The sequence below is a fragment of the Doryrhamphus excisus genome, linkage group LG6 (genome assembly GCF_037039965.1).
Source record: "Doryrhamphus excisus strain RoL-2023G ecotype Guam linkage group LG6, RoL_Dexc_Guam_v1.1, whole genome shotgun sequence".
Lineage (NCBI taxonomy): Eukaryota > Metazoa > Chordata > Actinopteri > Syngnathiformes > Syngnathidae > Doryrhamphus > Doryrhamphus excisus.
Window position 1 is genome coordinate 14,542,403 of NC_136362.1, and position 444,876 is coordinate 14,987,278.

General features: G+C 40.6%; 19 protein-coding genes and 1 long non-coding RNA gene across 42 annotated transcripts; 10 read left to right on the forward strand and 10 right to left on the reverse strand.

Moving 5' to 3' along the window:
- Window positions 1–19,553: 19,553 nt before the first annotated feature.
- efcab14 (EF-hand calcium binding domain 14) lies at window positions 19,554–24,673 on the forward strand. Its single transcript, XM_058066487.2, has 9 exons — window positions 19,554–20,266; window positions 21,410–21,558; window positions 21,649–21,794; window positions 21,870–21,968; window positions 22,612–22,722; window positions 23,089–23,241; window positions 23,920–24,010; window positions 24,094–24,225; window positions 24,302–24,673. The coding sequence occupies exons 1-9, from the start codon at window positions 20,091–20,093 to the stop codon at window positions 24,472–24,474; spliced, it is 1,230 nt and encodes a 409-aa protein (XP_057922470.2). The 5' UTR covers window positions 19,554–20,090; the 3' UTR covers window positions 24,475–24,673.
- A 319-nt stretch (window positions 24,674–24,992) lies between these two features.
- On the reverse strand, window positions 24,993–26,697 carry znf830 (zinc finger protein 830). The gene has a single exon (XM_058066488.2). It carries the CDS (start codon window positions 26,581–26,583, stop codon window positions 25,576–25,578), a length of 1,008 nt encoding a protein of 335 aa, XP_057922471.2. The 5' UTR covers window positions 26,584–26,697; the 3' UTR covers window positions 24,993–25,575.
- LOC131125192 (ankyrin repeat domain-containing protein 13C-like) lies at window positions 26,376–35,544 on the forward strand. 2 transcript variants are annotated; one of them, XM_058066485.2, is made up of 13 exons: window positions 26,376–27,473; window positions 27,550–27,591; window positions 28,319–28,423; window positions 30,479–30,564; window positions 30,647–30,692; window positions 30,767–30,833; window positions 30,904–31,048; window positions 31,115–31,246; window positions 31,975–32,136; window positions 32,213–32,292; window positions 32,375–32,473; window positions 34,499–34,599; window positions 34,697–35,544. In XM_058066485.2, exons 1-13 carry the CDS (start codon window positions 27,137–27,139, stop codon window positions 34,825–34,827), a joined length of 1,533 nt encoding a protein of 510 aa, XP_057922468.2. In that variant the 5' UTR covers window positions 26,376–27,136; the 3' UTR covers window positions 34,828–35,544. The 2 variants fall into 2 exon arrangements, with proteins under 2 accessions (XP_057922468.2, XP_057922467.2); XM_058066484.2 differs by having other exon boundaries at window positions 26,378–27,473; window positions 32,210–32,292.
- Window positions 35,545–36,437: 893 nt separating this feature from the next.
- LOC131125193 (uncharacterized) lies at window positions 36,438–43,210 on the reverse strand. The gene is made up of 12 exons (XM_058066486.2): window positions 42,913–43,210; window positions 42,131–42,264; window positions 39,524–39,639; window positions 39,367–39,447; window positions 38,608–38,645; window positions 38,384–38,517; window positions 38,243–38,312; window positions 38,053–38,172; window positions 37,740–37,829; window positions 37,568–37,651; window positions 37,335–37,500; window positions 36,438–36,995 (listed from the first exon to the last, which is right to left on the reverse strand). The coding sequence occupies exons 1-12, from the start codon at window positions 43,032–43,034 to the stop codon at window positions 36,819–36,821; spliced, it is 1,332 nt and encodes a 443-aa protein (XP_057922469.2). The 5' UTR covers window positions 43,035–43,210; the 3' UTR covers window positions 36,438–36,818.
- A 2,028-nt stretch (window positions 43,211–45,238) lies between these two features.
- rpe65a (retinoid isomerohydrolase RPE65 a) lies at window positions 45,239–48,959 on the forward strand. The gene is made up of 14 exons (XM_058066483.2): window positions 45,239–45,518; window positions 45,700–45,782; window positions 45,873–46,023; window positions 46,136–46,243; window positions 46,310–46,451; window positions 46,523–46,670; window positions 46,849–46,930; window positions 47,010–47,142; window positions 47,544–47,683; window positions 47,763–47,892; window positions 47,964–48,078; window positions 48,155–48,249; window positions 48,333–48,444; window positions 48,708–48,959. Exons 1-14 carry the CDS (start codon window positions 45,508–45,510, stop codon window positions 48,854–48,856), a joined length of 1,599 nt encoding a protein of 532 aa, XP_057922466.1. The 5' UTR covers window positions 45,239–45,507; the 3' UTR covers window positions 48,857–48,959.
- Window positions 48,960–49,835: 876 nt separating this feature from the next.
- On the reverse strand, window positions 49,836–52,645 carry LOC131125196 (RING finger protein 11-like). The gene is made up of 3 exons (XM_058066489.2): window positions 52,020–52,645; window positions 50,470–50,639; window positions 49,836–50,357 (listed from the first exon to the last, which is right to left on the reverse strand). Exons 1-3 carry the CDS (start codon window positions 52,140–52,142, stop codon window positions 50,186–50,188), a joined length of 465 nt encoding a protein of 154 aa, XP_057922472.1. The 5' UTR covers window positions 52,143–52,645; the 3' UTR covers window positions 49,836–50,185.
- Window positions 52,646–53,631: 986 nt separating this feature from the next.
- On the reverse strand, window positions 53,632–108,630 carry LOC131125181 (voltage-dependent R-type calcium channel subunit alpha-1E-like). Of its 4 annotated transcripts, XM_078791512.1 has the most exons (49): window positions 108,516–108,630; window positions 106,006–106,438; window positions 98,624–98,908; window positions 92,383–92,488; window positions 92,096–92,235; window positions 84,927–85,030; window positions 84,518–84,676; window positions 82,283–82,473; window positions 81,023–81,126; window positions 80,824–80,939; window positions 80,324–80,377; window positions 79,075–79,155; window positions 78,788–78,997; window positions 78,574–78,686; window positions 78,098–78,210; window positions 77,849–77,980; window positions 77,660–77,729; window positions 76,182–76,299; window positions 75,913–75,980; window positions 75,726–75,793; window positions 72,939–73,694; window positions 72,583–72,770; window positions 72,375–72,507; window positions 72,174–72,303; window positions 71,540–71,599; window positions 71,360–71,466; window positions 70,977–70,988; window positions 69,390–69,486; window positions 69,145–69,305; window positions 67,685–67,822; window positions 67,409–67,610; window positions 67,169–67,333; window positions 65,695–65,805; window positions 65,535–65,615; window positions 65,294–65,413; window positions 65,144–65,209; window positions 63,909–64,000; window positions 63,633–63,807; window positions 63,424–63,551; window positions 60,964–61,060; window positions 60,785–60,890; window positions 60,582–60,689; window positions 60,418–60,518; window positions 60,245–60,351; window positions 60,063–60,162; window positions 57,553–57,657; window positions 55,919–56,051; window positions 55,660–55,823; window positions 53,632–55,405 (listed from the first exon to the last, which is right to left on the reverse strand). In XM_078791512.1, the coding sequence occupies exons 2-49, from the start codon at window positions 106,404–106,406 to the stop codon at window positions 54,908–54,910; spliced, it is 7,074 nt and encodes a 2,357-aa protein (XP_078647638.1). In that variant the 5' UTR covers window positions 106,407–106,438; window positions 108,516–108,630; the 3' UTR covers window positions 53,632–54,907. The 4 variants fall into 4 exon arrangements, with proteins under 4 accessions (XP_078647638.1, XP_078647639.1, XP_057922443.2 ...); XM_078791513.1 differs by lacking the exon at window positions 70,977–70,988; XM_058066460.2 differs by lacking the exon at window positions 57,553–57,657 and having other exon boundaries at window positions 53,633–55,405.
- Window positions 108,631–111,530: 2,900 nt separating this feature from the next.
- On the reverse strand, window positions 111,531–126,628 carry klhl14 (kelch-like family member 14). 2 transcript variants are annotated; one of them, XM_058067159.2, is made up of 9 exons: window positions 126,157–126,628; window positions 124,650–125,550; window positions 123,465–123,586; window positions 117,776–117,865; window positions 115,990–116,068; window positions 115,721–115,911; window positions 115,391–115,549; window positions 113,342–113,499; window positions 111,531–113,252 (listed from the first exon to the last, which is right to left on the reverse strand). In XM_058067159.2, the coding sequence occupies exons 2-9, from the start codon at window positions 125,525–125,527 to the stop codon at window positions 113,112–113,114; spliced, it is 1,818 nt and encodes a 605-aa protein (XP_057923142.1). In that variant the 5' UTR covers window positions 125,528–125,550; window positions 126,157–126,628; the 3' UTR covers window positions 111,531–113,111. The 2 variants fall into 2 exon arrangements, with proteins under 2 accessions (XP_057923142.1, XP_057923141.1); XM_058067158.2 differs by lacking the exon at window positions 126,157–126,628 and adding an exon at window positions 125,678–126,067.
- A 29,901-nt stretch (window positions 126,629–156,529) lies between these two features.
- dtna (dystrobrevin, alpha) lies at window positions 156,530–181,800 on the forward strand. Of its 9 annotated transcripts, XM_078791514.1 has the most exons (22): window positions 158,852–159,018; window positions 161,908–161,975; window positions 163,535–163,615; window positions 163,683–163,896; window positions 164,084–164,169; window positions 165,063–165,217; window positions 165,300–165,405; window positions 166,825–166,991; window positions 167,107–167,231; window positions 169,337–169,345; window positions 169,601–169,684; window positions 170,482–170,577; window positions 172,395–172,476; window positions 172,712–172,803; window positions 174,401–174,514; window positions 175,774–175,870; window positions 176,654–176,677; window positions 177,634–177,793; window positions 178,079–178,168; window positions 179,542–179,768; window positions 179,842–179,879; window positions 181,219–181,800. In XM_078791514.1, the coding sequence occupies exons 1-22, from the start codon at window positions 159,002–159,004 to the stop codon at window positions 181,220–181,222; spliced, it is 2,136 nt and encodes a 711-aa protein (XP_078647640.1). In that variant the 5' UTR covers window positions 158,852–159,001; the 3' UTR covers window positions 181,223–181,800. The 9 variants fall into 9 exon arrangements, with proteins under 9 accessions (XP_078647642.1, XP_078647640.1, XP_078647645.1 ...); XM_078791516.1 differs by lacking the exons at window positions 158,852–159,018; window positions 169,337–169,345 and adding an exon at window positions 156,530–156,902; XM_078791519.1 differs by lacking the exon at window positions 176,654–176,677 and having other exon boundaries at window positions 158,853–159,018.
- Window positions 181,801–182,703: 903 nt separating this feature from the next.
- mapre2 (microtubule-associated protein, RP/EB family, member 2) lies at window positions 182,704–191,694 on the forward strand. 2 transcript variants are annotated; one of them, XM_058067372.2, is made up of 8 exons: window positions 182,704–182,824; window positions 184,121–184,175; window positions 188,043–188,170; window positions 189,226–189,371; window positions 189,446–189,662; window positions 189,744–189,886; window positions 190,167–190,325; window positions 190,402–191,694. In XM_058067372.2, exons 2-8 carry the CDS (start codon window positions 184,156–184,158, stop codon window positions 190,507–190,509), a joined length of 921 nt encoding a protein of 306 aa, XP_057923355.2. In that variant the 5' UTR covers window positions 182,704–182,824; window positions 184,121–184,155; the 3' UTR covers window positions 190,510–191,694. The 2 variants fall into 2 exon arrangements, with proteins under 2 accessions (XP_057923355.2, XP_057923356.2); XM_058067373.2 differs by lacking the exons at window positions 182,704–182,824; window positions 184,121–184,175 and adding an exon at window positions 186,026–186,332.
- Window positions 191,695–191,870: 176 nt separating this feature from the next.
- Window positions 191,871–236,729, forward strand: spidr (scaffold protein involved in DNA repair). The gene is made up of 20 exons (XM_058067371.2): window positions 191,871–192,082; window positions 192,240–192,398; window positions 192,477–192,540; window positions 193,231–193,398; window positions 193,956–194,092; window positions 199,203–199,429; window positions 199,878–199,972; window positions 202,202–202,424; window positions 217,165–217,351; window positions 217,527–217,732; window positions 226,435–226,593; window positions 229,071–229,158; window positions 230,317–230,454; window positions 230,558–230,617; window positions 231,055–231,253; window positions 232,536–232,682; window positions 233,493–233,583; window positions 233,669–233,783; window positions 235,198–235,254; window positions 236,354–236,729. The coding sequence occupies exons 1-20, from the start codon at window positions 192,068–192,070 to the stop codon at window positions 236,471–236,473; spliced, it is 2,655 nt and encodes an 884-aa protein (XP_057923354.2). The 5' UTR covers window positions 191,871–192,067; the 3' UTR covers window positions 236,474–236,729.
- Window positions 207,819–211,134, reverse strand: LOC144898626 (uncharacterized). Its single transcript, XM_078791520.1, has 4 exons — window positions 209,733–211,134; window positions 209,353–209,511; window positions 209,095–209,187; window positions 207,819–208,586 (listed from the first exon to the last, which is right to left on the reverse strand). The coding sequence occupies exons 1-4, from the start codon at window positions 210,720–210,722 to the stop codon at window positions 208,260–208,262; spliced, it is 1,569 nt and encodes a 522-aa protein (XP_078647646.1). The 5' UTR covers window positions 210,723–211,134; the 3' UTR covers window positions 207,819–208,259.
- A 43-nt stretch (window positions 236,730–236,772) lies between the features above and the next one.
- Window positions 236,773–238,104, reverse strand: cebpd (CCAAT enhancer binding protein delta). Its single transcript, XM_058067374.2, has one exon. It carries the CDS (start codon window positions 238,005–238,007, stop codon window positions 237,108–237,110), a length of 900 nt encoding a protein of 299 aa, XP_057923357.2. The 5' UTR covers window positions 238,008–238,104; the 3' UTR covers window positions 236,773–237,107.
- A 1,293-nt stretch (window positions 238,105–239,397) lies between these two features.
- mcm4 (minichromosome maintenance complex component 4) lies at window positions 239,398–246,335 on the forward strand. The gene is made up of 17 exons (XM_058067745.2): window positions 239,398–239,495; window positions 240,159–240,236; window positions 240,303–240,464; window positions 240,530–240,693; window positions 240,765–240,866; window positions 240,946–241,041; window positions 241,123–241,218; window positions 242,115–242,253; window positions 242,387–242,607; window positions 242,742–242,862; window positions 243,171–243,430; window positions 244,128–244,493; window positions 244,588–244,715; window positions 244,790–244,997; window positions 245,475–245,703; window positions 245,769–245,902; window positions 245,985–246,335. The coding sequence occupies exons 2-17, from the start codon at window positions 240,173–240,175 to the stop codon at window positions 246,078–246,080; spliced, it is 2,586 nt and encodes an 861-aa protein (XP_057923728.2). The 5' UTR covers window positions 239,398–239,495; window positions 240,159–240,172; the 3' UTR covers window positions 246,081–246,335.
- A 697-nt stretch (window positions 246,336–247,032) lies between these two features.
- On the forward strand, window positions 247,033–252,341 carry ube2v2 (ubiquitin-conjugating enzyme E2 variant 2). The gene is made up of 4 exons (XM_058067747.2): window positions 247,033–247,141; window positions 249,552–249,700; window positions 249,782–249,907; window positions 251,620–252,341. Exons 1-4 carry the CDS (start codon window positions 247,126–247,128, stop codon window positions 251,764–251,766), a joined length of 438 nt encoding a protein of 145 aa, XP_057923730.1. The 5' UTR covers window positions 247,033–247,125; the 3' UTR covers window positions 251,767–252,341.
- Window positions 252,342–254,130: 1,789 nt separating this feature from the next.
- Window positions 254,131–323,184, forward strand: LOC144898568 (uncharacterized). Of its 2 annotated transcripts, none has more exons than XR_013627458.1 (3): window positions 254,131–254,488; window positions 301,793–301,994; window positions 323,090–323,184. It is a non-coding gene; the product is annotated as an uncharacterized LOC144898568 (long non-coding RNA). The 2 variants fall into 2 exon arrangements; XR_013627459.1 differs by lacking the exon at window positions 254,131–254,488 and adding an exon at window positions 297,617–297,781.
- A 253-nt stretch (window positions 323,185–323,437) lies between these two features.
- On the reverse strand, window positions 323,438–325,100 carry snai2 (snail family zinc finger 2). The gene is made up of 3 exons (XM_058067603.2): window positions 324,862–325,100; window positions 324,250–324,780; window positions 323,438–324,136 (listed from the first exon to the last, which is right to left on the reverse strand). The coding sequence occupies exons 1-3, from the start codon at window positions 324,938–324,940 to the stop codon at window positions 323,955–323,957; spliced, it is 792 nt and encodes a 263-aa protein (XP_057923586.2). The 5' UTR covers window positions 324,941–325,100; the 3' UTR covers window positions 323,438–323,954.
- A 4,612-nt stretch (window positions 325,101–329,712) lies between these two features.
- On the forward strand, window positions 329,713–366,208 carry sntg1 (syntrophin, gamma 1). 2 transcript variants are annotated; one of them, XM_058066866.2, is made up of 19 exons: window positions 329,713–330,225; window positions 338,868–339,106; window positions 340,005–340,058; window positions 340,992–341,126; window positions 344,048–344,104; window positions 344,228–344,285; window positions 344,366–344,409; window positions 346,384–346,425; window positions 346,569–346,671; window positions 350,372–350,454; window positions 350,888–351,018; window positions 352,587–352,716; window positions 355,153–355,191; window positions 356,764–356,880; window positions 357,264–357,335; window positions 358,357–358,509; window positions 358,643–358,735; window positions 363,662–363,772; window positions 363,843–366,208. In XM_058066866.2, the coding sequence occupies exons 3-19, from the start codon at window positions 340,032–340,034 to the stop codon at window positions 364,023–364,025; spliced, it is 1,578 nt and encodes a 525-aa protein (XP_057922849.1). In that variant the 5' UTR covers window positions 329,713–330,225; window positions 338,868–339,106; window positions 340,005–340,031; the 3' UTR covers window positions 364,026–366,208. The 2 variants fall into 2 exon arrangements, with proteins under 2 accessions (XP_057922849.1, XP_078647648.1); XM_078791522.1 differs by lacking the exon at window positions 340,992–341,126.
- Window positions 366,209–367,663: 1,455 nt separating this feature from the next.
- Window positions 367,664–380,169, reverse strand: pcmtd1 (protein-L-isoaspartate (D-aspartate) O-methyltransferase domain containing 1). 2 transcript variants are annotated; one of them, XM_078791523.1, is made up of 7 exons: window positions 379,955–380,169; window positions 376,447–376,540; window positions 373,368–373,820; window positions 372,659–372,761; window positions 372,130–372,301; window positions 370,241–370,364; window positions 367,664–370,038 (listed from the first exon to the last, which is right to left on the reverse strand). In XM_078791523.1, exons 3-7 carry the CDS (start codon window positions 373,672–373,674, stop codon window positions 369,656–369,658), a joined length of 1,089 nt encoding a protein of 362 aa, XP_078647649.1. In that variant the 5' UTR covers window positions 373,675–373,820; window positions 376,447–376,540; window positions 379,955–380,169; the 3' UTR covers window positions 367,664–369,655. The 2 variants fall into 2 exon arrangements, with proteins under 2 accessions (XP_078647649.1, XP_057922852.2); XM_058066869.2 differs by lacking the exon at window positions 376,447–376,540.
- Window positions 380,170–382,750: 2,581 nt separating this feature from the next.
- Window positions 382,751–435,819, reverse strand: st18 (ST18 C2H2C-type zinc finger transcription factor). Of its 6 annotated transcripts, none has more exons than XM_058068396.2 (23): window positions 435,641–435,819; window positions 434,521–434,701; window positions 412,106–412,218; window positions 409,193–409,238; window positions 408,480–408,516; window positions 406,978–407,165; window positions 402,286–402,984; window positions 400,891–401,025; window positions 397,014–397,104; window positions 396,800–396,892; window positions 396,120–396,328; window positions 394,559–394,761; window positions 392,800–393,045; window positions 391,586–391,689; window positions 390,179–390,241; window positions 389,914–389,982; window positions 389,646–389,708; window positions 387,730–387,810; window positions 386,043–386,264; window positions 385,886–385,974; window positions 384,908–385,011; window positions 384,664–384,807; window positions 382,751–384,584 (listed from the first exon to the last, which is right to left on the reverse strand). In XM_058068396.2, the coding sequence occupies exons 1-23, from the start codon at window positions 435,815–435,817 to the stop codon at window positions 384,444–384,446; spliced, it is 3,498 nt and encodes a 1,165-aa protein (XP_057924379.2). In that variant the 5' UTR covers window positions 435,818–435,819; the 3' UTR covers window positions 382,751–384,443. The 6 variants fall into 6 exon arrangements, with proteins under 6 accessions (XP_057924379.2, XP_057924377.2, XP_057924376.2 ...); XM_058068394.2 differs by having other exon boundaries at window positions 391,586–391,692; window positions 435,641–435,818; XM_058068393.2 differs by having other exon boundaries at window positions 384,664–384,810; window positions 435,641–435,817.
- Window positions 435,820–444,876: the final 9,057 nt, after the last annotated feature.

Here is a 444,876-nt window from a genome sequence, read left to right on the forward strand (position 1 = left end):
TCCTTCCTGATCCTATCCATCCTGGTCACTCCCAATGACAACCTCAGCATCCTCATCTCTGCTACCTCCAGTTCTGCTTCCTGTCTTTTCCTCAGTGGCACTGTCTCTAGACCAAACAACGTGGCTGGTCTCACCACAGTTTTGTATACCTTTCCTTTCATTTTAGCTGAAACTCTTCTATCACACATCACACCTGACGTTTTTCTCCACCAGTTCCATCCTGCCTGCACACGCTTAATTTTGGAAAAAATATAGACATATAAAGTTGCACAAAATGTTGCCGCTCATGAGGTTTTGCATAAAAATAACTGAATTAGTAATGGAATTTATTCTTCATAAATGTGAGCACCTTGGAAAATGGGAAAGTATTGCGTCTTTGAAAATATCTTAAAATATGTCAAAGAATTCCAATTCCAACATCTTGAAATTAACTAACCGTAATCTATCAAGTTCAATTCAATCCAATTCTATGACATTTATTTACAATATACTGTATACATGAATGTCATATTGATAAATGTAAACAGAGAACCAACCGAAACCGTGATCATGCAGGTATCAGGCGAGGAAAAATCCTTCCCCTCAGGGGAAGAAACCTTGAAGAATTTTAATTTTTAAATTGGAATTTTATTGTATTCAATTTTTTGCCCGGGTTAACTTTTTTTTTACACTTGCATGTTGCAAGTAATATTGTTAAAAATGTATAAGTTAGTGTCTTACTGTTTGTACAGTTTGCTACTAACATTGCTAAACTTATTTTTACATTTTCATGACATAGGAAGGTTAAAATGTTGCCCTAATTGCCAACAGTTGAACCGTGGGATGAATTATTTCTCTTTCCATCATTTCCTATGGATTGCATTTCATTTAAAGAGATTAGCTTCTTGTATTTAATACTGTCTCTGTGGGTTACGTTGCTACATATACAAAGGACCTGCTCATTGCTTCTTTCTGATCCAGCTTTGCAGAGTCCCCATCAAAATCCATTATTTCTAACTCCAAATTACATGGTTATCAGCGGCTGTGACACACGCAACCGTCAAATCCGGGAGCCAATTATCTGATTAGACTTTTTTTCCCGTGCCCTTCTCCATTGAAAGTGCTGTAGACTAGGACATGCTGATATTATATGTAGTTTTTTCCCATGGGCATCAGCCCTGTATTGCATTTGTTTGGATTTTTAGTCTGAAGTTTGCACAGGTTTAACACCACCACCAGGTAACATGGGAGCTTCAATGTATAGCAAGAAGTGAGCTATTATAGGAATTATGGTCCAACATGTAGCGGAAAGTGACACTAATATCAGTTAGTTGCTATGCCGCTTGATAGAAGTTTTGTCAGTGCTGACATAGCGACATGCTGACAGTTGCATGTATAAGATCCCTCTTGTTTTTTTTCTCTCTTTTTATGATCCACATCCAGAATGATGTGAAGAAAGTGACAAATAGCTTGTGTCGTTACCAGCATGTCAAGTGACACGCACAGCACTGAGATTTATACAGCAGCAAGGCATCCAATAATACAAGCGGAGAAGTTGGTCCAGGGCTGACAAAATATATTTCAGTCACAATTACTGTGTTTTGTTTAGTTTTTTTTTTGTCAAACATCACCGTAAACTCTCCTGCTCGAGACTATGACGGTCCTTGGAGATAAATGGTTGCTTTCCAACTTGAAATATGTCACATTTAATTTGCATAGGAGGGTGATGCGGCAACTTGTAAAGCAGGTAAAAAGAATTCACATTGGAAAATCTGACTTGTCCATCAAAGCACCTGAGCAAGCTAAATCCAATAGGTTTTGACTGACACTACCAGAGAGGTAGTGTCATTTAACCTTAGTGTTTTTATTATTGTGGTTGGAGTGGGCAGTGGCGTGGACTTGCACTGCATCATACTGAAAGGTGTTTGGAATATTTTGGTGATTACAGGAATCGATCGCATTACCATAAATAAATACTACATAGTATGTCCACCTAATATCCCAAATGTATGCATTTTAGTTCATTTATTTATTTTTAGTTAAATCGTTTCTCCGGTAATCCGGTTTCAAAAACATTCCAAAAACATGTTAGGTTAATTTATGACTCCAAATTGTCCATAAGTATGAATGTGAGTGTGAATGGTTGTTTGTCTGTACACTACCGCTCAAAAGTTTGGGATCACTGAAATTTTTTTTGGCCATTTTTTTCGGCAATCCTGCCATGTAGTCCAGCATCCTTCATTGTTGATACTGACGCTGGTGTTTGACGGTTACTATATAGTGCGGCTGCCAGGTGATGACCTGTGAGGCGTCATTGTCTTAAACTACACACTCTCAGATATTTGTTTTCTGGCACTGTTGTGCATCGGGGCCTCCCACTCCTTTTTCTATCCTTGTTAGACCCAGTTTGTGCTGCTCTCTGAAGGGAGTAGTTAACAGCATGGTAAGATATTTTAATTTTAGTTTAGATTTTTAGATTGGTTTTCTAATAATCTATTAGTCTTATAAAAAGATTAACTTGGATTAGCAGCCATACCAGGAGATTGATGCAGAGGACTAACAGTTGTTGATAGTAGGCCTCTATGCAAAAATGTAGATCGTTCTTTGAAAATCATCTGATTAATTTTAATTGTTTGTGAAATGGATAAAAATGTTTGTGAAATTGAATTTTTTTTGTGCAATGCATGAAAATGTGTTTTTCTTTGAAAACAAAAGACATTTGCAAGTAATCCCAAACTTTTGAGCGGTAGTGTAAATTGTATGCATGTTCAAATAAATTACAGTATTTACTCAGTTTACTCATTTTTACTCTGTATCAGATCAAAAGAAATCAGAGGTATCACACATCATCACCATTATCTGCTTCTACACACGAAACCATTCAATGGCAACAATCAGCACCATTGAGTACCGTATTGGTTCAAATGTCCCGAGTCCTAGTCCTAGTCCTAGTCCTGAGTGCATGAGCTCTCAGTAACTGATGATCTAGCAGAGAGGCCATTGCATTCATGTCAACGATGGAAAGCCCTGCAGTTAAAAAAATTCTGCAGAGGGGATAAAACCTGTCTTTAAACTTCCTTGTCAGTTTGGATTAAGTGTGTTGTCAGCTGAGGGAGCCAAAGTAGAGCGCCAGATTGTTTGTAAGGGATGAGGGGCCAGGAGGAAAGTCCCAAATCATCTAGCTGGTGTGTCAACATTGACCATGTTTATGTCTGGTTGTTCTTGCTGGAGTCAGTCAGATGTGGTCAAGCACATCCTGACCTCTTGGAGCAACACCTGAATGCTAAACACTTTCCTATCTGACTGTGACTTAACAGCAGCATTTGAATCAAACCCTCCAATCACACTTCGGTATTGTCAGTTGGCATTAGCATAATTGCATATTTCTGACCACACAGAGAGTTAATTATAGCTAAGTGACTGCTAAGGAGAAAATGGCATTCCTTTATGCAGAGTCTTGTGAATTGTAAAGCCCAATGAGAACAATTATAATCTTCAATTTGATTCCTGGCCATTAAGACAATTACATGTGTATAATGTGCAGTACATGCTTTGTCGACGTGTGTCCTCACATGCATACGTTCGGTATAGAATTCAATTATTTTAATCAAATTTATTAAAATAATATTATTGTTTTATAGGTTTTAGCTCCAAAATATAATATTCATCAGAATCATTATCATTTATATTCTATATATTATATACAATATATACTATCAACACAACATAGACTGCAACCTTTTGCTGTTAAATTCTGTGTCCACATTTAGGAGTCAACCAAGGATGTCGCATGACTTAATGTATTTATGACAACACAACATAGTTGTAAATATATTTATATACTATATATTATATACAATATATACTAAATATATTAAATACTAAATATCGAATTAGGCTGCACCGCGGACTAGTGGTTAGCATGCAGGCCTCACAGCTAGGAGACCTGAGTTCAATTCCACCCTCAGGCCATCTCTGTGTGGAGTTTGCATGTTCTCCCTGTGCATGCGTGGATTATCTCCGGGGACTTCCTCCCACATTCCAAAAACATGCTAGGTTAATTGGTGACTCCAAATTGTCCATAGGTATGAATGTGAGTGTGAATGGTTGTTTGTCTATATGTGCCCTGTGATTGGCTGGCGACCAGTCCATGGTGTACCCTGCCTCTCGCCCATGACAGCTGGGATAGGCTCCAGCACCGCCACGACCCTTGTGAGGATAAGCGGTAGAAAATTAATGAATGAATATCGAATTATTTGTGTATTACAAGAATTAAGGGATGATTTGAAGAGGAAAGGCTATAATTTTATAACAATTGGTGGGTATTTTATTAGAAAAATGTCAGAGTATTCTTAGGATAAACTATCCATCACTGATCCTCACTAGGGTCGAGGGCATGCAGGAGCCTATCCCAGCTGTCTTTGGAGTCACCAATTAACCTAGCATGTTTTTGGAATGTGGGAGGAAACCGGAGTACTCAGAGAAAACCCACACATGCACGGGGAGAACATGCAAACTCCACAAGCGGAGACTCAAAGCCAGGTCTGCCTGATCTCCTGACTGTGCGGCCAATATGGAAGCCACTCGGTCATCGCGCGGGCCTTAGAATAAACCAGTGATTTTTAATAATAGCAGTAATAATAGTAGTTTGCATTCCATCACAGTTTTTTTACTTTATTTTTCAAGAAACCACAATACATGAGCATTGTATTAATTATTGTGTATTATTTTATGTGCGAATACTAATATCACTAATGAGACTACATTTTCATTATTCCATTTTTCATTTTATATACACCATGATTTTAGGTATTATTAAAGCAGTTTGACTTAGGTTGTGCAATTTATAATAAATCACGCTACAAAAAAAATATTAGACTTATTTGATTTTATTTTCAAATTCATAACAAGAGACTCCACATTTCTGAAATAGCGTCTGATCGAAGCGAAGGGCAGGGGGCTTTTTTAATGGTTTGGGTTGGCCTGGGTCACACCGTGTACTTTTTGTATGAAAGTACTCATGAGAACATCCTTCATTGACATGAAGAAAAAATGAACATTTAATAGCTGGCATCAGAGCAAATGTTTTGTAGCACTTTAATTGAATTTAGCAGCAGATGAAGGGAGCGCTGTGGGTGATTTGAAGGCCCAGCAAGGCTGAAACATCTGATATGACTTAAGGAGCTGATAACGCCTTGGCTCATGGCGCTCATACAAGATGTCATGCAACCTTTTCAATATTTCACACCGTGAAGAGCCTCTGCAGGCAGGGAAGTTGTTTTATGGCTATTTGGTAATCCATCTTCATCAGTACAAACATGTAGACTTGCATTTCATCATAACTTGTCCTGATTTCTTTTTTTTCATCGCCATGAGTTATGTGTTTCCAAGTTATAGTTCAAACATTAAACCAATTAAAATAGAATTAAAAATAAATTGTTCATTCATTAAATTCTAATTTACTACAGATAGTAATATTCATTTAGATCATTATTTTTAAGATTATATTACACAATTTAATGAATTAATGGAAATCATCATTATTAATATTTTCTTAATCTATTTAATTTCCATCCATCCATCCATTTTCTATACCTCTTATCCTCACAAGAATCGCGGGGGTAAGCTGGAGCCTATCCCAGCTGTCTTTCAGGCGGGGTACACCCTGGACTGGTGGTCAGCCAATTACAGGGCACATATAGACAAACAACCATTCACACTCACATTCATACCTATGGACAATTTGGAGTCGCCAATTAACCTAGGATGTTTTTGGAATGTGGGAGAAAACCGGAATACCTGGAGAAAACATACAAACTCCACACTGAGACGCCCGAACAGGAAATCGAACCCAGGATCCATTTAATTAGTTACATTTATTTTAAGTTAAGTTATATTAAGTTATTTAAAATTATATGTACAGTGTGTATCATTGAAATTATGTTCAATGTTATTGAAGATTAGATTCCACAATGTCAAATAAATTATTCATTATTTTAAATGCTTGTGTTTAAATGATCAATTCATGTATTTCATATTTCCTGTCTATTTTTTTTAATATACGTATAATTCCAAACAGACAAACTTGCTGTTGAGTCAGTTAAGTCACTGTGTCAGTCCACACTTGAAAATGACCAAAGAAAAAGAAAAAGAAGAAAGAAAGCTGGTCTGATGTTGTGTTGAATCATACAGCAGTAATTCATTAAGGCTTTACCACGGATGTAGCTACTTTGTTACACATGCACCTTTGCCTTTGTGTGTCTATGCAAACATGACCTTCAACATCTTCTGATGAATTCAATTAAGACAGCTTGACATCTAATGAAGGCTTTCCAGCCTCCATCCGGCATATAGAAGTCCTTTCAGCAACTACAGGTATTCATCAGGCTTTTATTCATGGCAGGTTACACATGCATTATCAGTCTTTTAATCCTCTTAGTTCCTTTTAATAAAAACACGTATTTTCCTTTGCAGCTGACTGGAGGAGCTACAGTGCATGCTGTATTTTTGCGGTGAGGCTTCTTTGCATGTGTTGGAGTATATACAGCTCACACACAAAAGGAAGTGGGCTGACCGAGAAGGCTTTGAAGGGTTTTAGTTCTTCCCAAAATGTGCTTCTTCGTCTGGGTTTCTCCCTGATGTGTGTCTGCTCGGCACTAAAAAGAGAATTGCAGATCAGCTTGGCAGACAAAAACAGAACAACTCCAGTTCTACGCTGCATTACAATCGAGGTAGGGTTGTTTGGATTGTATGCATTTCATATTTAATACAGAGTACAGTAATAATGAAAATAGCTCAGGGTCAAGCGAGTCTTTTTTACACAGAAATAAGAGGCGGGATGGCACCTGCGAGAAAAGAATAGCTAACAGCCGAGGCAGGGGTGTGAAGTTGTTTTTTTAAGCAATTGTCTATATGTGCCCTGTGATTGGCTAGCGACCAGTCCAGGGTGTACCCCGCCTCTCGGTTAGCTGGGATAGGCTCCAGCATGCCCGCGACCCTCCTGAGGATAAGCGGTAGAAAATGGATAGATGGGTGTCTGTAAAATCTTCCACACAGAGACCCCATAAAGAACCATAACAGTAGAGCCTACATTTATCTGTCTGTGCATTTCACACAGAAGCTTGCAAAGCAGGTGAAACATAACCCAGCTATCAGGTATTCAAACCGTGCTTGTCCAACAGTAAGTAGCGGACCTTAAAAGCTGGCTAAATACCCTCCTTTTTTCCACATAGTTATGTGTGAGCACCACAGACACAGAACAGGGGAGCAAAGTGAAATGTAAATCTTATGGATTCTGACGTACTAACAGAGCCATAGCAATTGCATAATTGTGGTAATAAAATAATAATAATACATTTTATGTGTATGTGTCTGTCTTTTCTTCTATGTACTGCAGTTGTAGTTGTGTTTTGGGGCTGTGATCATATTAGCAGATTTTGAGGTGCTATATCAGAGCTGTGACAGAGGCGGGACTGTCTTTCAACTTATAAAACTTGCATATCGGAATATTTATCAGTGCATTTGTCACAGAACCCACGAAAGTAGCACATTGATGAAACTCTGTGTGCTCTCACAAAGTGACACATAATCCTGTCAGATAAATGGAAGAATAATAACGTCAGAGCGACATGAGTGGGGGTGGCCTGTAACAGAGGCATGAGTTTCACTGTGTGAAAGCGCATTCGCAATGCCAAGAATGAAGCGTGAAGAATGCCCAAGACTCACTCCTGGACTGTTGTGTTGAAAGCAATTGTCACAAGGTTGACAATTGCGAGGTAGTTCTGTATATGTTGTGCTATCCCCCAAAATAAGCAACGGCAAAACGTGATAATACTTTGCTGTTCTCCAGTTAGGGAGCCAATAAGTGTTCGCCATGATGAGATCATTATCACATGAGCTATGATTGTGGCTCAGTTGGACAGGCCGTGTAAATGAGATGCATATGGCCTCGCTTTAAAGAAGCCACACAAGGCTGTGCGCTCATTTTAAGGCAGCCATGGTTGGCCAATATGCCAGCCTTGATAAACACACACACCTCCAGCTGAGATTTGGACAAACCGTAGACCTCCTCCAGGAAAGACTACTCGGGGCCAAATGGTGTATTAATGAAGAAAAGGAGAGGGCAAATCAAGCAAATAAACACAAAAGGCCAATCAGCACATCTTTGGTACAAATATTTCATAGAATACACTCCAATATTGAGGTTTTTGGGATTTTACTTTGGCTGCACATTGAGCTAGTGGTTAGCGTGCAGGCCACACAGCTAGGTGAGGCAGATTTGCTCGGGCATCTCTGTGTGGAGTTTGCATGTTCTCCCCATGCATGCGTGGGTTTTTTCCGGGTACTCCGGTTTCCTCCCACATTCCAAAAACATGCTAGGTTAATTGGCGACTCCAAATTGTCCATAGGTATGAATGTGAGTGTGAATGGTTGTTTGTCTATATGTGCCCTGTGATTGGCTGGCCACCACTCCAGGGTGTACCCCCCCTCTCGCCCGAAGACAGCTGGGATTGGCTCCAGCATGCCCGCGACCCTCGTGAGCATAAGCAATATAGAAAATGGATGAATATTAAATATCTGCAATATTTAGAAACAGTTGCAAATTATTCATTTTGAATGATTTTTTAAAATAATTTAATATATTATTATGACTGGTTAGCGTGTAGACCTCACAGTTCAATTCCACCCTTGGCCATCTCTGTGTGGAGTTTGTATGTTCTCCCCGTGCATGTGTGGGTTTTCTCTGGGTACTCCGGTTTCTTCCCACATTCCAAAACCATGCTAGGTTAATTGGCAACTCCATATGAATGTAGTATGAATGTGAGTGTGAATGGTATTTGAATGGTAATGAATTTGTTTATATGTGCCCTGTGATTGGCTGGCGACCAGTCCAGGGTGTACCCCGCCTCTCGCTCAAAGACAGCTGGGATAGGCTCCAGCAACCCTTGTGAGGAAAAAGAGGTAGAAAATGAATGAATTAATTAATTAATTTAATACAGGGGTCGGGAACCTTTTTGGCGAAGAGAGCCATGAAGGCCAGATATTTTAAAATGTGTATCTGTGAGAGCCATATAAATGTTTTTAAACATTGAATGCAATAAAATGTGTGCATTTTATTATAGATACGTATAATGGACTCTAATTACGTAGACCAGGCACACTACCCCACGCCAATGGGGTGTGGCCAGCACACTTTCGTGAGCAGCGCAGTGTCTAAATCAAATACTTGTTGCCATTAATACAACTTCTGCTGCTGCATAGTTTTGCACCGTACTCCGTAGACGTATTTCATTCTTTTGGCCATCTTCGTCAGAAGGCTTGGTTCTGCAACTTTAGCTAGGTGACTATTTGACTAAAGGAGGAAAGTTTACATTTACATGTTTTTTTGACATCTCAATGACCGAGGTAGACTACAGCATTACCCAGTAATAATCAAGTTTTGGTGTTTGACCTGGAAAATATCATCAGGAAAGATAGATATGGTTGGCCGTATTGCAGCAGAATATAGATGGACGAATTAAAATGCATAAGAAAGTTGTTGATTTTGAATATTATTTTTAACAGTCATTTCTGTGATGGTTTACTTTAAAAAGCAAAAATACATTTTTATTGTGGTAAGAAATGCTTGAGAGCCAGATACAGTCATCAAAAGAGCCCTACCTGGCTCCCGAGCCATAGGTTCCCTACCTCTGATTTAATATATTATTGGGATTTTTTTGGGGGGGTCACAAAAGTTGGTTTACTTATTTGCGTCCTAAAATGACATCTACAGTATGTGTATGAACACCATTATAGTGTATTATGGTGCAACACTTGCACTCTCTTCAGGCGGCAACAAGCCAGTTTAACACTGAACAGATGTTGCAGCAGCTCATTCAAAGCCCACACGTGCAACATATTTGTGAATGAAACGTGCAATTTGAAAGCTGGAATGCAGATATTCAACATTGTGGACGGCCCCGTTGCTGCAAATGATTAACGTATGACAAGACTTTGAAGGTGGCAGAAGGAGGTTATTAGGTGAGATTTATAAACATCGCTAACCATGTCCAATCCAGTGAGAAAATGATGTGGAGCATTGCACTATATCTTGTTTTGCACGGAATTAACACTTTCACGCACAGATACTTGCCATTAGAAATGACACAGTGTGTGTGGCAGGATGTCAATCAAAAAAAATCTCTCCTGTTTTTGCCTTGGAAATAGTTTTTTCAAGATAATCCATTTGTAGACAAATGTAGTGAGCTGAAAATTAGCAGCAAAATTAACAGAAAAAAGCCCGACAGTACAGTGGAGGTCTTAATTGGGGGGCAAGACTTCAGTTCAGTGAGCATCAGCACATGTGTTGTTCGAATCCCCAGCTCGCTCCTACCCCACCAAAACCTCTTGCTAGCTTAATGTGGATGTTCTCCTCCAATTTCAGATCAACATTTGCAGTAACAGTGACCGTTGTAATTATTGAATTAGATTCAGCCCCAGAATATTGCCTTTTTCTCCCCAATTGCTATTGTTCACTAGTGATGGAAGCTAACAAGATAAATTGTATATGCACAATCCAGTAGGGGAGACACATGTGACGAGATTTCTTGTTAAAAAACCTGTCATGTGATGATAATTAAATTAATCTCATCATTAAAATTAATGATAAATTAAAATTAATTAATTCATTCAGTTTGTACCACTTATCCTCACGAGGACAGCATTTGTTAATGGTTCCACGGACTTCCTTTAAAACTCGACGAGATAGGTCATTCAAAGCAACAGCACCCCGGCTTTGGAATGAACTTCCTCTCAACCTGCACTCTTTGGACTCAGCGGAGGCCTTTAAAAAGGATCTAAAGACTTATTTGTTTAGACAAACATTTTAACTTATACTGACTCATATTTGATTGTATTTTATATGTGCATGATGATTTTTATGTTGTGAAGCGCTTTGTGACTTTGTCTGTGAAAAGTGCTATAGAAATAAAGCTTACTTCCTTACTTACTTACGAGGGTCGCGTGCTAGAGCCTATCCCAGCTGTCCTTGGGACTGGTTGCCAGCCAATCACATGGCATATATGGACAAACAACCACTCACATTCATACCTATGGACAATTTGGGGTCATCAATTAACCTAGCATGTTTTTGGAATGAGGGAGGAAAACGGAATACCCGGAGAAAAGCCATGCATGCACGGGGAGAACATGCAAACTCCACACAGAAATGGCTGAAGGTGGAATCGAAATCGAATTGTGTGCATTGGTTATGCACCGACATGCTTCATAGAACAATGGCGTTCCCAAAGCTTGAATGGAGTGAGACGTTATGTCTGTCATACAGTGTTTTTTTTCGCCCAAAGACAGCTGGGATAGGCTCCAGCATACCTGCGACCCTAGTGAGGATAAGCGGCATAGAAAGTGGATGGATGGACGCTGTTGTGCAGCAATATCCCAAAAGGCACAGACATTATAAATGCCATATCTTGTTATGGTTTTGTTGAAGGATTCCTGTGTGAAAGAGCTGATTGTTTCCAAAGTGGCCCAGAATCCTTGAATGTGCTGTAATTTCTGAAAGGATTCTGGTCTCTTTCACACTGATTTTTTAAAATGTGTGTATATATATATACATCATATATATATACACTACATATCGTGAGCACATCAAGGACGAGCTTTCCTGTAGGCCACATTTTCTCAAGAAGGAAAGCAAGGGCAGCATCTACAAAATGTGTTTGTTGAAAATACAAATTGTTCCTCTTCATCTCCGGATGGGCCGCATCGTCGTGCTTTCTTGGATGGCCTCTCATAAACTGTTTTTAATTTCATCCTGCTAAAAACTTCAATGACTTCCACCCCCCGTTGCCCCAATTTTCTTTGTGCTAAATAAGCGTCATATATCAACTGTCTCTCTGTTCTCTTTCCAGTTGTTCATCCTCTTCTGATCTCTTCTTCATCTTTTGGATCACGGTAACAAGGGATTAACTATGGCTTCAAATCAGAAATGTGATTTGAATTAGCGCTTCCTGCAAAGTGACCCCTACTAGTGTACTGTATAAAGTTAGCATGCTGTGTGTTTCCAGATTTTTTATTCCTGTCGGCTCATTTGCCTGTTGCCTTTTCCGAGCCTTAAACTTTTGAAATTATTTTTAATTTCGTTCCAAAATATGCCAAAATAAATGTTGTTAGTCCGTCTATACTGGTGCCACATGCTTGTCTTATTTGTGGAATCATCTTCCACTCCTCCATTATGACATCAATGGTGGAGCAAGTAGATGTTAGACACTTTGCTCTCCTCCACCTTCCTTCCTTCTGCTGGAGGCCCCACAGGTCTGGAGGAGCCACTCCATTACCTACAGCTTACTTAGCAAGGTACTTGACATTTTAGAGGTTTGTTTGTACTTCTTATCATGTTGTGGCCCAGTTTCCCAATGGAGGGGACCATGCACTGCTTCACAATGTCACAGTACATGTTGGAATTCATGTTTCAACTTAATGAACTGTAGCTCCCCAGTGCTGATAGCACTCGTGCAGCCCCAGACCGTGACTCTTATCTTGCAACTCACGTGTTGCCAATTATTTAGACAATAAGGGCTGTGTGTTGACTTGTTTTCAATGGATAATGAATCTAGACTGCTATAAAAGCTCCACACTTTAAAGCATATCCAAGTTTATTTTCTATAGCATTGCCCATTGTCAATGTTTGTCACACTTAAATGTTTCAGATCATCAAAGAATTTTACACACAACTGAACACAAAATACAGTTTTTAAACAAAACCTTTTTTTATTAGGGGAAATAAATACCTAAACTTTACAAAGTCGTGACCTGAATTCTATTGAGATGCTGTGCCATGATCTTAAAAAGTCTGTTCATGTTAGAAAACCCTCCAATGTTGTTGAACTACAATTCTGCAAAGATGAGTGAGCCAAAATTCCTCCACAGTGCTTTAACAGACTCCTTGCAAGTTTTTGAAAATGCTTGTTTGCAGTTGCTGCTGCTAAGGGGGGCCCAACTAGTTATTAGGTTTAGGGGGAAAAACAAATTTTCTCCCTAAACTCATTCAATCCCAGACATTTTTCAAATGACAACCCCTTCAGTCCCGGCCAATTCAAATGGTTTTGACTGATCTTTCAAGGCACACAGAATACTGTGTTCTATGGCTATACTGTATAAACACGGAAGCTACCAATAGAAACATTAGACTCACGTCTTTGGTGGGAGAGTGAGGTTGATAGGTGACTCGGCTGCACTAATGCGATCGCTGTGTGGTGAAAAGAGACTTTTCCGACCCAGATAAGCGGAGGAGAATGGAATTGGATGGACTCTCATCAATAAAAGTTTGTTTCTACCCTTTTCTGTTATTTAGTGATCAGCAGTAGAACACAGTTATGTTTCAGGAAAATATCAGTTCCAGCTTTTTGTGAAAAGATACATTTGAAGCAAAACTTTCACTTTGACGCAAATATTATTTGCTTTTGTGGCAGCTCAACATAATGCCAACATAATCAACACAAAAAGGGTTGTTTTACATCAAAATGACATCAAAATTTATTTACAAGTATAACACCATGACCTATTTACAATTTTCACATTTGCAACTGAACTGTGTGTTTGCACGTGTTATATTTCCGTCCACATGATCTCTGCCGAGCTGTTGTCAAAGGCACTTCTGCCACAATGGGCCGTTTTCATAGCTTAAAATTGCACAAGACAGCTGGGATAGGACCCAGGAACCCCTGCGACCCTTGTAAGGATAAGCGGTAGAAAATGAATGAACGAATGAAATCAATTAGTGGAGAGTTGTGTCATCACCTCTTTTTGCATCTTGCAGAAAAAAAACATAGAACACAAAATAGGTTATTTGAATAGGAATAAAAACGTTATAAGGGGACCTATTATGCAAATTTTTTGGCCCTTTGTATTGAGTTGCGGACTCCTATAGAGCAGCTACACACAATAACCCACAAAGAAAACCTTCAAAATCGTCCAGAATCTGCACCGTTTCCAACTGTATTTCTTTGGATTTGTGCTTCCCACCAAAATGGTCTGTTTTAATTTATTCTAGCCACGGCCCGCCTCTGGGCATGCCCATGCCACTGTGATTTGTCACACACCCAAAGTGCTTCCTTATTTCCTAACAACTTTCTAATATAGTGGGTATAGGAGTTGATAATAAATGAATAAAGTCTTTGGAGAGATAATTGAAAACTGCTTAGGAGTGACTGGCAGCTCACGGGCTACTGGCTAGAGACCCCTGACTTACAGTGTATGAACTCAGAGTGGTACCGCTGCTGTAGTGGAGCTCAGGAGAAGCGGGACGCATGGTAACCCAGCCTTCCCAAGTAAGAGCGGTATTTGTCCCACACACTTTGTCAGAGGCACCGTTGGTGCGGTGGAGCTCAGAAGCGGGACCTAAGGGCGGCACATAGATGCACAGGATGTCCAAAATTAATGCATCTTTCCCAGCAAGAGTGCACTGCTTCTGGCTCTAGCAACAGTTTGGCAGATATTTCACATTCATGTTCACAAAATCAATCCCGTGTGAAATGCTGTTGACAGGTGAACATATTTTTCACTTGCTGGGAATCACCAAATACAATAATTTCTGCCTGAGCTTGTTTCGTAAACATAGTAGCAGAGCTTGGGGGAGGGCAGAGAGTTTATCTGGTTTACAATTATGCCTATATAAGGATGTCCGCCTCTCTGTGACATCACAAAGGAGCAGTTTTACCACGCCTTTAGAAACAGAGCGTTTTGAGTTATCCCAAACTTCTTTCAGGGCTCACTTCCAAATGCACAAATCTCATTTTTTTACATGTGACAAACATGCATAAAATAATCAGCAAACTTTTATACACTACTGTATGTGTCGTACTTAAATCTACTTCAAAAGAGAACATATTTGATATTTCAGCTGTGTTACACAATGTGAAAAATCCACTGTACCAACATATAGATATGAATGTATTTGCACAAAAATCAACAAATGTTTCCACTGAAAACTCTTGCATTTGCCTTGTGGGTTTGACAAAAAAAAATGCAATCAAAGCCTCAAGCTTCATGTCAGACCCCCCCCCCCCCCCCCCCACCTCTTCTCATTTGCTAATATACTCCTCACAAGAAGGTAGGGATATACAGGTGAACTTAATTTGCGCTTCTCTAATTTTGAATGCACATGTCCAACATGTTAAATATTTAACGCACACAGTTGTGCATATGCCTAACTTTTTGTGAGGAGTGTATATTATCCGATTCCTTTTATCTGCTGTGTTTGATATGAAATGGCAGGTGGCCCACAGTCACAGCCTGAATGCTGAATTGAATTCCAAACATTATTACTAAATACTAAATATTGATTCTCAAGGGACAGACATTTTTGCACCCCACCGATTTGAAATACTACATAAACTGATCATATTTATTCATTTATCTGTACTGTACAGACTGAATTAAAAAATGAAACCAGGAAAATGCAACAGAATGGAGCGCATACAAGCATATTCAAGAGTCAAATTGCATGTTGAGTACCATAAATTTGTATATGTTTGTAGGTTGGCATTGAAATGAAAGCCGACAGTCCCTTGCCCCGCTATTTGAGAAGCACCGCATTAGTGCATGGGAACATGGCAGTATTTTCTACTGCAATTGTGTTACATGCTGCCTTTTAATATTGATGAATACATGATCTCAAAGTATTCGTTGAGAATGTATGCATGTACATAGCTGCTGCTGTCATTGCTCACTGTGAAATATTCACATGTAAAAGAGCTTTGATGTGAGCTAGAGTGGCACACATATATCATGTGAATATGGGGACTAGCTTGGCATTTTTTTCTATTAAACTCAGCCTAGTCTGTGATTTGTCCTTGACTGCCTTCAATGAGAGAACATTGCCCCCTGCTGATTCAACGTTTGTACACCATAATCACAGGCCTGACAAAAAGCAAGGTGACATGCACAGGGGCTCCGGGGAAGGGGCTCAGTCATAAGATGTGAAGGAATCAGGATCGACTTTGATTCCCCCCTCCTTTTATATAGTCCTGCTATCCCTCATGTCGAAACTGTGCAGTCATGCAATGTAACATGTTATTCGATGATTCGGTGAGGTGGCCTGAGTCTGACTGAGACAGCCCTACCCAAAGTGGCACCCTAGGAAAGATTTTCCATGGCTGCCTGCATTGTTTTTACCATTGTCTTTAATTTGTAATTTACACAGTTAACAAAAAATAAATAAACTATAATGATAACAGGCGGCTGCACGATGAGCGAGTGGTTAGCGCGCAGGCATCACAGCTAGGAGACCCGAGTTCAATTCCACCCTCAGCCATCTCTGTGTGGAGTTTGCATGTTCCCCCCGTGCATGCCTGGGTTTTCTCCGGGTACTCCGGTTTCCTCCCACATTCCAAAAACATGCTAGGTTAATTGGCGACTCCAAATTGTCCATAGGTATGAATGAGTGTGAATGGTTGTTTGTCTATATGTGCCCTGTGATTAGCTGGCCACCAGTCCAGGGTGTACCCCGTCTCTCGCCCGAAGACAGCTGGGATAGGCTCCAGCACCCCCTGCGACCTTCATGAGGATAAGATGTAGAAAATAAATGAATGAATTTTTGGCGCCCCTTAGAGGCCACGGCACCCTTAGCAGCCTCTTCTGTTGCCTAATGAGCCAGCAGGCTCTGGCTGTGAAAAACTGCAATAATTCATTATACTAATTTACTTTTTGACTAGTTGCACAAGAGCTGCACCAGACATAACATCTTTGCAAAATTAATGATGCTCCGTTTTGACTCGCAAAATATAAAAATATGATTACACCATTTATGCTATTGACTTGGTGTGTGACGAACCCTGACGGGAAAAAAAAATTAATTGTTAAAGGCACATTTTTTTCTGACTTTAAGCTTCATTTCTGCTGGTTTGTGCTAATAAATTCTTGTGTATGTAAATAAAACAAATATGTCTTACTAAAGTAAATCAAACCTCATAATTGAATAGATTATGCTCTGGTTCATTAAAATTCCATACTTTTTTTTATAGCTGTCACAGGTCAAGTCAAGTAACTGTCACTGAAAAAGCATACATTTCTTCATAAGCAGAATTTGCACTTGGCACAACAAAATGCCTCTGATGTTGTGACTGAAAGGTAAATTGCCTGGTGATGGAGGGGGAAATTAGTATTCCGACAGCAGCTTCTACTTCCAATTGACCATAATCTGCATTCACACAGTCCTCTGTGTCAGACGAAAGCCTTCAATTAGGAGTCAATTCTATTCCAATTCAAGGCATGACTATTTACTTTCTCCGTCAGCCCTCAAGACAGCTTCCCTACCCAGCAGTTTGCACAGCTCGCTGCTGTGAACTAACTGCAAAAACAAGTGTTTGAGCATAATCACATTCACAGTATTGTAAAGGCCTCACCTTGGTGGGTTTAGACGTGATGTAACATAAGTGGGGTTTTAAAAAATGGCAGCAACGAGATGAAACAGCGGCGAGGCTTTTGATACGAGGCCTCACGCTGGCGAGGATGTGGCTTAACCTCAGCGGGATGCATGTCCCCTCACCAGGTGTTCCTATGAGAGACCACCAGCTAATTGAATTTTGTTCTGCTAACCTTCGTGACACTGTTGGAGTCATTGACAACAATGGCATCACACCCACTTTGCTGCTCACAGCAGAACTGACATATTAGTCTGGCTAAGCTATGATAATATTAGCTTTGTGTTTATTGTGGGTGGCGCCATGCGGTTATTGTGAGCAGACAAGCCTGGAGGAATTCTTTCTCTGGGCGTAATAAAGCATCAGCAGTAGGCCGCATCTCACACTGAGATGCTAAGGAGCAGTCAGGCTCTATTGTGTGTTGAATTTCATACGAGGCAACTATTATTAGTAATTCACTGCAGTGGTATTGGTGCTGGGGGCGGGAGGGGGTCGCATGCACATAAAGGAATATATTTTCCACAGCAAAATGCAGGCCAGTGGGAGTCCATTTTTCATGAAGAAGAGCAAAAGGCCTTGCCCTACTCAGCCTAAAAGTCTTGCTGGGTTACACTAGCGGCACTTTCTGGTTGGTGGGATTATTGTCAAAATCCTGCTGCTGACTGCCACACAGCAAAAAAGTCAATATTTGCACAATGTCCTGTCCCGTATGGGATATAAATAAAGAAACACTACAAATCCATACATACATTTTCAAAATGAGTTGTCCTCATTCGGGTCATGGGCGAGCTAGATGGTCACCAGCCAATCACAAAGAGCATATTTATAAATAAGCATTCACTTAGTTTTATATACATGTTATAATATGTAGTAACAGGTACATTCTTGGTAACATATAATACTTACAGCAGTGGTGGCACCTCCAATATGTACCTTTGTGGTAGTGGTCTGAGGCATTGAGCGTGTGGGTCTGATGCGCTACGGAGTGTGTGGTGAAGCTAGTTGCTAGCCAGCTAGTAGCTAGCTGTCAATATGTGTCAATATGACAGTAATGTAGTTTGATCGGTTTAACAATGTTAATATTAATAATGTAATTGAAGCTTTGTTAATATGCACGTCACATTATATATACATGGAGCGTTGTTGGCGCTTTTTGGGTTTTTTTTTTTACCAGAAGGCTTTATAGGTGAGTGTTTACCATCACATGCATTGTTAGCTATTTTAGCTAAGGATTGTGAATGATTGGCAAAATTCCTAAAAAAATGCAATTTTCTTTTAAGCATCCAGCTGCCGAGCAGGTCGCTAACTGCTGAGCCAAGTTAACCTTGTTAGCATTGCCACTAATTCCAGACATGTCTGTCAGTTTTGTTTTGTACCAAATATGCAACACTATATTGTTAAATGGATCGTTTACATGTTTTGACATGAAGTTGTACGATATCCCCATCGGCAGTGTAGTGCATCAAGTCCAAGTCTTTTTTATCTCTTTTTCTATCTATAGAACGCGCATAAAAGAGAAAATATACTTACTGTATGTGTTCATATCTCACATAAGGATTGTGGATGCTGGGCAAAAATCCAGTTTTCCCTGACAAATGAAAACACGTATATAAGTCCCAAAGCAGTAACAAGCCATCAGTGCACAGTCAGCTTCCACGGCACACTGAGAGCATAGTGGAGCTCTATGTCCCGTTTCACAAAGTGGGACCTAAATCGCAAATGTTTCTTGATCTTCATTAAATTGCTACTCATTAAACTCAAGCCTCAGTCACTTACCTGTCAGTGTGCTGGAACCTGTGATTGAAGAATGTTGTGTGATAAACACGTAGAATAAAGGTGGTAGACATTGACCAAGATGCCTACCACCATAATGGAGATTCAATAGAGTGAGGCCAACATGCCAACCACTGTTTCACCATTCTGCCCAAAGTTATTACATTTCCTCTTGTAAGAGTATTATCACATTTTTTACATGAAATAACAGTTGAAAACACAATACATTATTACAGTTTTATGTTTTAGTTTGGCATGACAATGTCAGAAATAAAAAAAATGTTTATTGTGACGCTTGTAGTTCACGTCACCTATAAACACTGTATGAATGGGCGGGACTACAGCAAAAACACAGGAAGTGTGTCGTTCACCCCACCAATCAGCTGCGCTAATACTGGGACGTCGTACCTAAACAATAAAGTACATGCTGCAAGGCCAACATAGCTCGAAACACGTTGCCTCGTAGTGTATTCTAAGCTATATATATCATTAATGTTGTTGTTACTTATTCGATGTTGACCCAAGGTCAGCTTTTACGAGTGCAAGTTGCTTTGAACTACGTTGAGACGACGTTAGCTCGGCAATGCTAGTCAGTCTCTGGTATGTTTTTCAGCAGCGTTAGCAAGGTGTATGTATATGAGTTAGCAAATATTGTATATTTTAATGCGACAGGTAACAGTCAAATTTTCCGTAGGAAGACATTTTTAGTAAAGAGTGTTATGTTGCTCGAATAATTATAATTGCCTCGCAAAAGGCTGCAAAGATTAACCGGTGTTCATTTCCGTTAGCCTCTTGTCGCGATTGTAAATCTGACATTAGCTTAGCTTTAACGCAAAGTCACGCAGCAGCAAACTGGACAAAACATTGGATCTAGTCGGCTTTAAGTCGGGCACAGCGGGTTCGCTGACCCCTCAGAAGAAAATGAAAAAGAGGAAGGAGTTAAACGCTCTCATAGGACTCGGAGACAGCAAGCGAAAAAAGCCGAAAAAGGGCTCCGGTCACCGGCTTCTACCAACCGAGCCCCCGGACTCTGAGTCAGACTCGACTTCGGATGACGACGGCTTCAACAACATGGACAGCGGAGCTGGCTTTGGGAAGTGAGTGATCGCTTCCTAAGATAAGACCGCCAATAATATACAACATGTGTATAGAACATTACATGATAAATGCAGAAATCATGGGTTATTTGGTTTATTTACGTAGCAGCACTTGGGCCATGCAAACATACAAATATACGAAAATAGACGTAATTTCACGTGGGCGAATAATAATTAACCAAGAATAGAACATCGCATATTGGGGGCACTTTAATAGAATAAATTGGGAATATTCGTATTAGGTTACAAGAGAAATCCTGAATTTTACAAGATAAAGTTAACGTTTTCCAAGACAACTTCACATTATAAGGAAAAAAATGTAATTTTAGTGGGATAATTACAAGAGTAAATGTTATAAATACTACATGAGAAGTTGTAAATTCTATTTTGAAAATGTAGTTATTTAAACATGAAAAAAATCAGGAATGAAAAAAATATTTTATAAGAATTCTTTTTAAGAATAAAGCCATAATTTTAAATTGAGACTATTACAAGAATAAACTCGTCATTTTACAATTTAAAAAATGTGTGAGCTAAGGTAATGTTATAACGAAAAAAGTTGTAGTTTTGGAACAATAAATTGATAATAATCCTGTAGTTCTGAGATAAATTAGATAAGAAATAATAAAAATTATTATTATGAGGAAAAACTTCATTTTAGAAGAATAAAGTGAACTGTTTCAAGTCTGTATTGTCCAGATAAATAGATAGAGGTATTTCAAATTTAGCAGGGTGCGAAAACATTTCTGTCCCTTAGTGGGGGCATGATGGAAATATAATTGAGAATCCCTGCATTATGATGATGACTGTCCGGGAGCTTTTAAAGTTACACTGTTGAAGTGTTTTCAACAAATATTTAATGATATTACCTGAATAATATATAACATGGCTCCAGAGAGATACAAGGACTGCTGGTCTTTTGACTATTAGTTTTAGGGTTATTTTAAAATTAGGACTTTTATTCACAATATTACTTTTCTTTTCCTTCCTCCAGTGCGGCCCTAGTAGTCCGCCATGGTTTATGGGCCACTTTATGAAAATGTATAATCCCCACGGTGCAGCATGCAAACCGCTGGAAATATCTCTTTGTCATGAATAATTAAAGCAGTGTGTCTAATGTTTCCAATGTTTCTCTATTTGCAGAAGAAGCTACAGCCAGTGCTGCACTGTATGCTACCCCTTGTTTCTCTTCATTATACTTGTTGCATGCGTAACGGCCTGCGCTGGGCTCATATGGATGCAGATTGCCTTGAAAGAAGATTTTGACTCGATGAAAGAAAGATTGCACAGCAGTAAGTTGCCTTGTGATGACCATAATTGAGCTCACTAAACTTTGCACCCTTGTAACTCTGCTGCCAATGTTTGTGTTTTTCCTGTAACAGTGGAATCAAGCCAGAAGGAGTCTTCCAGTGAACTACCAAAATTAAGTGACGACTTGAAATCTGAGGACAGAAAACTTGATGACATTGAGAGTGGGGATAAGGGGCTGGGCAAACTCTGGTCTAACCTCACAGAAATGAACAGAAAGGTCAGTCAAAAGAGTGCATTGGCGGTGTTAAGTCATATATTCTTAGAGGTTATTTGTGTCATTGTCCTCATGCAGATAACTTTACTGGACACTGCAGTAAACCATTTAAAGGCCAACTTGAAGTCAGCCTCCGATTTAATCAGCCTACCCACGACAGTTGAGGAACTGCAAAAGGTAAAGTGACGTCATAGTACAGGAGGTCAATGGTCTATGTACGGGTTTTGTTCCAACAACAGCGATGTAAGTCGAGTTAAATTGCCGTTGTAGGAGTAACTCGTACAGTCATGTACAGTCAATCCTCACTTCATCACGGTCAAACATCGCTCCCTCAAACTGTTGGGGTTTGTAAAAAAAATAAATAAATGACGGCTGTTTTTTGCTTGACTATGGCCTATTATTAGCCCAAGAACTTCATATTTAAGCAAAATTTGCATATTCTTGGCCTAAATTAAGCATTTTAAGCTTAAACGTGTTCTAAATGAACTAAAATACAAATACAGTTAAGGCAATACAAGGCGTTTGTGAACTTCTACACTGGCCACAAGATGTCACTAGTACGACTGGCTTTTTGTTATTATGGACTGGCCCAGTAGCCAGCCCATAGACTGCTACTTGCAGTAGCAGTCTATGGGCTGGCTACTGAGCCAGCCCATATTGTTATTCTTGTTTTATAATTATTTTTCTCAGAACAAGCACTAAAATAATAATAGTCATCATCACAATCATAATAACGGTGTGTGCACTGTGTATATCATTATAAGTGAACGTGTGTAAATACACGGGTAGTTTACTGATCATCTTTTTTCCAAATTTTCAGAGCGTGGCTACAATTGGGAGCACATTAACCAGTGTACAACACGACGTGAAGACTATGCAAACTGCGATTGAAAGCCAGAAGAAGTCAAACGATGGGCTGCAGGCAACAATGGTAAATTCAAGGGTTCAAAACATTCAAACATAACTTCACAGTCTATTATATGTTTATTATATGTTTTCTCCAATCACTAACGGCTTATACCATAGAAAGGATATGGTATAAGCCGTTTGGCCTCCAATGCCAAAAAATAATTTTTAAAATAATTTTGCACTCTAGTCCTGTAGGTGCACATCAATAACTGGTCGACAACTCCCAACCAACTGAAGTACAAGAGACACTGTCAGTGTTTAAGTAGATTGTGATGTTTTAACAAACACACACAATTGGAACTTCAGTCCAATTTTTCAGTGATGGACTACATATCCAGACCACATTAGCTCTGGTTTACATTTTCAGTAAGGACTATGTGTTTGACAGGACATAAAAGACCTGAGGAAATCAATGACAGAGGCCAACCAGTCGGAGGTGCAGCATCACACGTGGACCAACGAGCAGATCCACATCCTCCTGTCAACCGTCGCAGAGCTGCAGCAGAGACTGGCCTCGTTGGAGAACAGCTCCAAGCAAACAGTCAGTCATGTTACCACAGAAGCTTAACATTTAAGCTTAGCAATTTAGAAGGAAATACTCTTCATCATTGTACAAAACAGTGCAAGACTTAGTGCTGTTTAGTTTAATGGTGGTTAAGAATGATAAGAATGTTAAAAAAAAGAGATGTATGAGTAAGGAGTTGCATTGCAGATGGTTGGTGGTAGATTAAGATATTTTTGCACTTGCGTAACTTAAAGACGACCTATTATGCTTTTTCTACTTTTCTGACCTATGAATGTTGTTAGAATGTTGTATTCTCGTGTTAAACAATGCCAAAATTTTAAATTAGGGTTCAGCAGGAAGTCTTCTGGAACGCTTAGGACTGTGACCAGCAGAGTGAGCATGCCCGGAGGGGGACCGTGGGTGGAATAAATTCCAACAGACAGTTTTGGAAATCCAAGGAAATACACCTGGAATAGGTGCAGATTCTGAAAGATCTAGAAAGCTTTCTGTGTATAGCTGCTAAATAGGAGTCCACAACTCAATACGAAGTGACAAAAAATGAACTGAATTGGTCCCCTTTAATAAAGGTTTTATTGTGATGATACTTGTAGTTAGACGCAGGAACAGATATCTCCAATGTCCTCTTTAACTTTAACAGTGTTTAAATGAATAAATTACCTTGACTGCTACATTTCCCCCCCTGACTTTTTCCAGTTGAAAGATGCTGAATCTCATCCACATGTCAGCAGCAGGCCTCAACTCTCCGAGAAGATGAATGAGGCTAAAACAACCAAAGCGTCACCAGGTACTGCTTTGTCATTAAAACATCAAATATAGTACTTCCCTTTGGCCTTGTCTGAAGTTATTGTTACGCTCTTATTTCTACAGACAATTCCACGCTAACTCCAGGTCTGCAAACGAGCAGGCACCCACGCTTCGTCACACCAAGCCGCTCCAAGAGAAACACTGATGTCAAATGCCAAAATAGGCGATTACTTTCTGAAATTGCATCACTTGAAGGTGCTCATATCTACAGTATGTTCTTTCAAAAGTTAAATGTTGCAGCTTACTGAACTGAGTACATTTTTGTCCACAGGTCTGGAAGAAATTTATGCCGACATCAGTCCCGATTCAGCGGGGTTAACCTACAATGAGCTGTTGGGAAAACTCGGGCCGTCCACTCCGAAAGCTCGCACCTTGAGGTGCTTTGATGCAGACGGAGATGAGAGGTACTCCCTGATAGAGCTGAGAGATGCTTTAGGTGTGTGAGCATAAAAAAACCCACCCTTTACCCCCCCACAGCAGTGAACAGTATTGAAATGAAGCCCTGCAGGGTCTGGCGTAAGGGGCGATGGCTCTGACTCCACACCCTTTATGTACTTGCTGCACTTTTGTGTGAATTGAACATTGATCATGTTGATTGTCAAAGGCTACTCTCCAGTCCAGCACAACCAGAGCCCCCCCCCCCCCCCAAAAAAACTTGACCTACTAACTTTTCCACACCATAATTTACTGAGATTTGGAGCACACATTTAGTTTTTCCATCCAATCAGACTTTTTTTGTTTTCAATGCTGCACACAACTCCCTCCTGGTACAAGAGTGAAATGTATTTTGGACTTTTATGAATGTTTACAAATGACTACTATTAGAAGCAGATTTGTCTTGTTTTCATATGTTTAGCTTCAGTTTTTAGCCCGTTTGCTATCTTTGCTGAAACATTTGAGTGATCCTATCAGTGGGCCATTTTGTATGCTTTTCCATTGTTAAATTTTATGTAGTTTCCCCCCCCCCCGTGCTTTCACTTTGTTTTTGACATTAAACAAGATTTGAAGGGCTATGTAAACTTTGAAACACTTTAGATGCATATGTAGCAATAAGAGACATAGCATGACTATTGCAGTAACAGGTAGTACAAGAAGCACTGAAATCACTCTTTTAATCATTTAACGGAATGTGTAATGGTGTAGTTACACAAGTTATACAAGTTTCTCAATTTATCTTATTCAGGGTGTAGGATGAATTCAATTTGCTTTACAACTCAGCACTGTATGTTTTTAACTAAGTTGTGCATTGCACGTTGCTTATGATAATGTACAAATTATTTATGAAGAAGCTAAAATTGCCGACTACAAAGTAGTAGTGTGGGAAAATTAGCTCTGAATGCAACATTGGGCCTTTGTGAAAGCTGTTGGTCTATATGCTGCTACAATGAGATTTTGTCTTTGTGTGTGACCTCCGAATAAAGAGTTAAATATTTCATTTGTTGTCGATACGTATTTGAGACGTTGCATGATGTTTAATTCAGAGGTAAACCAAAAAGAGAATAGACTTCAATACATTATGGGTTTATCTTGCAGTCTGAACATTATTTAAACCAGTGCCCCTTTGGCTCTCCAGTCCTGGGACAAGAGTCCAAGCAGTTCTTCCTCATTCTCTTCTTCTGCCTCCTCCATACTAGCTTCAGTCTCCATGGGTTCCTCCTTGTTCCTCATCTGAAACCTCCTCTTCACCACATCCCTCTTGTCCCTCAGGAGCTCCACTCTTTTGTAACACTCAATTTGTTCGTCAATCTCGTCGATTTGACGCTCAAGACGGCCCTCCTCATCATCTTCTGCCACGATGGCCTCCGACTTTGTGTTCACCTGACGTATCTCCTTCTGGAACTCTTCCCACTCCTTGTCCATTTGGTCTTTGGGTGCGTCCACGTTGCGCACTTTGGCGTCTCTCACTGGGTCGTCAAAGAAACCCTCTGGCAGTGCTTCGGCTGTGCTGTCTTTCTTCTCTGTGCTTTTCTCAGGCACCTCCGCTTTGAGGATGGAGCCCGAGTGAGAGACGGCGGGGGTTGTGGGAATGGAGCTGTCAAAGAAATCTGCAGGCAGTCCGGCTGCTTCTGCTTTCTGAGGAGCTGCGTCGGTATTCCCGGCTTCCTCTGTCGCCTCCTTGTCATCATCATCATCATCATAGACTCCAGCTAACAAACTAATGCTGTCTGACTTTGCAGAATCAGACGTCTGGAAGAAATCTGCAGGTACACCCGAGACGGACTGACCTGCCTCTGGCGTTGGTTTCGCCTTCTTCACGCTGACGTCCTCGTCGTCCGGTGCTTTCCGCTTCACCGGTTGACTCTGCAGTGTTTGTTTGGCTTCTTTAAGCTCAGAAACTTTCTCCTTGTGTTGTTTTCCGAGGACGTGAGCGGGCCACAGCAGTTCAGACTTCACCTGCGTGTTGCACAGCACACAACTCAAATGTCCCAAACTGTTATATTTGGCATACGGAGATTCAACGCGTTTTTTCTCAGATGTTTGTCTTTGTTTTTCTCTCATCAGTCGCCGGAGTTCTTCTTGATTTACAACTTTTTTCCCTTTCTTTGGAGCCATTCTGGTCGGAAAAAACAACGCGGCTAATGGAGTTAGCTCGTCTAGCTTTTGCGACTATCTGAACGAGTGTCGCAGACTGATGATGTCATCCAAAATGTTGTCGGTGGTGTCGCGAGAGTGGCTTCCAAGGAGCGAGCGAACATATTAGCATCCAGTCTGTTTGATATTTGCCGCAAACGAAGCTGTACCGTTTTGATGTAAATATGCATTTTGGAGCTTATGGTGGATCCAACTGTGTAACTGTTTTAGGTTCGTGTTCCTTCTCAGATACATTTTGTGACGTTGTGTGTGCGGTATATTATAAAACACTTCAGGGATTTTAACACCGCGCCCAGGGTTGAGTATATATTTTATAATTGAGGGCTGGCTAGTAGCTAGCATCGCTTCCCGGGGGCTTCTTATTTTGAGTCATTTATAAAACAGATATATTAGATAAAATTAGTTGTTCTCCGTTGCGAATGTTGACATTTCCACTAAAATTGTCAGATTGTTGCTAATGCCATCTATTGGCGTTGTAGTTTAGTTGATAGTTAGCTCGGTGGCTTTAGCCGTAATGACAGGTGAGACGATACGCGCCGTGCGAAAAGACCACTTCAAAGCCAACAAAAATGTCCAAGCCGTGGACTCATTCGACGACACTGGCAACCATTTGAAGTCCAACAAGGCTTTCCTCAAATCCGTCAAACCGTCTACACTGCACCAGCAGCAGCTTAATGCAAACAACCTGAACGGCAATGCATCCAATGGCAACATTGTCAGTGATGACAATAAGAACCCCATCATTCTCACCAACGAGGACTTCCCAGTGCACGAGTGTGTGTTCAAAGGAGACGTGAGGCGGCTGTCCTCTCTCATCAGGACTCATAGCATCTCTCAAAAAGATGTGCATGGTAAGAACAATGCTGTTCGCAGCTTCCTGTTTCAATCTCAGCATCATGTAATATTGCTTTGTGTGTCTGCTTTTAGGTAATACACCTTTGCACCTCGCTGTGATGCTTGGCCACAAAGGTAGGCTACACTCTTTATTATTTTGACAGGAAGGAAACTCAAGCCATCTCGAGTTTAACATTATTTAATTCCACAACTGACGTATCACATTGTCTGGACTCATTCAATAACCAACTATATTACCGTCAACTATTAATTTTTTTATCAATTATTATTTTACTATTATTTATTTGAATGCCATACACTATCTATATTGTTTTAACCTTAACTCCTATTGAATGCAAGTGAACAAATGTATTGGCAGTTGATAAGAAATGGAAAGAGGTGGGATTTGCTAAGCTTTGCAAATTTCCCCACTGAGGGATGAATAAAGGCATATCTTATCTTCTTGCTACTCCTTTTTGGGCTCCTTTTTAGAATTGTAATATGTGATGTAGTCCAGTGTAACATGTATGAATGTTCAAAATAAATTAAAGCAAACAATATCAACAAAATAAATAAAGCCCGTCTTCACTTTGTAACACACAGTTGGGCAAAGTATATATAAATGTATGCTATTTGAATAACACAATATCGTTATTGGAATAAATCTACCCACCTCTACGTTTGAAGACATATGGACTTAGGAAGTGGCGGAGAAGACAATGCTACTTCACATGGAACCTTTTTTTAGCACTCTTAACTGTCGGATAAGTGTAAAAAAAAAACCAACCATGAATACATACCTGTCTGAACCTTCAAAAAGCAGTGTTCATCTTTTATATATTATTTTTGTTTTTCCCTGTAGAATGTGCTCTTCTTCTTCTGGCCCACAATGCACCTGTCAAGATAAAGAACACACAGGGATGGAGCCCTCTAGCAGAAGCTATCAGCTACGGTGACAGGCAAATGAGTATGTTGCCGCACAAATGGGTTATTTCGCTTGCTGTGATATATTCTTACATGTGTTTGTATTCATCCCACACTGCACTTGAACATTCCAATTGAGTTAGTCTGTCAGTATTTCTTGAGTTTAGGATTCATATATAACCTTTTGTTGCAATTATAGCCACCTTTAGATTGCAACTTATGAAAGCGATGGAAATGAGGTGCACAACATAACATAATGTGCGTTGCACTGCAGTGCATGAGTATAATCTGCACAATTTTGCATGTTCATAAGAGAGATTTTTTGTCAGTCTATCAAATAGAATCTTATATTTGAGTGCGGCTTAACATCTGCTAAGTAGAGTATGTTGGGAGGTCAAGGTGACAGCCACTTGTCTGAAAATGCAATGGACAAGGCTAAAAATCCCAGCATTGGTCATCCTGGCAGCTTGGAAAGCAGCCTGAATGATGGCTTAGTGTTGGGAAGCTTAACCCAAAGCTTCTGGGTGCTGCATATGAAACACAAAACAGCATGACTGATGCCTTCTCTGCTGTTCTTTTCTGTAGCTGCTGTTAATCTTGTATAGGCCATTAAAGATAAACGACTCGGGAGTGAATAATTGAATAGTACATCGCATGATGCTAATGCTGCTGCTCTGCTCATGCAAATGGAGGCTAGCGCTAACGGGACGAGACCTGCCTCTATAGCGACGTGACCCACCTCCTTCAGTTCCTCTAGTTAGTATGCGGTACCGCTTGCCGACGGACTAGGAGGCTTGCGCACACATCTCTGCTATAAAGAATATTTAAAGGTCAAATGAATAGTGTATTATTTTGTGTGTCCCATGTGAAATGCTGCTGCAGGTTTGTCCTCCATCATCACCTTTACGAGCTGTTCGAGGGCAGCAAAGTGCCTTGTCAGCATGTTTCCCGTCCACTGCGCTGTGTCTCCCACTGTGCATCTGAGATGCATTAGCTTAATATATAGCCGCTCTTGTGCAGCCAACCGTGCGCTGTGTTAAAGTAGCCCCCCATGAATTGGCCTTCCTAATAAAGTGCTCGACTGCTGGACTTAAGATTGGACTTAATATCAAGGTTTTATGTATGTACCTGTGTCTTTATTTGCTTATTTATTAATTTTTAATGTGCTAATATTTTAACCAAATGTCTTCTTATATGTGAATAATGCAAAAAGGCTTAAACAGTTCTGACTTTATAGAGATAATAATGATACCAAATTACTGCATTTCCTCAAATAGTGACCTCTGTTTCAACAGAGACCCTGCCCCAATTTATCAACGGGTGTGTCCTCCACTTTAATAATTAAACAAAGCAGACATGGCATCTGTATACTCCATTAATATCAATGGAAATCAAGCTTTGTTATCTTCATGAGATAAGGCAGTTGTACTGCAATGATGCAGTTTTTAAGATCGTTATGTAACCCAGGGACCAACATGTACTTGTCCACTTGTTCATGCAAACAAAGAAAAAAGAAGCGTTTTACAGTGGTGTGAAATATTTTCCCCCACTTCCCAATTTCTTACTTATTTGCGTGTTTGTCACACTTAAATGTTTTAGATCTTAAAACAAATTTCAGTATTTGTCACACCTGAGTTCCAATTTCTACAGCCACACCCACGACTGATTACTGCCACACAGGTCCTCATCTAAGAAATCACTTGAACAGTACCTGCCTAATAAAGTAGACCAAAAGATCCTCAAAAGCCAGACATCATGCCAAGAGCTAAAGAAATTGAGGAAGAAATGAGAAGTTAATTGAGATCTATCATTCTGAAACATTTTGGAAAGCGAACCACAGTGAGATCCATTATCAACAAATGGCGAAAACATGGAAATGTCCGTTTTCACGACTCCACCATAAGAAAGACACTGGACTGAAATGCTTGATTGCACTTGTTGTTGCTAAGTGTGTCCCAACCAGTTATTAGGTGAAAATTGTGTGACAAACGTGCAAAAAAAACAATAACTTTTTCCCACCACTTGTATATGTGGGTTAATAGGGTGTCTTGTGGGCATCTTTTCCTGGCTTCATTGACTCTACTTTCCTATGCTGCAGTCACAGCAATCCTGCGCAAACTGAAGCAACAATCCAGGGAGAGCGTGGAGGATAAAAGGCCCAAATTACTGAAAGCCCTCAGGGAGGTGAGTGCGCCACATTTGACTTGGTTTCATCCTAAAAAAAACAATCTTCTCATCTACAAATCTTATCTTCTTTTTTGTGTAGCTGGGTGACTTTTATCTGGAGCTGCATTGGGATTTTCAAAGCTGGGGTGAGTTGTGTGTATTTTTAGACACGTTGGAGGATGGGATCACACAATGAGAGCTTTTTTATGATCCGTTTTAGTGCCTTTGTTGTCCCGGATGCTGCCCTCCGACACTTGTAAGATCTACAAGCAGGGCATCAACATTAGGTAGGACACACTGCAAGGTCGTACAAGGTTGGAGTCTTTCAAACCGCCACGTGCTGTCTTGTTCATTCAGGCTGGACACCACCCTCATCGATTTCATCGACATGAAGTGTCAGCGCGGAGACCTCAGCTTCATCTTCAACGGCGAAGCCCCACCCTCACAGTCCTTCGTGGTGCTGGACAACGAAGCCAAAGTGTACCAAAGAATACATCGCGATGTGAGCATCTTTGCTTGGTCAGCAGCAGAAGAAGCAGTACTTGATTGTCTTTCTTTGTACTTGAAGGAATCTGAGATGGAGACAGAAGAAGAAGTGGACATTCTCATGAGCAGCGACATCTACTCAGCCACTTTGTCCACAAAGTCCATCAGCTTCTCACGCAGCCAGATCGGATGGCTCTTCAGAGAGGACAAAACGGTAAAACTTACTTGAGGGACAGTATGTTTTCATATTGTGTTCAGGAGCAATAATTTACTCAACTGCAGAGAGTAACAGGTATTTGCCGAGTATACTACAGTGAAGTCAAATGACAAAATATTTGGGAAATCTACCCGTATCTCTATAAATTAGTACAAAATAGTATTGTTTAGCCTGTATATCTGTATTTAAACATTTATTATTATAACGTTTATCAATTATATTTTGTGGTCCATATGCACCACTTGTGTTGTTGTTGGTTGCACCGTACATAACAGAGGGGTTTGGTTTGGTAACCTCCAGTCTGTTGTGCGAGTACAGACATAAATGTCAGGCTAATTAATTGCAAATAGACAGCACTTCCTCAAGTTCAATCTCCTCATTGTTCAGTATGGTAGCACTGTTGACATAGCTTTATAGGGCCGTTTTCCAAATTACACTTTTTTCGTTCACATTTTTTTTAGAACTCTGTCTTTTTTACATTGTACACTTATTTTTTACAGGCGAAAATACAGAAATACACATTTTATCAGTCATATATAATTATTATAGTTTAGTATATATAGTTTAGTATATAATAGGCCATAGTCCACTACGAAACACCGATACTTCATCAATGAATTTCTTGAGTGAGTAAACTTGTAAAAATGAAACCGCCAAGTAGCAAGGGATGACTCTATGGATTAGTTGAAGTTATCTGCCTCGCTAAGGTGCTACGTTTTGTGCAGGAGAGGGTGGGCAACTTCCTGGCTGACTTCTACGCCGTCAATGGCCTGGTGCTGGAGTCCAGGAAGCGTCGTGAGCACCTGAGTGAGGAGGACATCCTGAGGAACAAAGCCATCATGGAGAGCTTGAGCAAAGGGGGCAGCATCAGTGAGCACAACTTTGAGGTCAGCTCATCACACTCTGATTCTTCTTCTTAGTGGCTTATTCTTCAAATCATGTTTTTTTTCCCTTTTAAAGCAGTCCGTGAGGAGGCAATCTCTCTCAGCCCCGCCCTCTAACACCATTTCCTGGGAGGAGTACATCACTGCAGAGCATGGAAAGTGAGTCCCCTTTTAGTCATTGTTGACATTTCATGCAGACAAGAACATCTTCATCTACCACCTCCTCCTCCGCCTCCTCAAGGCCGCCTCACCTGGGGAGGGAGCTGATGTGCAAGGAGAGCAAGAAACACTTCAAGGCCACTGTAGCCATGAGCCAGGACTTTCCTCTGGGCATTGAATCGTGAGTACACGCCTTCTTTCCTCCTCGTACCTCATGGGTATCATGAATCACCTGTAGCTTTACCTACATACCTCCTCATGCGCTTTAAATTCAGCTACTGAGTTACTACTGTAGGAGTGAAAGTCATGCATGTCAAACTTGGGCTGCTGTTGTTTATAATCAACACAGCGTTTGATTACCGCTATTACCGCTATTATAATGTTAGATAATTCCTACTCCCTTTTTGACATGTGGAAGTATGAATTGTATTGTGATGTATTTGTCAGGTTCAAACTCCTGTGACACTTGTAAAACACTTGAATATAGAAGAGACAGACAACAAAATGCAAAGTTTCTCACAGCGAGGAGAGTGAAATAACATACCCAGTGACATGCAGCTCCACTCTGACTGTGTAGTTCACGCTCCTCTCTTTTTATTCTCTTTAGGAGGTCCCTACTACATGGTCATGCAACTCTAAAGGGAGGGGGGGGCAGTTGCACGAGCTGTGTTTGTTTGTCTAAGTGTTTGTGTGTGAGTAATTACTTTTATTGTTTTATGTGTTCTTATCTTGCACATTCTTGCAGGATTAACAAGAACATCTGCAGGGTTGCTGCTTTCGCTCTCCGGCACCTCCAAGACCTGGGGGGCTGGGGGTCGCTGGTCAGGGTCACGGAACATTCCTGCTTCAGAACACTAAAACACTTGTTCTATTGTCTAAGCAAACAGAGGGTGAGGGCGAAGGGTGACAGTGAACACTATAATAATTGCATCTACCGTATCCTCTGGACCAGAGGTAGGGAACCTATGGCTCAGGAGCCAGGTAGGGCTCTTTTGATGACTGTATCTGGCTCTCAAGCATTTCTTACCACAATAAAAATGTATTTTTGCTAACATTTTAAAGTAAACATCACAGAAATGACTGTTAAAAATAATATTAAAAATCAACAACTTTTTTATGCATTTTAATTTGTCCATCTATTTTCTACTGCAATACGGCCGACCATATCTATCTTTCCTGATATTTTCCAGGTCAAACACCAAAACTCGATTATTACTGGGTAATGCGGTAGTCTACCTCGGTCATTGAGATGTCAACATGTAAATATAAACTTTTCTCCTTTAGTCAAATAGTCACCTAGCTAAAGCTGCAGAACCAAGCCTTCTGGCAAAGATGGCCAAAAGAATGAAATATACTGAGTATGGTGCAAAATTATGCAGCAGCAGAAGTTGTATTAATGGCAACAAGTATTTGATTTATTATTAGACACTGCGCTGCTCACGAAAGTGTGCTGGCCACACCCCATTGGCGTGCGGTAGTGTGCCTGGTCTACACAATTAGAGCCCATTATATCTAAAACTGTTGGTCTTACATAAAAATGCACACATTTTATTGCATTCAATGTTTAAAAAATGTATATGGCTCTCACAGATACACATTTTAAAATATCTGGCCTTCATGGCTCTCTTAGCCAAAAAGGTTCCCGACCCCTGCTCTGGACTATAAGTCGCACAAGGCCAAAAATGCATAATTAGGTAGAAAAAAAAACATACATAAGTCCCCCTGTTGTCTTTAAGACGTGCTCCACCCCTACAACCCTTCCTGTACCCTCTGCTCCTCGGATGCAAACTTCCTGACTGTCCCAAGGACAAAGCACTGAACCTGGTGGGACACGGCCTTGGTCTTCCGCCACTTTTAAGATTAACTTTTTTTCCGCATTGCTTTGATAGATAAGATAACTTTTAAAACATGCATATTTAGTATATATGTACATCACATTGCAATCTCTTAATCTATTATCCATTTGTTCTGCTTCTTGTTTTTCACTTTCTAATGCTATTTTACATACTTGCATTTGTTTGCTTTTACCATGTAGAGCGTCAGTTATTATGATTATTATCATTATTGAAGTGACGGCACCCTCTCTGTTCCTGACTGACCCAAATATATACATAGTGTATAGGTACCTAATGGGCAAGACTTTGGTCATCTACACTCATGCATTTCAAGTTTCAAGTTCAAGTTTTTGGTAATTTGTCATTTTCAGGTTACTTAACGTGTTAGAGGTGGTGGCGCCCTTTAAGCACTTCAACAAACTGCGAGAGTTCGTCCAGATGAAACTTCCTCCTGGTTTCCCCGTCAAACTGGGTATGCTTTCTTCATGCAGGGGTCATGGGGCCCAGTCAAGTGTAGCGGTCAAGTGTAGCGGTGCTCCTCTGCTTCATTTACGTCCTCCCTTTTGCAGACATCCCAGTCTTCCCAACCATCACGGCCACTGTCACCTTCCAGGAGTTTCACTACGACCAATTTGAGGGGTCACTCTTCATCATCCCGCCTGAGTACAAGGAAGACCCCAGCCGCTTCCCTGACCTCTGACCTGGAAACAAGAAGTGTTTGGCTGCTCCATGCATCTCCGTTTCATACAGATGTGTAATATTAAGTGGAAAAGTGAGGTCAGTCATTGAGCTGATGCAAAGGATAAAGAAATGTCCTGCTGCTATTCTCTCATGAAAGGACTTATATTCTCCTCGTGTTCTTGAAAGCGTGCTGACACTGGCCTCTGTAAATAGTTTGTCTCCTCCAACAACAAAAACACTACTATTATATCCTCAAATATGCATTTATACATGATGTATCTAACTACTCATGGCCGTACTGTGTAGCAATACATTTAAGAATGTTTTTAAATGAGCCCATTTTAACTTAGTCATCACCTTCAAGACTTTTTGTTGTGCAAGATGAGCATTCAGGTTAGCTCATGTTTACCTCTTAGCTGTCTCCATGTTTCTTTCTATTGTCATGTGTGTGCGTGTGAGAAACCCAGCCAGGTGGTCAGGTAAGTTGTTTCACACTGCACTGATCAAAGTATGTGAGGGTTTGTGTCATTCATGCACCCTGCAGCTTCTAGCATATCTGCAAACATGGTACCCAATTAAAAGAAATGTGTCACCTGAAAGCACCTTTTAGTGGATACTGTTTTTTTTTTTTTTTACTATGCTGTGAATTTGACATTTCTGGAAATCTTCGGATTGTTGTTGTTTTTTTTTAAGCACTCTTATTTATCCCTTTAAATAAAGCACCAGCATCACATTGCACTGGGCTTTTTAAAGTCATTTTTGAAAAATGTTATGTTTTTTTCAAAAAAGTCCCAAAAAGCTACAAACTGTATTAACCCTTAGCCAGAGGAAAAAAAACACCATTAACCACACATATTTATACAATGTACTTAACTAGAAATTTGTGTAATGGAAAAAGTAAAACTTAACTGGAATTTTTAGTACAGCTTAAACATATTTCAATGTTCATGTATTATATGTATCATATTGATTTCTGCATTTGAGGATTAGGTTTAGAGGCCTATATAAAGGCTCAAAAAAGGCCAAACATTGTTAGTCCAGTGAAAGGCATCATGCCATGTCTATCATATGAACATGTCCGGGCACTGGCTTCAGGGTAGGTCGGTTTGCGTTAACAGTGAGATACCCAACCCCCCAATCAGAAACCTGCATGAATGCCACAACAGGACTCTGTTTACAACAGGATCGCTACATACTGTTGCAACACCTGTAGGACCGGTTTTGCTGTGCCAGTTGTACAGCATGGGACACACGGCCAGGAACATCACCCAGATCAGCAGTCCCACTGCATCAACCTGTTATTGACTGTTTTGACTTTGTTTAGCAGGTGTCATTACCTTTTAAGTTTTTGGTGTTATTCTTGAAACAGTTTTTTGTTTCTGTATGCCAGTATCCTAAACAAACGCAGCAGAAAAAAAGTATGAGCTAGGTTTTCCAAACTTCTAAAATGTTTATTTAAATCGATGGGACTTTGTGTTACAATAAAAACATTTCCATGTATTACGTTCCAAACGTGTATGGTGGATGACAGATGAAATGCATTAAAGTACAGTATGTGGTGCTGTACATTGTGTAGATTGCCCAGAAAGGGGCAACGTCACAGAAAAATGACCAACATGAATCACCAAATTGTTTTTTTTTATTATATAAAAGAAAACCTTGATAAAACATTTTCAAATAACGAGAAGCTAACTTACAACTGTTCCAAAACGCAACAATCACAAGACCCTACAACAAGGAAACAATAACGTGAGGAGGCGACAATTTAATAAGGAAAGCAACAAATGTGTCTTCCAGTTTCACACTTTAGTATGAGTGGCAAAGCCTCCATGTTGGAAGGGACAGGGGCAACCGGGCTAAATGCGGTGCAATTGAAGTAGCAAATCACAAGAGGAGAATATGCCGAGGAAACTTTAAATCACATGAATTCACATTTTTGATGAAATGTTCATCGTGTTTGGATGGAAAGACAGAGCCTGGCGGGTGATTGGGGAGGGACGGTCAAGTCGCTCAGTCGCTGACGTCCATGTCGTCCTCATGGGTGTCGTCGTCACCGTTGGCCTGCCGCGAGTCACCATTGCCATCTGTGTAATGAGGCGACATGGCCGAGTAGTCGGAATCCTTCCTTTCCTGGCGCTCCTTCTCGCTGTCGTAGCCTTGCTCTTCTTCATCGTAATCCCTAGTAATCTGGGACAAGATGACATCGCTCATTATCTGGGCCGCATGCATGTTCAGGTTCAGATTCTGAAAGATCTAGAAAGCTTTGTGTGTGGGTTATTGACAACTCAATACATCCATCCATTTTCTATGCCGCTTATCCTCACTAGGGTCACGAGGCTATGCTAGAGCCTATCCAGCCAGAAGGCGGGGTACACCCTGGACCGGCAACTCAATACAAAAAGCTGACAAAAATAGCACAATATGTCCCCTTTAATGTAATTTAATAATTCAGTTAAATGACTTAATGACTTCCTAAGAAGAAACAATAAGAAAAGAACAGATTTGTTTTTAATTTTTTTCTCTTACTTTTATATCTTTCTCTCCTCCGTCTGACTTCCTCTCTCGCTCTCTTTCTCGCTCTTTGTCTCTGCTCCTCTTTTTCTTACTGGTGGAACGTTCTCGCTCGTCCCGGCTTCGTTCTTTGTCACTGCGGCGTTCCCGCTCTTTATCCCTCTTCTTGTCCTTCTTATGCCTGCATGGAGAACAAATAACTTAACAAAAGTGGAATTGTGGGAGAAGAAATATTGTTCCCCACTCACCTGCGAGGCGAAGGAGACCTGGAGCCCCTCCTCTTAGGGGACTTTTTAGGAGACCGGCTGCCGCTGCGACTTCTCCTGCGTCTCCTGCAGAGGCGCACGGCACAACAAAGAAGAAAGATGTTTAGCGTGACAGCAGGAACAGCTTGGAACAAAGGAGGATAAGTCAACTCACCGACTCACGCTGCGAGACCTTCGGGTGGTGCTGTAACTCTTCGGCGGCGTTTTGGACCTCCTCCTCCCAACATCCTCCTTCTTACGATCTCTGCAGAATCATTTTTTTCGTTTTTTTTTTTTTTACATCAGCCAACTCTATCTGAAGCCCCTTTCACACAGCCCACCATTGTTAGTACTTGTCACTGTTCTTTAGAAAGGACTGAGGGGGGCAGAGTCTACCCGCCAATTTTCTAGCTTTGAAGGTATCAGAACAGAGAAGCAGGAGGCTGCCTGTGTGAAAACTTTTTGACAATGTAAAGACCTGTACCCACCTGGATCTGCTTCTGGAGCGCCTTCCCCGGTCTCTGGAGCGGCTCCGCCTCCTACGGGGGCTTTTGGAGCGCCGCCTGTTTCTCGAAACGGAGCGCCGTCTTGACCTGCTGCCACTTCGCCTGCAACATCACCACTTCATTTCTGCACTTCAACTGACTAGGCGGTCGCCTCTAATCTTCTAATAATTACCTGCGTCTGGACCTGGATCTGGACCGCCTCCTCCTTGACCTGGAGCGAGAGCGCTTCTTCCTGCTCTCATCTAGCAGATACGCAAGTGGTAAGTCCAACATGTTACAATACGGAATACAAAAACAAAAGTAGCACACTTACTTCCTGGTTCTATTGCGGCAGAAATGAGCGACTGCGCCTCTCTCACTCTCTTCATGGCTTCCTCCATTTCCTTGTTGGCGGCATCCGCTTTGAGGCCAGCGCTGAGGTTCAGGCCTGCTGCCAGAGGGTTGAGTCTGCACACAAACACACAGAGATGTTTGAATCACTGCTTGTCATTCTGACACCTCAGGAGAGCCTGAAGGTCCAGCTTAAGGTCCACTTACTGGGGATCCGTCATGAGCTTCAGCAACTGATCAGCGGCCTGGAAGACACAAGAAAGTATTTAGATTCACTGAGGTAAGTTTCCCCACAAAAAGAATGCCACAAGAGTAATGGTAATAGAGGACTATGACACAGATAACCTGCTAGTGGCTGTGAGCATCATAAGGAATGACATCGCAGCCATTTCAGTAGCCACTTCTTCTGGCAAAGCATAACATAATCCACTTTGATCTTATTGCAAAAAAATGTCAAATATTTATAGTAATTGTTCTAATTAATGTGCGGAATTGATAGTTCATTAACCCTCTGGGGGCCCTCTATAAATACAAATCATGTAAATATTTGTATTATTTTAATCCTCTCAAAGCCTATTTGATTCAATCATATTGTTTTTACTTATTGTAGAGCTATTCTGTGGTTGCACTGGGCATGCTCTGCTCTTGTGCAGGCAGGCTGCTCTCTGTGGGTGAGTGGGGGGTGAGGCCAGTGAATCAGACAGGATGCCCGGCGACCTTATCACATTTACCGCTTGCTCACTAGTTACAGGCCATGCACCCTTGATTGACAAGCTCAAATCACATACTGATCCATTGAGGAAGGAGTACACAACCTTGCATGGCATAGTATTTAGCTTAGCACTTCCTAGTTTTCATCACTACCTGCTGTATATGCATGCATTGTGCAGCATGAGTTATGTGGGAATTGCAATGTTACATTAATTTAGTGAAATTATGGGATTATCTTTAAAAAATTGCTTTCACCTGAGGGTTCATGTTGGGTCCAGGGAATCCAAATGCAGCCATAGCATCCATGTTTAGACCAGCAAATGGGTTTCCTCCAATCTACAAGAAAAAAATGTTTACTTTAATTGTCCTAGTCGTCTTCTGATTATTTGATTCCCAACAAAGAGCATCATACAGCTGGATTGGGAAGGGGGTTGGGCGTGGGCAGAAGTCCTCCTCCGGGCAGGATCCCTGCAACGGCGTTTGCCGGGGCCAGCAGCGACAAAGCTTTGGCCTCATCCGGGATGGAGCCTGTACGGGAACAAACACCAGCATTAGTACGGGAGCGACCACTTCTTCTGCGTGTCAACATATCCAAGCAAAGTCTTCAAAAGGTGCCTTCAAAGTGAGGTGTTTTACCTTCTAGGTGTGCAGACTTTGCCTGAATTCAACACATCATTTTTGCAGTGACACAACTAATGCTGGCATACATCACACTAGTCCAATGAACACTGCCAAGAATGTATCACCTGAAATTGTTTGCTAAGTCATGAACCAAACGTGAGCAAGCCCAGCTCTTCTCCAATTGGCTGTGAGTTTCATTTAGACGTTTACTGAAACAAGCGACTCACTCACGGCGGCTTCGCTACTAAAAAGCACACACAGAGAAAAATCGGAGATACACACAACAGAGAGAATTTTAGGGTGTTTGCCAAAAAGTCTACACAATGTCTATTTACTAAAATGAAACAAAAAAAAACATCACAGTTAAATATACCACATGACAGTAGTAGCTTCACCCTGCTGTAACATCTCCTTACCTGTCATTCATACAGCAGTCACATTACAGGCTGCATTTTTGCAACCTTGCTCACATAATGTCACATTACCGTAGCTCAATCAAATAAATAGCAAGTTTTTCCAGATGTAAAAAATTCACAATTGATTTTTTCTGAAAATAATGCCACCTAAAATTAGAACAAACCTGTTAGTGGAAAACAATAAGTGGGTTGCCAAAATGTACACACCATAAAACTAAGAGTTGCTGCTTTACGACAGCCTTCAGTGGTTATAGATGGGAGTCTTGACAATATTGTCTTTATAAAATGTGTCAAATGGTGGAGGTGGGGTGGGGGTCTCATGTGCATAGTCGCCCTTCAGGTCAGCCTGATTATATGTAGGTCTGGGTTCTGGCTGGCCTATTCCAAAACAAAAATATTGATTTAGATGTATGCTATGGGGCAAAAATGTAAACTTTCTCTTCAGTTGTGGGACAAAAATGACCGTTGAAAAGTTCCTCCACCTTGACTAAAGCATTCCAAAGCATGATGCTGCTTACCCACAGTGAACAGTGGTGTCACAGTTAATACACTCCCCCGTTTCAATTCCCCTTACTCTAACAGACAGACATTGTGGACACACACACATGACAACATGAAAACAAAAAGAGCACACTGGAGAGAGAGAGAGAGAGAGAGAGAAAATGGCTGCAGGAGACAAATAAAGTTGGGTGGTATTTTCTGCAGGACCTTTTCAGTCTACGGGACTGGCTGAGCCAGGAAAAACAACTGTAAAACACAACAACAAAAGAAGACCACTGTTAAATGTTAGGAATTGTACCAACATCGACAACATGTCGGGAAGGCATCTCAAGACAACTTCAGTGCAGTCTTACTACAACGCAAGTATGGCAGTAGCTCACCTTGTTAACCCCATTTGTGTATATCAAGAGTGTAATCTAGACATGATATTTTTAAGAGTGTATTTTTACTACACACAATTGTACACAGTTTAAGATAAAAGGAGTGATTTAATTGATCATGTCTTTGGACACTATGATTATATCAAAGACAAACGCACTCTGAGCCAATTATCTTGTACCATGCTGATGCAGTTACCAAAAAATGGAAAATAAAAAATTTAAACCATGTAGAAAAAAAGAATAAAACCATAATTTTATGAAGGAAAAATATTTTACTTAGAATTGTAAAATTCTCATATAAGTGTAAATGTAGCCATTTGCATTGTACTAATTTAGGAACCAAAAAAATAATCATAATTGAAAAATCTAATTAAAACCTGACTGTACTAATTCTGCCACTTTATTCTTAGTAATTTCCCACTTGTTTTGCGGTCAAAAATATTGTTTTTTTTATGTGCAAACATGCATTTCAAATGACATTTTGGAAGCGGGCAATTTACCAATAAATTATGCAACCTCATGTCTTATCTATGAGGGTGCTTCCTATGAGAGCACCTAGGAGAGATGGGAGGTCAATTTAAAAAGAGAAAGCAGAGACAAAGACATAAGAAAAGGGTGGGGCTTGAATGCTTCCTGGCCTTTGCCATTGTTTACAGTCCCCTGTTGGCGGGCAGAGGACCACTTTCAGCCATCAACCCGGGGGCTGCTTTTGCCTTCTTCACTACAAAACCACACACACACGCACGCGCAAAAACACACACACGCATACACAAATGACAGAGAGAAGTTTAACAGAGGGTAGTCCGGTATGGAGGAGAACTTCAATAACATAAGATTCCTGTTAGTTAGTTCAGCACCCTCAGTTTTAAATTATTCAACTCAACTTCATGCAGATTTTGGTATATTGTTTTTTTAATTAACTTACAGTTCTAGACATAGTTTGAATGAGACAGATTGCATCACAGTATACCAAAAATCCAGAGTTTAGTTAAGTGTATGCCTTCCACTATAAATCCCATCTAAATACACGACCATGGCTAGCAAATGAGTGTGTTCTATTTTCTTTGTTGAATCACACACAGGTTTCATGAGGAGACAAACCTTCAGCAAACGGGACCACGATCAGTGCTCGGTCCACAAAAACAGTGTTGGTCAGATGTTGGGACACACCAACAGATTCTGGTTCCTGGAACTTCACAAAACACACCCGTGACGTCACGGGCATGGGGGAATCACTAGTGGAAAAGAAAAAAATAGTATTCTATTAAAGCATGGGAAACAATGTAAAAAAACGTTTTTCCAAATCAGAACAAACTAAGCAAAAAGTACAACAAACTAAGCAAAAAGTACAACTGTAATGGTGAAATAACTGTGGCTTATTAAATCATGACTATTGAAAAATTGCTAGGTTGCATTTTGTTTACATTTTGTTCACAAACACCGTCCAAATAGAAAAATCAGAATGTGTTCATTGCGTCATTATCTTGATGAAAGAGCTGCGGACATATATCGGTTGATATCGCTAAAACAGCCAATATCGAAGCTCTAATATCCACTCGTTACTGAATACTAAAACGTTGGGCATTCTATTGTGTAGCATATTCATAAAACGGCGTACTTATTTTAAACCCACAAATCCCTCTCATTCCGTGTTAATGGCTAGTGCACACACAGAACATGTAAAATTAAATAAAATCACAATAACCACGTCGCCATTTCGAACGCAACGTTTCGCGAGGTTAGCTACTTCAGTTGAGCTTCAACTAGCGTTAGCATGCTAGGCCTTGTCTTACATTTTAAACTTGCTGAGGTCTCTAATAACAGAACGTTATTAACGAGTCGCCACTTTCTTTAATCAAATAATGATCCGTAGGTTTACTCACTCTGGTGGAAATAACTTGAGTTCTTCGATGGTTCCAAGGAAACCAAAAAGTGTCCTCATCTGCTCCGATGTTGTGCTCGGCGACACGTTAGTCACCTGGACTACCTTCGTCGTGTAGCTCATGTTTCCCACCGAACTAAGATCACTAACGTCGATTTCTCGGGTTTAGTCACACTTACAATGACGCGTTGGTAATTAAAACGAGTTGTTTGGTATTTAGCTGGCTAGCTCGCTAACTGGTACAACAACGGACTACCAGCGTTGCGCGGCCATGTTGAGGGATTAAATGATGCGTTCCGGTTATAGTTGGGAAGTCGGAATTTCCAGGTTCCTGGTGGGCAGACACTATTTAGAACGCCCACTGCGTTGCTGTACTCTACTTACTGTATTGTTGTGACCGTCCTATTAAAGAATATTTTAAAACAGTAAAATTAAAAATTTCTGAGTGACGTATAACGTCAGTTCGCGTGTGCACATATGTTCTTTATAGAACTCTTTAATACCCGTGTTGTTACGAATGTCCTTCGACTACGTGTACTTGAACAAGACACGTGGCTCATCATAAGAACACAATGCCACATAGTCATGTGTTTATTATATTTGGTCACGTTATATTTTTGGAAACCATTTTAGTTAATAAATGTAGTACTGCTCTGAGTATATGTGCATATTCCGAGGTGACACAAACGCTCCATCACTGCGAGAGGATGCGATTCAAAAATGGAGGATGGCTTTAGCATGGAACTGTCGGATGTGGACCAAAAGCTACTTTATCTTCGCTGGTTTCATAACTATTAGTGTGAATATTTTTTGCCAGCTTTATCACCTCATCAAATATTGTAATGTACTTCAATGCTAACCAATTGAAACGCGCTCTATAGTTTGGCGACAACCAAAATGCATGTATGGCACAAGTGAATGTGAATTCAAACCCAGTTTGTCAGAAATACTTTAATTCGTGTTATTTATTGTTTTATTATAAAATGCTGATTGATGAACACATACATTTTAGTAGTGGGTTAAAATATTAACGTACATATGACTGGTTTAGTACTATTTCACACGCTTAAAACTATATAAAAATACATAATCTTTCTTTAGCGTTTCAACCGCTGTGCTCGCTCCCTTCCCATACAATGGACTATATCGTACATGTTACTGCACATGTGCAGAATGATTCCGGAAGACCTGAGTGATTTAAAATAAACAGGATTAAAGAAATAAATTAGGGAAAACTAATAATATAAATAACAGTAAAAATAAATATTTATAAAAAAATGATAGATAATAAATATTAAGTAAAAGTCAGACCAAAGAGGTTGGTCTGACCGGTTGGCCGGAATTGGTTTTCAAACTTGATGAAGTAAATTGGCACCCATACTTCACATGCACCAGAGGTCGCCATTTCCACAATCCACTTGCTCCTGTAGAGAACACACTGGTCATGTTATTTGCATGGAGATTATCCTCCATGGTTTTATCCTCTCATGGGTCAAAGTTGGGTCAAACAATCTATAGACCGCAATATTCTTAAAAATAAAATGCTGTTGTTGAGTCATGGTCAAGTTCAGCATACTTTATTGGATGCCAATGGTCCAGGTCGTGTCAATAATGCACAAAAAAACAGGGTTGGCATCGGCCCAGTTGCCATGGAGATGAGTCAGCTGGCTGAGATGGATTAGTTTGTCCCATCATCTCCATGGAAACCGTACAAACGCCATCCTGTGATTAAGTGCATGTGACGTATACTGTATAAGGAAAAAAAAACAACAAAACACACCAGGTCATCCTAGATTTTAGATGGCATGGTTTGAACAAAATACTTTAATCCCAACTGTTTTCAAAGAAACGGTCTCCATGACAGCCACACTTGTATTACACAACTAGCATATGTTAGCTTGTTCCTTATAAAGCCCCCCCAAAAAGTCTTGTGGCATGATGACTAAGCGCCGACTTCATTATAGTCAGCGTCACCAGTGATCTCCTAGAGGAACAATACAGCGTTTGTTCAACATAATCCCTACACCTGGATTAGAACTGGTCTGAGACAAGCAAGTTGAGGCATTTTATATCCCAATTTAATGATCCAATTTCTGCTTTTTAGCAAGGCATTTCTTAATGTATATACAATTCATATGTATATTTTTAATTAACATTTCCTTGTGATCATTTGGGAATATTTTGGTCAGTTTTATATTTACATTTATTACAGCCGGTGCAAACTCCAATCATAATAATCAACTTATAATTTAATTAAAACAGCAACACAGTATTATTCTTTTAAAGACATTTCTTGGATTTCAGTGTATCTCATTAAATTGTATAAAAAAAAGCACAAACCTATTGCAACACATTCTAATTCAATGAATAATCCGGCTTCTGCCATTGAGACATTCAGCACAGGATATCAACACAATAGGATTCTTGTTCACGGTCTACTATTTAACCTCATTGGCCCAAAAGAGAGGGGAAAAAAAAAGCTTTACAGTGTAGACGGTGAGAGGGGACTGGACGGATAAATACCTCAAATCTATCGTGTGAGAGCGCAGGCTTGTACTTTTCTACTTCAAGAGTTTGCTTTGTGCACACAGGCATCATGGTCAGCAGGTAAGTTATCTTTTTTAAATATTGTATATATTTTGTTGTAACACTATGTCATCAATGACAAAGTGGCTTTAGTATTTACAGCAAATGTTCAGAATGTGAGCCCTGAGGTGACCCAATCAGAAATGTTACAAATTAACTGTTCATGTAAAGTCATTTAATGTATTTCTATGACTTCAAACAGATTTGAACACCCAGCCGGCGGCTACAAGAAAATATTTGAGACATGTGAGGAGCTTGCTGAGCCCCTTCCAGCAACAGTCATAGGTTGATTCCAAATTCTTAACAATCTGCCTGCATTTACTCCCACAAATAGAGATTACCTTCACCCAAGATGCTTATTGTTCTGTTCCTCAGGGAGGATTCCTTCCTTTCTGAAGGGAAGCCTTCTGCGTTTGGGTCCAGGTCTTTTCGAGGTGGGAGATGAGCCCTTCTACCATCTCTTTGACGGACAGGCGCTCATGCACAAATTTGACTTCAAGAATGGCCAGGTCACCTACTTTCGCAAGTAAGCAAGCTCGTAGTTTGAATCAATATTCTCGGTTTTAAAGTTATAGCCATGTTTCCTCTGTCATTACTGAACTCTTGTCTCTCATTTATCATGTTATGCTCCATCTAAGATTTGTCAAAACCGACGCCTACGTCCGAGCCATCACAGAGAAGCGTGTCGTGATCACAGAGTTTGGAACGTTTGCTTATCCTGACCCCTGCAAGAACATCTTCTCCAGGTATGAATCCATGTTATACCTCAAAGCATCTTCTTGTTTATTCCAAGATTCTGCGATGTGTTGCAGGTTTTTCTCCTACTTTAAAGGTGTAGAGGTCACAGATAACTGCCTGGTCAATGTCTATCCGGTGGGTGAGGATTTTTATGCTGTGACAGAAACCAACTACATCACCAAAGTGGACACTGACACCCTGGACACGCTGAAGAAGGTGTGAAAACATCACACTGTGAGGAAACAAAGGCCTCTGGTTAAACACTTTACCCACCTCTGATACTACAGGTCGACATGTGCAACTATGTCAACGTCAACGGTGTAACAGCGCACCCCCACATCGAGAGAGACGGCACGGTGTACAACATCGGAAACTGCATGGGGAAAGGAGCCACGCTGGCTTATAACATTGTCAAGATTCCACCCACACAGAAAGGTTCATGTCACATTATAGAAAGTTTTCCAGGCTTTGTATTAAGATGTGTAGCGAAGCCTTTTTTTCATTTTAACAAAGCTGTCCTCTTTCCTTCATGATCTAGTTTTCTTCTATTTCACTTCCTGTTCGTCCCAATACTTTTGTCCACATAGTGTGCATAAACATCCATGTCATACAGACAAGTCGGACCCTATCGAGAAGTCCAAGGTGGTGGTTCAGTTCCCCAGTGCTGAGAGGTTCAAGCCCGCCTATGTGCACAGGTGAGTGAACCGCCATTGGTTCTCGGTTTCCGTACCAACTAAGCACGGCAGAAAAGCTCTTCTTGGTCTCTCATTCCAGCTTTGGCATGTCCGAAAACTACTTTGTCTTCGTGGAGACCCCCGTGAAAATCAATCTTCTAAAGTTCTTGAGTGCCTGGAGCATCCGAGGTTCCAACTACATGGACTGCTTCGAGTCCAATGAGAGCCAAGGAGTGAGTCAGCATGGCCTCTCAAGTCCAACCAAAAAACATCTCAAAGGATCATCACACATCACATCAGCAAATCAGCAAAATGTCATGTTATCATACAATTAATACCTAAATAAAAACAAGTTATAGCTATGCAAACACCTGTTGCCTCTGCAACAGGCACCTTCAAAGTTATTTTTCTTTAGTTTTATTATAAAACCTCTTTATACTTACATGCAGACAATAACTATAACCCCCCCAAGGTGACAGCATCACTCACCATTGTTTTTAGTTTTATTATACAGTGGTTATTACCATTTTTTTAAAACTACAATTAGGTGACAGTATTGGTTAGGTGACTTCTATATATGACACATCACACACCTGTTAACTTGGTAAAATTGCTCATTTTGTGGTTATTGTAGACATTGTTCCACATCGCCAAGAAGGACCCAGGGGAGTACATTGACCACAAGTTCAAAGGAGCGCCCATCGGCATGTTCCACCACATCAACACTTACGAGGACAATGGCTTTGTTGTGTTTGACCTGTGTGCATGGAAGGGGTGAGAGTGCTGTTACATTTGAATAAGCACACATTTTTTTACAGTGTTTTATAGTGCTGCATTTGTGGTATGTGTGCAGCTTTGAGTTTGTGTATAATTACCTTTGGCTGGCCAACCTGAGGGCCAACTGGGAGGAGGTGAAAAAGGCCGCCATGATAGCTCCCCAGCCCGAGGTCCGCAGATACGTCATTCCCTTGGATGTCCACAAGGTGAACCATATTAGTTTCATCCTCCAAAGAGAACCCACAGCGACTCTTGTGTTTTACCTCTGACTGGCTAGGAAGAGCAAGGGAAGAACCTGGTCAGCTTGCCCTACACCACAGCTACAGCAGTGATGCACGCTGATGGGACCATCTGGCTGGAGCCTGAGGTGCTGTTTGCTGGACCTCGCCAGGGTACACACTGTCATTACAAACACCGGCTCAAAGTACACATATGGTATATTTAACTTTCCATTTCATATGCTTGTAGCTTTTGAGTTCCCGCAGATCAACTATGAAAAGTACGCAGGGAAAAATTACACTTACGCCTACGGCCTGGGACTCAACCACTTCATACCTGACAGGGTATGTAACATGCTTTATATGGGAAATACACAGAAACATACAGTAGATCTTTGGTTTCACTTTTGGTCCATTTATGTCTGCAGATCTGCAAGTTGAACGTCAAGACCAAGGAGACCTGGGTTTGGCAAGAACCAGACTCCTACCCTTCAGAACCCCTCTTTGTCCAGACCCCTGATGGTGTAGATGAGGATGATGGTACATACGTATACATATATATATATTTTGATTTTTTCATTGGACTTTTCTTAGTTAAGATCTGGTTGATGTTGGCTAGTGTTGCAAAAACAACTTAACTGAAGTCTCTTGGTTGAAGTCTTGCATGACTACCATATTTTTTTGGGGCAATATCGAGGCAACGTTTCTACCAAAATGTTGTCTAATTATGACTGCAAGTTTTTTTAAGACTGCGCTTTTATGTTACAAGAGTGGAGGCCTCACTTCCATCATGTCCTCCTCAGGTGTGTTGCTGACCATTGTGGTGGCTCCCGGGTCCCAGAGACCAGGATATCTCCTCATCCTCAACGCCAAGGATCTGTCTGAGATCGCCAGAGCAGAAGTGGAGTGCACCATCCCTGTCACCTTCCACGGCATGTACAAGCCACAGTAGGGACTTCAGTAAAAGAGATCCCATCTCAGGCTCATTTCATGTTTATGTCTATGTATAAAAATATGAATAAAGCTCTCTCGATAAATGGTGCTACTTTGTTTGCTTTTGATCCAAGAGTGTAATTACTTGAAATAAGCAGTCCAAATTCTTGAGATATTTGCAGAGATTTGATGTGTTGCCATAGAAAATCCTATTATTATCCGAGTATTCAAACATGTTTCTACAGTCTGCTTTTTTTTACGCAATTCTTTTTCCAAAGTAAAAGCAAATCTGATTACCAGCATGTCACCTCTCAATCTGAAGAATGTTGCAATCAAGGCGGATGTGAGGTCTCTGAATGCAACACAGACTTAACGTTCTTCACATTCTAAGTAACCGGAATAAACTCACTTTAGATTAGCACTGTCAGAGGTGTGAATGTAGCAATATGGTTATTACAAATGTACACACACTTGTGTATTCATTTAAAGGTGTACCTATGAATTATGAAGTGTTCAGGCACAAATATAATACAACAAAGTATTTTTACATATTTATTGTATTTTTTTCCCTTCAAACACGCACACACACAAGGGCTGGTTTGTTTCCAACAAAGATTACATGATCGTTCAGAACGAGTTTAAAAAAAACTGTAAAAACAAATTTGCTCAATGGAAAACTAATTTGGAACTTGTTTGCACAGTAACTAAGCCTAAATGCAACAACAGTACCTAAATAATAGCAACCCAAATAAAGATAAAATAATATAACAACTGCCAACTGCAAAGTCAAATGAAAGTGATGAGCAAACCTCTGTCCGCACGCACTGAACAAAAACAGAAAGACATGGTGGTAGTTTAGGTTATACATATATTAATCATGTATGTATGTATGTATGTATATTCCTAGAAATAAAGTGCAAATCTGTGGATCGGGTGAAAGTGACAGTTGTGATCCACCCGCTCATGCAATCAGAGCCCTTTTTACACTGGCTGCTTTATTTACACACCCAACCAAGTAACATTCACAACCTATTTATGCTTATATAGTATTTTCTGTGTACTTTTGCCTTTACGTATTTCCTATGGATTATATCCCTGTGTAAGGGAATTATATATGACAGCCAATCAGTATTCATAAATAGAATTTCAGCTAATAATTGTATGCTTTTTTGTTATGTTGCACCTCCAATGAGGGTCAATAATTTACAGTTAAGTGACCACCGAGGCCGGCTCAAGTGGTGCAAACCAATCTAGTATTGTGGAACTTTCTTACGGCTTTATTTGTTTGAAAGTGCATGGCAAGACAACACCCAACCTTTTTTCGTGTTGTTTTTAAACTCTGAGAGCATTAGTTGGTCTCATAGGTGGACAGGAGGGCGGCGTCGACGGGCTCCATGCAGGAGGGGCAGGTGAAGGACCTCATAAGCCAGTCATCTATACAGTCCATGTGGTAGATGTGCATGCATGGCAGGAACCGCACCGGGTCGCCGTAGACGAAGTCCAGCATGCAGATCACACACCTGCAAAACACAGGTTCATTAGTGGGTCTACTGGGAAAGTGGAATGTGGATTAGCATGCAGGGGAATTCAACCCGGAGAAAATATTCAAATATTTAAGAAACCACTCCTTACTCTCTGATCTTTTTCTCCGAGCCGTCTTGCCCTCCGTCATACACGCCTTTGGGCAGGTGCTGGATCAGTCCGATGCGCTGGGCGATGCGGATCTGCTCCTCCTCGGTCAGCTGGGTGGCTAGACGGGTCTGGCTGGGCGTGGGATGGTACATGGGCATGTGAGACTGCTCCTGTTGACAAACCAACCATGAATGAATGAATGAATGAATAAAAGACAACATCATAGCCCCCAGCATGCTGTTATGTGGATGGTGGCTCTGTATTCATTTTGTAGTTTTAATTTGATTTGGCCCTGTTATAGTTTTGCACAATACTTAATAAGTAAGATAAATCAGATCGCTATAATGTACGTATGTTAGGTATGTGCTGAACATCTTCCCCCAGTGCTCATGCTAGCAAGAGCTCATGGCATTTAGATCCATTCTCATTGACAAGTACTTTGAAAACTTGACAGTTTTCAGTACCACAAATAACAAATAATGATTATTCCAGTAATTCGATTTTAAAATATCCTGATTATTTATATATATATATATTGCTGTGAGGAATCCCTTACAAAGAAGGAAGTAGGAAGAAGGAAGCGGGCTTTTGAAGACACAGGTAGATTGAAGAGGCTAGAAAAAATGACAAGGCAATGAAGGAGAAGGAAAACTAAATGTAAAAAAAACTGACACTCTCACAAGGAGCTCCTGCTGGATGACATGTAAAATGTGGAAGAAGTTTATAGTGGCTGTATTTTAATGATGATAAACTGGTACAAGGCGTATCGATAATAGGATGAAATATCCCAATATTTCAAATTATCGATATAGTGTTGGGCATCTAATCCGGTTCAGAACGACCATCGAGAGAAAGTTTGCATGGTTTAAATGAGGATACTAACCATAATCCTATTATTAACTATTACCCTATTATCAACTAGTATATAAATACTAAACTATTAAAGTTGAATATAATGTTTTTTCTAAAGAAGTACACTTTCACAATAGCAGCAGGATGTTTGAAGTGCACTGTTTATTTTGACCACACATACATGCAAAACAAAGATGTATAATAAAAATGATGTTGTGATGTTCGGTGTTCACAGGTACATGTTGACATGTTTGAGGTACACACATTATAAGCTTATGGTGTTGGAATTGCACTGATGTTTATGTGTTCAGGTCAGAATCAAGTTATATAAACGTGTCATACTCGTATTACAAGTTATGACTACTCCTTTTTGGGAATGTAATGTGTGATCTGTGCATGAGGCAGTGACAAGATTGTGAACTTTTTATACAACTATATAAAAGATGAGCACATAAAAAACTACTATAGCATAGAAAGCATCCTATCAGATTGCTCTGATGTCATCCTCTATACTGCCCACTGCCACACGGGGGCAATTTGTGGGGTATCGACCATTCATGATTATGACATGCTGTAATGTACAGTACAGTACAGTTTATTTCAGTATTCAATTATTTAATATAATCGTATTTTTGACAATCTTACACAACGGATAAAGTTGTTACTAAATAACAAAACTTGCAAATGGCAATGCTCACCTGGTAAGGCGGAGGTGGCTCCAAGTCGGCATCTGTCACGTCCCCGAAACTCGCCCTGTCCGATTGGGTTTCATGAAGCAGAGAGATGTCGTCCGATGTCGGGGATTTCAGGCAGTTCCCCATTTTTTAATCTACTCCTGGTTCAGGGTTTCCACAAAAAAGACCCTCTGAAATACCAACGATGCCCGCGGTGGCTTGTTGTTTTTATTCTGATGTCACAAAACAGGGTTAATTCACTCCAAAGACATCCTATGCATGTTTATGCAACTCCCACGGATACTTCTCAGAGTTAGTGGTTAAGAGTTTCAGCTCATGTTTCCACAAAAAACATCCACCTCAACACCAAAACAAAAGAACTCCTGCTAACGGCGAGCTAGCTACTTTTGTCCACCAGCTGGGTGACTTCCTTGATTGGCGACGCTCATTTTTACACTTGGATCGAATTCTGTGATAAATATCTACGGCAAGATCCACTGTCACTGTTAAATTAAACTCTATAAAGCTCAAACAGCATCGACAAAACCGCGTTTTACCTCCACGACTAACACTTTCATCAAGACTTTAAAGCTGCCTTGTCTTGCTAGCTCCTTCTTTAACCCTAGATGCTAAAGTGTCGTTTGGATATGACGTCATGATATAAATCTTTCATGTGATTGGCTCGTTTCACCAGATCCAAAACAATGCCCAGGCCCGCCCCCTTTCTAATTACAACATAAAGAGAATGTGTTATTTACGCACATTTATGACGAAAAAAACATAAAAACGAAATTATTTAATGCTTTTCTGTTTTTTTAACGTAGTTAAGAATGTATTTTCTAATTTTATGTTGATTTGTATGTATAATGGGTGTAACTATATTCTTACATCTTTTAACATCTTCTTTTATATTCTTACATTTTCCTATACATACTTATGTCTGATGTACAGTATACAGCATGTAATTATAAATAAAAATAAAGTGTTAGATTGCTCATGTGTCCAAATGCAGTTCAGAAGTCGGAAGTTTTGCCTTAATCAAATGTCTGTAACGGTCTGCAATTCAGCAGGTAAGATGTTCCAAAGCCTGGAAGTAGCTAAGAACAAGACCAATCAACCCACTGTTTGTAATTGGACAGGAGGACCTTAGGAACTGTTGGTTGGCTTTGCTGGTTGCTGGTTAAAAGATAACATAAATAAGAACCAAGAATTGCCTTTAAAAAACACATTTTAAGTTTAAAATCAACTATTAAACGGACTGGACGCCAGTGCGCAGAGGCCAGAAATGGAATGATATGACTCTGTTTACAGGAGTTGGTCAACATCATTTTGTACCAGTAGTAAGCAGTTGAGTAATGACTGGTTGATACCATCATATACAGGACACCACAGTAATCAATGTGAAAACTAATGAAAGTATGCATAGCTATTTCAAGATCTCTGACCAGTGAGCAGATTTGATCCCAAACACAAAGCACACAATTAAAAGTGATGTAAAATTAACAATTCTGTTTAGATACCGCTAAATGTTTTATACATTTCCCCCTGTTTTTACTGGAACATTGAACATTTCACTAGGTATTTAAGTGCCATTATCAATGTCGCTTTATTAAACTATGACTCATATTTTTAGAATCATTAGTGTTTTGCAAGGCTCAATAAATACACACTGGTGGACTTAAAGACACATTTATTTGTATTTACAACTATTATACACTTAAAAACCAACAATTCCCCCCCAGGAACTCATGATGCAAATCTATCTTTTTTTGTAATCACAAATTTGGCCATGTCCCATGTGATTAAAACAAATACACAACAAACCTTTTTAGTCAACATTCAAAAATGCTCTACTCATACAGCTTGCCAGCCTTTAACCCGTTATTTATTCTCTCTAAATGTTACAAACAGCCTCTGTACATTATTATTAAGCGATAAGAGTAATGTTTACTTGCGTCAGAAATGTATATGCTGTGTCTGTCTACAGTCATTGTCTGCAGTGGTTATACAATATTCACAAGGCAATTGAAATAAATGGTGTTCCCGATAGATTCCATCTGTAAAGGGTGTCGACCGGCAAAAAAAAAAAAAATGTCAAAAAAAATGTCAAAAACAAACAGGAATGACAATGTAAAAAGTGTTTAAAGGTTCAAGAGTTGGCGGAGGCATCATTGAGCAACAATGCTGGTTTAAATAACAAAGCATCTCCTCTCTATTATTGTACGACTGCATTCTTATCTCACAAGTTATTGATAAAATTGATAAAACAGAAATAACGCTTCCCACCCCTCGCACTCCATGCACATTCATTCGTATTGTAGAAAAAAATCCAGCATTGTTGTTGTTAATTGTTTATACAGCATGTCTGGAAAAGTATGAGAGTGCGTTGTGTCAGCTTCTTGTATGCATTGACGATCATAATATATTTACAAAGACGTATAGGAAAGTGTTGTCAATAAATAATCCGGAAACAATCTTTGCTTATAAAAACATCTATTGGCATTGAATAATTTGTGTGCAAAGGTGTGCAAAAATCTTAAGCCACAATTAGATAGACAAAAACATTGTCTCTCTGTTTGTTAGTTAGCTTCTGGTTAAGGATCGTACCACTTTGATTCTGGTGGGTGACTCAAACACTGGAAATAAATTCCAAATCTTTTACACCCTATGTAAAGTATAATTTCTTTATTTTAGAGGTGGCCTAAGACCTTTGCACAATCCCTCCATCCTGTGGCTCTCTGCATTAAAGTACTGTGCCCTATCTTCAGTACAAGGCAGGAAGTTCACTTTTTTTAGTTGTGTTTTGTGAATCAGCAACTACAATTCCAGGAAGAAGTGTTCTGTGTTGTTTCGGATACTGTAACTAAGACAACGCTGTACATTGCAGCAAAGAGTCACCGTCTCCTCTTTTCCTAGCACCTGTCGTCCTCCTCTGTGTCACTCAGTTGGTCGCAGCCCGCCACTGAGGTCGTCTGCGCCAGACGCTTCCGGAAGTGTCCGTTGGGGACCTGCCAGCCAGTCCGCAAGCGAGGGCGCGCTGAGCTGACAGTGTTTGAGCGTCCCAGACTGCAGGCCACGGCCGCCTCAAAGGTCAACGTCTCCATGGGGCCGGTGGGATCCGGGCTGTGGTCCTCCTCTTGAGAGGCCAGGAATGGCTCAGATGGGTAGCGGCGAGGCGGGGAAGGGTGGTGACCCGGCTCGCTCCCTCTTTCGCCCATCACTTGGTCTTGCCTTGGAGTCTCCGGGCTGCCTTGCTCGTCATCTTCGTCGATAGAGGGGTCAGCCCGGCACACCAGGGGGGAGTAGGAGATGTGAGGGCGAGAGCGGGTTGGGGTTTGCGATGAGGGTCGACGGACACTGGGGGTGCTAGACTCGGATGTGGAGGGCACAGGGCTGTCTGAGCTGTTACCCTGAGGATGGTAGCAATAATAATCAGTATTTTATATTATATAGGGACAATTTGGAGACACCTTAATTAATCAACTTGTAGTTGTGTTCAACCGCTGGGTGTAAGAACATGACAACCCTGATCCCAAATGCTCCTTTTTGAGTGGATGAACATTCCCAAGAACACACCCAGAAGACATGAAGCTGAACTGTGCACTGTAGCTGCATATTTGCTTTAATTGTACAAAATTTTCTTTTTTTTACACATTTTGTATACCTGTTTGTCTCTGGGGTTTGTCCTCTCCGCACTTGAGGAGCGTGACGGCTGCAGACTGCGTTCCTCAGAGTTGCAACGAGATGTGTCCGGAGACAGAAGGTGGCAGCGCTCCTTGGATCGACCTCTCTCTTTGTCGCCCTGCTGCCAGTGCTCAGACCGAGACACTATAGTGATGACAAAACAGGTTGAAATTGTCTATTAAATACAGAATAGATGATAGAGGACTTGAAGTTGATGTCACGACAACAGCAGGACTGACCTGCAGCCTTGTAGCTTTTGTGGCGAGGTCGATAAAACCTCTCCGGACTTTTCTCCTCCTGCCAAAGACCATTGACCCGGTGGTCGGCCACAGTGGAGGCAGAACGCTTCATTGATCCGCCTGTAGCCTCCGTCTGCAAACACGCACAAACGCATACATTACAATGAGATCATTTGGGTTACAGAGCGTTTCATCTGCATGCTGTATCGTGGGTTCATGCACCTTTTCTCAGGTCAAACTCAAGCACTAGCAACCAGTCAGATAGCTATTTGTAAATAAACACAGCAATTCAACAAACAAACATTCCCAACCAACAATCGCTGCACTCAATTCCATGTTTACTTGAATATAGACTGTAACTGTTTTTGAAAAAGGAATAGTTTTATATGCTTAATACATATATTTTTATATATGTATTTGTAAGTATAGCCAAACTTTTGACTGGTACTGTACATCATTTAATTTTTTTGGTGAAAATAAATAATCAAAATTTTTTTTGATTTTTGTACAACAGTAAAGGGGATTTGGTATAACAACTAAAATGTTTATTGGAATAACAAAGATTGTGTTCATACCAATATTTTATGAGAATGTATTATTATTTTGTTTAGAAATTATTATAATTTACAAATTATGAATTAAGTATTAAAGTAATTTTCTGACAATATTTTATTATTATATACTGTATGTGTATGAATTTTATTTTACAGTTTTTATTATTAATTATTTTTAATAGGTCAATTTTATTTATTTCTTTATTAAAACACATTTACAGACTGTATTATGCTAAAAACCAGGGGTGTCCAAATATTTCTGCAGAGGTTTGTATACAGAAAACTCTAAGGATGTGGGTCCAGTAAGATATTATTAATATATATTTTTATTAAATTAAACATAAAATCATTCCAACAGAGGTCAAGATATGCTAATTTGATCATTATATGTTAACAATTATTGTTAGTGTAATATCATGTTCAACCATCAATCCATTTTCTGTTTCACTTGCCCTCATTAGGGTCAAGGGTGAGCTGAAACCTGGGGTACAACACATGGGGTACACCATGGACTGGTCGCCAGCCATTCACAGGTTATATTTTGTTCAAACATTAAATGTTTCAACTTTTTCTCTTTTCAAAGTGGCCCTAATCCTCCCTCTTAATGTTTGGTTGCAATTCTATGTATAGAACATTCCATGGGCACCAATACAAATTGAGCTAAGGACTGCAAATGGTTCCTTGTTGTAAACAAACAATAGTGTTTCATGATCGCAAAAGGGGTTGGAAACACACCATTTATGTCCAATTTGGTTCCCACATATTAAGGTACATTTTATTCACCTAACAAGCAAACTTGTAAGATGAATATCTATTTTTATTGTAATTTCAAGCATTCCAGTTAAAAATCAACCACTTTTCAGACCTTGAAGACATGAAAAACAAACTCCAATCATTCGTGGGCACCCTGCAGCCACCTCTGGGCAGCCACGGATCCAACTTTTAAGCCTTGACCAGATTCCCAAAACATCACAACCCAAAAAATGCCTTGGCTTTTGTCGTGGGGAGCGGAGGCCATGCAGCCACTGAAGAAGGTGAATCTCCAGCAAGAGAGGCAAGAGTCATGCAGGAAGTGTGTACCTGCCACTCTACAGCCAGTCGGGGCACGGATGAGGCCCGCACACACAGGCCCCTCCCTAGTGGAAGATCGAGTGTGGCCTCAATCCCCCAACGGCATTCGCCCACCTGGGTGAGCAAAGACAGACAGGCAAGGCAAGAGGAGGAGACAAATCAGGCTTGTCCTTGCCTTGATTTGTCGGGGTCAAGGTCTCATCTATCAAAGCCATCACTGACGGCAAATTCCAGGCCAGAAACAGACAAGAAGATTGACTTGCTTGGTGAGACAAGCCAGAAAAAGACAAGTCACAGGGAAAGATGGACTCCTTCTTGGAGGAACATGCATGCTCACATCGTGAGAGCCACATAAACAACAGACTGTCTACACGCTCCTCTGCAACACTTTGACTCATTTTTGGCAACAAGTGAGGATCCACTACAGTGTCGAGACAACACACACACGCTTGTCCGAAAAGACCACAGACAACCATGTTCTGTTAGGAAGCGAGAAAGTCGTTTGGGAAGGACAAGGAATTACAAGTGAGTAATACTTATGAACAAAAGTATTGGGACACAATGCACCTCCAGAAGTAGATGAGGTAGAAAATGAAACTATACAAAATATAGTACCGTAAATGAACAATAAAATACCGTACATGTACACAGTGTGGAAAAGAGGTACTGTGGTGTGAAAAAGTGTTTACTGCCTTCCTGATTTTTTATTTTTTGCATGTTTGTCACACTTCAAACTAATTTAAATATTACTCAATGACAACACAACTGAACACAAAACATTAAATAAACATTTTTATTAATGGAGAAAAAAAATTCAAACCTATATGGCCCTGTGTGAAAAAGTGATTGCCCCCTTTAAACTGTGGTTTATCACACCTGAGTTCAATTTCTTTAGCCACACTCAGGCCTGTTTACTGCCACACCTGTTCTCAATCAAGAAATCCCTTAAATAGGATCTGCCTGACAAAGTGAAGTACATCAAAAGATCCTGAAAAGCGAGACATCATGCCGAGAGTGAAAGGCACTAATGGCATTTAGGAGGGCAAATGTATTTGTACATACGTATATCAGCTGCACATGTCCATGTCATAAAATGGTATATTGTGGGCAAGCACGAGGCTGTGAGGACCATGCAGCTCGTTATTTGCCAAGAGGCAATGATAAGCGATGAAAATCTTCAGGGCTGCAGCTATCGAATAGTTTAGTAATCGAGTATTCTACTGAATTTTCTGTCGATTAATCGAGTAATCGGGTAAAACATATTTTTGGCTGTATAAAGAGTAATAATAAATTCACAAGAAAAAAGAAAAAATTTGACTAAGTAATGAACCAATTGGTTGAATGATTGACATAATGGAGTGTTTTATTTCTTAAATACACATAGTACATAGTGTAAGTGGTGCTTATGTTTAGGGCTATAGATACTATATCCAATCTGACTGCACACAGACAAAAGAGTTATTGAGGGAGTCTAACTGGTGTGAGTCAAACAGGCAAACAAAGATGAAGTTGAAATAAAATGCTATATTGGAAATGTTTTGGAAAAGGTGTAAAAATATAACAATTAAACATGAAACAGTGGTGAAACTTCCCAGGAATGGCTGGTCAACCAAAATAACCCCAAGTGCGCAGCGACGACTCATCCAAGAGATCACAAAAGACCCCATAACAACATCCAAAGAATTGTAGGTCTGACTTGACTCAGTAAAGGTCGGTGTTCATGACTCCACCATAAGAAAGACACTAGACACAGTTCCAAGACAAAAAACACTGCAGAACAAAAAGAACATTAAGGCTTGTCTCAATTTTGCCAGAAAACATCTTGATGAGCCCCAAGACCTTTGGGAAAATACTCTGTGATCTGACAAGACAAAGGTTTAACTTTTTGGAAGAACAAACACTTGATTGCAGTTGTTACTGCCAAATGTGCCCCCACCAGTTATTAGGTTTAGGGGGCAATCACTTTTTCATACAGGGCCATGTTGTGTATATATAGTAGTATCACCATCATAAGACTGGACACACTGTGTGTATGTTCATTAAACATCCATCCATCCATCCATCCATCCATCCATGTTTGCGAATAAACAACCACACACACACAAATAACATTTTGCGGACAAGACATAATTAGCATAAAGACAACAAGAGAGTAAAGTTGTTGTCCCCCATGACCGTGATATCAACTTGTGGCTTCCCTGTGGAACAAAAACAAGCTCCAAACTAACTGCATTGCTTGTTTGTTTTAAAAACAAAATGTATCACTGTGACAAAAAGTCACATTTGGAGTCCGAAGACCAGAGGATAAGTGGATAACGCTAGTTAAATGCTAGTTTGATGGCACCAATGCAAAGTAGAGTAATAGTCAGTAACAGAGACAGCGAAAACAATAGTATTGGCAAATTTGAGAACTAGACTATACTATCGTTGAATAACTATGAAAAATGCATCACAATACTTTTGTTTAGTGTAAATAATGCATCATACATCATATCAAGACATGCCTACTCTTTGCTTACCAGGTTCTGCTGCTGACTCCCATCAGCGTCAGAGCTCATAGACTGTAGAAATAGCTCCTGAGGTGAAATGGGACTCAAGGCCACAAAACCCCCTCTTGTCCTATGTAGGGCGGATGTAGAAGGGTGTAAATAAACACATGAAAGGATGCATAAATGTACAGAAAGTACAAATACAAACACACAGGGCAGAGCCAGCACTGTGAGCCATCAGGGGCAAAGGCTGTGTGTTGGATAGAATGTCCTCAGGGAGCGTGGAAGCATCCAGACGCTTGAACATCAGGTTGCTCTTCTAATATAAGACACACTCCACTAATTAGTCTTTTTTGTCATAAAATGTCCTGTCATGATCACTTGCCTGAGCTTCCAGCTGTTGCCGCAGCTTCTTGGCCTTGTTCTGCTTGAAGTAGTCCATGATCATCATGGAGGCATAGATCTTCCCCACCGTCATGTCCGTGTCTGCCAACAGCAAGATCAGAGCTAACAGCCCTGAATGCTAACATGGCTGCTTTAGAGGCTGACCTTTGTTGATAGGCACCAGGAGGTCCAAAGTTTTCTGGGGCAGGTAGGGCCAGATAATGCTGATCTCTTTCTGCAGTTCAGCATCCAAGGCGATGCGGTCCTCACCACCTGGAGACACAAACAACACATTTTGATACAGCTACGGTGTACTGGTGTATCTAAAGTTGTGACCAGTGTGATATATGAAACACGCATCACTTCACCTCTGGCTATTTTGATGTCCAGCGCCGTGCGTATAAGCGACATGAGAGTGGAGGTGAAGTGGACCGTCATGTCCTCATCCACTGGCATGTTCATCAGCACCAACCTCTGAGTGACAAACAGGGAGCATTTCACGTTTTTACATTTCTTAATACCCTTCCCATTCACAAGCTATAATTACCTTATAGGCAATCTTGGCAGGACATTTTTTTCCCAGGCCCAGTGGAGGAGACATGTGTGTTAACATTTCATACATGGCCGTGTAATGGATGCGTCCGCTGCAGAGTGAGGTGAGGAAGAAGACACACAGAAGATGAGTTAGAATATTATAAAAATTATTTAAAAAACTACAATTACCTTTGAATGACCTTGCTGTGACTCTCTTATGAACTGGAAAGTATAAATATTCTACAAATGTGTCATCTCGTTGCATTTGCTTCCCTCTGCTGGATGAATGTTGACATTCATCATCATTCATCGATATTCGTCATTAGGTACACCACCCCAATAAATTTCATTCATTCATTCATTATCTACCACTTATCCTCACGAGGGTAGCAGGTATGCTGGAGCCTATCCCAGCTTTCTTCGGGCTAGAGGCGGGGTACACCCTGGACTGGTCGCCAGCCAATCACAGGGCACATATAGACAAACAACCATTCACACTCACATTCATACCTATGGACAATTTGGAGTCGCCAATTAACCTATTATTGCGTGTAGCTGCTCTATAAGAGTCTACAACTCAATACAAAGGGCCAAAAATGAGCATAATAGGTACCCTTTAATAAAATATTACAAAATAAACAACCATTCGCACTCACATTCATACCTATGGACAATTTGTAGTTGCCAATTAACCTAGCATGTTTTTGGAATGTGGGAGGAAACCGGAGTACCCGGAGAAAACCCACGCATGCACGGGGAGAACATGCAAACTCCACACAGAGATGGTCGAGGGTGGACCCAATAAATTTGCTTTTACAAAAATTGAAATGCTTGGATTTGATTTACACTGTCATTTATATTTTTGTTGCTACTTCCTTACAATAGCACTATAAAACAATAAGCTTAGAATATATCAAATAATATGACTGGGTCGGGCAAAAAATAAACATGAAAATTTAAAAACTCTGGACCGTGTCACAGGGGCAGCTAAGGAACTTGCCAATGTCCATCCACTTCATTCAGTTCCACCGGGGGAATATCAATCCATCCCCAGACCAGCTGTGAGACATATGTAATCCCTCCAGCGTGTGTCCTCGGTTTGCCCTGGGGCCTCGTACTGTCTGACCATGCCTGTAACATCTAACGATCCTTGGGGCAAGACCTTGCACCATACCAAAAGGGTGTGATCTACACTTGTCCGGCTGAGAACCATGACCTCAGATCTGGAGGTGCTGAGGATCACCCCAGAAGCTTCACACCAACGATGTCTGATTATACACACAAACAACCTGAGCATCGCCCACTGCAATCGTCATCAGACATGCACACTGATATTATCACACCGGTCTAAAACCTGAGAATCTGTGGAATTCTTTATATGAGTGGGTTGAAAAGGTTAGCAAGGTGTATTTCACAACTTCTTTCTTATTTGTAGCTTCGTTTTTTTATCCACCTTAAACCAAACAAGCCAAGTAATATCCAATTAATGATCTGAATCTTGTAGGATTCCCCAGTTAACCATTTATTTTCTTGTTTACCATTTATTCTGTTACTTTCTGTTTTGCAACAACCTGCTCTGGCCCTATGTCTTTCTGAATATGTACTTGAAAGTGATACCACATTTACTTTGTCTAAATAAAAAATACAAATAAAAAATATGTCAACCCCCCAATAAACCAAGCCACCTTACGGTCCCTTTGGCATCACTCGGGCGAACTATGCATAACACTGCCTGTATTCGGTAAGTCAGGCCATCAAAATAAAAGAATGCCACAGTACCACATGCACAGTTAAGCCACACATTTAGTCCACAACTTTCACTCAGCCAGTCGGCTTGGTGAATGGATGTGGCACTGCCCGTTTGTTTCACCATAATACCGGGTTAGTAAGCAGCATTTAGTTCCCTTAACTCCCCTGCACGAATACCTCTATGCTAACCTGTAAAACTTGGACAATTTGGAAAAAATGCCTTTTCCAGGTCCACACAGCAGATGTAGACAAATTGGACTAACACTCATGCACTCTCCAGTACCCTGGAAAGGTTGTAGAGCTCGTTGAGTGTTTGACAACCAAGATGAAAACCACATTGCACCTCCTGTAGACGGGCATACCCTTCTCTCCAGAACTCTAGAATAGATGTTCTCAAGGAAGCTGAGTTCTAACTACCGTGCAGTTCTGACAATCCAGCTGTAATGTTTCTGACTTCCACGCAATGTTGAAGAGACGGTCAACAAAGACAGTCCCACAACATCCAGAGTCTTGAGGAATTCAGGGCAAAACTCATCCACCCTCTGAGCTTTGCCACTGCCAATTTTTATAATAAGGTCCAGAGAGGAATTTGGTTCCAGTACCCAAACTGTGGGTCAAGGTGAGTCCAACTACCAATACAAATAAATGAACAAACAATCAAGAAATAAATGGATAAATACACCAGATACAAAACTAAAATGGATGGGTCGTGATTTGATCTCACCATGCCAAACGATCGTACTCTCCCCAGATTCTGACAAATTCATCCAAGTGATGAGGTCCAAGGATTGAGGAGTCTCGCGTGAGGTACTCAAAGTTATCCATAATAACGGCTACAAACAGGTTTAACATCTAACAGTGACAAAAAAGCACAATGCAAGTCACAAAAATGACAAAATAGATGACAATTGACTGTACTGTTTGAGTTCTGACCAGGAAGGAGCTGAAGAAGATGAAGGAGACAAAGTAGCAGTAGGCAAAGTCAGTGCCGCAGCCTCCCTCATGGTCCGGGGACAATGTGAAAGGGGCGATGGAGGGGTCGGGCTCGCACTCTTGGCCCGACAGACAGGACAGCATAATCTCCTGCCAGGACTCTCCTGTTGCACTCCTGATAGATTTGAAAATGAGCAAGGACCTCATTTGCATGAAATTAAGACAACAGTCCCGCTGGTGAATGAACATCAACATGCATTAATGTCAAAAACCCACCTGAAGAGCAGCATGAGAGCGCTGAAGAACGTCTTGAAGTTGTTATGCTGATTGATGTGACTCTCATCATTCAGCTTGATGTTTCCAAACACCTGCAGACAGACAATATATTATTATCCATCCATAATAAATAACATCTGAGAGACTTAAAGGGGACCTATTATGCTCATTTTTTCATCCCTTTTGTATTGATTGTGGACTCCTATAGAGCAGCTACACATGATAACCAGCACGGAAAACTTTCTGGATCGTCCAGAATCTGCACCCATTAAATTCTAGCTATATTTTATTGGATTTCGTGCTTCCCGCAAAAATGGTCTGTTTTAATTTATTCCACCCATGGCACCCATGGCCCGTCTCCAGGCATGCCTACCTCACTGTGTGGGATCACAAGGACTTCCGGATAGCTGCGGAACCCAACTTTATAGGAGTTGATAATAAGAAACATACATAGAGCCATATGTGTTGGACTCTGATGAATCCGATGCCAAAGTAGAGACTATACAATCCCAAGAGCTTTAAGACATCTCTGAATGGTAAGTAGCTTTGGCATTTTTGGGTACTATGCGCATTTTTTGCAGGACTACCAGGATTTAAAAAACATGGGTAGACCCATTGATTGTGATGGGAAAGGGCTATTAGCAACTCCAGACTTTGTGAGCTTGTAATTTACACCCCTTGTCCAGTATGCACACTCTATAATGCTACACAGACACACTTTTGTTACATTAATTCATTCATTTTCTGCCGCTTTTCCTCACAAGGGCCGCGGGTATGCTGGAGCCTATCCCAGCTGTCTTCAGGCGAGAGGCGGGGTACACCCTGGACTGGTTGCCAGCCAATCACAGGACACATATAGACAAACAACCATTCACACTCACATTCACATTAGGAATTGTAAAGAAACTTTGCTTTCCCTTACACCCAAAGAGACATTGATAACACCGTAAACAGAGAAGCAGAGCCTGGGGGAGGGCACAGAATGTATCTGGCCTAAGGCACACGCCCATATAAGGAAACCCGGCATGCTGTGATGTTACAGAGAGCCAGCATTAAAAAAACCCTCTGAAACCGAGTATTCAAAGCCATACCAAACTTCTTTCAGGGTTCACTTTCAAATGCGCAAACCTCATTATCTGAAACATCATTTAACAAAACAATACACCATTTTAACTACTTTTATAGGTCAGAAAAGTTGAAAAAGCATAATAGGTCTCCTTTAAACAGACACATACCTGCATTCCGATGATGGCGTATATGAAGAAAAGCATTGCAATGAGCAGGCAAACATAAGGAAGCGCCTGTTGGAGAAGCGATGGAATTACTTGTAAATAAAATGCCAGAATTTACAAGATTGCCATTTAAATTAAAAAAAAAAAACTGACCTTGAAAGATTGTACAAAGGTCCAAAGCAGGATGCGAATGGTGTAACCTTGCCTCAGAAGTTTGATCAACCTGGCTGTTCGGAAGAGCTTGAGAAAACTCATGTTGATGGTGTTCACCGACTGGACCAGAAAGAGGAGGGAGGAATAAAAAGAATTCAAAAATATGGCCTTTATCCATCCACCCATTCGTTTTCTCTGTTGCTTATGCTGCCTTTGTAAAATTTTATTTGTAATGTTTTACCTGTAAATCCACAACAATCTCAGTGATGCTGCCAAGGACTGTTATGAAGTCAAAAATATTCCAAGTGTCTCGAAAATAGTTCTGAATGAAATAGAAAGTCATCATTATTCAAATTGCAAGAAATGTAAGAAATTGAACACATTTTTGTGTCTTTACTTACCACAAAACCAAAGGCCATAATCTTGAGTATACACTCCATGGAGAAGAGAACCGTAAATGCTGTGTTTAGATGTTTTAGGACTGTATCATAGGCCGTTGGGGCAGAGTGGTACTGAAAAAACACACAAAGATGACATTTGGTAAATTGGTAAAATAATCTCTAACCAAAACGTGCTTTAACCAAATACATTTTTGCCATAAAAAGTCATGTCAATCCAATTAATCCTTTCCAAAATGGCCAAAATGTTTTACATGCACAAAACTAATGCATATGCAGTTGTCCCTCATTTATTGCACAGTATATTAAGAAATTGCACATTCTTGTATAAGGGCATAGAAAACCTGTTAATGACTTTAATTATCAGATTCCTGTAGACATGAAATAACACCGCTGTCAACTTTACAATCCTGTGATTCTTTGTTTACACCACATTGCGCAAGCTACGGGATCATTGCACAAACATAAGGGATGGCCACCGCTGCATTGCAAGCTACAGAGCTAACTACTTAAGCTCTTCAATTTACTTAAACTTAAGAAAGTGTTTCAAACAGAGTGAGGAAGAAGGACAAAGAAAGAAGCCAAAAACTTCTCACTTCCATGTGGAATGGGAGGATATTTTATTACGCTATCATGTTGGAGTGCAGGCATTGTGTCTCATTTGTCTCATCTATGCAACATTACTTATGTCTAGTGGCCAGAATAGTACACACTTGTATTTCAATGTTTTTCTTTGAATAATAATAGGCAATACTCATACAAAACAGAGATAATTTATGTTATATTTATTAATATGGGGAAAAAAACTGCTATTGAACAAGGGAGCGAAGTTTGAACCGTGAAGTAGCAAGGAACGGCTGTAGTCTCTTTTGCTCACGGCTGCAAAATACCCCAAAATTAAGTCAATGAAAGTTGGAAATGCCAACATTTCATAAAGACTGTGAAAAACATTGAATGTTATTGAATAGTACTGAACTGAAACCACTAACTAATGGCAATCATCAGTGGTGATCTTGCTGCATCATTGTGTCTTTGGCAATAATCATGTTGTCAATGAAGGTAAATGTTATTCATTTTCATTAATTAATTCATTTCATTTAATTTATATGCAATCAGCATAGTTTTATGCATGCAAAATACATTTGTTTTGTGTTCTTGTGGCACAACTGTTACTCTGCAAAAAACTACAGAGTCAGCTGCTGATGACAACATAGACAGATGGCAGAACTGACTTCCGGTTAATGTTGCAAGTTGCAAGCTAATGGGCTGATAACAAGGACGTTTTGTAATAAAAACATAATGAGAAAACAGTTGACCAAAGAACAAGGTAACTGGTCCCAAGTGTATGCTGGAGCCTATCCCAGCTGTCTTTGGGCGAGATATCAGGATACACCCAAGACTGGTTGCTAGCCTGTAATATTTAATAAAAGACATAATATTTTGTAACATAATCTAGTTACAACTTCCTCTCTAATACCTTCATCATGAGGACCACCGTGTTGAGGGCAATCATGACCAGCACGGTGTACTCAAATGAGGGTGATGCCACAAAGTGCCACAGCCTGTACTGGAATGTTTGTCTGTTCTGGGGCATGTAGCGGGTCATGGGCTTGGCACTGATGGTAAAGTCAATGCAAGCCCGCTGAAAGAGACAGCAAGATAACAGTTTTAGTAAGATTTCCAAGCATGCACTCAGATATTTACAAGTGTACTGCACCTCATTCTTCTCCAGACTGCACTCCTGAATCATCTTGTCACCCTGCTCCTGGAAAGTGATGATGATCAGAGCCACAAAGATGTTTACGAAGAAGAAGGGAAAGACCACGAAGTAGACCACGTAAAAAACAGACATCTCCATGCGGTTGCCTCGACTTGGCCCCATGCTCTCTTCGGTCACATCAGTGGAGTGCTGCAGCACCCTGGGAAGAAGACACAGAAGACAATAAGATTCATGCAATAAACCAACATCATTTCAAAAAGAAAGAAGACTCACTGAGGCCATCCCTCGCCGGTTGAGACAGTGAAGAGAGTGAGGAGGGCCCAGCAGACATTGTCATAGTGGAACTCATGCCTCTTCCACTCTCTCCTCTTCACCTCCTTCTTGTCCCTGCTATAGTCAATGTAGTAGCCTCTGTGGTAGACACAAGTCATAATTTATTTCTTTTAAAGGGGACCTATGATGCTTTTTCCATTTTTCTGACCTGTAAATGTTGTTAGAATGTTGTATTATCATGTTAAACAATGTCAAAGTTTCAGATAATAAGGTTGGTGCAGATTCTGGAAGATCTAGAAAGCTTTCTGTACGAGTTATTGCGTGTAGCTGCTCTATAGGAGTCTACAAATCAATACAAAGGGACGAAAATGAGCATAATAGGTACCCTTTAATAAAATATTACAAAATAAACAACCATTCACACTCACATTCATACCTATGGACAATTTGGAGTCGCCAATTAACCTAGCATGTTTTTGGAATGTGGGAGGAAACCGGAGTACCCGGAGAAAACCCACGCATGCACGGGGAGAACATGCAAACTCCACACAGAGATGCCACAGAGATTCAAACCAACTATGTGGCCTATTTGCTATCCACTCAATCACCGTGCGGCCCTCTTATCATGATATAATCCATAATAATTACATTCAAAAAACACTTTCTGGTACTGAACAAGATACCATTGGGGGCAGTCAGTAAGTTGCCATATGTGGACTTCCTAAAAATGTGATGTGAGAAATGAACAAAAATGATTAAATAAATAATTTTGTCTTTCCTGACACTTTACAAGATTTAGGAGTGGCATGGAAGTTTAGTAAATTTAACCAAGGATTACTCAAAAATACATCAACCCCGTGATATGGTACTTCAACATCATGTAGAGTACAGCATTTTAAACGTTTATATGAGTCTGACAAGTTGGAAATGTGAGATAACGCCAACATGCACAAGTCTGAGGGCAAAGTTCCACCAATTGAACAGACCCTACATGAAAAACTATTGTGGCTTGAGTTTACTCTGCATTACAATGGGGGCTGTTTCTAACATGGTGCCAATCATAGCACAATATGACAGCAAAATATGGCAACCAAAATATCAGAAACAGCCGCCAGTGCACTGATTATTTGTGTTTCAGGCTGTCACTTGCTTGTTGCTTGGCTACTGTTTTTATTTGTCTAATATCTACTCCTTTAGAAAGTAGCTGTGTCAGTAAAAATGGGACCAAATAATATACAGCAGTTTATATGTCAAACTATAAATGTGTTAAGAGTTGCAGGGATGAAATGCCAGAGAAAGCAGCAATGGAGGATTATAATGCTGGTTAATACATCACAGCATACCATCATATCAATCCCACTCATATTGACTATTCTGGTCTGTTTGCAATCACTCAAGCTCTGCATTTCACATCTATATTCGGCTTTCTATCATCTTAAAAGGTTGTGCCGTTCACTTACTGGCACTCCTTCTCTGTGTTCATGGAGCTGTCGGTGCAATAGAAGAACTTCCCCTTGAAGAGCTGCACGGCGATGACGGCAAAGATGAACATGAAGAGTTGGTAGACAATGAGGATATTGAAGACGTTCTTCAGCGATGTCACCACGCAATCAAACACAGCCTAAAAAGAGATAGGAAGGAAAATAGAGATTTGTGAAGGAACTGTATCTTAATTAATCACACAAACGCGCATGTGGATGTTTACCTTGAGCTTAGGAAGCCTCTTGATGGTCTTAAGAGGTCTCAGGACTCTCAGGACACGAAGGGACTTTATGGTCTTGATGTCTCGGCCTTTATTGTTTCTGTTCAAAGTGTGGAAATGTGGCATTTAAGACCAGGCCTGTGCAGTTTTTAATCAGTGCACCAGGACACTCACCAATAATAACAAAACACATAAAAGTAAAAAAAACATCTTAAAGACAATGAAGTTTCATGTATAATGCCTTTTAACTATTAGCTTAGGCTGCATGGTGGACGAGTGGTAAGTGCGCATGCCACACAACTAGGAGACCCGGTTTCGATTCTCAGCTCGGGCATCTCTGTGTGGGGTTTCTCCCTGCGTGTGCGTGGGTTTCCTCCAGGTACTCAGGTTTCCTCCCACATTCCAAAAACATGCTAGGTTAATTGGTGACTCCAAAATTATCCATAGGTATGAATGTGAGTGTGAATGGTTGTTTGTCTATATGTGCTCTGTGATTGGCTGGCGACCAGTCCAGGGTGTACCCCGCCTCTCGCCCCAAGACAACTGATAGAGGCAAAGTTATACCAGAGCCCCATGCACAGCAGAAGAGATTTTGATCCTTGATTCAATTAAGACTTTCTGAGACTACCCCACTTGCAAAAATACAAACTGCTCCATTCTACCTTGTAGAGGTGAACAGTAAGTGCAAACAGCGCTTGTAAATGTTGTTAGAATGTTATATTATCGTGTTAAACGATGTTAAAGTTTCAGACAATGAGGTTTGTGCATTTGGAAATTAATCCTGAAAGAAGTTTGGGATGGCTCTGAAGTTTTGGTTTCAGACCGTTTTTTTTCAACACTGGCTCTTTGTGAAGTCACAGTGAAGTCATGTGCCAGATACGCTCTAGGATTGCCCCCCCCCCCCACAGCTCTGCTTCGCTCTGTATGCCGTTGTTAGCTATAGCTCCCAGAAAATCTTTCTCTGAGGCAGAAGTGGTTGGAGTTGGTGATTCCCAGCAAGAGAAAAATATTTACATCTGTCAACAGCATTTCACACAGGACTGGTTTTATGATTTGAACTTGAAATAGAAGCAGCCCAAATCTCACCAGGAAAGATGCATTAATGTCGGACACATTATGCCAACGTGTGTCTACAGAGGAGTGGAAAACCATAGTGTACAGTTGGAAGACTACGTCAGTGTTCAGTGGGTCTACCCGGGTTTTATAAACATCGGTAGTACCTAATGAAATAGCTGATGTGTGCATAGTTGTGTAAGACAACGATGACAACAACAAGAAAAACACACACAAAAAAACAATTGTCGGACACATTATACCACCGTGTGTCTACAGACACAGAGGAGTGTCTACAGAGGAGTGGAAAACCACAGTGTACAGTTGGAAGACTACGTCAGTGTTCAGTGGGTCTACCCGGGTTTTGTAAACATTGATAGTACCTAATGAAATAGCTGATGTGTGCAAATTTGTGTAAGACAACAATGACAACAACAAGAAAAACACACACAAAAAACAAAAAAGCAGTGCTTTAAAACAACAACAAAAACAAGCACATGACAGTAAATGCTTAATGTGACTTAAGTAAATGTTTACCCCATCACATTCCTGGATGCCCCCACAGAGACAAAATCCACAGGAACAACAGTGAAAAAAAGAGTTGCGAGGCATAGGGAGAGAGACACAGTTATAAAGTCACAACAGAGAAAAATCAACATGTGCTGTGCGGTACAACACAAAAGTTCCAAAAGTTATTTGCTAAGACTCAGAGACGACATAAATAATTACACAATCAAATTATATAGAAAGCCATCTTTGTGCTCCCACTGCTCAGTCCAAGGATGCTGGACTCGGGCACCTTTATCCCGAGGTCCACTGCTGTGAACGGTGATATATAACCACAGTGCATGGTCACTGATGATTAGTGCAGTGAGTCACTGTGTTAGTCACAGGGCGGGCAGCACTCTGTGGTGACTCACGTCAAAGCGAAGGCAATGAGGGCTCCCACCACCACAATGAAGTCCAGGATGTTCCACATGTCTCGGAAATAAGAGCCGTCATGCAGGATGAGGCCCTGGTCGATCATCTTGAAGGACGAATGATGCATAGTGAATCATAGTATGTAGGTATTTTTACAGTTTAAACATTCCTCATCCTACCTTGATGATCATTTCAAAGGTGAACACCCCAGTGAAGACGTAATCAAAATAACGGAGGACCTGGGATAAAAACCACGAGAAGACATTTAAGTTAAGACAACCAAAAATTAGTGATGCTCCGATATATCGGACACAATTAGTATCTGTGTATTTGTGTAAAAAAACACGTAATCAGCATACGCCGATAAATGCCTTTCAAATCCGATCACATAAAGGTATACAAAACTGTGGTGAGACCAGCCATATTGTTTGGTCTAGAGACAGTGCCACTGAGGAAAAGACAGGAAGCAGAACTGGAGGTTTTCAGAGATGAGGATGCTGAGGCTCTCATTGGGAGTGACCAGGATGGATAGGATCACATTACATATTAGAGGACTTGGAGATAAAGTCAGAGAGGCCAGACTGAGATGGTTGGGACATGTCCAGAGGAGAGATAGTGAATATAATGGTAGAAAGATGCTGCCAGGTAGGAGGCGTAGAGGAAGACCAAAGAGGAGGTTTATGGATGTAGTGAAGGAGGACATGAGGGTAGTTGGTGTGGGAGAGACAGATGCAGAAGACAGGGTTGGATGGAGGAGATTGATTTGCTGTGGCGAAACTTTGCCATTAATAATAATTATAATGTAATCGTTACCTTGTTTCTTTCTGAACTGGTACACACAGGGTCCTCAGCAGCCAGAGCAATGCTACTGGCCACAATCACGAGGAGGATGGTCATCTCAAAGTAGCGCAGATTAACAACGTAGTGGCAGATCCTTCTTATACTGTGAAGGTCAAAAATGAGATTTTTAATTTAGTTTCATGGCAAATATAGTAGGACTTTTAAGCATCTTACGGGTTGGAGGCTTTGAAGAGGAACATGCTGTCTGGAGCAACAGGTTTAGGGGGAATGGGAGGTTCTTCTTCCTCTGTGTCTTCGTCTCTGTCTCTCTGGTCAGACTGGTAGGCCTCCAGCTCTTTACTGTTCACTAGAACCCAGAAATTTCAAGTAAGACATCGGCAAGAGTCGCGCGTCCACTAGAGAACACCCAGTCAAATGCAACCTGTCATGGGCGTGAGCTCCAGAAGTGGTTGTGTGGACATCTCGATGGCCACACAACCCTCCGGGTTGGATTTGTCACGGTTGAGGGAGCCTGTGCGTTTTTCTGATTCGAGGGCACACACGGTGAACTCGGTGGCCTCCAGGGCCGTCTCCACGGGGACAGTTTGAGACTCAGGGATGTTGGTCGTCCTGAGGCAGGGGGAGAAATGACATGTATTTATTTACAGCACTTCATAAAATCCTAAATTCTTCTGTCAAAGTACATTCCACATCAGGGGTGTAGACTTCACAAGTCGTAAAAGTTAAGGATGCAATGTACAAAAGCAGGATTTGGGTGGTACAAGATAGCTACAGTACCTTCCATCATCTCCAACAACATCTGCATACGGGTTGACGATACACATCCCGGAATCCTGGAGTGCCTCACCCTCCACCTCCACTTTATCCTTCTCTTCATGCTCCTCCCTCTCATCCAGTATCCTCCTCTCCTGACTGAGTGAACGCTTGGTGAGCGGAACATCATGCGGCGTCTGCGTACAGTCCAGACTCTTTGCCTCAGGTCGAGCCTCGCGGTGACGGTGCCGTCGGTGCCTGGCCCCTTCCTCTGGTCCCTGACTCGGCCTGAACTTGCGAGCCATCCTGTGCCGGCCCCCACCTGTGGTTCGGTGGTTGGCACCACCTGTTTTTTCCTCTGAGAGGTTGACCAAAGGCTCGGCTGTCGGGGGTTCGGGTATGGGGATGGATATCGACATTGGGGGCTCAGGTAGGGGCATGCCTACGGACATCGGGGACTCGGGAAGGTGGCCGGGGCTGGCCTCTGGGGACAGTGCGGGTACATGGTGGGCACTCGGGGTTTCAACGGTGTCCTCCGTGGGGCTGTTGAATAGCTCCTCTCTGCTCGCCATTTGCCGCCGTTTGCGTAGCTGATTGGCTCGTTGCTCCCACACTGACATGTTGACCTTTCTCCTCCGCTCGCGGCGATTGGCGAAGGCGTTGGAGCTGTTGAGGGGTTGCTCATCCATGGCTCCTGAAGCACCCTCCCCTTCATCAGGGAAGGCTGGTCGGCCTCTGTGGATGGCACGTTTCCTGTATAGGTAGGGTCTTCTTCTGCCACTAAAGAGCAGAATGGACGTGTTAGCAAAGGCGGGCGTCAACTGAGGGAATTTTTAAGGATTTGTTTGACATTTTGGTTTGTCTATTGAAAAACTACAATGCTTAAACTACAAGCTTCTCTTAGCATAAGCGAGCAGCCGAACAGCCGCAGAGAAAAACAGCGATTTTCAGCCTCAATAGTAGATATTTTGGCTAGGCTGGACAACTTCTATTACTGGTTGCTTTGACAAATGTCTCCACATAAAATTTGACTGTAAATCAGCTAGCTGTTTCCCTCTGCTAAGCTAACTGGCTTGTTATCCACTATTAACTAATAAAAGCAAGCAAGTAAGCACAATTTCCAAAAGGTCAGACAGGCTTTACTGGTGGAAAACATTCAAAAGTACTGTATAGTATACCAGATATGCAAGAAAATAAAAACTTCCAACAACTGAAAGTTGACAGAAAAAGGTCAGACCTTTTCTGGGAATCAAAAATGTTACATAAGTGATGACAGAAAATCATTGCAATGCAAAAATATATGTGAAATATTCTAGGTTAAATGACTTAAAAGCATCCAAAAAGAAAAGGGGGGTTACCTGAGAGATACATAATAAGTGAAAAAAACCCACAAGACCACAAAAGGGAAAAAGTGCAGGATTAACGCAAAAATCTATCAGAACAAAATCTCAACAATCATTTGAGGGAGGAATTTTGGAGAAGAAGACAGATGCATACAGATTTTACTTACTGTTATTCTGATTCGGTTGTTGTCCATGTAATAAATGAGTGATTATTTGAAAACAAGACATTAGAGTTTTACAACATACACAGAACATTGGTGACATCGTCCAAAATATGGCCTTCAAGATGATGAAGTCATCTGCTTTGTACAATTTATCATCATAATGATAGCTCTGAAGGTAAATATATTGCCATTTTAGACAGTGTCACTTTACAACAGGCATAAAACGAGACAACGTGATGGAGCCAGCAAAACACAATAAAATGTAGCAGAAATTATCTTGTACATCCATATATGTAACAAACACAACAACACAACTGGTCATAGCAGTCTGTAGATATATATTTTGGATGGATTTAGATGGGGTTTAATTTTTGTAGACTTTAATACCATATATTATATTGTTAGGCTATTTTATTTAATTATTTAATTATTATTATTATTTAATTTAACTTAATTTAACTTAAGGTCCATTAAATGTGCTTAATTTTTTTTATTTAACTGTATATTGATTAAATTATAGGAAAAAGTAAATAAAACGATAATGTTACCAATTTGCATACCTTACTGTTTTATTTGTTATTCAATTCAGAAGTTGTCTTAATGAAAATCATTTTACAATTGAATCTGTTAATTGGACGTTCACTTAAAATTCTTATTGTTCTGCATGTGAGTTGCCATATTGTTGATAGTCAACTGATATAAGCGCTTGTGAGTTCCTACAGTATAGTAAAAGCATGCAAAACTAATGCAAACAGCCCTTCAGCAAGCCATGTCCATGCTCGGATGAGACACTGTTTACATTTCTGGAAAAAGGAGGCTAGTTTTTCTCAAGTGTCATCATGCATTCATTAGCAGGATATCTCAGCCAGAACCCAACAACGCATTGCAAAGTGTGTCTCCTCCCACTAGAGAGCGACAAGTGAGTCAAAATACCTCTGACCCGACTTACTGAATGATTAGACCTGTGGGAAAGCCACCAGGTCACTGCCAGGCCAGAAGTTCATAACCAATCAAAAGCGGAGGTACCAACAAAGGTAAATAGAAGTGAAACATTCTGCAGTAATTGTCCTACTTTTAACCCTAAACATTGACAGCAATACTTTAATACTGCTGTATTCCCCTACTTTTCATTTCTACTGGTTAATAGAGAAGCATCCAGGGACCAGTTTCAACAACTGCTTGCAAAGTGGTGAAAATATTTCATTTTAAATATTAGTCGATATCTCAAATTATGCAAGGCCATTGAGGTTTCATGGTTATCTCATCCCGGCATGGTCATTTGTTTACTTAAGCCATTAACTTACTCGGATATTAAGCCATCTCTGCCTCGGGCATACCGTTGGTTGAAGAACTCCTCTTCCTCCTCTTCATCCTAACAAAAATGAACAGGCACGTTGTCTGATTGATTAAAGTGGTGCTTTAAGAGTCATGCTGTTCAAAGGAGGAGAGAAAAAAAGAAAAAAGAACAGTAAAATGTTGAGGGGATTAAACCTTTGTCAGTTCTTGCGCATTGGCCAGATTATCCACAGCGATGGCCAAAAAGACGTTGAGGAGAGTGTCTGTCGGAGAGATGATTAAGAAGGAAAATCTTCACAACTTAGTGTTTGGGCACAGCTATCATGCCGTGTCCTTACTAATGGGACTAGTTCTGTGTTTGGGAGCCATAAAAGCTCCACAAAGTTGAGGCACATTGATACTTTGCTCTGCATCAATGAGAAATTTTAGCTACTTCAAGATGATGGACTTGTCAACAAGGATACAGTTTCCAAAGAGGGTGAGGACAATGAAGTAAATGGACGACCACATGCCATACTGCACGCCTCCTTGCGAGCGAATCCCGTTGTACATCACTTCGTTCCAGTCTTCCCCCGTCAGTATCTGCAAGGAGATATGTGGGACTTGTTGGGACAGGTTAGATTTTGATCCAAAATGTGCAAGGAAAAAGTATTACAAATATGGAAAGGTCGCAGAAATAAGTGTCATTGTGCATGATAAGCTGCCTTCTACTAGGCCTGATTGAAATTAGGAAAACCTAAAAAAGTACTGCAATGCTGTCCACCAGAGAGAGACAGAGGAGCCCAGAGCCCAGAAGGAGGCTGACATCATCGCAGCGCCTGGTAAGCACCAATGAATGCTTTTTTTGGACGCAATGCATAATAGGAAAATGTTAAAATTGTTTTTTTTATTATTTTGAGCTGATATTGGTACTTGTATATTTCCTAGGTATCTATTGAGTGTTAAGTCGCTGTGTGATGAGTTTAGTGTTTTTTTGTAAGATGACACTCTGTGTCAGACTGTTATATTGAGTAATGGCTTCCTGCAGTTTATATCAAGCTCTATAGCTTGTGATTGGCTCCAAAGAAAGAGCTAGCGTTTGCTCACTGACTCGCGAGCGACACAGTATTTAAATGATTAGTAGTAGTTCTGAAGTAAAGGAGATGATAAATAGATACTTTATAGATCTCCAGGAGAAAATTACATGTCACAAGATTAGAACCTAGCCTTAAATTAGCTACAGTCAATAAGCCACAGTGTTCAAAGTTTAAGAAAAAATCACAATGGACATTTCGGTAATTTATTCCCAACAGTCGATTATATTAATTTTGTTGTGTGTCTCTTGGCTGCTCAGCTTCCAGTCGTGTTGGATTTTTTTTGTCTTCAGCTTCAATGTGTTGCTATGACATCTGATCTGCCCAGGGTCTGAAGCCCCAGGTACCGAATGCCCCGCTTGCCACTGATTTGGATTTGAATATTTGAATTGAATAAACAAACAAAGGTACTGTAATGATTTCAGGTGATTGATTTTGCATTATGTTTGGGTTACGTGATCAACAGTGCTATGCTGGGTGTGTCGCCTTCCCTATTTTGTTGACTTTGTCCCAAAACTTCTGATAAAATAAGGGTACATTAAGTCTTGAAAACTGAGCATTATACAGTATTTGTAAAGTGAAAGCAAAAGCATGCATTTAGTACCGTGAAAACAGCAACAAGTTAACAATAGGCTTGGTTGCATTTCTGTGGCTGATCTGATGCTGAATTCTGCTCATGCTTCTGATGTTCATGCTGCATATGTGCGCATGAATGTGTGGGTGGGCAGCGGAGGCGGGGGGCGGAGAGCAAGCAAGCAGTGTTGTTTAATCTGCGCCCCGGGTGAGAAATATTCCAGGGCGCTATGTGTCATGGAGGAGCAGGCAGAATAGGGAGGGGAGGAGGGGGAGGGGGTGACGGTGGTTCAAACCTGAAACACTGTCATGATGGCAGCTGGAAACGTGTCAAAGTTGGTGGGTGTGTAATCTTCAAAGATGAACCTAGAGGGGAGCCATATAAAAGCATGTGGTCAGGTATGACCAAGGAGGAGTGGAGCTATTTCCATCCGTTGAGACGTTATGCTGTAAAGTGATGAAAGGAGTGACAATCCCTTCCCTACCGTCCTCCAAAGAGCTGCATCCCCAGCAGGGCAAAGACCACAATAAAGAGGAAGAGCAGAAAAAGCAGGCTTATGATGGACTTCATGGAGCTCATGAGTGACACAACCAGATTCCTGAGAGAGGCCCAGTATCTGGCAAGAGGGGCAAAAACAAACTTCTTGAACCTATTTAAATCACCAATTAAAAAAAAAGCTGCTAGTACTGCCCAAGCTTGTTGTAGAGAGAGATGATGTCGCTGTCCCACTTACTTGGTGATCTTGAAAATCCTCAGGAGTCTCAGCGCCCTCAGCACACTGATGCCAAATGACATTCCGGGTCGGAAGAAGCCCCACACCACTTCGAAGATGCTGCCAACAATAACCTGCAAAAAATGGTTTAATGGTTTTGTGTCATTTATTTTGATCATGCATACAAGTTACATTGGTATACATGATATAGAACTGTATATTGTACTACTATATGTCCAAAAAGGATGAATTTCAATACATTTGTTCACTTCCTGTATTCCAAATTTACTCTTTGCTTGTTTAAAATACATAGAAAATAATATGGTTTCGTAAAATTATTCTTGTACCCGTGAATAAATTATATAGCAGCAGTAAAAAAATATATCACTACAATAAAAGTAACCGATGAACATATTATTGTTTACAGAATCATAGTTGTGCAAAATTAACTTTTTAATGTTATAACAGTATTTTGTGTGATGACATATTGTACTCACGCCACAGTCGAAGCAGTTGAAGGATGAATGGAAGTAGAGGCGGAAGCCTAAACCATACATCTTCAGGAACATCTCAGCCAAAAACAGCCCCAGGAAAACAAACTCGGCATAGTCTGGAGAGGAGGAAAACAAACAAATCCATAAACTCAAAATAGAATGCCATCTGCCAGATTTGTGCTTTTTGAACATCAAGAAGTGGTAAAGTGTGACCCACAGAGGAAGACAGTGAGCCAGTCGGGCTGGTTGTGGTGGACAATGGCCACACAGATGGTGTTGAGAGCCACCAGGCTGAGCACCATCAGGTAGAACGTGTCCGTTTTTACCATGCGGCGGATGGAGATACGCAACATGCGCTCTTTGCGCCGTAGATAGGCGGCTGGACCACGGCGGCCGCTACGGAAGTTCATCCTGGAGCGGGACATACCTGCCACGGAAGTGGGGGTCAATCAATATATACAATATGATTAATGGAAGAGCATTAATGGAAGAAGCTGAACTCACTGGCAGTGGACATGTCTGTGTATTTGTCGTCACCCGGGGCTCCTCGTCGTGCGCCCGTCTTCTTACTCGCCCTTTTCAGCACTTTGGTAAAAAAAAGAAAAATCAGCTTTGACACAGCTTTTAATTGTTGGAGTTCAATTAAAATAATGCAAGGTTTAATTTATGTAAAAAAAAAACAAGCAAAAAGCTGATTTTTTAAATTTTTTTAAACCGTCTACACCAATATAAAATACTATCACTATCAAATTGGACTTTTGTCACCCAAGATATAGTATAAGAACACCACCACTGGCTAGCATATGATACCAACAGTGGTTTCAGAGTGCAGATTGTACAAAGAAATGTATATAATCTTCGCAATTAAGAGTTCAAATGACTGACATTTGTCATTCAGCCCAAAGGGGAAGTGGTGGTAATGCCTGTGAATGGCTGTCACTCACTCACAGCCTGTGGACAGGCACATGCACCTAGTGTGCATGCACATACCCATACACTCAGACATAATCAGAGAAAATAAGACATAAATAAAACTTGCACTTGTGTTTGTTGCAATAAATAAATATGATCCGGACTTAAGGAGAACAGGAAGATAAGTCGTGTGTTCCGAGATGAGTTTTATCTTAGAGTGGATTATGGTCCCAACAGCAGCCCATGTTATGATGATGATTATTAATATGATAATTATGAATGGTTTTCGGCCTCGGCCATCTCTGTGTGGAGTTTGCATGTTCTCCCCGTGCATGCGTGGGTTTTCTCCGGGTACTCCGGTTTCCTCCCAAATTCCAAAAACATGCTAGGTTAATTGGTGATTCCAAATTGTCCATAGGTATGAATGTGAGTGTGAATGGTTGTTTGTCTATATGTGCTCTGTGATTGGCTGGCGACCAGTCCAGGGTGTACCCCGCCTCTCGCCCCAAGACAGCTGGGATAGGCTCCAGCACCCCCACAACCCCCATGAATGAATGAATGAATGGTTTTGTTATTATGTCGACAACCGCTTACATCAACCTCTCTCTAAATACAGGTGTAGCTTTACACTGTATAGTACTACATAGTCAGCCATGTTGCTTGTTGTTCTTGTGGACAATGCTTATTTTACGTAGTTTTTGTAAGATTTTTGCAGTTAAAAAAGCAATTGTGACTGCCAACAATTTGAGGTCAAACTATTAAGTAGAACAACATTGAAAAGTGTAACAGAAATGTGAAGGCAGCGGCAATCATATCCAAAGATGTGGTGATATGATCTTACCATCTAATGGTGACCTCCCAGAATTTTTGTTCTCCTCTGCTAGCATTACCTCCTCTGTAATGCAAATAAAAGCAAGTGATTACATGTACATAGATATAAACATGCAAGTATCCATTGATCTGTCCTGACGTCTTTTTTCAGGAAGCAGGCATGCGCTGATGTAAACGTTCAGAGACCCGTGTGACCCTGTGTGTTTGAGAGGAAGCGCTCTTCTTCTCTCTTCAGTCCTCGCAATATCTCTCACTCTCGCTTCCCACTCTCACCCACACGGAGGTACACACACACATACCCACACAGCCGATAAACACATGGGCTAATGCAATTCACATGTATACGTGTGCACAAATTTAAGTCAGTGAGTCAGTATCACCTTTTCCTCACCCTCTATTTGCGTGGGAGACGCCCAATGCAGACGCCATTATAACAACCAATGCAGACTCACGCATTTTTGATTATCGCCACCACCGTCTCGGTAACAAAGCATCTGAGCATTGCAGTACCTGCCCTGTCAATCCAGGCCCGGTAGCCGTTCAATTCCCGCTCCACCTGCTGCTGGCGCCGCAGCTTCATGAAGGCCCGCCTGTTTTCCACCCGCTCTCTCTCCTTGGCAAACTCTCTGCAGAGACATGCATAAAAACTTCAATCTACAAAACAGACGAAAATTAACATTGTACATACGAAGAGGGAGGCCACACCCACCCAGACAGGACTCCCAACACCAGGTTGAGCACGAAGAAGGAGCCAATGATGATGAGGGGGATGAAGTACATCCAGTTCCATGTGGGGCCTAAGGCATCATTAGTCTGAAATGACATTAATAATATAAATCACAGAAACAACACAAATGCTTCATTATTCAGTACACAACTTCAGAACTGAAATAAAAATGGAAACAGTTAGCAGTCACAACAACACAGAAGTGATTCAGATTCTTGTTCCTGATACAGTGATGCCTTCATTCGGCCATTTGTGCCCCAAAGCCAATGTACAAACACAAGGTATATGCCACTCAGGCATTCTTGTTCCTGTTGTTTTGACACTTATATACACTTGTTGCTAGGCAGAAGTAAAAAAAAAAATGGCCTATGCCAGTCATGTCGGGGCTGAGGTTGATCCTGGACAAAATGGCAGCAGGCAGATATTAAGGAATAAGGAAACTAAAAAAAAAAGCATTAAATGAAAATAATAATAAATGGGTATTTATACACATTATTATCACAATGGAATCTGGGGCTCTGTATTCAATATGACATGTAAAAAAGATATTATGAAATAATTATATATATATATATATATTTAATTTTATTTTATTTTTTTATTTGCACAAAAAAATGAAATAATTATATAAGGAAGGAGGCGGCGGCGCGGCGGTTGAGTGGTTAGCGTGCAGACCTCACAACTAGGAGACCAGGGTTCAATTCCACCCTCAGCCATCTCTGTGTGGAGTTTGCATGTTTTCCCCGTGCATGCGTGGGTTTTCTCCGGGTACTCCGGTTTCCTCCCACATTCCAAAAACATGCTAGGTTAATTGGCGACTCCAAATTGTCCATAGGTATGAATGTGAGTGTGAATGGTTGTTTGTCTATATGTGCCCTGTGATTGGCTGGCAACCAGTCCAGGGTGTACCCCACCTCTTGCCCGAAGATATCTGAGATAGGCTCCAGCACCCCCACGGAGGGAGGATAAGCGGTAGAAAATGAATGAATGAATATAAGGAAGGATGGAGAAGAGTCCAAAAGCAGCACTATAATAATTCCGATTTATATACATTTTTCGTGCTCTGCATTGAATATATCATTGAAAAGTATATGATAAAATAATTATATTTATACACGTGCCCAGCGATTGGCTGGCGACCAGTTCAGCATGTACCCCACCTCTCGCTTGAAGTCAGCTGGGATAGGCTCCAGCATAATGAGGATAAGAGGTATAGAAAATAACCATACAGCGTGCACTTACGTTATAGAGAACGGCTGTCCATCCCTCCATGGTGATGCATTGGAAGACGGTGAGAACAGCAAACAGGATGTTGTCAAACTGTGTGATGCCATCGTTGGGGCCGATCCAGGTGTCATTGCAGTCGTACTTCTCAGGACACTTCCTCACGCCACATGCAAATGCCAACTCGGATGAGTCTACCGTCTCGTTGTCTGTGCGAAAACAGAAAAGAAAAAGAGCACCTTCATGTTACGAGGGGTGGAAACCAATCATGGAGCGTTGATGACCTCCATGGTGTTATGAACATAGACAGAACAACACACAAGGAGATCAAGAAGCTGCCATGATGCATGCATCCTCCATCTGGCTGGTGGCATCAGAGCATCCATTTGCGCCTTGAAGCTGCTGCATATTCTATTTTCCTGTGAATTGGACATCGGGACACTCTTTCACTATTGGGTGCACTGGAGATGGTGGTGCGCTACTCAACAGGTTTTCTCACTACAATGTGAGGTGTGAGGTTTTGGCTCTAACACTGGCTATTTGGGACTTCACATTGAGCCACACTTCCTTATATGGGTGTTCGCGGGTACAAGATCTAGGCTTGACCTTCACCTGCTCTGCTGCACTGTTTCATTGCTCTGATTTCACTAGGTTAGTGCAGAGCTCACTGATGTCTGGAGTTGCTTATAGCCTTTTCCACCACAATCAGTGGATCTATTATTTTTAAACACCGATAGTCCCGCAAAAAACATTTAATGACCAAATTTACAATACCGATGTTGTGTCAAGATTGTCTGCACTCAATAAATATGAACTTATGTTACCGCTCTTGGAGTTCATACACGGTAAGTCAGGGGTCTCCAGCCAGTAGCTCCTAACCACTTTTCAAGACGCTCTCCAAAGGGTTTATTCATTTGTTATCAACTTCAAATAAAATTTAGAAAGTGGGTTCCGGCAGTAGCGCTTGGGAGTGTGACCAATCACAGTGCAGTGGGCGTGCCCGGAGGTGTAAAAGTTAAAGTTAAAGTTACACTGCAAGTCAAAATGATCTACCTTTTTCTACATATATAATAAAAAAATAATGATGAGTATTCCACAGGGCCACACGGTGCTTCGAATGTTGGTCACACAGTCAAAAGATCGGGAAGACCTGGGTTTGATTCTCTGCTTGGGCATCTCTGTGTGGAGTTTGCATGTTCTCCATGTAGGTTTTCACTGGGTACTCCGGTTTCCTCCCACATTCAAAAACATGCATTTTAGGTTAATTGCCGACTCCAAATTGCCCATCTGTATGAATGATTGTTTGTCTATATGTGCCCTGCGATTGGCTGGTGACCCTACCACGCCTCTGGGATTAGGCTCTAACATACCCATACCCTAGGATAAGCGGCATCTAAAATGGATGGATTCATTAGACACACAGTTCATGTATTACATCCAATTAGCATTTGCTGTATAATTTCAGATATAGAAGAATATAGAAGCATATAGAAAACACACATTTGTCAGCTGAATGTGATCGTGATCAACCAAACTACCTTGGCGATCTACTGGGAGCTTGCGATCGACATGATGGGCACCTCGTGTTACATGGAGCGGAAACCCTGCTTTGAATACTTCTTTTGAATGCCTTATACACTATTTGTATTTTGGTTCATTTAGTTTGTTTGATTTGTTTATTTTTATGCTTGAAAATTCTTAACTTGGGCAAACTATATGTGACATTTGCTTAAATATGCAGGTTTTTACTAATAATAGGCTGTATTTAACAACAAAACAGCTATTCATAAGTTATTCATTCATATATGTTTGAAAACCATGGTATAGTGAATCAGCAAAATTTGTGGTGAAGGACGAGCGTATAACACTGGAAGATCTGAAATGAATTTGGTGTACCCCATAAATATATCAGCTTGGCAAGGAGTAGAACTTAAATGCTAAACGTTTCAAATACCACCTCAATGAAAAGCTTTCAAACACAAGCACAGAGGAGTTCCACAATGTTAATTAATCAGAACTGCAAAATGGACCGTGGGATGCAAGGACATAATCAAAACAGTTCTTCTGGTTATGCAAGGACACGTGCTGCTGGTAAAAAAAAAAAACATGTGCACGCCCACTACCATTGGACTACATCCAAAATATTCTGTGAACAGATGACATGATATGAGCAGTAGCCTAATGGACACAATATTAAGTACACCCGCAGAGCAAGAGCCCCAAAACAGAAAGCCACATTGGAAGTGAACCCACCCAGGATGTCAACAGACGGCAGGCAGGTGTGGTGAAGCTTCCCGCTGTAGAACTCCAAGCCAATGATGGCAAACATGAGGATGGCAAAGAAGAGGAGGAGACCAATCTGAAGCAGTGGGATCATTGCCTTCATGATGGACTTCAGCACTATCTGCAGGCCTGAGGGGGAGACACAGATTTATTTCTTGTGTGCACAACTAAATGAACTAAATTCTGTCAGTCAATCAGCAATGAATGTCTACATTCTGTTTCAGAGTGGGTAGGATAAGCTTTGCCTGTGTATGCTGCATTTAGAAGTCAAAACAACAACATAAAAATGAGAGTGCTGTCTATGGGGGAAATTAGGGAAAAGAAAGGTCTGATTCTTTTATGTGTATTAAAAGGAAAGTGAGTTTAAAAAAAGACTTACTGGGGATGCCAGAAACCAGCTTGAGGGGCCTCAAGACTCGCACAGCCCTCAGGGTGCGAAGGTCCACAGGGATGTTCATGTGGGCTCCTGCTGTCGCCAGGATCCTAATGGACACAGCAGGGTATCTGAACGTGACTTAATACTTAAAATACTTAAAACAGCTTGATGTCACCATTTCAATGAAACATAATTCAACATAAAGGAACAAGGTGAACGGCACGGTGGACGAGTGGTTAGCATGTTGTCCACACAGTAAGGGAGATATGTGTTTGAATCTCCGCTTGGCCATCTCTGTGTGGAGTTTGCATGTTCTCCCCGTGCATGCCTGGGTTTTCTCCGGGTACTCCGGTTTCCTCCCACATTCCAAAAACATGCTAGGTTAATTGGCGACTCCAAATTGTCCATAGGTATGAATGTGAGTGTGAATGGTTGTTTGTCTATATGTGCCCTGTGATTGGCTGGCCACCAGTCCACGTTGTACCTCACCCTCTCGCCCAAAGTCAGCTTACCCCTGCGACCCTAATGGATAAGCAGCATAAAAAATGGATGGGTGGAACAAGGTGCCTTTGGTTTCCTTGCTCCTTTTGTTGACATGAAGAGCATCTATCTGACATGTTTTATTGACATAAATAGCCTAACAATGAGGTGTTAGTCCAGAGCCACTTGATGATAATCGTAATCAAGCTCCCTCTAACAATACGAGCCTTGATGCATGAGGCAACCGTGGAGAAGACTGAATGGTGCTCAATTTGCATTTTGGAATTATATCCATTAGAGATGTTGTAATCGATTGGCCTAAATCCCTTTCAACACCGATCCCCTGTAGTTCGTACTACTGCAGCCTGCACGGATCCTTTTGTTCAGTGCAGTGTAGCCCAAACTAATACTACTTGGGCAAACCGATGACACCTGTTGCGAATATCATGATAATAAATGACCTGGATAAATGAGAATATTCAAAGGTATATTAGTAATTACCTATTTTTTGTCCCCCATGGAAATCAAGGGACCTTGGAATTTTCCCTTTTCCCCTTTATACAGGCCAATAGATTTCGTTATACATAAATTGAAATATTTATTACATGTGAACGGTATCGGAATTGGCAGCATAAATCCCTGATCGGAGCATCCCTATCCACAGTATGTACTGTATATACATACAGTATGTATGCATCGCTATACTCATATCTGCCCAAACGCAATGACGTCTTTCTGCCTACACACAAATAATGAAAAACATACACGCTCTCTGGCTGACTAACAAGCACAGCCAAAGGCAAATATTCTAAAACGATCTGCTTATGTGCAAAGTCATGTATGACCTACAAGTACAATTATTTGTTGTCAATGCACCTGCCTATTGCACACACAAGTTTATGCGTGTGTGTGGATGATTGGGGGGGGGGGGGGGGGTAGAAGGCACATGGCAGAGACTCAAGTGTGTGCCCACGCAGAATCTCTCCTGAAAGTAGTGGGAGGGAGCGCGAGTGAGTGTGTGCATGATTGTGTGTGTTGGCCGAAGCAATGACACAGCGAGAGACACGGGGGTAAGGAGCATGTGGAGTGGGAGTCTGTGGAAATATCCTTCACTCCAAGCATTGGCCACAAAAGGCAGGAAGGAAGAGGCTGTATACAGTATACTTCAATGACACATGCATTGATTCCAATTAAAACAAAAAGTGGTTGACTTTATTGCGTTTATTTAGTTTAATTTAGCTGTCAGGTTATAATTTAAGTGTAGTTTTGTTAGAGGCTGCACAGTGAGCATCTCTGTGTGGAGTTTGCATGTTCTCTTCATCTATATGGCTGGTGACAAGTGCAGGGTGTACCCCGCCTCTCGCCCAAAGACAGCTGGGATAGGCTCCAGCATGCCTGCGACCCTAGTGAGGATAAGAGGTATAGAAAATGGATGGATGTTTTGTTATGAACAGAAAATGTAGCTTTATACAATAATACACTACTAGAGTTCCACAGGGATCTGTTGTTAGTCCTATTTTGTTTCATTGCTAAAATACTACCACTGCTTACTACAAAATAATGTACTCTGCATCATTTTTGTGGGTGGTCATAAGCCCCCATCTTGCATAGTTTGCACCTGAACAATCCTTCTACCAAACCCAAGTTTAAAGTTGAGGAGCCTTCGTTCGTTCCTATTTATTCCCTCAATAGCATTTAGTCAATCTAAATAAAGTCAAATTTAATTCATAGTTAAATGAAAAACATTGACTTAAGTACTTTGGACAGTAAGTCAGGGTTAGTACAGATAGGCTGAGGTACTGAACACTGTACACGGAGCACTGTTGCACTGTTACTGTTGGAGAGGCTGAATTCATTACATGCAGCCTCTCCCACACACCTCCACCTACACTCCCTAACACCGCCAAAAACACTACAGCAGTCATCGGCGGCATCACGTTGCTCGCCATTTGAGTGCAGCTCTGCGTATGCTAATGCACAAAACAACATCAACACATTAATGGCTTTAATACCAGCTAAAGAACACTGACTAATTAATATGTGGCTGTTGGATTGGAATTATGTACAAAAGTACAAAGAATTGCACCTGAAACAGCACGCTTGTGTTAATAATGAAAGCTAAATAAGAAGAATCAAACAATGCATTTAACCTTGCTAAGAACCAATGTGAGAAATAAATAAATAAATATCTCAATTTAAGAATGTGCTATGTTCCTAAGCATGATCAGAAGTTGCTTTTCAATAGGATATCATGAATTATATTTACTATCCACTAAAGTACTTAAGGCTGCACGGTAGCTGAATGGTTAGCAGGCTACACAGCTAGGAGACTCGGGCTCGATTCCCTGCTCGGGCATCTCTGTGTGGAGTTTGCATGTTCTCCCCGTGCATGCGTGGGTTTTCTCCGGGTACTCCGGTTTCCTCCCACATTCCAAAAACATGCTAGGTTAATTGGCCACTCCAAATTGTCCATAGGTATGAATGTGAGTGTGAATGGTTGTTTGTCTATATGTGCCCTGTGATTGGCTGGTGACCAGTCCAGCATGTTCGCAACCCTAGTGAGGATAAGTAGTATAGAAAATGAATGGATGGATAAGGTACTTCAGGTACAAAATAGTTTGCTAGCTACAGCCATAAATGACATCCTAATCAAAAATATCTCATTTGACTTTCAACGGACTTCTAAATGTGAATGTAGCACATAATCTCACCCAGACACACGAGAGATTATTATTGCCACATGGCTAATGAATCCCAATTCCCTCACGTTTATGTCATTCCGTCTAACGATCGGGGCGATAACTTTGGTGAGCAATCACTAATGTGACAAGACAAGGCCAAAAAGCTCAACAACTTACAGCTGCAGCTCTCTAAATAAACCACTCCTAAAAACAGTGGTGTCACGCGACATTTCAGCACTAATCGAGCATCATGTCCACCTGTGGCGACGCTGCTCGAGGACTAGCACCTTACCGCCAAATTCAATTATCTGACAGGTTTCTGTAGCCCAGGTCCTCCTTTTTTGCCACATGCTCATCACTCAGATTAAGGTTTTTAATCGAGCTCAGTGTCCCAGCAGATTGGCTTGTAGCGATTCATTAATACGAAATGGAATGAATGCCGCCAGCACTGGCCCAGTAGCCTCGATTTGATTCCCATGAGGCCTCCATGACACATGTGCGCTTTCTTTTAAGTCTGACTTACTTGTACTGTGACACCACACTGATGGGGGTGGAGTGTCTATGTGTGACATAGAGACAGACGGAAAGAAAAGGCAGATGTGTTGGAGAAAATGTGCCAAAATGGTGGCAGAAAACCCGGCTGGACTTTGCTGCCGTAGTTGATGTAGCTGTATTACGAGCAAATCTTAAAGGTCCCACAATATGCTGTACTATTTTCAGCCGTTTTTAAGTCTCAGAGGTCCCACAATAATGTATCGGATGTATCAGGATCCAAGAAAAGCTATTGCTGGGTTTCACATCCCGCTGTTGTCCAACAACTATATTCATAACTCGAAGTTATGTAAAGTCAGAGCAAAATATCAGCATGTGGAAACCATACAAATATGTATTTCGGAAAACGCTATTGGTCAGGTAGTTCATCCTAATGGGGAAAAAAGAAGCCACCTTTCTTGGCTTTTGCTAACCCTATCTCTCCCGTCGAATGGAGCCGGGTATGGACACACTCCAGCACACTCAATGTGCAATTCCTGAGTTATTTAGCTTCCCGTGTTGGTGTAAAACAGGTATCATGTACCCAGAAGAAATGATTACATTTGATTAATGTTCATGTTAAAGGTTAAATAACTGTTAATAGTTATCCTCCCTATCCATGTGGAAGTGGTAAGTTTTTGGCAATTTAAGTTTAAAGGAAATAACTTGAAGGCTACCGTTTAGGTCGCTAGCTCTCTAGTTTGCGAGTTAGCATGTGTCTCAAGACCCTACAGTTGCGCAATATGTTGTAAATAAAAAAAAGTATAAATGTGACTGTAGTCGTGTTTTGTCATGTCTACAGGGCTCTAATAATGCTTTGTTCATTTTAATCAGAAAAAAATAATGTCTATCCACCAACTATATGTGGTTTCTTAAGTTTTTATTATTTGCCGTTTTATTATTATTATTATTATATTTATTTATTACTGATTGATTGATTTTCTTTATTCTTGATTTGTTTATTTATTTTTCATCTTATTTTGTGCAGAAAAATAAAAATTAAGATATTTGAGAACAGTGGAATGTTTTATCAGAGCTTTTATTGTAGAAAATCGGAACCAAAGCACTGAAAAAGTTTGTATATTTTTCTGTTTTTAATAAATGCGTTTTTTTTTTTTTGACAACCTGATGCAGCCCAGCCTTGCCCAGCCTTGCCCAGCCTTGCCCAGACCCATCCCTAGCTCCAGTGGCCCCCAGGTAAATTGAGTTTGAGACCCCTGGTGTAAACAATGGCGACTGAAGCGTATTCCATATCTGTTAATATTTGCAAACTTCTTTGCTCAAACAATCAATTGTTTCTTTTGTTATGACAGACTTTCTGGTACTTTCGGTGTACAAAATTAGAATAATTTAGACTACCTATACACCAGAGGGTGTTATCTGCCTCACTTATGCTGGTGTCATGGTGCTGGAGCATAATCCATGCTATTCAGTTCCCACGTCGCGTAGTGGGCAGAACTCCAGATGTTCTTTGAGGATGTCCTGCATCTCATTTCTTTTCTCCACAACTGTCCAGAAAGTCTGCTTTGTGTTTGTATCAACCTACCAAGCGACTAAAAAGTAAGAGCTCGTTTGCACACAGCAGAGCTGATTTGGGCTAATGACCCATTACTGAAGTGCTGCAAACGTGATTGTTGGATAATGAGACTAACTCGAAGCATAGCTCTGTAAAAAAAAATAACATTTATAAAAGATGGAGCGAGATCACGTACAAAGAAGGACAAATGAGAACATGTGGGTGTCAACAGCAGTGGTCCTTGAATGCAGCGTGTCTGAATGCATAATTAAATCACCAAACCAACCGGTCTTATGGGGAACAAATTAAGACTCTTTGTTTTTTACTCTTTGTTTCATGGGTGTATTTTCCCGATCAGTCGCAGCGCTGCATTCAGAGTGATTTGAGCGAGGCCCTGAAAACGAACACAAGCAGGTTTTAGATACAACTGCCAATCCACTTAACCACCCACCCATCACCCACTACAAAGACTGGCTGCTGCACTATGGAAACACAGATTTCTTGCTTTTATTTTATGCTCGCTCTGCATGGAGTTTGTCTCAACATCACAACCAACGTATGCAAAACTGACCCGCCAGTTGGGTCAACCCGACTGGAAGTGTGAAGTGTCTGCAGGCCTTCCATATATTGATACAAGCTGATGGGGGCGGTGTTAGGCGCATGAATGCACCAACATAATCCGACAAAGCGTGTCGGAAATTAATGTTGCGCTTCACCAACCACAGCCTAGTAAACGCAAAATGAATTCTGTCAAAACTAATTGCACACTCACGATTGAGGTTTAATTAAAAAACTTTTTTGAAATGAAGTTTGTAGTACATAATGGAAGTACAGTGCATATAATTAGGAAATAACACACACTCACATACAATAGGCATGTTGGCCTGTCTGGACTCTGGATCCAATGACTGCAAATATCCAATAGTGATACCACTTATGTTCAGTATCAATACTTTAAATGGCTAATGTGACACTGCTCAGTTGAGATATCAAAAGTGTCCAGGGCTGATACAGTAAAAGTTCAGTTTAATAGTGCAAATGTCCACTAGTGATAGTATGAATTTTCAGCACTGATAGTTCAAATTCTCGATCTGACATTGCAAAAGTTCAATGAATGTCCAGTATGATACCGCGAATGCTCAGATGATATTTTATGCTAATGTCTCATGTGATGCTGCAAATGTCCTATAGGGGTAAACGAATGGCCGATACCGATCAGGCTATTGTCAACAGGCCAGCTGAAATTGTGTTGGCAAACCTCACTTCCTGTTGTCTTAACCCCGGGCTACACTGAATCCATCACAGCTCCATTGCGGCCACCGGAAGCACTCTCTGGTTGCAGTTTGCCACTGCGTCTACCACAGACAGTGTGAGTGGCACTTTGCTGGACTGGATCAGGCCCGGAGCCGCAACGGATTTATTGTGAGCCCGGGGTAGGAGTCACTCTGGACATCAACTTGACAGCTCTGGCTTTTAGCTCGATGGCTAGCGATCACGACACTGTTGAACCTGGTTTGAGCCAAGGTGGACTAGGGGGCTGGTTACATTCCAACACTGCAAATGGTCAATATCACAAAAGTAAAATATCTCTAGAGTAGTATTCAAATAGCAAACATCAAAAAATCCTGTACAGATCTTACTACGCTGCACCAAGCCAAAGGATCCAATGCCAATCCTTGATTGATAGATTACAGACAAAAGTGAGAATGTTTAAATGTTATTGTAAAACTGCATGATCTGTCTATCTGTCTATGATTATTTGTTCTGCCTTGTATGAAGCAGATCAGAATTGAATATCATATAAAACATACTAGCCGTCAAAAAGAAAAGACTTGTTTCTGTGCAGCAACTGTGATTATTTCCCCTGCGCAAAAGGATCAAATCACAATGTTTGGTGACGAGCAATTTGTGCAAAACAAACATTTTTGACTTTGTTGCCAGGGAGACGAGCCAAAGCCACTCACCCGCTCAGCACAACGATGAAGTCCATGACGTTCCAGCCGTTACGCAAGTAGGAACCTTTGTGAAAGACAAAACCAAGCGCCACCAGCTTGATTCCCGCCTCAAAGCAGAATATCCCGATGAAGTATGGCTCTGTCTTCTCCTGCACGGATACATTAGACGGTTATAAAGACGTCATAAACATGTCAATGTGTTTGTGGTGTGTGTCAACACACTAAGCAGCTTGTAATTACTGTACACAGCTCTCAAAGCTGAGAGATAATTGTGGACTCCGACACTGGGTGCTCACCAGTCTCTTTGCCATGGGGGTTTTATCCTCTCCGGGAAGGTGCTGCTCCAAAGCCAGTACAACACAGTTGGCGGTGATGGTGGCCAGGATCATGTACTCGAACGGCGTAGAAAGGGCCACAAAGTCAAGGAAGGTGACATTATTGGAAAAGAAATACAAAATGTCAACAACCCCTTACACAGGAAGACTGTGCATTAAAAACCAATGTTTTTTATGGTTGTGCACCACTGAAAGAAAAAACTGATGGATGATGCCTTAAATGACAAATGAATTAAGACAGGATTCATGTTCTCTTCGATGGGAAGGCAATCTGTTAAGAGTGAGGCTGCCGTCGCCATGGCAACATGTCTTTTAAGCGCTTTCATGAAGAGAAATGGAGAGTAGGTAAGGGAGGGGAATAAGAGTGTCAAAGAGTCACCTTGGCCTGACTGGGAGAAAGACAACTTTGACACTTACGTTCTCACTCTATCTATCTATCTATCTATCTATCCATCTATCCATCTATCCATCTATCCATCTATCCATCTATCCATCTATCCATCTATCCATCCATCTATCTATCCATCTATCCATCAGTCTGTCTGTCTCCAACTCTAGTGAAATGAGGTCAGTCACTCACAGAAGAAGGGGACCAACACTAACTCGCATGTCCACTCTATTGCCAATTATGTGCGAAAATACATGCTACGAGTAGTAGAGCCTGTTTATTAGTCATGATTCATAGCTCGCTACTCCCCTTCCAAACCCAACTAGCTTGACATTGACTTTCTCCTCAAATTTTGCACTGACCTTTGTAATGATTAGAATAGATTCAGTTCCAGAACAATCCACCTCTCTCTTGCCTTTGTTCACTAGTGACGGACTTTAACAAGCTAGATTCACAATCCATGTTCAAAGGGGACCTATTATGCTCCTATACAGAAGCTACACACAATAACCTGCACAAAAAGCTTTCTAGATCTTCCAGAATCTGTACCTATTCCATCTATATTTGCTTGCATTTCCAAAACGGTCTCTTTTAATTTATTCCAACCACGGCCCACCTCTGGGCATGCCCACTCCGCAGTGATTGGTCAAGCCCTCCCAAGGAGTTCTGGACTACTGTGGAACCCCACTTTCTAATTTTATCGGTATAGGAGTTGATAATAAATGAATAAACCCTTTGGATAGCTACTTGAAAAGTGGTTAGGAACTACAGGTAGCTCATAAAGTACAAGCTGGAGAACCCTGACTTACTATGTATTAACTCAAAGGGTGGTAATGCAGGTCCGTGTTTAAAGGCTATTAGCAACTACAGGCATCGGTGAGCTTGTAATTTGGACTCCGCTCCCTGTATGCACACTCTATAATGCTACACAGACAATATCTTACTTACATAAAATAATCACATTTAGGACACTTATAAATTGTTATTTACAGCTAAGTAACGTTGGAAAGACATCGGCAGTGGATAGTCCAGCTTTGTATTTTCCTGCTTTGCCCACATTCACAAAACAGTCCCATATTTGTCTTTTGCTGGCTTGGAATCATCAACTCCAACCACTTCAACCTGATGCCTGAAGGCACCTTTAGGCACGTTAGCAGTCCTTCAAACCTGAACAAACATGTCCTGAAAGAAGCCAATGCTCCTTGCCAACAGGGTGAAATCGTCAACAAAGAAGTGCAGCGGGAGGCGGGACCTATAGCTTGCGTTCAGTGAATATTTTGTTGTTTTTCAATGAATGATGGTTCAGTAGACGTGCAAGCTATACGGCTGCTCATGCAGATGATGACTCGGACCAGGAGGACTCAGATGTATCAGATAATACTGAGGACCACACTACTACAGTGACCATTCAGGCTGCACCAGATCTTAACAATGCTATCGATGAGCCTCCTGCAGATCAAAATGAACCTGAATGCTCTTAGAGTGCTCACGTTTGTTTACAAGTCTAACCATGGACCATTAGCATCTCTTTGTTCAGAAAAAGACGGACGACATATCCATAACTTATACCATGTACCACAGATTTGACAACCGGGCTACACGTACAGAAAGGCCGACAACTGATAAACTATCCCCATTCTGGTAGAGGAAGTTCTGGTGGGGAGAGAAAGCGATGCCAACCTCTCCCTCACCAAGTTGACAAGAAAGTTTGTCTCAGCTGTAATTCATGTACATGTGTGTCATACTCATAGTGTTCAACAAACTGTGAGCGAGCATGTGGTATTTCTGTATTACATAATGGATACAAATGAACATTTCAGTTCACTTGCAGGATTCACCCTCTGGTTTGTTGATATCATGGTTGATATTTGACTTTTATTCCATGTTCCAAACAAAAAATGGTTGTGTAAATGATTAAACAGATGGAGTCGCACAAACTACGGTGCTTTCAAGGGGGTGTGAAATCTCAATGTTTGATGAAAAAATGTCATTATCAGTGAAGCATAAAGACATAAACATGTAAAAGGGCAGTGATTTACAGTATACCGTTTCCTTTCTGTTTGGTAAAGGCTGCAGCACATAAGTGTGCATAACCCTGTGCATTATAAATATGAGTACTGATGGATGACAGTAGTTAGTAATAATTAGTAGTTAGTATTGCTAATTCATTGTCTCTTTCACCCTGGTTAACTTGATGCTTTGTTCGGCTTGCAAAAGTTTCAACTTTTTGTCCCACAAATCCCATCCAGCACTGGCAAATTAGCTTGTCTCGCCAACCGGGAAGAAAGAGTGACAGCATTTCACCACAATCTTGTGCAAGTGAGTGCAATCACGTTGAATCGATCAGAATTGTTTTGCACTTTTGGACTGCAAAGATGTGGGTCTGAAAACGCAGATGATATGCCAGAGCCCTCCCACACGCCTCAGCCTTTTGGAGAAGCGTCAGTCCGATTCTGGCCTAAAGCCAGTCTTGACCACTAGCCCCCACTCCTACTCACCCACGGAGCTGGCGTTTAGGTAACAATAAGAGGACGACTGGCATGCTGCAAACGAGAGGGGGTGTTGAAGCGGTTACGCCATCACAACAGTTGACAACATACAGTAAGTCCTCTTCGGCTGACATAAGAGAACATACATGAGTTGATGGGAAAGTGGTGCTGAGAAGAAAGCATCCTGCCGCATGGGTGGATTTGAACTGACACCCACTCACAGCCACGCAGGTTCACATTCCAGTGAGCACTATGAGGCAAAGAGAGCCATGCATGTGCCCACACTGTGTGCCTCCTCCCACAGCTTCTTCTAATGATCACTGCACATTCTCACTAACTTGGTGTCCTCTGCCACAAGCACATGTAGAGCACATGTAGAGCACACCCAGAGGAAAGTAGAGCACATCGGAGTGAAATGCAGCTAATAGTAGTGTGGTGTTTGAGAGCTATGTTAAAGGAACAAAAGCATTGGGGCACAAATAGGAAGTGAAAGGGACTGGGTACCCACACTTTGCAGCTCCAACATAGTTCCAAACTCTCACAGTAAGACTCTTTACAAGATTTTTGGAGTGTGTCTAAGCTTGGAGGTGATGTTCTGGGACATGTGAGAACAGAAAAGGGCCTTCTCGAAACTTTCTCCCAAGTTAGAAGTTCAAAATACATTGGCAAGATGAAGAATTAAGATTCAGAGCAGAACAAAAGGGCGCCTTGATCAACCCCCTGATTGATTAACTACAGATGTGCGCAACAAAATTACATTTTCGTGTATATTTTCTGAATAGCATATAATATGGTGCGTGTCTTGTCATGTTAGTTAAGTTTTTCTCAGATGCTTTGGTGCTTTTCTCAGATGCTGGAGCCTATCCCAGCTGTCTTCGGGTCAGAGAGTCAGGGTACACCCTAGACTGGTCACTAGCCAATCACAGGGCACATATAGACAAACAACCATTCACACTCACATTCATACCTATGGACTATTTGGAGTCGCCAATTAACCTAGCATGTTTTTGGATGTGGGAGGAAGAAAACCCACGCACGCACAGGGAGAACATGCAAACTCCACACAGAGATGCCTGAGTGGGTAATCAAACTCAGCTGTGTGGCCTGCACACTAACCACTTTTTCACAGTGTGCCCCATCTTGATCCATTTACATACAAAATTGTTGAACTAGTAATCAAGTCCTGTTAAGCAAATGTTATACCTTTCTGATACATAAATGGAAGGTCAGTATTGTGGAAGTGGGGTGAGGATGCGATAAAACAATAGCTCAAAGACAAAGGCAGAGTTCAAATGAAATGAAAAAATGAAATCCACCGTGTTGTCAATATCACAATGGCTGAAGCTGATCAGAGGATGCAACCAAATTTGGTGGTCCTTCCAAAATTCAATTGGTATAAAGAACAGGGAACGCTGATAGCAAACAATGAAATAAGCCTTAGAAAAATTCAAAGTGCTGTCATAGATGACAATAATATAGTTGACAACATAAAGCATGTTTTCTACGTATATGAACAGTCAGCACTGTAAACTGTTGTACTTTGTGTAGTTTCATGCTGTATACTAGCAATTCTGTATATGTATTCTGTATATTTATTTACAGAAATACAGTAAACTGGAAAGCACTAGTCATATCACCTTTATCCCCCTTCTTGGTCCATACAATACAACATTGACTGACTCTTTACAAGGTCTTAGTCCGTGAGAATGAGGGGTGGTCAACAAGTATGCTGTTGTGTGGGATAATGTCTGTTTTCGCCACTCACCTCTGGTCACATGACAGAATGCTTGTGGAATACCTCCCTCCCCATCCCCATTCTTTCATTTTTCTCTGCCTGGAGGTGGATGGTATATATCACTGGCGTCCAAATGTGCAATTGGCCTTGCTAGCAGCCATGGATGCAGCATGTGATGATTAATAGGGTTGTGAAAAAAAGCACCAACGCCACTGAGAAAACTATAAATTTGATCACAAAACATTCCTGACTTAGCCTTTAGCATGGCAACAGGAACTCAAAGTCATTGCCCCAGAGCTCTGTCGCTCATCTCTGATATCATCAGCGCTTCACGCTCTACTTCTTGGCGAACTAACACTGTTAAGTCACAAGTCTCACGGCTGCAAAATAACCCAAAATGGAGCCAAAGGAAAGTTGCAAGTGCCAGCATTTCGATAAAGGAGAGAAACTGTATTGAATTCAAGAAATAACTCATCACAAAACACGGAGGTGGTGTATGTGTTGATCTCGCTACCACCTTAAAAGTTCATTTCTGACTTTCATTTGTCATTGTTTTATGCATCTAAAATTGTCATTAGAAAACTTTTGAAAGGTTTTGGATGTCCAATTTTTTGCACTTTCATTATTTCATATGGGAAAAATATATTTGGTTAGAGTACGTTTTGGTTTGAGTCTGACCTTCTGGAAAGGATTCATGATGCTAGCCGAGGTAACACTGTGTTCTATGTATTTATTTATCTCATAAGCACAGACAATATGAACACTTAATTAAAACACAAGATAGTTTGGGTTAGACTGAAGCCTAATCAATTCACTGAAGTAAACTATCCATCAAAATTATATACGTATTTTTCATATTTGTAGTTCGTAATAGTATAACAATTTATTGATATTTTAGAATAAATTATATTATTAATTATAAATTATTATTTTTTTTTAATTAAGGGGGATTTCAAATGACTACATGTAGACAACCACAACATAACCCACCAGGTATCATTTTGACGTTTTTTTTTTTTACATGTTTATGTTTCTGAACTATTCTGACTAGATCATATTGAATAAAAACATATTAAAAGTGTAATTGCTACAACTACTGTTCATGTCGATCACTTTGAAAAAATCATAAATTATTATATTTGTTTTAAACACAATTTTCATATTTAAACTATATATTTTATAACCGCTGTGATTGGCTGGCGACCAGTCCAGGGTGTAACCCACCTCTCGCACGAAGACAGCTGGGATAGGCTCCAGCTTCCCCTCTTGAGGACAAGCGGTAGAAAATGAATGAATGAATAAATGAATGAATTTTATAACAACAAGTTAATGTTAATGTTAAAGATTAAGGGGAATAGACAAAACCCTGATGAATATTTTATTATTATTATTATTATGTTTAATCAATGCATTTGTTAATACTATTTACGACTTCTACATGAGGCCATTTGAAAGACTATAAAAAGTATGTTAAGGTGTAAGGAAACGATGTTACATTTCCGAAGGGTCGTCGCACAGTAACTCTGTCCAAGGTGCTGAACACAGTCACCGCCACTTGATCAACTTTACACGGCGTCAAGAAAAGGATATGGCCACTCGATGATGCGACGTGCATATTTCCTGATGATGTTGTCCTCTGCAAAAATGAACAGCGACCTGTTGACGGTCAGGCAGTTTTGCCGGTGCGGCACAGGGTTGTACAGAGCCATGGTCCTGGCCCGCTGCGCCTTGGCTTGCTTCATGGACGCCGTCAGTGCGCCGGCACCAGCAGCGGCAGCTGTCACCGCCGGGTCCTGAGCGTCCATGCCTCGCTCCACGTCTCCATCCCCGGAGTCCACGGTGCTGGGGGCGGACTCGTCTCCGAAGCGAGCCATTCTACAAAGACAGATGAGCAAAGTGATCCGGCTTCAGTCCAACAAAAGTCACTCCATAGAAAACTCCTCGTCTAAAAACAACTTTTCAACTACAGCCTCAGTCCTCATTAGAAGCGTACAATCCGCCGGAAGTCCTTACAAACTTTACACATCCTCCCCTCCCCCACGAGTGTCTCCATGCATGCATGCAGCGATGTGATATCACCTGCAGCACTGGTGAGGGAGGAGGAAAAGTGGTCAGGCAACCAGGAGCGCGAACACATGAAGAAACCCTCCTCCAGCATCATCTCATGGTTAGCACCGCCATCTCTATGGGAGGAGGAGATACGGGGGGGACCTACTGTATGTAGTTACCATAGCAATTAGGGGTTTGCTCATTTTGACAGAGGAATGCCATATGCACAAACACTATGTGATATTTAAAAAAAAAAAAACAGGTTGATTAAAGAGGATTTGTGCTAACTTGACATAGACAATATCAGGATCCAGTGATTGGGTTTGGAATATTGAAATAAATAAAATGAAAATGAAATAAATGAATATTGAATAATTGAAAATTTGAAATTAAAATATCTAATAATATATATAGCAATATATTAAATATTTATAATATTTTCACGTTCATTATATATTTATTATTGATAAATGTGTATTTTATAATATGCTACAGGATAATAATATAAGATAATATACCTGTTACTCATAATAATGACACCTAATAATAATAATATGATGTCTACCATAAAACAATTACAAATACAAACAAATGATTATTTGTCAAATAATAAATACAAATAAACCGATGAGTCAAGCAAGTAAAGATTAAAATAATATTATGCATAAAACATTCCAAACACGACACCCAATAAGATACAAATAATATAAATCCTAATTATCATTGATGTTATATTTAATGTAAAATACCATGAATAAAAATACAACCAAAAAGGTATAATCGCTATCATATTCATCATTATCAACTTAATCATTATCATATGGGCATATTGTAGACTGTTTGACGTGTACTGTTGTTTTTCTTTTTTAGAGATTTTTGGGGGGCAATAAAATCATTCAAAAGAGACAACAGTCACAAATAATTCATCGTAGAATACAGTATAATAAAATGGATGAATAAAAATAGTAAGAAAGCTTAATGGGGACCGGGTTGCACTGTAAGAATATTTAAAAACTAGGCCATTGTGCTAATATTGGAGCAAAAGTCAGGCGTAAAAATAGAGCATGAAATAGATCTTAGGGCTGCTCCCTTTTTTTTGGGAGAGGAGAAGAAGAAAGACGGGTCTTTTTCGTCAAGCTGGGTGCCACAAGTGAGACCTCATTAGGCAACTGCTCACTCCATCTGCTGCTGCTGCACCCCCATCCTCCCAGAAGCTTTTTTTTTTATTCCTAAAAATGACCACACCACCATTCAATAAGAAGACATGTGCAACTAAAAAGTGCAAGTAAAGTCAAGCACAGCGTCATCGATATAGCTGACGCTGTGCTCGGGATACTATACGTAGTATTTTACAGAAAGTAAGCTAAATAAGGGCTGTGAGACGCAGGTAGGAAAAGGGTGCAGATGGGCAGCATTTGAGGGCTCTGACGGAAGGGGGGCGTGGCTTGTGATGGCTGCCAAGACAGAGTGACAAATGGATGGTTGGCAAGGGCAAATCTTTGAGGTAGAGGGAATAAATATGATCAAGTTCCCAAGTAAGCTGCAAAAAATAAAAATAAATAAAAAAGTCCAAATGTACTCTTACATTAGACCAACCAACGAAAAATAGTTGTCCATCCCTACCAACGGCATCTATCTCTCCATTTCTTTCTATCTACGGTATCCACTGTCTCAGTTGTTTCCATAGCGACATGGCTCTCTTGAATTCCATGCGCCCATTCTTTTTATTTCTGCCAACAAAGCCATGTTTCACAATAGTGCTTCCTACAGAAATTTGCACACACACACACACACACACACACACACACACACACACACACATGCACAAGCGGGACGTCTTCTGCAGTAACACGTCTGTACAGCAGTGGAAACAGCTCAATTCAGCTTGTAGACAAAAGAGTTAAGACACAATATAGCTGTGATTCCTTGGATAGATACACATGGCAAAAGTCATGTTTGCTAAAAAAAAAACAAAAAAAAAAAAAAAAAAAAAACAAATAGAGGATTTTTGACTTGTCCTTATGCGGCACATCCTTAAAAACAGCACCGCGATTAGACTAATGTTTTGCTGTAGGTCCTTAAAGTCCTTAAAAGGATTTTTAACACATTTATGACTGTATCAGCTGTTTGCTGGTAAAAGGGACAAAAGAGTTTTGCACTTACATTATATACAAAATAAGAATAATTGGCAGTGAAGAGAAAAGTCTGCCCCAACAACAAATGAGTTGAACAGCCCTGGTGTAAGCTAATGCTAAATCAGAGGTAGGGAACCTATGGCTCGGGAGCCGGGTAGGGCTCTTTTGATGACTGTATCTGGCTCTCAAGCATTTCTTACCACAATAAAAATGTATTTTTGCTAACATTTTAAAGTAAACATCACAGAAAAAAAAAATAAAAATAATATTAAAAATCAACAACTTTTTTATGCATTTTAATTCGTCCATCTATTTTCTACTGTAATACGGCCGACCATATCTATCTTTCCTGATATTTTCCAGGTCAAACACCAAAACTCGATTATTACTGGGTAATGCGGTAGTCTACCTTGGTCATTGAGATGTCAACATGTAAATATAAACTTTTCTCCTTTAGTCAAATAGTCACCTAGTTAAAGCTGCAGAACCAAGCCTTCTGGCAAAGATGGCCAAAAGAATGAAATATACTGAGTATGGTGCAAAATAATGCAGCAGCAGAAGTTGTATTAATGGCAACAAGTATTTGATTTATTATTAGACACTGCGCTGCTCACAAAAGTGTGCTGGCCACACCCCATTGGCGTGGGGTAGTGTGCCTGGTCTACGTAATTAGAGCCCATTATCTAAAACTGTTGGTCTTACATAAAAATGCACACATTTTATTGCATTCAATGTTTAAAAAAATGTATATGGCTCTCACAGATACACATTTTTAAATATCTGGCCTTCATGGCTCTCTTAGCCAAAAAGGTTCCCTGTGCTAAACTTTGTCAGAAACATGCAGCCTTACTGTATTGCCTGAATAACAAACATTTTCTACCGCTTATCCTCACGAGGGTCGCGGGCATTCTGGAGCCTATCCCAGCTGTCTTCGGGTGAGAGGCGGGGTACACCCTGGACTGGTCGCCAGCCAATCACAGAGCACATATAGACAAACAACCATTCACACTCACATGCATACCTATGGACAATTTGGAGTCACCAATTAGCCTAGCATGTTTTTGGAATGTGGGAGGAAGAAAACGCATGCACGGGGAGAACATGCAAACTCCACACAGAGATGTCCGAGGGTGGAATCGAACTTGGGTCTCATAGCTGTGTGGCTTGCACGCTAACCACTCCTGCTAACCACCCCCATAACATTGGCTTGAAATGCACTCCACAAAACACCAAGGTGTAAATTTGAGCAAGATTGGGCGAGCAAAACATCTTTGGCAACTATCCATCCATTTTCTATACCGCTTATATCACGGTATGCTGGAGCCTATCCCAGCTGACTTCAAGCGTGAGGCGGGGTACACCCTGGACTGGGTCTTTGGCAACTAATTGACCTCAAATCATTGAGCATTTGTCTCATGATTATACATCCACTAATTGTACACCATTTGTTCTTATTAGGGTTATATAATAATTGAGGAGGAGTCTATCTCAGATGGCTTTGGGTGAGTGTGCCAATCATAGGGCACATATAGACAAACAAATCTTCAATCACATTCACACCCAGATGATTTGAACCCATGCTAACCGCTAGGTCACTGTGATTATACAAGCTGGAGAAAATCTGTATTACATATATACAATGTCCATATTTTTACACATGACTCACTTCTCCACTGCAGAGGTTTTTTTTGTGTATTAGAACCAAATAAAAAAATTCTAGTGGCCTCTATTGTGGTGATCTATGAGCACATTTATGACATTTGGACGATTGTATACTCTGTAGGAATGGTCCTATTTTTTTTCTTCTTCCACAGTGCATTGAGGTCACATGCAGGTCCATAAAGGCCTTCTTGGGTTAGTTTGGTGTGGAAGAACACCATCCAACTAGAAGTCACAAAGCCCTGTCATTCCTAAAATCATCAGTGACCTCTAACCTCAAAAATGGACAAGAAATTCCCACAGAAAGACTGTAAACATCTTGTAGAAAGTCTTCCCACTTCCCACTGGCTTTCCATACATTTATCCACCCCTTGTCTCTTCTAATAATAAAAGAAACCAACAAAACCAATCAATAATGGATCCATTCAGAGATTAAGAGTCCCACTTAAGGCAAATATAACATGGGGAGATATATGATTCAACTTCCTGTATACACAGGAAGTTGCCTTTTTGACAGTGAAAGGAAGCAGGATGAGAGGCCATGACACCACACACACACACCACACACACTAGCTAAAGTGGGCCATACTTGTGCACAGCATTTATATAATTGCAGATAGGCTTTGAGCCAACATTGACTCAAGTGTTTGAGTGTTTTATTTTATCTTTTCCCCTCTCTGGCTCTCTGTTCCCTAGCAACGGATATCCGCTTGCACCAATGTTATGTCGGTTTATTTCCACCAACGACTGCCACTTGAAGCTTCCAACCATGGTGTGAAAATGTAGACGTATGAGAACAGTTCATATTTCAAATGTGAGGGAAATCATTCATAAAGTTCAAAGGAAGAAATATGTTTTCTGTCTAAATATACGGTATAGGTTTGTGGTTGATAAATATGATTATTTATAGGATTATTATTAATAAATATAACAACAATAATATTTTACCTGTCAGGCTGTGAGATGACTACAATTATGCTAAAAAATATTATTAATATACAATAATCATTATTTATATATTGCTCCTGTTACTTTAATTTTGTATATTATTATTCAAACATATATAGAACAAGCCAACAGGGACACCAAAATAAAATCTGATTTTTAAATACAAAAATAATGATATAATAACATTCAATATTTATACATGCAAATAATGTATGTGTGCCTATTAAACATTAAACTAAATGTTCCTTATTATGTTTGTGTATGTTGTTTATTATTTATTGTGATATAAAAAAAATCCAAAATTCACAGTTAATTGACAATAGTCAATTCTGAGGGAAGAAAAAAATCCCCAAAATTACCAGAAATTTTCTAAATTTATCAAGCCTAAGTGTAGTTTGAATGAATGTATTTTTATATTTTAAAAAACGAAGGCCCCGGCTCTAAATGCATCTTTTGCTGCTTCCCTGCTGTTGCCCTACTTTGATTCCCTAGCATCCCCTAATGGACAAATAACTGCAATACATGCAAGGCTGAAAAATAGTGTAGCTCTCTCCATCATTTTCACCTTCCCTGTGTGTTATGTTCTCTAATTGCTCGTGCACTAAATGCCTGAGCATTGCAAATAAGCAACGAGCAAGCAAGAGAGAATGACACTAACTGTACAATACACAGTGAAGTGGACGTGGAGTGGGCGTTGGAGGTCCAGAGAAGGGTGGAAGGAGGAGGTGGTGGGTTTAGGGTGTCATGTTGATGGAGTACCACCACTCCATGTTCAAGTGTTGGCTAATCACAGCACCCTCAGCTCGACCATTAATGGCACCGCAGTCCTAAGTAGCAATGTTACACATGCACGCTGTATAAATAAATCCAAAAGTCAAAGCTGAGTTTTGAAAGCTGGAAGCAGTGGGGGCTGATTTGGGTGATTCATGAGTGGAACAATGCTTTCAACAAAAGAAAAGCGGCAAATATTGCTTCTATGCAGAAAAATCAGCACTGTAAGGCGGCAACAAAACACATGTACATCTTATCATGGTGACTCACTCTCATTCATTCTATAGCTGCTGTTAAGGAATAGAGCTAATACAAGGGAATACTGTAAAAGACTATGATGAACACGTAAGCTGCTAAGCTAAGAAAATCAGAAACATTTGCATCACCTGACTCATTTGGGCTCCAAAAAAATGTTATGTGGCCATAGTCCAAGATAAGAAACTTAAAACTCAACCAGACATGATATAGCCAGACACTGTCTGTGGATTAAGAGAATCTCAATCGCCTCCCAATGGCTGTGAGTGGTACACTAGCCGGTGCCGGGGGTCCTATATTTTATGTTGTATTTGTAGACATACAGCAAATATTTTTGTGTTCTCACCGAAGGACAAAAAAGAAGTGCAATGATGACCACAGAATTGTAAATAGAATTGCAACGCAGGAAAAAGTAGCACCATATGACTAAAAGAACAACACAGTATATATTAAATACTATTAAGAGGGATTGACTTATTTTTACACTTTTTTACAAAATATTGAAATGTTGGTTTTTAAATTACCAGGGTGAATGTTTGACCCCAGAAGTGATTAATACAGTTTCATTATTTTCTATAACAAATGTGTTCATCATCAGAGATACCAATGTACTACAATTACTACTGGAAGAGAAATATAAAAAATACATATAAGCAGTAATTTTCACACTAGTTTAAATGCTAGCAATATTTTTTAAAGCTGTTTCAATCCCCAGGATAATTTAGTGGGCTAGTTAAAAAATGGAAATTATTAGCAATCTTGTTAATTATGTGGAATTGATTGTTGATTGCACTCTCGGGCATCTCTGTGTGGAGTTTGCAGGTGTGGGTTTTCTCCAGGTACTCCAGTTTCCTCCCACATTCCAAAAACATGCTAGGTTAAGAATGTGAGGTATGAATGTGAGTGTGAATGGTTGTTTGTCTATATGTGCCCTGTGATTGGCTGGCGACCAGTTCAGGGTGTACCCCGCCTCTCGCGCGAAGATAGCTGGGATAGGCTCCAGCACCCCCACGACCCACGTTAGGAAAAAGGGGTAGAAAATGAATGAATGAATGAATGTTGATTAATAAAGCAAAAGTGTGGACAAAAGTGAGTCCATCCATTTGACCATTCATTTAACCTTTAACCTTTGCCTTTGAGTGTCTTTCAACTTACTCCCACTCCTTCCTGCGAGCTTGCGGTGTGCTCTGGATTTTATGAGCCTGGTGAGCCATGATGATGTCCTTCTGTTCCACCAGTCCTCCACGCCGCCGAAGCGCCCCGTGTCCTGGGCTCGGAGACCCCGAACCTCGATCCGAATCCTCCCCGCATGGCACGTCAAAGCTGGCCGCTCGAGCGGGAAGGTCCAGGAATTCGCCGTGAGGGACCTGCAGGGAGCATGAGCGGACACCCTGTGCCAACCCGGGGCGGGCGGCTGAGATGGGCTTCCTCCATGCCTCGGGTTCGGGGAGGGATAGGGAGGACTGGACGCGCTGCTGTCCACCGCCTGGACCGCAGATGGACGGAGTGTGGAGGGAGAGGGAGAGGGACTGGTCTGAACTGGTAAACATTTCCATAGTTGCTAGGAGGCCACCATTTCGCCACAATGCTGCAATACAGACAGTAGAGAGACAGAAAAACATCAATAATAGTCAGCGTACACCTAAACCAGATGTAGAACCCAGGGGCCATTTTTGTTGGCCCTCAACATATTCTAAACATCAATTTAAATCAGTACTAATTACACAAATTTGCTTAATTACAAAGCTAAGAGTTCATATTTTTTTCACATAGCTTAGCATAAACTGACTTACACTGGATTGGTTTTAATATGTATCAAAGTGGTCCCTTTTTGTACGTGTGGCCCTCAGTAGAAAAGGTTAGAACACCCATGATTGAAAAAATACAATTTTACAGAGATGTTTTGCTTTTTCTTTAGCTTTTCCTGTGTGTGGTTCTAATCCTGGACTGGTCGCCAGCCAATCACAGGGCACATATAGACAAACAACCATTCACACTCACATTCATATTGATGGACACTTTGGAGTCGCCAATTAACCTAGCATATTTTTGGAATGTGGGAGAACAAACTCCACACAGAGATGCCGAAGCGGAGATTAGACCCCAGATATTCCCGATCTCTAACATGCTAACCACTCGACCATCATGCGGCCCTAAAAGGGTTCCAATGATATAGCAAAAAGGAAAAAAACATAAAACATTAAAGGTACATACGTAACAATGCATACTAAACTTCTTTCTGCACTCATAAGAGAGATGAAAATGTGAAAAACATTGAATGTATAACTAGTATAGGGAAATTATGGAGATAGTTTTACTCTGGAACAGACAAATTCACTTCCCATTGTTTTTTATGGGGAATGTTTTTAATGTTTTTTAATGTTTTTTTAGTGGCTCCCCTGTATTCCAAAGTGGTATTGCGAATATTGCAAACACTAACTTGGAACTAGTACATACTGTATGTAACATAACATAAGCCTGGAGTTTGGGTCCTTCTTCTGAAGGTTGTGTAATGTTTTGATTCTATGGGGGCCAGCAGTTCCATCCACACAAAGATCAAACATGACCCAGTGGTCGCCGCTTATGTGTAGCGTGTGAGACAGCCAAAGACGTGGGCGTGGAAAGGTGTCAGGGCTGAAAAAGCAGCAGGTTTTGGGTCGAGCAAATATAGTCATAGTCAGAGACACACCAAACAAGCTTGTGTTGCCACTGAAAGGAGATGGAGGATGAGGATGAGTGAGTGTGGGAGAGGCTAGGTGAAGGTATAGCAGTGACTCACTCATCAAGACCTGTTGGAGTTGTGCACAGAAACTGAGCCTAGAGGTCAGAGCACAGAATTAACAAGGGTGGCTCAGGCTGCCACTTAAAGGGGAGCTACTTTAAATTAATACTATAGGCGCTACTTTCAAAACAAATCAGATGTCTGCACAGGAATTGTGTTACTAATCAAATCAAATCAACTTTATTTGTATAGCACTTTTCCTGCAAAGACATGCAACACAAAGTGCTTTACAGAATTAATTAATTAATTAATCAAATAAAACACTGAACATATAAAATAATTTGGTGAATAAAATCGATTAAAATGGCTGCACATGGATTTCCATCAGTTTCTAATAATTTTTTTCAAAATAAAAATAAAAATAAAAATAAAAATAAAAATAAAAATAAAAATAAAAATAAAAATAAAAATAAAAATAAAAATAAAAATAAAAATAAAAATAAAAATAAAAATAAAAATAAAAAAAAAATAAAAATAAAAATAAAAATAATCTAAAAAGATGTTTGCATAACAATGCTATTTGGGTTAGTAATAAAATGTATGCACCTCTTGAGTTACTAATTAAATGACATTAAATGTTTACACATGGATGCCACATGTGTTAATAATAAAATAAATGCATTGATTTGTCGATAAATCAATTGACTCCAATAACCACTGCAAGAAAAATACATTATTGTTCTAAATCATGAACATTAGGGTGGGGATTGCCCTATAGGCTGTGATCCATTTCTTCAATGCTTCACAGTGGACATTCGCACACACTTTATGCACACTCGCTACATAATTGGAGCAGGTGAATTCTTACTAATACAAAAAAAAGCTATTCAACACGAACAACATTGAAGGCAGACAAACAAAGATCAAATTCATGCACTTTTACCTCCACAAGATGTTCTTATTCCTCCATGGAGTACGCCTCGGGTGGCATCCTCGATGCAGACCCTCCCTGCCCGCTCCACACAAGTTGGGAAGGATGCTGATGATTCCTTGAGTGATAATTCTTGCCGGGGGGGAGGAGGAGGGGGGGGGGGGTGCTATAAATACCACCCGGCGGATGGCAGCCAGAGCAGCGTTCCACGCAAGAGCGTAAACACGAGTGAAGCGTGGAGATAAAGCAAGCCCACCTCCCGTAAAACCTAGCACCCCCCCGCACCCCACACACCCACCCCACCGGCTGCCGTGGTATGAGTCACTTTGTGTGTTTCTCCTCTGCAAATGTCTGCAAAGATTTTCAATAATTTTTCATTGATTTCAATGATGATCAATGAAGGGGGAATCTGACCGGGGATCAGCTGAGTGCAACAGGTTCAATGAAGAGTGCGTGTTTGAGTCATTCAGTCACCACTAGATGGTGGACTGATGCCACACACCTTAGCCTCTTTTCCATTGTGCATAAGCAGGGCTCAAAGAAAACTTTTTGGAATGTCAAATTACAGTTTAAAGCCACCACAACGCCTTATATAATATTAATGACACACCTATCAATCAAAAAATAATGCACAGGAATGCAGAAAAGAATTGCTGTACAGAAATGATCACAGCAAATCATAGCAATCCTGAAATACCATGCAACTACATCCTGTAGTGGCTGTGAGCTGCACAGGCGATGAAGCAAACGAGCATAAGCAAAAGCGTTTTTGTCTTTGATTGTCTTGCAGAAACAAAGTCCAATATTTTGGTGAATTACAAGAATGACAAATAATAATTCAACTGCCATATTTTGTCTCTTGATGGAGTTGGAATCCGACGTTATTATGCACTTAAATGTTAGCACGGTGGTTGAGTGGTTAGCGCGCAGTCCTCACAGCTAGGAGACCAGGGTTCAATTCCCCCCTCGACCATCTCTGTGTGGAGTTTGCATGTTCTCCCCGTGGGTTTTCTCGGGGTACTCCGGTTTCCTCCCACATTCCAAAAACATGCTAGGTTAATTGGCAACTCCAAATTGTCCATAGGTATGAATGTGAGTGTGAATGGTTGTTTGTCTATAAGTGCCCTGTGATTGGCTGGCGACCAGTCCCGGGTGTACCCCGCCTCTCGCCCAAAGACAGTTGGGATAGGCTCCAGCACCCCCGCGACCCTCGTGAGGAAAAAGCAGTAGAAAATGAATGAATTCACCTGTCATATTTTGTCTCTTGATGGAGTTGGAATCTGACGTTATTATGCACTTAAATGTTAGGGCGGTATTAGCAATAATGTGAAAAAGTTCCCCTGTATTCATGTATGTTCTCTACACGAAGAAACCAAAACACGTGAGTGTTTATTATTATTTGAAGAAATTTGAAATTTGTGAAGAAGCATGTGCAGGCAGGATGGAACGGGTGGAGAAAAATGTCAGGTGTGATGTGTGATAGAAGAGTTTCAGCTAAAATGAAAGGAAAGGTATACAAAACTGTGGTGAGACCAGCCATGTTGTTTGGTCTAGAGACAGTGCCACTGAGGAAAAGACAGGAAGCAGAACTGGAGGTAGCAGAGATGATGATGCTGAGGTTCTCATTGGGAGTGACCAGGATGGATAGGATCAGGAAGGAATACATCAGTGGGACATTACATGTTAGAGGCCTTGGAGATAAAGTCAGAGAGGCCAGACTGAGATGGATGGGACATGTCCAGAGGAGAGATAGTGAATATATTGGTAGAAGGATGCTGCCAGGTAGGAGACATAGAGGAAGACCAAAGAGGAGGTTTATGGATGTAGTGAAGGAGGACATGAGGGTAGTTGATGTGAAAGATGTAGAAGACAGGGTTGGATGGAGGAAATTGATTTGCTGCGGCGACCCCTGAAGGGAAAAGCCCAAAAAGAAAAAATAAGTTCATTATTATTTGTCTTAGCAAACTGAACAATTTATTCAATGTAATGACTTTGAATGACCCTGACCACATGAGTTTCAAGTAGCTCACATCCACGTTCTCTGTGACTACAAGCAAGCTATAATTGACCACACAGTTAATTAAAAGGTCACCTGTGTTCGTCTTAACCACCACAGTTATTCCCCAAGCAGACGACGATGATGATGAACTCTCCGCTTGCGCACACGCTAAATAAAGACTTCAAATCCACTCACACATCCCCCGAAGTAAGTTGTGGGACGTCGCTGTGAATCTTTCTTAATCAGAATACTTGGATGAGGTTTTGTCTTCATTCGAGGAAAGAGAATATGCAAAATACACATCAGCTTGGTCCATTTTCTGTACCGCTTATCCTCACAGTCGTGGGCATGCTGGAGCCTATCCCAGCTGTCTGTTTGAGAGCACTGCTCATAGATTGATCAACTAACCTTTATACCTTACAAAAGGTGGGGTAAAGTTACTTCTCTTCTCGTTTTACTATTGGCCGCACTGATCAGACAAGTGTGACATCACAATGGGACTTGAGGAAAAAAGTTAAATCTGCCTTTAAATACGCAACATTGACACAAACCAACAGAGCCCATTCTTGTTGGGACATTCAAGAAACAGTCGCCTGGTTCTCTCTGCAGTTGAGTAAATTAACACCATTCATTCATTCATTTTCTACCGCTTTTCCTCACGAGGGTCGCGGGGGTGCTGGAGCCTATCCCAGCTGTCTTCAGGCGAGAGGTGGTGTACACCCTGGACTGGTTGCCAGGGCACATATAGACAAACAACCATTCACACTCACATTCATACCTATGGACAATTTGGAGTCGCCAATTAACCTAGCATGTTTTTGGAATGTGGCACGGGGAGAACATGCAAACTCCACACAGAGATGGCCGAGGGTGGAATTGAACCCTGGTCTCCTAGCTGTGAGGTCTGCGCGCTAACCACTCGACCGCCGTGCCGCCCTAAATTAACACCATAACTTGAGGAAACATGGTAACTTTTTTTGTTCATAAAAGGCCTGATAAGACAGTTTAATCATCAAGAATCAGTTTATTTCCATATTCTAAAATGCAAAGAACATAACAGGATTTGAGAATAAATCCAAACGGTTGAGTGCACAAAAATGTTTCACTGCAAGCGATTATGTACAAGAATGAAGTCAACAAACCTTTACAGGATTCAACATTTAGAGTAAACTTTTGCCTTTTTTTTTTTAAACTCAGTAGCGTAGACTGGACTGAACTCAGTTGTACTGAAAGAAAGCGATTTTTGTTTAGTTAAAATGATTCACAATGATTCATTTACAATAGTGTGAACTCTGAGGTTCACTTTAAGTGCATTAAGGTCTGCTTTATGCTCAGATTTGGAAGTTTAGTATCTCATAATACTCCTGGAGGTGGCGCTTTTTAAGTTGCACAAGAGAGAAAAAAAACAATATAGCCACTCTTCGCTTGACCTAAAAATACTTCCCATATATTGGTGAGCAATTTGATTGTACCATCAATGTGTCATTAGTTCCAACATTAATTAATGCAGTGGTACCTCGGTTTTTGTTATGAATTTGTTCCAAAAAGTCAGATGAAAACCGAAGCAGTTTTTCCAATAGGAAATAATGTAAATCCAATTAATCCACTCCAGACAGCCGGAAATATGAGACAAAATATTTTAGAGAATAATTACATCTTTACATGCAGAAAACAATGTGAAATCATTGTAAATGATGAATGAAATAGACAAAACTTTTACTTATACTGAAGACATCTTCATACATTGAGAAGAGTTCTTTCTTAAAGTCAGTCGTGTTTCTCACCCTGTTCATTAAATTGCTGGCACTTGCTGCCAACTTTTTTTTGTCCCCATGGCGGGTTATTCAACAGTTGCATACCAAAAAACGATTCAGAAACGTGTATGATGTACATTTCGGTGAACAAATCATAACAAATCATATGTATACCGGGGTGTTAGAAAACCAAAGTTTGACTGTATTAGGATTTGGTTTGTTGATTATGTTTTGTACAGTGTATTTTAAATCACAGTAAAACAGATTTCTGGATCACTTTGGATGCATGAATGTGGGATTTTTCCCAACCAAAAAAAAAATAAACATGCAAAAATATCATCAAACCAGGTGACCAGGTGTTTAGATTAAGTGCACAACACACCAAAACATAGTGTGAGCAATGATGACTATTTATATAGTATCACAATTAAAGTAACTCACCCAGTCCTGCTTTAGCTCCAAGATCCAGTGGGAATCAGTCTGTCATTGGGTTTATGTGGCTACAGGGTACGACAGAGATGAAAGCTAACATTGAGTTGGACACTATACGTGCTATAGAAGAGAAGCCAAAAACACCACTAACAGTGTAAATAAATCATACCTAATATAAACCATTTCTCAGAGCACAGAGACGTTTACATACATGACTTACACCGCTTTTTTCCCCCACTTCTCTTCTGACTTTCAGAGGCGGAACCAAAGTGCTCAGGTCGAACTTGTAAAAAAATAATTTATACACACACACTCCATGACCGAACGGGGGTTAGTTGTAAAATTGCCGCCTTCTTATTGGTGCTATTCTCCCCAATTCATGTGGTACTCAGTGCCTTCGTCGCCTCTCGGCTGGATTAGTTGTCATTTGTTAAAAGGAAGGCAGGCAGGCAGGATGACGGTGGAACAAGCCGGGCCCGCTAGAGGTTCTGCCACCTCTCCTTCCAACTCTGTCCATGTTGCTTTCTCTGGGCTGTAGCAGATTGTAGATGACTTATAAGCCCCCTGGGGGAAAAGAAAATACTGTCATTCCTTCCCTTCCTGTTGGTGCTGCTTGAGTTTCTTGCGGTCAGATTTAATATGTTAGACAATACCATGCTCCAGCTGTAGCCCCCCACCAGGAAGATGCTGTCATCCAGGACAGCGCAGCCTGGACCGCTGCGACCCTCCAGAATGGGCGTCTGGAGGATGTTCCATTGATCTGCTTTTGGGTCGTAACACTCCACTAACATTACATCTAAATGAGAGAAACCTGTGAGCGGGAAAGACAAGTATGCAGTCATCCATTTTCTTAGAGTATTACAAACAACTAATAAGATTTTTAACATGTTATTGTAAGACAGAGGTCTCAAACACGCGGGCCAAATGTGGCCCGCAGGACACTAGTTTGAGGCCCCTGCCTTGATATGAAAGTTTAATGTTAGTGCGGCCTGCGCAAGTTTGATATGGATGCTGTATGGTGTCACGTACCCAGAAAAAATTATTACATTTGATTAATGTTCATGTTAAAGGTTAAATAACTGTTAATAGTTATCCTCCCTATCTGTGTGGAAGTGGTAAGTTTTTGGCTATTTAAGTTTAAAGGAAATAACTTGAAGGCTACCGTTTAGGTTGCTAGCTCTCTATTTTGCGAGTTAGCATGTGTCTCAAGACCCTGCAATATTTTGTAAATAAAAAGAGCATAAATGTGACTATAGTAGTGTTGTCATGTTTTGTCATGTCTACAGGGCTCTAATAATGCTTTGTTCATTTTAATCTGAAAAAAAAATTATTTGTCTACCCACCAACTATATGTGGTTTCTTAAGTTTTTATTATTTGCCGTTTTATTATTAATATTATTATATTTATTTATTACTGATTGATTGATTTCCTTATTCTTGATTTGTTTATTTATTTTTCATCTTATTTTGTGCAGAAAAATAAAAATTAAGATATTTGAGTAGTGGAATGTTTTATCAGAGCTTTTATTGTAGAGAATCGGAACCAAAGCACTGAAAAAGTTTGTATATTTTTCTGTTTTTAATAAATGCGTTTTTTTTTGGGGGAAAACCTGATGTGGCCCAGCCTTGCCCAGACCCTAGCTCCAGTGGCCCCCAGGTAAATTGAGTTTGAGACCAGTGTTGTAAGGGATGCAGGCTGGTGCAGCTGTGCATAAGTATGTTGCTAAAGCTCTGGTCTTTTCACTTGATGCCTTGCACTCTTGACTCTCTACGATCACTGGTTCGAGCCCCCGTAATGATACCCAGTACATAGTACTAGTGGACTAAATTGGTCAGGTAACACTTTTGCAATTAAATTAACAGTTTTGCAATGTTTTTTGGTTCATGCTCTGTTGGTTGTTGAAAAACCTGAAATAAATATGTTATTAAATAATTAAGTCATTAAAAATGTTTATTTGTCATAATAAAAAGACTTTGCAGACGTAGTGGTGGCAGTCCCATGCAAACCATCACCACAGCTTCAAAAAATCCTAGGAAAACCCTGAGTCGTGTAAAAAGATTACAACATCCTTATGGTGCTCGCCATGGTTTGTGGTCAAAATACTTTGAAAGACATGCTAGCATACATGGAGTAAAGATTTCCTAGTAGTGTGCTCCTATACACATACTTTGCTTGATGGTGGAAATGTTTTTCAAACAATCTTCAAGTTTGACAGAATGTGCTTATCAGTCCCCAAAAGGTATGAACCAAATTTGGTGGTATTTCACACACCGAAAAGTTACACAGGCTGTTTTGTATAGCATATCGAACTGTGTCAGAAATTCAAACGTTGGGGTCTAATAACAGCACCACCATGTGCACTTGATGCACCCAATATCGGATGGTCAAAAAACTCTATAGATGCTAAGTTACACTATAATAAAAACATTTTTTTTTCTCTCTTTGATATTTGAAGTGTGAAAATGCAGAGCAAAAAGCAACTCAAGGATTTTGCCTTTCAGAATCTTCTAAATCCAATACCAAAGACAGGCAGGTATGCAGAGAACACAAACACAAAGAAACAGCAGCGGGGTATTCTACCACTGATGAAATGAGAAGTGAAAGTAAAGTGAACAAGGTCACGAGGACAAATAAAACAAACAAACAAGACTATCAATCTTGATTGTTTTCTGTTCGTTTCCAGACACGTTCCAATGCGTACCTTTCAAATGGTTTCCTCCAATCGCGTAGAGGCGGTCGTTCATTCCGGCCAGCGTGTGAATGGCACGCTTTGTGTTCATGTCCTGCTTGCGAGCCCACACGTCCATTACGGGGTCATAGCAGTAGAGCCAGGACACGTACTCGCCATTGTGGACCCCGCCTACAGTAGGTAAAAAGCTCTATCAGCCAAACATGCTGTATTATTACTGCATTTAGTCTGTATTTCACTCCAATTCATTCTACTTGGTCACAACATTAAGTCCAGTTTGTATGAGTGTGTATAGGATTAAGTTGAAGGCTAACTCCAACGTGGGGCGGGACTTCAACAAACCTGATATGTAGATCTTGCCGTTATGCACTGCTCCAGCATGGGCGGCCAGAGGCTGCGGTAGAGACGACACATAGTTCCACTCGTTGGTCTCCAGGTTGTACGACTCCACGCTGGAGAGGTAGCCCGTCTCGTTCCGACCACCGATCACATAGAGGTGCTTTTCCAGGCGGCAGGCGAAAAAGCTAGCTCTCCTGAGGAGGAGGAGGAAAGTGTCATGTGGAAGATTGTATAGTAAAGTTGATGCAGTTTCATTAAAAGAATGGCCTCACCTTTCCTGCATAGGGGGAAGTTGTATCCAACTGTTGAATCTGGGATCATAGCGACTTACAAAATTAGTGCTGTGTTTTCCTAAAAGTACAAGGAGAAAATGTCATATGTAAAAAATGTACATAGGGAAATGTAACCCAAGTGAAAATGGTAATATAATTTTTTTACATATACTTGTATACTATATATTTTTTATTTAATAATACCCTTTCATATAATTATAAATGCATATATATATATATATATATAAAGTATAAATAAAATGTTTCATTTACCATATACCAGGGGGCAGCAACCTGCGGCTCCAGAGCCGCATGTGGCTCTTCAGCCTCTTTGTTGTGGCTCCCTTTGCAATGTTTGAATATTTTTTAACACCCGAGTGGGGAAAATGCATGTGTTTGTAATGAGTTTAAAAAAATCCAACTTTGTGTGAGACCATGAATGCATCCTGACTGAGTTCTGACAGCAGACAGGATGCTATTCAGTTCTCTCTCACACAAGTAAACATGAAGGAAAATAAGTAATACTTTACCATGGGCTGCACGGCGTACGAGTGGTTAGCACGCAGGCCTCACAACTAGAAGACCCGAGTTCAATTCCACCCTGAGTTTGCATGTTCTCCCCGTGCATGTGTGGGTTTTTTTCCGGGTACTCCGGTTTCCTCCCATATTCCAAAAACATGCTAGGTTAATTAGCGACTCCAAATTGTCCATAGGTATGAATGTGAGTGTGAATGGTTGTTTGTCTATATGTGCCCTGTGATTGGCTGGGCACCACTGAATGGTTAAGTAATACTTTCCCAGAACTACTTGATAATTCCAAAAAATATATTAGAGATCATTTTAAAAAAAAACTGGTGCATGGGAACTTGTTTGCGCCAGAGTAAACAAATCAGGTAAGTTTACTGTACTTTACACATATATTTATGTAAGTTTATCTCCAATACTAGCAAGAGTACTCCAACTCGTCTTTTGTTATCTGAACTACTTTGATACTCCCTAATTGTTTTAAACATATGTTTTGCGGCTCCAGGTTAGTTTTCTTTAGTGTGCAAGGGGGTAAAATGGCTCTTTTCATAGTAAAGGTTGCCGACCCCTGCCATATACCAACACTCAGCATCAGGTGATTTGAATCATGTGATTCTGTGCACCCAATTAGGGGTTCACCCCTTGATCACATGACGCCCAATAACTAATAAATAGCTAACAGGAAGCCACTCACCAAACACATATGGGGAAACACTTGCTACACAGGTAGGCTGGCAAATTTATTTCAGAGCAATATTATGTTTTAACACTGCTGCATTTAAATACGTTGTAGGCACCCACTATCACTGCCGCAACTGGGAGCACTACCTAGGAGCATTTCATGGACTATATATTGAACAGAACTGGTAAGTGTTGATAAAATTGGCTTCACTTATAGCTTAGCCACCCAGCCTCATTATATGGGCTGGTTAGCATGAACAGCAAATGCCAGATTCTAATAGTGTAAATGGAATAAACATCCACTTTCATGTTGATGGTAGAATTGTTGCATTTCACATTATATTGCAAACACAGAATCAGCTTTATGCTGTCTTGGTTTCCTACTTGTTTGTACAAAAAGGCCCCTCAAACAACTTGACACATCAAAAGATTTCACTGTCACTTTTCAGCGCCAAATAATGACAAGTGTGACTGAGGGTGTTGCGTGTCCACTCAGTGCTCATCTGGCTTAACAAGACTAAAAGTGCAGCAGTACAAAATCAATTGGAGTATGAAATGCCAATGAGGTGCGTGGCTTTACCATTGGGGTTCCATTGATCCTCTCCTCCTAGGAGCAACAGAAAGTTTTCCACCTCCACAACGCAGTGATGGGCACTGTTGTAAGGCATTACTGAGTGAGACACAAAGAAAATACATTAGTCCATAATAGGAATTGTACAGTAAAGGTGGGAGCTGAACATCCATGAAGAACCCTTCAGAAACACAGAATATTCCTGGAATAGTAGAAGAGGAAAAAGTAGTCTGGGGTATCCTTGTTATCATTAAAAAACACACTTCTTGGTGGGGGTCACCTGCTTTTGCACCCCCCTTCCTGTCCTCCATCATTTTCGGTTGCAGTGACCCCCATTGAGATGTGGAGAAATGGTCTTGGGTGACAGTCGTAATGAACATGATCGTGTTCACTCAATAAATCTTGGGCGTGGGCGGCGGGGTGGGGGGGGGGGTCTTGTGGAGCACAAATCAGTGAAATGTTAAGGCCCACCTGTCTGTCTCCATCAGTCATTTCCACTGTCGCCTTCCCACTGCCTGATGGATCACAGTTTCTGCAGAATTAGACAGCCTTGAATCTCATTTCTTTCCAATTGGCCTCTCGCTGCAATCTCACTCCGCCCGTCTTGACATGTGCCGCTCCTTGTCGGAGTGGGGTGGAGTGGAGGGGGGGGGGCTCAGATAGGAGCTAATACCACATACACTAAACACAGCTTTATCTTGAACGAGGGGATTAGGTTGCCTGCCTCCAGTGCACCTCAAAGACAAGTGCCATATGACTGCCAAACTCCCTTACATGCTATTTACATTATCGTTCAGTCAGCAGTATATAGGCCACGGATGGGCGGCTTTTTATTTGATGTCTAGTGACTTGAAATCATCTTGTACTTGTAGGAGAAAAAAAAAAGAGCTTGTGGCTCTGCAGAGAGGCGAGGCTACAGTAAAGTTGGGGAAGCAATACGGGAGAAGGATGTGGGTTGTTTGTCCTGTCTCTACAGGTGTCTCGGACACGGGCGTGCAGCAGAGACGTCTTAGATCTGATTAGTGAACGACATAAAACATGCCATTTACTTTTACCTTTCCCTGTGTTGGTGCTTATTGGGAGAATTTAATCTAGCAACCGGTGCCCTTTTGCTTTTAGATCCTCAGTGATGGGCAGCGTCCTCTTTGACACGGACACCGTGGTTGCTGTTTACACTGAGCTCAAGGGCTCACTAGAGGGAGTCAGAAACCTCTGCATAGAGGCAAAAGGGACGCTTGAATGACGACATGGCTAATGCACCAAGGCTGCTCCAGCTCTGCCTCGTGTCTTTTTCCACCATCATAGCAGCTTCCACACTAGGGTGGAGTCTCTTTTTATTTTTCAAGCAGCCATATTGTACAGTGTGATTGTTAGATGTTATTGTCTTTGTCTGGCGTTCATGCACGTTGCTGTGGGTACACTCGGTGTCAAACTTCACACCGGGACTGTGGCTCCATGTGAAACAACAAGGGGGAAGATCAGAATCTTCCCAAATTATCTTGATGAATGTCTTAATCAAAGGCTGTCCCTCTAAGGTTTCGCCTCATTGCAAAGTTATGATTGAATGTTAATAATCTCCTCTTTCACATCCATTGTGTGGAGTCTACATCAGATGCTCACTGATGTGCTCAGGGGATGATTGTGCAATTTTGTCCTTCCACAAGGCCACGGACCATTTAAGTGTTAACTTTTTAAGTTGGTGATGGAAGTGATGGAAATCCCCACTGACCTTTTTGCTAGTTGCCGTTAATACCCATGAGGGCAAGGGTAATGAGCAAATGACAGTGCGGACACCAGCGTGCTTCAGCCTGATGTGTGTGTGTGTGTGTGTGTGTGTGCATGTCTGTAGAGAGCACCCTGATGAATTCTGGTAAAATACGCGCCTGTCGACTAACAAGACATCTTTGGGGGACAAACAATAAACTTGAAAAGACTACAACCGAAAAACCACTCACAAGATTTCACAAGAAAGCCGGCCTGGAAATGATAGCTAATGCTGAGAAATGTCTCCAACTACCACAAGTAAGAACTCAATAGAATTGAATAGAAAAATATGGTTTGCCATTATGTCAAGTATGACCTTTGGAATATGAGAACAATCTAGAGGTGAGTTTAAAAGGTCAAGGATGGCAAGTGAGGGGGAGGAAAGAAATGTGAACTAACAAAAGCATAGTTTTTTTCCTGGAAATACAAAGAATTATGAATATGAATGTCCTTAAAGCAACTGTACTGTATAATTGGTCGGTGGTCATTGGTAGATGGGCTTGGAATAAAGAAAATAGAGTCTCTGCTGTCATCATGGTGACCATGGAAAGATCTACTTTCTAATCCTTTATGTTACAATATTGGGGAACCAGCCTGGACATCTTTTGAACCGTGTTAGTGTCTATGAATGGGATTTCGATTACCTTTCCTTGATCTATTTACAGATTCAATAATTGATTGTCATTTTCAAACTGTATCTCACCCAACTGCAAGGCATACACATCACATTGAAAGAGCAGTAGAAGAAGATGATGCGCAATTAAAAAATAAAATCAGCTCTAAAAGTATGCAGCATGTTCCTCCCACATTCCAAAAACATGCTAGGTTAATTGGCGACTCCAAATTGTCCATAGGTATGAATGTGAGTGTGAATGGTTGTTTGTCTAGTATATGTGACCTGTGATTGGCTGGCCAACAGTCCAGGGTGTACCCCAGACAGCGGGATAGGTTCTAGCATACCTGTAACCCTTGTGAGGATAAGTGGCATAGAAAATGCATAGATGGATGGATGGATATATTAGGGCTATCAATCCATATATATGTTTTCAATCACATTTGTCCATAGTCAACTTGTCAATTAATCACATTTAAACGCAGCTAAAAATACATTTCTCTAATAAGTACAGGAAATCGATTTGATGTGCAACTACAACAATAACTACATGAAATGTCATGTAAAGTGATATAAAATTTGAAAATATGGGCTAATATTTAAAACCAATAATATATTTTCTTTGTTATCAGCATATTAGCTCTTAACCTCGCCCACAAAGGTTCAGCAAATACAAAATGTGAGCGAGTGAGACCTCTCACACTGACGCACAACTTTTTTTTATTACAGTGTCAGCTCAAAGTAACATTTGTTATTTATGACACTGGTTTTAAATTCTCAATATTTATGAGTAGTAAATCCAATTTAGGAACATTTAGAAAGGATTATTATTAAAGATTTGCCTCATTGCACAAATGCACATTTCCTTCATGAAATATACAAGTGAAAAATACCTAAAACACATATTTGCTTTCAGCAGGGCAATTTCTCTTCATTACATTTTTTTCAGTCATTTCACAGTGATTAAAATACATATATGTTAATAATTTTATTACTGTATTGATTACTATGCTGTAACAATGGACATTAGTTATGCATTAGTTAAAAATCCCCAAGTTGTTCAATGTTGAATGCAAGCGACAATTTGTCCTACTTTGTTTGATGGTCATTGAACGCACCATCTACTGTTCTCCCACAGATGTATTACCATGCTGTATTTCTCCCCTTTTTCTTTCACCTTATATTTTCTGATACTAAGCAGTAATGCATAAAAGTAATGTCAAAAAAACACTGGTTAGTTGGGCCACACTTATGCCAAGATAGCACTGTATATGACAATAAAAACAATACCTGCACTGCTCCAGTCTCTGGCAGGCCATGTAATCCCTGATAAGTCAAACACGACAGTAGATACAAATAACTTTGGTCTTGCTACAAGAGCCATCTGCCAGGGCTTTGAAGCTTATTTCACCAATCTAAATACTCTTTTCTTTCTCCATTTCAGCTCAATATTTGTTCCCACTTGTGGTTACAGAGTTACCGTGCTTCAATCAAACTATGGTGTGGGTCGAGAGTCAAACAGGAGGCCTGCATGTTAATCGTGCCTCAAAAAAACCCCCCACCATTACGGGAAACTTCTGTGCATTATTAACACACATGTACAAAAATATTTCATTAATTAAAAAAATAAAAATAATAAAATAATTCATTAATTAATCACACAAAAAATTTTAATGAACTGGATAATTTTGCTGGTTGTTGCCATGTGTGTCTCTTTTCCTTGTCTCACGCATCCAAACAGGCAGGAAGAAAGTTCACTCTGTGCATTGTCACAGCACATTTGTTTGTGTCAATGGCATGAACTAAGTGAGCCCTTTTGTCCGTCAAAAAGTCTCTTTGTCTCACTGGGTGGAGGCGGGGCTGCTAGCATACACACAGAGTGGAAAAAATATGAAGCAAATTTTATGTATTGTTTGCCGACATTAAGCATTTTGAAGGATAGAATTGGCTGAAAAATTCAAAGATGCTGTAATTGATATGTATTATTCTACACTAGTCACCAGGTGACACACAAACACCAGATTTGATCACAAAGAACAGAACTTTGACTGCAGTTTCGAATTATCTCACAGCAGGTACAGCAATCCCTAAGAAAAATTCCCAATAAAAACATGAGTTACTATTACGGCCATTACCTACGGCAAACTAAAGCTTAACTCTGAACCCCCTACGTCACTTGTTGTTCGCTTGCCACTCAGCTCCCCAGTGATCATATTTATAGCAACACACAAATGCAAGTCTTAAATGGCTTATTTACTCTTATTATGTCTACTATGTTGGGCAATGCAAGTGTAAAGGGTGTTTTTTCATGTCCAAATGGCTCTAATATTGTTTTCTATGCTTGAACAATGAAAATATTCTTGCAGAAATTCACTTATCACTGTCGGGTCTAGAACTGCGATCGGGATATACGAGGGATTACTGTATACACTTTTTTTTAATCTATACCATCTGATCCTCACAGAGCCCGCCCTGCTGTAGTGGTTAGCGTTTTGGACTTTGGGGTGGATGCCTCGAGTTTGAATCTCCACTAGTAAGCACTATCGGTATTCGTCAGGAAGGGCATCTGGAATAGAATTTTGCCCCAATTGCTTCAAGACACAATGATCATAATGATCTATTATCTCTTTATCAGTCAATACTATTTGTTATGACTTTATTTCAGGATGTGATTTTGTACCAAAGTCGTTTCAAAGTTAAGTAGACTTTATACCCTATTGTTTTTTTAAATATATATTCCTTATGTATCCTTTAAATGTAACACTATTATAATACAGTACAAATCTTTATTGAGATTGTATTTATTCACCAAAACCGCAAGTGACTTAGCTCTTTCGCATTTATTTTCTCTCCAAAGCCAATATTAGTTCACAGCCATAAGGCCACCAACCACATTTACTCTGTGTTTTAGTAAATAATTACAGCAATCTAGCTAGTATTGATCACTGCAAGTGAATAATCAGGACGAATTTAAAAGCTGCTCAGTAAAGATATCACACGTCCCTGCGTTCAATCTCTGCCACAGTAGATCATTAGATTCAAGTGAATCCCATCATGCATCTCGGCAGCATATTTCAGCAAAAACAAGGGGAACCGGGCGTGAAGTGCCGCAGTGCCGTGAAGTCACGCTCTGATTAGAAACTTATATTAAAAAGTGATAGTGATATATTATTACCTGAAGGATTTAGGGAACTCCTTCACTCAAATTAACCCGCGTTAAAGTCATCCACAGGAACGACCATTCCCCATCATAAAAAGCCACGAAACAGGAGATGCTGTGAGTTGAGGGGGGAAAAAAATCAAAAGGATTTTGAAACTCACTTGTGAGGATCTTCCATGTCTTTTTTTCGTCATCATAGTACTGGACCAAATTGCTGGGGAGGCGATCAGGTCCAGGAGGCAAACCACCCACCAGTAACAGCATTCTCTTATTGGAACGGATTCTGTAAGGACAACAGTGTGTATGAGGAAAAAAGTAAAGTAAATAAATAAAATACTTACTTCATAGACCGACACCAGGAACATCTTTATCACTGTATTTTCACTTGACTTGAATACATTTATTACAATTAACAAAAGGCACACTTATCACAGTGATCTGTTATCAAATGGTTATTACACTCTTAAAGGTATCGTTCTAATTAGCAGTGAAGCGAGGATGGTCCTGCAGGGTGCCATGCCGGAGGCTAAAAAGGCAATTGACTACATAACCCTGCCTATACAATGTCCCCATCTCATTGGCTGTCATGATTCATGTGACATGCACTAGTCGTTTGTGGGAGTTTGCATATGATATATAACCTGGTGGTGGAACACTCTATTCTCCATGTAGGAGCATTGTCTGCCTGCTAATGGATTTTAACACAAATCTACCAATTAATCACAATATACAGTAATTATCTTACATTACATCCAGTTACCATTCACCTTATTTCCTTTTTCTTAGCGGTCTTTTTTTAATGAATGGCTATGTCACTCACAAAGCATCTTTTCTCTCTGCTACTGGCCCACTTGGAAGCCTTTTTGGGGTTATTCATATGCAAATGACCCCCTGGACATAGATAATGGTGATTAATTGAGAGAAGAAGAACAGTGGCATGTGAAACTAATTATGAGGATTCACGAATTCTTGTTCATTTAGGCCCATGTGTGCAAATAGATATGTTACAGTCGTGATGTGGACATCGATTTTTGCTTTTAAAATTCAAAATGATGATGGAGTAACACTGATGCTTATAAGTGGGGGGAAATGATGACATCACTGCCAAGGAATGAACTTCCTGACAATAGTTCTAGCTAGTCCTGTAGCGTGGCATGCTAGGCATGCGGTTTAGCCTCGTTGTGTGAGTAAAACATGTGCAAGAAAGTACCACCAGCTCAAATGTCTAAACTCTTTTGAATGAAAAACATGTTAACCTACATGCTTAGCAGTCAAAACATGGTCACCATAACTTGACAATAATACGCATATTTTTAAAAAGTGATCCCTCATGTTAGTTGTCTCACCTGCTTGCTGTGGTCTGCCTGCAGTGCTGCCTGAAGGGCATCAGGTGGTAGTTCATGGCATCCAGCAGCAGCTTCTGGCACACAGGGTCACTCCTCATAAAGTCGACCGACTGCACCCTCTCCACCAGCTCCGGGGCTGGGATGAGGGCGAAGCGCAGCCTCTTCATGAGATCCGGAGCATAGTGCATGCGGGTCTCTCGGTCATGCTCCAGCCAGAGCACCGACATCTGGAAGAGAGCCAGCTCCGACTCCACCGGGGGCGGCAGAGCGTCCAGCATGGCGCACATCTCCTCAAAGTTGAGCAGCAGCACGTCCTCCACCAGGTACTTGTTGGCCAGCTTCTTGGTCTCATCAAGCCCGTGGAGTGCGGCGATCTTGCAAATCTGCTTGTAGTTCTGCACTGATATCTGATCATTGAGGAACTGCACGCTGAGCTTGGTGATCTGGGGGATGTTGAGAATCTTGCTGACCGACAGCACCTCTTCCACTGTGTCCAGGGAAAGAGTCACATTGGCAGTGTAGAGGTACTCCAGCACTAGTCTTAGTCCAATGGAGGAGCAGCCTTGCAGGACCAGGTTATTGATGGGCCTGGCGCTGGGGGTCACTAGTTTGTCATCAGGAGAGGACGAGGGGGTGCCGCTGCTGCCCTGGTCTCCTTTGCCGCCCTCGTTGTTGATGGCATTATGGGAGGAGAAGAGCGATCTGAAATACTGGGAGCAGGACGCCAGCACCGCTTTGTGGCAGTGGAAGTGCTGTCCTTGGGCGGTGAGCGTCACATCACAGAAAAGCTGCTTCCTCCACAGGAGGTTGAGCCCGTGCAGCAACGTGTCACTGTGTGTTGGGTCAAAGGTTGACGTTCTATCACCCGATCTGGACATGACTTCCTGACTGTGGACGCCACCTGGGCAACAGATAAACCATGCAAGCCATTTACCTCAGAGCATCGAAGTTGCACAACACATGCCGGCTCAGTCTATGTAAAAGCAGCCTTTGGATAAGTTATCAATCCAGAATGGCAGAGCATTTACATCCCATGTGGGATTAGGTCATCTTCATCTTCCAACAAAAACACAGTAGTCCCCGTCGTACAATACTCCCATCCGTTCCTAGTAGATTTAAACAGAAGCTGTGATTTAGGGGGCGCAGGTGAGCCAAAACAAAGACGACGGAGATGCTGTGGAGCTCTAACCGGCAACGATGCTCCACTCGGCGGATACAGAATGCGAAATCCCCGCTAAGGGAGAGCGTGGAGCAGACATCCTCTCTTCCCTCTCCGCTTCTGCTGCTGCACACGCTGGCTATACGAGACGAGCACACGGCGCCGGAGAGAAAAAAAAAGGCAATTATCTCGTAGAAAACAAAGTCAAATAAGAAAAGAGGTACAACTTCACCGCGATGTCAGAGTCTTTTGTTGCGGACACGTCACGACAAAACGCCATTTGTGCGTGCGTAAACTTACGCGCGCCGCCAGTGTGACAACTAAATGATGAGAGCAGCCACAACTTACCTGACACACACTCACACGCACACACTCTAAAAAGAAAGTAATCTTCTGGGGGGGGTTCCGGTATGTGAGATTCCCTCTGCTTTTGTTCTTCGTTTTTGTTTTTTAAAAAAAAGCGATTCCCCGCAAAAAAAGTCCAAATTAGGTTGTGGTTATTTGTTGATCATTTGAATCCTCGGAATTAACCAGAAGTGTGCGACTGTGTGAGAGGGGAGCCGTGCTTTCTGCAAGAGAAGAAGAAGAAGAAGAAATATACGTGTGACAAATTATGCTACCAAGAAACAACACATCATTATCCTTGGGCCTGGGGCTCAGTGAGTCGTAACGAGAGTAATAGGAAATCCACGGTTGGGGAGAGAAACGGTCGTGCATGGCCGGTGGAGAGAGACCATGCAGGGGTATGGATGCTGGAGAGACTCGCAAAATTATGGCTCAAGGCTATTGTAAAAACTGTCGAGCGTAAATGACTGCGATTTCAAACATCTATGGAAGAAAGGAAAGAGGGAAAAGGGGGAGAAAAAAGGCGAGTCTCATGGTTTTTTTTTTCACCCCTCGCTGTTATGGAGAGAAACCGTCAAGTTTTAGTGCGCATTGCTAATTAGTCAATTTCTCTCTGCCTTCACAGCCCGGCGACTTTGCTGCTGAGCTGAAACTGCTAATTTCTGGGACCAGCCTTTTTTTGGCTGTGAACTGGATGGATGAATGGCTTGTCTCGCACAAATGACAAAAAGCCCCTGCCTTAATCTCCATCGCCAAAATAACCCCTCATCTCCCAACCCCTGCAGATAGTCCTTCAAAAGCAAGGTGCTCTATACTCAAGTCGTGCATATGCATCATAAACTACATGTCCGGTCTTTGTTTATAAGGTGAGCCTTTTTCACTTCATGTTTTTCATTCCATGTGGAATGAAAAACATTAAAATCATGTTATGGAAGTACAAGTTGTTTTATTAGTGTTTCACATCTCATGGCCTCAAGTACAGGCCTGAAAACACCATAAAAGTAGTCAAACGAGGATAATAAAAATATGCACAAATTCATACCGAAACCAGCCCAGTGCCTGACCCGTGTCTGACGTTTATCGCTCAGACATTTCCTGTCCTTTCACCTGGGTACACCACAGATTACCTTACAACTAAACATCCTGCTTCTGACACCATTTGTCACCAAACTTAAAGGGATAGTTCAGTTTTTTTTTTACATGAAGTTGTAGAACATCCACATCAGTATTGTAGTGTGCTGAAAGGAATGTCACCATCATTTGTTCCGTAGTCAGACGGTTTGACATTGTGATGCAAAGTGATACACGTTTATTTTAACGTATATTGTTTTGAGAAGCAAAGCACTTCACTAAAGCGACCACACCAACTATCCAGAACTACTTTTCTCAAAACCAAAAAGTGACCAGAACCTGGCTCACAGGATGAAGTGGGGGGTCACTGTTGATACACTACACTGTTGAGAGGGATGTCATGCAACTTGAAGTAAAAAAAAATCAGAACTATGCCTTTAAAAGCAGTCAACCCGGACTGAATACTGATGCCAAAAATGAACACTAAAATGTTTTGGACTATGCTGTTCTACACCTTGACTTATCCCCGGGACACTATCAATTGGGGGTCACGTGTCCTTATCTTTTCCACTGTGCATGCATTAGTCAACCATTCAACTTCTGACACCAAAAATGATTCTGAAAATCTTTCTGTATGCAACCCTTGGTGGTTTAACCTGCTCTGTCCTAGTGGGTCTCCCATCTCTGTGGTGTATCTCTCAAGGGTCACCTTTCCCAAGCATCCTTTCAGCCTGGCATTTCATGGGCAATAATCCAACTTCTTACACCAAAAACGACTCAGAAAGGTTTTCTGTATGGTATCCTCGGTGGCTTGGATATCACTGTTCTTGCACTTAACTCATTTCTGGGGTCTACAACTCAGGGTTCACCTTTTCCAAGGTCCTTTAAACCGGGCATGCCACAGACAACAATCCCCAGTTCCTGTGCCTCACCAATCTCTGGGCTGACTTGTTCTAAGCATTCTTCCAATTGGGCATTCACAGTCTACCCATTTCTGACACCAACTGTCACATAAGTCAGGAGTTGTACTCTCAGCTTGGATTCAAACAGGGTATACTTGGTTGACAACCCATACGCTCACCATGACATCAACTACCACAGAAGAAAACCATCACAATGACTTTGTCTGTTGCATTTATGGCAACGGATGGTTAAAGGGGAACTGTTATGCCCATTTTCTGCCTTTTGTATTGCGATATGGACTCTTATAAAGCAGCTACACATGATAACCCACACAATAAGCTCTCTAGATCTTCCACAATCTGCACCTATTCCAGCTGTTTTTCCTTGGTTTTCCAAAATGGTCTGTTTTGATTTATTACACCCCCGGCCTACCTCTGGGCCTCTGTGATTGGTCACATGTCCAAGCACTCTGAAGTACTTCAAATTTTGTCGGAATAGGAGTTGATAATAAATGAATGAAACCTTTAGAGAGCTACTGGAAAAGTGGTTAGGAGCTACTGTGAGCTATTGTGTGGAAACCCCTGACTTACGGTGTATGAACTCAAGGAGTAGTAACATCGGCACCGCTAGTGTGGTGAAGCTCAGGAGAAGCCGGGTGTGAGGGTGCTATGTCCACCTCGCCTGCCTGAGGAGAAGCACTCATTGTCAGACACACTTTGTCAGAGGCACCGCTGGAGACGTGGAGCTCAGAAGCCGGACGTGAGGGTGCTGCATTTGTGCAGACAATATTGGTAGTAGAAAGGGGTTTTTTTTGTAATTAGCATGCATGCAGGTAAGATGCTCCCTATATTCACACTCTTTAATGGTTATAATATAATGACAACCACTTACACAAAATAAACACGGTTCTAACACACTTAAAAGAGTGCTGCAAAGCGGGGAGTGGGGCAAGTGTACCCTGGCACGCCCATTTTAGGAAGTCTGGCTCACTGTGACATCACAAGGAGCCAGTGTTGGAAAAAACTATGAAATGGAGCATTCAGAGTCATCCCAAACTTCTTTTAGGGCTCACTTCCAAATGCGCTAACCTAATTATCTGAAACTTAACTTAACAAAAATACAACATTCTAACAGCACTTATAGGTCAGAAAAGTGGAAAAAACATAATAGCTCCACTTTAACAACACTAAAAAGAATTGACTGAGAATGACTTATTAGGACATAATGAAGTGTCAATTAAATAAAAGAGCTCAATTAGAGCAAAACAAAAGAATATCCACATGGGAGTCCCATGAGACAGGCAGTGAAAGATACCTCACATGCCGTATGGAATGACAGATTGGCATAAATGTTCACATTCTATGAAATACACCATGCACCATGTCTTTTGGACATGCACTGACAATCCACATAGGTATCATTTATCCAGGTACAGTAACTATTACTGCTACTGAAATTAGCGTGTACTTTCAAACATGCCTGTTTGGTGTTTGCTACAGTTTTCAGTCGGACTGGTGAGGACGCGTGGCAGCGCTACAGTAGTTGGCCGTGTTGCACTTGGGAGTCACATACTGTTATCTTTACAAGCGCTCAGTTAGCACTAAATTACCCAAGTCTCCAGCGAGCCATTCTAACACAATAAAATGACCATTTCCAAACTCTTTCAGCTCTTTGTAGCAGCTCAGTCTCCTGAGGCCGCTGGTCTTCAGATTGCAGGGCGTTTATGGTTGCAAGTTGTTGCAGTGTGCGAGGTTGGGGGTGTGGGGGGTGGCTACTGGTGGTGGTGGTGGGGGGGGGGGGGGGGGCTGGTTGTTGAGGGGGGGGTCATCAGATAAGAGAAGAATTTCAAGACTAATTAAACCCGTTGAGACAAAGAATCACACTACAGTGATTTACAACTCTCTGTGCCAGTTAACCCGGCTCATATTTATGTGTCATATTACACAGATCAGATCAGGTCCATGCCTATAGGAAGCCATTAGAGATGGTGCCAACAGCAAGATGAGTCTTTTGTAGACTTATGGGCACGCATACTTTTTAAAGTGTTGACCGTTAAAATAAATGTAGCTCATGCTACATTTCTTGGCTATATTGCAATGCTATGATAAGCATTCAAATTATTTTATGCAGCGCATGTTGCACACAGCATAAGGTCACACATTTTTTACTCGATTAGCATAAAAGGTGAACATTTACTCTTAATCAGTGCACTGAAACAAAAACCAAAGTTGTGAATAGCTTAAGCTTTCATCCATAATTCCGTTTGCTAGCTTCTGCAGACAGGGAGGGGGGGGGGGGTTATGCTAAGATAGAAAGTATTATTTTCCTAAATGGAAGGTGTCAGATGGTCACGGAAATGTGATCCGCTGTTCAAGATCACTGCTCCCCATCTGCAATTTGTGACGTGTGAAAGATTCAGCCCGAATGTGCTCAGCAAGCGTAAATCCTCAGCACTTTCTCTTATCGGGGAAAAGCAAGATAACCAGCTGTTTACAGATCAGAGAACATATCATATTAATATCATGGAGAGGGCGATATCATCTTGTTTGTAAAAAAATATATATATTTTATTTTAACTAACTATGGTGGGCTATGGAAACCTATGAACTACAATTAGTAATGTTAACTGGTCATATTAAGGACACCTGCACAACTGATGAGATCATTTCATAACATGCTCTGTTTTGGGATTTTACTATCATATGTTTATTATTGTAGTTGTGCAGAAGTGCACTGCATTCACTGTTTTATTGCTGAACCTCTCAAATACCTGAAATTAAATAAGATAACCAAAAAATATCCCTCAAAGTCATCCTTACTAAACGCATTTTACATGATGTTTACATGAATGTTTAAATACTCACCATGAATGAATGATAATGTAAGATGATGGTTGAACAGATGGAGTTGGAGTCACGGTGAATAAGTTATATATTTAAGTTTCACTTTTGTGTCACACAGCAATTATGGTGCATTCAAAGACTGCCAAACAAAGTACAAAACTCAACACTTGATGAAAAGACATCGGTGAAGCATAAAGACAAACATTAAAAACTGGTGGCACGTATGCTGTACAATTCACTTGTATTATCATCATCTATCCATCCATTTTCTATGCCACTTACCTTTACTAGGGTTGCGGGGGTATGCGGGAGTCGATCCCAGCTGACTTTTGGACTGGTCGCCAGTCAATCACAGGGCACAATTAGACAAACGATCATTCATACTGAAAGTCTACAATCTAACATGCATGCCTTTTCACATGTCTTAACAAGAAAGAGCTGGCTATAGGTCGTCTCCAACAGGAGGTGCCCACATCACGCCCTCCACAGGCTCCCCTGTTGTGTACCGTGTTTGATATAAAATCTTGGTGCTTACTTTTCGAGCCCTGCATGTACAGGCCCCTGCATATATTTGTGATCATCTCGTACACCTCAGTCCGCCTTCTGAGGTCATCTAGGCAGCATTCGTTAATGGTTCCACGAACTTGAGGAGATCAATCGTTCAAAGCAGCTGCGCCTAGCTTTGGAATGAACTCTCTATAGACCTGCATTTTTTGGACTCAGTGGATGCCTTTAAAAAGTAAAAAGTACTTGTTTGTTTAGACAAGCGTTTTAACACTGACTCAGACCTGTTGATTGTATTTTGTATATGAACATGATGGGAGTAACCTGCGAAAACCAACTCGCCCACAGGGAGAACATGGAAACTCCACATTACGGGGTGATGTGTTTTCTGTGGACAAAAATGGCTTCTGTTTGGAGAAAAAAATATTTTTTGTGTTTTTACCAAAAACCTGCAGATTTGTGAGTCTATGAATGCTGAGTAGCAAATTTGCGGGGATGCCCTGTGTTCCGTCTTGGGGGAGTTACATCTATGTGAAAGGACTGACGGGTCTAGTCGAGGTCATGAAACAGTATTTTAAGGGATCAGGAGTTTTTGAATGAGCAGCAGCTACTTCACAAAGACTCCTCACTTCCCCATGAAGAGAACAAATGAGTTCACTTGGAGGAGAAAGCAAAGGAGTCAAAGGTTGCAGCTTTTCTTTCTTGTGCTCAATTTGGGAGGGAAAAAGGAGCTGATTAACTGTCTTCGATTTACTGTACCGACAGTGAAGTGCATGCTTGTCATCTTTGATGAGTTAGAAATGATTCTTATACCATCCGCAGGGCAATGCGATAAATAAGACAAGCACTTTTGTGTGTGTGTGTCATTCTTAAGGCCCTGCTGTTCTATAACCCCCACACATGGCGTAGCCACCACGGAGACGGCTCAGGGAGTCAGCCGGCAGCCGGGAGAAACAGGCGGTGTCCCCGATGTGTGTGAGTATGTGTGTGTTTTTCAAATGATAAAAAACAATACAAATTGTGTGTTTCAAGTGTAAAGGAGACACAAGGGAGGTAGACTGACGCTCACCTGAGTGAAGAGTCCAGGCTGTATGGAAACCCAGAGTCTGTGTGCCTGTGTAGGGGGCCACAAGAGGAAGCTTCAGAGTGGGGTAGGGGTGCTGCTGTGGCTGCACAGTCCCCCAGCGTGATGCATCTACCTTCAGGGTGGCAGCAGGCGTGGAGTGGGGTGCGATGGAGCGAGCGCGGGCTCAGTGGCGCGGTCACCTGGGGACGTTGAAGCTGTTGTAGCAGGACTGATAGTTCTTCCTTGGGAGGACTGCAAGATGAGCACCATTGTATTAGCAAAGTCCTTCTATAATAAAAAATAATCAGTGATATAGTTTGCAGTGCTGTAGAAATAATACTCATCATATTGAGAGCTGTTACTAATATTTTGCCCTTCGTGTAGCGGCATAAGTTCACCACAATATTAGAATCTCAGTATAATGTACCGGCAGTCCAATTCTACATTGCTGCAAGTTAAATCAATACAACTCACTTTTAACACACGGCATCTGCTCAGATCAGCAGTGTGCAAAGTGCAGCCCGGAGACCATTTGCTGCCCATCATTCATTTTTTATTGGCCCACGGCACATTGTAGAAATAAAATTAAACGTTAAAAAAAATGCAGCAAAATGGGAAAAATTTAGCAAAAAGGGTCAATGTATTGAAAGATACAGAAGGTGGAGAATTTTAAGTAACTGGGGTCAACAGTCCAGAACAATGGAGATTGTGAAAAGGAGGTGGAGAAGAGCGTGCAGGCAGGATGGAACGGGTGGAGAAAAGTGTCAGGTGTGATGTGTGATAGAAGAGTTTCAGCTAAAATGAAAGGAAAGGTATACAAAACTGTGGTGAGACCAGCCATGTTGTTTGGTCTAGAGACAGTGCCACTGAGGAAAAGACAGGAAGCAGAACTGGAGGTAGCAGAGATGATGATGCTGAGGTTCTCATTGGGAGTGACCAGGATGGATAGGATCAGGAACAAGTACATCAGAGGGACATTACATGTTAGAGGCCTTGGAGATAAAGTCAGAGAGCCCAGACTGAGATGGTTGGGACATGTCCAGAGGAGAGATAGTGAATATATTGGTAGTAGGAGGCTGCGTTTGGAGCTGCCAGGTAGGAGGCGTAGAGGAAGACCAAAGAGGAGGTTTATGATGTAGTTAAGGAGGACATGAGGGTAGTTGGTGTGAGAGAGACAATGTAAAGACGATGATTTGTCTTGAAATAGATAACATTCTTTTCAGCATCAATTGCAATTACAAAAATATTCATTCATTTTCTACCGCTTTTTCCTCACGAGGGTCGCGGGGGTGCTGGAGCCTATCCCAGCTGTCTTTGGGCGAGAGGCGGGGTACACCCTGGACTGGTTGCCAGTCAATCACAGGGCACATATAGACAAACAACCATTCACACTCACATTCATACCTATGGATACCAATTAACCTAGCATGTTTTTGGAATGTGGGAGGAAACCGGAGTACCCGGAGAAAACCCACGCATGCACGGGGAGAACATGCAAACTCCACACAGAGATGGCCGAGGGTGGAATTGAACCCTGGTCTCCTCGCTGTGAGGTCTGCGCACTAACCACTCGACCGCCGTGCCGCCTACAAAAATATTAATCATTAATATTAATATTGATCACTGGCGATCTAGACATTTCGGGTATCAACTTATTGGCACCCCCATGTGAGTAACAACATGAAAACTTTCTGCTTATCTTTTGCAGTGGTACTTACTTTTAGCCAGTGAGTATGCTAGTATATGATACAAACTGCATTACAAAAGTTCCATCATTTCAACATGAATATTCCTCGGCAAAGGAATATAAACTATGACATCAAAACACATTCTGCTATAGGTAACATTCAGTAATTTGCAGAAGCAAACACAGCGTTCACTTCAGTTGGTTCCACTTGCAATAGGAAGCAGGCAAATTAATAGGAAAGGATGTGAACATCTTGCACATTAAAAGCTGTTCAATTCCAAGCCGTACATTTGTGTGTTGCGACTGTTGGAGTCCCATCTTTTGGAAAACTCTGCGTCTAACATGGTCAGCTCTCCCAATTATTCAGTCCACTGACAAGTGAAACAAATGGGAGCAACCCGGTGCATCCTGTATTATCTCCACTCCTTGGATTCCCTGACAATAATTAATACAATGGCAAGCTTCTGCTTCCGGGCCCACCAGACAACATAAGCTCTCCCTTTCTGAGGGCTCTCAAGAGGAAATTACACCCAGGCGGAGGGTTTGGGTGCAGGTGGGGGGGTGCAATGTCATACATACACTGTACATGCTGGCCCCTTGCAGCCAGGTCTGATGATATATCTACAGCACAGTGATGAAATACAATGTAAAATATGTCAAGACAAATACTTTGCCCTTTGCAGCATCTATAGCCTTGAACAGCACATGTATCTAGGAAGGTCACGTGACACGAGCTTACCAAAGCAGCAGTGCGGACCACCTCACACACTATTGCATCGCAATATCATCTGCTCATAGAAAGCATATCGACATTACCTCTAATACATGTAATAAATTGCTTATATACACTCTGTAGACACTTCATTAGGTACTCTGCACAATATAATACGAGCCGTATCAGCTGTAGAGAGATATTAATGTAACAATGTGTATTATTGTGGCTGTAGTTTGTAGTGGTGTAGAATTTTGAAATGATTAGAGACAGCGCTCAGCATGTTGTGCAGTTAATGATGCAATGCAGTCTTATTCCATTACACCTAAAAGTACAACAGATACATATTGCTGTCAATCAAAACCAAGCATTATCTCTCAAGGAAATATGTTTTCATATATTGAATTGTACAGGTGTACCCAAGATTGCATTTATTGTAGTCCATAGTGTTTTAAATAAAAAAAAACAAACAAAAGTTTATTTTTTATTTTGATTAATCATGTATTTATATGATTTTTTTAAGTCTGTGCAAGAAGGGCCCAGCATGACCCGTTGGAGAATTGCCACCTCTCCTATTTTGGCCGGCGAGTGTATTACAGGTTTTTTAATTATAGAGGAGCACATTCCCCCAGCATCCATTAAAGGAATGCCATGCTAATTTTAAATCCTCACAGCAGGCACTGGCTTCGACGGCAAGAAAAGTGGATGAGTTTCTCTTTAACAGCTGTAATTTGTGTTTTCCAATCACCATGCTGATTTCTGCTCATTATACTCTGGTTTCACACCGGTAAGTGAGCAAAGTTTGGATTGATTGACTCTAATTAACTAAGAAATGTTCCGAGCCATGGATTTATTATCATGCTAGCTAGCCACAAATGTCAGAGACTTTCACAAATTATTATCCTGTTAAGATAAATATCGCGGAAATCAGATGAGTGTGAAGGCAGAGGGAACATGTATTGTTATTGTGATGAATTAGTTTGGCATGTTTTCTGCACATCAAGGGATCACCTGAGAGAATACACAGTTTCTCTCTGTTGTAAACCAATGACAGATAATTCAGCTAACTAAACCTCATGGTGGCATTGATGGCAATTATTACAATATTAGAATTTGTGTATATTTAAATGACAGGATATAAGGGTCACATTCAATGCAAATGTTACCACAGGAATTTAGAAAATGAAGCTTTTTTCATTCATTCATTTTCTACCGCTTATCCTCACGAGGGTCACGGGGGTGCTGGAGCCTATCCCAGCTGTGGGCGGGGCACACCCTGGACTGGTCGCCAGCCAATCACAGTGCACATATAGACAAACAACCATTCACACTCACATTCATACCTATGGACAATCTGGAGTCCCCAATTAACCTAGCATGTTTTTGGAATGTGGGAGGAACATGCAAGAACATGCAAATTCCACACAGAGATGGCAGAGGGTGGAATTGAACTCGGGTCGCCTATCTGTGAGGCCAGCGTGCTAATCACTCGTCCACCATGCAGCCAATATAAAGCCTTGCTATCTATAATTGATTTGGTATGTCGCATGGGGAAAATTAATGGTCAATTAATCTATCAATGGAGTCTTATTTCTCTGGGATGTATGGGGATGTAGCTCATCTGTACTGTACTGTATTTCAAACTAGTTGATACTGAAACAACAGTGCCTCTGTTGGTTGCAGCCAAACAGGGCGCACAATCTACATCCCACGGGCCGCTAGTTTGAGGCCCCCATCTTGATACCGATGTTTAATGTTGAAATGACAGCTTAAAGCTGTGTGCACACCGGACACAATTAACATGATTTTGCCCCGCCCATACTGTTACCCTACCCTGTTACCCCGCCCTGTTTTGCTTTGGATTAGCAATGAAGCTAAAGGCTTATGACGCTGGGTACAAATAAATGCAGGAAATTATTTGGAATAAAACGGAAAATACACGTCAAGATAAAGCATCTCATCAAACGTTTGTTAAAGTTATGACGCTGCTCCCAGATGGAACTGAGTACGATGCTAACTTGCTAATTGGGTCAAATTATTAAGTTTCATTAATGTTCATGTTAAAGGTTAAATAACTGTTAATACTGTACATTTGAATCTGAAAAAAATAATTTCTCTACCAACTGTATGTGGTTTCTTACGTTTTTCTTATTTGCTGTTTTATTATAATTTTACTTATTTATTACTGATTGATTGATTTATTGTCTTTATTCTTAATTTGTTTATTAATTTTTTTGTGTATAGAAAAACATTTTGGTGTGGAAAACCAGAACCAAAGTACTGAAAAAGTGTAGGGTATAGCAGAAGCAAAAGCATTGAAGATAGTTTTTTTTTAATTGAATTTTTTTCCAGTTTTTAATAAATGCGTTTTGGGTTTTTTTTGAAAACCTGATGCGGCCCGGCTTCACCCAGAACCTAGCTCCGGTGGCCCCCAGGTAAATTGAGTTTGAGACCCCTGATCTACACGATCGAATTGGAACGTTAACTAGGCTGATTCCTACAAATTACAGTGTGGTACTTTTCATACATGTCATACTAAATTCACATGAGACCCGCCTACCATGCAGCATAAAGTAAGGATAGCTTTGTGTCTGATAACAATGCTATTCCCACGTGTGCGCCCCAAAAGTTGGCAGCATCGCCCTCATTGATATTTTAGACACAGTAGCACCTCTCACGACTAACATTCTTTCTCGGTGCTCTGTCGGCTCCATGACTCAACTCTGTGGCTGGCTCAGGAACAAAGGCTGGGATGGTACTGGAGACTGAGAGGACACCTCCATTTCCCCTGTTTTCAAAGCAGAGAGTTTTCGTTAGCTTCAGAACCACGCTCTGATACACTCGGCTTCTCGCTGATGACTAAAAGCGATCGCTGGGGTGGATCGGCGTGAAACGGGGCCGTCGTCTGCATGGTGGCGCCACGCTGAAATGCTGCCTATAAATCAGATTTTCAGAAAAGATGGCACTGTACAAAATAGGAGAGAAAAAAGAACACACAGAGTTTTGCATCCTTTTCATACTGAACCAAGCGAACATACTGTATGTCTATCAAGAGTGCAGATTAATGTGACCACACATATATGTATTACTGTGAAGGCAGTGACCAGTTGGTATTTGGAGAGGTCAGTGTTACTTAATATGTTAATATGTTGGCTAAATTCAGCTTTATAAAGACAGCATCAGCAGGTTTGAGTCTCATTACAGGCTAAATAATTCCTAGTGACAACAACAAACCATCAGTGAGTTCAATGCTCTCATATACTAGTCATCACTAAGTCATTGTGTCCACACTGCCCCCTTCTGTTACCACAAGGCCAGGCTGCCTGACATCTAAAGTACAAAACAACAGCCCAGTAGTACTTCTATTAACTTGACTGTGGAGGCAACCCATATTGCTAAGCAATCTTGAAATATTTCCCATGCAGACTGAAAGTATTTATATTCATGCACAATTTGTATTATTTATCACTGCTGTTTTGATGGAAATGTAAATATTTAATAGGACATTTATTGTTTATTTCGGAAGGTTTGAACTTTTCCAATGGATCATGTATCATGAGGAAGAAGCTGGTGAAATACAGTATTATATAAAAAAAATCAATTTTTGAAAACAATACTAAATGTGATTGGTTTAATATTTCAATTTGAAAATAGTGTTTCCCCAGGGTGTTTCTTTCAAGCAACATCCTTTTGTGCACACTATTTACCCCTGGATTGCTTTGGGCTAATGTCTCAATAATTTTCACTCCTTTCTCAGGTCCTTCCCACAAAGGACTTAACTAATGATCCATGGACAAAATGAAGCATTTAAATTTATTCATTAATCATTCATCTCCAGCTCATTGAAAATGCTAAACTTCCACAAAATTAAGATTGAATATTGAAAAGTGATTGAGGGAGACAGCCCTCAGAGTGACGGAGAGTGCGGGGAGTGGGTTCTATCTGGAACCAAAAACAGAACCTCTGCTCGCACGCTGGTGGTCAAGGTGTGCTAAGTGCTAGTTAAGGTCACCAGCTTTCACTAGTTGTAATTAGATCTAAAGGAATCTGGAGAAGCGTAGAATTTCTGTCAACACTGCCTGTAATTATTCTCTTTTCCAATTAATGGTGACATAGATTAATTATCTGATGAGGCAAAGCCAATTGCAATCATTCACCCAGCTAAAATTAGATCAGTCCTGACAGCAGCATGAAAGTCACCTGTTTCATTGTTATGGATCTGCAGCGAATAAAAGAGTGGGGGGGGGTCGTGATAGTGAAGCGTGTGAGGGTAAGTAAGTTGTCTGGTACAGGTGAATGTCCTGCTGTTTGAACTGAAGACATCTACTTGTCTGTTGTGACCGTGTCCATGCTGGAATGTTAGATCACCTATAATAATAGTAGCATCCAATATAGAGATGAGCCCTGTTTGAATACATTAAAACAATAAATAAAAACAACAAACTAAAGGAACTCGTGTCTTTTTATGCGGAAAGAGAACAAGAGACTCTTGGTCAACCAATCCAGGTTCAGTCCTCTTCCGTTTAAAAAAAAAAGAAAAACTCAGCATGCAGTTTTTCTATTAAACTGCCTGGCACTGTCAACCAGCTTGGGAATCTGAGCAGACGCAGCCATGCAGAAATTCTCTGACTAACAATTATATCAGAAACAGGATCTTGGATTACTGTCCCCGGGGACTGGGCCGGTGGGCGTCTGCTCCAATCATTACTGGCCATTCAACAAGGCTCTGCACTGCTCTCCACTGTTAGCCATTGTCAATTATGCCATCCCTGGTGTAAACCCCATGGAACACAAAGCTGAACTGCCAGTTCCGGCTGTAGTGTAGCAAGCTGACAGCCCCCCTGCACACACACACACACACACACACACATACCGCCTTCTCCACTTACCACCACATCCTGAGGTTGGTGAGTATGTTTGTGAGCATCCTTCACTTTAAGCTGCTTTTTTAAGCAAAAGCTTGCCATAGCCTGACCTTGCCTGGCTTTTGTGAGGTCATGACATAATGGATCAGTAAAAGCCCCCACAGGATTCAGCTATCACTTCTATCGATTTCTTATTTATAAACTGTCAAATAACATGCCTAATAGATATGTCACTCAATTAAAGCACATTAGGATCTCAGTGTGAATATTGTAACAATCCTTCAGACTGTGAATTTATATATCTAATTTTGTGGCAGAGTGTACTTTTTGGAGGCTAGCCACTTGAAGCTGGACTGCTCACAAGGGGCCTGTTTTAAAGTGAGGGCTTCTTGCTTTGGTGGGCCCCGCGCTGAGCTGTGACCGGTGACGGTGCGGTGCGCTTGAATACACCGGCTCTTTTGTCCTTCACACTCTGCAGCCCACTGATAGCTCCTCCCCCTGCCATCACCCACCCTTCCCCGCCTGGAGCTGTGATCTGCTGGGGGGGTGGGGGGGAATTATCAGGCTGGGCCAATGAGACATGGCTGCTCCCTGTAATGTCCAGAGCAGACCCATCAAAAACCATGTCAGCAGTCAAGGGAGTGTGGGGGGGAGGGCACTTTATAATATTTTCACTAGGTAGGCCGCTGGAAAACTTCTAATCAAATTTTAGCATATTTTGCCTTCTGCATATCTGATAAGTCAGCTCAATGTTGATGCTGAATAGCAACAAAAGCATAGAAATTAAATTAACCTTGTGTAGTAGATTCTACTTGGGATGCTGCGGAAGCAGAAGTAGTACAAAAAGTGGTCTTTTCCTTTATGCTGTCATGCTACCTGGCCCTGCAGTAGCGCTGGACGAAAAAGATTCATCACTGTCCCCCTGTCCGCGGTGACCTCATCTCACATCACAGCACAGATTAGACGCTGATTATCCTCTAATTGAAGATCCTTATGTCTCAACCTTGCAGAATGTGAACAGACTCATCTGCAAGACAGGATAGAGGGTTATTCTGTCTCAGAAACATGGGTCAGTAGCATAGGCATCCTAGCCTTGGACTAAAATGGACCCATTCTTAACAGCTTTTGTAATTAAATATTTGCTTCAAGAAGAACGATGACATCATCAACGGTGGTGGTGCAGCAATGAAACCCTGGCATTGCCCAAAGGTTCCCAAAGTGGTGTACACAAATTGTCACAGAGGTACGTGAGTAAAAAATAAAAACATGACTACATTAATATCATTAATATCTACATTTACTTACTACTAAGGTACTTATAAAATTGCACTTCTGGTTGGATGCAAACTGCATTTTGTTGCCCTGTACAAGTGACATGAGCAATAACAATAAAGTTGAATCTAATCTAATCTAATCAAACTCTCAAGTGTTACACAGTGCGCTTGAACGCGTCATTATGTCAACAGCGCCTGCACAGCGCTCAAACTACAATGCACAAGAAAGGAGACATAAACTTGTTCATTGTTCTGTGTGCGGTATATGAACACATAAGTAAGTTTGATGGTTATGTTGTGCACCAAGAGCATTCAATCTTGAAAATTTCATTAAATTGTGCACTAAATGAGAGCTGGTCTTCTTATGTTGTGCAGTGGCTAATTAGAGCATTTTTTCTGAGCTATGAGCCTGTCATTTGCTTCTTGACTGGATGCACTGACTAGTATATATGCAGTTTAGTATATGTGCAGTTGAAAAATATGCCACGGGAACAATTAAAGCCGGAAAAACTAGGCAGACCATGTCTTCATCAAACAACACTGTTTCTAGGCCTCCTCAATGACATGGCGGAGGACGTTTGAAAAAAAGCTACTAGAGCACATATACAAGCTTTTACACACTATAGCTGGATGAGCCAACAGATAGAGCTGTCCTGGCTCATGTCCTGGTGTCGTATTCACGTACATTCATTAAGAAGCACATGCTCATCTGGAAAGATTCTCCTTTCCAATAAAATCAATTACGCAATTATAAAATACTTCATGAAATATGTCAAACTGGTACAGTAGGTGGCAGTATCCAATTAAACGTTGGTTGCGACCTGCCATAAACAAAAAGAGGAAGAACGCGTCAACATCCGCTCGCCTAATTTTTGGCCTTTGAGTCATCAAAGTGCGTCCATATGCAGGTATATTTTACATTCCATTTATGTCAAAATAATCGTTTGTGGCAGCCCCAGTTGGTATCCTGCTCATTTCTATCATTGCTATCCTGCTCATTAGGGATCGTCTGCCAATCCACTGAATTTAATAACGTCAAATCTGGAAGATCGGATAAAATTGACTCCCGCCACAAGATCAGGCCGATCTGGTTGCCGTATAACGTTCGCAACTCTGGGCCACACTACAATATGGTTGGTGCGGTAATGTACCTCAAAGCTGGTTGCCACTCGACTCGACAAGAAAAAGAAAACGTAACACAACCATGTAGGTATGTCCGCAGTGTACTGTGATGAAGTTAGTTCAAGGTACTTATTTATTTCCGAGATTTGAAATGCTACATAAACTGATCATGTCTATTAAGTACGTCTATTAAGTATTGTACAGACTGAACTCGAACCTGAAACCAGGAAAATGCAACAAAATGGAGTTTCACGTTGGATATTCGGCTCCGTAGCTACAGCGGTAGTTCCCCCTCACAAGTGCTGTAAGTGCTGGTTGTTTATACTAGGGACAGTTGTATAGTCAAATGATTACCCCTACCCTAAAACGATTTTGCACACCCATTTTTTTCAATTTTATTTTTCATTGGATGGACTTTTATTGGCTCTTTTATTAGATTAGGAACTTGACTCCCAGAGGTTTGATACAAAAAAGCCAAACAATATTCTTGGTCATGCCGTGCAACAAAAAAGTTATTTTTGGTTACACTTTGGTTGCATAGCTATTTTCATAACCATATTAAATTCCGCAAATTTGTGCTTATAACAAACAAAAAAAGAATTGCTCAAGGATCAGATTGGCAAGACTAAAAACCAAACCAAAAAATGTGGATGGGGACATCCCTACTTTTCATAGAACTTAGAGACATATTTCCCCACTTTGGGTTATCCGATGCAATATGTAGCTGTATGGTTTTATCGAAGAATCATCCTCAGGATGTCTAGTTACTAGGTACAACCCATAATGAATGGAAAATGGAATCTGTTTGGGATTGGATATTTTCTGGTTTGGAATCTTTCCCGCTGAAAAAAAATGTTTAGTAAGCCAAACTGAACCGAAGCTGGGTGACAAGCAGTTGCTTTGAGTGGTTCTGGGAGTTGCTATGATATGTTGCCATGTAGTAACTTGCCTCAGTGGCATCAGTTGCGTTATATAAGATGCAAAGCAGGTGTGGAATAAAAGTTGAATCCCCATCTACTGAATGGTGACAGTTGGCACCTCACGTTACATGCATATGTACAAATACCTGGCTGGTTTTATTTTCTGGTCGGCTTCTTAACAAAGAGCCTGGCACTGGTCCAGTTCAGCCTCGCCGTGGAGGCTGCGTTGTCTGAAGTGTTTCACCGAAGCTTTGTGCATCCTCTTCTGCAACAAAGAGAACTAGGGGGAGAGAAGGCAGAGAAAGGGAATTGGTAAGGCAGGAGAGGAAATTAATGGCAGTGTTCAAGAAGAATGATGGAGGGGAATAGAGAAAGCAGTCAATAGCCCATTCTGCAGTACACGGGCCTGACAGGAATTTCACAGTCTCTTGGTTTCTCTGCCCACTCGTGTGTACTCATCAGAATCCAGTCACATCTGGCTGCCAGGATGGGGGGTTAATTTTCTCTAAATGCTTCAGCAGTTTTGTTCTAGCTGAGGCAAACTCTGTGACTGCAAAGCTGATGAGTAAAATATTTCTACTTCACCCAGTTTAACTTTATACCAATCCCCTCAAGACATATTTTACACATACACACAGCGCCATGAACCCCCCCCCCCCCCCCCCACCGAAAGCAGAAATTATTCCACGGCTCATGGAAGGACATGCTGCTTGCTTTATTGTTTGAACACAATTTCAAGCAAAGAGAGGTTTAAATTCTGATTGATGACATTGCAGCCCTCCCTCACCTTTACCCTTCCTACAAAGCTTATTATCATTGCTTGGAATGTTTGCTCCAATGCAATGGGAAAGGGAAGTGAATTAGAAAAGTCGTCAGCTCTTTGAGGAGACTATAACAGGAATGCTGTTTAGGGTGTAGACTGTTAAAAGCCGAGAGCGGTGCACACCCGCGTGAACAAATAAATGCTTATATGGTCAGTGGGGGAAAAGAAGGTTTTTAATAAGATGACAACAAATGTGTTTTTAATTGCTGGGTTATCTCAGTCATAATAATGGCTCACAGATCACAGTCTTCTCTAACCACCTTGTTCCTCTTCTTGAGCTTCTGGAAGGCCTCACTGGTGGCATCATATACATGATAACACCTTTACCGCCCTTTTTTCACACACTTAGGCCTGCGTTCTTCTTCTTTTGGAGTTAATGTCAGCTGGCAAGCTAGTTCATATGCACATTACTGAAGTTTGTGTGCAACAAAACATATAATCAAGTGTTGAAAATAAATAAGAGACACCTTATTGGCCAGGCCAACCAAGCCGCCCATTTTGCATTGTATATTTTGCCTTTAATTGTCTGAGACAATTTCAGTTAAAAATGACACAAAAATGACAGGGGTAGACCTCCACCAGGCGACCATCGTCCCCCCTCACCATATTGTGATTGAAACCATTTTTTGGATCCACAGTGTTTACATTAAAGGATGAAATCCTCTGCAAGTCTTGTGTCTTCATCCGCTGTGGAACACAAACACAACAATGGACAGGCGACAGTGCGCAGTGACACGATGGTGATTGTGAGGTCAGATTTTTTTCGAGGAGGTATTTTTGTGATGCAGATGTATTACTCCTTTGAAGACATATTGTTTTGAGAAGCCAAGCTCTTTACTTAAATGCACTAAGTTACAATAGAATACATCACATACGGTAACTCAATTCACAAGAGTAGGAAGAAGCTAAATTTATTGCAACCCACCCTTTGTCCATGTTGCATCAATTGAAATACATTTATTCACTTCCTGTTTTCCAATGTAGTCTATACCAGTTAATACATGGGATCAGAATTCTTCTTTAGAGTAGAAAAGGTTTGTATGACATTTTTGGGTAGCAGGTTATTGTTTGCTTTATGTATACTTTTAGCTGTTTGAAAATGAAGAAGATCAGCAAGTTGTAATATCTGTGATTTTACAAATTGAGGATTTCTATGTTGACCATATGTGGCATTATGGATTGGACATTTTGTGAATTAGGATTACTTTTACAGTTATTACCCAATATCTCCAAATAATAAGTTAGATATGGTAAACCCAGACAACAGTAAAGAGTATGGAGTGATTTTTGATCATGTTTTCATCTTTTATGATCCCTAGAAATGTATTTTCTTTCACATTAACTTCATGTCAAAATATCTGAACTATCCCTTTAATGCTGTTACATGTTTGTTAAACAACTTGGACACACAACTAGTGTTTTGAAGACAAGACATAATTATTATTATGAGAAGAAGACAGCAAGGTTCTTAAGTGACACTTACTAAAAAGAATAGTACGCACATACCCCATAAATAAAACAATGTTGGTATATTCAAGTGTTTGTCGTATTGTGAATGTCTAATTTTACAACCAGCCACCATAATAGCAGCGCTGTTGAGATGATATTTTTAATGTCGCTGCATCATTCTACTGAATATCAAACAGATTAATGGATTTGCAAAGGCAAACAAGTGGTGTGAGGCACTGCACGCACACACAGACACTCACACACTGAATTCCTGATCCCTTAAATGCTCCAAACAATGGTACAGGCTGATACAAAAAAGGTGCCTCAGGTCAAAAACAAATCAATTAAAGGCAAGCGCAACATGGTGTCTTTACATACCTAACCGTAGCAGGAAATGCTGGCATTATAATGTTAGTATAAAATAGTTTGAGGTAAGAGAATGTGCAGTGTGCAAATTTGATTGAAAATGATAGGTTTGCATCTACATTTGGAAATCACTGTTGACATAAGCTTGTTATAAAAACTAAATTTAGGCACATGGTAGAAGCCGAGAGGCTGCTGCTGTTGTAGGAGTGTCGAGTGGAAACAAACAAAAATGGAGGAGGGCTGAAGCCGGAGTAAAAGAAAATCAGGCTTTGATCATGAGCGTGGAAAATCCTGTCCACAGGATTTTATTTTTGCATGCATTTTGCACTTGATAACATTCATGCAGTTAGATGAGGAATTGCTCAAGTAAGGTATTAGTCAGTTTTTGGAACAAATAATATGTATTTCTTGTCACAGGAGGAGCACGGCTCCTTCTTGCCATTAAAGCTGTCAAGTGTAATTCCATTCCAGTTAAATAGTGTCACAAACTATAAAGATTAAGCAAAGGAAAGCAGTCGTCTCCAACTCATGTTGTTTGAGTCTCCCAGCACACACACACTCTGCATAGTTGCTATCCAATTACGGATGTGCAAAGGTGAAAAACGGTACTAATCTGAACTTTTTCAAAAGTAGACTTTGGCTGTGTCTCAATGAATGCATAAATGTGCTCACAGTGAGAAGTACAACACAATGCAGTGTACCGTCTGTGGCTGGATGCTGCACTCAACCAGCACCAAATGGTGAGTGCAGCAATGGACACGAACCACCTTCAATCATCGCTGTCTTGGCTACATAGCAAAGGAAAAAGACAAAGGTTTTTATTCTTTAAAAAATAGATTTGGTCAAATATTTATGTTGGATACATGTTACATGTAGCCAGGGTGAAGATCTTGGAAAACTCTGGCCTTTTGCGTGTCAACAGATGACATAATTACTGTATGTGGGTTATTGCCACACTGGATTTAATATGTGCAATGGCAAATTTTGCTGCTTGTAAATTGAATTAATTGGTGACTCCAAATTGTCCATAGGTATGAATGTGAGTGTGAATGGTTGTTTATATGTGCCCTGTGATTGGCTGGCAACCAGTCCAGGGTGTACCCCGCCTCTCGCCCGAAGACAGCTGGGATAGGCTCCAGCATGCCTGCGACCCTCGTGAGGATAAACGGTACAGAAAATGGATGGATGGATGGATGGACATGGGCATGTTTGTATGGGAAGAACGTTGTGATTGCATTTGACTGCACTATTTCGCACAGTGTGAATGGTTTGTCTATATGTGCCCTGTGATTGGCTGGCGACCAGTCCAGGGTTTACCCTGTCTCTTGCCCGAAGACAGCTGGGATAAGCTCCAGCACCCCCGGCGACCCTTGTGAGGAAAAGCGGTAGAAAATGAATGAATGAATGAGTATACATTGGATTTGAACCGGTGACCTTTTGGGTTGGGAACCAACTGCCATTCCTACCAGATACCTCTTTTCCACTGTAACTGGTTCAGAGCTGGTTCATTGGTGCTTTGCTTTTCCATTGTCATGGTTTCACAATTGGTTCAAATTTCAGGGTCTTTTTTGGTTCAACTCAGGCTCCAAAATCTTGCTGGGCTGAGTGGGCGAACCGTGTGAATAATGAAGTGGGCGAGCTTACCTTAAAAAAAAGTCATCAAATTACCACCATTATTTTTACATTGCATTGCAACTGTAACAATGGAAAACACTATAAAAACATGGATACCAGAGAAAACCCACTGTCTCTTGTCCATTTGATGGAGTGCAGAAGAAATTTGTAATGGTGAAGGATGCTGCCGATAGTGTCTACATACACCAAAATAAAGACCTAGGCAGGAGTGGATGTGGTCGGAAAGTAATACCTCGACAAATGTCTTTGCTACAGATACCGCCATGTCAGCCAGGTTGTCTATAATACCTGTATTTCTCCGAACTCCACCGAAATCCAGAAGGCTATTACAAAAAAAGACACCCCTAAGTCAGTTTAGGTTCCACCCGTCCACAAGTTGAATCTGTCACCAACACCAAAGTTTGGTACAGTGGAAAAAGTTTACAAGTTATGTCTCTTCTGTAGAATCAGCAAAGTGATTCAGTAATGAAAAATCAAACATTTTTTTCACCAGCACAGTGCACCATTTAAATTCCCCATTCATTTCTAATGGGAAAATTTTCACAGAAAAGATGAAATTACATTAAATTTGGGAATATTTTATAACGTCTGAATTGGTAGCACACTTGTCCCAAGGGAGCTGAACATTTTGATGTTATATTTGTTTGAATTGTTTACGAAATGGAGGAGGAATTAGCCCAGCAAAAAACAAGGCATAATAAGAAGTAGAAAAAAGCTAAAGTGGCTAGAACAGGAAGTCATTACAAAATAAGGGCATTGAAACAGGAACTATGGCATAGAAAGGAAAATGTTGGCTAACTCCCGGAGTGTGACATTGTCATTGTAATCACATTATGTGATATTTTCCTTTTAGGTGTATGCTTCACTTACTGCTAAAACCATCATTGAAGTCCCTTGTAAAACAAAACGTCTACGTCTACTCTTTACTAACAGGAAACCACAAAACGTCCTTCCTTATTAGCATTCTCTGAGCTAGTTTCCAAAATGGCAATCACAACCGGAAGTCTAATCATTAGCGGTTTACTTGAAAAAATAATGATATAAAATATTTTTTTGTAGTTTTACATGCACAAAAAAATTGTAAATGATTGTTTTGGCGCATCCTACAAGCTTAAAATAAATTTAATAAATTATTATTATTATTATTATTATTATTTACACCATCTACAGGGGTCTCAACTTACCTGAGGGGCATTGGAGGTAGAATCAGTGCTTCCACAGAAAAAAGTAGAGTGTTTCCATCTAAAGTAGTAGTGCTAGTGTAGTATGTGTGATTATATGTATAACTGTTAATGTTTGTATTTTTGTGTTTTGTTTACTTAGTGTTTTGTTTAGTGACCCTGTTCCTTGTGCCTTCAATAATTTCTTGTGGGACTCAAGAGCGTCCCAAGGCCCACAAGTTTGATTTCATTTTCTGGCATACAAGTATTGTCATCACTATGGCACATCGAACAAGGGTCAAAGTACTAAAGGACGAGGTCGGATTATCTGTTGTTCTTGTATAAGAGAAGATCTACACTGCTTGAGATAACTTGAAACAAGATGAAAAATTGCTGAGGCGGCATGATGCACAGCCCAGATGATCAAACAAGACCATTCAGGATCACAAGGAAGGGAAGAGTAAAAATATGAAGAGTTGCTCAGACATACTGTACACTGCCATGCTGTGGGGGTGCATAATACAGTAACATGTGCTGCACGCTTATTAAATAGCAATGCTGGAAATTTCTGGAAAAATCAAGTGTCACGGCTTTCATGTTGTCGTTGAATATCTTAAAGACTTAATGAATTGTGTCCCGTACAGTAAAAAGAAAACAGCTCTAAAGTGATGAGTTTAACCCAGCAGAAAGAGGGGCTGTAAACATGACAAATGTCTGCTATTGATTTGAGGATTAATTACTCCATGCAGCACTGACAAAGCCCATCTGACGCCGTTGTGAAGTGTAAATGGAACAAATTACACTTGTTGGCGCCTAAGAAACTGACAGCGTCAGCAGTTTGCATTGTTTACTTTGCTAATCCCAAAATATGTATACCAAGAGGAAACCAAAATACTTTAATGTGTTTCGCTATTGAGTAACCGAATTCATAGAAAAAAACTAAATAATTTCTGTCATGTTAATGTAGATATCACACATGCTTTATTTTATTCTCTGTGATTACCGTATCTAATATACTAACAACGTCCGACTCTCATCTTTTTCTTTGCCATGAACTATTGTTGTTATATCATCAAATTTTGTCAAGAGAAAAGACTAAAGCCTTTTTTTTGCTTGGCTAACTCTTATCTGGCTAATGGGAGTTGTGTCTCTGCGACTTCTAATTCTTAAATTGTCTCACACCAACAACTTCTTTAAAGTTGCTGCACTTGGATGCATGCCGGCTTAAGCTCCATTGCCTTTTCTTGTTTTGAACTAATGCATTCTTGATCACCGTTTAATGAAACTATATACCACATGGCGATTTCACATTAGATAAGCCATGTGAAACCCCCATCAGCAGAGTGGCTCTGGATGGGGCTGATAATCCTGCAGACGAAAAAAAACCTTACAATAAACAGGGTTCATTCTTACACTTCCCAGCATCTTTAATTCTAAGATCCAGATTATGTGTTTCTCCTGCACCGTGAGCCCACTGAAGCTAATATTGACAATGTCGGCCCACAGGTAACAAGCAAGGCACACGCCATCTCCCTGCGACATGCATCATCAAATTCAAACAGACAAAAGCCTGTAACAACTGTGAGTTGTCATTTGTGGGAAAAGCACTTAAAAAAGATTGACCATGGCTTGTAGCTTTAATTGCCCACAGCTCTTTTGTCTGCATCTTTGGAGGTGGGGGTGGGTGGAGGGCATTGTAACAAGTGAGCTAAAGCTACAGTCCACAACAAATAATGTTTTTTTTGTTGTTGTCGTGTTCACGGTGATTGAAACAAAAAGTCATGTGTTTAGTGGTGTGTCCGTTGTGTCGTCGTGACATTGCATCACCTCGCCCTTTTGCCTTATGTTTTTCCTTGCCGTAATGTGACCAGCGTGTCTGTGTGGATCAGCACGTGTATTGTAGACAGTTATTAATAGCAGACTGTGAGGTGCTAATTATGAAAGCAGTTGATTCATTTTTTAACTCCTCCACAGGATAGAACACAGACATTCAAAAAATACAGCATAGTATTACATTAAATTACAGAATAATAATAATTTCTTACCAGGCTGCTGGGGTTTGTAATATTTGTTTTCCATTTTATCTGAAGCATCTTTGTATTCCTCCGACAGGTCACTAATTCTGTCACTTATGTTGGCGTATCTCCAGAATGGACCTCCTGTGCACAAAGAGAGTACATGATAATAGTTGTCAATTCCTTTATAATCTATAATCCTATTATAATTCATTCATTCATTCATTTTCTACCGCTTTTTCCTCACAAGGGTCGCGGGGGTGCTGGAGCCTATCCCAGCTGTCTTCGGGCGAGAGGCGGGGTACACCCTGGACTGGTCGCCAGCCAATCACAGGACACATATAGACAAACAACCATTCACACTCACATTCATACCTATGGACAATTTGGAGTCGCCAATTAACCTAGCATGTTTTTGGAATGTGGGAGGAAACCGGAGTACCCGGAGAAAACCCACGCATGCATGGGGAGAACATGCAAACTCCACACAGAGATGGCCGAGGGTGGGAATTGAATCCTGGTCTCCTAGCTGTGAGGTCTGCGCGCTAACCACTAGACCGCCGTGCCGCCCAATCCTATGATAATGATTAACAATTTAGCAATCATCTTTACTACTTTTTAAAGGTTAGGATTTTAGATTTTTTGTCTTTTTTTTACATAATTCACATAATCACATAATTTTTGGCGTGAACTGGCACCAACTGGCCGAGTGGACTCCTAGCATTACTTGTCAGTGTGTCATGTAGTGGGATAATGTTGTGTTATATCTTAAACAACTAGTCCTAACTGCAAGATAAAAGCTAGAGGCTAGATGCGAGTCTGGATGTAAGAATGACACTGTGTAGATTTTGAGAGGCGCTGGCCGAGATGAGATATTAAAATTACTTTATTTTGATGAAGTGATGGCCAATTTTAAAGGGGACCCATTATGCTCATTTTTCCTTTGTATTGAGTTGTAGACTCCTATAGAGCAGCTACACACAATGACCAGCATGGAAAGCTTTCTAGATCTTCCAAAGTCTGCACCTATTCCAGCTGTATTTCCTTGGATTTCCAAAACAGTGTGTTTGAACTTATTCCACGGTCCACCTCCGGGCATGCCCACGCTGCTGTTATTGGGCTGTTATTGGTCACAGTCTGTGCTAACACTGTTGTTGATGTTGTGTTGTTTGATTGTAAATAGTTACAAATTGGCAGGCAGAGATATGTTTTTATGTATTGAGACAAGTCTTTGTTTTTTTATATTATGAGTTACTGTTTTGGAGTTTTCCTTGAGGATTTATCCATTCATTTTCTACAGCTTACCCTCACGAGGGTAGCGGGCTAGAGCCTATCCCAGCTGTCATCGGGCAAGAGGCGGGGTACACCCTGGACTGGTGGGCACATATAGACAAACAACCATTCACACTCACATTCATACCTATGGACAATTTGGAGTCACCAATTAACCTAGCATGTTTTTGGAATGTGGGAGGAAACCGGAGTACCCGGAGGAAACTGACATCATATTGAATCCTATGGGTTAGGAATGGGATGGCACTGAAGTTCATATGTGAGTCACGGCAGTTGAGCAAATACTTTTGGTCATACAGTGTATGTAATTTACATGATTTGGTTAAAAGACATCCACCTCATTTGATCTAAAAATGTCCCAGACAGCAGTTAAAGAGGGATGCATTATTCAACAGGGCAGATTTGGGATCTGATGAGATTTGTATCCACCTCTTGATTGCTATTGTTTAACAGACCACATTAGAGGTTGGTGTCTTTCAGCCAAATCATGTGAACTACATACATGTAGAAGTCATCTTGGCTCAAAAAGGGAGTGGATGCAATGATTTCATCAGCACCCCAGCTTATGGTTCCAGTGGATTTGTTACTGAGGAGGCAGCCTTTTCAAATTCAACCTGATGTTTCTGCTTGATGAGTTCAGAGCTTGTTTGGTGTCGGTGTAGCTCATCACTGATATTTGTGCAGTGACCCTGAAGGAGACAATACAATACAAGTCTGACAACAACAAAAACAACAGGACATCTTACTTTATTGCAAGTACCTCAAGTAGGGCCAGTGCAGTCGCCTGACTTGTCAGCTTACTTTGCAAGATTTCCAATTCCTCAGTAAGAAATAAAGAAATGAATTCACAGCTGGGATAGGCTCCAGCCCGCGACCCTCGTGAGGAAAAGCGGCATTGAAAGTGGATTGATGGATGGATATGTTAAAGGGGACCTATTATGCTTGTTTTTCGGGCCTTTGTATCGAGTTGTGGACTCCTATAAAGCAGCTACACATGATAACCAGCACAGAAAGCTTTCTAGACATTCCAGAATCTGCACCTATTCCGCTGTTTTTCTTTGGATTTTGTGCTCCTGCGAAAATGGTCTGTTTTAATTTATTCCACCTACAGCCCGCTTCCAGGCACGCCTACTCCACTGTGTTTGGTCACACCCCCAAGTGCTCACGAAGACTCCCGGTTGACCTATTATGCCCTTTGTATTGAGTTGTGGACTCCTATAGAGCAGCTACACACAATAACCAGCACAGAAAGCTTTCTAGATCTTCAAGAATCTGCACCTACTCCAACTGTATTTCACTGGATTTTAATTTATGTCACCTATGGCCCACCTGCAGGCATGCCCACGCCGCTGTGATTGGTCATATTCCCTTGCATTCCCGAAGACTTTAAGATTTCAGCTTGTGACATCACAAAGAGACAGTGTTAGAAAAAACTTTCTGAAAGAAAATGTCATCCCAAACTTCTGACCCGGCTCACTTCCAAATGTGCTAACCGCATTATCAGAAACTTTGGCATCGTTTAACACGAGAATACAACATTCTAACAACATTTATAGGTCAGAAAAGTGGAAAAAGCAAAATAGGTCCCCTTTAACTGTGGAACATGATTATGTTTTCTTCCATTGGATCGCTTCATATTGTGCTAGTGGACATAAATTTGGTGTCCATTTCACTGTATGAAATGTTCACCTTTTAAAGTGAACGCATATCTTTCCACAATTAAGTGGGCATCTCCGGTGTGACATCTGTGGAAGATAACATAATAGTGAGAAACCATTTACCCCGAAGTGTCGCTGCATGAGTGCTTGGCCTGATGAGTGCGTGGCTAGTTATTTCTAGGCTGCCAGGAACTCAAAGGATGACTTCAGCTTCCACCTGTTTCCGTCACGTTTTGTTTACCTGGTGACGCCAGTCCTCCCACTTCCTGTGGAGTTCTTGGATGCAGTGGACAGCTTTGGCGACACTTGGAGAGGAACTGTTTCGCAGGGCACGCCGTCCTGAAGAGAAGGTCTGAAGGCCTGCTTCATCTTAACTCACATTTAAAAACAACTGAGCTCTGTGAACCAGACTTTCAATGTTGGTGTATCACAAACAAACACTTGTCTCTATGTAATGAAACAAAGCCCCTTGTAATATGTGGAGGAATAACACACGCATTAACCATCACCCCATGAACATCAGGAAGCAGCAGATGTAGTTGGAACAAACGCTCGCTCTATTTGATTAATTTCACTCTGCAAAGTAATTACAAAAAATTATTTGGCTGTGAAACGTCTTCTGTGACTCCTTACTCTCAGTGGGAGTGTGGTCGTATAGACTGACATGTTTGGAAAGTGTCAGTGGGAGAGAAAGAAGCAGAAACTCAAAGCAAAGCCAAGGGCGACAGTCAGGCTAGTAAAAGGACGCCATCTGGCGGAGATGAGAGTACAAAACAAGTAATGCAGAAAGACCTGGTAAACCATTTATGCAAAAAAAATATCTGACTAACTGCTATTGGGTGAGGGAGGCTAAAATGCAATGAAAGTAAATGGAGTGGAAGACATGCTAACACACATGTCCCACCCATGACCCTGTAAAGTGTTTATGGCTGACATTTTTTTCAACTGGTCGTATTCCAGTGAAACATGAAACCTTTATGTTAAAAGTGGTGCATTTGAGGGCCAAAATAAATAATGTGGCACGCCGAATCTGGACCCCCAGCCTTGAGTCTGACAACTATTTAATAAGAGATTGAATGGGAGCAGAGAATCCCTTGCATGTCTAAATCTTTCTGGGTTATCTATTACAAATATTTTTAATCTTCATGTAATTGCAGGCTGTGCTCTGATAGTAATTAATGTGTGCATTTTGGGGGCAAGCTGTATGGCAATTGCCGTTTTGAGCAACAAGGCCATGTTTTGGCAGTAGTTTGCAATGTTAAAATGCACTGTATCATACTGAGAGGTGAGGTGTATATAATAGAAAAAACACTAAGTATGACTGACGCAAAACACAGAAATGAATGTCTATCTGACAGCGTCAACCAGAACTGAGTGACCTGCTCTTCAGCATCCTTGTTGCAGCTCCTTTCGTCGACTTGTTTCGTTTTTTTACACCAAAGTGTAGGAAATGCCCATTTTTTAAAAGAGTTTAAAATATCCGACAAATCACAAGTCGGTGAATGCATCCAGATTGCGTTCTGGCTGCTGATTGGATGAACAATAGAAGGGGGAGGAGCGCTAATGTGTGCAGTGAGATACAAAGAAGACGATTGCGAATATCCCTACTATCTCTACTATCGTAACCATGAATACGTCCTTAAAAAAGAAATCTATCTGAAGAAAATAGAGGGTTAAATACTGAATGGATATTTTCCTTTACCTTGACTTGCTATGGCGCTGACTTACCTGTGCTCTTGATGTGTGGCGAGAAATGAGAAAACATTAAAAAATATAACGTTGAAAGACATTTTCAAAACAAGTACTCGGCTGTAAATGGGCGTAAGGGAACTTCAGGCCTTCAGAACTTGTTCAGATATTTGGATTTGTGTGCTTATAGCTAAAGACATATTAAAATGATATCTGTGATATCGCAAAATCACTTGCCAATAGTTGAGGTTAACGCCTAGCTAATGACCTGGAGGTCGTCATGGCAGAAAGTGAAAGGTAGGTACCCCCTTGACCTGCATATTTGCCCTCTGAGTGACACAATTTTGGACTTTTCAGTAGTTGTGATTTTTCCAGTGTCCCGTGAATCAACCAAAAGTCAATCTTCCTAGAGCGGTTGCTAAGCAACAACGAGCTGTTGCCACTTGCTTATGTGGCATTTAAGAACAACAGAGAAGGTTGGGAAAATCTATAGAGTCAGTCAAAGGAGTTTGACGTCACATGAAAGCATTTATCTCATCCATTAATGAAAAATGAATGAATGAATAAATAAAATGGAATTCATTTCCTAAAAAAAGAGGGTAATCTACTCAAAATTGTTGAGGTTGAGTTTTATAATATTATTGATTGGACTATACTTTAAAATTATTAGTTCAGTCAACATAATCAAAATATCTAGTTTCAGATCAAATTATTTCATGCAACCACTTACAGTAATACAATTATGTTCATTCAACAAACTATTATTTTCAGTGATGGACAGAGAGGGGTAAAGTTTTAAGACGATTTTGACTGCTCTTTCAAGCCACACAAACATTTGTGTTCTGTGGCTATTTAAACATGGCACATACTAAAAGACAGGCTAGAAGACTTCACCCATGCAAGGCACAGTTTGCATTTCCAGGATAGATTGCATAGTGACAACAAGCAAGGTGAGGGTAATAGTGGACCAAACCATTTCATAGGGGGGTGACCAGTTAATATGGAAGATTTGGTCATTGTAGATATTTAACTGTTACTGCCAAATACAAGACATTGTTTTAATCATCTGCAATTGGTTGGCCACCATATATGTAGTCCAGGGTGCCTCTAGCTGGAAGTCAGCTGGGAGAATCCTCCCTAAATAGGATAAGCCATACAGAAAATGGATGTTTTAATTGTTTTCTGACTATGTTTAAAAAAAACACAACCAGACAGCTAAATTATTTTACCTATTTACTGGGCCCCATTGGAATTGTACTAACACTCCCCACCCCCCTTAAGGCGCCCCTGCGTCATCCCTGCCTAAAACTTTAGCAGCGTGGGGGGAAAAAACTGTCTGTACAACTTTGCATAAGCAAACATATTTAACCCGATGCTTCTGGCAAGAATCTCTTAGCATTTTCATTGTAAACTTGCAACATCCAGCAGCCAAAGAAGATGCACAGCGGCGAGATTTCGCATTACGTCATCGCAGAGAGGCCACTCTAGTGGAGGCAAACGTACGCATTTTGCACGAACATTACCACAACACCAGCTCCGCGAGCGAGGAAGAGTGCTACGAGGGCACCACCGCTCGCAGTGATGCTGCTCCCGGCTACCGAGCGAGCCTGATCGCGGCTGCAGGACACGACAGGCTGTGGTGGTGATTCCTGGTGGTGGGAGATGTTACATGACATGCCTCGAAATCCATTCTGGTAAGCTTTTCAGCTGCTTTAATGAGGACTAGTCAAAACGCGACCTTAACGTACCCTGTGCTGTACGCTGTATAGTTTGACACTCTTGCCTTAATAACAGTTGCGGTCAAGTTTGTTCCCTGCAAACGAGCAGACGTATTATGATGTCAGTGTTGCTCGACGTGACACACAGGTGTCTCCTACAAGATGCATGCTTGGACGCCTGTTGCCTTCCTGCCCTTTACCTTTTAAACCATAATGGCTGCTGCATGGGCACAGGCCAGCGTTTGGTGCTGTTTATTTTGCAAGCATGGGCTGTATGTGTCCCATGCATGACTACATGTGGATTTCTACTCATGTTATTGACTAAAATGTAGGGGAGACATCCACCTCACTACAAGAGAGGATGCACGAGATTGGGTCCACAAGATTTTAACATTCATTTTAAGAAAAGTACAATTAAAAAGTGACTGGACAAACAAACTTTCTTATTTAATCTCGTCAAAAAACAATGCAGGTTTGTTGTGAAATGTTTTTTGTCCCACAAATTAATGCAACACAATAATATTGTCCACATTTTTTAATCCAAATTAAACCACTAATGTTATGATAATTCATTAATTTCATTCATTTTCTACTGCTTATCCTCATGAGGGTCACGGTAGGTGCTGGAGCCTATCCCAGCTGTCTTTGGGTGAGAGGCTGGGTACACCCTGGACTGGTTGCCAGCCAATCACAGGGCACAATTTAGGGAAGCCCCAATCCGATCTTCAGGATCGAGTTCGGCTGCCGATCCTCTGTATTTTGAAGATTGAATAAAATCGGCATTCCACCACGAAATCCGGCCAATCCAGTCCTCATATCATGTTTGTAACAAAAGGTCACACAGCAACAGCATCAATCTACAAGGTTAGAAACAGGAAATTATTAACTCATTCAGTCACAGTCATTTTTCATTACCTGTCCCTCTTGGTACCGGCCTTTTTTGATGATTTTGACAGATTTTTCAAAGCACACAGAATATTGTGTTCTTGGTCAATATGGACATGATATATACCAAAAGAAATATTAAACTCTCATCTTTCATCCTTTTTCCGGTCTTTAGTAATCAGCAGTAGAACATGGGTAAGTTTCAGCAAAATACCAGTATTAAAAAAAGGCTTTTTGTAAAAATATATATTTCAAGCATAACTTGTAGCCAAAATGTGTAAACAACAATGCTCCAACATGAGCAAAATAAAAACAAAATGGTGTTTTATATGAAAATAACCATAACTATTTACCTAAAGATCACTTTTTTGTTATATATTAATATTTTGCTTTTGGCTAACTTGGCCATTTAAAAAACAAAATTATTAGTAACGAGTACCCGAAAACAAGTATGCTGTGCAGCATTGCTGGGAATGTTTTCCTCTTGGCTCAAGAAGATGTGTAGCCGGTGTAGTTTATAGTATCATGATGCGAAAATAACTCCCGAACATTGGCTGTTAACAGCTGCGATGTGCAGCAAACACAGAATGGACTGCTCTGACCGGTAAGTGTTTGTGTGTGGAAATATAGTATAGGACGTCACGGAGGAGGACATAAATTGTTACAGAAGTAGCCTTGTGGTATAAATAACTTAGTTTGAAGTGCAGTTGCATATTATGTCCAGTTTAAATCTGCGCAGTATTAAAAGATACAATGACACAATCCTATCCTTGCTTGCCTCTTTTGTGGCAGTATTTAGCTTCAGGCCTCTCTGTGGTTTGTGGTATGTATGCCATGGTTTGCACTTTTAAGGGCAGTTATTTTCCAATGCTGCCAGTGTGACAGTAGCACAGAAAAGAGGGGGAGAGCAAGGGGGAGTAATGTTTGTTGGGAGCATGCCAGGAACGAGGTTCGGGGTCTGCAACTGGAGCGCCTGTAAAGCTGCGCAAGAATGTGGAGCCTTCTCATTTGATAGTTAAAGATAGAGGCAGTGCAGGCCGTGTCCTAGACGGCTTCTAATTTCATCTTCACTCAACTTCATCCTTTGGCATGCCTCTTTTGTTGTTATAATGTTTCTTAGTCGGAAGCAGATTTAGCCTTGTGCACAACTTTGTCATAAGTCAAGGCAGGCAAGTGGAAGGACTCAGACCATGGTTTTCTATGAGAGGTATGTTGATGGTCTCCATCCAGTGTTTTGTTTTGGCTGCTTTAATATCTACTCATGCATGACATGCTATCAATCTCCGTTATTTTCTCAGAATGAAAACAGTTTGCAGAAGGTCACATGGCCGCCACTCAGGGTGTGTTTGAAGCGTGAGCGCGATCGGAGGGGGAAGAAATATCATTGTTAATCTTTAAAATTATATACGTTCGCACGCATTTATATTCACTCACTGTAGAAATGATGAATGGGCTCTCATGCAGTTTAAAATTGGACTACTGGGCTGATGTGTGTGTGTGTATGTTACAGCATCGTCATCCCTGCTTCAGAATGAATGAAACACTTATATAATACATGTATCTTGTCCGTACTATTCATTCATTCATTCATTCATTTTCTACCGCTTATCCTCACGAAGGTCGTGGGGGGTGCTGGAGCCCATCCCAGCTGTCTTCGGGCGAGAGGCAGGGTACACCCTGGACTGGTCGCCAGCCAATCACAGGGCACATATAGACAAACAACCATTCACACTCACATTGATACCTATGGACAATTTGGAGTCACTAATTAACCTAGCATGTTTTTGGAATGTGGGAGGAAACCAGAGTACCCGGAGAAAACCAGGGATGGCAACTGCGGTAAGAGGGGGCATTCACCCCCCCCCCCCCCCCCACCCCCCCACCCCTCAAGTAACTGTCCAAAAGGTTTATTCATTTATTATATACTCCTTGACTGAAAAATTAGACACTGAGTTTCGGCAGTAGTCCGGAAGTCTTCGGGAACGCTTGGGAGTGTGACCAATCATAACGGGAATGGGCATGCCTTGATGGTGGCCGTGGGTGGAATAAATTAAAACAGTCTTTGTTCACAATGTTCCATTTTGGTTCTGTTGCTTTCATCGCTCGATGCTATCACCTCAGCAATGAATCACATAAAACACAATAAAGCCAAAGAAAAAGCCAACCATTTTGCTGAAGCTTTTGTGCAAAGTTAAAGGCACATTTCTCCCCATCATTTGGTTTTATTTCCATATTTTACAGTTAAATTGGACGTTCCATCCTGTAATATGCCACAAAGTAGCATCAGGCCTTGTTAAAGTGACCTTGAACATGACTCCTTCCCTCTAAAGGTTCCTGAAGAGCAGGGTGGCACCTTGCATGGCATCCTTCACCACAAGTTAATGAATGAACTTAAGAATGTGTCACACACTTCCTTGAATGGTTGGTAGAGATGAAAGAGATGTTGTTGATTTTTTTTTTATGTTGCATTTTCAAACTTGTGAAAAGTGCTTTTGCTGGTTATCAAAAATGTAGCCAGCTGACCGTTTTGGCATCTCTGTGTCCGTGTTTGTGTCTGCAATAAAATGGAATCCTCCCGACAAGTTGTTTGTCTATATGTGCCCTGCAATTGGCTGGTGGCCAGTCAGCTGGGATAGCCTCCAGCATACCCCAGTGACCCCGGTAAGGATAAGTGATTAACACCAATATTGGCTTTAAAAGATTTACAACTTCCCTCACTGACTGGCAACAGAAGAAAGTGCTTTTTGAGTTTTGAATTCATTTTTTTTCTAATTGCACCATGTGTGTCTGCAGAATAGGGCTAATTACTGTCAAAGTAATTCCAAATAGCATGCCTGAATGATTATCTCGCCAAGACGTTTTTCAAGCCATTCGTCCAAAGAAAACGACCATCCCCACTGAGCTTCATCTCATAAAACCAAGATATTTACGACTGAAATAACTTTCTTCTATGTACAGACTCAGTTTGCAGTGGGAGGTGTTGGTCTGTGTGTGGAGGAAGGGGTGTCGATGTGGGTTTTTTTTGTGGCCGGGATCTTTGCTGCCATGGCAACAGTGCACATGACTAGGTGTATTAGATTGCCTCGGACAGTGTGCAGCGAGGCATGGGGTGAGTCGTCTGTGGGCTGCTCCCTCTACTCCCTTGAAAGTCTTGTCCTTGTCTTACTTGTGTTTTTTCATATTCTGCATATGCACTGTATAGTTACTATGTACAGAAATTGGAGAAAAATTGATCTACCATGGCCGGACCTAACTGTTACAATGCACATGGGGCCATTTGAATATAATTGGCAACTCCAATTTTGTCCATAGGTATGAATGTGAGTGTGAATGGTTGTTTGTCTATATGTGCCCTGTGATTGGCTGGCGATCAGTCCAGGGTGTACCCCACCCCTTGCCTGAAGACAGCTGGGATAGGCTCCAGCATATCCGCGACCCTCGTGAGGATAAGCGGTATAGAAAATGGATGAATGGATGTTTTACCTTGTCGAAATTCCAACTAACCAGGTGTTTGTATGTTGAGGTGTTTAGTAAATGTTCGCTGTCGGTGCAGATCTGGTTAAAGGTGCAGATTGAGGAATGTATTTTTACTTTTCCGCTGGTAGTGTCAACTTGCATTGAGTCCAGTTCCAGGCTGCCAGTTTAAACATGAAAGAAACGCAGTAAATACAAATTCTAGTGTTCAGCTGGATCAAAACGTGTGATGTGGATTACTGCCACCTATAGGACTGGAGTGGAACGTCACCAAGAATGTCATGTTTTCCAGTCAAAAGCATTGCATTTCATTAGAGTTTGTCTGTGCAACCAATGTGGCCATACATATTCTTAAAAACAGTGATAAATGAAAGCAATATAAATGTGAGTTGTTGTCGTCACGTTGAATGGTTATCATCTCATTATGCCTGCTTGTATTAATGAGGCGGTTAGAGGCTAGCATGCACAATAGTTTTATCAGTTGCTTCCCGACGCTTCAGGGAATTAAGTCAGAAAACATTTCCGAGTGCGTGTGTTCAGTCATCAAGCCATGATTTTTATTAGGGCGATCCTAAAATCAGGCGTGCGTAGCTTGACTTCTACTTTCTCTCTTTCCGATCAGAATAATTGAAGACTGCGGGTGGAGCGGGGACAACATGGCGGATAGAAGGCAACTGCTTGTGGAGATGAGTAAGTACTCTGGTGTGCACGCTCAATCCATAGAAAATGAATTAATGTTAGAAATGATGATGCAGTGCATTTGGACACTACACAGTACGCCACTACAACCGCAGTACACCACACATTGTTACATTAATACCTCTCTGACTGAGCATTAACATTTTTACCAAAACAGACTTTTCAGTAGATTGTTGAAGGTGTACCTAATAAAGTGTACGGCCATCACAGAAAACAAGTGCATTTTCGGATGAAAAGCTTGATTGAGCTTGAGTTAATTGCTGCAGCTCTCGTCATCGTTCCATTAAAAAGTAACTTCACAGACTGAAAAGCAGGTGTTTGGCTTGTAACACTTTGCACGCCACCCAAGATCCTTGATGGACTTAGTGAAGAACATTAACATCTAACAGTAGTAGAGTTGCTTGTTGTTGTTTTTGTGTACTTCCTGCGGTGACTCATCAATTTAACCTAAGGGCGGCTGAATGACACTATGTCAGGATGGCCGTAAATTAGTCAGCTTTTTTATTTGAAATAATCACAGGTCACTATGTCTTACAGGCAGATGCTCAAAACAGCATGAACAGTTCAGCGCTTCCTAGTTCTCTTCTTCTATGGACATATTTCCTAAAAGCTAGCCCTAACCCAGCCAGCAAAACACACATTCACACAAGAGATGCTACCGAGCTAACTAAATTGTTTATTCTAAACTTCATTCATTCATTCATTTTTTACCGCTTATCCTCACGAGGGTCGCGGAGGTGCTGGAGCCTATCCCAGCTGTCTTCAGGCGAGAGGCGGGGTACACCCTGGACTGGTGGCCAGCCAATCACAGGGCACATATAGACAAACAACCATTCACACTCACACACACAATTTGGAGTCGCCAATTAACCTAGCATGTTTTTGGAATGTGGGAGGAAACCGGAGTACCCGGAGAAAACCCACGCATGCACGGGGAGAACATGCAAAATACACACAGAGATGGCCGAGGGTGGACTTGAACCCTGGTCTCCTAGCTGTGAGGTCTGCGCGCTAACCACTCGACCGCCGTGCCACCTATTTGAAACTTAAGAAAGGGTTTCAATGTGAGTGCTGAAGAAGGACAAAGAAGCCAAACTTACCACTTCCACACGCAATGTGAGGATAACAGTTATTTTTTCATGTTGGACGTGCCATCGTCATGTCTTGTCAATGTAACATTACTACATATAACTTGCCTTTCGATATTTTTTGACTAATACTAAGCCCTATTCAACTGCAAAACAGTGATCATTTATCATTTAATACATTTTTGAAAACTTCAATAGAGTGAGAGAGCATTGTTCCAACTATGATGACGCAAGAGACAACTGTATACAGTAAACCCGTTACTACAGTCACACTACTGACACCTGTAGAGTGGACATGCAGAACTGTGATTTGAATTGTGTGATGTATTCCATTGTAATGTATGTGCATGTTCAAATGAAATCAAACCATTAGCAAATAATAATCAAAATAAGGTATAACATAGTATAACATATCAAAATGTAATGGATTCTGAGGTGATTACAGACAATAATCTTCCTCAGGGGCTCAGGATTTGGATTCCATACGTCTGTCAACATACAGGACAGCTTGCAAGCTCAGATTTGTGCAGAAGAAATGCAACTGTGAGTATCAAGTATCAGCACTCTGCCTGAATGTGGTCTACAACTGTTTTTAATGCTGGCATTGCAGTGCATTTGATTGACATCTGGAACATCATCGAGGCCTTCCGAGAAAACGGCCTCAATATCATGGACCTCAACACCGAGCTTCCTGTGGTCCGCCTGGAAGTGGTGCTGTCCACCATACTGTGCCAGCTCAACAAGCGCATGCCCACCACACACCAGATCAACGTGGATCACTCCATCAGTGTGCTGCTCAACTTCCTGCTGGCAGCCTATGACCTGTGAGTCACACAGCCACTCGGTGGCTTGTCACCCGAGGTTTGGAAGTGAATGCAGTGTGAAATTTAGAGGGACATATTTACACAGTGTTGTGTCTTATCTTTTTGAACATTTAAATCAAAATAATGTGTACTTGAACAACTCAATGGATGACTACAATGTAATATTTATTTTATTCATTTATTTTAGGGATGGAGATGGCAAGATATCCGTGTTTGTTGTGAAGATGGCACTTGCGACCTTCTGTGGGGGGAAAATTCTGGATAAATTAAGATGTGAGCATCTAAATGATTTTTATTTTTACTTTTTATATCTCTGTGTGGAGTTTGCATGTTCTTCCCGTGCATGCGTGCTTTTCTCCGGGTACTCCGGTTTCTTCCCACATTCCAAAAATATGCTAGGTTAATTGGCGACTCCAAATTATCCATAGGTATGAATGTGAGTGTGAATGGTTGTTTGTCTATATGTGCCCTGTGATTGGCTGGCAACCAGTCCAGGGTGTACCCCGCCTCTCACCCGAAGACAGCTGGGATAGGCTCCAGCACGCTCGTGACCCTCATTAGGATAAGCGGTATAGAAAATGAATGAATGAATTTTTACTTTTTACCACATTTGACCACTTTAGTCTCCTACAAAATGATATGTATATAAATGTATGTATGTATGTATGTATATGTATATACAGGTGTATAAATACACACACACACGTAGACTTCCCATACATACTGGCAAGATAGAATTCAATAGTGAATTCACACAACTTTCTTTGGCTCCATGGCGGGTTATTTTGCAATTTTTTTGTAGAATTGGTTAAAAACTGTGTTGTGTTTTGGAATGCATGAGAAAATGCAAAGATGTCTGGTGGGATACATCGTGGTCATCTTTCGGCATGTATCTCTCGTTAACATAATCTAGAAAATGTGCACTAGTAGCAGTAGCTGGTGGAAAGAAGTACAAAGTGATGGATTCCTTGCTGTTTGTGTTGTACCAAAACCAGTGTGAACAGCTGTCTGACTTTAATTTGTTTTCACAAATAAGTGGGATAATTGCATTGTGTGATGTTGTAATTAGCCCGACGTGCGTTGGAAGCTGACAATTAGTTTGATTCATTCACTGACGTGTACCCCCACACCCCACACCCCCACCCCATACACGCACACCGTCTCAGATATTTTTTCACAGATATCAGATTCAGCTGGAATCATGACTTACTCACAGTTTGACCAGTTTCTGAGGGAGGTTCTCAAGCTGCCCATGGCTGTGTTTGAAGGGCCATCGTTTGGATACACGGAGCAAGCTGCCAAAAGCTGCTTTGCGCAGCAGGTAAGGGGGCCATTTGTCACATGTACGGTATGTATGTGCATTTTTTACGCATTGAGTCTCACTGCATGTCTAATTTGGACAGAAAAAGGTCTCCCTCAACATCTTCCTGGACACACTGATGTCAGACCCGCCTCCTCAGTGTCTGGTTTGGTTACCACTCATGCACCGGCTCGCCAACGTAGAGAACGGTAGGCAGCGCGCCAAGACAACATACAGTTGACGTCTAAGGTGGAATACAATCTGTTCAGCGACACTAGTCAACTCCTTTTTTTGCCCCCAAAGAATAATTAAACAATCTGTTCCAGTGTCAAACTGTGGCCACCATACAACCTGATTGATGTTCCTTATTATAACTATTATTAATTATCATTTTAACTGTCCAGCTATTGTTTAAAGTAAAATTGCACTTTTTGGGAATTTTGCCCATCAAATTGTTACATGAGACATGAACACATATATTTTTTTCTCTTTTCTGTGTGTTCCAGACATATAAAAACTGCTAAAAAGACTTATGTTAGAATGCATGTAATGGCACTTATTCTGCCCTGAAAGGCTTCTGAAAAAAACACTGTTACACAAATGAAACTGTACGTCAGTGCCACATTGATAGTGCCTCAGGCGATTACCAAACAGTAACGCTACATATTGGAGTTGATGCCGCCATGCAATGCTGCTGGGTTTTTATGTTTTGAGTTTGGAAATGTTAATGCTCGGTGTCGCTTTCATTTTGATGTTGCTATGTGAAAGGAAGAAAATACGATAAATACAAAAAAGTATTACATGTATTGATGAATCTACCTGTTACTACATGGTTACAAAAAGCAGTCTTCACAGGAGGCATAGGTGTGCAGTATTGAGTCTTTTTTTTTGCTTTTCTATCTTTAGAACGCACAGAAAAGAGGAAGGCGTGTGTTCACATCTCACATGAGATTGTGGATGAAGGGCAAAAGAAAAAAAGTGCAGTTTTCCTTTAACTTTTTTACCAGGAGTTCTCAATGTGTGACACAATGTGCCTCCTGTCATGGTGGGGCCTCCTCGACTCCCCAAAAATTGTTTTTGAGAAAGAAACAGTAGAATAGCTGGTTCACTGAAGGCATTATTCCCGGTACTCGTACAAGTGTAAAAAGAACCAAACCATAATAAAACATAACAATAAACTCTGCCATAACTTTATTTTTTCACGTTGTTCATCCCTTGTTGAGGCTGAGTGTCACCAAGTTACAAAGTTACAAAACAGCTACTCAAGTTTTCAGTGGCATCATTTAGAGGCGACTTTACGCGCATATTTTTCATTTAAATTTTGAAATGTACAACTTCAAGGTTCTTCCCACTGTAGTTGTCACTGCTTAGCATGCTGGGAGGATGTAAGATTCAGTTGTGCGTCATACAAGCAAACACACACGCCTCCAGTGGGCTGACCTATTGGGACCTCACACCATGTTTTGAGTGCATCACCAACCACGTCCAAGTGAACACAAAATTATGATAAAACGCTACATTTTCTGGACTTGGCTAATAATATATGACTCATCTTTATGCTGTAATATGCAAAATATTTGTGCCACATCTGTTTAAGTGTGTTTGCCCCCCACCCCCCACCTCTTCAGTCTTTCACCCGGTCGAATGCTCCTACTGCCATACTGAGAGTATGATGGGCTTCCGCTACCGCTGCCAGCAATGTCACAATTACCAGCTCTGTCAGGACTGCTTCTGGAGGGGGCATGCCAGCGGTTCCCATAGCAACCAACATCAAATGAAGGAGTATACATCATGGGTAAGAAGGGGCGGGGGAGAAGTGGAAGGGAGGGAGGTGTGTCCGCAGCTATTTTCGCAACGCTACGTAAGGATGCTGATGGTTGCATTCAAGCTCCTGTATGTTTTGTGTCCAGAAATCACCCGCCAAGAAGCTATCCCATGCCCTCAGCAAGTCGCTAAGCTGTGCATCCAGCAGAGAGCCTCTTCACCCAATGTTCCCTGAAATGCCGGAGAAACCTCTCAACCTTGCACATATTGTGTACGTTCTTCTTCTTCTACTCCCTTTATAAATGTCCTATTGTTCACAATGATTTAATAGCTCCCTCCTCTAAGTCTTAAATGATTCCAGTCAATCTTGTGGGGGTCAACTAATCAATGAGGCTTAATTACAACGCTGGGAGTGATTGCAAACTACCACAATGTAGCCACTGTTGCCATTACTTGAGCTTTTGTGTGTAAGGTAGCGGCCCCTCGTACATAAACAGCCTGATAAAGTGTTTCCCACGAGAATTTAGCCGGAAAACCTATAAGGAAAAGTTGAGCTTAAGGTGATTAAACACATTGTTGCAGGCTTTGGCACAGAATTTGACTTTGTAGTGTATTCACACACAGCATTAGTGGAGAGACTGGAGGATTGAGCCACTTCCATGCATACATTTGCTTTTACTTGGGGGCCCCGATGGCGGTCCAGGAAGTCAAATCTGGAGCCTTTCAGTCACGAGACACAATGTAGACCAGAGATTGGAATATTACTTTCCATGTATGCCATTGTTGTCGGAAAAGTAATTCAGAAAGATTCCATTCGGGAACAGGAAAAACTCCTCGTGGCTATTGACAGGTTAGATGCACTGATGGACGCACGATGGCCGTATCACTGATGGACACACGGTGGTCGTATCACAGGCCAAGGGAGGCAGCATCTACGAACACTTGCCTAAGGGGCTATGCACGTGGAAATATTTTCGGGGCAAAACGGAAAAATATTTTATTGTTTCAGCCTGGGTGACCTGAAACGGTACAGTTTTAAAATCTAAGAATCCCGGCTTTTTGTTGCCATGTAGAGATCTCTACACGAGAACAATGACGTCTCTAACCTACTGCTGCCTCATCGCCGTCACGTGACGTCAGCTTTGACGACAAGCCAACATATCTGAATATTCCGACGCAAATGACCAAATCAAATCAAATCAACTTTATTTGTAGAGCACTTTTCCTGCAAAGACATGCAACACAAAGTTCTTTACAGAATTAAAAACAATTACCACAATTAAAAGGAAAAACACTTACAAAGAAAGCCCCTCCCTCCCACACTGGGAGGAGCCGCAGGCTGTGCCATCGGGGGACCAGCAACCCTGGCCCCCCGACTCCGACAGACGGGCGGACCCCCACATCAAAGGAAGGAACCCTCGAAGGGACCCAAGGATGGCACCCCCTCAGTAGACCCGACACAACCCCCAGTGTGGAGGACCCCCCTGAGGAAATACTGGAGTTAAAAGCTAAAGACTAAGAGCATAAAATAGGACTCATTCATTCATTCATTCATTTTCTACCGCTTTTTCCTCACGAGGGTCGCGGGGGGTGCTGGAGCCTATCCCAGCTGTCTTCGGGCGAGAGGTGGGGTACACCCTGGACTGGTCGCCAGCCAATCACAGGGCACATATAGACAAACAACCATTCACACTCACATTCATACCTATGAACAATTTGGAGTCGCCAATTAACCTAGCATGTTTTTGGAATGTGGGAGGAAACCGGAGTACCCGGAGAAAACCCACGCATGCACGGGGAGAACATGCAAACTCCACACAGAGATGGCCGAGGGTGGAATTGAACCCTGGTCTCCTAGCTGTGAGGTCTGCGCGCTAACCACTAGATTGCCGTGCCGCCCTAAAATAGGACTAAAAAGATAAAAATGTAAGAAAAGTTAAAAAATATTAGTTAAAAGCCTGATTTAAAAGGTGTGTCTTTAATCTTTTTAAAAAAAATAACAACAGTCTCTGCAGTCCTGAGGCTCTCCGGCAGGCTGTTCCACAGGTGGGGGCCATAGTGGCTAAATGCTGCTTCACCTCAGTTGGCATTCTACTGATATTTTGTTTTCTTAGTACTCAATAATGATTCACAAGAAGTAATTCCACTTCTCATAAGTCTAGACGAGTCGTGGAAAGTGTAATTTTGAGCCAGTGTTTATTAAAGACCCTGTGGTTTTTATTCCCCTACTTGGTGAGTACTCTAAAATAAAACAACCAAACCATCAGTATACATTTCATACAATCTTAACAGTATTTATAATGTACGTAGTTATTTTGAAAAGCAATCAAAGTCATTTCTGTGCTCTCTCTTTTTCCTGAACTTTCCTTCCTCTAGGGACACGTGGTGAGTGTTCCTCTGATTCTTTAACACGTTTCAAAATGTGTCCCTTTGTATCACTTTTTGTACTTTTGTTCTAATGTCTTTTCATCGCCCACTACTCACCCACTCTCGTGTACTTGTAGCAGCTGTTGGTTGGTTTGCACCTCTATATTAATTCATTGCACATTTTCGGGGGTTTGTTTATTCTAGTAGTTGATATTTGTCAGATACATCTATGAGATATATACACTTATACGTATATATACGCTCTCCTTATAGGCCACCAAGACCCATGAACGCCCCTAGTGAATACTCCTTTTCCAACTCCATGCCTACATCAGGGAACCCGTACTCCACCAAAAAGTGAGTACACACAGTGGAAGTCCTGATTTTTTTTCTTTTCAGGTTGTCGCGCCACTCCCAGCAGTCCGTGTACAATTCTGTGTGTATTTCTGTGTCGGTTCCCTCCTGCTGGATGTACTTACTGCAGGAGTCAGGATATTGCCCAACATCTGTTGAAAGGTAGAGGGTAAGCGAGTGACACAGGTGTTCTTGTGTGAAGATGCTACAATGCATGCTAATGTGGATGATAACAGAAGTGGAGTGTGCATCCTCTGATGTTTGCATAACTTAAGGGGAAATAGTGATACATGAGTGTGCCTGTTAGCAAGAACCTGAAACCAAGGTGGCGTTATTATGTACGCAAATCCTTTCACGTTAAAAAACAGGGGACCCCATTGTTTGTTAGTTGAATGCTTACAGTATCAAATTAAACCTCGTGCTTCGGTAGTTTAGCTTTCCATCATAAATAGTGACAGCTTTTGTGCATTGTCTCGTCAGTCTTGTATCATGTAGAAGTATTATTAACAACAGAGCACCGGCTGGATATGAGTGTAAGCACTGCATGCAGCTTGTCATGTTTTTGCATGTCCTTAATTGTGCTCCAGGCCTTCATCAGTGGTGGCTCTCCCAAACATAATCTGGCCTTGTTCTTCTCCACTCACCCATGAATGGCTGCTTTGCAGGCGCCTCCTCAAATCTCTTTTGTTGTTTTTGTCATCCTTTTTTGCCTTTCCCCTTTTTTCTTGCCTTTTCCTGTGTAATGTCATCTTGTTTTCTTTATTGATTTGCTTTTGTTATAAACCCCTGCACGCATCCAGGTTACACTGCAACCTGGATGCGGTCGACAGACTCGCAGACGAACACATTCTCATTGGGCTGTATGTGAAGCTACTTCAAAACAACCCCAAAACACGGTTAGTGGGTGTGCCTCCAAAAAAACATCACCGTGTCCAATCTCCTGCATGCGTACCTTTATTGATATGGTATGATTTATTTCTTTCAGACATGCTTAAGAAGTTATATTAAATAATGTTGCATGGTTATATTTGCACAATTCAACATGAAACTGGACAGGAAGAAGCAGAGCTTAAAGAATCCTACCCCTGATAATTCATTCACACATTTTGTCATTCACACTGTATTCATGTGATGTGTGAAAAGAAATTAGGTTGTTAAAAAATACATCAGGGATATCCAAAGTGTGGGCCCAAGGCCTTTTTTTAATTCAAAAATACGACTTAACAAGCAAAAACTAAAAATAACAACAGTAAAAATGGAAAAATTAGCAATAATAATAAAGAATATAAGATGAAATATTAAGAGAGTATATCCATAATAGTATTAAGAAAGAAATACTATACATTTGAACAATTAGGAAAAAAGTTTTAATAGGAGAATCCAACAAAACAAAAAATGAAGTTGCAATTTTAGAAAATCAAGTTGGTTAAAATCATATTATGATAATAAAGTCAAAAATATAACAAGAAAAAGTGAAGATATAATCACTAGTGGGCATTGCTGCCTGTCACACTTTCAGTTTAGGCCAGTGGGCCACCTTTCGCTGATGTTAGTCTCAAGATGGTCGAGCAGCGTTAGGGATGTTGCCTGCCGCCCCTGCAGCTGGCCGGAGTATCCTTTTTCTGGGTCTTTGAGCCTTTATATTTAGCTTTGGTCTGATGGACACAAGAAAATAAGCCAAGATGCAGGCTGTGTTTTAAATTTTTTTGATTAAAAAAAAAAAATACAAGGGTTGGTTGCTATAAACTTTGTGGAGTGCTAAGGAAAAGGAATAAATAAAAATCTTATCGTGGCTCTATTGTGCTCATATTTCGTCGCCTTGTATTTAATTGTGGACTCCTATGGAGCAGCTACATGCCATAACGCACACAGAAAGCTTTCTAGATCTTCCAGAATCTGCACCTATTCCAGCTGTATTTCCTTGGCTTTCTGTTTTAATTAATTCCACCCACGGCACGGACATTCCGCTGTGATTGGTCACACTCCTTGCAAAATCTTCACAGTTCAGCATAGTGGAGAAGGGCAGGTCTACAGTGTTCGGGAAGGCCCATATAAGGAAGCCACTGTGATGTCACAGACAGCCAATGAAAAAACTCAGAGGTTCAAAACCATCCCAAACTTCTTTCAGGGTTACCTTCCAAATGCGCAAACCTCATTATCTAAAACTTTGCCATGGTTTAACACGATAATACAACACTATAACAATATTTATTCATCAGAAAAGTAGAAAAAATAAGTCCCCTTTAAAATAAAGACAGGATTAAAATTTTACGAGAGTGATAAAATACAAATAAGTTGTTAAATTAATCGGTAATTGTCATGGTTATGGTCCAGACCTGCATGAGTGCTGTCCGTGCTGGGGAGCTGCGGTTCATTGAGGGGAAAACATGAATTCCAACATGCACTGTCACGTTATGAAGCCCAGCATTATCCCCATTATTGGAAAAGTGGGCTGCAGCTGGTAACGTCCTGGTGGACTGAACCATTGATGCGGGGCGGTGAAAATACCACTGTGCACCTTTTGTCCAGATCTGCCTGTATGTTACTGTATTTGGGTTACCATCTACTGTAATGCACACTGTGCAATATGTCAGAAACAATTTTGAATTACAAAAGAAAAGTTTGCGTGTGTAGCGACAGTGGTGCAATGCTTTTCAGTGTATACGATGTGTCACGTTGTGATTGTCATCTCTATTTTCTGTTTTTTGATCAGTTTGCTGGAGAGCAGCAACCATCAAGACGAGGAGCACAGCCTCATCACCCGCTACGCTGCTCGCCTGGCTGCTGATGCCGTGGTGAGACACATCTATATAGACTACATTTCTGCACTGCTATGTAACGTACATTAGCGGTGATGGAAAATCAGGACGGATGCATGAGATTGATCATGACGGTTGTCTAGTCAGGTGCATTTTGTTCCCCACCACCCCACCCCATCCCTTGAGATATGACATAAGCCAGGCATAAGTATGACATCATGTAAATATATGTTGAGTTCCCACAGTGTCTTTGCTGTGTCTGTGCTTCAAGCAACAGCAGAGAGTCCCCACAGACCTGCCGTGCTCTCTGGATGCCAACAAACAGCAGAGGCAGCTCATCGCCGAGCTGGAGAGTAAAAACAGGTGAGGGATACTGAATACTTCTCTTCTTTGGTTCCTTTTGACCTCCCAAACTTGACATTAAAATCCCTTCACTAAAAAGTTGTCAAGTAGTATTCAAGGCCATTTTAGTGTGGAACAACTAAAACAAGAACAGACCTGCCAATACGTATGTACAAATGTATCATACTCAACATGCAATATGACTCTTGAATACACTTGTAGGCTTCACTGCTCTCAATTTTGTGGCATTTTCCTGGTTTCATTTTTGAATTCAGTTTGTACAGTACAGATATATAAATAGATATTATCAGTTTCTCAAGAGTATTTCAAATCGGGGTCATGGAACCTTTTGGGGGGGTGTCCCTTTTGGTCTGTCCCTTTTGGGGGTGGGGGGTGAGATAACTACATTTCATCATTCATTCATTCATTTCTATCCCGCTTATCCTCACAAGGGTCGCGGGCGTGCTAGAGTCTATCCCAGCTGTCTTTGGGACTGGTCGAAAGCCAATCACAGGGCACATATAGACAAACAACCATTCACACTCACATTCATACCTACGGACAATTTGGAGCCGCCAAATAACCTAGCATGTTTTTGGTATGTGGGAGGAGGAAATCTATGCGTGCACGGGGAGAACATGCAAACTCCACACAGAGGGTGGAATTGAACTCCTAGCTGTGTGGCGTGCACGCTAGCCACACGGCCCACATTTCATCATAATTTCTGTCAATATTTTTATATACCAATTATTTTGGAAAAACTAAGGAAAAACATTGCAAAACACTTTTCTGGCTGTGTGACCTTTTGATGTACTTTAAATATCACAAAGAAATAATGATATAGCATTATAATGCAATAATTATAATACCTTTGCTTGTATTTTTGTCTTATGTGATAATATTTAGTATTTATTGTGAGGAAGAATAGAATGCTTCCTTAAAATATGTGTAAATTCAAAATGGAAACTTTACATTAGTGGAGTACATTAAATAACTTTTTTAACATGTTTTTTGTTTACCATATTAAATTCTGATATCATTTTTAATATCTATCCATCCATTCATTTTCTCTACCGCATTTCCTCACAGCGGTCGCGGGCATGCTGGAGCCTATCCCAGCTGTCTTCTTGGGAGGGCAGGGGTACACCCTGGACTGGTCGCCAGCCAATCACAGGGCACATATAGACAAACAACCATTCACACTCACATTCATACCTATGGACAATTTGGAGTCGCCAATTAAGCTCATAATCATAATTTTCAATTATTTTTATTATACATTTCTCATTATTGTTGTTATTTGTGGCCCATAGTCTGAGAGACATTACATGATTCGGTCTCAAATATGTGACAAATAAAGGCTAATGCAGCATTTTTTCTTTTTTAGTGTGTTACACTGTAAAGTCATCCACTTATCTATAGTGACACGCACTGATATATGCTACCGCATCAGGGAACGGATTTATTTAAATGACATGTTTAAGATCACACCTTAGCTTCTCTTGACCCTTGTAACAGTCATTAGACTTAAATCACACTACTATCTCACTACTAGCTCTCTTTGGCAAAGCATACCATAAATATCACTTTTCCTAAAGTATGTGTGGTTGTGTCACAGAGAAATCCTGCAGGAAATCCAACGACTGCGCCTCCAGCATGAGGAGGCCTCACAGCCGCCTCCTGACCGGGGTCAGCAGAACCCCACTCTACTGGCTGAGTTACGACTTCTCAGGTAACTGGGGTCTCTCCATCCTCCCTTAAAGGGGGAGTTACATCCCACCGTACGGACGTCTATGTGTTGGCTCCATGCAAAAATGACAAAAATTGCTGCGAGCGACGTACTCCTTCAGCTGTACAGTCTGGTTTTCAGTTTGGTGCGTCCAGACCTCCATGGACGCACAGCGGCATAGTGTATCCAACATTAATGCGCCTTGCCCAGCCACAATAGATAGCTACTCTGGGTCAACAATCTGGTTAACTTCACACAGTACTTCCAATCCTAGTCTCATACGATGCCTATGCACATCCGTGAAAGCTACGACAGCCTTACATGAAGCACCCCAACAAGCACGCCACACTAAAAGGTGCCAATTTTCAACGGAGGAAGAATAGTAAGCACGTGGGTGTCATGAATCACTTGCCCCATAAGTATGACATGCTCTGACGACCCTATTTCCTCTACGCGGAACAAATTTCCCCCAAATTGCGGAGCCTGTGTATGTTCTAACACAGGTGTGGGCAAACTACGGCCCGGGGGCCACATCCGGCCTGCCAAGTGTTTGAATACGGCCCGCCCAATCTTTCCAAAATATTTCATTTAAACTCAACATACAACCTGGCATCATGGCCTGAGCAAACCTTTTGATGGTTTTATCAATTTCGTTTTTTGACATGGTCTGTTGTTTACAAAGTGCTCCTGAAAAAAGGGACACAAGCACATAATAATAATAATAATTATTATTATTATTATTATTATTATTATTATTATTATTATTATTATTAATAATAATAATTATTATTATTATTAGATTATTATAATTATTATTAGAACTATTATGATTATTATAATTATTATATTAATGCTAATTATTATATTAATTATATATAATATTATTGTTATATTTGCATATTTTACATAATAATAATATAATAATTATTATTTTAATTTTATTGTAATTATTATAATATTTTATTATTTTTAAAATATTTAAATATAAATATAAAATAATAAATAATAATAGCAGATTGCATGACAATTTTACAGATACAATAATACCAGGTGGACTGTTACGTGTAAAATATATAGTCTGCTCCCCCCCCCCCCCCCGTAAATTTTGTCATATCAATGCGGCCCGCGAGTCAAAAAGTTTGCCCACCCCTGTTCTAACACGTATTTTGTGATGTAAGTCCCACTTTAACTTGAACATTTTACTGTTGACACAACAGAATGCTATCATCAATCTACAGAATGTTTTTTTTTTTCCTCGTCAGGCAACGCAAAGATGAGCTTGAACAAAGAATGTCGAGTCTGCAGGAGAGTCGCAGGGAACTCATGGTGCAGCTGGAGCAACTAATGATGCTTCTCAAGGTACCAGAGACAGAGCCCACCATCTATTTTCACACATCATTCTTTATATTGTCACCATTATTCTTGTGCTTTTTGTAAAAAAAATCTTTGTGTCAAAGATCCTCTCTATGACAGGAGCAGTCTGCTGTTTCTTTTGGAATCTTCAAAAATATTAATCGCTCCCACGTTTTGAGCCCAAAGGCCCATCTGATGTCATTCATAATTGACCCCCGTCATTAACGATTGCTGCTCTGATCTGCTGTAACGCAGTGATTCATACCAACTGTGCTGTAGTTTGTGTGAGAGATCATCAAAAAATTATTTATATACAGTTGTCCCTTGCTCCAATGCCGTTCAAACGTTCCTCCCTCATTCTGTGTCAGTTTTTAAGAAATTGATTGATTTATAATCGCAGTTTTGTGGTTGAATACAGCCTATTTATTATGCAGTCTTGACCTAAATGAAGCATTTTCAAACATCAAAATGTTCTAAATGAATTAAAATACACGTGCAGTTCAAGGAAATATAAGATGTTTATGAATTGCAGTCTACACTCGCCACTAAGTGTCACTAGCAACACGTTGGCAATGAAGTCTGGTTTGTGGTCCAAAAAACGAAACCCTGTCCACACTTTACACACCCCAGCCCCACCCCATACTGCCAGATATCCTGAGGGAATCAATATCGATTAATTCAAAATGCCACATAATTATGGCACATACCTTTAAATCCACATGGGCTTTTTTTATAAAACAAAATACTCATCATGCTATGTTTGTTTGTTTTTTTTTTCTTTTTTTACAGCTAGCTGAGGAACAGAAACAAGCTGTAAGTTTGAAAACAGTCGGGGGAGTAGATATATATTGAAAGCATGTTTGAAATAAGCACATTAATTGTTGCTAGGTGAAATAAATAAATAAATACTAATAGATACTACTAATAATAGTAACAACAGCAAAGCGAGTATGTTGGAAAGCACCTCAACAGCTAAGCTCTTGGGGACAGGAAAATGTCAAATCTAATGTACTATATTTCCTCATATAGTAGGCAATTTATAGTCTACAGTTAACATGAAATGCATATTTTTGGAAGTCTGAGTACCCGGAGAAAACCCACACACGGGGAGAACATGCAAACTTCACACAGCGATGCCCAAATGGAGATACGAACCCAGAGCTTCCAAATCTCCTGTGTGGCCATCATGCTAACCACGACAAATTACTCCCCCCCCCCCATGGCTAGCACCTTTTGCTCCAGAATGCTTATCTGTAAACATCAGCTTTACAGATGCCATATGTGTTTTGCTTCTTATCTGAGTTGCCTGCTTGTACAGCTGCTGGATGCTAACCACTCATGAAAGGCTCAAATGCAGCTTAGTGATATCTTGTGGTGGTCATAAAAACTACATGTTGTGGTTTCCTACAGCCACAGCTTTTAATGCTTTAAGTAGGTTTTGTAGCTGTAGTTAATTGAATAGGAGACAGTAGGGGACATTTTCGGTATTAACTGTGCTGCTGTTATTTGTCCAAGTAACAGCATCTGTTCTGCTATGAAGAAATGCAGTATTACAGTATTTCATGTCTGACTTTTGTATGACACACGTTGCTCACCATAGGCAGCATGTAGATGACATGCTAATAACTAACAGACTTAACTGTTCCTCCGCATATTATCCGCATTTCTAACTTATGTGGAATGCTTGAAAGCAATAGTGATGTGCTCTGAGGTGCAACCAAGTTTTTTTTCCCCCGAGAAACATGTCCCAATGTGATAACATGTTGCAGACTCAGGGTCCCGGCTCCCCACGCTCCTCTCCAAGCCACACCATCAGCAGGACCATCCCCACACCCATCCACGCCGACTCGGCCAGCACCACCCCAACTCACACACCTCAGGACTCCCTCATGGGCGTAGGAGGCGACGTTCAGGAGGCCTTCGCTCAGGGTAACGTAACAGTTTCCTATATGTATATATTATGGGTGCAGCAATACATGTATTTGTATCGAATCATTCAATACAGGGGCTTGGCTCAGGACGTGTGTGTAGCACACAATATCTAACACAGCGGCACCCCTCTGGTTACCATCGAAAAAGTATCAAACTGTAATAGAAACATATTGAACCGAACGTGACTTTTGTGTACCATTGCACCCCCATAGATATATACTATATATACATGCACACAGCATTGCGGTGATCTGTTCTGAGCAATTATCTTCTCTTTTATAGGTCCCAGGAGAAATCTGAGAAACGACCTCCTTGTCGCAGCTGACTCCATCACCAATACAATGTCATCACTGGTTAAAGAGTTAAATTCAGGTAGGTTAAAATGACACTTTTCATTGTCACCTCGAGAATATGCCAGAATTTTCCCAATATTCACACATTCACATGTGCACTCCAACATTAACACAGGTTCCGCCACTGAAAGAAAAATTACCCCAATGATATGTCGTAATTATAAAAAAGTTTCAATTTTGAGAAAAAATGTCTAAATTATCAGATAAGAAAGACATAATTATGAACTAAAAAGTGTAAATTATGCAATAAAATGGTGTACCCCACCTCTTGCCCGAAGACAGCAGGAATAGGCTCCAGCACGCCTGCAAACCTTGTGAGGATAAGCGGTAGAAAATGAATGAATGACATCAAAAAGTGATAATTATGAGATAAAAAAAGACATCCAAAAGTGGCGAGTGCCATGTGATGAAGGCACCAATGTTGAAGGGGGCACATGTGCAGTTTTAGAATTTTTATGTCATAATTATGACTTTCTTTATACTCCAAATTTGGACTTTTTAATCTCATATTTTCAACTTTTTATTTCAAGAGTACGACTTACAATTGGGATATTTTTTTCTTTGAGTGGCAGAAACCAGCTTCCATAATTTTACCTAATTAAAAACAATGAGGCACACTGCAGCTCGGGGGGCCACATCCGGCCCGCCAAGTGTTTGAATCCGCCACTTGCTTCCAAAGTCTTTAATTTAAACCTTTAACATACAAGCTGGCAACATGACTTGTAGTAGTCAGAGTCAATCTGAGACAACCTTTTGATGGTTTAAGTAGCTTTTCACCAGCAGCGATCCAGAAATGACCTCACCCCTGGTGCCAAATAAACAACTTTACCTACCCACTGCACTGTCTGAGAAGTAAAAATAAGGGATGTTCACATACTCTTTAATGGCCAATTTTTCATTGTTTATAGTTCATATTGTATATTACTCTGTTATTATATGGGAGCCCGGCAACGACATTTCGTTGGCAATTTCACTACTGTGTTTTTGTGCAATGACAATAAAGGGAGTCTATCTACACGTCCTTTATTCATGTACATCCCAGGTGTCTTATTCAGTAAAAAAAAAACCAGTAAAATATGGTCTGATGTTTAAAGTACTCCTGTAAAAAGGGACACAAGCACATATAGCAGATTGTATGACACTTTTACAGATAAAATAAGACAAATAATTCAAAGTGGACTGTCTGGAATTAGAAGCTTAAACTGCCTCCTGCTGGCTAGTTTGAATAATACAAGTTCCAACCATCCTAAAGGTTCCACATTAGGCAAAAGTGACTTTTTAGTGGTGTTCTAACAATAATATGTGTCCCTTGAACACCAAAAGTGTTGTTTTATGTTTTACGTGTTGAATTATGACACAAACCCTCTATCCATGTGGCGTCTTTTTCCTCAGAGGGTGGAAGTGAGACAGAGAGCACTGTGGATTCAGATTTCAGCCGTGGCGACATCTTAGCAACAGCAACCTCAGATCCGTTCCTCAGCTATAAGCCCAAGACTGCGCCGGAAGCGGAGGAAGACGAGGAGGAACGCTTCGAGGACGACCTGGAGCAGCAGCTGGAGGATGAGCTCAAGTTGGAGGAGCTCATGAAGCACAGGCAGGAGGTGGACAAAGCCTGCATGGTGAGTTCTATTTTTACGCAGAGCAAAAGCTGATTGGAATAATGTTCGCATCTTCTGTGTGTGGTGTTCACAGGTGACATGCAGCAGTGACTGTGCTGCTCCAGGACACTGGTGAGTCTGCACTCCATAAGAAAATTTAAAGGGGACCTATTATGCTTTCTCCACTTTTCTGACCTATAACCCCGAGCTCACACTGAATCTGTGGTGATTCCGTTGCACAATCGGGTCTATTGTGTTGACACAGACATTGGAGCTGTGGGTTTTTGCAGCCGGCCCGTCAGTGTCACTTCGGGGCAAGCAGGACTTGATCAGGCCCGGAGCCACAACGGATTCAGTGTGAGCCCAGGGTAAATGTTATTAAAATGTTATATTCTCATGTTAAAATATGCCAAACTTTCAGATAATGAGGGTTGCGCATTTGGAAGTGAGCCCTGAATGAAATTTGGAATGGCTCTGAGCACTCAGTTTCAGAGAGTTTTTTCTAACACTGGCTCCCTGTGACGTCACAGTGACTTCCTTATATGAGGTTGCCTCCTCCTGCCTCTGCTGCACTCTTTTGTGACCGCGTTAGCACCGCGTTTATTTTGTGTAAGTAAGCGTTTGTCTGTGTAGCATTATAGCGTGCATACAAGGAGCATCTTACCTGTATGCATGCTAATTACAAGCTCACCAATGTCTTTTTGGGTGAGTCGAGTGTTTTTAAACACGGGTAGTCCTGCAAAAAACATGTAATGACCACATTTCCACTACCGATGTGTCAAGATTGTCTGTACTTAGTAAACATGGCTCCCTTGTGTCTGGCTTCTGAGCTCCACGGCACCAGCGGTGCCTCTGACAAAGTGTGTCCGACAATGAATGCTCCTTCTCAGGCAGGAGAGGTGGAGGCAGCGCCCTCAGGTCCAGCTTCTCCTGAGCTCCACCGCACTAGTGGTACGAGAATACTACTCTCAGTTCATACACGAAGTCGGGGGTTTCCAAACAAAAGCTCATGAGCTACCAGTAGTTCCTAACTACTCTTCAAGCAGCTCTTAACGGTTAATTCATTCATTATCAACTCCTAAACTGACAAAATAAGAAAGTGGGGAATGCAGTAGTCCGGAAGTACTCCGGAGCGCTTGGGAGTGTGACCAATCACAGCGGAGTAGGCATGCCCGGAGGCAAGCCGCGGGTGGAATAAATTAAAACAGATCGCTTTGGAAATCCAAGGAAACGCAGCTGCAATAGGTACAGATTCAGATCCAGAAAGATTTCTGTGCAGGTTATCATGTGTAGCTGCTCTATAGGAGTCCACATCTCAATACAACGGGCCGAAAATTAGCATAATAGGCCCCCCTTTAAATCTATGGACACAGGAAATTCATCAACTTGCTTTCTGCCTACAACTGTATTTTCCTGGCTAACATGACTACCTCAATTACAAATTTCTACCATTTTTTTGTGCTTTTCACAGGTGAGCAATATCAAAAGCAAACAATAAGTGAAGACACTGGACGCAACAACACTGGCTCTGGCCCAATTCTAGCCTAGAATATACATACAGATGTGTAAAAATGCTATATATTTTTAACCAACCTCATATTTAAGGTGAAACTGTGAGCTGATGAAAGTAAAGAGATTAATAATGACTCTATTACTCTATACCACAGGTGCCATATCAACCACATCCTTCTTTATGTATTTGGGTTGTCCAGCGACTGTAGAAATGTATTGTTGTATGTGTGTGTGTGTCATTTGATGACTAGCTTATGTTTTTTTAAATATATAATGCCATCAAGGTCACTTTCTTACTATTTTTGTTGCGTGATTTTTGTATTGTTTTATTACATTAGTCCTATTAAGAATAATGCACACTGCCTTAGCTGTTTGAATGACCTCTTTGTGGAGTTCACTCAAGCTGTCAGTGCAGCATTTAGCCAACAACAAAGCACTCCCATTCTTAAGCAATTTCAAATGAATCAATACTCTAAGGAAAAACACACTTTAAGGTGGTAATTATTGTTGAATAAATTATGTAAACAATAGTACAATAGTATATTAAAAATTGAAAAATCCACTTTGGTAAAGGTGTCGAACAAATTGTTTACAATCACAACTGTATAACAAAGTGTTGTACAAAATTAATGTTTTGGTTATTGTTTTATGAGTCAGGGTCAACACTTTCACACGGCATAAAAGCATCAGATGCATTCGAGTTTACGTAATACCATCAATGTGTGCAGTATATCTAGTTTTTTGACTTTTGAGCTAAGTTCATAGCAGTGATTTTTGCATGACGATGATGCATAATAAAAGAGGTAATGCCACAAATCTTGCTGTCTGTTTCATTTCCAAGGTTATTATACTTTTATTATACTGGATTTGCACATTTATAATGTGCAATTTCATTGTTTTGATATTTACAGAATCAACATGACCCATTCTTAACAAGTATGTAATTAAATCACAAGACTGTGTACTAAATTGATGAAAACAATAAATAGTTTTGTTTTTTTTCCTGTATGAAGCCTCACTTTTTGTACTGGATCACTACTACCCCTTGATCTTTCAAATGTGAGCAACACAGCTTTAACTGTAGCTGGATTTACTGTATGTCCAGGATGTTAAAAAAATAAGGACACGTGTTAATCCACTGATTCTCAAACGGAAGTATGAATACCACTAGTGGTACATATAGGAAGAATACTAGCTGGGACTAGCAGAATTTTTTTTTGCATTTTTTATAAAAGCAAAATCACATCACATCAACAATACATCATTGCTGTTAAAAAATCAGCGTTGATTAAAGATTTTTTGATTTAAAGAAGCTCTTGAGGACGTTGTGAAAAAGCTGCTGGCTGTTACAAATGATCAACGCACCCGGATACAATTGGTCGGTTTTGTGACAGATGTTATATAAGCAGCCAATCAGATGAAACCTCGATTACATCCTCGCCAATCAGTTGCCGTTTCTTCACTCAGCGAAAACACTGAATGGGCGTTTAGAGGGTGGGGTGACTCAGCCGGAAAAGAGGTTTTTCTTTTTTTTCTATCTACACGTCGTTACCTGGAGTTCACTGGTGAGTGCAAGCTCTTTCGCTTAGTATTTTTTTTCATCCAAAAGAGAAACGTGATGAGGACATGGACACATTGCGGCGTATTTCCGTGTGTGTTAGCTGCTTTAGCCTTGATAGTTATTAGCTTGTGTTAATTCGTGCATACGTCTGCTGTCATATTTCTATCAAAGTGTGTAGTGGAGCAAAAAAGAACCTGTTATCGTTAAGCTAGCTGTTGGTTACCTTAGCATTACGCATCTTTAGCACTGGGTGTGGTGTGTAGTCTGGAGAAACGCTCATGGATTTGCTTTGTTTGGTTGTAGTTCAGCAGCGAAGTAAGTTAGCTCTCGTGCTATTGCTACAGCTGCCTTAAAAACTACAGGAAGTGCAACTCACTATCGTGTTTCGGGGCAATCTATTTTTGAGCAGTATGGGGGGCAGGTGACTAATAACATTTTCCATTTACGTGTTTTGTGAATTAAAGTGAAAACATGTCAGCTATATATTAAATGCAATTTAATATATTAGCATTAATAATGGGCTAATTAACAATAATTAGTCAGTAAACGCCCTCTGATTGCTCTTATTTTCGTGACGCCTGAACACTGTGGACGTGCACTCTCACTGTCCATACCAGAAACGCAATAGGTTCCTGTTTTGTGGATTAAAGTGAAAGCATGATATCAATATATGTTAACATTAATCATAGACTAATTAATTAATATCAGTGAACTCCCTCTGACTGCTCTTATTTTGGCGAGGCCCTCTGTGATTGTGCACACCGACTGTCACTATGCTATTATTTATATACATATATATATAATTAATAAATTTACTAATAATAATGACATGTAAAAAATCCATCCACCGTGACCCGCGATATACATGAATACATACAAATACAATAAGCCATATAACACAAAACATAATCTACAGTGATATTTTAATGTAAACAACCATAGACCACCGAGTACAATAATGACATAATCTAGAGTATTCACCCAAACATATCTGCTAGCAAATTATTTTATCCATATTTTTAATTGGCAAAAAAACATACAATTATTTAGGGTACCAACAAAATAGACCTTATAAATTATTAACTCTCACCATGGATATGATGATTCATATAACCCTGCTATTCCACGGGTCACTCGCATATGTGGCACCATAGCTGGCTACTGTATCTAGCGCCACAAACCAAATACTGCAGCTGTTGTAGCAAGATTATGCCATTTTTTATATCCACTTCTTTTGCTTAATGAGTTAATGCTACTTATATAAACCTGTCTCTTATTCCACCTTGATTTTATTTGACAGGACACAGGAGGAGGACAAAGTGCAGCAAAGTGGAGATGGAACCGCAACTGACCAGGTACTATATATATATAAAATGGATACAAATGAAAAAATATGTTTTTGCATGAGAGCCGGAGCTCCTGCTGGTGCCCCTATTTGTAGTACAGTCATCCCTTGCCATGAATATTTAAGCAATTGTTTTTGCCTAAATTAAGCATTTTCAAGCATAAAAATGTCATAATTTACTAAAAGTGAGCAATTAAGATTGTGAATGGAGTACTCTACATTGGTCACAAGGTGTCAATTGTTAAGTGAGACAAGGACGACACTTGATCGCAGGAACAACAGCCTTTTCTTGCAGATTTAAATGATCTCACAGCTGGCACAATAATAAAAACGCTGATCCCCTCTGCTGATCAGCTCAAATGTGCCTCAAAAAAGCTCTGAAAAGCTTTAGATTGGTGCGGAATTTGGGGCCAAACACTTGGCACTTTTAATGCAGGAGGAATTTTTGTTCTCTGTGGGTCTGTGTTAGACTCAGGATGATGTGACGTGTGAGCGTTTGCGCTTCAGAAGGCACCCAGCAAAGGTGGATAAACCTTCTTTTCATTCAGGTTTTCGGTTAATAATGTGAGAAGACTAGAAATAAGTTCATTGTGAAGTACAAAAGGTGAGTTGTGGGTACCAGCGGTATTGGTATTGGCAGCATAAAATCCTGATCGGAAAATCCCTAATAATAATAATAATAATGATAATAATTGTAATAATAATGCGGGCTGCTGTTGTGGCTGTAATTCTTATACAACTCTGAATCCCTAACGTCACTTCCTGTCCACACATCCGGAACACGTTTACTGTGACATGCATGTCTAGAGAGCTCTAATAACAGCAAAAAAACACATTTAGAAGATTGTAAAGTAGTTTTCTATGGCATAACTATGTCATTATTCCATTCATAAAGAAGAAATCCAACTTTGCAGAAATTCGCTTATCACTGTCGGGTGTGGAACCAATTCACTGTGATGAACGAGGGATTACTGTACCTGCTTTCACCATTGAAAATGTGTCAACAGTGATTAGAGCAGTGGAGAATAGGTAATATACTTTGGAAAAAGGAAAATAATGCTGACTGAGCTAGAGTCTCCATGAATGGATGGCATGATGGTGATCGGAATTCTGTTTTTTGCAACTTTAGAGGTGTGCCCAGAAATGACATTTGTGGTACGCCCTATTGGTTGTGCTCCAAATGCTTTGGAAGGCATGTGAGCATGTACTGCAGACATTATCTAGGTTTTATAATTACTAGACAAATGCTCAATGATGTATGGACAATTAAACCAATATATGCAGCTTAGTGATTTTTCTTAATTTTATTTATTTTCTTGTATTGGCTTTTTTGTATTCCTGTATGTTGTCTGTTGTGAGAACAGAACTCATTCGTATCCCAAGGAAAAATAACTAAAATAACTAAACATAAGAACTGCTATCGGCTCTAATTGGACTTTTGACCCAAAAAACATTCCTATATCTAATAGCATACTTCCTGACAGCAATGTAACAGTATGAACAACGCAATAGATATTTTTCAAAATAAACGCACAAGAGAAGTGGAAAATATCAATCTTTTCGCGCTGGTATCGATACGATACCACCTTTGGTATCGATACTATGGATATTTCGATCGACCTTTTCCTTCATTCTATGCTGATTTCCTCAATCAAAACAGTGCTCCATTTTGTTTATTTGAATCCACGCCTATAATTGAATCATCAAAACCCAACACATGACACCAGTGAATGGATTGTACTTTGGCGAAGTCGCAAATTAGCATTGATCTTGCAAGCTAATGCTGCGTTTTAAGCACTCAGGAGCCTAGTAATAAACGCATTTTGGATGGAGTGCCTTCGTCACATGACCCGGTCTGCACGCTACGTCATCGGGGCAGATTTGTGTGGAGAATAAGCAGCAGCAGACAAGCTAGAAGGAAAAGAATCCTTCCGAGTGGTGCGGCTCTTTTTTCTTTGAGGCCCTCTCTTCCTCCTTTCTCGCCTTTGCGTGTCTTTTCCAAGAGTGAGGAACAGGGCGTCTGTTCGAACACATCCGAGACGCAAATGCCCGGTCCCACCCAAGCCCTTTCCCCAAATGGAGAGAATAACAACGACATCGTCCCGGACAATGGCACTAACATCATTCCTTTCAGGAAGAATACAGTGCGAGGCGAGCGAGCCTTCAGGTAGATATCATCGCTTTTAGGTGGCGGAATAGGGACCGCTTGCTCCTAGTCGTGTGCGCCTGTCATGTTCGGCCTCTGCGCGGCTAGCTAGCATCCACGACCACCAGGCTACCATTATGTGATTGCATGGACGTTATAGCGTCGTCATGGCTGCGGAATGACACCGTCACGTTTAAACCACGCAGCTTGTCAAATGACAATACAACGGTCCTTATGACGAGCTTCTCATCACAACTCCCACAAACACCCAGGCGTTTATTGTTGATTTGTTTGATATCGTTAGGGTAAGGTCTGATTTCGCTGTCCTCCGGACACACGTACACGTCCACACGTCCAACCGGGCCGCGGTGATCTCCGCCCGGCTAATAAAGGATGCTAGCACCGCTCTCCTTGATACATCCGCTTTGTTGATAGGAGAGACGCTGTCCCACTTTCATTATTGATGCTTCTGCAGTCTACATGTGATGGGCTTTTTAATAGTGAAATAAGTCGTTGAAAGGCGTATTATAATGAATGCATCTTAATGGAAACTGACATTAGGCTCAATTCTAAATCATGTATTCATTGTGGATAGACAGATAGATCCATGTCTTATTGTACTGTATAGATGTTTGTAAACATAATCATTAGAACCGAAAGAAATAATAAAAATATATGTTGTGGCCGGTCAGTGTTGTGTTTACAAGCTGAGCGTAAATACCTTATGATGTACACCTTGATTGATGCAAATGGTGAACAGTATTGTATTTTGCTGAATTTGATTGCTATGAATTGTCAGAAATTGTGCAAGCAGTGTCAGCACCATATTAGATACGTCCTGCAGAAGGCTGTCTTCCCTTGTTGGTCAATGCTGTCGATAGTTTTAGCATTAGTGAAATGGAGTAGTGTTGCTGTTTTGCAGTGCTAAAGATTGAACCTAGTTTGTGTGGCTTGCTAAAGATTGAACAATGTTTCCACCCTAGTTTGTGTGTCAACCTTAGTTTTGTCCCAATGACTAGACTATAGAGGGTCAGATTAAGAGGATGCATTTTGATTACCTAGTCTTTTTACACTGATGTAAAACATGTTTTGATCAAGGAAATTGTAGTGACTATGTAATTAATTTCTTATTGGTTATTGATTTCAGGCAAGTAATAAGGTATCCCTGAATCCCCTTTGGATTTTGTGAAACTGCGAATTGCATTATGTGATGTATTCCAATATAACTTGTATGTATGTTCGGATCAAATGAAACCATTACCATGACATCACGCCGTGGGCCACATGTGTTCTAGTGATGCTGGTGCTTCATGCGGCAAATAAGGTTTAATGTGTTGGTCAATGTTTTTTTCACCCTCATCGTGGAATGTTTGTTTATAAGTCAATTGAGGGGACGTTACAACAGGCTGTTTGCAGTACGGCACCAAAAAGGCATTTGAATTTGCTCAGCCTAACCCGCCTAAGCACAGAACGAGTAATCTTGTCTCATTGGAGCATTATTTTTATTGGTTATTTGAGCTATTCTTTGATGTTATTGGATTTATCAGCATTAGTAATATATAAATCAAGATTTGCTGACGTCTTGTGTAAGCTCACACATTATATTTAAAAAAAAAAATCTCCCAAATTTGCTTAGTTTTGCCAAATTGAACAGCAATTGGGATGTTACGTTGAAGTCTTGCAGGCTTTTATTGAAGTCTTGTAGGCTCAAATGTTGTTTTTGTGTTGCAGTTGGGGGATGGCGGTCAACGTGTACTCTACCTCAATAACCCAGGAGACTATGAGCAGGCATGACATCACTGCCTGGGTCAACGACATCCTCTGCCTGAACTACACGAAAGTGGAGCAGCTCTCCTCAGGTGAGAACCCCCACAATCAAAAACTTCATCTTGCATAAACACTCACCAAGCTCAGGGGATCCTGTGGGTGGTTAAAAACCAACCTGTGCTCACCTCTCCTTGGCCAGGCTATAAATACACCTGTGGCATGCCATGGCCTCCCGGTGAGACCAAAGTAATCCAATTTGAAGTCGCCCTGCCAACATGTTAAGATGTAGGCTAACTCCTACATCTTCATTACTTTGTTTGTGTTCTCTACTTGCTTGTTTGTGACTGTGCTTGGCTGCATTCCAGTTTCTCACAATCAAAGCTAGGTGGTGTTCTCTTGTGTTGTTTTCGTGAACAATGAGGGTGCCGTAATTATTTCGTTGTCAAACCTTTTTTTTCCATGACAAAAACGAGACAGTGACAAGCTAATCATAACACTGACTAAAACGTTACGAATCGTGTGTGAATTTTCATTGACAAGACTGGATGAAAATGTTATGTAATACTTCAGTCAAAAGCTAAAACAGAGTAATGCATCGTAGCTTAGTATGCAGCACACTTCCTGCTCAACATGCCGGTGGCGGTTGACTGTGGGCAACGGGAGCATTTTGAATGGGCCATTATGGCTCATCTCAATTTTGCCAGAAAACATATTGATAATTCCAATGAGCTTTGGGTAAATACTCAGTGGTCTGACAAGACACCTCTGAATGTGTGAAGAAAAACAAAATGAAGACTTTGAAGTGGCCTAGTCAAAGTCCTGACCTGAATCCTATTGAGATGCTGTGGCATGACCTTAAAAAAGTGGTTCATGCTTAAACCCTTGTGATAAATTTTAGATTACGTCAAATAAAACAGGGGTAAAACAGTCACATAGAAAACTGACTAAAACCTGACTAGAACAAGAATCGTCATCCGAAATGGCTGCCAAAAACAACACTGCATCAAAAGCACAATTAAAAGAACAAAGTTTTATTTTGTAGGAAACACAGTCTCCAATCTGGCCCTGGAGTACTTGGGATGGAGATTTAGCGTCACTCTTGCTGATGTAACATGTGCATTTTCTTTTCCTGCAATTATATTTTCAGGAGCAGCCTATTGCCAGTTCATGGATCTTCTCTTTCCTGGCTGCATCAGTCTTAAGAAGGTCAAGTTTCAAGCTAAACTGGAGCACGAGTACATTCATAATTTCAAAGTGTTGCAAGCGGCCTTCAAAAGAATCAAAGTGGACAAGGTGTGTTTGAAAATTCTTACTTTCAAACACTTCAGTATAATTGAAATAATTATAATTTGAATTGTCCTTCTCAGATCATCCCTGTGGAGAAACTGGTAAAAGGCCGATTTCAAGACAATCTGGATTTCATCCAGTGGTTCAAGAAATTTTTTGATGCCAATTACGACGGCAAAGAGTACGACCCGGTGGAAGCTAGACAGGGTCAAGATGCTATCCCCCCTCCTGACCCCGGCGAGCAGATCTTCAATTTGCCCAAAAAGTCCCACCATGCCGCCAGCTCCCCCACCGCAGGCAAGCTCCACTATAGTAAATGTGCTTCATATCGCAATACGTGAAACTTAAAAAAAACAAACAATCTTTTCCTACTTACAGGAGCATCAAGGTCGAGCTCGACAACCCCAAAGTGTGCGACACCAACTTCCAGACCATCCTCAGCCAAAAAACTCCTTGCGGCATCCACTCCTGCAAAAGGAGAGAAAGAATTGGAGGTGCAGGTCACGCAACTTACTGACCAGGTAAGCCTCACATCTTCATATCTCAACTACCATCATGTACATGTGTGTTACTCGGCTAGCTACGGCTCTACTTTCCATGGACATCTTTCCATTAGTTTAGTGGTTCTCAATTATTTGATATGAGATACTAATGACAACCTGTAATATTAATTTACCTGTACAAAGCACTGTATGATTTGCTGGCACCAACATTGTTTTGTTGATAATAAGTCAGGAAAACTTCAGCATGGTACTGCTTTTATCTGATTATGTTATCAATATATATTTATATTTTTGATAGGTGAACACATTAAAAGTGGCACTGGAAGGAGTGGAGAAGGAGCGGGACTACTACTTCAGCAAACTGCGAGAGGTGGAGCTTCTGTGTCAGGAGCAGGGTGAGGAAAATGCCCATTTTGTGGAACGGCTAATGGAAGTGCTCTACGCTTCAGACGATCAGGTCAGTCCAAGTGTTTCATTGTAAAATTCTTTCTTGTCAATGCCCGGAAGCATTCTACTAAAATTTCTTTTTGAAGGAGAGAGCTGAGGACCTGGCTGAAGGAGATGGACCAGATTTGGACCAGGAAGGCCAAGAGGAGGGGCCAGATGATCAGCAGCAGGAGGAGGAACAGGACGAATACTGATTTCCCTCGTCATCGGTTACACTTTTATTTAATAATATGTGAGAACTCTTCAAAGGATTTTTCTCCCATGGTTGAATTTTTCGTTCTCTCAGAGACTAAGCACATAGAAACGAGCTGCCGAAAAAGAATCACCTTTTCTTTTTGTACTCTTTTGTATCCCTCCACTCACCAGTCAATGTTTTTGTGACTTTTTTTCTGGTCACAACCTCCGACAGCATACAAACTCAGACCATCACAAAGACTGTCAGTGCAAACCTTCTGCTAGATGTGACGACATGCTGAAGTTCTAGAACGGTGCAAGTGTTAGCGTCCCCACTTCCGTCCCTTTTTCATATTATTTTTGTTGTTGTTTTTATACTGCATATCCCTCATGTTAATCACAAGACCGCAATAAGAAAAGGCCCTGAGTGGGCTCGCCGTAGCTCTCATCGAACCTCCTTTTCTACGTGTTGCACTGACATTTTGAGTGTATTGGACAATCTGTCCATAGACCCTCACCATATTTATTATCATTATTGAGCCTTGGGAATAGATTCTCCATTGCGTCCTTATGAAGACAATGCAGACATTTAATTGTGAATCAATTGTAGTACAATGACATTGTATCGCTTAATTGCTCACAACTAGTAAGTGTTTGAGGATACGTCACATCAACCACAACGGTTTCATTATGAATATGCCATGACCATTAAGAAGGATGATGCAATCTTTACTTTTCGGAAGTCTTAGCAATGCAACATTTTAAGTTCAGCAGGAGCTTGTGTTCTGTTTTGATTTTTAGTGGTTAGTTTCTGGTGTTAACGAGTCGGTTCACTGAGCATTTCGTCATGCTATATTCCACTAAGTACTTAGTATAGCCTTTCTTAATATTGCATTTTACTAATAAGACAACAGGGCAGTGCATCGTCATGCTTGTAGTCATATATTGTGCAAATGAAAAGGAATGTACAACATGTGCTGTCAATAATTAATGAATGGTAAATATTCTTTTTTATTGTTATTTTCAACTCGTTATCCATTCCCCATGTTGCATGTTTGCATTTTATTTGTGAATAACTTGACCTTTTTACATATTTAATAAGAAAAACAAGTATGTCACGTGAGCTTTTTGTATGTTTTAACCTGCTATTTGAAAGTTGTTGAGATTCGGATGGATTTGCTGTAATAAATGATGTTTGAGTCCAATGTTGTCATGTCACATATAAATTTAAAACACAGCACCACATAATGCAGACAATAGAAATAACAAAGGTGCATTTTTAACGTGAATACTAACACACTAACGCGGAGTATTTATTATTTTGTAAACATTCTTGTAGTGTTTCAACGTAGCTAGTACTGTACTGCACGGGCGGGTAGTCAGTCCAAGCGTGTGAATAAATCAAGCGCATGTCATTAGCAACTTCTGCGAAGTATTTCCACCATTTAGCATGGGTCCCAAACATCAGGCAATACTGTGAAACGTCGGCTTGATTCCATGCACTTCAGTTTATATTATGCCGTGTGAAAATGCAGCCACAGTAGGCTCCCGTCTTGGCCAAAACGTTACATCCCCAGCATGTCTTCCCGAAAGGTAAGAAAACTGCTCGCTAGTGTTTCTAGATAGCTAGCTTTTCCTCATAATGCTAACATGGCAAGTTAGCTTCTCTGCTTCTACATAGTTCAGTTAAAGTTTAGACTTTTAACAAAGACACATGCAATGTCCCTTCTTTGTGTATGTTTTTCTGCAGCGCAAAAAGTACTCCAAAGATTTAAAATGCGTCTTATTTCCGGATAATATTGAAAGTGGTGCCAGAGCAGTCAGAAAACCATCGGCACTTTCGTCATCATCCTCCGCCAGGAGCTGGGAAAGATGTGGAGACAGTTTTTTGGACTCTCCACTTACAAACGTGAAAAACACACCATAAAATGCTTATTACCGTTTTTAGTTATGCAAGTGTTCATTATTCTGCTTTTGATACCTGTAGGATGAGACGACATCTGGAAGAAAACTGTCTGCAGTGCGAAAGTTAGCACATCCGCCACTTTTAGGTAAATAGCACCTTTGACATAGACGCCTCATCGACCGCTGAGCCATACGCCAACGTCGCCGCCATATTGGATGTGTCAAGGCTGCCCTTAAATGAATTCGTGTAAATTTACTTACTTTCATAAAGCGCATTTCTACATGAAATTTAAGTTAATAGACACGTTTATGTATACGTTTATACATTCACATCAGTGCCAATACACTTGGGAAATAGTTAGGCACCAAAAACAATGTATTTGATCCTCTCAAATATTTAGTGCCTGTTTACCAAGTATATTAGTGCATGTGTGAACTATAAACGAGATGCATTGACTAAAATTTCTTTGTAGGAAGGCAATTTATGAAAGTGAGTACATTTACTTGTACACATTCAATGTGGCGGCGATGTTTAAGCTTGGCAGCAGTGGACAAACCCACTTGATGGGCGTCTATCTATGTCTATGTATGAATAACACCCCTTCCAAAATTCAAGCTCCAATTCAGCAGCACTATAAAAGAAGCATATGGTAATATTTATGTGGTTTACTATAGTGTAGGACTGGACTGCCATCATCAGGATGGCATATATACCAGTCGTTAAATGAGTAGCTCAATCATTATGATCTTTGTAAAACCAGATTTGTAGATACAGCTCTCTAATCCTTCCAACGTGCCTGTATCCCATTATTAAGTCTTTCTTTCGTCTACCGCAGAGCACTGTAATGAGGATCCGGTACACATTGCATGGAGCTCCAGCGAGAGTGAACAATCTGACAATGACGACCCCCGGCAGCAGCATGACAAGCCTCCGAGTGCAAGCAGACCCTCGACTCCTTTTCAGTCGTACACCCAAGCACTGCACATGCTCAGCACTGATGAAGGTAAACTGAGTTGGTGAAATATTTCTGTTCAGCCTCTTGGAGGGTATTACACAATGTACCACCTCAAAAATATTTGCCGGAACCACCGTTTTTTTTGTACTTGTACTCTGAGTTAATTGGCTTGAGACGTATGAGGTGAATTAAATATTGATTCAAATTAAAATTCAGTGAAATAAAATAAAATCTGAGCTTTTTGTTTAACAGTGGTAAATGTATGTTTTACATTTTACCTGTATTATCACATATTTGTAAATTATTACTGACTCTGGAAGAATTAGTGTTTTCTGTGGAGAAAAAATGCCCTATTTTTAAGCAGAATGCAGAATCATAAATTTACGGGGATCCGCTATGATGTTATACTTTTTTCAAACTAAACAAAACAACAATAAACTCTGACATGAGCAGCACCAAATGGAACCCACAGACCAACACCACTCACGCCACAGTTTTTTTTTTATCTAAACTTAAGCTCACAATCAAAAAGGGACCACTGAATATGTGTTTTTGTTTTCTTAAATTATTATTACCATTTCAAAAAACTACCATCTGCGCTGTAGATGACCCGCCTGTCATAGAGACAGAGAGCGACCAAGATGGGGAGGACTTTGAAAAAGACAGTGGGCAACAAATTTCTGACTGCGAGTCGACATCATTCGCAGAAGAAGCTGAAAGCCATCGGATGAAACCTACAGACGTACGTATACAGCATCCATTTGTACATGCGATAATGCATGTAATATGTCACTGCTATGCTGATCCAGTAGATGGGGCTATCTACCTTCTTAAGTGCTGACTTACTGCACTGTTATAGTGACACAATCATTCAGTACCATCATAAGGTAAGTCAATTTCTTACAAAAAAAACAAAAAAATTGAAGAGATGCACACTGCACTCTTTAGGTCTCTTTGTAAAAGTTTGGCCCTTTTAAATTTCAAATAAGGTAATTAAAATACAATTAAATAAGTATGATTCACAAAACCAGTAAAGTAAACCAGTCCATCCATCCATCCATTTTCCATACCGTTTATCCTCACTAGGGTCGCAGGTATGCTGGAGGCTATCTCAGCTGTCTTCGGGCAAGCGGCGGGGTACACCCTAGACTGGTGGCCAGCCAATCACAGAGCACATATAGACAAACAACCATTCACACTCACATTCATACCTATGGACAATTTGGAGTCGCCAATTAACCTAGCATGTTTTTGGAATGTGGGAGGAAACCGGAGTACCCGGAGAAAACCCACGCATGCACAGGGAGAACATGCAAACTCCACACAGAGATGGCCGAGGGTGGAATTGAACCCTGGTCTCCTAGCTGTGAGGTCTAGATGCCAAATGTGTAAATGTGCAAATATACCAGTGTACAGTGACAGTTATGATGTCGTCACATCCAACAGCACTAAATTCATCACATAGCAACTTAACACCCAAAAGGTGCACCTGATACAAACGTGTATCAGGCACACCCTGGACTGGTGGCCAGCCAATCACAGGGCACATATAGACAAACAACCATTCACACTCACATTCATACCTATGGACAATTTGGAGTCGTTAATTAACCTAGCATGTTTTTTTTTGGAATGTGGGAGGAAACCGGAGTACCCGGAGAAAACCCATGGGGAGAACATGCAATCTCCACACAAAGATGGCCGAGGGTAGAATTGAACCCTGGTCTCCTAGCTGTGAGGTCTGCACGCTAACCACTAGACGTTAGTTGCATGAGTGTGCACATAAAAATAAGATGGAGCCCATGCCTAAAGCCAATCTGAAAATCAGCGGGGAGCCCTAAAAGGAGATGTGCACAAGAGCTGCCCCTGTAATGTGACAGATCAGGACTGCTTTATCCAGAAATAGTATGCAAACACAGCAGTACATGAAAAGTCGAACACACACACAGTGGTACAACAAAACTTACTTCTCAAACTATTTCGAAGGGATTGATTAATTACACAGGTCTTTTCCTTTTTTCTGTGCCTTGGTTGTGCATTTTCTTCTCCTGCATGAAATGCTAATGAGGAAAAGTGTGATGATAACCATAGATCCAGAAAAGGAACTTTGTGGCTCCTAATGTTAGCATTTTAATTTTAAAAATATTTTTTATAGCTTATGGGCCATTTTGTCTGTTTTTACACCAAAACTGCTATTTTAACAGAGGTATTTTCACTCTGATAGATCTACTGTATATGTCAATGGAGTTGGGCCTCTAAGCCCTGGAGGCCTGGATTGTTTTCAGGTGCAGTGTTTGTAAAAGGATGGGCAAGCATGGGGAGAATGTCAAGGAGTGCCGTGGTGCACAAACTCATGGCCACAAACGGCATTTTGCAGCCGTGGGTAATTGATCAGACAAAATGGGACAAATCAGTGAGGTGGTGTGGGTGCTGTCAACCTTTTTGAGCCCACAAACCTCTGGCGCATTTCGTGAGGGGGGCACAGAGAGCAATGTGCTATTTATTTATTATGTATTGTTTAAAAAACAAAGAGAAGCACAAATCAATTTAGAAACAAAAAATAATACAGGGGGAATGATTTTAAAACAGGCGTCTTTGGAAGCACAAATAAAAGGAAATACAGCTGGAATAGGTGCAGAAATCTGCAAAATTGAAAAGGTTTTCAGTGCTGGTTATTGTGTGTAGCTGCTCAATCTGTGGAAAGAAACTCTAGTGTTAAAAACTGCATGCTTAGTTCATGCATGAAAAGGTATGAAACAGTTAAAGAATGCCTGTTTGTCCTGTATTATATTTTGTCGTAGTTTTCTTAAAAGTAACGTTAAAATATCAACCCATTATCTGTGTAACATTAAAAAGGACTACAGCATTATTAAAACTAATTGTCAATATCAAAGGCAACTGGACAATGTTAGGACCGAAGTAAAGTGTTTTGTGAGGAAGTTCTTGGAGGCTGTATGTCAAAAGGAAACGCGTCAACAGATTAGCATCCCTGCCGCAGACCCCCTGCTACTTCCTCTTGTCACACTTTATTTTGCTGCTATCAGCTCTCTGTGGGTCATATGAAATTAAAGATGGTCTATCTGAAGGCATGTGGTCCCAGATGTGCTAGAGAGAAGAATTTCTTAAAATAAATTACAAAGTCATGTTAAACTGGAGTATAGGAAGTGCAATGAAAAGCTATTTAGATTGTGGATTTGAATGTGGGGAGAGAGTCATGCTTAGATGATCTGGTATGGAATGGATTATTTGCAAATATTTACATTTCTTATACTGCATGCTTTTCATTGCAATTCTGACTTGGTTCCAATTCATGTGTTCCAAAAGGACAGAATAATGCAGCTGCTTAGTTCATATAGTTCCAGCTCTTACTGGAAAGCCTGCTTGGACACTGCCAATCGTAATTTAAACTGGATCTAACGGGATGCAGACGGACAGGTCCTGATCCAAAGTTTCTTATTCCAGATAAATGCGTGGCTGACTCACTAGATTAAAGCCTGCCAAAATGCTGTGTTATTGTACTTGCACTGAAAGTGGATAGGAGGAGCTGTGAGGGCGGTGTTGCATTTCAAGGACCGCTTCCCAGATGAGGCTTGCTGGCTCGGTCCAAGCTCCTAAAACGGGCCACTCTTAAGATTCACCAGCCCTTGCCCACACGAGGGCATAGCTGGACTTGGGCCACGACGTCAGAGCAAAGACTATAAACATCTTTTTACTACTGTTTGTTCAGGAAGAGCTCCACGGTGTACTCTGAATGCTTTCAGCGCTGGGTTAACAAACATTTTTGATCAAGGGCCAGGGACATAGTGTTCCTCTCTCTCTCTCTCTCTCTCTCTCTCTTACCCTCTCTCTCTTTGTGGTTGGCTTCAGTGTGACGTCACCTGGCACTGGGCCTAGCAGGGTCAAGTTGACTCAATAAGTGAGCATGTTGGCTGAGAGAGCTTGGTATGCTGGTCTTGTCTACACATGACAGGAACTCGGGTTTCATGTGGATTTTTCCATGAGATCTGATTGCATCAGTTGCAGTCAATCGTGACACAGCAAAACAAAAAAAAAAGAAAGAAAAAAAGGCTTGGGAATTATTCACCTCACCATGACCTGACCAATGCATATTTTGCATGATTCAATTAAAAATATAATGACTGGTCACTATTGTATTTATGACTGGGGGTTTTGAAAATGTTAAAACATTTGAAACAAGTCCATTATTAATAATTGGGGAAATGAATGCACAATTGCTAATAAAGGGAAATAGTGTTCAAAGTAATTGAGTGGCAGAAAAAAAAATGTTTACTAGATAAAAACTTTACCTTAAAACCAACATTAACGTTGTTTTTTTTATTATTATTATATTTTTGACACACAGTTAATGTGTGCACATCCTGTTTGACCAACACAGTAGTTTGAGGAAGCAGCAGTGACTGTGGAGCCACAAGTGGGAACAAATATTGAGCAGAAATGGAAAAGAAAAGAAAGAAAAAGGTATTTTGATTGGTAAATGTCGTTTTAAAGCCCTTGCAGATGGCTCTCACAACAAGGCTAAGGTTATTTATCGTATTTCATTTCGGTGTTACTCAAGTTATCTATTGAGTATTGAGTTACTATTCACAGTAGTGAGACATCTTTTGTCCAAACAAAAAATATAGTCACAATGTATTTTTAATTATTATGCTACAGGAGCACATGTACTATAGGTAGCTAACCAAATCTTTTCCATTCTTTTTACAGGAGCCCATTTATGCAACGCACTAGTTAAGTTTGAAGGCTTACTTTATGTTTCCATTCTTACAGCAGTCAAAATGTTTTTAGAATATTCTCGTGTTAAACGATGCCAAAGTTTCAGATAATGAGGTTTGAAAGTGAGCCCTGAAAGAAGTAATGGTGGCTCTGAAAACTCTGAAAAGTTTTTTTCTAACACCAACTCTTTGTGACATCACAGTGTGCGACAGTGAGCACAAGCTGTAAGCCCTGCATCCCAGCAAAACACCCACACAGAAACACGGCTTTGTTGGAGATTTCACGGTGTTAGCAAAGAGCATTGGCTTCTTCCAGGACATATTTGTTCAGGTTTAAGGGACAGCTAAATTGCCTAATGCGTCAGGTATCAGGCAGGAGTGGTAGTAGTTCATGATTCCGAGCCAGCAAGAGAAAAATAAGGCACAGTTTTGTGAACATCGGCAAAGCTTGACTATCTGCCAAACTGCTGCTGAAGTCTGTTGTCTTTCCAACATTACTTGGCTCATGTTGTGCAGTCAGAAGCGCAAGCTGTAAGCTGTAATTTATAATTGTCCTAACTGTGTTTATTATGTGTAGGTAAGCGTTTGTGTAGCATTATAGAGTGTGCATACAAGGAGCAGGGTGCAAATTACAAGCTCACCGATGTCTGGAGTTGCGAATAGCCTTTCCCCACCACCAGTCAGTGGTCTATTTGAGTTTTTTAAACATGAATAGTCCTGCAAAAAAAAGCTCATAACCACTTTACAAGTTGCTCTCCAAAGGGTTTATTATTTATTTCTCAACTTTTATAGTGACAAAATTAGAAACTTCGGCGGTTCGGCCTTTGTTCGTAAGTATTCGGGCATGCTTGGGAGTGTGACCAATCACAGCAAAGTGGGCATGCCTGGAGGCGAGCCATGGGTGGAATTAATTGAAACAGACAGTTTTTGAAATACAGCTGGAATAGGTGCAGATTCTGGAAGATCTAGAAAGCCTGCAACACATTTATGTGACTTACTATTTGTGTTGGAATAATATTTTTCTTTAGTTATTTAGTCACATTTTTTATTAATATGCATAAAGGATTGCCGTAACTAATTAATAGAATGTTCTCATTACTTTTCACATGAATGGCGCAGCTTGAAATCTCAGGCTACGCGTCTGACGGTGACAATGAGGGTGAAACCCTGACCACTAGCAGACTGGACACCAAAAGCCCACAAGGACAAACTGGGGAGGGCAGCAAAAGGTCTGTCAGCGACTGGGTCAGGTGTGTTCACGCGATGCTGCAGACTCCTCGGAAAGCATCTGACAGACAGTCCAAGACCCCTGATGACTCGGCCAAAAAGAGCAGGAAGTTTCAAAGGTTGGATTTAAGTGTTATTCTAAAATGATGTAAGTTTTTGTTTGACAGACACAAAGCTATTCCTGAATACTACTATTTCCTTGTTGATATTTGATGCTGCTTCTGCTGCTTCAGCAATTGTTGTGCACTCACGCAGTGTAATCAAATCCTAAGGGCAGTGAAGATTCCCACTTCCAGTGTGCCAATGGCTTTCTATTTCACTAAGCCTGAGTCAGCAGTATTCTCCATGTTCATTCAAGAACATTTCATGCTATTGCTTCATGAAAGGGCACAAGTGAGTGCTAGATATTGTGCAAATGCAAAGTTTCCACAGACGAGCTTCTTCATAAGCCTGCAAAAGATCACTTGCATAGTCCAACATGTCTTCAAATCTCCAGTAGATTGCTTTTTGAGAGAACTACAGTGTTGCGTATGTAATCACCTGTGTGTTTTTGTATGTGTTGCACAGTGGAGGTCTTGCAGAGAGGCTGAATCGACTACAGTGCAGGCAAAGGTCAGCTGTGAGCTTCTGGAGGCATCGCTCCAACTCACAACAAACACAAGGTGCAATACAAACCTAACAACTGGTTGCAACTGGTTAGGGATTTTTTATTTTTCTGTGATATAGGTTAACATATTAAGAGGCCATGTTGAGGAAGCATCAGTCAGTCAATCATTTCGGCTCTGAACTCTGAACTCGCTATATGTTACAGGAAACCATCTGCCCAGTTTTGTTTTCCTTTCCGCGGTGTACCAAACTACCTTTCTGCGTTAGATGTACAGGGTACAAACAGTAGCTTATAGTTGACAGTTGATTGTGGAAAAAAAATGATGTGTGATCTTAGGTGATGTTTGGTGGTAGGGGGGATTTGGCAGGAAGATTTGTGTAATACTATGATACATGTGCGTAATGTAATTAGATCTACAAGTGTTTACAATGTGTGACATTGTGGTTTTCAGGGGCGTAGGACAGTACACAGAGCTGTTTCCAGCATTGTTTCCAGCATTTTGCTAACTTTTTATTTAGCTACACATGAGTGGCAAAATATTTGAAACATCTCCTTGTATTACCTCAATAATAAAAATACTGTTAAGTGAGTACCTTAAAATTCAGCATTATTAACTTTGTAAAGAGAGATCTTTTTTTACAATGCTCCTAGGATCTCATTAGACTGTGCAGATATACCTGATGTTACGGTCAGTGAGTTTATGTACATTATGTCTAAGAAGAGAAACACTTCCGGTCTGCTGTTTACATAGACAGAATAATACTCTGAGTCTCAAATATAGGCTCAAATATATTTTGTATGTACAGTCACCCAACTCTAAAATAAATAAATTGTGTAAAGGGTTGTAGAATGGCCAAGCCCTATTAATTTCTCATTGCTGATCATGGTTGACTGTAGCTTCCTCTTTGGCAGCTTTAAAGGATTTGTTTGACAGCACTCATTGGATTGTCCAATACTGAGTGAACAATGGGAGAGTCTATGGAATTCAGTGCAGTGAGGATCTGAAGAAGGAAAATTGTCACTTTCGACGAGTGTGAAAGTGTTTTGAAGCCATTTCTAAACAATTAAATCATTAAGGGCCTGTAATTCATATGACATTCATTCCATAATGAGTGTATGTAAACATTTGACCGCAATTGTATATATTCAAATCATGTGTTTCAAGTGTGAAAAACTTTGTTCATATGCATGCTCTTATTGAACATGAGCATGCACACGTTAACATACACAAGTGTAACCTTAGTTTCCACCTGACATAATTCTTTTCTTACAACACGCCTGAGCAATACCTTTCTGATTCTTATTCTGACGTGTTTGTCACGTGAGACTGCATGCACATATCAGAAATATAGCCCATACTCATGTTTTGACAAATGCATGTTTAAAAAGGTAATAGCTCTCTTGTGCGCTCTTTGATATTGTTTAAACATATCACATTAAAATACCCCCTGTGGCCACAACAGAGCTGCTTTGTGTATGAGCTGACATGCTGCAATTTCACAATCCAGTGTAATCAACTAGTTAGGTTTTGTATTGGATTTGACAGCTTAAAGGGGACCTATTATTCTTTTTTCACTTGTCTGGCTTATAAATGTTCTTATAATGTTGTATTTTTGTGTTAAACAATGCTAAAGTTTCAGATAATCAGGTCTGCATATTTGGAAGTGAGCCCTGAAAGACATTTTGGATAGCTCTGAACGCTTAGTTTTTTTTCCCAACACCAGCTCCCTGGGACATCACAGTAAAACAGACTTCCTTCCTTGGGTGTGCTCGGGTACAAGTTATTTGCTGTGATTGGTCACTCAGGCAGGCCTGTAGGTGGGCCGGAGTGGCTAAAAATTAAAACAGACAATTGTGGAAATCCATGGAAATCCAGCTAGAATAGATACAGATTCTGCATGATCTAGAAAGCTTTTTATGTGGGTTATTGTGTGTAGCTGCTCTATAGGAATCCACAACTCAATACAAAGGGCAGAAAATGAGCATAATAGGTCCCCTTTAATACAGCAGGCCATTTAGCTCTTTTTTAAAGTCATTGTGATGATTGGCTCTTCTCAATTGTTATTGCTCCTGGTCTTTCATTATGGCAAAAGAACACAGTCAAGTCATAATAACTGTTACCAAGACAACTTCCCCATTATCCAGAGTGAATAAAAGAAGTTAAAAGTGAACGACCTCCTTAATATGAGTCTTTTAGAGAGTTTATTACAAGCACAAAACTAAAACTAAAAGCTGAAACTAACTCGCCACTCAACAGCTGTGTTGTTGTTCTTCTGCTGTCAAGTGGATAGGCATGGTATGCTGGTGCTGAAGGTGCTGGAGGTTCAGGAGGAGTGCAGCATGCAACTGGTGCGCTGCCAGCACCACCCGCTGAATGCAATGGAGGGCCACCAACACCAGTGCACTCTCTCCGAGGAAGGCACTCTTGTGCTAGTATTGTTCTGTCGGGAGACTGCAGCCCAGCTGAGTCCTGCGCCCACAGACATCATCCACATATACCCACCATGGTGAGCCAATGCATTTACATACAGTACAGTGCAGAAGTCATGGCCGTAGCTGCCAGTCTTGTTGTATTAATGACTGTTTCCTAACATTCACTTTGGCATATGTAGTAGGACAAGGCTTCCATTCCAGTTAGTGTTTAAAATGAGGACAGGTTCTATTTTTCACATGGGAGGGCACACCAGTGACCCCTTTTCACTTACCTAAAACATTTGAGGAAACATGTCAAGAAATAGTAGTCATACATGTTTCTCCACAGTCTCCATTTTGCTGTAACGCTCGGTTTTTGTTTTTTTTGTGGCCTGTCTCCTCTAAAACTTGTCTCCTAACTGTGACCAACACCAATCAGACCCTCAGATTATCCAGAAAAAACAACATATGTAGGGCCATTATAACATAGCTAAATCAACTAATGCCTCAAGTCTTTTGCGCTGCAAATGTAGCATCAGATTTAATTGCTGACTTCACACATTATCAGCACCGGTTGCAGAAATACAGTTGACTGTGAGAGATGAAATAAGAGGAACAAATTGCACCTTTGACGCAATCCCCAAAATGTCTCCAACAGGGACAGAAAAATGCATGTTCAGTAAAACACTTTCCTGCGATACCCGGATCTTTAACCAGTTCATTTCTGGGCAGCGGTTCAAGAAGGACACTTTAGAGGCAATTACACAATACGAGCAAAATGTTGGATAAAGGGGAACTGGAAACGCTAAGCAGGAAGTTTCTTTGACAACAGCCAGCAGGGATGTATGTATGGTCAAATATTCAAAAAACATTTGAGCACTTACAATTAGCAATGTATTTACAATGATTAAGAATGGCGGTAAAACCAATCACATAATCATAGTGTTTCATTAACATGCAAGATGTCCATGGATGTGCAAATGAATATAATCAATGTGCATTAATTAGTTCAAGTTTTAACAGCACTAATTCTACCACTACTGGATAGAACAGCAGTAGTGCTTCAGTGTAGAGCCATGCCCCCGCCCCCCCCTGCATTTCCCAGTATCATCACCAAAGGCCCAGATGTGCATTGCAGCCCCTCACATGGAGTCCAGGGAGGCGTGGGCTGTGTATGCTTTCAGGGGTTGTTTTGTAGTGGGAGTGAGGCAGCAGTTGCCTCCAGCTGTTGGGAGTTGGAGATTGAGTGTGCTCTGGAATATCCAGGCTGGCGGAAGCTCTGGGGCCTCCTCAATGTTCTGACGTCACACGCAGCTCCAGGGAATGCTTCACATTCCTCTTCCTGGCAGTAGTTAGGTCATTTCCAGCAAGCTGGGGGGAAAAACACTAGATTATTTTCTGAAGCATTTGGGAGCAAGAGTGTGGAAGGAGCCAAAGACGCCAGATTGGAAACACATGGCGACTTCAGCACCTTTCAGTTTCTTAAATCCCAAGTTAGAACCGAAGGCCCATGAACATATATCTATAAATTCACTTTATTTTGACAACCTTTGTAAGATTTTTCCTTGGAATAATAAAGCATATCTATCTACATCACTGGTGACCAAACCTGTCCCACTCAGGGCTACATACCGAAAAATGAAAGTGTGCCATTTTGATATTTTTCATTTTTAATAGGGCTAATCCAATATAAATATGCTATTAAGTTACATATAAACCAGCCTGCATCAAAGTGTATTCTGGTATATCGTAACCATAAACCCAGGACGGTTCTTTCACTTTTCACTGCAAAGCAAGCAGTTTTACTTTTGATTGTTTCATAATCGTCTAAAAAGGCTAATCCAAAGTCTCGTGATCAGGTGGCTGGTCAGTAATCATGACTGCTTTCGCCAAAGCTCAGACAGCAGTTAAAGCAGATACCTTAGCCCAAGCATCCATAATCCATTCACATTTGGTAGCATAACTCGCCCGCTGCTGCCTTCGTGTTCACTGTCTTTCATCCATCGCTTTCACGCCACTCGCAACTTCATTTTGAACACCCTATTTACACCAATGTCCAACACCAATTCATGATCACAGCAGGACGGAGTATCGAACTCACACGCGCTTCAGGTTGGGAGACGACCACTCTTACCAGCTGAACCACGCCGACCCTCGTCTTTTTCGGCTCACTTGCAAATGTGAAAACCTCATTATCTAAAACTTTAGCATCGTTTTTTAATATGCAAAAATAACATTCTACATTTACAGGTTATTCATTCAACAACATTTATAGGTTAGAAAAGTGGACAAAGCATAATAGTTCCCCGAAAATTCAACAGTGCAAAATGTAGATTTTTACAGTTTTTCGATTGGTGTTAATTTTGATCAGGTGTGTGTGTGTTAACATCTTAGGGTTGTGTTATATAAGTTTATATTATTATAAGTCTATTATTTAGGTCATTGCTTTCAACTTTTTCTTTTCTTACCTTTTTAGCTTTTTTCTTTTTTTTTGTTATTTTTAATTGTATTTTTAGAAAGTGAAGCAAACAATGCAAAAAAAAAAATATATGTATGTATATAAAACATGTCACATTTCCACACCCCTGATCTACTGTATGTTTGCAATATTTTATTTATTTCATGAAATGTATATAGTGTTGTAAGTGAGGGAAAAAAGTCCCACTTCTAGTGCTGCGGTATGTCTAGTAAAATTCCACCAGCTTCCTGCGTGACACCTTAGGGATTTATCTCCTCTATCATTCCTAAAGTGCGTAGGTTGACTTACTCCCCTCACCCCGATTTCCTCCCACTCCCTGCCCCGAGTGAACTGCGGTTTGAGCGGAAATACCTGCAAGGATTATTCACCTCTGAGCTATGACGACAGCAGCCGGGCCACTCCTTGAGACACCTACCTGTCAGCTGCCCACTCACCTGTTCACAATAGGAAGACACTTCCTGTTCCTGTTCCGCTGTACTGTACTTTCTGCTCCACGTACACTGTGTACTGTTGCATTGATGATAATCATGGCCGTATACAGTGACTTCCTCCTCGGAGGGTTTTCATAAGCAATGGAAGTTGTTTGGTGACTAGCTGCTAGGGATGTATTTATTCACCGTAAATATTTACTCCTAATGAAGATTTGTCCCTGTCAGTTGTTCATAATATTTTTAGGACTGCTGAGAGAAATTATTTTGACACTCTGAACTCTTTTAGATAGTGTTTAAAAATGTAGCACAAAGTAGTTGTTTTCTAATGATGGATAATAACATTTTAGGGAAAATAATTAAAAAAAATGATATATACATAAGATTATTATGATTATAATTAGTATTACTAGTATTATGATAATACAATTATTTACGGTCACCCCTGTAATGAACTCCAATTATTATATTCCATGCAGTGAGTGCTCTACAGAAGAAAATCAGTTTGTAATTAATGTAAAGTCCTTTCATACAGTATATAGAGTAATGAATATAGGAACAGAAATGTTAAATACATGTTTTAGTCCTAGCCTCAAATGGGTCAGGATTATGTCCACATTTATACAGCTAAAGCTTACAGTTTTCACTAAATACACATCTTTATTACAGCATACAGTACTGCACACTGCATAGACTCAGCATTCCTGCAATGCCAACTTGTCATTTGCTGCGCTTGATGGGATTCATCATGGTGGTGGATTATGTAGTCAAAGGACAATACACATTTTGTCTTGCAATTAAATTAAATACACTCTAGACTATTTTATAATTAACCAATATGTTTTGTTCACCTCTGATTTGAGTTTTTCTAAAGACACGCATGTTTAATTTGTGTACATGAAAATGAATTTTAACATCTAAATATCTCATTTTGAACTCTCATCATAATATACTTCTAAAGATACTGAACTGAACATTACACAAAAAAACCCAACCGAAGACGAGTTTAATTAAACTTTGATTTATGATGATTATCTTCCAGCGATACACATCTAAACAAACAGTTCTTTCCACTTGAACATGCTCTTTATTGATCAGCACGTCAGATACAAGCTGCAACACGCATGACAGAGCTACCCACAGAGTACACTTGGCGCTGACTCAGCAATCGGCCACCATTCTATTCCTCTGTGTCACATGTGGAAAGACTTAAACCGTAAATCAGTGTTACTATAAACAATGTGCTATGTAATTATGAGGCTGTTTTTCAAGTTCTTTTAATAATCAGGAAGGGTGCCACTCGGGCTCTTTCAGGTGTACAAATGTACAAATACTCGAGCACAAAGGTTTTGCTTGTTTTTTTTCCCTAAATACATGCATGTCCACTGTGGCACACACTGACAAGTGAAACTGAAGCCACTGAAAGTAATGTCAAATAATAGAAACTTGTGTTTTTCATGTCCTCAACCAACAATCACGGCGCCCGATTGTGGCGCGAATGTTTTGTTCCGTAGATGATGTCACATTTGGAAGGCGGCTGAAGGAAGCTGTGCTGAACTGCACGTTTTCATCTACACTGTAAAACATAATAAGTTGACTTCACTCAAAAAAAGTATGCAAACTCGTTGCCTCACAATTTTTAATAAATTTGACTTAAACATGACGAGTGAAGACAATTTAGTTATTTTGAGTGTGCAGTACTTAACTTACATATTTTGTTACGTTCATGCAACTTAACAAAATTAAGTTATCATTTTTGTGATTATTATTTTTATGTGTCTTATTTTTTTTGTGTTGTCTGCACTGATTTGAACTATTTTTTTCACACTATTTAAATCAATCACTGGCCACAACTTAATTCTCAGTTCTACTCACTCATTATTTTTTATGTTCACCTAATGGAAAAAAAAAACTAAATTTCCTTGAAGTAAGAGAAACAAAACAAAATGTATCTATAAATGCATTAAGTGAAGTGTAATTACCCCTCAAAATAATGCATTGAAAACAATCTTTAGTTTGCTCCAGTAGCATTAAAACATTTATTTTCAAATGCCACAAAAAGTAATACAACAAAAGTTGAATTTTGGACAGATATGGGCTGAACAATAAATGTGTATAATATTGCCATTTTATTAGGATTATTTCAACACTGTCCAATTTAAATTTTACTTTTGCTTGCTTTGCATTTTAAATCTCAATTCTTTTATTATGATCTTACAACTATCAATAGAAAACAGATTCTCCATCCTGTCATATGTACAATTTATTTTTTAACTACTTATAAATGTGTAATGTGTAATGTTAGTTCCACTTACCATAGCAATATGAATTTCACCTATTGTTCAGCCTCAAGAGTACAGTATCATGTCCCCAAATATTAATCTTGTTTATATTGTCTGTATGTGTATTGTATGTAACCATTACCTCAAACAACAGCAGAACATAACATTTGCATTACATTGGATTAGTCAGACAAAGTAAAACGCCTTTTATGCATTTTTCCTTAATAGAAGGACCTATACACAATCTGGTGTCATGGTAACTGTTCACCACATGACTGTGAAAATATTTAGTAAGTGCATTTCTGATGAAACTGACTACAACAAACATTTTTTTTCTCAAATTTAGCATCAGTCCTGGGTTAAAACAACACTTTCCTAGAAAAGATCAACACACTTGGGCATTTGGATCACATATCAGAAAAACTTGATTAAAACCTTTCAGAGTATACACCGATTCCTCGATGCATTTCCGGCCACTTTTTCTTACCCCCTTTGTCTTACTTTTGACTTTTCTCTCACGAGTAAAAATTCAAGTATTTAACTTTCCCTCATAACAGTAGAGAGGATATTTTCACATAGTATAAAACTTTGCACTTATAACAGTAGAGTTTAACATTTCACAAAAGCTTCTGACTCTTCTTTCACAACAGAGAGTAACATTTCAAAACGTATTCAACGCTTTTATCACAAAAATAATGTTTCAACAAAGTGCTATGTGTTAGGGTATGACTCTTCACTGGTCTAAGCAAGTAGACTGTTTTTCAGAGTAAGCAGTTTTGGTGGTAAGCTTTTCTTTCCCAGCCCAAGCATCACAGTCTGAATGAATTTGAGTGTATTTGCCATGCATTTTGGGTAATCCAAGTGTAAAGCATATGTCAGCCCAAATAACAGGCAAACTGCTTGAGGAAAATCTTTAATGTTGTCGATGACAATACCTCCCTCAAGTACGATGGCTGTGGAGATCGGCTGAAGGTGCTTTGAGCTTGGATCCTCTTGAAGACCGTTTTCGCTGAGAACAGTAAGCACACCAACTGTAACAGATGCTAGGACCTCATCTCTTGTTGAATCCTAAAAAAAAAAACAGAACATATATCAGCAAGTTATGCTTGTATCCCGATGAATTTATTTATAAATTGTTATATATTTATCTCATTAGAATATTTTGGGGTGTTTTATTATTTCCTGGAGAATAGAGCTCTGAATATACATGCACACTGCACTGTAGCCAATAAAATATATGTGGCACCAAAAACAAAAGCTATCGGCAAATGGCAATATATAGCATACCAGTAAGTACATTTTTGACCAGTGACACTCATTGTTCACTAAGGATTCCTGCTCCTGCAATTTTAAATGAATTGATGACTATACCATCTATTCCAATTAGTGTTTACATATCAGACAAATGGAGGAACTTGAGCCCAAAACATTTGTCACTGTACAGAAACCTACATACTTTCTTGGTTATTGTGTAGACATGGTTACATTGCTCTACTCTGAGTAATGAATATGATTTGTCAATTATTAATGTACTTTGTACTTGTCGTAATGTACTTTTTTGTGTAGAAGTACTTACCAAGCATGTCTTGTAGAATTCACTGGAGTCATCGCCGACTATAATGGGAATGCCTTTGAGGACAATGGAGCGCAGTGAAGTCACATCTGATGTCTAATGACAGAGGTACAAAAGATCAGCGAGGAGACAAATTTACAAAGCACAAGCTAAGTCAGACAAGGAACGAAATAGGTTAGTCTGTATTAAGGTTCCAATTTTGAAGTAGTGTTATAAATATACATGTAATTAACAATACCATAACGATATGAAATTACTTACCACCAAGTTGATTTGCTGCATTAACTCAGTCAGTTTCTGTCCAACGGTTCCCTTTTTGGACCTGAAGAGTTTCATGAAACGTGGCGTGTGCTGGTCAAGAGCCTCAAAGAATTCTCCCTCAAGATTCTTACTGGCAATTCTATTAAACTCAGCAAACACCTGAAAAATAAAAGGAGGGTTGTCTGCTTTCAACATAGAAAGTTGAAGTATGCTTCCAGCTTGCTAAAGGTGTAACACCGTATAACAAATGAGAATAGTCCATGCCACTTTCGCACCAACAGAAAATACTGATTTGTATTATCTTGTGTAAAACAAACAAAACAACAGTTTATGTTCCTACAAGTGATATTTCTGGCCTCACGGCTTTGATTATGGCCTACCTGTCTTTCAGTGAACAATGCTGGCCATCTTTCAACCATGTTCTTCACCTCAGGCTCATTTTTAACAATCTCTTGTCTGCGTAGTGGGAATGTCTGGTCCATTACTTTGGATATGAGGATGCCATTTGGTCTTCTTTTCTTCATTTCCTCAACAAGAGTCTGTCTGTCATTTTCAAGACTTGTTTCATCATGTCCTTCAGGTAAATTCGGCAAATAGTTTGCTTCGCCCCTTTTTGGCCGTTTAATGTTCTTGCTGGATGAGTCTCCCTCTGGGTTGCCTTTGCTCCTTTTACCCCCATTGATTGAGACATCCTCACATCCAGCTTTTCGAAGTTTAGTTCGGTAGTTAGCCATCTTAAATTTAAGACTGTTCTTCCAGCCATACCATCCAGGCTGAGGACCAGGCTCAGTTAGACCAGGGTGCTTGCTAATCAATGCTTTTGCAACATTGCTGAAGTTGTCGTCTTCAGGATAAGCCTTGTAAGAGTACATTGTCTCTGCAAGCTTTTCCAGTATGTCATGCTTCATATCTCTTGTCAGAGCTGTTCGTGTGCCATCTTTCATATAAGCAAGATCTCCTTGTCTGAGTCTGTATGCAACATCAACTGAGAAATTGGGTATGTCAAAGAAATCTGGCCACTGTTCCCTCAACAATGGTGATGTTCCAGCACTAGAGAGGATCTCAGTGTTTGCGGTGCTGCACTCTGTGTCTGAAGTTGTGGTTGGTGATGACAGGGCTGTTACATGCAGAGTCACGAGAGGGATGATTTTCAGTGTAGCTTTATCAGGCAAGTCTGTTATTTCAGTGAGATTGCAAAGAGCATTACTGAAGTCTTGATCTTCATACTGCAGTTTAAAGTCATACTGCAGCAATAGTTTATCCTTCAGTTGCACTTTTAAATCTTCAATGGAATCAGGTCTTTCATTTAAAGTTACTTTTCTAATATCTTCTTCATCAATGACAACTCTCAGCAATAACTTTTGGTCCATTTTGATAACTTAACCTGAGAAGATAGGATAAATCTGTGTTAGATTTTTACATTTCAGAGTTTGTCACATACAATGTACCGTTTCAGAGTAATAAACTGTTTCCCTCTAACTCTGTAAAGTGACAGGGGGAAAACATCATTCAATTCAGACATCTGGGTTACCAAGAGGGTGGACAAATGGCTGCTACAGAGCTCATATGCTCGAAGATGCTCATCAAACCATGAGGTCATGGGTCTGCAGACAAATATTATGTCGGTATTAATCACCACAATCTTTGCTATTTGTCTGAATTCTGGAAGCCCAGAGCATGATCCAACTGAAATGACCATATCAGCACAGTACTTGATACCATCAATGCAGACAGAAGATGCTACAAGGACTGAGTTCTGCTGGGCATTCCTCTCATGAAGAAAGTGCTGCACATTTTCTGGAAAGGTGGCAACCATGACAGACTTGACTTTGTTAATTTCAACAGATGGTCGGAAGAAGGACGTTGAAGCTAAATGGAAGGCTATCATTTTCTGGTGCCTTACAGCTAATGTAAGGGCTACATTCTTGAAATTGAGAGTGTGACGCACAACTTTTTTAAAAAACTTGTGTTTTCCCTCAAATCGCATTGTCCACACATTAGTTAACGGACCATATGTTTGAATTAACTGAGGGTAGTGCTCAATGTAGTGATGCTTTGGCCGTAATTTTTCGTTTGGGAACATTTTCTGAAATAGAGCTCTATGTTCTGTGATCTTACATTCAAGATAGTAAACCATCTCTTCTGTAAAGCTTGAGGACACAGACAATTCCACCACGTCTTTCAAGTTCATTAAAACCTCCCAAGTTTCATCCCCCTCAGGAATGTGATGACCAATCAGTAGTGGCAATAATCGGAGAAGTGCCCAATTTTCATGACCATTCCCTCCAATAGTTCGTTTGGAGGAAAAGTTTTTTGTAATGAGCTGGGGTTGGTTGGTTCTGTCTGAAAATGTATATGGAAACTGTTTGATGGCCACATTAAGGGAATCAAGTGAGAAGTATCCCTTCGATATCAGTGCCTTCAAGCACAAGGCCAGTTCAGCTGGAACCACACCCTCCAGAAGATCATGTAGAAGGTCTGGTGGGAAACCATCGACTACATGAAAATGTTCCAAGCTCTCACTCAGTGGGCAGCTTCCTGTTACACCATATTGTTGAGCCACAGTGGAATCCCGTAAGACATCTTGTACATGTTTGTCATGACCTTCTTTTGTTCTTGGCTGAAATGAGGCTGTCTGCACTTGCTTGTGTTGTATTTCCTCACGCTTGGCCATGCAGAATCTGCATATCTGACTCACTGTGAAGCTTTCAAAGAACCCTCCCAAAGAATGGGCAGCTAAATTGTCTGCTGCAACATACAATACAGTGCCTTTTATGCTGGCTCCCAGCTGCTCAACATATACACCATGTTTCTCAAGAAAAACAAGGTCCTGAATGAGAGGGTGAAGAATTTCACCATAACCACAGTCTCTGATGTTGCTAACTTTGCAAAGCAGCGCTAGCTGAATGGAATGAAGAGAGGATCGATATTTAGGGTGTAGATTGCCCAGTACCCAGTAGACACAACATAGCTTGTGCTTCTTTCTGGAGGTTCCCAAGGGATTTGCCAACTCAAAATCATCTATGTACAAGCAAAGAGCAATCCTGAACCCTTCTTCTGTTAAGAGAGTATTGCCTTTAAAGCGGGAACCATCCCTGTGAGATCTGTAGCCCTGGGATTTTGTTTCCTCAGGTGACATGGCCTTTTCCAAAATGTCTTTATTGTTTAGCAATGTCTGCAGCATTTTTAGAATGGGGATGTACACAACTGTCTGTTTGTCATTTTTCAGGAAAAACTCAACAGGCATTACCAGAGAGAATTCCCTTGAAATGTATGACATTCGCTTCCTTGCAGTGGACAATGATTCCCCGTTAGAAGTGAATTTCAGGAATACATTATTCTCAGTAACTACTTTGATTATTTCACCCACTAAAGAGTCAGCAAGATCTCCACAATGCTGATTTAGAATCCTCTGAATTGAGGAGTGCAACAACGGCAGTGACAGAAAATGAATTTGGTTGATCTGCTCTATAACCTCTTGCAGGGCATTTTCAGAGATGTGAAGAATTGATGACATTTTCAGAAAGAGAGCAGCTACATTATGTTCCAATCGTCTCCGCAAGTCGTCCACATCTTCACTCAACTCACTAACCTCAAACTCAATATCATCAACTTCAAGGACGCTGTCCTCAGGCTGTACATTCAGATTGGGTGGAAGATCTTCAAGTGCACTTCCTAAAACAATTTCTGGTTTGAATGATATCTTACTCTGCATCTGATGCTCCTTGCTTCGATGTGCATTGAAGGTGGAATAAACATTGCTTTGGAAGTTGCAGCCTTGATATGGACAAGTAACCTTTTGCTTTAGCTTTAAATGTCTTCGCAAATGTGTGAAAAAGTCTGCTTCTGTGCAAGGCTCCACAAAGTCACACAGCCGACAGTTAAATTGAGTTTCACTTACTCTTCCATTCTTTTGAGTGTGCCATGTTGATAAGTGTACCTTCAGAGCATTAAAAGATTTAAATGTGCATAGGCAATCCCTGTGAAGACATGGGAGTGGTGATATTCGAGTGTGGCATCCATGTTTTAAGCGGTAATGCTTCAGTAAGTAGCCTCTTTTTTCAGTGCAAAATGTGCAATACTTACAGGTCCACTGCATTGGAAGTTTTAGATCTGCTTGTTATGTCTGAAAAGAAAGGAAAAAATTGTTTAAATATCAATTACAATGAAACCACCAAACTTTCCTGACCATAAATTTGTGGTTTTGACTACCTTTGAACAGCACAATAGGTTTAAAAATAGGATGTAAAGTAAGACATCTGTTAATTTCAGAGAGAAGATGAATTAACTGAAATGTACAATGAATTATGTTTATGGAGTCACAAGATAGGAATAAACCCATTTTAACTTGCTGAATTTATTTTAATTTTGTTGTTATCCAACTTACTCAAACTCATAAAATAAATAGAAGGGCTTAAAGATAGTTTAATTTGCAGATATTAGGTTATATCACCTTTGAGTGTTGGATGGAATGCTCACCAAACCTTTGAGCAGCAAAGCTGTAAGTGAAACAGAGTGCAAGTGAAAAGCTATGTCAAAGACCTATAAACCACAAAGACATTTCTAATATTTACATTTATATATCCTTGACATGAGCAACATGAACAATAATCTAGCAAGCCGAGTATGACACCCAATATCTTAACTACTGTAACGGGTTATGTCACTTTGTTAAATACATACTCACGGACGAGGACAAATCGACATGTGAACAGTTGAATTCGCCGCTCGAAAAGAATCCGGGTCTCTCCGTATGCAGCAGCGGACTGAGCTGGGTGAAAGCAGACCCGCTGCCTCGGCAGCTCGTGCGGCCGAAATAAAAAGCAAAAAGTATCGCGACGCTTTTTTCTTGACAGATTTCAATAGTTATGCATTCTAAGATATTGTCAATAGCAAGTGACATATTCTTTACCGCTTTGTAATGTAGTTGTTTGTCCACATACAACTCCTCCTCCCCTCGTGTTGTATGGCTCAGTTAAGCTAACATTAGCCCGAATTAAAAACTCAATGAACTGCGCACTTATTAATAAAAAGACAATCGCTCATCTGTGAAAGAGTGACATATTTACTTACCAAAGCGTTCGAAGCACAGGAATCAAAGCAATCCGGACAAAAGTGTTCACTTCAGTAGCATGGACATCCGCTCGGCTGGACTTGTCAGGACACGGAAGTTAATTAAGCGCCAAGTAGATGAGGGCTCCTTTGCGCATGTGTGAATTGATCAACTAAACACATCTCACTAATAACTCATTTTTTCTACATTAATACAACTGAGACATACTGAGTTGTTCAACTTTTTCACCTTCTAATTACATGGTACTTGCTTAAATTGAGTGTTCGTAACAGATTGACGAAAAGTTAGTTAGGTTCACTTGGTATTTTTTATTAAGCTCCATGTTATGTTTTACAGTGTATGAGAATGTCACATGCAAGGGAATTATTAGAAAATAATACATCTTATGAAAATAAACAAAAAAAAAAACTTTTTTGATTTTTCTGTCATAACAATGCCTCTTGCCCATAAACGTTAACTATTGTAAAACCTGATTATTTCCCTTTTAGATGATGGTCCATTTGTAAGGAACATGCATTTGATGGAGTTGTATTTTTAAGCAGTAGGAATTATGTAATCCAATGAGGTTCATTTCATACATTTAAACTGTTTGTTTTTCCACACCAGAGTTGGCTAGTATTTCATACCTCATACATCACATGACCTCTCTGAAGAAGTTTGCAAGAGAGCAGTCAAAGCTGTCAGGTTTGAGAAGCTAGCCAACTGTAGGCTGTAAAAAATATTATAAAAGGTATGTGTGTAAGTATGTGTGTTATCAAATACCCTCCTGATCAAAATTGATTATAAAGATATAAAAACAGCTAAATAAGTGACCACTAGCTTCACCACACACTCGTTCAAAGCACGTCATCGCCACGCTCACAATGCCAAAGGCCACTACCGAAAGGTAAGGCTGCAGATGCCGCTGTGTTTTTGTTTTTGGGTTAACGTTCAGTGTAGTGTTGCTATATTTGTTGCTATGTGAAATCAATGCATCCTGGAAGGAAGTTCGGAGAATTCTTAATACGACTAAAGTCAGGCAAAATACTGTTTTACATGTTATCATGAATGTGCCTGTTGCTGTAAATGTTGTTGGAAAGTTTTAGTCGTGCTTTAATAGGGGGCTTTGTATGTGGAATAGGTGTGTCCTAGTAGGTGCATCAATGAGCTGCCTATTTTTATCTGTTTTCATATCTTTAGAATGCACACCAAAGAGAAAGTCATGTGTGTTCATGTCTCATGTGGCAAAATTCCAAAAAAGTAGAGTCCTACATAAAGTTACAAAATGAAAAAAAAGAAGAAATGGGTGTGAGACCATTTTTTTTCTTGAGTCGGCAGTTAATTAACAAGCTTTGAACTGAAATAGGCTGTTAATAACCTCACTCTTTTGGACTATTCTTCGTGTTTCTCTCATCTCCATCCAATTGAGAACATTTGTGGATGGATGGCAAGGGAAGTTTATAAAAATGAATGTCAGTTCCAATCAGTGGATAGTCTCAGTGAAGCCATCTTCACCACCCAGAGCAACATTCCCAGTTGCCTCCTGGAAATGCTGGCATCAAGTATGCCCATACCAATTTTTAAGGTGATTAACAAGAATGGTGCAGCTACTCATTATTTGAACAGAGAGATTAATGTTATGTTCTGTGATGTTTCTGCCTACAGAAGTCTGATTGTAGGTTCAGGAGAACACAAATAGAAAGTTGATTGCTGTTTCATAGAGGCTAGCTTGTCATCTGTGTGTGTGTGTGGTGATAATCCTCTATCTGCAACTAGTGTCAATCACATATTTCCAGTCTGGGAACGAACTCCATCCACCAAGGTGGAACACTACAGTGCAGTGCGCTGCACACAGCCTAGCGCTGGAATTTGGGAGTAGATAGAATAGAGCGCCCTGCCAAGAGTCCTGAACTCAACCCAAATCAACACTTGAAGAACAAGCTTGGGCGTGCTGTTTATGCAGAAGTAACAAACACAATCGTGTCTAAAAACTTAGGAGTGGAATGTCGTCTCATAGCAGTGTGTGACCGGGCTTCTTGTTGAAATAATACATGTGTGTTAAATGTTTGTTAAAAGAATGCATTGTAAAATGCCCAATATGTCTTGTTTCTTCATTGAAATTCATAAACCTTAATCATCCATCCCCCAAAGAACTCCCACAGTTTTGGCACATTTTACATGTAGCACGATGCTGCTCATCAAAGAAATGCAATTTTTTTGGCCTACAAATGGCTTTACCAACAGTATACTGAACCGTTTTTCTGGCAAGAAGCATTGTAACAACCAGAGTTGGAATAACCTTGTTAAAAATAACGGTTACTTTTATTGTTTCCCAGTAACAGGTAATCAAATCAGTAACTAGTTTGTTGCGTCATAAAGCCGTTACCGACGTTAATATACTGTAGCATTATTATTGTAGTGTCCCAAGAGAGTCACAAAGAGTCTGATGCTTTAAACAAAATACTTTTTGAAAGTAATGTAATTTGCCCAACACTGGTTACAACTCAGAAATCATTTTCTATATACGTATATTGTTCAATGTTTATTATGGTAACAGGGAAGATCACGTACATCTGTTCTGCATTCTAACTTTTCATATCAGAGTTTGACATGTCGCCCCAACATTCCTGTAATCTTATTTATTCTCATCTGGATTATTTTTTTTCTTCATAAAATCTGTTTCTCGTTTGAACTTGATGCAGGTGAATGGGGGGACCAAATGTTTGGAAACTGATGAGCCTCATTCATTTTCTTTGCAGGCAAACTCTTTCCCTGGAGAGTTTAGGCTGTGATATAATTCTCAATACGCACTTTAGCCGGAAAGTCAGCAACTCCACCTCAAAAGGCCTGCTTGCGGCTTGCAAGAGGGTCATGCCTTATCCTCTGTCCCGAACATTCGGAATGCTGGAAGTTTGCAGGGGTTCTGTGGAAAATGATACCAGACAGGTGTGCTTTCTCAAGTTTTATGTGTAAGAACATGAATAATGTCATACTTCAGGCATTGGTCAGTCATTCGGCAAACATTATAAACACATGTTTCAATTTATTGCTGCTTTCAAGGAATGCAATGTGTCAGTGGTTGGTTGCATCTGTACAATTTGTACATCTTTATCACCCTCAGGTAGTTGCCTCTGATGGGCATCCTGGTATCCTACCAAGATACCACTCTCTCCTGGAATCTATTGAGGGGATGGGCCAGGCTGGTTCTGTGAGCCAGGACGTGATGGTGGTGGTCCAGAGAGTGTATTCCATCCCTGTGCCAGTCTTCTCCAGGCTTCCCTCCAGGTCCTCCTCAGCTCCTCCTGTTGAACAGAAAGGCAAAAGCAGGTAATTTTGGACCGTTTTGTTTCCCACTGACTGAAGTTTGTCATGCCAGAAGAGTTTTGAAGGGATTAAATATATTTCATCTGATTCATATGCTTGTGCACCACAGTGCGGAGGGTTACTCCTTGGTGGCACATTGTGTCCCAGTGGTTAGGGCTATTGTTCTCAGGCCTCACAGAGTACGCACACTGTAGCCATATGCCGTTGTTTGACAAAAGACACAAACATGTCTAATTGAATCCAGCCCCACTGTGAGCGATGCACGCCAATTCTGGAGAAAAGACAGCGTGATGTTTTGAGAATCTCATGCACCAGCAAGCCACAGTTGAATTGTTGCCCACTCGCACTGCACTGGGTAGAACAGGTTTGTAGCAGTTTATTTATTTTTTTTGGAATATTCTCAAAACTGTGTCAAAGAGCCTTAGATGTATGAAAAGCTATGGTAACCTGCAGATTTCAAAGTCATATTATTTATTTGACTTGCTTTCATTTTTATCAGAATTGACACCATTCATTCATTTTCTACTGCTTATCCTCACAAGGGTCGGGGGGGTGGGACATATATAATCACAGGGCACATATAGACAAGCAACCATTTACACTCACATTCATACCTATGGACAATTGCGAGTCACCAATTAACCTTGCTTGCATGTTTTTTGGAATGTGGGAGGAAGCCGGAGTCCCCGGAGAAAACCCATGCATGCACAGGGAGAACATGCAAACTCCACACAGAGATGGCCGAGGGTGGAATCGAACTCGGGTCTCCTAGCTGTGTGGGCTAACCACTCGGCTCCCGGGGTGCATCCCAAATTGACACCATGTCATGTCCTAATTGTTTCACATTACTGTAAGACATGCAAGCATCCATGCAATACAGATATCCTCATAGTTGTATAATGATTAGACAAATGGTCAATGAGTTATGGACAAGTAGTTGCTAAGTCCAGAGACATTTAGTTTGATGGTGGCCATGTTTATCAGCCACTGTTGATCAAATTGTATACACATATGCTTGTCAGTGTACCAAATTTGTTGGTGATTTGGCTAAACACCCTAAAGTTACAGCGGGTGTTTTGTAGAGCACTTTGAGCTGTGGGAGAAATTTCAAATGAATCCAATTTGTTTGAAAAGTAATATAACACAGGTCACACAGGAGGGGTGGATGTTTTGACAATTTTTCACCCTTTTACTATGTTCAGCGGTTCAGTAGTAGAACATACTGTACATATATAATAAATATGTAATTGGCGGTTAAAATGCATGGTTGTCGATCCATTTTCAGTTAATAGTCTGTGTAAACGCCCCCTTAGCAAGGAAGCCTCAAGGGAAAAACTCCATAAATAATTCCAACACTGCTTTGTGGAGGGTTCGAAGAAGAGCCATAAAACTTCTGTTATCACTGTGAGAGAGGGAGAATGCTGAATGCAATGGTTATCAAATTGACTATGTATTAGTATTAGTATTGATTAATATTAGTATGATTAGTATTGATTGATTGATTGATTATAATTAATTAACCTCTCCAAAGGGTGAATTGTCATGCACCATAACCAAACACAGTCAGAAGGTGGAAAGGTACAAAGCTATGCTGTAGGGCCCCTGAGCAATTTAGAGCGTTCAATGCCTGATTTAAGGGTGCCTTGACTCGCTGATTCTGGAAGAGGACACCCAGTATGTTCTCAAGGCTGTTTTGACCCTTCTGTCCTCTGGTCCCCAACTAAGCCAAACAACCCAAGTCAGTGATTGATTAACTTAATTAGTACAAACTGTATTCCACTGGTAGTGTACTGGTTTACATAACAGTCTTTTCGGCATTCTCCGGTCAATTCAAATGTCCTCGGACTGCTGAGACCCTGAACAGGATAGGCGATACAGATATAGATGGATGGAGGTCCATCCTTCAGAGGTGAAACAGAAAGGCTTTCTAAAATCTCACATGACATTGAAATGTCACCCAGATTCAGTAGAGTGGTCTCGTTGTGGTTAATGAATCAGTGAATGTGCCATTTGAAGTCGGGCTATCCAATCTGACCTTTAGTTGCCTGGCCCCTCTCATGTTTGAACTGTGCTAGTAATAAAATAAAGACATTGGTTTTGTCATAGTGGGATGAGGTGAGAGGGGTGGGCAGTGAGGAGGAGGAGACCAGGTCAGCTGACAAGTGTATAGCAGTTGTAATTTGACACTTGCTCCTGCCATGCTGCCCCTGTGGCTGGTAAACAAACACCGCCCTCTGGCCGGAAACACTCCCTTTCCTTCCTCTTAACTCAACCAGAGTCAACAGGTTTAGTTAGTAGTTACGGGACGGAGGTGGGGCAGAGGTTCATCCAGATAACAAGGACTTGCCTGCTCATAGCTGCATATTTGCCAGGAGGCCACACACTCTACCTCCACCACTCATTTCTAACGTCATCTTTGCACAAAAGTTTTATTAGAAGAGGTTTTTACCATGCTGCTTCCATTGTACTTTTCCAGGATGCTCGTGTAAAAAAAGAAATAATAATAATAATTTGCACCTTGGTGGTCCTGTTCTATGTGACGACTCGGACACTTTGTCTCTCCTATCGAGTCCCCAGCCTCTATGAGTCACAATGTTTTTGATCCTTTTTTTGTTAACGCGCCCAGTGAAGGGGAGGGTGATATTTACGACTGAAGAAGATTCCTGTAAATTTGGAATAGAATAAACAAAAAGATTAAGTGTTTGCAGGAAGTGAGAAGAGTCTAGTTCTTTTTTTATAGTGGTGAAGGAACACAATGTGCTCCAAGGATCCTGTTTCAGCCATGTTTATCACCCCCCTCGCACTGATTGGTGGACAGCACATAAAAAGGAATCCCGCCTGTCCACCCCCAGCACCAATAAGGCCCCTCTGCTGTATTCTTATTGCATAGGTCACTTTCTTCGTGTGTTGCCAAGTAATGTCCATGTGCTTGGGGTGCGTACACAGTGTGACTGTGTGTGTGTGTGTGTGTGTGTGTGCAGCTTGCACAGAGTGAGGAGTTCCTGGAAGAAAACTGCTTAGAATTCTGTGAATGCTCACAATAACAGATCCCTCAAAACAGCCTACGACAGAAGCCCACCAATGGCAGGAGGTTTTTCAGGAGTGAGAGGTCTCACATTTTAGGAAGTTAGACTGAGGACAGCTAAAAGTCCTGCGCCTGTTTATGTCAAGTCCAACCACCCTATTTGTTATCGGCGTTAGAACAGGGCAGATACAGGGGTGTCAAAAAGTGTTTGCCACCTTTCTGATTTCTTATACTTTTGCATGTTTGTCACACTTAAATGTTTCAGATCCTCAAACAAATTTAAATATGAGATACACAAAATGCTGTTTTTAAAGGAAACTTTTTATTATTATGAGAAAAAAAGCCTGCTAATTAATAAATCCTACTATTGCTGATAATACTGTATAGTTTTCTGAATTGAGGTCGAGGTTTGTTTCTAAAGCACATTTTAAAACACATCATGCTTCCCCAAAGTGCTGTACAAGGATGCACATATTTGCATGTTTTGGCATTGTGTCCATACGCAAATGTATGTTTTTGTCCATAAAAATGTAACCTTTGGAAAATTGGGCCAGACTGAATATTTTGACAAAATTCCAGCTTCAGCATTTGTGTAAAACAGTAAAACAGATCTTTTTGTCTTGTGTCATAACAAATGTGTGACATTATCCCACCTGTTTTGTGGATAGGGGGACTTTGCCTTTAATTGTGTGAAACACATTTTGTACTATTTAACACAAACCTGAAATTTAATTAGATTTTTGTTTTTTGCTGGGTGGACGAGTGGTTAGCATGCAGGCCACACAGCTAGGAGACCCGAGTTCGATTACATCCTCGGTCATCTCTCTGTGCAGTTTGCATGTTCTCGCAGGCGTTTCTCCTGGTAATCTGGCTTCCTGCAAAAACATGCTAGGTTAATTGGCAGCTCCAAATTGTCCATAGGTATGAATGTGAGTGTGAATGGTTGTTTGTCTATATGTGTCCTGTGATTGGCTGGCAACCAGTCCAGGGTGTACCCCGCCTCTTGCTCGAAGACAGCTGGGATAGGCTCCAGCACCCTTGCAACCCTCGTGAGGATAAGCGGTAGAAAATGAATGAAGGAGTTATACTAATACATGGGAAATAAATGTTTCAATTTTGTTAAAAATAACAACAGATCTCCACAAGGCCACTCCAGTCAAACAGTGTGCTCATCGTCTTTATGCTATACAGGCATATACAGGCATATACAGGCATAATCTCTAAAATGAAGAGTTATAAAAAAATACCAAGTGTTATAGAAAATATTCTTTGATGAGCTACTCAAAATCAGCGCACAGAGAGCAAGAGCATAGAGCAAGGTTGTTAAGTGACACTTTAAAAAAGTAAGGTAGCACCAGAGAGAACAGAAGAAAGTGAGAGCCAGGAAAAATGTGTAAACAAAGTCGATTGAATGAATTGAAATGTGAGCGATCACACACTGTGGCAAGCTTTCAGTTGACTCCACATTTTACAGACTATTTTTTTTTATTCTCAGGGTAATCAGGGACAACCGGTGTAACTTTATCTGGTCGTTCGTGCGCACGTTGATGAAAAATTTGCTCACAGTGTCCCATATTTTAGTCACAAAATGCATGATTAGCCAAAATGCACATATCCACATCATAAATTATAGCTAAAGTAACCCACACAAAAAGGACTTAAGATACAGTACATGCAAGGTGCACTACATATGAGGCGCACTGTCGATATTTGAGAAAATTAAAGGCTTTATGGTGCGCCTTCATAGTGTGGAAAATACTGTAAATTGAACCCCAAAAAGCCAAAGCACGAGCATCCATTCCATCGCAATAACAAGACCACTACACTGCTCAATTATTACTGTTGCTTTCAGGGGATCAGCGACCTGGCAGTTAGTATGTGTACTGTAGAGTTAAAGTGTTTTTTTTATTTCTGACTGTGAACATTGCATGTGTCCTGACCGTGTGTCTGTGTGCGGCTGTCTGCAGAGTGGACAGTTGAGTTTGCTGATGTTGTTTTGACGTGTTTGTTTGTGCTATGAAGAGATTGTTGATCCTCCATATCATTCTTCCAATGCCTGGTAGACTTTATACATTGTGAGAATCAAGCGAAAGCAACAACTACAGCCAATATTGAGCATATCGTGTACTGTATTCTTCCACAATGCACCGCACCACACGTTCTCAAGCAAGTCTCATGTTTACAAACAAAAATTAGGTTTTTAATTCATTTCAATGCTGAGGCAATCGCGAAATACCGTAACACGGAATGCCATGAACCAAGGACCACCGGTAGTGTATTATTGAATGATGCAAAGTGAGTGCATTGCCTGCATATGCCGTCCCAAGAAGAATAAGACGTGCAATGGGAAGTTTGAAAATGTTTTATAGGGAAGGAAGTGCTGTGTTTACATTGCTTGACACCAACAAAACACACTAATGTAAAGAAGTTTAACTCGGCTTGTTTCAGCTGCAAAAATGTTTTCTTCTTTGGACCTTAGCCCCTTTCAGCTGGGGTATGTTGTGCTCAAAAGATTCTTATTTTTTCTTTTTTAGGAATTACTAGAAATGATCCTGATGTTTCTATGTTGTGGTGTGGTGTGGTGTGGCCATGCTGTTATTGACACATTGTGCTAATATAATTTTTTTTCAAGAAATCAGCCCGGGTGGGATCTGTTGAAACCTCAATCCATATGTTGTTTTTCTTAGCTGTGAACCAGATCTGTATTTAGGTCCTAACTTAATGCAAACAATCAGGAATAACTTTGGTTAGACCACGAGCTCACAGCACCTAAAGTCATGTGAAGAATGTTATTTTGACATCTATTTTCAGAACTCTCTAAACAAACACAGACAGACCTCATGTTTACAAACAGTTACATTTATAGTGCCAATCAGGTGGTTGAAAACAATCTTGAAACTTCCCACTGCCTGGAATTTTTTTGCAAGCATGCACATACATGATGGGTCTGCTGACAGTCCTCCCTCCTCCCTTTTTCCCAGTCATTTTTCTCCCTCCTACTCCCATTGCCTTGCTCGTTTAACCGGGGGATTTAACCTCCAGTGTTTACTCCTCCATACTGGTGCAGGGCTGTGTCTGGACTTGACTGCCAGAGATAGTGGGTCCTGTAACGCTTCCAGCTTTCTGCTCCCATGAATACACAACACTTAACTTAGTAATTTTATAAGCCAAAGGTTCCATTCTGTCAGCAGCAGCCAGTCAAACCAGCCACAAGCATAATCAGGTGTCAGTGACATCTTTGCTCTGTGTTATTGGTTTGTCACAGAGGTTATTATTATATTAGTAGTTATTTTGCACTCTGTGAGGATCACAATAATAATTTAGAAGTAGTAGAATTTAACACTGTTTTGGTTGAAAATTTGGCAATATTGAAACTGCAAGCCTTTTGTTACTGTGAAAAAGGCCTTGAGGGTTGAAAGCACAGCATTGTCACAATAGTTATCACAGGTAGGTACCATATTAGGAGCATGCTGAAAAGAAAAAAATATGACCACTACTACAACAATAAGCTCACAATATTATACAAATAAAGTCGTAATAATAGCAAAAGATTGTAAATTACATTTGTGTGGGGATTTTTACATTCACTCTGTAATATGACGTCTTTATTATTCTTGTACTTTTGTTCACAATAACCTACTGTATTTTTGATGTTCTGATATTCTTTGGAAAAAAATCTGGCTATTTCAGGCTTTTATCTTGTAAAAATCTGACTTTACTCCTGTATCATTTTGACTTGAAAGAAATGTGAGACAAACAAGCTATTGCAAACATTCATTAAAGTGAAATAATGTGTTCAAAACCTTAAGACCACAGCCTTTGAAAACCCAAATCTTTTTTTGTCTCACTCCCATTTTATTCCGAGCACACATATGTGCACACTGCTTCCATCCGCCATCATCATGCGCAATTTCAGGGGGCAAAATAACTTCATACATACAGTGAAGAAAATAAGTATTTGAACACCCTGCTATTTTGCTATTTCTCCCACTTAGAAATCATGGAGGGGTCTGAAATTTTCATCGTAGGTGCATGTCCACTGTGAGAGAGATAAACTAAAAAGAAAAATCCAGAAATCACAATGCATGATTTTTTAACAATTTATTTGTGTGATACAGCTGCAAATAAGTATTTGAACACCTGTGTATCATCTAGAATTCTGACCCTGAAAGACCTGTTAGTCTGCCCATTAGAAGTCCACCTGCACTCCATGTATCATCCTGAATCAGATGCACCTGTTTGTGGTCGTTAGCTGCATAAAGACACCTGTCCACCCCATACAATCAGTAAGACTTTAACTTGTAACATGGCGAAGACCAAAGAGCTGTCCAAAGACACCAGAGACAAAATTGTACACCTCCACAAGGCTGGAAAGGGCTACGGAGCAATTACCAAGCAGCTTGGTGAAAAAAGGTCCACTGTTGGAGCTATCATTAGAAAATGGAAGAAGCTAAACATGACGGTCAATCTCAATCGGAGTGGAGCCCCATGCAAGATATCACCTCGTGGGGTCTCAATGATTCTAAGAAAGGTGAGGAATCAGCCCAGAACTACACGACAGGACTTGGTCAATGACCTGAAAAGAGCTGGGACCACCGTTTCCAAGGTTACTGTAGGTAATACACTAAGACGTCATGATGTGAAATCATGCATGGCACGAAAGGTTCCCCTGCTTAAACCAGCACATGTCAAGGCCCGTCTTAAGTTTGCATATGACCATTTGGATGATACAGAGGAGTCATGGGAGAAAGTTTTATGGTCAGATGAGACCAAAATAGAACTTTTTGGTCATAATTCCAATAAGCGTGTTTGGAGGAAGAAGAATGAAGAGTACAATCCGAAGAACACCATCCCTACTGTGAAGCATGGGGGTGGTAGCATCATGCTTTGGGGGTGTTTTTCTGCACATGGGACAGGACGAGTGCACTGCATTAAAGAGAGGATGACTGGGGCCGTGTATTGTGAGATTTTGGGGAACAACCTCCTTCCCTCTGTCAGAGCATTGAAGATGGGTCGTGGCTGGGTCTTCCAACACGACAACGACCCGAAGCACACAGCCAGGAAAACCAAGGAGTGGCTCCGTAAGAAGCATATCAAGGTTCTAGCATGGCCCAGCCAGTCTCCAGACCTGAACCCAATCGAAAATCTTTGGAGGGAGCTCAAACTCCGTGTTTCTCAGCGACAGCCCAGAAACCTGACTGATCTAGAGAAGATCTGTGTGGAGGAGTGGGCCAAGATCCCTCCTGCAGTGTGTGCAAACCTGGTGAAAAACTACAGGAAACGTTTGACCTCTGTAATAGCAAACAAAGGCTACTGTACCAAATATTAACATTCATTTTCTCAGGTGTTCAAATACTTATTTGCAGCTGTATCACACAAATAAATTGTTAAAAAATCATGCATTGTGATTTCTGTATTTTTCTTTTTAGTTTATCTCTCTCACAGTGGACATGCACCTACGATGAAAATTTCAGACCCCTCCATGATTTCTAAGTGGGAGAAATAGCAAAATAGCAGGGTGTTCAAATACTTATTTTCTTCACTGTATATAATAATAATATAGTATAGTATTCTAACTTTATTTTAGTATAATGACAAATATTTATTTGAATAAATTTACTGTATTTTTTCTTGTCAGTGTAGCCCCAATGCAAATCCTTATGTTGACTGTGTTTCCCAGGCTTTGTGTTCTCGTCCAGGACAACTACGGGGTGTTCAGCGTGGTCCAGCTGCACATCCTGCCCTGCCAGGATGACCTGCGCCAGTACCACCAGGCGTGGCAGGGGAAGACATGCATGCTCAGAGGTTTGAAGGTGGTGCAGCGCATCACCCGAGACAGGTGAGACTCGCACACCTCACTGAGTCTTGTCTTTTTTTTTTTTTTTTTTAAAGCATTGTACATAGCTTTTCACTTCAGTTTCCTCAGAAGGTAACCATTAATGTAACATTCTCATAAAGTACTTTTAATAGGGGCTTCTGCTTAAAGTGTGGATAGCAAAAAGCGTCAGCAAGTGGGACCGCTTGAGCCACAAGCTCAGTCATCACATACATGAGTTTAACATCTTATGAATGAAAGCACCCCTCATTGCTCCTCTGTCTGCAGCTTACATGAACCTCATCATGTCGTCCTGTCTCGACGTGCTACTTTGTTTACATGTAAGGGGATACTGAGGTGGACTTGTGAGCGACAGCGGACAGGGTCCCAGATTAGAACCAGTTAGAAGAACCGACATGAGAACATCTCATGGGGGTGGATATGTTTACATCCTATAATATTCCTCGAGGTTGTGGACAGTTTGTGATGGATGGCCCGTCTTAGGTGCTTATACTTGGGCCATGTTGTTGGCTCCTGTGGAAAGACACAGGGTTTTCAGTGGCTTGGTTAAAGGAGGCTTTTATTTTCATAGAGGGCAGTTGCTATTCAGTTCTTTGCATAAGGAAGAGTTGCACATTTTTGGTAACTTGCTTTCTTGAATATTAAAGGAAATTCAGTGGAACCTCCAAAATGGGACAAAAGCGTGACAAGGACACCAGTCAAATTCACAAATTCACATTGAGAAAAAAAAAGAAAGAAAATAAATAAGCGAACCATTCCAGAGTCAAACTCTCCCCATCATATAACCCTTACAAACTATGTCTTAACTGTCATACAAGTATGAAAATACGTAATAACCTAATGTAATAGAGTAAAACACAAGCCTTACCTTTCCCAGGTATGAAAATAAGTTTTAAAGGAGACCTATTATGCTCATTTTTTGGCCCTTTTGTATTGAGTTGTTGACTCATATCGAGGAGCTACACACAATAACCCGCACAGAAAGCTTTCTAGGTCTTCCAGAATCTGCACCTATGTCAGCTGTATTTCATTGGCTTTCCAAAACGGTCTGTTTTAAGTTATTCCACCCCCAGCCCGCCGCCGTGAACACCCACTCCGCTATGATTGGTCATACTCCGTGCTAACACTGTGAAATCGTCACAGTTCAGCAGATCGTGGAGGGCAGGTCTACAGCTTGTTTTCGGGAACGCTCATACGTATATGGAAGTCCGGCTCACTGTGACGTCACAGGGATTTACATTTATAAAATCTATAATGTTTTAAGACACGTGTCAGTAGCATAGACTAAAGGTTAAGTGTTTAAAGGTTTAAGTGTACTAAAGGTTTGTATACTTAACACAGCTAATTGAGATTATTAAAGTGAAAAAGAAATGAAGTATCTGTAACCCTACACTATAGCTCATGAATAAAGTAATTATATTTTTACAATATGCTTGTGGGCTGAAAATGCACATCGATACCCTCGGACCTGTCTTCAGGCTAAGAGAACTAACTGGGAGCCTCTTGTATCTTTTCTACATGCAGCTGTCAGTCTTCCACATCAATCTCTCGCTTAAAAAAAGAGCAGGCATATTTTATTCAAATGTCAAACGTAAGGCCTTGTAAATGTCAGCCTTTTGCCTCTTTTGGCAGCGATGCTAGCAATGCACCTTACTCATGTTGCCCGTCACGGGGAGCAGCATTTTTTTCCTGTCAATGCTATTTGACATGTGTCACATAAATCAAAATACAAAACATTGGGCCTGTTTGGGCCGAGCCGGCTTGGTAGCACATGTAAATGACGTGGAAAAACACAGCTTTCTTTAAATCTGCAAGTAAAAATGACTAGAAACAGCAGAATAGCAAGTGTCGCTGAGTTTGTAGTTACTCATCCTCAAGCAGTCTCACTGGACTTGAATGGGCTGCAGAACCAGTTCCATACAAAGGAAGCCTATGATTACAAGGCTGACTAAGTTGCTGATAAGACGGCCAAGCGCACGGATGAATAAGTAGCATTGAGCAGGCTGCTGTCAGCTTGTGCTGGAGTTTCTTCTTTCCTTTTCCTTTGCTTTCTTCCTCAGAGTTTCGGTTTGATGGAACATCTGTAAAGTATTCATCAGGCATGAGTTGTCTGTCATTAGTGCAGGCTTAATCAAGCTGCACAATCACATGTAATTACTTGTCTGCTTTATTTTGTGTGTGTGTGTGCGCTACCAATCTTTCCACTCGCCTTGACAGTGTCAGATCCCACTTGTAAAAAGTGTTCTTGTTCGTATGAACCCTGCCAGCCTGAGCACGTTCTCGCTATGTGACGTTAACAAGCACGCCGCCTTAACAGCTCCGGCCTTCCAGCAGAAGTGAAACCGCTTGCCAAATTTTCACTAAAGTCCTTTATTCAGCAACAAATCCCAACCTCAACCCCACCCCCACACCATACCCCACCCAAAACTCACTCTTTCATTGCCTCACTCCTTAATCTAAATTCGCTCTCACTCTCTCAGGCGCTCCAGTCTTTTCAGCCTGATAGACAGTCTGTGGCCCCCACTGATGCCCCTTGAATGTCATGGAAACACCCCAAACCTGACCAGTGTAAGTTCCAACTTTTACCCGCTGGACACCTGCACAACATAGTACAATTATGTGTTTACAAAACAATAAACTTTTTTTTCCCTGTATTATATTGTATACTATTGTGGTTTGCTGTGGTATAGAACTACACTTGGGTTGCAACAATCACTTTATCAATTGATTAATATGAAGTATGTTGTTTCAATTAGGCGTCCGAGTGGTTAGCACGCAGGCTTCACAGCTAGGAGACCAGAGTTCAGTTCCACCCTTGGCCATATCTGTGTGGAGTTTGCATGTTCTCCCTGTGCATGCATGGGTTTTCTCCGGGTACTCCGGTTTCCTCCCACATTCCAAAAACATGCTAGGTTAATTGATGACTCCAAATTGTCCATAGGTATGAATGTGAGTGTGAATGGTTGTTTGTCTATATGTGCCCTGTGATTGGCTGGCGGCCAGTCCAGGGTGTACCCCGCCTCTCGCCTGAAGAAAGCTGGGATAGGCTCCAGCACCCCCACGACCCTTGTGAGGATAAGCAGTAGAAAATGAATGAATTAATCATTTTTCAATCCAGTTTGTAGTTGCAACATAAATGTGAGGGCACAAAGTCAAACCTTCATTTAAGAACACCAATTTTTCAAACTGAGAAACATTTGTTTTAAGCCTTAAGTCCAAAGTGAGCTTATTTTTACATGTTAAGTTTGCTTTTACATGTTTAAATGTTGCTTTATAAATTGTCTGTACAGTAAAATTTTTTTATGGTGGCATTTTGACCCTGGAGCAGATGATTATTAGTTGTCTAGTGGAGAGGTTCCACTGTAAAAACTGTCAAAGGTTGTATAAAAAATGATGACACCGTATATAAAGGTACAAGTAAAAGACATTCTTTGAATTATTTGAGTCACTATGGCATCATTGTCTGTCAACTGTCCACCCCCCCAGACCTCAGAGACACAAAGGCAACGCCTGTTTGTCATCGGGAAAACAGGAAGTAGTTTTCTATCAAATGCTAAAAACTTTTGTTAACATCTCAGCTCCTTGAGTGGCTTTCAAGCTATTTCTGATCATTACACAGTAGCATTGATGAAGCAATGAATCTATCCTAGATTGGGTACAGTGGTGCAACAAAAAAATCACTAGGAAATTTCGAAGTATGTTCATGTGTTCATATTTCTATTCAAGAGTCGTCTTCCGGGCCCAGCTCCCAGCTTCTGCTACCTGCTGTCGGGTCAGGAGAACTCAGTCGAGCCTCTTGAAGGTCAGAGCATGTCCCCACTCCACGTTCCGTCTACAGAACAAACTTTACGAGACATACTGCAGGTGAAGCATTTGTAATGCACACAAAAAATGTGAAATATGGTTCCAAGGTATCATAACAAATCCACAGTGAGCACCAATAACTTTTGTTTTTCCCTTCTTCCAGAGTGAACATGAAACGTACTGTTGCAGTTTTGTTGCCACTGTTGTTTACAAGAGAATACAGGTACATTTGTATTTCTTTTTTCTTGTTTGTATTTCTTTTTTTTTGTTTTTGGATGATAAAAACGGTGCCTCAAGCAGCGCAAAGCACCATATTGAGATTATTTGACCCAAGCTGATAAGATTGGCCTCTGACGTCGAGAAAAGTGCTCATATCTCTGTGTGTATGATAATGTGCCGTTCTCCACTATTGATTTGCCAAACCTTTAAACTTTGACCAAGACGAGATAGCAACCTGCAGTGGACTTTGCCTGGATAGACATGAGTATGCTGCTGCACTAGTAAAGAGACACTCTTGTCTAACTTGTTGAGTGAATCATCCAGTTAAAGCAATTACAGAGCGCAGCTAAAACCGGAAGAGCGCAGATTATCTAACATTTCCCTTCACACCCTTTGCTTTCTAGGTTATGCTGTGAATATTTCTGTCTCTTTCCGCTTCAGAGCAGCCATATAGGTCAAGGTGAGGTTTGGCTGGTGCTGACGGACCCGAGCCTGCAGGATGAGGCTTCCGTAAAGCCGTGCAGGCGAACGATGGCTGTGTATGTGAACACTTCCTGTGTGCTCACTTCCTCCGTCCTTAAAGTGTTCCAATCGACTGCCATGTGCCGATTGTCATTCAGAGATGCCATCAAAGAACATGGTAGTTATTACGTACCAGTCTTTCTCTCTTTAGAAGCTGCTGAATGAAAAAGTACAGTTATTATTATTATCAGTAGTAGCATAGGCCAAGGCTATTTTAGTTCCATAACTTATAGGGGGTTCAGTTTATATCAGTACATCATTTTCGATGAAGTACTTGCAGGTTACACCGTTACTACTGTACATGAGTAAAAACATAATGCATTGCTAAAAATGAATCTTTGTCCACAAAAGTGCATGCCTATTGAGATGCTTAAATAAGCAGTCCAACGCTTGAAAACCCTGAATTACAACAATTCTGCAAAGATGAGAGGGCCAGAATTCCTCCACAGCGTTTTCGCAAATGCTTGACACCAGTTGTGCTGCTAAGAGTGTCCCAAACAGTTATTAGGTTTGGGGGCAGTTACTTTTTCTCAGGGCCATGTGTACAGTAGGTTTGGATTTTTTGTGTGCACTGACCGCTGGTGACTGCTTCGGGACAGGACGGACCTCTCAGCAGCACTCACTGCTGTTGGTTGAGAACAGAAACTGCAGAACAATACATGCTTTCACTTTTAAGTCTCCAAATACCAGAAAAGTCTGCAACGACGCCAGGAAAAGTCGCTGGATTTGTTGCAAGTTGCTTTTGAGAAAATATGCCGTCAAGAAAGTTTGGAAAGTTGCCAGACTTAGTGACAAAGTTGCTGAGTTGGCAACAATGGTAGGAACTGGAAGTCAGTTATGATGTAATCAGGTTACTTTTACCTTCATTAAAGATGTGATTGTTCCGAAAGACACAATATGGCAACAAGATCAGCACCTTCCTCTTCAACACCATCTTCCTTTTTTGTCACGGGTTTTTTGTATTCAATATCATTTTTTATTTAAATGCTGGTGATGGCACTTGCAACTTTCTTAGACTCAGTTTTGGGTTACGGTATTGAAGTGAGAAACACCATTAAATTCCTGAACTAACTCATGGCACAACAGGAAGGTGGTGTCCGTGTTGATCTCTCTGCCACACGTTGTCTTTGGGAACAGTCGTGTCAAGACTCATGTCTTCAATGAAGGTCAAAGTAAATGTTCATTTATTCATTTCATTCATCATTTAAATGCATATACATTTAGAATTGTTTTCTGCATGTAAAGCTATACATGCTAAACTATAAAAACGTGCTTTGTGTTTTGGGGGTTCTATAATGGATTCATGTTCATTCATTGTTTTTTTATGGGAAAATGTCTGTGGAAATACACAGAAACCCACATTTCTATGCTAACATTCGCTATTATTTTACTATATTGAGGTGTCCTGCTGTGTGTGGAACATTCTGTCATCGATGTCACGTCACATGATGACAGTGTGGACTTGTCGTCCGACGCCTTGGCCCAACCTGTGAGACTGGATCCACTCGATGCGGAGGTCACGCCCAACTCGCTGTGCACTCTCACAGGTCACTCACTCCCACTCCCGCTATATCAAGATAGTCCCCTCTCAAGAAAAAAAAAAGAATCTGCAATGTTGATCAGTTCAAGGCCCTTGCAACTTGTTTCAATAAGAACACTTTCAGTGTTACTTGAGTCACTTAATGCATCTTCTTTTTTTTTTGGTGCACGATGGGAACACACGTTTTCAGTTGTGTCCATTTTCAGTGAACACATTTAAATGTTTGCTAAAAACAACCTCTTAAGTCTAATTTACCTCAGCAGCGTGACGGCCAACATCATCAGCTAAAATTGTTTGCTTTCTTTTATTCCTTCCAACTGTGCAAACGTGGCCGAAAAAAGAGAGAAGGAAAAAAGTTAAATCTGATAATAATCAGCATCTGTCGACTTGATGTGTCACACTTGAGGGCAAAGACCACACTGTGACCCCTTCTTGCTTCTTCTGGCCCACTCCGTGCGTACATGTTTGCTCAGGTGGCTGAGGAAATAAACATTCAACACTATCTTTTGCACTCAAGTGTGAATAGCATCTTTTGAAAATTATGAGTGAGGAGAGGGCCAGGGCCGGAATGTGCTAGAACTTGTTATCAGTGTTAAATTCGCTTTCTGATTTAGAGCAGTGTGTTTGTGGGGGGGAAGTCAAATGTGTCTGTTTTATGTCTCATCTCCATCTCAGATAAAATGTTTTTTACCTCCTCACCAATGCTGGCTGACATATCTACTACCATCTACTCTTGCATCTAAAAATGAAGTTCAGTGAAATGAGCTGGCAGTTTCTAATATGCGTGTGTCTTCATGTTTTTGTATGTATTTTGCAGGTGTGATAGTGGCCGTGGATGAGAGCACGACCTGTTCCTGGCCTGTTTGCAGCCACTGTGGAAGCAGATACGATACGATACCTTCTAGAGGGTACAGTTTACAAGACTTATCACAGGTTACAATAATCATCATCCAGGCTGTTGAAATGGATAATTATTTGTTCTCCTTGTCACAGTCAAAGCTTCCACTGTGTCTCATGCAAGTCACTTGTGGACAAGCCTGACACACACGTCAAAATGGAGGTCTTCCTCAGCTCTGCTTATTTACAAAACTGCACTATAAAGGTTAAGGTAGGTATGCCTTTCCGTATTTCCTCAAAGTGGCCTCCACTCTTATAGGACACTGTGCTTCAATTAATTCATAAACATGACTGTATCTTGGTTTTATTTTTCATTTGAACATGCATCAATTACATCAATTACAATTGAGTGCATTACATAATCAGTTCACAGTTCCACTGTTGGACCACAATTGGTCAAATATAGGAGATAATATACAAAAATAACAACCTGGGGGTGTTAAATCTTGATTTTCAAAAGAGTTTCTAATTTATTGATATGTACCTGTAGTTACAATAAAACAATATTTAAGTTACAATAATATATTATAATTTTAATATGTTATTTAAACATATGGGGGAAATTTGTTTTAATGTATCTAGTACTATTTAATATTTGTTTATACAGAATGTATTGACACAAATAAAGACCTCACTTTCTCTAATAAACACTGCAGCTGAGTAGAGACACTATTTGAGGGAACATGGTATTAAATTGTACTTTTTGTAACTCCCCTATTGGTTAACTCACAAAAGCAGTTACATAAACAGAAATGTTTGTCCATTCAGTAGAACATCCAAAGCTTGGACCATATGGAGTTCAACTAAAATTTAAAATTCCAACATACCATCAACTATAACGCTCTGAAAACACCTTCCTGTTCCCACTCCATTTTGTCTGACTTTAAAGTGAGTAGTTTTACTTGATTTTAGTTTAATTTAGCTGTGTTCTCCAGTAATCTCTTTACACTGTCTGTACAGTTAATAAAGTTTATATGATGGACTCACTTTGGCCCCCGGAACTTAAAAAAGATGACATTATGTTGCATTATTTCCCAAGGCAGAAATTATTTGGAAATGAACAATCTGAATGTCAGGGAAAGGACTGTGTGGGCCTTTTTGAAGTTTCACTGTATTTTGGGCTGTAGAAGAAGAGATAATGTCTTCGAACAGTGCCAATTTAAGGTAGATGAGGTCAACGGTCATATGTGTAGCTACTTGTCAATGGTCTGCCTGGGGCAAAGTTCAGTCTGTCTTCTTCAGTTTTCTCTATGACAGCAAGAATGGTGTCGCCTAACGTAGTTTACTGATTAAAGTAAATGGACTTCACTTAGTGTCTTGTCACCTAGAAGCTTGATAGATTGGTAGGTGGCTAGCTGGACAGATAGATGTAAAGTTACCTATTAAGTAAATATGGAAGTTTGAAGTTATGTGAAATACTGTAAGTGTAATCAACAGAATAAGTCACGCCAAGTGATTAAACCATCAGCGCAGTGATGCATATGTTATTTCTTTAAACTCAGGGTTAATCTGTCGCTCAGCATCTGGCACTGATTATTCGTCCGACAATTAGTTTTAATTTACAGCCTTAAGAGGATCATTAACAATAACATTCATGTCACCACACCTTTCTTTCTACTGCACAGCTGCAGCAAAAGACGATCATGTCCATTCTTGATACGACTGCGCTGGAGCGTACGGCGGTAGGTTTGCTTTAATATGTTTTTTTTAAACACACTTGCATAACACTGGGCTGTGCCTGCTGCTGTGATTGTGCCGCACTCCACTGTGATAGTCTGCATTGTAATAAAACTTAATTCTTTTGGACAGTAGAGATAGATGGGTAGATACATGCCCTAACATCTTAATGTAAATTGATACAATCTGTTAAGTTTTCCTTTTGCATTACTAGCCTTCCATTTTTATTTTTTGTCCACCAGATGGCTCTTACCCATTACCATTACCCCTTCAAAGCATTCAGCAAAATGTCCAATGTCCAACTGTCCAACAGTGGGGGTTTGTAAACATTGTGGCCCTTTAAGGGCTAAAATTTCCTAAATCAAATTAATATATGATATGCAGCTTTCAGGCTTTACACTGTTGAATGCATGAAAATGGATACAAATAGGATTAGACATTTGTGGGATGTTGCTGGTATCAAACAAGTCAACAAGTCTGTGATCTTGTATTAACTGTAAACATATAGTAGTAATGTAGGTATATAATGTGAATAGTGCACACACAACACATCTGTGTATACTTAAAAAGTGTCATAACACACAGACACGTATGGGTAAGAAATATGTCAACATATAATAAATAACACCATCAGGCTTTGTTTCCATAGCCGGAGCACTAGGATGCACAAGGGGTGTAATTTGGGTGCCCTTTGACCTATTGTGTATTAAGAATGCTAAAACCAATCCAATGTAGATCAGTATGCAATATATTGAACTATCTGAACAAAATGTCGACATCTTAGGTTGGTGTTGTAGGTGTTACAATATCTAATAATAAATGTGGTTAATAATGAATTGATTTTATTTTTAGGGCCGAAAACAGATTTGGACCCCCCCTGCTTTAGGAACACCCTGTATAATATTTTTACACCAGTTTTTGGGACATTCTTTGGCGTTTGAGTCAAACATGTGAATGAATCGCATCGGTCTCTTATGGCTTAATGATTATAAAAATGCATTGTGTCATTTTGAGAAACAAATGTACTCCAAGGGTTTTGGTATCCAACTGCTATTAACCAATGCAAACTGATTGAGGTTGTTTTGATTGGCTGTATGTTGTCAGGTCCCAGCGTACAATGTGGACAGCGTGCTGGGAAAAGAACTGGGCCCCCTCACTGTTTATGTCCGCATGGTCACCAGGAGACCTTCTCTGTGGCTCAGCCTGGAAGAAATCTCCCTCTGAGTGAAAGTAGAGAACTCTGTCAGACCCGCCCTCCCCAGCCACCCTTGGAAGGCCTCCTCATATCCTAGTCCCCGCTGCAGGAAGACGAGGTGGTGTTTGTGTTAGTGATGTGGTGGAGCAGCAGCAGCAGTTGACAGGCCAATGGCATGCGTCCTGTCAAAGCCGAACACGTGCTCCATCGACTTCCTTGTACATTGCATTTCTTTTGGCCCGGCAATATTTAAACCCTTGCAGGATTCTACATCAATAAAAGTGCTGTGACTTTTCAAACTACTCAACAGACCAGTCAGTCTTGCACATTTGCAGCTGTTTTATGTATTGGTTTTTTTATTATAATTATAGGACAAAAACTGTTTCATACAAACAATAGAAAAAGATCATGCTCTGGCTCTTATACAAAGTTTGGAATTATAAAACATGTACCATATAACATCATGTAAATGCAGTGGTAAAATAATTTAATACAAGAGGAAAAATCCCACAAAAAATATGGCAGCAACATCATATATTTTCCAGTGCCATTATGGTAAGCTTAAAATACATCTGGTACAGATGGTAAGACAATGTCTCTGAGGTATATATCCTAAAAATCCAAAATAAAAAGTTCAGTTTGTTAGAAGGTTGGGGAGGGGTGTCACCGACCCTCTATGCTGACGCTGCCCGCAAAGGCGGCGTTGGGCATCTGCTTGAAGAACTCTCGGAGGCCGCTGAGTTCTCTGGTTAGTTGCTCGATGTTTTTGTGGAGTCTGTCGTTCTCTGAGCTCAGCTCGATCAGCTTCTGTTGCATCTCCAAGTTACGCATTTTGGCTTTGTCCCTGCTCTTTCTGACGGCGATGTTATTCCTCTCTCGCCGCTGCCGGTACTCCATGCTGAACCTGTCCACCGCCTTCTTCGCCTTCTCTCGGCCCGACTTCCGCGGGGAGCTCTTGGCCGAGCTGGCGGCGGAGGTGGGCTCCGGTGTGGTCGGAGGGGTGGGCTGACCCATGGGGAGGCTTACGGAGGTCTGAGCGCATGTTTCTATTTGGCAGGGTAGTGACGACGACATGTCGCTGTCACTCCAGTCGGACTCCTGCTTGATCGGTGCCCCATAAGGACCCTTCTCCGCCCTCCTCTCGCCCGTGTAGCCCGCTGGCAACTGCTGCCCGCCGCAGAGGGGCAGCATGGCTCCCTGCATGGCGTAGAGGTCTGCCTTCTCTTGCTTGACCGTGTTGAAGAGGTCGAGGAAGAGCTCGTCGTTGCACAGCTCCAAGTTCGGGACGGATGTCATGGACTCGATGTACTGGCTGAAGTCGATGGCGCTCTCATCGTCGTAGATGGCAGGGGCGGTGAGCTCCGCCATGGTGCCCTCCTCGACGCGGCTGCCCGGCTTGCACGGCCCCGGCTGCGGGCCCCCCAGCTTGGCGCTGTCATAGAAGTTAGCAGGCTCCATCGCCCAACTCATGTTGCATGGTGGAGACACGCAGTGGGGGTCCAGGCTGTATATGTCACACATAAACTCTGCGGAGGGGGGAAGGTTGGAAAGAAAACTGGGCATAAAACTCTCCTGAAGTCCGTCTTCCTTTCTAGCACGCTGGATGTGCTTTTTGACAGGTTGTCAGTTGACGCTTCTGAGTCGAGTCTACTTTGGCGGACTGTTTTGTATCGTTCTCTCGTGACGTCACGCACACCTCCCTCTGGCCAGCCAGTCACGTAAGGAGAAGATCACGTGGTGTCCGGTAACTTCCCATTCGAAGTTACAAGGGGTGGTCGTTCATGCACTTCGTTTTTTTCCCTTTTACTACAACTACGTGAATGGCCCCTGAGTTGTTTACATACTGCTACAAAGGTTGTGGCCGTTTAGTCACTTGACAGACATGCACAATAAATATTTCTTCGTATTTTATTAATAGCAACCACAACTTTCTCCTAAGATGATCTGTACTTAATGTTAAAACTGCAGTAATTATATAGAGATCACGTTCAAATCTGTAAGATGACTAAATACGTATGGTAAAGCAACAAAAATGACACTTCGGTTCACCTTCACAGACGTCTCACTTTAAAGTGGTAATAAAGCTAAGATGGCGAGATAAAGGTCATCGTCCTTTGCTTTCGACAATGAATGCCAGTAACACACGCCCGCATAAAAAGTCATATAAAAGGTAAAAAAAAAAAAGTAAATATATAGTAAGAGCGGCAACTGTCCTATAAACGTAAATCAAAATAAATAAACTATACAAAAATAACAGTAGAGAAACATACACTATGTACAAATACAACTATGTGGTTTGCAATGTATTGTACTAACAGCTATTGGTAATATTTAGTTTTGAGGGTCTAAATGTTAGAAATAGCTTCCAGTGTGATGACCAGCAATTCAAACAATAAACTACTATCACAGTTCAGGTCAATTAAATGAGTACACTGATGACCTGTGTTTAACCTGATGGATTTTGTATTGAATGGGAATTACGCCTCACTGTGGTCAATAGGGGAACGTGAAAGGTTCACTATTGCACGGAGGGAGAAAACTGTGTAAATGAAACTGTATATATATATATATATATATATATATATATATATATATATATATATGCCCACCCATTATTCTATATCGACATTATATATATTTAAAATAAGACATCCAATGCTCGAGTAATTTGTCATAAAGAAAAAAACAACAGGAAGGTGGTAACCAAGTGAAGGCTTAGACGAAACCATACAAGATAGGGATATCAACATATTACAATAGCCTTTGAAAACCTTATAGTCCATTTAATAAATATCTAACTAGAGCTTTGTAAGTTTTTGTAGTCATCTTTAAACGAAATTTTGTAGATAAGACCACGGTTTGATCGTCAACTGGTGTTGCCGTGGGTAAAAGCCGTATGAAATCCCCCCCCCCTCTTCAGTAGTGGAAGATTCAACCGGAAAGAAGTGTCAAATTCTGGCTTGCGATTCGTCCAAAGTTTCCCGCGAATAGTACGTCACAACCAGTTTCGCGCCACTGCTGCAGCCAACACAGACGTCCAAGTAGAAAGAGGTAAGAAGAGTCTTTTACATGAGTTTATGTGTGATTAAACTATCGTTCCACCCCAAAATGATCTATCCTGGGCTTGTTGAATATATTAGCTATGTAATACGTAGATATTACATTGTTGGTTCACTTTTAGTGGGTAAAAATCGCGTTGGTGGTGTTATTGTTTGCTGTGCAGCCACATGCCCCATGATGGGAATGTTACAGCCGGTTTAGTGACTACAAAACTACAATACTCGGTGGCAAACGTTCATGTTTAAACTCCACTTGCATATGTTGTATTGTTCAAGAAGTTGCCTTTTTGGTGACACTAGTAGATATACTGTAATGTATTTTTTTTCCGAGATGTTAGGCAGATTAAGTGTTGCATACTATTGCTTAATGAGCATATTTGAATTTTCTTTCTTATTTACCCTTTTTACCTCCAAGTCTAATCACTTACCATAATACCGTCTTCATACTCCCTTTGGCTGAAAAAATCAGATGTATTTTTTGTTATCCTATTGTTTGTTTTAAATGTACCTTAAATTATTTATTTTCAGTTTTTTAATATGTATTTTTATGTATGAAATATTTTCCCATGTCTAGACCTGCGCTCCACAGTGTCCTAACTGCTCAGGTTTTGTTTTATTTATCATCTTTTTAAAGTAATTTTTTTTCCGTATCTAGAGCCACTCTCCACAATGTCATCTCCATTGTCAACTCCTGGTGGCCGCAAAAGAGGAAGGAGCACCAACCCATCTACACGTATGTTGCTGTGTTTTTGTCAGTGTGATTGTGGTTGGACTAATACCCGTGTGTTGTAATGTGCAGCCAGTAGTGATGCCCCCACCTCCTCGCCTGCGTCACAGCGTCGCAGGACACAGGACTCTTCCGCAGGTGACCTGATGCCCATGCCCACCTCACCTGCCACCGACCTGCTCAGTCCAGTGGCGCCGCAGGACACGTCTCTTTTTTCCAGCCCCCGACCTTCAGGTTGGTAGCATGGTAAAGTGTTGTGTAATTCCTGTGTTGAGACACTCAATTGAACTCCCTTACAGTCCTCCCTAATGATGTGGACATGAGCTCCCCTCTCATGTATGGGACCCCCAGCTCCAGGGTCGAGGGCACCCCGCGGAGTAGCATCCGGGGGACCCCGGCCCGCCAGCGTCCAGATCTGGGTTCAGTAAGGAAGGCTCCCCAAGTTGAGCTCCAATCAGAGCCGGTTAGTAGATTACAAGGTCATCCAATTACATATGTGGATGGGGTTTTAGTTTAATCTGATACAACCCACAGCCCAGTGGTGAGGCAGCGGTCACAAGCGAGCCCAATGCCGGCCAGAGGCTGGTCATTTGGGGCACGGATGTCAACGTGGGTGCATGCAAGGAGAAGTTTCAGGTGTGTATAAGAATAATAATAAAAAATAATAATCATTTTTTTTAAGTCTTCATGAGTGAACCACCCTATGTGTCCACAGAGGTTCTTGCAGAGGTTCATCGACCCGTCCTCCACTGAGGATGAGAACGCCGGCCTGGACCTCAATGAGCCTCTTTACATGCAGAAGCTGGAGGAGGTACCTTCTTTATTTTAGTAGAATAAAGTACTGACAGTGATGAGACGTGACGCTTCTAATCAAATGTTGGTCTGTTCTCAGATTAGTGTGGTTGGCGACCCCGTGCTCAATGTCAATTGCAGCCACGTGCAGAACTTCGATGCTGAACTTTACAGGCAACTCATCAGCTACCCGCAGGTTTGAGTCCTCCTTTTCCAAGAGTCTGGAAATTCCCCAAACTTTCCATATGAAGTTTGGGAAATTATGTAAAACTTGGCTGTTTTATTGTTGTAAAGGAAGCACAACTGGACATTTTGGGGGTGATTTATACAAAGCACGACACATTTCCTTAAAGTTTCCATGGGAAGTCTATCAGATATAAAGTCGAAAAAAATACAGTATCAAATATATAAGTAAAATAATTTCACTTATTAAAACATGAAATTATGGAGTAAAAAACAAAGTAACTGAAAATTCAGGGGGTAATTTTCTGGTAAAGGTTGTAAACTTGCAGTTGAACTGTGGAATGCAAGCTATATGTAAACTAGTTTTTAAAGTTTATTTTAATGTAAAGGAGTGGGGATTAACCAGGTCTAAAACAGTCCAAAATCCAATAATATGAATTTAAGGCATGAAAATGTCTTAAAGGGGAAATGCACTTGAAAAAAAAAACAATTATTTTGCCCATCATTCACAATCCTTATGTGAAACATGAACACATATTTCTTTCCCTTTTCTGTGCATTATAACACAAAAAACAAGTTAATTTCAGCTAGGTTACAATGCTGTGATTGGGATACACTTATTTCGACTATGAAGCCCTGGGAAAAAAAACAACGCTGATATACATGTTGTGGTCATGCATTAACACAGTATCTTGCTGTAGTTTGATGATTTAAAACACTACCAAAAATTCTTTTCAAGGGGCATTGATGCACTTACTAACTGTATGCTAGTTCTGTCAACAACAGCAGCGACAACACTTAAGATGGCCGCTCTCATTAAAGTAAAACAAATTGATTTGTTCATTTCTTTTGTTCAATGTCCTCCTTGTTGTCGGTTTTGTTTGACAAAGCCGTGGTCATCTCTCACAGGAAGTCATCCCGACCTTCGACATGGCGGTCAACGAGCTCTTCTTTGAGCGCTTTCCAGATTCCATCCTGGAGTACCAGATCCAAGTGCGCCCTTACAGCGCCATAAAGACCAGAAACATGAGGAGCCTCAACCCAGAAGGTGAGTGGGACCTCTCACGCTGCGACAAGCCAATACCTCCTAAAGTGAAATCACACTTGCACATATTTAGAGTGGGATTTTTGTGAAAAATCTGCTTTGGTGAAATGTGAGGCATGTGTTGTCGTCCTTGCAGACATCGATCAGCTGATCACCATCAGCGGCATGGTGATCCGCACCTCACAGCTCATCCCTGAGATGCAGGAGGCTTTCTTCCAGTGCCAGGTGTGCGCCTTCAGCACCCGGGTGGAGGTGGACCGTGGGCGCATCGCCGAGCCGGCCGTGTGTCGCAACTGCAACACCACCCACAGCCTGGCACTGGTCCACAACCGCTCGGCCTTCTCCGACAAGCAGATGGTGCGTTTGATAACGGGGCAGATTTATTTACGCTGCGGTCTCAATATGTGAATGAGCCACGTGCGCCATTGAGAGGGGCGGGGTCATGACATCTGCTGGGTTGCTTATTGATGCCCTGCTTTTCTGCGCAACAGATCAAAATTCAGGAATCGCCTGAAGACATGCCAGCCGGTCAGACACCTCACACGACCATCATTTATGCCCACAATGACCTGGTGGACAAAGTGCAGCCTGGAGACAGAGTCAACATCACTGGTGAGCTTCCATGCACTCAGCTTAACAGGAACCATATTTGCTACCTTAAAGCCAAGCTGCAGCTCAATTTTTATTGGCTCCTTGGCACACAAAGACTTCATTAATGGCATGTTATTAGCTATACATCACACTAATGGATAAGAGATAACAGATTTTCATGGGAATAGGATGTTTAGATGCAGCACAAATAGTCTATTTTGATTTTGTGCTTAAAGTAAATATCAATGTTTTAGAATTATCCATATATCGCCCAGCCCGAGAAGTAACCTGTTTATCATGTCAGCATTGTCTGCTCCGCTGTGTCACAGGTATCTACCGTGCCGTCCCCATGCGGGTCAACCCACGCCAGAGCAATGTCAAGTCGGTGTACAAGACCCACATTGATACCATCCACTTCCACAAGACCGATGAGAAGCGCCTGCACGGCTTGGATGAAGAGGCAGAGCAGAAGCTCTTCACAGAGGATCGCGTGCAGATCCTCAAAGAGCTGGCGGCCAAACCAGACGTGTATGAGCGCCTCTCCTCCGCCCTGGCACCCAGCATTTACGAACATGAGGACATCAAGAAGGTGTGTGTCGGATGTAGATTTAACATGTGATGTAACTTGCAGGAATGGCACTTACGAGACCTCAGGCAAGGCCAAATGTTAGTTTGGATCAGCACCACCTCCTTGTGTCTGAATGTTGATATTCATACAGCACATATTTATACATTCATATTCTATGCCACTTACCCTCACTAGGATTGTCCCAGCTGACTTTTGGGTGAGAGGCGGGGTACATGTTGTACTGGTCACCAGCCAATCACAGGACACACATTCATACCTATGGACAATTTAGAGTCGTCAGTTTAGCCAAACATTATTTTTGGAATTATTTTACTCCTTAATGTTTGAATTGTGAGAGGAAGGCAGTGTCACAGCAATTTAATCTGTTGACTAGGACTTTGAGTAGGAAACTCAAGTCATCAGTTTTTCCTCAGCCATTCAGGGGTGGACTTGCTGGTGTGTTCTGGATCATAGTCCTGCTGCAGAACCCAAGTTGGTTTCAGTTTGAGGTCAGGAATAGATGGCCGGTAGACTGCAGACTGCTTATATCAGATTTTTGATTCAATATCAGATATATTTGTATGAGTGAGCAAAAAATAATAAAAACATGGAGAAGTCAAAGGTGACGTTGGATGTGAGAGAAGGTCTATTTCATTGTATGATATCCATTGGAATGCTTCAGTTTGTTGGTACTGAACCACAGAATTTGGCATTTCAGGGAATTCTGCTGCAGCTGTTCGGAGGCACTCGCAAGGACTTCAGCCAGACGGGCCGCGGCAACTTCCGCGCCGAGGTCAACATCCTTCTTTGCGGCGACCCCGGCACCAGCAAGTCCCAGTTGCTGCAGTACGTGTACAACCTGGTGCCCCGCGGCCAGTACACGTCCGGGAAGGGCTCCAGCGCCGTGGGTCTCACCGCCTACGTGATGAAGGACCCGGAGACACGGCAGCTGGTCCTGCAGACCGGCGCACTGGTGCTGAGCGACAATGGCATCTGCTGCATCGATGAGTTCGACAAGATGAGCGACAGCACGCGCTCCGTGCTCCATGAAGTCATGGAGCAGCAGACGCTCTCCATTGCCAAGGTAGCGTATGTCTCTGCCAGCCTCATACTATTGAGTCACATGTGAGTTGGAAACCCGTTCTCCTCATCGCATGTTTCCTTATTTTGTTTCCCAGGCTGGAATCATTTGCCAACTGAATGCCCGCACCGCCGTGTTGGCTGCCGCCAATCCCGTGGAGTCCCAGTGGAACCCCAAGAAGACCACCATTGAGAACATCCAGCTGCCTCACACGCTGCTCTCCAGGTTGCAGCCACCAGACCGCCTCTGTCCTCAGTCCCACTATCTTGTCCCCTAAAGCCTTTTTTGTCTTCCGCCAGGTTCGACCTCATCTTCCTGATGCTGGACCCTCAAGACGAGGCGTACGATCGTAGGCTGGCTCACCACTTGGTGTCGCTCTACTATCAGAGCGAGGAGCAGATAGAGGAGGAGTTCCTGGACATGGCCGTGCTGAAGGACTACATCGCATACGCACGCACCTACATCAGCCCCCGATTAAGCGAGGAAGCCAGCCAAGCGCTTATTGAGGTTTGTTTTAGCCAAGATGTGTTTGAGAGTGCTGGGAAATTTGAAAAATCCCATTTTAAAGCTTAGAAGTTCTTTGCTCAATGTGAAACAAACAAAAAGATCATCGCTTACACCCACAAAAATAGTATTTTACTTGTCAAAACTTAATCTTCTCTTGACAACCCCTGGTTGCTCATAACGGATTCGTAGTGCGAGTTGAATGTTCTACTATTAAAGAGACTAGTGTTAGAAAAAATAGACTTGTGTGTGTAAACACAGTAAAAATGGGCACATTTCATTTTGTTGCTAATGGTAATCATGATTAATCTTACAATTTCATTTGACAGACCTAAAATTTACATAAATGGTAAATATAGACCACATATGTATGTAACAATAAGATGTTGATATGAATACATAGACTGTATATTGTGAAAATGAATCACACATACCTAAAAGTGATTAGTAATTGACCGTGTCCACGTTGCTGCTTCTCAGGCCTATGTGGACATGAGGAAGATAGGCAGCGGACGTGGAATGGTGTCCGCCTACCCGAGGCAGTTGGAGTCTCTGATCCGCTTGTCCGAGGCGCACGCCAAGGTGCGCTTCTCAGAGAAAGTAGAGACCATTGATGTGGAGGAGGCCAAGAGGCTTCACAGAGAGGCCCTCAAGCAGTCGGCCACCGACCCCAGGACAGGATTCGTGGACATTTCCATTCTCACCACAGGTAGACCACACAGAACTTTCAATAATCAAAATATTCCAATACTTAATACTTCCTGTTGGTGACAGGTATGAGTGCCACAGCCCGCAAGCGTAAGGAGGAAGTGGCACAAGCCTTGAAGAAGCTGATCCAGGCCAAAGGAAAGACGCCCGCCATGAAGTACCAGCAGCTGCTTGATGACCTCAGAGGACAGTCTGAAACGGTAAATAATCCTAAGAACCATTTTATTTATTTTTTACCACTCAACTCACAGTTTACAATAAAATGACCATCTTGTTTTCCAGGCCATCACCAAGGAGTTATTTGACGAAGCACTCAGAGCCCTCACTGACGAGGACTACTTGACAGTAACTGGGAAGACAGTCCGTCTCCTTGCTTAAGACACCTTGAGTTTATGTACAGTCTTATCAGTTTATTTTAATGTTATTCTCTTTGTATTGTTAAAAAAGCAAGTATCATGTCTTTGTTCAAATACAGTGGATGTCACTTTGTTTGTGCGGGGGGACTTGGCACTAATATTTGGAATGCTTTGTCACTTATTTCTTAAGGCATTGGGCACCTGAGAACCTAAATGATGAGCATCTTCTGTCTTTTGCTGCCATGTTGATAGGGGAGAATAAAAAGCTGCTTCTGAAGCTTTGTTTCCTTTCAGTTTTTGGTGGTACATGCAATGATTTTACTAGAAAGTCATTGTACCAATAAAACATGTTTAAAAAATGTAGAAAAATGCCTAAATTTACAGTACATATCGTGATGGAAGTATGTCGAAAAGTGGTTTGGAGACCGTAATGCTGTTAAACGATGCCAAAATTTCAAATAATCAGGTTTGGAAGTGAGGGAACTTTGGGATGGCTCAAAAGGCTTGTTAAAACTGTCCTTTCGTGATGTCACAAGAGGATGTCCTTATATGGTTCATAGTCAGAAAGCACATAGGGCGTGTGACCAGTCACAGCGGAGTGGGCACGTGCGGAGGCGGGCCGTGGGTGGAATAAATTAAAGCAGACCGTTTTAGCAGGAATAACAGGATTCTGCAAAGTCTAAAAGGTTTTCTGTGCGGGTTATAGTGTGTAGCTTCTCTATAAGAGACCATGACTCAATACAAAGGGTTGAAAATTAGCATAGTAGGTGCCCTTTAAGATAAAGACAATCTAGCTAACAAACGTGTAAGAATGAGACAATACACTCGATATCAAATAAAAAAAATAATTCACAGCATTGATTTAAATGGGATTAGAACGAGGGAAATAGCGTTTGTCTAATTCTGGCACATTGACAGAAACATTACTATTCGCCGTTCCTGTAAATAAATAAATAAAATAAATCATACTTTGTGATTCTATTTAAAGCGGAACCCCTCACTACTCGGGAGAACGCCCTCCGCCATGACGTCACTCTTCTCGGCTCTTCTGGACTCAGCTGAAGAAGATGGCGACTTCCTCAGGTCTGTTAGTCTTGTATCTAGCATATCGCCTGATAGAGAATATACGTGCCTAAGCTCCCATTCACCAAAGTTTGCTTTGTGGTGCTCGTTGGTTGACAATGAAGTACGTTAAAATGTATAAAAAGTGTCTCCTTTTGGATAAAAACGCCATTTAATGCGCGTGGCTGCTGTGTTGCTAGCTAGGTAGCCGAGGCGTTGTGGATGGCTTGTGTACCCTTATGAGTCATGAATGTGTGAAGGCAATTATAAAGCCATTAAAATGCTACTTGTATTTTATTATATATGATGTTTAATATAAAATGAACACCGTAAGATGGCGGAGATTGTGCTAGTTGCCTTATGCTAACCTGGCTACGAGAACATTGTGACACAGCACAGTATCTTAGCTGTCCATCCACTGTTGTCTCTGTAATTATCCCGGTTGATAACAAAAATGCACATTTATTTTTTACATAATGCAATGTGAGCGGTTTGTAGCAAGAAATCAAACATTTGCAGCACTCTCCGGTGACGTGAATAGCGACTGTTACCGTTATTATTGCGCCGTTATCTGCCGTTTCGTATGTATTTTTTTTTCATTTTTAATCATCATCATGCAAGGTCCCGTTTATTCGCCCATTGCTCTATCGTTATGAAGACTGCTGTAGATAAACATCACAGTAGCTATTAAGGTTGCAAAGTTATCCCCCACAGTAATTAGTCAGAACCCATGCCCCTTTGTATCTACCCTCAAAGTTGCTCTACAGTCACATTTATTGAATTGTTCCACCACAATAACGCCAACCTTACATGTATACCATGGTTTAAAGCTGGTTCCTCACCCACAGCCTTGTCAGGTGTTACGTTTCTGCTCCCTAATGAACATGGTTTGAAAATAGAAACGCCCAAAAATATCACTGAGCACGTTTGTTCATGATTTGTAACTATTTTGACCTTTACACACGATTGCAACTATAATATTCATAAACTAAGAATCTTTTAAGAATATTTTAACAACATAACATTCACTCCTTTCATAACATTAGGTACACCTGTTTATGGTGGTACAATACACTGACTAGAGTAAAAAAAACACTATACTAAGCAGAGCATTATGAGATGAAGGAAATGTATGGACAGTATAACAGCTAATTGAATTGAAAGGTCTAGACATTGCAATAAAGAGACTGGTGCGAGGAGATATTTCCATCTACATGCGTGTATGTTTTCCTTCTCTGTGCATTGGTTCAGCATCTACACTGTCCATGGAACGGCTTGAGACGTGAGTCCTGTTATCAGTCATAGAGCCTTTGTCTCTGTAGGAGGAGGTGGGGCTGCTGGCATACGCACAGCAAAAGAGTGGAGCCTTGTGAGGAACAATGCACTCCCTAGAAATAGGGAGGAAAAAAGATGATTTCAAAGACAAATGCCACAGTTCATAATTTTCAGCCAAGGCGTTGAGGGAGTCTAGTTTGGGGGATGGCTTCTTGGGGCTGTGTCCTTTAGCGTTTACTAGGATTGTTTGCATCTGAGTGTGAAGCTTCAGGGATGAGAATCAGCACCTCCAAATCCGAGGCCATAGTTCTCAGTTGGAAAAGGGTGGAGTTCTGCCTCCGGGTTGGGAATGAGGTGTTGGTCAAAAGAACAAGATCGCCGATACAAGGGGCTGAAACAATGAGTGACTTCGTAGGGTAGGGAACTAAACATCTGGGCTTCCCGACTAAGACTGTTGCCCCCAGTGTCCCAGTGACCCAGACCCGGATAAGCGGAGGGAAATGTAATGGATGGTATTAGCAGTAATCTTGAAGAAATGTGATGTGTTTTTTTTGTAGAACAAGTCGTAGTTTTCTCGGCTTCTTGCTCTAGTTTCATTTGTTTAAATATGGACATCAAAGTCTGCTCACTGGCGAGACTGGCCTACAACATAGCCACCTGATCCAGTTTTCCTATCTGGGGAAAAAACTACACTCAGTCAATACTCACTTAGATGTTTTATAGGCAAAGTAAATTCAAACAGAAGAGTGCAGAATGGTGTTGGTTTGCTGAGAATGTAGTTTAAAACATTGCCAAAGAAATACTGCTCTTGAAATGTATACATTATTATATATCATCATAGGAGTGGTTTATTTACATAATGTGGGCATGTACTGTAGTAGGACTGCAGCTATCAAATATTTTAGTAATCCAGTATTCTACTGAAATGTTTTCGATTAATCGAATAATTGGCAAAAACATGTTTTTGCTTGCTTAAAGAGCAATAATAAATTCACAAACAAAGCAGTCCTAAGTAATGACTGACCAGTTATCTAGATTTGACAGGTTTGCAGAAAGAGTTGACTGCACAGCTAGGCTAACAAGTAATCCGGTAGAAATCCTTATACCCGACTTTGAAAGTATGCTTTATTTTTACTAAGAGTGTTTGTTATTGCAGGAGTTAAAATTCCTCGCAATTTTCGCTTGTTGGAAGAGCTGGACGATGGTCAAAAGGGTGACGGTGATGGCACAGTGAGCTGGGGCCTGGAGAACGACGAGGACATGACCTTCACGCTGTGGACCGCCATGATCATCGGACCTGCGAGAGTAAGCGCTCACACTCGCAGCTCGCTACACATGTATGCTCCACTTTGACACTCAATGCAAATTCTCTTTTTACAAATTTAGACCAGTTACGAGAACAGGATATACAGCCTGAAAGTGGAATGTGGCCCCAGATACCCAGAGACACCCCCGACTGTTAGATTTGTAACAAAAATTAGCATGAACGGGATAAATAATTCCAACGGGATGGTAAGCAAAGTGTTTTCTATGCTGCTTAGCTTATTGTTAGAGCGTCTCACACAAGTGAGTCCACCTTTCACATTTCAGCAACTGTTTTTATTGGGGATTTCTGATCAGAATTTTATACTGCAGATACCCGTCCCGATTATCCATGAATGAAATCGACCGATACCAGTACCAATCACATACAGTTCATGCAGTGTTAATGTTTTAATGTACTACTGGCACCAATAGGGGTCACCAAAGGTTTTTATTTGTGTGGGAGCTACTTTTATCAAATGAAAATGGCCAAGAACTACTCATTTTTTTAACATTTATATTCATAGCTTATTTCAAGCCAAACAAAGCCAATATGCTTGTTTTACTAGAACATGAACAAAATGCGGATATCCACAACTCACGTTTTGTATTTCACAATGCATTTATTTATAGTCTTCTCCCATTATTAATTGAAAACCTGAATGAAAAGGAGGTATGTGCTGGCTACTGAAGCGCAGATGCAGCCGACTCCTTCTTCTGAGTCTGAGGAGGAGACGTGATATCAGTGTCCACAACGCCAGTTACAAGCGAAGTGCAAAGGCTCACTTGTGTCAAACATCATCCGTTCGATGCAGCCCTGCACACAATGAAAGTTCCTCCTGCACTAAAAGTGCTACATACTAATGTCTGCATGCTCCCACATCCTTACTAAAGGTGGTACTCATCCCCAAATTTTGCCCACACTTGCAAATACAGCAGGTTGTGTGACCGGGGCGTTGTAGCCACTCACTGCCTGAGGGAGGATCACATCACGAGCCTCAAACTCGCCACACCTTGAAAAGTGTACGGCCTTGATTGTTCTGACTGCTGCAGAGGGGGCAGAGTTTCGGTTTGGGGTATTGGCAGACGTGATGCAAAGCAAGTATTCGCCGATGTCGATAACGTCCCTTTTCCACTGATATCAGCCGATCTCAATTAGAGTACCCCTAGTTTTTATTTTAGTATATTTTCCAAAGCGTCAATACTAGACATGGATTTTGATTTGAATTTTGATGCGAGCAGCACTTTTGTTGTTCCAAACCAGGACGCTATCACCACACAATCATCTTGCTACTCACTTGTATTACAAGCTACAGAGCCATTTCCACAAAAGTGTAAATTTTCTTCCGTAATATCATTAAAAAAAAACTTACAGTATATCTTAGATACTGTATATTACACAACTGAATTTAGTCAAGCCATGTGTCAAAAAATAGAATAGTTAATTGAAACAATAACTAAGGGATTTATAATACAAAAATTTAATTATGTTTAATTACTGTATTCAATACTTGGTTGCGGCTTCTTTTGCATGAATCACTGCAGGACTACAGACACCTTACAGGAGCGATCAGTTCAGTGACTTTGTTGATATACTGTATTTAGAGAGTATTCAGACCCATCCAGATACTTTTTCTTTAAAAAAAAAAAAATGGAAGTAACGGACGCCAGCCAGTGTGACTGTGTGAATGTACGTTAGTAAACCTCAACCCCTGAGCCTTGTGAGTCGTACACTGATTTCTGTAAACTATATCAAAGTCTACTTTCTATAGTGTTGTCCCTTGACGAGATCTACTAATAATGCAAATGCTTGCTGAAATGTGAGTGGTTTACTCACTTTTGGAGAGGTTCCTGAATTTTTCTCCATCATGGCACGCATGGGATCATGTCAACTGAAGCTTGCATTTGTCTTTGTTTTGCAGGTGGACTCACGTAGCATACCAGTGTTAGCAAAATGGCAGAATTCTTATACCATAAAAATTGTTCTTCAAGAGTTAAGGCGTCTAATGATGTCCAAAGAAAATATGAAGCTTCCTCAACCTCCAGAAGGACAAACCTACAGCACTTAATCATAATGGATTGTTTTGATCCTGTGTTTTAAAAAACCTTACTTAGAAATATAATGTCCAAAAAAACAACCAAGAAAATCAAGAGGCTCACCTTGCACACAAAAAATGTTGTCTGCAAGAGCAGGATTGGACTTCATTACCTGGCTCTTTCAAAATAAAGCAACCTTGCTTTTCAGTAGGGAGTATCTACAACAAGAGCAATTATGCAGCGTTCATTTTAACAGCTATTATGTGTGAGCCAGCCTGAGTGGGCTTGATGGGGGTGGAGCATGACGCCACACACACTGGTAGCATTGTGTACACCAGAGGGGGCATGATGTGTAACTTCTTTAATTAAAGTCACAAAAGAAGAAGCCAACTTTTTTGTTTTTTAACATACAGGCCGCTCAGTAATAAAGAACTGTGGCTCTGTAGTCTAAAAGTGTCACAAGGGGAGATTTTTTTTTTAATCTATATATGTATTTGACACAATACCAATGTTTCTGTTCTCAAGCTCTTTGACATGTAACAGACATTGAAGCCTGTTCTGCTCTGGAAAAAAATAAAGAAGAAAAAACCCTTGCATTTAGCATCTAGTGAGAATGGCAGGTGTATGAACTTGTGATTTTCTGAAATTAAAAATCACTGCAAAAACCCAGCAACGTCCAGAACGCTTTTAATGTCAAGCACCATATACCAGGATTGTCCAAAGTGTAGCTTGGGTGCAATTTGTAAATTTTGGGGGAAAAAAAAGAATCAAGTCAAAATAGAGAAAAAATATGTAATCTGAGGAAAAAGTTACAAGAAAGGAAGAAAGTTACAAGAATAACATAAGAAGTCGTGATAAAGAAAAACAAAACAATGAATGTTGTATATTTTTTATTACGTTGCAAGAAATGTTAAGTTACGAGCACAAAGTAATGATTTACTAGAAGAAAATTTACAAGTTGAAATAGTTGAAAAATAAGCAGCTGTAATATGAAATTAAAGTCGTAATCTTACAAGCAATGCTATTTTACAAAAAACTTGTGATATGAGGAAAAAATTTATTTTAGTAGCATTGTGTTGACAATTTTATTTATTTTTTCCCCTCCCGACCTAAACTTGTTGAATTGGCGATAAACTTTTAAACTGAATTGGCTGAGTCTTCTTTTGGGAGTGTGAATGGGAGCTAGTGTTAGCTTGTGTGGTTGTGGGTCTGTGATTCTAGCTTGATGAGTATATTTTCACCATGTTGTATTTTACGGATTTAATGTAAGGAACGTTTTACAAAGCCCGGTCACGAAGTGGAAAAAAATGTGTGAAACGTTTATATTTGGACATAGCTCATCTTAGACGTAAATACACATTCACATACAAAACGCAAGTGTCATAAAAAAATAGCTTCCATATTGGAATTGCATGAGTGACTGCATCTTCCTTCATCACAAGCACAGGCATTACAGTTTGTTGAAGATTTAGTTGCAATTTGTTCAGAGGCTGACATCCCATTAGAAAAGTTAAATATAGTTAGAATGTTGTATTCTCGTGTTAAACGATGCCAAAGTTTCAGATAATGAGGTTTGTGCATTTGGATGTGAGCTCTAAAAGAAGTTTGGGATGGCTCAAAACGCTTGGTTTGAAACAGCTTGGTAAAACCCCCTCCTTTGTGATGTCACAGAGGGGCCAACTTCCTTTTATGGTTCATAGTTAGGAAGCACTTTGGGCATGTGACCAGTCACAGTGGCATGGGTATACCCCGAGGCGGGCCGTGGGGGGAATAAATTAAAACAGATCGTTTTGGCAGGAAGCACAAATCAAAGAAAATACCGCTGGATTGGTGCAGATTCAGCAAAATCTAAAAGGTTTACCATGCGGGTTATTGTGTGTAACTGCTCTATAGGAGACCACAGCTCAATACAAAGGGTGGAAAAATGCATAATGGGTGTCCTTTTTAAGGTTTGAATTTAAATCTTTATATCGTGATGCATCCTAAAAACATTGTGATGTATGCTAAGGTCCATATATCCCGGCACTCCTTCTTAGCAATTACATATGTTGATTTACAAAAAAAAATCAAAGTGCGCCTTATATCCTTTCATTTTTGTGTCATTTTCGTTTGTGGCCATTGGTGGAACAAACTTTGGACGTATGTGAAAAGATGGTTTTGTTTTTACGCCACAAGGGGGCGTAGGCATTCCCTGTTTAAATTACGCAGATTGACTCGATATTAATCATACATCGATGCGCATGTGCGAGTGCATCGGCTCCTTCCGGGTATGGATGCAATTGACAAGTGAAATCTACTCATCTCGATGCGTTTGTGGGTATCGGTAAAATCCGATGCAAGCGCCGTTTTATTAATGTTCAACGTCACCCCATATGCTGTTCCCCAGGTGCAATGAATGCACCATCATTATTTCGCGTATTGTATTGAATACGGACGGAAACCGTGAGGCACATACAACTACTAGTAAAACAGCATGGACGTTCGCACGCAAGCAGTAGCGAGGAAGTTTCTATATTTAACCCCCCCGCAACGTTTAAATTGTATGTTTGGAAACACTACGGATTCGCAAAAACGGCGGAAAGCTCGACAAAACGTCCGTCATTTGCAAAGAATGCCGCGTTAAGAAGCCCTATAACTGCAGCACTGCAAACATGCAGACCCCCTTTAAAAGAGTACATCACAACACGGACAAGTCTACCGCCACTTCCCCGCCTAGTTCCTCGTCGGACACCGGGGGAAAACCAAGCAAATCAGGTCAGTGGATCTTCAGCTGCTATCAAAACTGTCCAGGAACTATTAGTCCGTCCCTGCAACAAGTGCCCCCCCCCCCCAGCAGCACAGCTGGTGACATTAGAACAGCAGAGCAGTTGGCTTCTTCCGGAATTTTGAGACAATTTTAAAAGTGTATAAGTTGTTTTACACTGCTCCTCACTGTTTATATATTTTATATTATGTTTTGCAGACAGGAATATAAACAAACGTTGATTGCACTGTTGAAAGTGTCACTTTAACTTTGCTGTTGCTGCTACTGTATTTTTTACAGCAGTAATTGTTTAATTGTTTTGTTCCACCACTGAACCACTGGTATTGTAATTGCCAATGTGAAAATGTGAGGAAAGTTGTTGCTTTAAGATGGCAAAAAGAGTGGTGCATAGTAAAAAAAAAAAGACAAAAGACACTTTAGTTGAATTTACTGCCAAGTGCCTTTTAGGAATAAAGCCAAATCCTTTTTGTAGGACTATACTGAATTCCCTTTTTTCCCTTTGCTTATTTGCACCATGTTGAATTGCATCATATCGTAAGAAATTTCACCATATCATATCGGATCGCATTGATTTGAACTAAATGATTATCGCATCGTATCACCACAAAATTCTATGTATCGTATCGCAGGCAGTGCATCGAGATGTGTATCGAATCGTCCTCAGTGCTGAGATTAGTTAGGTTAGCGCGCAGACCTCACAGCTAGGAGACCAGGGTTCAATTCCACCCTCAGCCATCTCCGTGCATGTGTGGGTTTTCTCCGGGTACTCCGGTTTCTTTCCACATTCCAAAAATATGTTGGGTTAATTGGCGACTCCAAATTGTCCATAGGTATGAATGTGAGTGTGAATGGTTGTTTGTCTATATGTGCCCTGTGATTGGCTGGCGACCAGTCCAGGGTGTACCCCGCCTCTCGCCTGAAGACAGCTGGGATAGGTTCCACCCCCGCGACCCTCGTGAGGAAAAAGCGGTAGAAAATGAATGAATGAATGAATGAATAGCCATTGCAGGAAATACGCTGTCCATAAAAAACTGCTAATGTGTGAGCCTGTTGCCTTATTTATTTCTAATATGTCTTATTTTATTGGGTAATATAAATATAAAGGTGACTACAGACTACAGCATATGGGTGGAATTTGATGTCTGGGGGGCTCTGTCGTTAAAAACTGTATTTAGAAGATTGTAAATATGTTTTCTCTGTCATAACTCTGAATTTATTAATGCAGAAATACACTTATCCTGATTGGGCCTGGAATCAATTAACCGAGATAAACAAGGGACGATGGTACTGCTTTTTACAATGAGACCTTGGGCTGCCTCCTTTAACTAAAAGTGAATTAAATTTATTTTTGCTGCAAATGGCAAACATGGTCAATATTTTGTACAATTCAGTAGCTCTGTTTGTCCACAATTTAAGCATTTCTCAATGATGGTTGTGTGACCAGTGGCAAAGTTGAAGTCATTATTATTGATTTTCTTTAAATGTGAGAGTTGCAGGATTTCTACTGGTATACTGGGCCGACACTGCACTGATTTGGCACCACCAGTGACCCTCGGCTAATTTGTCTTGATGCCAAGATGAGGCCATATATCTCAGGGCAGTGATGACTTTCCCCCAAACAGTCTGCTTTGTTGTTTAGGCCGTTTCAAGGCATGACTACTATTATTATGCCTCGGTACATTTCATCTAACCATGAGTCACAGAGCTGATGCATAAAACTCAAGCCTTCATAACCTGTCATGTCTGCTGTGTCCCCTAGAGGGTGCTGCAACTCCATACACCAGGGTCCCCTACTAGACGCAAGGCAAGACGCTTTGAGGAAACTTGGAAAAAGGCGGCGCCTGAGCGATGTTTGCAGGCTGCTTTATGCCGTCACTGATAAAGTAAAGTGACATGGTTAGCACTTTGCTAGTGAAGGAAGGGGCATCCCTTGTCCCCGCTAGTGTTTTTGTTGTGTAGGCGTTGTGTTCTTATTTTGCTTATTGTGCGTGTATGTGGGTGTGAAATGAGTCAGTATTTGCTGCAGAGGATGACCTCGCTCCCCCTTTGTAGTCAAGGCCAGATTTGACTTTGGAGAGGCGACATTGCGGAGCGGCTACTCCATCCTCTTCATTTGTTTACCCCGCCACCACCACCACCACCTCCTTCACCCATGTAGGAAGTCATGAATATGAAATCACAAGTTGCTGCATCCAGTTCACTCGGCACCCTAAAAATATACGAAAGAGCTCATCTCAGGTTGCACATCTTTTTCCTTTTTGCACGTTTGCTCTGGATTTTATGTTTTTCAGCTGCTCGTTCGACTGGAAGTAGCAAATCCTTCCTTGACTATCTTCACCTCAAGGCCAATCACAATTTCTTACTCAGGCACCTGAGATTATTGCTCCTCTACCTTATTTCCTCAAACACTTGAACGCACCAATCGTGCAGCGTGCTACATTTCATGGTTCTCTCTTAGGGGGATCATTTTACAGCTTCTTCTTCAGGTGGCTGTTAGTACTGCTGTGGTATTTAACATTGCAGAGGTGGCATCTGTAAAGCTGACCTGCTGTTTTTGAAGATTTGTTCAACAAGCCAAATGACAGCATTTGCACGCTGTGTGAAACGTGCTATAGAAAGCTTTTATCGTGTATGTATTCCATATGGCAGATATTGTATATTATGGCGGTTGAGATAAAAAATGAGCAAAATCCAAACTGTACATTAATTCATTCATTTTTTACCACTTAATTTTCTACCAATTCCTTGCAACGAGTCTCAACTTGAGTGATTAAGAAAACTCTGAGGGGAAATAAAGTCACGGACGTGCTGGAGCCTATCCCAGCTGTATTCAGGCAAGAGGCAGGGTACACCCTGGACTGGTTGCCAGCCAATCACAGGGCACATATAGACAAACAATCATTCACACTCACATTCATACCTATGGACAATTTGGAGTCACCAATTAACCTAGCATGTTTTTGGAGTTTGGGAGGAAAACGGAGTACCCGAAGAAAACCCACGCATGCACGGGGAGAACATGCAAACTCCACACAGAGATGGCCAAGGGTGGAATCGAACTCGGGTCTCCTCGCCATGCAGCCCTCAAACTGTACATATAGGTTTAAATTATCTTACAACAGGCACGATAATAAAAACATTAAGGTGACTGTTGCACTAGCTAAAACTCAACTCTGAAGCTCCAGCGTCTCTTCCTGTCCTTGCTGCGATCGTGTGAGTCTGTCTCATTATCTCTACTATATTGCGGAATACAAATGTAAAGGTGACTATAGGGGTGTTATTTAATTCTACACGGCTGTAATAATGTTTAAAAAACGTATTGAGAAGATCATAAACCATTTTGCAATGCCAAAAAAATTCTACTTAATATTGAATGCTACTTAGCAAAAATTCACTTATCAAGGGTGGAATCTGGAACCAATTAACCACGATAAATCAGGGATGACTGTAATCTGTTCCAGGCACCCAAAAATAAAAACCTTTTTATTATGAATAAATCTAGTTTAACATGCAGAAAACAATGCAAAAAATACTAATGCAATACTAATGGAATGTATTGTTGCAAATATCCATTCCATGTGAGATGGAATTCAATCATGTTTCTCACCTTTTATCAAATTGCTTTGTTTTGTGGCAGGTTTAGCAGTCATACTCGATGCCGAAATGCACGGACAGTGAGTCGGCATCACGTCGGTTGCTTTGTTCGAGCACTTCATTTAGCAGAATGATACACAACAGGGCAAACAGACTAGTGTGTTACATACAATACTGGCAAAAATTAGACGAAAACCTGTGCTCGACCGTATTATAAAATGAACCCATGCACTGTAATTCTCCTCAGCCCTAATAGACACCTCGTACCGTCTGTTGTTTAAATAACCCAGCTCCCCTAGTCCTAGTCTCCACTAGTCTGGAGCCAGAAGGGTAACAGATATTTAGTAATCCCGTAAGACGGGAAGGAATGCCGTTGAAGGGACATACATCTTGTCTGTGGCCTGGTCAGACTTTTGGAACCAGGCCTCTGCTCCCAGAGCTCTGACCTTTCACCCTCAGTGGGCCAAAAGGTCACCTCCTTGTGTGTTTGTTGATACTGTAAAAAAAGAAAAGCCTTTGTCCTGTCCTTGTGGTTGCGTCGTGCGCATCTTCATGACAGTCCCCTTTTGTGTTTGCATTGAATCTTTTCAAAATGGCAAGGACAGAGAAAGAAAAGGTTTGCAAATATGACTTCACTTACCAGGCAACCATCCAAACAATGCAGAAGAAATCAACAACAACACCCAAACAAAAGTACAGTTTAAGTCCTATAGAAGCATATACAGTACCTACATTGTTACTTCAGCCCATGTGATTGATTTCTCACAGTTTTAGGCCACTCCTGACGAGACACTTCATTAGGTACACCTGCACATTCCTTCTGCAATTCAATTCAGTCATTTTATTGAACATTCCTCTTTTACAAAGATAATAATTCTGCATGTTCATTAACAGAGAATGTTATTTGTAATATAAAGAGATTTTTATAAAGAATTTTTATAACAATTAAGCCATTTTAAAACATTAAAGTAGCAAACTTAAAACATAAATTGTTTTGTGTAATTAACACACCAGAGTATGTCCGCCTCTCTGTTATGAAGGTAGATGGAAGCACAATGGACCATCCCTAGAGAGTCACACAAAGTGTTTTTTAACTTCATTCTGACTTGAACACACTTCAACGATATTTCCTTATTTTCCTTACAAGAATGCAAGATGCATTCAGAGACACACTGAACATCACAAAATCGGTTTTATAATGTGCGTGTGTGTAAATAAACTGGAAGATTATAACTCATTATCGCTCTCTCTTAATTCGGTTGTACAATTTGCTACATTTCAGTGTGTTGGAAAATACCCTGAAAACAAGTACGTTTACCTTAAATTACGTGATGTTTTTGAATGCAACCCCTCATTGCTCATTATATTCAGATAATCTGCTACTATTAAGGAGACTTGGTATATTTTATGTGTTATATTTAAGCTAGATTGACTGATTTGATTTAATTCATTTGGAAATGATATATATATATCTCATCCCATCCTGGCATTTATCTTTCTGTTCATTAAATACAGTAAAAATGGGCATATTTCAGCATAGTTGTTAATGGTGATTAATCATGATTAATTTTGAAAATGGATTAATCTGATAAAAAATTCTAGTCGTTTGACCACCCTAGTATTTGAAATACGTAATTTGAAATATAGTGTTGAAAACATTTATTCAATTAATGTATTTTATTATGGTGTTTTATTTTCATAAAATGATGATTTATTTCTTTAATGTCTTTTTATTTTAAGACACTGCAATTCACAGGCAATGAAATACATTTGGTAGTAATTCAAATCATAAAAAATATATATTTTTTATGATTGTATTTTAATGGTAGGCTGCATGGCAGATGAGTGGTTAGCGCGCAGGCCTCACAGCTAGGAGATAGAGTTCAATTCCACCCTCGGCCATCGCTGTGTGCCGTTTGCATGTTGTCCCCGTGCATGCGTGGGTTTTCTCCGGGTACTCCGGTTTCCTCCCACATTCCAAAAACATGCTAGGTTAATTGGCGACTCCAAATTGTCCATAGGTATGAATGTGAGTGTGAATGGTTGTTTGTCTATATGTGCCCTGTGATTGGCTGGCGACCAGTCCAGGGTGTACCCCGCCTCACGACGGAAGACAGCTGGGATAGGCTCCAGTACCCCCGCGACCCTCGTGAGGATATGTGGTAGAAAATGAATGAATGAATTTTAATGGATTGGACAATGTAATTTTGTTTTTAATGAAACTTGTTTGGTCATTACATATATATTGGCAATTACCATTAAAACCATTAAATATGTTGAATGCTATTTTTATCAGATTTACATTTCATACTTTAATTGACACTTGAATATATGATTTCGCATTTCAGGTGATATAAATGACTTCATATTCATTTCCATTTTTTTTGTCAGTGTTGTGTTGGCAAGCTTTTGTACTAAGCTTTAGCAGCTTGCCAACTAATCTAGTTAGCAAGTATAGCTAATGTTGCAGGTGTACTTAATAAAGTGTTCAGTGATCTTGTTCTCAACCAAGCAAAATTGAAGTATGCTCAACAATTTCATGTATTTATAAGATATCACGCACATGCTGTGTTTACTTGAACTAATTACTCCAATTGGTGGACTTATTTTGGCACAGTGTTTGCCTGGTGAGTGTTTCAAAGTGTTTTATTTACAGTAGTGAGATAAATGTTCCTCTTTAGCTGTGAGAGAAAGTGCTCAGATGGAAAGCACATGTGTGCTGGCGCCTGAAGCTCATTTGGGTTCTCACTGATGCTCCACAACCGAGACCATCGGTACCAGATGATGGTCTCCAGCTTTTTAATTCAAATATGTCGAATAGATCAAGTCATTGGAAGTCATCTTTGCAGCCTCACCTAAGGTCAAAACGACACAAAAAAGGACTTGTTGGAAAAAAAAAATTGTGTACTTGCAGCATTCCAGGTTATTTATATATAGCAAAAAAAGGGGGGAGGGGACTAAGAGTGTAGACTTCATGTCTCTGCTTGGTGAGCACTATTAAATTACAAGTGGGGATGTTTTTAATTACTTCACATAAATGTTGCAACACAAAACTTCTTCAGTGTTTGCAGAAGAGTGATTTGTGAGAGAGACGGAGGGGAGTGGGAGGGGTCTCATATGTTTAGGGAAACACTGACTTGCACTTAATCATGGTGGTGGTGGTCTCTATTGGTTATGTGGCTTTGTTAAAAAAAAAAAAAAAAAGAGAGCGAGCGATGTGAGCATTCCTCCTGCTGGCGCAAGGGGAGAGGAAATGGGTAATAAAAGCTAAGGGGGGAAAAAATAGCTGGGCGGCCTGCTGGAGCCAGTCATCCTGGGATCCACTTAATTGCTCTTGAATAAAAAAGATTTTTGGCTCACTGTTTGCAACCTTTAAAAGCCCAATCTCACTTATTATTATTATTATTATACAGCAGGGGTTTGCCATCCAGCAACCCTAATCCTTCATTATTGAATGGTGCAATCAAGAATAGGATTCATAATCATAGAGACAGCCCTGGGATTTTAATGGGTTTTTTTAAGGGAAAAATGGGTAAAAAAATGTAGAAATCTTGCAAAAACATAAAAAGTTTATGTAGATTTTTTAAATGATATCCATCCATCCATTTCCTATGCCGTTAGGGTTGTGGGGTATGCTGGAGCCTATCCCAGCTGACCTTGCAGGTACACCCTGGACTGGTCACCTTTGCTTTATGATATATGGATTTAGATTATATGAATTCATTCTAAAGCTCACATTCATTGGACGGGCACACACTGAAAAAAAATTACTTCTATGTTCTAGAAAATGCTAAATACGATATTATGGCAGACGGATAACTCCCTGCTCCTCAAAACTAATACTTTATATATGTATCTATTTTTTTAATTTAGATTTAACCTTATTTTGTAAGGATGACTTTGTATTGAGGGTCAATATTTTTGTTTCTTTTGTCGTAAATTGTTTGCGTAACATTAGCCAGCTAGCATGTGAGGTGTTTGAGACTATCAACGCTTTTTGTTGTCACACGTAGGGAAAAGGAGCGCTTCATTTGCTCACCTTACGTAACCCACCTATAACACAGTCTCGTCTTATTGGGAGTGTTTTTCAAATAAAAAAATGATTAGTTATCTGAGTTATTTGTTAATGTTATCGGCATGATATCATAATTTTTTTAAATATATTTTGTCTCGATAATTATCAGTCTGATATTTATTGTGCACCCCCAGTTTCAACCCAAAAATAACAACAATCACCACCATGATTTTGAGACTTGGCTTTAAGCCGCCTTGTGGGTCGTGAAATGGCTAGTTAGCAGGTGTTTGCTACTTAGCTTTAGCTTCAGCAGCTATGAGGGTAATTAGCAAGTTTTGCCACTAAGCTTTAGCAGCTAGCAACTTAACAAATGGCGAGGTAGCGAGTTTTGCCACTTAGTGTTCAATTAATAAATAAATAGCAAGTTTTGACAGCCGTATGACTTATAGAATGGCTGGTTAGAAAAATGCTTCCAAGTTAGCTTTAGCACTGGGAATACATATCTGGTGGTAATTTAGTAAGTTTTGTGCCTGGTTGTCGCCATACAGCCATGGTAGTTACATAATGGCTCGCTAACAAATTTATCTAATGACTAGATAGAGATTCAGTGTCAAATTAGCTGGCAGATAACTTTTGATGGAACATAAAAGGTCATAAAAAGAATTTGATGCTGCACTACTCAGCAACGACAACACACTTTTGTATTGGAGACTACTCCTGGTCTTAATTCCATAGTGTGTCCATAAAGCATTGGTAGTCATCACAATGCTTTCATAATTCATATATCTGATACATTATATTAATACAACCAAGACACATCATAGCGTGTTAGAGTTAGCGGCCATATTTGTTTACCACATTGTCAACTGTGCTGTGTGATGCCTCCCGGCAAGACCGCCAATGGCCCCTAAAAGCGCCAGGCTGAGCTGTCGCATGGAGTCAGCCGTTCCATTTGTACTGCTTCATTATGGTGAGAAGTGTGTCGCATCCTGTCGGGGGCCGGGCGCCAGTGTCCCTCTGGTCACTCCCTCGATGCCCGGCTGTTTGGCGCATGTGCCCACTATTGTGACAGCCGTTGTGGCGGCGGAGAAGGCAAGCGGCAGGGCCCCCGCCAGGATGCGGAACAATGCGAGGAAGGAAGAGGAGGGAATCCTTCTACCTCTGCTGTACAGAAACAGTGAAGGCCAACTTGGTCCTACTGTCTCTGACAGCGGCCCCTTGGGGCTCTTGGGGCTCTGTCATCAGATGGTACCCGTGAGGATTGTCATCTTCTCACCGTCAGACACACTCTAGTAATAGCTTTGATTGAATCGGACATACATTGTAAGAGTTCTGCTGTCACTACTAGAGTTTTTGGTGTCACTTTACAATAAGGTATACATAAATATAAGGTACACATAAATACAGTAGTTACTGAGAAACTAATAACTAAGGCACATACATTTAGAGTAGTCACTATGGAGCTAACGAGTAGTGGTTAGGTAGGTTAATTACTGATGAACTACTGTAATTTTGTGTACCTTTTATTGTAAAGTGTTACCAAGTTTGAACTATTTTGGTGCTTTCTTGATTACACTTCGCGAACACAACATCAGAACAGCTTGCCGACACCCTCAGCTTGAATTCAGATGGGCGAGAGGTGCGGATTCCTTAAAAATAAATTAGTTACATACATTAGTTCTCAGCTGCTACCAAGCGAAGTGAACCGGCTAAATGCTAACTGCTAAAGTTCAAAGTAGTTGCCTAGCAACAATGCCAGGTAGTACAAGATGATAATTCTGCCTTGCACGCTGCTCTTGCGGAGGTTTAAAACCCTATGGAGGAAAATAGAGAATTACACAATTATGTCAAGGTACTACAGGATGATATTAAGGTACTACTGGATGAATGCAGCACAAATTGGCAGTTTCCTACAGTCAAAGAAGTCTCCAGTCAACACTATCAATACTTGCATCCTATTGTACTGCGGAAACAAGGCCACACCCATCATTATTGTTAAGTTCTACAATAGGGAATTCAAAACCGCAACAGGGAAAGAAAATGTTAAGGTACAAAGGTCTACACGAATGAGCATCTGACAAACACAATGCTAACATCGCCAAGAAAGCAAGCAACTCGAGGAAGCAGATAAAGATCCAATGTACTTGGAGGCAAAATATACATTAGTCTAAATCAGTGGTTGTCAATTATTATGAAAATATGTTTTCCCTCTTCCCCTGATATGAAAATATTTTTTTATCTGTACTGTACAGACTGAACTATAAACTGAAACCAGGAAAATGCATCAAAATGGACATTCATGAGCATACTCACGAATCAAACTGCATGTTGAGTATGATAAATGTGTACATTTTGGCAGGTCTAGAGTGAAATTGAAAGTAGTCAGCCCCCGTGAGAGGCATGTATTAGCGTTGATGTGAACCCAAGAGGGGGGGTAGGATTAAAGAAACTCTGCTTTTTTCTACTCCCTTTTGGACATGTGGATTGTGTGATGTAGCATCAAGTATTTCAATGTAATCAAAATATATTATACCATAACCGTAGCATTTGCTGACTAAAAGAAAAAAAAGACGCTATAGATGAGGGATGACTGTATTTGTACATTAGTTGATGCTATGTGGTGTTCTAACTGGCCAATAGGTGTCAGTAATGTTACTGTAATGTTTGGTGAGATCCACCATCACCAGATTTGATCGCTGGAACAGCAGTTTGAGTTATCTCAGATAAAGGTAAAATATCAGGTAATAAAAAATAATAATTGCATTAATAATAATAATAACATGTGCTACTGCTGCGGCTGTAATCCACTCAACTCTGAACCACAGATGTCACTTCCTGTCCTCCACATGTCAGGAACACATTTACTGCAACACACACGAGCTTACCTATGATTTAAATGGCTTATTTTCTCTACTTACTTACTATATTGCATAATACAAATGTAAAGGTGACTATAGGGATGTTATTTTATGTTTAAGGGGCTCTAATGTTTTCTATGGAAATCGTCAATTTAGGAATCTGACTTGGTGGCAATTCACTTTGTTGGTCTATAACCAATCAGCCACAATAAATGAGTGATTCATATATTAGTATAATTAAAGCATTACTACAGTGTTAGAACAACACTACAGTGAGCATACTGTACATTCTAGTGTTTATTTTCACTTGCTACTCCTTCATGCTAAATGTTGAATACACCTATTAGTTCTCATCTCCCCGATACTTAATCATCTACAAGATAGTATTAATTGTATTCAAATTAATCATTTTAATGACAGCAAGTGAGCCAACTGACTGACCCCCCCGTGTTCAATATGTGTCAAAGCTGTTCTACACACATACAACATGGTTTGGGGTCAGCCCAGGCACAGATTGACACACAGGGCAGCGTTATAGTGAGGACAAGTCTGCGGCATCAGGCTGCGGTTGCAATTTCCTCCTGCTGAGCGGCCTCACGAAACGTCCCACCACTTGAAAACGTGTCTCTCCCACCGCAAGAGCTGATGCGCTGCTTTGTACTGGAGACAAGCGAGAGAGCGATGTCCAAATATTTCCATGGCTCCTGTGGCCTTGCGCTTGCATAGCGGCGGCGTGAGCTCACCCGTGTGCGACCGCCGTGTTTTTGCTCGCTCAGCACTCGCCCTCACCGCCGCCAAGTATCAGTGTTGGAGCTAGCCTAAATGCAGATTGAGGCTCCATTTTTGGGGGTTGAGGTTTTTAATAAAGAACGATTATATCTCTCTGTCGCCAAATCATGAAAAAGTGCAGGTCGCATTCTGGAGTTTGACTTCATATCCACAACATTTCACTCTGCTCCGTTGTCCTCCTAAGCCAGACGCTTTTGAAGATAGCGCCATTTATCACCAGAGCGCTTAGAGGGGCTCAGTGCGTCAGACAGTCATGGAAAAAGTCATCCTGCATCATAAACTAGACCTCTTTAAAGAGTTTCCACCAAGCAATGCACTGTGTCAAAACCTACCCTTCAGGTACCATACATCTGTAAAAAAGTTGCAACAATGGTGGCTTTCTTTCATGCCCCAACACAAAATGCAGGAACATTGTCAACCCTGGAATTTTATGGGATGTAGAGTCAGAACTGTTACAGATACGAGACAGTGCCTGTGTGAATAGTTACCGCCGTGGGCCATGACACTTTGGTGTTAATAAGCAGTTGACGCATCATATCATCTGACACAGTTAGTTGGTGTTCTGTGTGAAATGCACAGATCTACTGTTGATTCAGCAAATTTATGGAATCTTGGTGTGTTGTTGGACATTGGTTCATTAAGGAAAGTCAACAAAAACCTATTTTCACACTGTCTGTGTCAACTCTTAGGTAGCCTTAACAGAGGCAGGACATTGCCTGTGTGAAAGCATATCTGTAATACTGGAACCGGGGTGTGACTCTTCATCGGATTATATTATTAACGTGTAGCTGTGTGAAAGTACACTAGGTTACAGCAATGTCTTAATTAGCTGACAGTCTATGTGTGAAATGCGCAGACATTATGTCTCTAATTTGGCAATTTTACACTGTTCTTAGTAGGTACTTGGTTAATTGAAACAAAGCCTTATAATCTAGCTTTTCCCATGTTGCTGTTTTGTGTAAAAAGCACTGATATACAATGGGAGTTATAAGTACGCCCTAGTATTTGCAGGCTTCAAAGGTAGTCCAGCCTGTGTGAAAGCGCAACATGTACTTACCCCACTTTATTATGTCAAAAGCAATTGTAACTGTGTGACATTTACAGAAATATGCCGCTTGACTGGGTTCTGTGTGACATGACCAGACAGGATCTATTCCTATACCTCCGACTGGCCAGTTTTGTGGGGGGTGTTTGGTTTTTTAAAGTAAAATCCCCTTATACACTGTCTGTAAACACCAGGATTTTCCAGGTTTTTTTTTTTTCAGCATTGACAGCAGTTGTTGTTTGACAGGTTTTATGTTACGGAGCTGAATGTCATCAGGCATCCAATTGTCTGATACCTGTGTGAAAGTGCACCCACATCGGTCGTTTCTGTATGAAAGGCACAGTTCAATCTACGATTACAGATCTGGCAGCTGCTATTTTGACATGATCTTTGTAAGAAAGAGGCTGGTCACACAGAAAGTTGAGACACAAAATGTTGACTGTACATGACAAGTGACGTCAGACAGCCAAAGTATTAATATGTGATAGTGGTGTTTTGATACTCTACAATGTGATTTACTACCATATTGATATTTAGTGGGAAAACATGACTTATGCACTTTTGAAGATATTCACATTCTTTCAGCCGTAGCTTTTCCTCCCCAGTGGCGCCCATCTTGTGGTCTTTAAGCAGCCAATAATACGTTGTCATGAAATGTATCCCTCATAACGCAAACACGGCAAAGAGCACAGCCAGAAATAACACTTGCAGGCAAGATGTGGAAGAGATTAAGGCAAGAAATAAGCAAGTGGAGTTTGGGCTTAGGTGACCGTGTTTTAGGAGATGGGGGGGTTAGGGGGCAGTCGGCGGTGAGTGTCCCTGTGAAAAGGAACTCATAAAAGTCACATTTGTCGTTGATGCATGAGGAAGCGAAGGCGGCTTTGGCGCATGTGTCGGCGGCACTAAATGAACTGTTAACACAAATAATCAAAGCACCCTGGCCTGTCGAGCCGGCTGGCGCCACTCAAACAAGGGGTGGGGGGGTTGCGGGTGTAGGCCTCGACGCTTGTACAGCTAGCAGGTGGAGGGTCCGCCGTGGGGGCTTTCACAGGATGGAAGTGCTTACAAAAGAGGCGAGAGCGGGCCGCTGACAGAGGAAAGCGCCGCCGCACTCCTGCTTTTCCAGCTATTGTATGCAAGTGTGCTTCTCTTTTTAGATCTTTTGCTTTGTGCAGCTCTCAGTGCCGAAGGACGCGGCAGCAATTCCACCCATTGGTGCTTATTAAATTGGCTCCTCGGTGGCCTTGACGACTCCTCTGTTTGTAGTCAAGGGGGGCTTAACTCACTGTAAACATTGTTATGATACAGTTAACCTGAGACTGCCATGAGCTGTCTTTAAAAACACTCGCTTATTATCACTGCCGATAATTAGCTGCAACTGTGGATTAAAAAAGCAGATTTTTTTTTCTCCATGAAGCAGGAAGTAACTTGCTAGCTAACAAAGTGATGAACAAAGAAACACAAATATTGCCACAGAAGCAAAAATGTTACAAAACAGGAGGTGGCCACCTTAGAATAGCCTCTTTTGAACTAAGATCTCGCAAAATTGCTTGCCTTGTATACAGGACACCAGCAAAATGGGGTTTTGTAACTGTGTGCACTTTCATACAGATACAGACAGCAGGAAAAGTGAGCCAGGTGTTAAAGTTGGCATCCTGGTATAATAGAATAACCTTTCACACAGGATGTTCTGATAATAGTAGCTCCTTGCATGATATCCCAAAGGTGGAAAATTGCCGGGTCAACTTTGTCCCACTTTCACACAGAACAGCAACATTGAGAAAAAGACTGTGAGGCTGTGTGTTCTTTCACATAGCAGCAACATGGCATCACACAGTCACATCATTAGATAAAAAGCAAGGGAAAAAACTGCTTTCACACAGCAACACGGCATCCCGCATAATTGGATGCATGATGGTGTCAGCATCTGGTGTGAGGTTTAAAATACTTGTTGAATAGTGACTTTAGAGCAGGAGAAGTGACTGTTGCGTTGAACTTAATTTTGGAATACCTTTTCACACAGGCTGTGCCAAATTGTCTCCGTTGTGGTTGTTATGCTGCTTTCTGAGGTGGAAAATTGCTGGGTCAACTTTGTCCAGTTCTGTGTTGGCGTTGTACACACTGAGATGGAAAAAGGCAGCGAAAAACTGTTTTCATGCAGCATCACAGCATCGAATTTGAAGTTTAAAATCCTACTACCCCACCAGACGAAACAATCTTTCACACAGCGGCTCTAATGCTGGAAAATTGGTGGATCAACTGTGTGAAAGGGGTTTATATTAAATTAAACAAATGTTAATATTGATCGTGCCCCATTTTGTGTTGGTGCCATAATAGCGAAACTGGAAGCCGGAAAAATGACAGATTTTACAGGCAGTGTGAAAGGGGCTACACATAAAGGCATGCTTGGATGAGGTTGTTGTGGAAGAAGCTCATTAAATATCATTGGGATGACCTTCTGTACAACAGATATGATCCTCTTCCGGTTGAATGAAGAAAAATAGTTCTCAGAAACATGGATGCTTATGGGCGTAATGGGCTGGTGTCCCAATACTTATGACTCGATGTTGTATAATCAATAACCCGCATAAAACAAGTTAGTGCCAGTAAATAGAAAGGCCCGATTCTGTGAGCTTTTTTTTTTTTTAACAAGGCAGTTTCAGCCAATAGCGCTGACGTTGTGAGGGGAAAATATATACAACAATTTGGAAAAAAAAAATCCTAGATTTGTGACATCAGCACAAAAAGCAGTGAGCTCGGCGGCCTTGATGCTCTCCATTTCCCATGCAGCCCACAACTGGCCCGCAGAGTGAGGTCGCCTGGCGCCACAGTCATCATGAGTGTCAATCACTCTCTCCACTCCAGTGTTTTCCTTCGAGGATGAGCTAAGCTCCTCCTAAGCGTTTATTGTAGAGAGACAGCAAAAGAGACCAACCTTTTTCTTGAGATCCCAGTTGATCTTGGCCATGTTGTTTCAATATGAGCACTGGAATGTCCCCAGAGACCCGCCTTTCTCTCCCAGTAGGCCCATTCATTTGGAGGACACAAGTTGAACATGTGCTTCGTGTTAACACTCCCTACATCTGTCCTCAGTCCCCGCTGAAATAGCATTTTATACATTTGAACACGTTTGCACAAATGCTAATTCTGCTATAGAGCAAAACAACTTGCAAGACTCCCTTTGAGGAAGACGGTGACATGACGTCAACAATAGTCAGATGTTACCTTAGCGACAGGAAATTTTAGCGGTGGGAAATAGCTAACTAGTGAAACTTAATGCTAGATTGTTTGTGTATTTTGTACAAATCACATAAATAAACCTAACAATGTCCTTGTTTTTGTATTTTTGTTACCCTTTACCGAAGTTAGTGTTTGTTGGAATATGTGCTGTTGTCTCCTGTATGCTAAGGTAAGCAACCTCTTGGGTTTATTTACAAGTTATTTTTAGTAGTAATGGTCATAAAAACAGCATTATTCGCACTTTTTCATTCTAAACAGTTCTTTTTTCAGACAAGAGTTAGCTAGCAGAAAGTCCGCCATGATGGTGAGCAAGATGGCGGGGCTAGCTGCACAATAGCATATAATGTATTCACTTGCTCTGAGCTGAGTGTAATAACGCTGACGCTTACACTAGATAAATATAGTTTTTCATGTTAGCTAGAAGTCCGTTCTGTAAATAGAACATTGTTGGACAGAATGAATGAGGGAACATCATCCTCTCTGTTTGTTGGCTGTCTGGTTGCTTTGCTTGAACAAAGTGGAACTTTTAGATTTGATGAAATAATTTATGCAGCACTTGTGACTTGCAAACGTTTCTAGCACAGGCCTCTACATTGTTAATTACATTCTTACCACTCAAACAAGAAAAGAACAGGCTTCTCACGCCCAACTGCAGACTGAATTGAGATTGCTAGACATTGAAGTAGTATACATTTATATTAAGTCATTCAAATATTGATATTATTTTGTATGCCTGACTGAAAGAACGAGATTGCAGATACAAGCGGCAGGTCTCATCTGTAGTGTGGCTGGACTCACCCGAAGACAGTGGTTTTCAAACAGGGGGACGTGCTCCCTGGGGGCATTTATAGGTCCCTTTTTAGTAATTGTAGCAATGCAGCAGCAGCAAAACTAACTGGCTTAAAGCACACTGATCCAACAACCAAAGACGCCAAAATCTGCGCTTAATCATCAGTAAATAATCAGTTAACCAAGAACATAAAGCATACGGAACAAAGCACTAACATCAGCGCTAACATTGCTTTTTTAGGGTTACATATCAACCATTGTGTGTGTTTAGCAACGTTAAAGCAAGCGTTGTGCTGCTTTAATTAGGCCAGTTAAATATCTGCTTAGAAAAGCCAAATGCTTATGACTTTAAACTTTAGCCATCACAGATAAGAGCAGAGACCGTCTGGTACGTCCATATCTCCAAGTTGAGCATTACTGAAGTATGCTTTTGTCGTATGAATTATAATGGTGTATTGCGCGGCATGAAAGGGTAGTGAGGTATTTGAAGTGATTGCGGCCATGCTTGAATGATGTGCTTGATGATTTGTTGGCGCCAGAAAAACAAAAAGTCTATCAGAACACAATCAAGAAAATATAAAGGCCCCTTTTCCGACCAAACAATGGAACTAAAAAGCACCTCCATGTTAAGTACCTTCTCATTCCACACTTTTTCCCCCCAATTAGCAGTAATTCTGTGAAACGCAGCCAGAGGCTACCTTTTAGACACAATTAGCATTGTGAAGCCCGAGGTGGAGCTCCTGTGGGGACCACTGTTTTTTATGTGTCACCTGGGACTGACGCACGAAGCTTGGGTCATAGCCCCGACACAGCGGGGGACCCTTGGCATATCGCTTGTCGCTGCCGCCGAGGCTGATTTCAACAGGGCCGCCATTCAAAGCAGCTTGTCAGGAATGTCTCCTGCTCCGGAGGGGGGGCTCAACGGAAGTCACATGTGCTTTAAAGTGAACAGACGGATGAACCGTGAGCGGACAGTGTTGCCTTTCAAGAGTCATTCAAAGACTCCTTTCAGACACTTTCTGGTTACCTAAACACATCATCCTCTCATGCTCCAATATCATCATTTATATCAGCTTTACTTTTCACTCTACCAACAATAAGGCCACACCAAATAATAATTGTAATATTAATAAATACACTTGTCATTTTTTTCAACAGTAAAGTGATGATAGTGAGTGATAATTTCAAATGTAATTTTTTCCCTCAGATCATATTTCCCTTTTATTCTGTAAAAGTATTTTGTGACATTTTTGGGTAATATAATATTTTTAGATTTATGCATTATTTTAGCTGTTTGTAAATGTACTAAATCCGCAAATTTTAATATTTATTTAAAAATACATGTTTTTTTGCAGTACTTTTAGCGAGTGAAAAGTACTTCTCGTCACTTTATGTTGTATATTTTTTAATTAGAATTTTCCAGCTTTGTTTTTCATCTATTATGATCCCGGAAATGTAATGTCCTTTCTGCTATGACCAATTAGAATTATTTTAGTTTTACTTAGGTTCAGAGATACTCTGTTTCTATCAGCCCATCTTTTTAATAAAACCACTTCATCTGTATTAATGAACAAAGGCAGTAGTATAATCTGAAAATAATACCAACTTTAAGTCTTTTGTCATTTTACAGATGTCATTGGTAGACAAGTTGAACACTTTTGGTCCCAGTAGGAACCCCTGAGGTACTCCACATAAAATATTTAAACTTGCAGATTGAAGTTGTCAACTTTTTTAATGTTTTATATGTTTTTTCTGAATTATGCATTTCTTACAGAGATTTTTTTTTTACCTTTTGTCATCCGTGGCTTTTTCATATGTGACATTTCACGCCAGGGACAGTTCTTGTCATAAAGATTCACTTAGAAAGTATTCATATGTTTCATCCACATCGTTTGCACTGTACACACTCTCCCATCTTTGTTCTTGTAAATCTGTCCTGAAAGCGTTGATGCTGTTCTCTCTGTGTAGTCTTTCAGAAGACTTTTTAGCTTTCACATGTCCTTCTTTTTGTAGTGTTTGTTGTGTGTAACACTGGAAGATGGTTACTGATATGAATGATTAACAGACCACCAGTTGTGTTACTATCCAAGTCATTGGTAGCACAGTGGTCTGCTATTCTCCTTTGTCTAGTGATTTTGGGATATAAACGCAGTGTGGCTCCCATACAGCAAATTCTTTCACTTTGACTTATTTAACGTATTTGAATGGAGCCAGCTTATTTCTTGACTACAGCCCTCATTACCTTGCAAATCAATATCTCTAAGTGGCCTGTTAATTAAAATGAGGTGTTGTTAACAGTGGGTCATATCCAGATTTTCTGTAGTACAGTCTGACCAGCATTAACCTTAATGCCTTTTGCATCTGTAATATAGCCCATTGCTAAACACTATGGTGCACAATGGTTATTTATAAGCACTTTGTTTGCTTTTTCAAGGCAGTATACAATATTGATGAAAATTTGCCAGAAAATTAGGTTTAAGTATTCTAATCGTTTGTGTAAAATAATTTATTTTCTATTATATATTATACATTTGAATTGTTATTATATCATTTCTAAAAAGATATGTATTGTGAAATCAAAACAATTTTCTTGACAATTCACTGCCTAGTTTTGAAAAAACCAGAGGCTCAGAGCTAAGCACATTCAAATGTTATCACAACAAACAACATCCTAGCGATTAACTACAGTTGTACCATTTAGGTTGTAGTAGTAACATTTGTAGTACAGCCTCATGTCATGGTTGCTAGTTGCAAAAAAATGTTTTTCCATTGAAACTTTTTGATATGATTGATAAAAGAAACCATAAAGACCCTGATTTATGACCTTGACCTTTAACAGGCATCCCAAGAGCACATTTTTGCCTGTTTTGCTGTTTTACACAAATAGTGAGTTAAGCAGTGAGGAAGTCAATCAAATATTCATCCCATGTATTATTGAGTGGCGGCTGGTGGCAGCCTTCATCACCTTAAGGAAGACAACATATTCTATTTGTTGTTTTCCTTGCTTACATAATCACACATATTTCCCAGCATAGTCAGATGTCATATATATCAAATGTGGCTGTTAAGCACCAAAGAAGTGTGGAGGTGATGCTTGCCAGTTTGTGGTCAAGCCTATGAGTGTGTCGCCGGGTAGAATAAGTCCAATCAGACCATAAGGGTTGAAAGGTGGAGGGAGGTGGATGATTGGATCAAGGATAGACCTCTACTGTTTGTGGAGGGTTCTGGACGGCAGGGCCTTGCTGCCTGGCTGAGGAGGGGAGGGGGACAGGGGCTGCAGGGGTGGCGGCGGCGGCGGTGGTGGCTGGCAGGAGGTTTTTCAAACTTAGAGACTGTAAGTCATTGTAGCCTGACTGGGCTGGCTTGGGTGGCAAAGATCATGAAGTCCTGGACATTCATCAACCTGCCGAGGAAGGCCGACTGACTGGAGCCAGCACCCCCACTCTTCAAGGACCCAACCACTCCCCCCTCCACACACCCCCTCTCCTCTGCTCCTTCTGCCTCACACCGTGTCAATGGATCCAGTTCGACTGTGCCCAGGCGACCGCCCTGAGGAGCCAGACCCACATCAGTGCAAATAATCACGCCTCTGACGCCTTGCCTTGTTATTGGGCAAGGGGGGAGTGGGGGTGTCCCAGAGGAAATTGGGACGGGGGTCATGCTCTGCTTCTGTCTAACCAAGATGAAAAGGTCACAATGTGACCAAGAAGGATAACAAGAGTAAAAAGTAAATTGTTAATATTTATGATGGTGTATTTTTGCATATTATACTTTGACAGCCCGTACACTTTAACTTCACATACGCCAGTGCTTCGCAAATGGTTGGGTGGGCCCCCTAGGGTGCATGGTTGAGAACCATATGCTAACCTGGACTACGTAAAGCGCTGTTAATGAATTGATTAGCTGTGAGTACTTTGGTTTTGTATTTATTTTATTATAGAGCTGTTGTAATTACCCAATACATTAGGGATGGTTATGTAGTTTTTATGTAACCTTGTGACAAACATCTCTTGTCTTTTTTTTTTTTGCTATTGGCCGACCTATTAACCAATGAATCTTGCATAAAATGTGTAAAGGGTGAACACGGAAGAAGCTCTCCAGCGTGCCGTAAATGGAATCACCCACTTCCAACGCGGATAAACGAGACAGTTCTTGTAATAACACGGAGGCTTTTACAGCGCCCCGCTGACCAACGTGCACATACGGCCCATAGGGTTATTAGTAATAATACACCCTTAATGTAAATACAAGTGGCATGAGTCATGGTCGAAGATGGAGGATGCAGACTCAAGAGTGTCATCAGGGGCAGACAGTGATGTCCCCCCGCACATTCCTCCACTTTATGTTTTCCCAGGCTCGGTGGATTCATACTCAGTCATTTCTGCTGCATAGGAGAGATGCACACTAATGTGTTGCCTCTAATTAAGAGTTTGAAGTGTGAGAAAGGATTTTTAAAAAGGACAGACAAAAGGGAGTGTTTTTTTTCAAGTAAAGTAAGTCTGGTCGAGAACAGTCGAGCCAAGTCTAAGTCATAGGCTTGAAATTGAAGTCATAAACATTGTTTAATATTTACCAAATAAAATACCTTGACTTCATACACTGTTAAAAAAAATGTAGATTTTACAGTAAAAAACTAGCAGCTGGGTTGCAAAAATTTTACAGTTAAAAAAAACAGTGTTATATCTTTTCCATTCACAGGAATTTGTGAATGCAAATTAAATTGTCCTCGCTAGCATTTTTACACCTACCGACGTTAATCGCATTTCAAGCAGTCTGGAAATGTAAGCCACACCCTCATTGTTTGTTCGTAAACCTATTTGGATGTTAAAGGATGCATTCAAGTTCCGTAGTAAAATTTGGTATCTTGCTAAAAGCAACATAATAACAGTCATGTTCGTTAAATACTTTGAATGGGGACTCGAGTCCACACCTCTAGATCGACGCTGTTGCACTTTCCTGAAAATAAATGTTGACTATTACATATTAGTTTATGTTTAAATTAAAAAAGTACTTGCCCGTAGTTTGCATTTTCTTAAACATTTTATTTTAAAAACCATTAAAAGTGTTTGCACAAAAGCTTAAGCAGGTTTGTGTTTTGGTTTCCTCAAAATGAACTCCAAAATGAACCTTAAAACTGAGGTACGTACTGAACCGTGAATATTATCCCTCAGCGGAAACATTCTGTGTGGGTCAAAGCAAGTCAAAACTATTAAATCTAAAAAAGAAAATAATAACTAGAGCGTGTGGCAAGCTTTATATCTTGTTTTGACTGACAGCTCACAACTTCAGGAATCAAGCAAGAGTTGAATGAAGCATTGAGCAAAGCAGTGAGACAACATCGACTGAATGAATGAGAAACATCTTTCTCTCCATCACCCCTAAAATGCATTAACATGTGACTTTTAGCCGTCAGTGGAAAAGCAAATAGTCAGTCATGACTCAGCAGTTTTAATGGCTGCCGTTCTGAGTGATAGAAGCACAATGATGGAGGAACATCATCATTTTTGCCACCTCTTTCCACTGACCTCAGTACAGCATGTATTTTAACTTTGTAGTAATCCTGCTTGTGTGGATGGATGCCTTGCAGTGTTAACTACATCTGAAATGACATCACCATAACAATAAACCAGAGCTTCTCAATTACTTTCTGTCATGCCTCCTCAAGGGGCAGAATTTTTTGCAGTCATCAAACTGATTCCCAGGGTGTTCTGAGGCCAAGTGGACAACCTTATGCTTCAACATGGTGTTGGTAATGGACAATCGTAATGCAGCTCTCCAGTACTCCAAAAAGATCGGATATTCTGAACTGCGGTATGGTGCATAAGCATAAACAACAGTCAGGATCCGTCCTCCCACCCGAGGCAAACTATCCTCTTGTTCACCAGTTTAAACTCCAACATACAGGCCCCGGGTTGGGGGGGGGGGGCAATAAGAATTTCCACCCCGTCACTGCTGAGTGGAATAAAGTCCAGCCACTCCCTAGAGACCAAAGTGTCCGTCACCCAGCTCTGCACCGACCACTTTGACTATGAGCGGGAAGTTCATGGAAGGGGGGAGCCATGTTACCTCTGCCCTGGGAGGCCCCATGAGCGCAAGGTCATTGTGCAAGATCATCACGCTCGCCATCGTGGCACACCTCCAAATGTAAGGCATTCAGAAGTCGCATTCAAAGATGCGTGTAGTATTCTACACTGGTCAGTAGGTGTCAGTAATGTTATCGACACAAAAAACACCAGATTTGGGGTGGGCTGGCTGGTGATCCCAGCGCCTATGGGCTCACTGGTGTGTGGCACCTGGTGTCCGTCTGCTCTTGAGGGGTGTGGTATATCACCGGTCTATATTCTCTGGTCTGCTGGCACCCTGTTTCTGGTCAGGGTTGCCTTTCTGCGGCCCCATGCTGGTCTACTGCTTTGGGGGCCGGCCTAGGTTTTGCCTGCCCTGGCTGGGGGCTCTCTGGTGGTGGGGGCTTGACCTGGCTGTGTGGTGCAGGACTTGCTGGGTGGTGGGAGACAGTCCTGCTCCTTTCATATATTCTCTGTGACACTTATACATTCACACATATGCGCACATTTATGCACTTATATTACATACATGCACACATACACATCTGCATCATATATACACACTCACAGTACATAAGTACTTCCCCACATACTCACTGACTTGTTGGTTTTATTACAGTGATGGTGATGTCAGCAATAAGATTATAGTTATTATAATTATATGCATGACAGTTATTGTCATTATGTTCACTATCATGGTTAATATTTTCCTTACAAGTAATATATTTGACTGTCAATTCAGTACTGTCACTGTGGCTGTTATTATTATTTTGTCCTCTCCATTATGGTTTTTATAGCCAACATAGACATTTGCTGATGTAGTGCTGTTGTTTTGTCGTTGAAATTGTTGTTGTTGTCTCTCTCTGTACTGTCCCGCTCTAGTCGCCACACTTCCCTCTCTGTGTTAATGTCTCTTCTTTTCCATCCCCTCTAATGTTTATTATAAAAGTATGATGTACGGCTGCCTCCCTTTTTTGAAATGTTTGGTTTGTGTTGTTTGTTTTTTTTTTTCAAAAAAGGGTCATTAACTTCTTTTTACACTTGCATAACAGTTAAGAATGTCAAAAAAATTGATTGTATGATGTTGACTACCAGTCGTTCATCAAATGATGACTAATTTTATTATTGGTTAACTTTAAAAGTTGTCATTTTCCTGCTTATGAGCAGGATGTTGGGACATCCTGTGTGTTGAGTGTCGCTACTCATCAGTCAAATATCAAATATCCTCCCCTGAACGCTCACCCCTCCTTCCCCAACCCCGGGGACCCCATGGGATATGAGCAGTACAAATTTCCGTTTCTATCAGTGGCTGAGGCTGACGACACCTCAGCGCTCTACCCCACAGCTTGACGAGCCCTCAGATGGCCGTTTACTGTACATGGCAGCCACTCTGGAGCCGCCGCACATCTGGAGCCGAGTACACTGACTGAAAAACAGGGGCCAGCCTTGGCCCCAAACAAGTGTAGCGGAGCAAAAAATGGTGAAAGGCAGCACCCCCCCAACCCATTCCTTTTTCCCCTGTCCGCCCCATCTCTGTAAGCTTTCCCAAAGACTTGGGAAAAAATTCTGTAAACAAAAACTTGAGCGAGGCATTAAGAGACATGCTGTACTTAATGATGTGATAGCGGTGGGAACCTTCTCGCTCTTGCTGCTGGAAATGTGTGTTATGAGTGTGTGTGTGTCACAACTGATCCCTGGAACACATCATCGCCTGCCTCCAGTCCAACCGAAGTGAAGATTTGACTTGTACATAGATTACTTTTGACACATTTATTTTTGGTACATTTCCTGGGGATTCCATTTGATTGCTTTTTGGATATGCTTGGGTTTCACAATGAAGTCAAAGAAAATAAGCAACAATGTGAAAACAACATAGGCTCATTAGATGAGATTGAAAAAGGATTTTATAAAGTGACTCTGCATCCAAAAACTACACTGAAAAGCAGTGGGCTTCCTCATATACTGTATTTGGTAATCTTGTCTTTTGCAACTCACAGCTGACGTCGTAACCCCCCCCCCCCCACCCCCAAAAAGAGGAAAAGGTCCTCACCAAGTGAGCTGCAGTGAGCCAAGAGCTGCATTAAAAAAAAGACTCTGTAAAATGTCAAACATCAGCAGAAAGAGCAGAAGTCAAGTGACTTTACTATTCTCGCCTATAAATGTTAATAAACACTGTCGAAAATGGGACAGATTTATTAACCTTTATAATGCTTAATAAAGCCTTAATGAGCTAAAACACCCCATAAGATATTAAAAATGGTAACGCCACAAAATAGGTATTCTGTAAATAAGTAATGCAAATTGTTATTAAGTTTATTAATACTTTATTTACTGCAATGGATAATGAACTAATCAAACAGCTTTGCAATAATAAAGGTACTTTACTGACGGGTTCATAAACTGATTATTGATATGTTATAAAGATGTCATGAACTAAAAGAAATGGTACCACCTTACAAAATGTGTACCCTAATGAAAGGCTTGTAAAGGTTTTGTAAATGGTATCACTTTATTCCTCAAATATTTGCACAACTTTTTCTCCAACCTAACCCTCTCCCAATTTTATTTTGTTTGTGTCTGATAATAGTATGTCTGTGCTACTAAAATGACATTATTTTTCCTAATTTATTCTCAGAGAATTGCACGTTATTTTGTCAATGTTTATGACTTAATTAAAAAAAATAATATTTATTCTCATAACATTCTCATAACATAATATAACTTTTTCTAACTAATATAAATTAACATATATAAATTTTCCAAAAATTATTATTTTGGACACAACTATTTGTTGTTTTGTTTGTTTCCATACTATTATGACTTGGGAAAGAAAAATCTTTTTTTTCTTCAATATTTCAACTTTATGTTACTAAAATGGATGAATTGTTCCTCATATTACTTTATGCTCGTAAAATTCAGACTTTTTCTCATTAAATGACAACATTTTTCTGTAGATTAATTTAATAAGTTATTAACATTTTATAATGCATTATTACAGCATTTATGAACACTTTATAAAGCCCAAATACAACATTTTAGAAATGAGTGGTTAGCATGTTGGCCACACGGTCAGGAGATCGGGAAGACGTGGGTTCGAATCTTCGTTGGCATCTCTGTGTGGAGTTAGTATGTTCTCCCGTGTTCCTCTCTCTCCTGGTACGGGTACTCCGGTTTCCTCCCACATTCCAAAAACATGCTAGGTTAATTGGTGACTCCAAATTGTCCATAGGTATGAATGTGAGTGCGAATGGTTGTTTGTCTATATGTGCCCTGTGATTGGCTGGCCACCAGTCCAGGGTGAACCCCCGCCTCTTGCCCAAACTCAGCTGGGATAGGCTCCAGCATACCCCCACGACCCTATTGAGGATAAGCAGCATAAAACAACAATTAATTGCTGTGAGTAGCTATAAAATGAATGGGTGACCTGCTTTTGCTAGCTGTAAATGCTAATAGTGTATTATCAAAGTGTGACAACAGATGACTATTAAACTGTAGTTTCCAGGGATCACACTAAGCCTAATCGTGTACCCCTAAATGCTACTAATGCCTCAATGGTTATTAATGTGTTATAAAGTGTTAATAAGGTCATAATTTAAATGTTCATGGCTTTATAAAGACTTTACTAATGGGCAGTTGAGTTACATGATCTTATTCTCTGCTTAAAAGTTAAAACAGGCTTGAGCTCTGAGAATGTGCTCAACATCCTGCCGCACTTTTCCCTCAGATCTGCTCTGTCGCTGAGCTCAAACCACCGAGACGGCGTCAGGAGTCTCTGCCACTCACCATTTTTTGAAAGTGTGTCTGTGTCAGTGTGTGTGTGTGTGTGTGTGTGGTAAAAAAAAAGTGTCAAGGAATTCATTGTCTGCTCTCCACCTGTTATTATTCTGGTCCCAATCAACCTGCTAGCCAGTCTGGAGCCAGTGGCCATCTGGAAACACTGCTCTGTTTATAAACTTGGCAAGGATCAGCACTCCGGGGCTCTGACCTCCCACACAAATCTGGAAACAATTAGAGCAAGACAGTCTGGCTGATTACCGCGAACGGGCCCAGCGTGGATCCCATTGACGTCTGCGAGGATGCCAAAGCCTTGTTAAGAGAAATGGCAAAGTCAGTAATACAACAAGAGAACACACACATTTAATACGATGTCGTTGTTCTGTATTATGACCTTTGCCTCTACCAGACTGAGATGGATGTACAGACAAACAAAAATGCACTTATTGATCTTTGCACATTGTGAAGCAGAACTGTGCTTGGTTCTCCCATGACCTCTGCTCGCATGTGTACAATCAAGACAAAAACTACATTTAGAAAAGGACTTGAAAGACAATAAAAGGAAGAGACAAACTCTTTAGTTGGACGCTTTGTCATCTTTAACCTTTTCCTTCCATGCCGTCCCCCGAGATGACCTTTTGGGAAAGCAAGTCAATTTTGTTAAAAGGGAGTTTCCCACGCAAAGAAGCAGGGAGACCATATTAATTCAGTCAGAACTATTTCTAACTTCTTCAATCAACACTGCTTTTTAATACATTGGTTTTTTGCAAGGACATTTTCGGGAAATTGAGTCGTAACGTCCAAACGCTCCATACACAGAAATCATCCAAAACCAAAAAACGGAAAATGCTGCAATCACATACACCATTGGTGTCCAGACCTCTTACCACAGAGGGCCACATACTGAAAAACAAATGAATACAAGGTCCACTTTGATGTTTCTTAAAGCAACACATGTAGCTAAGAAGTTCTGTATATTTATAGAATAGCAGTAATGAGACATTGATGCGATATTACCTTACATTGCACTTTTTTTCTTTTTTTTTTTTTCTGGTGATTATGACTCTATTTTTATTTTGTTTTTAGAATATTTTGACTTTATTCTAATAACACAACATAACTTTTTTTGCACCTAATTTTGCCCAAAAAAAAAAGAAAATTATTTTTTGGGAGACAACTATTTGTCACACAAGTAGTTGGCAGTGTGACTATCCACCCATTTTGTTATTTCAGGTTTGATAGGCCACTTGCATTTTTGGGAGACAACTATTTGTGGTTTAGTTTCTCTCCATAGTATTATGACTCAAAAAGGGTATTTTTTCTTCAATATTTTAAAATTTATGCTACTAAAATTATGTTATTTTACCTCATATTACGATATTTTTGTAAAATTCTGACTTCTTCTTGTTAGATTACAAAATTTTTCTTGTAATATTTTGACTTTATAATAGAATGTGCTGTGAGCCAATTAAAAAATAAACAGCTGCGTTCTATAAATGGCACTTTGGACACTACTGACACAAACGTTACAAGATCCAAAAAATTTTGAAAATGCCAAAAGCACACACAAATGACGAGGAGGTGTTCGATCAATAATCTATTGCAAAAACGAAACAGGATCGTGTCAATTGAACAATGCCAAAGCTGCGGTACATCAGCACGGTACATGGTACCGTCCTCCCCACCCACACAGGCATTCAGGACTCATGCCATGGTTGGAAATCACAAAACTCTTTATCGCTACAGCTGATCCTCTGAAAGCGACAGTTATAACCATGACATTTATTTATTTTAGAATCGGCTCTTACAAAATTACAGCAAAATGTCTCATTTTAGTCACAGTCTCTCTCATAAATAATCCAATTGTGATATTTCCTAACATTTTGTAATCTTACCTTGTATCTTTTGAGAACAGATGGCTTCAATTAATGCGGACATGGGAAGAATCTTTCATTAGACGGATTCATGCGACCAAAAGATTCATTAACCACACAAATATTCTTTGTTAAAAAGGTCTGATTCATTTCATATTCAGGCGAATTCCAAGCGATTGTGATGGGATCACACGCATTGTATTTTCATCAAAGTCGTACATCCCGTCATGCAAGTGTTCACGGTTCCCACTCGGCTTGTTGCTGTTTGTCCACCATCACTCATGACCGCCACTTTCCACTTCATGAAAACACATCACCACCAAGCCGAAAGACGATTGCCATATGTGGAATATTGTGTCTAAAGTGCCGTTTCATCTCATGCTTTAGAAGCCAATAATGAGGAGGATAATGAATCAAGATAATAATGATGGGGAACAATTGCTCAGCCCATTTCTCTCTCTCGTTCCCTCATTTTCTCCCTCTCACGTTGGCGTCTTTTTACAAGGATCTGTGGTGTTCTGTTGCACAGCGTGTGAATAAAGCCCAACGGTTCTGCTTTTAATAAGCGCAGATTATAGGAAATGGGCCCAAAGCTCAATAGAACATTTCCAGCTGGAAGTCCAGCCTGTGAGCTAGCGGGCGTGCATTTAACAAGGAGTGAGATTGAATGCAGATACGACATTACATGGTACCCCTCAACCCCCACCCCTCCATTTCGCTTTCATTACTGATGCTGGTGGCCGAGATGCTTCTGTGCTGTTTTCTTACGCTGGCTTTCATTGTGTTTACATATACATTGTTTGTCCTCTTTGTGTTAAAACGTGTTCTGTATAAAACTATGCACTTATCATGACAAGTAATAAATAATAAGTGCATCGTCTTATAAGAAGACAGGTCAGGATGGTGTAGTATACATGCCACACAAGTAGTTGGCAGTGTGACTATCCACCCATTTTGTTATTTCAGGTTTGATAGGCCACTTGTTGTAAGTCTTCCCAGGTAGATCAACCACCACACCTTCTTGTTTTGACATGAGTTCATTTTCTACTGCTTATCCTCACAATGGTCGCGGGGGTGCTGGAGCCTATCCCAGCCTCATCTCATTGACATGAGTTGTTTCTTGAATTAAATAGTATTCATTCATTCATTAATTTTCTACTGCTTATCCTCACAATGGTTGCGGGGGTGCTGGAGCCTATCCCAGCCTCGTCTCATTGACATGAGTTGTTTCTTGAATTAAATAGTATTTCCAACCTAAATACTGTAAATCAATAAAGTTGCAAGTTTTTCATTTAGCCTTTTTATTTGTAATTTACTGTTACTGAATTTAAAACTATTATTCTAAAATTATAAAAACATGTTTTGAGAGTCAATTACTGATGAGAGATGGGCGACGTAACTTCCAGTTGCAATTTTGGTTAGCTGGCTAATAGGGTGCAAGAACATTTTCTGATGAAAAAATATACATTAAGAATAAAGGTGGAATCGCATAGTGTATTCATAACATGACATATTGTACACTCACTGGAATATACATGCTAATTTTTTTACATTAACCAAAAAACATGCTAACCAGGGCGTACGCTAACCAAGGTTCCACTGTACTTTCTAGTGTGTGAAGAATAACATTTTTGTTTTTGATCCTATTTTGGCCTTCCAGTAATAAAATAACCAACTTCAGGAGAAGCATGTAGCATTTAAGACGTTAAACTAAGTTTTGAGCCCAGATTTGTACTGTTCCTAAGTGCCCTTGGTGATGTAGCGCTTATTTCTAAAAATATTCTCCATGCCACAGTAAAGCACAGGTTTATGGAAAATCATTTCTTAAAGGTCAGCTGCTTGAGTTGTCATGACCATTTTTAATAATGTCAAGTGACTTATGAATCACTGTCACTTTGGGTAGGATAGGATAGCTCACTGCTGCAGTGCTGCAATAATCACTTCCTCACACAAGCAAGCCATTCAAAGCCTTCCAGTATCTTTGGAACGCATCTCACTGTTCGTTATTCCCTCTCGGTTATATGAGAATCTAAAATTAGACTACCGACTACCTGCTTGGGGAATTATAGTGTCTTTGACAGCCGCTGCCTCCCTTCTTTTTGTCCGATGAAGTGGTAAAAAAAAAAAAAGAAGAAGAAGAAGAAGGAGCACATGCTTTTCCCCCAAGGTAAATAGATATTAGTTGTGAAGCATGTGGTGCTGTGGGCTGCTAAAGAGCCCACTCAGGGGTTGTTCTGTGAAAGTGGCTCAACAAACCCAGGCAAACAAAACCCAAGTTCCCCAAACAAAATTAAATGGTCCTGCAACTGTGGTTATCAACTTATTTTGTCAAGTCCGCTTCTTAACAGGAGGCGTTTGACATCATATTATTCTACTTCTGCTTAAAAGTCAAGCGATCTCAGCCAGCCGGTGTAATTTTCAGATGATGATGAAGTGTTGGAAAAGATTAATACTGCCAAAAGCAACACTCTTTTTATCTATATTGTTTGCCTATATATTTTGACTGCCCTAAATGATATAACACTGTATCTGGTTGTGACCACAAGGTTTTTAGACCCTTTTCCTTTGTGACAAATTTGTCCTTTTTGTTACATAAAGAAGTGTTTTGTTACATTTGATTGACACCTCAGAGTGCTTATTCGTACAGCAAATATTGTAATATCAACGGACAGAGTACTCATGCAAGGACTCCTGTGACACATCTGCAAACATTGGCCTAGTTAATATTTCTTACTGCATTTAATTCCTGATGCACGGCTCAAAAAGTGAGCTTCTCTCAGCTGAAAAGCTACATCACTCATATAGAATTTAATGTGGGAATGTTAGCACTGTTGGCGTAGTGCTGCCCGAATTGTTCTTGCTCCCAGGTCCACTGGGTTGTCAATAAATGGTGACACCATCTCAGAATGAGTTCCACAGTGAAATAGCAGTTCTTTTGTATACGATTTGAAGCTGAAAGTCTGGACATAACCTGGTTGGGACCAGGTGATGAGTTCAGCCTAAGTTACTGCTTTAAACGAGAGCTACAGGCAAGACCGGCTTTATACTCACTAACTTCTCTAAACCGCTAAATCCGTTTTGCAGTATATCCTGTGACTCGTCCCCCTTCCTCCTTTGCACACAATATGCATTTCGATGTTTTTATATGTCAGCTTTAATGTAAAATACCTGAACACTCCAACATCATAGCTCTTCATTAAACCCCATGTAAACCGCATTAATAGCATTGTCCAACGGAGAGCAGCGAACACAACGTTACAATGAATGACTGCACCTGTCAGTTGCCTACACCCAGGTGTTCCCTGCAGGTGTCCATGCACTGCAGCAACGCTCCAGATGGTGGCAACAAAGCTTCTTTTTTCTGTCACCAGGTGCAGCAAACGCCCAGCGAACACACCCTGAACACGTGGTAAAGACTACAAGCAATGTGATATTCCCCAAAAAAATCAAAGCCGTGTGCCTACATGTTTTATCATCTCCAAATGCTGCACAGTAGGGTGAAGTAGTGAATCGATGCGTCTTTAATTTGCAATTTATCATCATTCATGAATAATTACTAAAATAAAGTAGCAAGAGGCAGGCCTGTTGTTGTTGTTGTTGATATTGTTGTGTGTTGAGGTAACTGGTCCAGAACTCTTGTAACCAGAACTGCCTCATCTGATCACATCACCCCCCATCCTACAGCAACTTCACTGGCTCCTGGTCAAACAGAGAATACGTTACAAACTACTATACACCTTCAAGACCATACACAACCTCATATCTCCTTATCTGACTGACCTCCTCCACATCACCACTCCAGTTCACTCCCTCAGATCCTCCTCTTCCATCCACCTCACTGTGCCCTCTGCCCGCTAAGCGCCACGGGGAGTAGAGCTTTCAGTAGCTCTGCTCCCAAACTCTGGAACTCATTACCATCATTCAAAGCATTGACCCACTCCCCATCTTCAAATCAAGACTTACCTGTTCAAGACTGCCTACTCCCTATGACTACTACACTGTTCTTCTGTGGCTTGTCCATGTTGATTGGGTTGGCACTTATTTTTATTATATACTTTATAGATATAGATTATACCTATCAATAGGAGTGTCAAGCTCCCATGAGATTAAAACGTGATGAGATTTCTCCTTCAGAAAAATATATATTGCCAAAGCCACAAACCACAGTCCACAAGCTCTTGTGACACCCCCGATTATTATAATAATAATAATACATTTTATTTGTATATTGCTTTTGTTGAAAATAGAGTTGAGTAAAAACAGAGTAAAAGATGCATTAAAATACAACATCCATACATTCATTCAGAGCTAAAAACAAGGCTAAAAACAGGGCTAAAAGTGGGGGACATTATACATTATTATTATATGTTATTATGATAAATTAAAATTTGACAATAATATAGTTTACCATCAATTCATGGGACAATAAACATTTCGAAATGCATGTGCATTGATGTTGTTTTAACCTACTCTGTAGAGCAGCTTAGTCATGCAGTGGAGTGAACTGCAGGAATCCTTTGCCAAAACAGCTTTGCAACAGATAGCGGGTGCAGAAATAGCAGGATGTAGACGTGAGAACTGATTGAAGAACCTTGGGACTGGTTATGGGGCTTAGTTGGAATGGAGGATTCCAGTAACAGCTTGTGCAGCGCCGGTCAATTCCATGCCCAAGAGAATTAAGGCAGTGCTAGATAACAATGGTGTTCATTAAATAGCAAGGACACAATTTGGACATGTCCATTGTGAGATGTACTCACTTGCATACAATAGCAACAGAAAAAATATTGTGGTCTGTGACCTTTTCCACTTTTCTGACCTACGTATGAGTTAGAATGTTGTATTCTTGTGTTAAACGATGCCAAAGTTTCAGATAATGAGGTTTGTGCATTTGGAAGTGAGCCCTGGAAGAAGATTGGGATGACTCAGAACGCCCCCTTTCAGAGAGTTTTTTTTTCTCACACCGAGTTTTGTGACATCAATGCAATCCGGACTTCCTTATATGGGCTGTAGATTGCCAGTAAACATGGACCTATGTATCCAGAAGTCCTTGGGAGCGCTTGAGAGTGTGACCAATCACAGCTGAGTGGGCGTTGCTGGAGTCGGGTTGTGGGATGCGGTTGGAAACAGGAAATACATGGAAATGCTGCACAAAGAGGTGCCGAATCTGGAAGATCTAGAAAGCTGTATGTGTGGGTTATTGTGTGTGGATGCGCTATAGGAGTCCACAACTCAATACAAAGGGCCGATAATGAACATAATGGGTCCCCTTTAAAGAGACTGGAAAAAAGGGAACACACTTACTATATACTATATAAAACTATAACAATACTCACTATATAAAATGCAATACAATATTTAAAAAATGATAAAATAACAACAAGATAAACAAGATTTGCATATTTACAAAATAGTGAGTAAAAATGTAAATAAATACAAGTGCAGGCCTAATGGTTAGCACATAGGCCACACAGTCAGGAGATGCATGGGTTTTCTCCAGGTACTCCGGTTTCCTCCCACATTCCAAAAACATGCTAGGTTAATTGGCGACTCCGAATTGTCCATAGGTATGAATGTGAGTGTGAATGGTTGTTTGTCTGTATATGCGACCAGTCTAGGGTGTACTACGCCTCGCGCCCAAAGACAGCGGGGATAGGCTCCAGCACACCTGCAACCCTTGTGAGGATAAGCAGCAGTGAATACTAAAGAGTTACATGCAGCACTATTCAGCAACACAACAATAAGAAGCGACTGATGGCACTTAAAAAAACACACAGAATTTGCAGGTTACTTTGTTCTTGTACAGATGTTTGTGCCACATAGAAATAGGAGAATGTGGTATAGTTGGCTACTGGTCATGATATTTTTGATGACTTTTATTGAGATTAAATGTTCAATAATGTCATTTCATATGGCAGTTACATTGCATAGTTCAGTATTTAGCTTATTTTGCTCAGCGTCAGGTATTTATTTGGGAAGTGCATCCAGATGCGTCACAGTAAAACCAGCATAATGTGTTCCTTACATGAAATGTGACATGACGCTAGTTGTGAAGGAGTATCAGTAATGAAGTGATGGCCAGTATCTGTATGTCGGAAATCACTATTAAAGCCAAAAATCGTGTAAATGTGAGAGATGTAAGCAGTAAGTGTAAAAGAAGAGGAGCATTGCATGCTGCATAACAAGCAAATGAATCCCCAGTAATATCAAAATCATCTAATCTCCCCCCTCGAAGAACTGCTAAAGGTGTCAGTGATAATTTTCCACCCTCATGGAATGACCCAAAGGAAAGTATTGTAATATCTTGGACAAAAGTACCAAAGATGAGTTGTGCAGGAAGATGTGAAAAGAAAAAAGGACAAAAAAGAAAAGGAGAAAAGAAAAAAAAAAGGCCTGGAGGCCAAGAAGGATGTGAGAAGTGGACAAATGAAGCGCGAATCATGTGCAACCGAGCGTGTCCCGAATGCTGCAGCAAAATCCGCAACGAGAGACGCAGTGAGGCAGACAGGACCAGACGAGCCCAGTGCGCTTGTTATCCAGTCCAGTCCGAAGCATTCAGGCGAGCACGTTGAGCTAAACTAATCCACCCGAGTGGCACTCGTGCTCTATCATGTCCACTGCAATCCTGCAGGTGGAGTGCCTCCTCACACCCTCTGCTGTCTTATTTAGTGGACTCCACGTGGAACCGCCCTCCATCCACTTTATTGCTTGGGAATATCGAGCAGCGACACACAGGCAAATCAGTGATGAATGTTTCAATTAAAGAAAGGCAAAAGGGGGAAAGGTGAGCGGCTAACTGTTGGGCTGGGTATTATCTTTGGGAGCTTTTTCTCTTTAATTAAGTTGGATGAGGGTTGGGGAAAGTTCCCTCGCCGCTGCTTGGCTGCATTAAACCTGGGAAAAGGGAGTAATCTATAGCAAGGATACTGTACATAGTTAATTCAATTCCAAAACTTTATTTGTCCCCAGGTGGTAATTGAAGGCACATAGAGCAGCAAGTAGAAAATGTAAACACTGTAAGCAACGACAAGAAAACCACCAGCACTGAATTGCACATAAAATTGCACATAAATCAGTTTATAATGCTAAAAATTGTCAATCCGGGAGATCAGATAAGGAAGACAAGGCATGTTGTGTTTTCACATCCTGTCCCCATTTTTGTCTTCTTTTTAGAAAGTGATGAAAGTGTCCTGATTTTCATTATTTTTCATTAAATTGAAAAAAAAAATAGCATTAGGACACTGACACCAAAAGAAAAAAGCCAAAGAAAAAGCCAAATGTATGCGCAGATGTAATCCTCTGACATCACAACAGCGGACACATTCATTAATTCATTTTTTACCGCTTATCCTCACGAGGGTTCGGGCGACAGACGGGGTACATCCTGGACTGGTCGCCAGCCAATCACAGGGCACATATAGACAAACAACCATTCACACTCACATTCATACCTATGGACAATTTGGAGTCGCCAATTAACCTAGCATGTTTTTGGAATGTGGGAGGAAACCACGCATGCACGGGGAGAACATGCAAACTCCACACAGAGATGCCTGAGGGTGGAATCGAAAACACGCGTCTCCGAGTTATGTGGTCTGCGCGCCAACCACTCGTCCATCGTGCATTTTCCCCCAAATATTGGTTACATTACAAAATTCATTTGACCTCAGTTTCCTGTGTCGTTCTGTTTGGAATCACTGAACAATCTCTCTTTGGAATGTGTGTGTTTTGCTATAGATAGTATTTTGTAATAAATAAGTGTCCTGGTTTTGAGGAGTGCATTATAGATGTTTTGTGTTGAGAAGTAGCACATCTTTGGGGCAACAAAGTCAACGGCCTCATGGCAACCACTCAGAGTTTGCGATCAGAGCATGCGAGCGGATCTTGTAAACTTGATACATTTTAGAATGGGAGAAGTTCGTAGACCGTGTGCAGGGATCTGAGAGGTGTTCCAAGTATTAGTTTCTGTCAATGAAACCAGCAGGTGATTGAGAAGGCTGTGATGCTTTCTATAAGGGACTAATATAGCGGCAATAGAACATCCTGACAATGTTCTGGCTTACTCCAAAGGAGCTGAGCTATAGGAGGAATTCTGCTGTCATTTCCTGAGGATCTCAGTGTTGGAGGAGAATTTTAATGTCAAAGGTGATGCCCAGGTATTTATATTCCAATATTATTTTAGAGAAATGGACAGAACTCTGATTTCTCACTTATATTGCAGGACTTTCATTTTATTTCCAGGGTTTTTTTCTCCAGGGAGCCAGATGGTGATGCACTGTGCAGAGGAAGCAGGTGTTGCTGGTTTGAGTGGCAGGTGCTAATCTATGCAGCCCGGGTGAGGCTTCAAATCAATCTATATGATTTTGATTAGATTATGTCTGAGACGGAAGAACCACTTGTGCAGTTAGTGTGTCATCGTATATATCCTGTGAATAGAACATAAGTGAAGACATGTCAGTAATCTCCATCAAATGATCTACAGTGATACAGTATGTAAGATGTGCATGCAGTATTACGTACACGATTGGCATTACAAGCCACAACATTGGGTACACTTGCTCAGTCCAGTCCTACACTCTGGTGCCCAACCACCAAGCCATGGTCCAGTTCCGCTCAGTGAGCAGGGCCAAAGTTTTTAAATAACTACATCAAATATTGGGTACATTGACATCAATTTTGGAAATATGGGCGACAAGATCTGAGATGGTCCACCACTTAGAGGCACTGCCACAAAGGGCCCTGATTTGACTGACGATCATCCCAAAACCCCTGGCAGACTAACTCTCCACATGTCACTCAATTTATGAAATGGACCATTATGTCATTCAAATACTTGACACATATTTATAATGTGACATATGTCGCAGCCTGGTCATCCTGGAACGGGGATTACACTCCTCTGCGGTCACTTCTCAAGGTTTCTTTTTTCCCCAAATTGGGTTTTTGAGTTTTTCCTTGCCCGGTTGGTGGTTTCGATCAGGGGATGTCATTGATTGTTGATTGTTGACAGCTTGTAAAACCCTTTGAGAGTCATTTGTGATTAAGGGCTATATAAATAAACCTGAATTGACTACACTATTTTCCGGACTACAAGTCACACTTTTTTTCATAGGTTGGCTGTTCCTGCGACTTATACCCCAGAGCGACTTATACATGAAAAACTGTTTATGTTACATAAACACTGGACACCTTTTCTGTTCATGTTTATTTTTGGTTTAGCTGAATAACCATTGTGTTAGCATATCTTACACCCATTCAGCCTGTTCTCTATTATTTTATTGTTAGAACTTGACTCCCAAGAGGACGTAAGAGACGTAAAGTGTTTTGGTTAAGTAGTTTGTAGAATAAATTACCTGCAAAAAATGCGACTTATACTACAGTGCGACTTATGTATGTTTTTTTCTACCTAATTATACATTTTGGCATTGTGCGACTTATAGTCCAGAAAATACGGTATTTTGTTTAAAAAAACAGTTCAAATCTGTCCAATCCTTGACGCAACATCCAACTTTCCTCCAATGTGCACAGATAGACTGCTATACTGTGTTTTTCCTCTTTTTACTTTAAACTCACATTTGTGGGTACTCAGGTCAGGTTTGATTATTTAGTAGTGCTAATGTGCATATTTGTTGGATCCACAACCAACAGTAACAGCAACGTTATAATCTTCAAGCTTGCACTGATGGATAGTGGCCGTGTATTCATTTTGGGCTTTTGATTTGAGGTTATCGCCTTTATAAAGACACTTTTGAGAAATTAAGTGTGTTTAAGTGCATCTTTGCGGAATGCGGTTACTATATAAAAATAGAATCTTCTTGGTTTTTGACTGACAAGTTAGCTCAAGGCACAGATTAAAGTGCAACATCCCTCTCCTAGTTAAAACCATTCCTTTTTTCACTTTAAAGCAAGATCCCTATTGATTGTGAATCAGATGCTGATCCTCATCACGCTGCCACTGGACATAAGGCTTATGCAGTTCCTTTACCATTAATGGTAAAGCAAGAATCCTATTGATTTTTCAAGGATGCCCCAGGATAAATATTTGTACTGGCAGGGGTCCTAGACCAGTTGATGATTTAATTTTTAAGCTACTACTTTACTCAGGGATTGTGTTCTCTTGAGTCAGTAAAACAATAACAATTCAAGTCGAAAGTCAATCATTCCCAGCCTCATCCAGCAGCCATGACATCTAAACACCATCTCCTGAGGTATTTACTAAAACACTGGTGGCTCCCAATCGCATGTTTCAACTTGCAGTCCTTGTCGGGATTCAGGAATGTTGGGCTTTTCTGCCTTGCTCAGGGGGTGCCGCCATCACTCCCACTGTCAGTCTATCATTATGACAAAATGGATGCAAAAAAAAAACACATACAGAAATGCTTTGACAACATCACAGCGTCCACATCAAGTCCACCTCTCCCGTTTGTGTGGTGTAAATTGCCAGCTGATATTACGGAAAGGTGGAAATCTCCATTGAATCAGGGAAGTGTCTGGGCCGCATATAAATTATGGATGACTGTGGATGTTGTCAACACTCTTTTGCTGTATTCCACAGCACGCTGGGGTACGCTCACGGAAATGTTTGCCTCTCCTCGCACACAAGAACTCCATCAGGTGCAAACACGTAGCAGGGAGAAGCATTGGGATGACGATCACACCTGCACCCTGTAGCTCCCCAGCTCCAATGATCAATGAGACTCGGAGATGAAAAGGAGAAGCTCCTTGTTGTGGCTCACAAAGTGATTGGAATCAATGCGAGGATTGAAATGCGCCTCAAAATGTAGACTGCTGTATTAAATTCTTGCCGAGGATGACAGCTGATCTTTCTTGGAAGTTGAGGCAAACTTTTCAACATATAAACCGAATCCTTTTATTTTTGCACTTTTAATGACCCGTGAAAAACACCATAGCAAGTACTACGGATATATTCATGTAAAAATGCACATCTAAAGCTAGTATTTCTGTGTATTTTTCAACACCTCTGCTATTATTGCAGAATTTAAAACGACTTAAAGCGAATATAAAAAGAGCAAGAATGCATTTACAGTTTTCTATTTCTCTTAATCATAATTGCAAAAAATTCCCTCATTGATTCCAGCGGGCATTGAATGACATCAACATGCATGCAGCAAAGCTTACGCAAGCTACGCAACAACCATTGCAACAAAATCATTCACTAGCACAGGCAGAGGGAAGCATGGCCCCCTAGCAGCACACATTCTAGAAAGTTTGGGTACATTTCATGAGAATGGATGACAACAGGGCATCTTGGAATACTCAGACAGAGGAAATAAAACCACTTTGCAGAAACATTTGCAAACACACTATGCGATAACCTTCAAAGATTGTCACATATTCGATCTGTGTGTGCGTGCATCCTCCACCCCGCTGGAGAAGATGTTCTCCACAGCTGGAGACATATTTTTCTGCAAAAGAAGGTTCATTCTTTATAGTTCCATTGGACTTGGCATGATTATGTTTGTCACTGGCTAACGTAGTTTTATTTTTCAGAGCTCAGCTCATGTATTACTATTATTATTACTATTACACTGACTTTTAATAGCATAGAAAATTGCATATTTTAATTCACTATATTGGGAGAAAAGGGTTCAATTCCACCCTCGGCCATCTCTGTGCATGCGTGGGTTTTCTCCTACAAAATTCCCCAAAGTGTCTTGTGAGAACCATCTTGTGTCCTGTCTTTGCCGCCTTATTGTTGCCTGTTGTCATGACTGAACGCTGTTTTGTTTTGGGTGCAGGCTTATGTGGCTTTGCAAAGCGACAAACTCTCAAGCTCTTTTGCCTTTGGGCTCTTCACTGGGGAACTTCCTATTGTTTTCTTAGCCCAAACGGGTCTGTAAAAGCTTCCAGCCATGATTATATGGAATAACAGCTAATATCAGCCTAACAAAGTGGCTTGAAACTGTCTCCTTTCAGGCCCTCGTGGGGACACGGACTATCGAGACGGTGTCTGTATACAGTACACTGAAAATGAAATGTCCACTGTAATGGCGGACGGTGTTATACACTTGTGCAAATAGCCCATTCTCACTCTATTTGTGCAGGCAGATTTCCCAGTCGTCGCAGCTCCGCTTGCACGTCCCTGGAGATTGAGTGACATGCGCTGCTTTTAAGAGGATTGTGTTGTGTGAAGCCGGGAAGGAGATGGACCGTGGCACTAATCTATTCTGACACTGCCATGCTGGTGGAGCTGCAAGTCATTCAAGCAAAGCAAACAGCCCACTGAAGGCGGATCGCTTTTTTTTGTGTGTGTTCTTACTCTGCCTTCATTGTGGCAAAGCCTTCAGGTGTTTTATAGGCTGCAAAATATTTGGGATCCTTAGTGTTAGGAACCACATACACTGGAGAATTACACATATATGGCCAAAAGGGTTGGAGCTGCACCTCCAAAATTGAAATTTGGACCAATCAGAAGCTTGAAAAATCAATTACATCTGACTTGGTTGCCCATTATAATGCATGTGCTCATCAATATAGTCAGATTGGGTGTGCAGTGATGTGTGCATTATCTTTAATATCAACTCACATGGAGCTATGGAGCCATGGATGGTTTTTGCATATTTCTTATGACACAAACCAAGAAGCTCAGTTTTACTCGTCCACACATACATATGCTCTCGTTGAGAAAATTGTACTCAACGAGAGCAACCCAAAAATATTCATTCATTCATTTTCTACCGCTTTTCCTCACGAGGGTCGCGGGGGGTGCTGGAGCCTATCCCAGCTGTCTTCGGGCGTGAGGCGGGGTACACCCTGGACTGGTCGCCAGCCAACCACAGGACACATATAGACAAACAACCATTCACACTCACATTCATACCTATGGACAATTTGGAGTCACCAATTAACCTAGCATGTTTTTGGAATGTGGGAGGAAACCGGAGTCCCTGGAGAAAACCCACGCATGCACAGGGAGAACATGCAAACTCCACACAGAGATGGCCGAGGGTGGAATTGAACCCTGGTCTCCTAGCTGTGAGGTCTGCGCGCTAACCACTAGACCGCCGTGCCGCCCCCAAAAATATGTATTTTTAAAATATTCGTAATAATGTGTACATGGCTTTTGTGAGAACTCTGCATCGGGGCTGCAGCGCCACAAATCCAGTTGGTGAAACTGTTTTTCTTTCCTTAATTCATGTATTTTCTTGTACATACAGAGCAGCAATTCAATTATGTTTTACTGTGAGAGCGTGCCTTTCTTTTTTTTTTTTATTGGACTTTTGGGCTGTTGTGGTTGAGCCACATGAATTCTGAATAGCAAGGCCATGCGGAATTAGTGCCACCAGGAAAATAATCACAGCAATTATTCCTTCCATCCCTTCCATTTTCTATGCTGCTCATCCTCACTAGGGTTGCAGGGGTGTGCTGGAGCTAGACCCGTTGACTTTGGGCAAGAGGTGGGGTTATACCTTGGACTGGAAGAGCAATTATTTTAATTCCTGATTCTGCATCTACTAAATACCTTACTTTTTTTGGAAAATATGTGCCTTTTAATTAATCAGCTCACTACACCCTATTGTTGTCTCTATTTATTCATCCATAAGCATTCATTCACTTTCTCAACCACTTTGAGCTGGAGCCTATGCCAGCTGACTTTGGATGTAGGTGCCAGTCAATCGCTTCCAACAACTGACAAAATTCAGAATTCTCACATTAGTGTGTCTTAAAGTTAAAAGTATTGAATGCTATGCACCTTATTCCTGTGCATTCCTCATCCAAATAATGTTAAAGTCTTAAAGTTAAAGTCAATGTGATCTTCCGCTTTCACTTCCTGTAGGTGTAATAATGGCCAGCTGACTAATCCTTTTGCCCACGTGTGTGTGACACAAACCAGCACCAAGAGGATGTTCTGTATTGATGGAAATTTATTCAGGGATTCGTAGACTTTGTCAGCCTGACCTTCCCTTTGCTCCGTGATTACAGCTGATTACATCTGCATTGTGATGACAAGAATCCCACAGCTGACATGGCTGGACTTGCTGCCTGTGAGTGTGTGTGTCTGTCTGTGTGTGTGTGTGTGTGTGTTTGCAGCTACAGGTGCCTCATTGAACACAGGAGGCAAGTCTCATCTGTTTTAGCCACTTTAAGATCCATGTTTTGAAACAATGGTTCAAAGCTTGTGGGTGAAGAAAGCCTATCCCAGCTGACTTTGGGCGAGAGGTGGGGTACACCCCAGGCTTGTCGCCAGCCAATCACAGGCAATAGTCAAGGACAAAAGTTATGACCACCCACAAATGAGAATGATGTTACTCACTCATTCATTAATTCATTTTCTACCCATTTTATACTTTTTCTCACGAGGGTCTGGACTGTTCGCCAGCCAATCACAGGGCACATATAGACAAACAACCATTCACACTCACATTCATACCTATGGACAATTTGGAGTCGCCAATTAACCTAGCATGTTTTTTTTTCTTTAATTGTTTTTTACCGTTCCTATGTACCATTCCAAATATAACTCCCAAAATCCTAAAATCCTCGACAAAGAGCTATTCTTCAGATGCTGAAGTTGATCAGGTGCATCTAGTTTGTTTCTTAGTAAGTAATCTGGATTGTTCCAAACAACCAATTCCCACAAAACTGGGCCATGGAAGTAGTCAATGTAGAAAAAAATGGATGCAGATCCAGGATTTACTTTTGCTAACATAATGCGATGAGGCCACATTTTCCCAAATTCCTTCATGAATAATGCATGAAACCCAAAGATAAAATGTTGGCATGAGCAGAAAGTGGTTATTTATGAAGGTGTGCAGTTATGTGGACGCCCCAGTTTGGATTCTTTGGCCTTGGTAGAAGTCTGCACGCAACAGTGTACACCGATGTTTATCGGGTTAAAAAAGTTATTTTATTCATTGTGCTTTTATTATAAGAGGCAAAGAGAAGGACGTTGTGTGTCTGTAACAAATTCCATGTTAAATGTGATGTGTTTTCTAAAGTTTGGGCCCTAGCAAACCATGAAGTAGACAGTGTCCTGGATTTTAACTGCTGTTGAAGATGCATTATCAGCTTCATCGGAACACATGACAACAGTCCTATAATTTGGTGTTACAGCTGGGACTTTCCTACAAGCCCTCATCACTGCATCTTTGGGAAGGGATAACACAAGGAGCTGAGCTGGGTGGTGACCATGTCATCTGACGTGTCCTGACAGCTCGTCAGCTCGACCTCCTGACAGCAGAAACACCTCGGCAGCGTCACGTCTGGTACCTGCACCTGCCACAGGCAAGTGGCTTGGCCTGACAAAAGCATAACTTAATGCCGGAGCAGGTCCCAGCCTGCTTCAACCTGCACCTCCACCCCCGCCCCCTCCCCAAAACACCACCACCTTCCATCACACCCTGTGTCTTACTCAGCCGTGTTATTCTGGTTTCTTCATTGTTAAGAAAAGGCATTTAAAAAAATGTGTAGTTGACCTTCTTTGGCGTGACTGTCTTAAGTGTTGTTGATTACCGTGCTGGAACATCTCCTTCCTGTGGGTGCTCTCCAAAGCACCCTGATAATAATACAAGCAGAGCACATTGTGTCCCCGTTGTATTAGCATATCCGATTTCTTCTTACCCAGTATGTCAGATGTGCTGCATTTTATTATGCTTGTCAAAAGATGCTATATTTTTTAATTATTCCTATTATTGCAGGGCAATATCCTGTGGAAATGTGATATTTCCACATAGTGGAGCCACAGTGAGTCAGCGGGACCAAAGTCATAACATGATCCCTCGGCGTGTGATAACCCACTGCATGCCCAAACTGATATTATTTTGAATTCCTTTGCCTTTATCTCCATCCTCCTCCGCATCTGCTGCCGTGCTACCAGTGACATCATCACCTCACTTTTGTCCCCACCCCACTGCCCCGCCCCCGCATGTGGTGACAAATGTCTGAGCACATAAACAGGATAGTTATTAATGTCAAATGTCATGTCTGTGTTATTATTCTGCTTGAGGGGGCGGAATCAAATTCATAACAGGAGTGGTTCCAGGGCCCTTATGTACTACGATAAAAGTGATGGGTGCCCCCATAGTGATCGCTTTTGGTTCAAAACCTGTCATTTGTCTAGATAAATTGCCCATATTATTTGGTATTTTGGTCTTTCTGCGAGAAAAAAAAATGTATATCTACTGAAGGTGCACAGATATACAACCAATCACTGGCCATAACATTAGGCACACTTACACAGTTGTATGAATAATTCTACTGACAATGCAAAGTCATTTACGTTGTACTGATTTATTGCTCCTTGACGTTTGTTAGGCTGCATGGTGAAAAGTGGTTAGCACGCAAGCCACGCAGCCAGGAGACCAGAGTTCGATTCCACCATGCAGCATCTCTGTGTGGAGTTTGCATGTTCTCCGCGTGTGTGGGTTTTCTCTGGGTACTCCGGTTTCCCCCCACATTCCAAAAAACATGCTAGGTTAATTGGCGACTCCAAATTGTCCATAGGTATGAATGTGAGTGTGAATGGTTGTTTGTCTATATGTGCCCTGTGATTGGCTGGCGACCAATCCAGGGTGTACCCCGCCTCTCGCCCGAAGACAGCTGGGATAGGCTCCAGCACGCCTACAAACTTTATGAGGATAAGCAGTGTAGAAAATGAATGAATGAATGATGAACCAGTGGGAGAAAATATAAATGTAATAATAAAGAAACACTAAAAAAGGCAGTTTAAAGGCGTAGGCAATGCCATCATTTTTGGCAGTAGAACCTTGTGGTTTTCTCCCAGCCAGAAAAAAGGTAATGATAATAATAACTAATGAAATAAATTATATTGTTCTTGTAAATTTATATACAGATGTTGAAAATGTTAACGAAATCAAAGAAAAGGTGCCCTTTAAAGGGTTAAAATGGATCACAGAAGTGAGTGTCTATTTTTTCTGCCCACTCTGTTGACAGTGTGATGTGGCAACCCGACGCTTCCTCTTCCTGTGGTTGATACAACTCTTTCTTTCTCTCATTCATTGCTTTTGCTCCTGCTCCTCCAGTGTCGCGCCACGGAGGAGCAGAGCTACACCTGCGTTTGCAGAACAAGTGTATCACAGTCTGGATGCTCTGCCCGGGCTTGTCGCAGCTCCCTCACCTGGAATGTGGCGATGAGACAATCAGGTGCAGCAGGCGCGTGGCGGCTTGCCGCAGGCAGAGATAACCTGCTAGGAGACCACAGCGATGAGAAACTCTCTGGCCTTGCGTTTTATACCCCTCAAATGACCGCCTCCTTCCCCCTGACATGATATGATCCGATCTAGGAAGAGATGTGTGAGAGTTTAAGGGAACGGATGCCTGCCCACTGATTTGTAAGCAGGTGGTGTTGACGACTGCAGCTTATGACTGCTTGTAAGGGTGGAGCACACTGTAATTCCTTTTTGTTTTGTTTAGCCTGAAGGTGCAAGAAAAAAATCTCATTTCTATCAGGAAAAGGTCACAAACAAACTTCCCCAGTGTCACAGGAAATGCATCAACACACATAATTGGCTAATCTATCAGTTTTGGGGGGCCACTGTGATGGAAGTGACACTATCTGCCCGTAGTTGGTCAGCTGTGGGATGAGGGTGTGGGAGAGAATGCCAAGATGATGTTAAAGGCCGGGATTTGGTCTTGGATCTGTTTGTGTCAGGTCATCAATTGAAAATGTTATCAAAGATTTTCATCCTATTTATGCAGAGATAGCTGAGGTTAAATATCACCACCATATGGGGAGGTTACCTTCTTCGGCACTAGTAAATAGTGAAAAAATATGAGTAATACAAATACCCATAAAAATGTCTAGTTTTGATACTCTAACAAAGCTTGGATTATGCTACTGCGTCATCGCCACACACCATTATTAATCATACTTGAAGTATAAAATGAGTAGGTACTCACCATCAATGAATGATAATAAATGATAATTTAAGGCAGCACGGTCGAGTGGTTAGCGCGCAGACCTCACAGCTAGGAGACCAGGGTTCAATTCCACCCTCGGCCATCTCTGTGTGGAGTTTGCATGTTCTCCCCGTGCATGCGTGGGTTTTCTCCGGGTACTCTCCGGGTGTGGGTTTCCTCCCACATTCCAAAAACATGCTAGGTTAATTGGCGACTCCAAATTGTCCATAGGTATGAATGTGAGTGTGAATGGTTGTTTGTCTATATGTGCCCTGTGATTGGCTGGCCACCAGTCCAGGGTGTACCCCGCCTCTCGCCCCAAGACAGCTGGGATAGGCTCCAGCACCCCCACGACCCTTGTGAGGAAAAAGTGGTAGAAAATGAATGAATGAATGAATGAAATGATAATTTATTGAAAAGACTGAATCACGCCTTTGGCATGATTATCTGGCTAGCACTACAACCACGCTTCCGTGTTTTTTGTCCACACAACTACACAACCATAGGCAGCCATGCACATTAAAATATAGCAGATATTGATTATCGCTGTGAAGTGTATCGGTCAAGAAAGAACTCCATTGGCTGTGATGCTATCATTGCTGAAATAATTGTGTTTCTGGCAAATTGTTCTTTTTTAATAGCCTCCACAACAGTAGTTATGTTGCCCAGGACGGGCATATATAATGGGAAAGTTTTCAATGTTCAGGCGAATATCACAATCTTGCTATGTGAATATTCCCATGTCATTCTTCCAAAACAACAACATGCTTATGAAAGTTGTTCCATCAATTAGTGGTCTGATGGAGTCCAGCCCCAATCGTTGCCGTTTTAGACAGCAAAACAGCTGCAGAAGCGTCCTGCAAAGCCCATAATGGCGTCTATTTGTTTGTCAAGCAAAAGTAGGTGTATGCTTACTCTTATACACACAAAACATCATTTCAATATGCTTAAAAGCAGCAATGTAATATAGTGAATGCTGAGTCTTGACTATGTGGGGATCCCCTTTCTATAGGTTAGCCATTCATCATCTTTAAATGCTTATTTTTTATATTTTCAGAGGTACGGATATAAACTCTTTGAGTGATTCATTTCTGCCCCCCCCAGCCTCCCACCCCCAAGCAAGTTGAAAAACTTAAATCTGGAGTGACAATGCAGTTATATTGCTCTCTAGCATCCAAGCCCCTCGCTAGCCGTAAATGCTTAAAAATGATTTGATAACAACAGGTCTAATACCCCAAGGGGATTTTTTGTGACATGATTTCCCACCTTGAGAAGACTATAACTTACAGACGTAACCCAATGCAAAGACGCCGTGAGCAGAAAACGACCCCTCTGGAGTGTTCATTTTTCCAGAATGTGTGTGTTTTTGTTGTCTAGGTTTTCCTTGGTGGCAGTGAACAAAGTGTTCCAGTGTGGAGCGGTAGCAGTGATTGCAGACACAGTGTCTGTACGGGGAGTTCCTGTCCCTGGCCCAAACCCACAGACCCTCAGCAGAGGACAAGGTCAAACATGGCCTCAGCTTTCACTTTGGCATCCAAGCACAGGAGCTTCACCTCACCCTCAGCTTGTCATCTTTCAGGTTTTATTCCTTTTTTTTTTACTTAGACTCTATTCCAGCCTGCAAGCTGTCAAGTTTGAAAACTACATGCACATTACCCCCCCCCCCCGTCCCCCACCCCCACCCAAACACAAGCAGGAGCTTCAGAAGAGTCAAAACGGGATGGAAGTGAAGATCTTATGGAAGAATATTTCCACCATATTCAGACCTGTACTATAATGCATCCTGGGAAGTGCTCATATTCAACAATAATAATAATATACCTACCAAACCGCGAGTTCAATCCTCCATCGAAGTATCCTTGGGTAGGATAATGGTCATGATGCTGTGTCATCAGTTGGTAAATAAACAGTCAAAGTGCTTTTAGTGCCTTTGAGGTGGAAAAAAGTGCTTACAAGTGACAGACCATTTACTATTTAAACCACACACAAACACAACAAATGTATTAACATTAAAAATAAATATAAATACATACCTCAATACTAAATTATTACATCTTATAAATCAGGGGTGTCAAACTCGATCGCACACAGGGACAAAACTCAGAACCTACTTTATGTTGTGGGGGCGGAACAGGACATTACCCCCCAAACCACACAGATATGTTTTACATGGGGGTGGGGGAAATGGGCATTTTTTTTTGTGTCCATTCATTCCTGCTTGAAATTTCTACTTACTCTCATTACTCTAGTGATTGTTGATTGACCACCTCTTCATCATTCTTTACCTCTTCATCATACTTTTATATTATACAGTATTCAAACACGTCACAGTCCGTGAGACGTGTAACAGGGAAGAGTTTGGGTCCGTGGAATGGGCAGATTACGCATTCCTCAGCATGTTTTGCTTTAGTTAAAATGATCACTTTTGCCTGTATTATGCCTTTTTAAGGTGTTATTTTGTACAGAAGATGTGTAATAGTTAAAGTGCTGCTGTTTTTAGTTATTTTGTTATTTTGGTCTGGCACTAATGGTTTTATTTCATTTGAACATGCATCAGATTACAATTGAGTGCATCCCATAATCAGTTCACAGTTCCACATGTCCACATGTCCAAAAGGAGTAGGAAGAAGCAAAGCTTATTAAATCCTACCCCTAAATCCTACTTTTACAATCAGTAACTGTTACATTTGTTCACTTCCTGCTTTCCTAATATAATTTAAGGGTTTGTTTTGGGGGTTTTTGGTCACGTACCGAAATACGAGTTGATATGACCATACAATGACATAATGGGTACCATAGTAAGTGTCAATATAGTGATATACTATATAGCACATCATGACTGGTTCAAGACTCTTCATCCTTGTATTTAGCAAACATCAACTGCTTGTATTGTTTCTTGAATTGGCTCATCGTTGTGCATTGTTTGATTTCCTTACTCAATCCATTCCATAGTTTGATTCCACATACTGAAATGTTATGGCTTTTTAACGTAGTTCTAGCATATAAGTGTTTCAAATTTAGCTCTTCCCTGAAATCATTCAGAATTCTTCAGAATTCAAACCTCTACTTTCTTCTGAGATGTTCCTTTTTGGGGGGGGGCGGGGAATATATTGATGGTTACTTTACCAGGTTGGGGGGGAATACGTCTTTCACATCTCAACTAACACTGGCTTCCCCTGCCTTCCTCGTGCTCATCCAATCACCAGTCGGGATGCATTCATGGTCTCACACAAAGTTGGATTTTTTAAAAACTCATTACAAAAATGTGCATTTTCCCCACTCGGGTGTTGAAAAAATATTTTGCAAAGGGAGCCACAACAAAGAGGCTGAAGAGCCACGTGCGGATCTGGAGCAGCGGGTTGCTAACCCCTGCTATATACAATAATGTTTCTACTTGTAAAATCAAAATGTCATGGGTAGTAGTTGATACCCAAACATTGCTTACTTATGGAAGCAATTTGTTTGATAAGGTCCGTGAGGAGGGCCAACTCAATGCTATTTTCCAAACAGTTTTGCGGGCTGGATGAAATTGCAGCGTGGGCTGGATTTGGCCCCCGGGCCTGAGTTTGATACATGTGTTGTAAATATAGAAATAGTTAACATATTTAAAAATTAGGGTATTTTGTGGTCTTAGAGTTTTAGAAATATTATTTACCTAAATTAAAAATATCTTCCATTACTAGCAGTACATTAAGTTTTGCATAAAATCAGGTCCTTTCCTTTTACAATTCCATTTTAACGTTCCTCTGTGCTCTACAGTATCTATGAAATTGCCTTTCAGTACATTTTAAACAGAGTTAAGCATTGATGCGATACACTATGCTAATAATTCACTTCTACAGCAGAGAGCTAAAAGTGTCATTTTTCAAACACACTTCACATGCTTAGGACAAATTTAGAGCTTTACAAGTTTTTGAGTTTATTAGAGTTTATTAGAGTGAATGATGTTAGTTGTGTTAATTCTGTGCTTGGCTAACCAGCGATGACGAGACAATCATGCTGCTGCTGCACACACGATAAGGGAAGCTCATCAGCTGTAGCAGATAAAAGCACATGAAAACACCACAAGTCTTATCAGATGGATAGACTTTGTAGATCCTCCTTAATCTGTGTGTCTGTGTGTGTGCTCACTTTGAAAAAAGCTTTCACTGTTAATTCTGAGCTTTCCGGGGTTCATCATTGGGATCATCTGGGAATTTGTGTAGTGATGTTTTGGAAGGAAAGCTTTTGTTCATGAATGAGTCCTAATTAACTTAAAGGATTACCTTACAGTTTTATAGTGATGAACGTTTGACGCTTGGAATTGGTCACAGTGCACCCTCTAAAGTCGAATGCCCTCAGGTTGTAAAAATTCAGAAGTGAAACCCTAAAATACCCCTGTAAAGCCGCACAAAAACTTTGCATGTGACTGGCGACAAATGTGCAATATAATAGAATAATAGTAATACAATATAATATAAATAACAATATAATTTTAACGATTAAAAATGTTAAATTACTCATTCATCATTGAAGTTCAGGGCATATTACCGTAACTTCCGTTGTATAAGCTGCTACTTTATACTTAAACTTTGAACCCTGTGGCTTAAATAGCTAATTTATGACTGAACTCCTTTACTTCACAATTACTTACTACTAATCGTTGAAATAGTGTCACTTGCAAGTCAGTGAAGAAACAGTAGCTCTTTCTTTGACCTGAGCCAATCACAAGCAAACGGTGCACTCACAACAAATTTGTCAACCCAAAATTATAGAAAAATTATAGTTTTACTTACAGAAAAAGATAAATAAATACAGTAATAAATACAACCCCCTTCAGGGGTCGCCACAGCAAATCAATCTCCTCCATCCAACCCTGTCTTCTGCATCTGTCTTCTCACACCAACTACCCTCATGTCCTCCTTCACTACATCCATAAACCTCCTCTTTGGTCTTCCTCTACGTCTCCTACCTGGCAGCATCTTTCTACCAATATATTCACTATCTCTCCTCTGGACATGTCCCAACCATCTCAGTCTGGCCTCTCTGACTTTGTCTAACTTTGACTTATGTCCCTCTGATGTACTCTTTCCTGATCCTATCTATCCTGGTCACTCCCAATGAGAACCTCAGCATCCTCATCTCTGCTACCTCCAGTTCTGCTTCCTGTCTTTTCCTCAGTGGCACTGTCTCTAGACCAAACAACATGGCTGGTCTCACCACAGTTTTGTATACCTTTCCTTTCATTTTAGCTGAAACTCTTCTATCACGCCTGACATTTTTCTTCACCCGTTCCATCCTGCCTGCACACGCTTCTTCACCTCCTTTTCACAATCTCTATTGTTCTGAACTGTTGACCCCAGGTACTTAAAATTCTCCACCACCTGTAACTCGTCTCCCTGTAACCTCACTCTTCCACTTGGGTCCCTCGCATTCACACACATGTACTGATTAAAAATAAATGAACATTTGACATTTTTGCGATATTGATGTATTGAAGTCCTTTTTTGTTGATGTACACAAACAACCATCTTCAATCGTTTGTGAACTATGCTGGTTTAACAACTCTACTCATTTTGCAACATTATCTTCATTGATGTCTTTGAAGGTCTCATTGATGCCAACTTCCTGTGCATCCCATCGAGACCGTTGACCCATATGCTACTTTTGTACTTGGCTTCAAGTTCTTTCTTAAAAGAAGAAAGCAAAAGAAAACATTCCTCAAATTTTTTTTAAATGCACAGACTGAGTCAACAATGTTTGGGATGCTTGCACGCCATGATGCAAAATGATACAAATGGATTAATTTGTTGCGTGCAATGTTTGGCCATACAAAACCCTGGGATGTCCTATGGAAACAATAAAAGCCATATTGTTCATGTTCTGCCATAGAAGATCCATTGTATTTGGATGAAGGCTGGGTCATTACTAGTATAAACTCTATACTGTTTATAATTGGTGCCATTGTTAATTATAGACTACACTCCCAAAGTCATTTTGTGTGCCTATGAAGGCAGTGACAGAGATTCTACACCAGGCTGCACCGCACATCGACGTCACCGTGACCTTTGCAAAGCGCCGACCTCCAGCACCGCATTAGGTCCAGTTGAGCGAGTCCGCGCGGATGCAGCAGCGGCGAATAATACGGAATGTGACTTTTGACCCAGGAGCGCTTGAGTACCAGCACTGACATCATCGGCATGTTAGACGCCGGAGAAACAAGATTGTGCAACGTGATCTTTGACAGAACCGCTATTTTGACATTTGGACGTGACAGCCTTTAAATATATATGTCGTGTGTCAAATATTCTGACGGCAGACATTAATTTGTATTCCGAGCGAGACAGGGACGCAGGCGGAGGGGAGGGGAAAATCTCATTATGAGACTCTCACCGGTGAGCCGGGGTGGTGTGTCACATGGTGTTTTTGGAACGACACTGATAGATTTTTTTTTTTTTTTTTTGGACTCTGAAGAGGCGTTCTCTATTACTTCCCAGATGGAGGACATTTTGAAGGGCAGTTGGAAACCAGTGACATATACGTCCAACATCGGTATTTTAACCCATCATATACAGTATTTGACATTATTTCATTTTCTAACTGTTTTTGGGCAGAGGAAAGACACTGCGTCGGGTAAAGTATTTCCAAAACTGTCTTTCCCATATCCAAGATAAAAACTTCAATATTTGACCTTAAAAATGTTACAACTGTGTGGAAACGGCTCATTTTTAACAGCATAACATGTTTAGTAATGTCATCTCTTTGCAGGAGTCAATTTTGTGCAAGAGCAGAAATGCAAATGCTGTTACAAAGAGGACGTTTAGCATATTTATGAGATTTTTTCAAGCTCTATTATATTTAGACAGATTATTTTTGAACCTGAAGCAGGTAATATATGAGTGCATACGACTCTTAGGACAGTGCAGCCAGTGTAGTCAAAATGAGCTTTTTCTTATCCTGTGCAACAAACTTGCATTATCGGCCAAAAGGAATATTACAAATGTGCTTTTATTATGCAATTATGCAATGCCATGCAGTCAGAAAATTGGTTGACATGTGAAATAGATCTGTTAATTCCCATGCGAAAAAGGTTTGCAAAAGCTGAGGCTGCCTCAGGAAGTTACAGAGAATATTTATTTATATTACAAAGCATTACATTGTTTTCATTTCTTCTTATTTTATATTCTTTAGCATGTTTTCCGTAGGGCTCAATTATCACTGAAATACACTGTTAAATGAATGAACTTTAATTAGCTGTACAGGCAATGTCTTAAAGGCATTGTATGCAGCGGATTACTCCAGCTGCCTATAGGGCGCCAACATTTCCATGTACCTGCTAGGATTATATCTCACCTCTTCGTGCTTTGAGTACATGCATTAGCTTGTTGTCAGTTAATGATAAGTCAGTTTTGGCTGTAACTTTAGAATGTAAAGCCTATGACAGTGGTTCCCAAACATTGCACTTGAAGCTATGTACCCCCCTACTCCTGCACACCTAAAACACCATATTTAACTTGAAATATTCAACAGAATCGATTGGTTCATTTATTTTATAGTAATTCCAGTTCAAATTTTTTTACAAATTTTCACACACCAGCCTTTTTACTCCAGTCTGATATCGGCATGCTTCGGTTTGAAGTTGAGCTTCACTTTTTTTGTCCGCTCGTGATGGTTATGGTATAAGTGTGCAAAGTCATTTCATACCAAATTGAAGGGGGAAGTTTAACAATCACAACAAAGCAGTATCCAAAGTACAAAAGTAGAATTTTGGCCCACTCATCTTTGCAGAATTGTTGTAATTCAGCCATTTGAAGGATTTTCCTTTAACCGCCTTTTTAAGGTCACGCCACAGCATCTCAATGGGATTCAGTTCAGGACTTTGACTTGGCCACTCCAATGTCTTCAGGTGGACTTGCTGGTCTGTTTTGAATCATTGTTGTCCGGCTGTAGAACCCAAATTTGTTTCAGCTTGAGGTCACAAACAGATGGCCGGACATTCTCCTTCTGTATTTTTTGCTAGACAGCAGAATTCCATTTATCACAGCAAGTCTTCCAGGTCCGGAAGCAGCAAAACAGCCCCAGACCATCACACTACCACCACCAATATTGAACTTTGTTTGATGATCAGGAACATTTAAGTATGACAAACAAACGCCACCGTATATTGTGCTGAGCAGCCAGAACAGAGCTGTGTGTACAGCTTTTCCACGTTGTGCACCCATTTCCTGTTCTATGGTCTTCATCATCTTTTCATCCTTTTTGCAGTCACTGGTACAGTGGTGTCATCACAAAAAATGTTTGTATTATAATAATGATTATTTTAACAGAAAATGATCTATGATATCAGAATTGTACGACCTTTCAGGAGTTCATCTTTAGAAGTTCCCTGTCAGTCCTTTATTTATTTTTTTGTCTTTTTTCATCCCTTGCACAGAGCCAGAAGAGAACCTGCGATCGTCTGCAAAGAAATTGTCAAACACAAGCCTTGTCAAAACCACAACTTCTTGTTTCTACTTTTTCTTTCTAATTAGGGCGGTTTGGCGCTGCTGCATGCTGCTCGGGGGGATTATTCAGCTTTGGACGCAGCTTCCTCAATATTGCCAGTTCTTTTTTTAACGCTGATCTAAGCAAAGTGGTGTGTGTATGTATATGTGTGTGTGTGTGTGTGTGTAACCTCGTACATGATGCCAGATAGAGGAGTGGTACTAATCTGCTCATCTCAGTCCTGGCCACAAAGTGAGGAAGCGTATTTTCCTCTACTCAAAAATGGATAAACATGGCTTGAAGTTAGCAGGAATTCCAAACTTTTGGGGGCTCAAAAGCAAAATTGACATTAAAGACACCGTTTGTGGGCCGAAGGCTCAAAAGCCACCATACATAAAAAACAAACAAATAATTGCCTGGCTGAATTTGAGATGGTATAAACTAGGGATTCTCCCATCAGGGTTTTATGTTGCCAATTCCAATGAATAGTTCAATAATTTATTTTTTAGTTGAAAATAAAATGAACACTATAAAATAATATAAATACATATCTTTGTTAAAGAGGACCTACTATGCTCATTTTTCAGCCCTTTGTGGACTACTGTAGAGCAGCTACACACGATGACCCGCACAAAACGCTTTCTAGATCTTCCAGAATCTGCACCTATTCCAGCTGTATTTCCTTGGATTTCCAAAACGGCCCCCCTCTGGGCACATCCACTTCGCTGTGATTGGTCACACTCCCAAGCGCTCCTGAGGACTTTCGGACTACTGCCGAATCACACATTCTAATTTTGTCTGTATAGGAGTTGATAATAAATGAATAAACCCTTTAGAGAGCTACTTGAAAAGTGGTTTGGTAACTCATGAGCTACTGGCTGGAGACCCCTGAATTACCATGTATGAACTCAAGAGTGGTAACGTACCTCCGCGTTTATTAAGCGCAGACAATCTTAGCACAACATCGGTAGTGGAAATGTGGTCTTTTTTTTTGTAGGAGTACTCGGAAGAAACTCCACCGATTATGGTGGAAAAGGCTATTAGCAACTCCAGACCACTGTGAGCTTGTAATTTCCATGCATACTGGTAAGATGCTCCCTCTATAATGCTACATGGACAACCGCTTACTTACCCAAAGTAAGTAACAGCAACAGTTTAGCCCACGTTAACAAAACAGTCCCATATTCTTCTCTTGCTGGTCAGGAATCAGCAACTCCTACCACTTCTGCCTGATGTTTGCCTCTTTAGGAAAGTCCAAACCTCAACAAATATTGCTAACACGGTGAAATCTTCAACAACAGCAGAGCAGGGGCAGGGCAAGCCTATAGGTTTTTCCATATAAGGAAGTTATATCTGGGCTTTCAGAGCCATCCCAAACTTCTTTCAGGGCTCACTTCCAAATGCGCAAACCTCATTATCTGAAACTTTGGCATAGTTTACCATGATAACATTTATCAGAAAAGTGGAAAAATCATAATAGGTCCCCTTTCAGTAGAAATCTTTCCTGTTTAACTTAAAACAGAATAAATAGACTGTCCAGGATGCAGGTCTCCAAATTGTAATACTCTTAGAAATGTCAACTTTGTTTCTTATTGATTTTATTGTGTTTTATCGAACACCAATACTATCAAACATGTTGGCTTTGATTGGCGTAGCCTGTGTCAAGCTGTCAAACTGAAACTATTGAGGTTTTACAGACTCTTGCATCAATATGGGACATTGTCGGCTGAATACTAGCACCCCTACATGACACAGCTTAGTGGCTATTAATATTAATAGCTTAATAGCTGCCATCAAGTCTGCCATTGCCTTTTGGGGGGGGTAAACTCCACACTCACTCCACCCTGATGAGTAAGAAGTGCTCCAGACACTGATGTGCTCTCGGCCCCGCCCCCCCAGTCTTGTTCTCCACACCTTACCAAGTTGTGTCATCTGAACCTCATAAATGACCTCATGCTGAGACATGCTAAAAGAGAGAGGCCTTCAAGTAAACACAGTCCAGATTCTGGCCCGACTCACTTCAAAGCTGCCGCCTGCTGATAACAAAACAGATCCCACAGAGTCCCTCCCGCCGAGAGGGCTGGCTGGAGAGGATTGGGTGGGGGGGTGATTGTGGCGACGTTGTGTGAGAGACACAAGGTGCGAAGTGGTTTTTGACAGCACAGCACCTGCTGGATCTTCACTTTAGGCAGCACCTTGCCATTTGCTGTAGTGGGGTAGTGTGGTGGAGGTGGGAGGGGGCGCTAAGAAAGGATGGCACACAGGGCGATGGGGGGGAAGGTCAATGGCGTGTGATGGGACACACCTTCTGTCATCCTAGTGGAACATTCCAGCTGTCTGTGGCAACTTAAAAGTTGTACTGCAGGGACCCTGACGTGTCCTCTTACTCACTTTATACACATTCCTGTGCTCAGTGGCGTACCTCATGCTAGTGCTGACTCTGCAATAAGGGCAGCGGGTGCAGTGCCCCACCGCAAGCAATCAATGCACAGTCAAACACAGTCTCTTTGAAGCAGTTTATCACATAGGAAATTATGGAAGACGGAATAATCCACTTCAAGATGAACGTGTCACTATCATAAAACCATTGCAGTCCTCCCTCCTTTATTGCAGTTAATTGCTTCCATACCCAACTGTGATAAGTGAATTTCTGTTAAGTAGAATTCCTTGTTTATAAATTGAATATTTTCGTAGTAATTGCATAGAAAACCTGATGCTCCAGCGATCCGGAAAGCGAAAGAACACGGAATTTAATGAATGTTAGCATTGGGAGAGTCCCTTTTTGTTGTTCCTTTTTACTTCCTGTTTCTGTACCATACTTCCTGCAGTGGCCATTATCTCACAGGTGTCGCAAAATCTCACAAGATTAAATGTTTCGATTTAAAATATGAAAACTTGTATGTCTTGTATGTCTGTTTTCCTCTTCTCTCGCCTCAAAGAGGCAGGAGGAGGCTGCATTGGTATCAGCACCTTTGTTTGTTCCTTAGAACAACGGAATGAACAGAGTGAGCTCTTTTCCTAGTCAAACAATCTCTCAAACAAAACAACATTTACTGACTAGACAACCCCTGGAACTTCCAGAAGATGAGACGGCTTATTACGGAGACTTCGGCGAAATTACACCGCTGAGAAAGGTTGCTCATTTTGTTAGCTTAGCCATCTGGCCGTCACACATACGTATACGGGTGAGTGGCTAGGTGTTAAAGCTTTTTACCCCCGCAAGATAGTTAGGTTCCCCACGGCATGATTGCTTTTGTTTCGAGGGACGGAAAGGGATGACCACACTGCCCAAGATGTCAGTTAAAGCAAGACACTACATGACAGGATGACAGGATTTTTGTGGGCTGCAAAGTGCTAGCCATAGGTGATCCGCTTTTGCGATTGGTGTTGAAAGGCCAATAACGGCATATTCCGATATCGTGATTTTTGATGGAAATCAGCCGATAGTGAGTGGTGGCCAATCTATCGGAGCATTCTTAAATATAACATTACTGACACTTGTCACTATGTGTCTGTTTTCTGAATTTTATATATTTGGATTTTAGATATTTAAGTCATTTTTGGGGCAGCACGGTGGTCGAGTTGTTAGCGCGCAGACCTCACAGCTAGGAGACCAGGGTTCAATTCCATCCTCGGCCATCTCTGTGTGGAGTTTGCATGTTCTCCCTGTGCATGCGTGGGTTTTCTCCGGGTACTCCGGTTTCCTCCCACATTCCAAAAACATGCTAGGTTAATTGGTGACTCCAAATTGTCCATAGGTATGAATGTGAGTGTGAATGGTTGTTTGTCTATATGTGCCTGTGATTGGCTGGAGACCAGTCCAGGGTGTACCCCGCCTCTCGCCCGAAGACTGGGATAGGCTCCTGCACCCCCCGCGACCCTCGTGAGGACAAGCGGTAGAAAATGAATGAATGAATGAAGTCAGTTTGGCCCTTGAAAATACATAGAATTTCCTGAAAATGCATTTTTTGCTATCTTTCGTATATTTGGACGACTGTGATATTATGAATGTTAAATGGCGAAGGCGTAATGTGAATGTGAAACATGTCGCAGATGGAACTCACTCAGCTGTTTTTTGTGTAGTGCATGAAAAAATAAAATAACAGTCAACTGACTTCACATAACTTTTGTGATTTTTCTTCCGCCTCCTCGGCTCATGTTCTTGATCAAAATGGGGCACTTGCAATTTTCTTTGTCTCCATTGTGCCTCCATAAGAGACTTGAGATGAGAAACACTATTGAATTGACGAAATAATTCATAGGAAAACACAAAGGGGCTGTCTGTGTTGATCTCGCTGCCATATGTCTTTTACCTTCACATTGTCAGTGAAGGTAAACGTAGCATTAAATGTTAATGCATTTTGAATAGTTTTCTGCATGTAAAACTATAATTGTAAAATCATAGAAACCTGTTTTGTGTTAACATTTTTGGCTTGCTGAACAGATTAATTGGATGGACATGATTTTTTATGGGTAAAATGTATTCGGTGAGAGCATGTTCCTCTTTTAAACCTTCTGAAACTGATTAATGCCGCTAACCAAGGCTAATGTATAATACAGAAAAATGTATTCTATAAATCTGTACATACACAACTGTATAATAAGCAATATAGTGTGTGGGCGTGGCTGTCATGTGATGATTTTGTCATTGGCCAGTGGGGTAGTTGTGCTTGAGCTTTGTGAATTCTGCCTGGCAACCATTGGTTGCCATTGGCAACCATTGGTCATTGAATGTATCACATGGAAAAATGTTGTGCTTGCGAGATAGTTCAAATAGTGTTAATTACATTTCCCATGGTGTAGAATTTGGTATAGAAGTACATCAAACAATAAGCGCATAGGATGATTCCAAATGTCAGAGGGTCATACCAACGCTATCATGGCTGATCTCAGGCCAGGCGTTGTTCACGGTCTTGGTTTGCGCTAAATTAGTGCTAATCTCAGTATCATTAGCATTATCTGCACGCAAGGGCCAAACGCCGTTTGCCGCCTTTAAAGCCTGGGACCTTATCCCACATCAGTCAGTGTCCTGTTATCAGCTGGGCTGCTCATGTCTTGTGGGAGCCTTGGACACAACTGGATGTGGATCAGCTCCCCTGTGATCATGAAAGCATCAGTGCAGGCCAGAGCATCTCCACCAGAACAGTCAAAAGGTGAAGGCGGAGGAATGCACCAGTGACCGAGGATATTTATGGCAAGGCAAAGACTTCTAACTCGGAAAAGCAAACAAAGTCTGTTTCTGTGAGTGGGAGTGGGGCAGGAGGCTGTGTTTATGCCATTCTTAATTGGAAAATGTCAATCCATGCAAATAGTCAGCTGCCTTGCGAGGACGTACTTCCACCTTCTTGTGACGCACCCAAAATAGCAACAGTGACTTCAGCTCAAGATGAACATGAAGCAGTGAGACCTTGCTTGGATGTGCTGGGGAATTGGTGACATTAGTCGCTTATCCTTATTAGGATTGTGGGGGTATGCTGGAGCCTATCCCAGCTGTCTTCGGGCGAGAGGCGGGGTACACCCTGGACTGGTTGCCAGCCAATCACAGGGCACATATAGACAAACAACCATTCACACTCACATTCATACCTATGGACAATTTGGAGTCGCCAATTAACCTAGCATGTTTTTGGAATGTGGGAGGAAACCGGAGTACCTGGAAAAAACAAGCAAACTCCACATTTGAACCATGAGTGTGTGAACCACATTTTGGGTGGTTCACAGGACGAAAAATACCAAAACTTTACAATTCATATGCTTTTCTAAATTATCATATGCTGTATGAATGGATTTTTTTTAAAATTTCAATACCCCTTTATTGTGCAAGGAACCATATTTGGTAACGTAATGTTAAGATTAAGATATGCCTTTATTCGTCCCTCAGTGGGGAAATTTGCATTGCACAGCAGCAAGAGTACAGAATTAGTTAAGCAGTACAAAATACACAATATAGAAAAATAAACAATATAAACAACCCAAGTATTAACAAAATCAACAGTTTTTCCCAGAGTTATATACAATACAGTATGTAGATAATATGAAACAAGATGAGATATATGACCAGTCTATACACTGAGATCTTGTTAGAGAGTTAATATGAGGAATTATGGAAATACTTTACATAGAACTTAGTATATTGCATTTAGAGCCCTTAATATTGCACATGGAGGTTGATCAGATATTGTTAGGGGGAAATTATGTGATTGGTCCCAGCCAATCAGTAAATAAAGGCAATGGTACTAATGAAAAATGTGCATATATAAGGAAATTTTAATATTAAATGTTGAAAGTTGCTTGAGTAAAAAATTTATTTCATTGATAATGCAATAAGGTAACACAGATACGCTCAATGAAAAACACTAATTATTCATGCTCACTTGCAAGGAATTGCCGTCTAAAGCTGTGATTTGCCAGGTTATACCACAGTCAAGATTACACATAACATTTTTTCCTTCAAGGAGCAAAAGGAGTCCAGTCAGTAAGCATGGAAGCTTCTCCGGAGGTGAATGTCCTGTTGAGGCTTGCCATGCGAGTACAATACCACGACTCTGAATAATGTGGCCGCGAGCTAGTTTATTCAAGCACCTTTTGTTTGCGCTCCATGCTCACCTTTTCCCTTCACTGATTATCAGATAAGCAGCAGACAGGCAGGCAGAGAAATCCAAACTATCTGCTGAACTGGCCTATTCTGCCAGTGGACTCTGAGCCCAGTGGATATTTCACACTGATTTCATACTGTATTTCCTTCACGGAGCAAGTGTATCTTCCGGAAGAATACAAGAAAGAATATTTTTAAAGCCTTCTGTGTGCGGTGGATGGCGTTTAAAACGATTCAGGGGCTCGATGTCATGCCAAACTGCAGGGCAGGCCTTTCTCAGGGCGCTGCAGTATTCAGTTTCACTGTTTACCCATTAAGCTAAGAGAGGTCACACAGTGGATGTGGTACTCCCTGAACAGCTGCACTTTGATGCCAGTACCTGCGCCCCAATACATGTCCAAGGCCTCATAATATTCGCTTAAGAATTTTTTTTTCACATATATGTGCAATTGGCTGGCGACCAGTTCAGGGTGTACCCGGTCTCTCGCCCGAAGGAAGCTGGGTTAGGCTCCAGCTAACCCAGCAACCATAGTGAGGATAAGCGGCATAGAAAATGGATGGATTTATGGAATTTTCTTGAATATCACCCAAAACTATGAACCAAAAAAAAAACCAGAATTAGTTTTAACGTCAACAATGACTTCCCATACTACATCCCGGTGAGATAAAATTTCTTTATGAAATTGCTGGCACTCACAACTCTCTTTGGCCCCATGGCGGGTCATTTAGCAGTCACACTCAAGTTAAGCAGCAAGAAGCACTCAGGTTGAATGATAAAGTACAGGGCAAATTTACAAGCTGTAAATGTTATGTGAAAAGTGATTTTTTTGATAAAAAAAAAGCAAATCATACTAAAACTGTACCCCCCTTCCCCCACTCTCCCATTAAAAAAGGTTTCACTTTTTATATATTTATTTTATTTACCATGTAGTCCGCAGTCTTTTTATTGCCCCATGTTACTGTTAGCCGGGCCTCCCAAAACCAGGAAATTATCTTTAATAATCTTAAAATATGCACAAAAAACCCAACCCATATTTAAGAAGACTTCTTTCATCTGTGTCAAGTTCTTTTGGACTAAAGCCAGGCTGCACTTGAAAAGGCTGAGAAGACCATAGAGGATGCTTTATTAACTCGGGCGGATTTTATTGGACTTTTGTCAGGTGCATGTCATTAGTCTGATGACCTTGGAATCAAAAAGGAATAGCATCAAACTTCTACTCAGACTAAACCCAGTTGTACTGTATGTTAGAAGCAACAATAGTTAAATAAATACCAGTGGTCTCTCCAGTCTTCTCTCAGTACACAGCAGTGGCATCTCTTAATCAGTATAGAAAATCTACCAGTTATTTAATCTAGATAACCACCTAGCATCATGTAATGCATGTTATACAGTATGGTACAGTATGTACGTATGTCTCATAGTATGTCACGTCAAATAAGTCCATGTTGCATCATATCTATATCAGGGATTTGACAGACATGCATAATTGTCATAAGAATTGTCATAGTCTATGAGGAACAATATACACATCAACACAATATATTCTTAAATAAGACCAACTTGACAAAAAGTGTGTTTTTTAATAGGTGCATTTTAAATATTTGAAATGGTTGCCCTGTTGTTCAGTTTGCCATCCTACCTGAATCAGGTTTGTGTTTTGTTTCAAGCGTAGCCAAGCTGTTGCTGTGCAGTGGAAAAGCACAGAGAAGCGGCTTTATTCTCCTCGCTGATTCCTCATAATTAGGTCACGAGCACGGTCTGCTGGACTCTCAGGGCTCATCTCATGCTTAAAGTCATGCTGTGCAGCCACCAACTCTGCTTAAAAAAAATAATCAGCAGACAAAACATGACACATGAGAATATGCTGCAATATTCTTTTTATACGCAGTAACTGTTTTTTTGTTTTCATTTGGGATATTTTCAAAACTGATTAGCACAGATGGGAGGTGTGAAATGAATTGCAGATTTACCTGGTTTCATCTCAGCATCATGAAACCCACCACAGAGATAGTTCCTCAATTCAGCGAGTGCAAGGAAACATTGCATTCCATTTGCACACTACATGTAAACACAAGAGAGGCAGATATTAATTCAAATGAAAGTCTGGGGAATCTCTGCAATAGTTATTAAGCACACAAAGCAAATCTCATTTCCACAATAAGACTTTTAAAATTCTCTGTGGGTTTATTTGAAATTCTCAGGTGTGACTTTGCGAGATTGTCAAACAATGAGATGTGATACCTCGGCCCCAATCTGGAGGCCTCAAGCTGAGATGGAGATCCTTGAGGATAAACAAAAACTTGCATGTTGTAATTTAAGATAAACGTTTAAACGTCGGCTTATTCAAATGGTCGCAAACTTCTTAAGCTACTTAAAATTTCACCACTCTCTTAATTTGTTACTCAAAGACGTTAAGCACAAAGACGATCAATTTACCAGCAACTTTCAGTGGCTGTCAAAACATCAGCTGACAAAGAAAATGGCAGCTTTTAATATTTCATGCTTCCTTCCCTCTGCTGAAAATATCAACACATTATTAATGAAGCATTTGTTGTTCCTCCGTGTAAACCTCCCGCTGATGTGTTTACAGATGTGACATAATAGGGATCACAAAACATTGTAGAAAACAGTAAAAGTATGACATGGTAGTGACATGGGTATGCTGGAGCCTATCCCAGCTGACTTTAGTGAGAGGCGGGGTACACCTTGTACTGGTCGCCAGCCAATCACAGGGCACATATAGACAAACAACCATTCACACTCACATTCATACCTATGGACAATTTGGAGTCACCAATTAACCTAACATGTTTTTGGAATGCACAGGGAGAACACGCCACACAGACATGCCCAAGCAGAGAATCGAACCCAGGTCTTCCCGATGTCCTGACTGTGTGGCCTAATACAACCCAATACAGTGTACAATAACCCAAAAAACAATAACCCAATACATACTTTACCATATGCTAATTGGTTAGAAAATAACAACCCGAGACTAAAGTGGAATTATTTGAGGAAGCCATCCTTGTAGTGTTATGACATTAAAGTTGTATTTTTACAAGAATAACGTCGTAACGTTATGAGAATCAGGTAGTCTGTCGAAAAAGTTGTAGTTTACAAGAATAAAGCAGTTTTAAAAATTTATGAGGCAAACAGAACTTTACAAGAATAGTTGCATATTTATTAAAAAAGCATCATTTCTTAAGTATATAATTGTGTTTTTTTGAAGAATGTCATAATCAAGATTACATAGAACAAGAACAAGAATTAATTGGCATTATTTGAGGAAAAAAACATTTAGAGAATGAAATGCAATAATAACATAACACTATGAGAATAAAATCATACTTTAACTAGAATTAAGTTATGTATTTGAGAAAGTTCATTCTCTAAACATAGGAGTTTTTCTCTCATATAATTTGAACTTTTTCTGAGGAATTAAATGTTTCCCTCACTGAATGTTGGTTGGTGTTTATAACTGACTGGATTAAAAATGCAGCATGAGAGGAGCTGCGGTTTGCTGACATTGTGCATTATTGCATGTGTTGAACCCATTCATAAATATCACGGGCCACTTTGATATGTGACCTCTGCTCAGTGAGACAGCAACACTTTGAGTTACTATTGATTATGACAACACAGCCTCATCTGTCTCATCTGGACTCGTAATGACGCACTCAACACAAAAATCATTACTGACCTAAAGTGAGGGTCACAATCCAATTGCCTTATCTTGTCTTTATCAAACAACTGCTGTGGTTTTGATGACATGACACAGCAACACATGAAAGAAGTCATCCTCTGTGGTGATTAAATTACGCTCACTCCGTGTGTGTGTGTGTGTGTGTGAATCCAATTTTTCAACAAATACAGAACCGATACAAAGAACGCAACACAATTAGTGAAGCACGGCGTGCAGGGCTGAAGAGTCGTCCGTCACCAGGAGGAGACAAACGAAATGAAAGAGTCGTTCCTAACAAGCTGCATTCCTCCAGGCGCTTGTAGGAAAAGACAGTCAGCTCCTTTTTGATACGAGGAGAAGGTGGGGGGCCTGTTGGCGTCTTCTTCCCCAACCCGGGACAATCAGGCCTCAGATGACACCCTTAATTTTATTTGTTCCACTTGATGTTCGTAAAAGAATCACACTCACTGATTCATCATCAAGTCAGCAGGGTCTCCACGGCCTGCTTTGCCTTTAATGATCCCCTGTCCTCCCATTGACACTTTTATGTGCCAAATGAGGACATTCATGTGATGGAATGTAAGAGCATAAAAGGAAACATTGTGTGTTGAGTGTCAGATATCAACTGCTAAAAGGTTTTGTGTTATATTGCATTATATTATATTATTTACTGCAACAATAAGTCACACTGGAGAAAAGTGATGGGTTACTTTTCTTCATGACTAATCAATTGTTTTACTCATGCAAGGCCATCATTTGACTGAAGGTCTTTTTCAGCACAGGGCAAAAAGAACAGTGACTACAAAGCTGTCATCTATTCATTCATTCATTCATTCATTTTCTACCGCTTATCCTCATGATAAAAAAGTCATAACTTCACAAGAATAATACAGTAATGTTAGCAGAATAAAGTAATTTATTCAACAAAAAAGTCCTCTCTTTGCTGACTGACAGACAACAAAAAGCCTGTTTCAACAGGAACCCCACAGGGCACTGTAATATGTATCAGTACACTCTGTACACTGATGACTGCAGAAGCACTAACCCAGGCATAATATTTATTCATTCATTTTCTATACTTATCCTCACGAGGGTCGCGGGCACGCTGGAACCTATCCCAACTGTCTTTGGGCGAGAGGCAGGGTACAGATTGTACTGGGCACATATAGACAAACAACCATTCACACTCACATTCATACCTATGGACAATTTGGAGTCACCAATTAACCTAGCATGTTTTTGGAATGTGGGAGGAAACCGGAATACCCGGAGAAAACCCACAGGGAGAACATGCAAACTCCATACAGAGATGCCCAGGTCTCCTAGCTTAAGCACAGGCATAACATATATCAAATATTCTCATGACACTGTGATCATGGACACCATAAACACACCAGGACAACGTGAGTCTGAGAGTGGTGCAGACGGAACTGTCTTGATCTCAACCCTTCAAAAATGAAGGAAGTGCATTTCGACTTCCGCAAGAACCCCACGATCATCCGTATTCTGTCAATCCACAACCAGCTGGTAGAGAGGGTTGAGTCCTACAGATACCTCTGGACCATAATTGATCGCAGGCTGACCGTTCAATCAAATACTGAAACCATCTTTTCCAAATGTCAACAGGGTCGCATCCTTCATAGACTCCAGATCCATCAATCAGTGCTGACAGCTTTCTACAGATGTTTCATTGACCCTGTAATCATCTTTACTCCTCAAAGTACTGGATGTTGAGGAACTGTCTTGTGTGGAAGACGGGAACAGTACCTCCGGATTGGCAGACCGTAGTGGTGGTTCCCCATTTCAAGAAGTGTGACCAGAGGGTGTGTTGCAACATTTGGGGATCACACTCCTCAGTTGAATGAGGTAGTATTTCTTCATCAAAAGTTGTACCTTCTTACTTTTACTCCTTCTTACTTACTCTTGATATATGACGAATGGCTCAGTCCCAGCATGTGGTTGAAAAATAAATTATAAATACTCTCGGTTTATTCTAACCAGTCACACCAGTGTAACCATTAACGCCTCATTATTTGCTCTTGCATGCTTGAGAACATCTGCATATGCTTTAACCACATTGATCCTCCTCCCACTTTAGAGCGAATCCAAGGGCAAAGCATCGTTATCTGTGCCGCTGTTATCTGACAAATCAGCCATGCGGTTAATTGATGTAAAATGGGAATCTTGCATGATTAGGAGACTGAATGGGCACGGTTAGAGTCATATTTTGTTCCCAGCCACCAGTGTGACGAGCCTGCACCTAATCAAAGATGTCAGACCCTGGCAAAGAGCAGTGAGGGCGAAACAGCTGTAAAAAGTCAAGTGGTCCCTCTGTGCCACTTTTCTCTTCTATGAGCCAAAGGATTAAAGCCAATAATAAAGAAAATATTGGCCCTGTTTGTGGCACCTGCTCTTTCCACAAGGAGCCTGCAGCCACCTGGGGCAGTCTGAGGGGCACCTGGGAGAGCTTTGCACCGAGCAAGTGTGAGGTAGTGGGGTCGCACATCTCAGGTCAGTAGACAAATGGACACACACACTCACACACACACACTGTCTGCATTTGTTAGAAAGTGTTGGGCCGCGTCCTTTGAAGCTCTCTTGGCAGCTCTATCTGCTGCAAGTTGATAGCATATGCGACCAGACAAAACGTAGCCTGGGGAAGTCTATTTAATACTTGATGGCAAACACCCGACAATTTCAGCGGCTTATCAAAACAAATGCTGGAAAATACAAATAGCTTGACTACCCAGCGCCGTCTGCAATGATTTTAAATTCACAACGTTAACCGTGCTGAACTACGATGAAAATTCCAAAGTTGAACGTTCCAATATTAGTACAATTTGGAGTTCAAAACTGTGTGGCCTACGCGACACGCTAACCACTCATCCACCCTGCAGCCGGGAGATCAAACCATTATCAACAAAAGCAGTGGCTCAAGTCCACTTAAAAAAAAAATTACTTTGCATGTAATTTTTCAACACAAAGATGAAGAAATGTTATTTAAATTCAATGTAAGCTAACCTTTGGTTAATAATTGTACATATATGTTTATATAGTGGCATATGTATGCTGCATATTTTACCTGTATATAACATATTTTACCAACTTATAGTGAATGAGAATGAATCTGTGTGAAAAAACTGCCTGTTTTGGACGCAAAAACAGGGTTGTGGATGCTGAATTGCAAATATGCAGGAATCCACTGTAATTGCATTTTTAAAAATCACTACCACAAAAAAATAGATAGTACCACTAGATGGAGATGGTTTTCTCCGGGTACTCCGGTTTCCTCCCACATTCCAAAAACATGCTAGGTTAATTGGCGACTCCAAATTGAATGGTTGTTTGTCTATATGTGCCCTGTGATTGGCTGGTGACCAGTCCAGGGTGTACCCTGCCTCTCGCCCGAAGACAGCTGGGATAGGCTCCAGCATGCCCACGACCCTAGTGAGGATAAGGGGTATAGAAAATTGATGGTTGGATCAATGGAGATGGCGTACCACGAGTGGAACTCATGTAAGTTTGAGAATCATTGATCGATAGCAGTGAGTCTGTTTTGCTTTTTTTTGTGATGTCACAACCATTGATGGCAAAGGGGAAAAAGTGTGATGATAACCATAGATCCAAAAATGAAAGTTCGCATCACATAGGAATGTGTCAGTGCTATCACAACTCATGACCAGCACAGCATTTTTTCTTTTTCACAACAACGTTAAAGGATAATTACTTTAAAGTACACAGCCATCTTGCAATACGCAACGTGTCTGTCTGGCATCTTCAAAGGGTGAGTATTTTATTTGGTTGCCTGTTTAGTGGTTTTCTTCTTTGACACGTTACTGAAAACACTGCTTGTACAAAAGCTTTTGTGATGGTAACAGTTTGACACTGGAACAGATGAATTCCCTTACGCTCTTTCATGTTTTACACTTATAGACCAACGTGGAAGTCAACCACAGCATTAAGGAATGGATCTTGCTGGGCTTTGGAGGTTCCACTGTCACGTTTAACTTGTGCGCAGACTCCACAGGCTAAAGAAGAAGTGGTGGGCTCTCAAAGGGTATAACAAGTGAGTGCAGATCAATATCGCTTGTATGTGTTACATTTCAACACAGTTTGATGTCTGCTGGGTCCCGGGAACGGGTTCAGGCTTGATTTTGGAGCTGAGTCACATCCCTTTTGTCTTTTGCACCACCATCAAAATATCATTTTACTTTTTGTATATGTAAAAATGTGTCAAAGAGAAGAATGATATGCTTAGAGTTTCTACAAAATGCCATGAGACTTTATTTGGCAAAGTGTCATGAGAGTATGAAAACCATCCTGCATTCATAATAAAAACCAAATGTAAATATACAATCATCGCAGTCACGCTTACATTCAATATAATATAAAAATATAAAAAAGCAAACATACATATTATTGCTGAGTAAAAACTGAGGCACTTTAAGAGAGGAAACAGATCCCTATGCGAGTGCTGGCAATCTCTCTTGCAATGATTGTGCAAATTTTAGCCCCCCTCGTAATGAAACAAACATTTGTTCCCTAAGTAACAATGGCTTCAATATTCCCTTGGCTATTTTGATTTGATCTGTCAGAGCAAAGTGAAGACATATGAAAGATTGTAGACATGCAAAAAGTGCATGAAAAGCACAGGTAGGTGAGTACAAACTGCTTGCAAAATGAAATGGACCACACGTTGTCAACCCCTAAGCCAGGATTCGATTCCCCTGACAAGACTCCCAGGCTTCCAAAAATGATGGAAAAAAACATCTTCTAGTAGAAAGAGTATCCGCTGTGTTCAGTGTGCTACACAACAACCAGATTCCTCATGCTTGTGCAGAAGAGACATCCGGGAGAAGGTTTTGGAGCAGTTCTTGCATTGGTACTTTTTCACATCCGAGTGGGTCTGTAGGTGAGCCCTGAGGTTGGACCTGTCTGCAAACGCTCTGTTGCAGTGAGGACAAGAGAAGGGCTTCTCTCCTGCCAGGAAATGACACAAGAAGCGACAAAATGGTGAGACACATAGAAGGGAACAAACATACAGTTAAAATGAAGAAGAGAACATGCAGGGAGGCCTCGGTGCAGCCACTCACCAGTGTGCGTTCTGATGTGTCCCTGCAGCAACCAAGGTCTGGAGAAGGCTTTGCCACATATTTTGCACACGCAAGGCAAAGTGTGAGTCCTGATGTGCATCTTCAGAGCTCCCAAGCTCACGTATTCCTTCTCGCAGTATTTACAAGTGAAGGATTTCCTCATTTGGGCGTCGCAGTGCAGCTGCTTGTGCTTGAGCAGTCCCGAGTAGGTGGAGTAAGACTTGGTGCACTGGGCGCACTGGAACTTGTCCGCGTCCTGCACGCCCTCCGTCAGCTTGGAGAGCAGCAGCGGCTCCTCCTCGTCGCTCCTCGGGCTTTCCGAGCCGCTGTGGTCCTTCGAAGAAGTGGAAGATGAAGACGAGAGCGAGGAAGGGTATCCGGAAAGCGGGGAGAGGTCGCTGGGTAGCGGCGAGAGCGGGAGGCTGCTGGTGGTCCATACCGTGATGGGGCTATACGCGGCCGGGCTCAGGAACTCCGGCTGGGGGATGACAGGCAGCGGGAGGCCCTTGTAGAAATGCGGCATGATGAGCACTGAAATTGGACAAAGTGAATTAACATCACAACTCATGCCTAAACAAAAACAAAAAACTTTTCAAACTTTGCAAAGTTTACCCGTTGGACTCTCCAGCTCGCTGTAGTTTGGCTTCTTTGCAGAGTTGATGTGCTTCTTCACCAGGAACGAGCGTGGCATTTTGGGAGAAAACTTTGACCAACTTTTCTTTAGTTCTCTTGAGCTCTGCAAACACCAAACGAACGTTACTTGAGTGCGCAAAGACGGAAATCCTCGTTGCTCAAGTCCAGTGGAGTGTCATGTTGGAACCAGTGAGTGCATTGCAGAGAGTTGCTGTAAAGAGCAGTAAATACTCCCCATCAGGTGTGTGGGAGGAGCCTCCTTCTCATTTTCACATGCCTCCAGGAAACGCTCAAACCAATTAAAAGACACTTTTTACACAAGCACGGGGGGCTGGGCACCCAAAAAAGGGAGTGGGCGTGGTTTGCACTGCAAACGAGGTGTTTAGCTGTGCCACTGTTTGAGCGTGCATGAATAGATTTATACTGTCATTGCTTCGTGTTCTGCTAAACTGCAAGAAAAGGGCATTTAGTTATTCTACAACACTATTGTGGAATACTCAAAGCAGCTTTTAATTAGGGGTAACTTTCATTCATTCATTTATTTACAAAGGAATATCCGGCCACACTGAAACTGAAACTATACCATATGAGGAGAAACAATAAAGTTGTAATCAAGTCATAATTTGCAAAAATGTAAAATAGTTATATTTCTTTACAGAAAAAAAAAGAAATTATAAGTGTAAATATTTAGAAAATCTCATTCTTTTAGTAAAAACATTGGATATATAGAGAATCAGTTTGCAAGATTTTGAGGAAAAAGTCTTATTCATTCATTTTCTATATATTGCAGGCATGCTGGAGCCTATCCCAGCTAACTTCAGGCAAGAGTCGGGGTACACCCTGGACTGGTCACCAGCCAATCACAGGGCACATATAGACAAACAACCATTCACACTCACATTCATACCTATGGACAATTTGGAGTCACCAATTAACCTAGCATGTTTTTGGAATGTGGGAGAAAACCGGAGTACCTGGAGAAAACCCACGCATGCACGGGGAGAACATGCAAACTCCACACAGAGATGGCCGAGCGGGGAATCGAACTAGCTGTGCAGCCCAAGTCTTACTCGAATCCTAGAATATATTTTGAATATTTTGAGAATAAAGTCATTATCTTGTGAGAAGGCATTCTTCAGGGAATCAAATATTCATATATATATAACATCAAATATTAGGAGAACCAAGTCATAAGATTTCATTGTCTTTTTACATATATTACATAAATACATGTATTTTACATAAACTCAGAATTTTTCTACAATAAATATTATGTTTTACATTGCTTAACAGTGTTTTGGGGTGTAAGCTCCTGCAGAACTAATACAATCCCCATTGTATTATTTAGACCTGATGTAGTCTTGGTTTTACTTATGGTGTAGAGGTTGTTAAATTGGTGTTTTTAGATTACATTTGCATGGCTGTGCTTATTATGTGCATGCTACACTGAAGTGATCCCTGGCTGCTGAACTGTCAAAGGCCACATTGCATCAATGCAAGTCGTTACATTCACATTGTCTTTCGGTGGCTTCAGCCCTCAGCTAATGCAGCACATTCCCAAGCCACTAATGCAATAAGCCACCGCTCCTTGAAATGCAAATGTTAAAAGTGTAGCTGCTTCTCCTCCCACCCTCCCTCAAGGTCGACCATGCTAATCAAATTTGTCCCCACGCTGCTGGAAATACTTCCAAGTGGACAAAGTGGAACAAAGTTAGCAGTCGACGCCCCCTTGTGTTCAACTCCTTCACGGCAAAAAGAGCTTAGCGATGCTGATGTAAGAGATCCAGGCTGGGTCAGCAGATATGAACAGCCCCCACATGTCTGGGGCAAGTTAAGTTAATTGTTAAGGCCTTATCTTATCTTGCAAGCATAATTGCAGATCACAAATAGTTTTCCCATTCTTTGCCTATGCACGGATGATAGAGAGTGCTGTGGAGGTTATCAGTGTGCAATAACTCCAGGCTTGAGTTTATCCAACAGAAAAGCTCCACTGAAGGTAAAGCCCAGAAATCGATAACCTTCACCGGCATGGGCCATTTTTCCAGACGAACGCCAGTCATTTGTGGAGAAATTTTGGCATTGCACTCTCTGCATTCAGTGAGTGGATGCAGATGCTGAGAGTAATGAAAGGAGGAGTGCTTCACATCATATGAGTCATTCTCAAAAGAGCAGCCAGTTGTTTTGATAGATCACGATCACAACAGAGGATGGTTTGTCCTTGGCGTCCTCTAATGCATTCCCAAAAGAGCACCGCAACCGGTGAAGCCAGACTCCTTTAATGGGCAAACTTCACCATAGAAAGGGGTTGATTTTCTCCTCAGTAATACAAAAAATGTTTCATTTTCTCAGTAAATCAATGCAACGATGGGTTTAGCTGCTTCCTACATTGTTGGCATGCTCACCGCGTACACACAAATCTCTTTAAATCAACAGCAAATAGCCGCAATACATTGTAACTCATCATCACATGGCGCCCTTTCATTACTGCAGATGTCTGGAGCACTATAAGTAACTTTCAAGTGTACTTTTTAATGCCTCAAAAAGCTGGTGTGATTGCAGCTACTGAAGTCATGAGACTGTATAATAAAATGGCATTTTAGTGGAGATGCTCAAGGAATCTTGAATAGCATAGAAAAGTTGTCCGTAAGCTCTTTTGTAGCTTCATCTTGACACATATGTACATTTCACAGACACTTACCTGCACAATCTACCGGCATTGTACATGTGTCATATCATTCATGGTGGCAATATGCATATGCTTGCTCATACACAAATATGATTAATATGATCATTCCTTCTGCTAGGTGTTAGGATGACAACCTGCACCTTGTGCAATGGAAACACACACAAATATAGTGGTACCTCTGTTTTTCTCATTCATTTGTTCCAAAAGGTCGGATAAAATCTAAAGTCTATGAATACCAAGACCATGCTTACCATAGGAAACAATGTAAATCCAATTAAACCATTTCCAGACACTCAAAGAAAACAGTTTTACTAGTACATGCAGAAAACAATGGAAAATAATTATAAATGATGAATGGATGGAACTTCCCTTATATCCTCGCGAGATTGAATTGATTTTAGCTTCTTTGTCAAATTGTGGCAGATGATTAGCAGTCACACTTATGTCCAATACCGTATATGAAAACTAAGACCATGTACAAAAAACAAGACAAAATATTCTGTGCCATTTTTTTTTTCGGCAGAAACCGAATCATATGAAAACTGGGGCGTACATAAACAGAGTACTGAGACTGTAGTCAAAATAATCCAATACATCAACGCCTAACATTCGCTTGTTTTTGCATGTTCGCATGCAAATATGTGCCATATACAATTATTGCAAGTCTTTCATGACAAATGCCATTATGCATAGTGGAAGTGAATAGCAACACTGGTAATAATCCCCAAACTATAGAAGCTTGTGGTAAACACAGTCATGCGTGGGAACATGCAAAGCATGCACGTTTCATGTGCAGTAATTAGTGCGACCGTCCCTCCCTGCAGCTATTAACAATAACCTCCACCAAGAGTAATATAAATAAATAATAAAAAGCCGCAAAGTCAGAGTGAAATGATAGCACATGTGAAAAAACTGATCCAATCACATTGCACTGATGTCATCCTGCATGCAGCCACTATGGAGCATATTGGCATGACATAAGGGATTGGTACAGTAGAGTATAGGATTTGTTGTGATTTATTATTCAGTATCATAGTTCCATGCACTCTCTGTACCATATTAACAAGCTCATGTCCAGGTCTGCTTCCTGTTTTTTAATTGGAGGGATAAACAATATGTTAAGATTATACAGTAGTCCTCTTCCCACTTACTGAAATGCTGCTGTTGTTGAAAAGTGTAGAATCATCTGCTCACATGTATTTATAGCATCACACCATCCCTCTCTTGGCGTGCATCCCCAGAAGCTGCAGGACAACTATAGGTGACCCTTAACTGAGAATTTCAAAATAAGATACTCCACAGGGAAAACTTGTTTGCTTCTCTGTACAGTATTCTCTGAAGTACATTACTATATATGTACTGCAATGTTACTGAAGGAGAGAAATGTATTATAATATATAACCAACATAACATACATATGTTTTGTTACCAAGTAAAATTACATTGAAATATTATGTAATTTCCAGTGACATGCAATGCAACATTTTATAATCATTAGACAAATCTTCAATCACTTATATCAAGACTCACCCCTTCCTGTGCAAAGAGTTCTGCTTGATGGTGGCCATGTTTTTCAATCAATCTTGCTCAAATTTTGCACACATGTGTTTGTCAGTCCCCTGGTGGTGTGTACCAAATTTTGTGGTGATAACACACTAAAGTTCCAGGAGGTGTTTTGTACAGTGCATTGAGCTGTGTGAGAAATTTCCAGCCAGTCCGATTTACGAGGCAACCTTTAGGGGTGTATGTGGTGTACGTATTTGCCAGAAGAATAATAGTACAGGTAACACGACAAGGGGTGCATCTTTCGACAAATTGACACCCTTGGTTCAGGAGTACAAGCGTACGCAATCAAATACATATTGTCATGCTTTTCCACACTGTTATTGTTCAAAATACTTTTGGGCCTTTTGGGCAAATTTCCCTGAGGTAAGTTACATAAAATGGAGGATGATGAAACTTCTTAAAGCTTAAAACCATTAAACCCACTGTCATGGTCCAAATACTTCTGGAATATTGTCAGTATAGATGCTTACCAGAGTGTGAATGTCCAAAAAAAAACCTTAACATGTGAGATATGTCATAGTCTTTTGCACACGCACACGCACACGCAGACAGAACCGCAGTATGTGTGCGTGTGAGAGGTGTTAGAGAAAGCTCTTTGCGCGTCTTTAGTGCGCCTGTGATTGTGGGACGAGCGCCAAACGTCCCCAAACTGCGCAGGATTACCAAGAAAAAAAGTAGACCCGCGCTGTCACGGTTCACACTCGTGATACATGCGGACTAATGCGAGCACGAGCAAGTGGACCGGACTGTAGCACACCGCCAATCCAGTATCACCGGCTTCAGTCGACTGTCGGAGGCGCGATGCGAGGCAGCAGAGGGCGGCGGAGATGTTGACGGAGAGCGACCCCCCTCGAAACGTCTCTCTTTATCCGGCAAGGATGGACTAAATTTGGCGTCTACGTTGTCTTTTTTTTAATTTTTTTTTTTACCTCTTGCTTCCGTCTCTCGCCAGAGCCGTGTGGAGCGGGATGTGGGCGATGCTGCCACAAGGGATTCATTGTGGCTTCACTCAGATGAACACCCGTTGCATGCACTGAAATAAAGAGGGACGGCAGTGTTTTTTAAAGAGACGTCAGCACCTGTTCAATCAGGTAAGCCTGCTTTGTTCGCCCTGATGGATTTTGACGTGAAGAATGGGGCGTTAAGTATTATGACTGTTATTCTAAACACACATTAAAGGCACCACTCCTCAATTTATCACACACTTATCTTGAATGCTGCACTGCTTCTAATGTCATGGGAGGGATAAAGGAGCATCACATAGGTGTGCTGGTAACACTCATTGCTGTGTGTGTGTGCTTAAAATCCATACAGAGAAATGTTTCAGTCCAGCTGTCCAAAGCTCCTAGAATCTGTGGTGTGTCACATGATTTATGTTGCTAAACCGGTGTGCTTGAATAAAGGCTCGCTTTCCTCCTTGGCGGCGGTGATGGGCTGCACGCATGAGAGCTGACAGGGTTTGTGTCTTAAGACTCCCTCTGGGAGTTGCAAAATCCACGATTTTAGGTTTATCCCCTCCCTTCTCATTTGGAAAGCAATACTGAGCTGAGCTGAGCTGAGCTGAGATGAGCTTGACCATCAGGGGGTCAAAGGTCAGGCGCAATCAGTTTGACGTAGTGGAGGTCTCACAAAGACTATGCTATTGACACGTGCCCTCCCTAGTCTTAGTTCGTTTTGTCCTAAATCAAAAAGCAGTGCCAGTGTCGTCCCAATATGTCACCCCATAGTGTCCCAGTCTGGATCTAATTGGTACGAGAAATTGAGCCTATACAGCTACAGCTCCGGATCAATAACTTATAGGGGGAAAACACACTCAACAAAAAGAGCTCATTTGCACTTTATTTTTCAATAATCAGTTGTTGCCTCACACCACCTCTGAACCCACCGCTGGCTCGTTAAAATTCCAGACTCTAGCTAATCGCTTTAAATATCCAAGTGGGATAGGTTGTCTGGCGGCATCATCTGGAAGCAGCCAATGTACGCATCAATTATGGATGCTGGAGTATTCCCAGTGTTGTCACTCAGACTCGTCAACTAGTCGGAGGACACAAAGCGGACAGGCTCGTTGACCACTGATTTTTTTGGAAAGTTTCTCTGATAGGAGTCAACTGCGTCTAATGCTCACAGAAAAAGCCAAAAAAAGCATAGGTTCAGGTTTAAGGACAAATCAATCCAACTTTTGGGATTGGTTAGGTTGTTTTAGGATAGATTTGTGAAAACACACAAAAAGCCCCCCAAAAATAAAAACGTACTCAGAGACAATACTGTGAATTGAGTTGACTAACATTCTCCTTTACATCCTGCTCACTAAACTGGAGTACACTGGAGTCATGCACCAGGGCAATCCAGCTTATGGGATTGATGTTGAGAAAAATCCCTAAAAAAATCTAAGAAAAAACAAAATACACACATAGAATTTTAACTTTTAACTTGTACTGAATTCTCATGATGATCACAAGCATCATTCACATCAATGCCGTCCAACTTTTGGGACAGGCTATGGTATTTTAGGAACTGGAGGTAGCAGAGATGCGGATGCTGAGGTTCTCATTGGGAGTGACCAGGATAGATAGGATCAGGAACAAGTACATCAGGGGGACATTACATGTTAGATGCCTTGGAGATTAAGTCAGAGAGGCCAGACTGAGATGGTTGGGATGTCCAGAGGAGAGATAGTGAATATATTGGTAGAAGGATGCTGCCAGGTAGGAGGCATAGAGGAAGACCAAAGAGGAGGTTTATGGATGTAGTGAAGGAGGACATGAGGGTAGTTGGTGTGAGAGAGACAGATGCAGAAGACAGGGTTGGATGGAGGAGATTGATTTGCTGTGGCGACCCCTGAAGAGAAAAGCCGTAAGAGAAAGAAAGAAGCAGATGTTTGTGAAATACACCACAAAAAGCCAAAGAAATGAAAAACATGTGCAGCGATAATGCTGTGAATTGAAGTCTTATGAAGTCTTATGAACATTTTACGTGTCTTGCGAAGATGAATAATTAAGATTGAGGCTTGTTTGGCTTTGGGAAGGGTACAAACAGAAGCCGTGGAGCCAAGTAAGCATCCCTATGGGTTACTTTAGTGGATGTACCATGAAGGACAGTCATGGACTCCTTCTGTACTCTTGGCTCTGGAAGTGAGCACCAACTAAAGCATAAAAAAGAAAAAAACTCCAATATGTGAGCTGTTCCCTCTCGCTAGGAGGCTGCACTGCTGGACATCTTCATCACCATCTAAACTCAGAGCTCCCCCACTGAGAGAAAAATGTTCTGGTGTGTCTGCGGTGGCTTTATAGCAGGCCACCCTCCAGATGTTGAACTTGCCTCTTGCTTTCTTCAACGGACAAGCAGCACGATCAAAAGCGAGGACATATGTGTCTCTCCGTGGCACCCGTGGCCGCAAAGTGACTGTCATGCAACCAGGAAGCCATTAGCCCCGGCTAAGCGGGGACCTGTGCCTAATGAAGCGAAACCGTCAACTCTCACAGAGTGGAGGAGGAGAAGACACAGGCCTGATTTGCATGTGGCCAGCGTACTGAGGGACTGCAACACAGGCCCGGGCGCCGAGAGTGACACGTAACTGAGAAGCACCCCAAGAGAAGCAATTAGGAGATAGATTATACACAGTCGCTTAGCACGCAGCTTAGCATGGCTACAGCACAACCTCCCAAGATAAACATTTCTGTTGAAGCCAGCACTTTGCACTGCCGTCTTTTACAACCTGCGAGTGGGCCAGCCTGGACAATTTCAGGTCACGTTTGATAAATGCAGAGAGTGTTCTTATTTGCTAAAGTAGCGCTGTCTGCTTGCAGCTTCGGCCTTGATGGAAGGCAGTATTGTGCGTTGTAAATTGTAAGCGTTGGAACTTTGGCAATTCACTCAACCTGTGAAAAGTCAAATAGCCCCAAGCTGCAATTAACCAAGATTGCAATTTTGCTTATGATAGCAGAACAAAACGTGTAATGTGTGTGTGGCCTGTTCAGTGAAATTAAAGGTACTCAGGACAAAAGCGTTCATATAATGTAGCAAAGAGGTTAATTGTATTGCAGCCTTTATGTTCAAGTCAGGCAATGTTTTAGGTCCTTTGCTTGCTCTATTTGGCTGCTTCGGATCACCCAACAATGAATATTTTTAACATAAGTGTTGATGCTAAATGTTGACTGTAGCTACAGACAGTAAACCTTTGCCCTCAGCTGTCAAGATATAATGCCATCGTCATCTACTGCATCTACACTAGCTAGCGCCGATAGCTTAGTTTAGCAGCGCACGCTCCGTGTAGCCGTGTGTATGCACGACTCAGGCTGTAAAAGTGAGTTTACGTCATGTTGTATTTTAACTAGGGCTGTCAATTGATTAAAATATTTGATCCTGATTAATTACATTTGTCCATAGTTAACTCACAATTAATCACATCTAATCGCAGATAGAAATATGTTTTTATTTGTAATAAGTAGGGGTAAACGATTCAATGTGCAACTACAATGATGATTACATCACATTTTATGTAGTTAATCACTGGTGACAACAAAACAATCTACAGTAGCTGAAAACTGCTTAGATTGTCTAAGAACTTCCTGTGGCCCAAGCCCAAGTCAAAGCAAAAATACAAAGGTCGGTTTTGTAACTTTAGAGCAGGGGTCCCCAAACTAAGTCCCGGGGGTCGGACATGGCCCACTTCCACATTTGACCCGGTCCTTGAACAATACGCTACCCAAGATACGCATATCCTCCCACCACCACTCCTTTCAGCTGTTTTGCTGCGGTACAACCGGTGTCACAACGAAAACGGTACCCGCTCGGCTAAAGCACGTACATTTCTGACAGGGTGCAGTTTCTGTTATAGAACTGGAAATGGTTGCCCCTATTGTGAGCAACATTACTACAACCTCACTTTGCCCCAGTCATAGAACATGAACAAACAGACCGACCCTGGCCCCCCATCAAAGGAGAGAAAAGTTATGTGGCCCTCACTGGAAAAAGTTTGGGGACCCCTGCTTTAGAGGTGTATTCTTGTCAAATATGTTCTTAGAATCCCAAATTGGAGCAGCTCGTGGTGCATTCAAGGTTCCACTAACTCAGATTCCCAAATGAGAATGAAGTATTTATGTCATGTTTTAAAATATAGATTCATTAAAATATGACCCTGCTGACAAGTAGCTGCTGTCATTCAAGGCTAGAATTAATTCTTAAAGTTTCATTTCAGGTTCTTTTAAATGATCATTAGTCGTTGACAAGAAAGACAAACAACAACTTTCTGTCTTCTGCTTTTATCATCTATAAAATCTTCAATGTATGCTTCGTATACGCCCTGAGATTAGTGGTTCCACGTTAGACAGCTTGTATTCATCATTAATTGCAGTGGCAATTGAGAGATGGTTGAAGGCTTCTACATTTAGATGGTGAACAGATGTGTCCCTCCACTCTTTCAACATGTCCTCGTCTTCAGCGTTCAGCATCGCCGCCTTTTAAAATCCTTTTCAAGAAGTCGATACGCAGCATGGTGCCGCTTCCCGGCTCCGCCATCGCCTATCGACTGCTCCGGCCTCGCTGATGTTTCCCTCACATAGAAACTGTATGCGCATTACGTTACATTCAGGATCCATTCATGCAGCGATGCAGTGTAATTAGGAAAAATGATGATGCCATTTAGTGTCACAGAAAGGCTTTGTGCTGATTTTGTGTTAGATAAGATGATTTAGTTGTCCAATCCCGTTAGCTACAGACATCTGTCAGAAAACCCCAAAACATCCTCAAAATTACATTGTTGTCTCTCAGATATCATGACTGTCATTGTTCGAGATCCAAGTATTGTTGTGTTCTGTCAGCATTGTAAGGCTACAAATTCTATTATGAATCTTACAAGAATAAAGTTCTAATTTTGATGCGCTCCTTTTGGAAAAGTAAACTTTGCATACGTAATGACCGAAGTGTGAGGTTTGCCGACATCTCCCATGACAGCATTCTGAAAGTTGAAGTTTTGCGCAACTTCAGAGAGGCAGTTGTCCCAAACATTTTGTTAGAATTGCCAATTATAGCAGCCTGTGAGGCATTCCTGTGGGAATTGTCATCTCGTGTTGATGCTCATCTGGAGTCTGATAAAGTGATGGCTTTTCTCATCATAGTTTAAATGTATAAAAAATTTCTGGGGGCATCTTTTCAATGGTTTTTCAATTTTGTGTGCTGAAGTTTGACCTTCTTCATTGACATTCATTCATTCTTCATTGATGTATTTTAATCAATTATCGCACAAACACTATATTGTGATATTAATGTTGGTAAAATATTATTTACTCTGTGATTCAGTGCCTTATTAGGGTTGCGGGGGCATGCTATCCCAGGTGACTTCAGGCGAGAGGCAACGTACACCCTGGACTGGTCGCCAGTCCATTTATGTTTTAATGAGGTGTAATTTTTTTTAAGTTTTGTACATGCACAATGAGGTGTTGCTATGTTTTGTATTATTTAGTTAAAGAGAATTTACTATGTTTTTTTCCACTTTTCTGACCTATAAAGGTTTAGAATGTTGTATTATTGTTTGTATTATTGTGTGAAACTATGCCAAAGTTTCAGTTAATGAGGATTGCACATTTGGACGTGAAAGAAGAGTGGGATGCCTCTGAATGCTCGGTTTCAGAGAGTTTTTTTGTAACACTGGCTCACTGTCGCATCACAGTGGTCATCACAGTTGTCCTATTTTGTGTAAGTAAGCAGTCGTCTGTGTAGCATTATATAGTTTATGTACATCGTCTTACATGCATGCATGTGTGGAGTTGCTAATAGCCTTTTTCCACCACATTTTGGTGGAGTTTTTTTTAAACACGGGTAGTCCCTCAAAAGATGTTTTTCCCCTGTTTATTCAATATGTTTGCAGTGTATTTTCACATGGCTCGGGCCTCAAATCACTGTAGTTGGTGCGTCATTACCCTCAAAGTGACTGTACTGTCAGTGGTTTGCGTTTGCTTGCTTGTTACTCTTCACAACACTCACTTGCAGCACTCTGTGTGCACTAGGTAGCGCTTGTCTAGCGGCTCACTTCCTTCTTGAAAGAGCAGGAAGAGACTGAATGACTGACGGGAGGGTTCATTCACTCGTTTGTTCTGCTAGAGAACCAACACGCCCAGGTGCTTAGACAAATGCATAGAGTGAACTCTCTTGTCATCCAACTCTTTGGCGGAAAGAGAGGAGGAAAACAAACACACATACATATGTCAAAATCATTTCTTGTGCTGTTAAATGATTTATTGATTACCATGACAGGCCTATGTCCAATCAAGGTAGGGGTGTGTGGGTGGGCGTGGCTTAAAGAGGCACGAGCAGCTTGTTTAAGGGTGAAGATGAAGTGACAGTCTGAATATAAAACCACAGGAAGACAAATGATGACTTACTGAGTCATGCAAAGCTGCTCCGTCTCGTGGCGTCCCGGAATAAAGCCAAGCGTGGGAAAAGAGCCTAACTGGACTTTAAAGGAAAAAAAAATGCAGTCTCTGTCTTGTGGGAGAAAGATGCTGACAGAGGCGCATCGTCACCTTGCATGTCAAGTTTGCAACACGTTTCAAGTTGATATCTGGCGGCGGAGGGCATACATCACAGACAGGAAGGCCAAGAGCTCAGCCTATAAATGAGTGCACTAATTTACTGCTCTGCCCATCACTCATGTGGCCTGGAGAGTGCAGGAGCTTCGTGACACACACACATTTTGACACATTTACACAAAGGCTTCTTAAAATAGAAAATGAACTGTATGGGCTAGCATAATAACTAAATACCTGCCATAATATCTGCTTTCTCTGCTACCACACGCTGTCTATTCTAGCTAGTAGAACACACAGGAAGTGAAGCCAGCATCCATTTACCAGTAAAACTTGATTTTCTGGAACGCCTTGCAGACAGCTGCCTCGTCTCCAAGGAGAAGCGTCCATTCATCATCGAGTCTCGGAGATGGAGATGTCCCGCTAGCATCTCCGCATCATTCAGCCAATCTCCTCTCCATTGTGTCAGAGGCACTATTTGGAGAAACAAGGCTTTGGCAAATTGGTGGCGCTGCAAATATCTGATGGAGTGCTTGTATAAAAAAAAGGAGTTACGCTGACTCAACTTAAAAGGCAACAAAAGGGCTCTTACATCCAAAGACAAGAGGACGGGATGATTAGATGTGCCGGCCGAGGGCATATGGACGTCTCTGAGAAATTTTTCAGGTGGAACATTTATTTTTATATGAGGATTCATTCACATCTGTCATACACACGGCTGCTTCTGCTGCTACTGTGCACTTAAACACTAAAACACATCACTGGCTTGCTCCATCACTGTTGCCCTCCTGCCCCATGCTCTGTATACATCATAGTGTACTAGAGTGGAAAGTTAGTTATTGAGCTAGCTGCCAGGTACTCCACACATTAACTAAATGATTAATACCCTGATCAATAAACCATTATAAACATCACAGAAGGAGAATTTAGAGCTGTTGTTTTGGCATGGCTTTTGGTTTGCTGAACAGTGAACGCAGCATAGTCCATGTCAACATAATAAGCCTATATAGGACAATGACCCATATTTGGACATTTGTTCAGAAATGCACCCAGAATGCTTAGCATTAATGAGACACCTAACTCACGAGACGATACACCAGATTGGGTCCACGAGAACATGAACTGTAAGAAAAGTACAATGAAAAACTGAGTGGACAAATTTTTTATTTAACCGTACCAAAAGCTCATTTTCCTGCAAATTAGTGGTCAAAGATTCATTCATTTTCTACCGGTTATCCTCACGAGGGTCGCAGGGGGTGCTGGAGCCTATCCCAGCTGTTTTCGAGCGAGAGGCGGGGTACACCCTGGACTGGTCGCCAGCCAATCACAGGGCACATATAGACAAACAACCATTCACACTCACATTCATACCTATGGACAATTTGGAGTCGCCAATTAACCTAGCATGTTTACGGAATGTGGGAGGAAAGCGGAGTACCCGGAGAAAACCCACGCATGCACGGGGACAACATGCAAACTCCACACAGAGATGGCAGAGGGTGGAATTGAACTTGGGTCTCCTAGCTGTGAGGCCTGCGTGCTAACCACTCATCCACCGTGCAGCCCACGGTAAAAGATATTCTTGGCAAAATAAACCACTTTTGGGTTACATTATGAATTTTTTTTACAGCTATCAGCCGTGTATTGCATAGCTTAGAGTCATAATTATCTTTGATAAAAACACCTGACGTATTTCTTACAGCAGAGTAGAGACGTAACCTCCCTATGAGGAAGCTTTTTAGTTTAACTTCAACACAATATTAATATTTTAGTCTGTTTCTGGGCTGTTTGCTTGAAGGTCAATGCTTTAAATTTCAGCTTTTATTCCCCTCCGGTCTTCCTCTTGCTCGTTCCTGGTCCAGATGGGACTCAGACAAATACATTTGCAAGTTATATGAAGGCTCCTCTTGCCGAATAATCAGAGGTGGATGATTCATGCAGGAAATACACTGTATGTGTGTAAAGCAACACTGCAGCTCATCAGAAGGGTGGCGTGTAGCCAACACTGAATCCTAACAAGCAGTGCCTCTTGTAGTGTGCTTGCAAACAGAATGTAAGAATAAGGGTTAATTTCATGTTGACATGGTATTACAAGCCATGCCTTTTTAAAGGATTCTTCCTGACTGAATCACTTTTATGTGGGAATTGCTTCACACTCACATACAGTCTGAAATGTTGAATCAACAACGTTCAGTCTTGTTTCCTCACAGGAAATTTTGCTCTGCAGCAGCTCATCACCTGTAAGCGGCATCGGAATGATACCCTGATGTACACCATCCCAAGCCAGGCCCCTCGAGAGTTGACAGAATCGCTCTCTTTCCCTGCTTTTGCCGCCTTCGCTATCAGAGTGCCACAGTGATGCGGGGAGACCCCCTCTGATCTGGGATCAGCTGGGTGTTTGATGGCCTGATCTCAACATCAAAACAGTTGGGGGGGCCTTTCTAGTGAAGTAAGTATCCCACTGCGGGGGCTGTGGGGAAACCAGTTTTGTTCCGCGCTGCTTGTCGAGTCAAGTGGCAGTCATGTCTGATTAAAACTGAGCGGTCGATGCAAATGAGGCTTGCTCAAGCAGATGTGGTGGCATGGAACTTTAATGGTGACATTGTCTTACTAATCCTCAACATATGGAAGAATAGCTTCAAACATTTATAAGGACTTTGTTAGTATCAATTATTCCTTGTCGCTTAATGAACTCCGATTTTGGATTTTTCGACTAGTGCTTGAGCAGTAAATGGATGTGACAATTTGTGTGATTAGACCAATGGTTGTGCAAAGCGACAAACAAACATCAAATGGTCCTTTTGGTCCACCAAATAAACATTTTATAAAACTGCATTTATAAAAAGTACTAGACAGCTTTTACCAGCTTTGCCACTGTATTTTTTCCCTTTCAGACTGACATTTTTATTAAATGTGTGTGAATGTACGGACAGCTGTGTGAAGCAACAAACAAACATAGTAAGAATAAGAATGAGTAAGAATTACTTAGTTCGTGAATACAGTCAGTTTTTTACTACAAAAAGCATTTGGACAAAACATTGTTTTATAAAAGTGGCATTAAATTAACTAAAAATGAATGTTGACACTTTTTCGTTTGTTTTCTTGATTATGATAACTGCTATCAGTTTACTGATACTTCAGCAAAAGCCAGTGCAGTGTTTTAAATTACTGGCGGTGCCAATTTAGTTGTTCTAGAATGAGTGTTGAGGCGTACATTTCAATGCATTCCAGTACTCGTTATAAATGTTATGACGGTAACATTGCCACTTTAAATTGGCCGTAGGCTTTTTTTTATTATTTTTACTGCAGTCACTCTATAAATCTATTGTGTTTGTCTCCTTTTCCAGCATCCCTCTACCACTGCACGGTAGCACATGGATTTCAAGACCTCAAATGAAGAGGTTTGTAACATTTAATCAATCCCCGTGAATGGGGAGCATTTTGTGTTTTTTTTTCCGCAGTAGCATCACTTTATGTCTGGATATATTTATCGGCGTATGCTTGGCAGGAGATGTCCTTGCAGTGTAAATAAGCATGCATGTTATTGGAGATAATGATGGTATGTATGGCGATAGCGATATGAGGCAGAGATGAGGCCAATTATGAACAACGCAAGCTCCACCACAGGTCACCAATGCTCATCCATGTGTGGTGCTCTCTGACCCCCGCCTCTGTGCTGCGGTGCCCTCATTTTGCCGACTTAATGGCCCTCACAGACATACATTTGTCTTTGTAGAGTGCCAGTGTTCTTCCATTCTTCATGTCGCAGCTAGCTGCGGGCCCGAGGTTCCTCATTACCAGTGAAAGATAACTGACCTGCAGTGGAGCTAACGCATTGCAAACATGCAGCGCTGCCTTGTTAAGTGATGACTGGTGTGTCCCTTGCTGACGAGGATGCTGACACCAGTGGCTCCTTTTCTTTTAGTAGTCCTGTCAGGTGAAGGTGCTTCCTTTATTTAGACCCTTTTAAGTCAAGGGCAGACAGGCATCGTAATTAGCCAGGGAGGGGAGCGATGGCAGTATGCAAATGTATGCAAATGTGCATGTTTATATGCGTGATTGGAAGCACACACGCACAGTCCTCCTGCTTGTGTAATGCAGGGAAATTACAACAGAGCCCTCTCAATTTCACAGCTTCTTAATTTGTTAGCCGCACACATCAAAAGTTTCTCCTTTGAAGGATTGTGTGGATTTACGACAACAAGCAAGAGAGCAAAGACTGCCTACATTTCCATGCTCATTTTTGCAACTTGTCGCCGACATTTCATTTCATGGCCACTTAATTTAGCGACGCGCGGCCTGATGAATGATGTTATCTCTCCAAATGTTCGCAGACAAAGACTGGGATTTATTTGATGCAAGAAGGTAATGAGGAGCCGTTTAATATTCGACTGCACTTGGCTAAAGATATTCTGACCATTCAGGAGCAAGATGTCATCTGTGTGTCGGGGGAACCTTTCTATTCCAGCGTAAGTAATCACTGACATTACTCACACGCTTTCTTGGTGATGTGCCATGATAGGAATAGTCATAGTAAACAAGTAACAATTGTCATCAAAGCATCATCAGAATGAAATAGCCCTTTTATCACAATATGAACATAATAACTCAAACAATAGTTATTTTTCTGTTAATATCACATTAAAGGGACGTCCACTCCGAAAGTGTTTTATGGCTTCAGCCTTTCATCCACAAGGAAACAGTTTTGGGTGGTGTGAAAGGGTATTTGTTGTTGCTGTGTTGAAGAAGTGACAAGCCGACAAAATATCCAAATACTGCGACTGCCATGACTGACATCCATGTTTTGTATTACTGTCCAAAATTGACTTGCAGAAGTAATTCCACTTCATCATCAGTCTAAACAAGCCTTGGTAAATTGAAGCTGATGAACGCTCGTGCGTTCTTACTTCTTCTATAGTTTTGCTGTTGTGTGGTTCTGTCTGTCGGGTGTTTACTAATCAGACTCAGTGTGGATGCATATTTTTATCAGCACACCAAGAAAATAAATGTTTTCTTGTGGACAAGGCTCTAAAAAGTTTCAACTTTAATAATACAGTGGAACCTCAGTTAGCGTCTGACATAGTTTGCATGTCTTTCTCTTAACATTGAAACTCTCCAATTTTGCCTTTGCGTACATTTTCTGGTTAGTGTCCAATATGTCGCATATCTTGTTGAGTTATTAATACACAGCATGAGTCCAATGGTGTTATTAATGTACATAGTTTTATCACAAAATGTCCTTTTAGCATTGTTAAATTGTTAAGAAAATTGCAACCACAACTGGAAGTCAGCTATAAATATATTTTCATAGTTTTACATGCATAAAACTATTGTAAATTGACAAGGGACACATGGACATTTAAGGTGGGGCGGCGTAGCTCAGTTGGTAGCGTGGTCGTCTCCCAACCTGAAGGTTGTGGGTTCGAGCCTCATGTTGAAGTATCCTTTGGCAAGATACTGAGCCCCCAGTTGCTGTTTCAGTGGGTAAATGTGCTCACAGTGTCAGAGCGCCTTGGAGGTGGAAGAGTGCTATACAAGTGAAAGACCATTTACCAAGGTTATGTTTACTATTAAAAGTAACCTTGAATGTTCATTTAGGCCTACCTCTCCCATTCATCATTTATATGTATTCATCTTACATTTTCTGCAAAATTGTAATGTCAAATTCTAATTGTAAAACTATAAAAGCACGTTTTGTGTTAACATTCTTGACATTCTGGAACATTATTTCTCATGGGAAAAATGTATTGGGTTAGCATCCCTTGCAATGAGAATCTGATTCATAATTCGAACCAAGGTTCCACTGTGAATGACAAAGGTGTTATAAATCTTAACAAAAAAAAAAAGAGGCTAACCACTGTTAATTTTATGTTAGCATGGAGGCAATGCTATTCTCATCAAGTGAATCAGTTAACCACTGTTAGTATCACTATTTGTACTAATAGAATGTTAAAAAGTTGAATGAGAAAGTCCGAATTTGATTGGCTTTATTTCAAACATTCATACAGTGTTACATTGAAATGCATCACATATATACTATACACAATTGCTACATGTGTCTGAAAAGGAGCTGGAAGAATCAGAGCTTATTAAACCAGGTCACAGCAGTTGCCAATTCAGTTGTATATTTTCTACATCCACACATAAAATCACAAAATCACACAAAAGTGGGGCATCCAGGTGAAACCCCAGGACATTGCACCCATCGCTTAGCCCCGCCTCAAAGAGATGGGGGGCAAATAAGCAATGAGTTTCCTCGCCCTCACAGCGGTGAGGAGCTCATTCATCCGTGTGGAGCTCCGAGTAGAGCTGCTCCTCCTTCACATTGAGAGGAGCTAGTTGAGGTGTCTCGGGCATTTAGTCCGGACGCCTCCCTGGTGAGGTGTTCAGGGCATGCCCAGTCAGGAAAAGGTCCCAGGGCAGAGCTCGGACACAATGGAGGGATTATGTCTCACAGCTGGCCTGGGAACACCTTGGTGTCTTCCCGGTGGCGCCAGAGGAGCTGGCCGGGGACCGGGAAGTCTGGGCTTCCCAACTTAGACTGCCGCCCCCGCAATCCGGATAAGCGAAGGAGAATGGAATGTGGAAAATTATTCAAATATGTATTCCAGAAATTCTTCTAGTCACACCCCTAACAGAGACTACTCCTTCTGTGAGAATAATAACTAAGAGCAAAACTGTCAGAATTCATGTCTTGATGCTCTCACAAATCTTCAAATTCCAGCTTTAGAGGCATATTTCTCCAGAAGGTTGCGGTTGATGTACACATTCTACGACCTCCTTTAATGGTTCCACTGTATCATTTTGAAGCAAGATGAAGTTAAGAGATTTAAATTTTCTTGTAAAGTTAAGACTCAGCCAGCCTTGAGACAATAGCTTAGGGAGCATCTATAAAGAAAAAGAAATACGCTAGCAAGGAAAATGCAATAAATTCACTGTGTGCGGGCCCCCGGAATCACTTCACACATCAGTGCGCTGTTATTTGTTATACAACAACATAAAATTGGGGAATATATGTACTGCAGTTGCACAGTTCTGGGGATTTTTTTTGTTATTATTACTTGGAAAGATTTAATAAGAGTGCGGTGTCATTTTTACACTTCAGTGATCTGGAGTTAGCCGCATAACAACAGATTGGAGAAATGAGATCACGCAGGGCTCCAACAGTGTCACAGTCGGCTCTGACTAAAAGTTGGCAGGCGTTCTTTCCAAACAGGTGATAGCTGGAACTGCTGGTAAATTAAAACAATAAAACAAGGAGGAAATGAGATGCTCCAGAAAACTCAGACATGTAAAAAGCCATTTAAGTGCAGCGACATGATGGTTCTTATTGACACAGACCTCCCTTATCTTAAAGTCATTTCTTCCTTCTTGACTGCCTCTATTCCAGGAGAGGACTGTAACGATCCGGAGACAGACGATCGGAGGATTTGGCCTTAGCATCAAGGTAATGTAGGTATTTGCTGGTGAGACTTCTCTCCTAAATGAAGCCACAGCAAGTCTTATTGATTGTCTTACGGCTTCAGGTGTTTTGTGGCGTTGATTCCGTTTCTTCTAATATGTCTCACAGGGCGGTGCGGAGCATAAAATCCCTGTGGTGATATCCAAAATATCCAAAGAACAAAAAGGTACATTGTAGCTTTAGCTAGTTGGCTTATGTACACACTTTACTCATGTTTAATCTTGTTTTTTTTTCTGTGTTTCGTAGCCGAACTCTCTGGGCTGCTTTTCATTGGCGATAGTATTCTGCAGGTAAAGTACACAAATGAGAATATTCTCAGCCTGCCTTGCCAAAATAACAGCAAGCAGTGAACTGATTGGTTGAAAGCACAGAGGCTTGATAATGCCTTTCTTAGCAATATTCAATATTGTCCGGCACTTCATTACCAACACCAATATCAACCCAAATTAGAATAGTTTAAGAAAGACCCTTTACCCTCCCTTTCCATAACCGGCACTTTATGTCATGTTTGGCATGACAGGACGGACCTTTTTGTGCCCTTATTGTGGTTTTCTTTTTCCTGTTAAGTATGATGTGTAGCTGCTTTACAGCATGTGCAGTGTATTTTTATTGGGGATTATTGTGCTTACTGTGAGATAATTCAAATATGAAATGATTCCACAATCAAGACTGGCATTTGTGTGTCTCACTGAAGATAACCTTACACCTAGTGACTGCTGTGAAATACTACGTATCATCTTTGAATGTGTACTGAATGCCTCATATTTGTATTTTACTTCCTTTAGCCATTTTTATGCTTGAAATGCTTAATTTAGGAAGAAAATATAATGTAAATATGTATATTATGCATTTTTCGTAAGCAATTAATTAATTAACTAATTTTAACTAACTAATAAGAGGCCGTATTCAACCATGAAACTGCATTATCTTTTAGTTATATAATTTTGGCAATGACTCAGAGCAAAATGTAACACATGGAAATAATTCCACTTCATGGACATACTGCCCTTGTAGCACTTAATATGCTTGCATGTCTCATTTTCATGCCAATATCAGACATTTCTGATAATAATTACTCAAAGTTTCAAAAGATTGCCGTGCAGAACTTTGATTCTTAACACGCAACAACCAATCTGACCTTTTACCTCAGCTACCTTCTGTCAGGAAGCCTTTGAAAATCAATAGGATTCCTGCTTTGACATAGAACAATACTTCATTTTGTTTTTAAAATTGTATTCTGACAACACTGAACTAGCAATGTAACATTTGATCTTAGCTACCTTACATTCTTTGTGACAGATTAATTTGCGGGGGTGCTGGAGCCTATCCCAGCTGTCTTGGGGCGAAAGTCGGGGTACACCCTGGACTGGTCACCAGCCAATCACAGGGCACATAAAGACAAACAACCATTCACACTCACATTCATACTTATGGACAATTTGGAGTCACCAATTAACCTCGCATGTTTTTGGAATGTGGGAGGAAACCGGAGTACCCGGAGAAAACCCACGCATACACAGGGAGAACATGCAAACTCCACACAGAGATGGAATCGAACACAGGTCTCATATCTGTGTGGCCTGCACTAACCACTCGACCATCGTGCAGCCCTTTTTGCGACAGATGTCCTTCAAAATCAGTAGGACCCTTGGTTTGACTTTAAATTACGACCAAAAGTCCGCAAAGGGTGGTGTCATAATTGCTGCCGACAGATTCGTTTTTTTGCAGTCACCATTCAAAATCAATAGTGTTCTTGATCTTTTTTCAGATTCCCCTCAAATTAAAATAGAATTATTGCATGGCCAGTGAATCTATCTCAGATATACTTTAAGATGGATATCATTGGTGTGGATGATTGAGCACAGAAATAGAAGATTTAAATTGATTCCATGTGACCTAAGCTGCTTATGCTATATATTTTGTCAAACCCTTGCTGCAATACTGATTCATTAGCCCTCAAAATGAAGCTTTAATTAAGAAAACAGTTGAGTTATGACCTGTCGAGGGAAATATGTAGTCCCAACAAATACAAGTCCTAATGACAATAATATTGATGTAAGTTAGCAGGTTCTGTTCATTCCAAAAAGAAAAGCTGGCTATGTTGGTGATTCATCACTTATCAGCCATAAATATCAAGTTTTGTATTGATGGACGTAAATTTCCTGCTCACAGTTTTCAGTGCTGGCTTCATTAATCATGTAGCAGGGTGAGCTGCCAGCAGCAGCAGCACTGTATTTACACTCGCACTGTGCTGTTCTTTGCAGATAAATGGAATAAACGTGAGAAGCTATCGCCATGAGGAAGTGGTAAGCTGTCGGCCGCTATCAGCTTTTTTGATTTGCATCTTTCATACATAAACTCTAGGTTTCATCTTTTATCATGGCTTTATTGTAGCAACATGTCACTAGAAACTCCTGCAGCATGAATAATAAACATTGTTGTCTTCCAGGTTCAGGTTTTGAGGAACGCTGGTGAAGAAGTCACTCTGACTGTTTCTTTCCTCAAGAAGACTCCAGCCTTCCTTAAACTGCCTCTGTGTGAGGATTGCACGTGTAAGTAAATAAGTAAAAAAAATATATTAACATAGCAAACATAAGATGACCCTGAATATATTTTCCCATATAAAGAGCAACTCTGCATCTTAACACACGCAACTGTTCATCAATATAGGGAGATATTAGATGCACCATTTTATCCACATTATCTTTAAAATCAGATTTATATAGATATTTACAGGGCGTTTAGGAAACCATGAATTATTATTTTTTTTAATTGCACAAGGCCTACACTTACACTAATCTACCTCTGCACAAAATGAAACCAACACCTATAAGTCAACAACTTCATGTTGTTTTTTGGGGGGAGGGTTTGCCCATCATCCACAGTCCGTATGTGAGACATCTGTCATGATTCAGCATGAGCTGGATTTTGGATCCCAAAGCACGGAGAGACTGTGAGAGCACTTGTTTCTAGTGCAGACAAAGCAGGCCGAAACAAACTCTTTGACATCAGCCAATGTCAAGGATACCAAAATCTCTGAGCGACTGCCAACTGGGTCTTGAAGATTTCTGGAAAATGTCATCCAAGTAAATGAAGCAAAATATATGAATAATGTCCCTGAAGATCGTAAAGGAGGCAATGGAATACTGCAACAGCGTTAGTGAGACCGAATGGCATTACCAGGTATTCAAAGTGCCCGTGCGGCGTATTAAAAGCCTTCTTCCAGTCACTAATCCGCACTAAATGATAGGCGTTGTGCAGTTCAACCGTGGAAAAAATTCTGGAGTTTTGTAAAACCAAAAATGCTGAGTCCATTTCTGACAGCCCATAGCAATTTCTAACAGTGATTTCGTTGAAGCCTCGGTAGTCATAAGATTTAGCCTTCTTTTTGACAAAGAAAACCCAGTTCCAATGGAGACGAGGAAGGCCGACTAAGGCCCGAGTCCTAGGAGGAAGATATATATTCTTCAAGGGCCTTTTGCTCGGGGCCAAGACATTATACATTTGGGCGTAAAGTAGAGTCAGGGTGCAGCTTGATGATGCAATCGTATGGTCGATGAAGAAGTAAAGTCTGGGCCCTGTCCTTACAAAAGACTTATTTGAAGTCATAATACTCAGTAGGGATGCCCGACAAATTGATCCTTTCAATAGGAGTGTGAAGGCAGTTGGCATGGCAAAAAGTGCTCCAACTATCTATTCTCGCCCTACCCCAAGCTATCACAGGATTATGAAGCTTGAGCCAAGTTAAGCCTAGCAGAACAGGCGCGGACTGAGAGGGAATAATAAAAAAATCAAATGGACTCATGGTGGTTACCAGATAGGCGGAGTGACAAAAACTCTTGGTTTGGTGCGTGTCTACCGCCAGAGGGTTCCCATTCAAGGACTGTACCTCCTCGGGAGCCTGCAGTTTAACTCTTAACAAGCTGATGCTCGACAAACCCACAATCCAAAAAGGTAGCATCAGCCCTGGAGTTCCCCATCTGAGGTTGTTCTATTCTGGCGGTGAGACATGTCATCGAACAGGTCATGCTGAACACCTCGAGATATGACGGTCTGCATGGCCGCAATACAGGCAAAGATGGAGTTTGCTGCGGTGTGATCTCTCCAACTTCATGAGGCGAACTCCAGCTGCATGGGAACCTCCAAATGGAGCGTGGAAGGATCAGTGGTGGTCGTATCCGCGTGTTCCAGTCCCTCGTCATCTGTGTCAATATTGGCTGTGATATCAACGTGACGCTGCCGGGTCTCTCCTCCTCAGTGTTTTATCCAGCCGGATGGCCAGGTCGATAAGTCCGTCCAGGGAAGTGGTATCATCCCACACTGCCAGTTTGTCTTTAATGTGGACATTCATGGCTTTACAGAATATGCTGCTCAAAGCCACCTCGTAGCTGCTTTCAACTGTCAATACTTGAAAGTCAATTGAACAGGCTGCTACCGAGCGTCCCTTCTGCTTGATATCAAGCAAGTGGTTACCCGCTTCCCTACCACGGATGGCATGGGCAAAAACCTTCATCATTTCTGACAATGTGTAAAGACTAGCCTTGCTTATAGCCAGAGTCTATGCCGCTGCCTTGTCATGAGCAAGCTCATAATGAATGCTACCTAAGCGTGGTCTGGAGTGTAAGTTCCAGGTTGTTGATTGAACACAGGGGAGCATTGGTGAAGGAACTGTTCAGAAGAAACTGACTCTCCAGAAAAATGTGCAAGATGAGGAATGTTCGGCTCGCAGTGCAAAACCGTAGTGGTGACTGCCATAGTAGGAGAGCTAATGGCTATATCGCTGGAAGGTGGAGAGAGACCCTCCGGAGAGATGCGGGCGCAAACCCTCTGAAAGCGCTGGTCTGTTGCTGCCACATTAACCGATAAGGCAGCAATGGCCTGCTGGCCCTAATTGCATGCGACATGATGTCAATCCTATTATGTGACTGTTTGTGTAGCTTAGTACATCTGTGTACAGGATGTAGTGTCCCAGGCTATGCATGATACATTCATATTCATGTACTGCACACCCAGGGAAATATAGGCCTTATGATGGCACAGTGTTTATTGGTACACATGTGTGCACATGTGCGTTACTGTGTACGTACGTTGTTTGAGTTTAACAATTAATATATGGACACCTGTGGCTAACAGGGCATGTTCACTCTCCGGCAGGGGATGGCACTGATGTAATCATTTTCTCGAGATAGACGGACATAGTCCCAAAGATCGACTGGTGGCTCACGATCGATGGGTTGGTGACCCTTGTGACGTAGAGCTTCAAAATGCTAAAAGAAGAAATGCGAGTGAGACAAAATAAATTTGAGTTAGCAATTTATTTACAAACAAGCATTAAATTGCATACTGTTCATATGCTGGTGAAAAATGTAAGACCACATTGATGAATGAAAGGTTGAAGACATTGAAGACACAATGTGGCAGCAATATCAACACCATACCACCTTTGGGTTTTATAATGAGTTATTTCTTGAATTCAGTATTGTTTCTCACTGTCTTCATCACATTGTAACATTTGCAACTTACTTTGATTCAATTTTGGGTTATAGTATTGAGATTAAAAACACTTGAATTCAAGAAACAACTCATTGCAAAACAGGAAGGTGGTGTCTGTGTTGATCTGGGAACAGTCACATCAAGAATCACGTCTTCAATGAAGGTAAAGGTAACCTTAAATGTTTACTTTACACTTTCATTCGTCATTTATATGCATTTACAATTGTTCTAAGCATGTAAATCTCTAATTGGAAGACTGTAAAAACGTGTTTTGTGTTAACATTTTTGACTTTCTGGAGCAATTTAATTGGATTCATATTATTTTGAGATTTTGAATATTGATTCGGTTAGCATTCATTTCAGTTAGATTCTGACTTCTGGAACTGATTGACACTAACTCAGGTTCGAATGTATTATACTGTACTTATGGCTTCTTTGTGTGTGTGTGTGTTTGTCCTGATGCTACTTAGCTTAATAAGATAAGAACATCAAAAGGACACATTGCTCATATCAAGGGACTCAACTATAAAGTGAAGCAAAATGACACAACTCATTGTGGCGCACTTGATTTCTCTTGCATTGGAAAGCTTCATCCTGTCATCAGACTTGGGAGCTTTTATAAAAGCCTTTCATAAGCCTATATAGGCCAGGTTGACTGGACGGTCGACTGAATGCAAATTGGCACAAAGCAGCGGAAGCCTACCAGAAAAATCAGGGTTTTTTGTTCACAGATATATCATAGGGTTTTTGTACTTGCAGGCATCCCCAGTGACCAGAGCAGCGGGACCTCATCTCCATTGTGTGATAGTGGCCTGCACTTGAACTACCATCCTAACAACACGGTACTATGCTTCATCAATTCAGAGTTTATGCATACTGGGAAGGAAGTTTCTGTGTTAAGCATATTTCCACTCTACAGGATACATTAGCCATGTTTTACTATTATTTTGCAGAAGAGTCATAAAAAAGCACAGTGCTCCTGACATACAGAGGATCTTTGACTCGCGCTTCTGCAGTAGGTCCTTAAGAGCAGTGGCACAGCACTCTTGTCATGTCGAGGATCTTTAATTCTCATTTTTTATGCAGATTCCTACAAACAGCTTGTCGCTCCTTTCATTTCACATAAAGGATCGCTAACTACCATTTTTGCTGTAGATTCCAAAAAACAGCAGAGCATTCCTGTCCTGTCGCAGTAGCTTTTAAGGCTCTTCAGACTAGCTTTTCTGCAATAGGTCCTTAAAAAAATAATACGGTTGTGTTTTGGTCCTTCGGCAGGACACACTGTCCTGTTCTTCGTGGCCTACATCACCTGGACTCCGCTGGGAGAAGAGATGGGTGGACCTCCGCCTCATACCGCTGCTTCACTCTCGCCTCTCTCAGCACATGCCAGGCTCTGATGTGTGCAGGTAACAAAGAACTAGTGTTACATTCCCACAGAAGCATCATGTTGGTTTTTTTTCACATCAGTCGTATTCATCTGCTTTTGGCCAGACATATTAAACTCACACACACACACTGTTTGATATGTTGAGCCATTAAGCTGTGCTTGGATACATTTCCATGAGGGCTACCACTGCAATATGTATGTGCATTGACTCTTAATGGAGCATAATTGTTTATTATATGTATTAAGAACTAAATTTACCAATCTGCTGGTTTGGATTTAATTAACAACAAGGGAATGAAGAGTAGCTGGAAAATTGCTGGAAATGAGTTAAGAGAGATTGTTTGGCATGATAGAAAGCCTGACAAATACATTAGCCATAACATATAGTGCATTTAACTGGAAATTTAGATGTGTTATGATAAAAACAAATATTTAGAAAACAGTAACCTTAAAAATATCTTAAAATGTCAACTATAAAATACATAAAAATAATAACTTCAAAATACTCAAAGCTGCTTTACAAAAAATGATAAAACCAAATTAAAGCACATTGAAAATGCAATGGTTACCCAAATTAAGAATCACCATAAAGCAGCTACACATGATAACCCGCATAGATCTTTCAGAATTTGTTGATAAATGGTATAGGAGTTGATAATAATAAAGTAACGTTGGAAAGGCTACAGCTTCAGCAACAGTTTGTCGGCTAGTCCAGCTGCATACCGGCCCATTTTCACAAAACAGTCCAGTGTGAAATGCCGTTGACGGATTAAAATGTTATTATTTTGCTAGTAGAGAATCAGGAACTCCAACTCCTTTCGCCTGCTGTTTGCCTCATTAGGAATTGTAAAGAAATTTAGCTCTGCCTTACACCCGAAAAAACACTTCCTGGTAGACATTGATAACACAGTGAACAGAGAAGCAGAGCTTGGGAGAGGGCAGAGAGTGTATCTGTCCTACAGCGCACGCCCATATGAGGAAGCCCGGCACTGTGTGACATCAAAGCGAGTCAGTGTTAGAAAAAACTTTATAAAACCAAGCTTTCAGAGCCACTGCTTTCCAAAATGCGCAAACCTCATTATCTGAAACTTTGGCATTGTTTAACACGAGAATACAACATTCTAACAACATTCATAGTTCAGAAAAGTGGAATAAGCACTTTAAAAGTCCCTTTAAAAATAATTATTACAAAACTGTGAAAAAGAAAATAAATATTAAGCACACATTTTAAAAAGGTTTGAGCCGTTTGTGTTGTTATAGTGTTTCATACTAAACTGCATGTGCAAAGCTAAATATAAATACAAAGAATTGTAGAAATTATCTAAGAAACTATTTGGTTGGCTGACCTTTCTCATGTGGGTATACTTAGCAATCATGTGATTGGTCTGGGATCTTGTGTACATGCATTTATTGCCGTAGTGGCCAGAATAAATCCTGATATATAATATATGGATCCATACAGAAAGATGTCCCCTGAAAACCTCCTCATGATGGATTATATCCCATTATTTGTGTTTGTAGGTTCAAAGAGCTGACCACAAAGTTTTTTTATCTTGATGCCACTTTGTCCTCCTATTTCTTTCCAAGGAAAAATGGTTTCCAGGTCATTGCTGTGGATGGTGTGTGCAGTGGTGTGCTCCAGTTCCCCACGGCCGAAGACTGCTTGGACTGGCTTCAGGCGACAGGCAGCAACATCTCCAATCTCACCAAGCACAACGTGAGCATAAAGAATTTTTTTTTTTCCTTTCCGTGTCCCATGTGAACCACTAATGAGATGTGTAGCGGTGCAACAGTTCGCTTTTGCAAATGTCACTGCATGATGTAGTCACACGTTCACGTAACAGTGCAGTAACAGCACACGTGTTTGCAATGAACAAAATGAACACCATAGTTTGTCTAGCCGAACTAGCAGGGGAGGGGGGGCTGCTACATAGCTCCTCCGCTCTTGCTTGTACCAGTAGTCTTCCATCCTTTTATGCTTCCACTTCGCTTCAAGCGAATGAAAACGAGCTTGTTAAAGTGAAAAAAACAAAAAAACAAAATGAGATGTGTAATTATCGCGATTGTGTGTATGTGTGTGAGTTTGTGTGTGTATGAGAGGAGGGCTGAGGGTGTCGTCTGGGAATAATGGCGCCTCAGTTAATTGGAGTGGACGCAGTATTAAATGTAACAGCGATGACTCACAGCCAGTATGGCCCTGAACAACCCAGTGCTGGGTGGCCTTTTGCAAAAGGTGTGTGAGTGACAAATATACAACACAGTCCGATCAGTGTGTGCATGTTTTATTTTCTTCTTTCCCCACACACACATACATCTTCTCACTTGTATTTAAAGAGCTATACACACAAGGAGTTTAGGTCATGGTGAAACATCAATGTTGTCGCCATGACAACTTCTGCATCCATTGAGGTGTGTTGTTCTAAGTCTAACTTCCTCGTTTGTTGTACTGTAAATATACAGGAAGAAAGAACACTGTTGATTTGGGAACATATTGTATATGTATGTATATGTACGAACCCTATTGATTTTATCGGGTAAGATGCGGGGTACACCCTGGACTGATCGCAAGCCAATCACAGGGAACATAGTATAGACAAACAACCATTCACACTCACATTCATACCTATGGACAATTTGGAGTCGCCAATTAACCTAGCATGTTTTTGGAATGTGGGAGGAAACCGGAGTACCCGGAGAAAACCCACGCATGCACGGGGAGAACATGCAAACTCCACAGAGATGTACGAGGGTGGAATCGAACTCGGGTCTCCTAGCTGTGTGGCCTGCGTGCTAACGACTCAACCTTTGCTTTTGATATTTTACTAAAAATAAATATTGATGCACTGTATCTATATATGACTCACAGCACATGTTTACCAACTCCGTCAACTAAGAAACAAAGAAAGTGTTCAGTCTTTAACGGGGTCTGCAACGCGCAGTGCAGCCCTGCACACAATGGGGTCAAACAAGCGACCACATCTCACTGATGGGTGCCACATACGAGAGGTGACATACGTCGCATCGAGTCATTAAGTTTCAATGGAACCTGCGAGGCAGGGCGATTATTGTGAGTCTTTGTCCAGCCAAGCGACATGTGAAATCTGCGTGTTTTTAATTTTATGCTTGTGCGTGTCACCATGCAATCCCAGAAAGTTGTAAAATGTTCAAGTTTCATAGCTGTTGCCCAGACAAGGATCAATCAGCAAGAGTTTTATTGACCAACCAATGAGTCAACAGGATGCTAGGTAGGTGAACATAAAAAAAAGAATACTTGCTATGTCCAAGCTATTTATGGTTTAAGTCTGCATGTTCATTTCATAGCAAATTGAAAGGGAAGGTTTAACAATCACAATAAAGCAGTATACTGGAGTAGAGTTACCACCTTTAAATGGGACAGGATATTAATGTGTCACCTATGAGGGACGTTAAGGACATCGGGTAAAAAAGACAAATAGTTTTTTTAACATCCAGTTGGCTTCATTTAATGTTTGGCTGTCGATGGTACATAAATATATATATACATATATATATATATATATATATATATATATATACATAAATCGGGCTGCATGGCGGACGAGTGGTTAGTGCAGGCCTCACAGCTAAGAGACCCAGGGTTCAATTCCACCCTCGGCCATCTCTGTGTGGAGTTTGTATGTTCTCCCCGTGCATGCGGGGGTTTTCTCCGGGTACTCCGGTTTTCTCCCACATTCCCAAAACATGCTAGGTTAATTGGTGACTCCAAATTGTCCATAGGTATGAATGTGAGTGTGAATGGTTGTTTGTCTATATGTGCCCTGTGATTGGCTGGCCACCAGTTCAGGGTGTATCCCGCATCTTGCCTGAAGACAGCTGGGATAGGCTCCAGCACACCCACGACCCTTGTGAAAGGGGCAGAAAATGAATGAATGAATGATAAAAATATCTGGTCGTAATACATATTCTATATGTTTATTGTAATAAAAATATTGAAACATATGTATATAATAGGCTGCACAGTGGACAAGTAGTTAGCGCGCAGGCCACACAGTTAGGAGACCTGGGTTTGATTCCCCGCTGGGGCATCTCTGTGTGTTATCATCAGACTTCATACCTTGTTTGACTTTTGAGGTATATTTTTCCCAGACTGAATTTTTGATGTGCGTATTGACAGGTGAAGAAGATCAACCGCAATTTTCCAGTTAACCAGCAGGTGAGTGTGCGTGTGCTTCAAAAGATGATTTTTTTTTTTCATCAAATACATTTGATTTTTTTCCATAAGCGAAAGTGAAAGCAGGCCATCCAGTCAGAGAAAGGACATGCTTCATCTTGCCAAGTGTTGCAACCTCAGCTAAATGTTTGCATCATAATCCTCAGAGAAAGAACGAGAAAACAACTTCATTGCCTTCAGTAACTCTCCATGTATGTGTATGTGTTGGTTAATGAATTCATTCAGATCATGCGCACATGAATCCACATGACAGTTCAATGAAGACATGGTCCCAAATCTTTCATCCGCTGTTTTTTGTCAGCCGTCAAACATGTTGGTTCTATCTGGTCTGTTTTAATGAGGAATGATGGTCACACTAGATGTCTTTTTACAACGTTTGTACTTGTCACTTCTTTCCTTTCAACACCCTGCTGATGCGGCCCCCCTGCTTCCACCCGACCCCCCTCCAGCTCCCTTCATATACTGAAGACTGTCACAGCCCATATTAGCACTGTCATTTCATTAGGATTTGAACTTTGAGTCAACTATCCATCCTCCATCCATCTTCTACCACTTATTTGAGGTTGGGTCGCGGGACCCGAGACTTCCCTCTCCCTAGCCACTTGGTCCAACCAGGTCAGTTGGGAAACGTGTCCTGGGTCTTCCCCGAGCCATTCTACTGGTTGGACGTGCCATGAACACCTCCCCAGGGGGCATCCTAACTAAATGCCCAAGCCACCTCATCTGGCTCCTCTCAATGCAGAGGTAGCAGCGGTTCCACTCTGAGTCTCTCCCGGACGATAGTGCTTCTCACCTTATCTCTAAGGGAGAGCCCAGCCACTCTGCGGAGAAAAGTAATTTTGGCCGCTTGTACTTGTTATCTACCTAATACTCATGACCATAGTTGAGGGAAGGAATCTAGATAGGCTGGTAAATTGATTGATGTAGAGTCCGCATCACTGCAGATGCCGCAGCAATCCACCTGTCGATCTCATGTTCCATCCTTCCCTCACTCGTGAACAAGACCCTGAGGTACTTAAAGTCCTCCACTTGGGGCAAGATCTAATCCCAGACCCAGAGATGGCACGCCACCCTTTTCCGGGTGAGAACCATGGAAACGGGTCCAACTTATTGCGGACAGTGCAAACCAAACGCTGTACTCCCCACAGAATTCCTAGAGGAACAAGGTCAAATGCCTTCTACAAGTCCACAAAACACAGGTAGACTCGTTGGCCAAACTCCTATGGTCCCTCAAGGATCCTGCTGAGAGTGTAGAGCTGGTCCACAGTTCAACAACCAGGATAAAAACCTCCTGAATCTGAGATTCAACTGGATGGATGGATGGATGGAAGTTTTTTTAAATTAAAGCCATGTAGACATGAAATAACACCCATGTACTCACCTGTACGTTCATATTATTCAATAGAATAGATATAATCAGATCAGATGTAATAAGCCCTTTAAGTTTACCTTGTAGGGAAGCATTAAAAACAACAATACTTATTGTAAAATAACTTGTAACATAATTTTCTCATTATTAAATCTAACAATTTGTTCCATGTTTGGATTGAGCAGATCATCTACATGGGCTGGACGGACGAGAAAGAGCAGGACTCCGTTCAGGACCGAATGTACTCATCAAAGTTCCTCGCTTTGAGGGGTTCCTCACTTTTTAAGTTCTGCGCTCCTCCGGTAGGCTTTCTTTCAGTCTCACATAGTTTATTTTTATTTTTTTGTTATCATGGCAGGAAAAGGAAGGAGGCTCCCAATCATTTGTGCCGCATTGATCTACCCCGCGATTGATGATGGTCATCAGATGTGTTTACATTGAGGCAGCATCTTACGTTATTATGATAAGTAGCAGAAGCTATGAATGTAATGGAGATGTGCAAATATGGATATATAGGTGCAATTGCCAGCCCAATTTAATATGAATGGAATATGCAAATGTGAGTGGAAGCTGTGCATTGTCATTCCTTGTTTATTAGTGAAGACAGTGAAGACCTCTCAGTGTGAAGTAACAACCTTTTATAAGCAACAAACATTCATTTTACTTAGAGGTGTTTCATTTACAGGTGACAACATGGGACTGGACTCGAGCAGAGAAAAGCTTTACGGTCTATGAAATCATGTGCAAGATTTTAAAGGTAAGTCCCTTTAATAAACGGAAATACTAGACGTCCAATTTGTCTGTTTCACTCGTGTTTTCAAAAAAGCTAACCACTATAAAACATGGAAAACAACTAAGCAGGGTGACTAGTTAGCTCGAGCAAATAATGTTTCCAGTGGCACTAAGATACTATAACGCCACTACTGCCAGATGGGGAATGACCAATTATGGTACCAGACGCTAAAATCCTACATACCCAATTTGACACAGCTAAGGGCCATCTGCTCCAGAAAAACATTGCCACAGACGGTGTATAGTACAGCTTAACATGCAGTTGTACCTTTAAACAAAGTCCACTGTCAACGCCACTTGAGCGGGTTCAGTTCCATATGGTTCTGACCACATCAGAGGACCAGCTGATCCACCTCCCATCTGTATGCAGACTCCTCGGCATCCCATATGAGACCGACAACTGTCGTGTCCTGTGTAAAACTTCACAAAATGGTCCCCTGACGTGCAATCATTAGTGTAGAGAGAGAAGAGTAGTGGAAAGAGAACACACCCTTGCGGAGCGCCACTGCTGGTTTTCCTGGTGCTGGATGTGATGCCCCCAGCCTGCTGGCTCGTGCCAGTCAGGGAGCTGGTGATCCACTGCTGCCACGGTGAACTGGGAGAGCCTCTGGTGGAGGATCTCAGAGATGATGGTGTTGAACGCCCAGCTGACATGTTTGTCCTGTAGTAGAAGTACATTTTTAGCATAATTCATTTCAATCCATAGTGATTAAAATGAACTAAGGTTTTCTCCGGGTAGTCTGTTTTTTTCCTACATTCCAAAAACAAAGACCCAAGGATTAATCCTTCCCAGGTGAGTTACATCAGTAATGGCAGTGAAAGACTCCATCGCGTAGATAAGGTGCTAGTCAGTCAACCTGCAGCTAGTGAGTGTAGTTGATATTGACAGTGTCATTAAACGACTAAAGTGATAGCTAAGATAATTTTGTTAATTGTGTGACCATTATTTGACCCACACAGCGTTTGCTACGTATGTGTCTCCTCAGGACAACGACCTGGTGGACAAGAGAAAGCACTGCTTCAGCGTGCAGACGGAGAGCGGCGAGGACATGTTCTTCAGCGTGGAGCTGGAGTCGGAGCTGCTGGTTTGGGAAAAGGCCTTCCAGATGGCCACTTTCCTGGAAGTGGAGAGGATACAGGTGGGCGACTCACGGAAAGGACTTTCATCTCAGCGCCAGGCTCTGGTTGAAGATTAATGACTCTACCTAGCGGGAGAGTGAGTTTTTTTGTGTCCTTTGCTTGGCTCACAGCTCGCTTTTCTTCTCAATGCAGTGTAAAACATACGCCTGTATCATGGAGAGCCACCTTATGGGACTAACTGTTGACTTCAGCATGGGCTTTGTGTGCTTTGATGCCGCTTCCAAGGTGAGTGAAGGACACCATGACTGCCATACGGAGGCGGAGGTAAGATAATGCTGTATCCCTGAACACTGGAAAATGTGAAATGTTGCTATGGGTGGCAGAATCTGGATGGTTTTGGTTAGGTGAACGTTTGTAGTAAAAGTTGTTGGAAGAGTCACGACAGAATGCTTTAAAACTACCATATTTTTAGAACTTAAAAGCCTTTAAATCGATGAGGTGCCTTATAATCTGGTGCACCTTATGCCTTATGTGTGCATTGTGTTCCAAAATCTGTAACACGCCACACCGTCCAGGGCTGCAAAACAACATTGCACCCATCTCTCTACTACCATCAAACAAACACCAAGTGAAGCAAATGAATTTGGAGCTTGCCATAATTCCAGGAGGATTAAGAACAGAAAACTCCCCCCACTGGACATCGATGTAAACAGGGCATTCAAAGAGACGTTGCAAGCGCCATGAGAGCGACAATATGTGTATGGATCATAGGTGCTTGAGCGAAGGTTGTCTGAGCTTTGGCGAAAGCCGTCGTCATTGCTGAACACGTGAAGCATCCAGTAAGTTGCCTTGCTAGCAGGGTGACAAAGACAAGGACAGTTTGCATGGATTTAGATGCAATTGGTTGCAAGGGGGCATCAAAACAAATCCAAAATATCAGATCTACAGATTTATTCATTTTTAACCAAAATGTGGCAAGTTTGAGACAAAACATGTGAGAATAGAGATTGTTTACACTTGTTACACACATTTGTCATATCAGTGAATATCCCAGACATTTCTAAATTGCTATAATGTATTTTGTGCACTTTACACTGCAGCAGACCATGTCTTGTACAAATGAGGAAGAGAGAACCAACCGTAATACTAGTTGCCAGTAATCATCAGGGAATGCGGTTCCTAGTTCCTGCTCCCAGGACTCGTTTGGGCTGGATGTGGGCTGTCAGTTGTTGTATTAATAGGGCCATAAATAGTAGAGACGACTGTTCGGGATTAAGGGCTAGCAATGAGTCAAGCAAAGTTTTAGTGGAGCGACTAGGAAATATGGGGTTTTTCATGTGAGCAAACCAAATTGATCTGCTTGCTTGGAAAAAGATATAAAAGTCCCATGATTGTAGAGGTCTTTAAGTTTAGTTATGCCTTTGTCACACCACCTCAGAAAGGTTGAATCGGTGCATGAAGACAGAAACAGATTATTGTTGGAGAGTGAATCCTCGTCTTAGATATTCAGTCTCTGTCCCACAGTACTTGGATGTGGGGCTACTCACAATTCTAGCAGCAAGTTAGCGTAGTGGGTGAGCATCCAACTGTTACACTAGCATGCTTATCGCTATGAGTTACAAAATCTAGATTTTTCTTGTGTACATACCCAGCAGTCTCGTCTGCAGTGTTGGGCACGTTACTTTAAAAAAGTAATTAGTTATAGTTACTAGTTACTTCTCCAAAAAAGTACCTGAGTTACTAACTGATTTACTCCACTACAAAAGTAACTAGTTACGAGTAAAAGCATATATATTAATATATTAATAATATATTTCATATATTATTGACATTTTTTCGGGGACATAATGTACATTCGACGTGTACATTTTACCTTTGACATCAACGGGGTTAAAGTAGTGTCTGTACTTCCTTTTGGCAAACGCTGTCTTCTCACTATAGTCCTGCTCACTCATGCTGCATCTTTGGATGTGCTCTAAACACCCGCCCACCCAAGTTCTCTGATTGGCTGAAGACGCAATCTTACTGAACTTTAGCCAATCCTCATGCTTATGTGGTTATCTCACCCCCTTCCCTTGTCACTCTGCTGCAGATTAGTTATGAAGTAACGTGCAGTAACGGTGTGTCGAAAATGGTAACGGCGTTATGCTGACATTAAAAGTAATTAGTTAGCAGGGCTCGACAATAACGATGTACCGATGGCCCGGGGCAAGTTAAAACAAAATTTGGGCAAGTAAATCCAATCAGTGATATTCCCGTCGGGCAAGTGCACTTTGGCATGCCATACTGCGAATAGTTTTTTTCTTGTTTGGTGTTGGTAAAACACGGACTGCGTAATTCCGGTGGTAATTTGCAAACCAATCTTGAAATAGACCAATCAGAATTGGCCAGAATCGTTTATTTAGACCGCAGTCCACAGTCTGCGTTTTACCCACACCCGTTCTTGTTCGCAATCAACCAATCAGCGATCGTTTGACTACAAAAGCATCTATCATGGAGTCCCTGCCAACATCGTCTAATTCTTCAACAACTTCTGAAGGAAAACAGCAAAAAGCGATGAAACAGTGCCTCCTAAACAAGTATTTTATTAGCGGCAGCAAATCAAATGATGGCACAAGTGAGTGAATCACATTGCTGTGACAATTTGAAGTGGTCACAATGAAACACCACCGATTAGATCCAATACCAAGTGCTGATTTTGCACAAGCTACAAAATCTAGCGCTTCCATTTCTCTGTGTATTTTTCTCACCTTTGCTTCACAAATTATTGTTTGACCATTGAGCATTTTTTCTGCATTAATAACACTTTACTAATACACAAATCTGTCTATTCAATAATGTTTCATTGTGGTGCACAACTTATAAAAGGCAAAGTGCCTAGAAGTCTCTCGACAATCCAGATTTCCATGCAACGTCATGATCTATGTAGGAAAACAACCACAAGAAATGATAATCATTTCATCTTTATTTGAGATTCTCATGTGATGCCACAAAAATTAGATGATATCATTATGGCAGTCTTTTCATTTTACATGGGGCAGTTTCGGGCAAGTAGTTCTCACCTTAAGGATTCCCCATGGGCAAGTAATTTTTGTTTTTAACGTAGAGCCCTGGTTTACCCATTACTGGAAAAAGTAACGGCATTAATAACGTTGTTTATTTAAACGCCGTTATTTCCATCACTGCAACATTGTATGCAACATAATAGTTTGTTTTCTTCAGTGTAGCTAACTTTTAGTGCAACGTTTGCATATTGGGACTGTGGGCACAATTGTTATACAGACGGATTACACAGTTGAGCGGCACACAAGCAAAGCCATATTGTGTGGATGTTTTTTGGCTGCAGCTTATGTAAAAAAAACAAGCCACAATGTCCCCCAAGGATGATATAGTGTGGTGTAGCCGTTGCCAGCATTTTGTTTACACATCACATAACAGGCCAAATGACAACAGAAGAGGTAGGAACTACATAACGAACACCAAGTACGTGTGTGTACAGTTTGTATTTAATTGTTCCTTCCACAAAAGCAGCTGTTTAATTCCTTCTAATGGACACACAAACAACAGACAGAACCATCAGGTCAGCAGAGGTTAAATCTTCCTCTGGTGAATTCACCTGAAGTCTTACATGTTCCAGTCACGTATAACACACTTAACTGAAGCTCCAGGTTGTTTTAAAAACACAAAACAATAGAAAGTCTTTTTTTTTATTGTGGTTTATGATAATAAAAAATGAGAACACCATGTATCTTGGCTGGATCCCATTCTTAAAGGCGATGCCAGTAGTGTACTCTTCCTAATGGATGAAAAGCACTTAGTGTTGATCTGATCAATAAATTAAGACATAAAAGACATAAAATATGTGCCTTTACATGAATCAGCAGATGACTCCGCACTGCCTTTTTATTGCATGTGACGTTAGGACCCTCCCGCCAGTACCAGGAAGTCCTGTCCTATTTAAGAATACAGGCCTGACATGGACTGCTGGGCAAATAAAAGATTCTAGATAATACTAGACATTTTTTGAAAGGTTAGCAGAACCACAATGTTTACTTAATTTAATGCAAATATTAGATGGAAAAATCTGGATCGCTTCAGTTGAGGGCTGTTTGCAATATTTTGCTGGAGTAATGAGGTAAATGCATGATATGGTGTTTGTGACTACTATTACAAAATGTAATGCAACAATGCATAGAATGCAGTAGAAAAAATTAAAACACAGTCAGGACATCGGGAAGACCTGGGTTTGATTCTCTGCCCTGTGATTGGCTGGCGACCAGTCCAGGGTGTACCCCGCCTCTCGCCCGAAGACAGCTGGGATAGGTTCCAGCATACCCGCGTCCCTTGTGAGGATAAGCAGCATAGAAAATGCATGGATGGCTAGATGGCCAATCACAGCAGTGCATTGTATGCTGCTCAGCACTCGTGCTATTATGTTCCTGTGAATATTCTCATTCATCCAGGCCATTGTATTCTCCGGGCATTGAATCGATCGCAACCAGACTGTTCAGGTTGTCTTTGAAGACGTTTCGCCTTTCATCCCAGCAGGCTTCATCAGTTCATGCTCTTGACTACATGACTAGATATTGACTTGACTTCTTGACTAGATATTATAGAGAAGCAAAACGTTTTGTTAGACAACTTCAACAGTCTGGTGGTGACCGATTCCATGCCCTGAGTATAATGTTGTTACGTAATACCAGTAGTATCAGTTGCGGTTATGTCCAGTTGATCGTCTATCTATCAAGATAGATAGACAAGACAGATTTGGTTGAGATCTGTTTGCAGTAAAACAAGCTACAGTCGTCACAAAAGTGCATGGTCGATGTTGAACGCATTGGAATAGTCATGATAGTGCATGGTATGTGACTTGTGCACCAAAAATAAAATTACATGAGTGCCAGATGAGCCGAAATGGAAATGTTTGGCTGTTCTGTTGAGGTTCTATGGATTTCTGCCCTCATCTCCTGTCAGTTGTTGTTCTCACAATGTTCTAACCTTAGCTGATAGTGATACTGGCCTCCAGAGGATTCTAGTAACATAAAAAATATATGCAAGCTTCACAGCTACACATTTATGTTCTTTTTATTTCCCTACTGGCTGTAATAAAAAGTTTACAACACTACCATCAGTGTCCATCGTGTTGAGTTAGACATCAATTATTCATTCATATATAAGCAGGTGATATGTGTCTGGTTGATAACATTTCAGGCTGTTCTGTGGAGATACAAGTTCTCTCAGCTAAAAGGATCATCAGATGATGGGAAAAGCAAGATCAAGTTTTTATTCCAAAACCAAGACTCCAAATCTATTGAAGCAAAGGTAAAATACGTCTTTAGTTTGAGTCTTAAGAACAGAAAAGATGACTTGGTTATTTGTTTATTTTGTGCAGGAACTGGAGTTCTCCAACCTGTTTGCGGTGCTTCACTGCATTCATGCTTTCTTTGCTGCCAAAGTGGCGTGCCTGGACCCCGTGTTTGTGGAGAGCCAGGCTACGGCTGCCAACGCCGGCATCCCTTCTTTGTCGAGCCTCTCGTGCAATTCGCACACCCCCAAACTGAAATTCACCACTTGACACAGCACCTCCGGATTAGTCACGACTCCGTAGCCTAAGAGGGGAGAAAGAAAAAAAGACTCCATAAAGACTTCCTCAGGAAAAAAAACCTGAAATCTCCCATTAAAGCCTTTCTGGGATGAAAAAGACAAGAAGACTCTATGGACACCAAGTGTGCGATTTGAACATCCTTTTAAGCCAATTTCCTGGGACATTATTATTTTTATCATTATTATTATTGCTAATATCCACACATCACAATAAGAAAATGCAGGTAGTCCACTTTTGTATAAACTCCGATTGAGGATTTGGAAAGATATTTCTGCTCACTTTTGGGGAAAGTTTGCTTACACTATATGTACAAAACTGGACACACTACTAATTAGGCTAATTTAGGCTGTAGTTGTTCTGCCTCTGCGTTTTTTTTTTTGTATTTGTGACAGCTCTGAAAAAGTGAGATTTAGTAATATAAGTCAAATATTATACGTGTTCGGACAGTTTATTCCGAGGTGCGACACATATGTAATGATAACTAAATGGCGTCCAAACTATGAAAATTCCTACGTGGTCAAATGCGTCGCAGAAAACCACGTGACAGTGTTATCTTCTTCAATTGGTCAGCGATGGGTGCGTAAGAAAGTAAACAGGAAGAAGGAAGGAGTAGGGAGGGAAACCGCTAAGAAACAAGCAGCATCAACTGTCTTTTCCCCGAAAACTTTGACTGTTGACACGGACACCATTGCACCAGGAAGCAGCGTGAGTACATTTTAAAAGACGCGCTGTTGGTAGTATTTTTACTACCTGTAGTTCCGTCGACGTTATGCTATTTCGTTGAGTCCGTCGAAAACCACTGAACAGAGAAAATGTAACCGAAAGGTGTCTGACCGTACAATTAAAGCCAGCCCTCAGCTTCTAAGGTCCATAACCATATGCTTGGATAAGTTCGGTGTGGAAGAGCAGGTCTATAAAACACATTTGCATTGAACTGTAAGTGTCTCCATGCTTTTGTCCATATAGTGTATATCATTAGCGGCAAAATGTGTGCTGTTGATGTAATCACATTCAAAGAGAGGCTCATCTCTCCATTAACAATAAGTCAACGTGATTAGAAAAGTAGACTTTTACTTTCCCAGCAATATGTAAATAAGCCTTGACCTTAAATAATAATGCTTTTAAAGAAATTATTTGTTGACCCGCCACAGAGAAGTACTGTCTGTAGGACAGGGGTATCCAAAGTTTTTTATTTGTAAAGGAAATTAACCAAGTAAACAATGTTGAAAGTGTTAAAATGAATGAATTATGGCCCAGATAACAACATCCCCCAGAAGGCAAAGAAAAGGATAAATGATTCATATCCAAACCAAAATGGCCGACTACCTATGTGTCTTACAGTGAAGATGTTCTTGTCATGTTGACATGTGTACCAGATTTTCCTGGTAAATGGACACTGGTTCCTGGTATTTGTCACTCTCCGGCGAGGGCTCAGCTGAAAATGGTTTGTTGATACATTATTGCCACAATAGCCTATACATCGCATTTAATTATTTCAACAGTTAGATTTAATAGTCCATTCTATAATATAGTCCTTAATAGTTAGATAATAATAGTCTTGTTCCTTTGTCACCTAGACCACAGATGTTTTTTTTATTTAATTTAATTAATTGAATTAAAATATAAAGAGTACACAAGTTACCCCCACAAAAGTTTGGACACCCCTGCTGTAGGTAGTACTCTCTACATCGTTTAATCTTAATTCTATGGACCAATTTAAAAAAAAAAAAAAATCTATGGTTGTTTACTTTTATTTCCTGAATATGTTCTGACTCCAGTTTGTAAATAATGATAGAAATACATGAGAAAATACTTCTTACAGGTGAAAGGTCATTCAATGGTATTAAAATGCTTAAAGGTTAAATATAAAGCTTAAGATGCCCCTCCCCCGCCTTCGAGCATGTTAACTCTCAGGAGTTAAATTGGGGTCATGTTTGAGTGATTCACAGTTTTAAGTCTGGAGGAAATGAACACAGTTAGCTCACGGGTGATACTTCCTGTGCATTGAAAAGATCGGAAAAGGTTGGAATGGTATGGCCTTCATAAAACACGGGATTTACAGACAATGGGGTGGATTTTATTTTTGTGGCAGATGTTTTATTAACAAATATACTGTGTCCTAAATTAATAAACAAGATTTTTTTATAACACGGCTTGCTTGTGAGCAGTTTCATTTGTGTTTAGACAGGTCACTGATTACATTTTTACATTATTACATACAGTTTATGGCACCAGCGTAAATACCGGGTCAGGCAAAAATGATCCGACACATTTTTAGGTTAAATAAAAGGCAAATAAAGTAAAGAAACCGAAAACTGTTTTTATTTTCGAAAAGTACATATAATGCCATTTGGCTATGTATGTGTGTATGTATGTAAAATGTAAATAAAATGTCAATTATTTCATGTACTTAAAATAATAAAGGACAAAATCGCAGACAGAACTTTAATTGCAAATCCTACAAATTTCTTGACTGAATACACACTCCATCTTTAAAAGTTATTTTGAAGATGACCAGAGTAGAACTATTCATGCTGTAGGCATGTCAAACATAGATCTACCCTGTCGTACATTGAAAAACAATCCCATTTGTGTAAAAACCTCCAAAAGATTGATGAAAATGTGTCAGAACGTGAAATAAACTCACTTTTTATTGGCTTATTTATCTTGTACTTGAATCTGCAGCCCTGGCAGAAGTAAAAAAGAAAAATGGGTGAAATAAAACTGATGATGTCATAAGGGTGGAGGCCCTGAGCTGTGACCTGCGAAACGTGGAGAACGCCATGTGATAGATTATTGCAGCGCTCTCCTTCCATGTGCATGCAAGAACCAGTTGCCGTCTTTCTCCTGGCTTGTGCAAGTTTACGTTGCATGAAATAGACCGGATTTGGTTAGTTTTAAGTACTGTCACAGCATGTTACCAAATGTTGTGCGGTCTTCAAACGGCAGCAAAAGGAAAAAGAACAGTCTCCTGCTGAATGACTCCTGCACAGCTCCTCCGTCTGTTTATCTTTACCACCCTTGACTTTCTTGTCAGTTGACTCTAAATAAGATGGTGCCGTTAAAATGAGAAATGGAGGCAGTGTTTGTGATTGTGACCTTTAATTTTGTGCCAAACATTCACAGAGAAACAACACCATTTTGTAAATGAACTGCACACTGCAGGAGGAATCCAACGCCAACACGATGTGTTTTGGCTCTTTCGCAGAATGCTTACAAGTCGTTCGGCTTGACAGAAGTCGGCGTGTGACCAAAGACTGAGATCAAAGATCGCCTGCTTTTACCAAGCCGTAATGTGCCATCTTATTGGCTTTTATGAAATTGTAGATAATGCAGAGGAACCTCCAAAGTCAAACACCCTGTAAGTTTGCAAAAGTTAGCCATCAAGGATGAAGTGTGATGATAACCAAGTGCTTAGCTGCAGCAATGCAATTAAACATATCAATACATTAGCAATACCTATAAATGGCCACTGGGGGACAGTATCACTCTTTCTGCTGCCTCTCCATGACATGTCTGTCCGGGTGTTAGCATGTTTTACAATGACTTTGGAACAGAATTGTTTCGATTTTGGAGATTCCACTGTACTATAAGACTCACCATGTAGAATGGGTCATTTAATAGCCGCAATTTAACAAAACAAAAAAAAATCAGGGCTTGTTTTTTGAATGACATTTTTCATCATTACTCACGATAAAGGCATTCTGATTTTCAAAGTAAAAATACACAAACTAAATGTCACATCATCACACACATAATTTCCCCTCCAAAATCTGAGTATTTGTCATCATATGCAGAGAAAATGAATATTTCTAACACTAAATATATTTCTCTATTGAACAGACAGCAGTGGAGTTTTGGTGTACACAGTTGCCAGTGTGAAGTTACAGTACAGCAAGAAGGTGCTACAACAAACCCAAAATAAAACTGCATACTACTGTATATCCATGTTTTTTTTCTGACAAAAATACACCTCAGCTTTTTTTAATCACTAAATGATGCATTCAAAGTAACATATACTGTATGTGACCACAAACTGTTGGAATGTTCTTCCTAAAATGTGACGCTCGCACTTAAAAACGCCACCACTAATAATAATAACAGGAAAAGGTCTGCAGTTTCTATAATCCAAGTTCATCTGCAGCACATAATGTTCACACAATAAGGTGCTTTGTTGGACACTTTTACATGAAAAAAGGCATTTTGCATTGCTTTCAATACAAAACCTAAGCAATATCACTTTACATTAGTCTCAATTAGGCCTTTTTATGGATTCATATCACACATTGTTTTAAAATAACCCAGCCATGATGCTGGTGAGTATTTTCATGCATTATCGACACTTTTAATGAGTTCATTCTTGTTTTGCTCCAATGCATACCACATCAAGTAAAAAAAAAAAAAAAACACAGCTCCCTGTAGAAAAAGTTGTTAAAAGGTGCCCCTGTAGAAAAAGTTTATAACACCGTGTCATGGTTTCTTAGGAAAGGAAGGTAGAAAAACCCACCCAGTGCCCCCCCCCTCCAGGCACTCACTGTCATTATGAAACTATGAATTTGCTTTTGTTTCTGTTGGGGAAAGAAGGTTAAAGCTTCAAGCTGGCTGCATGGCCACACACACACAGTGTAACCTACAAAAACAGGACACCCAAAAGTGGTACAATTTGGACTTCAAACTAAATTTTTTTTGGGGGGGGGGGAATGCCTCAAAAGTCAACAATTCTCATGCGATTCAGCAGCAAATGCAACATGGCTATCATTTACATCCTGTATGTAGTATTTTACCAAGTAGATACTAACATAAGTACACCCTTTAATCCCAGCAATACCTATAAAACAGCGTTGGTGACAGTATGGCAGCGCAAACACCATCCCTATTCATCTTCAAAGGGGGAGTCTATTACTTTAATCCTCATTAAATAGTCTTTTGATTGGTCAAAAGTCACATTACATGAATTCGTATTAGGAAAATGTGTTTTGAAATGGGATCAATTCCAGCAATACCTATAAAACGTCTTTAAGTGACAGTATTGCCCATCCTGCTTCCTGCCCATTATGTGCCCATTAGGTATCTTCAAAGGGTGAGTAGTTGTACTTTGTAATTTTCTTTAGTCTGACTATACAGCGCTTATGGTATGTCTCCAGAAATAGCTCTAAAACGCAAACACTGCAAACACCTTCCTCCTTATTCTGTCAAGCGTCTTCAAAGGACGAGTAGTTTTACTTTTTTTGAGTTTTATTTCATCTGATATGAAATGGTACTTAAACACTGCCTGTACAGTAAATAAGGTCTTTTAAAAGGACCCATTGGGAAACATTTTTTAGAAATCTGAGCAACTTCAACCAGCATGTTCTCTGTACACATGTTGTTTTAGTCGGCAGACATCTTGGCGTGATCAAACTGAAGAAAATCTTCATTTGTGTACATTATACATCATTATTTTATGTACAAAATCAAAAGAAATCCAGCTATACAAAAGACAATGATAACATTATTATCCATTATGATCTGTGACGCTGCTCTCCCGTACAGTTTTGGCATCAAGATGTGGTGGAAATAATGCTACATTTGTTCCGGAGAACAACAAAGGGGGCCAAGAGTCATTTCTTTCTGTAGTAGAGTAAATATTCTTTCAGGGACTCCGGTAGCGGCAGAGCCATGATTTGGTCTCTAAACAGGTTCGTCTGTTTGAGGATCTCAATATCGCCAACGTCTCTCTCCTCCTTGTCCTCCTCCTCTGCGTCCTTGTGCTCCTCCTCGCCGTGCTCCTCTTCACTCTCTACCATTTGAGGGATGAGCTGATTGCCCACGAAGACGTAGGTGTTGATGCGGCGCCGTCTGCAGTGCCGCCGTTTGCGCTTCTGCGGCACCCGTTGGACCACCCCTCTGGCCTGGCCCTCCTCGCCTCCTCCGGCCAGGTCTCTGAGGGTGCGACGGATGTAGATGCGAGACAGATCCTGCAGGGTGCGCACTGTCACCGGGGCTGAGGACAAAGAGAGGGAGGAGATACACTTCTTCAGAGGCAACGTAACTAGGTCAGGAAGAAACTATTACAACGGGAGAAGTCTGTCATGCTGGAGGCCAAAGTCAGACGAAGCATCACTGATTTAGCTTTCCAAAGATGGACTTAGGCACACTTTTGCTTTCATTTCATGTATGTGAGGACGCAGGCTGAAGGAACTCACGCAACTGGACAGTGTCAGGCTTGTCCCCATCAGCTCTGCTCTGCTGGGCCAAGGGGGCAAAGGACACGGCCAAGATGTTCTTGCTCTCCCATGTGCACTGGCCAGTCCTGGTGATCTGGGTCAGCTGCAAACACACACACACACATATACACACAATTACATACACATGTGCAGCAGGCCCTATACAGTAGAACATTGTCTAACTTCCTTTATTCGTATCATTTTCTCAAATGCTGCGGGGGGTGGAGCTGATTGGTGGAGGGGATCGGTGTTTTAAAGCAAGTATTGGCCAATATCGATACTGGTATCAGCCGATACCGATCGGTGGCCCTTCAATCGGGGCACCCCTAATATAAATACATATATTTAGAAATATTGTAAACTATTTACTTTTGCTCTTAATTGATAACCTTTTTCCCCATTGTAAAACAGATACTGATAATATTACGATTCGGACTTATTTTTCATTAAAATAGAATTATTTGGGCGGCACGGCGGTCTAGTGGTTAGCACGCAGACCTCACAGTTAGGAGACCAGGGTTCAATTCCACCCTCGGCCATCTCTGTGTGGAGTTTGCATGTTCTCCCCGTGCATACGTGGGTTTTCTCCAGGTACTCCGGTTTCCTCCCACATTCCAAAAACATGCTAGGTTAATTGGCGACTCCAAATTGTACTCCAAAAATGTGTTATTCGAACCTTAAACTTGTAAAACTACCTCCTTTTTCCCTGTGCAATACTACAAATTAATTTTCTTCAAACTAGAATATTTTCTTGTAATACTGTTATGTTTTTTCTTGTGATATTTACATTTTATCCGTGTAATTTTACCACTGTATTCTCAAAAAATGTTGGACTTTTTTAGCATGGAATTCCAACGTACCTTGTGATAACAGACTTTATTCTTATGAAATTTTATTTTTTTTTCTCTTGATATTTTGATGTTATTCTTATCAAATTTACTTCATTTTCAAAGAATTCAATTTTAACAATAAAATTTTACAATAAAATTTCATTTCATTCATTTTCTACCGCTTATCCTCACAAGGGTCGTGGGTGTGCTGGAGCCTATCCCAGCAGTCTTCGGGTGAGAGGCGGGGTACACCCTGGACTGGTGGCCAGCCAATCACAGGGCACATATAGACAAACAACCATTCACACTCACATTTATACCTATGGAAATTTAGAGTCGCCAATTAACCTAGCATGTTTTTGGAATGTGGGAGGAAACCGGAGTACCCAGAGAAAACCCACGCATGCACGGGGAGAACTCCACACAGAGATGCCTGATGGTGGAATCGAACTAGAGTCTCCTAGCTGTGTAGCCTACGCGACTAATTTCTCGTAATTATTTCACTTAATTATCATTACTATATCGTTGGTTTTCCTTGTCTTACTTCAAACCTAACCCTTACAGTGTTAGGACTTTTTTTTCTTATAATCTTCAGTAATAATGATCAATACTTTTATCTTGCATATACCTCATTAAACGCAAATACTGATGGAGTAGGTAAATAAACATTCAGTGTGTTGATGTGGCACAAAAAAAGCTTGGTAATGTGAGAGGTGTATGTAAAAAGCTATCCAGGCACAATTAAAGTGCACACAGACTCATGGTGCATGCTAATGTTATATCTTGTTAAGGGGGTGTGTGTAATGAGAGAGGCGTACAACCCAGCTCCATTAAAATCAGCAGATTAAAACCTTTAGGCCAGATGTCATGTTCATCCAGTCTGCAATAGCGCATGGATTAAAATGCTTCAGACTTTTACTAAATGACAAGGGCCATCCAGCATCCCCAAATATAGCAAAAAAGACCAGTTTAAGAGTTTCACATGAAACATTGATGCATGTGCAGCTTTAAAATGCATGCGAGTGCAGCGTGACTCACCTGATCCTCTATAGGCATCACCAGAATGCCGCCAATTTTCAGCAGCACTTTCATGTAATTTTCATGGTCTTTCTGTACCCCCGCCCCGCAGTAAATGCGATCGTACTGGTGGCTGTCTGTGGAGATTTCCAGACAGTTGCCCACCACAAAGACGGGCTCGCAGAATTCAAACCTTCAGGGCAGAGGGGGGGATAAAACAAAAAAAGCATATACATAAAAACATCTTTAGTGGCGTCCTCGCTTTGGCTCTTAAAGAGTCCACGACCTCATATCTGCGGCCAATGTAAGCACAGCGTGATGATGTCACATTATTTCTCATTTTTATATGCTTTTGGCTGCTGGAAGGAGGAAGGGGGGCAGGTAAGCCAACACTGCCATCAAGTAGCCAACTGATGCAAAGAAGCACATTATGTCTTTGAAATTCCCACACAGTCCTGACACCTGAATGATGTTACATTCAGCTGTCCTCGGGTGGACAACAACACATTTTTTTGAGAATGTGTCACATTTGTTGTGCTTGTGTACTCACTTATCAAAGCTGTCGCTGTTCTTGATGAAACTGTCCAGTTTGTCTCTGGCGTATTCAACCACATCCTTGTGGAGCTCAACACCGTGATTCACACCAAATGGACCTGGAGAAACAACACAAAAAATGAATTGACTTTAAAATAGTTACAGCTCTCATTTTTTCCTGTGTTATCCACATTAATATAATACTTTTTTCATAATATTAGTACATAGTATTACTATATAGTAAAGTACTACCAAATAAAGTAGATATGATAAAAGTAAACAAGCCATTTAAGACTCATGCTTGTGTGTCTTACTATGAATGTGTCCCTAGTGGAGAAGAGTGAGTGGCGCACAGGAAGTGACGCCCAGGTCGTGTTTTTATTGGGGATTATTGTGCCTGTTGTAAGATCACTCAAACCTGCAATAAAAGTCTGTTGTTCCAGCAATCAAGTCTGCTGTGTCTCTCACTGAGCACTAGCATAACATTACTGACATCTAGTGACTAGTGTGTAATACTACATCTTTTCATTGTGTATTTAAATGCTTCTTCTGAATGCCTTATATTTGTGTTTTAGTTCATTTGGCCATTTTTATGCTTGAAAATTCATAATTAATACATACATTTTTTACTAACAATAGGCCATATTCATCCATAAAACAACACAATTAGTTAATGAATATATATATTTTTGAAAAAAGTGAGTTTGTCCAGGGTCCAGGCTTACCAATGATGAGGCCCACCATGGTGCTCAGGTAGCCCGTCCCACTGCCCAGGTTAAGAAAAGAAAGTCCTGGCTGCAGCTTGAGGGCCTCCATCACTTCAGAGTAAATGCATGGAGCTGACAGGTGGATGTTGCCATGTTTCCATGCCAAGTCCTTATAAGCGCTGTCCCGATAGCTGTCCAGATAATAATCACCTCGGTCTATGGCACGGAATGCCTGCTCCACTCTCTCTGTGCGGATGTATTGCGCCTCTTTCAGGTTATCGATGAGATCGTCATTATCCTCCCCGGCGCTCACTGCTCCCCCCATGCCGATTGACCAATAAGTAAAGAATACAAATCAAGCGGGACCAGAAGACAAAGAGCGTTATAAATTTCTTCAGTGAGGCATTGGAGTTGTTGGCTGGAATGTCCAACCTCTGGTGTCACAAGGCTGTCATCTCCAGGCTGAGTGACCTGAGAAAGATTAGACAAACATGTTACGCTAACATGCCAGGTAACAGCTATGGTTAACACCTACGAGAGAAAACATCAATTATTTTTCAACACAGATGAAAACAGGCGAAACATAGCTACCTAACTAACTGATGTAAGACTTTTCGAAGCCTTCATTTTGGTTGGAATTCCAAACCAATTCTAATCTTCAACATGGCGGTAAAATAAGAATGCACTTTTTTTTCACTTCTTTTCATAAATGACTCCAGCAACTAGGCAGAACTACGTTCCTCATCACAAACCTCCGACCAGAATTGAACTCAAAGGGCCAATTGAGGGGGTCAGTCATTGTTAGTGAATTATACTGCTGATGGGGATGTCACAAACTTCATGTCATCTGAACTATCCCTTTAAGACTGACTAAACAGCGCCTCTGATGGTTACAGCCAGGTAGTACAATCCAATATGCCAGCAACAACAACTCCACACAAGCGACTAAATTCTTAATGATCAATGAATCCGTTATGATCCTCTTCCCTCCAGGTATATCCAACAAATGAGAAGTGATGCTTTCTATTATTCACAAGGTCCTGCAAAACAACAGTACACCGCATGGAGTAAACACCGGAGTGATAGCAAGATGATGCTACTGTGTTTTGATACCCTCCCACTCTTCCTCACAGCCAGCGTTGCGTACTTTGTGATCCACATCTCGAATTTCCACTCTGCCTCCTCAGCATCTCTCCCATCATCTGACTCAGCTAATAAATGACATTCGGAGGCCACTTGATAGCGGGGGGTCATTTTCCATCTCTCAAAGCATCATTGATTTGCAAGCGCAACCCCTCGTCCCCCTTCGGTCATCTTTCCATGCTTCTTGGTCCTTTGGCATCCAGTTCAAAAAAGCAAAAGTGGGTCAGGCAAAGTCTACAAATAAAGCGCCTTTAGGGCCACTGCAGTACAGTATTACAGGAGAAAAAATTACTACTTTTAAACAAGCATGGGTGAACATTTTACACCTCAACAGTCATGTGACAACACACAAGATGACCTCGCTTGACCCCTGACGTGTATGGAAAAGAACTGGATGTGAACTCAGGGTCAGGACTGACAGCTCAGATCCGCATTGGAACACCTCAGTGAATCATGTCGGATGACCAAATAGATCCTTGGGTGCAGCCATCTCTTAAAGTCAACTTAACGTCACGGCACTTCTAATCCTGAAGGCTAGCATCGTGTCTGCTGTTTCACTGTTAATTCCTTTAGAGGCCAGATGCCATACTTCTTAGTTATTGCATGTTCTTGATTTCTTATCATTCAAAGCATCTGTTGGTTATACCGTATTATAAATATGAAAAAATTATTTGGAAGGAAGTTTGGTCAAATCCATCCATTTTCTATACCGCTTATCCTCACTAGGGTATGCTGGAGCCTATCCCAGCTGTCTTCGGGTGAGAGGCGGGGTACACCCCAAACTGGTAGCCAGCCAATCACAGGGCACATATAGACAAACAACCATTCACATTCACATTCATACCTATGGACAATTTGGAGTCACCAATTAACCTAACATGCATGTTTGGTCCAGATTTATGTAATGTAATGTCCAGATTTAGATTTCATGTAATAGGAAAAAAATGTATTGTGTCTTTAAGAAGCAGGAGACACTGAGAGGTTTAGTTTACCCTGTAATGTGTGATCAATATGTAGCTGCTATTCCACATGAATGGTACATAGAAATTCATGACAGTCGTACCACTACAGTCACAAGCTCTTGTTACTTAAATGAATCCTGCAAGCACAGGTAATCTGGTCATGCAGCACTAAAACGACATCACTAAGGCCCAATTGTGTCCACACAATGCCAGATCAGTAAATGGTCACATCCATACGGGAACAATCCACAAAGAAACACACAGCTACATGTTACAGTGGAAACAGATCCATTAGACTACAGAGATGACCACTGTTCGAAATAAGTAGACTACTTTCAAAATGTCTTCACTTTTTTGTTGTTTGCTAATTCCTCATCACATATCAAGCATATGGGTAAGTTATCGTCAATGGCAGAGAAAATATATTTTTCAGTCCATGCAGAATTAAAATCTCAATTTTTTTTCCAGAGATGTTTCTTTTTTGGGATGTATTCATGGTTAGCTTACCGCAGGGGAAAAGACGCCTCTAATGTTTCATCGAAACCGGCTTACCCTCCCTCTTGCTTATCCAATCACCACTAAGAACTCCATGATTTATTCACAGCCTTACAATCAGATATTTCAAACTCTTTTTAAATATGTAGATTTCCGCCACTCTGAAGAGGCTGTGGCTGTGGACCTGTGGATTGCTAACCCTATAAGCTAAAGGCTAAAAACACATCGAAGACACTCCAAGCAAGGAAACAAATGAAGAATAGCAAAGGACTGTTTTTAGGGCCAGGGGTTTAAATGGCATTCTTGCCATTGTTCCAGTGCAGGTAAAGGCAAAGAAAGGCAACAAGATACTCAGCTGTTATATATGATCAGATACTCCTTGGACAGTCAAAATCTTATGAATGACCTTAAACCAAACACACGTTAAGCTTCTTATTTTCAATGTGAAACGTAACATTCAAAGTAGGCCTGTCACGATAACAAATGTATTGATTTACCGAATGATTAACCGGTTTAATCCGGTAGTCTTTCTGTGCTCCAACGGCTGGATGACAAGAGGGTTCACTCTGCATGTGTCTGTGTGCATTGGCTCTATATGAAATGAAGAAGAGAGAAGAGAGCACAGAAGAAAGTGAGCATCTTCTCAGCTATTAAGCATCTTTGTGTCAGTAGCGGGGCTACACGAGTGCTTGCAGTTAGCAAGCACACGCAAATATAAATGAAGGCGCATAGTTTGTAAGCCGAATGCCACAGTTTTCCCCCCGATAGTCAACACTTTTATTGGTAGAGTAAATATTAAACAAAATAGTACAAAATAGTGTGCGTTCACAGTGCCTTTAATAAACGCACGCAAGTCGTGGAGTCTGTCAGTCTTATCCATTACTCAAATATGAGCCCTTACAATAGTTTGACAATACACTACATAACTGTGTGTGCGAAGTGTTTATTTTTCTGACCAGAGATTACCTTTATATACCTAATGTAGCGTCGATGGGAGTACTTCCTGTTTCCCAGAGTGCTTTACTGTACAGTTTTTGTAAAAAAAAAAAAAAAGTCTGGAAAGCACATAGTTGAAGCTCACATACTGTAGTAGTTGGTAGTGTATAGTTTGTTTTTATCCACCTATTGTGTTGCTGTGTGTGTGTGTGTGTGTGGACCTTTTTTACACCAGGAGTAGGAATTGACTCTCCGCTGATATATTGTGCCTCACAGAGGTACCATCTAGTGGTCAAATGTGACATAACACAATGATGACGTGACAAAATGATCTTTGGATGATAATCTTTTTTAAGTCTAAATTATCGGTCAATAGTTAATAGCACAAATATCGACCAGCAAAATTTGCTATCGTGACAGGCCAAATTCAAGTCATATTTTCTGTGTTAGACATGTGCTTGAATGTGGAAATATTTACAATTTTTTAAAGTTTTTGTCACTGAAACCAGTTTCCAGAGAAGAAGTTTTGCCAAAAATACTCCCACCCAGTAATTGGGATTCTGTACTGTTGTGACGCAGTTTTGGTTGAATTTCTGTGATTTGTTATATATTTTTTAGATTATGCCCACTCATCGGAGGCTTTTGCTCAAAGATTCAAGTAAAATTGTTCACATTTCCAAAAGGATGCCATTCACTGCCTCACATGCTACAGAATCTCTGCACATTTCAACAATTGTTTTGATACTGCACGTCAGACAAAGATTAATGTACATTATCGGAAAGTTTACATACCATCAACTGTCCCTGACTATCTGATGCAGATGCATGTAAATAAAAAGGCAAGTAAATCTTTTTTTACAAGCTCTATTCTCCAAATCTTAGAATAATAATATGGGGTTTCATACCAGCGTTAGCTAAAAAGCAGTCACTGCTCACTGGTCCTGCATGTTGCTGTATTTACAGAGCTGTCAATGTCAAACACTGCCAGTCACCATCATACCTTATATGACATAATAATGCAAGTACATTTTATAAAAAGCAATAACCATTAATTTCTCAAGGATATTTAACATTGTAATTGGAATGTCAAGAGCTTTTAATGGGTTGGAGTTTAGAGTGAACCAACCTCAATAGTAGTTGCCTGTAATCATCAAGTAATGTGGTTTCTAGTTTGTACTCCCAGGACTCCTTGGGGGTGTACATCAGTTGATGTATTAATAAGCCCATTAATGACACTAGCCACTTCTGTTCAAGAACAAGGGCTAGCAAAGACTCAAGCAAAATTTCTGGGGGGCATGTAGGTGGGTTTGAGTGTGGGACTTCTCAATGGACAGAAAACAACATCAAATTCTTACGCTCTTACGTGTACATTTGTCATGATTATGGGATCACAAACAGCAGATAACACCTACTTCTCCGCATTATTGCCCATATTCCAGAATGGTACAAAACTTTTAGATTGCATAAAAACAATGAGGTCACATTGGCAGGAGTAGAATAATGTTTATAAAATCACATTTGGACTTCACACTATAATAGCCACCGCAAAAAATGGAACCTTCACATGAAAATATTATTTTACGTACATATTTTCCAAATATTTTGCTTTATTTGTGTACTTCCCCTAAGGTGCTAACACATCTATGATTACATTGCATTATTGATATCGGAGCAGTACCTGTTTGTGTTCAATTACCAACATGTCATCTAATTTTACCTAATCATGCTTGTCTTCCTGCATAAAATCTACACATTTATGTTCATGTTTCACTCACTCAAAAGGTATTTTAGAAATGCAAAACGTGTTGCTTGCTCGATGCATAAATAAGAACTTAACTGATATTGTCATTATATTTTGTAAACCAATTGTCTTGAAGCTTTGTAGTGTGCTTTGTCTCGTTAAACGTGTAGCTACGGGGGTTACTAAGGTTACCATAGTACCAGTACACCTGACATTTGCAGCCGCTACTTTTTAAAGTAACAGAACTCAAATTTGTGCTCGTCTAGAACTAATGTAAATAGTGCTTTGTGATTGCTATTCAACAAATTGTTGTCAATGAAGATGTTAAAAAAATATGAGACTTTTGCCGTATTTACAAAATGTTTTTGTGTAGTTTTTAAATGTCTATTTACTAGGCGTTTTGTATTATTCTCAGATGTTCCGGGTTCCATTGAGAGTGGCACCTCCATCTTCCAATCGCCTTGCTCGTTGACACGTGACGTGGTTGCCACACAAGCCAGAAGCCTCTCAACCAATCAAAGTGAGTGACGACACAGTCAAAACAACAACAGCGTTTTTCACGACATGTCGAGAGGGCAACGCTTATTAATCACCGCTGTGTGTGTGTATGTCTGTGTTCTTTCACTGTGCCACCACATCTGTGACGAGTAAATAACAAACCAGACATCAGTTCCAGACTAAAAACGGGGCACAATGACTGTGTGTGTGCATTTATATTCAGCTTTTGTTCCCAATTGGAGCAGAGCGCAGCAATAACTGCCAGTTCTCTGCAATGCGATTAACCCAAATCTTTAGCAGCAACTGGTTAAACCGGTTGGTTAAAAAAATAGAGCTTTCAGTGGCATCCCTTGCACATTTAATAAACAGTTTGACGACAAATCTAAGAATAATGGCAACCAAGATTTCGTCGATGATCTTCCCAGTGACATAACTTCGCCAATGTTTTTGTTTTGAGCCAGCAACTGCCAGCATGCATAACTCTAAGATAGTCGTGACAAAATGGAGAAGTACAATTAAAGATGGACGCTGCAAAGCCTTCATACACGACGTACATGCAATGTTATTCGTGTGTTTTGATCGTAAAGATAATAATGCACTGGCTAGCTAGCTAGCGTTAGCTTGCGGAGGGCCTGAGTGCGCCATCACGAAAACACACAAAGCAGCTTTGGACAAGCTTGCAGATTCCCTTTCGCTTGATAAAACAACCACGGTAAACATGCACTGATGACGCAATTAAAAAGCGTCATTAATAATGATAACTGAATTGCAATAATGGCCTAGAAGATAATCAAAACCTAGTAACTTGGAAACAAATGAACAATACTCACAACAATGTCGTGTCGCATCAAGTCACTGCTTCTCTTTGGGTGCAGTGCGGCCCCTCATGGAGGATTTTATCAAGATTTCCAGCTGTGATCAAATAGTTTTTCTTCTTTGATGTATTGGGAGGGGAGGGGGGGAAACGAAATTAAGAGTAGAGAGGACGAGTGCTTGGGTCTAAGTGGAGGAAAGAACAGCTGACAGGATGTAAACACAGTTGGTCACGTGCTTTGGACGCGTCGCGATAGGGACGTCACTGTTTATGTATCTACCTCACTACTGTCTGTACGTACTTCCTAGTGTTATGATGATAACCATAGAGGTGTGCAGTTAATTGTCTTTAATCAATCTAAATGGTGATAGTATGATATGACTATATCCATAGTGCGATGACATTGATATTTTTCAGTTCTCTTGTGTTTATTTTTACAAATATATCACCCAAACGTAATAAATAAATTATATGAATCAATGTTAAAGCGGACCTAGTATGCTTTTTCCACTTTTCTGACCTATAAATGTTGTTAAAAGGTTGTAGTCTCGTGTTAATCGATGCCAACGTTTCAGATAATGAGGTTTACGCAGTTCGGGATGGCCCTGAACTTGGTTTGTTAAAAAAAAAAAATTCTAACACTGGCTCCTGTGATGTCACAAGGAGCCGGGCATCCTTATATGGGCATGCGCTGCAGGCTAGATACACTCTTTCTGGGTGAAAAGTTGGCAGAAGTGGTTGGAGTTGATTTCCAGAAAGAGAAAAATATTTTCATTTGTCAATGGCATTTCCCACAGGACTGTTTTTATGCTGCTGCGCGTCCACAAAGGAGAGAGAACCACAGTGTTGGCCTAAGAGAAGCCCCCCACTCTCACTGGGAAAGGTGCATTAATAACCGATATTAATGTTACACTAAATTAAATCACACTATGCTGCACTCAGTAAACGCAGGAGTTCTTGGAGTTCATACACAGTACAAAGGAGCTTAATCATCATCAAAGGACTTTAATCATTTATATATGTATATATATGTATATGTATATATATATGTGTGTATATATATATATATATATATATATATATATATATATATATATATATATATATATATATATATATATATATATATATGTATATATATATATATGTATATATATATATACTCACAAAAGTTGAAAATGGAGTTCAACTGTAGTCCCGAAGGACGGTACTTAGGAGCACTGGGGAGTGTGACCAATCACAGCTGAATGGGCATGCTCGGAGGCGGGCCATGGGTGGAATAAATTGAAACAGATTCTGAAAGATCTAGAAAATTTTCTGTATGGGTTATTGTGTGTAGCTGCTCTATAGGAGTCCACAATTCAATACCAAGGGTCGAAAAATGACAATATAATATGTTTAATATGTTTTATAGTTGTATTGTTGACAAATTAAATTTTTGTTTTCCTGAAATAAAAAAATCCAAAACATTTTAACTATAATGATGAAAATGGTAATATTAACGATGATTATAATGATGGTAATAATGATAAAGATTAGAAAAATAATGATAATAATGATAATGATGATAACAATAATAATATTACAATGGTAATAATAATAGGGGAAAACAAGACAGTGGCATGAACATGATTATATCTTGCAAAAAGGGCTAGGCATTTATAAGCTTTTGCTTCAGCCTACTCCTTTTGGGCTTGTGATCAGATAGCTGAATACAGATGTAAATAATGGAGAATGTATTTTGATTGGTGTGGGAGATGCACTGTGGTGTTTAGTATTTGCCCAAATAAATATAATAAAAAAATAAATCAAATAAATCAAATTTACAAATTTAAATGAAAAATCTGTTAATTCATCTGTTAAAATACAAAGTATCAGTATCAGAAATCCTGGCCCTGCATGAACTTGGTATTGATCCGCCCCAATCCTATCCAAACTAAGGTTTTGTGATGGACACAGTTTGACTTTGGAACAGACTACTCACCTTACATGATTTCCTGTGGGAAATGTCGCATATATTCCACAGAGAAAATCAAGAGTCAGCTCCATGGATTTTTAAGCCCATTAAGGTGATTTGTGTTTATGGTCTAAAGGCACATTTTTCATCATTTGGTAGACTTAATGCTGCTTTGTGGCCAAAATGTCTGCCTGCAGGTTGTCCCATTAAGGTGAAGAATCTTTTTACTCCTTAATTGTTTTAGCACAGATGTATTCAAACAGGGGTACAAACCATTCAGGTTGATTACCTTACAGCATGTGCTCAATTATTAGGCAACATATTTTGAGCATTTGATGATTTTATGAATATTGCAAGGTTCCCTATTATGTCCAGAAAGTCACTTATCATGTAAAAGAGTCAGATTTCTGTCATGCCATGTACTGGAAAAGTGAAAAATGGAACAGTTGGCTTACCAGCACCAGCTAGCATGAACATAAGTGTAATAACATTTCATATATGCAAACATGCTTGGTTAAATGAAGATATTCCAAACACTGCCTCAAGTCTCAGGGATGTCACTAAAAGGCGTGTGACGTATCAGCCTGTCATGTGACTTCAAGAAAGATGACATTAATTCGATTCACCTGCCATGTTGACAATGAGTATGCAGATTCACTGTAATTCCGGGCGAAACTGTCAGCCGAATGATTTGAGCTGCTCGAGGCTTTAGTCACAGCAGGCACGTGCTCCTGTGGTGCATTGCTATTCAATTAGCAGCATCCATTAGTGACCACCCACTTTCGAGTGTAATTCGCCTTTTGGCCACTGGATGGTGCTACTTTACAAAGTAATGAAAAGACACATAAAAAGCTACCCATTTGAAAAGTTTATTTCTACCATACACAAACTGTACAACACAGCGCATATCTTGATTTTTTTTATTAGGAAATCGTAAAAGTAATAGGAATTTTTGAATGTACAAACTACTTCAACTGAAAATCCAAAGCATTATGTCAGAATGAAAATAAAAGAATAAAATACAATACAATCTCATATTATCATACTAATAATATTGGTCCACAAAAAGAAGCATTCACATTACAAAACATCAAATTCTAACAGTGGCGGGGGAAGGAAAAAAATATATTATTCACAGAACTTCCTGAGCAAACAATGTGTGTGTGCGTGCGTGTGTGTGTGTGTGTGTGTGTGTGTGTGTATGTGGCAAGAATTCAATATAAAACTATAAATAAAGATTGCATTAAAAAGCATGTCATTCAGTTGTTTTTAGGAATAGATTTGGGAATAAAATAGGGGTTGAATAATTTGGCTCTTGCTGTTGTCTTTACGCTTGGCTACATGTGGGAAATAAAATGGGATATATATGAAGGGTTAGCATCAAAGGTCATGTGGTGTGCTTATAACAAGAGCAGTGGGATGAAACAAAAGTGCAAATAACACCTTTATCATTCAAGTCTTTGATTGTTAGCTAATTCTGTACCTTTTAATTTGATTATTTTTTTACAGTTAGTATTCAAATTTGCCTCATGTGATACAAGAATATTGAAAACGTTAAATAAGTGAGACTGCTTGGAGTGTTTTAAGGCTTTTTAAACACTTCAAAGATAAACAGGAGTCTATTTATGTGTGTATTTTAACTCCCTTCCCTTTTTAACCTCACAATGTTTGCAACAAAAAGAGAAAATAAAATCTTTCCAGCCTGATGAGCTACTCAATATTTAAAAAAAAAAACAGTCATCAGAAACATGAGCTCCTATATATGAAAATAATTGTACTGTATATGTTGTATAGAAATTAGACACCATCCACATAATACTGTCCTACCACAAACAAAACATAGTACTGTTGTAGAGTATTACTTTTTTTTCTTATGGATTCATATACATTTAGGCACATACGACATGCACACCACGCATGTGTGTGTGTGTGTGTGTGTGTGCACAGAAGGCAGTTTAATAACTATTTGAAAAATGAAAAAAATGGATTCTGTTGCATTTTTGCTATTAGTTTAAAAAAAATCATTAGAGTGACATTGCATTAGGGTTATTTTGAAATGAATATAGAATACATTCAGATTGAAATAAATAATAATAAATAATAAATGCTAGATCATAAAAATATGAACGTTTTGGCGTAGTTTGACTTTTAAGGGCCAGGTAACTGCTATGCGCGTTTATCGACACTAGATGACGATAGTGCGCCATCATAAATTGGAATGTGCTGTGCAGAATAAGAATAAAAACACAATTCGTTTAGTTTTTTTTCTTTTTGGACTTATCAATAATTTACAACTCTAGAAATAAATACAAACGGATGAAATAATAATAAATACAACAATGGACAAATATAGCATTAATAAATAGCCGTCATAGAGGAATGACATGAACACATAAGGATTCAAATCAAGCAAAAACAAATAATAATTAAGTGCAAGAGTGTACATCTCACCAGGATCAAGACAAATATGTCAGGTCCGCCATAAAATGTTCCACATGCTTTGAGATGCACTCCTCTGGGAAACGGTGCTGAAGATTGATACCAAAGATCAAACATGAATACCCTTGATGGCCTTCTTGATATTATCCAAGAGGACCTTGCACTCCGGTGAATACTCGTGCTCTGAGTTGTTGTACATATCAGTCAGTGTGTTCACGTAGGCTTCGAAATTGTGCTCGCCGATGGGCCCCTGGAATTAAAACAGGGAGTATTAGTGACCAATCAAAGCAACGATTTGAGTGCAGTAGATAGCAGAATGCTTACTGTACCATCTGAGGCAGCTGGATGTCAGTGAGGCTGCTAATCAGGGCTTGGCTAAGGCGAGCGAGCTCCTTCAGAAGGCCGTCGTTGTGCCGCTCCATCATCTTGTTCTCCTCCTCAATTGTCTTCAGGTTACATTCCATAGACGAGATCTGCTTTCGGGTGGAAAAGATAAACAAAAGAGTCAAATGGAGAAGACAGGAAGCTCCCGGCTTTTGTGTTCTTTTTTGGTACGGCAGAGTTGATCCTTACCTGTGTTTGCAGCTGCATCATGTCGGCTTCTATCTTCATGTTGGATTCGTTCAGGTCTTGGATATCCTGATCCAGTTGGTGACTTTCTTCTTTGTTATCGATGCCTGGGGAAAGTCAGGCATTTTCATACATAATCATTTCAAATGACGATGATAATTACTGATTGATTTATTATACACACACAAGTATTAGGGATGCACATGGAAAAAAATAAGGAAAAATTTGGAAATATTACAGGAAAAAAAATGACATTTTATTTTACCAGAAAAACATCACACAACACTCCAGGCAAAATATTTCTTGACGGAAAATTTTAATTTCAGGAAAATTATTATATTATATTATAATTATTATAATTATATTGTGAGTAAATAAATTTTTATGAGTATAAAATAGTAAATATTACAAGAAAACAATTGGAATTTTATATTTTAAACATCATTTTGTGAGAATAAAGACATATTGTTATGATAAAAAGGCACTATACATTCAAACCTCGGTTTTTCTACACCTCAATTTTCATGTCATTCTTTTTTTTCCCCACCAAAATTACAAAAACTGAGGTACCACAGTCAATATTTAAAGATAAAGCCTTGTGTTAATCATTATTTTTATTAATAATTCTGCTTTTAGTCTTTAGATTATTTCTTTGTGACGTATTTCTTCCATTTTTTTATTCTTCAATTTGCCACAAATGGTTACCCGGCTCCACTTTGGACACCCGTGGTATTTCCACTCACTAGTCACTTCATTAGGTACACCTCCACAATATATTAACATCAAACTTGTGCCATGCCAAAGTGCCTAATTTGTCTTCTGGAGGTTGTAGTTTGTGTGCTGTCTCATGTTTGTCACATCAAAGAAAGAAAAGCAAAATAAAAAAACACAATAATAATTTGCCATTTTCAGTTATTGCATCTTTTTGAAAGAAATACAAAGATAGATTGTGCCCGATGCACCTAATGTGGCCTCACTTACCACTGCTGGCCTTTAGTTTAATGGTCATCATCTCCTCCTCCGTGTGCTTTTTCTTGATACTTTGTGCATTCAGCGGGCATCCTGACAAACTAGCGTATAAAAAAAGACAGATTAGGAACTAGAATATGAGCAAAGTACGGTGAAAGGATCAGCTGACCTTCTATGCGTTGCAAATACATTGTTGGCGTGTCCGAGGCCGTTGCATCCGGGCAGAGGACAGTGAGGCAGCTCCTGCTTGTTGCTCTTCCAAGCAAAGGCCAGGCCATTGATGGATGACTCCTTCTGTCTTTTGGCAGCCAGCGGACAACTGCCCGCACTGCGGTGGGACGTGTACTTCCCCGATATATGGCCCTGTCCCTCACAGCCAAACACAGGACACCTGGCAGGGAGACACGGACGTTGCACGTTACAAAAACATTTCACAGGAAATATTAAAGTGGACACTGAATGCTTGCAAAAAGTATTACAATACATTTATTATCATTCATATTAGTCTGGCTGTAGTTTGTTGTTTCTACTATAGTAGGGACGGTCAAAATATTAGAAACACATTTCAGTATGATTCTGAAACTGCAAAAAAACCTTCATAACTTCTAAATAGAAGCTCTTGTATTGAATTTCATCATATTGTTCAGGTGTACCTAATGTTGTGGCCACTAAGTGTACATACAGAGAGTTCTGTTGGAGTACAGTAGAGAAAATAACAAGCACTTTTATCGTTGAAGTGTAACAAAAACATATTCCTATGTACTATGTGAGGTTGATCATTAAAACAATCTCTTTCAATAACTGGACCGGAAGATTTGTTGACCATTAAGTTGATTAATCCAGCCAAATGCTGATTAAAAACGAAGTGGCCAAAACTAGAAATGGACTCAAATAATCGCATTAACTGTAAGTTACTAATCCACGGTGAACTTTAATGGAACGCTGGCTGCTGCAAACATGAATTTCCTCATCAAGAGTTGCATTTCCTGGCCTGTCTATGCTTTGTGTGTTTTTATGTTGGATGTGCGGGTCAGTAATGGAGTGACACAAATTACACGTAATTGTCATGCATCCCCTCATGCCAAAGAATGTCATTTTGGGGGTAGTGTGCCCTTTCCCTTATTGATAAAGGTGAAAGGTGGGCTGAGATGATACAAATGGCTGCTGCAAAAAGCAGCATGTCCGCATCCCGCTGCCACTTAATAGGGGGAGGAGGAGGAAACATCACGTCCATCCAGCACAGGTAGAAGGGACAATAGAGACATGCCATATGGGCCACTGTTTACTATAATCTAGGGACATTTGCTTGTGCAACCCCCCTCCCCCCACCCCACTCCCCTCTTCACTTTCCTCTCTTAATGTGTATGAGATCCATAGCAGTGTAATGCCTATAAGCTTGTGCCCTTGCATTAGTAATTAAAAAGAAAAATCAGTGTCCAGATGTACAAGTCAACAAAGGCTCATACAGTATGTCACACTTGGGATTTAAACAGCAAATCAATTACATTATATATATTTGATTTCCCACAGTGTGATGATTAAGCTGTGGGTAACGTATCTTCATATAATTATAAAGAAAGCACTCAGTGCAGAGTGATAAGCTTGATATTTTTTGTAAAAAAAAAAATACACAAAATCCCACAAAACACAGTGCTAATCCTTGGAAAATAATTCACTAATGTAAGCACACAAGCTTACCATTTTCTTTGTTTAACTTGATGGCCTCCAGCTAAAACGCTGCAGGCATACAAAGCGTGACAAATTGTCGCAATTTTCTTTTTCTCTTTTGTTGAAATTGTCCTGAAAGCAAGTGAAATAACAGGAAATGGAGCGCAGGAGGAGGAGAACGTTCTTACTTAAGCTCTTGCTCATCTTTGTCCTCCTTGCTTGGGGTGAGCTTCAAGCCTCCTTTTCTGGCACGTGGACATCCTGACAGGCTTCAAGGGAAAAGCACAGAAAACATTTCAGTCTTTTTACAAAGAGCAAACAATCACACCGCTTTTCGATTGTTAACCAATCAAACACAAGTGGTACACAACCTGAGATGATATAGAAGTATCAGGGAAATATCAGGGAAATATCAGGGAAATATCAGGGAAATATCAGGGAAATATCAGGGAAATAGTAGGACCGATTTTACCAGAGAAAAGACATCCTAATGGCATCATAAGACTATTACTTGGCAAAATATACTGTATAATATAAAGAGATGGAAAAAATCAGATTATGAAAAAACTAGCAAAAAATAGTAATCATTACAAGAATAAAAATGGAATTTTATGCTAGAAAAACTGAATAAAGTCATAATATTGCCAGTAAAAATGACAAGAATAAAGCCCTAAATTTACTATATAATAATGTCAGAATACTACAAGAAAAAGTAAACATTTTACCCAAAAAGAGTGCCATAATATTAACATAAAAGGCATACTGTAATTATTAGAGAAGTATATTTCTTGAAAACATTCATCATTTTAAATATCTTGAAAATATTCTTGTATTGAATTTTAAGAAAATTTTAAGAAAATAAAGTCATCATATGAGAAGAAAAGATGACATTTTGTGATGTGATATTACAGAACTAAACATTAAAAAATATACAATATTACAATAATACATAAATAAATATGTTTCTAACAATATCAATATTAAATGCTAAAATAAGACTATTACTTTGAGGGGAAAATCAAAATTTTAAGACAGTAAAGCCATTATATGATGTGAAAAAGCTGCACGGTGATCAAGTGGTTAGCACACAGGCCACACAGCTAGGAGACCCGGTTCGATTCCTCACTCGGGCATCTCGGTGTGGAGTTTGCATGTTCTCCCCGTGCATGCGTGGGTTTTCTCCGGGTACTCCGGTTTCCTCCCACATTCCAAAAACATGCTAGGTTAATTGGCGACTCCAAATTGTCCATAGGTATGAATGTGAGTGTGAATGGTTGTTTGTCTATATGTGCCCTGTGATTGGCTGGCGACCAGTCCAGGGTGTACCCCGCCCCTCGCCTGAAGACAGCTGGGATAAGCTCCAGCATGCCCGCGACCCTCGTGAGAATAAGGGGCAGAAAATGAATGAATTAATGGAATTTTATGCTAAAAATTGAATTCTTTGAGAATGAAGTAAATTTGATAAGAATAATGTCAAAATATTAAGAGGAAAAAAAGAACATTTCATAAGAATAAAGTCAATATATCACTAGGTATGTTGGAATTCCATGCTAAAAAGGTCAATTTTTTTTGGAGAATACAGTGGTAAAATTACACGGATAAAGTGTAAATATCACAAGAAAAAACGTATAACAGAATAACAGTATTACAAGAAGAGACTAGTTTGAAGAAAATAAAGTTGTAGTATTACACAGGAGAAAAAGAGGTTTTGAGGTTTATGGTTCGAATAACACATTTTTTTTCACAAAAAAAGGCAAATAGAATTAGTCAGTGTACATGCACAGCAATATCACCAAATGGGAGAAATAATTACGTAATTCTTCTAACATTGCAATTTGTTTCTCAAAAACAAACAAGGCAACTCTCCTAACTTTCATCTTTTTTCACACCATTCTTCTCTTCCCTGCGTCTCTAAAACTCATTGGTTACACAAATTGTCAGCCAGCTAAATCAATTAAAAAAACAAACAAGAAATCAAAAAGTACAGCATGTTTGCAGCATAAAGTGAGACTTTTGCCATCTGCTTGAATGTCATGCATCTGACAAATGTATTTCACAGCTGCCATGAATGTTCCCACCACTACCACCCCTCACCCATTGCTACCTTCTGTGCGATGCATAGTTCCCAGTCACATGTCCAGATCCATCACAACCAGGTGTTGGGCACCTGCACGATGGAGAGACACGAGGAGAGGTGATGATGATGATGAGGTGATCAGGTGCTTTTTACATGCAAATAGCAATTGGTGCAAATGCCAAAACTTCCTGCTAAGTAGGTAGAAATATGCATCCTAGAGAGGCAAGAAGGAGGGGAAGGCCTGAGTGTAAAATCCTCGAAGAAGAAAAAAAAATTGCTGGTTTTAAATACGTACTTTAGTTCCTGAGAGTTGGCTGCCATCAGTGATTTGAGTGTCTTGTCAGCCAGCGGACATCCAGACACACTGAGGAAGGGGATAAACCACAAACAGTCATCACAATGCACTCTTTGATCACACTGCTGAATAATAACATCATCTTTTTTTTATTTTCTTTAAGAAAATATGTGTGTGTGTTTTTTTTAATCCCTACAATGCAAAGTCACATCCTATCTGCAGGCTGATGCTAATGAGAGAGCGAGAGAGTAATTAATTACAGTACCTCCGATGTGATGCATAATTCCCCGTCACGTGGCCGCTGCCGTCACAGCCCGGGGTCGGACAGCTGCGGGAGGGCACAAAACATTTTAATACACAGATTACGCCACTTCCCACAGACCTGCCGCCCCCCACCTCCAGCTCAGCCCCTCACTAGACCAGGAGGAGGAGCTTCCCATGGGCATTAACAGACAGGGAGGAGGAGGTAGAGTTAGTAGACGTTTAGTAAGAAAGGCATCATGTTGGTTTAATGATGTCTGCTAGTGTCAGTGAGGGTAAAAAAAAAAAAAACTAAAGAGGATCCTCTGCAGAGCATGCACTCCAACTACGAGAGATTTCTTTATTTTACTTTTTTACGGGAGGCAAAACTCACTTTTGACACATTTTCTCTCCGCATGAACCTGCAGACATACCAGTGATGCACAAGACCATTGTCATATAGCTCACTTACAGTATAATACAGTGGAACCTTGGTTAGTGTCCGCCCCAGTTAGCATGTTTTTTGGTTACAGCAGAAAATGTTGCCTCCGTTTGTGGACAATCTCACACGTCTTATGTTATTAAGATACCGCATGAGTCCAACTGTATTATTTTAGCACAAAACATCCTGTTAACATCTTAGCTTGCTCACAAAATGGCAACTGCAAGGGGAGGTTAACTATGTTTTTTCATCAGCGGCGGACTCTCAAAAATGTTAACACATTTTTAAAGATTTACAATTATAGTTTTACAATTGTAAAACATCCTGAATTCACTAGTATTTCTCACCTTCTTTATCAAAACGCTGGCACTTGCAACTTTCTTTGGCTCCACGTTTGGGTTATTAAGGTGTGAAACTATAGAATTCAAGAAATAACTCAAGGCAAGGCAGAAAGATGGTGTTGAAGAGGAAGGTGTTGCTCGCGCTGCCACATTGTGTCTTTGCAAACAGTCACGTCAAAAATGACATCTTGGTTAGAGTCGGACCTTCTGGAACGAATGAATGACGCTAACTACGGTCCCACTGTAGCAGGTTTTTATAAAAATGAAATGACAACATGACTATGATAAATAATATGACCTATGACCTCTATAATTCTATTAAAAAAGAAACTAATGAAATATTTATTGGTTGCATGAGTATGCACTGTATGACTTTTTAATCATGTTCTAACAGTAATATGCGTCCCTTGAGCACCAAGTGTGGGAAATTTGGGACCTTGAACGAGTACTACGAGTCAACCAGCAGAAGCGCTGTTGTTTCAGTTGCTATGGGAAGTTGGGAAGCATTATTCCACTCCATACAACACTGTATTGGAAACAGGAGTTCAAAACATTCAGCAAGCATGACCCTCCCATCCCATTTGCTATAATATTCAAAGCATGGGAATGCACCTTTGCCCTATGTAATATGTCGTCATGATCCATGTACCTCAAAAGCTCTTTCTTTGAATCCCGCAGCAGCATCTTGGCCTTGGAGCTCATCATGCCTGCCTCGCCTTGATAGTCCTCCATGCTGACCTGATCAAAATCCTCCTGCTTAAAAGAAACGCAAGACAAAATGATATCCAAAATGTCTGCCGACAAGCCGCGCTGACCTAAAAGTCACTAATTAATGAAAGTTTGCAGAGTAATACTCTTAAAGGACAAACCCCGGGGTTATAGTGCAAAGCAAAGGGATTACGCTTAAGGATACTTATACAGTAGTAAAGCATACATCCATTTAAAGTCAGACTTAATCCGCATGGTATTTATGTGATGATGTGCAGCTATGACGTATGGATTTCCTCTTTTTCTCTCTCCAGACAAGAGTCACCAGATGTTATAGAAAGCGGGTCACATGTGCTAACCCCCTCATATCAACAACAAATGAATGCCACCTGTGAAATTAACAGAAAATAAAACCCAGATTAAGAAACATTCAGGCCAATGAGCATTGAGGAAGTTTAGGGGAAGCTCTTTCATTGCTTTGTTCCTACTGGCACTACTATCTTTATTGCATCTTTTTTGTTGTTGTTTTTTTGCTGACTTAGAAGGCTAGACTATGGATGAGTGAATGGATTTATGTGGTACGAAAACAAAATCATACAAATGTTTGGGATTTTTAAACATGAGATATCATTAAGGTATAGTTAAACTGCTCTCGGCTAAAATAAAAAAATAATAATAATAAAAAAACTCAACTGCAGGAAGTACCAGGTATCTATAAGGAGTAAGGTGTCTATTAATAAAAATGAGCATATCACATAAATGTATCACACACACACATATATATAGTTAATGTTTTTGGACAAATTAACAACAATCCTGCATTGTAATAAATATTAAATATGATTTAATATAATTTTCTCTTCTTTAATGTTTAATTGAGGCATGGCATTTGTGCAAGTGTCCCTAATGGTCCAGTTAGAGTATAGGTCAGAGGGTACAAAATGTCCTGCTGCAAATGGAAGAAATTTAATTGAACAAAAAAAAATCTTCCCAAAACAGCAACAATTGGAAATAAACATAAAAAGCAGAAATGCTGGTACTAATAATATGAAAAAGTTATAATCTTTTTTTTTTAGATGACAGTTGTCCATGGTTTGATATGATGGCTGAAATGTAAATAAAGTTAGTTCCTGTTTAGTTTTTTTGGTTATGTACCTCATTCTCGTGTAAAACGTGCGCTTTGCTGAAGTTGACGGGGATGGGGCTGTCCCAGCTGTCCCTCTCACACAGCGGATGGGAGAAGGCAGGGCTGATCAGCACTCTTCCCCCTTTGACCACGGCAGACTCCAAAGATGGGGGCGCCTCGTCTGAAGGTGTCTTTGTGTGGGCTTTTGAGTTTTCTTTATTTTTCTTCATACTCAGGTCCAGGGTGCCGTTTTCATCCACCTCTATGTGCATGTCCTGGAGGCAAAGGGGGTGTCAGTCATCACTGAATCAATGCATCAGTGTTAAACAAACAATAAAACATCAGCTAAATGGGCCTTTGGGGCTTTCAATAGATGCTATAGTCATGGCAAACAAGGTCATGTAAATAATGCATTACAGATCATGTGACAGCAGCAATATGCTAAACACAACTCTTCTGTAAACACCTTCAAATTCAAGCAACAACAAAGTATTTAAATAATACACACACATTCCAAGCCAGACAAAGTGACAAAGTAAGCCAGCGTTAATTCTACTGAAAACACACACACGCACACACAGAGAGAAAAATAATCACTTGTGTGTAGTTTTTACAGTGACAGCTGTGTCATGTGTTTTCTAGGACATACAACCAAGTTGGCAGCAGAGAGGGGGTGTCAGGGGGGTATGCTACTACTTCTAGGTCAGCATTATTAAAGCCAAAAAAATTAAAAGGCTTTAATGTGACATACAGGAAGTTTCCCCTCTGACAGTTTTGTTTGTTCAATGACTTAAATTAGTTTTACTAAAATGCTTTGGTTTTGTGCAAAGGTTTATGAGAATAAATAAAATGTTATTCTGCTAAAATGTTATTTTCACCTGTGCGTGTTTGTATTAGATATTTCAAGTAATTTAAATGTCTGATATATAAACAAATGAAGTCATGTTGTATTTAAGCAATAAAAGCTTTTTTGCAGCATACCATATTCCACAATGTACCGTACATATGCAGCAATGTTGAAGCATATAACACTCTAAATATGGCTGCTCATCGTCGCCACCCCCTCCCCCAGCAGACAGGAAAGCTGTTCTTTATTTTGTGCATCTCCAGACAGACAACTAAGCTGTAAATGCGAACAGATGATCAACTTGCTAACACTGTTTTATTCATTTCAATCAGTGGGCCGTTACCTGGTAGTGGGCCACGTTCTCAGCTCAGCAGGCTGGGGGGAACGGGGGGAGGGGGGGGGGGGGCAAGTATGTGTGCGGTGTAGGTGTGCACAAACCTTGAATCATCTTACACAGTATGGAAGATGCAGAATGTGACAAACGTTACGCAACCGCCATGGGCTACTTGGAGCAAAGTGTGCGAATGCAACTTTTGGAGATGTGTTGACGACTGCTCGGTGCAGACAGACACACAAGGCCTCTGCTGGATCATTTAGCTAATAAACGTTCTCTGCCATCTGCAGCACGCAGGATGCACTTTTTGACAACAGTTCAACATTTTAGATGCCAGCTGACGTCCAAATACCACATGTTTAAAGACGGTATGAGTGGCTGTAAGATGCAACCAAAGTCTGCTTCTCCTTTTGATACCATTACACCCATTTTTCATGTGTGTACATTAAAGCTTCACACGTAGAAAACCTTCCTTTTGGTCGCACCGAGCCACTCTTTGCCAAAAAAAAAAATCTCTCTTTTGAAGTCTTCCCTTTTTATACACAAATCAGAGTTGCTTTAAAAATGAGCACATTAAATACCTTTCCAAGTGGTCTGATTTGATTACCTTTGTAGAGGTTGCCAAAGGCCGGACGGCCACACATTCGCCACTCTCCCGGTAGCGAGTGGAGAGGTTAAGGATGGCGGCAGTGGCAGTGGTGGCGACTTGGAGGCCGTCTTCTTTTTTCAAATGACTTGGTGGGCTGTGCTGACCAGAGGTGGGCAAGCGGCCACCTGGAGCGGCAAGGAATCCAGGATACTGCTGAGGTGCTAAAAAAAAAAATAGATGGTGAATAATTCAGACATGAAGACCAGGTGTTCCAATCAAATGTAATAATAAGACATTAGAAGGGAAAAAATGCTATAATGTGTTTTTTGTTAACAAGCAGCTGCAAAAAACACAACTTTAGGTACAAAAAAAACAACAAATCCGACTTTACAAAGATAATGCTCAGTTTTGAGGTATTATTGTGTATTATGGTGGCTTTAGTTTGCAGAATTTTCTAGAATTGTGACAGAGGCAAAATATTACCTGCATTATAATATAATATATATAACATATTATATTTATAATATAATTAATAATATATATTATATTATATTATATTATATTATATATATTATATTATATTATATTATATTATATTATATTATATTATATTATATTATATTATATTATATTATATTATATTATATTATATTATATTATATTATATTATATTATATTATATTATATTATATTATATTATATTATATTATATTATATTATATTATATTATATTATATTATATATTATATTATATTATATTATATTATATTATATTATATTATATTATATTATATTATATTATATTATATTATATTATATTATATTATATTATATTATATTATATTATATTATATTATATTATATTATATTATATTATATTATATTATATTATATTATATTATATTATATAACCTTGCATTATAAACACTGCAAGTACAAATGGATTATGCAAAGAAATCTTCAGGATTTTCAAATATGTACAGTAAGTGGGGGGGGGGGAGGGATGGTCATTTACAGGTTTAAATGTGCAAAATGTGAACATGCGCCACATAAAACACAGTTTAACACATTGTTCAAACTTGGAACTGGACTGGGTTGTCTTGGAAAACCTGGAGCCTGGTTTAAGATCCAACCTTATTCATCAAAGTGTCAAATGCTGATCACTAAGATGGAGTGGGGCCTCTGCCCGTCAATGATGATCGTTTGGGTGGTATGACCTTCGTTAGCAACCCGTTCAAATGTAATGACGGCCATGGACCCATCTGCAAACAAGGTGATTATGCCATGAGAATGCAATAACCTGGATGAATGAAAAATATTTACAGGTATTTTCCCGGGATTGTAAATTTCGCTGTATCACCACCAAATTTGGTACGACGTATAATCGACTGACAAACAAATGTCAGTAAAATTTGAGCAGGATTGCTTGAACAATATGGCCACCATCAAGCAAAATGTCGACATCTGACTCTATATTGCATTATGACCAAAAGTGAGCATTATTATCTTGGTAAATGCGGGATCTTGGACACAGCTCATGTATTTTACTCATTAGAAAGTAATGAGCTTTTTGACCTACAGTCAGGATAGAGTGCCACTTCCTGCTTGTGGCTGCTCCCATTCAGAGGCTGCTTCCCAAAGACCTGTGCATCAAAGCTGGCATAATCAAAGCGGATCCTGCTGTACTTGTCCATGTCCTTTGTCAGGCTGCTCTGCAAGGCAGCTACCGGATGAGCGAGGCGGTAGTTTAGCTGGGTCATGTCGAATTTCTTCACCAGGCCTATGGCTCTGTAAAGGCACACAGAACAAGTCAGGAAAAATGGACGGCCCGGCTCGAATGACATAGTCAAGGATTGTTTTGGAAAGCATTCCGGCCTGTTTTTTTTGTACACATAGTCTGGGATTTGATGTTGTCGATGCGCAGCCAGGTTGCCAGACTAATTAATATAGTAGGAGTGGGCATCCTGCCCATGATAAATCCAGCGGGAACAAAGAGTTCTGCTCTTTTATCATCTCTAATAGAGTGGAACTCACTCACAGGCCCAACAACAACGCGAGTGCATTCAGCAGGGATCACTCAATAAATAAAACACTCCTCACAATAATTGTGTTTTATCACTTTTTTGCAGAAGTTGCAGAACCCCCCCTCCCCCACACACACACACACCACCACCACCCACTTCTTACTCAAATCCAGACTCTTTGGATGCTAATTATTTTCCAGCCCGCCATGATCACATTAAACACTAGCTGGCATACCTTGGTGAGCGATCGGGCGTTTGTCTGCTTTTCAGGCTCTCGTCTTGAGGTTTGGAGATTTTCACCGCAGCGGCGATGGGGCAGCCCGACAGACTGGGAAGAGAATCAAACACCTTTAAGCTCATCTGCCAACAAGGAGCCTCATTCCTAATGGCACTCTCTCTGCAGCAAAACACATTCTTTTATTATTATTATTATTATTGTCATTTTATACCTCCGGTGGGTACTACGGTTGCTGTTGACATGGCCTCTTCCTGTGCACCCGGGGGTGGGACATTTGAGGACATTCTCATGCATGGCCAGGACTGAGAGGCCAAGGACGAGAGTGAGAGAGATATAGAAAGACAGAGAGAGAGAGAAATATTAAAATTAGCTTTTTTGTCAGGAACTATACATGTGTATATATATATATATATATATATATATATATATATATATATATATATATATATATATATATATATATATATATACTGTATACATGTATGTATATTATTATACTCATCAAAGTTTTTTGCAGAGGTTTTGGCCACTACTTGGCTAGATGTTTTAATAATTCCTTCCATATTCCCAAAACATTCATGTTAGGTTAATTGGTGAGTCCAAATTGTCCATAGGTAGGAATGGTTGTTTGTCTATATGCGCCCTGTGATTGGCCCATTGGCTGGCAACCAGGCCGGGGTGTACCACGCTTCTTGCCCAAAGTTAGCTGGGATAGGCAGCAGTATACCAGCATACCACTCATGAGGATAAGCAAAAAAATGGATGTAATGACAATACAGGCATCGATACCGTTTAGCATTCTTGCAAATTTACATTTTGCTGCAATTTTATCATTTTTTTCATATTTTATTTTAGAAAACAAGCTAAATTTGTCATGCACACCCTAAAAAGAAAAGTGCTCCAGGACAAAAGAGAGTGATAGAATAAATATGCAAATTAGCTCCATATCGGGAACCACATTTGGTAACATGATGTACAGTGGGTGTTTAAAATGGATCCCAAATGCATCACCATGACTTTAAGAGCCAGCTAATTAGTGGAATAATTAAATATGAATTGTAGTTTAGCGATCATTGTAGAGTTCTGTGCAAAAAATCTAGGCCACTACAATCCGATTTGAATAACCTATTCTGACATAACTAAAGGGTAATTTGTGATTACACTTGTGTGAGCAACAACATTAATTAATGTTCAGGACCTTCTAGCATTGGGGGGCAAGTTTTTACTTAGTTCTTGCCGCAGTTGTGTATGTTGTGCTTCAGAAAACAAGCTAAATTTGTTATGCACGTCTTAAAAGAGAAAAGGACCAGTGTCAAAGAGAGTGAGAGGAAAAAGATGCACATTTCTAATCAGGAATCCTTATCCTTATCAGGAACCATATTGGGAAACATGCAGTAATTGGCCGTGGCCAGCTCGTAGAGGAAGTACAGTAGTCAGATGGGTCGCAAGTGTGTCCTACTTAGAGAGCAAGTGATTTGTGACACCCACAGGTGTGCCACTCACCCTCTATCAAAAATCGGTAGCTTTTAGATCGTGAGTGCGTGTTAGGTGCGCTTCATGTAAGGCTGTCGTTTGTTTCACTCCCCGGGGACATAGTACGTGTGTGGGCATCGTACGAGGGTCGTGCAGCCCACTCACTTCGATTGTAAGATGGGCGTACTGGCGTCTTAGGGTACCGACAGTTATCATGACCGGGAGAACCAGAGTGTCCAGCGAGTGAAGCCGCCTGCCCTGGCCGCACATAGTGCATTAGTGTCAGATACATACGCTATGCCTCCATTGAGTGGGGGAGTACGTCGTCCGCTATGAGAGGAGCAGCTGCAATTGTGTCGGCCACATTTTTGCACGTAGCCAGCACTTAGCAACACGTAGTGCAGGATGCAACTCACCCTTCACTGTGAAGATGGGTGACTTTTCCAAGCATATTCATGAAGAAAAAAATATGACTTATTTGTAATGTGGTTTTAGGCGTACTATCTTTGGCATAGTAAAACATAGTAAAGATACATAGTAAAGATACACGTGTTATTGTCAGCTGACAACAGTACTTATTGCATTTGAAAAAAGAAAAACAGAAATAAATAAAAATTAAATTATAATTATCATTTTGGGCGGCTATTTGTGTTGTTTTTAGGCTCAAATTTACTTAGATTTTATGTTTGGTCATAAATGTGCGTATTTATGTTTGCTATGTTTGCTATGTTCTTAAACTGCACATTTTACTGCATACTGTGCAAATATGACAAAATATGTCCCAATAAATAGCATTGTAGGTGACACAAAATACTTACTGGTAATAGTTTAATTGACTATTAATTTTGAACTTGCAAACAGATTACAATAAATTAACCATATATTACAATGAACAGGTCCACATTTCTCCTCTTTTGTTGAGACGAATTGTGTGATGATTTCATCAGTGACTTATTAGCTTTTCTGTGCTTTCTCCAGAGCAAAATGCAGTAGTATTGTTTGAATTATAAATACATTTATAATTGTTTATATAAATTATAACATTAATTAGTTAAATTAAATTAATATTATATAGATATTATATAAATATTAATTAATTTATAATATTATTGGTTTTTTTTTGTAGGTTTTGTGAAATAAATATTGGCATAGCATTGCTAGAATAAGCCGTACTGGAAAAATAATTTGTACCTATAGAAAATGAAGAAAAAGTCTGCTAGTGTACTGCAGTCTAGTGTGTGAAGGAGTCATACTAATCAAACGTCATTGTTTGTTCTCAATTGCGATGATACAACGTACATACATAACTGCTTGGTGCAGGGGAAGTGGCTGCAATGTAAATAGCTTTACTTAGTGCTAAGAAAAGCGTCTGATTACATTCTACAAAACAAAGGTCCGCTCTGTATCCTTAGAAACTTCTTTTCTCTCTGTGCACCAATTAGTTGGCATGGAGTTGTCTATTTTTTTTTTCCAATGGCATAGCAAGCTCGACCCTTTGATTCACTAAACACTGCCTCCACTCGGAGAGCATACGCCTTTTTTCCCTTTTGCAGAAAGTTAATTACTTTTCCTGTTGCTTTTGTAACATTACGCTTTAATGTCGGAATGTTTGTTGAGAGTTTTGTTGAAATGTCTTAACAATCGCCAAGGGGGAAAAAAGACTTCAATGCACATAATAAGAGAAAGAGCGAGCGAGAGAGAGAGAGAGAAATCCTTTAAGTTACTTGCTAAAAGTGTGATGCACATGTTGGAATGAAACATTTAAGCTAAGAGGATTGACATGACTGCTGCAATTAACACTTTATGTGTAAAATATGTACCCTCAATAGTCACAACATTAGATACACAATCCAATGAGATCCGGTACAAGAGCTGAATCAAAATGTCTTCCTTTCCCAAAGGTAATATCAATCACTTCTGATTGACAGCTTGTCAGAAAGGTTTACCATATTTGCTCCAATAATGGCCTCCTCTATTATAGGCGCCACATGTGAATAAATTAATGCTGCACCTCAAATAAATAATTACAATATTACAATATCAATATAGAATAAATACATGAACACTATGTTATTGTTGCTGTATGATGGCTATATATTTTTAAATGATATATTATACTGCAAATTAATATGCAATTTTATTTTAATGAGTTGATTTTATATAGTGTATTTTTACAATGTACCCAACCCACTATTCATTCACTCCTTAGTCACACATCTTCATCTGTACTTCAAACGAGAGGCGGGGTACACCCTGGACTGGTCGCCAGCCAATCACAGGGCACATATAGACAAACAACCATTCACACTCACATTTATACCTATGGAGTCGCCAATTAACCTTGGATGTGGGAGGAACTCTGAGGACCTGGAGAAAAACGCTGCATTCACAGGGAAAACATGAAAACTCCTAACTGTGTGGCCAACATGCTAACCACTTATAAATATATATTTTTTTATTCCATAAAACATGGTATTCTCTGCAGTTGAGTGAATAAAAGTTCCTCACCGAATGATTTGAAACAGTTCTCAGTATAAGGCTGTACGACTGCTACAATAACACACTTATTGTTCAGTTCATGAAGTCATCAATAGTAATACTATTTCCACACTTACTCTCTGGAGGTACTCTGACTTTGTGGGGACACCCAGACAAACTTCTGTGATGGGGGTACAGGCCAGTCACATGACCCGTGCCATCGCAGCCCGGAGTGGGACACTTGATGTCCCTCTTGTCTGTCCTCGGAGAGTCTACGGAAACATGAAAACATGTTTTACAACATTCATACAGACAATGTAAACCTCTGTGTACAATAGGAATCATGCATTTATATTGTACACGGGCCAAGAGATTGAAATATTATAATATCATGTAAAAGCCAGACACTTCTTTTTTCATAAAATACATGTATTAATCTGTGATTTTAGTTAAGGCTCTAGTTCAACACACAGCATTCACTTCTTAATGCCCATCCGTGGAAAGATTACATGGAGGATTACACATTTAGCCACGGTCATTTGAAGAATCAGAGGCAAACATGAGAGGTACTTTAGCAGGATTTAAGACTTATGGTCATGGTTAAATATCCACTTGATTCCTATCTCAATCCAATATTCGGAGTAGTTGCATTTTTGTCTCTCTCTTCATTATTTTAGTTTGTTTATATTAGTATATGACTTCATTTGTTGCCAAAATGTTGGAGTGACAAAGAGGATCTCAGCGTCTGAGTTTTCCTATTACTCTTAAAACTTGTTATTCATAAAAGTAATGTATTACAAGATAACACATTTTAATTAATGCACCCGGGCTGCACGGTGAACAAGTGGTTAGCACGCAGGCCTCACAGCTGGAGACCCAAGTTCAATTCCATCCTCGGCCATCTCTGTGTGGAGTTTGCATGTTCTCCCCGTGCATGCGTGGGTTTTCTTCAGGTACTCCGGTTTCCTCCCACATTCCAAAAATGCTAGGTTAATTGGCAACTCCAAATTGTCCATAGGTATGAATGTGAGTGTGAATGGTTGTTTGTCTATATGTGCCCTGTGATTGGCTGGCCACCAGTCCAGGGTGTACCCTGCCTCTCGCACAAAGATAGCTGGCATAGGCTCCAGCACCCCTGCGACCCTCGTGAGGATAAGCGGTAGAAAATTAATGAATTAATGAATTAATACACCCATTCATAAAAAAAATTAATATTGTGATGTAAAAGAAAACTTTAAATTGAACAGAAATACATGTGACAGACACTTTTTATATGAAGACAGCCATTATAATTAAACTATTTACATCTAACGAAGCTTGATATATTACTAGAACTTTATAAAATGAAGAAGTAATATATTTGTGTTAATGTGGTTAAAACATGGTTAAACTGTATTGCCCACTATGTATGGTTCTTCCAAAATACTACATACAGTATACTGATTTGCTGCACCCCATAAAAGCATATGTGAAATTGGCTGAATTGATATAAATAAAGTATGTAGCCTCTATTTGTAAATGTCTGAACTGACCTTTGCCTGCAGGGTAGCTGATCCTGTTGTCCATGTCCATCATCCTGTGGTGCCTCCTCTCACTGGTCATCTGTTCCATGAGGAAGCGGTCCATCTCCCTGTAGGCGTGATGCAGGGCCTGTCTCTGCTCCGTCTGCAGAGCAATGGCCTGCTCCAACATACTCAGGTTGACTCTGCCTCGGTCCATATCCAGGCCTCTCTGGTGGAGGTCCAGCGCCCAGCCTTCCAGTCGGGGATGCTTCTCTGCCTCGGACTCGCCATCGCTGTCCTCCTCCGCCGTCGGGCACAGCCTGTATCTCAGCGCCTGGGCCTGTAAAAGGCCTTCCCTGACCATGAGACCTTCCAGCTCAGGGTGAGGCTCGTCCTTCACGTGGCTGTTCCTGAGTGAAGAGTCATCAGGGGTTCTGGAGGGACTGCATCCGGTCATCTTGGCAGAGAAAGCCCATTCCAGCTCCCTCTTGTCTATAAGGGAGCTCTGAGGAGATGACGTGCTGCTCAGCCTGTCTTGACTTTGGTCTTCTGCTTCATTATTGAAGAACTCCTCATCTTCATCCATGTGGCCATCAGGGGTGCTGACCTCACACTGCGGCGAGGCTTCAGGCGTGGCCTCGGACCACCCCAGCGATTCATTAGACTTTAACGTCGAATCGCAGTGATCATTTCTGTCAGTAACACCATTGAATGGACTTAAGTTTGAATCTGAAACAACAAGAAACCTTCATTATCGAACATGTTTTGTTTTTTTTTTTACAAGTCTTAACACAGCAAACATGTGCTTTTGTGGCAGTCAACACCGGGATAACAATCTGACATCTTTGTAATCTTCACAAATCCATTTAAGGTTTTACATTGTCTCACTTTTCTTTGAATAATATCATGAGAAAAACATGTTTTGATTCCCAAGCAATTACTGGCAAGTACATTTCAGATTTACAACATTTAGGAAATATGATTTTTTTTTCCTGTGTGAGCTGAACATGAAACACGGAATTGATCAACTAAATTGTTTTCTTCTTTCCTTTATCTACCAAAGATTTAAGATGAAGATTATAGGGGATTTACTGTTCCGTAGTAGAAAATCATTCAAAAATATATAATAATTAGTTATGGGTGTTTTTTAAATTGAAGCTAAACAGAAATATCTCATCTGTTGTAAAACATATGGAAAAACAACATTCTTGTTTTTGTTTTGTCACAAAAGATTTATAAATTATAAAAAAATAAGATAAAACAGTTCCACCCATCTCTGTGTGGAGTTTGCATGTTCTCCCCGTGCATGCGTGGGTTTTCTCCGGGTACTCCGGTTTCCTCCCACATTCCAAAAACATGCTAGGTTAATTGGCGACTCCAAATTGTCTATAGGTATGAATGTGAGTGTGAATGGTTGTTTGTCTATATTTGCCCTGTGATTGGCTGGCGGCCAGTCCAGGGTGTACCTCCAGCACCCCTGTGACCCCGAAAAGGAATGAATGAAATTATACTTTCATAAGAAATAATAAAGTATATTATTTATTATACTACAGTATCTGTATAGGTACTACACCAGTATGTTTGCTGTACATTGGACTTTTTTGACGTTTGTTATACAGAATGGAACAGAACAGAATATAAAACAAATGTGTTGAGTCAGCACGACTACTATTTTGTATCTGTGGTCGCTTACTATGTAAGACCTGTGAACATGTACTCATATGCAGTAACTCCAGTTGCAAACAGCACAGTCAGATTCATTTTTAACTGAAATCCTGGCCTAAGGTAACATACTCATGTTTGACCACAAGTGTCTCAGTAATTTTAGCTATTTTGTAGTGCATCATCACAGTGTGCCCCCGCTCATTTTAATTGCATGGCCTTTTAACCCACAGAGAAAACCACAAAAGCGACTCCAGCCTTGTGCACTTTACGGTCTGATCGTCAGTGGGAACAGACAAAGAGGGTTACAGAGAAGTTATCCCTTAAAATGCATGTGAAACAAGACTTATTAACACCAGCGATTTATCTCAAGTCGTGGTCAGTGATTAACAATGCAATGCTATCAACTGGACTGATTCCACCAAATCTCTCTTGATCCTCTCAAACAGTTCAAACTTATGCTCTGTTAAGTCTCTTTGGGCCATGGGGCTTTTTTTTTTTAACTTTCTATCCTCTTAAGTGGCCAGACAGCATGAGAGCAAAGCAAAAAGTAGGATTCAGTGGTGTTGAGGAGATAGAAAGGGATATATTGGGGAGGAATCAGATCACATTTGTGGTCGGGATGATGATATACTGACATAGGAATTAGCAGACAACTTACTCATGAGTCAAAATGTAAATTAATCCTCACAAAAAGAGCTTTAAAAATCAACTAAATGAAAATATGGGGCTCCAATAACTAGGCTGAATGAAATGCATGCCGCCAGTACAATGCACATTACCGTGTATTTATTTATTGATTTATTATTCAACTAATTCAAACCCAGCCATTTTTCAAAAAGCCGTCCCTCTTGATGATGACAAAAAAAAACGTAAAAATCAATTTTTGGTTGCGAATGAGTTAATGATAAAAATCGTTGAATTAAAAGTGTAAACAATGGTGCAAATTTTAAATGAATGATTACAAATTGAAATGAACTACAAGAAGCATGGGAGAATATCTCTTTAAATGTTCTGAACTCCTGTTTCCATGCTTAAACTAACATTTAAGGTTAATTTGACCTTTATTGAAAACGTGACTGTTCCCAAAGACATGATATGTCGGCAAGGTCAAAACCTTCATCTTCAACACCATCTTTCTGTTTTGTCATGAGTCATTTCTTGAATTCAGTGGTGTTTCTCATCTTCCTTAACAAAATGCTGGCACTTGCAACTTTCTTTGGCTCCATTTTGAGTTATCAAGGTGAGAAACTGAATTTAAGACATACCTCAGAGTCAATGAATTTAAAAACAACCTTAAATGTTAATTCATCATTTACTGTATATGCATTTACAATATGTGCATTTCAAATTCTTTTCTGCATGTAAAAATATAATTCTGAAACTATAACACACAATACACACAAATTGATTCAATCAGCGTCAGACCTTCTGGAACAAATTAATGACGCTAACCACAGATCCACTGTCTTCATTATCATGGCCATCCCTTATAGAAACATACAATACGACCTTTACTTTTCCTAAAATGTTAGTAAAGTAATTTGAACGATATGAAAAGCGCAAATGTAACAATGAAGGCTTTAGCACGGTACTGTACGTTTAAAGACAAACCTGCACAGTACAAAATGACAGCCAGCTACATGTATTTACATTCATGCAGCAGGCGAGCTGGGTTTTGTTTGGCATCCAGCTGGACGTGCAGGCCCAACACTGCTGCACACACACACACACACACACACACACACACACACGTGCAGAGAAGTGCAGTGAGAAAAAGGAAAAAAAATTGGATCCCTGCAACGGTTTGTGCGTTGGACCAGGTGAAGAGTTGTCACTCCAGAATAGCCATTAGCGGCACTCTGCAGCAGGCCTGCACTTGGCTGCAGATGAACACAGCGCGGATCCACCAAACAAGAGGCTTATTTTTACGCCTTTTTTTTGTTTTTGTTTAAATGCAGATATGAGCGCCTTCCCCGCTGTTTAATTCTCTGTCTACTTTTAGCATTTTTAACAGTGGGAGAGCGCACCACTACAACTGAAAAATAAAACACAATATTTGCTTTGACGTTTGACATTTTAATTCAATTTATTTTTTATTTCTCTTTCAAAACATCAACAGAAATAAGTAAATTATAGTGTGCCAATGGCATGTGAGTTTAAAGGGCATGATTCACCTCCTGAAATCACTTTAATCATTGTAATATGAACCCAGGAAACAAATAAATTCCATTTCCACTGAGCCACATGAATCCACTGAGCTACTCTCCTTGTCCATTTAACGACACACACATGTGCACTATAATGAGCTGTAGACATTATGCCTAATTATGTATTAGACTGTGTTAGAGGGCTTAACAAAAGCTTTTGAAAGGGACAATTACGTTTGTTGCTTAGTTACATCGTTAAAAATATACCAAATCAGTGCAAATTACGGTGAGTGAGAATGCACGTGTTCACTGTGGACGCTGCCACCAAAATGGACAAAACTCAAGTCATTAGAGAAGGGGGGCAAACATTTTGAAAATCAAAAAGTGTTTCTGATGATACATGTTGGAGAAGACTTAGTGGAGAATAAGCAGACCAACAACATCAGCCAATCTCGCCAAGCAATGCTGACGGCTAATTTGTTCTCCACAATGGCCGACTTGAATTGAAATTCAATTTAAAAAAGGATGGAGGGAGTCTCATTTAAATCAACTGGCACGGGCTCCCATTCACTTTCTCATTCTATGGATTCAATGGCTTTGGACCGGCCCATTGACGAACAGATGAGGGGGGTCGCAAAGCTGGCCCCGTCACAAGAGGCTGCCGCCAAGTCAGAACTATCATGGCAGATCAGCTGTCAAAAACTTGCATTTAGCGGACGCGACACGCAAGTCATGCGGATGCGGTGGCGGCGGCGGTGTGGTCTTTCACTTCCACTGCACAATGACCGAGGCTGCTGGCTTGCTCGGTGAGCAGAGGGAGGGGAGGCAAATATGAATGCAACAGATGGGATTTTAAAATTCAGTGTCAATTGTTCATCAAAACAGACAAAACAACAGGACATCTGTTTACCTGCTGGAGTGTCAGTGTTCCTCGCCTCGTCTTTGTCCCGCAGCGGTGCCAGGTCCTCGCTCTCGTCGGCACAGGCCTCACTGGGGCTGTAGTGGCGAGGCTTCATCAGCAGGGACTTCCTCTTGTTGATGGGGGCGCCCTGCACCCCTTCCTGAGCACTACGCTTCCTTACCAAGGACCCATATGGGCTGGAGGGAAAGTACCGAAGGGGACAAAAGGAGCAGTGAGGGGTCAAGAAGGGGCAGCTTGGAATAACAATATGACTACTGACAAGCCCGACCACAGAGGAACCTTCAAAGTCCAACGCAATCTGTTCCGTGACACCCGATGACTTCCTCGTTGTCATTCTCATTTCAAAAAAGGTTGTCATAACACCTTGGATTATTCCACAATGTTTTTAATATTCCTTACTGAGCAGTGACCATTGTATTATCAAACTAAACAAAACTACAATAAAGTAAAACTGCTCACTCAGGACACAGAGCAGAAGGAGGATTAAAAATGTTCCATTTCTCAATGAGCTAGTCATTTTCATTTCAGCCATTTGCATGATTGTACCCCTCACCACTTCACGCTTGGACCTTTGCCCCGGTTTTTCAAAAATATATGAATAAGTAAATCATGCTGTTTCATGGTTGAATATGGGCATTGTAAAGGCACAATAATCCCTTAGAAAAACACAGACTACTGATGCAGTCGGTATCCATGCAAAGCTGAAACTAAAAAAAAAAAAAGTTTGGGAAGCACTGCTTTAGCCCAAGCAGCCACAATCCATTCTCATTCGGTGGCGTAACTCGCCCGGTGCTGCCTCCGTGTTAGCCGTCTTTCATCCATCGTTCTAACGCCCTGTTTATACCAATGTCCAGCGGTTGAAGTCCTTTTGTTAATCCTCCTGGAATAATGGTACACTCCGAATTCATTTGCTTCACTTGGTTTTTCACAGTAGCGGAGAGATGGGCGCAATGTTGTTTTGTAGCATACCGGTAGTGTATCGGAAGGCGTACCGAGGTATTACCAAAGGCGTGGCGGGCGCTAAGTGTACGTATTACGTCATGTTTTCTGATTGGGTTGTCGTTGCCAGTGTACATACTGTACGTATTACGTATTGTTATCTGCTGCCCTACGTAATACATCCCTGCATTAGCGGGAATGGTCCACAGTCAAAGTCGCACAACAGCATTTTCCCAGATTTTGTACACACAAGGTGCATTGTTGACTTTTTAGAAAATTAAAGGCTTTTAAGTGCACCTTATAGTGATAAAATACAGTATTTACGTTGGCATCTACTTGGTAAAACGGAAGTCAGTTCAGTTGAATTTTCTACTCTATGGCTAACATTACCTTTCCTACTTGCCATTCCTGGTACCCTTCAGTGGGTGTATAAAAAAACAAAGGACTCTTATTGAGTTAAGTCTTAATCCATCGCAATGGTTCGAACTCCAAATGGCGTTTGACTTTAAGGTTCCACTAGTGTGGTACACTTTATGTTGTAAAAATCTTACCTGCTATTCTCAGTAATGACGTCTTGATTAGCCAGCCCTGCCAAAAATAAAGATCCCATTTAAAAGTGACACATGCAATACCCACCCCTGGCCACTAGGGGTACCTTTGTATCGCATCGAGGGATTAAGCGGTACAGCATGTTTAATAAAATAAAAAAGAGCATTTCACTATAGATTTGTTTCTCTTCATCGCCCGTGGGTACTGCCAGTACAAGAACAAAGATGCGGACACTTCATTGATGTGAAAAGCTTTTCATTGAGTCACAACTGTCGCCCGTCCTTTGACAGAGCTGACAACATGATCTAAAAGGGCTAAATCAATTTACTCGTGTGAAGTTGTACCCCTCCTCCTGTGAAGCACGACCAATAATAATCATAATAACGCTTTTCATGAATCTCCCCCCAACATGCGGTAATAGCGGCGCAGGCCTCACAGGCCCCTCAACACTTTCATAATGACATTTCCAGTTTAGAGGCTTTCAATCACACATTCTATACACACACACACACACACACACACACACACTCCTTAACTAATTTGAGCCGCTGTTACAATTTAATGAAGTTCTTCCCATGTGAATAATCAAAGCACTTCAGGCCAATAAGATAATACATGAAATGTTATTATAAAGTTGGATTGTTGAACTGATACCCCTAATCGTGGAGATAAGTGGACCGTGAGTGTGTGCGTGTGTGTGTTTAAACTGGCTTACCTGTGCTGCATGTTTTTAAAGTCTGCTCCTCCCCTTCGGAATCCATCTGCCAATAAAATATAAAGTGTAATTCATCATGGTTATGTTTCATTGACACATACTTCAGCTTTTAAGGACATATATGACCAAAATGAGCTTCAAGAGTGCTCATAAACTACTGCAAATTGGAAGCAAAATTGAAAATGGATGGTTGTACTGCAATTTTTGGCCCTTGTGGCAATGTCAAGTACTTTTATAAACATTAAAAATGTTGTGAATGGACCAATCTCAATATATTAATACTGCCAGTAACAATGTTTCAGATAGTGGTATTAATTCTTGTATTATTTTGTTAATATGAATTTAGTGGAACCTCGGTTTCCGTCATTAATTTATTCCAAAAGATATGACCCAAACCCAAAACCCAAACCCAGGAAATAAGGTCACTACAAGTCATTTGTTGCAGACACCCAATAATATTAACAAACCATATATTTAAAATTATAATAACAATAAAATTATAGTTTTACCTGAAGAAAACAAATTGGCATAATCATGAATGATAACTGGATGGACGTTATTGTTGATGCAGACTTCCCATACATCTTTATAAATGTACTGCCACTTACAACTTTATTTGGCCCCACGACAGTGAGTCTGCAACAGATGCAGTACAACATAAACAGACTAGTTGGGTAAGTGGAATAGTATACGAAAACCAGAGCAAAATTTAGCAACATTTTCAACAAAAACTAGGGCAGGTTTGACTGCATGTTTAAGAGACACAGTTATGCTGTATTGAGATACTCTTGTTGGAAAGAACTACTTTTCCTTCCGCCATGTCCATTTGAGTGCCAAATATATTTAAATACTGGATATCTGTATTGTAGTTGTATTGCATAAAAAGTAGAATTTTATTTAATATAGTTGCATAAATGATTCATAAAAATGTTAACTGATGTTGATAGCATATTATTTACTTCCGTTACTGTGGCATTGCTGGAATTGGTATCAGCTGCCAATGTCTGTTTTACTTGGTATTGTACTGGTAACAAAATATGTGGTATTGGCCATCACTAGTGAACAAATAAACCTGTGAATACAGGTTAGTATACTTCATATATTACCATAAATTAATTTGTGTTTTTACAAATTTGTATGGGTGTCTTTAAGCTAGAAAAGAAACAAACAAAGTCATTCACCACTCTCTCTTTGTTGGGCAACTACACTCTAATGGTTCTTTTATTCACCCGTGCATTAAAATAATTCAAAAAAATGTATGGTGGGTGTACATCATGGTCACCTACTGCACGTTCCATTTTCATCCTGACAGAAACACACCAAACTGACAAAAAGCCCGAAAATTATGTTGCTAGTTTGAGGGTAATTCAAAAAGCATCCCAAAAGTAAGACTGTTAGGTAAAGTTTCAAAGGTGACTAAAAACCTAATAACACTATATAATAATAATGACATTAAAGTGCGGACAGCATCGCCGCAGTGTGTGTGTGTGTGTGTGTGTGTGCGTGTGTTTAGACTAGAAATAGTCGCCAAAATCCATCCACTCTGTCCGTGTGTTGCTAGTGGCTCCCAAATAAAACCTATTAAACATAATTATTCCAGGCTGATGGTGGCTCATAGTGGTCACAAGCCAGCGAAATGTGTGAGTCACAGGATGCGCTGTTACTTTTCCCTGGTAATGGGAAACATGACTCCTCTCTCTCGTTTGCTGTTGTGATTGAAGGCACTGACCTGTCATACATTTATAATAGGGGAGCAGGTGTGGCAGTGATGGACCTTAATTTCCTTTAATAAACCTTTTTATGTGGCGCTCTCTTAATGCCACGCCGGGCCCTCAGAGGTCCTGCTCATAATAGGTTCATTACTTTTGATTACTACACCCTATTGAGACAAACAACTCCACAACAATATACATTATCTTGAGTAAAAATGAATGTAGCTCGTTAGTTTGGAACACTTTTCCACACATACACACAGTTTGTGTTGCTCCGAAAGCAAAATGTGGCTTTTGCATCCTCTGACAATTAAGAACATTCATCAAAATCAAAGATGGTCATATCACTCTCGCTAAATATCAACGCTGATATACACCTGTTTACTTGTAAGGTGTTTTCTCTTTTTAATAGCCATATGAATTATATAAAATGATTCAATCCCCACTGTACAACTATACATTACTTAACTATAAATGTAGTTTACAATGGAGGGTTCAATTATTTTGAGTCCGACAAAATCTTAAAATGTAACAAAACAAAAACATAATCGTACATTAGGCACAACTGTTGGTTATTACAAGAAACACAATATTATTTTCCAATGTTGATAATTAAAAAAAATAGCCTTAAAGTGTATAATGTGGATTTTTGTTCAACTTCAACTTAAACTAAAACTAAAGCAAAAGCAAAAGGCAAGGCTTTAGGATGCTGTACATACATTTTGAAATTTAAACTTTTATTAAATTTAATTTAACTTATTAACTTCATTAAATTCAATTTCTCATAAAATGTAGAATAAGCAAATAAAATATTATGGTAATTTTTTCCACAACTTTACAACAGCTACAATATGAAATAGTAAGATCTGCCATTATGTTATTCAAAACATAGTCAAACACAAATGTAAATTTTGCATTTTCAGTTTTCCGTTTCTTTCTCATGCCTTATAGAAACAGAGAAACTGTCTACTTGATGCCTTTTGTAAATATAATATAAATATAACTAAACCTTTGCTAAGACCCTATTTTACTGCATTACAGCTAAAACGCATTAGGAAACAGACAATACAAGAGCAACTATTGACTCACTAAAGAGTTACAAAGGGTGCACATCATCTCCATTTGTGGCATTGTGGTGAAATATTTTCACGTAATAATCTGGTATATGACTGAATAACGCGTTGCCTTAGCATGCATTTACCTTTGATTGTTGTTTGGGGGGCACTCTGTAGGAAAAGATGCCAGATTCACACTGTCCAGCCTTATAGATGTTTGCACACTTCTCTCTCATGAGCTGATCATGTAGTTCATTCCCTGTATTAGAAAAACAAAACACAAATAAATAATAATAATTATAATAATCTTGAAAATAGACCCTAACTTCTTTCAACATTTTCTTCCCAGAAGTGGGGGGTCAGGGTGTACTAATGGCTGACGTGGAATAGGGAAGATGATGCAAATTGATTGATCATGTTACTTGTCTTCTAATTAATACAAAACATCCAAGAGGGAAAACAAGGTAGAACACAATGAGTACATTTATCCTGCTCACTTCACAGATCTTATTATGGAATTATTTATTTATGTTAGCTTTGAAAACACACACACACATCTTAATTATAGCTCACAGAGCTGTAAAAAAGGGGGAAAAAAGGGAGCGTCAGTAGGGAGGGGTATTCACTCTGGATTCATTAGCATATGAAAAAAGACTCATGACTATTTGAGCTGGTTCATCATCTGCTGAATCATATTTATGCGCCCTTCACTCCCCCCCTTCCTAATATTTAAACACACACTCCCAGTCTGAAACAAATTACACTCCTCAGAGGACAGTTTCGGACCCTCAGGAGAAGGAGGGGGGACCGGGGAGGATACAATGATGCTGAGGGTCTACCAGATCTTCTATTTGGCTGCTTGCTGTCCTTGAGCCCAAACACCCCCCTTCCCTCTCAACCCCATCTGCTAGCATTCCCACCACAGAGGGGCGAATGGGCCGCGACAGGGGGAGTCCGGCAGTCATGAATAACCATGGCCTCGCACCATTACCACCAAGCGACCTGAAGATGCTGGGAGAAGAAGAAGATACCTCCTGACATCACTACAACAAGAAGACGACTTTGGTTGCAATTGTGGCGTTTGGTGCCACTCTTCCTTATTATTAATGGTGTGCAGCTGCTACAAATATTCGTCGCTGACCTTGAGTCCTTGCGTCCCCTGCTTGCCTGCTTATCCCGCGCACTTGGGACGCTCTGGTATAATTAACACAGCCGCTATTGTGATGGCAACCACAACCCCCCCCCCCCCCAAAAAAAAGCAATAAAAGCCAGGACAGAGGTGCAAAGTAAGTGAGATTCTGAACTGGCTGTAAAAATTAATTGCATTATTTACATTTGTGTGAGATAAAGGGGCAAATGTGATTAGACAGAATAAGATTTGAAAATGTCACTGTTATGATTAGATTAGACTTTTAATACAATTACTGTCTGCTAGTGTGGAAAGAACGCTTAGATTAGAAATAAAACTCCTGATTCACTTCCTTCTCTTAACCTTCTCTTCAGCAGTATCATTGTGAATTATAGGGAGCGGGATGGATGCTCTGTGCAAGGTCACTGTCTGGTGTGCACCCCCCGCCACCCCAATCCCCAACCCCACCCCCGCCCTTCTTGTTTTTATTTCCCTTCCAGAAGCACACTGTGCGAAGAAGGGGTTAAAACTGGAATGGATTTAATTATGGAATGAATGGAATTATAATGCGCCTGCAGCAAGTTTTCCTCCTTATTTATTAAAGCAGCTGATGGGCCAGGTTTGATGAGCCACTTCTGGCATAATTGAGTCATCACACAAAGAGGGTTCCTCGCATTCAGAGTGGTTTTATCAGCAGCAAACAGACCTGATTACTGGCAATTACACTCTGATCTAGGGAAGGAGGAGAGGGGAGGAAAAAAAATCTGCGGGGTAACTTCTGTGTTTATAGTTTACCCCAGGAATAATTTTCACATTAATTTTACATGCTAAGTGTTTCTGTTTATGTGTAATAAAGAGCACGAGATAGACGCTTTTACTTTCATATTTCCTTGTAATGAATGTTTGACGACATGGGTGGTTTGATCTCATTTTTCTATTTAACGCCATAGTAGGCGTGTTTCCATCTGCCTGGCAAATAGAAAGTTTGCTGGCAACAGCAAAAAGGTCAGCTGGCAGCAGCTTCACCTGTAAAGCGATCACCCCTATTTTTTAATATATATAGATTATTTCCAGTGGAAGGCAGGTTCAAATTGGATTCAGAGAACATACGATTGCTTTTGCCATTGACATGCAAATGGTTTTACGGTGAGCAAATTAAACTTGGCTGTGAGATTAAAATCAACTTCTGTTGAGAGAATATAAACACATTTTTTTCTGAGCAGGACACGTAGCCCAAATACCATCTGGGTTGAAGAGAGTAAAAATAGAATTTGTCAACTATGTTAATTGTATTAGTTTGACATACTGCAATGGAAATGTGAGTTTATTATACTTTTTTACTTGTGATTTAAATTGCTGTATTTTGTAAGGTGGAATTCAACAACAATCAACAATAACCACCCCCCAATACAATAGATGATGGCAAATTCAACAATATTAATTTTATTGATTATTGCTAATCTAACCTAAGCTACTGCTCAAATTCTATACAAAAGCTACCCATAAATTGGGCAAATCAGCCAATATTTTTATTTAGCATTCATATATCTACCCTCAGTGTTTTTCATTTATTTGGTTTTATTTATGTCTCCACTAAGTCTGACATATTCAACACCATTATTAGCAAATTATTCATATATTCGCAGTTTTATGACATTTTAATCCTTATTTTTACATTTTACTTTAACTCCTAGTTACTTCATGATATATTTTAACACCTTCCTTTCTTCTCACACAGGATGGTAATGACAAAATGTTAGCAAGTAAAATGTGTAAACATGTAAAAGTTATGGTGTGCTCTGCTTCTTCCTACTCCTTTTCAGACAAGTTGATCAGGCAACTGGTTACGTTATGTGTGTGTGTGTGTGTGGGGGGGGGGGGGGGGGGGGATCATACCATACCATAATAAAAAGTCTGAAAAAATATGACTCTGCTGCCATTCTGTGAACCATTCACAGTAAAATCTTGAAAATCAACAAACATTTCCGACACAACAGCCTCTCAGCTCCACTAGAAAGTGTTTGTGCCTTCTGCCAAAGATGACTTCTAAATATCGCTATCTTATCTCCTCTCCAAGGCAGACGCGCTTCAATAAGAGGACACCGCTCCCAGAATTCTTACCAGACAATTAGGAGCCTGGCTAGCGGCTCTCGCTTCAATGATTTGTTAAGATGGCATAACTACAGGGGAAACTTGTTATTGGAGCGAGTTAGCAAGAGGCCCATGAAAGAGTCAGATGGTGACACCTTTGCTGAGGTGATTTTAGGAATCTTGTCATCAGATTCCAAAGTCATCCCTAAGCCTTTCCTCTAAATTGGAGCCGGACCACACAGAGGCACCAAGTCCGGATTGTTTCTTCTGACATCAGAGAGTCAATTTCTGTTTTTGACCAAATTTCTGCTTCTTTTAGTTCCCCTCTCAAATGAAGGGTGCCGAGATGATCTGCCTATTTTATTTGTGAATTTCAATCCAATTAAGGACACCAAAATGTGGAGACTAATAAAATTAGTATCTTCTTAGCCGACACTACGCTTCAATAGCGGACGAGATGAAGAACAGTCTGCCAAAGCACCCTCGTGTTAGTTTCAATCTTTGAATGCTGTTGTCAACATGCTTTTTTCAAAACCTGCCTAATTTGGGGGACAGGTGTTAGGGGAAAAAGAAGTTCCAACCCCGCTGTAACAATGAGCAGAGTAATCCTGCTCATTGTGCCTGCCCAAGGAGGCCCTTTTATGGAGGTGCTTGCATGAATGCAACCAGGTGGTCTGCAATTTGGAAAAACGTAGTAACCGTTCCGCTTAATCCCCCGCACACAAAAGGCAGGTCTCTTGTGTTCCAGGGGAGATGTCCAAGGGGTGAAGGTAAAATTTTACCTTGGACATAGTGCTCGCGAAAGAGTCAGGGACTGGAGCAGTGATTTCTAATCAGATTGCACTGAAGTGAACAGCTCGCATGGCAGCTGTAGTTTTCCCAGGGTTAATTACCTTTCACTGCGCTCTCTAAATGAGTCAGCTGTTCCTGTCATTAAACAACTCCACTCTATCTCTGCCGCACACACACTTTCAGCACTTAAGGCGACTCGATGTTGATGTATATTTACACCCGGGAGAGTGACCATAACCACAGAGAAGCTGAAAACAACCATAACACCGCCCATGACCCCAAACCTGAATATGATTATAGCACCTGACCCACATACAAAGTCTTGCCCTTAAAATAGAAGCGCTTAGACACTCATCTCCACAAAGTAAAGAATACCACACACACTTTTGACCATGACCATAAACGTCAATTCTACTGTCTCCAAAAGGTACATATAGGTCCCCACATTGTAAGAAAAACAAGTCTGTAGCAGCTACTTGCTTTATGCTAAAGCTAAATGCATATGACCACCGAATCACCTTTATGAAAAACACGTGGCAGTGAACACATCGCTAAGATTAGTAAGAAGTATCGCCAGACCACACCTGACCAGAGCCAAGCTAAGTAAGCCTACGCCTGGCAACTAATGTTAAAGTTTACATTTTTGAGTGGATATCATTGGCTCAAAATCTGTATAGATAGAAAACAATATATATTTCACATACACATTAAGTTCACATACGTTTATGCATGTCATCGACAAACTGCTTATTGAGCTTGGTGGCTCAGGATGTTGGGGAGAGTTTTAAGTGATTTTTTGCCACTGTATAGTAAAATCCCTTGGCCACCTGGATTACAAACTCTAGTCCTTCAACTCATGCCAGTATAAATCCGTGTTAACTCGGATTTACCTCTGGCATATGAATTCTCAATCTGCGTAAGCTTTGTCTGGAATGAGTCGAACATAAGTATTTCATGCGGCAAGGATGCCCAGTGGTGAATTCCTATTTGTGTGGAGCGCACGCCGGGAATTAGCTCAGAAGAAAAACAAAAGAATAAACAAGAAGCTTCGGCGGTGTTTATGACACTCAAGGGGTTCGTACAGCCGTGACATAGTGCGTTGTGAAATCGACGCAGCCATGGCGATGGCTATAAACTCAGTTTCTTTACGCAGACATTTTGCTCAGCTCATCGTTTGCTCAGTTGTTCAAACATGAGTGCGCTTTGCTACCAAAGATAGGAGATCTTGATAAGAAGATCACGATAAAATAAAATATGGCATGAGCAGCCTGCAGGATCTAAATTAAGTATTATCCAATATCCAAACAATCTCTCGCATACACACACTTCTGGGCCCGCACAGTTAAGCCAGACTATTTTGTACTTAAAAGGTTAGGAGGGCTGTTTGGCGAGTTTGATCTATGCTTGCCAATTCAGCAGATGGTCCATGAATATGATTATGGGCATCAATAAAATGAGTAATCTTTAACAAAATGTAGATTTGACTTAAGTCCAGGCTTTAATACACACAATGGACTTTAACCCACTTTCTAGCTCGACAGCAGAGCATGATAAGCTAATGCACTTCCCATTTTGTAATACAACCATCACTGCTACAATTCAAGTGTCAGAGAGGGTACAAAATGTGCAGCAATTGTACGAAAAAGCAACGGCAAGCTTTAACATTTTTAGAAACACTTCTACCATTCACTTACTTGGACAAATTTGCACCCCTGGAAAAGATACAACTATTTCTTTTAAAAAGCATTAACGCCTACCACCACCAACGCAAGTCCACACACCAGAAAGTGTAGCAAGTTTAAACAGCAAAAGCCACCAAAATGTCACCATTTTATTCAGAGTCACCGGAACACTGACCCTCCCACAAATCTACTTATCTAAGATGGCCATAGAGCAGCCTCAAACACAAGACACAAGCACTTGGCCCCCACTTTAACATGTCCGCATGCTCAACTTACCATGGTGGCCCTTCTTTCTCTTAAGCCTTTGTCTTTCACCTCACGGTGGTGACATGATGGAGGAGATGGAGCAGAAGATATGATGGAGATGGAAGACTCGTCCACAGTGCTGAGAGTGTGTCGACACACTCTTGATATTCACCCGAAACACCAAGCCTTTTTTTTTTTTTTTAGCCTTTGTGTCATTCACGTAACAACCAATCTCATTAGCTGCTGGGCTACAATGGGCTGAATTATTTTCTGTATAAATACACCACATGGTGCTCCTCCAGGAAAGACCTCCAAAGGTCTTTTTAATCACACGAAGAAAGATGACTACTGGGATAAGAAATGAAAATAATTGGATAACAATAACTTTGAATCGCATATGATAAGAGAATGGATGGAGAGGAGATCAGATCAACTTTAAAGACATCTTGGTTATAGGTAACTTTAACTGAACTCATTTCTGGCTGCTGTGCACGGAAAATCAGTACGAATGCGAGCACTTGAAATCATGACAGCTGTCCGTAAACATCAGGAACGTGCGTATTGGCCAACTTGACCCTTGTTGAAGAACAAAACAAATAGAAAAAGAGGAGAATGGTGCAGCCTGGGATTGGTGAGCCGGGTCACTGGAGATTTTCCAGACAAACGCCGCACAGAGGAGGGGAGGGGAGGGAAGAATAAAAAGGACAGGCTCAGAATCTCATTTTAACAGACCGCACACAATCTGGGCTCCCACAGAACTATCTCTGCCTGACCGCTTTCTATTTATCCCTTATCAGTGTTTACCAACCGCTAGTTTTCTTTCATTCACACTGTGAGGCAGTTCTCTTACTATCAGTCAACAGCTGACACCGTGGAACAGCCTCAAAGGCAAGAGGAAAGGATCAAAACTAAACCAAAGCTGTTTAAACAATACAACAGAGGAAATAAATTCATAAATCCTAATTCTTCCCAACCCACCAGGGTATAAGCAGATCCTTTATAGTTAGGCCAACAAACCCAGTCACAGCCAATGGAGGTACACTGTCGTCAAGGTAAATTCGCAAATATATATTTAGTCCAAACGAGGCCGTGCAATGTGGAATATTCATTTCATCACTTGGTCTTGTCAATCAAACAAATTAGTCCATGAAAAAAATTATTTTCTGCCACATTATGTTTGTATTTCTGCTTAATAATATATATATTTATATATAACTGTGTTATTAATAACTAATACAATTTCAAATGTCATTTTTTAAATAAACAATTTCAATAATAACTGAATGCAGCATAATTGTCATATTAAAAAATGAATTTTGTAGAGCATTTTAATTGTAATGCATGCACATTATCAATATTTGACATTAACTAAATATAAACTACATAAAGTAAACAAATTATAAATACAGAACCTTGTTTCTGACATTAATTAAAAAAAATAGAGTACACCATGACCCCCGCTGCCTCATTTTGTTTGTCTTCCACATTAGGACACGCAAACAACTCTTTCTCTAGAATACTGATCAAAAGTTAAGTAATTAATTACATTTATCCTTTCGCCAGCTGCTCAACAGCAGATGGATCATTTCTGAGACCTCGCTGAATTAAATCCACATAATTCATTTTCCTGGATTAAACAACTGAAGTTTGAGTATTGGTGGGCGATGGGGGTCACAGGTAACACATTGTCACTGATAACAGTTTTTCATTTGATTTTGTTGTTTGCATAGAATCAATTTATTATATGAGGAAATTTCTAAATTGTTTTTGTCACAAAAAAATGTAGTAATTGAGCACAGGATTAAGTTTGTTAACGGTGCTTTTGTTTGACAAGGTATTGCAGCAGGTACCATGGACAGTTCCTGGAGGCGGGCAGAGGTCACATTGATTCGTTGTGTAGCAACCAACCTCCCTGGGCTTTAAAGGCGAGGGCAAAGTGAGAGAGTGGGGAGGGGTGACTCAGTGAGGAATAATGCCTTTTACTTATCACTGTTTTACCACACAGCCCTTCCATTGGCTCTATTGTTTGCATAATTAAAGCAAAGTAAAGAGAAGTAACTTTCCTATTAGCTTTTACTTCACCTGTCTCCTAAGCAAAGTCAGGACTGTGTGTCCCATTTACTTTTGAGGTAAGATAAAGGTACTTAATGTACAAATGGAACTGTTTACACACTCGAATTGTGCAAAATATCTACATATATAAAATATCGTAAATCACTGTTGATAAAAGTTTTTTGTTGCATCCAAAACCATTACAGTTCTCAAGGACCTAGTTTAAGACTTCACACAAACAACTTTGCAACTTGAGTTTGGGTCGTCCAAGCTAATTTTAAAGTCTTAATGCGCAGCAAATCTTTTTTTTTTTTTAAACAGCATCCCTCCTGCTAAATCAATAGTTGCTTGAGAGACTGTTGAGAGCTTTCAGCCCCCTCTGATATATTTTTTTTAAATCAACAACTAAGCCCACACGTAACACCAAAGTTCACAAGCACACTGTGTTTCTGTCATGCCACATGCAGCCTTAGCATATAGTTATCCAAACTTTTGCCACAGTTTAGAAGTGACTAATTAGACAAGTCTTGACCAGACGGTGCGATCCCGATCCAAATTTAATGCTCGCCCACATAAACAGATAAAGTTTTCAAATCTTTTGAGACGTGATACAAAAACAGGAAGTAATAAACGAGTTGCCAACCTGTACAAATATGTTATTGGAACACAGAGTCAATGTTTAAGTGCACCATCAGGCTCAGTGGTCTTGTATGTACAGCTGTCACTGTCAAAGCCACAGGCAACCTGACAATGCTTTGTCTGTGTGCACAATACCAACATGTGTTCCTCTAAGACAAGCTTATATTCATACACAAGCACATTTAATCTAGGTAGACACTATCTCATGCTATCTGGATGATCAAATATGGGTCACGTCTCACCAGAAAGCAGTTTGAGCTGTTTAATCTGCCCTCAAACTGTCTGAAATGTGGACAAAAGCCGCCTTCGCTTTCCAGCAAGACTTTTTTTGAATACCGGGCAAACAATGTGTTATGTCAGCATAGTGCAATAGTCATTAACAGTGAATCTAAACAAGTTTCTCAGCTGCTGTTGAGTCTCACAATGCAGTCTTAACCGCTTTGCGTCTCACATATGGAACACCAAAGATCCTCTGCAAACTACATGAAATAAATACATAAGAACTTTGAAACCAACCTAGAGCTGCGATCCCAAAAGTTTGATTTCCTCCCAGTGTGATGTTGGTGGTGCCTGGCGCTGGTGCTGTGGCTTTGAAAGGTAGTCCCCGGGAATATGACATACTGTGCCTTTGACAGCCTCGAGATAAGCACCTGCGTTCGGGTCCCTTTTACGTCACACCTCCCCATTCACAGCCCTTCAACATGATGCACATTTGCACATCAACAGCCGCCCATCCCCCCCCACCTCCTCCTCCAACCCAACTCCCTCCTCCCTTCCTCCTCCTCACTCTACTCCCACAGCCACAAAACACACAAACAGCCGCACACAAGGAGGCAGATGCACTAGCTCGCCTCGACTCCAGCATACGAGTGCGCTGTTGCCGCACATTTGCTCAGAAAAGGTTAACACTCACAAGACTCATAGGTTAACGTTTATGTAGGATTTTTTTTTTTTACAATTTTTTCTTTATTTTTACTGTTTATCCTCATTTCCCGTGATATTTAAGAGGGAGGAAAAAAACTTTCCTTGGCTTTGTCAGAAGAGCAAGGCATATGCCCTCCCAACCTCCTCATACATCACTCATCATGCAAATGAGAGGGAATGTCACTCCTCAGCAGCAGATGGCCAGGGATGATAACAATGGCTCAACAGACCAGTTTCAATGTCTGCGACTTTATCACTACGGCAACAACAAAAATAGATGATATGAAATCCTTGTCCATTAATTTGATTTCATCCTCCCCCCTTTTCTTCTTTTTTTATGTATCTACCTGTCAGTCTGTTTCATTTCTCCTGCATCAATGATTTCCCCCCACCCCGCCCGTCACACCCAACCATCAGTGAAAGGCAACGGAAGACCTGGAAATGATTTTTGATGATTACCATTGACTGCTGCCTAGATGTTATTCATGTAATTAGGTGTAATTCCTCCCTGTAGGCCATGTTAGCCTCCTGAGCTAGGCCAGGGTACAGTAGAATAAACGATTAAAAAGGGGGGGGTCTGAGAAATCACAAATGCACCTCCAACCCAACCCCCACTTCATCTATCCAAAGTGATGTCACCCTCCGTCCTGCTGACTCCTGTTCATACAAGCCCCCATAGCGGAGAGTAAACAGTGGAAGCGTTTAGCAAACACAGCCAGATTACAATGACAAAGGCGACCACACTTCTGGGTGGAGCCTCGGGGCAAGAGGGGCAAAAGAGAGCGGGGGAGGGTGGTGACGGCTTGGGATTTCTAAAAAAAAATAAAAAAATCCCCCCCCTTGAGATCCTAACCCAGCTGATGGAAGGGGCCACCCAAACATGCTTATCAACCCCCCCGTGCTCAAGTCTCAAGGGACTGACGTGAGAAGACAATATGTAGTCATGATGTATTTTCACTTTTTTCCCCCCTCTCCACTGATTTGTGCATTTAGTGAAGCAAGTCTGGTGAATATGATTATTACTTAAGGTCTGGCAGTTGATCATCACCTTGTTTAATGCCTCATTTGAAAGTCTAATTTCTAACTGTCCTCAAGAGCCAAAGCCACGGCACACTCAGCAGGAGACGCTAAAATGGAGAGAGGAGACGCGTTCGCATTGGACCTAAAGAAACATCTATCTAAGCATCTTATCAAATAATGCGAACAATGTTGCCAAGGGCACGACAACAAGACTGAGAAGATTACATTGTGTCATCAGTGTGGCTTGAAGACGACAGATCAACTTGTGTCAATGCATTGGTGACATATTGGAGTCTACGAGGCTTCAACACAAAATGTAATATTCTCTTTTTGGGCCAAACATCTGTTCACAGGTTTTGGAAAATAAAATAAATTGCGAGCCAGCGTAAAAACATAAACTGCTGTTTGTGTTGGGCTTATTTCATCTCCTGAAAAATGTGGGCTGATGGAGAAATGAAAGAGGAGTGGGTTGGACAAAATTACATGTCAAACAAGGGTGCACATTTTAAAAGTGCTGCCTCGTATTTGTAGGAAGTGTTTGATTGCATTTAGAAAGGTATTACAATGGGTCACATGTGTGTCTAAAAGCTTTTTGCATTCTGCTGCAAATTATGTAAGCTGAGTGAAGTGTCGCAGCACCCCGTTGTTAGGAGCACCATACCTTCCTCCTGGAAACAAAACCTACACAAATATGTTTGCTGAGTTCTTCTAATGCACTGCCGGGTCAAAATGTCAGCGCTGGAACTTCACCAACACCCCACCCGCGTCCCCCCCTCTCCTCCCCACCTCCACTTACTCAACAGCGCACCCTGCAATTTCCACAAAACAATGCGACTAATGTCATGTGGCAGCCTGTACACCCAAACAAAGCATATTTACACTGCTCCATTGAATTGAAGCGATGTGTAAAAAATTTATCTTAAATTGCAGTTAATTTCAACGTGACACAAATGCATCTTCTTGGTGGTATTGAAGCCTCATTGTTGCAACACTTGATGCCGTCTGTTCATCACAGAAAGTGACATAAAAGGACTGAATTAATTCTCTTCTTTAAAAAAAAAAAGCTGTATTTGCATATGCAAATACAGGAAAGCAAACATAAGTACATGTTGTTGATATGGCTCTAGGACACTCAACTATGTTTATGTTAATGTCAGCAGAAAGGCTATATTCTTTTGAAAGATGCAGTACATTTTTCATGGGGATCACTATCTAACACTGCATGTCACTGTGTCTCACTTAAAAGCAATGATTAGATTAGGTCTCTGCAATCCCCTTTGGGCCCATTCATGTGTGACCGTGAGCAACCTCACAATATGTTTATTCAGTGTCCTTTGAAGACACTTCAATAACATTTCACATGTTTTATGGACAAATGTAGGATGTACCTTTGGAACTAAGTGTTTGAGTTTGCTATATAAACCATACACTATATTTGGGTTTTCCAAACTTAGGGTCAAGATGAAAAACGGGTGAATGGGTGAATAATATTATTTTATTGTGTGCGTTATCATTAGTTTATATATAAGTTAATACATGATATATGTAGTTTATGTAAGTTTAAGAGAGGAACACAATTTCTAATTCTGACCTGAAAACGTTGGATTAACCCGGCACTATATGGACAAATGTATTGGGACACATGCATATTACACCTATAGGAAATAGACATTACCTCCGATATAGCAATATTGTCCATCCCTTTACTACCGATACAAAAATATTGGCAGCAGCTCTTCCCTGAAACTAATGTCATGAATGAACACGTTATGCTTCTTTTACTATGATGCCACTGGATGCATTACACAATTAAACACTATTTAGGAAAAATTATACTAATACTGCAATATATGCTACAGGAAAAGTGCCATATTTATTATTTAAAACATTTTTCCCAACTAAAATAACATGTTCTCCTACTATCAACAAGTAAATCAAGTTAGCCTAAACAAATTCACAAATAAGAATCCAATTATATGATGATGGTAAGGGTGAAACAAAGGGTGAAGAAAGTATGAAACCTAGGACTAATACAATCGGTAAAATTATAAACTGGGTCATGCAGGAAACCAGCATCCACTAAATACATTAAAGTAGAAGTACAGTAATTCCTCGTTATCGCAAGTAATTTGTTCTACACCCGACTGAGATAAGAATTTCCGCCAATTGGGATTCCTTCTTTATAAATAGAATACTTTTGTTGTTATGGCTTAGAAAACCTGACTACGACCTTCTAAATATATTTTTTAATATTAGTAGAGCCTTCTAGTCATGAAAGCACACCTATTTACACTTGTATTATTCACTATAGTTGATATAATAAACCACTTAAGACATAACTACAACTTGTGGCCATGTGTGGCACAGTAAATGTGTTCTGGATGTGTAAAGGACAGGAAATGACGTCACATGTTCAGAGTTGAGCTTTAGCATGCAGTGGTTTACAGCTGTAACAGTAGCCTGTGTCATTATTACCCATCCATCTATTTTTTATGCCACTTATTCTCACTACGGTCGTGGGTATACTGGAGCCTATCCCAGCTGTCTTTGGGTGGGGTACACCATGGACTGGTCAGCAGCCAATCACAGGGCACATACAGTGAAGAAAATAAGTATTTGAACACCCTGCTATTTTGCTATTTCTCCCACTTAGAAATCATGGAGGGGTCTGAAATTTTCATCGTAGGTGCATGTCCACTGTGAGAGAGATAAACTAAAAAGAAAAATCCAGAAATCACAATGCATGATTTTTTAACAATTTATTTGTGTGATACAGCTGCTAATAAGTATTTGAACACCTGAGAAAATGAATGTTAATATTTGGTACAGTAGCCTTTGTTTGCTATTACAGAGGTCAAACGTTTCCTGTAGTTTTTCACCAGGTTTGCACACACTGCAGGAGGGATCTTGGCCCACTCCTCCACACAGATCTTCTCTAGATCAGTCAGGTTTCTGGGCTGTCGCTGAGAAACACGGAGTTTGAGCTCCCTCCAAAGATTTTCGATTGGGTTCAGGTCTGGAGACTGGCTGGGCCATGCTAGAACCTTGATATGCTTCTTACGGAGCCACTCCTTGGTTTTCCTGGCTGTGTGCTTCGGGTCGTTGTCGTGTTGGAAGACCCAGCCACGACCCATCTTCAATGCTCTGACAGAGGGAAGGAGGTTGTTCCCCAAAATCTCACAATACACGGCCCCAGTCATCCTCTCTTTAATGCAGTGCACTCGTCCTGTCCCATGTGCAGAAAAACACCCCCAAAGCATGATGCTACCACCCCCATGCTTCACAGTAGGGATGGTGTTCTTCGGATTGTACTCTTCATTCTTCTTCCTCCAAACACGCTTATTGGAATTATGACCAAAAAGTTCTATTTTGGTCTCATCTGACCATAAAACTTTCTCCCATGACTCCTCTGTATCATCCAAATGGTCATATGCAAACTTAAGACGGGCCTTGACATGTGCTGGTTTAAGCAGGGGAACCTTTCGTGCCATGCATGATTTCACATCATGACGTCTTAGTGTATTACCTACAGTAACCTTGGAAACGGTGGTCCCAGCTCTTTTCAGGTCATTGACCAAGTCCTGTCGTGTAGTTCTGGGCTGATTCCTCACCTTTCTTAGAATCATTGTGACCCCACGAGGTGATATCTTGCATGGGGCTCCACTCCGATTGAGATTGACCGTCATGTTTAGCTTCTTCCATTTTCTAATGATAGCTCCAACAGTGGACCTTTTTTCACCAAGCTGCTTGGTAATTGCTCCGTAGCCCTTTCCAGCCTTGTGGAGGTGTACAATTTTGTCTCTGGTGTCTTTGGACAGCTCTTTGGTCTTCGCCATGTTACAAGTTAAAGTCTTACTGATTGTATGGGGTGGACAGGTGTCTTTATGCAGCTAACGACCTCAAACAGGTGCATCTGATTCAGGATGATACATGGAGTGCAGGTGGACTTCTAATGGGCAGACTAACAGGTCTTTCAGGGTCAGAATTCTAGATGATACACAGGTGTTCAAATACTTATTTGCAGCTGTATCACACAAATAAATTGTTAAAAAATCATGCATTGTGATTTCTGGATTTTTCTTTTTAGTTTATCTCTCTCACAGTGGACATGCACCTACAATGAAAATTTCAGACCCCTCCATGATTTCTAAGTGGGAGAAATAGCAAAATAGCAGGGTGTTCAAATACTTATTTTCTTCACTGTATAGACAAACAACCATTCACACTCACATTCATACCTATGGACAATTTGGAGTCGCCAATTAACCTAGCATGTTTTTGGAATGTGGGAGGGTTTTCCTGATTTCCTGACTCTGTGGCCTAAATGCTAACTGCTCGTCCACCATGCGCCTGTGTGGTGTCATTATTATGATTATGTTATTGTTATTGTGCCTGGTGTGAGAACCTGCAATACAAGCCTGTTGTTCTGGCAATCAAGTCTAGTGCTTGTCTCACCAAACATTAAAGTAACGTTACTGACACCTAGTGACAAGTGTAGAATACTGCATTTACAATTTTAATGAGTCTTCTTATGGCCTTTTATTAATTTGCTCCAAAGTTAGTGTTGTGGACTTTGGAGGAAACACCCCGGGTTCGATTCTCCACTAGTAACCATCATTGGTATTCGTCAGGAAGGGCATCTGGAATAATGTGCTCAAGCCAAAACCAGTATGCGGACCAAAAGATCCGCTGTGGCAACTTTGTTATCAGGGGGAAAAAAGCAGAAAGAAAACAACCAAAATTGGTAAAATTAGATTAAATTGCATTTTTTTTACCAATAGGCCACATTCAACCACAAAACTGTGTGTTTTATGAATGAATATACAGTATTTTGGACAAACTATGATAGGGTGGAGCCGCAAAATTTGAACTGCAATGTAATGAGGGACGATCGTATCAAAGGAAGATGCCTTTCTCACACCTCGCATAAGCAGCACTTTCATTGCAAATTGCATATTGACAATATAAAGGCAAAACTGATTTACTGAGCTAGCGAGTTTGTTGCTGTGTGGGGCATATCATCACTCGTGCACCAATATCATTATTGGCAGAAACTTTATTAACCTATAATTCATTTTTATGGCCAAAAGAGAATATGAAGTTGTAGTTAATATCAGGAGCTTCCACTCTTCTGCGCACACTTTAGAAAATATGTTGGAGTGTGTCTGCGGGAATTTTATGGAGTCAAACATCAGAGGTCAAGTTTTGCCATACAATTGTCCAAATGGTCATGGTCAGATAAATAATAATTGTAAATAATAATAAATAATAATGGGGGAATTAAGAAGTCTAGTATGACCCTTTTCGTTATGTAACAAATTTGTTACATAACAAACAAACATAACAAGTAGAGCGCAGTACTCCATCACTCCAACTACCTTAAAAAGTAATATTAAAAAAACAAATTTTGACAGAAAATGCCACGGCTTCTCCAGTATTTTTTTGGATGGTTTTGGGGCAGTGATGACAGTGGCTCATCAATTCCGATCAACAAGTGGCCCTGCAAATGTGATGACAATCCAAGCAATCACATTGGTGTACATTTCTGAGTTGGCTATATTTCATTTATGTTATGAAAGTTTTAGAATGAGTTAGACACACCACTTTAAATTAGGATTATTTTAAAAAGCATATTAGACAGGAACAGAAAGTACTGTCGTTTTAAACACACCAGTGCCCTGAAGACTTAAAAAAATATTTTTTGTATTATTACTGTACTAATACAGTAGTTCGTATGCCAAAAGACAGTCGTGCAGTAAAAGGTAAACTATAAATTGAGAACCGATGACAATGAAATTTATCTTTCATTAGCCTCCACCAGTCGGTCTGTGCTGCCCTCAAACGAGCACATCTCGCTCACATTTGAGAACTCAACGCATGAGTGGTCAGTCCATGCCTGCCTTTTGTGGTTCATAGGCCAGCAACTCATTGTGTGGTGTTATTGGGAGGTGACATCCACATTCTCTGGTGTCTCTGGGGGTCTCTGCCCATCTTTTTCTACTCAGGCAGGCGCACAATGAAAGCAGACACGCCTCTTAAAGGCCAGATAGCGGCTTAGATGTTGGGCCAAAAAACGAGCAAGTAGACAATAGTAACAGGTGTGTATTAATGTGCGTTTTGGTAATGACCTTGGTGGCCGTAATAGTGTGTCTAGACACAACTAACAGAAAGGCATTTCTGTCTGGCTTCAGATGTCCCATGAGTGCTCTGAAATTCTGCTGATGATTTGGTCAAGGACTGCAACTTTCTGGTATTTCTTTTTATTTGTTCACCGCGGACCTTCTGGCTGGAAATGACTTGGCGATTGCGATAAGCTATGTTAACAATATTAATTACAGATATTTTCCATTGTTTAAAATGACTCACATTAATCAGAAATAATTTTGAATGAAATGCTACAATCCTGATTAAAATTTTAAGACCAGTTGAAAAATTGCACAAATTTAAATGTTGCACTGTTGGATTTAAAGGAGGTTCTAAGTAGAGCTTTAGAATGAAAAAAGAAGAAATGGGAAATGCTAAGGACTTTATTGCAAAGAAGCATTAAAGTGAAATAGGCCGTTCATCAGCTGACCAAGAGCTGAAGACCACACTCTTTAAAAGCCAAAGTCTTCTAAATAATTTGGGTTCAATGTCATTCAGGTATTCACACCGTCTTGATGGCAAAGGCAAAAAAGCTTTCTCTCTTTGAACGCAGTCATATTGTTGAGCTGCAAGTCAAGTCAAGTTTATCTTTTTCAAGAAAAGAAAGCTATTTCTCTGAAAATGGAAACTTGGCGGTCCAGATGGCTTCCAACGGTACTGGCATGACAAGGAGATCCCACCTGAGATGTTGTCCACACGGTACAGTGGGGCCATCATGACATGGGGTGCTTTTAACTTCAATGGCACAACAGAACTTCAGGTTGTGCAGGGGTGGCGAATGACAGGTGTGTAGAAATGTTGCAGGGGGCATCACTCATGACTGAAAGCCCTTGTCTGGTAATGACTGGCTTTTTCAACAGGACAACACTGCATTTCACAACCTGACAAAGGACTTCTTCCAGAGGCATAACCTCGCTCTTTTGGACAGTTCTGCTCGTTCCCCTGATCTAAATCCAATTGCAAACATTAGGGGATGGATGGCAAGGCAAGTTACAACAATGGACATCAGTTCCAGACAGTGGATGTCGTCCGTGAAGCCATCTTCACCACCTGGAGCGACATTAACTCTAGCATCCTGGAAACACTGGCAAGTATGCCCAAACCAGTTTTTGAGGTGGTTAACAAGTATGGCTTAGCTACTCATTGCTTATTTGAAATTTAATTTATATTTTAGGGGGTTTTGTACTTTTTTTTTGCTGTGGTCTTAAACTATTTATCAGTTGATGAACAGCCTATTTTGGTTCAATGGTTGTTTCTAATAAATGTATGTATGTATATATTATACTGTGTGTGTGTTGATTAAAAAAACACGATTAAAATATTTGATCATGATTAATCACATTTTTTGCCTATAGTTAACTCAGAATTAATTACTTTTAATCACAGATAGAAATACATTTTTTATCTATAGTAAGTAGTGCCATAGTTTTATACAATACAACATAAATAGGATCAATCACATCGTTATAATATACCTATGTTTTACCCAGATCACAAGCTAGGGGAAAATCTTCTTCTAGGTAGTTCGATGCTAAATCGCTAATGCTTGCATAACACTCGACATCCGTTAATGCGTACACCCCTAATATATAAATCATGTTGTGTCAAAAATTAAAGATACCGACAAAAATTATTTTTTTTACTTACAATTTGTCCAGGGTATGAATAATTGAGCTGTATATTTCTACCTATTATGTTGGGTTGTTGAGCTGTTAAGTTCATACAAAGCAAACAAAAAAAATGATGCAGATTTCAATATTGTGACTGAGCATGCAAATGCCCTTTGAGGCAAACAAAGAAACTGATTATGAAGTAAGTTTGTTGGGCTTTGAGTGATTAATACGGCTTGCTCATTGATTTGCTTTTGTTTTGATCTTACTTAACTTTCTGGAGACACAATTATAATTTGTTTCCAAACAATAATTCCAATCTAGCCTGCGCAAATTAAATATTCCCCTGTGGCCTCTTCGGCACCATCTCAAATGGACTGTTATCAAAAGGCGCCGCATGTAAATATCTGTTCTCATTTGTTTTTTTTTATTTTTGCATGTTATATTTCTGATTGGGTATTGTTTTTCTCAGGCGGTTGGAAGGTGACCACCTCATAAGATTAGAAAGCAGTTTAGCGAGATCTGCACGACTTGAGAGTTTAATCTCCTGATTTTCTCCTCAGCGGTCACAAGCCCAAACAATTCTCATGAGCCATCTATCTGCATTATCCAAGATATACACGCAAGATGATTCTGTGTATTCACTAAAGCAGTGCATGTATCTTTATTTGAAGAGAAAATGTGAAGTGCCTTGTATTTGTGCATATTTAGCAAGTCAAATAAAACTATTCAGGCTTATTTACTAGGATTCATTTGTCTATGCTTGGCAACTTTAAAAACTTCTCTGCAGATGCAGACATTTATACTCCCTGATTTCTCGCATCATCTCTCCAAGATAGTGATAATACGATTTCTGTGTTTTTTCGCTGTTGAGAAACAAACTGGATTATGAACAGATCACTACATAAACAGCTTTCTAAAAGGAGGCAGCTATTTTAAAAAAGGCTGAAGAAATGCAAAGAGGGATTTAAATTTTAATTTGAATTTATTCCAGCAAGTGAAAGGTTCTTTTGAGAGGGGATTTCAGCAAAGATGACGGTATTTAAAAGTGATAAACAAGCATCTAAACCGCCAGTGGAAAACAGTTCTTTTGCTTCTCTCTTGTGCAGGGGAGGAATTGGGCTCGCTGTGGTCACATCCAAAAAATAAAGAAAAGGTAATAGTCGTAATTAAAATGTAAATAAGCGTGATCCACGGAGATGCTTTAACTGATTTCCGTCATAAATTGCGTAATTAGCGTTGTGCCTTGACACACCTTGCGACTATGTAAAGCAAAATGTCCTCAGGTGTGGAAACATTGCTCAAGCTGTACTTGGCATGGTATGGGGTACTTTGCACTCCTCTATATGAATGCTTAAGAAACACTTCACACTTATCACATGCAATTTGAATCTTGTGCCTCAATGCTGCGGAGGAATACAAGCAAAGTTCTAAATTAAATGCCTTCTAAATCACATCTTGTGTTCCATTTGCTGTACTTGGAGGCAGGATCTGGATCTGTCTGATTAACTTGAGCTGTCAGCTATTATAGCTGTAATGTATGGATTATATTGATGTGATGACCAGTGAACTTAAGCAGAGAAACCTGCGTGCCACACAAGAGAGACAAAGAGTTACATCATTTTGTCGAACGGCTAATCCGATCATGGACAGTGTTTGTGCATTTGCTATCTTCGGAAAATGCCAGCAAAGGCGCTAAGTAAACCTATTTAACAAGACACCCTCAGAAGGATACAGTGCCAGTATTGGGATAAAATTTCACACAGCAGCATGGCTCAGTCACATAACCTAAGAAGGCTTAGGAAAATGGAACGCTGCAAAGTATTGCACTTTCTTCCCGCGCACAAAAAGCGTGGATAACTGAAAGCTGGAGTAAACTAATGGCGGAGTAGCATGCAGATACTGTTGTTAATGCTCTGAGTTGCTAGATTATGGTAGTGTGCACCTGGCATCTCGCGCGCTAGCCTGGCAACACTCCTCCCTTATAATTACAATGAACACGCAATAATGTAGGCTACAGACTGAAATCAGAATGGTGTCCTTTGAGACAGCTTTTTTTTTTAAATGGCTATGTTGAAGAGTTCCTCGAAGTGCAGATGGCAGACGTAGTGTTTGAAGCACATTTGCACTATAAGGTAAAGAAAGGCTCCTGGTGGGAGGCCATATTGTCACCCTGCATTAGACACTATGCTTTTCAGGAGCTATATAGAATGTCACAAGTATTTCATCAGTAGTTGTATGAATGCTGAAGACAAGCATTCATTAAAAAAAACAATAAATAATCAGTCTTATTTATTTTATTTTGACAAGCAGCGCCATCTTTCATTCTTAATCAGTGTTAAACTATGTGGACAGAATGTTCAAAACATCTGTTCAGCCCAAATCAACTCTGCTGACAGTTGCATAGATACCGGATACCTCAAAGTTTGTTTCTTTTTCACAAATATCAATAATAGTTTTATGTAGTATTATGTTTTATGGCAAACTACTGTAATACTGTACAACTGTACATAATCACGAGTTAGTCTGCAATGTCCAGCCTCAGATCTAAATAGGTGTGTCTACCAAGACTCGGTATGATAATAAGGGCATCTGTGCAAAAGTAAACTGCAGCAACCGCACCGAAAAATAAAGATATCGGTGCCTCATTACAGTGTTAATAGCTGCCCCGAAACAAGGTTAAAAGTAGGTATACTGTAATTTCTGATGTAAATACACACCGGTGTTTAAGCAGCACCCACTAAATTTAGATAGAAAAACAGATTGGCGGATAAGCTGCATCAGATTATAAAACGGGTATATGGCATACGGTGGCACCCATGAGTCCGTTACGACTCTTTATTTAACAGAAGCCAATAATGAACTATGAGAAAACTCACAACAAGCTTTTCAACACTGTAAATCGCAGGAGGTCATTACTCAGTATAAAAGTCTGACTCACGGTATCAGAGTCACACAGAACATTAAACTCATCGCGCGGCAACTTAACACTCAAAAGGTAGCTATGAAATATATAATACAAGTACCAATATGAGTTAAAAATTATTTTTTTTTCTCATGTCCCAGCAAATTTAATTCAAAGTATTTCAAAGCTCCCTGTGTCAACCAGATGATGTTATGAATGTTATGAATGTTATGATGGTATTACGACTGATGTAAATCACTAAAACATTGCAAAGTTTGGTTGTACTTCACCTCAGAAGAAGCAGACCTTGAAGGTGATGTTGTGCAAGTGATGTCATTTACGTAATTTCATTCTTCAAACTTGCTTTTGCATGTAGGGTTAACTAGCAAACACTGTTGTAATGGTAATCTAACACGTCACAATTGTGTATCAACTATCAATGTGTGCAGAACATGTGCACTTCATTTACTCGGAATGTCAAAAGAACTCAATTGCTGTGAATAACGATGCATTACTTTCTTAACTATGTCATCTAGGGTTTTAGATTTGCTAACACTAGAATGTTGGAAATATAAACATTTATGGAATCAATGTATAAATACTGAAATGTAGCCAAAACGGACTCCTCTCATCTCATAATCATTAAATTAGCATTCACAGGTTTAGAAGCCAAATATATGAAACTGTCTGCACTGAAAGTGTATATTTTTCATGATGGACAGTGGGGTTTATTTATCCCCATCCCTTGGCACCCTCTCAAAAACGTCCATAAAGGCAAGGCGGGAGCCTTTGAATCAGACCACCACTGTGATACGAGAGCAGGTATTGCAACAACAACAAAACATGTTCACTCCAAGAAAAAGTTTTACCATATTTCAGAGTCGCACAGGAGCCACATTAGCATGTGAAAAGAATAAACAGGAGCATTCTCAGTTACACACTCCACCTGGCTGTGGACCAACGTCCTTGTCAGAAGTCCACCCACCGCACTGGCTAACACTGAAAGACCTCCCAGGGACCACAGTGACCATTCACTCGCTTGCCTCTTTTTCCCATGCACCTGTGACTGTTTTTGTGCTTGCTATTTTTGCTTTGTCTTTTCCTGGCAACGTGGTATCATCTGAGACACACTTTGCCTCCAAAAGGAATTCTCCTGCCCAACAATGTGGTCTGTTTGTTCACCGGATGTGGCAGGCCAGAGAGTCAAACGGCAGGAAAAAAACCCCCCCAAAACAAAACAAGTCGCCGCAGTAATAATTAAAATTGCCTCAAGACAAAATAAGCTCAGGGACTGGACAGTATGAATGGGCTTAAGGAGATACGCTACTTTTATCTGCTGCTTTCTTGCCGACTTGAGAGTCCTCGCAGGTGCTCTTGGATGGCTTCTCCTCCTTGGTCTCCTCGGACGGCTCATCCGGCTTCTCCATGGTCCTGGACCTTAGAGAGCTGCTTTCCCGTTTTCCAAAGGACTTTGTCACAATCGCTTTGTCCGCTCCTTTCATTGTTTTCTGTAGAACACATTTACAGCATGACTTCCCAGGTTTATCCCTCTTGTGAGCCATCTGCCCCCTTTTTTGGCTCTCGCTAAACCTGGGCTCATCTTTCCCAAACCCAAAGTAAGAGTGGAATTAGGGCATTGTGTGCATATGCATTCTCTTAAGCATTCCAGAAACTGTTCTGATTGCCCTGGCATCTTTTTTTAGAGAGCGTTTCAACATTGTTTTTCGAGTGAAAACAATACAAAACATCGCTAGACAGAAGATGGAAAGTGTGGTGGAAAAAACCCAAACATGTTTCACATTTAATCCAACGTTAAGGAAAAATAAAAATAGCACATTATGCCCTAATTGAGCGCTGTACAGTCCACAAATACTATTACAAGGCCGATCGGGATTAGCAGTGGAACATACCTAGTTATCTATTTGCGAGTGCCAAGACTGCTAGCAGTGGGCAACTACATTTCAAAAGCTGGCAAATCCAGTTGTCTCCTAAATACAGAAAGTACTTAAATCCAGCGCGAACAGAAGAAAAAGACGGATAAAGGGTGCTCTGCATATCACCAAAAAGCTTGTGCACTTTTCAGAATCACTGGCTAGGTTAAACAAATATGCTAAGTAGAGATCAAAACAATCCTTTGATCTGCAGCCTAGTTTCCAGAGGAATGGCTTGGCTCTTGTTGTAAATAAACTTGTATAAATCTATATAGCATTTGCCTCCAGGTAATATGAAAAGTGGCAGGGATTCGCAGGCAAATACCTTGTGGTTAGGAAATAGATCAGATAAAAAGCATATGAATATTTCAGCGACACCGCACTGGCATTTTGTTGCACACTTTCTAACCCTGTGTGATCATTTTACTTGTTTGGAAACACCAATGAGAAATATCCCATTGCACCCCGAAACCCCTTTCTATACTTGGTAGCTTTGTAGTGGAAGAGTTTTCCTACCTTCGGTGCGCCACTGGGCTCGAAAACAGAGTACAACATTGTGCAAAACTTTGCTACGAAAAGAGGCTCCAAGAAGAATCCCAACACAGAAGCTAATGCAACTTGCTGACTAACTTTGCCCTCTGTTTTGGTCGTGCACACAAAGCAAAACGCTGTCCATTCAAAAACAGACAGCATAACTCTCACAGAGAGAGTGGGGGGTGTGAACAAATGAGGCCATGTGCCGGGCTGCAGTCAGTTTGTAGTCAGGCCTGAACGGTGAGGACCACATGGGGCAGGCACCGACTGACACCATGCTTGCAACTAACAGAACAACTTTTGTGTACGCTAAACTCTGAGGACAGTTTTTTTCTGTTCTTTCAACTCAAATTCAAACAACATCCACTATAACCTCAAACTATTTCGTCAAATGTCTTGAAAAAGTGTGGTACTTACCTTAACAGGGTCCAAGTGTCTTCTTCTGAGAATAACATTTCTTTATGGTAAACCGAATTTTGTGGCATGAAATAAAAGAAAGTGGTTTTACCAGAGCGATGAAGGCTGTTTCACAAAACATTACTGGCTAAACTCAATGCTAACAGGTATATTTTATAATAAACTAGACGAAACTTGAAAAACAGCTAGCTGAAACTAACTTGCTTTCATATTTGGCTAACAGATAAAATATTTATTTTTTAATTACAGTTTACATTTCCATGAAACTAGTTTGCTAACAAAGGGATAACAGGAAAGTAGGTCTTATTTAAACAGGCAACTATCTAGCTCATAAAGGAAAACGTACATGTTTGTCTAACTCTTTAACATATTTTCAATATTTGCATTTGAAAATAAGGGAAATTATAGGTAAACACAGGCAGTTACCCACAACACCTGAGATTTCAAGAAACCCCAAAACATCTCAGAAAAATTGATTAGTGATTATTTTCTTCAATGTAAAGTACTGTTTTGTCTTAATTCCCATGTTTAAGATTACATCAGAATGCATAATCTATCATGATCATTTCAACTGCTCCACAATCCCTTAACATGCAATGGACATGTTACCGTGCATTTGAAAATTGAGTCCGGAATTGAGGGCAAAAAAATTTGTTGTTTGGAGAAAAGTAAAGCGGAGTTTCCCCAGTGAAGTGGTGGAGAGTTTTTTTTTTTAATCAAAACTATACCAAAGGTGTCAACTGTCCAGCCAGATGCTATTCACAGCAGCACAGAGCATAGGCACAGAGATTTGTCTGTCTACACAGAGAAAGCAAATATTGAAATTATGCACCATATTTCAGTAAATTTACAGTATAATTGAAGTATCTTATTGCCGAGTGTACTGGTTTTTCCATAATCAAAAACATGGTCACCCAAAGGTAGCTAGTTAACAAAGCTAGCTAACAAAGTGAGCTAGTTCACTTTCTTTGCTAATTTGCTTCACTGAGGAATAACCCAACACATAGACATGACAGCTAGCTAGCTAACAGATGAAAGACAGAAAAGGATAGCTTACCAGCTGAAGCGCTAGATACAATTTATTTACATTACAATTTATGGCGGTTATGGAGTCGCGGGAGAGCAAATTCAACGGTAGGAGAACAGAATGTACCATATTCTTGACCCGTCTGCCTCAGATGCTTGCTGTATATGGAGCTGAATACTGGACGTGAATGGTGTCATCCTCTGTGTCAACTTGTTAGATGGCAGTTGCTGTAGTGGAGTGGTGAAAGCGGCACATATGCATTCTAGGAGAAAATTGTGAAATGACAGATTCCGGGTGTGATACTGAGGGAATGACTAACTAATAGGAGGGGCGCTCCAGGCTGTTAGCTTTGAAAAAGCAGTTTGCACATTACTTTATCTTGTCAATCAGATTCCTGGAATGGAAGAGGTGACTGATAACTCGAATTAATTATTTTCTTATTGCATGCATGTGTTAATTCATGTTAATTTATGTCCCTTACAGGCCCAAGCCAGAATATCCCGAGTAAAGCGCCACCTCTGGCACCCAGATCACCACGCCACTCGCTTTGCATATATTTATATCCAATGAAAGAGTTTTTTTTCTAATCCTGTTGGAACAAGGAATGACTGCCAAATGTGATTTTTAAATGTACTTTTAAGCTGTTCCTGTTTTTTTTTTCCCTTAACCACTGAACTGAAACATGGAGAGGTTTTTACTGCTATGACGGAATTTGAAAGTTACAGATTATTTACTTATTATGACTAAATAAAAACCCTTTCAAAACAGTTGCAGTCGCACAATGTTAATATTCATATTACCATATTCTGCCATATACCTACCTACCTAAACTACTAAATTTCCAGTGGTTATATTTAGATATGGGTCCATCACCGGATATCATATATTACCAATAGTGGTTTGAAGGGGACCCATTGTGCTTTTTCCACTTTTTGACCTATAAATGTTGTTAGAATGCTATATTATTGTGTTAAACGTTGCCAAAGTGTCAGATAATGAGGTCTGGGCTTTTGGAAGTGACCCCTGAAAGAACTTTAGGATGGCTCTGAACACAAGGTTTCAGAGAGTTTTTTTTCTAACAGGCTCAATTGACCACGTGGTGACGTCACCTTAAATGGGCATGCCCGGGTACAGGCTGCTTGCTATACAAGCTGACGTAATCAAAGCGGTGAGCAGAAAGACGGCATGTTGTCAAGCTAGCACTATGTTCCAATGTTGCCAGATGGATGAACTGCAAACAGTCCTGTTAACGTAAAAAAAAATGTTTTTAAATTTATCGGCGACGATATAAAATTGTCAAATCCCTTGGTCTTTTACGTTCTGCCTGTTTTCTGTTAGCTTACGTTTAATTTGTTTGTTTGTCGAAAAAACAGAGCTTATTTATCTACCCAGTTAATAGATTAAAGGCAACAATTAAACAACAGAAAAGCATGGCTTATTTGGACAGCTAATTAGCTAACATACAAAGGATAATTTATCAAGTGAAAACGGATGTCTTACTTGTTTGGATAACTAGCAAACAATAATATGTATAATAATAATAATAAAACCTAAAACCTAATAATACCTGTTAATGGGCTGTGTATGTTTTTGACCTCTAGCTGCCTATAGGGCGCCAACAATCGAATGTACTGCTCGCATTACTGCATATCCCGCCGTCTTCCTGCTTTCAGTACCAAAATACGTCCCGCGTAATTCTCACACACGCATAAGTTATGCCTGTTGTCAGCTAATGATAGCGATTTGGCAAAATTTTATCGACTCATGTTATCGCAACTATCGCAACAATTATGTAAATTGATCACTTCTCAACTTATTTTGTGTATGTGTGTACGCGCTACGACATCGAGGTGAATACCAACAGCTATGAAAGCATGCCAGCCATGAAGGCCAGTTAGTTTGATTGTGCCAAATTAAAATTTACAATTATTTTTATGCAAAAAAATTTGAATATATAGAAATGTTTTGTACAATCTGTTCTTTTAAACCATTATTGGCAACATATGCTAGCTGGCAGTGGTGGTCTTTGTGTACAGTACCCTTAGTTAGATTACAAGGGGATACCCTCCACTGTTACTGGATAGATAACAGGAATGAAAAATAATAATAATACATTTTATTTGTATAGCGCTTTTCAAAATACTCACACTTTACAGAAGAATGGAGTTGAATAAAAGCAAGTAAACAGAGTAAAAGATACATTAAAATACAACATTCATTCAAATGGAACAAAAAGTACCATACTTGAATGACTATCAAAAAAAAAGACTCTGAAAATAAAGACTTGTCATCGGACATTATTGGGCTTTTTGACATTATTTAATCTCAAGCAACAATGATTCCTTGCAAGAAGAAGGATATCTTACATGTTTGGGATAACTGGATAGGTACCACAGATCATAATCCTAGGAATTGACGAATTGAGCAATCGTATTTAGACATTTCTGACAAATCCAACTTCCCCTGACGACGGCGGCAGGATAAGAGGAGCAACATTTTCTGTGATGAGAGAAACAGCAAGAAGTTCTAACAAGGAGAAGCGTGCCAGGTGGCGAACTGGCTGCACCAACAGAACGCACAATCTGTCTGCTTCTCCTTCCAAACCATTGACAGCTGCCATCACCAGCCTCGCACACTCGCACTCAGTGGCTCCTCAGCTCCCGGCCCATCCCTCTTTAGTGTTTCCTGCTAACCTCAGAGACAGGGTCACCTGGCCCCCTTAGTCGCCCGTCTGTGGGGTCCTGCTGGCCCCCTGGAGACCTGCCTGCATGGGGAAGCGTGGCTAACAAAGGTCTAGCCAATCCTGTTTAATGCGCCAACCAAAAGAGGCTATCCCTTTGACCCACTATTTTGTCCTAACCATCAAATCTCATGTATTAAAGTAAGGTATCACAATGTGAGGAGCAGGTTTTGATCTGTTTTTGATCGTGTTCTGTCTACAGGTTGTTGCCAGATGGAGTCACATCACATTCTCTCTGTCTCGACTGAAAAATCGTACAATTATCGTTAATAACGGATCTATAGTGTGTAGAGGTGTCCCAATTGGTGGAGGTGGAAAAGTGAACGAGGCAAAGTGGTGTCACATCCAAATAGCTTGTAGTTGTATTCAACTGTTTGAAGTGATAATAATGGAATCTGCAGATTCTGAACTTTCAACCATCGTCACAGAGTTCCGTGGAATTGTCCATTTCTCTGGATATGGGTCAATCCAATCAGTGCCGTCAAAAAATATTTTCGCTACCAACGAGAGATTATCAACCTCAGTCAATAACAATGATGGCCTGTAGGGGTTTCAAAAATAACACATTCATGGAATCTGACACAAAAATCTTTATTCCTACCCTACCACATCAGTGGCAGTGCTATTTTCGAAAATATATACAGTGTAACCTTGGTTAGCATCATTCAATCATTCCAGAAAGCCAAGCTCTAACCAAAATGGACGTTAACCAAAAAAAATGTTCCCATAAAAAAATATGCAAATCTAATTAATCTGTTAATTACCTTTAAGTAAAGCCAAAAACACACATTTATAGTTTTACTTGCAGAACTCAAATTGAAATGCATATAAATACTGTATATAAAGATAATGAATGAATAATGAATGGGATAAATGAACATTTAAGTTTACATTTACCTCCATTGATGATTCTTGACGTGACTGAAAACTGGAATGAGGTGGTGGTTGATCTTGGTGCCACACTGTGTCTTTGGGAACAGTCACTTCTTCAATGGAAATAAAAGTTTAAATGTTCATGTATCCCTTTCATTTCTCATTTATACGCATTTAAAATTGTTTTATGTATATAAAACTGCACTAAAACTATAAAAATGTGTTTTGAGTTAACATTTTTGAGAGTTAACTCCATTTTGTTAGCTAGCTAATACGATGCCAAAAAGGAAGGGCGTTTGTGTGATTTTTAAAAATACATTAATAACAGTTGGACTCACAGAGTGAATTAACAACACAACTAGAATGGAGAATGCATGCAAACCGAGGCAAAACTGATGTAAATTTTAACGTTAACCAAAAAATACACTAACCAAGGTTCCACTGTATGTATATCCAATTCGCAAACACAGGACACTTTCTCCTTCCCCATCACACTCAGTTCATTTGGTACTGTTAATAAACACACAGTATGTTCCACTGTACACTACCACACTATTTACTATACCCAATATACTGGACAAACTAGGACTAAATAAGCCATTTTAGACATAATAAGACTCGTGTTTGTGTCTTCCTTATCGGACCTGAAAGAGTGACAGACCAGAAGTTATGTCGGGGGTTCAGATCTGAGTTTCAGCTTTGCGGGGGGAACAGCTACAAAAGAAGCTTGTGCTTTTATTATGGATTATAGTGTGTTGTGAGACAATGTAAACCTGCAATAAAAGCCTGTTGTTCCAGCAATCGAGTATGATGATGTCTCACCAAACATTACAGTAACATATAATATTGATGACTTGTGAGCAGTGTTAAATAGTTCCCCTTCACTACATCGTGGTTCAAATATTGCTCCCACACTCTATTGTGTTTAAAAAAAAAATTGATTAATAAATGATAGCTGATTCGTGGTCGACTACAGCCTATTCCATGTGGAAGTGGTATGTCTTTGGCTGCTTATTTTGTCCTTCCGGAAACCCAATTTTAGAATACATCAATTGGAGGCTACTCTTTATACGTATTGCTATTCTTAAAGAGACGGCTGTGTCTTGTGTCACTTCAAAAATCCTGTAGTTATAAGTGTTGCGCAATGTGACGTAAACAAATCTAGCAGTATTGTCAGAGTGTATGCCAGTTCATGCCTGACCGGCTGCATCTCAGACAAATGTCATAGTGGGGATGGATGACAGCCTGATGTCTTGTTTTTTTTTTTTAATGTCATGCGCAATTGACCCACATTATTTTCGAGATACTACAACAAAGAACTAACCTACTAATCATGTCTACCACAGTATATTAGGCAATATGAGTATAAAGGTGATTATAAGAGTAGTATTTCATGTTTAATTATGTTACAAATGTTTAACAATCATGCTCTAATTATAAAAATATTCTATTTATTAATATTGAATGCTATTTTTTGGAAATTCACTCATCATGGTCAGGTCTGGTTATGGTTTAAATAATTTTGAACATGTACATACGTTACAGCCGAGTACATCACATAGTACAGTTGACAGTTGCAAATGTCCAAAAAGGAGTAGGAAGAAGCAAAGCTTAATTATACTACTGTAAGACATTTAATTAATGTCTTTGAATATGTCTTTTAATTAATTTAATATTTCTACTTGAATGTGTTTTAGTAGGCAAAAATATATATCAAAATATAAAAACATGTAATATTTGCTTAAAAAAAGCATATGGTTTGACTAATAATAGGCCTTATTCAGAATGCATTATTAACCAATGTATTATATATTGTATATATATATTTTAAAAACAGCGACGGGCTGAAACCGTGAAACTCAGACCTCAAAGTGGCGAATCATTTTACTTCTCTAGTGTTGTTAGCTGACGCTTTGACTTGTGTTTCGGTTTTGGATCAGTGTGTCATTCTAGAAAATAATGGCTGAAGTTAAGTCAAATGTTTTGAGTTAAGATGACTGCATTATGGGTGGCTGTTTCAGGCATTCTTCAGTTTATGTAGCATGGTGATATGAGATATAGCTAACCTGAAAATAGACAAAAATCAGAATTGGGCATTAAATACACCCCGAGACAGAGAGACACCGTCTTCTTTCACAATGGCTGAAATGACAAAGAAAGTCAGTTTTTTGGTTTTTGTAGAGCTTTTTCAGCTTCGATGTGGAAAAGAGTTGCAGAAATCTAGCATTGCAACTGGTCTAAAAATAAAACCTGGCAAAGTTGTTCTGATCCCTTATTGGTCCCATAGTTTGATTTCACATTTAGCATTTGCATTCCCCTCCGCGTAAACATTTCATTCTTCCCCTTCCTGCAGCACAATGAGACTTGAGTGACTTTGGCAGCAGATTTTTGGATCGCTGCTCCCGAATCCACCAGTGTATGTTATCAGCAGGTAAACAAGCTTTCCAACAAAGCCATAATGGCGCGGCAAGCAGCATAAAGAGGCTCATCTCAAAAAGCTATACAAGCCATCAAAGCCGGTGTCATTTTGCTCGACACCGCACTGCAGCTGCAAAATGTACGCCTGTTAAAAAAGAAGAGTTGAAATCGTCCGCCTATTTTGGGACACTTCACAACTATTTGTATTGATTATTGACTTGTCAGTGTAAACCGGCAGATTATAGAAGTAAGACAACGCGTGTTAATGTTTGCTTTGTTTCGCGGCGAGGGAATCAAAAACGGTGTCACACGCTACATTAATGCGATTTGCACTACCAGCTATTTGAATAATTATTTCTCCAGTTCCATCTATATTTGGAGGGATTACCCCTGGCTATTGATCTTAATGTGAAAAGATTCTGACTACTTTAAAAGCTACACTTTTTCACTCTCCAGATGCAATCTTGTTAGCCAAACTTTCCACACATTTGGGTACAGCTCACAAGCAAACCTACGCACGGTTTTTGTTTTTTTCTTTTTTTCCCATCCGAGTTGAGCATCAAAAGCTCTCTTTTCATGCTGTTAATTGGCCGTAAAACTGTGCCATCAGATGGTGACAATTTGCAATACGAAACCGATGAATTTGTTGAAATTTCAAATGTATGCAGATGTGTGTTACTAATAGCGATTAGGCTCGTCATGTGGGTTGAGGTAAAAAAAAATGTGCTAGTGTGCTCTCTTCATATTTCGCCGACATTTCATCACACATTTAATCTGGCCCTGTCTAAGATTTCCTACTCAACCTGTAGTCGAGGCAGAAAGCGGGACAATAGCGATGAGATTATGAAGCATGTCTGTTAAAGCATGTCTGTTTGATCATCATTGTGTTTAGGTGAAGTTCTCCACTTGACAGCAGATATATAACCTAATCTCTTCCCCTCACTTTTTTTTTTCTTCAGCATGAATGGGGCGGAAATGTGACAGCATTAAGTCTATTTCCTCCTTGCTTTGCACTTTCAGCCTTAATTCCCCTTGGCTCTTCTTCAACGCTCGATTTAGATTCACCAATATAAAATGTTACGTGAAGCCTTTCCTATTTATTTTCATTTATCTGTCATTTGAAGTTCATGCATATATTTTCCCAGGCAAACAATGTTTGTTTATTTACAATGGCATCTATCTTAGCAGAGTGTCAGAGATATTGAGGGGGAATGAAATAAATAAAAAAAACTTGTGTATTATCTGCAAAAGACGGATGATGCCGGTGACAAAAGGGCGAGATTTGAGACTCTGTGACATTCTTTGTGAATCATCTCTGACATCGTCTTGATATTTCACATTTACTCATCTAAACCTTCATTGAGCGTCTCCAGCCTGTGTTGACATGCGGAGAAAAGGCATTGTGATGTTCCTTTGGATTGCTGCCGAGGCCATTTAAAGCTGTATTCACCTTATATAATTATTTGTATAGGAGGGTAATATTATGCCTTTTTTTTAAAGTTTGTTAATCTATAAGGGGGCATAAACTCAAACCATCACACTTGAATCAAATATTGAAAGTCCAAAATGTATAAAATGCTTATTATTGTGGCTGTAGTTGCAACATACTGACAACTCTTTACAATATAGTGTATATATTTCATATCGCTACATAAGGTAAGTGAAATATTGATCGAGTCTGTCATTATTATGCAATGCACGAGCCCTAAAGTGGAAGCACAGCAGCTTAAGAAAAATGAAAAA

Coding starts and splice junctions, on each gene's coding strand:
- snai2 (XM_058067603.2), bottom strand. CDS start 324,940: ATGCCACGCTCGTTCCTGGTGAAGAAGCACATCAACTCTGCAAAGAAG. Junction 324,781..324,861: donor CGAGCTGGAGAGTCCAACGG/GTAAACTTTGCA, acceptor GTCCAATTTCAG/TGCTCATCATGCCGCATTTC. Junction 324,137..324,249: donor ACACATCAGAACGCACACTG/GTGAGTGGCTGC, acceptor ATTTCCTGGCAG/GAGAGAAGCCCTTCTCTTGT.
- LOC131125196 (XM_058066489.2), bottom strand. CDS start 52,142: ATGGGGAACTGCCTGAAATCCCCGACATCGGACGACATCTCTCTGCTT. Junction 50,640..52,019: donor AGCCACCTCCGCCTTACCAG/GTGAGCATTGCC, acceptor GTTTGTCAACAG/GAGCAGTCTCACATGCCCAT. Junction 50,358..50,469: donor TCGGAGAAAAAGATCAGAGA/GTAAGGAGTGGT, acceptor TGTGTTTTGCAG/GTGTGTGATCTGCATGCTGG.
- LOC131125192 (XM_058066484.2), top strand. CDS start 27,137: ATGACAGGTGAGACGATACGCGCCGTGCGAAAAGACCACTTCAAAGCC. Junction 30,565..30,646: donor TACTGAAAGCCCTCAGGGAG/GTGAGTGCGCCA, acceptor TTTTTTGTGTAG/CTGGGTGACTTTTATCTGGA. Junction 32,293..32,374: donor ATCACTGCAGAGCATGGAAA/GTGAGTCCCCTT, acceptor CGCCTCCTCAAG/GCCGCCTCACCTGGGGAGGG.
- pcmtd1 (XM_058066869.2), bottom strand. CDS start 373,674: ATGGGGGGAGCAGTGAGCGCCGGGGAGGATAATGACGATCTCATCGAT. Junction 372,302..372,658: donor AACAGCGACAGCTTTGATAA/GTGAGTACACAA, acceptor TCTGCCCTGAAG/GTTTGAATTCTGCGAGCCCG. Junction 370,365..372,129: donor TGATGCCTATAGAGGATCAG/GTGAGTCACGCT, acceptor GTGTGTTTGCAG/CTGACCCAGATCACCAGGAC.
- znf830 (XM_058066488.2), bottom strand. CDS start 26,583: ATGGCTCCAAAGAAAGGGAAAAAAGTTGTAAATCAAGAAGAACTCCGG.
- spidr (XM_058067371.2), top strand. Junction 194,093..199,202: donor ATCGGATGAAACCTACAGAC/GTACGTATACAG, acceptor TGAATGGCGCAG/CTTGAAATCTCAGGCTACGC. Junction 217,352..217,526: donor TGGAAAATGATACCAGACAG/GTGTGCTTTCTC, acceptor TATCACCCTCAG/GTAGTTGCCTCTGATGGGCA.
- LOC131125193 (XM_058066486.2), bottom strand. CDS start 43,034: ATGAGCTACACGACGAAGGTAGTCCAGGTGACTAACGTGTCGCCGAGC. Junction 39,448..39,523: donor ACCCCCTTCCCAATCCAGCT/GTATGATGCTCT, acceptor TTTTTCTTGTAG/ATTGGAGGAAACCCATTTGC. Junction 37,830..38,052: donor CGCTCCAGAAGCAGATCCAG/GTGGGTACAGGT, acceptor ATGATTCTGCAG/AGATCGTAAGAAGGAGGATG.
- rpe65a (XM_058066483.2), top strand. Junction 46,244..46,309: donor TGCAAGAACATCTTCTCCAG/GTATGAATCCAT, acceptor GATGTGTTGCAG/GTTTTTCTCCTACTTTAAAG. Junction 48,250..48,332: donor ACCACTTCATACCTGACAGG/GTATGTAACATG, acceptor TTATGTCTGCAG/ATCTGCAAGTTGAACGTCAA.
- ube2v2 (XM_058067747.2), top strand. Junction 249,701..249,781: donor TGATCATCGGACCTGCGAGA/GTAAGCGCTCAC, acceptor TTACAAATTTAG/ACCAGTTACGAGAACAGGAT. Junction 249,908..251,619: donor TAAATAATTCCAACGGGATG/GTAAGCAAAGTG, acceptor TTTGTTTTGCAG/GTGGACTCACGTAGCATACC.
- klhl14 (XM_058067158.2), bottom strand. Junction 115,912..115,989: donor CTTCCCCCTATGCAGGAAAG/GTGAGGCCATTC, acceptor CCTCCTCCTCAG/GAGAGCTAGCTTTTTCGCCT. Junction 113,253..113,341: donor GGGGCTACAGCTGGAGCATG/GTATTGTCTAAC, acceptor CTTTTCCCCCAG/GGGGCTTATAAGTCATCTAC.
- cebpd (XM_058067374.2), bottom strand. CDS start 238,007: ATGCCCAGTTTTCTTTCCAACCTTCCCCCCTCCGCAGAGTTTATGTGT.
- st18 (XM_058068394.2), bottom strand. CDS start 435,817: ATGCTGTCTGTTTTTGAATGGACAGCGTTTTGCTTTGTGTGCACGACC. Junction 434,702..435,640: donor AGCCCAGTGGCGCACCGAAG/GTAGGAAAACTC, acceptor TGTGTTCTACAG/AAAACAATGAAAGGAGCGGA. Junction 391,693..392,799: donor ACGTTTTACACGAGAATGAG/GTACATAACCAA, acceptor GTTTCTTTTAAG/CAGGAGGATTTTGATCAGGT.
- dtna (XM_078791514.1), top strand. Junction 165,218..165,299: donor AAAGCTGCTTTGCGCAGCAG/GTAAGGGGGCCA, acceptor TAATTTGGACAG/AAAAAGGTCTCCCTCAACAT. Junction 172,804..174,400: donor GAGCTGGAGAGTAAAAACAG/GTGAGGGATACT, acceptor GTTGTGTCACAG/AGAAATCCTGCAGGAAATCC.
- efcab14 (XM_058066487.2), top strand. CDS start 20,091: ATGAAAAAGAGGAAGGAGTTAAACGCTCTCATAGGACTCGGAGACAGC. Junction 21,795..21,869: donor TCACAGAAATGAACAGAAAG/GTCAGTCAAAAG, acceptor GTCCTCATGCAG/ATAACTTTACTGGACACTGC. Junction 22,723..23,088: donor ATGGGCTGCAGGCAACAATG/GTAAATTCAAGG, acceptor TGTGTTTGACAG/GACATAAAAGACCTGAGGAA.
- LOC131125181 (XM_078791512.1), bottom strand. CDS start 106,406: ATGGAAATGTTTACCAGTTCAGACCAGTCCCTCTCCCTCTCCCTCCAC. Junction 92,236..92,382: donor CCCCCATGGCAAAGAGACTG/GTGAGCACCCAG, acceptor GTATCCGTGCAG/GAGAAGACAGAGCCATACTT. Junction 60,519..60,581: donor CCTGGTGCCTATCAACAAAG/GTCAGCCTCTAA, acceptor TGCTGTTGGCAG/ACACGGACATGACGGTGGGG.
- mcm4 (XM_058067745.2), top strand. CDS start 240,173: ATGTCATCTCCATTGTCAACTCCTGGTGGCCGCAAAAGAGGAAGGAGC. Junction 244,494..244,587: donor AGACGCTCTCCATTGCCAAG/GTAGCGTATGTC, acceptor TTTGTTTCCCAG/GCTGGAATCATTTGCCAACT. Junction 245,704..245,768: donor CATTTCCATTCTCACCACAG/GTAGACCACACA, acceptor TGTTGGTGACAG/GTATGAGTGCCACAGCCCGC.
- LOC144898626 (XM_078791520.1), bottom strand. CDS start 210,722: ATGGACCAAAAGTTATTGCTGAGAGTTGTCATTGATGAAGAAGATATT. Junction 209,512..209,732: donor CATTGTTCACTGAAAGACAG/GTAGGCCATAAT, acceptor TTTATTTTTCAG/GTGTTTGCTGAGTTTAATAG. Junction 209,188..209,352: donor TGCAGCAAATCAACTTGGTG/GTAAGTAATTTC, acceptor CTCTGTCATTAG/ACATCAGATGTGACTTCACT.
- sntg1 (XM_058066866.2), top strand. CDS start 340,032: ATGGATTTCAAGACCTCAAATGAAGAG. Junction 344,105..344,227: donor GATTTGGCCTTAGCATCAAG/GTAATGTAGGTA, acceptor TATGTCTCACAG/GGCGGTGCGGAGCATAAAAT. Junction 355,192..356,763: donor ATTTTCCAGTTAACCAGCAG/GTGAGTGTGCGT, acceptor TGGATTGAGCAG/ATCATCTACATGGGCTGGAC.
- mapre2 (XM_058067373.2), top strand. CDS start 186,211: ATGCCCGGTCCCACCCAAGCCCTTTCCCCAAATGGAGAGAATAACAAC. Junction 186,333..188,042: donor CGAGGCGAGCGAGCCTTCAG/GTAGATATCATC, acceptor TTTGTGTTGCAG/TTGGGGGATGGCGGTCAACG. Junction 189,372..189,445: donor AAAGAATCAAAGTGGACAAG/GTGTGTTTGAAA, acceptor TGTCCTTCTCAG/ATCATCCCTGTGGAGAAACT.